The sequence below is a fragment of the Taudactylus pleione genome, unplaced genomic scaffold (genome assembly GCF_031769625.1).
Source record: "Taudactylus pleione unplaced genomic scaffold, aTauple2 ptg001987l, whole genome shotgun sequence".
In the NCBI taxonomy this organism is placed as follows: domain Eukaryota; kingdom Metazoa; phylum Chordata; class Amphibia; order Anura; family Myobatrachidae; genus Taudactylus; species Taudactylus pleione.
This window is the reverse complement of record NW_028286383.1, coordinates 595,572-1,172,287: the sequence shown is the minus strand read 5'-3', so window position 1 is coordinate 1,172,287 and position 576,716 is coordinate 595,572. Positions and strand designations below refer to the sequence as shown.

General features: G+C 45.9%; 2 protein-coding genes across 2 annotated transcripts in view; both read left to right on the top strand.

The window, feature by feature from the left end:
- LOC148435882 (cytochrome P450 4B1-like) overlaps positions 1-42,004 on the top strand; it is a 337,638-nt gene extending 295,634 nt beyond the window's left edge. The window contains exons 8-12 of the mRNA XM_088465384.1: positions 15,888-16,078; positions 30,127-30,260; positions 31,175-31,239; positions 32,748-32,830; positions 41,722-42,004. Of these exons, the coding sequence (XP_088321510.1) occupies positions 15,888-16,078; positions 30,127-30,260; positions 31,175-31,239; positions 32,748-32,830; positions 41,722-41,890 (642 nt within the window). The 3' untranslated portion in view covers positions 41,891-42,004. The remainder of the gene's footprint in view (positions 1-15,887; positions 16,079-30,126; positions 30,261-31,174; positions 31,240-32,747; positions 32,831-41,721) is intronic.
- A 53,442-nt stretch (positions 42,005-95,446) lies between these two features.
- LOC148435881 (cytochrome P450 4B1-like) lies at positions 95,447-447,281 on the top strand. The gene is made up of 12 exons (XM_088465383.1): positions 95,447-95,843; positions 157,999-158,143; positions 209,094-209,138; positions 248,298-248,425; positions 255,814-255,938; positions 274,073-274,224; positions 286,657-286,763; positions 338,257-338,447; positions 340,508-340,641; positions 365,446-365,510; positions 408,987-409,069; positions 446,218-447,281. The coding sequence occupies exons 1-12, from the start codon at positions 95,640-95,642 to the stop codon at positions 446,384-446,386; spliced, it is 1,548 nt and encodes a 515-aa protein (XP_088321509.1). The 5' UTR covers positions 95,447-95,639; the 3' UTR covers positions 446,387-447,281.
- Positions 447,282-576,716: the final 129,435 nt, after the last annotated feature.

Below are 576,716 nucleotides of genomic sequence, written 5' to 3'. Positions count from 1 at the left end.
CAGAGCCAGAACACCAAGTGCAGTGCCAGGAATCAGACATAATGAGGTCATGGAGCATAGCCAAGGTCAGAGCCAGAACACCAAGTGCAGTACCAGGAATCAGACATAATGAGGTCATGGAGCATAGCCAAGGTCAGAGCCGGAATACCAAGTGCAGTACCAGGAATCAGACAAAACAGGTCATGGAGGATAGCCAATGTCAGAGCCAGAACACCAAGTGCAGTACCAGGAGAGAAGACTGAGTCAGGTCACAAGCAAAGCTAAGGTCAGGTAGGAGCAATAATGGTCACTGGGAATGCTGGAGTATGGGTTGGAGCCTAAACTTTGACACAAGAGTGCCCCCTGGGATTTCCTTATATTGAGAGGCTTGATTTAGGTACCTACTGTGATTTCACTATGGGAGGGTTTGGCCCCTTAAATCTTACTCAGCTCGGTGCTCATGCCCCAAGGGGAGCCACCGCTGTCTGCACCTTACCACCGGATGCTGGGAGGAGGTGGTAGCAGGTGCCTGGGGCTCCCCACGCATTGCCCTGCTGCTAATCAGCCCTGCCGACCCAGTAAATCCGTGCTGGTGTCTGGCGCACTGTGGTCAGGTACATAGCGGAGCCTAAACTGTTGCTATGGGGCCCACAAATGTCTAGTCCCACTAAATATTATATATCTCTTAAATAAGACAAGGGAGCAATAGTGGTACCCCCTATCATTCAGGACAAATAGCTTATCTGATTATATTGTACATCATTCACCATCACAGTAAAAGGTCAATTTCACTTCTCCAAGGTACCAAAGTTAGCAGCTAAGAGGAAAGGCAGCCAACGGGTGTATTACCATTTTTATATATTTATTTATTATATTCATCAGGGCAGGATTAACCATTAAGCAAAATGAGCACATGCTTAGGGCATCAAGGGAATGGGACACCACAAAAATATGCTATTGCCAGATTTACCATGGACCATATGGTGCAAAACTGCAAATGGTGCAGCTGAACCAGGTTCTACAAAAAGGGGCTACACACACACACACACACACACACACACAAATAATTATAAATAGTAAAAATAGAGATTAATGAAAACAATAATTTTGGCAATACAACAAAATTACAATCTTGTAACTGTTAATCTGTCACATTTCTTGGTCCCGTTCAGTCGTCCCCTGAGAGAGTGCAGCGATATATATATATATATATATATATATATATACATCTGCTGGCAATCAGTTATCTAGTCAGAATGTATGTGAGCAATCAGCAGAGATAAGAGTAAATCCAGTTTCCCGGAGTCTGTCCCCGATGTACCTTGTCCCCGGTGTACCTTGTCCCCCGGTGTACCTTGTCCCCCGGTGTACCTTGTCCCCCGGTGTACCTTGTCCCCCGGTGTACCTTGTCCCCCGGTGTACCTGTTGGACCTCATTGTTGTAAGAAAATTTAAAATACACCAGAAAACTTTTCACATTTATTATATGAGAAGTAAAAGAAAGAGAAAGATACTCTCATTGTGGGGAAACTACTAAATTACTATATTATAAAACTTTTATTATGTATGCTATTAAAATAATGAAATAATGTGACAAACATCTATACCTGAACACTGAAAACACAAACACAACATGTAATCTGGGCCACAGTAGGTCCAGTTATGAGTGATAAGAGATAGGGAAAAAAGTTTTATATATATCCGATCTCTAAATCCCAATATGGGTCATACACAAAAATTATGACACTGTGGTCAAAAAGGTGAAAATATGTATATTATGAAGGGGATTTATATAAGGAAATATAAAGGATATCTGCCCTTCAATGTAATAGTCGGTGACTACCTAGCTAGCTCCCTGTAAATAGGGGTAGTTCCAAAATTGCTGTCTATACTGATAAATTTCATACATGGAGCATCATCATATGGGAACAAGTGTATAATACCACAATAAATGAAGTATAATGTGCAAGCAGAAAAATACATAGACCACATAAATTGTAGTTATTCTCCTGGGTACAGTGTATGTATATACATATAAACAACTACACACACACACACATGTGTATATATATAGTACTTTCTGATATATAATATCTGTGATCTTAGGACAATTTCATTCCAAGTGTGATAGAAAGCAGGATAGTGTATAGGAGGAAAGGCTCTCTGCTATTGTATGGGAAAACTGGCTGCTGCAGAGCGTCGAGTATAAGCATAGGACACTGTGTGAGCGGATTCCACCCTATACATGGGGATAGACATAATAGGACATAGGCATAGGACACTGTGTGAGCGGATTCCACCCTATACATGTGGACAGACATAATAGGACATAGGCATAGGACACTGTGTGAGCGGATTCCACCCTATACATGTGGACAGACATAATAGGACACAGGCATAGGACACTGTGTGAGCGGATTCCACCCTATACATGTGGACAGACATAATAGGACATAGGCATAGGACACTGTGTGAGCGGATTCCACCCTATACATGGGGATAGACATAATAGGACACAGGCATAGGACTGTGTGAGCGGATTCCACCCTATACATGGGGATAGACATAATAGGACACAGGCATAGGACACTGTGTGAGCGGATTCCACCATATACAAGGGGATAGACATAATAGGACATAGGCATAGGACACTGTGTGAGCGGATTCCACCCTATACATGTGGACAGACATAATAGGACATAGGCATAGGACACTGTGTGAGCGGATTCCACCCTATACATGTGGACAGACATAATAGGACACAGGCATAGGACACTGTGTGAGCGGATTCCACCCTATACATGTGGACAGACATAATAGGACATAGGCATAGGACACTGTGTGAGCGGATTCCACCCTATACATGGGGACAGACATAATAGGACACAGGCATAGGACACTGTGTGAGCGGATTCCACCCTATACATGGGGACAGACATAATAGGACACAGGCATAGGACACTGTGAGCGGATTCCACCATATACAAGGGGATAGACATAATAGGACATAGGCATAGGACACTGTGTGAGCGGATTCCACCCTATACATGGGGACAGACATAATAGGACACAGGCATAGGACACTGTGTGAGCGGATTCCACCCTATACATGGGGACAGACATAATAGGACACAGGCATAGGACACTGTGTGAGCGGATTCCACCCTATACATGGGGACAGACATAATAGGACACAGGCATAGGACACTGTGTGAGCGGATTCCACCCTATACATGGGGACAGACATAATAGGACACAGGCATAGGACACTGTGTGAGCGGATTCCACCCTATACGTGTGGACAGACATAATAGGACATAGGCATAGGACACTGTGTGAGCGGATTCCACCCTATACATGTGGACAGACATAATAGGACATAGGCATAGGACACTGTGAGCGGATTCCACCCTATACATGGGGATAGACATAATAGGGCATAGGACACTGTGTGAGCGGATTCCACCCTATACATGGGGATAGACATAATAGGACACAGGCATAGGACACTGTGTGAGCGGATTCCACCCTATACATGGGGATAGACATAATAGGACACAGGCATAGGACACTGTGTGAGCGGATTCCACCATATACAAGGGGATAGACATAATAGGACATAGGCATAGAACACTGTGTGAGCGGATTCCACCCTATACATGGGGACAGACATAATAGGACACAGGCATAGGACACTGTGTGAGCGGATTCCACCCTATACATGGGGATAGACATAATTGGACACAGGCATAGGACACTGTGAGCGGATTCCACCTTATACATGGGGATAGACATAATAGGACACAGGCATAGGACACTGTGTGAGCGGATTCCACCCTATACATGGGGATAGACATAATAGGACACAGGCATAGGACACTGTGTGAGTGGATTCCACCCTATACATGGGGATAGACATAATAGGACACAGGCATTTGCTGTTGGACAGGGTGTTTAGGAGGAGAATCTGATGACAATGCAGTGCAGACTCGCTCTCCTGCGCCCCGCACAATTAGAGTACCTATAGCAGATAACAGTGTGAGGAATAGGCAGGGCAGGAGACAGGGTGCACTCTGCACTCTGTTCCCAGAAGGAGATACCTGTTGTGGTTGCTGCTCGTGATAGTCTGCTGACAGGGAGTGCCCCTGGTGGTTGTAAGGAGTTCCCTGAAGTGCCAAACACGTGTTTCACTGGAAGGGGCTTTCTCAATGGGTGGCCTGCAGAGGATAAGGCTGGATCAGTTTTTGAGCCAGCAGCGGCCAATGAGAATGCGGCTGTGATGACTGACATATTAAGAAGCCATACAGGAAGGGTCCTACACCTATCCAATCAAAAGGATGTGGATTGATTGACATTTTGTGAGAGCCAATCAGTATAATATCAGGCTGAGTCATCAGAGTGGGTCTGTAGGTAATTAGCATATGTAAACAAAAAATGGACTATGGCTTATTTATCTAAGTAATAACTTAAAGTATAAGATTTAATAATGATTCCCTATAATAGGGAGCAACTTATATTGTGTAAAGGGATAGTTCTGTATTTGTATACATATCTGTCACGTGCACATGTCCGTATACTGTATGTGCATACTCATGTGCATGTGTATACAAATTGTTTTTGGGGAGGAGGAAGTCAGTAAAAACCATAGGATTTTGGTGCATGAATTTAGAAGTAATGATTAATAATAATAGCAGTTATGGATAATAAATTTTACATTGGAAAATTATATAAAATTATAATGAAATAAGATAATTATATGAAGAAACATCATCATCTCTCTATATATATTTTATATGTATGTATGTGTATACACACATACATATAAATACGCATGTACAATCACATGTTATATGTCTCTGCGCCAACATATATATACTGATGTACAATCACATGATATGTGTCTCTGCGTCCTCATATACATACGCATGTACAATCACGTTATGTGTCTCTGCGCCCACATATACATACGCATGTACAATCACATGTTATGTGTCTCTGCGTCCTCATATACACACGCATGTACAATCACATGTAATGTGTCTCTGCACCCACATATGCATACGCATGTACAATCACATGTTATATGTCTCTGCGCCAACATATATATACTGATGTACAATCACATGATATGTGTCTCTGCGTCCTCATATACATACGCATGTACAATCACGTTATGTGTCTCTGCGCCCACATATACATACGCATGTACAATCACGTTATGGGTCTCTGCGCCCACATATACATACGCATGTACAATCACATGTTATGTGTCTCTGCGTCCTCATATACACACGCATGTACAATCACATGTAATGTGTCTCTGCACCCACATATGCATACGCATGTACAATCACATGTTATATGTCTCTTCGCCCACATATGCATACGCATGTACAATCACATGTTATGTGTCTCTGCGCCCACATATACATATACGCATGTACAATCACATGTTATGTGTCTCTGCGTCCACATATACATACACATGTACAATCACATGTTATGTGTCTCTGCGTCCACATATACATACGCATGTACAATGACATGTTATATGTCTCTGCGCCCACATATACGTACGCATGTACAATCACATGTATATAAATATGCATGTACAATCACGTTATGTGTCTCTGCGTCCACATATACATATGCATGTACAATCACATGTTATGTGTCTCTGCACCCACATATACATACGCATGTACAATCACATGTTATGTGTCTCTGCACCCACATATGCATACGCTTGTACAATCACATGTTATGTGTCTCTGCGCCCACATATGCATACGCATGTACAATCACATGTTATTTGTCTCTGCGCCCACATATACATACGCATGTACAATCACATGTTATGTCTCTCTGCACCCACATATACATACGCACGTACAATCATGTTATGTGTCTCTGCGCCCACATATACATATGCATGTACAATCACATGTTATGTGTCTCTGCGTCCACATATGCATATGCATGTACAATCACATGTTATGTGTCTCTGTGTCCACATATACATACGCATGTACAATCACGTTATGTGTCTCTACGTTCACATATACATACGCATGTACAATCACATGTTATGTGTCTCTGCGCCCACATATGCATGTACAATCACGTTATGTGTCTCTGCGTCCACCTATACATACGCATGTACAATCAGATGTTATGTGTCTCTGCACCCACATATGCATATGCATGTACAATCACGTTATGTGTCTCTGCGCCCACATATACATACGCATGTACAATCACTTTATGGGTCTCTGCGCCCACATATAAATACGCATGTACAATCACATGTTATGTGTCTCTGCGTCCACATATACATATGCATGTACAATCACATGTTATATGTCTCTGCGCCAACATATATATACTGATGTACAATCACATGTTATGTGTCTCTGCGCCCACATATACATACGCATGTACAATCACGTTATGGGTCTCTGCGCCCACATATACATACGCATGTACAATCACATGTTATGTGTCTCTGCGTCCTCATATACATACGCATGTACAATCACATGTAATGTGTCTCTGCACCCACATATGCATACGCATGTACAATGACATGTTATATGTCTCTTCGCCCACATATGCATACGCATGTACAATCACATGTTATGTGTCTCTGCGCCGACATATACATACGCATGTACAATCACATGTTATGTGTCTCTGCGTCCACATATACATACGCATGTACAATCACATGTTATGTGTCTCTGCGTCCACATATACATACACATGTACAATCACATGTTATATGTCTCTGCGCCCACATATACGTACGCATGTACAATCACATGTATATAAATATGCATGTACAATCACGTTATGTGTCTCTGCGTCCACATATACATATGCATGTACAATCACATGTTATGTGTCTCTGCACCCACATATACATACGCATGTACAATCACATGTTATGTGTCTCTGCACCCACATATGCATACGCTTGTACAATCACATGTTATGTGTCTCTGCGCCCACATCTGCATACGCATGTACAATCACATGTTATTTGTCTCTGCGCCCACATATACATACGCATGTACAATCACATGTTATGTCTCTCTGCACCCACATATACATACGCACGTACAATCATGTTATGTGTCTCTGCGCCCACATATACATATGCATGTACAATCACATGTTATGTGTCTCTGCGTCCACATATGCATATGCATGTACAATCACATGTTATGTGTCTCTGTGTCCACATATACATACGCATGTACAATCACGTTATGTGTCTCTACGTTCACATATACATACGCATGTACAATCACATGTTATGTGTCTCTGCGCCCACATATGCATGTACATTCACGTTATGTGTCTCTGCGTCCACATATACATACGCATGTACAATCACATGTTATGTGTCTCTGCACCCACATATGCATATGCATGTACAATCACGTTATGTGTCTCTGCGCCCACATATACATACGCATGTACAATCACATGTTATTTGTCTCTACGCCCACATATACATACGCATGTACAATCACGTTATGTGTCTCTGCGCCCACATATACATACGCATGTACAATCACGTTATGTGTCTCTGCGCCCACATATGCATACGCATGTACAATCACGTTATATGTCTCTGCGCCCACATATGCATACGCATGTACAATCACGGTATGTGTCTCTGCGCCCACATATACATACGCATGTACAATCACATGTTATGTGTCTTTTCGCCCACATATACATACGCATGTACAATCACATGTTATGTGTCTCTGCGCCCACATATGCATACGCATGTACAGTCACATGTTATGTGTCTCTGCACCCACATATACATACACATGTACAATCACATGTTATGTGTCTCTGTGCCCACATATACATACGCATGTACAATCACAAGTAATGTGTCTCTGCACCTACGTATACATACACACATACACAATCAAATGTAATGTGTCTCTGCGCCCACATATACATACTCATGTACAATAACATGTTATGTGTCTCTGCGCCCACATATACATACGCATGTACAATCACATGTTATGTGTCTTTGCGCCCACATATACATACGCATGTACAATCACATGTAATGTGTCTCTGCGCCCACATATACATACGCATGTACAATCACATGTTATGTGTCTCTGCACCCACATATACATACGCATGTACAATCACATGTTATGTGTCTCTGCGCCCACATATACATACGCATGTACAGTCACATGTAATGTGTCTCTGCACCCACGTATACATACACAATCACATGTAATGTGTCTCTGCGCCCACATATACATACACATGTACAATCACATGTTATGTGTCTCTGCACCCACATATACATACGCATGTACAATCACGTTATGTGTCTCTGCGCCCACATATGCATACGCTTGTACAATCACATGTTATGTGTCTCTGCGCCCACATATGCATACGCATGTACAATCACATGTTATTTGTCTTTGCGCCCACATATACATACGCATGTACAATCACATGTTATGTCTCTCTGCACCCACATATACATACGCACGTACAATCATGTTATGTGTCTCTGCGCCCACATATACATATGCATGTACAATCACATGTTATGTGTCTCTGCGTCCACATATGCATATGCATGTACAATCACATGTTATGTGTCTATGCGCCCACATATGCATGTACAATCACGTTATGTGTCTCTGCGTCCACATATACATACGCATGTACAATCAGATGTTATGTGTCTCTGCACCCACATATGCATATGCATGTACAATCACGTTATGTGTCTCTGCGCCCACATATACATACGCATGTACAATCACGTTATGGGTCTCTGCGCCCACATATAAATACGCATGTACAATCACATGTTATGTGTCTCTGCGTCCACATATACATATGCATGTACAATCACATGTTATATGTCTCTGCGCCAACATATATATACTGATGTACAATCACATGTTATGTGTCTCTGCGCCCACATATACATACGCATGTACAATCACATGTTATGTGTCTCTGCGTCCTCATATACATACGCATGTACAATCACGTTATGGGTCTCTGCGCCCACATATACATACGCATGTACAATCAAATGTTATGTGTCTCTGCGTCCTCATATACATACGCATGTACAATCACATGTAATGTGTCTCTGCACCCACATATGCATACGCATGTACAATCACATGTTATATGTCTCTTCGCCCACATATACATACGCATGTACAATCACATGTTATGTGTCTCTGCGTCCACATATACATACGCATGTACAATCACATGTTATGTGTCTCTGCGTCCACATATACATACGCATGTACAATCACATGTTATATGTCTCTGCGCCCACATATACGTACGCATGTACAATCACATGTATATAAATATGCATGTACAATCACGTTATGTGTCTCTGCGTCCACATATACATATGCATGTACAATCACATGTTATGTGTCTCTGCACCCACATATACATACGCATGTACAATCACATGTTATGTGTCTCTGCACCCACATATGCATACGCTTGTACAATCACATGTTATGTGTCTCTGCGCCCACATATGCATACGCATGTACAATCACATGTTATGTCTCTCTGCACCCACATATACATACGCACGTACAATCATGTTATGTGTCTCTGCGCCCACATATACATATGCATGTACAATCACATGTTATGTGTCTCTGCGTCCACATATGCATATGCATGTACAATCACATGTTATGTGTCTCTGTGTCCACATATACATACGCATGTACAATCACATTATGTGTCTCTACGTTCACATATACATACGCATGTACAATCACATGTTATGTGTCTCTGCGCCCACATATGCATGTACAATCACGTTATGTGTCTCTATGCCCACATATGCATACGTGTATGAGTCACTCTTTAATAGTTGGCGAAGAACGACCAACTTGAGAGACACTCTAGTCCAAAGTCACTTTAGTAAAAACCCCAAAAAAGTTACCAAAATTAAAGGAACCTACCCATGTGGCAACTGTAAAGCCTGTGGACACATAATCAAGAAAGAAAATCTTTGACCGGTACCAAAAACCCATAGAGTTAAGTCAATTTATTAACTGCAATGCAATGGGGTAATTTACTGTCTCGAATGCCCCTGTAAACTTAGGTATGTAGGGATGACTTCACGGACATTAAAACAGAGAATCTTGGAGCATGTTGGGAGTGTTAGAAACGCACTGGCCAATACACAAAAAATGAAAAAACTGACTTCTGTAGCAAGACACTTCTTAAAGATGCATAAAGGACGCTCCCAAGATCTTAAGGCATTTGGACTTGAATCATACATGCCTACCCTCCCGGTTTTCGCGGGAGGCTCCTGATTTTTCGGGTAACCCCCCGCACCCACGGAAGGGTAGGCACTTCTCCCGCATTCTGCCCACTTCCTAGTGAAGTGGGCAGAATTAGGAGAATACCCGCGGCAATCGCGGGTCTCCGTGAAGGGGGCGGGGCTTAAGCTGTGATTCTGCATGAATCACAGCATTTGGCCCCACCCCCTATGTAAATTGTGACCAATCACGTCAATTTGACCACGAGGGGGCGGGGCTTAATTACGCGAATCGGCCCCCTGCTGCTTCTCTTACCCGGGCTTCTCCGGGGAAGAGAATGTTAAAGGTAGGCAACCCTGACTTGAATATATCAGACTTGGAATTAGAGGAGGAGATTTGAACAAAATCTTATTACAAAGGAAGAGTCAATGGATTGAATGAGGGGAACAATTACATCTATAAGATGCCTCTCATTTATGTATTTATTATCCTGATCACATCCTCTTCATACTACTAGTTTTACACATTCATTCTCTCTTGTTATATACATCTATTCTTTAGTTTTTATATGTACCTAGAACCACCTTGTCCTTTTCCCCTGTTCTAATCAAAGCAAAATTATATTTTATATATTTTATTTTACGTATCTAAACATATGGGTATACATATGTGTGAGTATATACACAACTGGATGCATGCATCTGCCATCACTATTTTATTTATGTAATATTTTATCCTTCCTCACATACATTACATACGCCTACGCACACATAGATTGACACATATATATATATATATATCCGAGTAGAACCGAGCCTGCACATCCCTAATATATATATACCCCCATCTTTATTATCCCACACAACTAATAGGAAGCACATTACAACACACTATTTAAGTCACTATCAGCCCCTTCTTTTTATTAATAGACTTTATTCTATCCTTTTTTTCTTAAAGACTGACTCATACACATATGCATATCTGGGCGCAGAGACACATAACGTGATTGTACATGCGTATGTATATGTGGGCGCAGAGACACATAACGTGATTGTACATGTGTATGTATATGTGGGTGCAGAGACACATAACATGTGATTGTACATGTGTATGTATATGTGGGCGCAGAGACACATAACATGTGATTGTACATCAGTATATATATGTGGGCGCAGAGACACATAACATGTGATTGTACATGCGTATGTATATGTGGGCGCAGAGACCCATAACGTGATTGTACATGCGTATATATATGAGGACGTAGAGACACATAATATGTGATTGTACATGCGTATGTATATGTGGGCGCAGAGACCCATAACGTGATTGTACATGCGTATGTATATGAGGACGCAGAGACACATAACATGTGATTGTACATGTGTATGTATATGAGGACGCAGAGACACATAAATGTGATTGTACATGCGTATGTATATGTGGGCGCAGAGACCCATAACGTGATTGTACATGCATATGTATATGAGGACGCAGAGACACATAACTGTGATTGTACATGCATATGCATATGTGGGCGCAGAGACCCATAACGTGATTGTACATGCGTATGTATATGAGGACGCAGAGACACATAACGTGATTGTACATGCGTATGTATATGTGGGCGCAGAGACACATAACATGTGATTGTACATCAGTATATATATGTGGGCGCAGAGACACATAACATGTGATTGTACATGCATATTTATATGTATGTGTGTATACACATACATACATATAAAATATATATAGAGAGATGATGATGTTTCTTCATATAATTATCTTATTTCATTATAATTTTATATAATTTTCCAATGTAAAATTTATTATCCATAACTGCTATTATTATTAATCATTACTTCTAAATTCATGCACCAAAATCCTATGGTTTTTACTGACTTCCTCCTCCCCAAAAACAATTTGTATACACATGCACATGAGTATGCACATACAGTATACGGACATGTGCACGTGACAGATATGTATACAAATACAGAACTATCCCTTTACACAATATAAGTTGCTCCCTATTATAGGGAATCATTATTAAATCTTATACTTTAAGTTATTACTTAGATAAATAAGCCCTAGTCCATTTTTTGTTTACATATGCTAATTACCTACAGACCCACTCTGATGACTCAGCCTGATATTATACTGATTGGCTCTCACAAAATGTCAATCAATCCACATCCTTTTGATTGGATAGGTGTAGGACCCTTCCTGTATGGCTTCTTAATATGTCAGTCATCACAGCCGCATTCTCATTGGCCGCTGCTGGCTCAAAACCGGATCCAGCCTTATCCTCTGCAGGCCACCCATTGAGAAAGCCCCCTCCAGTGAAACACGTGTTTGGGCACTTCAGAGAACCCCTTACAACCACCAGGGGCACTCCCTAACAGCAGACTACCACGAGCAGCAACCACAACAGGTATCTCCTTCTGGGTACAGAGTGCAGCGCGCACCCTGTGTCCTGCCTTGCACTCTTCATTACATCAGGGCACAGCAGGGCTAGCTCTCTGCATGGATGTCCCTCTCTCCTGTACTCTTCCTGATGACTAGGGAATCCCCAGAACCGCTCACCTATGGTTCACTGTGTATCACACACATACCATAGGAAGCAGCATTCTGAGGAATACTAACCCTTCTCACATTTTTTCTTTTTATTTCTTTTACACTACTGTGTCCTATTCTTCACACTGTTATCTGCTATAGGTACTCTCATTGTGCGGGGCGCAGGAGAGCGAGTCTGCACTGCATTGTCATCAGATTCGCCCCCTAAACACCCTGTCCAACAGCAGATGCCTGTGTCCTATTATTTCTATCCCCATGTATAGGGTGGAATCCGCTCACACAGTGTCCTATGCCTGTGTCCTATTATGTCTATCCCCATGTATAGGGTGGAATCCGCTCACACAGTGTCCTATGCCTATGTCCTATTATGTCTATTCCCATGTATAGGGTGGAATCCGCTCACAGTGTCCTATGCCTGTGTCCTATTATGTCTATCCCCATGTATAGGGTGGAATCCGCTCACACAGTCCTATGCCTGTGTCCTATTATGTCTATCCCCATGTATAGGGTGGAATCTGCTCACACAGTGTCCTATGCCTATGTACTATTATGTCTATCCCCATGTATAGGGTGGAATCCGCTCACACAGTGTCCTATGCCTATGTCCTATTATGTCTATCCCCATGTATAGGGTGGAAACCGCTCACACAGTGTCCTATGCCTATGTCCTATTATGTCTATCCCCATGTATAGGGTGGAATCCGCTCACACAGTGTCCTATGCCTATGTCCTATTATGTCTATCCCCATGTATAGGGTGGAATCCGCTCACACAGTGTCCTATGCCTATGTCCTATTATGTCTATCCCCATGTATAGGGTGGAATCCGCTCACACAGTGTCCTATGCCTATGTCCTATTATGTCTATCCCCATGTATAGGGTGGAATCCGCTCACACAGTATCCTATGCCTATGTCCTATTATGTCTATCCCCATGTATAGGGTGGAATCCGCTCACACAGTGTCCTATTATGTCTGTCCCCATGTATAGGGTGTAATCCGCTCACACAGTGTCCTATGCCTATGTCCTATTATGTCTATCCCCATGTATAGGGTGGAATCCGCTCACACAGTGGGCTCTATTTACTACAATCCGCATATTGAATGCGGATTGTAGTGTGATATTACCGAGTGAATTCGCATTGCGAATTCAGGCAATATCACAGGGATTTACTATAAATCCCTTGCAGGGACAGAGCTTGCGATAAAGCTCTGTCGCTGCGGATCCCATCCGCACTCTAGTCGCGGTATTTTCGGAAAAAATACAGCGACTAAGAGCCCGCGCATGCGCCGACCGACCACCGCTACTACCCCCCACCGACGCTGCCCCCGGCGCTAAGCCCCACCCCCGCGACCCCCCCCCCTCCCCCCCCCACGACCCCCCCCTCTCCCTTCATTACACTTACCTGCATCCTCCTGGCCTCCGGTGATCTTCTCCGGGCTCCCCGATCAGGTGATCTCCCATACTGCACTGGGGCCTGATCACCTGATGACCGGGCCCCAGTGTACTATGGGACACCAGCTGACCGGAGGGGAGACATCACCGGAGGCCCGATCACCGGTCCCTGGATTCAGGTAAGGAAAAAAAAATGTTTAATTTTTTTTTTTCTTTTTTTTACAACAATCAGCTTGCGGTCTGCTTAGACCACATAGCTGATTACTGGTACCGGCTCCTGCCTCTGCTCTCCCCGTTAGAGCAGAGTGGGAGCCCGGTAACCGGGGGAGACCCTGGATAACGCCACCTCCAGGTGGCGTTATTATCACAGGGCTTCCCCCGGTATTTTTTTACAATTTATTTTTAGTAACTGTGGTCGGATCACATTTCCCATTACAATTATGGGAAATGCGATCTGCTTTACTAAAAATAAGTGATACTGGGGGTTGGAGTAGAATTTTACTAATTCTACTCCAATTGCCCTATAGTAACTACAGGTGATACTAAAATAATGTGAAAAGGGTGTGAAAACACAAAACAGCCTTTTTCACTTTATTTTAGTAAAAATAATGTTAATAAATAGAGCCCAGTGTCCTATGCCTATGTAAGACGCTCTGCAGCAGCCAGTTTTCCCATACAATAGCAGAGAGCCTTTCCTCCTATACACTATCCTGCTTTCTATCACACTTGGAATGAAATTGTCCTAAGATCACAGATATTATATATCAGAAAGTACTATATATATACACATGTGTGTGTGTGTGTAGTTGTTTATATGTATATACATACACTGTACCCAGGAGAATAACTACAATTTATGTGGTCTATGTATTTTTCTGCTTGCACATTATACTTCATTTATTGTGGTATTATACACTTGTTCCCATATGATGATGCTCCATGTATGAAATTTATCAGTATAGACAGCAATTTTGGAACTACCCCTATTTACAGGGAGCTAGCTAGGTAGTCACCGACTATTACATTGAAGGGCAGATATCCTTTATATTTCCTTATATAAATCCCCTTCATAATATACATATTTTCACCTTTTTGACCACAGTGTCATAATTTTTGTGTATGACCCATATTGGGATTTAGAGATCGGATATATATAAAACTTTTTTCCCTATCTCTTATCACTCATAACTGGACCTACTGTGGCCCAGATTACATGTTGTGTTTGTGTTTTCAGTGTTCAGGTATAGATGTTTGTCACATTATTTCATTATTTTAATAGCATACATAATAAAAGTTTTATAATATAGTAATTTAGTAGTTTCCCCACAATGAGAGTATCTTTCTCTTTCTTTTACTTCTCATATAATACAACTCTCTAGGGTGCTCCTCCATAGAGAGACTTCTTGGGATTTTGACCCACATAGTATACTTATTTTGGAATACACATACTATACAAGAGATTCTGTCAGTAGTCCCACCAGTGCTTAGGATATCCTCACCCCCTTTTCCCTATACAAAGTTGGTACATTTATTTTATTGCAAACAAAAAAAAGACTGGAGAACAAATTGTCTTTTCTGCTCACTGGGACTGAATATGCACATACTATCATAGGACGAGCATGGACAAAGTCTGTCTGACCAGGACCTGCGTGCGGAGGTGGACACATTCATGTTTGAAGGACATGACACAACAGCCAGCGGCATCTCCTGGATACTGTACTGTATGGCAAAATATCCTGAGCACCAGGAGAAGTGCCGGGAGGAGATCCGAGAGGTCCTGGGACAGAGGCAGGCCATGGAGTGGTGAGTTTTATATGATTTAAAGGAATTTTATTAAAGTAGATCTTAAACCCCATCTGAATTAAAGACGTGTCTATGTATCCAGGGGATCCATCTGGTGGCGGCAGGGTCAGTGTGGAAGAAGCAAAGTTTGGCAGAGGCTGATCTGCTGGACACTTGGCTGAGTGAGACTCCAGAGGTGCTGGATGGGTGGCTCAGGAAAGCCTGGAGACAAGGCCCTGAATGTTAGGCCTCCTGATGTAGTCTCCCTATTCTTGCTGTGTCTCTGCCCGGGGTTAGCAGTAAAAAGTTAATTATGCATTCTGGAGTGAGTAGTATTATCTAATATTAGGGCTGAAGAGCTGACTCTATCCCTGTGGTTGGCACTGTGCCTGTAATCACAGGGGGTCATCACTCTGTAGGGTATGTGCTGGTGTGTCTCTGCCCACCATAGCAGGTCTAGTGTGTTGTTGGGTGCTTCAGATATTCTATGTTTCTTCCATTTGCCCTGCATTGTGTATGTGCTGCAGGTTCTCTTTTATTCATGTTATTACTCCCATACCACCCATTGCTGTCAATGGCCCTCCCTGGCCAGCCATGCCTCTTTTTCTGGAGCATGCACTAACGGCACATGCAGGGAAGCCCTACACGCACCTCAGCACCCTGCCCTGTCCCCATATACTGTGAACACTAATTTCTATCATGTTTTTCTAGAATTTATTTTTTGGAGGGGGGATGGCAGGGGGCGATGTTTTTCAATTTGCCCTGGGTGCCAAAAACCTTGATATGCCTCTGAGTGAAGAGAAGAAGAGGGCAGGGTCAAGAGCAGCAAATTTGCACTTGCTGAGTGTAGTCTTGGGACAGGGTGGAGGTGGAGTTGTAAGAAAAAGACCAAAGCAGATAATATGGTTGTAAGAGACAGGGAGATGGAAATTAGTGAAATCAGATAAATCACAATGGTGGGAGAAGATTAGGGCAAGTGAATGGCTACTAGAGTGGGTGGTAAATTGGGTGAGATGAAATGAGGCGGTGAGGTAGAGGAGCTTGGAAGCAGCAGCACCCATTGGATAGTCAAGGGATATTGAAGTTACCAAGGATAAGAGATGGAAAGTTAGAGGAGAAGTCAAGAAGCCAGGTTGCAATGTTATATAGGATGGAGGAGAGATTGGGGGAGGTGGTAGATGGCTGAAACCAGAAGGTGAATAGAGTAGACCTCAAATGAAAAAAGTGGTCAGTGGATAGGATACTTGAGGTTCAGCAGGGGGAGAGTAGGTTTCCAACATATCCATCTAGTTCATCACTAGACAAAATGGTGTGAGAGAGTCCCTGATCAATAGGTGGGGAGAGGACAGGAGGCAGGAGCAGAACTAGGAAGGGGAAGGAAGATGGACCTGGGGAGAGAGGGAGAGAATGTGGTAAAGTGTAAAGGAAAAGAGTGGAAATAGGAAAGGAGATTGCTAGAGGATAATTTTATTCCCTTTAATTCCTTATACTGTTCTTTGCTCTATAAATCCTAGTCCCCAGTATATAAGTCCTATCATCACATGAAATAATATAAAAAACAGTTATCTGTAAAATATTAGTTTATCAAAGTAAGATTACACAGTACATAAATAACCCTGTTACAATTAACTACAAAGCAATGTATATTCAATTGCACATAAAATACAGTTTAAATATATCTATCTATCTATCTATATATATACACACACATATAAATACAGTCAGGTGCATAAATATTGGGACATTGACAGAATTGTCATATTTTGGCCTCTAGTCACCACCACAATGGCTTTGAAATGAAACAAACAAGATGTGCTTTACCTGCAGACTTTCAGATTTAATTTGAGGGTAATTACATCCAAATCAGGTGAACGGTGTAGGAATTACAATAGTTTCTATATGTGCCTCCCACTTTTTAAGGGGCCAAAAGTAATGGGACAAACTAAACAATCCTAAATCTATCTTTCACTTTTTAATACTTTGTTGCAAATCCTTTGCAGGCAATTACAGACTGAAGTCTGGAACGCATAGACATCACCAGACGCTGGGTTTCATCCCTGGTGATGCTCTGCCAGGCCTCTACTGCAAATGTCTTCAGTTCCTGCTTGTTCTTGGGGCATTTTCCCTTCAGTTTTGTCTTCATCAAGTGAAATACATGCTCAATCGGATTCAGGTCAGGGGATTGACTTGGCCATTGCATAACATTCCACTTTTTAGCCTTAAACTCTTTGGTTGCTTTGCAGTATGCTTCCGGTCATTGTCCATCTGCACTGTGATGCGCCGTCCAATGAGTTCTGAAGCATTTCACTGAATATGAGCATATAATATTGCCCAAAACACTTCAGAATTCATTCTGCTGCTTTTGTCAGCAGTGACATCATCAATAAATACAAGGAAACCAGTTCCATTGGCAGCCATATATGCCCATGCCATGACACTACCACCACCATGCTTCACTGATGAGGTGGTATGTTTTGGATCATGAGCAATTCCTTTCCTTCTCTTCACTTCCCATCACTCTGGTACAAGTTGATCTTTGTCTCATCTGTCCATAGGATGTTGTTCCAGAACTGTAATGGCTTTTTTAAATGTTGTTTGGCAAACTCTAATCTGGTCTTACTGTTTTTGAGGCTCACCAATGGCTTACATCTTGTGGTGAACCCTCTATATTCACTCTTGTGAAGTCTTCTCTTGCTTGTTGACTTTGACACATATACACCTACCTCCTGGAGAGTGTTCTTGATTTGGCCAACTGTTGTGAAGGGGTTTTTCTTCACCAGGGAAATAATTCTTCTGTCATCCACCACAGTTGTTTTCCGTGGTCTTCCGGGTCTTTGAGGTGTTGCTGAGCTTTCTGGTGCGTTCTTTCTATTTAAGAATGTTCCAAACAGTTGATTTGGCCAAACTAATGTTTTTGCTATCTCTGATGGGTTTGTTTTGATTTTTCAGCCTAATGATGGCTTGCTTCACTGATAGTGACAGCTCTTTGGTTCTCATATTGAGAGTTGACAGCAAATGATTCCAAATGCAAATGTCACACCTAGAATCAACTCCAGACCTTTTACCTGCTTAATTGATAATGAAATAACGAGGGAATAGCCCACACCTGTCCATGAAATAGCTTCTGAGTTGATAGTCCCATTACTTTTGGCCCCTTAAAAAGTGGGAGGCACATATAGAAACTGTTGTAATTCCTACACCGTTCACCTGATTTGGATGTAATTACCCTCAAATAAAATCTGAAAGTCTGCAGGTAAATCACATCTTGCTTGTTTCTTTTCACAGCCATTGTGGTTGTGACTAGAGGCCAAAATATGACAATTCTGTACATGTCCCAATATTTATGCACCTGACTGTATATATATTAGGGATGTGCAGGCTCGTATAGGTTCGAGTTTGCACGCCGAGTTCGGATTTTTCCCTCCAAAAAAACGGAACTCAGAAAGAGGCTAAACGTCATCTTGCATGGACAAACGTCATAATTCCTGCACTTTTGTAACATACTGGTACTAATTGTCTCTCTGCCAGCTCTTGTGCTGCTGCAGTGTAACATACTGGTACTAATTGTCTCTCTGCCAGCTCTTGTGCTGCCGCAGTGTAACATACTGGTACTAATTATCTCTCTGCTCTTGTGCTGCCGCAGTGTAACATACTGGTACTAATTGTCTCTCTGCCAGCTCTTGTGCTGCCGCAGTGTAACATACTGGTACTAATTGTCTCTCTGCCAGCTCTTGTGCTGCCACAGTGTAACATACTGGTACTAATTGTCTCTCCGCTCTTGTGCTGCCGCAGTGTAACATACTGGTACTAATTGTCTCTCTGCCAGCTCTTGTGCTGCCGCAGTGTAACATACTGGTACTAATTGTCTCTCTGTCAGCTCTTGTGCTGCCGCAGTGTAACATACTGGTACTAATTGTCTCTCTGCCGGCTCTTGTGCTGCCGCAGTGTAACATACTGGTACTAATTATCTCTCTGCCAGCTCTTGTGCTGCCGCAGTGTAACATACTGGTACTAATTGTCTCTCTGCCGGCTCTTGTGCTGCCGCAGTGTAACATACTGGTACTAATTATCTCTCTGCCAGCTCTTGTGCTGCCGCATTGTAACATACTGGTACTAATTGTCTCTCTGCTCTTGTGCTGCCGCAGTGTAACATACTGGTACTAATTATCTCTCTGCCAGCTCTTGTGCTGCCGCAGTGTAACATACTGGTACTAATTGTATCTCTGCCAGCTCTTGTGCTGCCGCAGTGTAACATACTGGTACTAATTATCTCTCTGCCAGCTCTTGTGCTGCCACATTGTAACACACTGGTACTAATTGTCTCTCTGCCAGCTCTTGTGCTGCCGCAGTGTCACATACTGGTACTAATTGTCTCTCTGCCAGCTCTTGTGCTGCCGCAGTGTCACATACTGGTACTAATTATCTCTCTGCCAGCTCTTGTGCTGCCGCAGTGTAACATACTGGTACTAATTGTCTCTCTGCCAGCTCTTTTGCTGCCGCAGTGTAACATACTGGTGCTAATTATCTCTCTGCCAGCTCTTGTGCTGCCGCAGTGTAACATACTGGTGCTAATTATCTCTCTGCCAGCTCTTGTGCTGCCGCAGTGTAACATACTGGTGCTAATTATCTCTCTGCCAGCTCTTGTGCTGCCGCAGTGTAACATACTGGTGCTAATTATCTCTCTGCTCTTGTGCTGCCGCAGTGTAACATACTGGTACTAATTGTCTCTCTGCCAGCTCTTGTGCTGCCGCAGTGTAACATACTGGTACTAATTGTCTCCCTGCTCTTGTGCTGCCGCAGTGTAACATACTGGTACTAATTATCTCTCTGCTCTTGTGCTGCCGCATTGTAACATACTGGTACTAATTGTCTCTCTGCTCTTGTGCTGCCGCAGTATAACATACTGGTACTAATTATCTCTCTGCCAGCTCTTGTGCTGCCGCAGTGTAACACACTGGTACTAATTATCTCTCTGTCAGCTCTTGTGCTGCCGCAGTGTAACATACTGGTACTAATTGTCTCTCTGCTCTTGTGCTGCTGCAGTGTAACACACTGGTACTAATTATCTCTCTGCCAGCTCTTGTGCTGCCGCAGTGTAACATACTGGTACTAATTATCTCTCTGCCAGCTCTTGTGCTGCCGCAGTGTAACATACTGGTACGAATTGTCTCTCTGCCAGCTCTTGTGCTGCCGCAGTGTAACATACTGGTACTAATTATCTCTCTGCCAGCTCTAGTGCTGCCGCAGTGTAACACACTGGTACTAATTATCTCTCTGCCAGCTCTTGTGCTGCCGCAGTGTAACATACTGGTACTAATTATCTCTCTGCCAGCTCTTGTGCTGCCGCAGTGTAACACACTGGTACTAATTATCTCTCTGTCAGCTCTTGTGCTGCCGCAGTGTAACATACTGGTACTAATTGTCTCTCTGCTCTTGTGCTGCTGCAGTGTAACACACTGGTACTAATTATCTCTCTGCCAGCTCTTGTGCTGCCGCAGTGTAACACACTGGTACTAATTGTCTCTCTGCCAGCTCTTGTGCTGCCGCAGTGTAACATACTGGTACTAATTGTCTCTCTGCTCTTGAACTGCTGCATTTTAATATGTTGCAAGATATTGGTAGTAAATGGATACAATGATAACTCCTATAACAGTATATATAGAGGATAAACCATGTTACAAAATACTCCTGCAAGTATACTAGAATCTATGTAGATATGTTCATCTGATATTTTTTCAAATTTATAAGGAAGTTTTCTCTGCCATTATTTTTATAACAAGGGATGTTTTTTGTTTTTTGATTGATCAATAATAGTATATATATATATATATATATATATATATTTATATTGACACTTTGAGGTATTACCTCTTGGGCAGATGGTTAAACTCATAACGGATCATCCCCCATTAAAATAGTTGTCCGTTAAGCGAGGCCAAAATGCCAGGGTAACGAGATGGTTTTTACCTTTGCAGGAATTTACATTTACTGTGGAACATAGGCCTGGGTCCCAACTGGCTAATGCAGATGCATTGTCCTGCATCTTTTGTTTGGGGGCTGCAAGTGTACCGCCCCCTGGGTCAAAATAGAGGAGTGGGATATGTGACAAGGTCACTGGCATCATAGTGGAAGGCAGGTGTATTTGTCCTAGATTCCTGACCTATGTCCTTTGAAACCTTAGGAAGGTGTTTATGTTATGAGCTTTTAGGTTATTAGCTTCTCAGGAAGGTAATTAGGGTTTTCAGCTGTGTGGCTGTTTTTAATGCTATGAGGCTGATTATTACAGGGAGACACTGCCTGGGGAAAGGACAGACTTTCGTGTCTCTGTGGGAGAATCAAATGAAACTAAACCTGGAAAAAGCCTTCTTATACTTTGTTTATTAGTGAGCCAGGATCACTTATGTATAGTTTGTGCCAGGCGGCAAGGTGTTTATTTCTGTTTATTTTCGTTTGTTTGCCTAATAAAACTGGCGACAGAGACAGAGACAGAGACAGAGACAGAGACAGAGACAGAGACAGAGACAGAGACAGAGACAGAGACAGAGACAGAGACAGAGACAGAGACAGAGACAGAGACAGAGACAGAGACAGAGACAGAGACAGAGACAGAGACAGAGACAGAGACAGAGACAGAGACAGAGACAGAGACAGAGACAGAGACAGAGACAGAGACAGAGACAGAGACAGAGACAGAGACAGAGACAGAGACAGAGACAGAGACAGAGACAGAGACAGAGACAGAGACAGAGACAGAGACAGAGACAGAGACAGAGACAGAGACAGAGACAGAGACAGAGACAGAGACAGAGACAGAGACAGAGACAGAGACAGAGACAGAGACAGAGACAGAGACAGAGACAGAGACAGAGACAGAGACAGAGACAGAGACAGAGACAGAGACAGAGACAGAGACAGAGACAGAGACAGAGACAGAGACAGAGACAGAGACAGAGACAGAGACAGAGACAGAGACAGAGACAGAGACAGAGACAGAGACAGAGACAGAGACAGAGACAGAGACAGAGACAGAGACAGAGACAGAGACAGAGACAGAGACAGAGACAGAGACAGAGACAGAGACAGAGACAGAGACAGAGACAGAGACAGAGACAGAGACAGAGACAGAGACAGAGACAGAGACAGAGACAGAGACAGAGACAGAGACAGAGACAGAGACAGAGACAGAGACAGAGACAGAGACAGAGACAGAGACAGAGACAGAGACAGAGACAGAGACAGAGACAGAGACAGAGACAGAGACAGAGACAGAGACAGAGACAGAGACAGAGACAGAGACAGAGACAGAGACAGAGACAGAGACAGAGACAGAGACAGAGACAGAGACAGAGACAGAGACAGAGACAGAGACAGAGACAGAGACAGAGACAGAGACAGAGACAGAGACAGAGACAGAGACAGAGACAGAGACAGAGACAGAGACAGAGACAGAGACAGAGACAGAGACAGAGACAGAGACAGAGACAGAGACAGAGACAGAGACAGAGACAGAGACAGAGACAGAGACAGAGACAGAGACAGAGACAGAGACAGAGACAGAGACAGAGACAGAGACAGAGACAGAGACAGAGACAGAGACAGAGACAGAGACAGAGACAGAGACAGAGACAGAGACAGAGACAGAGACAGAGACAGAGACAGAGACAGAGACAGAGACAGAGACAGAGACAGAGACAGAGACAGAGACAGAGACAGAGACAGAGACAGAGACAGAGACAGAGACAGAGACAGAGACAGAGACAGAGACAGAGACAGAGACAGAGACAGAGACAGAGACAGAGACAGAGACAGAGACAGAGACAGAGACAGAGACAGAGACAGAGACAGAGACAGAGACAGAGACAGAGACAGAGACAGAGACAGAGACAGAGACAGAGACAGAGACAGAGACAGAGACAGAGACAGAGACAGAGACAGAGACAGAGACAGAGACAGAGACAGAGACAGAGACAGAGACAGAGACAGAGACAGAGACAGAGACAGAGACAGAGACAGAGACAGAGACAGAGACAGAGACAGAGACAGAGACAGAGACAGAGACAGAGACAGAGACAGAGACAGAGACAGAGACAGAGACAGAGACAGAGACAGAGACAGAGACAGAGACAGAGACAGAGACAGAGACAGAGACAGAGACAGAGACAGAGACAGAGACAGAGACAGAGACAGAGACAGAGACAGAGACAGAGACAGAGACAGAGACAGAGACAGAGACAGAGACAGAGACAGAGACAGAGACAGAGACAGAGACAGACCTATATTGACTTCTATGTTTGTTTGTAATTTATTGGTTGTATATAAATATTATTGGAGGTTGAAAAATAACCTCTTCCCCATTATATTCTAAAGCCTAAAAAATAGAAGTTAAGTTTTAATCTATTCATATTACTGTAAGATGCCTCCAACAAAGAGTCTTCTCTTCCCTCTCCTTATTGTTTCTGTACATCAAAGGGAGGAACAACTAGAATAAATGTGTAATTATCACACTGTGACTAGCGTATATTACTGTCTCAGTGGCCTTTCAGCTAATTTACTCTTATCCTTGTGACATAAACTTTAGGAGAACTTTGAGTCTTATGGATTATCCTGTAAATGATTATCACTGACTATTAGCTTAGTGTAAGCTCTGGGGCTCGGTGATGAGAACTGCTGTGTAATGTCTGTGGACGTTTGGGAAAAATTTATGTTTAATTGCTTTTTAGCTCCAAAATTTAAATGTATTATTGTTGCATATCGTGCAATAAGAAATCAATTGCTGGGGGTATGTATTAACAATGAAGTGTCTAGTGAAGACAACATAAGCATCAGCTAGCTTACACTATCACTTCAGCATTGGACCAAGCAGGGGAGCAGAGAGGGGGGAGCGGGTACTAATTGCCCGGGCTTGCTGAAGGGGCCAGCGGGGGCCTGGATCCAGCACCGCTCCCCCCTCTTACATCACAGCAGCCCAGTACATGCTGCTGTGTGCTGGGCTGCATTGGGAGACTGCTCACAGCTAAGAAGCAGCCACAACAGTCTCCTATGCCTGTGGGGGGAGCGATCAAGCTGGTAGCGACCCCAACTGGTTATGTGCTGGGCTTAGGGGGCTCAGAGCAAAATAAAAATGTTTTTCTTGAAGGGGGCATGGCCACGCCTTCCGCGATTGGGCCTGGGACCGGGCACCGCTAAGGCACATGCTAGGTCATCTGACTGCGTGGGTGCAGTTATTGGACCATGCAGATTCCAGCATTGGGTACAGAAAGAGATCCGCATCCCTCTCCTGACCATATCCTGGTAATGTATCCCACAGGTTACAAGGGCTAACACCATCTAAAGACGCCATGATCTGTTGGGGCAAAGATCCAAAAACTTGGTATAATTCATAACATAGCAGCCCCCATAGAAATCTAAGAGGATGTTTTTCCAAATGATAATATACTTATCTGCTGTCACCCATTCATACAGCTGTGGGATAATACTTAGGGGTATAGTTACTAAACTGCAGGTTTTAAATGTAGAGATGTTGCCCATAGCAACCAATCAGATTCTAGTTATTATCTTCTAGACAGTGCTAGATAAATGTTATTTAGAGTCTGATTGGTTGCTATGGGCAATATTTCCTCTTCTAAAAACCTGCACTTATGGAATTATGCCACGGTATGTATGGGAAACCTAAACAGCCATTTCCAGAGGATTTCCTGCCAAAAATCTATAAAAAAAAAAGAGAGAAAGTGAGCAGAATAAGGGCCTGATTCAGACCCACTCGCGAGCGGCTGTCCGCTCGCAAGTGGGTCGATGGTCTGGACTGAGCATGCGCACGACGGAGGGAGCTCCGTCGTGCGCATGCGCCAGACGCGACGAGCGAAGGAAAGTCCTTCGCTCGTTGTGTCTGATCAAACGGGGCGTGCTGTCGATGTTGTTTGACAGCACGCCCCCTTTGGTGGGCGTGCCGGGGGCGTTCCCACGGGAACGCCTCCCGTCAGAAGCCGGCCCACTGACATCACTAGTGATGTCAGTGGGAGTGATTTGGGCTCTGATAGAGCCAAAATCACTCCGGAGCTAGCGGTTGAAAACCTCAACCGCAGGCTCCGGCTCGCAATTTCGATGGTCACGACCATCGCGGCCATCACAATGCACGCTCGTATAGCCTGTGGGTGGTGACCCACAGCTATACGAGCGTCCATGGGGACGCTCCATTTTCATGGAGGCTGGCCTTGATTCATAGCCTGCGCTCTGCTCAGAGCGTACGGCTCTGAATCAGGGCCTAAGTGAACTCAATTTCAATCACTTAAGGGTGCGCTTAGTAAAATCATAAATCATACATTTATTAAAAAGAAAAAACGAAGCATAACATTATACAAAAATTATTTCCATCCACATATAGTGAAGCATAAATGTTTAAAAAAACTACCCAGTCCCTGGTAATAAAAATGATACTTCCACTGGTTAGATTGTGTCCACTTTTAAATTCAAACAGGACAAGAGCTGCAGGTAATCAGTGTCCTTGGCCGCATTAGGTCATACGTTAGACGATGAAATGTCTCTATCTTTTGTGAAGATTTATAGCAATCTTACATATGGCTTATAGCGGCAATATACTTTAAATGTGTTCTTATGAACAATTGTAGCAATGGTACGTAAAGCCTGTAGGAGCAATAGGGTTAGAGCTTGATACAATGTCTCTGTGATCCATAAGCAGCTATGGCAGAAAGCTTGTTTGTGAGTAGCTTATAACAGCAGGATCAAGGTGTGGCAGGATAGGCTAATAAATCATGCCAGTTCTTATATGGAGATCATAGTCCCGGTATAATTACCCAGCTCACAATTCTCACACGAAACCTGGGGGTAAGACTGGTCCGGTAACAGTCATCCACTGTGTAGCGTCTCCTAACCAGGCGAAAATCAGCAATAAGGCTCCTTGTCCAGCTGCAGATATGAATCACAGCAGCCACAAAGGATAGGGCCACACACCTTGTAGTGAGGGCCGCTGTGCTGTGATACTCAAAGCAGGAACACAATCCCTCCAGATGGAAACAGTGTTGTGGACAAGCAGTAGATGGGTAATAGTAAAAGGTCCCTGACTAGTTTTCAGTCATGTGATGGTTTTTTCAAAGGCTTAGTACTATTAGAGCTATATTGTGGGTGGCTGCTTTAGGTTTATCTGTATACATAGTGGACAACTTGACATTCTATTGCACCTAAATATTCTTTGTTTCAACTTTTGCAGCAAGGTATGGCCGTTTATCAGGGCTGAATTCACAACATTCATTTAATGATCTACAAACTAAACAATGTTCTATATTTGGTACATAAACATTTCATGAATTGGCCATTCCATTCATTTTAATAATGAAAGTAACAAATATTTATAATGCAATAATTGAATCTGAAAAAGTGGAATAAAAGATAATTATTACAATGTTATGACCACATTGAAGTGATTACATAGAGAACAGTTATTATTTTTTAAGAAACTACTCCCCATCCATTTTGCTAATTAGAGAATGGACTTTGAAGTTAATCTACATCCTTCATATGGAGATGTGCTGGGAGGAAATGAGTAACTGTCAGTACAGGTGCAGTGTAACAGTTGGAGGAAATGAGTGAGTGTCAGTGCAGGTGCAGAGTAACAGTTGGAGGAAATGAGTAACTGTCAGTACAGGTGCAGTGTAACAGTTGGAGGAAATGAGTAACTGTCAGTACAGGTGCAGTGTAACAGTTGGAGGAAATGAGTAACTGTCAGTACAGGTGCAGTGTAACAGTTGGAGGAAATGAGTAACTGTCAGTACAGGTGCAGTGTAACAGTTGGAGGAAATGAGTAACTGTCAGTGCAGGTGCAGAGTAACAGTTGGAGGAAATGAGTAACTGTCAGTGCAGGTGCAGAGTAACAGTTGGAGGAAATTAGTAACTGTCAGTGCAGGTGCAGAGTAACAGTTGGAGGAAATTAGTAACTGTCAGTACAGGTGCAGTGTAACAGTTGGAGGAAATGAGTAACTGTCAGTGCAGGTGCAGTGTAACAGTTGGAGGAAATGAGTGAGTGTCAGTGCAGGTGCAGAGTAACAGTTGGAGGAAATGAGTGACTGTCAGTGCAGGTGCAGTGTAACAGTTGATCCTCCGACTCACTGCTCTTCTGTTGGAGCTCTGCTTGCCCCCTACTGGTACATATCAGCCTTTGCCTTCAGATCAGTGCAGGTTTAGGCACAGGAAGAAATCCTGAGTGATGTTGCTTAAACAAAAATGTCAAAGTTCAAACCTACACAAAAACCTAATCCTGGTCAAACTACACCACCCTGCTAGATACAAAGCTCTGGCCGTGCACAAAGGACAAAGAACACATACACACTTTCTCGCTTATTATATAGGAATGGAGGAATGATTATGTAAACCAACAATTTATGCCATTGTTATAAACTCTGATGTGTCTCATATCAATATTTTCTTTCAAAAATTCTCTTTTGGCCTATTAAGCAAACTTTGATTTTGTTAGGAGAACATAATGATTAAAATTATAATATCCACCTTTGTGTTCCCACCATTTCTTTAAAACAAGAGTTTAAGAAGATTAATTTATACAACAAAATAATTAATTGAACTTTTGTAGACCAAGCTCATAGTCTGTGCGTCACCATATATGATTCTGATAACATAGTGCTGCCTTTATAAGAAAAATACACCTATTATGATAGGACTATAGTGTACTATAACACTTACACCCATCAGCCATAGCAGTAAACCCACCTGCCTAATATTGTGTAGGTCCCCCTCATGCTCTGACACATGGGGTCTTGTGGTATCTGGCACCAAGACGTTAGCAGCAGATCCTAGAACTCCTGTAAGTTGTGAGGTGACTTTTTTCCAGCACATCACACAAATGCTCGATCAGATTGAGATCTGGGGAATTTGGAGTCTATGTCAACACCTTGCTCATGACCTTGATGTGTTCCTCAAACCATTACTGAACAATTGCAATGTGACAGGACACATTATCTTACTGAAAGAGGCCTCTGACATCAGGAATACTGGTGCCATCTCTTCCCCAGGTAGATGAGGCACACACACCCGGTCATCCACATGATGTAAAAGAAAATGTTACTTATCAGACCAGGCTCCTTCTCTTATTGCTACATGGTCCAGTTCTGATGCTCACATGCCCATTTGGCCTGGCAGCTTACCATGTATTTATAAATACATGCAACAAATATCTCTACATTTCTATTACCATATAGTTTTCATGTATTGTTGCAGGTACAATTTAGTGTGCTGGAGGATTTTTAGGGGTACTCCCCGTTCCGTTTTGTCTGTTTAGTATGACCCCTCCTTTTCATGCACCTGAAGAGTTTTGCCAAATTTATTTGAGCAGCTGCCATTTCATGTTACCTCTCTATCAGAACCAGCATTAACTATTTCAGCAATTTGTGCTACAGTACAGCAGCTCTTCTCTCTGGTAGAAAAAGACGGGCAAGCCTTTGCTCCCCACAGACATCATGGAGTCTTTGGCACCCATTACCCTGTTGCTAGCTCATTGGTTGTCCTTTTTTGGATCACTTTTGGTAGGTACTGACCACTGCACACTGGGAACACCCCACAATACCTATCGTTTTAAGGATAAGGATTCTTCCTGCTTCCAGCAAATTCGGGACCTGAGTGTTCACTTGCTTCTTACTATATCTCAGCTCTTGTCGGGTAATAATCTGTGTTATTGTATAGTCCTCTTTTACCATATGAAAGATGAAAAGTAAGCTGGGTGTGATGGTGGTTGGGCCATGAATGCTCCATTCATCCCAGTCTACAGTGAGAGGGGTTTCCCATGGTAAGTGGGGGCAAGTGACAGAGTTTTCTTATTGGTCTTTGCAGTCCACAAGTACAAAGGTACCCATATATATAAGTACTTTATAGGCCTCAATAACAAGTAAGTATTTGTGTATCATAGAGGCTATAAGATTAGTTGTACTGAAGAATATAACACAGACGTATAACCTGGGTAGCTCTCTGTTCTGTGACAGCTGTTATACACATATTAGTGTCATACATCCATGCACATTAATCATCATACCTCCATTCTCTTCTTCTAGGGAGGACCTTGGGAGGATTCCCTACACCAGCATGTGTGTAAAGGAATGCCTGCGTATGTACCCCCCAGTGCCAGGTGTTGCCCGCACCCTTAAAAAATCTGTGACATTCTTTGATGGGCGTTCTGTTCCAGCGGGTAAGAATTTCCTCCGTTTATTGAGATTATTTGCTCTCAGACTATGCATCTGTACTGTACATAAAAGGTAGAAGACAGACTAATCGGTGATACTATATATAATATTATATACTGTGTGTATATATATATATTTCTTGTGTATCAGAGAGGTAAACCGGCACATCCAATAGAGTGCAGAGTATATTCAAATAATTATTCCCAGCACATATGGCAATCCAAAAGAATGTACATAGACCAGTATACCTATCATATCATGCTTGGAATAATGAGACCCTGGCGCAGTGTTAGTACAACATTCGGGGGTCAGCAGCGCCCGGTGTCAGTGCATCCTCCTTGCACCTTTCTGAAGGGTCTGTGTGCAGGGCTTTATGGAGAATCCCTGCTGTGGGAATGCGGTTTCCCATTGTAAGAGAACAGCCATGTTTGACTGGTCCGTTATGAGACTGTGCGCTAAGATTATGGGCAGCACAAAGCACAGTAGCAACTGTAATGTGACGCGTTACATGCAGCATTATCTCTGCGTTCATAGTGGAACCCTGTGTGGCCTAAATATGTGATGGGTGCACCAATTGGATAACAAGCACAACCGTCACTTTTTCTCACATTTCCCATAATCCCTATTGTCTGTCTCACCTGCCGTCCCGATGCCTAATGTTCCCAAGTTCTCCATTCTAGACACAACTAGAACAAAAAGTTAATTAACTCAATATTGTAGTTTCATATATCCCAATGCTGGTCATGACATGTAGATAAATGGGGGGGATGCCTTTTGTACTGTGCTGTTCCTTTACCACTGTGTGTAGGGCAGGTTACTGACACTTTCTGCTTCTCCTGATTACCTATGGTTTATAGACCTAAGCAGTCTCTTTCTCTGTGCTTCCTTCTAATGTAACGTGTGATCTCATGTCCACCAGGCACTCTGATTGGATTGAGTATTTACGCTATTCACATGAATCCATCAGTTTGGAATAATCCAGAGGTAGGAATCTATTGTGCTATATTATTATTACATGGTTTTCTATATGTGATTATTACCCATACACCATACAGAACATTGGATATAGAAGCATTGCCAGTCATAGTATCAGGTATATTTAGAGTTTGTTTTGTTTGTTTTTTTCAAATTTTGTTCAATTCATTATTCAAACTTTTAGCAGTAATATAGGATTATTATTTGCACCCTTAAACTATAATACGGTTAATGTAACAAGTTCATAAAAAAGAACTGTAAGAAATCAGTCATTAATGTAATTAACATATTGTTTACATATGTTGAAAAAGTGCTACGACTGCATGAAATATATATATATATATATATATATATATTCTAATATATATCCTCACTGTGGGAGATATAAGGTGTGACACTGCATCGCACTACGGCACATGTGTGTGTCATTACACAGGCAGACCACAATACTGCAACAGCCCAGCCTCAAGCTCTCAGACACAGAGCAGTTCCAGTTCCTGCCCTCAGCTCTCCATAACCAGCGGGCACAGAGCCTCAGGGGCCGCCCCAATCACTGCCCATCATAGAGGTTAGACTCCTCCCATCCTCTTCTCACCACTCCATAACCAGAGGGCACAGAGCCTCAGGGGCTGCCCTAATCACTGCCCATCATAGAGGTTAGACTCCTCCCATCCTCTTCTCACCTCTCCATAACCAGCGGGCACAGAGCCTCAGGGGTTGCCCCAATTAATCAATACCCATCATAGAGGTTAGACTCCTCCCATCCTCCTTTCAGCTCTCCATAAGCAGCAGGCACAATGCCTCAGAGGCCGCCCTAATCACTGTCCATCATAGAGGTTAGACTCCTCTCACCTCTCCATAAGCAGCAGGCACAATGCCTCAGAGGCCGCCCTAATCACTGCCCATCATAGAGGTTAGACTCCTCTCACCTCTCCATAAGCAGCAGGCAGCTTACTCAGATGGGTGATGACTGCTGCCATAGTGACCTGATTTGAAGTTGCACCTTCTAACACAGCACTTGGTCCTGCGATGCTGGCAGGAGGCATCTTTTGTCATCAGACACCTCCTGCTGCATTAGCCTATGTTACCCTCTGCAGCTGTGACACTAACAGCACCCATCTCTGCTTCGGGCCCTTAGAGGTCTATTTACTAAGCCTTGGATGGAGATAAAGTACCAGCCTATCAGCTCCTAATTGCCATGGTTAAAAAATGACAGTTGGGAGCTGGTTGGCTTGTACCTTATCTCCACTGACTATCTCCCTAAAAGGCTTAGTAAATAGACCCATCAGTCCCTGTAATGTAATTAGAGATGAGCGGGTTCGGATTTACTCGGATCTCAAATGGCATTTTATTGGCTATTGGCTATCACGTGTTTTGGATAGCCAATAAAATAAATCCTAACTAATCCGAACTTGCAGTAAAATGGGGATAAGAACCGAGTAAATCCGAACCTGCACATCTCTAAATTAAACCCACAGTATTTTCCTGGGGAATTGATGACATGTTTCATGTTTCAGGTGTTTGATCCCTTAAGATTTTCTCCAGAGAGATCAGCAAACAGACATTCTCATGCCTTCCTGCCCTTCGCTGCTGGACCCAGGTAAGAGCAAGTTCTATTAGCCCTGACCAAGGATATTGCTGTCATCTAAGGTTATTTTCTCCATCACATAAGACGTAGATATTAGGGACTCTGTAACATGAAATGAAAGCCCATTTTGTATGATGATGCTAGCAATGGGCTTGCTTCTCCTGATATTTGTAGGTACCCTGCTTATTTGGTGGGGGGTGGGACAAGCATTCTGATCTCTGGTGTCTCCATGACTGAACAGAGGTTGAGGTAATAATATGATGCCTCATCCTGACTGACTAAATACAATCAGTTTGAAGTTTTATAGATGGAACACATCATTTTGCTGGCTTCTTATTTTTTACAAATGATAGTCGGCCACATACAGTACGTCACAATAAGGGTTCTGAGAATAGTACTGCCAGGCATAATAACATAAGGGTGTAGTTCTATCAGCTCCTGAGCCCCTTGTCCATTGTGTGCCATGTCCTAGGTGTAACATAAATTAGGACAATATGCACTGTGGGCAGCATGTGGTGATGGAATCATCTGTTTATGTATGTGAGGGAATGGGCCTACTCTATCATCGGATGTACAGATGTGCCCAGCTAGTTTCTTGCTCATAGCGCACCATTCAGGCCTCCTGTGTCGCGCCGTGGAACATTACGTGATGGCTGTACTGTGGCATTCTACAATGAAAGATAAGCCATGGCATGTAATACACTGCTTAAACCTCTAGGTGGCGAGTGCTCCACTGATAAAATATGTACTGCGGTGGGATGTTGAGAGAAATGATTTCAGTTAAGTAGAGTTCTTTAAAATAACTGAACATCAGTTGCTCTGTCATTATGTAATGCTTAGTGTGCGTCTTCTGGTCAATGGCTGCTTTATTGGGACTCAGTACAGTATTACCGTGTTTCCCCGATAATAAGACCTACCCCGAAAATAAGACCTACCCTTAATTTTGAAACCCAGTCCAAATTAAGCCCTACCCCGAAAATAAGACCTACCTGAACTCATTTTCAGCTGGGAACGCTGCAGAGACCAGCATTCCCAGTCATGCAGTGCGCGGGTGACGTCATGATGTCACCCGCGCGCTGAGGATCATGTGCGGCCGCGCCTGCTGGATCATATTAGATCCAGTCAGCGCGCAGGTGAGAGCGACATCCCGGATGGCGGCGAGTCAGGTAAGTTCACTACAGTAAGGGACACTGCTACAGGGGGGGACCTGCATAAGCGGCACTTCCACAAGGGGACCTGCAAGGGGGGGCATGCATAAGCGGCACTTCCACAAGGGGGGGGCCTGCATAAGGGGCACTTCTGCAAGGGGGGGGCCTGCATAAGGGGCACTTCTGCAAGGGGGGGGCCTGCATATGGGACATTTCTGCAAGGGGGTGGCCTGCATATGGGACACTTCTGCAAGGGGGGGGCCTGCATAAGGGCACTGCTGTCAAAATTAATATAAGACCTACCCCGAAAATAAGCCCTATGGTGTTTTTGTTAACAAAAAAAAAAATAAGACAGTGTCTTATTATCGGGGAAACACGGTATGTATCTACTGTAGGGTCAGTTTTGGGGACAGGTACTTTGCAGCACAGTAATAGAGAGTCCACATACATCTATCCTCCGTGCACTACAAGTTGCTCCACACATGAGTGGAGTGCTGTGTGACTCGGTAGCACTGAGCATTTTTTATGCGTTTTTTTACCCTAAAATGCATCTTATTAGCACAAGCAGCTTCAGCTGATTAAAATGATATGCAGCATGCCTATGTTCTGTGAGCCAGTACGGGTGTATCTGCAAGCAAATCACTACGTTAAAGTGTTATAGTCACTATTAGTGTAACGTAACGTTTCACATGCAGATACACCCAAACTGGCTCACCAAATATAGGCATGCTGCATATCATTTTAATCAGCAGAAGCTGCTTCTGCTATCAATTCGATTCACTGTATGATTCAGATGCATTTGAAGGTAAAAAGTTGCATAAATACGCTCGCACTACCGAGTCACACCATGCCATAACAGAATTCACACACATCACCAAGTGATTTATGTTTAATCTAGTAATGAAGATTCATAAGGAATTTTAGTGCAAATTGTATTTTTTATTAAATTCAACAAAATAGAAATAATACATACATTCAAAGAGAATAAACAGTGGCCAAACTATCCTTACATAGAAAAAGGAGGAAAAATTCAGCTAGTTTGTCAGAACCACTGGAAAATTGTCTAACATCGTATTACCTATTATCAATAATCAATAAATCACAAAAAAGAAAAACAGACCTACAAAAACAATACTGTCCTTCATAATATGAAAATAAAGAACAAAAAGACATCAAGACGAAGGGAAGAATGGAGGGGAAGGAAAGGGGAGGGGGAGAGAAAGCGGGGAAGAAGTACTCACTTTCGATCCAAAGGTGCAAACTCATATTTACAAAAACCAATTAAACCTAAAATAGATATAGAGTGAAATTACAGAGCGGCCAAAATAGCAAGTAACAGAGACCTTAGTGTGACACACTGGGAAACATACCCATAGAATCTAAGAGGGTGAGCAGGAAAGAATAGCCTTAAAGGTATCAGAGTCCTTAAAATCCATCCAACGGAACCAGGTGTTTCCAAATGACTCATAAACCCCATCAGCAGAAGTCAGTATATCATCCATATCCATATAGAAATCTATCCTGTTGAACTAGTCCATCACCATTGGAGGGGAAGAGGAACGCCATCTTACTGGGATAACTGCTTTAGCTGCATTATTCAAATGGCACAACAGAGATTTCATAGATTTTGAGTGGGGTCTGGACGATAAATGGAACAACCAAAACAAAGGGTCTGTAGGGACTGATTCACCTAAAATTCTTTCAGATAGGGTAAGAACCTCCTTCCAAAAAGATTGGAGGGTAGGGCATTGCCACCAAATATGGAAAGGGTTGCCTGGGGCATTAGAACATCGCCAACAAATATTTGTCACACCTATCCCCAATGGGAAAGAAGCTTGTATTGGGTCTCTACAACATTAAAATTGGAAGAGCATGCATGGGCTAATTTAAATATTTTCCCCCATTTAACTTCACCTAGATCTTACCCAATCTCTCGGTCCCAGACTTTTGTGAAACTAGGTAGAGACAGGCTTGAATCTGTCGACAAAAAATTATAAATTAGACAAATAGTATGCGTCGGGGGGGGGGGGGGGATTGAGCCAGCACAAAGTTGTTCAAAGGGAGTAAGAGGTAGGCAAAAAACTGAAAAAGGAGCAAGGGAGCGTATAAAATGGCGCACCTGGAGATAACGCCAATGTTCCCGTGATGGGAGGTTCCATTTCTCCCCTACTTCATCAAAGGGGATAAGACTTACCTCCACTCATCAGCTGTCTGATTCTAAAGAGTCCCACCTCGAACCAGGACCAAAACTTTACCATCCATACCCAGGGGGAATTATTTGTTAAAGAGAAATTACATGAATGAAGTGATGAAAATGAGGGAGACAGTCTCAGAGTTTTCCAACAATTTAAAGTGGGTCCAATAGTAGGATGGGAAGAACAAGAGAGGGAGGGAAGCCATGGTGCTATTGATAAAGGAATCCCTAGTGCCTGGTTTTCAATTTGCACCCATTGTTTAGTAGAGTCTGGTCTGGACCATTCTAAAATTCTATGGAAGAGACAAGCCCGGTAGTAACCTCAAATATCAGGGAGACGTAGCCCCCCTCTATCTTTGTGGCAAAACAAAATATCTAATTTCAAACGTGGTCTACTACCTCCCCAAACAAATTCTCTAATTAACGTTTGGACCTCTAGAAACCAACTAGACTGTAACTTAATAGGTAGGATCTGCAATAGGTACAGAATCTTGGGAAGAGATTTAATTTTTAGAACCCCTAACCTCCCAAACCATGAGAAGGGCCTGGACTTCCACAGATGTAGATCAGAACAGATTTTATTTAAAAGGGGAGGAAAATTGGTCTCAAATAGTCGAGAAAGGTCCCTAGTAATGATGACACCCAGATATTTCAGTTGAGAAGTATGCCAGGTAAATGAAAACGCTGATTTGAGGCCTGCTATCATCTGAGACATTGCTGTGAGATTCAAGGCCAGCGATTTAGAGTAGTTGACCTTAAAATTAGAGAGGTCTCCAAAGATCTTAAATTCATCAACTAGGTTTGGTAACGAGATAACGGGATTTGTGATTGTGGCCAATAAATCATCAGCGAAAAGAGCCAGTTTAAATTCACCATTACTCAGCCGAAAACGTGATATATCTCGGTTCAACCTGATTGACCTTGCCAGAGCCTCCATACAGAGAATAAAAATTAGGGGGGATAGAGGACAACCCTGTCTAGTCCCATTATTAATAGAGAAAGAATCAGAAAGGGAACCATTGACTCTAACACGAGCAGAGGGAGAGCGGTAGAGTGCAAGGATGCGCTGAAAGCAGACAGGACCCAGTCCCAAATGACCCAACGCCCCTGACATAAAGCTCCAGTCTATTCTATCAAACGCCTTCTCAGCATCTGTAGACAATAGAATAGCTGGGGCATCCGTATTTGAGATTTGGTGGATGAGTGCTATGATTTTGGAGGTGTTGTCCCTGGCTTCACGTCCCGGAACAAAACCTCCTTGGTCATTATGGATAAGAGAAGGTAGGAGGTGTTTCAATCTATTGGCAAGGAGCTTGGCAAATAATTTAACATCGACGATAAAGCAGGGAGATTGGTCGGTAGCTGGGACATAGGGAGGGGTCCTTGTCGTCTGAGAGACATTTCAGTTTCCTCATCCCCGTTGGACGGGATAAGACGTCCAGGTGTAGTAGCCGCTGCAACCCCGATTGGAGAGTATACCCTCAGGCGGGAGGTCACGATCGCCACGGTGCACACTCGTGTGGTTGATCGGTGCACCAACACACAGCGTGGCTGCTAACTTTGGAGGCTTGGCTGAGAGGGACTTCAGCTCCCGCACCTCTAACAGACGGGACATCCAGGTGCAGTAGCCGCTGCGGCCCCCATTGGAGATCGTGCTTCAAGTGAGAGATTACTTTACTGAGTCCTTCACTACTACTGCCTCCTATACCTGTAAGACTATGCCTATAGATAAAAGAACCAACCACTATAAGTGAGTTGTATGGACGGCTTTATCATGTGCTGAATGGGAAATAGTCACTGTTTATTTCTATACAGTGCTAGACATACTGAAATATATTCTCACTGAGGCATATTATTGCTACAAAAGACTGTGGATTATTTATAAACACAGAGATATACACATATATATCTGGTGGACCTTTGAGATAGGAGCTGCTAAAGAAATACACATGATAACCAAAAGTGGCCTCACCGTATACGGAAATTTGCTACATGCTTTAAACCTCACTGTAACATTGGATACAAATTGGTGTAACAACGTTCTGAGCAGTTGGACTTGTGAGTTGATTTTTTGGCTGCTATAGTAATGAAGCTTCATTGAGGAAAATCACACTGATACTTTTCATACTACTACTGTTTTATTTTTGTTTTTTATCAGCCGGACGCGGCTGTTCTATATTAAATTGATTATTTTATGAGCCAATATGTGCTTGAATGAGCAATTTTTCTATTGCTCAAAGTAATATTGTGTTGCATTTTTATACAACCATTACGATATACATGATCTATTAAAATATTTGTTTTTTAAACCTATTGTTATTTTCTGTTAATTCAATACTAATTTTTGATGTTTAGTTGACTATTATTGGAACTGGGTAGTCCTTAAGCGCAGTAAAAATCTTCATCTTTCTGTTTGAAATTGGGTGGCGTCCATCAATTACTGCAGCTAAAGGGTAGTATCATAAACTTAAATTAGGAGTATTTTCATTATTTACTATTTAATACCCATTCATTTTTACATATATATTTTTTCATTGTTTATTATTTTGTACTTGTTTCCTATTTTGAAGCGCCAAGGCTATATAGTCTCTATTGCTGTATCTGTTGCAGTAATCCTTTTATTTGGTTCCCCCTTTGTTTTGTTAAGTAGGAGCCCAATTGAATGTATTTACCCCTAATAACGCACTTATGAGCTTCCCAAACAGTGAGGCTCGAGATGTCAGAAGTAATGTTACAGTCTAGGTAAACATCAATAGCCTCCTCCATCTGATGTGTTTTTAATGTTTTATATACAGCGGCCTGGAAGTCTGCACTGGGGGAGTGTGGGTAGAGTGTGGCTGCACTGGGGGAGTGTGGGTAGAGTGTGGCTGCACTGGGGGAGTGTGGGTAGAGTGTGGCTGCACTGGGGGAGTGTGGGTAGAGTGTGGCTGCACTGGGGGAGTGTGGGTAGAGTGTGGCCGCACTGGGGGAGTGCGGGTAGAGTGTGGCCGCACTGGGGGAGTGCGGGTAGAGTGTGCCCGCGTGCTGGGGGAGTGCGGGTAGAGTGTGCCCGCATGCTGGGGGAGTGCGGGTAGAGTGTGCCCGCATGCTGGGGGAGTGCGGGTAGAGTGTGCCCGCATGCTGGGGGAGTGCGGGTAGAGTGTGCCCGTGTGCTGGGGGAGTGCGGGTAGAGTGTGCCCGCGTGCTGGGGGAGTGCGGGTAGAGTGTGCCCGCGTGCTGGGGGAGTGCGGGTAGAGTGTGCCCGCACTGGGGGAGTGCGGGTAGAGTGTGGCCGCACTGGGGGAGTGCGGGTAGAGTGTGGCCGCACTGTGGGAGTGCGAGTAGAGTGTGGCTGCACGCTGGGAGCCACTGCGACCAGCGCTGAAACAGTTACGGTCCCAGTGAGGACACAGTGTAAAAGCACACTGCACATGGTTTATAATAAACTGTATTAAAGTCTATATTTTTATATTGCTGTAATGCACTGCAGCTGATCTGCAATGCATTAGTGCATGATGCAGAGTATATTTAATAGGCTATGCACTATATGGTTTAAGAGTATATTATTTTATTGGGGATTTCCCTCCTGACATAGGAAGTGATATGTTAATTATCCTGACCTATGATAGTGGTCAAACCCTTTGTGTAACAAAGCTTTCTTTGAAGTGCATTCTAGATTAGACCTGGCTGGAAGGTGTGAAGAGAGTCAATGGCAAATCTCCTTTTGATATGTACCTGAGACTGTCTCTTTTGTGTCTGCGCTTCCTGTGATATGTCCCTGAGACTGTCTCCTGTTTGTCTGCGCTTCCTGTGATATGTCCCTGAGACTGTCTCTTGTGTGTCTGCGCTTCCTGTGATATGTCCCTGAGACTGTCTCTTGTGTGTCTGCGCTTCCTGTGATATGTCCCTGAGACTGTCTCCTGTGTGTCTGCGCTTCCTGTGATAGGTCCCTGAGACTGTCTCCTGTGTGTCTGCGCTTCCTGTGATAGGTCCCTGAGACTGTCTCCTGTTTGTCTGAGCTTCCTGTGATAGGTCCCTGAGACTGTCTCCTGTGTGTCTGCACTTCCTGTGATAGGTCCCTGAGACTGTCTCCTGTGTGTCTGCACTTCCTGTGATAGGTCCCTGAGACTGTCTCCTGTGTGTCTGCACTTCCTGTGATAGGTCTCTGAGACTGTCTCCTGTGTGTCTGCGCTTCCTGTGATAGGTCCCTGAGACTGTCTCCTGTGTGTCTGCACTTCCTGTGATAGGTCCCTGAGACTGTCTCTTGTGTGTCTGCGCTTCCTGTGATAGGTCCCTGAGACTGTCTCCTGTGTGTCTGCACTTCTGGGAAAAAAAGTGTTTGTTTGTGTTTCCTGAATATTGCAGGAAGACTAAAGTGAATATTTAGTTGCTGGTTATTCTACATAGATATGTTGTCACTGTCTGATAAATGTATCAAGTAATTTACCAGTTCCTGTGAAATGTTATATATATACATACACACACATACATGTTAGGAGACAGTTATACTGTATACTCTATGCTAAATCAGTTTATGTTTAGGAAGTAACTGCTTTTAGGTGGTAGATTAGAAAGGAGGAAATTGGGTGACTCCTTTGAAATGTAAGATGTTGTTAAATTATATTATGTGAGGAATAGTGATTGGTTGAGTGGAACCCAGGGCGGATTTACCCCCCTGTGATATTGTGTGTAAGGATGATATAAAAAGAGGGACTGTGAGCCCTGTATGTTGTACATCCCTGTTTATCCTGTGTGGAGAACAATTGATGACTTGATCAGATTCCTGTACGCTGATTATTCCCCTTCATTCAGAAGGTTGAGTCTTCTTTAAGACTTTGAGCAATAAACACCTTTTTGCCTTTACTTCAATTACATCTGTGCTCTGCGACCAACAGAATTGCGCCAAATGCTATTCCGTTCTCCAGCTATTCTGGGTAAGAGCTCGGCATCTCCAAGTTCAAGCTAAGCTACCGTGCAGACCTGGTCCATTGCGAGGGATCGCAAGGAATTAGCTGATACCAAATGGGGTGTGGCCGCAGTTAATCGCAGCTAATCGCATAAGCGGTGCCGAGGTAGGAGCCTGATTGTACGCAAAAAGCTGTTCCAAATGACGATGGTAGAGTTTGGTGGCAGCCTCAGTAAATGCCCACGGCGCAGTGGGCGGAGTCAGTGACAGGCGGTCATTGACGGTGAATGGGAGTCCTAAAGCGCTAACCCATTACCAGGGCCAGCCTAGTCGAAAGGGGTCTGGTCAAAGTCAGTAAGACAGGCAATATTACCAGCATGGAGGTGCGAGCCTTAAATAGTCTCAGCTACCAATCAGAAAGAAGTTCCAGAGCAGTGCCCCCTGATTAACATGGCGAGGATGGAAAGCGCTAGATGCCCCATAACATCACCTGTGGACTGAGCTAGCGTTTATTTACAATAACATTGTGATGCCCACTGCTGGGGTTATCTCCTATGATGCACCATCGCCCTATACGTGCAGGTTGTGGCTGTACCCAGCCCCGCCATGGGTTGCTATGTAGACTATGTGTAACACTGGTAACATAATGGACCCTTGTTGATTGTTTTCTTATCAGGAACTGTATTGGGCAGAACTTCGCCATGAATGAGATGAAAGTGGCTGTAGCCCTGACTCTGCAGAGGTTCCAGCTTACCCCTGACCCAACAAATCCTCCCATCAAAATTCCCCAGCTGGTTCTCAAATCTAAGAACGGGATCCATGTGCACCTTACAAAATTGGGCTGATTGACCATAGGCCTGCTGGACGCGCCAATCTCCTCATGGTGCTGTCAGACACAACAAGTGGATCTTCCAAGGCTGCTGAGTTTGATTTAGATTTATCAACAATAAAATTCTGTATTCCCACTTTTTGTTTCTGGATATGGAAATGTTTATTATGAGAAAAAGAACATAACAATATACTCACTGATCTGTAATTATCCATAACTGCACAGAGTCACACTACATCCATACCTACAGTATATCTCTATATATCACTATCACACTACTGGTATACCTATATATCACTATCACACTACTGGTATACCTATATATCACTATCACACTACTGGTATACCTATATATCACTATCACACTACTGGTATACCTATATATCACTATCACACTACTGGTATACCTATATATCACTATCACACTACTGGTATACCTATATATCACTATCACACTACTTGTATACCTATATATCACTATCACACTACTTGTATACCTATATATCACTATCACACTACTGGTATACCTATATATCACTATCACACTACTGGTATACCTATATATCACTATCACACTACTTGTATACCTACAGTATATCTCTATATATCACTATCACACTACTGGTATACCTATATATCACTATCACACTACTGGTATACCTATATATCACTATCACACTACTGGTATACCTATATATCACTATCACACTACTGGTATACCTATATATCACTATCACACTACTGGTATACCTATATATCACTATCACACTACTGGTATACCTATATATCACTATCACACTACTGGTATACCTATATATCACTATCACACTACTGGTATACCTACAGTATATCTCTATATATCACTATCACACTACTGGTATACCTATATATCACTATCACACTACTGGTATACCTATATATCACTATCACACTACTGGTATACCTATATATCACTATCACACTACTGGTATACCTATATATCACTATCACACTACTGGTATACCTATATATCACTATCACACTACTGGTATACCTATATATCACTATCACACTACTGGTATACCTACAGTATATCTCTATATATCACTATCACACTACTGGTATACCTATATATCACTATCACACTACTGGTATACCTATATATCACTATCACACTACTGGTATACCTATATATCACTATCACACTACTGGTATACCTATATATCACTATCACACTACTGGTATACCTATATATCACTATCACACTACTGGTATACCTATATATCACTATCACACTACTGGTATACCTATATATCACTATCACACTACTGGTATACCTATATATCACTATCACACTACTGGTATACCTATATATCACTATCACACTACTTGTATACCTATATATCTCTATCACACTACATCCATACCTACAGTATATCTCTATATATCACTATCACACTACTGGTATACCTACAGTATATCTCTATATATCACTATCACACTACTTGTATACCTATATATCACTATCACACTACTTGTATACCTATATATCACTATCACACTACTTGTATACCTATATATCACTATCACACTACTTGTATACCTATATATCACTATCACACTACTTGTATACCTATATATCACTATCACACTACCGGTATACCTATATATCACTATCACACTACATCCATACCTACAATATATCTCTATCACACTACTTCCATACCTACAATATATCTCTATATATCACTATCACACTACTTGTATACCTATATATCACTATCACACTACTGGTATACCTATATATCACTATCACACTACTGGTATACCTATATATCACTATCACACTACTGGTATACCTATATATCACTATCACACTACTGGTATACCTACAGTATATCACTATCACACTACTGGTATACCTACAGTATATCTCTATATATCACTATCACACTACTTGTATACCTCATATCACACTACCTGTATACCTATATATCAGTGTCACACTACCTGTATATCAATATCACACTACCTGTATACCTATATATCTGTCACACTACCTGTATACCTATATATCACTGTCACACTACTTGTATACCTATATATTACTATCACACTACTTGTATACCTATATATCACTATCACACTACTTGTATACCTATATATCACTATCACACTACTTGTATACCTATATATCACTATCACACTACCTGTATACCTATATATCACTGTCACACTACTTGTATACCTATATATCACTATCACACTACCTGTATACCTATATATCAGTGTCACACTACCTGTATATCAATATCACACTACCTGTATACCTGTATATCAATATCACACTACCTGTATACCTATATATCACTATCACACTACCTGTATACCTATATATCACTGTCACACTACCTGTATACCTATATATCACTGTCACACTACTTGTATACCTATATATCACTGTCACACTACTTGTATACCTATATCTGTCACACTACTTGTATACCTATATCTGTCACACTACTTGTATACCTATATATCAGTGTCACACTACCTGTATATCAATATCACACTACCTGTATACCTATATATCAGTGTCACACTACCTGTATATCAATATCACACTACCTGTATACCTATCTGATACACACTACTTGTATACCTATATATCAGTGTCACACTACTTGTATACCTATATATCTGTCACACTACCTGTATATCAATATCACACTACCTGTATACCTATATATCACTATCACACTACCTGTATACCTATATATCAGTGTCACACTACCTGTATACCAGTGTCACACTACCTGTATACCTATATATCAGTGTCACACTACCTGTATACCTATATATCAGTGTCACACTACTTGTATACCTATATATCACTGTCACACTACTTGTATACCTATATATCACTGTCACACTACTTGTATACCTATATATCAATATCACACTACCTGTATACCTATATATCACTGTCACACTACCTATATATCACTGTCACACTACTTGTATACCTATATATCACTGTCACACTACTTGTATACCTATATATCACTGTCACACTACCTATATATCACTGTCACACTACTTGTATACCTATATATCACTGTCACACTACTTGTATACCTATATATCACTGTCACACTACTGGTATACCTATATATCACTGTCACACTACCTGTATACCTATATATCACTGTCACACTACTTGTATACCTATATCTGTCACACTACTTGTATATCAATATCACACTACCTGTATACCTATATATCACTGTCACACTACTTGTATACCTATATATCACTGTCACACTACTTGTATACCTATATATCACTGTCACACTACTGGTATACCTATATATCACTGTCACACTACTTGTATACCTATATATCACTGTCACACTACTGGTATACCTATATATCACTGTCACACTACTGGTATACCTATATATCACTGTCACACTACTGGTATACCTATATATCACTGTCACACTACTTGTATACCTATATATCACTGTCACACTACTTGTATACCTATATATCACTGTCACACTACTTGTATACCTATATATCAATATCACACTACCTGTATACCTATATATCACTGTCACACTACCTGTATACCTATATATCACTGTCACACTACTGGTATACCTATATATCACTGTCACACTACCTGTATACCTATATATCACTGTCACACTACTGGTATACCTATATATCACTGTCACACTACCTGTATATCAATATCACACTACCTGTATACCTATATATCAGTGTCACATTATAACCGAGGTTTGCATAGAACAGAGGGCATATAAACCTCTACACAGGAATAGATGGGGTAATAAAGTGCGATCCTTGACAAAGGGTCGGGAGCCTGAAACATGTTGGTTTAGCGCACACCGTACTGACAGTGACATCATAGTATTGCGCCATTAGACACAGATGAAGAAGACGGACACATTTACAGGGAACCAGCCGGACGAAGTGGGAGCAGCCAAGGTATGCACCATTAGGGAGAGACAGATAACCCGATCTGACCCTACCAATACACCGCCCTGCATGGCAATTATTGGAACCCCTTCTCTTATCTGTACAGACTTTTATCATTCAATAGAGCTAGAAACATTGTTTTATACTAACCCTCATTTTATTCCCACAGGTATTGCGTTTGAATATTTACAACTTATTATACAAGTGCTGTATATATTTCATTATACTACGAGTACAGCTACAGTATCACGATTATGGGTTTTTTCATCATTCAACACTATATCGGTTTCCTTTCATAAGTCCCCATAATTGTGGTGGTCACCTCGGCACCTATCCGCCGCTCACCTACACATATCCCTATTCCATTAGAATATGCACAATGGTCAGCGGACATTTCAGGTGCTTTACACAGAGTCACGTCATTGCAAGATTTATAACCATCACATAATAACTGAGATGAATCACATAGTCCAACAGCCTTAGAGATAGCAGACACCAGTGTGATAACAATAGTCCAACAGCCTTAGAGATAGCAGACACCAGTGTGATAACAATAGTCCAACAGCCTTAGAGATAGCAGACACCAGTGTGATAACAATAGTCCAACAGCCTTAGGGCTCTATTTATTAACATTATTTTTACTAAAATAAAGTGATAAATGCTGTTTTGTGCTGTCACACCCTTTTCACATTATTTTAGTTTCACCTGTAGTTATTACAGGGCAATTGGAGTAGAATTAGTAAAATTCTACTCCAACCCCCAGTATCACTTATTTTTAGTAAAGCAGATCGCATTTCCCATAATTGTAATGGGAAATGTGATCCGACCACAGTTACTAAAAATAAATTGTAAAATAATACCGTGGGAAGCCCTGTGATAATAACGTTACCTGGAGGTGGCGTTATCCAGGGTCTCCCCCGGTTACCGGGCTCCCACTCTGCTCTAACGGGGAGAGCAGAGCTGGTACCAGTAATCAGCTGTGTGGTCTAAGCAGACCGCAAGCTGATTGCTGTAAAAAAAAATTAAACATTTTTATTTTCCTTACCTGAATCCAGGGACCGGTGATCGGGCCTCCGGTGATGGCTCCTCTCCGGTCAGCTGGTCTCCCACAGTGCACTGGGGCCCGGTCATCAGGTGATCGGGCCCCAGTGCAGTATGGGAGATAACCTGATCGGGGAGCCAGGAGAAGGTCACCGGAGGCCAGGAGGATGCAGGTAAGTGTAATGAAGGGAGGGGGGGGTCGCGGGGGTCTGCGATCACGGGGGGTGGGGCTTAGCACCGGGGGGCGGGGCTTAGCGTCGGTGGGGGGGTAGTAGCGGTGGTCGGTCGGCGCATGCGCGGGCTCTTAGTCGCGGTATTTTTTCCGAAAATACCACGACTAGAGTGCGGATGGGATCCGCAGGGACAGAGCTTTATCGCAAGCTCTGTCCCTGCAAGGGATTTATGGTAAATCCCTGTGATATTGCCTGAATTCGCAATGCGAATTCACTCGGTAATATCACACTACAATCCACATTCAATATGCGGATTGTAGTAAATAGAGCCCTTAGAGATAGCAGACACCAGTGTGATAACAATTGTCCAAAGTCATCTTCTGCTCTGCTTCACATGCTACGTTCCCTATTACACCCTCAGTGACTATTGCTCCTGTGTGTGTGCGAATTACTGTCACAGGGAGGGTCAGGGGGGGGAGAGGGGCTGCAGCGTGTCGTAACTCTGACCCTGCGCTTTCTGCTAGCATGTAGTGACAGCACACACACGTATGGCGCCATCCTCAGCCTGCGCTTTCTGCGAGCGTGTAGTGACAGCACACACACGTATGGCGCCATCCTCAGCCTGCGCTTTCTGCGAGCGTGTAGTGACAGCACACACACGTATGGCGCCATCCTCAGCCTGCGCTTTCTGCGAGCGTGTAGTGACAGCACACACACACACGTATGGCGCCATCCTCAGCCTGCGCTTTCTGCGAGCGTGTAGTGACAGCACACACACACACGTATGGCGCCATCCTCAGCCTGCACTTTCTGCTAGCGTGTAGTGACAGCACACACACGTATGGCGCCATCCTCAGCCTGCACTTTCTGCGAGCGTGTAGTGACAGCACACACACACACACACGTATGGCGCCATCCTCAGCCTGCGCTTTCTGCGAGCGTGTAGTGACAGCACACACGTATGGCGCCATCCTCAGCCTGCGCTTTCTGCGAGCGTGTAGTGACAGCACACACGTATGGCGCCATCCTCAGCCTGCGCTTTCTGCGAGCGTGTAGTGACAGCACACACGTATGGCGCCATCCTCAGCCTGCGCTTTCTGCGAGCGTGTAGTGACAGCACACACGTATGGCGCCATCCTCAGCCTGCGCTTTCTGCGAGCGTGTAGTGACAGCACACACACACACGTATGGCGCCATCCTCAGCCTGCGCTTTCTGCGAGCGTGTAGTGACAGCACACACACGTATGGCGCCATCCTCAGCCTGCGCTTTCTGCGAGCGTGTAGTGACAGCACACACACGTATGGCGCCATCCTCAGCCTGCGCTTTCTGCGAGCGTGTAGTGACAGCACACACACGTATGGCGCCATCCTCAGCCTGCGCTTTCTGCGAGCGTGTAGTGACAGCACACACACGTATGGCGCCATCCTCAGCCTGCGCTTTCTGCGAGCGTGTAGTGACAGCACACACACGTATGGCGCCATCCTCAGCCTGCGCTTTCTGCGAGCGTGTAGTGACAGCACACACACGTATGGCGCCATCCTCAGCCTGCGCTTTCTGCGAGCGTGTAGTGACAGCACACACACGTATGGCGCCATCCTCAGCCTGCGCTTTCTGCGAGCGTGTAGTGACAGCACACACACGTATGGCGCCATCCTCAGCCTGCGCTTTCTGCGAGCGTGTAGTGACAGCACACACACGTATGGCGCCATCCTCAGCCTGCGCTTTCTTCGAGCGTGTAGTGACAGCACACACACGTATGGCGCCATCCTCAGCCTGCGCTTTCTGCGAGCGTGTAGTGACAGCACACACACGTATGGCGCCATCCTCAGCCTGCGCTTTCTGCGAGCGTGTAGTGACAGCACACACACGTATGGCGCCATCCTCAGCCTGCACTTTCTGCTAGCGTGTAGTGACAGCACACACACGTATGGCGCCATCCTCAGCCTGCGCTTTCTGTGAGCGTGTAGTGACAGCACACACACGTATGGCACCATCCTCAGCAGACATATCAGTAACACATACAGCCTTCTGTTGGCACTCCCACATATGGGCACATTTTCCCCAGCAGTGTTACATGCATTGGCAGAGTTACTGGTTACAGTGGCATAAGACGATATAGTATCAGCATTAACCACATTAATCTGACCTGGGGGCATTCTCCTCGGGTACCTGCAAATCAACACAAGCATTTATCATCATTACATGGCATCATCGCCCCCCTCTTCCACATAGACATTGGTGATTTATCAGGATCACTTGCCACTTGGAGAAGAAAGAGGTTAGTGGGAGGAACTGGCAACAAGGTATTGGATACATCAGCTTCAGTCAGATAGGGAGCTCTTAAACAACCTAGGTCAGTCCCAAATAACACATTTGTGGGAATATTCTCCGACACTCCCACCTCTCTCACAGACTAAGGCCCTCATTCAGAGCCGTACGCTATTTGCGTTCGTTCGTTCAAAAACAAGGGGTGGCTATTCAAATGATCCGTTCGCACATTGCAGTCTGTTCACACCTCTAAGTCTGAACGAGCGTGCAAAACATACGCTCGTTTATTTGATAAAAACGCCCCCTGTCCACTCGCATCATACGTCATGTCCGCTATTTATTAGATTAATCGAGTACATCGAACAGCGTATGAACTGCTCGCTATTCTTGTGGTTGGTTTTTTCAACCACTATTTTGCGAGCAGTTCTGGCTATAAAATAACCCAGTGACGTGGTCAATGACGCTGCTATATTAATTATGCACACCCATAAAACGCCCGTTTTGACCTTTAAGCACGCCTGCGTTCTGATCTCCACTCCCCGTTTTCAAGCACCTTCCCCTGTTACCACCCACATACGCCTCATTCTGTCACTCAAAATAGCAGGCACTCGCTATATAGCGTACAAACGATTTTTGGCCGAACTGACTGGTTCGCGCATGCGTACTAAAAACCGTACGCATGCGCAGATGTGCGAACATCGCTCGGAACGAGCGTACTACCGCTAACGAGCGGCTCTGAATGAGGGCCTAAGTCCTTATAATCGGCCTCCTCCAATCGCCATTTCTGAGCAGCCTGAGGTAGTAGGCTGCTTGCACCAACAGCCTGTCCCAGCAGGGCACACTGCACCTTGGGATGCGATATCTCAGTATCTTATTCCACAGTGGCTGGCACTGGTGGGATTACCTTTTCCTTGTGGGGCACCCCTGTAAGGTGGGCCATTGCTTTCACAGCTGGTGAAAGAAGTTGTTGCAGGCGACACCTTTTTGCATCCACCCGGCAACACTGATCTTGCCAGGATGGGGTATTGACCTGCCCCCATTCATCTGCTGCTTCGCAACCAAGTTCAAAACAATCCTTCAGGCGGTCCAGCCGTTCCACAGAACTCATCTTACAAGCCAGATTCAGAATCTATGCACAATATAGGCTGAAGACATTGCACTCTTCATCCTGTACCCACCTGAGCTGCCTGATCATCTCACTGCAGGTGTTGTTACTGCAGGAGAGACCTTGCAGCTGACATTCATTAGTTATTTACCATGATGAGTACGGAGGAACTAAGTCCTCGTTGACTTGGAAAGTACACCCTCCATTGATTCTCTGGTGCTGCAATGGATTGGCTCTCTGCAGGATGTGTGGCAGCTAGGGGGGCTGCAGTCTAACTGGAACTAACAGAGGGGTCAGATCTCTGCCGAGTGACTGTTGTAATGTCCAGGGCCATCTGATTGTCCAAACCTCAGCTAGCATTTGCTGGACTTCCTCTATCCAATTCCCACACAGGGATGGAGTGGAGTCCATTGGCATTTGTATCTATGGTCACAGGCTGGTGATTGAGTTTAGCGTACTCCAACTGGAACCTGTGATCAGCCTTTTCTTCCTCTCGGTCCATAGTCGCTTTACACTGCCATGGCAGCTTTATGCTCTTCAGCTTCCAAGTTCATAGCTGCTCTGCATTCAGCAGCCTGCCTTACCATGGTAGCCACTTCCAGGTTCATAGCTGCTCTGCATTCAGCAGCCTGCCTTGCCATGGTAGCCACTTCCAGGTTCATAGCTGCTCTGCATTCAGCAGCCTGCCTTGCCATGGTAGCCACTTCCAGGTTCATAGCTGCTCTGCATTCAGCAGCCTGGCTTGCCATGGTAGTCACTTCCAGGTTCATAGCTGCTCTGCATTCAGCAGCCTGGCTTGCCATGGTAGTCACTTCCAGGTTCATAGCTGCTCTGCATTCAGCAGCCTGGCTTGCCATGGTAGTCACTTCCAGGTTCATAGCTGCTCTGCGTTCAGCAGCCTCCATGGTATCAAACTGCTTTACCAGCTGCAGCACCATCTCCGAGTCCGGCTCTTTCACATACTTAAGGGCAGAGTATAGATATCAATCCAGCTTTGAGGCATATTCCATAGATCGTTTAATGTCAGATCCAGATGTGGACTCTTCTCACTCTATTACTTTCCACAGTAAGTAACAATCTAGTACAGGGTAGATCCCAGGCTACTGCAGTAGCCCCAGCCAATGCACTCTGTCCCTCAGCTTGGTGTTTTGCAGAACTCCTCTCCGCCATGGAACTCTTTCTCTCTGCCAGGCGCTCAGCTCTGGCCAGCTCCACGGATGAATGGATAAGAGGTAAATTTGAGGAAGCTTCATGGGCTTCACATTAATAACGAGCTCACATCAGAGTCCAACTTTCCACTATTACTTCCCACAGTAAGTAAAACTCCAGTACAGGATACATCCCAGACTACTGCAGTAGCCCCCACAAATGCACTCCTTTCCAGTATCGACTCGCTGACCACCTGATGCTCTGTATCATAGTCCACTAGATCCCGGATCAATATCTTCTTTGAATGATCCATCCAGACCAGACCTTTCTGCACACACCGCGCTACCAGCTCTTCCTTCTTGAGCTTTTTGTACTTTGCGACCATTATTCGCCAAAATGAAAATAACTGGGTAGGGGAAACAGAAATTGCTTTCACAGTGTGTCCTTTTACTAATATAAGCTTTGGGTTTGGCATCTGGTGAATTTGGGTTCCTCTCTGAGTACTCCCTCCTTCACTTGAGTTTTTAAAAAAAAAAAAAAAAAAAAAAACTTATTATCCCACCGCTGCGAACCAATTGTCACAGACCTGCCGGCCGATCCTCCAGATGCGCCTATCTGAGAATCGCCGACCGTGACTTTTACATGTGGTTAAATAAACCTGGTAACTAACACTAAAGTTCCCCTTTGGTGGTGGAAAACACAGGGTTAGCCTTTGCTCTTACCTGCCATACGATTATGCACATTTAGTAAAAATATGTAACATGAGCCATATGAGGCCTTGGGTCATAAAAACTCAGTTCCAGAACTCAAATTAATATTTTAATTCAATAATATCTTCAAAGCTTAGTTACAAAAAGTTACAAGAATATAATAATGTTAAAATAAAGGAATCACAGAGTTACTTGCAAGTTTAGAAATAAAATAAAATGGAATAAACAAACCACGTCACTTAAGTGGTTCTGGGATGAGGCAGTGCCAATGATGAACTCCGGAACATCTGTACCTTTCAATAGCCTCTCTCAGAATGAACAATGGCCCTCATTCATAGTCGCTCACAAAAAGCGAGTGCTTGCTCTGAATGAGGGCAGACACTTTTGTTTTTAAAGCCGGCCTCCTGGCCAATCACTAAGCTGTGGATGACCATCCATAGCATTAGCAATTGACCAGGTGATGGTCACGATGGTCAAGACCATCGGGGCTTGCAATGAGACCCTTGCGGTAGGGTCTTGTCTACCGCAAGCCCCAGGTAGCTTCCTGCTCTAACAGAGCAGGAAGCTCCCTACTGACATCACTGGTGATATCAGTAGGGCCACCTACAAATGGCAGGCGTTCCTTCAGGAATGCCTCCGTTTGTGCCCACCCCACCTAGAAAACGGGGTGAGCTGTCGATCAACATCGACACCTGAGTGAGAGAATTTCTCTCTCGCTCTGGGTCATGCACGTGCGCAGTGCCCCAACATTGACCCGCTTACGAGCTGGGCCTGAATGAGGGCCAATGTTTCCTAACACACACGTTTATTCCCTTTCACAGGCTGCTCTGGGTCACGCCACTCCCTTGGGATAGTTTAACCTTTCCATTGTTTAGTTGACTGTAACATAGGGTAGGGAGAGAGATGTGACACCTTGCTGGTCGGCCTGTAAGCCTTGCCCCCTGTGGTGTTATGATCATACCCCCAGAACACAGAGCTCCTAATGATGGATTATCAAGGGCCTGGCTAGATATTGCACAAACATTTTTCTTATATGCCACATACAGCTGAACACATTTATGGCTGATGCAGGAAGAAATAACTTCCTACAATCTCTCTGGCTCATCTTCAAAAGGAGGAGTTTTGTCACCTATACACATACAAAGAATGCTACACACCAATTTATAAGGGAAAGTTACTTGTTTATGCTGACACCGTATCATGTACAGTTATGCCCATGTGGATCCGAAATCCACTTTAGTGCTACAGCACCTGTCCAGTGTCCAACCACTCCAGTGTTTAAAAATAAAATAAAAAAAAATAAAAAATTCTAAAAAGTCATAAGTTAAAATTAGTTGTTTTTTGTGTGCTGTACCCCATTGTATCCATAGAAGTACTGTGACACTGCAGGCCGCACCCCATTGTGTATCCCTAACACAAAAGTACTATGATGCTATAGTCCTTATCTCAGTGTATCCATATAAGTACTGTGATGCTGCAGGCTGTACCCCTGTGTATCCATATAAGCACTGTGACACAGCATGCCATACCCCAGTGTATCCATATAAGCATTGTGACGCTGCAGGCCATACCCCAGTGTACCCATATAAGTGGTGTGACTCCATAGTGCCATTTGCAAACAGAGTTTTAAAAAAGTTAATGAAAGGAAAACCTATATACATTAAATTTTATATTATATATATATATATATATATATATATATATATATATATATATATATATATATAAAATTATTTAAGTCAGGGCATATAAAATCAAATAACCAATATTTTACAGTGGTAAAGAAAAAAACCATCAAAGGAAAAACAAAATTTCCAATATTCCATTCACCACACAAAGTGGCGAGGAAAGGCTAAGGCCTTGGCCTTTATTTATGACTGAGGCATGTTCTTTTGCCTCTTATGTAAGCCCTTCTCACTCTAGAAAAGGCGTCACTAAAATTAAATTCACTAAGGCACATGAACCAACTGTGTGCTCAGAAATGTCACAAATCCCTGAGAAGAGTCTAAGCGGCTGATGTACTAAGCTCTGGGAAGTGATAATTTGGAAAGTGATAAACTGACAACCAATCAGCTCCTAACTGTCACTTTTCAAACAGCCTGTAACATGGACGTGAGGGGCTGGCAGTTTATCACTCTCCATTTTATCACTTTCGAGAGCTTAGTACATCTCCTCCTAAGTATGTCTGTGGGTGCAATGTGTGAGCTTGACCTTTCCAATACTGTTCTTGAAGAGAAGCCTCCTTCCACCATTTGTGCGCCCTCTGCAAATGTGGGGAAGAGTAGCACAAGTCAAATTCTGACAGATATTGAGGATGCTGCTGTGGATGAGCACCAGGATGAGGACATTTGTGTAGCTAAAGCTGGAGCTGATGAGGATGTTGATGATGAGGATGTTGTTTTTGAAGATGTTGCTTATGTAAATCAGGCACCATGAGAAACATTTGTTGCCCATGATCAGAAAAAGCCCATTTGTCATGCCTGGGCATTAGACAAAAAATCCACCTCTTATGTGTGGAATTGTAGAGACCTTAACCATCTAGATACCTCCTCCCTGTTACATCATTTGCAGCGCATTCATCAAATGTTTTTGCCAAATTCAGAAACTTTGGTTAAAAAAGTAACAAGCAGTCCAGTATCAGCAAAGTCCCTTCTCTCTGCTAGATTCAAGCACCTGCCATCTCCACCACCAACACCTTCATCAACAATATCTTCAATCATGATCAGAAGTAGTCCTATATCCAATTTGATAAGGCTAACTAAGTCCTCCCCTATCCAGGATTCCTCAGAATACTTGAGAGCTATGCCTGCTGCTGCTGGGAATGGCTCTTCATCCCAGAAGATTACTAGTAGTTGTTTAAAAAAAAACAATTGACTGCCAAACAATCCTTTGCAAGGGGCAGCCAGAATGACAGCAGTCACCCAGTTGCTGCTATTAGATGTGTGTCCAGTGTCTGCCATTAATCCAATGGGTTTTATACAGTTAATTGAAGTCCTGTGTTCCCAGTACCAAATCCAAACTAGATTACACTTCACTAGAAAAGCAATTCCCAGGCTGTACAGGAACCTTCTAAATAAAACTTAATTAGTATCCTCAAAATTCAGTTGTACCCACTGTCCACTTAACCACAGATATGTGGACAAGGTTGAACTCTACCTTTTATATGCTTCAACAGATGCAGGAACAGCAAAAAGCCATCACAATGGCTGGTCAGCTTGTGCTACACCATTTACCTTATTTATCCTTTTAAAGGCATGTTCTAAGGTACAGTAGAGTCATTAAGCTAGTCACAAGAAAAGTTCTGTAAGGCAAACAGTCCATGTTCTCACCTGGGCCTGGAACGGGTTCACCCAAAGCATCACTGAGCAGAGTCACTACAGATGGCATGACCATTGTGCTGCTTTACTCACAGTCATTGGAGCAGCATTCCAAAATGGCAGGTCAGTAAAATCAAGGTTCATGTCTTGGTGTTTTTTTAGGAAAATCCATTAAGACTGGAGAGTCGACCACTGAATTGTTTGTTGATGTGTACGGCCGGCCTTGTTCATAGAGAACTTCCTTGAATAGCATGACCCAAAATAAGTGGGTATGGTAATCTAAGTGCTATTTGCCTGAAAAACACAATCTGATCTTTAAGGGTGATTGGCAAAAAGCTTCTCTTATATCCCTCAGTTGTTTCATGGATATAGAGGACTTTCACCTTTGACAGTCTATTGTTTGAATGACCAGAGTCATCTTTACACAGATTAGTAACCCTGAAGGATTCTGGGTACAGTTATTAGCCAATGGGCAATAACTGAACTTTTCTTCCACATTGGTTGGTCTTAACTTTCTACAAGGACCTTGTGTTGAGCACTTTCATTATCAATGAGAACTTTGAATTGACAAGAGTCATCCTTATGCAGAACATGGAAAAAGATTATGGGTACTGTATATGCAGATTAGGAACACAGGTGAATTATAAATACAAAGTCAAATCATTCAATGGTATAACCATTAATGGTTACTATGTGCACATGCACACATAAGATGAGCTAGAGATGGCTGTGGGTTAACCATGAATGCTCACAATCATTGGTACCATTGGTGGATTGACCTCGATGATATGAACCCATTGGCTGGAAACCATCAATGGATTCTTCCACCATTTGTTATCCCTTTTTTAATTCTAGCTGGGCAATAGACTAATTAGGGGGTGTGGCTTCACAGGTCATGTTGGGGGTGGAGTTAGGATCCAAGTCCCGGCACATGGGGAAAAAATATTGTATCTCTGCCATCGATGGCAAAACCATTGGCAATCAGTGGTTAACCATTGATAGCTGTTAACCATAGATGATCAATGGCCATCCTACATTGAGCTGTGGACACCACTCCAGGGTGTCCTCAGCTGCATGCAAGCATGTCAGTCATCGGATGCACATTGGAAAGCTGCATCATATGGCTGGCAACCATTGAAAACCCACAATTTGATGCAAAAAAGTATTTCCATTGGATTGGGAAGATAAACGATCAGCTTCCGATGTCCATCCCTATCTCAGCGTGGAACTGCAATTGTGGGGCTGTTTACAATTACTCCTAGACTTAAGGTATGCTACCATATATATGTTACCAGAAGATTGAGAAGCAACAGGAGACAATGTATATTGCTTTCCAATAATATAAAATAGTGCTGCTTAGATCAACTTAATGGTATTTCTCATGTGCTTGAAAAGGGAGAGGTTCACCTTCCAGCACACTGCAAGAGAGCAGCAATAAGATTTGAATAATACATGATAATAGAAATCCAGAGATCTTAAACATATATTTGCAAATATATGTTTAAGCACTGGGCTGTGTCAATGCTTCTCTGTACTGGAGAGTCGGCCATTGCATCCATTGCTGATAGCTTCTTTGTCCCTAACGCTAGATGATAATAATAGCACCCACTTTGGGTCATATAATTGCATACTGTTATGTCACATGAGAATAGCACATGCATGAATAAATCCAAGTTGACAGTCAACTCATCTGGGAGGTTACCTATAATCCTCCAAATAGCACTACAAGAACAAGCACACCCTGCCAACCGGTCCCATCCATGCCGCTCAGAACAGTAATATAAAATACTGTCTGCTCAGATCAACTTAATGGTATTTTATAGCTGCATGACAGGGAGAGGTTTACTTTAGACAAGAAAACAGAATGTCCCCCAGCACACTGCAAAAGACCAGCAATAAGATTTGAATAATACATGATAATAGAAAACCAGAAATCTTTGTTGCATATATTTGCAAAGCTGTTTAAGTACAGGGTCACCTCAAAGCAACTCTGTACCGGTGTTCCTAAAACGACATAATAATAGCACCCGTTTGGGGTCATACAATTGCATACTGTTATGCCACATGATAATAGCACATGCATTAACATATCTAAGTGTTAGGAACACGGGTATGGAGAATCCAGGTAACAGAGTTCTGAAAGTAGATCGGTAACTTATTGACTCTGCTAGATGCTCAGGTTAAAGCGTCAATACGATGTCTGAAGGGATTTGTGGGTCGTGTCTCTGTCACAAAAGGAAAGAATCGCCCTTGAGAGGAAGAACCTTCCAGAAGTGATACGAAACCTGTCAGTACTCTCTCTCTGGTTGTCACCTATTTCTATTAACACGAGGGGTAGAAATGAGGATTCAGACAGGCACACATTTGGTAAAGCAGTGCCTTTTAATGGCAGCAGACCCTGCACCTTAGCATACGTGGGCTTAGGCCTGAACACACACAGGTATATAACACAAACAAACAACTAAACATAAAAAGTCCCAGCACTCCTTGTGCGTAGCAGTCAGCAATGGCTTGCAGCACAATTGGCCATGCTCTGCCAGCATAGCCCTTGGTCCCTATCACTACAACACTAAGGCCTACTACCTGGCTGCTAGACAGCATCAGGGCAAAGGACAACGGGTGCATGAGAGTATTAAACCCTTCCTGTGCTGCCGACTTCCTGTTGGCTCTGGTAGACCTGAAAAACCCGGAATTCCAAACTTCTATTGTATGTGTAGAATGTGCCGGTCCTGTTTTTCTCTCCCTTGGAGGGAGCTGATCCCACCAGAATGTGGGCAATTCAGGTAAGAGACCACCTCTCTCACCACAACACCTATTGGGGTACGCCATACATACAGTATATTGACAAATTTGTTTGATTTAATTAAGTGATTGTCTAAGATATTATACACAACACACACACACACACACACACACACACAAAACACATTTATTAGTGACAAAAATATACCAACAAAAATTGTTGAAAATAAAAAGGTAAATTGTAACTATTAATCGGCAACCAAAAGCTTTGTAAGGGCCAAGTCTATTAGATCATTATCAGAGAGTCCTCCTTACTGAAGATCTTTGTTAACAATAAGATAAGGTGGATTGTCACAGTATTAGTAGCAGCTAAAGGTTAGATTGCAAACATATGGGAGTAACAATGTAATTCTGAAACAGGGAGGAATATAATGATATCACCATGCAGGCATGTAAGAGCAATATAATTACCAGGCAGGTGCACTATAGGTCATGTCAAAGCTCCATTTCCTGAGAATGATCACAAATGTATGTAACAGAAGTGCGCATAATAACCATTATATCACACATCTATGGGCCTCATTCAGTAGTGCTCCCATGTTAGAAGATTAGCACATGCGCAGGATCTGTACTACGCATGCATCGGACTTCTACTGTGAGATCACTTGCAGTTCCCCAAAGCCACAGCCATGTGGGGGCGGGGAGTGTTCTGGAACAGCCAGCGTTCCCAAAACAGGAGGTGTTCCCCCATTGTCTGGGAGTGCCGAGGGTTAGGGTCTGAATCTAACAATGCAGAGTTCCTGACCTTAGCTACGGGTATGAGAGAACTATCTGAGTAAACTGAGGGTAACCTGAAGGCAGAGGCATCCACAGTGGCGAGCTGGGCCGGGGGGCAGGGTGCCATGTGCCCCCCGGGCCGCAGCGTCATGCGGGCTGTGGGCAGTCTGTGTCATTGTCACACAGACTGCACCGCGTGTGTAGCGCTGACCGGACGGAGTTCGGTCAGCGCTACACAAGGGACAAACACACAGGCGCCGGCTCCGGCAGCTGTGTGTTTGTTTTGATCAGCAGCCAATGAGAGTCTGTCAGACTCTCATTAGCTGCTGCTGCTGCACCGACTGCGGGAGCCGCTCCATCTTCCGGCTCCCGCAGTGGGTAATGGGAGAGGCGTCATGACGTCACATGATGTCTCTCCAATAATGCAGAGCGGCCCGGCCCGCGAAGGACAGACGGAGGAGCGGATGGCGACGGCGGGAGCGGGGATTCAGGTAAGTGGGTTTTTTTTGTCTTTTTTTACTACGTGTGTCTACTGGGGGGGGGCACTACAAGGGGGAGACCACTACTGGGGGCACCACAAGGGGGGAACCACTACTGGAGGCACTGCAAGGGGGGGTACTACTACTAATGGGGGCAATACAACGGGGGGACTACTACTACTACTGGGGGCACTACAGGGGGGGGGGGGGGACTACTGGTGGCACTACAAGAGGGAGGGACTACTACTCGGGGCACTACAAGAGGGAGACCTCTACTGGGGGCACTACAAGGGGGGACCACTACTGGGGATTATAACTGGGGGCACTTCAAGGGGGGGGGACTACTACTACTAGGGACACTACAAGGAGAGGGGACAACTACTAGGGGCACTGCATAGGGGGGACCACTACTGGGGGCACTACTGGAGGCCTGCATAAGGGGGTCCTCTCCTGGGGCACAGGGGGGCACTGCATCTGGGCACCACGATGGGGCTGTTCCTAATCTTACTTTTACTTTACATTAATCCCGTATGGACCCGCCTCCTCCCTGGAACACTTGAGGGGGGGCGCCGTAGCGCACACGTTCTTCGGGCACCCTGGCTACATGCTACCCCTCTGCCAGGGCCACCTGCACGCATTTGCCCCCCAGGCTAAAAGTTGCCAGCCAGCCAGCCCCTGGGCATCCCTACCTGAGGGTAACCTGAAGGCAAAATAATCCCCACCTGAGGGTAACCTGAAGGCAGAGATGTCCCCACCTGAAGGTAACCTAAAGGCAGAGGCATCCCCACCTGAAGGTAACCTGAAGGCAGTTGCGTCACTTCCTGAGGGTCACTTAAATAGCTGATGGTCTTGCAAGTGATCCAAAGGCTGCATCCTCTCATGTAGCTGTGTAGCAGGAGACTGGAGGCATCTATTTACAGTATGTGTCTAAGGACGCAGCCACAATGCCATCAGCATACAGTTCTGAACCAGGCCTTATGTCTATACTATGATTGCCAAGTCTATTAGTTATACCAAGATGTCTGTGGGAGCTACACTTATTAGGAAGTACATACGATAACTGCACAATTAAATATACAAGCAAGTCAGAGCCGGCCCTAGGCATAGGTAACCCAGGCAAATTGGAATACCTAGGGCCGGTTGACATTTGGGGGACCTGGATGGTGGCTCTCTGACCATGGCAATTGGGCAGCATACAGTGTGTAGCAGCGGGATAGTCCTAGGCCCAGTTGTAGTTTGGGGCACTTAGAAGGGTGAACATCTGCTCTGGCTACCGCGATCGGAGCTCAGCCCGGGCAACTCAGCATGCAGCCAGCAGCAGGAGTGGGGAGGAGCAGGGGCGTATTCAGAGAGAGGAGGGGCCCCATGTCCACTCCCCATCTGGGGCCCCCTCTTCTCTCTCCAGCTGCCATCAACAAACTGACAACAGCAGTAGACTACGGGCACTAGTCTGTGCATGGAGTCTACTGCGCATGCGCAGGTCATTGAGAAAATAGCTGCAGCAGCCATTGTAGCACTACTCTGTGGGACTTCAGAGAGGTAAGTATAAAAAAAGAAGTATGGGTGCACTCTGCCCCCATTATAAATACACCCCTGCTGCTGTGCTGGGTGAGGGGTGATTTGCCAGGAGTGGGTTACTGGGTGAGGGTTGCTGTGCAAGTTAAGGCGTGCTGTGCTGGGTGAGGGGTGCTGTGCTGGGTGAGGGTTGCTGTGCTGGGAGTGGGATACTGGGTGAAGGTTGCTGTGCTGGGTGAGAGGTGCTGGTGGTAGGATACTGGGTGATGAGTGCTGTGCAGGGTAAGGGGTGCTGTGCAAGTTGAGAGGTGCTGTGTTGGGAGTGGGATACTCAGTGAGGGATGCTGTGCTGGGTGAGGAATGATGTGCTGGGAGTGGGTTAATGAGTGAAGGTTGCTATGCTGGGAGAGGGATACTGTGTGAAGGTTGCTATGTTAGGTAATGGGTGCTGTGCTGGGTAAGGGGTGCAGTGCTGGGAGAGGGATACTGCATGAAGGTTGCTGTGCCATGTAAGGAGTGCTGTGCTGGGTAAGGGGTGCAGTGCTGGGAGAGGGATACTGCGTGAAGGTTGCTGTGCCATGTAAGGAGTGCTGTGCTGGGTAAGGGGTGCAGTGCTTGGAGAGGGATACTGTGTGAAGGTTGCTGTGCCATGTAAGGAGTGCTGTGCTGGGTAAGGGGTGCAGTGCTGGGAGAGGGATACTGTGTGAAGGTTGCTATGTTAGGTAAGGAGTGCTGTGCTGGGTGAGGAATGATGTGCTGGGAGTGGGTTAATGGGTGAAGGTTGCTTTGCTGGGTGAGAGGTGCTGTGCTGGGTAAGGAGTGCTGTGCTGGGTGAGAGGTGCTGTGCTGGGTAAGGGGTGCTGTGCTGGGTAAGGGGTGCTGTGCTGGGTAAGGGGTGCTGTGCTGGGTAAGGGGTGCTGTGCTGGGTAAGGGGTGCTGTGCTGGGTAAGGGGTGCTGTGCTGGGTAAGGGGTGCTGTGCTGGGTAAGGGGTGCTGTGCTGGGTAAGGGGTGCTGTGCTGGGTAAGGGGTGCTGTGCTGGGTAAGGGGTGCTGTGCCGGGAGTAGGATACTTGGTGAGGGTTGCTGTGCTATGTAAGGGGTGCTGGGTGAGTGGTGCTGTGCTGGGAGTGGGATACTGTGTGATGAGTGCCGTGCTGGGTGAGAGGTGCCGTGCTGGGTGAGAGGTGCCGTGCTGGGTGAGGAATGCTGTGCTGGGTATGGGATACTGTATGATGGTTTGCTGTGCTGGGTGAGAGGTTCTATGCTGGGAGAGGAGTGCTATGCTGGGAGTGGGATACTTGGTGAGGGTTGCTGTGCTGGGAGTAGGATACTGGGTGAGGAGTGCTGTGCTAGGTAAGGGGTGCTGTGCTGGGTGAGGAGTGCTGTGCTGGGAGTAGGATACTAGGTGAGGAGTGCTGTGCTGGGAGTTGGATACTTGGTGAGGGTTGCTGTGCTAGGTAAGGGGTGCTGTGCTAGGTAAGGGGTGCTGTGCTAGGCGAGTGGTGCTGTGCTGGGAGTGGGATACTTGGTGAGGGTTGCTGTGCTAGGTAAGGGGTGCTGTGCTGGGTGAGGAATGATGTGCTGGGTGAGGAATGATGTGCTAGGTAAGGGGTGCTGTGCGAGGGATGATGTGCTGGGAGTAGGATACTGGGTGAGAAGTGCTGTGCTAGGTTAGGGGTGTTGTGCTAGGCGAGTGGTGCTGTGCTGGGAGTGGGATACTTGGTGAGGGTTGCTGTGCTAGGTAAGGGGTGCTGTGCAGGGTGAGTTGCTGGGTGTGGGGTGCTGTGCTGGGAGTGGCATACATGGTGAGGGTTCCTGTGATAGGTAAGGGGTGCTGTGCTGGGAGTAGGATACTGGGTGAGGAGTGCTGTGCTATGTAAGGAGTGCTGTGCTATGTAAGGGGTGCTGTGCTGGGTGAGGGATGAGGTGCTGGGAGTAGGATACTGGGTGAGGGTTGCTGTGCTATGTAAGGGGTGCTGGGTGAGTGGTGCTGTGCTGGGAGTGGGATACTGTGTGATGAGTGCTGTGCTGGGTGAGAGGTGCTGTGCTGGGAGTGTGATCCTGGGAGAGGGTTGTTGTGCTAGTTAAGGGGTGCTGTGCTGGGTGAAGGATGCTATTGTGGGTAAGGGTTGCTGTGCTGGGTGAGAGGTGCTTTGCTGGGAGTAGGATACTGGGTAAGGGGTGCTGTACTTGGTAAGGGGTGCTGTGCTGGGAGTAGGATACTGGGTAAGGGGTGCTGTGCTTGGTAAGGGGTGCTGTGCTTGGTAAGGGGACGTGCTGGGACTAGATTAATGGGTGAAGGATGCTGTGCTGGGAGAGGGATGCTGTGCTGGGAGAGGGATGCTGGCATGGGTTGCTGTACTCGGTGAGAGGTACTATGGTGGGTTAGAGGTGCTGTGCTGGGAAAGGGGTGAAGTGCTGGGAATAGGATACTGGGTTTGGGGTGATGTCCTGGATAGGAGGTGCAGTCCTGTGTAAGGAGTGCTGTGCTGGGTGAGGGGTGCTGGGCTGGGTTTGGGATACTGAGTGAGGGGTGCTGTGCTGGGAGTAGGATACTGGGTGATGTGCTGGGTGGGAGTAGGGTATGGGGTGATGTGCTGGGTGGGAGGTGCTGTGCTAGGAGTAAGATACTGGGTGAGGTATTATGCTGGGAGTGGAGTGCTGTTCTGGGTGAGAGGTGTGCTGGGTGAGAGGTGCTATGCTGGGTGAGAGGTCCTGTGCTGGGTGTGGGATACTGAGTGAGGGGTGCTGTGCTGGGAGTAGGATACTGGATATGGGGTGCTGTGCTGTGTGGGAGGTGCTGTGCTGGGTGAGGGGTCCTGTGCTGGGTAAGGGGTCCTGTGCTGTAAGTGGGATACTGGGTGAGGGGTGCTTTGCTGGGAGTAGGATACAGGATATGGGTTGCTGTGCTGGGTGGGAGGTGCTGCGCTGGGAGTGGAATACTGCATGAGGGTGGCTGTGCTGGGAGAGGAGTGCTGTGCTGGGTAAGGGGTCCTGTGCTGTAAGTGGTATACTGGGTGAGGGGTGCTGTGCTGGGAGAGGAGTGCTGTGCTGGGTAAGGGGTCCTGTGCTGTAAGTGGGATACTGCGTGAGGGGTGCTGTGCTGGGAGAGGAGTGCTGTGCTGAGGTGGATGCTGTGCTGGGTAAGTGGTGCTGTGCTGGGAGTAGGATACAGGATATGGGTTGCTGTGCTGGGTGGGAGGTGCTGTGCTGGGTGAGAGGTGCTATGCTAGATGCGGAGTGCTGTGCTGGGTAAGGGGTGCTGTGCTGTAAGTGGGATACTGGGTGAGGGGTGCTATGCTGGGAGAGGAGTGCTGTGCTGTAAGTGGGATACTAGGTGAGGGGTGCTATGCTGGGAGAGGAGTGCTGTGCTGGGTAAGGGGTGCTGCGCTGGGAGTGGAATACTGAATGAGGGTGGCTGTGCTGGGAGAGGAGTGCTGTGCTGGGTAAGGGGTCCTGTGCTGTAAGTGGGATACTGGGTGAGGGGTGCTGTGCTGGGAGAGGAGTGCTGTGCTGGGTAAGGGGTCCTGTGCTGTAAGTGGCATACTGGGTGAGGGGTGCTGTGCTGGGAGAGGAGTGCTGTGCTGGGTGCTGCGATGGGAGTGGAATACTGCATGAGGGTGGCTGTGCTGGGAGAGGAGTGCTGTGCTGGGTGCTGCGATGGGTGAGTGGTGCTGCGCTGGGAGTGGAATACTGCATGATGGTGGCTGTGCTGGGAGAGGAGTGCTGTGCTGGGAGAGGAGTGCTGTGCTGGGAGTGGAATACTGCATGAGGGCTGTGCTGGGAGAGGAGTGCTGTGCTGGGTAAGGGGTCCTGTGCTGTAAGTGGGATACTGCATGAGGGGTGCTGTGCTGGGAGAGGAGTGCTGTGCTGAGGTGGATGCTGTGCTGGGTAAGTGGTGCTGTGCTGGGAGTAGGATACAGGATATGGGTTGCTGTGCTGGGTGAGAGGTGCTATGCTAGATGCGGAGTGCTGTGCTGGGTAAGGGGTGCTGTGCTGTAAGTGGGATACTGGGTGAGGGGTGCTATGCTGGGAGAGGAGTGCTGTGCTGGGTAAGGGGTCCTGTGCTGTAAGTGGGATACTGGGTGAGGGGTGCTGTGCTGGGAGAGGAGTGCTGTGCTGGGTAAGGGGTCCTGTGCTGTAAGTGGGATACTGGGTGAGGGGTGCTGTGCTGGGTAAGGGGTCCTGTGCTGTAAGTGGAATACTGCATGAGGGTGGCTGCGCTGGGAGTGGAATACTGCATGAGGGTGGCTGTGCTGGGAGAGGAGTGCTGTGCTGGGAGAGGAGTGCGCTGCTGGGAGAGGAGTGCGCTGCTGGGAGAGGAGTGCGCTGCTGGGTGCTGCGATGGATGAGTGGTGCTGCGCTGGGAGTGGAATACTGCATGAGGGTGGCTGTGCTGGGAGAGGGGTGGCTGTGCTGGGAGAGGGGTGGCTGTGCTGGGAGAGGGGTGGCTGTGCTGGGAGAGGGGTGGCTGTGCTGGGAGAGGGGTGGCTGTGCTGGGAGAGGGGTGGCTGTGCTGGGAGAGGGGTGGCTGTGCTGGGAGAGGGGTGGCTGTGCTGGGTGCTGCGATGGATGAGTGGAATACTGCATGAGGGTGGCTGTGCTGGGAGAGGAGTGCTGTGCTGGGAGAGGAGTGCTGTGCTGGGTGCTGCGATGGATGAGTGGAATACTGCATGAGGGTGGCTGTGCTGGGAGAGGGGTGGCTGTGCTGGGAGAGGGGTGGTTGTGCTGGGAGAGGGGTGGCTGTGCTGGGAGAGGGGTGGCTGTGCTGGGAGAGGGGTGGCTGTGCTGGGAGAGGGGTGGCTGTGCTGGGAGAGGGGTGGCTGTGCTGGGAGAGGTGGATGCTGTGCTGGGCAAGTGGTGCTGTGCTGGGAGTAGGATAGAGGATATGGGTTGCTGTGCTGGGTAAGGGGTGCTGTGCTGGGAGTGGAATACTGCATGAGGGTGGCTGTGCTGGGAGAGGGGTGGCTGTGCTGGGAGAGGGGTCCTGTGCGGAGGTGGATGTTGTGCAGTAAAGGGAGAATGTGCCCTCTATAATTTCAGACACTGCACTAATGAGAGAAGATAGCAGGAGGGTCTATAATGGCAGATGCTGAAGAGGAGCCTGATAGAGAGAGAAACATCAAGAACCTGAAAAGGACGAGGTGCCCTGGAGAAGACAGAAAAAGCAGAGTTGAAGAAAAAATACAGAATTATGGTATAACATACTTTTGATGATTATTGTTCTTTGAGATCCATAGGGAGCACAGGGATTACCTTGGGGTATGTAGTTGGATCGCATCCAATGCACCAAACAGCAAAAATTTGGGGGCTTACAGCATGCACTGGTCCTCCTACATTTATACACCGCCCCCAGCCACAGGCTTTCAATTTGTAACCAAGCCTAATGGCAAGAGAGAGAGTGGAGAAAGAAGTACAACTTACACAAGAAACACTCAACATACAAATAGGGAATCTGTGAAAAAAGGCTAAAGAACAGATCCCAACTGAGGCCAGGCGCATCAGGGTGAGTGCTCTTTGCACCCTATGGACCTTGAAGAATTATCAAAAGGTACTGTATGCTATACCTTAATTCTGTATTTCTTACTCGGGTTCCATAGGGTCCACAGGAATTACCTTGGGGATATCCTAAAGCAGATCCCTTAAAGGTGGGGACACTCCTGCACAGAGAGGAGAATCCACCGCACAAAGGAAGCATCCTGGGAGGCAAATGTATCAAAAGCATAAAACTTGATAAATGTATTAACGGAAGACCAAGTGGCTGTTCTTACCGGCCTTGATGGTCCAACAGACCTAGTGGATTGTGCTGTCACCTTGTTAGGAATAGGGAGATCAATCTGTGTATAGACCTGTGAAATAGTTATACGAAGCCAGTGAGCCAAAGTTTGTTTGCTGTCCAACCTCTTTTGTGAAATCCATATAACACAAAGAGAGAGTCTGATTTCCTGATGGAGCTGGTCCAATCTAAATCTGAAGGGCTCGAACTACTTCCAGGGAAGCTTCACCTGTTGAGAGGTCTGAAGACTTAAATGCTGGGACTACAATTTCCTTATTTATATGAAAACAGGAAATGATCTTTGAGAGGACAGCTCTATTCTGATAAAAATATGGAGAGCGACATGACAATGCTGCCAAGTCAAACTCTGCGAGCTAAGCATATGTCAAGGAGAAAAAGTATTTTCGCTGTCAGCCATCTTAAGTCCACCTTATCCAACGGTTCAAAGGGATGCGACTGCAGTGCCCTGAGAACCAAAGACAAAATCCCATGGTTCCACCGGTGGGAGAAATAGAGGTTGCAGCCAAAGAACCCCCTGAAAGAATGTTCTAACATATGCCAGAGGGGCAATCTTGCGCTGGAACCAAACAGTCAAAGCAGAAACTTGGACTCTCAAGGTAGCCAGGTGAAGACCTAGGTCTAATCCAGCCTGAAGAAAAGCAAGTAGTCTTGATAATTTATAAAAAACTTAGGGTCATATTTTTTGTGGGAACACCAAAGAAAAATTAATGCCAAATTCTGTGATAGATGTGAGCAGAAGGCAGCTTCCTTGCTCTCAGCATCATCTGCAATAGCATCCTCGAAGGCAGCTGAGGGGTCCCTTGTTCTGGACCCTTACTTGGGGACCTTGTGGTTGTGACATGATGTCATGAGGTCTACGTCTGCTAATCCCCACCTGTCCACCAGGAGTTGGAAAACATCCGGATGAAGAGCCCATTCTCCGGCCTGTATGTCCTGGTGACTTAGGAACGCCGCTTCCCAGTTGAGAACCCCTGGGATGAATATTGCCAAGATTGCTGGAAGATGTCCTGCCCATAGCAGAATATTTGCCACTTCCTTCAAGGCTGCCAGACTTCATGTTCCTCCTTGATGATTGATGTAGGCCACTGCTGTCACATTGTCAGACTGAACCTGGACAGGCATGCCCTGAAGAAGGTCCTGCGCCAGTATAAATGCTGTGTGCACTGCTCGAAGCTCAAGTATACTTATTGGCAGGTGACTTTCCTGAAAGGTGTGAGGACCCATCACTGCTCCCCATCCTCGCAGACTTGTCTGTGGTGAGGAGTACCCATTCCAGGATCCATAACAGATGACCCTTGTCTAAATGAATTGTCTCCAGCCACCAAGCAAGGGACAGCCAAACCTCTGGTGAGATGCGACTCATCTGAGATTTTATCTGATGATATTGACCATCCCACTCTGTCAGAATAGATAGCTGTAGGGACCTGGAGTGGAACTGGGCATAAATCACCATGTTGAAAGTGGCTACCATGGATCCCAGCATCTGCATAGCCAAGTGAACTGACACTTTTTGCTTGCAGAGTAGATTGTGCACACAAGACTTTAGTGCTACAATCTTATCATCTGGTAGAAGAGTCCTCTGTCCCAGAGAGTCCAGCAGAGCCCCCAAGTGCACCACCTGCTGAGTTAGAGAAAGGGAAGACTTTTTCCAATTGATTACCCAGCCATGCTGCTTAAGGCAGGCAATGGTCAGCCATACTGTAGATGGCATTGTAACATCTCCTGAGATTATGCCAATATCAGGAGGTCATCTAGATATGGCAGTATTCTGACTCCTTGTCGCCTGAGGCAATCCATCATGACTGCCATTATCTTGGTAAATACCCAAGGGTCTGTGGCTAGACTGAAGGGTAGAGCCTGAAATTGGTAATGATGCCAATTTACTGCCAACCTCAGAAAGGCATGGTGGGATCTTGCAATCGGGACATGCAGATATGCATCTTGTATGTCCAGTGAGACCATGAAGTCCCCAGGCTCCTTCACCAGCATAATTGAACATAGGATTTCCATACGGAATTTGGGCACCTTACTGCATGAGTGGAGAGATTTCAGATTCAGGATAGGGCGGTGTGACCCATTGGGTTTTTCAATCAAAAATAAAATTTGAATAACACCACTTCCCTGTTGCATCACAGGAACGGGGACTTTGAGTCCTGACCTCAGGAGGACTCCAACAGACTCCTGATAGGCCAAAGCACTGACCAGGTCTGTAGGAAGGTTTGTACCCACAAACTTTTGAGGGGGGTGCCTCAGGAATGTGATGCATAACCCTGAGAACTGTAAAAGTCGGCCTCCAACTCTGACATCCTCCAGGGGAGGCCCGCCCCATCAGACAGCGGGCTTATCTTCTAGCTTTGAAGCCGGGCACTTGGCTGACCCAGATTTCTTGGGCTGCCGTTTCCTGTGGGGATGGCTCTGTCTACAGAGGACTGTTTCTTTGTACTACCTTGTGGACAAAAGGACCAAGATGACGCCTGCCTCTTAGAGGTAGATGTAGATTCAGCCGACGTCAGTGTTGCCAAAGAAGTCATTATGTCATCCAACTCTGGTCCAAACAGTACCTTCTGCGCAAAAGGCAAAGATTCTAGAGCCTTTTTAGACCCTGCATCCGCCTTCCATGACTTGAGCCAAAGGGCTTGTCGAACTCAGAAATATTAAATACAAAATTGTTTTATATCCCAAATCTTATGCATTAACTGGCATATTCTCATGGCATAATTCAAGGAGCCATGGCCTGTGTATATACTCTTTGATCTGTGCACATGCCTCCATCTCTTCAAAAGAACCTTCTTCCATTCTATTGACACCACTTATTAGATAACAAGTTCCAAGTCGTAGATAATGGGGCTTGTTGTCCCCCCCAGCAGACAGGGTGTCATAAAAGGTGGTATTTCTATTCAAATAAAATCCCCCTTTTCTTGGTTGTGTTTAATGTGTAAATAAGCCTGTCATGCCGGGAACCCACTAAAATATATGACTTCTTATCTGCTGTTATTATGGACCCTCTTCTGACCCATACTGGACAATGGATGAACTGGTTTATGACCGCCCCAGGTCTGCTGCACTGTGGTTTTGATCTTAATTACATACACCTGTGCATGTGAGTCCCCAGTCCATTGTTTTGTGACATAGACAGGAAAACCTGTTTCTGTACATAAACTACTAACCATGGTCAAACAGTAAGACAAATGCATCTACATAAATTCTATCTAAACATTGAATATATTAAATGTATTTGATGTATTCCTCACTTTAAGATATATAGGTGCAGTGTATCTGAACTAACGATTGGTGATGTTTTATTTCTGGCGATGTCTTTCATCCTCATATTCCTAGAGATATGTTTGGTTTTGCAAGTGATGACAAGCTGGCTGAGGTGGTAGTGCCCCCCCTTGTGGCCATGAGAGATTGTTTTAATTGGCCACACATTAATCTTATCCCAATGCATTTTGATGCATTTCTTCAAACTAAACTTTCCTTTATTTTACTCTATTGTAATTTCAGTATATATATATATATATATATATATATATATACACACACACAATATATATATATATATATATATATATATATATATATATATATATATGCAGGGGGTCTGGTACTCCATGCATAAATAGAATATAAGCCAAGGTGCCCTCACAAATAATCAAATATAGATAGCGGAAGGTGCGGCACTCTTCTACATTATAAAGAGACAAATACAGGCTGGATAAATAACGTTTCGGTTTATCACCGTCTTCAGATAACAAACATTACAAAAAGCATCTTACCTTTATAGGCATTACACCCAAGTGAAACCCACAAGCCATAAACGGGACACACCACCCGGTCAGCCGACGCAGGATGATGACGTCATCGCGCATGGAGCGCTCGACGTTAGTGACATCCATCACCATAACAACCAGTAGTTATAGTAACAAGATATAAACAAACAATATAATGACACTGGACCATGATACATATTGCGTATCCATAAGCGAGCAACAGCATATTCAATCTACACTCTATTATGGAGCAAAACATCTATAAACATTACCTAATGTACCTAAAACATCTACATTAAGCTTGTATATACTCGGACCATAATATATTATAATATGTTAAATATAAATTATATCCAACTGCTATATTTTGCTATGAAGCTAAATTACTAGATACATATCAAGATGCCCTATCAAAGAATAAGCAAATAAGGTAGTAAACACTTACAAAAAACATGATAAGGGAAGATTTTCATTTAAGCCTCTTGGACTAATAACGTCCAGTCTTTGAATCCATATTGATTCACACTGCAATAATGCCAAATGACGATCACCACCTCTACTAAGTGGAGGGATGTGATCAATCATACAGTACTTAAGATTGGAAAGACTGTGTCCTAAATTGGCAAAGTGCCGTGCAACCGGCTGCTCGCTTTTACCACTTGTAATGGCAGCACGAATAGCCGAACAATGTACACCCATCCGTTCTTTAAATTTCCTTTGCGTCTTGCCAATATATGAAAGTCCGCAAGGACATATAATTTGGTAGACGACAAAAGAGCTGTCACATGTCAGATGATGTCTGATATGAAATTCCTTACCAGAATAGGGATGAAAGAACGTGTTGCCAATAATCAAATAGCGACACGTAACACAAGAACACTTAAAACAACCCCATCTTTTGTTAGACAAAAAGTGTTTGGGAGCAGCATTCCCCATTCCTGTAACATCAGTTTTGACAAGAATAGTATACGAAGGCGGGATAAGCGTGAGTATAACTAAGAATACTATGTTTTTTGCTGTATGGCTGTTGATGACAGCCTTGTTGCTGGGCAGATTATAAGGCTGTCTGGTAAGCTGGTTGGGTGAGCCAATGATATTGCTTGAAGGAGTGGTCAGATGATCAGTATATATTGGGCTGTGTGAGCATGGACAGCCTCTTGGTTCCTGGATCTTTGAAACCCACCATCCCACCCGTTACTGTTTATGTTGTGTCACACTAACTTTTTCTTCCCAATTCAGGGGAGGCGCAGCATGGCGGGAGTACACTGCAGCTCAGTGGTTTTATGTGGCGTAAGATACGTTGTGGGGGCACTTGCCCTCGATGAACCTGGCGAATTTGTCCTGCTCCGCACGGGGGGACCCGGGCGCTTTTTGGTACGGAAGCGCCTCGGATTGGCCCAGGAGGGAAGTGGGACCCTCGCAGCGTTAGTGCGTCTAGAGGGGGGACGTGTCAGTCGTTCCCCGAGTATTTGAGCAAAGAAAAAGCTAGAACTGAGTCTGCAGCGTCTCTTTGCCACCCTGGTTAGGTTAATTCATTATAAATAAAAGCTGTGACCTTTTTTAGCCAAGCTCTTGTTGTCTGTGTCGTTATTTATTAGTTTAAGTTAAGTAAGCTATACAAGGTTAAGGGTTAGAAGCAATAAACCAATGTATTTATGTCTCTCAAAATTTTCCAACTTGTGTAACATGGCATAATAGATGTTGCATTAAGACCCAATGTCACATCTGTTTTAACAATTGGCCATAGTTTTTTGGTAATCTTATTAATTTGAGCAGATAAGGGATTATACCTATTCACCCATGGAAATTTATCACCAGATTGAATGGTTTTCTCTAGTGATCAATAATTGTTTCTGATCCAATGCTAACACACTTTCCTTCGTTTGCAACAACATTTGTAAGGAATAACCTCGAGTGACAAATTTTTCAATTAACTCATCAATCTGAACACATGCCATTTCGATATTATCATTAATGCGTCTAATATGAATCATCTGAGTATGGCAAACCAAGCTTTAAATTGTGTGGATGACAACTATTCATGTGTAATAGAGTATTACGATCAGTCTCTTTTATAAATACTGAAGTACTAATACCACATTCTTTACGAGTGATTAACACGTCAAGAAAATTAATGCTTTGTTGATCCATACTATATGTAATTTTCACAGGATTAGACGACACATTGTGTGGATCAATTAATGATTGAAGACACTCTTTAGACCCATTCCAGATTAGAAAAATGTCATCAATAAAGAGAGTATAAAACAGGATCATAGAACCAATCTCACCACGTTCAAAGAACAATTCTTGTTCAATGCCAAACATATACGCATTCGCATATGCCGGGGCCACAGAGGACCCCATAGCGCATCCTGACAGTTGCAGGTAATACCTTCCATCAAACAAAAAAACATTTTTCATCAAAATAAATTCTAAAAGCTGCAATAAAAACTCAATGAATGATTTTTCTAAAGAGATGTTGGAAAGTAATAACTGTTTCACTGCCGCCATACTCGCATCATGCGGAATAACCGTGTATAAACTGGTTATATCAGCACATACAAACCATATATCTGGAGGTAATGAATCAAGTCTAGTCAATTTGTTCAACAACATAGTAGTATCTAGCAGAAATTTTTTATGACACTGAACTAATGGTTGAAGAACTGTGTCCAATATTGCAGAAGGTTGTGACAAAGACCCACGGGCCGAAATGATCGGACGTCCAGGCGGTGGATCAATACCCTTATGGACTTTGGGTAGAGTGTACATTAAGGGGGTCACTGGAAAATCTGGTAGTAACACGTCTTTGAGGTTTTCATCAATAATTTGCATATCCATAGCCATTAGTAAGCATTCCGATTAGTTCTTGTTTAAAAGATGCAGTAGGGTCGCATTATAATTTCCGATATATCGTGACATCACCCAGTTGACGATAAATCTCATTCTTATACACTGACACATCCTGTACTACCACTCCACTTCCTTTATCCGCAGGGCGAATAATAATATTGTTATTAGATGACAAGGATCTTAATGCATTACGTTCAAGTGGGGTTAAATTTGGGTGTACAGGTGAAGCTTTAGTGGTTATTTCAGAGACCTCCTGATCCAACAATCTCATAAATGTCTTAATTGCTGCGTTAGATGAATTTGGTTCAAAATGTGATTTCTTCTGTAGTTTCTTTAAAGGCGCAGGGATTTCTGTAGCGCTAATAGCAGATGATGTTATTTTGTCATTATCTTGTTTATGAAAGAACTCTTAATTTAAGTTTTCTCTGAAGACAATACTTTTCTTTCTGCCACGAGAAATCATTCAATGATGTAGTAGGTATAAAAGATAGTTCTTTTTCCAAAAGGCTCTGTTCTGCCATAGTTAACTCATAAGAGGATACATTAATTATTATCTCATTCGTGCCAGCGGTGGCTTTCCGCCACGTCCCCTGCCTTTGGTTCTGCCCCCCTCTCCGAGTGCAGCCCCTGTAGCCGGGCCTTGCCTATCTTGTGGTAACCCCTAAAGGGGCACGAGCACCAGTAGATTGTTGTGTATCGGCGGGGGCAACTTCAGAATCACTCGCAGTACTAGTAGGGATCTGTGATGACTCCGTGTCAAAATATGTTCTTGGATATCGATTGCGTCTAAAGAAAGGCACTTTCTTATCATTGGATCTACTCCCCGATAACCATTGATACACCTATCAATTCACAGACTGGACGTTATTAGTCCAAGAGGCTTAAATGAAAATCTTCCCTTATCATGTTTTTTGTAAGTGTTTACTACCTTATTTGCTTATTCTTTGATAGGGCATCTTGATATGTATATAGTAATTTAGCTTCATAGCAAAATATAGCAGTTGGACCATAATATATTATAATATGTTACATATAAATTATATCCGAGTATATACAAGCTTAATGTAGATGTTTTAGGTACATTAGGTAATGTTTATAGATGTTTTGCTCCATAATAGAGTGTAGATTGAATATGCTGTTGCTCGCTTATGGATACGCAATATGTATCATGGTCCAGTGTCATTATATTGTTTGTTTATATCTTGTTACTATAACTACTGGTTGTTATGGTGATGGATGTCACTAACATCGAGCGCTCCATGCGCGATGACGTCATCATCCTGCATCGGCCGACCGGGTGCTGTGTCCCGTTTCTGGCTTGTGGGTTTCACTTGGGTGTAATGCCTATAAAGGTAAGATGCTTTTTGTAATGTTTGTTATCTGAAGACGGTGATAAACCGAAACATTATTTATCCAGCCTGTATTTGTCTCTTTATTATGTACAAGACCTTCCGCTATCTAATATATATAATTAGACATTTATATTACATGTCCAACGTATTATATATATATATATACCCCGGCCTTTGTTGCTCACACAATACATATGGTCCAGGAACAGGATCACATATTAACATAGTGTTTGGGGTCAAACTTTACAGAATTGTGTTACCAGTAATCTGATGGTTGAGAATAGATTGTCGCACATTGCAGCAAGCAGATATTAGCAATGTCAGATTTAGGTTTAATAATAGCATATAACTGCTGTTGATTTGAGTTAGTTTTTGGAGGGACCCCAGAGGAAAACTCCTGTAACTGCATCATGAGCCTAGATATCACCCACTGTTTGAACCAGCCAATGACCCCATGTGAATTTGAGATGTCCCGCCCCTGGACCAATGGAAAGAAGACACAGCTTATTATTAGGCACACCCATAATTTAACTATATAAGAATGGGCTTCCCTGAATTCTACCAGTCATCTGGTGCTGACTGCACTCTGGGTCCAGGGAGCGCATGTGAACGTATGTATACTGGTTTGTAACTCTGACCTTTGTTCTTGAACTGTATAACTTGTAATAATGCTAAATAAGATAAAATATAATATAATTTATATATATATATATATATATATATATATATATACATACACACACACACATACAGTATATATTTTCAATACAATATTTACTTTTGTGCGTTGGACCACAGAAACTGTGTGTGTGTGTGTGTTCACTTGCTTTCACATAAAGTTATTATACTGTTATTATATATTGCTCTGTAATTCATATTGTATTTATGATATAAAGATAGCGACTGCATACTATGCGACTGCATAGTGATGTTACAATAAGGGAAGGTATTGTGTATGTATAACACCTTGTGTGCACTGTGCATTCATATTTGTGTATCACCATATGCAAGGTGCGTCCACTGAGCGTCAACAGCCGTAGAATATTTAAACGGGATTTCACAGGCTCTTTGGGCTTCAATCGAGTTGGCCGAGAGCCTAGAAGCCAGGACACCTGCGTCAATAGCTGCCTCCCCCACACACACACCTGCCTCCCCCATACACACACACACACACCTGCCTCCCCCATACACACAGCTGCCTCCCCCATACACACAGCTGCCTCCCCCATACACACAGCTGCCTCCCCCATACACACAGCTGCCTCCCCCATACACACAGCTGCTTATCGCATTTGGCTAAGAGGAGACAGCTGCTCTCTGGTTAGATCAACCATAGTATCCTCCAGAGACTTTCTCCAATCCTCCATAGCCTTAGCCACCTAGACTACAGCCGTAACTGGTCTGGTAATAGCTCCAGATAATGAAAACATTGATTTCAAGTGATTGTCAAGTTTTCTATCTGTAATCTATTTTAAAGAGGATGATGCAGGAATGGGTAACATAGTGCTCCTGATCAATCTGGTCACATGAGCATCTATCGTTAGGGGAACTTCCCATTCCTTAGATACTCCTGGTGGAAATGGGTACCGAGAGGTTATATTCTTTGTAACATGAAAATGCTTACTAGGAGTACCCCATGCCTCAGACATGAGATTTGTCAGCTGCCCAGACTGAGGGAAATAATCCTTAGTCACCATCTGATGCCTAAAGATTGGCTCATTAGGTGTCAGAGGAACCTCCTCTTCCTCCATGTTGAGGACAGATCTAACCACTCTTACTAGAGAGGGAACATCCACAAGAAACTGATGATCTTCTTTCACTGAGACTAACCCAGAACTCAGAGTATCAGAGTCTGAAGAGGAGGTTGAGCCATCCTGAGGCAACATGACGTGAACCTCTTATGCCCCTGCTCTTCTACTACCACTGGTCTATCTACCTGCAGAGAGGCTGAAGACGGCAGTATACTCTGACTAGAGTGAGCAGCAGAATTAACCCAACAGGGATTCATGGGAGGCATACACATAGGGTGATGCACATGCTTGAGCACCCCATAGCATCAGGCACCGCCGCAGCCAAGGCCCGTACCTCCGTGGCTTTGTCCATTTAATAGGACAAAAGCTGAGGTGTAATGGCCATCCAAGATGACTCCAGTGCTGGTGCAGATGTACCGGATATAGTAGAAAGCTGCAGGGGCAGATTGGGTCAAAAAATCAGCCTGGGAAATTTCTGGAAGCAGCCCTAATGGGGGTGGAGTCTATTGAGGGGCGGGTTCTATCAAGGGGCAGAGCCTGGCGAGCCTGGGCAGGATGCTGTCCTCTCAGAATCAAGAGCTTTGCCAGAAAAGTAACGGCCATTGTTTGAGATATATATATATATATATATATATATATATATATATATATAGTAGTATGGTGCGGCACTTGGTGTGCAGTAGCGAGCATAGACAAACGGATATGATCAACGTTTCAGTGTTAGTAACAGTATCATCAGAATGCTGCCGATAGTGTTACTAACACTTAAATGTTGATCATATCTCTGTTTATTCCCATAAATGCATCGAGTGCCGCACCTTACACCGGCCAAGGCTACATTGACATTTGGAGTCCCAGACCTTGAACATTTTAACTAAATATATATATATATATATATATATATATATCTCTCTCACAGGGGCTCTGCACTCACCATAATAACTAACAATAATTATAATAACAAACAGTGGGGTTTTGGTTCATGAATTGATCAATGCATTTAAGCTTGCAGCCCCCGTCACGGGACCCCACTTTACTGCAAGTCCCTACTCTATAGCTCAGAATTATAACATGGACATAGCCATCACATTAGTGTTACACTCAGGGTATGCTATCAAGGTTTAAAGCTCACAGCAACTTTGCTTTTAAATGTGAGATAGTTACCAAGAACACCTGTTGCAAAGCACCTAGGAAAACAGCTGACACAAGTTACATAAGTAGTTAAAAGGGGTGCATGAGAAAATGTGATCACAAAAATTTAAAAATATATATATATATATATATATATATATATATATATATATACACACACACATACACACATATATATATATATATTTATATATAAATACATACATATACACACACACACACACACACAATAGTCTGGCACTCCTACTATAGACAAAGTCAGCTGCCTGGGTGCTCCCATTACAATGATACAAAGGTAGTAGGAAAAGTACTTGCTAATAAGTACAGAACCAGACCGGCCACTCCAGAGCTTTTGCAAAAAATCCTTAAACTTTCAAATCTGGGCTCAATAGCCTTCCTGGTATATTTCCAAATTATCATCCAATCTCCTGGTAGTAAACAGTGGATACCTGTATCAAGATAAAGGACTGGAATAGAAGAAAACACCTATGTATTTTAGTTAATTGTTTCTGTAAAATTGATACACTGTACACCATATCTGCAGTTGACCTTAATCATGATTTCCTTAACACACTGGAGAAAATAATTTTCTTAATTATCTTAATTACCTTGGCCATTGTTTTTGCATCTGCCCTCCAACACGCCTACCCTCCGGGCTAGTGACTCGTACAAGAGGACATCACATTCAGAACATTTGGGCAGTGGTATAAAATCAATTAGTATCCTCTGTAAGGAACACCGAGTCTGGGGATTACTTTTCACTGGGGTTGGGACAGTCTTACCCAGATTATTCAATGCACATATTAGATACCTTGTTTCAAAGGCCTGTGCAAAAACCCGGAGCTATCCAATTACGGTTGGTGATAGCCACCATTGTATCCTTCCCCATGTGCACCTCACCGTATATATTATCTGGGTCATAGCTGGGTGGAATGCTTTTGGTAGACCTAAAAATATGTTGACCTTTCCCCTCTCACCATTTTTCTTTAGCTCCTAGCTTTGCTTTTCTCAGCCTCTGGAGCTTGTACTTGGAGCTTTGTGAGGGTACTTAAGTCAAACTTGGTGGTGGAATCTACTACATAAGTGGGTTGCCCTTGGGAATAGTGACTTCTGGCAGCAGCATGTGCGGCCTGGTCTACCAGTCTATTGTCTTCAGCTTTGGATGTAGTCTCTTAAGTGTACCTTCATTTTTATCACTACAAGCCTTTGGGATAACTGGAATGCAGTAGACAGTGCTCTGACATAGCCAAAAATATCTTGTGTATGGAACTCCCTCTTCAAAAGAAACATTTGAAAAGTTAAAAAAGGACAATGATTCCTGCTTCATTAGTTCAATACAATCATGATCAGGAAAATAAAAAGTTTGTATATTTTCAGTGTCCTCCTTGACACTATCACTATTTACTTGTATATTATCACTATACTCATTATCACTATACTCTCCCATCTTTTGATACCTGTGAAAGCAGGATTCAACCATTATTAAAAGGGTTAAGGGATATTCCAACATTACATCAGCACTTTACAGGGTCTAGGTGACAAGAGTTTCCATGTGGTTGTTTAAGGACGCCCTGAGCATGTGAGTTAGATGTAAAAACAGTATAATTATCATACTATAATCAGGTAAAACCAATGCTGATGCACCAACAATATCTTGTTTTACAACATGATAAACTTCAATTTATTCATATGCTAATGTAAGTGGATTCTGTTGTACCAATCCCTTGTTTGCATTATACAAAAGTTACAATTTATTTACATAAAGTATCCATTCCTTACAATATGTAAGTAAGCCCCAAAAGGCTTTAAGCTGTTTGGACATCGGCTTTCTGAATCATCACACTAAGCTAAAACTTACAAAGAAAGACAGTGTGATATACAATGTCCTAAAAAATACATTTTTCTGTCTGTAAGGACCGCAATTTATTTTTAAACACTTCAGAATTTTGTTTTACTTGTGCAGAATACTTAGTAATACTATTATTTTATGCAAACAATTTTGCTCTGAATCAACACCATATTGTTCACATATCATATAATGATTAGAACATTAGAACTTGCAGCACACTTGTGGCAGTTTGCATTACGGCTTCTTTTGTTAGGGACTAAAAGGCAGTAAAAAACACTATGAGGTGGGTGGTATGCCATTCAACTAGGTGTGCAGATTAGGTACCGTTAGTGTATTAAACCTGTAAACTTCTACCTATTTGGTTACTTGATCTGATCTGAAAGGGTATTGTTTAACTGGCCACACATGTTAGCTTTAAGTTTAATTTAAATGGGCAGTAGCCTTACAATGAATTACTCTGTCCCCATAACATATCAGGGACTCTAGCAAACATCTCATTTCAGTATAGACTTTCAGTGTTAACATTAATGAGCTAAAGTCACTTCCCCATCTTTGTATGTTATTTTAGCATTTAATGCTGACCAAAAATCTGCCTCTAAAAGATTAGGTAGGCAGTCATCTGAGACTATTACACCATTATTTACAGTAATCTGCAAAGGATTTGTCTTTTGTAAATACTGTATTTGACCATCCAGGCCAGTGACTGGGACTATAGAGGAGGTCAAATGTTCTGGTGAGATTACTTTGAACTGAATTACATTTTTAGCAGCCCCAGATGGGTACTATATATTGTGGGACTCTACAACTGGTCATATTGAGAGGTAGATGATTCTGAGGACTATCTTCTTATGATTGTTTGGCTATGCATGTTCTATTCTAATACACATAGGTTTACTGAGATGAGGACAATCCTTATGTTATTAATGTTACCTTCTCAATAATTGTTAAATTTCAACACTTGTTGTAAACACTTCAATGCTACAATCCAACTTACTCATTATGGGTAACATATGTAAACAATAGCTTAATAAATCCTTGTACAGGATTATATAGTAAAGGTGGATAGCATTACTTACACTGTCCCCATAATACCATAACCATTCAACACTCATACATATTTATATAGTAACAAAACAAAAGCTCATATTAAAAAGTAAAAACAATCTTGATTTGCTCGCTGGCCTGTGGAATGTCACTCCTCTTTACAGAGAAAAATATCAGTAAGACAAAACTCAGCATACACGGAGATTTTTCACTAAGCCTTTTGTGAACAATTATGTCATATTTTCAAATCTTTGAATATCTCACAAACATCACATTTAAATGTCATTGAACATACACCTTAATTTATGCATCTTCTACGTTAACTACTTCTTAAGCTCACTAATTCTTATTTATGGATTTCAACATTTTGTTTACTTTATGGCAAATCATCAGACATTTTCATCACACAATCACTTCTTTGGTCAACCACATTTCTGTAGTGTGAATACATTGCTTAATCTCAGTCTGAAGTTCTATCTGTATAACTTCACACACTTCTCTGTGTATCTCAAACTTACTCATTTCTGCAGTAGCTGCTGTGTATATCAGCACCTGACATCTCAACTTCTTGTAAACACTCACTCCCCCTCCCTTCAGAATTCTTAAAGGGAGATTGTTAGATTTCAGAAACTCAATAGCCAAACTCAATAGCCAAACTCAATAGCCAAACTCAATAGCCAAACTCCAGCATCTGATGCAAAATCAATAAAAAAAAAACTCAACCATTACATTTTATGGGCGTCCCCAAACACATTTCTGAAATCTACCTTTTGCTATCTTTACATTTAAAATCATAAACAATTTAGCACTCTCCACAATTTAATCGAGGATATTCACATTTCTATGTATTTTTCTTATTCTAATTTCTGGTATCTTTCCTGGGTTCAGTATATGATACCTTCAGTTTACAACTTTTACAATTTATAGCACCACAATTAAAAATCACCACATATTTTACAGCCTATATTGGGACATAACTACTTCATTTTAGCAATATTCTTTACTACACAATTTAGACCTACTGTCCATACAGATGTTACTTCAAAATAATCCTTAAAGTACATACAATTAATTTCTTATTCCCTTTCTCTCTTTGTCTAACAAGATCTGTTTTAGCACTTTTAGTATTCAACGTTTGCCTTCAAGTTTGTTACTCTTTATGTAGGGGCCATATGACATATCTGATAAAGTGTGCCATCTCCATTCATTCTGTCACCCCAGGACCTAACACTGTACATATAATATCCATGGGGGTTTAACAGCTGGACAGATGTTTGCTGTCCGCATTACCCATATCTGTGGGTTCACCAAAACCCTATTGTGGGTTCACCAAAACCCTATTGTGGGTTCACCAAAACCCTATTGTGGGTTCACCAAAACCCTATTGTGGGTTCACCAAAACCCTATTGTGGGTAGCAGTTCCTATTTAGAGGAAGAAGACAGACACAAACGCTTTTGTATCCCTTCTGTTACTAAAGGGGGTCTCCTTAGTAGTCCTGGGCACACTATGACCATAACCTTTGGGATGTAAATTGATTGGCAAAATTGTTATAAACAAATCCCAATACTGTAGTCTGAAGATAATCTCCATCAATATGACGCCCTACCAACAAACAAAAGGCACCTCTGTCTATTCACTCTAGAAGTATAAAGATCACAAAATGTATCAAGGGACAATACTTATGTCAAACACAATAACATATTTGTTCATATTCAAATCTATAAGGATTATAATCTGTATATATTTTCAAAGATTCATTGGACGTCATTTCATAAAATAAAACCCAAAACAAAAAAAAACAAACAAGAGTCTGAGACACAGATTTCCATACCTGAATCCCTAGACAGACACGAGAGTTTCCCAAAAAAGCACAGTCTAGCTTGAGCAGAATTACTCATCTCAGATTTAAAGATAGAATCCATTGTAAGTGATCACAGTAACTCATTATATGTGTCATACATAGTATATTGTGTGTCATAATTCCAGCATATACAGGACCAGCGATCACAGTAACCCATTATATGTGCCATACATAGTGTATTGTGTGTCATAATTCCAGCATATACAGGACCAGTGATCACAGTAACCCATTATATGTGTCATACATAGTGTATTGTGTGTCATAATTCCAGCATATACAGGACCAGCGATCACAGTAACCCATTATATGTGCCATACATAGTGTATTGTGTGTCATAATTCCAGCATATACAGGACCAGTGATCACAGTAACCCATTATATGTGTCATACATAGTGTATTGTGTGTCATAATTCCAGCATATACAGGACCAGTGATCAGAGTAACCCATTATATGTGCCATACATAGTGTATTGTGTATCATAATTCCAGCATATACAGGACCAGTGATCACAGTAACCCATTATATGTGTCATACATAGTGTATTGTGTGTCATATACAGGATCAGTGATCACAGTAACCCATTATATGTGTCATACATAGTGTATTGTGTGTCATAATTCCAGCATATACAGGACCAGGGATCACAGTAACCCATTATATGTGTCATACATAGTGTATTGTGTGTCATAATTCCAGCATATACAGGACCAGTAATCACAGTAACCCATTATATGTGTCATACATAGTGTATTGTGTGTCATAATTCCAGCATATACAGGACCAGCGATCACAGTAACCCATTATATGTGCCATACATAGTGTATTGTGTGTCATAATTCCAGCATATACAGGACCAGTGATCACAGTAACCCATTATATGTGTCATACATAGTGTATTGTGTGTCATAATTCCAGCATATACAGGACCAGTGATCAGAGTAACCCATTATATGTGCCATACATAGTGTATTGTGTGTCATAATTCCAGCATATACAGGACCAGTGATCACAGTAACCCATTATATGTGTCATACATAGTGTATTGTGTATCATAATTCCAGCATATACAGGACCAGTGATCACAGTAACCCATTATATGTGTCATACATAGTGTATTGTGTGTCATATACAGGATCAGTGATCACAGTAACCTATTATATGTGACATACATAGTGTATTGTGTCATAATTCCAGCATATACAGGACCAGTAATCACAGTAACCCATTATATGTGTCATACATAGTGTATTGTGTGTCATATATCCAGCATATACAGGACCAGTGATCACAGTAACCCATTATATGTGTCATACATAGTGTATTGTGTGTCATAATTCCAGCATATACAGGACCAGTGATCACAGTAACCCATTATATGTGTCATACATAGTGTATTGTGTGTCATATACCCAGCATATACAGGATCAGTGATCACAGTAACCCATTATATGTGTCATACATAGTGTATTGTGTGTCATATACCCAGCATATACAGGACCAGTGATCACAGTAACCCATTATATGTGTCATACATAGTGTATTGTGTGTCGTAATTCCAGCATATACAGGACCAGCGATCACAGTAACCCATTATATGTGTCATACATAGTGTATTGTGTGTCATAATTCCAGCATATACAGGACCAGCGATCACAGTAACCCATTATATGTGTCATACATAGTATATTGTGTGTAATAATTCCAGCATATACAGGACCAGTGATCACAGTAACCCATTATATGTGTCACACATAGTGTATTGTGTGTCATAATTCCAGCATATACAGGATCAGTGATCACAGTAACCCATTATATGTGTCATACATAGTGTATTGTGTGTCATAATTCCAGCATATACAGGACCAGTGATCACAGTAACTCATTATATGTGTCATACATAGTGTATTGTGTGTCATAATTCCAGCATATACAGGACCAGTGATCACAGTAACCCATTATATGTGTCATACATAGTGTATTGTGTGTCATATATCCAGCATATACAGGACCAGTGATCACAGTAACCCATTATATGTGTCATACATAGTATATTGTGTGTAATAATTCCAGCATATACAGGACCAGGGATCCCAGTAACCCATTATGTGTGTCATACATAGTGTATTGTGTGTCATATACCCAGCATATACAGGATCAGTGATCACAGTAACTCATATGTGTCATACATAGTGTATTGTGTCATAATTGCAGCATATAGAGGACCAGTGATCACAGTAACCATTATATGTGTCATACATAGTGTATTGTGTATCATAATTCCAGCATATACAGGACCAGTGATCACAGTAACCCATTATATGTGTCATACATAGTGTATTGTGTGTCATATACAGGATCAGTGATCACAGTAACCTATTATATGTGACATACATAGTGTATTGTGTCATATATCCAGCATATACAGGATCAGTAATCACAGTAACCCATTATATGTGTCATACATAGTGTATTGTGTGTCATATATCCAGCATATACAGGACCAGTGATCACAGTAACCCATTATATGTGTCATACATAGTGTATTGTGTGTCATAATTCCAGCATATACAGGACCAGTGATCACAGTAACCAATTATATGTGTCATACATAGTGTATTGTGTGTCATATACCCAGCATATACAGGACCAGTGATCACAGTAACCCATTATATGTGTCATACATAGTGTATTGTGTGTCATATATCCAGCATATACAGGACCAGTGATCACAGTAACCCATTATATGTGTCATACATAGTGCATTGTGTGTCATAATTCCAGCATATACAGGACCAGTGATCACAGTAACCATTATATGTGTCATACATAGTGCATTGTGTGTCATAATTCCAGCATATACAGGACCAGTGATCACAGTAACCATTATATGTGTCATACATAGTGTATTGTGTGTCATATATCCAGCATATACAGGACCAGTGATCACAGTAACCCATTATATGTGTCATACATAGTGTATTGTGTGTCATAATTCCAGCATATACAGGACCAGTAATCACAGTAACCCATTATATGTGTCATACATAGTGTATTGTGTGTCATATATCCAGCATATACAGGACCAGTGATCACAGTAACCCATTATATGTGTCATACATAGTGTATTGTGTGTCATAATTCCAGCATATACAGGACCAGTGATCACAGTAACCCATTATATGTGTCATACATAGTGTATTGTGTGTCATATACCCAGCATATACAGGACCAGTGATCACAGTAACCCATTATATATGTGTCATACATAGTGTATTGTGTGTCATATACCCAGCATATACAGGACCAGTGATCACAGTAACCCATTATATGTGTCATACATAGTGTATTGTGTGTCATATATCCAGCATATACAGGACCAGTGATCACAGTAACCCATTATATGTGTCATACATAGTATATTGTGTGTAATAATTCCAGCATATACAGGACCAGTGATCACAGTAACCCATTATATGTGTCATACATAGTGTATTGTGTGTCATATACCCAGCATATACAGGATCAGTGATCACAGTAAGCCATTAGATGCGGCAGTAGGGCCATCCTGCCTGAGCTGCATGTTTTTATGTCAGATGTGGGCACCATTCCAGAGCATTGGAGCAAGTCTGGGAGAGCAGCAGAAGAACCCAGCACTGCCCTGGGTATATACAGTCAGGTGCATAAATATTGGGACATTGTTAGAACTGTCATATTTTGGCCTCTATTCACCACCACAATGGCTTGAAATGAAACAAACAAGATGTGCTTTACCTGCAGACTTTCAGATTTAATTTGAGGGTAATTACATCCAAATCAGGTGAACGGTGTAGGAATTACAACGCTTTCTATATGTGCCTCCCACTTTTTAAGGGGCCAAAAGTAATAGGACAAACTAAACAATCCTAAATCTATCTTTCACTTTTTAATACTTTGTTGCAAATCCTTTGCAGGCAATTACAGACTGAAGTCTGGAACGCATAGACATCACCAGACGCTGGGTTTCATCCCTGGTGATGATCTGCCAGGCCTCTACTGCAAATGTCTTCAGTTCCTGCTTGTTCTTGGGACATTTTCCCTTCAGTTTTGTCTTCATCAAGTGAAATGCATGCTCAATCTGATTCAGGTCAGGGGAGTGACTTGGCCATTGCATAACATTCCACTTTTTAGCTTTAAAAACTGTTTGGTTGCTTTTGCAGTATGCTTCGGGTCATTGTCCATCTGCACAGTGAAGCGCCGTCCAATGAGTTCTGAAGCATTTGACTGAATATGAGCATATAATATTGCCCGAAATATTTCAGAATTCATTCTGCTGCTTTTGTCAGCAGTCCATCATCAATAAATACAAGGGAACCAGTTCCATTGGCAGCCATACATGCCCACACCATGACACTACCACCACCATGCTTCACTGATGAGGTGGTATGTTTTGGATCATGAGCAGTTCCTTTCCGTCTCCTTACTCTTCTCTTCCCATCACTCTGGTACAAGTTGATCTTTGTCTCATCTGTCCATAGGATGTTGTTCCAGAACTGTTATGGCTTTTTTAGATGTTGTTTGGCAAACTCTAATCTGGTCTTCCTGTTTTTGTGGCTCACCAATGGTTTACATCTTGTGGTGAACCCTCTATATTCACTCTTGTGAAGTCTTCTCTTGATTGTTGACTGTGACACATATACACCTACCTCCTGGAGAGTGTTCTTGATTTGGCCAACTGTTGTGAAGGAGTTTTTCTTCACCAGGGAAATAATTCTTCTGTCATCCACCACAGTTGTTTTCCGTGGTCTTCCGGGTCTTTTGGTGTTGCTGAGCTCTCCGATGCATTCTTTCTTTTTAAGAATGTTCCAAACAGTTGATTTGGCCATACTTAATATTTTTGCTATCTCTGATGGGTTTGATTTTTCAGCCTAATGATGGCTTGCTTCACTGATAGTGACAGCTCTTTGGATCTCATATTGAGAGTCGACAGCAACTGATTCCAATTGCAAATGTCACACCTAGAATCAACTCCAGACCTTTTACCTGCTTAATTGATAATGAAATAACGAGGGAATAGCCCACACCTGTCCATGAAATAGCTTTTGAGTTGATAGTCCCATTACTTTTGGCTCCTTAAAAAGTGGGAGGCACATATAGAAACTGTTGTAATTCCTACACCGTTCACCTGATTTGGATGTAATTACCCTCAAATTAAATCTGAAAGTCTGCAGGTAAAGCACATCTTGTTTGTTTCATTTCAAAGCCATTGTGGTGGTGACTAGAGGCCAAAATATGACAATTCTGTCAATGTCCCAATATTTATGCACCTGACTGTATGTACATATTGGTCTCCTTATGCACGGGATAGTGTATTACTATACAGTATTAATAATTATCGCTATTGATGGTCTATAGCAGTGCACCCCTAACAATGCATGTTTTCCAAATCTCCCAGTTGATACACAGGTGTATTTATTGCTGTCTGACACATGTTATAAGATCCCCAGGTGGTCCTAATCATTTAAATTCTGATACCAAGAACATGCAGCACTAGTAAAATTTGATTATATTAATATTTCTATTGTGGTCATGGTGTGGGCTGGGGAGGGGGGTTTCAAGGCAACCAGGACCCCACCTGCATTTGCCTATGGTAGGGGTGAATGAAGGGTGGCAGACCCAAATGGGGAACAATGTGACCGGTCCAGCAGAAAATGGCCCGGCATCCCGCTGGCCCAATGTGCCCCTGGATAGCTGTTTGCAACAGTTATTACACAATCCATGTTGGTTAACATCCTGGTCAGACAGGCCTGCAGAACAGGACTTACAGGATTTAAGCACTGGAGCATCCTCAGCATTACCTTCAGACATGACAATGTATAAATGGTATAAGGTATACAGTATAAATGCAATTTGACTTTATGTCAATGAAACACCCCCACACCCTTCAAAGGGATGAGGAAAAACACAGTGATAGTTGTACTTGACAGTTTTAAAAAAACAGTATACACACAGCAGCTAATATACAGTCACACACAATGCATATATACAGAGTATACACACAGCAGCTAATATACAGTCACACACAATGAATAAATACGCACATTTGCTAAAGCAATATGGACTCTGAATCAACTGACCAGCCCCACCAGGGTAATGGTAGGCTATAGAGTGCGCTGTATGCCAAACCCAAGGGAGAGGTATACAGAGAGACAGACCAAACCTCTGAGACCGCCACTTCAGGAGTGCACGGACAAACACTAAACTGCGCGTGTCTTACACAAGGTGGTCATTATACTAGATGCTGGTGTCCATAACCAGAAGTTTGCGTCTGGGGTGAGGAATGGCAGTGAGAGTGCCCAGCTCCCCTAGGCTGTGATTTAGATGGCCAGGTACGCTGACCTCATGGCAGTAAGACATTAAATAGTGCACTCTAGTACATCTTACCACCCGTCCCCGGCAACAGACGATATGAGGACTCGTTACACGAGGTCTTCCCACACAGCCACCTCTGATGTCTCTCTCACCGGAGGCAGTAGACTGCTTCGCGCACAATTCCCTGAGAGGAATCACTTACCTGACATACCCGTGACCCAGCTGCACTTACCTGACGTCCCTGACCTCAGTGAAAGCTGCTAGCCAAGCCACACTAAGGCCTGTTGAGAACCTCAGGCCATGTAGCAGTACTGGTGTATCGGCGTCGGCAGAGGTAGGAGTCACGGTGTAAATATCTTTCATGGCGCCTGGTACTGCTAAACTCAGAACTTTGAAAAGACTTACGGTAAATCAGAAAATAAAAAATCCTAGCAGTCCTGCTGTATAACAGGTGTGTCATGCCACGCACAAAACAAAAACACTGAAAGCCTGTGGCTGGGGATGGGGTATATAGGGAGGAGCACCAGTGCATGCTGGGAGCCCTAAAGCTTTGCTGTTTGGTGCATTGGATGCGATCCAAATACATATCACAGGGTAATTCCTGTGGACCCTATGGAACCCGAAGAAGAAAGGTAAGTGTTTTATTATGTCTATGGGAGCTACACTAATTAGGAAGTACATATATACTAACTGCACAATTAAATATACAAACAAAAAGGTAGCAATGAGACAGTGACAGGTGACAGCAGAGTGCTGGGAGCAATGAGACAGTGACAGGTGACAGCAGAGTGCTGGGAGCAATCAGACAGTGACAGGTGACAGCAGAGTGCTGGGAGCAATCAGACAGTGACAGGTGACAGCAGAGTGCTCGGAGCAATGAGACAGTGACAGGTGACAGCAGAGTGCTGGGAGTAGTCAGACAGTGACAGGTGATTGCAGAACACTGGGAGCAATCAGACTGACAGGTGACAGCAGAGTGCTCGGAGCAATGAGACAGTGACAGGTGACAGCAGAGTGCTGGGAGTAGTCAGACAGTGACAGGTGATTGCAGAACACTGGGAGCAATCAGACTGACAGGTGACAGCAGAGTGCTCGGAGCAATGAGACAGTGACAGGTGACAGCAGAGTGCTGGGAGTAGTCAGACAGTGACAGGTGATTGCAGAACACTGGGAGCAATCAGACTGTGACAGGTGACAGCAGAGTGCTTGGAGCAATGAGACAGTGACAGGTGACAGCAGAGTGCTCGGAGCAATGAGACAGTGACAGGTGACAGCAGAGTGCTGGGAGTAGTCAGACAGTGACAGGTGATTGCAGAACACTGGGAGCAATCAGACTGACAGGTGACAGCAGAGTGCTCGGAGCAATGAGACAGTGACAGGTGACAGCAGAGTGCTCGGAGCAATGAGACAGTGACAGGTGACAGCAGAGTGCTGGGAGCAGTCAGACAGTGAGAGGTGACAGTGGAGCGATGGGAGCAATCAGACAGTGACAGGTGACAGCAGAGTGCTGGGAGCAGTCAGACAGTGAGAGGTGACAGTGGAGCGATGGGAGCAATCAGACAGTGACTGGTGACAGCAGAGTGCTGGGAGCAGTCAGACAGTGACAGGTGACAGCAGAGTGCTGGGAGCAGTCAGACAGTGAGAGGTGACAGTGGAGCGATGGGAGCAATCAGACAGTGACAGGTGACAGCAGAATGCTGGGAGCAGTCAGACAGTGAGAGGTGACAGTGGAGCGATGGGAGCAATCAGACAGTGACATGTGACAGCAGAGTGATGGGAGCAATGAGACAGTGACAGGTGACAGCAGAGTGCTCGGAGCAATGAGACAGTGACAGGTGACAGCAGAGTGCTGGGAGCAGTCAGACAGTGAGAGGTGACAGTGGAGCGATGGGAGCAATCAGACAGTGACAGGTGACAGCAGAGTGCTGGGAGCAGTCAGACAGTGAGAGGTGACAGTGGAGCGATGGGAGCAATCAGACAGTGACTGGTGACAGCAGAGTGCTGGGAGCAGTCAGACAGTGACAGGTGACAGCAGAGTGCTGGGAGCAGTCAGACAGTGAGAGGTGACAGTGGAGCGATGGGAGCAATCAGACAGTGACAGGTGACAGCAGAATGCTGGGAGCAGTCAGACAGTGAGAGGTGACAGTGGAGCGATGGGAGCAATCAGACAGTGACAGGTGACAGCAGAGTGCTGGGAGTAGTCAGACAGTGAGAGGTGACAGTGGAGCGATGGGAGCAATCAGACAGTGACAGGTGACAGCAGAGTGCTGGGAGCAGTCAGACAGTGAGAGGTGACAGCAGAGTGCTGGGAGTAGTCAGACAGTGACAGGTGATTGCAGAACACTGGGAGCAGTCAGACAGTGAGAGGTGACAGTGGAGCGATGGGAGCAATCAGACAGTGACATGTGACAGCAGAGTGCTGGGAGCAATCAGACAGTGACAGGTGACAGCAGAGTGCTGGGAGCAATCAGACAGTGACAGGTGACAGCAGAGTGCTCGGAGCAATCAGACAGTGACAGGTGACAGCAGAGTGCTCGGAGCAATGAGACAGTGACAGGTGACAGCAGAGTGCTGGGAGTAGTCAGACAGTGACAGGTGATTGCAGAACACTGGGAGCAATCAGACTGTGACAGGTGACAGCAGAGTGCTTGGAGCAATGAGACAGTGACAGGTGACAGCAGAGTGCTCGGAGCAATGAGACAGTGACAGGTGACAGCAGAGTGCTGGGAGTAGTCAGACAGTGACAGGTGATTGCAGAACACTGGGAGCAATCAGACAGTGAGAGGTGACAGTGGAGCGATGGGAGCAATCAGACAGTGAGAGGTGACAGTGGAGCGATGGGAGCAATCAGACAGTGACATGTGACAGCAGAGTGCTGGGAGCAATCAGACAGTGACAGGTGACAGCAGAGTGCTGGGAGCAGTCAGACAGTGAGAGGTGACAGTGGAGCGATGGGAGCAATCAGACAGTGACAGGAGACTAGAGAGTATATGCGTCTGAGATCACTAAAACATATATAACAAAGAAACAAATTTAGCTGTAAGCTAATTTATTCATACTAATAGCAACAATGAATCCAATCATTAAGCTGCATACACACCTAAAGCCTATCTGTCCTACCATCCAACTAGTTGATTGGTTGGAATTAGAGATGAGCAGGTTCGGATCTCAGAGATCCACACCCATCCGAATTTCAGGGATCCGGGGCGATCCGAGCGCACCTAAGGCAAAACCTCATGACCCCGCTGGCAGGTCGCGTGGTTTTGTTTTGCGCAGGCTTAATGCTGATTGGCCGAGAGAGCTGTCATGTCACGCTCTCAGCCAATCAGCGTTAAGACCATTGAAAATGCACAGAGAGATAGAAAAAGAAGATGGCGCCCGCCTTCTCACGCCACCCACCGCTGGCACCCCTGTTGCTGCCACCACCAGCACCCCCACTGGCGGCATCCCCCGCTGCTGACACCACATCTGCCGACACTCCTGCACTGCTGCCCCATGTACTGAGGACACAGTCAGTGACCCCCACACTGCCGACGCTCCCACACTGAGAACACCACCAGCACCCCTGCACTGCCAACACTGTCAGCATACATGCACTGAGGACACCGCTAGCAGCCCCGCTCTCTGCCGGCACCACCAGCACCCTGCATTGAGAACACCTCTGCACTGCCGACACAGCCAGCAAACCTGCCCTAAAGACACCAATGGCACCCCCGCACTGCCAACATCGGCACCCTTCACTGAGGACACTGCCAGCACCGCAGCACTGCCATTCCATGTACTGAGGACACTGTCAGCAACCCCGCTCTGCCGACACTGCTGTCATAGTAAGTGCACTATTGGTGTATACAACCCACACTGTATTACCCACTGTATCCATGTTGGAAGTTAGAAGCTGAACTACCACATGTTAGTGCGGCCCACTGTGTCACTTAGCTTAGTCAGCCAGCTAGCTCAATGCAACCTTTTGGCCTTAAGATGAAGCAAATAATATTGTGAGGTGGTCAAAATTGATTGGAAATTACTGGAAATAAATGTTATTGAGGTTAATTATACTGTAGGGACAAAAACAGGCCCATTTTATGTGAGACAGTGGCAGGTTATTATATAGAGTACTGGGAAAGGTCAAACTGACGTTACTGGGGATTGCTTAGAACAATCAGACAGACAGTGACAGGTGACAGCAGAGCGCTGGGAGCAGTGAGACAGTGACAGGTGACAGCAGAGCGCTTGGAGCAGTGACACAGTGACAGGTGACAGCAGAGCGCTGGGAGCAGTGAGACAGTGACAGGTGACAGCAGAGCGCTGGGAGCAGTGAGACAGTGACAGGTGACAGCAGAGCGCTGGGAGAGGTCAGACAGTGACAAGTGACTGCAGAGTGCTGGGAGAGGTCAGGCAGTGACGTTACTAGGGATTGCTTAGAGCAATCAGACAGTGACAGGTGACAGCAGAGCGCTGGGAGCAGTGAGACAGTAACAAGTGACTGCAGAGTGCTTGGAGAGGTCAGACAGTGACAAGTGACTGCAGAGTGCTGGGAGAGGTAAGGCAGTGACGTTACTGGGGATTGCTTAGAGCAATCAGACAGTGACAGGTGAGAGCAGAGCAGTGAGACAGGGACAGGTGACAGCAGAGCGCTGGGAGCAGTCAGACAGTGAGAGGTGACAGTGGAGCGATGGGAGCAATCAGACAGTGACATGTGACAGCAGAGTGCTGGGAGCAATCAGACAGTGACAGGTGACAGCAGAGTGCTGGGAGCAATCAGACAGTGACAGGTGACAGCAGAGTGCTGGGAGCAGTCAGACAGTGAGAGGTGACAGTGGAGCGATGGGAGCAATCAGACAGTGACATGTGACAGCAGAGTGCTGGGAGTAGTCAGACAGTGACAGGTGATTGCAGAACACTGGGAGCAATCAGACAGTGAGAGGTGACAGTGGAGCGATGGGAGCAATCAGACAGTGAGAGGTGACAGTGGAGCGATGGGAGCAATCAGACAGTGAGAGGTGACAGTGGAGCGATGGGAGCAATCAGACAGTGACAGGAGACTAGAGAGTATATGCGTCTGAGATCACTAAAACATATATAACAAAGAAACAAATTTAGCTGTAAGCTAATTTATTCATACTAATAGCAACAATGAATCCAATCATTAAGCTGCATACACACCTAAAGCCTATCTGTCCTACCATCCAACTAGTTGATTGGTTGGAATTAGAGATGAGCAGGTTCGGATCTCAGAGATCCACACCCATCCGAATTTCAGGGATCCGGGGCGATCCGAGCGCACCTAAGGCAAAACCTCATGACCCCGCTGGCAGGTCGCGTGGTTTTGTTTTGCGCAGGCTTAATGCTGATTGGCCGAGAGAGCTGTCATGTCACGCTCTCAGCCAATCAGCGTTAAGACCATTGAAAATGCACAGAGAGATAGAAAAAGAAGATGGCGCCCGCCTTCTCACGCCACCCACCGCTGGCACCCCTGTTGCTGCCACCACCAGCACCCCCACTGGCGGCATCCCCCGCTGCTGACACCACATCTGCCGACACTCCTGCACTGCTGCCCCATGTACTGAGGACACAGTCAGTGACCCCCACACTGCCGACGCTCCCACACTGAGAACACCACCAGCACCCCTGCACTGCCAACACTGTCAGCATACATGCACTGAGGACACCGCTAGCAGCCCCGCTCTCTGCCGGCACCACCAGCACCCTGCATTGAGAACACCTCTGCACTGCCGACACAGCCAGCAAACCTGCCCTAAAGACACCAATGGCACCCCCGCACTGCCAACATCGGCACCCTTCACTGAGGACACTGCCAGCACCGCAGCACTGCCATTCCATGTACTGAGGACACTGTCAGCAACCCCGCTCTGCCGACACTGCTGTCATAGTAAGTGCACTATTGGTGTATACAACCCACACTGTATTACCCACTGTATCCATGTTGGAAGTTAGAAGCTGAACTACCACATGTTAGTGCGGCCCACTGTGTCACTTAGCTTAGTCAGCCAGCTAGCTCAATGCAACCTTTTGGCCTTAAGATGAAGCAAATAATATTGTGAGGTGGTCAAAATTGATTGGAAATTACTGGAAATAAATGTTATTGAGGTTAATTATACTGTAGGGACAAAAACAGGCCCATTTTATGTGAGACAGTGGCAGGTTATTATATAGAGTACTGGGAAAGGTCAAACTGACGTTACTGGGGATTGCTTAGAACAATCAGACAGACAGTGACAGGTGACAGCAGAGCGCTGGGAGCAGTGAGACAGTGACAGGTGACAGCAGAGCGCTTGGAGCAGTGACACAGTGACAGGTGACAGCAGAGCGCTGGGAGAGGTCAGACAGTGACAAGTGACTGCAGAGTGCTGGGAGAGGTCAGGCAGTGACGTTACTAGGGATTGCTTAGAGCAATCAGACAGTGACAGGTGACAGCAGAGCGCTGGGAGCAGTGAGACAGTAACAAGTGACTGCAGAGTGCTTGGAGAGGTCAGACAGTGACAAGTGACTGCAGAGTGCTGGGAGAGGTAAGGCAGTGACGTTACTGGGGATTGCTTAGAGCAATCAGACAGTGACAGGTGAGAGCAGAGCAGTGAGACAGGGACAGGTGACAGCAGAGCGCTGGGAGCAGTGTGACAGGGACAGGTGACAGCAGAGCGCTGGGAGAGGTCAGACAGTGACAGGTGAGAGCAGAGCAGTGTGACAGTGACAGGTGATCATGTCGTCCAGCCTGTGGAAGATTCTGAACCAGTCCTGGCTGTCGGGGAATGTCTATCAGATCGTGCAGGTTGCTGTGTTCCTGTGTTCCGGGCTGCTGCTGGTGAAGGTGATATCATTTTACTACAGATGGAAGAGACTGGAGGCAGCACTGCAGGACTTTCCAGGGCCACCATGTCACTGGTTGTATGGTCATGTCCATCAGGTAAGGGCACTCCCAGAGAGCATGTCTAACACACCAAGGGGTGTATTTACTAATGTGCAGGTGTTTATAATTGGAGTTGTTGCCTATAGCAACCAACCAGATTCTACATAACATTTATTTAGAACCCTCTAGAAGATAATAGCTAGAATCTGATTGGTTGCTATGGTCAACAATTCCTTTTCTAAGAACCTGCACTTTAGTAACTACCCCCCAGGGGACACCTATAGGGGCATATTCAAAACCCTGCAGCTAATTCCTGCACCGGACCGATTCAATTACCGGGAATGCCTCACGCGTGAGTCCCCAAGACCCCACGTGCAAGTCCCCGCAGTAGGAATTTACCTTGCAGCTCATGGAGGTGCGATGTACAATCCACATTAAAACAACCAAATCGGCCTCGTGCGCGGGGAAAAAAACATTTGTTTATGCGGAATCAATGAGTTTCCGCGCGTGAGATTTTACGGCAAGGGAAAAATGCTATTTCATTGAATAGCTTTTTCCTGCGTCACGGGAATTTTGGTCTGCAATTAGTCACGGGGAGAACCCCGCCATTAAAATGACTATGCCCCATAGTGTATTTCTGCTGATCTGAAAAAGTTGTAAACACCCGATCGTGTTATCTACTTTGTTTTTTCATTAATTTTAGACTTTTTACCTTTGGGAAGTAGTATTCTACTCCCCCGAGAGATCCAAATAACTGAGCCAAAGGCCACTTACCGTACTGTGTAGTGTGTATAGTATTTATAGGATTTGTGTAGTATGTATAGTATTTATAGGATTTGTGTAGTGTGTATAGTATTTATAGGATTTGTGTAGTGTGTATAGTATTTATAGGATTTGTGTAGTATGTATAGTATTTATAGGATTTGTGTAGTGTGTATAGTATTTATAGGATTTGTGTAGTGTGTATAGTATTTATAGGATTTGTGTAGTATGTATAGTATTTATAGGATTTGTGTAGTGTGTATAGTATTTATAGGATTTGTGTAGTGTGTATAGTATTTATAGGATTTGTGTAGTGTGTATAGTATTTATAGGATTTGTGTAGTGTGTATTTGTAGCATTTATAGGATTTGTGTAGTGTGTATAGTATTTATAGGATTTGTGTAGTGTGTATTTGTAGTATTTATAGGATTTGTGTAGTGTGTATAGTATTTATAGGATTTGTGTAGTGTGTATAGTATTTATAGGATTTGTGTAGTGTGTATAGTATTTATAGGATTTGTGTAGTGTGTATAGTATTTATAGGATTTGTGTAGTGTGTATTTGTAGTATTTATAGGATTTGTGTAGTGTGTATTTGTAGCATTTAAAGGATTTGTGTAGTGTGTATAGTATTTATAGGATTTGTGTAGTATGTATAGTATTTATAGGATTTGTGTAGTGTGTATAGTATTTATAGGATTTGTGTAGTATGTATAGTATTTATAGGATTTGTGTAGTGTGTATAGTATTTATAGGATTTGTGTAGTATGTATAGTATTTATAGGATTTGTGTAGTATGTATAGTATTTATAGGATTTGTGTAGTGTGTATAGTATTTATAGGATTTGTGTAGTATGTATAGTATTTATAGGATTTGTGTAGTGTGTATTTGTAGCATTTATAGGATTTGTGTAGTATGTATAGTATTTATAGGATTTGTGTAGTGTGTATTTGTAGCATTTATAGGATTTGTGTAGTGTGTATTTGTAGTATTTATAGGATTTGTGTAGTGTGTATAGTATTTATAGGATTTGTGTAGTATGTATAGTATTTATAGGATTTGTGTAGTGTGTATAGTATTTATAGGATTTGTGTAGTGTGTATTTGTAGTATTTATAGGATTTGTGTAGTGTGTATAGTATTTATAGGATTTGTGTAGTATGTATAGTATTTATAGGATTTGTGTAGTGTGTATAGTATTTATAGGATTTGTGTAGTATGTATAGTATTTATAGGATTTGTGTAGTGTTTATAGTATTTATAGGATTTGTGTAGTATGTATAGTATTTATAGGATTTGTGTAGTGTGTATAGTATTTATAGGATTTGTGTAGTGTGTATAGTATTTATAGGATTTGTGTAGTGTTTATAGTATTTATAGGATTTGTGTAGTATGTATAGTATTTATAGGATTTGTGTAGTGTTTATAGTATTTATAGGATTTGTGTAGTGTGTATAGTATTTATAGGATTTGTGTAGTGTTTATAGTATTTATAGGATTTGTGTAGTGTGTATAGTATTTATAGGATTTGTGTAGTGTGTATTTGTAGCATTTATAGGATTTGTGTAGTGTGTATTTGTAGTATTTATAGGATTTGTGTAGTGTGATAAGGAGTGGAGGCTGCTGCTCTTTTTTTTAATTTCCTTTAAACACTTTCCTGACGTGGTCACATGGGATGCGAACGCAGCCAGCTGACAAGGTGCGACCGCTCCGCCCCACTGTGTTCTGCATGTGTAGAACAGATCTCATCTGACTCCCCGCACTCTCCTAGGGAATCGGCAATTTCTGACCGGTTTGATGGAAAAATCATCAGTTAAGTAGTTAAGAGGCAGCTAAATACTTGTTATAATATATGAAGATCCATAATGTAAACCTCAATAATGACAGAAGGTAAGTCCTGTCCACCTCCCCAGCCAGTGGTTGCTATAGGGCCTAATCCAGGAGTGTACAGTGTGTAAATAAATGCCTCCTGCCGGCTTCTATGATCCGCTGCTGCATCCGGAGAGGCAGCATGGGATCACTCTCCTGCCCACCGGACATCTGAGTAACCCTCAGTCATGTGAAATCACGCTGCAGAGGTCAGGTGCACTGAAAGACACAGACCCTGGCCACACCTTGAAAATGTGGCACACGCCCCCATTTTCAAGAATGCAGCCTGCTGCCACCCTGTTCTCACCCACAATTGCGATCGTCATCTCAGACACGGATCCTCACATGCACAGTACCAGAGGCGGATTTAGGCCTCATGGGGCCCTGAGCAAGACACTGATTTGGGGCCCCCCTTCCTCAAACAATTGTATAACACTATATTTTTATTCCTGATTTATTCCCCTTACATTATTTGTCAGTTTTCCTCCTTATATTCAACTTTTTAAAACATTAAACATTACAGACATCACAAACATTACAGACATCACAAACATTACAGACATCACAAACATTACAGACATCACAAACATTACAGACATCACAAACATTACAGACATCACAAACATTACTAACGGAATCGGTATGAAATGCCGCCGGCCACATGGCCAGCAAAGGCAGAGTTCCTGGCAGCGGAAGCCCGACAGCACTGGAAATCCCAATCATTGCTAAGGTAAGTATAAACTAACCTAACCCAGTAACCTTAACCCTCCTTAGGGGTGCCTTACCCTAACCTCCCCCAAGTGCCTAACCCTAATTCCCCCTTTCCACGCTGCCTAAACCTAAGTCCCCCGGGGGGGGTACCTAACCCTAAGTCCCCCTCGGGGGTGCCTAACACTAACCCTCCCTCCCCCTAGCCTAACCCCAAGTCCCCCCCAGGTGCCCTAAACCTAACCCTCCCCCCTGCGGCTGTTCGCTCGCAGTGCCCGGCATCCCTTCGATCGGGATGCCGGGCGCCTGTCGCCCGGCATCTGGAAAATGTCAGGCGTCTACATCTAGATGACCGGTATTTCACCCTCGCCGGGATATCACAGTCGGGAAGTCGGCTGTCAGTATAGTGTATGCCCAGCATTAGTGACAGACAGATATGTGACAGATAAGTGTATAGTGTATACCCAGCATTAGTGATAGACAGATATGTGACAGATAAGTGTATAGTGTATACCCAGCATTAGTGATAGACAGATATGTGACAGATAAGTGTATAGTGTATACCCAGCATTAGTGATAGACAGATATGTGACAGATAAGTGTATAGTGTATGCCCAGCATTAGTGTCAGACAGATATGTGACAGATAAGTGTATATTGTATACCCAGCATTAGTGATAGACAGAAAAGTGTATAGTGTATACCCAGCATTAATGATAGACAGATATGTGACAGATAAGTGTATAGTGTATACCCAGCATTAGTGATAGACAGATATGTGACAGATAAGTGTATAGTGTATGCCCAGCATTAGTGATAGACAGACAGATATGTGACAGATAAGTGTATAGTGTATACCCAGCATTAGTGATACAGATGTGTGACAGATAAGTGTATAGTGTATACCCAGCATTAGTGACAGATATGTGATAGATAAGTGTATAGTGTACGCCCAGCATTAGTGATAGACAGATATGTGACAGATAAGTGTATAGTGTATACCCAGCATTAGTGATAGACAGATAAGTGTATAGTATATACCCAGCATTAGTGATAGACAGATGTGTGACAGATAAGTGTATAGTGTATACCCAGCATTAGTGATAGACAGACAGATATGTGACAGATAAGTGTATAGTGTATACCCAGCATTAGTGACAGACAGATATGTGACAGATAAGTGTATAGTGTATGCCCAGCATTAGTGATAGACAGATAAGTGTATAGTATATACCCAGCATTAGTGATAGACAGATGTGTGACAGATAAGTGTATAGTGTACGCCCAGCATTAGTGATAGACAGACAGATATGTGACAGATAAGTGTATAGTGTATACCCAGCATTAGTGACAGACAGATATGTGACAGATAAGTGTATAGTGTATGCCCAGCATTAGTGATAGACAGATAAGTGTATAGTGTATGCCCAGCATTAGTGATACAGATATGTGACAGATAAGTGTATACCCAGCATTAGTGATACAGATGTGTGACAGATAAGTGTATAGTGTACGCCCAGCATTAGTGATAGACAGATATGTGACAGATAAGTGTATAGTGTATGCCCAGCATTAGTGATAGACAGATAAGTGTATACCCAGCATTAGTGATAGACAGATATGTGACAGATAAGTGTATAGTGTATACCCAGCATTAGTGACAGATATGTGATAGATAAGTGTATACCCAGCATTAGTGACAGACAGATATGTGACAGATAAGTGTATAGTGTATACCCAGCATTAGTGATAGACAGATATGTGACAGATAAGTGTATAGTGTATACCCAGCATTAGTGATAGACAGATATGTGACAGATAAGTGTATAGTGTATGCCCAGCATTAGTGATAGACAGATAAGTGTATACCCAGCATTAGTGACAGATAAGTGTATAGTGTATACACAGCATTAGTGATAGACAGATATGTGACAGATAAGTGTATAGTGTACGCCCAGCATTAGTGATAGACAGATATGTGACAGATAAGTGTATAGTGTATACCCAGCATTAGTGATAGACAGATATGTGACAGATAAGTGTATAGTGTATACCCAGCATTAGTGATAGACAGACAGATATGTGACAGATAAGTGTATAGTGTATGCCCAGCATTAGTGATAGACAGATAAGTGTATACCCAGCATTAGTGATAGACAGATGTGACAGATAAGTGTATAGTGTATACCCAGCATTAGTGATAGACAGATATGTGACAGATAAGTGTATAGTGTATACCCAGCATTAGTGACAGATATGTGACAGATAAGTGTATAGTGTATACCCAGCATTAGTGATAGACAGATATGTGACAGATAAGTGTATAGTGTATACCCAGCATTAGTGATAGACAGATATGTGACAGATAAGTGTATAGTGTATGCCCAGCATTAGTGATAGACAGATATGTGACAGATAAGTGTATAGTGTATACCCAGCATTAGTGATAGACAGACATGTGACAGATAAGTGTGTAGTGTATACCCAGCATTAGTGATAGACAGATATGTGACAGATAAGTGTATAGTGTATACCCAGCATTAGTGATAGACAGATATGTGACAGATGTGTATAGGGTATGCCCAGCATTAGTGATAGACAGATAAGTGAATAGTGTATACCCAGCATTAGTGACAGACAGATAAGTGTATAGTGTACGCCCAGCATTAGTGATAGACAGATATGTGACAGATAAGTGTATAGAGTATACCCAGCATTAGTGATAGACAGATATGTGACAGATAAGTGTATAGTGTATGCCCAGCATTAGTGACAGATATGTGACAGATAAGTGTATAGTGTATGCCCAGCATTAGTGATAGACAGATATATGACAGATAAGTGTATAGTGTATACCCAGCATTAGTGATAGACAGATAAGTGTATAGTGTATGCCCAGCATTAGTGATAGACAGATATGTGACAGATAAGTGTATACCCAGCATTAGTGATAGACAGATATGTGACAGATAAGTGTATAGTGTATGCCCAGCATTAGTGATAGATATGTTACAGATAAGTGTATAGTGTATACCCAGCATTTGTGATAGACAGATATGTGACAGATAAGTGTATAGTGTATGCCCAGCATTAGTGACAGATATGTGACAGATAAGTGTATAGTGTATACCCAGCATTAGTGACAGACAGATATGTGACAGATAAGTGTCTAGTGTATGCCCAGCATTAGTGATAGATATGTGACAGATAAGTGTATAGTGTATACCCAGCATTAGTGATAGACAGATGTGACAGATAAGTGTATAGTGTATACCCAGCATTAGTGATAGACAGATATGTGACAGATAAGTATATAGTGTATACCCAGCATTAGTAATAGACAGATATGTGACAGATAAGTGTATAGTGTATACCCAGCATTAGTAATAGACAGATGTGACAGATAAGTGTATAGTGTATACCCAGCATTAGTGATAGACAGATGTGTGACAGATAAGTGTATAGTGTATGTCCAGCATTAGTGATAGACAGATATGTGACAGATAAGTGTATAGTGTATGCCCAGCATTAGTGATAAACAGATATGTGACAGATAAGTATATAGTGTATGCCCAGCATTAGTGATAGACAGACAGATATGACAGATAAGTGTATAGTGTATGCCCAGCATTAGTGACAGACAGATATGTGACAGATAAGTGTATAGTGTATGCCCAGCATTAGTGATAGACAGATCAGTGTATACCCAGCATTAGTGATAGACATATAAGTGTATAGTGTATGCCCAGCATTAGTGATAGACAGATCAGTGTATAGTGTATGCCCAGCATTAGTGATAGACAGATAAGTGTATAGTGTATGCCCAGCATTAGTGATAGACAGATATGTGACAGATCAGTGTATAGTGTATACCCAGCATTAGTGACAGATAAGTGTATAGTGTATGCCCAGCATTAGTGATAGACAGATAAGTGTATACCCAGCATTAGTGACAGACATATAAGTGTATAGTGTATGCCCAGCATTAGTGACAGACAGATATGTGACAGATAAGTGTATAGTGTATGCCCAGCATTAGTGATAGACAGATCAGTGTATAGTGTATGCCCAGCATTAGTGATAGACAGATCAGTGTATAGTGTATGCCCAGCATTAGTGGTAAACAGATCAGTGTATAGTGTATGCCCAGCATTAGTGATAGACAGATCAGTGTATAGTGTATGCCCAGCATTAGTGATAGACAGATCAGTGTATAGTGTATGCCCAGCATTAGTGATAGACAGATCAGTGTATACCCAGCATTAGTGATAGACAGATCAGTGTATACCCAGCATTAGTGATAGACAGATCAGTGTATACCCAGCATTAGTGATAGACAGATATGTGACAGATCAGTGTATAGTGTATGCCCAGCATTAGTGATAGACAGATATGTGACAGATCAGTGTATAGTGTATGCCCAGCATTAGTGATAGACAGATCAGTGTATAGTGTATGCCCAGCATTAGTGATAGACAGATCAGTGTATAGTGTATGCCCAGCATTAGTGATAGACAGATCAGTGTATACCCAGCATTAGTGATAGACAGATAAGTGTATAGTGTATGCCCAGCATTAGTGATAGACAGATCAGTGTATAGTGTATGCCCAGCATTAGTGATAGATAAGTGTATAGTGTATGCCCAGCATTAGTGATAGACAGATCAGTGTATAGTGTATACCCAGCATTAGTGATAGACAGATATGTGACAGATAAGTGTATAGTGAATGCCCAGCTTAAGGGGTAAATGTACTAAAGTGAGAATTTTTAGAAGTGAGTTGTTAGAAGTGGGGATGTTGCCCATAGCAACCAATCAGATTCTACTTAACATAACTAGCACCATTTAGCAGATAATTGCTAGAATCTGATTGGTTGCTATGGACAACATCTCTTCTAGAACTCACTTCTAAAAAGTCTCACCTTAGTAAATTTACCCCTAAGCATAAACAATATCATACAGTAAAATCCCTGATCACTATACAGTTATATTATATTATATAATTATTGTTACAGTGTTATTTTGTGTGTTTTTGTACAGATGCATGCAAGAGGTTATTGAGGTCCAGTTGTTTAACAAGATCTGATTCCACAGCCAGCAAAGATAGTGCTAATAGATGATCTGACCCATGGTGGTTCTTTCATTTTTAATGAAATTAGACAGGGAAATGACCTATATGCACTGGCGTTAGCAATAGGCATACATAAAAAGTACGTAGCATGTTGTCTGTATTGGTTAATACATCCAGGAGATCATAGTCAATTATATACTGACTCATTGCCCCTGAGTTATCCTCCTAAGGCAACACTGAAGAAAATTGGATAAATTCTTCAGTAAAACGCTCATCAAGATGGTCTGGATTATTTTTGTCCATCTCATTTATGTGTATTCCAGCTGATGGTTTAAGAATTGCAAATGGAATAATGATATCACTATTTCCCTCAGAAAGCGCTGATAGTATAATGTTCTCATGGTGCTCTCCTGTATAGGAATGTATTGGCACAAATCCTAAAATTCATTCTACTCATCCATCTTGGTTCACATATCTCACAACTATTGCTACTTGTTCAACATGACTGAGATCTGGAGTGAAATCCACAATAACAGAATTATATTGGGCCAGTTTGAGCTCAAGGACTATTGTATCTAAAACTTTAGCTCCCATAAGGCCAATAAATTCTTCAACTGAGTTTGAGAACATGTAATTACTTACTCCACTCTCTGCTCCTCCATATTACTTGATATGAGTATCAAGAAAACAGATCAAATTAGGTGATAAGTTCCAGACATGCAAGGAAACATCCATTCTGTTTAAAACCAAATATCTCATCATGACCACGAAAGGTAAACCGTGCTCCCCTAGGAAATTTATAAGGGCAACAACTCTGTTTAAGACTTCTCTCCAGCATTGTGTTCATTATCTAATTGTAAAGCCAGGGCATGGTCTAACCAGCAACTATGTTTGGCTTGTTGTGTTAATGTCATTACACAGCTGCGATGATCACTTGATGTTTGATGTTCCTTCAACCTTGTTCCAGCATTTTCCAATCGTTAGATCCAGCTGCTTCAAGTGCACGTGGTTTAAAGCTGCCACACACTAGACCAACTTACATCCAACCAGCCAACTTGTTGATTGGTTGGAATGAAAATCTGGTAACATATGGGAGTAAATGATTATCAGCAATTTGCTCCTAAATGCCAGAAAACAGATGCAAATGGTCGTTCAGACAAGTTTGAGCAAATTTTTTGCTCAAACATTTAACAAACAACAGTTTTTGTCCATTTTCCGGCATTTGGGAGCAAATTGCAGATTGTAATTTGCTTTTATTCCTTTGAAAAAAAATAAAAAATAAAACAGAAATGTCCCTTGGTTGGCGCACTAACAAAAAATGTGATAAAATTTAACTTTTATTAAACAATATTAAAATTGTATATATAATAATCTCTCCAGTGAAATATCAAAAATGAAAAAACGTCTCAGTGTGTTAATTATTGAAATGAATAGTGTTATTGGTACACCTGCGCGTGTAATGGCGACACAAAAATGGATATTAATAAATAGAAAATCTCTCACAACATGTTAATGCTATTAATATGTTCAAGAAGTCTAATTTTAAATGGTCTTATGGTCTTGCCAATATATTTCTTGCCACATGGGCATATTAGTTGGTATACTAACCCGGAGGAATTACAGTTGATGTAATTATCAATTTTCCACTTATGTCCAAAATAATCTAAAAATTGTTTGGTAGGTGCCATATACTGGCAAGCTTTACACTGCTTACAACTAAAGGAACCTTGAGTTGGAAAACCAGATTTTTTTAGGGGAAGACAAGTGGCTATGTACTAAAAGGTCTTGTAAGTTGCTTGACCTTCTCCAACTCATCGGCACTCGACTGGGGAGTATTTTTGCAAATCATGATCAGTATGAAGGATAGGCCAGTGTTGTTGTTAGATGGTATTAATTTCTCGCCATTTTTTATTAAAAGTACCTATAAATCTCACTGGTTCCTCACTTTTAGTTTTAATTTTAGGAATCAGTAATGTATCTCTAGCCTGTGTGTGTACATCCTTCTTCACCTTTTTCAATAATCTATTACTGTACCCCCTTGTCATAAGCCTATCACATAATTCATGTTCCCTTACTATATAATCATGATCTTCAGAACAGTTTCTCTTAGTCACTTCTCACATGCATATCATGGCAATTCTGACATGCAGTGGACATTGCAGAATATTATCCCACTTATAGGGATATTATAGCATGCCACATATAATTGGTCCCAATTAAATGCATTTTTTGATTTGCTATTTTTGGATTTGCATATATTCTATGACTTATTTGTGAGAGATTTTCTATTTATTAATATCCATTTTTGTGTCGCCATTACACGCGCAGGTGTACCAATAACACTATTCATTTCAATAATTAACACACTGAGACGTTTTTTCATTTTTTATATTTCACTGTAGAGATTATTATATATACAATTTTAATATTGTTTAATAAAAGTTAAATTTTATCACATTTTTTGTTAGTGCGCCAACCAAGGGACATTTCTGTTTTATTTTTTATTTTTTTTCAAAGGAATAAAAGCAAATTACAATCTGCAATTTGCTCCCAAATGCCGGAAAATGGACAAAAACTGTTGTTTGTTAAATGTTTGAGCAAAAAATTTGCTCAAACTTGTCTGACCGACCATTTGCATCTGTTTTCTGGCATTTAGGAGCAAATTGCTGATAATCATTTACTCCCATATGTTACCAGATTCTCATTCCAACCAATCAACAAGTTGGCTGGTTGGATGTAAGTTGGTCTAGTGTGTGGCAGCTTTAAACCACGTGCACTTGAAGCAGCTGGATCTAACGATTGGAAAATGCTGGAACAAGGTTGAAGGAACATCAAACATCAAGTGATCATCGCAGCTGTGTAATGACATTAACACAACAAGCCAAACATAGTTGCTGGTTAGACCATGCCCTGGCTTTACAATTAGATAATGAACACACAGACGTTTTTTCATTTTTTATATTTCACTGGAGAGATTATTATATATACAATTTTAATATTGTTTAATAAAAGTTAAATTTGATCAAATTTTTTGTTAGTGCGCCAACCAAGGGACATTTCTGTTTTCTTTTTTATTTTTCTTCCATGTTGTATCTTGTCCTTGGCAGCACGCCCCAGACGTCGCATAAATATTGAATTTATTACTCTATATATTAGGGTTTCACACTTATTTTTAAACAAATATTTACTGGTGCAGAAGCTTTCCCCAGATTCCTTTCCTTCTATCCTAACGCTTTTATTCCTTTCCCGAGTTTCATTCCAACCAATCAACTAGTTGGCTGGTTGGACAGATAATCTTTAGATGTGTGGCCAGCTTAAGGCTGTACAGTTTACAAAAGATGCAGATTACAGCGCCTTTTGATTTAGAGTATATAAGACAAACACGGTGAACACTTTCACCATTCATTTTTTTTCTCCAAATTAGATCTGGAGTTAGAAGTCATTTGCCATCAGAATAGATTAATCTGGATGCTAAAAAATGTGACAGAGAATTTTTTAATTGATTGCGGGAAAAATATTCTCTCATGGATTCTGTAATTGTTATTACCCAGTGTCCAGTCGGTGGAGTCATGAGAATAATTTACAATGATATAATCCTCTATAGATTTTCTGGATGAAACTTGTGATCTAGACAAGGCAGTGTATAATTTCTGAATGAGTCTGAAGATCTGAAATTTCTTCAACAATAGCAGAAGATGTATGTTGTACATTTGTTTATTCTGTCTCATGGGATGTTCCAGACTGCAGGCTTATGATACTGGAAGTATCTTCTAAGGTGGCACAGCAAGTGTACGCCTGTAATGATGTCTACAGTGATACTGCTGTGAGAAGTTCCCTGTATTGATGTCTACAGTGATACTGCTATGAGAAGTTCCCTGTATAGATATCTACAGTGATACTGCTGTGACAAGGTCCCTGTAATGATGGCTACAGTGATATTGCTGTGACATGTTCCTGCTATATAAAAATTCATGGTGTAAGTTTCTGCTCTATATCACAGCAGCATATCCCAGCCTCACCGACAGCAGCACATCACCTCCTCACCGACACCATCACATCACCTCCTCACCGACACCATCACATCACCCCCTCACCAACACCATCACATCACCCCCTCACTGACACCATCACATCACCCCCTCACCGACACCATCACATCACTCCCTCACTGACACATCACCCCCTCACTGACACATCACCCCCTCACTGACACCATCACATCACCCCCTCACTGACACCATCACATCACCTCCTCACTGACACCATCACATCACCTCCTCACTGACACCATCACATCACCTCCTCACCGACACCATCCCCTCACCGACACCATCACATCACCCCCTCACCGACACCGTCACATCACCTCCTCACCAACACCGTCACATCACCTCCTCACCGACACCGTCACATCACCTCCTCACCGACACCGTCACATCACCTCCTCACCGACACCATCACATCACCCCCTCACCAACACCATCACATCACCCCCTCACTGACACCATCACATCACCCCCTCACCGACACCATCACATCACTCCCTCACTGACACATCACCCCCTCACTGACACATCACCCCCTCACTGACACCATCACATCACCCCCTCACTGACACCATCACATCACCTCCTCACTGACACCATCACATCACCTCCTCACCGACACCATCACATCACCTCCTCACCGACACCATCCCCTCACCGACACCATCACATCACCCCCTCACCGACACCGTCACATCACCTCCTCACCAACACCGTCACATCACCTCCTCACCGACACCGTCACATCACCTCCTCACCGACACCGTCACATCATCCCCTCACTGACACCATCACATCACCTCCTCACTGACACCATCACATCACTGACACCATCACTTCACCTCGTCACTGACACATCACCTCCTCACTGACACCATCACATCACTGACACCATCACAACATTCCCTCACTGACACCATCATATCACCTCCTCCCTGACACCATCACATCACCCCCTCACTGACACCATCACATCACTGACACCATCACATGACCCCCGGACACCGTCACATCATCCCCTCAATGACACCACCACATCACCCCCTCACTGACATCGTCACATCATCCCCTCAATGACACCACCACATCACTGACACCATCACATCACCAAATCACTGACACCGTCACATCAGCTCCTCACCGACACCGTCACATCACCTCCTCACCGACACCATCACATCACCTCCTCTCCGACACCATCACATCACTCCCTCATTGACGCCATCACATCACCTCCTCACTGACACCATCACATCACCTCCTCACTAATACCATCACATCACTGACACCATCACATCATGCCCTCACTGACACCATCACATCACCTCCTCACTGATACCATCACATCACTGACACCATCACATCACGCCCTCACTGACACCATCACATCACCTCCTCACTGACACCATCACATCGCCTCCTCACTGACACCGTCACATCGCCTCCTCACTGACACTGTCACATCGCCTCCTCACTGACACCGTCACACCATCCCACCACTGACACCGTCACACCATCCCCTCACTGACACCATCACATCACCCCCTCACTGTTACCACCGTCACATCAACTCCTCACTGACACATAACCCCCTCACTGACACCATCACATCACCTCCTCCCTGACACCATCACATCGCCTCCTCACTGACACCATCACATCACCCCCTCACTGACACCATCACATCACCTCCACACTGACACCGTCCCATCACTGACACCATCACATCACCTCCTCACAGACAGCATCACATCACCTCCGCACTGACAGCATCACATCACCTACTCACTGATACCATCACATCACCTCCTCACTGACACAATCACATCAACTCATCACTCACACCATCACATCACCTCTTCACTGACACCGTGACATCACCGCCTCACTGACACCATCACATCACCCCCTCACTGACACCATCACATTATCCCCTCACTGACACCGTCACATCACCTCACTGACACCGTCACATCACCCCCTCACTGACACCATCACATCACCCCCTCACTGACACCGTCACATCACTCCCTCACTGACACGGTCACATCACCTCACTGACACCATCACAACACCCCCTCACTGACACCATCACATCACCCCCTCACTGACCATCACATCACCTCCTCACTGACACAGTCACATCACCCCCTCACTGACACAGTCACATCACCTTCTCAACTGACACCATCACCTCACTGACACCATCACAACACCCCCTCACTGACACCATCACATCACCCCCTCACTGACACCATCACATCACCTCCTCACTGACACAGTCACATCACCCCCTCACTGACACAGTCACGTCACCTTCTCACTGACACCATCCCATCACTGACACCGTCACATCACCCCCTCACTGACACCATCACATCACTGACATCATCACATCACCCCCTAACTGACACCGTCACATCACCCCCTCACTGCCACAGTCACATCACCCCCTCACTGACACAGTCACATCACCCCCTCACTGACAGTCACATCACCTCCTCACTGACACCATCACATCATCCCCTCACTGACAGCATCATATTACCTCCTCACTGACACCATCACATCATCCCCTCACTGACACCATCACATCACCTCCTCACTGACACCGTCACATCACCCCCTCACTGACACCATCACATCACCTCCTCACTGACACAATCAAATCACCTCCTCACTGACACCATCACATCATCCCCTCACTGACACAGTCATATCACCCCCTCACTGACACCGTCACATCATCCCCTCAATGACACCATCACATCACTGACACCATCACATCACCTCCTCACTGATACCATCACATCACTGACACCATCATATCTCCTCCTCACTGACACCATCACATCACCCCCTCACTGACACCATCACATCATCCCCTCACTGACACAGTCATATCACCCCCTCACTGACACCGTCACATCATCCCCTCAATGACACCATCACATCACTGACACCATCACATCACCTCCTCACTGATACCATCACATCACTGACACCATCATATCACCTCCTCCCTGACACCATCACATCACCCCCTCACTGACACCATCACATAACCTCCTCACTGACACCATCACATCACCTCCTCACTGATACCATCACATCACTGACACCATCATATCACCCCTTCACTGACAGTCACATCACCCCCTCACTGACACCATCACATCACCCCCTCACTGACACCATCACATCACCCCCTCACTGACACCATCACATCACTGACACCTTCACATCACCCCCTCGCTGACACCGTCACATCACTCCCTCACTGACACCATCACATCACCTCCTCACTGACACCATCACATCACTGACACCATCATTTCACCTCGTCACTGACACCGTCACATCACCCCCTCACTGACACCATCACATCACCTCCTCACTGAAACCATCACATCACCCCCTCACTGACACCATCACATCACCTCCTCACTGACACCATCACATCACCTCCTCACTGACACCATCACATCACCCACTCACTGACACCATCACATCACCCCCTCACTGACACCATCACATCACCCACTTCAACGACACCATCACATCACATCCTCACTGACACCATCACATCACTGACACCATCATAACACCTACTCACTGACACCATCACATCACCTCCTCACTGACACCATCACATCACTGACACCATCACATCACCCCCTTACTGACACCATCACATCATCCCCTCACTGACACCATCACATCACCCCATCACTGACACCATCACATCATCCCATCACTGACACCGTGACATCACCCCCTCACTGACACCATCACATCACCCCCTCACTGACACCATCACATCGCCCCCTCACTGACACCATCACATCGCCCCCTCACTGACACCATCACATCGCCACATCACTGACACCATCACATCGCCTCCTCACTGACACCATCACATCATCCCCTCTCTGACACCGTCACATCACCCCCTCACTGACACCGTCACATCACCCCCTCACTGACACCGTCACATCACCCCCTCACTGACACCGTCACATCACCCCCTCACTGACACCGTCACATCACCTCCTCATTGACACCGTCACATCACCTCCTCATTGACACCGTCACATCACCTCCTCACTGACACCATCACATCACCTCCTCACTGGCACCACCACATAACCCACTCACCGACACCGTCACATCACTGACACCATCACATCACCCCCTCACTGACACCATCACATCACCCACTCACCGACACCATCACATCACCCTCTCACCGACACCATCACATCATCTCCTCAATGATACCATCACATCACTGACACATCACATCACCAACTCACTGACACCGTCACATCACCTCCTCACTGTTACCGTCACATCACTGACACCATCATATCACCTACTCACTGACAGTCACATCACCCCCTCACTGACACCATCACATCACCCCCTCTCTGACACCATCACATCACCCCCTCACTGACACCTCCTCACTGACACCATCACATTGCCTCCTCACTGACACCATCACATCATCCCCTCACTGACAGCATCACATCACCTCCTCACTGACAGCATCACATCACCTCCTCACTGACAGCATCACATCACCTCCTCACTGACAGCATCACACCACCTCCTCACTGTTACCGTCACATCACCTCCTCCCTGACACATCACCCCCTCACTGACACCATCACATCACCCCCTCACTGACACCATCACATCACTCCCTCACTGACACCATCACATCACCTCCTCACTGACACCATCACATCACTGACACCATCACTTCACCTCGTCACTGACACATCACCCCCTCACTGACACCATCACATCACCTCCTCACTGACACCATCACATCACCCGCTCACTGACACCATCACATCACCTCCTCACTGACAGTCACATCACCCCCTCACTGACACAGTCACACCACATCACCTCCTCACTGACACCATCACATCACCTCCTCACTGACACCATCACATCACCTCCTCACTGACACCATCACATCACTGACACCATCATATCACCTCCTCACTGACACCATCACATCACCTCCTCACTGACACCATCACATCACTGACACCATCACATCACCTCCTCACTGACACCATCACATCACTGACACCATCACATTACCCACTCACTGACACCATCATATCACCTCCTCACTGACACCATCACATCACCTCCTCACTGACACCATCACATCACCTCCTCACTGATACCATCACATCACCCCCTCACTGACACCATCACATCACCCCCTCACTGACACCATCACATCACCTCCTCACTGACACCATCACATCACTGACACCATCATATCACCTCCTCACTGACACCATCACATCACCCACTCACTGACACCATCATATCACATCCTCACAGACACCGTCACATCACCTCCTCACTGACACCATCACATCACCTCCTCACTGACACCGTCACATCACTGACACCATCACATCACCCCCTCACTGACACCATCAATCACCCACTCACTGACACCATCACATCACCTCCTCACTGACACCATCACATCACCTCCTCACTGACACCGTCACATCACCTCCTCACTGACACCGTCACATCACCTCCTCACTGACACCGTCACATCACCTCCTCACTGACAGTCACATCACCCCCTCACTGACACAGTCACACCACATCACCTCCTCACTGACACCATCACATCACCTCCTCACTGACACCATCACATCACCTCCTCACTGACACCATCACATCACTGACACCATCACATCACCAACTCACTGACACCGTCACATCACCTCCTCACTGTTACCGTCACATCACTGACACCATCATATCACCTACTCACTGACACAGTCACATCAGCCCCTCTCTGACACAGTCACATCACCCCCTCTCTGACACCATCACAACATCACCCACTCACTGACACCGACACATCACCCCCTCACTGACACCATCACATCACCTCCTCACTGACACCATCACATCACTGACACCATCACATCACCCCCTCACTGACACCATCACATCACCCACTCACTGACACCATCATATCACATCCTCACAGACACTGTCACATCACCTCCTCACTGACACCATCACATCACCTCCTCACTGACACCGTCACATCACTGACACCATCACATCACCCCCTCACTGACACCATCACATCACCCACTCACTGACACCATCACATCACCTCCTCACTGACACCATCACATCACCTCCTCACTGACACCGTCACATCACCTCCTCACTGACACCGTCACATCACCTCCTCACTGACACCGTCACATCACCTCCTCACTGACACCGTCACATCACCTCCTCACTGACACCGTCACATCACCTCCTCACTGACAGTCACATCACCCCCTCACTGACACAGTCACACCACATCACCTCCTCTCTGACACCATCACATCACCTCCTCACTGACACCATCACATCACCTCCTCACTGACACCATCACATCACTGACACCATCACATCACCAACTCACTGACACCGTCACATCACCTCCTCACTGTTACCATCACATCACTGACACCATCATATCACCTACTCACTGACACAGTCACATCACCCCCTCACTGACACAGTCACATCACCCCCTCTCTGACACCATCACATCACCCACTCACTGACACCGTCACATCACCCCCTCACTGACACCATCACATCACCTCCTCACTGACACCATCACATCACTGACACCATCACATCACCCCCTCACTGACACCATCACATCACCCACTCACTGACACCATCATATCACATCCTCACAGACACTGTCACATCACCTCCTCACTGACACCATCACATCACCTCCTCACTGACACCGTCACATCACTGACACCATCACATCACCCCCTCACTGACACCATCACATCACCCACTCACTGACACCATCACATCACCTCCTCACTGACACCATCACATCACCTCCTCACTGACACCGTCACGTCACCTCCTCACTGACACCGTCACATCACCTCCTCACTGACACCGTCACATCACCTCCTCACTGACACCGTCACATCACCTCCTCACTGACAGTCACATCACCCCCTCACTGACACAGTCACACCACATCACCTCCTCACTGACACCATCACATCACCTCCTCACTGACACCATCACATCACCTCCTCACTGATACCATCACATCACCTCCTCACTGACAGTCACATCACCCCCTCACTGACACCATCACATCACCTCCTCACTGACACCATCACATCACCTCCTCACTGACACCATCACATCACCACCTCACTGACACCATCACATCACTGACACCATCATATCACCTCCTCACTGATACCATCACATCACCTCCTCACTGACACCATCACATCACCTCCTCACTGACACCATCACATCACCTCCTCACTGACAGTCACATCACCTCCTCACTGACACCATCACATCATCCCCACACTGACACCATCATATTACCTCCTCACTGACACCATCACATCATCCCCTCACTGACACCATCACATCACCTCCTCACTGACACCGTCACATCACCCCCTCACTGACACCATCACATCACTTCCTCACTGACACAATTAAATCACCTCCTCACTGACACCATCACATCATCCCCTCACTGACACCGTCACATCATCCCCTCAATGACACCATCACATCACTGACACCATCACATCACCTCCTCACTGATACCATCACATCACTGACACCATCATATCACCTCCTCACTGACACCATCACATCACCCCCTCACTGACACCATCACATCATCCCTCACTGACACAGTCATATCACCCCCTCACTGACACCGTCACATCATCCCCTCAATGACACCATCACATCACTGACACCATCACATCACCTCCTCACTGATACCATCACATCACTGACACCATCATATCACCTCCTCCCTGACACCATCACATCACCCCCTCACTGACACCATCACATAACCTCCTCACTGACACCATCACATCACCTCCTCACTGATACAATCACATCACTGACACCATCATATCACCCCTTCACTGACAGTCACATCACCCCCTCACTGACACCATCACATCACCCCCTCACTGACACCATCACATCACCCCCTCACTGACACCATCACATCACTGACACCTTCACATCACCCCCTCGCTGACACCGTCACATCACTCCCTCACTGACACCATCACATCACCTCCTCACTGACACCATCACATCACTGACACCATCATTTCACCTCGTCACTGACACCGTCACATCACCCCCTCACTGACACCATCACATCACCTCCTCACTGAAACCATCACATCACCCCCTCACTGACACCATCACATCACCTCCTCACTGACACCATCACATCACCTCCTCACTGACACCATCACATCACCCACTCACTGACACCATCACATCACCCCCTCACTGACACCATCACATCACCCACTTCAACGACACCATCACATCACATCCTCACTGACACCATCACATCACTGACACCATCATATCACCTCCTCACTGACACCATCACATCACCTCCTCACTGACACCATCACATCACTGACACCATCACATCACCCCCTTACTGACACCATCACATCATCCCCTCACTGACACCATCACATCACCCCATCACTGACACCATCACATCATCCCATCACTGACACCGTGACATCACCCCCTCACTGACACCATCACATCACCCCCTCACTGACACCATCACATCGCCCCCTCACTGACACCATCACATCGCCCCCTCACTGACACCATCACATCGCCACATCACTGACACCATCACATCGCCTCCTCACTGACACCATCACATCATCCCCTCTCTGACACCGTCACATCACCCCCTCACTGACACCGTCACATCACCCCCTCACTGACACCGTCACATCACCCCCTCACTGACACCGTCACATCACCCCCTCACTGACACCGTCACATCACCTCCTCATTGACACCGTCACATCACCTCCTCATTGACACCGTCACATCACCTCCTCACTGACACCATCACATCACCTCCTCACTGGCACCACCACATAACCCACTCACCGACACCGTCACATCACTGACACCATCACATCACCCCCTCACTGACACCATCACATCACCCACTCACCGACACCATCACATCACCCTCTCACCGACACCATCACATCATCTCCTCAATGATACCATCACATCACTGACACATCACATCACCAACTCACTGACACGTCACATCACCTCCTCACTGTTACCGTCACATCACTGACACCATCATATCACCTACTCACTGACAGTCACATCACCCCCTCACTGACACCATCACATCACCCCCTCTCTGACACCATCACATCACCCCCTCACTGACACCTCCTCACTGACACCATCACATTGCCTCCTCACTGACACCATCACATCATCCCCTCACTGACAGCATCACATCACCTCCTCACTGACAGCATCACATCACCTCCTCACTGACAGCATCCCATCACCTCCTCACTAACAGCATCACACCACCTCCTCACTGTTACCGTCACATCACCTCCTCCCTGACACATCACCCCCTCACTGACACCATCACATCACCCCCTCACTGACACCATCACATCACTCCCTCACTGACACCATCACATCACCTCCTCACTGACACCATCACATCACTGACACCATCACTTCACCTCGTCACTGACACATCACCCCCTCACTGACACCATCACATCACCTCCTCACTGACACCATCACATCACCCGCTCACTGACACCATCACATCACCTCCTCACTGACAGTCACATCACCCCCTCACTGACACAGTCACACCACATCACCTCCTCACTGACACCATCACATCACCTCCTCACTGACACCATCACATCACCTCCTCACTGACACCATCACATCACTGACACCATCATATCACCTCCTCACTGACACCATCACATCACCTCCTCACTGACACCATCACATCACTGACACCATCACATCACCTCCTCACTGACACCATCACATCACTGACACCATCACATTACCCACTCACTGACACCATCATATCACCTCCTCACTGACACCATCACATCACCTCCTCACTGACACCATCACATCACCTCCTCACTGATACCATCACATCACCCTTCACTGACACCATCACATCACCCCCTCACTGACACCATCACATCACCTCCTCACTGACACCATCACATCACTGACACCATCATATCACCTCCTCACTGACACCATCACATCACCCACTCACTGACACCATCATATCACATCCTCACAGACACCGTCACATCACCTCCTCACTGACACCATCACATCACCTCCTCACTGACACCGTCACATCACTGACACCATCACATCACCCCCTCACTGACACCATCAATCACCCACTCACTGACACCATCACATCACCTCCTCAATGACACCATCACATCACCTCCTCACTGACACCGTCACATCACCTCCTCACTGACACCGTCACATCACCTCCTCACTGACACCGTCACATCACCTCCTCACTGACAGTCACATCACCCCCTCACTGACACAGTCACACCACATCACCTCCTCACTGACACCATCACATCACCTCCTCACTGACACCATCACATCACCTCCTCACTGACACCATCACATCACTGACACCATCACATCACCAACTCACTGACACCGTCACATCACCTCCTCACTGTTACCGTCACATCACTGACACCATCATATCACCTACTCACTGACACAGTCACATCACCCCCTCTCTGACACAGTCACATCACCCCCTCTCTGACACCATCACAACATCACCCACTCACTGACACCGACACATCACCCCCTCACTGACACCATCACATCACCTCCTCACTGACACCATCACATCACTGACACCATCACATCACCCCCTCACTGACACCATCACATCACCCACTCACTGACACCATCATATCACATCCTCACAGACACTGTCACATCACCTCCTCACTGACACCATCACATCACCTCCTCACTGACACCGTCACATCACTGACACCATCACATCACCCCCTCACTGACACCATCACATCACCCACTCACTGACACCATCACATCACCTCCTCACTGACACCATCACATCACCTCCTCACTGACACCGTCACATCACCTCCTCACTGACACCGTCACATCACCTCCTCACTGACACCGTCACATCACCTCCTCACTGACACCGTCACATCACCTCCTCACTGACAGTCACATCACCCCCTCACTGACACAGTCACACCACATCACCTCCTCTCTGACACCATCACATCACCTCCTCACTGACACCATCACATCACCTCCTCACTGACACCATCACATCACTGACACCATCACATCACCAACTCACTGACACCGTCACATCACCTCCTCACTGTTACCATCACATCACTGACACCATCATATCACCTACTCACTGACACAGTCACATCACCCCCTCACTGACACAGTCACATCACCCCCTCTCTGACACCATCACATCACCCACTCACTGACACCGTCACATCACCCCCTCACTGACACCATCACATCACCTCCTCACTGACACCATCACATCACTGACACCATCACATCACCCCCTCACTGACACCATCACATCACCCACTCACTGACACCATCATATCACATCCTCACAGACACTGTCACATCACCTCCTCACTGACACCATCACATCACCTCCTCACTGACACCGTCACATCACTGACACCATCACATCACCCCCTCACTGACACCATCACATCACCCACTCACTGACACCATCACATCACCTCCTCACTGACACCATCACATCACCTCCTCACTGACACCGTCACATCACCTCCTCACTGACACCGTCACATCACCTCCTCACTGACACCGTCACATCACCTCCTCACTGACACCGTCACATCACCTCCTCACTGACAGTCACATCACCCCCTCACTGACACAGTCACACCACATCACCTCCTCACTGACACCATCACATCACCTCCTCACTGACACCATCACATCACCTCCTCACTGATACCATCACATCACCTCCTCACTGACAGTCACATCACCCCCTCACTGACACCATCACATCACCTCCTCACTGACACCATCACATCACCTCCTCACTGACACCATCACATCACCACCTCACTGACACCATCACATCACTGACACCATCATATCACCTCCTCACTGATACCATCACATCACCTCCTCACTGACACCATCACATCACCTCCTCACTGACACCATCACATCACTGACACCATCACATCACCTCCTCACTGACAGTCACATCACCTCCTCACTGACACCATCACATCATCCCCACACTGACACCATCATATTACCTCCTCACTGACACCATCACATCATCCCCTCACTGACACCATCACATCACCTCCTCACTGACACCGTCACATCACCCCCTCACTGACACCATCACATCACTTCCTCACTGACACAATTAAATCACCTCCTCACTGACACCATCACATCATCCCCTCACTGACACCGTCACATCATCCCCTCAATGACACCATCACATCACTGACACCATCACATCACCTCCTCACTGATACCATCACATCACTGACACCATCATATCACCTCCTCACTGACACCATCACATCACCCCCTCACTGACACCATCACATCATCCCCTCACTGACACAGTCATATCACCCCCTCACTGACACCGTCACATCATCCCCTCAATGACACCATCACATCACTGACACCATCACATCACCTCCTCACTGATACCATCACATCACTGACACCATCATATCACCTCCTCCCTGACACCATCACATCACCCCCTCACTGACACCATCACATCACCTCCTCACTGACACCATCACATCACCTCCTCACTGATACCATCACATCACTGACACCATCATATCACCCCTTCACTGACAGTCACATCACCCCCTCACTGACACCATCACATCACCCCCTCACTGACACCATCACATCACCCCCTCACTGACACCATCACATCACTGACACCTTCACATCACCCCCTCGCTGACACCGTCACATCACACCCTCACTGACACCATCACATCACCTCCTCACTGACACCATCACATCACTGACACCATCACTTCACCTCGTCACTGACACCGTCACATCACCCCCTCACTGAAACCATCACATCAGCCCCTCACTGAAACCATCACATCACCCCCTCACTGACACCATCACATCACCTCCTCACTGACACCATCACATCACCTCCTCACTGACACCATCACATCACCCACTCACTGACACCATCACATCACCCCCTCACTGACACCATCACATCACCCACTTCAACGACACCATCACATCACATCCTCACTGACACCATCACATCACTGACACCATCATATCACCTCCTCACTGACACCATCACATCACCTCCTCACTGACACCATCACATCACTGACACCATCACATCACCCCCTTACTGACACCATCACATCATCCCCTCACTGACACCATCACCTCACCCCATCACTGACACCATCACATCATCCCATCACTGACACCGTGACATCACCCCCTCACTGACACCATCACATCACCCCCTCACTGACACCATCACATCACCCCCTCACTGACACCATCACATCGCCCCCTCACTGACACCATCACATCGCCCCCTCACTGACACCATCACATCACCTCCTCACTGACACCATCACATCACTGACACCATCACATCACCCCCTCACTGACACCATCACATCACCCACTCACTGACACCATCATATCACATCCTCACAGACACTGTCACATCACCTCCTCACTGACACCATCACATCACCTCCTCACTGACACCGTCACATCACTGACACCATCACATCACCCCCTCACTGACACCATCACATCACCCACTCACTGACACCATCACATCACCTCCTCACTGACACCATCACATCACCTCCTCACTGACACCGTCACATCACCTCCTCACTGACACCGTCACATCACCTCCTCACTGACACCGTCACATCACCTCCTCACTGACACCGTCACATCACCTCCTCACTGACAGTCACATCACCCCCTCACTGACACAGTCACACCACATCACCTCCTCTCTGACACCATCACATCACCTCCTCACTGACACCATCACATCACCTCCTCACTGACACCATCACATCACTGACACCATCACATCACCAACTCACTGACACCGTCACATCACCTCCTCACTGTTACCATCACATCACTGACACCATCATATCACCTACTCACTGACACAGTCACATCACCCCCTCACTGACACAGTCACATCACCCCCTCTCTGACACCATCACATCACCCACTCACTGACACCGTCACATCACCCCCTCACTGACACCATCACATCACCTCCTCACTGACACCATCACATCACTGACACCATCACATCACCCCCTCACTGACACCATCACATCACCCACTCACTGACACCATCATATCACATCCTCACAGACACTGTCACATCACCTCCTCACTGACACCATCACATCACCTCCTCACTGACACCGTCACATCACTGACACCATCACATCACCCCCTCACTGACACCATCACATCACCCACTCACTGACACCATCACATCACCTCCTCACTGACACCATCACATCACCTCCTCACTGACACCGTCACATCACCTCCTCACTGACACCGTCACATCACCTCCTCACTGACACCGTCACATCACCTCCTCACTGACAGTCACATCACCCCCTCACTGACACAGTCACACCACATCACCTCCTCACTGACACCATCACATCACCTCCTCACTGACACCATCACATCACCTCCTCACTGATACCATCACATCACCTCCTCACTGACAGTCACATCACCCCCTCACTGACACCATCACATCACCTCCTCACTGACACCATCACATCACCTCCTCACTGACACCATCACATCACCACCTCACTGACACCATCACATCACTGACACCATCATATCACCTCCTCACTGATACCATCACATCACCTCCTCACTGACACCATCACATCACCTCCTCACTGACACCATCACATCACTGACACCATCACATCACCTCCTCACTGACAGTCACATCACCTCCTCACTGACACCATCACATCATCCCCACACTGACACCATCATATTACCTCCTCACTGACACCATCACATCATCCCCTCACTGACACCATCACATCACCTCCTCACTGACACCGTCACATCACCCCCTCACTGACACCATCACATCACTTCCTCACTGACACAATTAAATCACCTCCTCACTGACACCATCACATCATCCCCTCACTGACACCGTCACATCATCCCCTCAATGACACCATCACATCACTGACACCATCACATCACCTCCTCACTGATACCATCACATCACTGACACCATCATATCACCTCCTCACTGACACCATCACATCACCCCCTCACTGACACCATCACATCATCCCCTCACTGACACAGTCATATCACCCCCTCACTGACACCGTCACATCATCCCCTCAATGACACCATCACATCACTGACACCATCACATCACCTCCTCACTGATACCATCACATCACTGACACCATCATATCACCTCCTCCCTGACACCATCACATCACCCCCTCACTGACACCATCACATCACCTCCTCACTGACACCATCACATCACCTCCTCACTGATACCATCACATCACTGACACCATCATATCACCCCTTCACTGACAGTCACATCACCCCCTCACTGACACCATCACATCACCCCCTCACTGACACCATCACATCACCCCCTCACTGACACCATCACATCACTGACACCTTCACATCACCCCCTCGCTGACACCGTCACATCACACCCTCACTGACACCATCACATCACCTCCTCACTGACACCATCACATCACTGACACCATCACTTCACCTCGTCACTGACACCGTCACATCACCCCCTCACTGAAACCATCACATCAGCCCCTCACTGAAACCATCACATCACCCCCTCACTGACACCATCACATCACCTCCTCACTGACACCATCACATCACCTCCTCACTGACACCATCACATCACCCACTCACTGACACCATCACATCACCCCCTCACTGACACCATCACATCACCCACTTCAACGACACCATCACATCACATCCTCACTGACACCATCACATCACTGACACCATCATATCACCTCCTCACTGACACCATCACATCACCTCCTCACTGACACCATCACATCACTGACACCATCACATCACCCCCTTACTGACACCATCACATCATCCCCTCACTGACACCATCACCTCACCCCATCACTGACACCATCACATCATCCCATCACTGACACCGTGACATCACCCCCTCACTGACACCATCACATCACCCCCTCACTGACACCATCACATCACCCCCTCACTGACACCATCACATCGCCCCCTCACTGACACCATCACATCGCCCCCTCACTGACACCATCACATCACCTCCTCACTGACACCATCACATCATCCCCTCACTGACACCGTCACATCACCCCCTCACTGACACCGTCACATCACCCCCTCACTGACACCGTCACATCACCCCCTCACTGACACCGTCACATCACCTCCTCACTGACACAGTCACATCACCCCCTCTCTGACACCATCACATCACCTACTCACTGACACCGTCACATCACCCCCTCACTGACACCATCACATCACCTCCTCACTGACACCATCACATCACTGACACCATCATATCACCTCCTCACTGACACCATCACATCACCCACTCACTGACACCATCATATCACATCCTCACAGACACCGTCACATCACCTCCTCACTGACACCATCACATCACCTCCTCACTGACACCGTCACATCACTGACACCATCACATCACCCCCTCACTGACACCATCACATCACCCACTCACTGACACCATCACATCACCTCCTCACTGACACCATCACATCACCTCCTCACTGACACCGTCACATCACCTCCTCACTGACACCGTCACATCACCTCCTCACTGACACCGTCACATCACCTCCTCACTGACACCGTCACATCACCTCCTCACTGACAGTCACATCACCCCCTCACTGACACAGTCACACCACATCACCTCCTCACTGACACCATCACATCACCTCCTCACTGACACCATCACATCACCTCCTCACTGACACCATCACATCACCTCCTCACTGACACCATCACATCACTGACACCATCATATCACCTCCTCACTGATACCATCACATCACCTCCTCACTGACACCATCACATCACCTCCTCACTGACACCATCACATCACCCCCTCACTGACACCATCACATCACTCCCTCACTGACACCATCACATCACCTCCTCACTGACACCATCACATCACTGACACCATCACTTCACCTCGTCACTGACACATCACCCCCTCACTGACACCATCACATCACCTCCTCACTGACACCATCACATCACCTCCTCACTGACAGTCACATCACCCCCTCACTGACACAGTCACACCACATCACCTCCTCACTGACACCATCACATCACCTCCTCACTGACACCATCACATCACCTCCTCACTGACACCATCACATCACTGACACCATCATATCACCTCCTCACTGACACCATCACATCACCTCCTCACTGACACCATCACATCACTGACACCATCACATCACCTCCTCACTGACACCATCACATCACTGACACCATCATATCACCTCCTCACTGACACCATCACATCACCTCCTCACTGACACCATCACATCACTGACACCATCACATCACCTCCTCACTGACACCATCACATCACTGACACCATCATATCACCTCCTCACTGACACCATCATATCACCTCCTCACTGACACCATCACATCACCCACTCACTGACACCATCATATCACATCCTCACAGACACCGTCACATCACCTCCTCACTGACACCATCACATCACCTCCTCACTGACACCGTCACATCACTGACACCATCACATCACCCCCTCACTGACACCATCACATCACCCACTCACTAACACCATCACATCACCTCCTCACTGACACCATCACATCACCTCCTCACTGACACAGTCACATCACCTCCTCACTGACACCGTCACATCACCTCCTCACTGACACCGTCACATCACCTCCTCACTGACACCGTCACATCACCTCCTCACTGACAGTCACATCACCCCCTCACTGACACAGTCACACCACATCACCTCCTCACTGACACCATCACATCACCTCCTCACTGACACCATCACATCACCAACTCACTGACACCGTCACATCACCTCCTCACTGTTACCGTCACATCACTGACACCATCATATCACCTACTCCCTGACACAGTCACATCACCCCCTCACTGACACAGTCACATCACCCACTCACTGACACCGTCACATCACCCACTCACTGACACCGTCACATCACCCACTCACTGACACCGTCACATCACCCCCTCACTGACACCATCACATCACCCACTCACTGACACCGTCACATCACCCCCTCACTGACACCATCACATCACCTCCTCACTGACACCATCACATCACTGACACCATCACATCACCCCCTCACTGACACCATCACATCACCCACTCACTGACACCATCATATCACATCCTCACAGACACCGTCACATCACCTCCTCACTGACACCATCACATCACCTCCTCACTGACACCGTCACATCACTGACACCATCACATCACCCCCTCACTGACACCATCACATCACCCACTCACTGACACCATCACATCACCTCCTCACTGACACCATCACATCACCTCCTCACTGACACCGTCACATCACCTCCTCACTGACACCGTCACATCACCTCCTCACTGACACCGTCACATCACCTCCTCACTGACACCGTCACATCACCTCCTCACTGACAGTCACATCACCCCCTCACTGACACAGTCACACCACATCACCTCCTCACTGACACCATCACATCACCTCCTCACTGACACCATCACATCACCTCCTCACTGACACCATCACATCACCTCCTCACTGACAGTCACATCACCCCCTCACTGACACCATCACATCACCTCCTCACTGACACCATCACATCACCTCCTCACTAACACCATCACATCACCACCTCACTGACACCATCACATCACTGACACCATCATATCACCTCCTCACTGATACCATCACATCACCTCCTCACTGACACCATCACATCACCTCCTCACTGACACCATCACATCACCCCCTCACTGACACCATCACATCACCTCCTCACTGACACCATCACATCACCTCCTCACTGACACCATCACATCACCTCCTCACTGACACCATCACATCACCTCCTCACTGACACCATCACATCACCCCCTCACTGACACCATCACATCACCTCCTCACTGACACCATCACATCACCTCCTCACTGACACCATCACATTGCCTCCTCACTGACACCATCACATCATCCCCTCACTGACACCATCACATCACCCCCTCACTGACACCATCACATCACGTCCTCACTGACACCATCATATCACCTCCTCACTGACACCTTCACATCACTGACACCATCACATCACCCCCTTACTGACACCATCACATCATCCCCTCACTGACACCATCACATCACCCCATCACTGACACCGTGACATCACCCACTCACCGACACCATCACATAACCCACTCACCGACACTGTCACATCACTGACACCATCACATCACCCCCTCACTGACACCGTCACATCACCCACTCACTGACACCGTCACATCACCCCCTCACTGACACCGTCACATCACCCCCTCACTGACACCGTCACATCACCCCCTCACTGACACCGTCATATCACCCCCTCACTGACACCGTCACATCACCCCCTCACTGACACCATCACATCACCCCATCACTGACACCGTGACATCACCCACTCACCGACACCATCACATAACCCACTCACCGACACTGTCACATCACTGACACCATCACATCACCCCCTCACTGACACCGTCACATCACCCACTCACTGACACCGTCACATCACCCCCTCACTGACACCGTCACATCACCTCCTCACTGACACCATCACATCACCCCCTCACTGACACCATCACATCACCCACTCACTGACACCATCACATCACCTCCTCACTGACACCATCACATCACCTCCTCACTGATACCATCACATCATTCCCTCACTGACACCATCACAACACCTCCTCACTGACGCCATCACATCACCTCCTCACTGACACCATCACATCACCCCCTCACTGACACTATCACATCACCCCCTCACTGACAGCAGCACATCACTGCCTCATTGTTACAGTTCTCATATGGAGTTGAGACTACAGGACTGCTGACCAAAGATAGAACTGGGATATTAAGTGTTAATCCTTCCACTACTATTGCAAACTGGAGTGTGGCTGCATAAGAATTGAACAATCACAGTAATAATAGACAGGGTGGCAGGTTATGAAGGGACAGATGAGAGGTCTCAGGATTGTGTAGGCAGATGACAGATCTCAGGATTGTGAAGGCAGATGGCAGATGAGAGGTCTCAGGATTGTGAAGGGACTATGGTGTGAGCTGGGTTGTCAGGTATGAAGAGAATGGGCAATCTAAACTAGCTGCACAGCAGGAATGACCAGTACTGAGGATATAGCAGGACACAGACTAAACAAGACAGGCAGGATAAACAAGAAATAGACAAATAGACAAACAAAACAATGATGAGATGGAGCAGTAGCCAAGGTGCAGCTTTGAGAGTTGGGAAGATCTTGTCATGGTGCAGGCTAGTGGCTGAGGTGCAGCTTTGAGAGCTGAGATGAACTTGGCACGGTGCGGCCACTGTGCCATGTAGGTATAGACAAAGTTCAATGTGGCCTATGGGATGGGATGTGGCTGAGACCGCCGGGATGCGGCTACTATGCCGTGATGGTATACACAAAGTTTGATGCGGCCTATGGGCCATGATGTGGCTTGGAGAGCCGGGCTGCGGCTACTGCACAATTATGGTGTAGTTGGAGTCGAATATGGTCTTGCAGGTGGGAAACATGACCCAGACAGGTTTACTCAGGCACTGCAGATAGATATACTGATTACTGAGAGACACAGCTTGACAGGATTTGTAGTATAGAAAGCCACTGGATCAATGCTGACAGATTCAGCATACTAGAACTGTGGAACATAAGACTGGCTAGAGTTCAGACTTCTGAGAAAGACCAACAACTAGTAAGTCAGACAGTATAACCTGCACTGAGTGCTGGGCTGGCTGTAACTTAAAAGATGTAAGGTCCAATCAGAGCCATTTCCTGCAGAGATTTTCCTAATGACAGGCTAGTGTTCACCCAAGCTCTCCAAACAGATAGATGATTACCTAGTGTGCACCTGAGAACTCCACGCAGACAGGCAGGAATGACAGGCTATGAGTTATACACAGACAAGACAGGATTTCCAGCTATCTGCAACAGCCAGCACAAGGACAAGACATGATACAGTGTCCTAGTAGCAACTATGACTGGGAACTGCCACCAAGATGATCTGCTAACTGCATATCCTAACAGCACCACCCCCTTGTGGGTGAACTCCGGACACTCCAATGTCAGTAAGGGGAGCATGAATCTTGGTGTAAACAGAGAATGATCAATGTATTTTATGATGTCTCTTTTTCTTCCCCACATATTTAGGCTTAACAATGGGGAGCATAAATATTTTACTATCGTCCACAGGAAGTTCCCCAAAGAATCTGCTATCTGCTACTGAGTCGTAGTCAGAACCAGTGTCATCATCCAAAGGCAGAATCATCCCCTTACTATTGGAAATTGAATGCTTCACATACTGTTAAGGCTGAGGTATAACTTAGTAGGGTATTCTCCTGCAACTGCCTTAAGGGCTGGTAATATCCTGGCAAGATGCAGCCGTGTAGCAGCTTAAATAGCTGATGTGACTGGAGTGGTTGAAGTCTGTGAGCCAGTAGGATGTGGTGCAGCCTTTGGGCCATGCAGCAGCCTTGAGGGCTGGAAGTGGCATGGCTGGTTGTGGCCTGTGGGCCTGAAGATGAGTTGTGGCCTTTGGGCCAGTAGCAGCCTTGAGGGCTGGAAATACCTTGGCTTGCTGTGGCCTGTGGGCCTGAAGATTTATTATTTTATTATTTATTACCAGTTATTTATATAGCGCACACATTTTACACAGTGCTTTATAGAGAATATCTTATCATTCACATCAATCCCTGCCCCAGAGGAGCTTACAACCTATATTCTATAACACACACACAATTTTGTGGGGAGCCAATTAACCTACCAGGAGTATTTGATATATTTGGAGTATTTTAAGAACAAAAATGACTTAAAGTTGCTTGCAGTTGGGAGATGGGGCCTGTATTAGAATGAAGGCCTGTGGTAAGAAAACGGAGTATGCCTTTTAAATTAACAATTTAAACTATAATCACAGCAGTTATAAAACAGAAATACAGGGATTGCTGCTTCCAGATAAAAACTTCAGTTTCAGTTTAAGCTACATCCACAGTGATTATAAGCTGTACATACAGTGCTGCATGTTAACATGCAAACCCTAGCTTAATATTTATAACTGCATTACGGAAAATATAAACAACCACAATTTTATAATACAAAAGACGTGATATATGTTAAAAATGCAAGCCCTTAGCTTAATTACGCAGGTACTGGCAATCATAAATAACAGCAATTGGATGATCTAAAAGACGTGATATATGTTCAAAGCGACCTCAACTTAATGTTATGAACCTCAGTACTAGCAGCTTAGTTAGGAAATGAAATATACCTATCTTAACACTTAACACTCTAAACTAGCATTTACCAACTCTCAGATTCCTGTTACAAATGTAACTGCCCAAAGATAATGAATTCCTTATCTCAGGGAAAGATGTAGGAAATGTAGCAAGGGGAGGGGGAAAAACAGTTAAAACAGCTAGCAACCCTTTTGTTATATATATATATATATATATATATATATATATATATATATATATATATATATTAGAGCACAAAAAGGGGGCGCCACAATTTGCATCAAATATAGACAAAAGTTTTATTACATAAAAAACAGACTCCAGGTCTATATATACATACACACACTGTATACATACACATACACAAATGCAGATGTGCAAGGGTATGGGCTCCTAGAGCAAATAGTAGGCCCAGAGGGGAATATTCAGACAATCAACCCAAACAAAGCCCCAGCGATTGGTACTTATCTGTCCCATTTGATCCTGTTTCTGGAAAAATTCCTCAATGTGCCCATACATGGTGCAATGCACCATGTAGGGTGACTGCTGATCCGTCGGCAGATGGATCGTACTGACACTGCTGGCAAGTGTGAGGTCCCCGCAGACCGCACGATAAGCTGGCCCCCCCTTCCTCCATCTGAATGGGATCATACATTACATCCCAGATCAGATGAACATGCAGGAACACCTGGGGATGTGATGTACGAAACTGTGGGAGCACGAAGGACGATATCATGCCCATACATGGCACGATCGCCTATATCGTGCTGATCTGTCGGTTCGACACATACTGTATCATGCTGTGTATGGGGGCCTTTAGAAAGAAGATGAGATGCAGCCTTTGGGCCAGTAGCAGCCATGAGATCTGGCAGTGCCTTGGCTAGCTGCTGTAACAGAGGACTGCAGGAAGTACGCTGGCCTGCATACTATGGATGCTGGATTGTGACCTGTGCCGCCAAGTTGACCCAAGCTGCTGGTGCTGGAGTGCGCCCTGTGCCGCTGTGTTGACACCAGCACGAGTACATTGGTTTGCATACCGAAGATGCTGGAGTGAGGCCTGTGCTGCCTTGTTGACACAAGCACAAGTACGCTGGCTTGCGTATGGAGGATGCTGGAGTGCGACCTGTGCCGCCGGGTTGGCACAAGCACAAGTATGCTGGTTCGCGTACTGAGGACACTGGATTGTGCACTCTGGACACTGACACAAATGGCAGGTAGTATAAATGCAGACAGTGCCACCTAGATGGCACAAACAGCAGGAACAATAAAGCTGACTGGATACAGGGAACTCAACTGTATACAGGAGACAATGCCAGTACCGGAAACACGTGAAATGCTATCACCGGCATCGGAGCAGCATTTTTAGCAGGATATGGACACAGGAGCCAATCCAGATCGATCCCAGAATGATGGACGGAGGTAGGAGCAGTCTCAGTGAATGCTGGCCCGACGTTCACTTTGCATAGCATTAGCAGTGCGGCAGCTTGTGACAGTACCCCCCCTTGATGAGGGGTTACGGAACCCCTAGACTCTGGCTGTCCGGAAAGTCCTGGAAGAATCTTTTCTTCAGGGTAGGAGCATGCAAAGAGCTTTCCGGGACCCAGGAACACTCCTCTGGTCCATACCCCTTCCAGTGGACAAGAAACTGTAGACATCCACGGGAAATTCTGGAGTCTAGGATCTTCTCCATGACAAACTCCTGACGCTCTTGGACAAGCACAGGTGGAGGCCTGATCGAACATCTAGGTATTATTAATCCTAAGAGTCCTCACTTGGGCAATAATATGAAATGGGCCAATGAATTTGGGCCCCAACTTCTGTGACCTCTGGAATAGATTAATGTTTTCACTTGACAGCCAGACCAAGTCTCCTATTTTGAATTGACAGGGCCTCCGATGTTTATCAGCCCACATTTTGGATCGACCTTATGCCTGATGGAGAGACTGATTGACCTTCCTCCAAACTGACCGTTGCCTAGAAATGGATGGAGAAGAAGGTGTTCTGGTTGTCAAGGACTCAAAAGAATTGCTTCTAGGATGCAACCCAGAGTTGCAGTAGAAGGGAGAGACAGAGGAAGTAGAATGGCAGGAGTTGTTATAAGCAAATTCTTCAAAGGGCAAAAGTGAAGCCCAGTTGTCTTATCACTTTGAGATGAAACAGTGATGGTACTGTTCCAGGGACAGAAACATCTCCAAAACCGGGCAACAAATTGTGTCCCCCTGTCTGAGACGATATCCACTGGAAGCCCATGGAGCTTGAAGACATGCTGTAAGAACAGTGCAGACAACTCCTTGGCAGATGATAACTTGACGAGAGGAATGTAATGCACCATTTTGAAAAAACGGTCTATGATGGTCCAGATGACTATGCAACGGGAAGACACAGGAAAGTCCACAACAAAGTCCATAGCAATAGGAGTCCATGGTTTAGAGGGCGTCGGAAGAGGACACAACAGACCTTGCGGAGTAGTCCTGAGGGTATTATTTCTAGAACATACATCACAGGCCAGGACAAATGCATTAGTGTCTCGAAATGTGGACTGCCACCACACAGATCTAGACAGAAGTTCAAAAGTTCTAGAAATGCCAGGATGACCACCTGCCTTAGAAGAATGAAAGTCCTTCAAAACAGCTTTACGAAGTCTCTCAGGGACAAAAATCACACCTAATGGCTTACCAAGAGGGGCGTCAGCTTGAGATGCCCTGAGAGAATCTGCCATGGTCCTGGTGACAGTACAATGGATCATGAAAGACGAAATGATGGTTTATTCCGAAGCCATTGGAGGTTGACTGACAGAGAAGCTTCGAGACAGGGCATCCGTTTTAATATTCTTGGACCCAGGTCAGAACGAAATCACATAATGAAAGCAGGTGAAGAATAGGGCCCATCATGCCTGCTTCACTTTGAACCTTTTTGCCATCTCGATGTAGGCCAGATTTCTGTGATCAGTGAGAACTGTCACTACATGGTTAGCCCCCTCTAACCAATGCCTCCAGTCCTCAAAGGCCCACTTAATAGTAAACAGCTCTCGGTTGCCAACATCATAGTTTTTCTCAGCTGAACCGAATTTCCTGGAGAAGAAAACACCCAGATTGTCAGGATCCGGCATGGGATCGACCTTTACTCACCACTGGACTGGTGTCTTTTGGCTCCGAGGCATTCAGATGTAAGTAGCAGTGGTGGTTTATGGCTGAGGATTGTCCCCGGGGTCCTGTGTTTTTTAGGCATGGGTGCAGACATGTTGGTTCATCTCACCTGACCAGTTTCCTCCAATGACAGTCTTGCTAGTCTCCCAGCTGATCTCATGTCCCAAAGAGCAGCTGCCTAAGGGTATTTAGGACCGTATCCTACAACAGGAAGTTGTATGAGCAACTGTGTCATTTTCCAGTGTCTGTTGATGCTACTTTGTTCCAGGTCTGTCCTTGTGTTACTCCTGTGATTACCAGTGCTGACTCTTATGCTCCAGTGAGTTCAGAATATCTCTCCAGTGCTTTCAGTAATTACCAAATCATTGTGCTACAGTGTGCTCAGAAAATCTCTCCTGTGCTTGCTGCAATTACCAAAGCATTGTGCTACAGTGTGTTAAGAATATCTCTCCAGTGTTGCAGCAATTACCAAAGCATTGTGCTACAGTGAGTTTAGAATATTTCTTCTGTGTTGCAGCAATTACCAGGCATTGTGCTCCAATGTGCTCAGAATATCTCTCCTGTGCTTTCAGCAATTACCAAATCATTGTGCTCCAGTGTGTTCAGAATATCTTTCCTGTGCTTTCAGCAATTACCAATTCATTGTGCTACAGTGTGTTTAGAATATCTCTCCTGTGTTGCAGCAATTACCAAATCATTGTGCTACAGTGTGCTCAGAATATCTCTCCTGTGTTGCAGCAATTACCAAATCATTGTGCTCCAGTGTGTTCAGAATATCTCTACTGTGTTGCAGCAATAACCAAATCATTGTGCTCCAGTGTGTTCAGAATATCTCTCCTGTGCTTGCAGCAATTACCAAATCATTGTGCTCCAGTGTGTTCAGAATATGTCTCCTGTGCTTGCAGCAATTACCAAATCATTGTGCTCCAGTGTGCTCAGAATATCTCTCCTGTGCTTTCAGCAATTACCAAATCATTGTGCTACAGTGTGTTTAGAATATCTCTCATGTGTTGCAGCAATTACCAAATCATTGTGCTACAGTGTGCTCAGAATATCTCTACTGTGTTGCAGCAATTACCAAATCATTGTGCTCCAGTGTGTTCAGAATATCTCTACTGTGTTGCAGCAATTACCAAATCATTGTGCTCCAGTGTGTTTAGAATATCTCTCCTGTGCTTTCAGCAATTACCAAATCATTGTGCTCCAGTGTGCTCAGAATATCTCTCCTGTGTTGCAGCAATTACCAAATCATTGTGCTACAGTGAGTCCAGAATATCTCTCCTGTGTTGCAGCAATTACCAAATCATTGTGCTACAGTGTGTTTAGAATATCTCTCCTGTGTTGCAGTAATTACCAAATCATTGTGCTCCAGTGTGTTTAGAATATCTCTCCTGTGTTGCAGTAACTACCAAATCATTGTGCTACAGTGTGTTTAGAATATCTCTCCTGTGTTGCAGTAATTACCAAAGCATTGTACTACAGTGGGGTAAATTTACTAATGCTCGATTTGCAGCACGATTTGAGGAGTGATTTAGTACTTCTCAAATTGACTCAAATCGAATGCAGTGAAAACTGTTTTTTTCACTGCATTTACTATGACTCGATTTGTTTTGTGATTTGCAAAACAAATTCCATTTGAGTCGGTTTTGAAGAGTGATTTGCACTTTGGTTTGGCATGTTCATGTACAAATCGAACGACGAATCACCCTTCAAAACGAACTGCAAATCCTCGACACACGAACTGCTTCATGCTTTCACTTTCAGCACGAGCAGTTCATTGTTACACAGATACATGCAGACATCAGTGAGATGCCTGCAAACAAGAAGTATGGTGGTTGCTCATATCAGCTTAATGACATAGCACAGGTGCTTGTAAAGGGTGGGGTTTACACTGAACCACAGAAAAAAAAGGATTCCCTCCAGTTCACTGCAGCAATATCAACAGAAAAATACTTAAATCCTACATGATAATAGAGATTCAGAGGTATTAGTTACATACATTTACAAATATATGAATAAGCGCCAGGCCATAGTCAAGGCTCCTCTATACTAGCATCCCTAACATTAAGGGGTTCATGTCCGAGAAGCAAGGTATGCAAAAAAATTCCAGCCAAGGACCATCCCAAGGGCATCACATGAAAAGGGGAAAAAAGGTGATAATGGAGTGTAAAGAATAGGGGCCCATTTATTAAGGATCGCATTTTGCAATGCGATCAGTGCATGCAGTACCGCCCATGATTACATTGAAAAATGCTATCATTGTGGCTGAATGTATGACCCGGCACATGCAGGGAGATGGGCTCTGAAAAGAGCCCGTCCCTGCGATGTGGCCGGAGCGCATTCTGGGCTGCTGCTCCCTCGGGCTGCACATGAGCGGTGCCCATTGCCGGCGGAGGGATCTGAGAAATCCCTCCGCCGGCTGAAATGCGGGTAAGTGCCCATAGGACACAGCGGCTAATGCTATCTTCAGATGGCGTTAGCTGCTGGGGTCAATATCTGGAATGCTTCGCATTCCCGATATTGATACATTTGGCAGCATCGCATCCCCCATAGAAACCTATAGAAACCTATGGGGGAGGTGGCTGCCGGCGGCAATGGAGGGATCGCAGCAGGAATCGGAGGTATTGGTACCTGCTGTGGTCCCTCCTTCATACATCCAGGGGGATACTAAGTATTTGAGGTAAACCCCAAAAAACAGGTGTTTTCAGCGAATTTACCTCAAATGCAGTTTGATAAATGGGCCCCTAGATGTGTAAAAATAAAATCAATAAGTGTTAATGAAATGTGAAAGAATTAAAATGACATAAATAATAAACAATTAGAAAAGTGATGAAAAAATTCTGTGTGAATTAAGTGGTGATGCCCTGAAAAAGGTCCAGCCAGAGCCACTCCGGGGGCCCCACTCCCAAATGCTCACCCCAAAATAATTATTGCTACATAATAGTAGCACCCACTCTGGGTCATATAATTACAAATTGGTGTAATGCATAATAACAGTACATATGTATGAGCTGAGAGCTAACTCACCTTGGAGGTACCCCAGAAACCTCCACATGGCACTATAAGGACCCAGCTCTCAAAGCTGCACCTTAGCCATTGTTCTGTCTCATCATTGTTCTTGTTTGTCTATTTGTCAGTCTCTTGTTTATCTTGCCTGTCTTGTCCATGTTATCTTGCCTGTCTTGTCCATGTTATCTTGCCTGTCTTGTCCATGTTATCTTGCCTGTCTTGTCCATGTTATCTTGCCTGTCTTGTCCATGTTATCTTGCCTGTCTTGTCCATGTTATCTTGCCTGTCTTGTCCATGTTATCTTGCCTGTCTTGTCCATGTTATCTTGCCTGTCTTGTCTAGTCTGTGTCCTGCTATATCCTCAGTAATGGTCATTCCTGCTGTGCAGCTAGTTTAGATTGTCCATTCTCTGCCTACCAGCTCACACCATAGTCCCTTCACAATCCTGAGACCTCTCATCTGCCGCTGCAAGTGTACCATGTCTATTATTACTGTGCTTTGTAGTGGAAGGACTGCCACTTCATATCCCAGTTCAATCCTTGGTCAGCAGTCCTGCGGTCTCATCTCTGTATGAGAACCGTAACATTATAACCGTCCAGAAAACCGCCGCTACTGGAGTGTTTTCAATATGGTCTCTGTCCTGTCAAATCTTGATCAAACAAAATTTGGAACCTAGTTCATGCAAACACTGCTGCTACAAGCCTTCCTAGGATTGTCCTCTTGTTTGGATGTGCTGTAGCAGCAAATAACTCAAGCCTCCCTGCCTTTATCGGACGCATCTAGCTATTGCAAGAATCCATCTAGAGAGGAAAAATTGGTCGGCACCCCAATTGTAAACTGTTCTACAACACCTCAGTCTTATGATTTGATGAATCCTGAGCTGATACAGGAATGTCATTCAAAGTCTGAACAGTTGCAAAATTTGTTGTATTGTACTAGTCAGTTAGTACAAAAAATGTTTGGGAATTTACCTGACTTTGAAGATATTCCATCCTTCCCAGCAGAAATAAAAGAGATGACCTACTTCACTTCCCTTACTTCTTCAATGCCACCCACTATGCAGAAGGAAGGTGGATATCAGAGCTACTGATGCCATACACTCTCTGAAGCCAAGCAGCAAAGGTGTAGGGACAATTGTCTATTTGTACTGTGGGAGTGCTGATCATTTTATTGCAGACTGTTCTTTATGTAAGCCTAGAAAAGATGACCAGCCTCGAAGTCTTAGGCTTCAAGTTGACAACTCGTCTTGTAAGCCTATTTCTGCCACAGACTCCGTAATCCCCGATAAAGGTGTCAAGGTTCCCTAAAAGAAGCCAGTTATTTATAATTGGTCACTAAAGGGACCAAATCTCAAATTTGGGAACCAATTAAACAAAGACTCTCATTGTACCAGCAAGGGTTCCGTTTGTTCCAATATTAAAGTCGATGTCTTGTCCTTGACAGACAGATACAGATGAAATGATGAATTTCCTGACAGATACAGATGAAATGATCAATACTTTCACCTTAGAAGAGGTGCCCAAAGTATCGACATCAATAGAAGTGTCTGATGTACGTACTCCAAAAGGAGTTTCCGATGTTTCAGTCATTCAGACCTCCAGTAGAGGAGTCTGATGTGCCGACCTCAAGTGACGAGTCCAATGTTCCAAATCCTGAAGGGGTTCCCGATGTTTCAATCATCCAGACCCCAGGAGGGGTATCCGATGTATCGACTTCAGTTAAGGTGCCGGATGTACTACCCTCAGAAGAAGTATCAGTAGTATCTCTCCCAGGAGTGGAGTTTGAGGTACCAACCTCGGAAGAGAGGTCTGAAGTACCGACACTAGAAGGAGAATCCAATGTATTGACCTCAGAAATGTGCAAGACATACCACCCTCAGAAGTAGTCTCCATAGTACCGCTCCAAGGAGTGGAGTTTAATGTACCATCCTCAGATGAGAGGTGCGAAGTACGGACACAAGGAGGGGAGTATGATTTACTTACCCCAAAGGAGAAGTCTGATGTTCCTTTCCCTAGAGGAGAGTCTGATGTATCAATTCCAGCTAGGGATCTTCAATCGGTCACACCAGACCAGGACCCTGATTGTTCCAATTCCCCATTGAAGATGAGGCAATTTCAGGACCTAATGCTTCAAGTCCCGGTGCTTCCTCCAGATCTTTCTCAGCATGAAAACATTTTGTTCTTGCTTTTAACATTTAAAGGATAACCTAAGAAATGGGCTGAGCCTTATATTAAATCTAATGACTCTATTCTCCATGATTCGATTAATTTGTATGTGCTGTCCTTAGCAGGTTTGAGGGTCCAGACATAGTGATTGCTGAGCCTTCTGGAAGTCCTATTTGTTCCACGAAAGGTCTATTCATGTTACATCTACTAAATTAACCAGCAAATTGCAACCTCCTCAAGAGTGTAGTGTTTCCTCCTCTCCACAGGAGTCTCTGCCTACATATCTCCACTCTGGATGCTTGTTACAGTGAATCCTTTGTGAATTTGGAGAAGAGAAAACTATCAGCTTCTTAGTCTATGTCACAAGCCGCCACAATGCTAATGCTGTGCAAAGCAAACGTTGGGCCAGCGTTCACTGAAACTCCGCCTACCTCCTGTCCATCATTCTGGGATCGATCCGGATTGGCTCCTGTGTCCATATCCTTCTGCTGTAAACGCTGCTCTGATCCTGGTGTCACGTGTTTCCGGTTCTGGCATTGTGTCCTGTATACAGTAGAGTTCCCAGTATCCAGTCAGCTTTATTGTTCCTGCCATTTGTGTCATCTTGGCGGCATGGTCTGCATTACTGCCCTCTACCGTTTGTTATCCAGGTGGCACAGACCGCACTCAGTGTCCAGAGTGCACAATCCAGCATCCTCATTACGTGAGCCAGCATACTCGTGCTTGTGCCAACCCGGCAGCACAGGCCGCACTCCAGCGTCCTCAGTATGCAAGCTAGTGTACTCGTGCTTGTGTCAATCTGGCGGCACACCAGCACCAGTTGTCAACTTGGTGGCACAGGCTGCACTCCAGCACCAGTGGCTTGTGTCAACTTGGTGGCACAGGTCACAATCCAGCATCCTTAGTATGCAGGCCAGCATACTTCCTGCAGTCTCCTGTTACAGCAGCTAGCCAAGGCACTGCCAGCCATCAAGGCTGCTACTGGCCCAAAGGCTACATCTCATCTTCAGGCCCTAGGCCACAGCCAGCCAATGCACTTCCATACCTCAAGGCTGCTACCAGCCCAAAGGCCCCATCTCATCCTACTGGCCCACAGGCCACAGCCAGCCAAGTCACTTCCAACCCTCAAGGCTGCTACATGGCCCAAAGGCTGCACCACATCCTACTGGCCCACAGGCTTCAACCACTCCAGTCATATCAGCTATTTAAGCTGCTACATGGCCACATCTTGCCAAGATATTACCGGCCCTCTAGGCGGTTGCAGGACAATACCCTACTAAGTTATACCTGAGCCCTTACATTATCACCTGCCACACATATATATTTTTCATGGTATTGTTGTGGTCCTCAATCATGGAGCCTGGTCAGAATCCAGCTCAGATTCTGACAGCAGAGATCCAGGTACTGATACAAAGGGTGCACGAACTTTCCCTCCATGTGGAGGAGACTCATGGTGCTACAGTCCCCACTGTAGTATAACCAAAATTAAATCTGCCTGATCGATTCTCTGGAAACTGTAAAGATTTTTTACATTTTTGAGAGCGTTGTAAGCTCTTCTTCAGACTTCAACCCAGATCTTCTGGTTCTGAGACTCAACAAGTAGGGATAATAATCTCATTATTACAGGGTAACCCCCAAACCTGGGCCTTTGGTGTTCCCTCACCCAGTCCGACCTTACAGATAGTTTAGACATTTTTTGCTGCATTAGAGTTGCTTTACGATGACACTGAAAAAAGCGGCTATGGTGGAGGCAAGTCTTAGGTCACTAAAGCAGGAGAACAGAGCTGCAGAAAACTACTGTACGGAGTTCCATAAATGGGCTGTAGATGCAGGCTGGAACGATCCAGCTTTGCGAAGCCAATTTCATTGGGGTTTATCAGACGAATTAAAGGATATCCTAGTCCAGTATTCTGCTCCAAGTTCCCTGGACGACCTCATGAACTTGGCTATTTGTGTAGACCAATGGCTCTGGGAACACTGAGTAGAGAAGATGTTGCCTTCTCAACCCCTTGATCTCCATTACTGATGGCTCCATCCGAGTCAGAAGAACCAATGCAGCTGGGAGCGTTTCGTCTCCGGCCGAAGAGAAACGAAGGAGATGCTTGTTGGGTTTATGCCTTTTACTGCATTGGTAGAAGTCATTTTGCCCAGCTTTGTCCTCTAAAGTCAGGAAAAGGCAAGGTCTCGGTAATCTAGGGGAGTTACATCTAGGCCTTGCATCCGTCTCCCCAGAAAATTCTGTCATTTATAACTGCAGTTGTCCATCTATCCAACAAGCAAGTCTCCGTTCCTGCATTTGTCGATAGTGGTACAGCGGATAGCTTCATGGACATGTCCTTTTTCCAAACATTGTGTCTGACCCCGATGCCATTATCCACTCCTGTGTCAGTGATATTGGACTGGATGGTACCAGTCTTTCTGATGCCCCAGTGTTCTTCCGGACTCTTGCAGCTGTCGATTGGTGTCCTACATCGAGAGGAATTGTCATTTCTTCTCCTGCAGTGTCCTTTGGCCCCAGTGGTTTTGGGATTACCCTGGCTGAAGAAACATAACCCTTTGATCTGGCAGACTGGTGAAATTCTAGAATGGGGTCTATCGTGCTTCTCTCAATGTCTGTCCCGGCCTATTCATCTGGCTGCTGCTGTCGCCTCTTCAGTTCCGGCTCCATATCGTGACCTAGCCAAGGTTTTCTCTAAGAAAAACCCTGATGTCCTACCTCCTCGCCATCGATTTGCTACTCGGTGCTAGGCTTGACAAGGGCAGATTATACACTTTGTCCATTCCGGTGGATAAAGCCATGCAGGACTACATTCAGGAGGCTCTGGATAAAGGTTTATTCATCCATCCAAATCCCCAGTGGGAGCAGGATTTTTCTTTGTCCAGGAGAAGGACGGATCTCTCCGACCCTGCATTGACTTCCATGGACTGAACAAAATCATAGTCAAGAATACATATCCCTTGCCGATCATGGCCATGCTCTTTGACCAACTTTGTGAAGCATCCATTGTCTCAAAGATTTATCTCAGAGGCGCATGTAACCTCATTTGCATCAGAGAAGGGGATGAGTAGAAGATGGCATTTAACACCCATTCAGGATGTGTCTTAGAGACAGCTTATACAGAGGTTCTGAGCAAAGAAAGAAAAACAAACACTCTTACAATACAAGGACAAGAACAAGACCAAAGAGGACCAGAAATCAGTTTACTTCATAACAGAATACAATACAGCTTCAACAAATCTAAAAAAAATCCTAAATAAAACATTGGAACATACTATTAAAGGATGAAACACTTAAAACCATTCATAAATCACATCAAACCAGAAAATTGCCAACAGACATAAATCACCACTTCACACAAAACCAAATGATTTTTACTCTGTGGGAAATGCAAAAATTCACCATGGGAAACGAAACAACCAAACCTATAACAACATTCTCCTCTAATGTAACACAAAAAACCTTCCAGATACAACAATGTATAACATGCGACACAAAAGGGGTGATCTATATATTAGAATGCCCCTGCAGAAAACAATATGTGGGCAAGACAATCAGACAATTAAACCAGAGGATCGGAGAACACAGAAGAAATATTTTAAATGGCTTTGAGATGCACAGCATCTGACAGCGAATCACAGCGTCTGACAGCGAATCACAGCGTCTGACAGCGAATCACAGCGAATCACAGCGTCTGACAGCGAATCACAGCGTCTCACAGCGAATCACAGCGTCTGACAGCGAATCACAGCGAATCACAGCGTCTGACAGCGAATCACAGCGTCTGACAGCGAATCACAGCGAATCACAGCGTCTGACAGCGAATCACAGCGTCTCACAGCGTCTCACAGCGAATCACAGCGTCTCACAGCGAATCACAGCGAATCACAGCGTCTCACAGCGAATCACAGCGTCTCACAGCAAATCACAGCGTCTCACAGCGAATCACAGCGTCTCACAGCGAATCACAGCGTCTCATAGTGTCTGACAGCGAATCACAGCACTTCAAACAACAACACAACCAAGATCCAAGTAAACTCATGTTCACAGCAATTGAATAAATAGAACATAATTGGAGAGGACGAGATCACAAAAAAAAAAATAAACAAAGCCGAAATCAAATAGATAATGACATTAGGCACACTTACACCTAGTGGCTTAACATAGACCTAGAGATACAAAACATACTTTAAACCTCCACTTCAAAGTACAAATAAAAATGAAGCATACTGTACTTTAACCCACACTTACAAATGAGAAGAATACAGTCTGCCAGCCTATGAAACTAATAACCTTGACACAGATAATACATTATGAAATCATTATCAGTAAGTACATAGATGGATAGATACAATTAGAATTAATACTACATTGCATAGTGCATGTATGCAACAGAAAGCAAACAGACAGTTTAGAAATAAACACTGATCTGGACCATAAAGAAGCAACAAACTGTCCATATAAAAAGATCACATACATCATAGGGTACAGTATAAATACCCCATTTATACGAAAGAGAACAGCAACTTAATTTACCCCTGTATCCCCCCATTCCTAATGTGTTATCCTCACCACCTATCCTCAACTATGTCAATCATCCCAAACCACACCCATCCCATAGGAAAATCCAATGCAATAATGGAAACAATTAACCAAGGGGGTACTTATAGGAGACCAGAACAGAAGCAGACCACACACCATGAAAAAGGCTATACAAAGCCGAAACACATTGGGACATGCTACATTCACAAACCAGCACCAGGAAACCAGCACTTTGCTCCCTAGAGCCATCTGCTGTGAACTCAGACACACAGAGGACGAAGGCGCATGGAGGCGATGAAGGACTAAAAGAGCCACAGCAAGCTGCGGGCGCAGCGTCAGCAGACAGTCACCACAGATTTGGGACACCATCCGTGATCTCAGCACATGGAGGCAGCGCAGGAAGAGACTGCCACGAACCACCAGCACAGCGTGAGTGGGAAGACGCCACCGCAGACCCCAGTACAGAGAGTAACATCCCGCCTAGCGAGGAAGGGTAAGTACCAACAGGTCTAGGCAGCCTGATACAACATCGAAAACACAATTCCGCTGACCGTCAAATCAATCAAATAGGGAGCTCCCTGTCTCGAAGGAATCGGTATGTAATACCGCCGGCCGCATGGCCGGCAGTTCGAATCCTGGCAGCGTCAGGCCGACAGAGGAAGAGATCCCGGCAGCGATAGCCCGACAGCTCTGGAAATCCCGATCATCCCCAGGTAAGTACTAACTAATCTAACCTACCCCCCTAACCCTAACCTTCCCTTAGGGGTGCCTAACCCTAACCTCACCCCTAAGTACCTAACCCTAATCCCCCCTCTAAATGCCTAAACCTAACCCCCCCTTCCCTGCTGCCTAAACCTAAGTCCCCCGGGGGGGTGCCTAACCCTAACCCCCCCTGGGGGTGCCTAACACTAACCCCCCCTTCCCCTAGCCTAACCCTAACCCTCCCGGGGGGTGTCTAACCCCAAGTCCCCCCGGTAGCCCTAAACCTAACCCTCCCCCCACGGCTGTCCGCTCGCGGCACCCCTTCGATCGGGATGCCGGGTGCTGGTCTCCTGGCGTAGGGGTAATGACAGGCGTCTAGATTTTCGATGCCTGTAATTTAACCCTAGCCGGGATTGAGGAGTTGGGAAGCCGGCGGTCGGTATTGCGGCTGCCGGCATCCTAAACGTATACCGTCTCAAACGTCTATCATATAACAACTACGATTCATCACCTAAGGAATAACAGGACAAGGGTAAACCATCCAACGGCCACTAAACAGAAGAGACTGGACCATTAAAACATCCCATAGACATTTTCCTTTAGTACCGGGACATTACCATCTCATCTGCATCCCCCCCCCCAATCCCTTTACCCTCACTATAACTCACAACTGTCCCTGTCTGTATCATGCTTCCAAACACACTCCTTTCCTCTGTTTCATATTAGGCACATCGTACTTGTCCTGTTTTTGTGGTGTCTAACTTAAACAACTTAAAGCCGGACGGTAATAGGGAGCACAAACTGTATCAGAACAAACCAACAATACTACAAGGTTCATTATTTTAAACCATATCTTAAAATTAAGATTTTAATAAAATAAAATACTTTATGAAGGAATATTGGGCCTGATTCAGAGCCGCTCGTAAGCGGCCGCTCGTTCGCTCCGAGCGATGTTTGCCCAACTGCGCATGCGTACGGATTGTAATACGCATGCGTGAACCAGTCAGTGCGGACGAAAATCGTGTGCTCGCAAAATAGCGAATGCCTGCTATTTTGAGTGACAGAATGAGGAGTTTGTGGGTGGTAACAGGGGAAGGTGCTTGAAAACGGGGAGTGGAGATCCGAACGCAGGCGTGCTTAAAGGTCAAAACGGGCGTTTTGAGGGTGTGCATAATTAATACAGCAGCGTCATTGACCACGTCACTGGGTTATTTTATAGCCAGAACTGCTCACAAAATTGTGGTAGCAAAAACCAACCACAAGAATAGCGAGCAGTTCATACCCTGGTCGATGTACTCGATTAATCTAATAAATAGCGGACATGACGTAGGATGCGAGCGGCCAGGGGGCGTATTTTTTCAAAAACCGACCGCAAGTTTTGTTCGCTCGTTCAGACATAGAGGCATGAACAGACCGCAAAGAGCGAACGGTTGATTTGAATAGCCACCCCTATTTTCTGGACGAGCGAGCACTAATTGCGTCCGGCTCTGAATCAGGCCCATTGACTGCATTACATTATTTAAAGGGAACAATATACATAGGTTGAGCTCTGTGGTATGACAACATTTTGAAACAGGACTTTGAGTGCCTAGTAATGGTGTTTGGCCTTTCCAACACCCCAGCCATGTTTCAAGAGTTTATTAATGAGGTGTTAATGGATTACTTGGGAGTCTTTGCAGTGGTTTTTTTAGATGACATCTTCATCTATTGTAAATCTGTGGAGGAACATCGGAGACATGTCAGGCAGATCTTGTGAAGATTACTGGATAACAACCTGTATGCCAAACTGGAGAAGTGCGAGTTTGATGTTAAGGAGGTATCATTCTTGGGCTACAGTATTTCTTTGCGAGGCTTCTCCATGGATCTAGGAAAGGTAAAGGCCATCCTGGACTGGGAACAACCCACTACGTTGAAGGCCATCCAGCAGTTTATGGGTTTTGTTAATTATTACCACAGGTTCATCAAGTCTTTTGCTGCCATAGTCTCCCCCCATCATGGAACAAACCAAAAAAGGAGCTGAGGTCATGAATTTGTCACCTGGGGCCAGTCAAGCCTTTGACACTTTGAAGGTGGCGTTTGTGTCTGCTACTGTCCTCTGGCATCTGAATCCAGGACTTCTATGTCACGACCAGCTGTAGGAAATTCCCTACTGAGGGGTGCAAGCTGTGGTTCAGGACTTGAGGAGGAAATCAGAGACGTGGGGCCTGTACATAAGATCTCCTCATCCATGAATACCAGTCGTTGACGAGACCTGACAAAGAGTGCAGAATCTAACCAGTTGGGAGGTGTTCACCAGTGACCCCTCCTAGTGGAATATGGGTTTAGCTGCACCCAGCTGGCAGGTCATGGTCCCTTGGTCAGGTAACTGGTACTCACAGATATAGAGAATCTTGCTAACGTGGCCCTAGAGGATACCCTCATATAGCTTTTGATATATACACCGGTGGACCTAGAAAGTAACAAGGCAGTGAGGACTGGTGCATGCGAGGTACAATGGGACTGAGGATTGAATGCTGTAGAGACACCGGTACAGGCTGAACGCTGTAGTCACTGCGGTACTATGGCTGGATGCTATGGTGACAGCGGTACTATTGGTGGATGCTGTGGTGACAGTGGTACTATGGCTGGATGCTATGGTGACAGTGGTACTATGGCTGGATGCTATGGTGACAGCGGCACTATTGGTGGATGCTGTGGTGACAGCGGTACTATGGCTGGATGCTGTGGTGACAGCAGTACTGTGGCTGGATGCTATGGTGACAGCGGTACTGTGGCTGGATGCTATGGTGACAGTGGTACTATGGCTGGATGCTATGGTGACAGCGGTACTATGGCTGGATGCTGAGGTGACAGCAGTACTATGGCTGGATGCTGTGGTGACAGCGGTACTATGGCTGGATGCTGTGGTGACAGCGGTACTATGGCTGGATGCTATGGTGACAGCGGTACTATGGCTGGATGCTGTGGTGAAAGTGGCACAATGATTTGGTAATTGCTGCAACACAGGAGAGATATTCTGAACTCACTGTAGCACAATGATTTGGTAATTGCTGCAAGCACAGGAGAGATATTCTGAACTCACTATAGCAAAATGATTTGGTAATTGCTGCAAGCACTGGATAGATATTCTGAACTCACTGTAGCACAATGATTTGGTAATTGCTCCAAGCACAGGAGAGATATTCTGAACACACTGTATCATAATGATTTGGTAATTGCTGCAAGCACAGGAGAGATATTCTGAAATCACTGTATCACAATGATTTGGTAATTGCTCCAAGCACAGGAGAGATATTCTGAACATGCTGTATCATAATGATTTGGTAATTGCTGCAAGCACAGGAGAGATATTCTGGACTCACTGTAGCACAATGATTTGGTAATTGCTCCAAGCACAGGAGAGATATTCTGAACACACTGTATCATAATGATTTGGTAATTGCTGCAAGCACAGGAGAGATATTCTGAAATCACTGTAGCACAATGATTTGGTAATTGCTCCAAGCACAGGAGAGATATTCTGAACACACTGTATCATAATAATTTGGTAATTGCTGCAAGCACAGGAGAGATATTCTGAAATCACTGTAGCACAATGATTTGGTAATTGCTGCAACACAGGAGAGATATTCTGAACTAACTGTATCACAATGATTTGGTAATTTCTGCAAGCACAGGTGAGATATTCTGGACTCACTGTAGCACAATGATTTGGTAATTGCTCCAAGCACAGGAGAGATATTCTGAACACACTGTATCATAATGATTTGGTAATTGCTGCAAGCACAGGAGAGATATTCTGAAATCACTGTAGCACAATGATTTGGTAATTGCTCCAAGCACAGGAGAGATATTCTGAACACACTGTATCATAATAATTTGGTAATTGCTGCAAGCACAGGAGAGATATTCTGAAATCACTGTAGCACAATGATTTGGTAATTGCTGCAACACAGGAGAGATATTCTGAACTAACTGTATCACAATGATTTGGTAATTTCTGCAAGCACAGGAGAGATATTCTGGACTCACTGTAGCACAATGATTTGGTAATTGCTCCAAGCACAGGAGAGATATTCTGAACACACTGTATCATAATGATTTGGTAATTGCTGCAAGCACAGGAGAGATATTCTGAAATCACTGTAGCACAATGATTTGGTAATTGCTCCAAGCACAGGAGAGATATTCTGAACACACTGTATCATAATGATTTGGTAATTGCTGCAAGCACAGGAGAGATATTCTGAAATCACTGTAGCACAATGATTTGGTAATTGCTGCAACACAGGAGAGATATTCTGAACTAACTGTATCACAATGATTTGGTAATTTCTGCAAGCACAGGAGAGATATTCTGGACTCACTGTAGCACAATGATTTGGTAATTGCTGCAAGCACTGGAGAGATATTCTGAACTCACTGTAGCACAATGATTTGGTAATTGCTGCAACACTGGAGAGATATTCTGAACTCACTGTATCACAATGATTTGGTAATTTCTGCAAGCACAGGAGAGATATTCTGGACTCACTGTAGCACAATGATTTGGTAATTGCTGCAAGCACTGGAGAGATATTCTGAACTCACTGTAGCACAATGATTTGGTAATTGCTGCAAGCACTGGAGAGATATTCTGAACTCACTGTATCATAATGATTTGGTAATTGCTGCAAGCACAGGAGAGATATTCTGAACACACTGTAGCACAATGATTTGGTAATTGCTGCAAGCACTGGAGAGATATTCTGAACTCACTGTATCATAATGATTTGGTAATTGCTCAAGCACAGGAGACATATTCTGAACTCACTGTATCATAATGATTTGGTAATTACTGCAACACAGGAGAGATATTCTGAACACACTGTAGCACAATGATTTGGTAATTGCTGCAAGCACTGGAGAGATATTCTGAACTCACTGTATCATAATGATTTGGTAATTGCTCAAGCACAGGAGACATATTCTGAACTCACTGTATCACAATGATTTGGTAATTACTGCAACACAGGAGAGATATTCTGAACACACTGTATCATAATGATTTGGTAATTGCTGCAAGCACTGGAGAGATATTCTGAACTCACTGTATCATAATGATTTGGTAATTGCTCAAGCACAGGAGACATATTCTGAACTCACTGTATCATAATGATTTGGTAATTACTGCAACACAGGAGAGATATTCTGAACACACACACACTGTATCATAATGATTTGGTAATTGCTGCAAGCACAGGAGACATATTCTGAACTCACTGTATCATAATGATTTGGTAATTACTGCAACACAGGAGAGATATTCTGAACACACTGTAGCACAATGATTTGGTAATTGCTGCAAGCACAGGAGAGATATTCTGAACACACTGTAGCACAATGATTTGGTAATTGCTGCAAGCACTGGAGAGATATTCTGAACTCAGTGTAGCACAATGATTTGGTAATTGCTGCAACACAGGAGAGATATTCTGAGCACACTGGAGGAAATTTACTAAAGGTCAATTTGACATTTTGAGTGATTTGAGGTGCGATTTTCATTTGATTTGGATTTGATTTTGCTTTTGGGCATTTACTAAAGGCCAAATTGAATGTAAAATCGGACTTTAAATCGAATTTTGAGTCAAATTGGCCTCAAATCGACCATCGGAAAAACATTGGTACTTTTACATAGCCCAACACACAAAACCCTTATTTACTATCATTAGATTTGAAATCGACCTCAAAATCGGACTTTACATCGAACTTCAAATCCCCAATACAATAGACCTGCTTCAGGCTTTCCATTTGAGCATGAGCAGGTCGGAGTGACACAGATACATGCAGACATCAGGGAGATATACCTGCATGTATCTCACTGTATAAAAGCAAATAAAGAGTTAAAGCTAGAAGCAAATTGACGCGAGGTCCCACCCACAAATTAGAACCAGCCCCGGACTGCTGAAACCCAGTTCTGGTTGACTAAGTACAGGGAAAAAATGACACAGGGTCTCCCTGTACTCAGTACAACCAGCACTGGGCTATGGGAAGCAGGGCTGGTTCTGGATTTACAGGGAAAAATTTGCGTAGGGTTCCCCTGTAAGATCCAAAACCAGCCCTAGACCCTTTCTAATAGGGGACTGATGCCACAGCCAGGGGAGCCCTATCACCGGCCCCCCAGCCACAGCATCAGCCCTGACCATTAGTCAGCCCAGGCCAGGGATCCCTGGGGAGTTGGAGACCCCTTCAAAAAAAGGGGTCTCCCTCTCCAGGGCACCCCTAGCCTGGGCTGATAGCTGGGGCTATCCCCACCACCCCTGGGTGGTGGGTTAATTGTGTAGGTGTTGAGTAAAAATAGATAAAACTAAACATTGTCTTTACAATAGAACTGCAGGTCCCAGCAAGCTTCCCTCGCATGCTGGTACTTGGAGAACCACAGTACCAGCATGCGGGGCATTAAGGGCCCACTGGGACTTGTAGTTCACCTACATCACACGAAAAGGGGAAAAAAAGGTGATAGTGGAGTGTAAAGAATACATCTACATGATGCCCTGGGGATGGTCCTTGGCTGGAATTTTTTTGGGTACCTTGCTTCTCAGACGTGAACCCCTTAATGTTAGGGATGCCAGTATAGAGGAGCCTTGACGATGGCTTGGTGCTTATTCATATATTTGCAAATGTATGTAACTAATACCTCCAAATCTCTATTATCATGTAGGATTTAAGTATTTTTTGTTGATATTGCTGCAGTGAGCTGGAGTTAATCTTTTTTTTCTTTGGTTCAGTGTAAACCCCGCCCTTTACAAGCACCTGTGCTATGTCATTAAGCTGATATGAGCAACCACCATACTTCTTGTTTACAGTCTTGAGAGGTATGAAGGGAGCCAGCATTGGGATCTTGGCTAAGATTTGGCCTAGTGGCTGAGGTACAGCTTTGAGAGCTGGGAAGATCTTGGCTAAGATGAGGCCTAGTGGCCAAGGTGCAGCTTTGAGAGCTGGGAAGATATTGTCTAAGATTCCCCACTTGTGGCCAAGGTGCAGCTTTGAGAGCTGGAAGATCTTGGCTAAGATGCAGCATAGTGGCCGAGATGCAGCTTTGATAGCTGGGAAGATCTTGGCTAAGATGCAGCATAGTGGCCAAGGTGCAGCTTTGAGAACTGGGAAGATCTTGCTTAAGATGAGGCCTAGTGGCCAAGGTGCAGCTTTAAGAGCCAGGAAGATCTTGGCTAAGATGCAACATAGTGGCCGAGATGCAGCTTTGAGAGCTGGGAAGATCTTGGCTAAGATTCAGCATAGTGGCCGAGGTGCAGTTTTGAGATCTGGAAGATCTTGGCTAAGATGTAGCATAGTGGCCGAGGTGCAGCTTTAAGAGCTGGGAAGATCTTGGCTAAGATAAGGCCTAGTGGCAAAGGTGCAGCTTTGAGAGCTGGGAAGATCTTGGCTAAGATGTAGAATAGTGGCCGAGGTGCAGCTTTAAGAGCTGAGACGAACTTGGCTAAGATGTAGCATAGTGGCCGAGGTGCAGCTTTAAGAGCTGGGAAGACCTTGGCTAAGATAAGGTCTAGAGGCAAAGGTGCAGTTTTGAGAGCTGGGAAGATCTTGGCTAAGATGCAGCATAGTGGCCAAGGTGCAACTTTAAGAGCTGGGAAGATCTTGGCTAAGATGTAGCATAGTGGCCGAGGTACAACTTTGAGAGCTGGGAAGATCTTGGCTTAGATGTAGCATAGTGGCCAAGGTGCAGCTTTGAGAGCTGAGACTAACTTGGCAAGGTGCGGCCACTGCCCCGTGATGTTGGTGATGCCCAACGATGAAATCCCGATGCCCGGCATACCGAATGAAGGTAAGGCAGGTGTCTTAGTTTGTAGTCGGGGGGGTGAAGGTTAGGTTTAGGAACCCCCAGGGTGACTTAGGGTTAGGCACCTTCCCGGGAGGGTTAGGTTTAGCCTAGGGAAAGGAGGGTTAGGACAGAGGATCTTTTAGCCTTAGAGGAAGTGGAGTTGGCTAACCTATAGACAGAACTTGTAGGTGGAATGTTCTCTAATTTTCAGGCCTATAGTGGAGCTGGTCAGCCTGAAAATCCCAGAGCACATTCTACTAGATTGTTGAGTGGATCCTGGGAGTCATGACATTGGGCCTCAACTGAGCAGCATTGTAGGGACCACACTTGCTCATCTGTTCACACATTCACTAGATCATTTGTGTTTAAATGGTGTGCACCCAGGCATACCAGTTTGGAAGGAAGGGCTTTGCATGGCATCCTATGAACGCATCTTCCCTTAGAGGCAGCTTTGGGAAATTCTTAATGTTTTCAGTTGTTATTTTCGGAGGACTATATTGTTTATTGGTTTCTTCCTTTTTATTTATTCCCCAGTGGCAAACGCGTAGGATTTCTAGAGGGGTGTTTGCAAATGCTTGATTTTAGAGTGAGTGTGCCCAATATATGGAGAGGGCTTAATTAACATTAACCAGATATAATATGTGTCATACAAAGTGCAGCATATGTCATAATACTGTCCTCCACTATGCACAGATTTGATTAGCACCTTCTGCTGTGGGTGGAGGGCTGTTTCTAAGGGGGTGGGGGTAATCAGGATGCATATGTTTGTAACCTTCTATTTTGTAGTTCAGTGTAGGCAGTTAGGCTGTCCAGTATCTGAAGTGTTCAGTTCTAAAGTGTATTGCGCATTTAAAATCAATAGTAGCATTAGACCAGCATTAAACCAAAGGTAAATAGATGGAAAAAACACTGCAAGCCAGCACTAACACAGATGGACTACACTCAAGCTACACAGTGAGTCAACACAATCATCAAAACTAACTCCTGCAGTCTGCATAACCTGCATACTCTACACTGATCTCCCTGGTTTGGACACTGCATAACCTGCACAATCTACACTGATCTCCCTGGTTTGGACACTGCATAACCCGCACACTCTACACTGATCTCCCTGGTTTGGACACTGCATAACCCGCACACTCTACACTGATCTCCCTGGTTTGGACACAGCATAACCTGCACACTCTACACTGATCTCCCTGGTTTGGACACTGCATAACCTGCACAATCTACACTGATCTCCCTGGTTTGGACACTACATAACCTGCACACTCTACACTGATCTCCCTGGTTTGGACACTGCATAACCCCCACACTCTACACTGATCTCTCTAGTTTGGACACTGCATAACCCCCACACTCTACACTGATCTCCCTGGTTTGGACACTGCATAACCCCCACACTCTACACTGATCCCCCTGGTTCGGACACTACATAACCTGCACAATCTACACGGATCTCACTGGTTTGGACACTGCATAACCTGCACAATCTACACGGATCTCCCTGGTTCGGACACTGCAAAACCTTTCTCCTCAGGTGCAGCTTCTTGCATTGAAATTTTAGTTTCTGAGAAACACCTGAATGCACATCCCAAACAATGTCATTTTGCTTTATATACACGATTACCCTGTCTAAATGTACTGCTCACCAGTGTGATATTTACTACTCTTCATTTGACTTGTTCCTCCAACACTATTTCCCTACTCTCTTCCACTACCTCTCTGCCTCATTGCCTGCCTCCCCTCTAATTAGCTGCATCCTCTGCTGTGCTCTCCTGCCCACCTCCTACTTTCTCTCTTGTAATCCTTTGCTCTCCCTCCACCCTGAGTCAGCCACCATGCCTTCTCTCCCCTGCCCCGTACCAACCATATCCATTGGCTTACACCTTCCCCTTAGATCTAGCCCACACGCCCTCACCCACAACCCAGACAATCTCATCCACATGTCCCCCGTCCCCTCCCTCCTATTATTCTGTGCTCTCTGGAACACCAGATACATCTGCAATAAATTGCCTGCTATCCACGACCTTTTTATTTCATACTCTCTAAATTTTCTTGCCATCACCAAAACCTGGCTTTCCTCCTATGACACTGCCTCCCCTGCTGTGCTCTCATATGGGGGCCTTGCCTTCACCCACTCTGTCAGACCTGACAACCGCCAAGGCGGCAGAGTGGACATCCTCTTATCCCCTAACTGCACTTTTTGCATTATCCCACCTAAGCCCTCCCTTTCTTTCTCCACCTTTGAGGTACGCTCTAGCCATCTCTTCTACCCCATTAATCTCCATGTAGCAGTCTTTGACCATCCCCCAGGCTCCCCCACCCAATTTCTTGACAACTTTGCTGCCTGGCTTCCCCATTTTCCTCTCTGCTGACCTTCCCTCTATAATCCTTGGTGACTTTAACATCCCTATTGACACAACAAATCCTGCATCCACCAATCTTCTTGCCCTCTCCTCCTCCTTTGGACTTTCACAATGGACCTCCACCACTACCCACTGTCTCGGCCACTCCCTTGACCTTGTATTCACCCATCTGTGTGCTCTCTCTGACTTCTCCAACTTTCCCTTCCCCCTCTCTGACCACAATCTGCTCTCTTTCAGTTTCTCAACTCCTCCCCTCACCCAAAGCCACAATCACCAGGCGCAATCTTGAGACTCTCGACCCTGCTGTCTTGTCTATATCACTTGATACTCTCCTCTATCAACCATGGCCTGCCCTAACTTGACGGCCTCCTTCTACAACATCACCCTCACTTCTGCACTTGACTCCATTGCCCCCACCTCCTCTATCCCCCTCCATCAGTCCAAACCCCAACCTTGGCACTCCAAACTGACCTGGTTTCTCCAAAAGACTTCCTTCACTTCAAGTTTGTCCTCTCTTCCTACAGCTCGGCAGTCTCCCTCACCAAGCAATCCTTCTTCCAGTCGCTCATCTCCTCAGTCCTCCAATCCCTGCTGCCTCTTTGGTACTTTCAACACTCTCCTTCACCCTCCCCTCCACCCCTCCCATCCTCTCTCACTGCATTTGACTTTGCCTCCTTCTTTTCTTCCAAAATTGGAGTAATTTGTCACAGTATTTCCTTCAATCTCTCTGCTGCAACCCCACCTCCCCCACTATCTGTACTTCCCAGCCACCCCATCTTGTGCTCCTTCAGCCCCACCATGGGCAATGAGGTCCACTTCCTCATCTTGTCCTCTCCCCCCTCCACCTGCCCCCTTGATCCCCTCCCTTCTCACCTTCTACGCTCCCTCTTCTCCACCGCCTTTCTCCCACCTTGCTCACCTTTTCAACTTCTCTCTCTCCATCGGCATCTATCCCTCATCATTGAAACATGCTCGTCACACCTATTCTTAAAAAACCCAACATTGACCCGTCCTCACCCGCCAATTACTGCCCCATTTCTCTTCTCCCTTTTGCCTCCAAACTACTTGAGCGGCTTGTCTACAGCCGCATCACCAGCTATCTCTCTCACAACTCCATCCTTGATCCTCTTCAAACTGGCTTTTGACTACTTCACTCCACTGAAACTGCCCTGGCCACAGTCACCAATGACCTGCTTGCAGCCAAATCCAGTGGCCACTTCTCTCTGCTCATCCTCCTGGACCTCTCTGCAACCTTCAACACCGTGGATCATACTCTTCTCCTCTGCACCCTTCAGACCTCTGGCATCTCTAACACTGTTCATGCCTGGTTCACCTCTTACCTCAGCACCTGCTCCTTCTCTGTGTCTGGCTCCACCCCCCCCCCCTTCCACCCTTCCTGTTGGTGTCCTGCATGGTTATGTCCTGGGCCCGCTGCTCTTCTACCTGTACACCTCCACACTAGGAGAACTCATCAGCTCCTTCGGCCTCCAATACCACCTCCTATGCCGATGACACGCAACTATATCTCTCCTCTCCTGAACTCTCTCCTTCTGTCCTCTCTCAGGTATCCAGCTGCCTCTCCGCCATCTTCTCCTGGATGTTCAAGCGCTCTCTGAAGCTCAACATGGACAAAACCAAACTCATAATTTTTCCCACTAAAAGAGTCTCCACTCCAACCAATCTCGCTATCACTGTTGACAACACCATCATTTCCCCTGTCCCGCAACTTTGCTGTTTGGGTGTCATCCTCTACTCCACCCCCCACATTCAATCTCTGGCTCAATCCTGTTGGTTCCAACTATGCAACATTGCTCGCATTAGGCCATTCCTCTCCCAGAATGCTACCAAACTGATTATTCATTCACTAATCATTTCTCGGCTTGACTACTGCAACCTTCTCCTTACTGGCCTCCCACATTGCCATCTTGCCCCCTCCAGTCTGTTCTCAATGCTGCAGCTAGACTTATCTTCCTCTCCTGCCATTCCACTTCTGTTGCTCCCCTCTGCCAAAACCTGCACTGGCTCCCATTCCCCTACAGAATCCTCTTCAAACTCCTCACCTTCACATACAAGGCCCTCTCGAATTCTACTGCTCCCTACATCTCCAACATCATCTCATTACATACTCCCTCCCACCCACTCCGGTCTGCCATTGACTGTTACCTCTCCTCCACCCTGGTTACTTCATCTCATGCTTGTATCCAAGATTTTGCCCGTGCAGCCCCCCTCCACTGGAATGAGCTCCCTCACTCAATCAGGCTTTCCCCGACCTTGCAGAGCTTCAAACGTGCACTGAAAACCAACCTGTTCATCAAAGCATACCCTTCCACCACATAACCATGTCACCAGGTCTCTGTCCCTCCTGCCTCAGCCATCTCTACCTTGCTTAGTTCCTGCACTCAGGTCCCCCTCTACACACTCATGCTTCATCTCATCTGTCCATCTCCCTTCTCCCCTAGATTGTAAGTTCCTAGGAGCAGGGTCCTCCTCCACACTGTCTCACAGCCTTCTTCTCTAGCACTTCTGTGACAGCCTTCACCTTCAGAGCTGTACTGTGTATGGAGAATTGTGTTGCTAATTGTTACTTGTGTTCTGTTTATATTTTGGTTACTGTATTGTAATGTAATGTTCTGTGTACCCTTTATTGTATGTACAACGCTGTAGACCACTTGTGGCGCCCTATAAATAAAATGTAATAATAATAACAACAACAACATATACAGGGCCAGAAAATGTAGTTGACCCATTAGATATAGCAGTAGGGCTGTCCTGCCTAAGATGAATGTTTTTATTTCAAATGTGGGCCCAATTCCAGAGCATTGGGACAAGTCCAGGAGTCTGGAGGATCGGCAAAAGAACCTAGCACTGCCCTGGACACATATGTACACATTGATTTCCTTGTGCACTGGATACTAATAATTATCCATATAGATGGTCTATAATAGTGCACCCCTAGCAGTGCATGTTTTCCTTATCTCCTAGTTGGTGCACATGTGTAATCATTACTGGTTGTGGTAATTATTTCATATGTGATACTGAGATCTTTAAAACATGCAGCTTTTGTAAAATGTGAATATATACTGTTATTGTGGTCATGGTGTGGGCTGGGGAGAGGAGTTTCCAGGCAACTGTAACTCCCCCAGCATTAACCTATGTTCCCTCTCTATACTGTCCTGTGGGTTCTGGTTAAACATAACTGCGGTTTATGAGGGTGAAGGACTCTTTCCACACTAATTTCAGCCCAATGGTTGTAAAAAGCAAATATTAACATAAGTACAAAAATGTTTTTTTGTAGTTTCGTCGTGATGGAAAAGATCTGGAAAGGTTAATGGTTTGGGTAAATAAATACCCCAAAGCTTTCCCATTATGGATTGGAAAATTTGTGGCTGCTTTGGTCATCACTCACCCAGAGTATGCTAAGGCCATATTTGGGAGATCAGGTAAGAACTAGGTTATTTATTTGGTTGTTCTTTTGCAGTGTTGAACCATAAAGCCCAGCTATATACCACAGTGATAATATGTGATAACCAGTCTGCCAGGACGTCAGGTAGTTTTATAGAGAGAGAAAAATTAACAGTTCCTGAATAACATAAAATGTTTATGAATAATAATAATAAAGATAATAATAATAATAATAATAATAATAATAAATAAACTAGTTTAACATAACTAAAGTCAAACACTTTCTTGATTAATAGGATTGCAGAGTTGAAGTGTTAATAAGTATATTGATAAAAATTCTGCATTTAATTTCATACAAACAGCAAGCATTAAAATGTTAAATGTACGATAGTTAACTACATGAGGAAACTATTAAAGATTGCTTTGGTCCTGTATATACAGCTGTACCAGGTGCTACACTTGGTACAGTCAGTAACATAATGTAGAGCTTAATTTTAATATAATTGCAAAAGTTAAATAATAATTATAAGTTGCCTGGGAAATAAAAATTGTTCTGAAAACTGAAGAAGAGAAAAATGTGAAAAAGAATTCACAAATCCCAGCACTGATTTTATATGATATCATTCAGAATAGTAGCAGCAAGTGACAATTAGGGGTTGTAAAAAAACCTTTCATTTAACTAATGACATATATAAAACATCTTCACTGTGCTCCATTGTTAATAATTAATCCAATCTCTACCTTGTGTCAAACAATGCAATGGTTTCATAACTTGAAATTTAAACATTGATTATATATAAAGCAACAAATATGTAACAGACAATAAACATCTATAACTATGTTGCCAACCAGTAGACTAATTTGTACCACTGAAATAAAAACCGTTCATCATTGTGATACAGAATTACAGCATCTAGTACCTATTATTTCATAGGGCTCTATTTATTAACATTATTTTTACTAAAATAAAGTTATAAATGCTGTTTTGTGCTGTCACACCCTTATCACATTATTTTAGTATCACCTATAGTTATTACAGGGCAATTGGAGTAGAATTAGTAAAATTCTACTCCAACCCCCAGTATCACTTATTTTTAGTAAAGCAGATCGCATTTCCCATAATTGTAATGGGAAATGTGATCCGACCACAGTTACTAAAAATAAACTGTAAAATAATACCGGGGGAAGCCCTGTGATAATAACGTTACCTGGAGGTGGCGTTATCCAGGGTCTCCCCCGGTTACCGGTCTCCCACTCTGCTCTAATGGGGAGAGCAGAGGCGGGAGCCGGTACCAGTAATCAGCTCTGTGGTCTAAGAAGACCGCAAGCTGATTGCTGTAAAAAAAAGTAAAAAAAAATTAAACATTTTTTTTTCCTTACCTGAATCCAGGGACCGGTGATCGGGCCTCCGGTGATGGCTGCTCTCCGGTCAGCTGGTCTCCCACAGTGCACTGGGGCCCGGTCATCGGGTGATCGGGTCCCAGTGCAGTATGGGAGATCACCTGATCGGGGAGCCCGGAGAAGATCACCGGAGGCCAGGAGGATGCAGGTAAGTGTAATGAAGGGAGGGGGGGTGGCGGGGGTCCGCGATCGTGGGGGGTGGGGCTTAGCACAGGGGGCAGGGTTTAGCATCGGTGGGGGGGTAGTAGCAGTGGTCGGTCGGCGCATGCGCGGACTCTAAGTCGCGGTATTTTTTCCGAAAATACCGCGACTAGAGTGCGGATGGGATCCGCAGGGACAGAGCTTTATCGCAAGCTCTGTCCCTGCAAGGGATTTATAGTAAATCCCTGTGATATTGCCTGAATTCGCAATGCGAATTCACTCGGTAATATCACACTACAATCCACATTCAATATGCGGATTGTAGTAAATAGAGCCCATAGTCTTATTGGGGTAGGACAATTCCTACGGTCCTGAATAATGTAATAATATAGGAATACCTGCTGGGTTCGGTGTTATGAGGTGATGATCCTGCAGATAAACCTTTGGCCCATAGTAAAGCCGGTTATTCACAGGTCCTTCACAGATAATAATGAGACACAGTGGCTGTAATCAAAATGGAGGGCACATGGTGTCTCCTCAGCTCCTGGTGTAATGTATGTCACTGTTATTACACTATAGGGCACCACAAGTGTTCCGCAGCACCATACATACAGCAATCAGATGGCACATGTTATCTCCTCAGCTCCTGGTGTAATGTATGTCACTGTTATTACACAATAGGGCACCACAAGTGTTCCGCAGCACCGTACATACAGCAATCAGAGGGCACATGGTATCTCCTCAGCTCCTGGTGTAATGTATGTCACTGTTATTACACTATAGGGCACCACAAGTGTTCCGCAGCACCATACATACAGCAATCAGATGGCACATGGTATCTCCTCAGCTCCTGGTGTAATGTATGTCACTGTTATTACACTATAGGGCACCACAAGTGTTCCGCAGCACCATACATACAGCAATCAGATGGCACATGGTATCTCCTCAGCTCCTGGTGTAATGTATGTCACTGTTATTACACTATAGGGCACCACAAGTGTTCCGCAGCACCGTACATACAGCAATCAGAGGGCACATGTTATCTCCTCAGCTCCTGGTGTAATGTATGTCACTGTTATTACACTATAGGGCACCACAAGTGTTCCGCAGCACCATACATACAGCAATCAGAGGGCACATGCTATCTCCTCAGCTCCTGGTGTAATGTATGTCACTGTTATTACACTATAGGGCACCACAAGTGTTCCGCAGCACCATACATACAGCAATCAGAGGGCACATGGTATCTCCTCAGCTCCTGGTGTAATGTATGTCACTGTTATTACACTATAGGGCACCACAAGTGTTCCGCAGCACCGTACATACAGCAATCAGATGGCACATGGTATCTCCTCAGCTCCTGGTGTAATGTATGTCACTGTTATTACACTATAGGGCACCACAAGTGTTCCGCAGCACCGTACATACAGCAATCAGAGGGCACATGGTATCTCCTCAGCTCCTGGTGTAATGTATGTCACTGTTATTACACTATAGGGCACCACAAGTGTTCCGCAGCACCGTACATACAGCAAACAATCAGAGGGCACATGGTATCTCCTCAGCTCCTGGTGTAATGTATGTCACTGTTATTACACTATAGGGCACCACAAGTGTTCCGCAGCACCATACATACAGCAATCAGATGGCACATGGTGTCTCCTCAGCTCCTGGTGTAATGTATGTCACTGTTATTACACTATAGGGCACCACAAGTGTTCCGCAGCACCGTACATACAGCAATCAGATAGCACATGGTGTCTCCTCAGCTCCTGGTGTAATGTATGTCACTGTTATTACACTATAGGGCACCACAAGTGTTCTGCAGCACCGTACATACAGCAATCAGAGGGCACATGGTATCTCCTCAGCTCCTGGTGTAATGTATGTCACTGTTATTACACTATAGGGCACCACAAGTGTTCCGCAGCACCGTACATACAGCAATCAGAGGGCACATGGTATCTCCTCAGCTCCTGGTGTAATGTATGTCACTGTTATTACACTATAGGGCACCACAAGTGTTCCGCAGCACCGTACATACAGCAATCAGAGGGCACATGGTATCTCCTCAGCTCCTGGTGTAATGTATGTCACTGTTATTACACTATAGGGCACCACAAGTGTTCCGCAGCACCGTACATACAGCAATCAGAGGGCACATGGTATCTCCTCAGCTCCTGGTGTAATGTATGTCACTGTTATTACACTATAGGGCACCACAAGTGTTCCGCAGCACCGTACATACAGCAAACAATCAGATGGCACATGGTATCTCCTCAGCTCCTGGTGTAATGTATGTCACTATTATTACACTATAGGTGACCACAAGTGTTCCGCAGCACCGTACATACAGCAATCAGATGGCACATGGTATCTCCTCAGCTCCTGGTGTAATGTATGTCACTGTTATTACACTAAAGGGCACCACAAGTGTTCCGCAGCACCGTACATACAGCAATCAGAGGGCACATGGTATCTCCTCAGCTCCTCTTGTAATTTATGTCACTGTTATTACACTATAGGGCACCACAAGTGTTCCGCAGCACCGTACATACAGCAATCAGAGGGCACATGCTATCTCCTCAGCTCCTGGTGTAATGTATGTCACTGTTATTACACTATAGGGCACCACAAGTGTTCCGCAGCACCATACATACAGCAATCAGATGGCACATGGTATCTCCTCAGCTCCTGGTGTAATGTATGTCACTGTTATTACACTATAGGGCACCACAAGTGTTCCGCAGCACCGTACATACAGCAATCAGAGGGCACATGGTATCTCCTCAGCTCCTGGTGTAATGTATGTCACTGTTATTACACTATAGGGCACCACAAGTGTTCCGCAGCACCGTACATACAGCAATCAGATGGCACATGGTGTCTCCTCAGCTCCTGGTGTAATGTATGTCACTGTTATTACACTATAGGGCACCACAAGTGTTCCGCAGCACCGTACATACAGCAATCAGATGGCACATGGTATCTCCTCAGCTCCTGGTGTAATGTATGTCACTGTTATTACACTATAGGGCACCACAAGTGTTCCGCAGCACCGTACATACAGCAATCAGATGGCACATGGTATCTCCTCAGCTCCTGGTGTAATGTATGTCACTGTTATTACACTATAAGGCACCACAAGTGTTCCGCAGCACCGTACATACAGCAATCAGATGGCACATGGTATCTCCTCAGCTCCTGGTGTAATGTATGTCACTGTTATTACACTATAGGGCACCACAAGTGTTCCGCAGCACCGTACATACAGCAATCAGAGGGCACATGGTATCTCCTCAGCTCCTGGTGTAATGTATGTCACTGTTATTACACTATAGGGCACCACAAGTGTTCCGCAGCACCGTACATACAGCAAACAATCAGATGGCACATGGTATCTCCTCAGCTCCTGGTGTAATGTATGTCACTATTATTACACTATAGGGCACCACAAGTGTTCCGCAGCACCGTACATATAGCAATCAGATGGCACATGGTATCTCCTCAGCTCCTGGTGTAATGTATGTCACTGTTATTACACTATAGAGCACCACAAGTGTTCCGCAGCACCGTACATACAGCAAACAATCAGAGGGCACATGTTATCTCCTCAGCTCCTGGTGTAATGTATGTCACTGTTATTACACTATAGGGCACCACAAGTGTTCCGCAGCACCGTACATACAGCAATCAGATGGCACATGGTATCTCTTCAGCTCCTGGTGTAATGTATGTCACTGTTATTACACTATAGGGCACCACAAGTGTTCCGCAGCACCGTACATACAGCAATCAGATGGCACATGGTGTCTCCTCAGCTCCTGGTGTAATGTATGTCACTGTTATTACACTATAGGGCACCACAAGTGTTCCGCAGCACCATACATACAGCAATCAGAGGGCACATGTTATCTGCTCAGCTCCTGGTGTAATGTATGTCACTGTTATTACACTATAGGGCACCACAAGTGTTCCGCAGCACCGTACATACAGCAATCAGATGGCACATGGTATCTCCTCAGCTCCTGGTGTAATGTATGTCACTGTTATTACACTATAGGGCACCACAAGTGTTCCGCAGCACCGTACATACAGCAATCAGAGGGCACATGGTATCTCCTCAGCTCCTGGTGTAATGTATGTCACTGTTATTACACTATAGGGCACCACAAGTGTTCCGCAGCACCGTACATACAGCAGTCAGATGGCACATGTTATCTCCTCAGCTCCTGGTGTAATGTATGTCACTGTTATTACACTATAGGGCACCACAAGTGTTCCGCAGCACCGTACATACAGCAAACAATCAGAGGGCACATGGTATCTCCTCAGCTCCTGGTGTAATGTATGTCACTGTTATTACACTATAGGGCACCACAAGTGTTCCGCAGCACCGTACATACAGCAATCAGAGGGCACATGGTATCTCCTCAGCTCCTGGTGTAATGTATGTCACTGTTATTACACTAAAGGGCACCACAAGTGTTCCGCAGCACCGTACATACAGCAATCAGATGGCACATGGTATCTCCTCAGCTCCTGGTGTAATGTATGTCACTGTTATTACACTATAGGGCACCACAAGTGTTCCGCAGCACCGTACATACAGCAATCAGAGGGCACATGTTATCTCCTCAGCTCCTGGTGTAATGTATGTCACTGTTATTACACTATAGGGCACCACAAGTGTTCCGCAGCACCATACATACAGCAAACAATCAGAGGGCACATGGTATCTCCTCAGCTCCTGGTGTAATGTATGTCACTGTTATTACACTATAGGGCACCACAAGTGTTCCGCAGCACCGTACATACAGCAATCAGATGGCACATGGTGTCTCCTCAGCTCCTGGTGTAATGTATGTCACTGTTATTACACTATAGGGCACCACAAGTGTTCCGCAGCACCGTACATACAACAATCAGATGGCACATGGTATCTCCTCAGCTCCTGGTGTAATGTATGTCACTGTTATTACACTATAGGGCACCACAAGTGTTCCGCAGCACCGTACATACAGCAATCAGAGGGCACATGTTATCTCCTCAGCTCCTGGTGTAATGTATGTCACTGTTATTACACTATAGGGCACCACAAGTGTTCCGCAGCACCATACATACAGCAATCAGAGGGCACATGCTATCTCCTCAGCTCCTGGTGTAATGTATGTCACTGTTATTACACTATAGGGCACCACAAGTGTTCCGCAGCACCGTACATACAGCAATCAGATGGCACATGGTATCTCCTCAGCTCCTGGTGTAATGTATGTCACTGTTATTACACAATAGGGCACCACAAGTGTTCCGCAGCACCATACATACAGCAATCAGAGGGCACATGGTATCTCCTCAGCTCCTGGTGTAATGTATGTCACTGTTATTACACTATAGGGCACCACAAGTGTTCCGCAGCACCGTACATACAGCAATCAGATGGCACATGGTATCTCCTCAGCTCCTGGTGTAATGTATGTCACTGTTATTACACTATAGGGCACCACAAGTGTTCCGCAGCACCGTACATACAGCAATCAGGGGGCACATGTTATCTGCTCAGCTCCTGGTGTAATGTATGTCACTGTTATTACACTATAGGGCACCACAAGTGTTCCGCAGCACCGTACATACAGCAATCAGAGGGCACATGTTATCTCCTCAGCTCCTGGTGTAATGTATGTCACTGTTATTACACTATAGGGCACCACAAGTGTTCCGCAGCACCGTACATACAGCAATCAGAGGGCACATGGTATCTCCTCAGCTCCTGGTGTAATGTATGTCACTGTTATTACACTATAGGGCACCACAAGTGTTCCGCAGCACCATACATACAGCAAACAATCAGATGGCACATGGTATCTCCTCAGCTCCTGGTGTAATGTATGTCACTGTTATTACACTATAGGGCACCACAAGTGTTCCGCAGCACCGTACATACAGCAATCAGAGGGCACATGGTATCTCCTCAGCTCCTGGTGTAATGTATGTCACTGTTATTACACTATAGGGCACCACAAGTGTTCCGCAGCACCGTACATACAGCAATCAGATGGCACATGGTATCTCCTCAGCTCCTGGTGTAATGTATGTCACTGTTATTACACTATAGGGCACCACAAGTGTTCCGCAGCACCATACATACAGCAAACAATCAGAGGGCACATGTTATCTCCTCAGCTCCTGGTGTAATGTATGTCACTGTTATTACACTATAGGGCACCACAAGTGTTCCGCAGCACCGTACATACAGCAATCAATCAGATGGCACATGGTATCTCCTCAGCTCCTGGTGTAATGTATGTCACTGTTATTACACTATAGGGCACCACAAGTGTTCCGCAGCACCGTACATACAGCAATCAGAGGGCACATGTTATCTCCTCAGCTCCTGGTGTAATGTATGTCACTGTTATTACACTATAGGGCACCACAAGTGTTCCGCAGCACCATACATACAGCAATCAGAGGGCACATGCTATCTCCTCAGCTCCTGGTGTAATGTATGTCACTGTTATTACACTATAGGGCACCACAAGTGTTCCGCAGCACCGTACATACAGCAATCAGATGGCACATGGTATCTCCTCAGCTCCTGGTGTAATGTATGTCACTGTTATTACACAATAGGGCACCACAAGTGTTCCGCAGCACCATACATACAGCAATCAGAGGGCACATGGTATCTCCTCAGCTCCTGGTGTAATGTATGTCACTGTTATTACACTATAGGGCACCACAAGTGTTCCGCAGCACCGTAAATACAGCAATCAGATGGCACATGGTATCTCCTCAGCTCCTGGTGTAATGTATGTCACTGTTATTACACTATAGGGCACCACAAGTGTTCCGCAGCACCGTACATACAGCAATCAGATGGCACATGGTATCTCCTCAGCTCCTGGTATAATGTATGTCACTGTTATTACACTATAGGGCACCACAAGTGTTCCGCAGCACCGTACATACAGCAAACAATCAGATGGCACATGTTATCTCCTCAGCTCCTGGTGTAATGTATGTCACTGTTATTACACTATAGGGCAACACAAGTGTTCCGCAGCACCGTACATACAGCAATCAGATGGCACATGGTATCTCCTCAGCTCCTGGTGTAATGTATGTCACTGTTATTACACTATAGGGCACCACAAGTGTTCCGCAGCACCGTACATACAGCAATCAGGGGGCACATGTTATCTGCTCAGCTCCTGGTGTAATGTATGTCACTGTTATTACACTATAGGGCACCACAAGTGTTCCGCAGCACCGTACATACAGCAATCAGAGGGCACATGTTATCTCCTCAGCTCCTGGTGTAATGTATGTCACTGTTATTACACTATAGGGCACCACAAGTGTTCCGCAGCACCGTACATACAGCAATCAGAGGGCACATGGTATCTCCTCAGCTCCTGGTGTAATGTATGTCACTGTTATTACACTATAGGGCACCACAAGTGTTCCGCAGCACCATACATACAGCAAACAATCAGATGGCACATGGTATCTCCTCAGCTCCTGGTGTAATGTATGTCACTGTTATTACACTATAGGGCACCACAAGTGTTCCGCAGCACCGTACATACAGCAATCAGAGGGCACATGGTATCTCCTCAGCTCCTGGTGTAATGTATGTCACTGTTATTACACTATAGGGCACCACAAGTGTTCCGCAGCACCGTACATACAGCAATCAGATGGCACATGGTATCTCCTCAGCTCCTGGTGTAATGTATGTCACTGTTATTACACTATAGGGCACCACAAGTGTTCCGCAGCACCATACATACAGCAAACAATCAGAGGGCACATGTTATCTCCTCAGCTCCTGGTGTAATGTATGTCACTGTTATTACACTATAGGGCACCACAAGTGTTCCGCAGCACCGTACATACAGCAATCAATCAGATGGCACATGGTATCTCCTCAGCTCCTGGTGTAATGTATGTCACTGTTATTACACTATAGGGCACCACAAGTGTTCCGCAGCACCGTACATACAGCAATCAGAGGGCACATGTTATCTCCTCAGCTCCTGGTGTAATGTATGTCACTGTTATTACACTATAGGGCACCACAAGTGTTCCGCAGCACCATACATACAGCAATCAGAGGGCACATGCTATCTCCTCAGCTCCTGGTGTAATGTATGTCACTGTTATTACACTATAGGGCACCACAAGTGTTCCGCAGCACCGTACATACAGCAATCAGATGGCACATGGTATCTCCTCAGCTCCTGGTGTAATGTATGTCACTGTTATTACACAATAGGGCACCACAAGTGTTCCGCAGCACCATACATACAGCAATCAGAGGGCACATGGTATCTCCTCAGCTCCTGGTGTAATGTATGTCACTGTTATTACACTATAGGGCACCACAAGTGTTCCGCAGCACCGTAAATACAGCAATCAGATGGCACATGGTATCTCCTCAGCTCCTGGTGTAATGTATGTCACTGTTATTACACTATAGGGCACCACAAGTGTTCCGCAGCACCGTACATACAGCAATCAGATGGCACATGGTATCTCCTCAGCTCCTGGTATAATGTATGTCACTGTTATTACACTATAGGGCACCACAAGTGTTCCGCAGCACCGTACATACAGCAAACAATCAGATGGCACATGTTATCTCCTCAGCTCCTGGTGTAATGTATGTCACTGTTATTACACTATAGGGCACCACAAGTGTTCCGCAGCACCGTACATACAGCAATCAGAGGGCACATGTTATCTGCTCAGCTCCTGGTGTAATGTATGTCACTGTTATTACACTATAGGGCACCACAAGTGTTCCGCAGCACCGTACATACAGCAATCAGAGGGCACATGGTATCTCCTCAGCTCCTGGTGTAATGTATGTCACTGTTATTACACTATAGGGCACCACAAGTGTTCCACAGCACCGTACATACAGCAATCAGAGGGCACATGGTATCTCCTCAGCTCCTGGTGTAATGTATGTCACTGTTATTACACTATAGGGCACCACAAGTGTTCCGCAGCACCATACATACAGCAATCAGAGGGCACATGGTATCTCCTCAGCTCCTGGTGTAATGTATGTCACTGTTATTACACTATAGGGCACCACAAGTGTTCCGCAGCACCGTACATACAGCAAACAATCAGAGGGCACATGGTATCTCCTCAGCTCCTGGTGTAATGTATGTCACTGTTATTACACTATAGGGCACCACAAGTGTTCCGCAGCACCGTACATACAGCAAACAATCAGATGGCACATGGTATCTCCTCAGCTCCTGGTGTAATGTATGTCACTGTTATTACACTATAGGGCACCACAAGTGTTCCGCAGCACCGTACATACAGCAAACAATCAGATGGCACATGGTATCTCCTCAGCTCCTGGTGTAATGTATGTCACTGTTATTACACTATAGGGCACCACAAGTGTTCCGCAGCACCGTACATACAGCAATCAGATGGCACATGGTATCTCCTCAGCTCCTGGTGTAATGTATGTCACTGTTATTACACTATAGGGCACCACAAGTGTTCCGCAGCACCGTACATACAGCAATCAGATGGCACATGGTATCTCCTCAGCTCCTGGTGTAATGTATGTCACTGTTATTACACTATAGGGCACCACAAGTGTTCCGCAGCACCGTACATACAGCAATCAGATGGCACATGGTATCTCCTCAGCTCCTGGTGTAATGTATGTCACTGTTATTACACTATAGGGCACCACAAGTGTTCTGCAGCACCATACATACAGCAATCAGATGGCACATGGTGTCTCCTCAGCTCCTGTTGTAATGTATGTCACTGTTATTACACTATAGGGCACCACAAGTGTTCCGCAGCACCGTACATACAGCAATCAGATGGCACATGGTATCTCCTCAGCTCCTGGTGTAATGTATGTCACTGTTATTACACTATAGGGCACCACAAGTGTTCCGCAGCACCGTACATACAGCAATCAGAGGGCACATGGTATCTCCTCAGCTCCTGGTGTAATGTATGTCACTGTTATTACACTATAGGGCACCACAAGTGTTCCGCAGCACCATACATACAGCAATCAGATGGCACATGGTGTCTCCTCAGCTCCTGGTGTAATGTATGTCACTGTTATTACACTATAGGGCACCACAAGTGTTCCGCAGCACCGTACATACAGCAATCAATCAGAGGGCACATGGTATCTCCTCAGCTCCTGGTGTAATGTATGTCACTGTTATTACACTATAGGGCACCACAAGTGTTCCGCAGCACCGTACATACAGCAAACAATCAGATGGCACATGGTATCTCCTCAGCTCCTGGTGACATCTTGGATTCAGGAGTGAGATGTAGTAACCAGGATGGAGGAAAGGCAATGAGGACGAGAGGGAGTATGTAGTTGGAGAAGGCCTTTTATGTAAGGGAAACCAATATAATCTATATGTATACATAAATTCTATAGAATTCAGGCGCTCAAAGCTTGGTAATGGTGACTATTACTGGAATTAGAAAAGCTGCTCCTAACAGTGAATAGCTCTGTACTTCCCACCTGGTATGAAAATATATAAAGTCTGAATATACCGTCAATTTATACAAGCCTCAGAACAACCAAAGGTCAGTGTTGATGGATAAATTAGTATCCACTTATCAGACAAAGAGTGCTAATTCTAAAAAGTATAACAATTTAGTGACACAATATAAATATAAAAAATAAATAAAAAAAAGATGTAAAAATAATTTATAAATCTTTATTTTTAAATGTAAGAGACACCCACCGCAGGGGTGAATCTTCTATTTTTTCACATAAGCCAACTTACATTTCTATACCAGATTGGCTTTTCATTTATATGTGTGTCTTTATATGTACATTATTTATCATTTATTTAATATCTTTCATTTATTTGTTTTATATTTATGTTGTATCAATAAATTGTTATACTTTTTAGAATTAGCACTCTTTGTCTGATAAATGGATACTAATTTAGCCATCAACACCGACCTTTGGTTGTTATGAGACTTGTATAAATTGACGGTATATTCAGACTATATATTTTATGTAAGGGGGAAGAGGTTTGAAAAGGGTTCTGTTGGGGAAGGGGAGCCAGTGCAGGGCTTGACAAAGGTGGAAGCAGATATGGAGCGGAGGTAGAGGAAGAGTAGCGGTAGTATTGAGAACACATTGGAGAGGAGCGAGATGGGAGCAGGGGGAGACCAGTAAGGAGAAGGTTGCAGTAGTCAAGATGAGAAATGAGCAGTAAGTGAACAATAGTTTTAGTGGTGTTCTGGGAGAAGAAGGGTCTGATGTGAGTGATATTACAGAGCTGGACCAGACAGGATTGGGCAAAAGATTGAATGTGGAGGTGAAGAAAAGGGAGGAATCAAGAATGACATCCAGGCAGCTGAGCTGTGAGCCAGCGGAGATAGTAATGTTGTTGACAGCAATAGAGAGATTGGGAGGCTCGGAAACTCACATATGACCTCACTGTGAGATATATTTATTTTGTTATCTGCAAGCCATCCACTTTATTTACAATTCACCTTTTGCTAAACCCAGTACTTCCTGACCTGCACACCGAATAGCAATTGACACACCATGTTTATCCAGAATATAAAATGACAGAACATCACACATCATACAATATAATTTGTGAGGGCCTATTCGCCACAAAGACACTCAAGTATTTTGGGGGCAAATGGGAGGAGAGAAATGGAGCAGTCATTAGAGAGTTTTTAGAGCTAGATATTTGATGAAAGATTGTTTGGAAAGTGAGAGAGCAGAACTGTAGGAAGAGGATGAACTTGAAGTGGAGGAAGTCTGAGAGGCATGCATGAAATAAGGAGAGAGTGAAGGAGAGGAGATGGTGGTCAGAGAGTGGGAAGGGAGAGTTGGAGAAGTCAGAGAAAGTACATAAATGAGAGAAGACAAGTTGAAGGGAGTGGTCCGAGACAGTGGTTGGTGGAGAAAGTCCATTGAGAAAGGCCAATGGACCAAAAGAGGAGGAAATTGTCAAGAAGTTTGGTGGACGCTGGGTCAGTGGGTATGTTAAAGTTACCTAGGATGATGGAGGGGAATTCATATGAGTGGTACGGGGGAACCCAGGCAGCAGAGTCATCAAGGAATATTGTTGTTTGCGCTACTAAGGTGTCTGTCACACCCATAGCTGCTGTTCACATGTGAGGTGTCCCAACCTCCAAGATAATTAGGAAAATGGTTCTATAATGATTGTATTTGGTAGTATAGACAAGTGTCTGTCACTTAACTATGACACAGTCCTGGTGTGATCCACCGATTACAGTCTCAAATGGGTGTAGGAAGGGTGTTCTAATCATGGTAGTTCCCAACATGTAGTTTCTATGTGCAAAATCTGTGGGCTGGATGTTCATCCTAATGGAACTTGCCCTTATAGTCTGTCCCAGGTATCATACCAGTATGGCAGAATATGTGTGGTCTCCAAATTCCATCAATCAGATGCTGCTGTGCATATATGAAATGCCTCTCCACCATAGATCGTGCAGCTGTGTTGCTTCTCAGAGCCCTTGTTGCGCAGGGTTTTTTCTAGCATCTGAGGTTCCCAGTGCAAATAGTGAAAATGTGCCCCTTCCCCCGCAAGAAGCAGTAATATCGGAAGAGCTGGTGTGGCCTCATTGTGAGGGGGTGTGGTCTCACAGTAAGGGGGGGCGTGGTCTCATAAGACCACAGAATATTAGCCGCTCTGACTGCTGATCCCAGGGGTGGCTAACCAGTCCGAGGTAAAGAACCCAAATATCTGCAGTTAAAGTAAAGAGCCGACAGCATGCATGCGCCAGAGGCATGTGCTCAATAAGGGGTGTGGCCTAGCTGTCACAAGGCCACACCGCATTACTGTGTGCACGCCTTTGGTATGACATTTGCAGGAGCATGATCTTGTGTCACTCCCATGTTTTTAGTCACGTTGGGTGTGAGCCCAGCACATTGAAAATACAAGCCAGATCCACATAAAATACACTGAAAAATACACTTCAGGATAAGACACACTGACACAAGCCAGATCCACATAAAATACACTGAAAAAGACACTTCAGGATAAGACACACTGACACAAGCCAGATCCACATAAAATACACTGAAAAAGACACTTCAGGATAAGACACACTGACACAAGCCAGATCCACATAAAATACACTGAAAAAGACACTTCAGGATAAGACACACTGACACAAGCCAGATCCACATGAAGCCCTAATTAACCCACCAGTTAATAAGGACATTAGAGTATTAGCTCCTTTAAATATAAATAAATTGTTACGGATGATATAGTACCCATTATCACCTCCTATTAGGGCAGTAATTGTACATAAAGAATATATAAATATTTATGTTTACATGATACAGTTGGTATATACCTTATTGATTAACAAATATATTATATAAAGTATTTTTGTAATTGTGTATTTGTATAATTAATGTGTAAACTGTGAGGAAGTTAGTGCAGGAGACCAAGCATGCAGGGTAGGGGCTAGTGTTTTTTAGTGTAGGAAAGGTCTCGAGGGGTTGAGGAAAATGCCAGAAGTGGCATGAGATGGCTCTGAAGGAGCTCGAGACGCAGATATAAAGGGAGAGCCGTTTCACTAACGGTGGTCTGCCGTTCCCCTCTCCAGTGCTTGTCCCTCTGACTTACCGGGGCTGCTTAAAGAGCTATAGTATTGGAAACAACTAAGAGTCTGAGAGGCAGAGACCAGTGTGGGGCAGCCCACGGTGATCGGTGTTTAGCGGCGATTGAGGAGAAAGGTGGTGGTGAGAGAGACCGCAGCAGAGGAAGCCGGGGACTGCTAGCTGTGGTTAGCTGAGTGAGTCCCCAGCAGCAGCAGCAGCAGAACGGATAGGCAGTAGCTGCCAGTATCCCTTCCTGATACCCCTGTGGGAGGCCAGCTTTCAGCCTGACAGTGCAGTGGCCGTGCAGCACAAGAGGAGGCAGAGCAGCAGTTGTTATATAACGTGGTGCAGTGAGTGAGTACAACCCCTATATCACAGCACACTCACCTAGAGGCTCCCCAGCCAGTCATTCAGGGACAGGATTGCCGGATCCATATTTAGTAGAGAGGAGGCTTATTAACTGTGCTCCTCCAGAGACCTCCTATATCGCAGCTAAAGTACTGAAAGTTTCCAACCATATGCTGTTATTGCTGCTATGCTTCAAATGTATAAGAGTTAGGCAGCAGCTAAGAAGTCTGGAACATTAACCTATAAGGTAGGGGGAGTTATCATTCCAAGCAAGAATAGTAATGCTGAAATAGTTAACCACAGAAGAAGTAGAGCAGGAGCAAAGATAAAGCTGCAGGTTATCTCCGTTTTGCCAGTAAAGATAACAAGCTGTTATGAGACCTAAGCTGACACAGTATAAGTACTGAGTTTCAATTTGCAAGAGATACATTTAATTCAAGGGTTAGGGAAACAATTGTAGCTAACTCTAGTTACTGTCACTGTACTGGACTAGTTAAAGCTATAATACAGGACACATAAACTTCTGCACTAACATCTGCAATCTACTGTAATATTATCGATGTATCAATTCTAAGCATCTTTCTTGGAGACTATACCAATTTTATTTAGGTAATTGGAACTGTGCCAGCATGGGTAACACTGCAGCCAAAGGCTTAGCAGTAATCTTTCCCTATCAGAACTACTGAAAGTAGCACAAACTTTACTGGACTCTAAGGACTCCTACAGTACTAGACTTTGAAATATATATATGTAGATATCTGTACTGACAGTTATAAGTGGTGAGAGTTACTGTTTAAAGATATAAAAATTGTATGAATTTGTGTAATAGATGGTATTTTTATTATCCAGTGTACCTATATAAGTGGAATATACCATATATGAATATGTTAATGTGTGCTAACATCATTTTATAAAACTGTAAATGAACATATGTATGTCTTCTGTGGATGTACTTACCTTAAGGTGTGTCGAAGTCCAGCTTGCCAGGAGTAAAGGATTAGGAGACAGGTGGTTTGGTTTGCAAAAGGCCATAATTGTGAAGTATTGTTTAATGTAAAGCACAATCACCACACACACTATCCAATAGAATATTCATATAGTTCATCATATCATTAGGCTTTCCCGGGTGAGCCAATAAAACATATACAATATAACCTGGGTGGAGGCACTGTTATATATAGTGTGTAACAGAGGGTTACATTTTGGAGGCACTGCTGAGATGCCATCTCCGCTCACTATATGTCCTAAATATTTGACAGCTGGCTGACAAAATTTACACGCTATATATAACAGTGCCTCCACCCAGGTTATATTGTATATGTTTTATTGGCTCACCCGGGAAAGCTGTACTTCGACACACCTTAAGGTAAGTAGAGAAAGATGCTTAGAATTGATACATCGATAATATTACAGTAGATTGCAGATGTTAGTGCAGAAGTTTATGTGTCCTGTATTATAGCTTAAACTAGTCCAGTACAGTGACAGTAACTAGAGTTAGCTACAATTGTTTCCCTAACCCTTGAATTAAATGTATCTCTTGCAAATTGAAACTCAGTACTTATACTGTGTCAGCTTAGGTCTCATAACAGCTTGTTATCTTTACTGGCAAAACGGAGATAACCTGCAGCTTTATCTTTGCTCCTGCTCTACTTCTTCTGTGGTTAACTATTTCAGCATTACTATTCTTGCTTGGAATGATAACTCCCCCTACCTTATAGGTTAATGTTCCAGACTTCTTAGCTGCTGCCTAACTCTTATACATTTGAAGCATAGCAGCAATAACAGCATATGGTTGGAAACTTTCAGTACTTTAGCTGCGATATAGGAGGTCTCAGGAGGAGCACAGTTAATAAGCCTCCTCTCTACTAAATATGGATCCGGCAATCCTGTCCCTGAATGACTGGCTGGGGAGCCTCTAGGTGAGTGTGCTGTGATATAGGGGTTGTACTCACTCACTGCACCACGTTATATAACAACTGCTGCTCTGCCTCCTCTTGTGCTGCACGGCCACTGCACTGTCAGGCTGAAAGCTGGCCTCCCACAGGGGTATCAGGAAGGGATACTGGCAGCTACTGCCTATCCGTTCTGCTGCTGCTGCTGCTGGGGACTCACTCAGCTAACCACAGCTAGCAGTCCCCGGCTTCCTCTGCTGCGGTCTCTCTCACCACCACCTTTCTCCTCAATCGCCGCTAAACACCGATCACCGTGGGCTGCCCCACACTGGTCTCTGCCTCTCAGACTCTTAGTTGTTTCCAATACTATAGCTCTTTAAGCAGCCCCGGTAAGTCAGAGGGACAAGCACTGGAGAGGGGAACGGCAGACCACCGTTAGTGAAACGGCTCTCCCTTTATATCTGCGTCTCGAGCTCCTTCAGAGCCATCTCATGCCACTTCTGGCATTTTCCTCAACCCCTCGAGACCTTTCCTACACTAAAAAACACTAGCCCCTACCCTGCATGCTTGGTCTCCTGCACTAACTTCCTCACAGTTTACACATTAATTATACAAATACACAATTACAAAAATACTTTATATAATATATTTGTTAATCAATAAGATATATACCAACTGTATCATGTAAACATAAATATTTATATATTCTTTATGTACAATTACTGCCCTAATAGGAGGTGATAATGGGTACTATATCATCCGTAACAATTTATTTATATTTAAAGGAGCTAATACTCTAATGTCCTTCTTAACTGTTGGGTTAATTAGGGCTTCATTCATAAAAATTGTTTTAAAAACCACATCCACATAAAATACATTTTGAAATCAAGAAGCACATAAATACATTGAAAAAACAAGATCTCAGGCTGCTTCCCCATTGGCTCTCAGTCAAAAGTGCCCATTATGCAGTGCCCCCTGTAGTTTTCCCCTTTATACATTTCCCCCTGTAGTTTTGCTTTGCCCTTATGCAGTGCCCCCAGGCTGGCCCCTTACGCTGTGGACCCAGGCTGGCCAATTATGCTGTGCCCCCAGGCTGGTACCAGCCCAGTACTTACTTGTACATGCTTGGTGCTCCACTCCCGCTGCCTCTCTCTGACTGGATCTAACTAGATCCAGCATCGACGTAGGGCAGGCTTCTCAAGTCATGACATCAGCCACACAGTGCATCATTGCGAACGCATGCCTCTGAAGCGCTTGGAGGCATCTTTAGCCACTGGTTGCTTTAGAGGCCTGCATTCCACAGCACGGGTCGGAGGCGGAGTGCACCGTGCGATTGCACGGGTCGCCCGCCCCTAGAAATGGCCCTGTTTTTAAGGCTATGGCTTCAAAATTAGACTAAACCGCAATCTGCAATTTAGGACTTACCCTAAATATGAAGGTTAGACCTGATGAGTGCCAATAACCTAAGTGTTACCCATAGACCTCGCTAACACTGCCACATTCTCGCTGTACAGTAGGGTATCACTATGTGACAACACGCTGTATGAATGTGGGGGTGATGAGCACCTGTGTTATAGTGATAGGAGAATAGTAGGAGATATATGATACATACACATCACTGTACAGTACGGTATCACTATGTGACAACACGCAGTATGAATGTGGGGTGATGGGCACCTGCGTTATGGTGATAGGAGAATAGTAGGAGATATATGATACATACACATCACTGTACAGTATGGTATCACTATGTGACAACACGCTGTATGAATGTGGGGTGATGGGCACCTGCGTTATGGTGATAGGAGAATAGTAGGAGATATATGATACATACACATCACTGTACAGTATGGTATCACTATGTGACAACACGCTGTATGAATGTGGGGTGATGGGCACCTGTGTTATGGTGATAGGAGAATAGTAGGAGATATATGATACATACACATCACTGTACAGTACGGTATCACTATGTGACAACACGCTGTATGAATGTGGGGGTGATGAGCACCTGTGTTATAGTGATAGAATAGTAGGAGATATATGATACATACACATCACTGTCCAGTACAGTATCACTATGTGACAACACGCTGTATGAATGTGGGGTGATGGGCACCTGTGTTATGGTGGCAGGAGAATAGTAGGAGATATATGATACATACACATCACTGTACAGTAGGGTATCACTATGTGACAACACGCTGTATGAATGTGGGGTGATGGGCACCTGTGTTATGGTGATAGGAGAATAGTAGGAGATATATGATACATACACATCACTGTACAGTAGGGTATCACTATGTGACAACACGCTGTATGAATGTGGGGTGATGGGCACCTGTGTTATAGTGATAGGAGAATAGTAGGAGATATATGATACATACACATCACTGTACAGTAGGGTATCACTATGTGACAACACGCTGTATGAATGTGGGGTGATGGGCACCTGTGTTATGGTGGCAGGAGAATAGTAGGAGATATATGATACATACACATCACTGTACAGTATGGTATCACTATGTGACAACACGCTGTATGAATGTGGGGTGATGGGCACCTGTGTTATGGTGATAGGAGAATAGTAGGAGATATATGATACATACACATCACTGTACAGTATGGTATCACTATGTGACAACACGCTGTATGAATGTGGGGTGATGGGCACCTGTGTTATGGTGATAGGAGAATAGTAGGAGATATATGATACATACACATCACTGTACAGTATGGTATCACTATGTGACAACACGCTGTATGAATGTGGGGTGATGGGCACCTGTGTTATGGTGATAGGAGAATAGTAGGAGATATATGATACATACACATCACTGTACAGTACGGTATCACTATGTGACAACACGCTGTATGAATGTGGGGTGATGGGCACCTGTGTTATGGTGATAGGAGAATAGTAGGAGATATATGATACATACACATCACTGTACAGTACGGTATCACTATGTGACAACACGCTGTATGAATGTGGGGTGATGGGCACCTGTGTTATGGTGATAGGAGAATAGTAGGAGATATATGATACATACACATCACTGTACAGTAGGGTATCACTATGTGACAACACGCTGTATGAATGTGGGGTGATGGGCACCTGTGTTATGGTGATAGGAGAATAGTAGGAGATATATGATACATACACATCACTGTACAGTATGGTATCACTATGTGACAACACGCTGTATGAATGTGGGGTGATGGGCACCTGTGTTATGGTGATAGGAGAATAGTAGGAGATATATGATACATACACATCACTGTACAGTATGGTATCACTATGTGACAACACGCTGTATGAATGTGGGGGTGATGGGTACCTGTGTTATGGTGATAGGAGAATAGTAGGAGATATATGATACATACACATCACTGTACAGTAGGGTATCACTATGTGACAACACGCTGTATGAATGTGGGGTGATGGGCACCTGTGTTATGGTGATAGGAGAATAGTAGGAGATATATGATACATACACATCACTGTACAGTACGGTATCACTATGTGACAACACGCTGTATGAATGTGGGGTGATGGGCACCTGTGTTATGGTGATAGGAGAATAGTAGGAGATATATGATACATACACATCACTGTACAGTACGGTATCACTATGTGACAACACGCTGTATGAATGTGGGGTGATGGGCACCTGTGTTATGGTGATAGGAGAATAGTAGGAGATATATGATACATACACATCACTGTACAGTATGGTATCACTATGTGACAACACGCTGTATGAATGTGGGGTGATGGGCACCTGTGTTATGGTGATAGGAGAATAGTAGGAGATATATGATACATACACATCACTGTACAGTATGGTATCACTATGTGACAACACGCTGTATGAATGTGGGGTGATGGGCACCTGTGTTATGGTGATAGGAGAATAGTAGAAGATATATGATACATACACATCACTGTACAGTACGGTATCACTATGTGACAATACGCTGTATGAATGTGGGGTGATGGGCACCTGTGTTATGGTGATAGGAGAATAGTAGGAGATATATGATACATACACATCACTGTACAGTACGGTATCACTATGTGACAACACGCTGTATGAATGTGGGGTGATGGGCACCTGTGTTATGGTGATAGGAGAATAGTAGGAGATATATGATACATACACATCACTGTACAGTATGGTATCACTATGTGACAACACGCTGTATGAATGTGGGGTGATGGGCACCTGTGTTATGGTGATAGGAGAATAGTAGGAGATATATGATACATACACATCACTGTACAGTACGGTATCACTATGTGACAACACGCTGTATGAATGTGGGGTGATGGGCACCTGTGTTATGGTGATAGGAGAATAGTAGGAGATATATGATACATATACATCACTGTACAGTATGGTATCACTATGTGACAACACGCTGTATGAATGTGGGGTGATGGGCACCTGTGTTATGGTGATAGGAGAATAGTAGGAGATATATGATACATACACATCACTGTACAGTATGGTATCACTATGTGACAACACGCTGTATGAATGTGGGGTGATGGGCACCTGTGTTATGGTGATAGGAGAATAGTAGGAGATATATGATACATACACATCACTGTACAGTATGGTATCACTATGTGACAACACGCTGTATGAATGTGGGGTGATGGGCACCTGTGTTATGGTGATAGGAGAATAGTAGGAGATATATGATACATACACATCACTGTACAGTACGGTATCACTATGTGACAACACGCTGTATGAATGTGGGGTGATGGGCACCTGTGTTATGGTGATAGGAGAATAGTAGGAGATATATGATACATACACATCACTGTACAGTATGGTATCACTATGTGACAACACGCTGTATGAATGTGGGGTGATGGGCACCTGTGTTATGGTGATAGGAGAAAAGTAGGAGATATATGATACATATACATCACTGTACAGTACGGTATCACTATGTGACAACACGCTGTATGAATGTGGGGTGATGGGCACCTGTGTTATGGTGATAGGAGAATAGTAGGAGATATATGATACATACACATCACTGTACAGTAGGGTATCACTATGTGACAACACGCTGTATGAATGTGGGGTGATGGGCACCTGTGTTATAGTGATAGGAGAATAGTAGGAGATATATGATACATACACATCACTGTACAGTACGGTATCACTATGTGACAACACGCTGTATGAATGTGGGGTGATGGGCACCTGTGTTATAGTGATAGGAGAATAGTAGGAGATATATGATACATACACATCACTGTACAGTACGGTATCACTATGTGACAACACGCTGTATGAATGTGGGGTGATGGGCACCTGTGTTATGGTGATAGGAGAATAGTAGGAGATATATGATACATACACATCACTGTACAGTACGGTATCACTATGTGACAACACGCTGTATGAATGTGGGGTGATGGGCACCTGTGTTATTGTGATAGGAGAATAGTAGGAGATATATGATACATACACATCACTGTACAGTATGGTATCACTATGTGACAACACGCTGTATGAATGTGGGGTGATGGGCACCTGTGTTATGGTGATAGGAGAATAGTAGGAGATATATGATACATACACATCACTGTACAGTATGGTATCACTATGTGACAACACGCTGTATGAATGTGGGGTGATGGGCACCTGTGTTATGGTGATAGGAGAATAGTAGGAGATATATGATACATACACATCACTGTACAGTATGGTATCACTATGTGACAACACGCTGTATGAATGTGGGGTGATGGGCACCTGTGTTATGGTGATAGGAGAATAGTAGGAGATATATGATACATACACATCACTGTACAGTATGGTATCACTATGTGACAACACGCTGTATGAATGTGGGGTGATGGGCACCTGTGTTATGGTGATAGGAGAATAGTAGGAGATATATGATACATACACATCACTGTACAGTATGGTATCACTATGTGACAACACGCTGTATGAATGTGGGGTGATGGGCACCTGTGTTATGGTGATAGGAGAATAGTAGGAGATATATGATACATACACATCACTGTACAGTAGGGTATCACTATGTGACAACACGCTGTATGAATGTGGGGTGATGGGCACCTGTGTTATAGTGATAGGAGAATAGTAGGAGATATATGATACATACACATCACTGTACAGTAGGGTATCACTATGTGACAACACGCTGTATGAATGTGGGGTGATGGGCACCTGTGTTATGGTGATAGGAGAATAGTAGGAGATATATGATACATACACATCACTGTACAGTACGGTATCACTATGTGACAACACGCTGTATGAATGTGGGGTGATGGGCACCTGTGTTATGGTGATAGGAGAATAGTAGGAGATATATGATACATACACATCACTGTACAGTATGGTATCACTATGTGACAACACGCTGTATGAATGTGGGGTGATGGGCACCTGTGTTATGGTGATAGGAGAATAGTAGGAGATATATGATACATACACATCACTGTACAGTAGGGTATCACTATGTGACAACACGCTGTATGAATGTGGGGTGATGGGCACCTGTGTTATGGTGATAGGAGAATAGTAGGAGATATATGATACATACACATCACTGTACAGTATGGTATCACTATGTGACAACACGCTGTATGAATGTGGGGTGATGGGCACCTGTGTTATGGTGATAGGAGAATAGTAGGAGATATATGATACATACACATCACTGTACAGTAGGGTATCACTATGTGACAACACGCTGTATGAATGTGGGGTGATGGGCACCTGTGTTATGGTGATAGGAGAATAGTAGGAGATAAATGATACATACACATCACTGTACAGTAGGGTATCACTATGTGACAACACGCTGTATGAATGTGGGGGTGATGGGCACCTGTGTTATGGTGATAGGAGCATAGTAGGAGATATATGATACATACACATCACTGTACAGTAGGGTATCACTATGTGACAACACGCTGTATGAATGTGGGGTGATGGGCACCTGTGTTATGGTGATAGGAGAATAGTAGGAGATATATGATACATATACATCACTGTACAGTAGGGTATCACTATGTGACAACACGCTGTATGAATGTGGGGTGATGGGCACCTGTGTTATGGTGATAGGAGAATAGTAGGAGATATATGATACATACACATCACTGTACAGTATGGTATCACTATGTGACAACACGCTGTATGAATGTGGGGTGATGGGCACCTGTGTTATGGTGATAGGAGAATAGTAGGAGATATATGATACATATACATCACTGTACAGTATGGTATCACTATGTGACAACACGCTGTATGAATGTGGGGTGATGGGCACCTGTGTTATGGTGATAGGAGAATAGTAGGAGATATATGATACATACACATCACTGTACAGTATGGTATCACTATGTGACAACACGCTGTATGAATGTGGGGTGATGGGCACCTGTGTTATGGTGATAGGAGAATAGTAGGAGATATATGATACATACACATCACTGTACAGTAGGGTATCACTATGTGACAACACGCTGTATGAATGTGGGGTGATGGGCACCTGTGTTATGGTGATAGGAGAATAGTAGGAGATATATGATACATACACATCACTGTACAGTAGGGTATCACTATGTGACAACACGCTGTATGAATGTGGGGTGATGGGCACCTGTGTTATGGTGATAGGAGAATAGTAGGAGATATATGATACATACACATCACTGTACAGTAGGGTATCACTATGTGACAACATGCTGTATGAATGTGGGGTGATGGGCACCTGTGTTATGGTGATAGGAGAATAGTAGGAGATATATGATACATACACATCACTGTACAGTACGGTATCACTATGTGACAACACGCTGTATGAATGTGGGGTGATGGGCACCTGTGTTACGGTGATAGGAGAATAGTAGGAGATATATGATACATACACATCACTGTACAGTACGGTATCACTATGTGACAACACGCTGTATGAATGTGGGGTGATGGGCACCTGTGTTAAGGTGATAGGAGAATAGTAGGAGATATATGATACATACACATCACTGTACAGTATGGTATCACTATGTGACAACACGCTGTATGAATGTGGGGTGATGGGCACCTGTGTTATGGTGATAGGAGAATAGTAGGAGATATATGATACATACACATCACTGTACAGTACGGTATCACTATGTGACAACACGCTGTATGAATGTGGGGTGATGGGCACCTGTGTTATGGTGATAGGAGAATAGTAGGAGATATATGATACATACACATCACTGTACAGTATGGTATCACTATGTGACAACACGCTGTATGAATGTGGGGGAGATGAGCACCTGTGTTATAGTGATAGAAGAATAGTAGGAGATATATGATACATACACATCACTGTACAGTACGGTATCACTATGTGACAACATGCTGTATGAATGTGGGGTGATGGGCACCTGTGTTATGGTGATAGGAGAATAGTAGGAGATATATGATACATACACATCACTGTACAGTAGGGTATCACTATGTGACAACACGCTGTATGAATGTGGGGTGATGGGCACCTGTGTTATAGTGATAGGAGAATAGTAGGAGATATATGATACATATACATCACTGTACAGTAGGGTATCACTATGTGATAACATGCTGTATGAATGTGGGGTGATGGGCACCTGTGTTATAGTGATAGGAGAATAGTAGGAGATATATGATACATATACATCACTGTACAGTAGGGTATCACTATGTGACAACACGCTGTATGAATGTGGGGTGATGGGCACCTGTGTTATGGTGATAGGAGAATAGTAGGAGATATATGATACATATACATCACTGTACAGTATGGTATCACTATGTGACAACACGCTGTATGAATGTGGGGGTGATGAGCACCTGTGTTATGGTGATAGGAGAATAGTAGGAGATATATGATACATACACATCACTGTACAGTAGGGTATCACTATGTGACAACACGCTGTATGAATGTGGGGGTGATGGGCACCTGTGTTATGGTGATAGGAGAATAGTAGGAGATATATGATACATATACATCACTGTACAGTAGGGTATCACTATGTGACAACACGCTGTATGAATGTGGGGTGATGGGCACCTGTGTTATGGTGATAGGAGAATAGTAGGAGATATATGATACATACACATCACTGTACAGTAGGGTATCACTATGTGACAACACGCTGTATGAATGTGGGGTGATGGGCACCTGTGTTATGGTGATAGGAGAATAGTAGGAGATATATGATACATACACATCACTGTACAGTAGGGTATCACTATGTGACAACACGCTGTATGAATGTGGGGTGATGGGCACCTGTGTTATGGTGATAGGAGAATAGTAGGAGATATATGATACATACACATCACTGTACAGTATGGTATCACTATGTGACAACACGCTGTATGAATGTGGGGTGATGGGCACCTGTGTTATGGTGATAGGAGAATAGTAGGAGATATATGATACATACACATCACTGTACAGTATGGTATCACTATGTGACAACATGCTGTATGAATGTGGGGTGATGGGCACCTGTGTTATGGTGATAGGAGAATAGTAGGAGATATATGATACATACACATCACTGTACAGTATGGTATCACTATGTGACAACACGCTGTATGAATGTGGGGTGATGGGCACCTGTGTTATGGTGATAGGAGAATAGTAGGAGATGTATGATACATACACATCACTGTACAGTACGGTATCACTATGTGACAACACGCTGTATGAATGTGGGGTGATGGGCACCTGTGTTATGGTGATAGGAGAATAGTAGGAGATATATGATACATACACATCACTGTACAGTACGGTATCACTATGTGACAACACGCTGTATGAATGTGGGGTGATGGGCACCTGCGTTATGGTGATAGGAGAATAGTACGAGATATATGATACATACACATCACTGTACAGTAGGGTATCACTATGTGACAACACGCTGTATGAATGTGGGGTGATGGGCACCTGTGTTATGGTGATAGGAGAATAGTAGGAGATATATGATACATACACATCACTGTACAGTACGGTATCACTATGTGACAACACGCTGTATGAATGTGGGGTGATGGGCACCTGTGTTATGGTGATAGGAGAATAGTAGGAGATATATGATACATACACATCACTGTACAGTAGGGTATCACTATGTGACAACATGCTGTATGAATGTGGGGTGATGGGCACCTGTGTTATGGTGGCAGGAGAATAGTAGGAGATATATGATACATACACATCACTGTACAGTAGGGTATCACTATGTGACAACACGCTGTATGAATGTGGGGTGATGGGCACCTGTGTTATGGTGACAGGAGAATAGTAGGAGATATATGATACATACACATCACTGTACAGTACGGTATCACTATGTGACAACACGCTGTATGAATGTGGGGTGATGGGCACCTGTGTTATGGTGATAGGAGAATAGTAGGAGATATATGATACATACACATCACTGTACAGTACGGTATCACTATGTGACAACACGCTGTATGAATGTGGGGTGATGGGCACCTGTGTTATGGTGATAGGAGAATAGTAGGAGATATATGATACATACACATCACTGTACAGTACGGTATCACTATGTGACAACACGCTGTATGAATGTGGGGGTGATGGGCACCTGTGTTATGGTGACAGGAGAATAGTAGGAGATATATGATACATACACATCACTGTACAGTATGGTATCACTATGTGACAACACGCTGTATGAATGTGGGGTGATGGGCACCTGTGTTATAGTGATAGAATAGTAGGAGATATATGATACATACACATCACTGTACAGTACGGTATCACTATGTGACAACACGCTGTATGAATGTGGGGTGATGGGCACCTGTGTTATGGTGATAGGAGAATAGTAGGAGATATATGATACATACACATCACTGTACAGTAGGGTATCACTATGTGACAACACGCTGTATGAATGTGGGGTGATGGGCACCTGTGTTATGGTGATAGGAGAATAGTAGGAGATATATGATACATACACATCACTGTACAGTAGGGTATCACTATGTGACAACACGCTGTATGAATGTGGGGTGATGGGCACCTGTGTTATGGTGATAGGAGAATAGTAGGAGATATATGATACATACACATCACTGTACAGTAGGGTATCACTATGTGACAACACGCTGTATGAATGTGGGGTGATGGGCACCTGCGTTATGGTGATAGGAGAATAGTAGGAGATATATGATACATACACATCACTGTACAGTATGGTATCACTATGTGACAACACGCTGTATGAATGTGGGGTGATGGGCACCTGTGTTATAGTGATAGGAGAATAGTAGGAGATATATGATACATACACATCACTGTACAGTACGGTATCACTATGTGACAACACGCTGTATGAATGTGGGGTGATGGGCACCTGTGTTATGGTGATAGGAGAATAGTAGGAGATATATGATACATACACATCACTGTACAGTACGGTATCACTATGTGACAACACGCTGTATGAATGTGGGGTGATGGGCACCTGTGTTATGGTGATAGGAGAATAGTAGGAGATATATGATACATACACATCACTGTACAGTAGGGTATCACTATGTGACAACACGCTGTATGAATGTGGGGTGATGGGCACCTGTGTTATGGTGATAGGAGAATAGTAGGAGATATATGATACATACACATCACTGTACAGTAGGGTATCGCTATGTGACAACACGCTGTATGAATGTGGGGTGATGGGCACCTGTGTTATGGTGATAGGAGAATAGTAGGAGATATATGATACATACACATCACTGTACAGTAGGGTATCGCTATGTGACAACATGCTGTATGAATGTGGGGTGATGGGCACCTGTGTTATGGTGATAGGAGAATAGTAGGAGATATATGATACATACACATCACTGTACAGTAGGGTATCACTATGTGACAACACGCTGTATGAATGTGGGGTGATGGGCACCTGTGTTATGGTGATAGGAGAATAGTAGGAGATATATGATACATACACATCACTGTACAGTATAATATCACTATGTGACAACACGCTGTATGAATGTGGGGTGATGGGCACCTGTGTTATGGTGATAGGAGAATAGTAGGAGATATATGATACATACACATCACTGTACAGTAGGGTATCACTATGTGACAACACGCTGTATGAATGTGGGGTGATGGGCACCTGTGTTATGGTGATAGGAGAATAGTAGGAGATATATGATACATACACATCACTGTACAGTATGGTATCACTATGTGACAACACGCTGTATGAATGTGGGGTGATGGGCACCTGTGTTATGGTGATAGGAGAATAGTAGGAGATATATGATACATACACATCACTGTACAGTAGGGTATCACTATGTGACAACACGCTGTATGAATGTGGGGTGATGGGCACCTGTGTTATAGTGATAGGAGAATAGTAGGAGATATATGATACATACACATCACTGTACAGTATGGTATCACTATGTGACAACACGCTGTATGAATGTGGGGTGATGGGCACCTGTGTTATAGTGATAGGAGAATAGTAGGAGATATATGATACATACACATCACTGTACAGTATGGTATCACTATGTGACAACACGCTGTATGAATGTGGGGTGATGGGCACCTGTGTTATGGTGATAGGAGAATAGTAGGAGATATATGATACATACACATCACTGTACAGTATGGTATCACTATGTGACAACACGCTGTATGAATGTGGGGTGATGGGCACTTGTGTTATGGTGATAGGAGAATAGTAGGAGATATATGATACATACACATCACTGTACAGTACGGTATCACTATGTGACAACACGCGGTATGAATGTGGGGTGATGGGCACCTGTGTTATGGTGGCAGGAGAATAGTAGGAGATATATGATACATACACATCACTGTACAGTATGGTATCACTATGTGACAACACGCTGTATGAATGTGGGGTGATGGGCACCTGTGTTATGGTGATAGGAGAATAGTAGGAGATATATGATACATACACATCACTGTACAGTATGGTATCACTATGTGACAACACGCTGTATGAATGTGGGGTGATGGGCACCTGTGTTATGGTGGCAGGAGAATAGTAGGAGATATATGATACATACACATCACTGTACAGTATGGTATCACTATGTGACAACACGCTGTATGAATGTGGGGTGATGGGCACCTGTGTTATGGTGATAGGAGAATAGTAGGAGATATATGATACATACACATCACTGTACAGTACGGTATCACTATGTGACAACACGCGGTATGAATGTGAGGTGATGGGCACCTGTGTTATAGTGATAGGAGAATAGTAGGAGATATATGATACATACACATCACTGTACAGTACGGTATCACTATGTGACAACACGCTGTATGAATGTGGGGTGATGGGCACCTGTGTTATGGTGATAGGAGAATAGTAGGAGATATATGATACATACACATCACTGTACAGTATGGTATCACTATGTGACAACACGCTGTATGAATGTGGGGTGATGGGCACCTGTGTTATGGTGATAGGAGAATAGTAGGAGATATATGATACATACATATCACTGTACAGTAGGGTATCACTATGTGACAACACGCTGTATGAATGTGGGGTGATGAGCACCTGTGTTATGGTGATAGGAGAATAGTAGGAGATATATGATACATACACATCACTGTACAGTAGGGTATCACTATGTGACAACACGCTGTATGAATGTGGGGTGATGGGCACCTGTGTTATGGTGATAGGAGAATAGTAGGAGATATATGATACATACACATCACTGTACAGTATGGTATCACTATGTGACAACACGCTGTATGAATGTGGGGTGATGGGCACCTGTGTTATGGTGATAGGAGAATAGTAGGAGATATATGATACATACACATCACTGTACAGTAGGGTATCACTATGTGACAACACGCTGTATGAATGTGGGGTGATGGGCACCTGTGTTATGGTGATAGGAGAATAGTAGGAGATATATGATACATATACATCACTGTACAGTACGGTATCACTATGTGACAACACGCTGTATGAATGTGGGGTGATGGGCACCTGTGTTATGGTGATAGGAGAATAGTAGGAGATATATGATACATACACATCACTGTACAGTACGGTATCACTATGTGACAACACGCTGTATGAATGTGGGGTGATGGGCACCTGTGTTATGGTGATAGGAGAATAGTAGGAGATATATGATACATACACATCACTGTACAGTACGGTATCACTATGTGACAACACGCTGTATGAATGTGGGGGTGATGGGCACCTGTGTTATGGTGATAGGAGAATAGTAGGAGATATATGATACATACACATCACTGTACAGTAGGGTATCACTATGTGACAACACGCTGTATGAATGTGGGGTGATGGGCACCTGTGTTATAGTGATAGGAGAATAGAAGGATATATATGATACATACACATCACTGTACAGTAGGGTATCACTATGTGACAACACGCTGTATGAATGTGGGGTGATGGGCACCTGTGTTATGGTGATAGGAGAATAGTAGGAGATATATGATACATACACATCACTGTACAGTACGGTATCACTATGTGACAACACGCTGTATGAATGTGGGGTGATGGGCACCTGTGTTATGGTGATAGGAGAATAGTAGGAGATATATGATACATACACATCACTGTACAGTATGGTATCACTATGTGACAACACGCTGTATGAATGTGGGGTGATGGGCACCTGTGTTATAGTGATAGGAGAATAGTAGGAGATATATGATACATACACATCACTGTACAGTATGGTATCACTATGTGACAACACGCTGTATGAATGTGGGGTGATGGGCACCTGTGTTATGGTGATAGGAGAATAGTAGGAGATATATGATACATACACATCACTGTACAGTATGGTATCACTATGTGACAACACGCTGTATGAATGTGGGGTGATGGGCACCTGTGTTATAGTGATAGGAGAATAGTAGGAGATATATGATACATACACATCACTGTACAGTAGGGTATCACTATGTGACAACACGCTGTATGAATGTGGGGGTGATGGGCACCTGTGTTATGGTGATAGGAGAATAGTAGGAGATATATGATACATACACATCACTGTACAGTACGGTATCACTATTTGACAACACGCTGTATGAATGTGGGGTGATGGGCACCTGTGTTATGGTGATAGGAGAAAAGTAGGAGATATATGATACATACACATCACTGTACAGTACGGTATCACTATGTGACAACACGCTGTATGAATGTGGGGTGATGGGCACCTGTGTTATGGTGATAGGAGAATAGTAGGAGATATATGATACATACACATCACTGTACAGTATGGTATCACTATGTGACAACACGCTGTATGAATGTGGGGTGATGGGCACCTGTGTTATGGTGATAGGAGAATAGTAGGAGATATATGATACATACACATCACTGTACAGTACAGTATCACTATGTGACAACACGCTGTATGAATGTGGGGTGATGGGCACCTGTGTTATGGTGATAGGAGAATAGTAGGAGATATATGATACATACACATCACTGTACAGTAGGGTATCACTATGTGACAACATGCTGTATGAATGTGGGGTGATGGGCACCTGTGTTATGGTGATAGGAGAATAGTAGGAGATATATGATACATACACATCACTGTACAGTAGGGTATCACTATGTGACAACATGCTGTATGAATGTGGGGTGATGGGCACCTGTGTTATGGTGATAGGAGAATAGTAGGAGATATATGATACATACACATCACTGTACAGTATGGTATCACTATGTGACAACACGCTGTATGAATGTGGGGTGATGGGCACCTGTGTTATGGTGATAGGAGAATAGTAGGAGATATATGATACATACACATCACTGTACAGTATGGTATCACTATGTGACAACACGCTGTATGAATGTGGGGTGATGGGCACCTGTGTTATGGTGATAGGAGAATAGTAGGAGATATATGATACATACACATCACTGTACAGTAGGGTATCACTATGTGACAACACGCTGTATGAATGTGGGGTGATGGGCACCTGTGTTATGGTGATAGGAGAATAGTAGGAGATATATGATACATACACATCACTGTACAGTAGGGTATCACTATGTGACAACACGCTGTATGAATGTGGGGTGATGGGCACCTGTGTTATGGTGATAGGAGAATAGTAGGAGATATATGATACATACACATCACTGTACAGTAGGGTATCACTATGTGACAACACGCTGTATGAATGTGGGGTGATGGGCACCTGCGTTATGGTGATAGGAGAATAGTAGGAGATATATGATACATACACATCACTGTACAGTATGGTATCACTATGTGACAACATGCTGTATGAATGTGGGGTGATGGGCACCTGTGTTATGGTGATAGGAGAATAGTAGGAGATATATGATACATACACATCACTGTACAGTATGGTATCACTATGTGACAACACGCTGTATGAATGTGGGGTGATGGGCACCTGTGTTATGGTGGCAGGAGAATAGTAGGAGATATATGATACATACACATCACTGTACAGTAGGGTATCACTATGTGACAACACGCTGTATGAATGTGGGGTGATGGGCACCTGTGTTATGGTGATAGGAGAATAGTAGGAGATATATGATACATACACATCACTGTACAGTACGGTATCACTATGTGACAACACGCTGTATGAATGTGGGGTGATGGGCACCTGTGTTATGGTGATAGGAGAATAGTAGGAGATATATGATACATACACATCACTGTACAGTATGGTATCACTATGTGACAACACGCTGTATGAATGTGGGGTGATGGGCACCTGTGTTATAGTGATAGGAGAATAGTAGGAGATATATGATACATACACATCACTGTACAGTACGGTATCACTATGTGACAACACGCTGTATGAATGTGGGGGTGATGGGCACCTGTGTTATGGTGATAGGAGAATAGTAGGAGATATATGATACATACACATCACTGTACAGTAGGGTATCACTATGTGACAACACGCTGTATGAATGTGGGGTGATGGGCACCTGTGTTATAGTGATAGGAGAATAGTAGGAGATATATGATACATACACATCACTGTACAGTAGGGTATCACTATGTGACAACACGCTGTATGAATGTGGGGTGATGGGCACCTGTGTTATGGTGATAGGAGAATAGTAGGAGATATATGATACATACACATCACTGTACAGTATGGTATCACTATGTGACAACACGCTGTATGAATGTGGGGTGATGGGCACCTGTGTTATGGTGATAGGAGAATAGTAGGAGATATATGATACATACACATCACTGTACAGTATGGTATCACTATGTGACAACACGCTGTATGAATGTGGGGTGATGGGCACCTGTGTTATGGTGGCAGGAGAATAGTAGGAGATATATGATACATACACATCACTGTACAGTATGGTATCACTATGTGACAACACGCTGTATGAATGTGGGGTGATGAGCACCTGTGTTATGGTGATAGGAGAATAGTAGGAGATATATGATACATACACATCACTGTACAGTAGGGTATCACTATGTGACAACACGCTGTATGAATGTGGGGTGATGAGCACCTGTGTTATGGTGATAGGAGAATAGTAGGAGATATATGATACATACACATCACTGTACAGTAGGGTATCACTATGTGACAACACGCTGTATGAATGTGGGGTGATGGGCACCTGTGTTATGGTGATAGGAGAATAGTAGGAGATATATGATACATACACATCACTGTACAGTATGGTATCACTATGTGACAACACGCTGTATGAATGTGGGGTGATGGGCACCTGCGTTATGGTGATAGGAGAATAGTAGGAGATATATGATACATACACATCACTGTACAGTAGGGTATTACTATGTGACAACACGCTGTATGAATGTGGGGTGATGGGCACCTGTGTTATGGTGATAGGAGAATAGTAGGAGATATATGATACATACACATCACTGTACAGTACGGTATCACTATGTGACAACACGCTGTATGAATGTGGGGTGATGGGCACCTGTGTTATGGTGATAGGAGAATAGTAGGAGATATATGATACATACACATCACTGTACAGTAGGGTATCACTATGTGACAACACGCTGTATGAATGTGGGGTGATGGGCACCTGTGTTATGGTGATAGGAGAATAGTAGGAGATATATGATACATACACATCACTGTACAGTAGGGTATCACTATGTGACAACACGCTGTATGAATGTGGGGTGATGGGCACCTGTGTTATGGTGATAGGAGAATAGTAGGAGATATATGATACATACACATCACTGTACAGTACGGTATCACTATGTGACAACACGCTGTATGAATGTGGGGTGATGGGCACCTGTGTTATGGTGATAGGAGAATAGTAGGAGATATATGATACATACACATCACTGTACAGTACGGTATCACTATGTGACAACACGCGGTATGAATGTGGGGTGATGGGCACCTGTGTTATGGTGATAGGAGAATAGTAGGAGATATATGATACATACACATCACTGTACAGTATGGTATCACTATGTGACAACACGCTGTATGAATGTGGGGGTGATGGGCACCTGTGTTATGATGATAGGAGAATAGTAGGAGATATATGATACATACACATCACTGTACAGTATGGTATCACTATGTGACAACACGCTGTATGAATGTGGGGTGATGGGCACCTGTGTTATGGTGATAGGAGAATAGTAGGAGATATATGATACATACACATCACTGTACAGTAGGGTATCACTATGTGACAACACGCTGTATGAATGTGGGGTGATGGGCACCTGTGTTATGGTGATAGGAGAATAGTAGGAGATATATGATACATACACATCACTGTACAGTATGGTATGACTATGTGACAACACGCTGTATGAATGTGGGGTGATGGGCACCTGCGTTATGGTGATAGGAGAATAGTACGAGATATATGATACATACACATCACTGTACAGTATGGTATCACTATGTGACAACACGCTGTATGAATGTGGGGTGATGGGCACCTGCGTTATGGTTATAGGAGAATAGTAGGAGATATATGATACATACACATCACTGTACAGTACGGTATCACTATGTGACAACACGCTGTATGAATGTGGGGTGATGGGCACCTGTGTTATGGTGATAGGAGAATAGTAGGAGATATATGATACATACACATCACTGTACAGTACGGTATCACTATGTGACAACACGCTGTATGAATGTGGGGTGATGGGCACCTGTGTTATAGTGATAGGAGAATAGTAGGAGATATATGATACATACACATCACTGTACAGTAGGGTATCACTATGTGACAACACGCTGTATAAATGTGGGGTGATGGGCACCTGTGTTATAGTGATAGGAGAATAGTAGGAGATATATGATACATACACATCACTGTACAGTATGGTATCACTATGTGACAACACGCTGTATGAATGTGGGGTGATGGGCACCTGTGTTATAGTGATAGGAGAATAGTAGGAGATATATGATACATACACATCACTGTACAGTATGGTATCACTATGTGACAACACGCTGTATGAATGTGGGGTGATGGGCACCTGTGTTATAGTGATAGGAGAATAGTAGGAGATATATGATACATACACATCACTGTACAGTATGGTATCACTATGTGACAACACGCTGTATAAATGTGGGGTGATGGGCACCTGTGTTATGGTGATAGGAGAATAGTAGGAGATATATGATACATACACATCACTGTACAGTACGGTATCACTATGTGACAACACGCTGTATGAATGTGGGGTGATGGGCACCTGTGTTATGGTGATAGGAGAATAGTAGGAGATATATGATACATACACATCACTGTACAGTAGGGTATCACTATGTGACAACACGCTGTATGAATGTGGGGTGATGGGCACCTGTGTTATGGTGATAGGAGAATAGTAGGAGATATATGATACATACACATCACTGTACAGTAGGGTATCACTATGTGACAACACGCTGTATGAATGTGGGGTGATGGGCACCTGTGTTATGGTGATAGGAGAATAGTAGGAGATATATGATACATACACATCACTGTACAGTACGGTATCACTATGTGACAACACGCTGTATGAATGTGGGGTGATGGGCACCTGTGTGATGGTGATAGGAGAATAGTAGGAGATATATGATACATACACATCACTGTACAGTACGGTATCACTATGTGACAACACGCTGTATGAATGTGGGGTGATGGGCACCTGTGTTATGGTGATAGGAGAATAGTAGGAGATATATGATACATATACATCACTGTACAGTAGGGTATCACTATGTGACAACACGCTGTATGAATGTGGGGTGATGGGCACCTGTGTTATGGTGATAGGAGAATAGTAGGAGATATATGATACATACACATCACTGTACAGTATGGTATCACTATGTGACAACACGCTGTATGAATGTGGGGGTGATGGGCACCTGTGTTATGGTGATAGGAGAATAGTAGGAGATATATGATACATACACATCACTGTACAGTACGGTATCACTATGTGACAACACGCTGTATGAATGTGGGGTGATGGGCACCTGTGTTATGGTGATAGGAGAATAGTAGGAGATATATGATACATATACATCACTGTACAGTACGGTATCACTATGTGACAACACGCTGTATGAATGTGGGGTGATGGGCACCTGTGTTATGGTGATAGGAGAATAGTAGGAGATATATGATACATATACATCACTGTACAGTACGGTATCACTATGTGACAACACGCTGTATGAATGTGGGGTGATGGGCACCTGTGTTATGGTGATAGGAGAATAGTAGGAGATATATGATACATATACATCACTGTACAGTACGGTATCACTATGTGACAACACGCTGTATGAATGTGGGGTGATGGGCACCTGTGTTATGGTGATAGGAGAATAGTAGGAGATATATGATACATACACATCACTGTACAGTATGGTATCACTATGTGACAACACGCTGTATGAATGTGGGGTGATGGGCACCTGTGTTATAGTGATAGAATAGTAGGAGATATATGATACATACACATCACTGTACAGTATGGTATCACTATGTGACAACACGCTGTATGAATGTGGGGTGATGGGCACCTGTGTTATGGTGATAGGAGAATAGTAGGAGATATATGATACATACACATCACTGTACAGTACGGTATCACTATGTGACAACACGCTGTATGAATGTGGGCTGATGGGCACCTGTGTTATGGTGATAGGAGAATAGTAGGAGATATATGATACATACACATCACTGTACAGTAGGGTATCACTATGTGACAACACGCTGTATGAATGTGGGGTGATGGGCACCTGTGTTATGGTGATAGGAGAATAGTAGGAGATATATGATACATATACATCACTGTACAGTAGGGTATCACTATTTGACAACACGCTGTATGAATGTGGGGTGATGGGCACCTGTGTTATGGTGATAGGAGAATAGTAGGAGATATATGATACATACACATCACTGTACAGTATGGTATCACTATGTGACAACACGCTGTATGAATGTGGGGTGATGGGCACCTGTGTTATGGTGATAGGAGAATAGTAGGAGATATATGATACATACACATCACTGTACAGTATGGTATCACTATGTGACAACACGCTGTATGAATGTGGGGTGATGGGCACCTGTGTTATGGTGATAGGAGATTAGTAGGAGATATATGATACATACACATCACTGTACAGTAGGGTATCACTATGTGACAACACGCTGTATGAATGTGGGGTGATGGGCACCTGTGTTATGGTGATAGGAGAATAGTAGGAGATATATGATACATATACATCACTGTACAGTAGGGTATCACTATGTGACAACACGCTGTATGAATGTGGGGTGATGGGCACCTGTGTTATGGTGATAGGAGAATAGTAGGAGATATATGATACATACACATCACTGTACAGTATGGTATCACTATGTGACAACACGCTGTATGAATGTGGGGTGATGGGCACCTGTGTTATGGTGATAGGAGAATAGTAGGAGATATATGATACATACACATCACTGTACAGTAGGGTATCACTATGTGACAACACGCTGTATGAATGTGGGGTGATGGGCACCTGTGTTATGGTGGCAGGAGAATAGTAGGAGATATATGATACATACACATCACTGTACAGTATGGTATCACTATGTGACAACACGCTGTATGAATGTGGGGTGATGGGCACCTGTGTTATGGTGATAGGAGAATAGTACGAGATATATGATACATACACATCACTGTACAGTATGGTATCACTATGTGACAACACGCTGTATGAATGTGGGGTGATGGGCACCTGCGTTATGGTGATAGGAGAATAGTAGGAGATATATGATACATACACATCACTGTACAGTATGGTATCACTATGTGACAACACGCTGTATGAATGTGGGGTGATGGGCACCTGCGTTATGGTGATAGGAGAATAGTAGGAGATATATGATACATACACATCACTGTACAGTATGGTATCACTATGTGACAACACGCTGTATGAATGTGGGGTGATGGGCACCTGTGTTATGGTGATAGGAGAATAGTAGGAGATATATGATACATACACATCACTGTACAGTATGGTATCACTATGTGACAACACGCTGTATGAATGTGGGGTGATGGGCACCTGTGTTATAGTGATAGGAGAATAGTAGGAGATATATGATACATACACATCACTGTACAGTATGGTATCACTATGTGACAACACGCTGTATGAATGTGGGGTGATGGGCACCTGTGTTATGGTGATAGGAGAATAGTAGGAGATATATGATACATACACATCACTGTACAGTATGGTATCACTATGTGACAACACGCTGTATGAATGTGGGGTGATGGGCACCTGTGTTATGGTGATAGGAGAATAGTAGGAGATATATGATACATACACATCACTGTACAGTACGGTATCACTATGTGACAACATGCTGTATGAATGTGGGGTGATGGGCACCTGTGTTATGGTGATAGGAGAATAGTAGGAGATATATGATACATACACATCACTGTACAGTAGGGTATCACTATGTGACAATACGCTGTATGAATGTGGGGTGATGGGCACCTGTGTTATAGTGATAGGAGAATAGTAGGAGATATATGATACATATACATCACTGTACAGTATGGTATCACTATGTGACAACACGCTGTATGAATGTGGGGTGATGGGCACCTGTGTTATGGTGATAGGAGAATAGTAGGAGATATATGATACATACACATCACTGTACAGTAGGGTATCACTATGTGACAACACGCTGTATGAATGTGGGGTGATGGGCACCTGTGTTATGGTGATAGGAGAATAGTAGGAGATATATGATACATACACATCACTGTACAGTATGGTATCACTATGTGACAACACGCTGTATAAATGTGGGGTGATGGGCACCTGTGTTATGGTGATAGGAGAATAGTAGGAGATATATGATACATATACATCACTGTACAGTACGGTATCACTATGTGACAACACGCTGTATGAATGTGGGGTGATGGGCACCTGTGTTATGGTGATAGGAGAATAGTAGGAGATATATGATACATATACATCACTGTACAGTACGGTATCACTATGTGACAACACGCTGTATGAATGTGGGGTGATGGGCACCTGTGTTATGGTGATAGGAGAATAGTAGGAGATATATGATACATACACATCACTGTACAGTAGGGTATCACTATGTGACAACACACTGTATGAATGTGGGGTGATGGGCACCTGTGTTATGGTGATAGGAGAATAGTAGGAGATATATGATACATACACATCACTGTACAGTACGGTATCACTATGTGACAATACGCTGTATGAATGTGGGGTGATGGGCACCTGTGTTATGGTGATAGGAGAATAGTAGGAGATATATGATACATACACATCACTGTACAGTACGGTATCACTATGTGACAACACGCTGTATGAATGTGGGGTGATGGGCACCTGTGTTATGGTGATAGAAGAATAGTAGGAGATATATGATACATACACATCACTGTACAGTAGGGTATCACTATGTGACAACATGCTGTATGAATGTGGGGTGATGGGCACCTGTGTTATGGTGATAGGAGAATAGTAGGAGATATATGATACATACACATCACTGTACAGTAGGGTATCACTATGTGACAACACGCTGTATGAATGTGGGGTGATGGGCACCTGTGTTATGGTGATAGGAGAATAGTAGGAGATATATGATACATACACATCACTGTACAGTAGGGTATCACTATGTGACAACACGCTGTATGAATGTGGGGTGATGGGCACCTGTGTTATGGTGATAGGAGAATAGTAGGAGATATATGATACATACACATCACTGTACAGTAGGGTATCACTATGTGACAACACGCTGTATGAATGTGGGGTGATGGGCACCTGTGTTATAGTGATAGGAGAATAGTAGGAGATATATGATACATACACATCACTGTACAGTATGGTATCACTATGTGACAACACGCTGTATGAATGTGGGGTGATGGGCACCTGTGTTATGGTGATAGGAGAATAGTAGGAGATATATGATACATACACATCACTGTACAGTACGGTATCACTATGTGACAACACGCTGTATGAATGTGGGGTGATGGGCACCTGTGTTATAGTGATAGGAGAATAGTAGGAGATATATGATACATACACATCACTGTAAAGTAGGGTATCACTATGTGACAACACGCTGTATGAATGTGGGGTGATGGGCACCTGTGTTATGGTGATAGGAGAATAGTAGGAGATATATGATACATACACATCACTGTACAGTACGGTATCACTATGTGACAACACGCTGTATGAATGTGGGGGTGATGGGCACCTGTGTTATGGTGATAGGAGAATAGTAGGAGATATATGATACATACACATCACTGTACAGTATGGTATCACTATGTGACAACACGCTGTATGAATGTGGGGGTGATGGGCACCTGTGTTATGGTGATAGGAGAATAGTAGGAGATATATGATACATACACATCACTGTACAGTATGGTATCACTATGTGACAACACGCTGTATGAATGTGGGGTGATGGGCACCTGTGTTATGGTGATAGGAGAATAGTAGGAGATATATGATACATACACATCACTGTACAGTACGGTATCACTATGTGACAACACGCTGTATGAATGTGGGGTGATGGGCACCTGTGTTATAGTGATAGAATAGTAGGAGATATATGATACATACACATCACTGTACAGTATGGTATCACTATGTGACAACACGCTGTATGAATGTGGGGTGATGGGCACCTGTGTTATGGTGATAGGAGAATAGTAGGAGATATATGATACATACACATCACTGTACAGTACGGTATCACTATGTGACAACACGCTGTATGAATGTGGGGTGATGGGCACCTGTGTTATAGTGATAGGAGAATAGTAGGAGATATATGATACATACACATCACTGTACAGTATGGTATCACTATGTGACAACACGCTGTATGAATGTGGGGTGATGGGCACCTGTGTTATAGTGATAGGAGAATAGTAGGAGATATATGATACATACACATCACTGTACAGTATGGTATCACTATGTGACAACACGCTGTATGAATGTGGGGGTGATGGGCACCTGCGTTATGGTGATAGGAGAATAGTAGGAGATATATGATACATACACATCACTGTACAGTACGTTATCACTATGTGACAACACGCTGTATGAATGTGGGGTGATGGGCACCTGTGTTATGGTGATAGGAGAATAGTAGGAGATATATGATACATACACATCACTGTACAGTATGGTATCACTATGTGACAACACGCTGTATGAATGTGGGGTGATGGGCACCTGTGTTATGGTGATAGGAGAATAGTAGGAGATATATGATACATACACATCACTGTACAGTACGGTATCACTATGTGACAACACGCTGTATGAATGTGGGGTGATGGGCACCTGTGTTATGGTGATAGGAGAATAGTAGGAGATATATGATACATACACATCACTGTACAGTACGGTATCACTATGTGACAACACGCTGTATGAATGTGGGGTGATGGGCACCTGTGTTATGGTGATAGGAGAATAGTAGGAGATATATGATACATACACATCACTGTACAGTACGGTATCACTATGTGACAACACGCTGTATGAATGTGGGGTGATGGGCACCTGTGTTATGGTGATAGGAGAATAGTAGGAGATATATGATACATACACATCACTGTACAGTAGGGTATCACTATGTGACAACATGCTGTATGAATGTGGGGTGATGAGCACCTGTGTTATAGTGATAGGAGAATAGTAGGAGATATATGATACATACACATCACTGTACAGTATGGTATCACTATGTGACAACACGCTGTATGAATGTGGGGGTGATGGGCACCTGTGTTATAGTGATAGGAGAATAGTAGGAGATATATGATACATACACATCACTGTACAGTAGGGTATCACTATGTGACAACACGCTGTATGAATGTGGGGGTGATGGGCACCTGTGTTATGGTGATAGGAGAATAGTAGGAGATATATGATACATACACATCACTGTACAGTATGGTATCACTATGTGACAACACGCTGTATGAATGTGGGGTGATGGGCACCTGCGTTATGGTGATAGGAGAATAGTAGGAGATATATGATTCATACACATCACTGTACAGTATGGTATCACTATGTGACAACACGCTGTATGAATGTGGGGTGATGGGCACCTGTGTTATGGTGATAGGAGAATAGTAGGAGATATATGATACATACACATCACTGTACAGTACGGTATCACTATGTGACAACACGCTGTATGAATGTGGGGTGATGGGCACCTGTGTTATGGTGATAGGAGAATAGTAGGAGATATATGATACATACACATCACTGTACAGTACGGTATCACTATGTGACAACACGCTGTATGAATGTGGGGTGATGAGCACCTGTATTATGGTGATAGGAGAATAGTAGGAGATATATGATACATACACATCACTGTACAGTAGGGTATCACTATGTGACAACACGCTGTATGAATGTGGGGTGATGGGCACCTGTGTTATGGTGATAGGAGAATAGTAGGAGATATATGATACATACACATCACTGTACAGTATGGTATCACTATGTGACAACACGCTGTATGAATGTGGGGTGATGGGCACCTGTGTTATGGTGATAGGAGAATAGTAGGAGATATATGATACATACACATCACTGTACAGTAGGGTATCACTATGTGACAACATGCTGTATGAATGTGGGGTGATGGGCACCTGTGTTATGGTGATAGGAGAATAGTAGGAGATATATGATACATACACATCACTGTACAGTAGGGTATCACTATGTGACAACACGCTGTATGAATGTGGGGTGATGGGCACCTGTGTTATGGTGATAGGAGAATAGTAGGAGATATATGATACATACACATCACTGTACAGTAGGGTATCACTATGTGACAACACGCTGTATGAATGTGGGGTGATGGGCACCTGTGTTATGGTGATAGGAGAATAGTAGGAGATATATGATACATACACATCACTGTACAGTAGGGTATCACTATGTGACAACACGCTGTATGAATGTGGGGTGATGGGCACCTGTGTTATGGTGACAGGAGAAAAGTAGGAGATATATGATACATACACATCACTGTACAGTACAGTATCACTATGTGACAACACGCTGTATGAATGTGGGGTGATGGGCACCTGTGTTATGGTGATAGGAGAATAGTAGGAGATATATGATACATACACATCACTGTACAGTAGGGTATCACTATGTGACAACACGCTGTATGAATGTGGGGTGATGGGCACCTGTGTTATGGTGATAGGAGAATAGTAGGAGATATATGATACATACACATCACTGTACAGTAGGGTATCACTATGTGACAACACGCTGTATGAATGTGGGGTGATGGGCACCTGTGTTATGGTGATAGGAGAATAGTAGGAGATATATGATACATACACATCACTGTACAGTACGGTATCACTATGTGACAACACGCTGTATGAATGTGGGGTGATGGGCACCTGTGTTATGGTGATAGGAGAATAGTAGGAGATATATGATACATACACATCACTGTACAGTAGGGTATCACTATGTGACAACACGCTGTATGAATGTGGGGTGATGGGCACCTGTGTTATGGTGATAGGAGAATAGTAGGAGATATATGATACATACACATCACTGTACAGTATGGTATGACTATGTGACAACACGCTGTATGAATGTGGGGTGATGGGCACCTGCGTTATGGTGATAGGAGAATAGTACGAGATATATGATACATACACATCACTGTACAGTATGGTATCACTATGTGACAACACGCTGTATGAATGTGGGGTGATGGGCACCTGTGTTATGGTGATAGGAGAATAGTAGGAGATATATGATACATACACATCACTGTACAGTACGGTATCACTATGTGACAACACGCTGTATGAATGTGGGGTGATGGGCACCTGTGTTATAGTGATAGGAGAATAGTAGGAGATATATGATACATACACATCACTGTACAGTATGGTATCACTATGTGACAACACGCTGTATGAATGTGGGGTGATGGGCACCTGTGTTATGGTGATAGGAGAATAGTAGGAGATATATGATACATACACATCACTGTACAGTACGGTATCACTATGTGACAACACGCTGTATGAATGTGGGGTGATGGGCACCTGCGTTATGGTGATAGGAGAATAGTAGGAGATATATGATACATACACATCACTGTACAGTACGGTATCACTATGTGACAACACGCTGTATGAATGTGGGGTGATGGGCACCTGTGTTATGGTGATAGTAGAATAGTAGGAGATATATGATACATATACATCACTGTACAGTATGGTATCACTATGTGACAACACGCTGTATGAATGTGGGGTGATGGGCACCTGTGTTATGGTGATAGGAGAATAGTAGGAGATATATGATACATACACATCACTGTACAGTACGGTATCACTATGTGACAACACGCTGTATGAATGTGGGGTGATGGGCACCTGTGTTATGGTGGCAGGAGAATAGTAGGAGATATATGATACATACACATCACTGTACAGTAGGGTATCACTATGTGACAACACGCTGTATGAATGTGGGGTGATGGGCACCTGTGTTATGGTGATAGGAGAATAGTAGGAGATATATGATACATACACATCACTGTACAGTAGGGTATCACTATGTGACAACACGCTGTATGAATGTGGGGTGATGGGCACCTGTGTTATGGTGATAGGAGAATAGTAGGAGATATATGATACATACACATCACTGTACAGTACGGTATCACTATGTGACAACACGCTGTATGAATGTGGGGTGATGGGCACCTGTGTTATGGTGGCAGGAGAATAGTAGGAGATATATGATACATACACATCACTGTACAGTAGGGTATCACTATGTGACAACACGCTGTATGAATGTGGGGTGATGGGCACCTGTGTTATGGTGATAGGAGAATAGTAGGAGATATATGATACATACACATCACTGTACAGTAGGGTATCACTATGTGACAACACGCTGTATGAATGTGGTTTGATGGGCACCTGTGTTATGGTGATAGGAGAATAGTAGGAGATATATGATACATACACATCACTGTACAGTAGGGTATCACTATGTGACAACACGCTGTATGAATGTGGGGTGATGGGCACCTGTGTTATGGTGATAGGAGAATAGTAGGAGATATATGATACATACACATCACTGTACAGTATGGTATCACTATGTGACAACACGCTGTATGAATGTGGGGTGATGGGCACCTGTGTTATGGTGGCAGGAGAATAGTAGGAGATATATGATACATACACATCACTGTACAGTATGGTATCACTATGTGACAACACGCTGTATGAATGTGGGGTGATGGGCACCTGTGTTATGGTGATAGGAGAATAGTAGGAGATATATGATACATACACATCACTGTACAGTAGGGTATCACTATGTGACAACACGCTGTATGAATGTGGGGTGATGGGCACCTGTGTTATGGTGATAGGAGAATAGTAGGAGATATATGATACATACACATCACTGTACAGTAGGGTATCACTATGTGACAACACGCTGTATGAATGTGGGGTGATGGGCACCTGTGTTATGGTGATAGGAGAATAGTAGGAGATATATGATACATACACATCACTGTACAGTATGGTATCACTATGTGACAACACGCTGTATGAATGTGGGGTGATGGGCACCTGTGTTATGGTGATAGGAGAATAGTAGGAGATATATGATACATACACATCACTGTACAGTATGGTATCACTATGTGACAACACGCTGTATGAATGTGGGGTGATGGGCACCTGTGTTATGGTGATAGGAGAATAGTAGGAGATATATGATACATACACATCACTGTACAGTACGGTATCACTATGTGACAACACGCTGTATGAATGTGGGGTGATGGGCACCTGTGTTATAGTGATAGGAGAATAGTAGGAGATATATGATACATACACATCACTGTACAGTACGGTATCACTATGTGACAACACGCTGTATGAATGTGGGGTGATGGGCACCTGTGTTATGGTGATAGGAGAATAGTAGGAGATATATGATACATACACATCACTGTACAGTATGGTATCACTATGTGACAACACGCTGTATGAATGTGGGGTGATGGGCACCTGTGTTATGGTGATAGGAGAATAGTAGGAGATATATGATACATACACATCACTGTACAGTATGGTATCACTATGTGACAACACGCTGTATGAATGTGGGGTGATGGGCACCTGTGTTATGGTGGCAGGAGAATAGTAGGAGATATATGATACATACACATCACTGTACAGTATGGTATCACTATGTGACAACACGCTGTATGAATGTGGGGTGATGGGCACCTGTGTTATGGTGATAGGAGAATAGTAGGAGATATATGATACATACACATCACTGTACAGTAGGGTATCACTATGTGACAACACGCTGTATGAATGTGGGGTGATGGGCACCTGTGTTATGGTGATAGGAGAATAGTAGGAGATATATGATACATACACATCACTGTACAGTAGGGTATCACTATGTGACAACACGCTGTATGAATGTGGGGTGATGGGCACCTGTGTTATGGTGATAGGAGAATAGTAGGAGATATATGATACATACACATCACTGTACAGTATGGTATCACTATGTGACAACACGCTGTATGAATGTGGGGTGATGGGCACCTGTGTTATGGTGATAGGAGAATAGTAGGAGATATATGATACATACACATCACTGTACAGTACAGTATCACTATATGACAACACGCTGTATGAATGTGGGGTGATGGGCACCTGTGTTATGGTGATAGGAGAATAGTAGGAGATATATGATACATACACATCACTGTACAGTATGGTATCACTATGTGACAACACGCTGTATGAATGTGGGGTGATGGGCACCTGTGTTATGGTGGCAGGAGAATAGTAGGAGATATATGATACATACACATCACTGTACAGTATGGTATCACTATGTGACAACACGCTGTATGAATGTGGGGTGATGGGCACCTGTGTTATGGTGATAGGAGAATAGTAGGAGATATATGATACATACACATCACTGTACAGTATGGTATCACTATGTGACAACACGCTGTATGAATGTGGGGTGATGGGCACCTGTGTTATGGTGGCAGGAGAATAGTAGGAGATATATGATACATACACATCACTGTACAGTATGGTATCACTATGTGACAACACGCTGTATGAATGTGGGGTGATGGGCACCTGTGTTATGGTGATAGGAGAATAGTAGGAGATATATGATACATACACATCACTGTACAGTAGGGTATCACTATGTGACAACACGCTGTATGAATGTGGGGTGATGGGCACCTGTGTTATGGTGATAGGAGAATAGTAGGAGATATATGATACATACACATCACTGTACAGTACAGTATCACTATATGACAACACGCTGTATGAATGTGGGGTGATGGGCACCTGTGTTATGGTGATAGGAGAATAGTAGGAGATATATGATACATACACATCACTGTACAGTATGGTATCACTATGTGACAACACGCTGTATGAATGTGGGGTGATGGGCACCTGTGTTATAGTGATAGGAGAATAGTAGGAGATATATGATACATACACATCACTGTACAGTAGGGTATCACTATGTGACAACACGCTGTATGAATGTGGGGTGATGGGCACCTGTGTTATGGTGATAGGAGAATAGTAGGAGATATATGATACATACACATCACTGTACAGTAGGGTATCACTATGTGACAACACGCTGTATGAATGTGGGGTGATGGGCACCTGTGTTATGGTGATAGGAGAATAGTAGGAGATATATGATACATACACATCACTGTACAGTAGGGTATCACTATGTGACAACACGCTGTATGAATGTGGGGTGATGGGCACCTGTGTTATAGTGATAGAATAGTAGGAGATATATGATACATACACATCACTGTACAGTATGGTATCACTATGTGACAACACGCTGTATGAATGTGGGGTGATGGGCACCTGTGTTATGGTGATAGGAGAATAGTAGGAGATATATGATACATACACATCACTGTACAGTATGGTATCACTATGTGACAACACGCTGTATGAATGTGGGGTGATGGGCACCTGTGTTATAGTGATAGAATAGTAGGAGATATATGATACATACACATCACTGTACAGTATGGTATCACTATGTGACAACACGCTGTATGAATGTGAGGTGATGGGCACCTGTGTTATGGTGATAGGAGAATAGTAGGAGATATATGATACATACACATCACTGTACAGTAGGGTATCACTATGTGACAACACGCTGTATGAATGTGGGGTGATGGGCACCTGTGTTATGGTGATAGGAGAATAGTAGGAGATATATGATACATACACATCACTGTACAGTATGGTATCACTATGTGACAACACGCTGTATGAATGTGGGGTGATGGGCACCTGTGTTATGGTGGCAGGAGAATAGTAGGAGATATATGATACATACACATCACTGTACAGTATGGTATCACTATGTGACAACACGCTGTATGAATGTGGGGTGATGGGCACCTGTGTTATGGTGGCAGGAGAACGCCTGTACACTTGGTGACTGACAGTTTAACTGGGCGGGCAAGTGTAAATATACACCCAATTGTGATGTCAGACACAACACATCGGGCCACCGATTGGTCAGTGTGTATGTACTTAATCATCAGAGAGGACAGCCGATCAGCCAGAATGCCGGTCTGTCATCCTATTGTGTATTTAGTTTAGTCAGAGACCCCTATGTACTAGTCTCCACTATTGCAGTTTAAATAACACAATTTAATCTACTTTACAGATCCAAAAACATCAACAGGATACAATTTTCTGGTCCCATGGATTGGTATGTATCTGTTATCTTCTGACTTTTATCAATTAGTGATTGCAGTAATGTAGCTCTATCGCTTGTATACTTTTATCATTTTACTGTCTGTTCTTTGGAATAAATTGACCTTTGCTGTCATTTAGGCTACATTCCTCTCAAATGCAACATTTCTATTTCTGTTTTATGGAGCTTTTTAATATTACAGATTAAAATGCAAAACTTTCCATATTGTATACTGTACCATTCAACACACAGCGGGGTATATACTGTACTATCCAACACACAGCAGAGTATATACTGTACTATCCAACACACAGCAGAGTATATACTATACCATTCAAAACACAGCAGGGTATATACTGTACTATCCAACACACAGCAGAGTATATACTGTACCATCTATTGCAATGCCGGTTGTATACTGTACTATCCAGAGCCGTAACTAGACTTTTTGGTGCCCTGTGCCAGAAAGAGCATTGGCGCACCCCTCATTTTTCAAAGGGACATAATGCACCCAAAAAAGGGCCATGGCTTCATGGGGAAGGGCCAGGGAAGAGATAGGAGAGCCCAGGAGATGCTGGGTAATGAAATAAGGGGAAGCTACAAGCAAGAACGTTAATAAACAGAAATGTGACAGGCCCAAACAGCGCCCCCTGCCCTGTGGTGCCCTGTGTGATGGCACCGGCCGCACTACCCTTGCTACGGCCCTGGTACTATCCAACACACAGCATGGTGTATAGTGTACCATCCAATACACAGCAGGGTATATACTGTACTATCCAACACACAGCAGTGTATATGAGAGGTGGTGCCGTGCAGGTGTACATCTGTTCCTTACCTTGCGTCGCACCCTCTCACCTTCAGGCCCTGTGTTGAGCAGACGGTCCTGGAACTACCAAAAAGAACACGGACACAATGACCTAGGGGGAAGGAGACGAGGTGAGTACCGTCCTTCCTCACGTCGACTGACGCGCCCTACCGAACCGGGGAATAAATTCAGGTTTTAAGTGAAGATCATCATTGGCACTTTTGGCCTCAGATCCCGAATTTTCACCTATCGGTACTCACGCACCAGGTGAAGATCCGTCCTTGCACCGGGTTGCAAGGTTCACCGTCCACCCAGAAGGAAGGAAAGATAGATAGTGACAAACAAACGGTGATGAATATCTGTGTGTACTGTCTCTCCCTGTGTCCACTCCTGCTCTTCGTCCGCTCACTCACCTACAGGTCCCTGTAAGGAGATGTACAACACAGCCGTGCAGGGCCTAAACCTATGTCAAGCAACTACACATACTAAAACGGAATCACCCTCAACCTACGGTGTGTGTAGTGCGACAGATATAACAATAACTAAACTTTTGCCCTGCACGGAACACCAAACGCAGACTATGAGTATACAAAAGCAAAACACGGTACCGTCTCTTTAAATGTCTGCTACCTACCTATCCAGAGCTGGCCAGCTCCTCTTCCCAGTGACTGGGGAAACTCTACCTTATTGGTGGGAGCCGTACAGCTCTCCACCACTGCTCACACCTCTGATCGTCTATGCGAGGCTACCTATTTGGCTCAGGGCCCTGGGCCTAACGCCCAGGGTCTTACCAGTGGCTCAGGGCTTATGCCTGCCTACTGCAGGGTACTCAAGGGACTTGGGCCTACTGCCCAGAGTCCAGTCTCTATTTTGCAGCTCAGGCCTAGGGGCCTGCCTAACGGTGGGCTCTGGTACTTGCCTGGGCCTAATGCCCAGACCACTTTATGGGGCTCAGGCCTATTTGCCTGCCTATCTGTGGGGTTCACTTAGCGGTCTGGGCCTAATGCCCAGACCACCTTATATTCTGGGTGGCTCAGGCAGTTACCCATCTACTTTATTATATAGTGACCTGGGCCTAGTACCCAGGCCACTCACACCTGATTAAGGGCTAATCCTTTTAATGGGGCCTAATGCCCGCTATAGTGCCCCAGGCCTTGTGCCCATCTATTTGCGCACGGGCCTTGTGCCCGACTATGCCCCACGGGCCTAGCGCCCGACAACCCTGGTGGTCTAGGGAGGGAGTAAAAGGGTAGGCCTCACGGAGGGCCTACCTGTTACGTTGGAAGAGGCTGCGGGGAGGGGGGAACTTTGTGACGCTCTTTTACTTCCCTCCCCCGCAGTCCTCTCCGGTCCTGGCAAGTGGCGCCGCCTCTTCTTTTCTTCTTCCAGCCGGCGCCGCCTATCTTCTCTCTTGACAGCGCCGTCTTCTGGCCTCTTCCGCGGCCGCCGCCCCTGTTGCCACGCCGATCTTCTGCTCTACGGGAGGTCTTCTCTCCTCGCTATCTGCCACCGAACTGACTCTTCCCGCTCAGCGCCGTCTAATAAAAGACGGCGCGAGTGGGCGGGGCTATGACGCGGCAAGCCGCGATTGGCTCGTCGCGTCCGCCTCCTATTGGCTGCTGGCCCGTGAGCCAGGTTTGGCTCACGGCCAGCGCCAAACACCCTCCGTGCCCGACCGGCGCTGGGAGCAGGTACTCTGTCCCAGCGCTGGCTACCCGCCGCTTCTTGGCTGCCGGACGCCAAACTCCGCTGAGCTTGCGCCTGGAGCCAAGCGTCTCCCGGCGCCACAGTACCGCCGGCACTGATGAAAGGGACCAGGCGGTCCCTTCACCAGGTGCCTTCGGCGTCTGCACCGACGCTATGGACATCACTGTCCCAGCACCGGCAACGGATGTGTCCCGCAGAGGACACATCCCCTCTGCCTGTCCCTGCAACTCTGCTGATGCTGGGATCAAACACTTGATCCCAGCACAGTCTTCCACATATATACTGTACCATCTATTACAAAGCCGGTTGTATACTGTACTATCCAACACACAGCAGGGTATATACTAGGGATGAGCGGGTTCGGATTTATGAAATCTGAACTCTCCCGATCTGAGCTGGGAACAGAGTCAGGCTCGGGTTTTCCTGCCTGACTCGGACCTGAAACCGAGGCAAAACATCATCATCCCGTTGTCAGATCTCGCGGGTTTTGGATTCTATAAAAAGTCCCCACATCAGCGCCATTTTTCACTCCGGCTATGGACAGTGAAGAGGGAGGGTGGGAGTTAGGGCTGGCTGGGCTGTGTTGTGCAGTGTCCCATAAAGGCTGTAGTCCTACAGGAGTGCTGTAGTGTTGTCCAAGGGGTGCTCTGTCCATCAGAGGTGCTCCCCCCAATTGCAAAAAAAATATTTTTCTTTCTGTTTGTGCGCTGTAGCCGCACATGCATCAACTAAGTAGCAGCGCCAAGCGTGCGCCTGTGTCATAAGTCAAGGGCCGGGCGGCTCATCTGTTGAAGGGTGCCCCCAAAGTGCGCTCCATCCCAAAAAAATAAAAAAATAATTTTCTGTGTTTGTGTGCGCCTTAGCCGCACGTATAGATCAATATCACATAAATGGAGGACAACAATTTGTCTGATAAAAATAAAATAGGGAAAGATCAAAAACCACTTCCTCCTAGTGCTGAAGCTGCTGCCACTAGTCATTACATAGATGATAAAATGCCATGAATGTCATCTGCCAAGGTCGATGCCCAATGTCAGTAGATGGCATATAAAATCTCAAATTACAAAGTTCAGGGAAATTACCTTAGAAAAAACATTTAAAACGTCTAAGGAAAAAACGTACAGTTGCCAATATGCCATTTACGACACGGTGTGGCAAGGAACGGCTAAGGTCTTTCCCTATGTTCATGACTAGTGGTTCAGCTTCACATGACGATGGAAGCCCTCCTCCCACTAAAAAAATCAAAAGAGTTAAGCTGGCAAAAGCACAGCGAAGAACTGTGCATTCTAAGAAGATATCACAAATCCCCAAGGAGAGTCCAAGTGTGGTGGTGGTTGCGATGCCTGACCTTCCAGCACTGGATGGGAAGAGGTGGCTCTTTCCACCATTTGCACGCCCCCTGCAAGTGCTGAAAGGAGCACCCACAGTCCACTTGCTGATATGCAAATTGAAGATGTAACTGTTGAAGTACAACAGGTTGAGGATACTGGTGTAGCTGGCGCTGAGGAGGAAGTTGGCGAGGAGGATTCTGATGGTGATGTGGTTTGTTTACATCAGGCTCCGGGGGAGACAGTTGTTGTCCGTGGGATGAAAAAGCCCATCACGGTCATGCCTGGGCAGAAGACCAAACATTCCACCTCTTTTGTCTGGAAATATTTCTATCCAAATCCGGACAACAACTGTCTTGCCATATGTAAAGGTGGAATAAGTAGGGGTAGTGACGTTAACCATCTAGGAACATCCTCCCTTATACGTCACCTGCAGTGCATTCATAAAAAGTTACTGTCAAGTTCAGAAACTTTGGCTAAGACCGTAAGCAGTCCAGGGACACCTAAATCCCTTTGTCCTGTTGTATCCAGGTGCCTGCAAACCACACAGTCAACTCCATCCTCATCAATTTCGTCCTCAGTCAGGATCGGAAGTAGTCCTGCAGGCCATGTCACTGGCATGACTGACTCCTCTCCTATCTGAGATTCCTCCGGAGGATCCTGCATTGCTATGCCTACTGCTGCTGTTGCTGCTGGGAGTCATTCATCATCCCAGAGAGGAAGTAGGAACACCACTACTTTTACTAAACAATTGACGCTCCAACAGTCCTTAGCGAGGAGGATGAAGTACGACAGCAGTCATCCTGTAGCAAAGCGTATAACTGAGGCCTTGACTGCTATGTTGGTGTTAGACGTGCGTCCGGTATCCGCCATTAGTGTAGAGGGATTTAGACAATTGATGGAGGTAGTGTGTCCCCGGTACAAAATCCCGTCTAGATTCCACTTCACTAGGCAGGCGATACAGAGAATACAGAGATGTCAGAAAAAGTGTCCCTAGTGTCCTAAAAAATCCGGTTGTACCCAATGTCCACTTAACCACAGACATATAGACAAGTGGAACAGAGCAAATTAAGGACTGGGTAGATGTATCGCCTTATGCAGCAACAACAGCAGTGTCACCATTAGCAGCAGCTCAGAAATGCCAGCTCATTCCAAGGCAGGCTATGCTGTGTATAACCGGTTTCAGTAAGAGGCACACCACCGACAACCTCTTAGAGAAACTGAGGGAAATTATCGCCCAATGGATTACCCCACTTAGACTCTCCTGGGGATTTGTGATATCGGACAACACCACCAATATTGTGCGGGCATTACATCTGGGCAAATTCCAGCACGTCCCATGTTTTGCTCACAAAATAAATTTGGTGGTGCAGAATTTTCTGAAATACAACAAGGACTTGCAGGAGACACTTTGGGTGGCCCGAAAATTTTCTGGCCACTTTCACCATTCAGAAACTGTGTGCCGAAGACTGGAGCTCGAGCAAACAGTCTTTAACCTGCCCTGCCATCACCTGAAGCAAGAGGTTGTGACACGGTGGAACTCAAACCTCTATATGCTTCAGAGGATGGAGAAGCAGCAAAAGGCCATTCAAGCCTATACATCAACCTATGACATAGGCAAAGGAGGAGGTTTGCACCTGACTCAAGCGCAGTGGAGAATGATTTCCGTGTTGTGCAAGGTTCTCCAGCCCTTCGAACTTGCCCCACGTGAAGTCAGTTCAGACACTGCCAGCTTGAGTCAGGTCATTCCCCTCATCAGGCTTTTGCAGAAGCAGCTGGAGAGAGTGAAGAAGGAGCTAAGACGGAGCGATTCCGCTCAACATGTGGGACTTGTATGAAGCCCTTCATTCTCTTTGCCAGGTTTCGAGGGTGGTCATTCTGTTGAAAACAGGCCACTAAATTTAGGCCACCGTGCTCGATCCTAGATTTAAAGCCTATGTGGTGTCTCTCTTTCCAGCTGACACAAGCCTGCAGAGGTGTAAAGACCTGCTGGTGAAAACTCTGTCAGATGAAGCGGAACGTGACATGTCAACAGCTCCTTCTTCATTTTCTCCCGCAACTGGGGCTGCCAGGAAAAAACTTAGGTATCCTAAGCAACCCGCTGGCCGTGATGCAGGGCAGGCAGGACCAAGTTTGGACATCTGGTCCGGACTGAAGGACCTGCCAACAATTTCTGACATGTCTACTGTCACTGTGTATGATACTGTCACCATAGACAGAATGGTGGAGGATTACATCGGTGACAGCATCCAAGTAGGCATGTCAGACAGTCCATACCTGTACTGGCAGGAAAAAGAGGCAATTTGGAGACCCCTGTACAAACTAGCTCTATTTTACCTAAGTTGCCCCCCCTCCAGTGTGTACTCCGAAAGAGTGTTTAGTGCAGCCGGGGACAAATTAATACTCTGAAGATGAGGATGTACACAACACTGAAGAGGGTGAGGAATCGGTGGATGAGGAGGATGAGGACGACATCTTGCTTCCGTAGAGCCAGGGACAGATTAATTGCCAGCTTGTATTGTGGGGGCCCAAACGAACCAATCATTTCAGCCACAGTTGTGTGGCAGACCCTGGCGCTGAAATGATTGGTTTGTTAAAGTGTGCATGTCCTGTTTATACAACATAAGGGTGGGTGGGAGGGCCCAAGGACAATTCCATCTTGCACCTCTTTTTTTTCTTTGCATTATGTACAGTTTGGGGCCTAGTTTTTCAAACTGCCATCCTGCCTGCCACTGCAGTGCCACTCCTAGATGGGCCACGTGTTTGTGCCGCCCACTCGTGTCGCTTAGCATAGTCATCCAGCTACCTCGGTGCAACCTTTTGGACATAAAAACACTATTGTGAGGTGTGAGGTGTTCAGAATAGACTGGAAATGAGTGGAAATTAATGTTATTGAGGTTAATAACAGCATAGGAGCAGAAAAACCCACAAATTCTTCGATTTTAGCTGTTTTTATGCTTTTTTCCAAAAAATACAGATCCAAAACACAAAACCCAGAACCCAAAACACGGAAGGGTGGTTTTGGCAAAACCAATCCAGATCCAAAACACGAAGAAAGATCCAGATCCAAAACCAAAACACGAAAAGTGGCCGATGCACACCCCTAGTATATATTGTCCCATCCAACACACAGAAGTGTATATACAGGGCATGATTCAGACCCGCTCGCAAGCGCTACTCCTCAGTGTATGTATCAGTGGAGACACAACTATTAGGAATTGTTTTCATAACTTGTGTGCGCTCTCTGCCTCTTCCATTTGGGTATATACTGTACCATCCAGCAAACAGCAGTGTATATACTGTACCATCCAGCAAACAGCAGTGTATATACTGTACCATCCAGCAAACAGCAGTGTATATACTGTACCATCCAGCACACAGCAGTGTATATACTGTACCCACCACACAGCAGTGTATATACTGTACCATCCAGCACACAGCAGTGTATATACTGTACCATCCAACACACAGCAGTGTATATACTGTACCATCCAGCAGTGTATATACTGTACCATCCAACACACAGCAGTGTATATACTGTACCATCCAACACACAGCAGTGTATATACTGTACCCACCACACAGCAGTGTATATACTGTACCATCCAGCAGTGTATATACTGTACCATCCACCACACAGCAGTGTATATACTGTACCATCCAGCAGTGTATATACTGTACCATCCACCACACAGCAGTGTATATACTGTACCATCCAGCAGTGTATATACTGTACCATCCAACACACAGCAGTGTATATACTGTACCCACCATCCAGCAGTGTATATACTGTACCATCCAACACACAGCAGTGTATATACTGTACCCACCACACAGCAGTGTATATACTGTACCATCCAACACACAGCAGTGTATATACTGTACCATCCAACACACAGCAGTGTATATACTGTACCCACCACACAGCAGTGTATATACTGTACCATCCAGCAGTGTATATACTGTACCATCCAACACACAGCAGTGTATATACTGTACCATCCAACACACAGCAGTGTATATACTGTACCATCCAGCAGTGTATATACTGTACCATCCAACACACAGCAGTGTATATACTGTACCCACCACACAGCAGTGTATATACTGTACCATCCAACACACAGCAGTGTATATACTGTACCATCCAGCAAACAGCAGTGTATATACTGTACCCACCACACAGCAGTGTATATACTGTACCATCCAACACACAGCAGTGTATATACTGTACCATCCAGCACACAGCAGTGTATATACTGTACCATCCAACACACAGCAGTGTATATACTGTACCATCCAACACACAGCAGTGTATATACTGTACCATCCAGCACACCGCAGTGTATATACTGTACCATCCAACACACAGCAGTGTATATACTGTACCATCCAACACACAGCAGTGTATATACTGTACCCACCACACAGCAGTGTATATACTGTACCATCCAGCAGTGTATATACTGTACCATCCAACACACAGCAGTGTATATACTGTACCATCCAACACACAGCAGTGTATATACTGTACCATCCAGCAGTGTATATACTGTACCATCCAACACACAGCAGTGTATATACTGTACCCACCACACAGCAGTGTATATACTGTACCATCCAACACACAGCAGTGTATATACTGTACCATCCAACACACAGCAGTGTATATACTGTACCATCCAACACACAGCAGTGTATATACTGTACCCACCACACAGCAGTGTATATACTGTACCATCCAGCAGTGTATATACTGTACCATCCAACACACAGCAGTGTATATACTGTACCATCCAACACACAGCAGTGTATATACTGTACCATCCAGCAGTGTATATACTGTACCATCCAACACACAGCAGTGTATATACTGTACCCACCACACAGCAGTGTATATACTGTACCATCCAACACACAGCAGTGTATATACTGTACCATCCAGCAAACAGCAGTGTATATACTGTACCCACCACACAGCAGTGTATATACTGTACCATCCAACACACAGCAGTGTATATACTGTACCATCCAGCACACAGCAGTGTATATACTGTACCATCCAACACACAGCAGTGTATATACTGTACCATCCAACACACAGCAGTGTATATACTGTACCATCCAGCACACCGCAGTGTATATACTGTACCATCCAACACACAGCAGTGTATATACTGTACCCACCACCACACAGCAGTGTTTATACTGTACCCACCACACAGCAGTTTCTATAGTGTACCATCCAACACACAGCAGTGTATATACTGTACCATCCAACACACAGCAGGCTGTATACTGTTCCATCCAACACACAGCAGGGTGTATACTGTACCCACCACACAGCAGTGTATATACTGTACCATTCTACACACAGCAGTGTATATACTGTACCCACCACACAGCAGTGTATATACTGTACCATCCAGCACACAGCAGTGTATATACCGTACCATCCAGCAAACAGCAGTGTATATACTGTACCATCCAGGACACAGCATGGTGTATACTGTACCATCCAACACACAGCAGTGTATATACTGTACCATCCAGCACACAGCATGGTGTATACTGTACCATCCAACACACAGCAGTGTATATACTGTACCATCCAGCAAACAGCAGTGTCTATACTGTACCATCCAGCAAACAGCAGTGTCTATACTGTACCATCCAACACACAGCAGTGTATATACTGTACCCACCACACAGCAGTGTATATACTGTACCCTCCAACACACAGCAGTGAATATACTGTACCATCCAGCAAACAGCAGTGTATATACTGTACCCACCACACAGCAGTGTATATACTGTACCATCCAACACACAGCAGTGTATATACTGTACCATCCAACACACAGCAGTATATATACTGTACCATCCAGCAAACAGCAGTGTATATACTGTACCCACCACACAGCAGTGTATATACTGTACCATCCTACACACAGCAGGCTGTATACTGTACCATCCAACACAATGCAGGCTGTATACTGTTCCATCCAACACACAGCAGGGTGTATACTGTACCATCCAACACACAGCAGGGTCTATACTGTACCATCCAACACACAGCAGGGTATATACTGTACCATCCAACACACAGCAGGGTATATACTGTACCATCCAACACACAGCAGGGTATATACTGTACCATCCAACACACAGCAGTGTCTATACTGTACCATCCTACACACAGCAGGGTCTATACTATACCATCCAACACACAGCAGGATATATACTGTACCATCCAACACACAGCAGTGTATATACTGTACCATCCAACACACAGCAGGCTGTATACTGTACCATCCAACACAATGCAGGCTGTATACTGTTCCATCCAACACACAGCAGGGTGTATACTGTACCCACCACACAGCAGTGTATATACTGTACCATTCTACACACAGCAGTGTATATACTGTACCCACCACACAGCAGTGTATATACTGTACCATCCAACACACTGCAGTGTATATACTGTACCATCCAGCACACAGCAGTGTATATACTGTACCATCCAGCAAACAGCAGTGTCTATACTGTACCATCCACCACACAGCAGTGTATATACTGTACCCTCCAACACACAGCAGTGAATATACTGTACCATCCAGCAAACAGCAGTGTATATACTGTACCCACCACACAGCAGTGTATATACTGTACCATCCAACACACAGCAGTGTATATACTGTACCATCCAGCAAACAGCAGTGTATATACTGTACCATCCAGCACACCGCAGTGTATATACTGTACCCACCACACAGCAGTGTATATACTGTACCCACCACACAGCAGTGTATATACTGTACCATCCAGCACACCGCAGTGTATATACTGTACCCACCACACAGCAGTGTATATACTGTACGCACCACACAGCAGTGTATATACTGTACCCACCACACAGCAGTGTATATACTGTACCATCCAACACACAGCAGGCTGTATACTGTACCATCCAACACAATGCAGGCTGTTTACTGTTCCATCCAACACACAGCAGGGTGTATACTGTACCATCCAACACACAGCAGGGTGTATACTGTACCATCCAACACACAGCAGGGTCTATACTATACCATCCAACACACAGCAGGGTATATACTGTACCATCCAACACACAGCAGGGTATATACTGTACCATCCAACACACAACAGGGTATATACTGTACCATCCAACACACAGCAGTGTATATACTGTACCATCCTACACACAGCAGGGTCTATACTATACCATCCAACACACAGCAGGGTATATACTGTACCATCCAACACACAGCAGTGTATATACTGTACCCACCACACAGCAGTGTATATACTGTACCATCCAGCACACAGCAGTGTATATACTGTACCATCCAACACACAGCAGTGTATATACTGTACCATCCAACACACAGCTGAAGTCCCTCTGACTATGGGCCGTATTCAATTTGAGGTGAAAATCCATTTTCGCCTGTTTTGATTTTACTCCGTATTCAATTTGAAAGACTTTCCGCCTAGGCAGAAAGGCATTGCAATGTAATAGGCAGAAAGGCAATGCTATGTAATAGGCAGAAAGGCATTGCAATGTAATAGGCAGAAAGGCAATGCTATGTAATAGGCAGAAAGGCATTGCAATGTAATAGGCAGAAAGGCAATGCTATGTAATAGGCAGAAAGGCATTGCAATGTAATAGGCAGAAAGGCAATGCTATGTAATAGGCAGAAAGGCATTGCAATGTAATAGGCAGAAAGGCAATGCTATGTAATAGGCAGAAAGGCAATGCTATGTAATAGGCAGAAAGGCAATGCTATGTAATAGGCAGAAAGGCATTGCAATGTAATAGGCAGAAAGGCAATGCAATGTAATAGGCAGAAAGGCAATGCAATGTAATAGGCAGAAAGGCAATGCTATGTAATAGGCAGAAAGGCATTGCAATGTAATAGGCAGAAAGGCAATGCTATGTAATAGGCAGAAAGGCATTGCAATGTAATAGGCAGAAAGGCAATGCTATGTAATAGGCAGAAAGGCAATGCTATGTAATAGGCAGAAAGGCAATGCAATGTAATAGGCAGAAAGGCAATGCTATGTAATAGGCAGAAAGGCAATGCAATGTAATAGGCAGAAAGGCAATGCAATGTAATAGGCAGAAAGGCAATGTAATAGGCAGAAAGGCAATGCAATGTAATAGGCAGAAAGGCAATGCAATGTAATAGGCAGAAAGGCAATGTAATAGGCAGAAAGGCAATGCAATGTAATAGGCAGAAAGGCATTGCAATGTAATAGGCAGAAAGGCAATGCTATGTAATAGGCAGAAAGGCAATGCAATGTAATAGGCAGAAAGGCAATGCAATGTAATAGGCAGAAAGGCAATGCTATGTAATAGGCAGAAAGGCAATGCTATGTAATAGGCAGAAAGGCAATGCAATGTAATAGGCAGAAAGGCAATGCTATGTAATAGGCAGAAAGGCAATGCAATGTAATAGGCAGAAAGGCAATGCAATGTAATAGGCAGAAAGGCAATGTAATAGGCAGAAAGGCAATGCAATGTAATAGGCAGAAAGGCAATGCAATGTAATAGGCAGAAAGGCATTGCAATGTAATAGGCAGAAAGGCAATGCTATGTAATAGGCAGAAAGGCAATGCAATGTAATAGGCAGAAAGGCAATGCAATGTAATAGGCAGAAAGGCAATGCTATGTAATAGGCAGAAAGGCAATGCTATGTAATAGGCAGAAAGGCAATGCAATGTAATAGGCAGAAAGGCAAAGTTATGTAATAGGCAGAAAGGCAATGCGATGTAATAGGCAGAAAGGCAATGCAATGTAATAGGCAGAAAGGCAATGTAATAGGCAGAAAGGCAATGCAATGTAATAGGCAGAAAGGCAATGCAATGTAATAGGCAGAAAGGCAATGTAATAGGCAGAAATGCAATGCAATAGGCAGAAAGGCAATGCTATGTAATAGGCAGAAAGGCAATGCTATGTAATAGGCAGAAAAGCAATGCAATGTAATAGGCAGAAAGGCAATGCTATGTAATAGGCAGAAAGGCAATGCAATGTAATAGGCAGAAAGGCAATGCTATGTAATAGGCAGAAAGGCAATGCTATGTAATAGGCAGAAAGGCAATGCAATGTAATAGGCAGAAAGGCAATGTAATAGGCAGAAAGGCAATGCAATGTAATAGGCAGAAAGGCAATGTAATAGGCAGAAAGGCAATGCAATAGGCAGAAAGGCAATGCAATGCAATAGGCAGAAAGGCAATGCAATGCAATAGACAGAAAGGCAATGCTATGTAATAGGCAGAAAGGCAATGCAATGTAATAGGCAGAAAGGCAATGCAATGTAATAGGCAGAAGGGCAATGCAATGTAATAGGCAGAAAGGCAATACAATGTAATAGGCAGAAAGGTAATGCAATGTAATAGGCAGAAAGGCAATGCTATGTAATAGGCAGAAAGGCAATGTAATTGGCAGAAAGGCAATGCAATGTAATAGGCAGAAAGGCAATGCAATGTAATAGGCAGAAAGGCAATGTAATTGGCAGAAAGGCAATGCAATGTAATAGGCAGAAAGGCAATGTAATTGGCAGAAAGGCAATGCAATGTAATAGGCAGAAAGGCAATGCAATGTAATAGGCAGAAAGGCAATGCAATGTAATAGGCAGAAAGGCAATGCAATGTAATAGGCAGAAAGGCAATGCAATGTAATAGGCAGAAAGGCAATGCTATGTAATAGGCAGAAAGGCAATGTAATAGGCAGAAAGGCAATGTAATAGGCAGAAAGGCAATGCAATGTAATAGGCAGAAAGGCAATGTAATAGGCAGAAAGGCAATACAATGTAATAGGCAGAAAGGCAATGCTATGTAATAGGCAGAAAAGTGTCGCCTATGAATGGGAGGTGGAAAAAAATTGGCAAATTGGGGTTTTGGGATGCAACATTGTGGGAACCCCCGTGCAGCCTTCTGACAGTCCCCCAAAGGTAAACTGTCAAAAAAAATTATTATTTTTTTAAAAAAACACAGAACACCCCAAAAAATGACTTTGAATTTGGGGGCGTAAAAAAAATGTTGGGGGACAAAGTTAAAAACTAGCGAACTTGACTCTGGGGGGGTCCCCAAATATGCCCCAGGTGTTTTTTGGATTGCAGGTGCTTGCAGCAGGTGGATTTTTAAAAAAAAAATTTAACTTTACTTTAGCAACTTTTAAATTTGCTGGAATTAGTTATTTTCTGGAAAATCCTGAATACTATTCTGCACCACATATAGAAAAACGCTATTTAGCAGCTATTGAGCCCATTTAAAAGCCCCAAATACCTTCAGCAAGCCAAATCGGGGGGTACCATAGCTAACCCCCATGTCAGAGCATCTTTTGGGGGTGTCAGGCTGATTTCCCCAAATCTGACAATACTTTCCGCCTGTTCAAGTTTCCCCAGGTCCCGTTTTCGCACACTTTCAAATTGAATACAGGGTGAAGCGGGCACGCACGCGATACTTTTCCGCCTACAAAACAGGCAAAGTAGGCGAAAAGTCCGAGCCGCGGAAACGTATCGCGGCTCGGCTCAAATTGAATACGGCTCCATGTTTCCAGTCTTTGTTCCCCATGATCTGTAAACAAATAAAATGTATTATTCTTTGAAGTACTTGGTGATCTGCAAAGGGAATTTGCTGTCAGGGGTTGTATTTCTGCATGTTAATATTTGGTCATTTTTACTCGCTCTTGAAAAATTATCAATGTTTTCAGTTCTGTAATTGCAAATAATATGTATGGCTAATGGAATTGGCCCAGATATTTAAATATTACTGTTAATTAATATGACAATGACAACCCTACCTGAATTAACTTTTACATGATTTTCTTCATTTTAGTTTAAACTTTAAATAAATGTTTTTATTATCTTATTGCTGTTCTCCCAGTGCAGAATCAGTCATTACACCACCAACTGCCAGGTCTCTTTGCAAGTCATTACACCACCAACTGCCAGGTCTCTTTGCAAGTCATTACACCACCAACTGCCAGGTCTCTTTGCAAGTCATTACACCACCAACTGCCAGGTCTCTTTGTAAGTCATTACACCACCAACTGCCAGGTCTCTTTGTAAGTCATTACACCACCAACTGCCAGGTCTCTTTGTAAGTCATTACGCCACCAACTGCCAGGTCTCTTTGTAAGTCATTACGCCACCAACTGCCAGGTCTCTTTGTAAGTCATTACACCACCAGCTGCCAGACCTCTTTGGAAGTCCTTACACCAGAAAAAACTGCTCCAGCACTGTATACACCCTATGGGTTGCTTTTTAATAAGCTCACAGCTGCAGAATCCCTCTGAGTTTGTGCTGCTAAGCAGAAATAAAAATTCCTAAACTAAACAATATATATGGATTCTGCGCTTCTACATAAATATGGATTGCAATATGGCAGAAAATCAAAAAGGTCAAAAACTCGGATCTTAAACAATGTACATTTAATGAGAAGTAGAATTAAACTAAAAAACTCCAATAAATGACACATATAACATGAGAATGAATATAGACATGTGATATCAGACATCATACATATAAATAAGGACTTGTAGTAGCCTTATCTCCAGCACCTGCTGCAAATGTTATAACTGCATAGCTTTGTGTGTATAATAATGACTGAGACTTAGTGAATTGTCTCTGTGTGAGAGTAGATCGTCAGCTTTTGGCACCTTGGTTTAGGAAAAAAACTGTGTCACCTGCAGCTGAGGATCCTGCTAAGGATATATCTATCTGTTTCCAGGGTAGTATCAGGAATGTCACAGTGTGTGGTGAGTCAGCCGCTGTTATTGTCTTACCTGGTCCTGTATGAGATCACAGGTCCCAGCGCTCCTGCTGCACGCTATGGCTGCTGTGTGCACACTGTCCTGCGGTCTAGTAATCTAGGTAGCCGCTCACTTGCGCTGGCTATAGGTGAGTAAATGAGATCAAAGGTCCCAGCGCTCCTGCTGCACGCTACGGCTGCTGTGTGCACAGTCCTGCGGTCTAGTAATCTAGGTAGCCGCTCACTTGCACTGGCTATAGGTGAGTAAATGAGATCAAAGGTCCCAGCGCTCCTGCTGCACACTACGGCTGCTGTGTGCACACTGTCCTGTGGTCTAGTAATCGAGGTAGCCGCTCACTTGCGCTGGCTATAGGTGATTAAATGAGATCACAGGTCCCAGCGCTCCTGCTGCACGCTACGGCTGCTGTGCGCACTGTCCTGCAGTCTAGTAATCGAGGTAGCCGCTCACTTGCGCTGGCTATAGGTGAGTAAATGAGATCACAGGTCCCAGCGCTCCTGCTGCACGCTACAGCTGCTGTGCGCACAGTCCTGCGGTCTAGTAATCTAGGTAGCCGCTCACTTGCGCTGGCTATAGGTGAGTAAATGAGATCACAGGTCCCAGCGCTCCTGCTGCACGCTACAGCTGCTGTGCGCACTGTCCTGCGGTCTAGTAATCGAGGTAGCCACTCACTTGCACTGGCTATAGGTGAGTAAATGAGATCACAGGTCCCAGCGCTCCTGCTGCACGCTACGGCTGCTGTGCGCACTGTCCTGCGGTCTAGTAATCGAGGTAGCTGCTCACTTGCGCTGGCTATAGGTGAGTAAATGAGATCACAGGTCCCAGCACTCCTGCTGCACGCTACAGCTGCTGTGTGCACAGTCCTGCGGTCTAGTAATCTAGGTAGCCGCTCACTTGCGCTGGCTATAGGTGAGTAAATGAGATCACAGGTCCCAGCGCTCCTGCTGCACGCTACAGCTGCTGTGCGCACTGTCCTGCGGTCTAGTAATCGAGGTAGCCGCTCACTTGCACTGGCTATAGGTGAGTAAATGAGATCACAGGTCCCAGCGCTCCTGCTGCACGCTATGGCTGCTGTGTGCGCACTGTCCTGCGGTCTAGTAATCTAGGTAGCCGCTCACTTGCGCTGGCTATAGGTGAGTAAATGAGATCACAGGTCCCAGCGCTCCTGCTGCACGCTACAGCTGCTGTGCGCACTGTCCTGCGGTCTAGTAATCGAGGTAGCCGCTCACTTGCGCTGGCTATAGGTGAGTAAATGAGATCACAGGTCCCAGCACTCCTGCTGAACGCTACAGCTGCTGTGCGCACTGTCCTGCGGTCTAGTAATCGAGGTAGCCGCTCACTTGCGCTGGCTATAGGTGAGTAAATGAGATCACAGGTCCCAGCGCTCCTGCTGCACGCTATGGCTGCTGTGTGCACAGTCCTGTGGTCTAGTAATCTAGGTAGCCGCTCACTTGCGCTGGCTATAGGTGAGTAAATGAGATCACAGGTCCCAGCGCTCCTGCTGCATGCTATGGCTGCTGTGCGCACTGTCCTGCGGTCTAGTAATCGAGGTAGCCGCTCACTTGCGCTGGCTATAGGTGAGTAAATGAGATCACAGGTCCCAGCACTCCTGCTGCACGCTACAGCTGCTGTGTGCACAGTCCTGCGGTCTAGTAATCAAGGTAGCCGCTCACTTGCGCTGGCTATAGGTGAGTAAATGAGATCACAGGTCCCAGCGCTCCTGCTGCACGCTATGGCTGCTGTGTGCACAGTCCTGCGGTCTAGTAATCAAGGTAGCCGCTCACTTGCGCTGGCTATAGGTGAGTAAATGAGATCACAGGTCCCAGCACTCCTGCTGCACGCTACGGCTGCTGTGCGCACAGTCCTGCGGTCTAGTAATCAAGGTAGCCGCTCACTTGCGCTGGCTATAGGTGAGTAAATGAGATCACAGGTCCCAGCGCTCCTGCTGCACGCTACAGCTGCTGTGTGCACAGTCCTGCGGTCTAGTAATCGAGGTAGCCGCTCACTTGCGCTGGCTATAGGTGAGTAAATGAAATCCGGATCAGGTAGCCAATATGAGCCAGTTAGACAGTAAGCGGTGCAGGAGTCCTTATAGCGGCTGGCACAATGGGAATCCAAAACAGCGTGACAAATGCTTATTCAGCAGGTCAGTCCTTCAGGATGTCAGCTTATATGGGGTATATTCTCTGACATGTTTTGCCACCATGGAGGCTTTTTCAAAGAGTAATGGTTTACCCCACCATTTGCCTTTATATAGCCAGTTTTGTATCCTTATAGGTTCTCATCATTACAAACTAGGGGTGAGCGGGTTTGGATTTCTGAAATCCGAACCCCCCCGAGCCACCCCGATCCGAGTCCGATCCGAGTCAGGCTCGACTTTTCCCGCCTGACTCGGATCTGAAATCGAGGCAAAACGTCATCATCCCGCCTTCCGAGTCTCGCTGGTTTTGGATCCTATATAAGGTACCCGCGTCGGTGCCATTTTCTCACTCGGCTGTGGACAGTGAAGAGGGAGGGTGGGAGTTAGGGCTGGCTGGGCTGTGTAGTGTAGTGTAGTGCAGAGTAGTGTTGTGCTGTGCTGTGCTGCGTTGTGCTGCTGTTGTCCACTACTTCAAAGTCCATAGGGGCTGGCTGTGTTGTGCTGTGCTGCTGTTGTTAATAGGGGCTGTGTCCACTACTTCAAAGTCCATAGGGGCTGGCTGGACTGTGTTGTGCAGTCAGTTCTCCATAGGGGCTGTGTACACTCCAAAGTCCTGTGCAGTGTCCCAGTCCTAAAGGGGTGCTGTAGTGTTGTCCAGGGGGTGCTCTGTCCATCAGGGGTGCTCCCCCCAAGTGCTAAAAAAATAATATTTTTTGTGTGTTTGTGAATTGTGTGCGCAGTAGCCGCACGTGCATCAACAAAGTAGTGCCAAGCGTGCGCCTGTGTCATAAGTAAAGGGCCGGCTGGCTTGACCGTTAAAGGGTGCTGTAACCCCCAAAGTACACTCCAGTCCAAACCAAAAAATAAATATTTTCTGTGTTTGTGAATTGTGTGCGCAGTAGACGCACGTGCATCAACAAAGTAGTGCCAAGCGTGCGCCTGTGTAATAAGTAAAGGGCCGGCTGGCTTGATCGTTAAAGGGTGCTGTAACCCCCAAAGTACTCTCCAGTCCAAACTAAAAAAAAAATTATTTTCTGTGTTTGTGAATTGTGTGCGCAGTAGCCGCACGTGCATCAGAAAGTAGTGCCAAGCGTGCGCCTGTGTCATAAGTAAAGGGCCGGCTGGCTTGACCGTTAAAGGGTGCTGTAACCCCCAAAGTACACTCCAGTCCAAACCAAAAAAATATATATTTTCTATGTTTGTGAATTGTGTGCGCAGTAGCCGCACGTACATCAACAAAGTAGTGCCAAGCGTGCGCCTGTGTCATAAGTAAAGGGCCGGCTGGCTTGACCGTTAAAGGGTGCTGTAACCCCCAAAGTACACTCCAGTCCAAACTAAAAAAAAAATTATTTTCTGTGTTTGTGAATTGTGTGCGCAGTAGCCGCACGTGCATCAGAAAGTAGTGCCAAGCATGCGCCTGTGTCATAAGTAAAGGGCCGGCTGGCTTGACCGTTAAAGGGTGCTGTAACCCCCAAAGTACACTCCAGTCCAAACCAAAAAAAAATATATTTTCTATGTTTGTGAATTGTGTGCGCAGTAGCCGCACGTACATCAACAAAGTAGTGCCAAGCGTGCGCCTGTGTCATAAGTAAAGGGCCGGCTGGCTTGACCGTTAAAGGGTGCTGTAACCCCCAAAGTACACTCCAGTCCAAACCAAAAAAATATATATTTTCTATGTTTGTGAATTGTGTGCGCAGTAGCCGCACGTACATCAACAAAGTAGTGCCAAGCGTGCGCCTGTGTCATAAGTAAAGGGCCGGCTGGCTTGACCGTTAAAGGGTGCTGTAACCCCCAAAGTACACTCCAGTCCAAACTAAAAAAAAAATTATTTTCTGTGTTTGTGAATTGTGTGCGCAGTAGCCGCACGTGCATCAGAAAGTAGTGCCAAGCATGCGCCTGTGTCATAAGTAAAGGGCCGGCTGGCTTGACCGTTAAAGGGTGCTGTAACCCCCAAAGTACACTCCAGTCCAAACCAAAAAAAAATATATTTTCTATGTTTGTGAATTGTGTGCGCATTAGCCGCACGTGCATCAACAAAGTAGTGCCAAGCGTGCGCCTAAAGGGCCGGCTGGCTTGTCCGTTAAAGGGTGCTGTAACCCCCAAAGTACACTCCAGTCCAAACCAAAAAAAATATATTTTCTGTGTTTGTGAATTGTGTGCGCAGTAGCCGCACGTGCATCAGCAAAGTAGTGCCAAGCGTGCGCCTGTGTCATAAGTAAAGGGCCGGCTGGCTTGACCGTTAAAGGGTGCTGTAACCCCCAAAGTACACTCCAGTCCAAACCAAAAAAAAAATTATTTTCTGTGTTTGTGAATTGTGTGCGCAGTAGCCGCACGTGCATCAACAAAGTAGTGCCAAGCGTGCGCCTGTGTCATAAGTAAAGGGCCGGCTGGCTTGACCGTTAAAGGGTGCTGTAACCCCCAAAGTACACTCCAAACCAAATAAAAAAATATTTTCTGTGTTTGTGAATTGTGTGCACTGTGGCTGCACATGCATCAACAAAGGAGCAGCGCCAAGCGTGCGCCTGTGTCCCATAAGTAAAGAGCCGGCTGGCTCATTTCTTAAAGGGTGGTGTAACCCACCAAGTGCACTACTCTCCAGCAAAAATAAAAAATATTTTCTGTGTTTGTGTGCGCCTTAGCCGCACGTATATATCAATATAACATAAATGGAGGACCAAACTTTCTCTGATAAAAATAAAATAGGGAATGATCAAGAACCACTTCCTCCTAGTGCTGTTGCTGCTGCTGGGAGTTGTTCATCATCCCAGAGAGGATGTAGGAACATCACTACTTTTACTAAACAATTGACCCTCCAACAGTCCCTAGCGATGAGGATGAAGTACGACAGCAGTCATCCTGAAGCAAAACGTATAACTGAGGCCTTTACTGCTATGTTGGTGTTAGACATGCGTCCGGTATCCGCCATTAGTGCAGTGGGATTTAGACAATTGATGGAGGTAGTGTGTCCCCGGTTCCAAATCCCGTCTAGATTCCACCTGCATCCTCAAAGCAGCAGCGACAAGCGTGCGTCTGTCTGTTAAAGGGTGGTGTAACCCTCAAAGTGCGCTCCACAAACAATAAAAATATTCTTCTTTTTTTTTCTGTCTTTGTGAAATGTGTGGGTTGTAGCCGCACCTGCATCCTTAAAACAGCAGCGACAAGCGTGCGTCTGTCTGTTAAAGGGTGGTGTAACCCTCAAAGTGTGCTACACAAACAATAAAAAAATTCTTTTTTTTCTCTTTGTGAAATGTGTGGGATGTAGCCGCACCTGCATCCTTAAAACAGCAGCGACAAGCGTGCGTCTGTCTGTTAAAGGGTGCGTAACCCTCAAAGTGTGCTACACAAACAATAAAAAAATTCTTTTTTTTCTCTTTGTGAAATGTGTGGGCTGTAGCCACACTTGCATCCTTAAAACAGCAGCGACAAGCGTGCGTCTGTCTGTTAAAGGGTGGTGTAACCCTCAAAGTGCTCCAAAAAATAAAAAACTATGTGTTTGTGACTTGTGTGCGATGTAGCCGCACGTGCATCAACACAGTAGCAGCGCCAAGCGTGCGCCTGTGTCATAAGTCAAGGACTGGTTTGGACATCTGGTCCGGACTGAAGGACGTGCCAACAGTTTCTGACAAGTCTACTGTCACTGCATATGATACTGTCCTCAAAGCAGCAGCGACAAGCGTGCGTCTGTCTGTTAAAGGGTGGTGACACCCTCAAAGTGTGCTACACAAACAATAAAAATATTCTTCTTTTTTCTGTCTTTGTGAATTGTGTGGGCTGTAGCCGCACTTGCATCCTCAAAGCAGCAGCGACAAGCGTGCGTCTGTCTGTTAAAGGGTGGTGACACCCTCAAAGTGTGCTACACAAACAATAAAAATATTGTTCTTTTTTTTTTGGTCTTTGTGAAATGTGTGGGCTGGAGCCGCACCTGCATCCTTAAAGCAGCAGCGACAAGCGTGCATCTGTCTGTTAAAGGGTGGTGACACCCTCTAAGTGTGCTACACAAACAATAAAAATATTGTTCTTTTTTTTTCAGTCTTTGTGAAATGTGTGGGCTGTAGCCGCACCTGCATCCTTAAAGCAGCAGCGACAAGCGTGCGTCTGTCTGTTAAAGGGTGGTGACACCCTCAAAGTGTGCTACACAAACAATAAAAATATTGTTCTTTTTTTTTCTGTCTTTGTGAATTGTGTGGGCTGTAGCCGCACCTGCATCCCCAAAGCAGCAGCGACAAGTGTGCGTCTGTCTGTTAAAGGATTACATCGGGACAGCATCCAAGTAGGCATGTCAGACAGTCCGTACCTGTACTGGCAGGAAAAAGAAGCAATTTGGAGGTCCCTGTACAAACTGGCTCTATTTTACCTGAGTTGCCCCCCCTCCAGTGTGTACTCCGAAAGAGTGTTTAGTGCAGCCGGGAACCTTGTCAGCGAAAGGCGTAGGAGGTTGCTTCCACAAAATGTGGAGAAGATAATGTTCATAAAATGAATTATCAACTCTTCCAGGGAGACCAGCCTCTAGAACGTACAGAGGGACCTGTGGTGGTGGATTCCAGTGGGGACGAGTTAATACTCTGTGAGGATGAGGATGTACACACTGAAGAGGGTGAGGAATCGGTGGATGAGGAGGATGAGGATGACATCTTGCCTCCGTAGAGCCAGTTTGTGCAGGGACACATTAATTGCCAGCTTGTTTTGTGGGGGCCCAAACGAACCAATCATTTCAGCCACAGTCGTGTGGCAGACCCTGGCGCTGAAATGATTGGTTTGTTAAAGTGTGCATGTCCTGTTTATACAACATAAGGGTGGGTGGGAGGGCCCAAGGACAATTCCATCTTGCACCTCTTTTTTTTCTTTGCATTATGTACAGTTTGGGGCCTAGTTGTTCAAACTGCCATCCTGTCTGCCACTGCAGTGTCACTCCTAGATGGGCCATGTGTTTGTGCCGCCCACTCGTGTCGCTTAGCATAGTCATCCAGCTACCTCGGTGCAACCTTTTGGACATAAAAACACTATTGTGAGGTGTGAGGTGTTCAGAATAGACTGGAAATGAGTGGAAATTAAGGTTATTGAGGTTAATAATAGCATAGGAGCAGAAAAAACCACAAATTCTGTGATTTTAGCTGTTTTTATGCTTTTTTTCAAAAAAATACAGATCCAAAACACATAACCCAGAACCCAAAACACGGAAGGGTGGTTTTGGCAAAACCAATCCAGATCCAAAACACGAAGAAAGATCCAGATCCAAAACCAAAACACAAAACACGAAAAGTGGCCGATGCACACCCCTATTACAAACACATGTGCTTCAGTCTCATCCATTGTACTGAGTGCATTAATGATTTACATTTCCCTGGTGCATTCACATTCATATGTACATATATAAATACACATTCCAAAGTAAAATGATATAAAGATCGAGTTTATGATTACAATAAATAATAGTTTAAAATACTTCAAAAAATCTTTTAAAAGTATAATAAATCAACTTAGAATACAACGTCCTAAAATCTACCTAATTGTCCCTGTATCTATCAGGATTAAAACTCCCAACCTCTCAGTCACAAGTCCGATCACGTAACCATTATGCTACAGCTCCCGCAACAAAACACAGCCAGAATAAATACACTTTATGTTGGAAACATTTCATAGAGTAACCAGTCATTCTATTGAAGATACATATCATATATACATATATGTTACAAGTCTCATATATAACTAAGGTAACTGGATAGTCTATACATGGATATATCCAAGATCCTTATTCCATTTTTATATAGTAACTAAATCCTTCGGCAAAGGACTAATATACTGTATGCACATATAACACTGTAAATAATAAGTATTGAATCGCACAGTAATGTGCAGTACTCAGAATAAAATTAAAATATAAAAAAGAAAATAAAAACATATTGTCTATATAGATACAAGACTGCAATGTGAAGGGAAATTGAACTCATGCTGTTAAAGGCATAAATCAGCGCACTAACATACTAAGCTATACCAATACCTACAAACAATGAATATGGTGGTCGCTCACATCAACTTAATGACATTGCACAGGTGCTCGTAAAGGGCGGGGATTACACTGAGCTACAGGGAAAAACAGGGATTTTCCCTCCAGCAAAAACAAAATCAACAAAAATACTTGAATACCAATACCTAGTTTGGGAAATCCCTCTATAACATCTCAAGCTAATAGAAGAGAGGACCCATCGGATTGAAATCTACTACTATATCACACCTTTCTAAGACAAATATCACACCCCTAAATATGCGATGCTAATATCTATAGAAATGTAACTCATATCTGGTGAACTAAATGGAATTGGGAACACAAGATAATTAAGCAAATGTCTCAAAATCGATGGTCTCATTCATCCCATTGGGAAACATAGAATGTAACCTGAAAATCCAAAATGCCTCTTAAGCACATAACCTTCGAAATCTATCGCCCCCTCTACAGGTTTTCCTAATGTGTTTAACCCCTATGATTCTAATTCTCTCAGGGTTGCTATCCCGCTGAGGGGAATAATGTTTAGAGACACTATGGAACTGATTCTTTTTTTAGTCCTTTGCCGAAGGATTTAGTTACTATATAAAAATGGAATAAGGATCTTGGATATATCCATGTATAGACTATCCAGTTACCTTAGTTATATATGAGACTTGTAACATATATGTATATATGATATGTATCTTCAATAGAATGACTGGTTACTCTATGAAATGTTTCCAACATAAAGTGTATTTATTCTGGCTGTGTTTTGTTGTGGGAGCTGTAGCATAATGGTTACGTGATCGGACTTGTGACTGAGAGGTTGGGAGATCTAATCCTGATAGATACAGGGACAATTAGGTAGATTTTAGGACGTGGTATTCTAACTTGATTTATTATACTTTTAAAAGATTTTTTGAAGTATTTTAAACTATTATTTATTGTAATCATAAACTCGATCTTTATATCATTTTACTTTGGAATGTGTATTTATATATGTACATATGAATGTGAATGCACCAGGGAAATGTAAATCATTAATGCACTCAGTACAATGGATGAGACTGAAGCACATGTGTTTGTAATGATGAGAACCTATAAGGATACAAAACTGGCTATATAAAGGCAAATGGTGGGGTAAACCATTACTCTTTGAAAAAGCCTCCATGGTGGCAAAACATGTCAGAGAATATACCCCATATATGCTGACATCCTGAAGGACTGACCTGCTGAATAAGCATTTGTCACGCTGTTTTGGATTCCCATTGTGCCAGCCGCTATAAGGTCTCCTGCACCGCTTACTGTCTAACTGGCTCATATTGGCTACCTGATCCGGATTTCATTTACTCACCTATAGCCAGCGCAAGTGAGTGGCTACCTCGATTACTAGACCGCAGGACTGTGCACACAGCAGCCATAGCATGCAGCAGGAGCGCTGGGACCTGTGATCTCATTTACTCACCTATAGCCAGCGCAAGTGAGCGGCTACCTCGATTACTAGAACGCAGGACTGTGCACACAGCAGCCATAGCATGCAGCAGGAGCGCTGGGACCTGTGATCTCATTTACTCACCTATAGCCAGCGCAAGTGAGCGGCTACCTCGATTACTAGACCGCAGGACTGTGCACACAGCAGCCGTAGCGTGCAGCAGGAGCGCTGGGACCTGTGATCTCATTTACTCACCTATAGCCAGCGCAAGTGAGCGGCTACCTCGATTACTAGACCGCAGGACAGTGCGCACACAGCAGCCGTAGCGTGCAGCAGGAGCGCTGGGAACTGTGATCTCATTTAATCACCTATAGCCAGCGCAAGTGAGCGTCTACCTAGATTACTAGACCGCAGGACTGTGCGCACAGCAGCTGTAGCGTGCAGCGGGAGCGCTGGGACCTGTGATCTCATTTACTCACCTATAGCCAGCGCAAGTGAGCGGCTACCTAGATTACTAGACCGCAGGACTGTGCACACAGCAGCTGTAGCGTGCAGCAGGAGCGCTGGGATATGTGATCTCATTTACTCACCTATAGCCAGCGCAAGTGAGCGGCTACCTAGATTACTAGACCGCAGGACTGTGCACACAGCAGCTGTAGCGTGCAGCAGGAGCGCTGGGACCTGTGATCTCATTTACTCACCTATAGCCAGCGCAAGTGAGCGGCTACCTCGATTACTAGACTGCAGGACTGTGCACACAGCAGCTGTAGCATGCAGCAGGAGCGCTGGGACCTGTGATCTCATTTACTCACCTATAGCCAGTGCAAGTGAGCGGCTACCTCGATTACTAGACCGCAGGACTGTGCACACAGCAGCCATAGCATGCAGCAGGAGTGCTGGGACCTGTGATCTCATTTACTCACCTATAGCCAGCGCAAGTGAGCGGCTACCTCGATTACTAGACCGCAGGACTGTGCACACAGCAGCCATAGCATGCAGCAGGAGCGCTGGGACCTGTGATCTCATTTACTCACCTATAGCCAGCGCAAGTGAGCGGCTACCTCGATTACTAGACCGCAGGACAGTGCGCACACAGCAGCCGTAGCGTGCAGCAGGAGCGCTGGGACCTGTGATCTCATTTAATCACCTATAGCCAGTGCAAGTGAGCGGCTACCTCGATTACTAGACCGCAGGACTGTGCACACAGCAGCTGTAGCGTGCAGCAGGAGCGCTGGGACCTGTGATCTCATTTACTCACCTATAGCCAGCGCAAGTGAGCGGCTACCTCGATTACTAGACCGCAGGACTGTGCGCACAGCAGCTGTAGCGTGCAGCGGGAGCGCTGGGACCTGTGATCTCATTTACTCACCTATAGCCAGTGCAAGTGAGCGGCTACCTCGATTACTAGACCGCAGGACTGTGCACACAGCAGCTGTAGCGTGCAGCAGGAGCGCTGGGACCTGTGATCTCATTTACTCACCTATAGCCAGCGCAAGTGAGCGGCTACCTCGATTACTAGACGGCAGGACTGTGCACACAGCAGCTGTAGTGTGCAGCAGGAGCGCTGGGACCTGTGATCTCATTTACTCACCTATAGCCAGCGCAAGTGAGCGGCTACCTCGATTACTAGACCGCAGGACTGTGCACACAGCAGCTGTAGTGTGCAGCAGGAGCGCTGGGACCTGTGATCTCATTTACTCACCTATAGCCAGCGCAAGTGAGCGGCTACCTAGATTACTAGACCGCAGGACAGTGCGCACACAGCAGCCGTAGCGTGCAGCAGGAGCGCTGGGACCTGTGATCTCATTTAATCACCTATAGCCAGCGCAAGTGAGCGGCTACCTAGATTACTAGACCGCAGGACTGTGCACACAGCAGCCGTAGCGTGCAGCAGGAGCGCTGGGACCTTTGATCTCATTTACTCACCTATAGCCAGTGCAAGTGAGCGGCTACCTCAATTACTAGACCGCAGGACTGTGCGCACAGCAGCTGTAGCGTGCAGCAGGAGCGCTGGGACCTGTGATCTCATTTACTCACCTATAGCCAGTGCAAGTGAGTGGCTACCTCGATTACTAGACCGCAGGACAGTGCGCACAGCAGCTGTAGCGTGCAGCAGGAGCGCTGGGACCTGTGATCTCATTTACTCACCTATAGCCAGCGCAAGTGAGCGGCTACCTAGATTACTAGACCGCAGGACTGTGCGCACAGCAGCTGTAGCGTGCAGCAGGAGCGCTGGGACCTGTGATCTCATTTACTCACCTATAGCCAGTGCAAGTGAGCGGCTACCTCAATTACTAGACCGCAGGACTGTGCGCACAGCAGCTGTAGCGTGCAGCAGGAGCGCTGGGACCTGTGATCTCATTTACTCACCTATAGCCAGCGCAAGTGAGCGGCTACCTAGATTACTAGACCGCAGGACAGTGCGCACACAGCAGCCGTATCGTGCAGCAGGAGCGCTGGGACCTGTGATCTCATTTAATCACCTATAGCCAGCGCAAGTGAGCGGCTACCTCGATTACTAGACCGCAGGACAGTGTGCACACAGCAGCCGTAGCGTGCAGCAGGAGCGCTGGGACCTGTGATCTCATTTACTCACCTATAGCCAGCGCAAGTGAGCGGCTACCTAGATTACTAGACCTCAGGACTGTGCACACAGCAGCTGTAGCGTGCAGCAGGAGCGCTGGGACCTTTGATCTCATTTACTCACCTATAGCCAGCGCAAGTGAGCGGCTACCTAGATTACTAGACCGCAGGACAGTGTGCACACAGCAGCCGTAGCGTGCAGCAGGAGCGCTGGGACCTGTGATCTCATTTACTCACCTATAGCCAGCGCAAGTGAGCGGCTACCTAGATTACTAGACCGCAGGACAGTGTGCACACAGCAGCCGTATCGTGCAGCAGGAGCGCTGGGACCTGTGATCTCATTTAATCACCTATAGCCAGCGCAAGTGAGCGGCTACCTCGATTACTAGACCGCAGGACAGTGTGCACACAGCAGCCGTAGCGTGCAGCAGGAGCGCTGGGACCTTTGATCTCATTTACTCACCTATAGCCAGCGCAAGTGAGCGGCTACCTAGATTACTAGACCGCAGGACTGTGCACACAGCAGCTGTAGCGTGCAGCAGGAGCGCTGGGACCTTTGATCTCATTTACTCACCTATAGCCAGCGCAAGTGAGCGGCTACCTAGATTACTAGACCGCAGGACAGTGTGCACACAGCAGCCGTAGCGTGCAGCAGGAGCGCTGGGACCTTTGATCTCATACAGGACCAGGTAAGACAATAACAGCGGCTGACTCACCACACACTGTGACATTCCTGATACTACCCTGGAAACAGATAGATATATCCTTAGCAGGATCCTCAGCTGCAGGTGACACAGTTTTTTTCCTAAACCAAGGTGCCAAAAGCTGACGATCTACTCTCACACAGAGACAATTCACTAAGTCTCAGTCATTATTATACACACAAAGCTATGCAGTTATAACATTTGCAGCAGGTGCTGGAGATAAGGCTACTACAAGTCCTTATTTATATGTATGATGTCTGATATCACATGTCTATATTCATTCTCATGTTATATGTGTCATTTATTGGAGTTTTTTAGTTTAATTCTACTTCTCATTAAATGTACATTGTTTAAGATCCGAGTTTTTGACCTTTTTGATTTTCTGCCATATTGCAATCCATATTTATGTAGAAGCGCAGAATCCATATATATTGTTTAATTCCTTACACCACCAGCTGCCAATTCTATCTGTAATTCCTTACACCACCAGCTGCCAATAGTTAGTAAGTCCTTACACCACCAGCTGCCAATACTTAGTAAGTCCTTACACCACCAGCTGCCAATACATAGTAATTCCTTACACCACCAGCTGCCAATACTTAGTAAGTCCTTACACCACCAGCTTCCAATACTTAGTAAGTCCTTACACCACCAGCTGCCAATACTTAGTAAGTCCTTACACCACCAGCTGCCAATACTTAGTAATTCCTTACACCACCAGCTGCCAATACTTAGTAATTCCTTACACCACCAGCTGCCAATACTTAGTAAGTCCTTACACCACCACTTGCCAATACTTAGTAATTCCTTACACCACCAGCTGCCAATACTTAGTAAGTCCTTACACCTCCAGCTGCCAATACTTAGTAAGTCCTTACACCACCAGCTGCCAAAACTTAGTAAGTCCTTACACCACCAGCTGCCAATACTTAGTAAGTCCTTACACCACCAGCTGCCAATACTTAGTAAGTCCTTACACCACCAGCTGCCAATACTTAGTAAGTCCTTACACCACCACCTGCCAATACTTAGTAATTCCTTACACCACCAGCTGCCAATACTTAGTAAGTCCTTAAACCACCAGCTGCCAATACTTAGTAATTCCTTACACCACCAGCTGCCAATACTTAGTAATTCCTTACACCACCAGCTGCCAATACTTAGTAAGTCCTTACACCACCAGCTGCCAATACTTAGTAATTCCTTACACCACCAGCTGCCAATACTTAGTAAGTCCTTACACCACCAGCTGCCAATACTTAGTAATTCCTTACACCACCACCTGCCAATACTTAGTAATTCCTTACACCACCAGCTGCCAATACTTAGTAAGTCCTTAAACCACCAGCTGCCAATACTTAGTAAGTCCTTACACCACCAGCTGCCAATACTTAGTAATTCCTTACACCACCAGCTGCCAATACTTAGTAATTCCTTACACCACCAGCTGCCAATACTTAGTAATACCCCTTTTCCTCCTAAATTCCGGGTCTGACTGGAGTTGGAACAAAGTTCCTATACGGATCAGACCCGGAATTTTGCCGGCGCTAACTCGGGACATTCCCGAGTCAGCGCCGCGCACACCGGAGTCGGGTCTGCATATACACGGCTTTTCTGGAGTGAAAGTGGACATTTGGAGATGACGTCATCTCCCAGCGCCACTGAAGCCGGACCAATCAGCCGGCTAGCAGCGCAATCCAGGTCATCGTGACCCGGAGTGCGCTGTTCTCACAGCAGGGTTTCACAGGCTATGCCTGTGTTAAACCCTGCTAGTTACCTGGGTTGGATTGCCGGGTCACTCGACCCGGCGATCCAACTCTCTCCCCTTTTACACCAGGGAGCTGCCCGGGTTAACCCTTAAAAAACCCGGGTTTTAGCTCCAGTGTAAAAGGGGTATTAGTTATTACTCCACTAGCTGCCAGGTCTCTTTGTAAACGCCCCCATACATCAGCAATTGATTGCAGCAATCATGCAATTTGCAATCCATTTTGTATAAAAATCTTTCCTTTTTCAATCGATTGCTGATGTATGGGGACCTTAAGTCAAACATATAAACAAGCAATAAGGAGCGCAATAGTAGAATATTACAAATTAATTTAATATGGTATAATTACCAGGATATAAAATTGAAACATAAAATGCTATTTGAAACCACAAAGGGTGGCCCAAAAAAGGTTATTACTTTAGATATATAGGAGGTAAAAATACAATGTAAAGGAAAACTTCCTAACATATAATGCAAATATAAAGTCCACCAAAGTCTCTAGAGATCCGGTGTATTTTAGAAATCCATCTCTAGGGGAGCGTAATTCACCGAGGTTCTGCCCCCTCCGCTCCTGTTACTCCGGGATTGCTACTGGTGAATAAGACCTACAGCGGTGGTGAGGTGCACTCACGGTAGTGAGGTTGAATATAACATCAACATTTGGGCTTAAAAACTGTATTCAATTATCCTTGTCCCTATACCTAATTGGATTTCTAAAATACATCGGATCTCTAGAGACTTTGGTGGACTTTATATTTGCATTATATGTTAGGAAGTTTTCCTTTACATTATACTTCTCCCTACTATATATCTTAAGTAATAACCCTTTCTGGGCCACCCTTTGTGGTTATAAATAGCATTTTATGTTTCAATTTTATGTCCTGGTAATTATACCATATTAAATGAATTTGTAATATTCTACTTTTGTGCTCCCTATTGCTTGTTTATCTACCTACCAGTGTTTCCAGAAACCTCATTGGGAGCTGCATGGTGGTTGGTATTCATCTATTTATCTGTTAATTATACCTTTATAATATTTTAATTGTGCCTGATATAGATACATCTTATATCTATAGGTTTTTTCTGTCAACTCTTTGTAACTCATTACACCACCAGCTGCCAAGTCCCTTTGTAACTCATTACACCACCACCTGCCAAGTCTCTTTGTAACTCATTACACCACCACCTGCCAAGTCTCTTTGTAACTCATTACACCACCACCTGCCAAGTCTCTTTGTAACACATTACACCACCAGCTGTCAAGTCTCTTTGAAACTCATTACACCACCACCTGCCAAGTCTCTTTGTAACACATTATACCACCAGCTGTCAAATCTCTTTGTAACTCATTACACCACCAGCTGCCAAATCTCTTTGTAACTCATTACACCACCAGCTGCCAAATCTCTTTGTAACTCATTACACCACCACCTGCCAAGTCCCTTTGTAACTCATTACACCACCAGCTGCCAAATCTCTTTGTAACACATTATACCACCAGCTGCCAAATCTCTTTGTATCTCATTACACCACCACCTGCCAAATCTCTTTGTAACACATTACACCACCACCTGCCAAATCTTTGTAACTCATTACACCACCACCTGCCAAGTCTCTTTGCAACTCATTACACCACCAGCTGTCAAGTCTCTTTGTAACTCATTACACCACCAACCCTACCCCTAACCCTCCTGCCCCACATCATAAACCTAACCCTCCCTTCCTGCAGCCTAAACCTAACCTTCCCGCCCCACATCATAAACCTAATCCTCCCCTCCTGCAGCCTAAACCTAACCCTCCCTTCCTGCAGCCTAAACCTAACCCCCCCACAGCCTAACACTAACACTGCCCTCCTGCAGCCTATACCTAACCCTCCTGCCCCACATCATAAAACTAACCCCCCGTAGCCTAACCCTAAACCCCCCTATAGCCTAACCTTCCCCTCCTGCAGCCTAAACCTAACCTCCCATAGTCTAACCCTAGCCCTCCCCCCCCCACAGCCTAACCCTAACCTTCCTCCTTTGCCTAACCCTAAACCTTCCCCCCACAGCCTAACCCTAACCCTCCCCCTATAGCCTAACCGTCCCCTCCTGCAGCCTAAACCTAAAACCCCGTAGCCTAACCCTATCCCTCCCCCCCACAGCCAAACCCTAACCCAAACATTTACCGTAGGAATGTCAGCGGTTGGGATGCTGGCGCCGGAATTCTGACTGGTGTCGGGATTCCAGCTCCTGCATTCTGAGAACCGGCATCCCGACCTTTTGGTATTATAATCACTACATCCCGATTGGAAGATATACTGCTCTCACTCCTGCTGACACATCTCCGGGTGGTCAAACAGAACATCTGGCCCAGTGAGCTTATGTAAGATGGGTGTGCATGGGGTGCAAGCTGGTTGCCATGTAAGTGTAGTCTTGTGCCTACTTTGTGCCCTACTGTCTCACCTTCAGGCCGTACATGTAGCAGGTCATGGTGTGCAGACTGTACACAGACACGAAGGAGGAGATCTAGTAGGAAGGACAATAGTTAGGTTCCTGCCTGCCTCAGAGTTGACCGCAATACCCTGCTGGTCCCGGTCTACTGCAAAATGGAGATTCTGGATTTAGGTGGAAATCATCACTGGCACTATTGGACTCAGATTCCAAGTCTCACTTATGGGTACTCACACACCAGATGAAAACTGTAAGTAAGGAGGACTGTATGTATGTATGTATGACTTATGTAAGTAAGGAGGACTGTATGTATGTATGTATGTATGTATGACTTATGTAAGTAAGGAGGACTGTATGTATGTATATATGTAGGACTGTATGTATGACTTATGTAAGTAAGGAGGACTGTATGTATATATGTAGGACTGTATGTATGCATGACTTATGTAAGTAAGGAGGACTGTATGTATGTATGTATGACTTATGTAAGTAAGGAGGACTGTATGTATGACTTATGTAAGTAAGGACTGTATGTATGTATGTATATATGTAGGACTGTATGTATGTATGTATGACATGTTAGTAAGGTGGACTGTATGTATGTATGACTTATGTTAGTAAGGAGGACTGTATGTATGACATGTTAGTAAGGAGGACTGTATGTATGACTTATGTTAGTAAGGAGGACTGTAGGTATGACTTATGTTAGTAAGGAGGACTGTATGTTTGTAGTGTTCCCTCTAGCTCCGGCGGGAGGCAGGGCACCGGAGCTAGAGAGGGCATGCCTGTGCGCGCGCGCGACCGTGAAGGGGGCGTGGTCATCGGAAAAGGGGGCGTGTCTATAAGACGCGTCCCCTTTTCGTCACTCTTGGGGGCGTGCCCGGCACTTACGTACACGCCGGGCAGCCCCCAAGCACTGCAGACAAGGAGAATAGATGCCGGGCGCATGTGCCCGGCGTCTATTCTCCGGCGGTGACCGGGTCACCGCATGTTTCACCACCCGCGGGACACTGCGTCCCGCGGGTGAGAACGGCTCCCGCAGGCTGTGGGGGCAGGGAGCTTTTTGCCCTCCTCCTGGAGGGCAGGGTGCTTTTTGCCCTCCAGAAGGAGGGCAGGGCGCCGCGCCCCGCTAAAACAGCCTAGTGGGAACGCTATGTATGTATGACTTATGTAAGTAAGGAGGACTGTATGTATTTATATATGTAGGACTGTATGTATGCATGACTTATGTAAGTAAGGAGGACTGTATGTATGTATGACTTATGTAAGTAAGGACTGTATGTATATATGTAGGACTGTATGTATGTATGTATGTATGTATGACATGTTAGTAAGGTGGACTGTATGTATTGTGACACAGTCAGATTAGGGATCCCTCTCCTGGGTAGAGGACTCCTTCCTCACACACACAGCAGCTGAGAAACAGTACGCCAGACAGGATTCAAGTACAAGCTGGTCGGCGCCAGTCTTTATTGTACAATGTCAGAAATAACATAAAGAAAACATAAACACAAATCCTAGCCCTGTCAGGGCACTAACTTCACAGGTAGTTCCCTCACTACCAGAACCTGGCAGGGCCTAATGCCTCACCAGCAAACAAAGCACAGCACAACACTCACTGTTAGGTTTTCCAGTGTCTCTAAGCAAACTCCCTGTCTGCTCTCCCAGGTGAGACAATCAGCCCTAAACACACTAGGCTTATCTTGGCCATTCTCAGGTGGAAGCCCTAATAAGCCTGTTACCAGGCTGCGAGAACCAAAACCTGGAGTGGCCGTGGGTGGAGCCCTCCCTCTCCTCTCACCCACAACCCCCAGGTCCCAAACCAGCTTTTCAAAAAAGCCGAGACTCAAGCCTGCTACACTGCAGACTTTCTCCTGGGGATTTAAACACATGAGACAGGAATCTGGGATAAATGTCCCTGTCACAGACCATTTTACCAGTGATCCTATCACAGTATGTATGTATGTATGATTTATGTTAGTGAGGACTGTATGTATGACTTATGTTAGTAAGGAGGACTGTATGTATGTAGAACTGTATGTATGACTTATGTAAGTTAGGAGGACTGTACGTATGACTTATGTACGTAAGGAGGACTGTATGTATGTAGGACTGTATGTATGACTTAAGTAAAGAGGCTGTATGTATGACTTATGTTAGTAAGGAGGACTGTATGTATGACTTATGTAAGTAAGGAGGACTGTATGTATATATGTAGGACTGTATGTATGACATGTTAGTAAGGAGGACTGTATGTATGACTTGTGTAAGTAAGGAGGACTGTATGTATGTATAAGTCATACATACATACATACATACATACAGTCCTCCTTACTAACATAAGTCATACATACATACAGTCCTCCTTACTAACATAAGTCATACATACATACAGTCCACCTTACTAACATGTCATACATACATACAGTCCTACATATATACATACATACAGTCCTCCTTACTTACATACGTAGGACTGTATGTATGACATGTTAGTAAGGTGGACTGTATGTATGTATGACTTATGTTAGTAAGGAGGACTGTATGTATGACTTATGTTAGTAAGGAGGACTGTATGCATGACTTATGTTAGTAAGGAGGACTGTATGTATGTATGACTTATGTTAGTAAGGAGGACTGTATGTATGACTTATGTAAGTAAGGATGACTTTATGTTTGTAGAACTGTATGTATGACTTATGTAAGTAAGGAGGACTGTATGTATGTATGTATGACTTATGTTAGTAAGGAGGACTGTATGTATGACTTATGTAAGTAAGGATGACTTTATGTATGTAGAACTGTATGTATGACTTATGTAAGTAAGGAGGACTGTATGTATGTATGTATGACTTATGTTAGTAAGGAGGACTGTATGTATGACTTATGTAAGTAAGGATGACTTTATGTATGTAGAACTGTATGTATGACTTATGTAAGTAAGGAGGACTGTATGTATGTATGTATGACTTATGTTAGTAAGGAGGACTGTATGTATGACTTATGTAAGTAAGGATGTCTTTATGTATGTAGAACTGTATGTATGACTTATGTAAGTAAGGAGGACTGTATGTATGTATGTATGTATGACTAATGTTAGTAAGGAGGACTGTATGTATGACTTATGTAAGTAAGGATGACTTTATGTATGTAGAACTGTATGTATGACTTATGTAAGTAAGGAGGACTGTATGTATGTATGACTTATGTTAGTAAGGAGGACTGTATGTATGACTTATGTAAGTAAGGATGACTTTATGTATGTAGAACTGTATGTATGACTTATGTAAGTAAGGAGGACTGTATGTATGACTTATGTACGTAAGGAGGACTGTATGTATGTAGGACTGTATGTATGACTTATGTAAGTAAGGAGGCTGTATGTATGACTTATGTTAGTAAGGAGGACTGTATGTATGTATGACTTATACATACATACATACATACATACATACAGTCCTCCTTACTTACATAAGTCATACATACATACAGTCCTCCTTACTTACATGACTTATGTAAGTAAGGAGGACTGTATGTATATATGTAGGACTGTATGTATGTATGTATGACTTATGTAAGTAAGGAGGACTGTATGTATGTAGGCATATATGTAGGACTGTATGTATGTATGACTTATGTAAGTAAGGAGGTCTGTATGTTTGTATGACTTATGTAAGTAAGGAGGACCGTATGTATGACTTGTGTAAGTAAGGAGGACTGTATGTATATATGTAGAACTGTATGTATGACATGTTAGTAAGGAGGACTGTATGTATATATGTAGGACTATGTATGTATGACTTATGTAAGTAAAGAGAGCTGTATGTATGTATGACTTTTGTAAGGAAGGAGGACTATATTTAAGTAAGGAGGACTATATGTAAGTGTCACCCCGGCTCTCCAGGAGGAGCCCCCACCGGTCCAGGACAGGGACTGTGTGTGAGAGAGAGAATGGGTGAATGTGTGTGTGTGTGACAATGTCTGACTGCTGTGTGTGTGCATATGAGACAATGGATGACTGCTGTGGGTACGCAAGACAACATGTGACTGGTGTGTGTGACAATGGGTGACTTCTATACACCTTCATAGTAGCCATATCTATCCTCAGTAAAAAAACTAACAAACAAAAGGCGGGTAGCTGCTTTGTGTAATAATTGCCGTGCGCATGCGCGCCACATCTATACACTGGAGAGGGGATCTGGGGGCATGCATCCAGTGTGACAAAACTGGGGTTTGGCTTATGTGTATGGCTTTTTCCATGAGACCACGGCCCCTTAATTTTTTCTGGCATGGGCAACAATATGCCTGGGGGCGCCAAAAAATATATTCGCTTACCCAAAAATTTGGGCTAGGGCCGGCCCTGGAAGTAACCCGTCATGTCTATCTGCTGCTGAGAAACAAAATCAGTTCATTATAAATAGAGATGTGTGCCAGACCATTTTTTACTGGTTTTGTTTTTATTCCATTAACCAGTTTTGGTTTTGCCAAACCGCCGTGACTGGTTTTGTTTTATGTTTTTTTTTTTTCCGAAAAGTGACAAAAAAAACTAAAATTACATCATTTGGGCCTTTTTTGTTCCTACAGTATTAACCTCGATAACATTTATTTCCAGTCATTTCCAGTCAATTTTGACCACCTAACTACTCACTATATTGTTTTCATCCAGTTCATGCCAAAAAGCTACACCGAGCTAGCGGCCTAACTGAACTAAGCGACAGCTGTGGGCAGCACTAACATGTGGCAGTTACACTTCCAACATAGCACATCTAGGAAACCGAGTGACACTGCAGAGGCAGACAGGATGACCGTTTAATAAACTATACGATCCCATAAAAAGAAACCAATGTTTTCTTTGATCAAGAGGCCTGATGGAGATGGAGTATGTATGTAGCTAAAGGCATGGAAAGGAAGGAAGGATTCATTAGTTTGTAAATTGAATAAAAAAATTTAATTCTAAAGAAAATTTATGAAAGATAAAAGGGATCCGACGGGAACCGAGCCCCAGCTGGGGTTTTCCCGTCAGGCTCAGATTCAAAATCGAGGCAAAAATACTACTATAAGTGATACTTATAATGGCAACTTATAACATGCTGCAGATCAAAAAGGTTTGAACCCAAAAGCAATAGGTCAATGGATACTTTGGCAAGTAATTAGTCCTCCTCTATGCCTGGATGAGTCGTAGGTGTCTGCCGGCAGACTTTGGGACGCAGTTCTGAGGTGAAAGACTCTGATTAGTGTCCCTCAATGAACTCTGTAATCAACGCGTTTTGCCTGTGTTCAATTCGCTGAAGTAAGCATTCATTTCAGCTCCTGTCCTTCATCATCCCAATCCGGATCTTCCTTTTATTGTTGAGGTGGATGCTTCCGAAGTTGGTGTGGGTGCCTTTTTATCTCAGGAAGATCTCAAAGATAATAAATTGCATCCATGTGCTTTCTTCTGACAGAAATATGCTTCAGTCGAGAAGAATTATGATGTCGGGAATTGGGAATTATTGGTGATCAAGTGGGCATTTGAAGACTGGAGTCACTGGCTGGAAGGGGCAAATCACGTGATTACAGTGCTAACAGATCATAAGAACTTGTCCTATATTGAGACCAGTAAAATATTAAATGCTAGGCAAGCATATAGGGCCTTGTTCTTCACTCATTTTAACTATATTATTTATTTTTGACCCGCTCCAAAAATCTCAAGACGGATGCTCTTTCCCAAAGTTTTCAACCCCTTCAGCCTCTCTCACAGTTTCAGAGAAAACTATCATTCCTGCTTCTCATATCCATTTGGCCTTGACTAAGAACAACAATGTCTGTAAGTCTGAAGCTCCTTCTGGGAAACTGCCGGGAGTACTCTGTTTCTGAGAGATTTCACAAGGCAGTTCTGTTGAACATCCATTCATTCAAAGCTATTGGTCATCCGGCATCTCCAAAACTGCTGAATTACTCTCTTGCTCAGTTTGGTGGCAATCTATTTTCCAAGATGCTGGAGGGATACAGGGAGGCAAATTGCTGGCAGGGGCATAATGTATAAGGGGCACTACTATTGTATGCAATATTGTGTTATATGGGGAACTACTACTATGTGGCATAATCTATAAAGTGCATTACTGTGTGGTATAATGTGTAAAGGGCAAGCATTGCTATGAAGTGTAATGGGCATTTCTGTGTAATGTAAGGGGCATTACCACTGGAGCTAGCCCTGGAACCTGTATAATTTAAGAGTGTCCCCATTTCTAGGTATTGTGTGACAGTATGTGGCCCTGAGGAAGTTCAAACTTAGGCAAAAAGCTAATCCTGGTCAAACTATACCACCCTGCCAAATTTGGTGGAGCTAGGTCCTAAACTCTGGCCGTGCATAAAGGATAAACAGACACACATGCTTTCTTGCTTATTATACAGATGTTGTGTCTCTCAGCTGCAGGAGTATTATCTATTGTATAATGTTCCATAACATAATATATATGTAAATGACAGGGGCTCTGCTCTGTTTCTATGTTTGTGCAGGAAAGGGGTTGCTGGTTCTCTCAGGGGATACTTGGTTCCAGCATCGCAGACTTCTCACTCCTGGTTTTCATTATGATGTCCTGAAACCATATATCAAACTGATCTCCGATTCTACTAACATCATGCTGGTACGTAGGAGATAAAAATTGGTGCATGCTGAAAATCTTATTCACAGGGCTGTTCCACTTCCAGCATCCCTGTTATAAAGTGGCTGCTGTGGGCTCTGGGGTAATGAGGCCCAGTGCTGTATTCCATCTGGTACCATAGAGCATGGTTCAGACATGTTTATGCAGTTGAGCAATTATTGGCACAGTGCATGTGCCCAGGTACATTGCCAGAACTGCTCCCAGGTACTGTACATTGCCAGAGCTGCTCCCAGGTACTGTACATTGCCAGAGCTGCTCCCAGGTACTGTACATTGCCAGAGCTGCTCCCAGGTACTGTACATTGCCAGAGCTGCTCCCAGGTACTGTACATTGCCAGAGCTGCTCCCAGGTACTGTACATTGCCAGAGCTGCTCCCAGGTACATTGTCAGAGCTGCTCCCAGGTACTGTACATTGCCAGAGCTGCTCCCAGGTACAGTACATTGCCAGAGCTGCTCCCAGGTACATTGTCAGAGCTGCTCCCAGGTACTGTACATTACCAGAGCTACTCCCAGGTACATTACCAGAGCTACTTGCAGGTACCCATGAATGCACCCAGATACTGTACATTGCCAGAGCTGCTCCCAGGTACAGTACATTGCCAGAGCTGCTCCCAGGTACAGTACATTGCCAGAGCTGCTCCCAGGTACTGTACATTGCCAGAGCTGCTCCCAGGTACTGTACATTGCCAGAGCTGCTACCAGGTACTGTACATTGCCAGAGCCACTCCCAGGTACATTACCAGAGCTACTTGCAGGTACCCATGAACGCACCCAGATACTGTACATTGCCAGAGCTGCTTCCAGGTACAGTACATTGCCAGAGCTGCTACCAGGTATTGCACATTACCAGAGCTGCTCCCAGGTACTGTACATTGCCAGAGCTGCTCCCAGGTACTGTATATTGCCAGAGCTGCTCCCAGGTACTGTACATTGCCAGAGCTGCTCCCAGGTACTGTACATTGCCAGAGCTGCTCCCAGGTACAGTACATTGCCAGAGCTGCTCCCAGGTACATTGCCATAGCTGCTCCCAGGTACAGTACATTGCCAGAGCTGCTCCCAGATACAGTACATTGCCAGAGCTGCTCCCAGGTACTGTACATTGCTGGAGCTGCTCCCAGGTACAGTACATTGCCAGAGCTGCTCCCAGGTACATTGTCAGAGCTGCTCCCAGGTACTGTACATTACCAGAGCTACTCCCAGGTACATTACCAGAGCTACTTGCAGGTACCCATGAATGCACCCAGATATTGTACATTGCCAGAGCTGCTCCCAGGTTCTGTACATTGCCAGAGCTGCTCCCAGGTACTGTACATTGCCAGAGCTGCTCCCAGGTACTGTACATTGCCAGAGCTACTCCCAGGTACATTACCAGAGCTACTTGCAGGTACCCATGAATGCACCCAGATACTGTACATTGCCAGAGCTGCTTCCAGGTACAGTACAGAGCTGCTCCCAGGTACAGTACATTGCCAGAGCTGTTCCCAGGTACTGTACATTGCCAGAGCTGCTACCAGGTATTGCACATTACCAGAGCTGCTACCAGGTATTGCACATTACCAGAGCTGCTCCCAGGTACTGTACATTGCCAGAGCTGCTCCCAGGTACTGTACATTGCCAGAGCTGCTCCCAGGTACTGTACATTGCCAGAGCTGCTCCCAGGTACTGCACATTGCCAGAGCTGCTCCCAGGTACTGCACATTACCAGAGCTGCTTCCAAGTACATTGCCAGAGCTGCTCCCAGGTACTGTACATTGCCAGAGCTGCTCCCAGGTACTGTACATTGCCAGAGCTGCTACCAGGTATTGCACATTACCAGAGCTGCTACCAGGTACTGTACATTGCCAGAGCTGCTCCCAGGTACTGTTCATTGCCAGACCTGCTCCCAGGTACTGTACATTGCCAGAGCTGCTCCCAGGTACTGTACATTGCCAGAGCTGCTCCCAGGTACTGTTCATTGCAAGAGCTGCTCGCAGGTACTGTACATTACCAGAGATGCTCCCCGATACATTGCCAGAGCTGCTCGCAGGTACCATTGAATGTGCCCAGTTACATTACCAGAGCTGCTCCCGGGTACCAATGCATGCGCCCAGGTACATTACCAGAGCTGCTCGCAGGTACCATTGAATGTGCCCAGGTACATTACCCGAGCTGCTCCCGGGTACTGTACATTGCCAGTGCTGCTCCCAGGTACATTACCAGAGCTTAAATATTGAAAAGGGCGACTATAGGGTGTGGTGCGCAACACCTACTGCCTAACACAAAAGGAGGGAAACTCACAAAATCCCAATGTGAACAGAATGATAAAAAATATTTTTGTGTGGCCGAATGGCGCTGGATATTCAAATATGAAAATGTAGGACAAATAATATGGTACTTAGTCCTTATTGCAGATGGAGAATCCTGACGCATGTTCCCTCATATGTAGAGTTCTCGAAGTCTCCCAATAGTGTTCATTTTGTACATGAAAAAGAAAAAATTCAGAAAAAATGCCTTTAAAGGGCTGGTGGGTTTTCTCTGCAGTGTCTATTTATAATAGTATAATTCTATTCGTTGGTCGGGTGTAGTGGAAGCGTACCCTGACTCACGTTCAAATAAGTGAATGTAATCCCAAAAAGGTTTCTTTATCCCTTCTATTTTAAATGATTTTCTGTATGTATGCCACTTTCACAAAGAGGGGTTGGGTCATGCATACCCTACTCACGTGGTAAGTATCTTGTGTTCTGCCTATAACGGTTTCTTTAGGTTTACAACAGGATTCTCTTGTAATATATCTCCATACAGTAGATCCTCAAAAGAAAGCGGAATGGTGCCATATATAGTACAATGTTTTTAATGATAAAATAGCAAAAAACACAAAACATAAAATCCAAAAAAAAAGGAAAGATATTGACCTATAAATTAAGCAGATATTGCCAGGTCTCCCGTTTAGTTGTCAAGTAAGTTCCTTATAACCAACGCGTTTCAACCTGTCACTGCAGGTCTTTTTCAAGGTATAAGGATTGGTACATACCAGGGTGCTTTAAATACCCTGTCTGACCAATTAATTGAACATAGGAACTTAACTGGTGTATATTGCAAAACGTATATATTAAAAACCTAAGTATAGTGTGTAGTAATTCATGTTCCTGGGCACAAGATTAACCCAACTGTTCTCACTTGTGTATTTATTTGCCCACCGGAGGTGGCGACTGGTGTGTTCCCAATAATAATCCCTATCCAGCTCTAACCTTCCGCTTGTGTATCATCCAAATCTCTTCCCCCCCCCCCCCCCCCCGGAGCACGTGGCGTCCATCTACACCAACCAACGGGCACAGTCACGAAACACCGCCCGCATAGTTCGTCAATACAGCCGGAAGTCACGTCACACCTTGGTGACACTCTTCCGGTAAAGGACGGAGATAGGGTGAAAATTCATGGGAAAAGAACAGTCTCCCAATTACGGAGCCTTCATATTGGTCCAGATTAACACAGATAATAACGTGCCATTTCATTAGTTGCATCTAAACAAATCCAAAGTGTAAAAAACTGGCAACACATATACCGGACATCCCGCAAAGGAAAATGACCAAAGTATTAAAGGTACTTCGGCTACATAATGTAATCCCCTAAAAAATGGGGCAATCGCGTTATAATTAAAAACAATATTGACCCTACCATAATGGATAAATAGCAGCATCACAGATCATTTAGGGCATGAGATGTAAAAATGGGCATCATAAAAATATAACATCATTAATAGTATATACTTTATACATAAAAGCATAGACCTAATACTAAAATCAATAACTTATAGAAAAGTTAAAAAGATGATCAATTATTAAAAGGAAATTTAGAAACGTCTAAAATGGTTTGTTTACTTACAAAAACCATTAAAATTCGAAGTCTTGATTGAGGCCGCCAGGGGTTAATGTTTTATATTGGTATATAATTTTCATTTCTTCCCTAGCGATCGCCATCATATTGTCGGTACATCGTATGGGCTTTTTTACTATTTTTAATACCAAAATTTTTTTTATCCCATCTGTCGCGCAATGGTGGAAATTTTTAAAATGGGCTGATAGTGAATGTGTTACTACACTTTTTCTAATATTCCTAAGATGCTCTCCAATCCTAGTTTTCAAGTTCCTTGTTGTTCTTCCGATATAGTATAGCCCACACTGACATTCAATGGCATAAATAACGTTTTTGGAGTTACATGTAATGAATTCATTTATGGTGAATTCTTGTCCATTGATATTAACGGTTACAATTTTTTTCTCTTTCCCGGGTTTTTTCACGTTCCTACACCCTAGACATAGGCCACATCGTTGAAACCCAACGGTTTTATTGGTATTTAGATTTTCTTCGGTTAGATGTGCACTTCTAACTAATTTAGTGGCAAGATTCGCTGCCTTCCTATATATATATATGAACTGTTTTCTGGGGAATTACTTTTCCCAGAACCGGGTCCCTTTTTAATATTGACCAGTGTTTTCCGAAATCCTCTCAATTTCCCGATGTTGGGAATTAAAGTCCGAGATGAAAGCCCACTTAGTATTATATTTTCTTTATATCCGCTAGCTATGAAGGCTTTTTTCATCTCTTCGGCTTGGTCTTTGAAGTCCTCTATTTTACAGCAGTTCCTTCTTATTCTTTTCAATTGACCTCCTGGAATGGATTCAAGCCATTGATTATGATGGTAACTGCCCATTTGTATATATGTTGAGGAATCCGTAGGTTTTTGGTAGGTTCTAGTTTGTATCTTCCCCTCTTCTATATAGATCATCACATCCAAAATGTTAATTTGTTCGGTCTGGATGTCGAACGGAAGGTTAGAGCTGGATAGGGATTATTATTGGGAACACACCAGTCATCACCTCCGGTGGGCAAATAAGTACACAAGTGAGAACAGTTGGGTTAATCTGGTGCCCAGGAACATGAATTACTACACACTATACTTAGGTTTTTAATATATACGTTTTGCAATATACACCAGTTAAGTTCCTATGTTCAATTAATTGGTCAGACAGGGTATTTAAAGCACCCTGGTATGTACCAATCCTTATACCTTGAAAAAGACCTGCAGTGACAGGTTGAAACGCGTTGGTTATAAGGAACTTACTGGACAACTAAACGGGAGACCTGGCAATATCTGCTTAATTTACAGGTCAATATCTTTCCTTTTTTTTTGGATTTTATGTTTTGTGTTTTATGTTATTTTATCATTAAAAACATTGTACTATATATGGCACCATTCCGCTTTCTTTTGAGGATCTACTGTATGGAGATATATTACAAGAGAATCCTGTTGTAAACCTAAAGAAACCGTTATAGGCAGAACACAAGATACTTACCACGTGAGTAGGGTATGCATGACCCAACCCCTCTTTGTGAAAGTGGCATACATACAGAAAATCATTTAAAATAGAAGGGATAAAGAAACCTTTTTGGGATTACATTCACTTATTTGAACGTGAGTCAGGGTACGCTTCCACTACACCCGACCAATGAATAGAATTATACTATTATAAATAGACACTGCAGAGAAAACCCACCAGCCCTTTAAAGACATTTTTTCTGTATTTAGTCTTTTTCATGTACTAAATGAACACTATTGGGAGACTTCGAGAACTCTACATATGAGGGAACATGCGTCAGGATTCTCCATCTGCAATAAGGACTAAGTACCATATTATTTGTCCTACATTTTCATATTTGAATATCCAGTGCCATTTGGCCACACAAAAATATTTTTTAACATTACCAGAGCTGCTTCCAGATACCAATGCATGTGCCCAAGTACATTACAACATTATAACAGGCGCCTGTCAGGCACACTGCACCCGAACCTGGGAGTCCCAGAGGTGCGCCCGATGTAGGGTTAAGGGTTGGCAATCCCTTAAAGCAGCAGCTTTACACCTTGCACCTAGGGTTATTTTCTATTGTTCTAATTCCCAGCATTCCTATATCCTACCACTGATATCTATCTACACTACTTATCCATCTAACATTATTTTCATATAACATTTATGTTAATAAATTGTAAACTTACCTTACTCGTTGACATGTCTCATCATCAGAAAAAGCTGATAACTGACAGTTCTATACCAAGCAATGATTGGTACAGCAAAACTGAGTGACATCACAAAGGCTGTTTATGATGCTTACTGTAGATTATCAACCTAAAGAGAATATTTATATCTCCTACATGCATTTAACCACTGATATCTAGCTGTACTCATCTATAGCAGAGGTTCCCAAACTCAGTCCCAACAGTTTAGGTTTTAGAGATATCCAGGGTTGTTACTGGTCACATGATCAGCATACAGAGGTGACCTATCATGATCAGCATACAGAGGTGACCTATCATGATCAGCATACAGAGGTGACCTATCATGATCAGCATACAGAGGTGACATATCACAACCTGTGTGCATTTAATCACTGAGATTTAGCTATATTCATCTACCATTATTTTCATATAATGTATAGACAGCTCTACACCAGAGACAATTGTACCAAAGCTGAGTGATATCACAAACACTGAGTATGATGTTAGCCTGTCACATAATTTGATTACTATGGTGATAAATCTTAATCTGGCTACACTTCACCCATTTAATCTATCTACTGTTTATCCAGCTACCATTATTTTCATATAACATTTAGGTAAAAATAAGCTTACCATACATTTATTCCATGCAGTGACTTTACACCAAAGGTGAGTGACATCACAAAGCCTCTTTATGATATAAGCCAGTCACATGATTAACCTATTAAGGAGATACTATAATTCCCAACATGTTTGCACTGGCCCACTGATATCTATCCACTCATCCATCTAACATTATTTTTATGTAACAGTGGTTTCCAAACTGGGTTCCAACGGCTGAAACTTACAGCAGTCTGGCCGGCCTGGAAATCTGCATCCACCAATGCAGACCATGGCCTTGTCCCTCCTTGAAAACGGGGGTGACATGCCCCTAATTCCAAGAACGGAGACCATCCACCTCCAAAGGCTGCAGCTTGGGAGGGTCTGAGGGGGAGATTGTAGGACCCGTTCTGCGCACACACAGACCACTCACCATCTGTAATGTTCGATAACCATTGGGCACATCAAGTCCAAAGCTCAGATAACAATTCTTCCTATAAACCAGAATGGAATCGGTATGATATATTGATGGATGGGATGCCGGCGGTGAAAAGACTGACGCCAGCATCCCGATAGTGAAGAATCCCGGGCATGTGGATCGGGATCTTGACATCTGGGATCCCGTCCACCGGCATCTTGAACGGATCCCAACCAGAATATATTGGCAAATAGTGCATACCATTGTGTTCTACCAGAGTGCCATCAGTTGTCCTCATGTGACACTTGTTTTACATAACAGGACAAATGGGATTCACTGGAGAATCGGAAAGAGTCTGTTGAACTTTTCCAATATGTCAGTCTGATGACACTAGACAGCATCATGAAGTGCGCCTTCAGTTACAACAGCAATTGCCAGACAGACAAGTAAGTCATTTTACCAGGGTGGTGCTTTTGAATTTTTGGTCTTGCTGATGCCTTCATTTTCCTCCTAACACAATGTCACTGGCCCTGTCACATGCAGACCTGTCCTCACTAATACATCCCTCATCTCCTGATATACTCTGTGCTGCTGGAGACCCTTCTCCTCCCACTATATAACTCTCAGTCTGTGACTTCCTGCTGCCTCCATTCCCCTCCTCACATCATGTCACTGCCCCTGTCACATGCAGCCCTGTCCTCACTAACACATCACTCATCTCCTGATATACTCTGTGCTGCTGGGGACCCTGTTCCTCCCACTATATAACTCTCAGTCTGTGACTTACTGCTGCCCCCATTCCCCTCCTCACATCATGTCACTGCCCCTGTCACATGCAGCCCTGTCCTCACTGACACATTACTCACCTCCTGATATACTCTGTGCTGCTGGGGCTCTGGTCCCCTCACTATATAACTCTCAGTCTGTGGCTTCCTGCTGCCCCCATTCCCCTCCTCACAGCCTGTCATTGCCCCTGTGAGAGAGAGGCGTGTCCTGGGAGGAGGCAGTTTCTGTGAGCTGCTGGTGTGTTGCTGACTTGGCAGTGGAGCAGGGGTTTCCCCTGTCACTTCCCCAGGAGGGATGGATCCTCCTGGGGGAAAGAATTCCCAACCCTGTGCTGATCAGGAGTCTGCAAAGCTGAGGAGGAGAAGTGCCTGGGTATTGTCGGCAGCTGGCCAGCCTGGTGCGAGAAGAGGCAGCGGTGCAGGTGCAGCTCCAATGAAGCAATTGGAGCTAGGGACGGCTCCCCCCAAACCTCCGGAGGGTACTCCCCGAGTGAAGTAACTCAGGGTGGAGTGGCAGCGGCCAATGTCAGCCCTACCGGGGGTGAAGCGGGATGGGGTTGTTCAAGTCAAGATGGAGGGAGAGGAAGCCGCCAGCAGTGACATGGAGTCAGCAGCAGAAAGTGTCCTCAGCGAGGAGGATGAAGAGTATGCTGGGCGAACAATTGAGGAGTTACTGAAAGAATCAAGAAAGCTCTCTCTTAGGTTAAATGCTAAGAAGAAAAAAGACAACCACTGTTATAAGTGTGAAAAGCCGGCATTAAATGATGAAGTTCAGTCAATATTGACAGCCCTTGAAAGGGTTAAAGCAAGAATTACTGCATTAAATAGGATTAAGAGAATGAAGTGGCTGAGCAAAGGCATGCTGAATTACTGCAAACAGCTGTGGTGAAGGAGTTCCCAATTACAGAGTAGCGGAGCACCTGCAGGCTGCTGTGCAGTGTGGTGCTGAAGGCAGTAATGAAGTGGTTTGTGCTGACATGGCAGATTCCAGCAAGTGCAGGGGCCAGAGAGGAAGGATTCCAGCATGGAAAGGAGATGATCGGTGGAGGGCTTTTTCAGTGAACCAGTGAACCCTCAGGTGAGTGACTTTATGTGTGGTGCTTGGGGCACAGAGGATGAGGGGTTCCCTTTGTCTGTTGTGCCTCTAGGTGCCCCATATGGATCAGTTCCACCTAGGGAAGAGAGTGGTGTGGCTGATGAGGCAGCTGAAGCTGTGGTTAGGGCAGAGATGGGCATCGTTTTGGAACAGTTTCGGTTAGAAGAGGCCAAGCAGAAGGCAAGCACAGAGGGACATTCACTGAATAAGCCAGCAGCGGACTGCATTGTGCCTGATGTTGTGGTGGCTTTGAGAAGGGTGCCCAGAGAAGTGCACGGTGGAGATAGGTGCGGTAAAAGTGTTGTGGTCAGTGTGGCAGTAAATTGTCAGATGGCACAGGGGTTGCCTGACCAGAATAGATCGGGGCTCCCGCAGGAGCAAAAACTATGATAGAGATTGTGTATGGTGACAGAGTATGGGATCTGTGTATGGTGACTCTGTATGGTGACTGTGTATGGGATCTGTGTATGGTGACTCTGTATGGTGACTGTGTATGGGATCTGTGTATGGTGACTCTGTATGGTGACTGTGTATGGGGTCTGTGTATGGTGACTGTGATAGAGATGGTGTATGGTGACTGTGTATGGTGACTGTGATAGATATGGTGTATGGTAACTGTGTATGGGGTCTGTGTATGGTGACTGTGATAGAGATGGTGTATGGTGACTGTGTATGGTGACTGTGATAGAAATGGTGTATGGTAACTGTGTATGGGGTCTGTGATAGATACTGTGTATGGTGACTGTGTATGGTGACTGTGTATGGTGACTGTGATAGATATGGTGTATGGTAACTGTGTATGGGGTCTGTGATAGATACGGTGTATGGTGACTGTGATAGATATGGTGTATAGTAACTGTGTATGGGGTCTGTGATAGACACTGTGTATGGTGACTGTGATAGAGATGGTGTATAGTAACTGTGTATGGGGTCTGTGATAGATACTGTGTATGGTGACTGTGTATGGTGACTGTGATAGATATGGTGTATGGTAACTGTGTATGGGGTCTGTGATAGATACTGTGTATGGTGACTGTGTATGGTGAATGTGATAGATATGGTGTATGGTAACTGTGTATGGGGTCTGTGATAGATACTGTGTATGGTGACTGTGTATGGTGACTGTGATAGATATGGTGTATGGTAACTGTGTATGGGGTCTGTGATAGATACTGTGTATGGTGACTGTGTATGGTGACTGTGATAGATATGGTGTATGGTAACTGTGTATGGGGTCTGTGATAGAGACTGTGTATGGTGACTGTGTATGGTGACTGTATGGTGACTGTGATAGATATGGTGTATGGTAACTGTGTATGGGGTCTGTGATAGATACTGTGTATGGTGACTGTGTATGGTGACTGTGTATGGTGACTGTGATAGGTATGGTGTATGGTAACTGTGTATGGGGTCTGTGATAGATACTGTGTATGGGGTCTGTGTATGCTGACTGTGATAGAGATGGTGTATGGTGACTGTGATAGATATGGTGTATGGTAACTGTATGGGGTCTGTGTATGGTGACTGTGATAGATATGGTGTATGGTAACTGTGTATGGGGTCTGTGATAGATACTGTGTATGGGGGTCTGTGTATGGTGACTGTGTATGGGGTCTGTGTATGCTGACTGTGATAGAGATGGTGTATGGTGACTGTGTATGGTGACTGTGATAGATATGGTGTATGGTAACTGTGTATGGTGACTGTGATAGATATGGTGTATGGTAACTGTGTATGGGGTCTGTGATAGATACTGTGTATGGTGACTGTGTATGGTGGCTGTGATAGATATGGTGTATGGTAACTGTGTATGGGGTCTGTGTATGGTGACTGTGATAGAGATGGTGTATGGTGACTGTGTATGGTGACTGTGATAGATATGGTGTATGGTAACTGTGTATGGGGTCTGTGATAGAGACTGTGTATGGTGACTGTGATAGATATGGTGTATGGTAACTGTGTATGGGGTCTGTGATAGAGACTGTGTATGGTGACTGTGTATGGTGACTGTGATAGATATGGTGTATGGTAACTGTGTATGGGGTCTGTGATAGAGACTGTGTATGGTGACTGTGTATGGTGACTGTGTATGGTGACTGTGATAGATATGGTGTATGGTAACTGTGTATGGGGTCTGTTTATGGTGACTGTGATCGATATGGTGTATGGTAACTGTGTATGGGGTCTGTGATAGATACTGTGTATGGTGACTGTGATAGATATGGTGTATGGTAACTGTGTATGGGGTCTGTGTATGATGACTGTGATAGAGATGGTGTATGCTAACTGTGTATGGGGTCTGTGATAGAGACTGTGTATGGTGACTGTGTATGGGGTCTGTGTATGGTGACTGTGATAGAGATGGTGTATGGTGACTGTGTATGGTGACTGTGATAGATATGGTGTATGGTAACTGTGTATGGTGACTGCTATAGATACTGTGTATGGGGTCTGTGTATGGTGACTATGTATGGGGTCTGTGTATGGGGTCTGTGTATGGTGACTGTGTATGGTGACTGTGTATGGTGACTGTGTATGGGGTCTGTATATGGTGACTGTTTATAGGGTCTGTGTGTGGGGTCTATTTATGGTGACTGTGATAGATACTGTGTATGGTGACTGTGTATGGGGTCTGTGTATGGGGTCTGTGTATGGTGACTATGTATGGTGTCTTTGTATGGGGTCTGTGTATGGTGACTGTGTATGGGGTCTGTATATGGTGACTGTTTATAGGGTCTGTGTATGGGGTCTATGTATGGTGACTGTGAAAGATACTGTGTATGGTGACTGTGTATGGGGTCTGTATATGGTGACTGTGATAGATACTGTGTATGGGGACTGTGTATGGGGACTGTGTATGGGGACTGTATGGGGACTGTGTATGGGGACTGTGTATGGTGTCTGTGTACGGTTACTGTGCACGGTGACTGTGCACGGTGACTGTGTACGGTGACTGTGTACGGTGACTGTGTATGGAGTCTGTGTATGGAGTCTGTGTATGGAGTCTGTGTATGGTGACTGTGTATGGTGACTGTGTATGGTGACTGTGTATGGTGACTGTGATAGATACTGTGTATGGGGTCTGTGTATGGGGTCTGTATATGGTGACTGTGTATGGTGACTGTGTATGGTGACTGTGTATGGTGACTGTGTATTTGGTCCGTGTATGGTGACTGTGTATGGTGACTGTGTATGGTGACTGTGATAGATACTGTGTATGGGGTCTGTGTATGGGGTCTGTGTACGGGGTCTGTGTACGGGGTCTGTGTACGGGGTCTGTGTACGGTGACTGTGTACGGTGACTGTGTACGGGGTCTGTGTACGGGGTCTGTGTACGGGGTCTGTGTACGGGGTCTGTGTACGGGGTCTGTGTACGGGGTCTGTGTACGGGGTCTGTGTACGGTGACTGTGTACGGGGTCTGTGTATGGTGACTGTGTATTGGGTCTGTGTATGGTGACTCTGTATGGTGACTGTGTATGGGGCTGTGTATGGTGACTGTGTATGGGGACTGTATGCTGGTGCTGGCCAGTGCTGATGTAGCAGCTACATTTATAAGTGAAGATGTGAGAAGAGGGGAATGTGTTACTGCTAAACAAACTGTACCTGGGACTATGGGCTCTATTTATTAACATTATTTTTACTAAAATAAAGTGATAAATGCTGTTTTGTGCTGTCACACCCTTTTCACGTTATTTTAGTATCACCTATAGTTATTACAGGGCAATTGGAGTAGAATTAGTAAAATTCTACTCCAACCCCCAGTATCACTTATTGTTAGTAAAGCAGATCGCATTTCCCATAATTGTAATGGGAAATGTGATTTGACCACAGTTACTAAAAATAAATTGTAAAATAATACCGGGGGAAGCCCTGTGATAATAACGTTACCTGGAGGTGGCGTTATCCAGGGTCTCCCCCGGTTACCGGCCTCCTGCCCTGCTCTAACTGGGAGAGCAGAGGCGGGAGCCGGTACCAGTAATCAGCTATGTGGTCTAAGAAGACCGCAAGCTGATTGCTGTAAAAAAAAAATTAAAAAAAAATTAAACATTTTTATTTTACTTACCTGCATCCAGGGACCGGTGATCGGGCCTCCGGTGATGTCTTCCCTCCGGTCAGCTGGTCTCCCACAGTGCACTGGGGCCCGGTCATCAGGTGATCGGGCCCCAGTGCAGTATGGGAGATCACCTGATCGGGGAGCCTGGAGAAGATCACCGGAGGCCAGGAGGATGCAGGTAAGTGTAATGAAGGGAGGGGGGGTCGCGGGGGTCCGCGATCGTGGGGGGTGGGGCTTAGCGCAGGGGGCGGGGTTTAGCATCGGTGGGGGGTAGTAGCAGTGGTCGGTCGGCGCATGCGCGGGCTCTTAGTCGCGGTATTTTTTCCGAAAATACCGCGACTAGAGTGCGGATGGGATTCGCAGGGACAGAGCTTTATCGCAAGCTCTGTCCCTGCAAGGGATTTATAGTAAATCCCTGTGATATTGCCTGAATTCGCAATGCGAATTCACTCGGTAATATCACACTACAATCCGCATTCAATATGCGGATTGTAGTAAATACAGCCCTTAGACACAATGTTTGCATAAGACAATGGGCTCTATTTACTACAATCCGCATATTGAATGCGGATTGTAGTGTGATATTACCGAGTGAATTCGCATTGCAGGGAGCGCTGCAGTGTAATATGTAATCTCTGTGGGGAAGATGGGCACCCTTATTGCAGATGCCCCTGGGCCAGCCACAATAGCAACCCAATGCAGGAAGAGAGGGGGAGGAGGCTGTAAGAAGAAGGACACAGGTACCAGTAGTGATTAATGCAGTATCAGAGCAGAGGGAAAGGGTGGAGGAAGTACCATTTCAGGAGGTTAGGAGAGGGGTGGAGGAGGAGCCATTTCAGGAGGTTAGGAGAGGGGTGGAGGAGGTACCATTTCAGGAGGTTAGGAGAGGGGTGGAGGAGGTACCATTTCAGGAGGTTAGGAGAGGGGTGGAGGAGGTACCATTTCAGGAGGTTAGGAGAGGGGTGGAGGAGGTACCATTTCAGGAGGTTAGGAGAGGGGTGGAGGAGGTACCATTTCAGGAGGTTAGGAGAGGGGTGGAGGAGGTACCATTTCAGGAGGTTAGGAGAGGGGTGGAGGAGGTACCATTTCAGGAGGTTAGGAGAGGGGTGGAGGAGGTACCATTTCAGGAGGTTAGGAGAGGGGTGGAGGAGGTACCATTTCAGGAGGTTAGGAGAGGGGTGGAGGAGGTACCATTTCAGGAGGTTAGGAGAGGGGTGGAGGAGGTACCATTTCAGGTGGTTAGGAGAGGGGTGGAGGAGGTACCATTTCAGGAGGTTAGGAGAGGGGTGGAGGAGGTACCATTTCAGGAGGTTAGGAGAGGGGTGGAGGAGGTACCATTTCAGGAGGTTAGGAGAGGGGTGGAGGAGGTACCATTTCAGGAGGTTAGGAGAGGGGTGGAGGAGGTACCATTTCAGGTGGTTAGGAGAGGGGTGGAGGAGGTACCATTTCAGGAGGTTAGGAGAGGGGTGGAGGAGGTACCATTTCAGGAGGTTAGGAGAGGGGTTGAGGAGGTACCATTTCAGGAGGTTAGGAGAGGGGTTGAGGAGGTACCATTTCAGGAGGTTAGGAGAGGGGTGGAGGAGGTACCATTTCAGGAGGTTAGGAGAGGGGAGGAGGAGGTACCATTTCAGGAGGTTAGGAGAGGGGTGGAGGAGGTACCATATCAGGAGGTTAGGAGAGGGGTGGAGGAGGTACCATTTCAGGAGGTTAGGAGAGGGGTGGAGGAGGTACCATTGTAGGAGATTAAGAGAGGGGTGGAGGAGGTACCATTGTAGGAGGTTAAGAGAGGGGTGGTGGAGGTACCATTTCAGGAGGTTAGGAGAGGGGTGGAGGAGGTACCATTTCAGGAGGTTAGGAGAGGGGTGGAGGAGGTACCATTTCAGGAGGTTAGGAGAGGGGTGGAGGAGGTACCATTTCAGGAGGTTAGGAGAGGGGTGGAGGAGGTACCATTTCAGGAGGTTAGGAGAGGGGTGGAGGAGGTACCATTTCAGGAGGTTAGGAGAGGGGTGGAGGAGGTACCATTTCAGGAGGTTAGGAGAGGGGTGGAGGAGGTACCATTTCAGGAGGTTAGGAGAGGGGTGGAGGAGGTACCATTTCAGGAGGTTAGGAGAGGGGTGGAGGAGGTACCATTTCAGGAGGTTAGGAGAGGGGTGGAGGAGGTACCATTTCAGGAGGTTAGGAGAGGGGTGGAGGAGGTACCATTTCAGGAGGTTAGGAGAGGGGTGGAGGAGGTACCATTTCAGGAGGATAGGAGAGGGGTGGAGGAGGAGCCATTTCAGGAGGTTAGGAGAGGGGTGGAGGAGGTACCATTTCAGGCGGTTAGGAGAGGGGTTGAGGAGGTACCATTTCAGAAGGTTAGGAGAGGGGTTGAGGAGGTACCATTTCAGGAGGTTAGGAGAGGGGTGGAGGCGGAACCATTTCAGGAGGTACCATTTCAGGAGGTTAGGAGAGGGGTGGAGGAGGTACCATTTCAGGAGGTTAGGAGAGGGGTGGAGGAGGTACCATTTCAGGAGGTTAGGAGAGGGGTGGAGGAGGTACCATTTCAGGAGGTTAGGAGAGGGGTGGAGGAGGTACCATTTCAGGAGGTTAGGAGAGGGGTGGAGGAGGTACCATTTCAGGAGGTTAGGAGAGGGGTGGAGGAGGTACCATTTCAGGAGGTTAGGAGAGGGGTGGAGGAGGTACCATTTCAGGAGGTTAGGAGAGGGGTGGAGGAGGTACCATTTCATGAGGTTAGGAGAGGGGTGGAGGAGGTACCATTGTAGGAGGTTAAGAGAGGGGTGGTGGAGGTACCATTTCAGGAGGTTAGGAGAGGGGTGGAGGAGGTACCATTTCAGGAGGTTAGGAGAGGGGTGGAGGAGGTACCATTTCAGGAGGTTAGGAGAGGGGTGGAGGAGGTACCATTTCAGGAGGTTAGGAGAGGGGTGGAGGAGGTACCATTTCAGGAGGTTAGGAGAGGGGTGGAGGAGGTACCATTTCAGGAGGTTAGGAGAGGGGTGGAGGAGGTACCATTTCAGGAGGTTAGGAGAGGGGTGGAGGAGGTACCATTTCAGGAGGTTAGGAGAGGGGTGGTGGAGGTACCATTTCAGGAGGTTAGGAGAGGGGTGGAGGAGGTACCATTTCAGGAGGTTAGGAGAGGGGTGGAGGAGGTACCATTTCAGGAGGATAGGAGAGGGGTGGAGGAGGAGCCATTTCAGGAGGTTAGGAGAGGGGTGGAGGAGGTACCATTTCAGGCGGTTAGGAGAGAGGTTGAGGAGGTACCATTTCAGGAGGTTAGGAGAGGGGTTGAGGAGGTACCATTTCAGGAGGTTAGGAGAGGGGTGGAGGCGGAACCATTTCAGGAGGTACCATTTCAGGAGGTTAGGAGAGGGGTGGAGGAGGTACCATTTCAGGAGGTTAGGAGAGGGGTGGAGGAGGTACCATTTCAGGAGGTTAGGAGAGGGGTGGAGGAGGTACCATTTCAGGAGGTTAGGAGAGGGGTGGAGGAGGTACCATTTCAGGAGGTTAGGAGAGGGGTGGTGGAGGTAACATTTCAGGAGGTTAGGAGAGGGGTGGAGGAGGTACCATTTCAGGAGGTTAGGAGAGGGGTGGAGGAGGTACCATTTCAGGAGGTTAGGAGAGGGGTGGAGGAGGTACCATTTCAGGAGGATAGGAGAGGGGTGCAGGAGGAGCCATTTCAGGAGGTTAGGAGAGGGGTGGAGGAGGTACCATTTCAGGCGGTTAGGAGAGGGGTTGAGGAGGTACCATTTCAGGAGGTTAGGAGAGGGGTTGAGGAGGTACCATTTCAGGAGGTTAGGAGAGGGGTTGAGGAGGTACCATTTCAGGAGGTTAGGAGAGGGGTGGAGGCGGAACCATTTCAGGAGGTACCATTTCAGGAGGTTAGGAGAGGGGTGGAGGAGGTACCATTTCAGGAGGTTAGGAGAGGGGTGGAGGAGGTACCATTTCAGGAGGTTAGGAGAGGGGTGGAGGAGGTACCATTTCAGGAGGTTAGGAGAGGGGTGGAGGAGGTACCATTTCAGGAGGTTAGGAGAGGGGTGGAGGAGGTACCATTTCAGGAGGTTAGGAGAGGGGTGGAGGAGGTACCATTTCAGGAGGTTAGGAGAGGGGTGGAAGAGGTACCATTTCAGGAGGTTAGGAGAGGGGTGGAGGAGGTACCATTTCAGGAGGTTAGGATAGGGGTGGAGGAGGTACCATTTCAGGAGGTTAGGAGAGGGGTGGAGGAGGTACCATTTCAGGAGGTTAGGAGAGGGGTGGTGGAGGTACCATTTCAGGAGGTTAGGAGAGGGGTGGAGGAGGTACCATTTCAGGAGGTTAGGAGAGGGGTGGAGGAGGTACCATTTCAGGAGGTTAGGAGAGGGGTGGAGGAGGTACCATTTCAGGAGGATAGGAGAGGGGTGCAGGAGGAGCCATTTCAGGAGGTTAGGAGAGGGGTGGAGGAGGTACCATTTCAGGCGGTTAGGAGAGGGGTTGAGGAGGTACCATTTCAGGAGGTTAGGAGAGGGGTGGTGGAGGTACCATTTCAGGAGGTTAGGAGAGGGGTGGAGGAGGTACCATTTCAGGAGGTTAGGAGAGGGGTGGAGGACGTACCATTTCAGGAGGTTAGGAGAGGGGTGGAGGAGGTACCATTTCAGGAGGATAGGAGAGGGGTGCAGGAGGAGCCATTTCAGGAGGTTAGGAGAGGGGTGGAGGAGGTACCATTTCAGGCGGTTAGGAGAGGGGTTGAGGAGGTACCATTTCAGGAGGTTAGGAGAGGGGTTGAGGAGGTACCATTTCAGGAGGTTAGGAGAGGGGTGGAGGCGGAACCATTTCAGGAGGTACCATTTCAGGAGGTTAGGAGAGGGGTGGAGGAGGTACCATTTCAGGAGGTTAGGAGAGGGGTGGAGGAGGTACCATTTCAGGAGGTTAGGAGAGGGGTGGAGGAGGTACCATTTCAGGAGGTTAGGAGAGGGGTGGAGGAGGTACCATTTCAGGAGGTTAGAAGAGGGGTGGAGGAGGTACCATTGTAGGAGGTTTAGAGAGGGGTGGAGGAGGTACCATTGTAGGAGGTTAAGAGAGGGGTGGTGGAGGTACCATTTCAGGAGGTTAGGAGAGGGGTGGAGGAGGTACCATTTCAGGAGGTTAGGAGAGGGGTGGAGGAGGTACCATTTCAGGAGGTTAGGAGAGGGGTGGAGGAGGTACCATTTCAGGAGGTTAGGAGAGGGGTGGAGGAGGTACCATTTCAGGAGGTTAGGAGAGGGGTGGAGGAGGTACCATTTCAGGAGGTTAGGAGAGGGGTGGAGGAGGTACCATTTCAGGAGGTTAGGAGAGGGGTGGAGGAGGTACCATTTCAGGAGGTTAGGAGAGGGGAAAAGAATAAAAGGAAAGGTGAAGGCAGAGGAATTGTATTGAGCAATACATTTGATGTGTTTTCTTCAGGTGATGAAGATGGAGAAGCTGTAAGGGAGAATGGGGAGCTATTCTTGGTTATGAAAGCAAGCAGGAAGGTGGCAGGCAAGAAGACAAGATAAGTGGAGAGTGGTGGTGTGGGAAAGAATGGGAAGAAAAAGAGGAAAGAAAATCAGGAGGAGGAGGAGGGTCAGGATGGCCTGGAATGGGACTCAGTTGGGGGAGGTGATGTGCTTATAGTGACTGATAATGTGGTAGAGGAAACTCAGGATCTGGTGGTGGAAGAAGAACAGGAGGAGTCTCAGGGTTCCATGGTTGGGCCCAGTGGGGCACAAGGTGGTAATGAACCTGGCTTGGGAGGTCAGGTAACAAAATAGGTCCCTAAGCCACCTGATTCTGGATCCTTTCATCAGGAAGAGTTCCTTGTAGGTGGTCAGGGGGAATGCAGGTAGTGGTAGGAATCCCTATGATAGGGAAGACTGGCCCAAGTGGGGTTAGTCTATAGATTATTGTATTGTTTTTCTGTGATGGATATAACCTTTGAAACATGGATCCCCATCCTGTACGATGTGGCACTATTAATGTGGCTTCCGTTGCTTCCGAACGTGCTCGTAGGTTGGCCTTTGATTTTTTTCAACACGGTTGAGGTTGATTTTTTGTTTTTGCAAGAGACTAGGTTTAGTAAATTGGATCTCCTCCACAAAGCAAAACGCGAGTGGAGGAAGTGTCCTTCTTACTGGTCTCTTGTGGCTGAGCCGTACGGTGGAGTGGCAGTACTTTTTACTGACATGGTAACTGTGCACAAGGTTATAGAATTGCAAGCAGGTAGATGTATGATTTTGGATATCAACATGAAGGGACAGGACCTAAGGTTGATCAGTGTTTATGGGCCACAGACGTCCTCGGATAGGAAATGTCTCTTTATGGAAATTAAACCTTTCCTTTTTATGTCTCAGCAGGTTATCTTTGGTGGTGATTTTAATACCGTTACTAGGCCAAAGGACAGGGGAGGTTCAAGGAGACCCCTGGGCCCTGATTCCCATTTTTTAGTTAGTATGGTTAGTCAGGCTGGTCTTGTGGATGTGCATATTCATCACTCACCTGACCTCACGGGTTTTACTTATTTTAGTGGTAGCCATAGGTCTAGAATAGATAGGTTTTTTGTTAAGGAGTCTTCTAAAACCTCATCTCTAGGGGTGAGGTTGGTGGAATTCTCCGATCACGGTTTTCTCTCAGTAGCTTTGAATGCCTCAGAAAGGGTGGAGCCTTTGAACTCGGAGCTTCTAGAGGAAGAGAGGGTTAGGTAGTCTTTCAGGGTCTTCTTTCAATCTCGGGAGACACTTTTGGGGGCTGGTTGGAGTAGATCTCAGTGGTGGGAGGTGATAAAAAATAGAATCCGTAAGATTTTTCGTGGGCTCATAGCCAAGAAAATCTTGATAAAACAGAATTCCTACCATAACCTGAGAAAGAAATTAGATTTCTTGATCTCTGATGAGGGAGATAGTGGGGAAATCTTCCAGGTGAGGGCCCAGATGAAGGAATTTCAGTATAACCGGCGGCATCCTTGGTTCTGGAAAGGGATTATGGAACGTACCACTCACCGGATCCTTACCAGAGCTGTAGGAGGTCAGTCGATACCAAACAGATCAGAGGATTGGTAAACGGACAGGGTGTTCTTCATATTGATAAGAAGGGCATTCTGGATGTCATTATGTCTTATTATTCTAATCTTTTATCTGAGCACTCACTTGTCAGAGAGAGGATGGAGGAATTTCTGAGGGGGACACCAGGTCTGAATCCTCAGGTTGTGTCTCTTGACTCTTTGGAGAGTGATATAACGGTGGAGGAAGTTAGTAAAGCGATAGTGGGGTTAAACCCCAAAAAGTCACTAGGACCAGATGGGTTAACATCTGAATATTTTAAGACCTTTTCAGACCTCCTAATTCCCCGACTAGTGGAAGTGTTTAATGAAAGCATGGACGAGAGAATTCTCCCTCCTTCCATGAGGTTATCTGCTCTTATTTTACTCTCCAAAGAAAAGGACCCATCTTGTATTGAGAACTGGGACCCCATAGCCCTTCTTAATATAGACAGGAAGATTTTGGCAAAAATACTGTTTAATAGGCTATCAGAATTTTCTGAGCTGTTGCTTTCACCTTCTTAACACTGCACGGTGAAGGGTCGTAACACCTTTAGTGCTGTCCTTGGTGTCCAGGGGGCCATTGAGCGGTGCAGACTGAGAAGTGGGGAAAGTACCTACTGGCATTGGATCAGTGTAAGGCCTTTGACTGGGTAAACCATGAGTACCTTTGGGCCTTACTGAAATGGTATGGTCTTCCAGAGTGGGTGGTGAATTGGTTGCAGGCTATTTATTGTCAGGCTGAAAGCTTCCCACTTGTGAATGGTTGGGTGGGTCCCACATTTGGCGTGGGATTTGGTGTCCATCAGGGTTGTCCCCTGAGCCCCCTCCTATGTTTTTGCAATCTATCTATTCATCAGTAGGGTAGAGAATGGAATTATGGGGGGGTGCAGCTGGGCCCGGAGTCACAACTGAAGGTGGTGGCCTATGCGGATGATGTCACAATGGTTCTGTCTTCACGGGCAGAGGCTCATTACAGGAAGGTAGAGAGCTGGAAAAGATGGAAGTTATCTTTGAGGGAAAAGGTTGACCTGTGCAAAACCTACCTGATTCCTATTTTTTTATATGTCAGTTATGTGTTTTTTTCCTTAATCTATGTGGTCAAGATTGAATTCCTTGTTCTTCCTGCTGTTGTGGGGAAATAGGATCAATATAGTCAAGAGGGGCATCACCTACATACCGAGGAAAGTCTGGGGTTTAGAAATTGGTAAACCCTGTTGCTTTTTTGTAACAGCTTTCTTAAAACTGAACTTTGGGAGTATGTTTTTTAGATGCTCCCCCTCGGTGGGTAGAGGGCTTTATTTTGTAGGTGTCTCCCTTCCTCAGTTTGAGGATAGAGGGAGGCCAAGTGAGAAGTTTTTGGATTCGGCATGGTTACCTCCCGATCTATGTTATCTAGAGCTTGAAGGTGATAAGGCAATATGGTGTGGAAGTGGGTGAAGTAAAAAAACTTTTCCAGAAGGGAGTTGGGGAAGAGAACTTTGCAGACCCACTTCCATGTCCCGCTGTCACTGAGGGACTGTCCGGATGATGTCACTTTGGCCAGGCTAACTCTGTTAAATTCCCAGAGGTTACCGCAGAAGTTTTAAGATATCACCTGGCTCTCTTTCATGTAAAGCTTTATGTTGGAGGGAGCCTCAGCTGGAGGAATGCCTGTGATCCTGCTTGCCCATGGGAGGAGTGTCCAGGGGCGGAGGAGATGATGGACCATATCCTGCTTGAATGTCCCTTTAATGTAAAAGTTTGAGGAGGTATCAAGGGCCATTGGTATCCCATGCCTTTCGGGTCTTAGTTACCCTGAGTGGGCTTATGGGGCAGTCAGAAGGTATGGTTGATTTAATTTGAACACAATTTATTTAGTTAGTTTAGCGGTTAGATTTCACACATGGAATGCACGGTGTCATGTTACCATAAGGAAAAAGGTCCTCCCCTGTGAAGAGGTGGTGGGTTTAATTCTACAAGAGGTGAAGAGGATGATGGATCTGGATAATAAAAGGCTGGATGCTGTCAGCTGGTCTCATTGGTGGGGTCAGTTAAAGCCCCCTTGAGTGGGCGGTAGACAGTCTTTACTATGCCCAGCTATGGGTTCTTTTTCTGCTTTCACTCCCCCATAGATTTTTGATGTTGTTATTTTTTTTTTTATGGAAAGGTTTGCATATATCTACCTGTGGGTGTTAGATAGTGCTGAAGGGTAATGGTAGGTTAAATTTAGATAAATTAGTGTGTGATGTAGATAGTTTAGGGGTGTCTTTAAATCCTTGCTTAGTTTTCCCTTGGAGGGAGTGGAATGTATATAGGTGGTAGGTTCAGTAGTTAGTATTAGTTTTGTTTGTGGGGATTTAATATGATGTAATATTATGGTTACCTATGTTTTTTTTTTGGTTATGTGTATATATATATATATTCTGTTTTATGAATTTATTTAGATTTTATGTTGCAAGTTTTAAATAAAATGAGGCATGTCCTAATATACTCTGTGCTGCTGGGACCCTGCTCCTTCTACTATATAGCTCTCAGTCTGTGGCTTCCTGCTGCCTCCATTCCCCTCCTCACATCATGTCACTGCCCCTGTCACATACAGCCCTGTCCTCACTAACACATCACTCATCTCCTGATATACTCTGTGCTGCTGGGACCCTGCTCCTCCCACTATATAGCTCTCAGTCTGTGGCTTCCTGCTGCCTCTATTCCACACCTCTCATTATGTCACTGCCCCTGTCACATGCAGCCCTGTCCTCACTAACACATCACTCATCTCCTGATATACTCTGTGCTGCTGGGGACCCTGCTCCTTCTACTATATATCTCTGTCTGTGACTTCCTGCTGCCTCCATTCCCCTCCTCACATCCTGTCACTGCCCCGTCACATGCAGCCCTGTCCTCACTAACACATCACTCATCTCCTGATATACTCTGTGCTGCTGGGAGCCCTGCTCCTCCCACTATATAACTCTCAGTCTGTGGCTTCCTGCTGCCTCCATTCCCCTCCTCACATCATGTCACTGCCCCTGTCACATGCAGCCCTGTCCTCACTAACACATCACTCATCTCCTGATATACTCTGTGCTGCTGGGGGACCCTGCTCCTCCCACTATATAACTCTCAGTCTGTGACTTCCTGCTGCCTCCATTCCCCTCCTCACATCATGTCACTGCCCCTGTCACATGCAGCCCTGTCCTCACTAACACATCACTCATCTCCTGATATACTCTGTGCTGCTGGGAGCCCTGCTCCTCCCACTATATAACTCTCAGTCTGTGACTTCCTGCTGCCTCCATTCCCCTCCTCACATCCTGTCACTGTCCCTGTCACATGCAGCCCTGTCCTCACTAACACATCACTCATCTCCTGATACACTCTGTGCTGCTGGGGACCCTGCTCCTCCCACTATATAACTGTCAGTCTGTGACTTCCTGCTGCCTCCATTCCCCTCCTCACATCCTGTCACTGCCCCTGTCACATGCAGCCCTGTCCTCACTAACACATCACTCATCTCCTGATACACTCTGTGCTGCTGGGGACCCTGCTCCTCCCACTATATAACTCTCAGTCTGTGACTTCCTGCTGCCTCCATTCCCCTCCTCACATCCTGTCACTGTCCCTGTCACATTCAGCCCTGTCCTCACTAACACATCACTCATCTCCTGATACACTCTGTGCTGCTGGGGACCCTGCTCCTCCTACTATATAGCTCTCAGTCTGTGACTTCCTGCTGCCTCCATTCCCCTCCTCACATCCTGTCACTGCCCCTGTCACATGCAGCCCTGTCCTCACTAACACATCACTCATCTCCTGATATACTCTGTGCTGCTGGGGACCCTGCTCCTCCCACTATATAACACTCAGTCTGTGACTTCCTGCTGCCTCCATTCCCCTCCTCACATCATGTCACTGCCCCTGTCACATGCAGCCCTGTCCTCACTAACACATCACTCATCTCCTGATATACTCTGTGCTGCTGGGGACCCTGCTCCTTCTACTATATATCTCTGTCTGTGACTTCCTGCTGCCTCCATTCCCCTCCTCACATCCTGTCACTGCCCCTGTCACATGCAGCCCTGTCCTTACTAACACATCACTCATCTCCTGATACACTCTGTGCTGCTGGGGACCCTGCTCCTCCCACTATATAACTCTCAGTCTGTGACTTCCTGCTGCCTCCATTCCCCTCCTCACATCCTGTCACTACCCCTGTCACATGCAGCCCTGTCCTCACTAACACATCACTCATCTCCTGATATACTCTGTGCTGCTGGGGACCCTGCTCCTCCCACTATATATCTCTGTCTGTGACTTCCTGCTGCCTCCATTCCCCTCCTCACATCCTGTCACTGCCCCTGTCACATGCAGCTCTGTCCTTACTAACACATCACTCATCTCCTGATATACTCTGTGCTGCTGGGGACCCTGCTCCTCCCACTATATAACTCTCAGTCTGTGACTTCCTGCTGCCTCCATTCCCCTCCTCACATCATGTCACTGCCCCTGTCACATGCAGCCCTGTCCTCACTAACACATCACTCATCTCCTGATATACTCTGTGCTGCTGGGGACCCTGCTCCTCCCACTATATAACTCTCAGTCTGTGACTTCCTGCTGCCTCCATTCCCCTCCTCACATCCTGTCACTGCCCCTGTCACATGCAGCCCTGTCCTCACTGACACATCACTCATCTCCTGATATACTCTGTGCTGCTGGGGACCCTGCTCCTCCCACAATATAACTCTCAGTCTGTGACTTCCTGCTGCCTCCATTCCCCTCCTCACATCCTGTCACTACCCCTGTCACATGCAGCCCTGTCCTTACTAACACATCACTCATCTCCTGATATACTCTGTGCTGCTGGGGACCCTGCTCCTCCCACTATATATCTCTGTCTGTGACTTCCTGCTGCCTCCATTCCCCTCCTCACATCCTGTCACTGCCCCTGTCACATGCAGCTCTGTCCTTACTAACACATCACTCATCTCCTGATATACTCTGTGCTGCTGGGGACCCTGCTCCTCCCACTATATAACTCTCAGTCTGTGACTTCCTGCTGCCTCCATTCCCCTCCTCACATCATGTCACTGCCCCTGTCACATGCAGCCCTGTCCTCACTAACACATCACTCATCTCCTGATATACTCTGTGCTGCTGGGGACCCTGCTCCTCCCACTATATAACTCTCAGTCTGTGACTTCCTGCTGCCTCCATTCCCCTCCTCACATCCTGTCACTGCCCCTGTCACATGCAGCCCTGTCCTCACTGACACATCACTCATCTCCTGATATACTCTGTGCTGCTGGGGACCCTGCTCCTCCCACAATATAACTCTCAGTCTGTGACTTCCTGCTGCCTCCATTCCCCTCCTCACATCCTGTCACTGTCCCTGTCACATGCAGCCCTGTCCTCACTAACACATCACTCATCTCCTGATACACTCTGTGCTGCTGGGGACCCTGCTCCTCCCACTATATAACTCTCAGTCTGTGACTTCCTGCTGCCTCCATTCCCCTCCTCACATCATGTCACTGCCCCTGTCACATGTAGCCCTGTCCTCACTAACACATCACTCATCTCCTGCTACACTATATGAAATGTCAGCTGTGTTGCATGTGTATAAGCTGTTTTCCATTTGCAGCGATGATTCCTATATCAGTGCTGTGTATGACCTTGCCCGTCTGACACAACAAAGGATCCGGACGTTCCCCTATCACAATTCACTGATTTATCACCTAAGCCCTCATGGATATCAGTTTCGCAGAGCATGTAGGACAGCGCACAATCACACCGGTAAGCCACATCTGTATTTCATCAAATGTTTTAAACTTGTTACCTGAAAAAATCTATTAGGCATTTACCAGAAACCATTTTACTGCTCGTCTATTCTTTACCCTGGGCCATATATTTATTTATTTTTATTATTACCAGTTATTTATATAGCGCACACACATATTCTGCAGCACTTTACAAAGAATATTTGGCCATTCACATCACTCCCTGCCACAATACAGCTTACACTCTATATTCCCCATCACATGGTCACACACATACACACTAGGGGTCACATCACTCCCTGCCCCAGTGCTTACACTCTATATTCCCCATCACATGGTCAAACACATACACACTAGGGGTCACATCACTCCCTGCCCCAGTGCTTACACTCTATATTCCCCATCACATGGTCACACACATACACACTAGGGGTCACATCACTCCCTGCCCCAGTGCTTACACTCTATATTCCCCATCACATGGTCACACACATACACACTAGGGGTCACATCACTCCCTGCCCCAGTGCTTACACTCTATATTCCCCATCACATGGTCACACACATACACACTAGGGGTCACATCACTCCCTGCCCCAGTGCTTACACTCTATATTCCCCATCACATGGTCACACACATACACACTAGGGGTCACATCACTCCCTGCCCCACTGCTTACACTCTATATTCCCCATCACATGGTCACACACATACACACTAGGGGTCACATCACTCCCTGCCCCACTGCTTACACTCTATATTCCCCATCACATGGTCACACACATACACACTAGGGGTCACATCACTCCCTGCCCCACTGCTTACACTCTATATTCCCCATCACATGGTCACACACATACACACTAGGGGTCACATCACTCCCTGCCCCACTGCTTACACTCTATATTCCCCATCACATGGTCACACACATACACACTAGGGGTCACATCACTCCCTGCCCCAGTGCTTACACTCTATATTCCCATCACATGGTCACACACATACACACTAGGGGTCACATCACTCCCTGCCCCAGTGCTTACACTCTATATTCCCCATCACATGGTCACACACATACACACTAGGGGTCACATCACTCCCTGCCCCAGTGCTTACACTCTATATTCCCCATCACATGGTCACACACATACACACTAGGGGTCACATCACTCCCTGCCCCAGTGCTTACACTCTATATTCCCCATCACATGGTCACACACATACACACTAGGGGTCACATCACTCCCTGCCCCACTGCTTACACTCTATATTCCCCATCACATGGTCACACACATACACACTAGGGGTCACATCACTCCCTGCCCCAGTGCTTACACTCTATATTCCCCATCACATGGTCACACACATACACACTAGGGGTCACATCACTCCCTGCCCCAGTGCTTACACTCTATATTCCCATCACATGGTCACACACATACACACTAGGGGTCACATCACTCCCTGCCCCAGTGCTTACACTCTATATTCCCCATCACATGGTCACACACATACACACTAGGGGTCACATCACTCCCTGCCCCAGTGCTTACACTCTATATTCCCCATCACATGGTCACACACATACACACTAGGGGTCACATCACTCCCTGCCCCAGTGCTTACACTCTATATTCCCCATCACATGGTCACACACATACACACTAGGGGTCACATCACTCCCTACCCCAGTGCTTACACTCTATATTCCCCATCACATGGTCACACACATACACACTAGGGGTCACATCACTCCCTGCCCCACTGCTTACACTCTATATTCCCCATCACATGGTCACACACATACACACTAGGGGTCACATCACTCCCTGCCCCACTGCTTACACTCTATATTCCCCATCACATGGTCACACACATACACACTAGGGGTCACATCACTCCCTGCCCCAGTGCTTACACTCTATATTCCCCATCACATGGTCACACACATACACACTAGGGGTCACATCACTCCCTGCCCCAGTGCTTACACTCTATATTCCCCATCACATGGTCACACACATACACACTAGGGGTCACATCACTCCCTGCCCCAGTGCTTACACTCTATATTCCCCATCACATGGTCACACACATACACACTAGGGGTCACATCACTCCCTGCCCCAGTGCTTACACTCTATATTCCCCATCACATGGTCACACACATACACACTAGGGATCACATCACTCCCTGCCCTAGTGCTGCTTACACTCTATATTCCCCATCACATGATCACACACATACACACTAGGGGTCACATCACTCCCTGCCCCAGTGCTTACACTCTATATTCCCCATCACATGATCACACACATACACACTAGGGGTCACATCACTCCCTGCCACAATACAGCTTACGCTCTATATTCCCCATCACATGGTCACACACATACACACTAGGGGTCACATCACTCCCTGCCCCAGTGCTGCTTACACTCTATATTCCCTATCACATGGTCACACACATACACACTAGGGGTCACATCACTCCCTGCCCCAGTGCTTACACTCTATATTCCCCATCACATGGTCACACACATACACACTAGGGGTCACATCACTCCCTGCCCCAGTGCTTACACTCTATATTCCCCATCACATGGTCACACACATACACACTAGGGGTCACATCACTCCCTGCCCCACTGCTTACACTCTATATTCCCTATCACATGGTCACACACATACACACTAGGGGTCACATCACTCCCTGCCCCAGTGCTTACACTCTATATTCCCCATCACATGGTCACACACATACACACTAGGGGTCACATCACTCCCTGCCCCAGTGCTTACACTTTATATTCCCCATCACAAGGTCACACACATACACACTAGGGATCACATCACTCCCTGCCCCAGTGCTAACACTCTATATTCCCCATCACATGGTCACACACATACACACTAGGGGTTACATCACTCCCTGCCCCAGTGCTTACACTCTATATTCCCCATCATATGGTCACACACATACACACTAGGGATCACATCACTCCCTGCCCCAGTGCTTACACTCTATATTCCCCATCACATGGTCACACACATACACACTAGGGGTCACATCACTCCCTGCCCCAGTGCTGCTTACACTCTATATTCCCTATCACATGGTCACACACATACACACTAGGGGTCACATCACTCCCTGCCCCAGTGCTTACACTCTATATTCCCCATCACATGGTCACACACATACACACTAGGGGTCACATCACTCCCTGCCCCAGTGCTGCTTACACTCTATATTCCCCATCACATGATCACACACATACACACTAGGGGTCACATCACTCCCTGCCCCAGTGCTTACACTCTATATTCCCCATCACATGATCACACACATACACACTAGGGGTCACATCACTCCCTGCCACAATACAGCTTACGCTCTATATTCCCCATCACATGGTCACACACATACACACTAGGGGTCACATCACTCCCTGCCCCAGTGCTGCTTACACTCTATATACCCTATCACATGGTCACACACATACACACTAGGGGTCACATCACTCCCTGCCCCAGTGCTTACACTCTATATTCCCCATCACATGGTCACACACATACACACTAGGGGTCACATCACTCCCTGCCCCAGTGCTTACAATCTATATTCCCCATCTCATGGTCACACACATACACACTAGGGATCACATCACTCCCTGCCCCAGTGCTTACACTCTATATTCCCCATCACATGGTCACACACATACACACTAGGGATCACATCACTCCCTGCCCCAGTGCTTACACTCTATATTCCCCATCACATGGTCACACACATACACACTAGGGGTCACATCACTCCCTGCCCCAGTGGAGCTTACAATCTATATTCCCCATCTCATGGTCACACACATACACACTAGGGGTCACATCACTCCCTGCCCCAGTGCTTACAATCTATATTCCCCATCACATGGTCACACACATACACACTAGGGATCACATCACTCCCTGCCCCAGTGCTTACACTCTATATTCCCCATCACATGGTCACACACATACACACTAGGGGTCACATCACTCCCTGCCCCAGTGCTTACACTCTATATTCCCCATCACATGGTCACACACATACACACTAGGGATCACATCACTCCCTGCCCCAGTGCTTACACTCTATATTCCCCATCACATGGTCACACACATACACACTAGGGATCACATCACTCCCTGCCCCAGTGCTTACACTCTATATTCCCCATCACATGGTCACACACATACACACTAGGGATCACATCACTCCCTGCCCCAGTGCTTACACTCTATATTCCCCATCACATGATCACACACATACACACTAGGGGTCACATCACTCCCTACCCCAGTGCTTACACTCTATATTCCCCATCACATGCTTACACACATACACACTAGGGGTCACATCACTCCCTGCCCCAGTGCTGCTTACACTCTATATTCCCCATCACATGGTCACACACATACACACTAGGGGTCACATCACTCCCTGCCCCAGTGCTCACACTCTATATTCCCCATCACATGGTCACACACATACACACTAGGAGTCACATTACTCCCTGCCCCAGTGCTTACACTCTATATTCCCCATCACATGGTCACACACATACACACTAGGGGTCACATCACTCCCTGCCCCAGTGCTGCTTACACTCTATATTCCCTATCACATGGTCACACACATACACACTAGGGGTCACATCACTCCCTGCCCCAGTGCTTACACTCTATTTTCCCTATCACATGGTCACACACATACACACTAGGGGTCACATCACTCCCTGCCCCAGTGCTGCTTACACTCTATATTCCCCATCACATGGTCACACACATACACACTAGGGATCACATCACTCCCTGCCCCAGTGCTTACACTCTATATTCCCCTTCACATGGTCACACACATACACACTAGGGGTCACATCACTCCCTGCCCCAGTGCTGCTTACACTCTATATTCCCCATCACATGGTCACACACATACACACTAGGGGTCACATCACTCCCTACCCCAGTGCTTACACTCTATATTCCCCATCACATGGTCACACACATACACACTAGGGGTCACATCACTCCCTGCCCCAGTGCTCACACTCTATATTCCCCATCTCATGGTCACACACATACACACTAGGGGTCACATCACTCCCTGCCCCACTGCTTACACTCTATATTCCCCATCACATGGTCACACACATACACACTAGGGGTCACATCACTCCCTGCCCCAGTGCTTACACTCTATATTCCCCATCACATGATCACACACATACACACTAGGGGTCACATCACTCCCTGCCCCAGTGGAGCTTACACTCTATATTCCCCATCACATGGTCGCACACATACACACTAGGGGCTCACATCACTCCCTGCCCCAGTGCTTACACTCTATATTCCCCATCACATGGTCACACACATACACACTAGGGGTCACATCACTCCCTGCCCCAGTGGAGCTTACACTCTATATTCCCCATCACATGGTCACACACATACACACTAGGGGTCACATCACTCCCTGCCCCAGTGCTTACACTCTATATTCCCCATCACATGGTCACACACATACACACTAGGGGTCACATCACTCCCTGCCCCAGTGCTTACACTCTATATTCCCTATCACACGGTCACACACATACACACTAGGGGTCACATCACTCCCTGCCCCAGTGCTTACACTCTATATTCCCCATCACATGGTCACACACATACACACTAGGGGTCACATCACTCCCTGCCCCAGTGGAGCTTACAATCTATATTCCCCATCACATGGTCACACACATACACACTAGGGGTCACATCACTCCCTGCCCCAGTGCTTACACTTTATATTCCCCATCATATGGTCACACACATACACACTAGGGGTCACATCACTCCCTGCCCCACTGCTTACACTCTATATTCCCCATCTCATGGTCACACACATACACACTAGGGATCACATCACTTCCTGCCCCAGTGCTTACACTCTATATTCCCCATCACATGGTCACACACATACTAGGGGTCACATCACTCCCTGCCCCAGTGCTTACACTCTATATTCCCCATCACATGGTCACACACATACACACTAGGGGTGAGCGGGTTCGGATTTCTGAACTTAACAGAGAGGACGTTGACTATATCACAGATGGAGGTTCTTAACAAGGGACTATCTTTTTCACCAACACAGACATGTGATAGGTTTGAATTAGAAAAAGATCTAAACCTTTTCGCTAGAAAGTTGCTCCTTAAATTCTTCCTTAACAAGGAACGAAGGGGAGATTTTTTGGAACCATGCCCAAAGGAGATAGACCTCTCTAAAGATGATGCTGAAGCCATCTCCATCTTGGAGGAATTAAGGGATCTATCTACACAAGAACCCCAAAACCTGTCTGAAAATATTCTCTCTGAACAACCAGTTGACAATCCTCAAGTTATACTGAAAAAGAAATCCATTTTCTGTCCGGATTTCTCAATATGCCCACAAATCAAGGTGTATATGGATTTGGTCAGTAAAGATCTGGACCATCTTGAAATTATCAAAGAGACCAAAGAATCTGAATCCAATATGACTAGAAAAGAGAGGGAAGCCCTAAGGGAAATCAAACGATGGGATGATACAATAATTAAACCATCAGATAAGGGTGGTATATAGTACTTTGGCCTCGTGACCAATATATAGAAGAACTTAACAAACAATTGGGGGACACCTCATGTTACAAAAAACTAATATTCAACCCGACCCAGAATTTTCTTGATTTGTATAACGATATGATAGGGAGAGCTAGGAGAAATGGGGTGATCTCTAAGAAGGATTATGAATATCTAGAGAAAGATAACCCAAAAATACCAACATTATATTTGCTTCCCAAGATTCACAAAAATGAGACTATCCCCTCTGGGAGGCCCATCATCTCAGGAATGGGAAGCCTCACAGAAAATGTGAGTAGATTCTTGGACGCACATTTAAGAGAACATGCTCTAGCTCTGCCATCGTACATCAGAGACACATCTGATGTACTGAGTAAAATACAAGATGTCATATTGAACGAGCATACGTGGCTCATCACTTGCGACGTAGAGAGTCTCTATACGAGCATTAGCCATGAACATGGTCTAAAAGCAGTTGATTATTTCCTGAGTATGGGTCAAGAAACCGATTTCAATAAGTTTCTGATATCCCTGTTAAGATTCGTCCTCACCAAGAACTATTTTGTATGTAACAACAACTTCTACCTCCAGGTACGAGGGACTGCGATGGGGACCATGTGTGCCCCCACCTATGCTAACCTCTACCTGGGCTGGTGGGAGAGAGAGAGAGTTTTTGGTGAGGAGAATGATCCATATACAAGCCATATCATACTCTGGCTGAGATACATCGATGATCTCTTTATATTATGGGAGGGAGATATACGATTATTCCATGAATTCCTAATCAAATTGAACAATAACAACTTGAACTTCAAACTAACGTATGAAGCGAGTAGAGAGAGCATCAACTTCCTTGATGTTACCTTGAAAATAGAAGATGGACATCTCTCTTCAGACTTGTATCGTAAAAAGACATCTACAAACAGTATACTACACAAGGAGAGTTCACACTTTCCCCCAGTACTGAAAGGTTTACCGAAAGGGGAGTTTCTTCGTATGAAGAGAAACTGTTCTGAAGAACAAACCTTTCTGAAAAGGTCAGAAGAACTAACAAAGAGATTAAGATGTCGGGGGTACAGTAACAGAATGATTAAACGGGGATTTAAAGAAACTCACAAATATACAAGAGATCAATTATTGACACCAAAAAGGGAGAAAGGCCAGGAAGAGACAGTCAGATTTATAGGGACTTTTTGCAGAGAGTGGAAATACATCCAGAATGTCTTACAAAAACATCTGAGTATATTAGATACAGATAATGATTTGGCTTCCATCCTTGGAGGAAAAATACCAGTGAGCTGGAGAAGGTCCAAGAATTTAAAATATATTTTAACAAGAAGCCATTTGGAACCACTGACTAAACAAATGTATTTAAAAAAAGGATCCCGACAATGTGGAACATGCAAAGCATGTCCAATTATGATCCCAATGGAATCATACTGGGATAGATTCAATAAAGAATGGCGTATTAATGAATACATCACTTGCAACACCACAGCAGTGATCTACAACTTGCAAAACCCATGTCATAAAAATTACATCAGGAAGACCAAAAGACCTTTCAAAAAGAGAATATTTGAACATCTAAACAGCATAAGGAATGCAGAGAGAGATCGTAGATTGTTTAAACCTCTGACTCCGATAGCGAGACACTTTCTGAAATGTCAAGGAGGAAATCCGAATGGACTACGAGTGTATGGGATGAAGAGAATTAATTCAAACATCAGAGGAGGGGATGTAGATAGGGAGTTACTAAGACAGGAAACTCGATTAATTTTTCTCATGAACACCTTGACACCAATGGGTCTAAATGAAGAAAATAGTTATGTACCTTTTTTGAGGGAGTAACATATGAGTGACATCCAAAACATCATAAATATAGGAGTAAACCTTAAGACCACTCTGGGGTTATAATGTGCGAAGATTGACCTGTGTCAATGTGCGAAGCTAATATGCGAAGATTGACCTGTGTCAATGTGCGAAGCTAATATGCAAAGATTGACCTGTGAAACTACAACTTATATCCATGTGAATTTTGAATAATATTACCTTCTTGGATTCAAGAACACATTTACCTTTCTTAATCACATATTTAATGGGGAACTTAGGTTTTATGATTTTCCCCTCTTTTTCACATTTGCTTTATCACATTGCACTTTCTTCTTTTTATGTTTATTGAGCACGTGTACACCTTTCTTTCCCTTTTTTTAATTGAGGGATGTATATATGTGAGTTGTGTAGACAACTCTTTATATCTATGTAGGTCTTAATTTAATATTTAATCACTGATAATATAAAATTAGTCAGTTCACTACTATCATGCACATTTATGCTGTTTGCACACAATGATATTTTTTTATTTATAGAATTTTATTTTATTTTTTGTTTTTGTTTTTACTAATGTATATGTTCACTCTAACATTATTTATTTAATTTATTTATAAATATTCACATTGATATGTTTATATATTATCAGATTATATTTATATTTAAGATAATTTATTGTATTGTATTTCATGTTATTCTACAATATTTCTTCTTCATATGTGCACCAAATCCCCTTTCTGAGATTAGGTTGAATCCATTTTTCTGGAATCGCTCCACCCGTCTAGATAGACCCTATATTGTAAGGTTAGGTCTAGACTGTACAGGGCTGATGGCCCTGTGACGTCACACCCACGTGACTCGGCCTGAAAGGGGGAGGGGCGGGGATGGTAACGGGGGACCAAAACTGTCCCCTCGCGGGCTCGCTGCGCTCGCCACGCTTCGGGCACGGTGGCTCGCTGCGCTCGCCACAAATATATATTCCCCCTCTATGTCCTAGTGGATGGTAACGCAGGAGCGGTCCAGCCTCCTGCAGCGGTCACGTGGTGTCTACGTCACAGAGGTCCTTTCTCCAACTTGGAAATAGCAGCAACCTATATTGTAATGAATGGTGGAATATTAACTTTTCCCCCTTCTGTCCCCCGTTTTACTATTCAACATCCACTGATAATATAATATATAAGCCATGTCATAGATATCCTTAATTATCATTATACCTTTGATATTTCTGTGATTTTGATTACAACAATGTCCATATTTACATGGATCAAGTAATCAGGATTCGACTACTTCAGTCTGAAATACGTAGGAAAAATCATTAGTATCTGCTGAGTTAGAAGGATTCTGTCAATCAAAAAGGAGGGGCGGAACTATGAGATTTTCAGCCATTCAATTGGAGGAATCTATTCTAGGGAGTCCCGGATTGGCCATGAGATAAATGTGAGGGTATTTAAGTTACTTCCGGTAAGCGGCTCGGCTTACCTTGACAAAGCTACCTAGCGAAACGCTGCGTCGGTTAGCGGCGCTCCGTACACCTTCATGTCCTAACATGTTACTTTGCGAGTCAGCTCAGTTAAAGAATGTGGAATGTTTACCCTATATATGTTAACTATAGCGTGACTAGCATGTAAGTGTTTGTCAGTATATAAAGATGTGTGCAACATAGCACTAATAATAAGAGGTTGCTGCTGTTCAACCTGTCTATCTGAAACTGTGATAAACAATTATAATAGGTACTAATATCACCCATTATTTGAACCACTGCTTATATAGTGATTCAGTGCAGTAGTGTGCCACGGAGGGACCCCTCCGGACAGGGACTCTAGCACATCGGGATCTATGAATAAAGTAGGGTATTGGTAACCAAGACATCCATCATTTGCATAAATGATTTCCCATGAATACCTGCATATGTGATGGGAGAATATACTCTATGATATGGGATATGTGACAGGAGGTTATAAAGCTTGGTGTGGGGAAGATTTTCAGTCCTATGCGGAGCTGCATGATATTACACACGGTGGAATGCCCATGATATAAACAGAGGACTTTATCACTGTGAGAGTGATAACCATAGAGAAGAACTACACAGCGGATCTGCTATGATAGCAATGGGTTTAACAACAGCATGAAAACAAGCAGATATCTATATACAGAGAACCTTACTGGTCACATGTTAGAGAACATGTTAGAGAACATCACACGTGTGTAATCTGCCACTAACCACTGTAACTGAAAGAGCGCAGACTATCACTATTTGTGTACATGCATAACGTGAGGAACAACTTATTGTGTGACAGCCACAGGAGGAGGATGTTTTTGACATCACTCTGAGATAAATTCTATACCATATAGGGGCCACACATTATATTTATATATCCTTTTCAGTGGCATCATCATCTTTATATATCTCTATATTCCAACCGGTTATTGATATTAATATCAGGACATTTCAGTGGAATAGGAGCGTACGCAATTTTTATAACACATTTTATTTACATTACATACACTATTCTCTTTTAATATTTTGCTTTTTAGACATTAATTAAATAAAAGTTAGATTTTATGTATCATTTCTATTTAGTGCACTGCAATGGACATTTCTTCTAGATTAAACCTTATTATTCTTATCACTGGGAATTTGTGGAGTTTGGTGATTTTTCTTCATTAATTAGGTTTTCATAGGCTCAGATATTAGGAAAATAAGCTGTAACTCAATAAAAATTTACTTTTATCTCTCTTTCTCCAAAGTGACCTCTATTATATGACACTGGGCCTGATTCAGAGCCGCTCGTTCGTTCCGAGCGATGTTTGCCCAACTGCACATGCGTACGGATTGTAATACGCATGTGCGAACCAGTCAGTGCGGCCGAAAATCGTGTGCTCGCTAAATAGCGAATGCCTGCTATTTTGAGTGACGGAATGAGGCGTATGTGGGTGGTAACAGGGGAAGGTTCTTGAAAATGGGGAGTGGAGATCCGAACGCAGGTGTGCTTAAAGGTCAAAACGGGCGTTTTATGGGTGTGCATAATTAATACAGCAGCGTCATTGACCACATCACTGGGTTATTTTATAGTCAGAACTGCTCGCAAAATAGTGGTAGGAAAAACCAGCCACAAGAATAGCGAGCAGTTCATACGCTGGTCAATGTACTCGATTAATCTAATAGCGGACATGACGTAGGATGCGAGCGGCCAGGGGGCGTAGTTATCCAAAAAACTAGCGCAAGTTTTGTTCGCTCGTTCAGACATGGAGGCGTCAACAGACCGCAAAGAGCGAACAGTTCATTTGAATAGCCACCCCCTTTTCCTGAACGACCGTCCGCAAATAGCGTCCGGCTCTGAATCAGGCCCTTTGTGCTGATGCTGTCAGTGTAGTCCATCTTGCCTAATACATGCCTAGATCTGTGCGCCCATGCATATGAGCCTCGCCGTCACCTGGATGGGCAGCTCCACGGCGCTCTCACAGTGGCTGATTACATGAAGGGCAAAGTGATAGAGACTAGGGACAATACACATAGGGCTTGATTCAGAGTTACACACTATGCCGATATTCATGCAAGTGGCACGCGTTCGCCTGGTGTCCATTTAGTGCTGGGAGGCTCTAGGCTATGTCCCTTTTTCTCTGTAAATGCCTTAAATGTGTGCACAAGTCCTGATTCCGCTGTTTGGACGTTTAAGAGGTTACTCGTATGATAATTGGTTTACAATACGTGCAGAAGTTGTACGTAAGTGTCTGCGATGTGTGTATGGCATAAAGCTGACATATACAGAATAAGTTACACCTATTATGGGATCAGCTGTATACCAGCCCCATATACTTACACCTCATTAGATGATTAGATTATATGAGATTTACATTTCTATGTATATAAATAAACAGATGAATGTTTGTAATATAGAATTATGCATAATCTATTAGTAGCTAAATGGTCACATTATACAAATAATTATCTCTGTATTTTCTTCTGTCAGATAAAGTTATTAAACAGAGAAAACAGCTCTTAGAAAAAACAGAAGAGAAGGATAAAATCAGACAGAAGAGACACCCCGATTTCCTGGATATACTTCTCTGTGCCAAGGTCTGTTACTGACCCCCGTTACTGACCCCCGTTACTGACCCCCGTTACTGACCCCTGTTTCTAACCTCTCTGGACTCTGTTATCAGGGCCGTAGCTAGGGTAGTGCGGCCGGTGCCATCACACAGGGCACCACTGGGCAGGGGGCGCTGTTTGGGCCTGTCACATTTCTGTTTATTAACGTTCTTGCTTGTAGCTTCCCCTTATTTCATCCCCAGCATCTCCTGGGCTCTCCTATCTCTTCCCTGGCCCTTCCCCATGAGGCCATGGCCCTTTTTTGGGTGCATTAAATCCCTTTGAAAAATGAGGGGGGCGCCAATGCTCTTTCTGGCACAGGGCACCAAAAAGTCTAGTTACGGCTCTGTCTGTTACTAACCTCTCTGGGCTCTGTTTCTGGCCTCTGTTACTGACATCTATTACTGACCTCTGTTACTAACCTCTCTGGCCTCTGTTTCTGGCCTCTGTTACTGACATCTATTACTGACCTCTGTTACTAACCTCTCTGGCCTCTGTTTCTGGCCTCTGTTACTGACATCTATTACTGACCTCTGTTACTAACCTCTCTGGCCTCTGTTACTGACATCAATTACCAAATTCTGTTACTGGCCTACAGTATGTTACTGACCACTGTTACTAACCTCTCTGGCCTCTGTTTCTGGCCTCTGTTACCAACTTCTGTTTCTGACCTCTTTTACTGACCTCTGTTTTTGACCTTTTTCTCTGATGTCTTTCGCTGACCTCTCTGGCCTCTGTTAGTGACCTATTTTACTAACCTCTCTGGCCTCTGTTACTGTCCTCTGTTTACCAACTTCTGTTACTGGCCTCTGTTACTGGCCTCCTGTTTCTGGCCTCTCTTACCTGTTACCAACTTCTGTTTCTGGCCCCTGTTTCTGGCATATTTTACTGACCACTGTTACCAACCTCTGTGTCTGGCCTCTCTTACTGACATTTAATATTAATTTCTGTGTCTAGCCTCTATTACTGAACTCTTTTACCAACCTCTGTTATTGGTCTCTGATTGTGGCCTCTCTTACTGACTTCTGTTACTGACCTCTGTTACCAACTTCTGTTTCTGGCCTCTGTTTCTGGCATATTTTACTGACCACTGTTACCAACTTCTGTGTCTGGTCTCTGTTTTTGGCCTCTGTTTCTGGCCTCTGTTACTGACCTATGTTTCTAAACTCTCTGCCCACTGTTACTAACCTCTATGTCTTGCCTCTGTTACTAACCCCTGTTACGAACCTCTGTTTCTGGCCTCTCTTACAACCTTTTAATATTAATTTCTGTGTCTAGCCTCTGTTACTGAACTCTTTTACCAACCTCTGTTACTAGTCTCTGTTTGTGACCTCTGCTTCTGGCCTTTGTTACTGACCACTGTTACCAACTTCTGTTTCTATTATATTGTACTAACTCTTGTTACCAACTACTATTACTGGCCTCTCTTACTGACCTCTGTTACCTACTGTTTTTTCTGGCCTCTGTTACCAACTTCCATTCCGGGCCTTTACTTCTGGCCTCTCTTACTGATCTCGTTTTGAATCTCTGGGAAGATTCACAGAGGGACCATTACCAGGAATTTGAAGCGCCATATAGTATAGTGAGTTGATAGATTATGTAGCTAGATGAGTCCAATTGATAAAAGATACTTGAAAAGTCAATTGATAAAAAGTCAGTTGATGAGGAATTGTGAGGACAAGATTGCTCCTAACTGAAATGTGGCCTTGAGGGCTGATATGAACTTGGCAAGTTGCAGCCTTGAGGACTGATAAATACTTGGCTAGTAGCAGCCTTGAGGGCTGGGATGTACTTGCCTGGTTGCAGTCTTGAAAACTGATAAGTACTTGGCTGGTTGCAGCCTTGAGAGCTGGTATGCACTTGGCTAGTTGCAGTATTGAGAGCTGGTATGCACTTGGCTAGTTGCAGTCTTGAGGGCTGGTATTCACTTGGCTGGTTGCAGCCTTAAGACTTAGCCTCTGTTTCTGACCTTTGTTACCAACTTCTCTTTCTGGCCTCTGTTACTGACCTCTGTTGCTGACCTCTGTTGCTGACCTCTGTTACTAACCTCTCTGACCTCTGTTACCAACTTCTGTTTCTGGCCTGTTACTGACCTCTGTTACTAACCTCTTTGGCCTCTGTTAATGGCCTCTATTACCAACTTTTGTTTCTGGCCTGTTACTGACCTCTCTGGCCTCCTGTTTCTGGCCTCTCTTACCTGTTACCAACTTCTGTTTCTGGCCTCTGTTTCTGGCATATTTTACTGACCACTGTTACCAACTTCTGTGTCTGGCCTCTCTTACTGATTTTTAATATTTATTTCTGTGTCTAGCCTCTATTACTGAACTCTTTTACCAACCTCTGTTACTGGTCTTTGTTTGTGGCCTCTCTTACTGACCTCTGTTACCAACTTCTGTTTCTGGCCTCTGTGATTGACCTCTGTTACTGACCTCTCTGGCCTTTGTTACTGACCTCTGTTACTAACCTCACTGGCCTCTGATACTAACCTCTGTTACTAACTTCTCTGGCCTCTGCTTCTGGCCTCTGTTTCTGGCCTATTACTGACCTATGTTTCTAAACTCTTTTACCTCTGTTACTGGCCTCTGTTTCTGACCTATGTTACTAACCTCTCTGGGCTCTGTTACTAACCTCTGTTAGTGACCTTTGTTACTAACCTCCTTGGCCACTATTACTAACCTCTGTTACTAACCTCTCTGGCCTCTGTTTCTGACCTCTGTTACCAACTTCTGTTTCTGGCCTCTATTACTGACCTCTGATACTTACTTCTGTTTCTAGCCTCTCATACTGACCTCTATTATCAACTTCTATTTCTGGTTTCCCTTACTGACCTCTGTTACAAACGTCTATTTCTATATATTGTACAAACTCTTGTTACCAACTACTATTACTGGCCTCTCTTACTGACCTCTGTTACCAACTGTTTTTTCTGGCCTCTGTTACCAACTTCTATTCCAGGCCTTTACTTCTGGCCTCTCTTACTGATCTCTTGTTTTGAATCTCTGGGAAAATTCACAGAGGAACCATTACCAGGAATATGAAGCACCATATAGTATAGTGAATTGATAGATTATGCAGCTAAGTAAGTCATATGATTAAGAGTTGATTGATGAGGAATTGTGAGGACAAGATTGCTCCTAACTGAAATGTGGCCTTGAAGGCTGATATGTACTTGGCAAGTTGCAACCTTGAGGACTAATAAATACTTGGTGAGTAGCAGCCTTGAAGGCTGGTATGTACTTGGCTGGTTGCAGTCTTGAAAACTGGTGAGTACTTGGCTGGTTGCAGCCTTGAGGGCTGGTATGCACTTGGCTGGTTTCAGTCTTGAGGGCTGGTATGCACTTGGCTGGTTTCAGTCTTGAGAGCTGGTATGCACTTGGCTAGTTGCAGCCCTAAGACCTGGCCTCTGTTGCGAACTTCTGTTATCAACTTCTGTTTCTGTCCTATTACTGACTTCTATTACTAACCTCTCTGGCCTCTGTTAATGGCCTCTATTACCAACTTTTGTTTCTGGCCTGTTACTGACCTCTCTGGCCTCCTGTTTCTGGCCTCTCTTACCTGTTACCAACTTCTGTTTCTGGCAGAGCGCTCGCTCTGAATCAGGGCCATCCCTCTGAATTTTAGAGCGGCCTCCTGGCCGCTCGCATAGCTGTGGGTGACCACCCACAGCTATAGCGAGCGGCCAAAAAGATGGTCGCGATGGTCAAGACCATCACGACCATCGGGCTTGCGACGAGACCCTTGTGGTAGGGTCTCGTTGCCGCAAGCCCTGGAGTGCTTATGGCTCAAACAGAGCCGAAAGCACTCCCACTGACATCACTTGTAATGTCAGTGGGGCCGGCCCCAGACGGTAGGCATTCCCATGGGAACACCTCCGTCTGGCCAGCCATGCCCCCGGCCCCCGCCCCCAGCACCAAAGGGGGCATGCTGTCACTCACCATCGACAGCATGCCCCCTTTGTAGCGAGACCCATAGCAACGGCTAGCCCGTCGCTATCCGGGCCTCGTGCATGCGCACGATGGAGCTGCCTCCGTCGTGCGCAATCACACTGGGCTAACATCGACCCGCTTGCGAGCGCACACTGCTCACGAGCGGGTCTGAATTAGGCCCTCTGTTACCAACTTCTGTTTCTGGCCTCTGTTTCTGGCATATTTTACTGACCACTGTTATCAACTTCTGTTTCTGGTCTCTGTTTTTGGCCTTTGTTTCTGATCTGTTAGTGACCTCTGTTACTAACTTCTCTGGCCTTTGTTACTGACCTCTATTACTTTTTTTGTTACTGACCTTTTTTTTTTTTTTACCAACTTCTGTTTCTGGCCTCCTGTTAATGACCTCTGTTACTGACCTCTATGGCCTTTGTTACTGACCTCTGTTACTAACCTCACTGGCCTTTTGTACTAAACTCTGTTACTGGCCTCTGTTTCTGATCTGTAATACTAACCTCTCAGGTCTCTGCTTCTGACCTCTGTTACCAACTTCTGTTTCTGGTTTCTCTTACTGACCTCTGTTACAAACTTCTGTTTCTATTTTATTATACTAACTCTTGTTACCAACTACTATTAGTGGCCTCTCTTACTGACCACTGTTACCAACTGTTTTTTCTGGCCTGTGTTATCAACTTTAATTTCGGGCCTCTATTTATGGCCTTTCTTACTGACCTCTAGTTTTGAATCTCTGGGAAGATTAACAGAGAAACCATTACTAGGAATATGAAGTCCCATATAGTATAGTGAGTTGATAGATCATGCAGCTAGGAGAGTCAATTGATTAAGAGCAGATTGATAGAAGATACCAGAGTCAATTGATAAGGAATTGTGAGCACAAGATGGCTACTAACTGAAATGTGGCCTTGAGGGCTGATATGTACTAAACAAGTTGCAGCCTTAAGGACTGATAAATACTGCTGGTTGCAGCCTTGAGACCTGGTATGCACTTGGCTAGTTGCAGTCTTGATGGCTGGTATGCACTTGGCTGGTTGCAGCCTTAAGAGCTGGTATGCACTGAGGTATATCAGAAACTGCTGTAAATGTTTATTGCTTGCTTGTATATACAGACCATAAATTGCAACTGAAACTGAGGAGTTGTAAATTGCAGATAGTGCACATAAACACTGAATTGCAGTATAGACTGCTAGATGTTATTTAGCTGATTGGCCTCACAGACACAGAGAAGCTGCTAAGACTGCTGGAATGAATAAAGAAAAAGGTCACTCAGTACTGAAGTGCTGCTGACACTGCTTACTTGCCAGTAAATCACAGACATGCTGGGAAGTGGCCTCCCCGTGAGAATCTGGAATCCAAAATCTTCTCCGCAATGTATTCTTTATGACCTTGTGTGAGAATAGGAGAAGGTCTAGCTGGATGTCTGGAACTGAACCTGGTAGAAGAAAAATATGGTTTCAGTAGAGAGCAATGGAATGTATTATTAATTTTCAGTGTGTTGACTAACTTCAGCTTAAAGGCAACTGGATTAATGTGAGATATGAATCTGAAGGGACCAATAAATCTAGGACCAAACTTTTGTGAACATTGATGAATGATGATGTTTTTGGAAGACAGCCAAACCAGATCTCCAACCTTGAACTTGCATGGCTTGCAAAATTGATCAGTCAATGCTTTGGAATGAAAAGATTCTTTGAGAAGACACTGCCTAACCTTCTTCCAAACCAAACAGAGCCTAGAGACTGGCATAGAAAAATAAGTTCTTCCAGGGAAGGTCTCAAAAGAATTAGCTCTAAGATGCAGTCCGGAATTACAAAAAAATTGAGAAATTGTAGATGGAAAATGTTAAGAATTATTGAAGGCAAATTTCACCAATGGTAAATGAGAAACCCAATCATTTTGATATTTGGAGATAAAACACCAGAAATGATTTTCCAAAGATTGATTGATCCATTCAGTCTGTCCATTGGACTGAGGATGGTATCCTAAAGGCAAACTAAGGCTGATGCTAAGAGAAGAACAGAAAATCTTCCATAAATGAGCCACAAATTGAGTTCCTTGATCTGAAACAATGTCCACAGGCAAACCATGAAGTCTGAAAATGTGTTGGATGAACAAAACGGATAACTCTTTGGCAGAAAGCAGTTTGAAGAGTGGAATAAAATGAGCCATTTTACTGAAATGGCCAACAACAGTCCAAATGACCGAACACCGAGAAGAAGGTAGATCCACAATGAAATCCATTGTAATATGAGTCCAGAGTTTAGGTGGCACTGAGAGGGGAAGAAGGAGGCCAGAAGGAGCGATACAAGGAGTTTTATTGTGGGCATAAATATCAAAGGCCAGGATGAATTCCCAAACATTATGGAACAAAGATGGCCATCATACTGAGTGGGAGAGTAATTCAACAGTCTTTAAGATTCCCGGGTGACCAATGGCTTTCACTGAATGAAAGTCTGTAAGAATTGCTTTCTGAAATCTGTTAGGGACAAAGAGTAGTTACGAAGGCTTTCCCAAAGGAGCTTCAGACTGACAGGAACGATGAGTATCAGCTAGATTCCTAGTCAAGGCCAAATTAATATGAGAAGCTGGAAGGATGGTCTCTTCAGAAGGAGAAGAAGATACAGTGGGTTGGAAGTTTTGTGAAAGAGTCTCTGCCTTGAGATTCTTGGAACCAGACCTAAAAGAAATAACATAATTGAAATGAGTAAAAAAGAGCAGCCAACATGCTTGTCTGGCATTCTACTGTATCTCTTAGCACTTTCAATATAGGATAAGTTCTTATGATTGGTCAAAACAGTAATATGATGTTTAGCTTCTTCCAACCAGTGCCTCCAATCTTCGAAAACCCACTTGATGGCTAACAGCTCTGGATTACTGACATCATAATTTCTTTCAGCAGCAGCAAATTGCATGAGAAAAATGCACATGGGTCGAACTTCTTGTCCCAGGGGGCCTTTTGTGATAAGATGATAACCAACTTCGGAGGCATCCACTTCCACAATAAAAGGAAGATCCAGATCAGGATGATGAAGAACAGGAGCAGTGATGAACACAGACTTCAGAGAACTAAAAGCCTGTACCGCCTTGACAGACCTTTTAGCTGTATCCGCTCCTTTTTTAGTCAACTCCACAATAGGTGTGACAATAGAAGAAAGTTACTTGATAAATCTACGATAATAGTTTGCAAAACCCAGGAAGCATTGGATAGCCTTGAGTGTGGATGGTTGAACCCAGTCAGAGGTGGCTTTGATTTTACTAGAGTCCATAGAGAATCCCTGGGAAGAGATGACATACCCCAAAAAAGAGACCTCATTCACCTCAAGCTCACATTTCTCCAGTTTTGCATATAGATTGTTCTCTTGGAGTTTTTGTAAGACTTGTCTCACGTGCTGGCGATGTTGCTCCAGGGATTTAGAATAAATGATAATGTCCTCTAAATACACCACGGCAAAGACTCCAAGGAATTCTCTCAATACATAATTACTGAAGTCCTGAAAGATGGCAGGAGCATTTGACAGACTAAAAGGCATAACAAGCTTGTTACAAGTCCAGTCCAGGACGTCTCCTGCCAGTATTCCTCCTGCTCCTGACCATGCTTCTAGGTTGCCGGTTGCTAGGAGACCCAGACGTCAGAGGATTTCACGTTTCCTCCTAGTGTTGCCTGGTTGGCAGCTGATCCTATTTGAACTTCCTGGACTGTCGCCATCCTGTCGGCTATAGAGTTTTCATGTGGAAATTTTGGTTATGCAACTTGCTGTCTGTGCATCCAGACTTCCACTTATAATCTGTACATGCTGCGTGTACTCTGCTCACCGGCTTCTAAGTGACCCAAGTACCCCGGGTTCAAGCATCGCTGTGTACAGGGCCCTCTAGGCCATACAGCTATGCTGCTTCTACACCACGTTTCAAGCAACGCTATCTACTAGGCCCTCTAGGCCATACAGCAATCCTACCACTACACCACGTTTCAAGCATCGCTGTCTACAGGGCCCTCCAGGCCATAAAGCTAACCTGCTTCTACACCATGTTTCAAGCATCGCTGTCTACTAGGCCCTCCAGGCCATAGAGCAATCCTGCCTCTACACCACATTTCAAACATTGCTGTCTACTGGGCCCTCCAGGCCATACAGCAATCCTGCTTCAACACCACATTTCAAGCATCGCTGTCTACTAGGCCCTCCAGGCCATACAGCAATCCTGCTTCAACACCACATTTTCAAGCATCGCTGTCAACTAGGCCTCCTGGCCATTCAACAACTTTAGTTTGGGCTGTAAGTCTACAGTATATTCTATTGACTGTCCTATTGTTTCAGCTCCTTACTGCACCATTGACATGCTGTGTTTGTACTGGCCCTTCAGGTCCACCATATCATTTATAAAGTAAACTGCCATGATTTTAATATTCTGCTTGTGACTGTTCTTCGATGTGCCTCGTATTTCCAATACCTCCATCTCAGTCCTAGCAATGACTAGAGGATTATAATAAAGGTATTCATAATGACAGAATGAGTATTGAAGGCCATCTTTCACCCTCTTTGATCTGGATCAGGTTATAGGCCCCTCGTAGGTCAATTTTGGAAAAATTGATGCCTTATGAAGCTGAACTTAATGGTAATGGATAAGTGTTCTTTATAGTGATGTTATTTAGACCCCGGAAATCAATACAGAGTCAAAGTGATCTGTCTTCTGCACAAAGAAAAAAACCTCTCCAACTGGATATTTGGATGGATGAATGAATACCTTCTGAAGAGCCTCTTGAATGTACCCCTGCATGCATTGACTCTCACGTAGAGACAAAGCATATAAGCTACCTTTCAGAAGTTGTGCTCCCGGCTATAGTTTGATGGCATAGTAATATGGAGGATGTGGAGGCAGGGTATCCACTTTTTATTTAGAAAATACATTAGCGAGGTCCCGATGAGGAGCAGGAATAATAGACAAGGACTCTGTCTTGACAACAGCAGCTACTTAAACTGGTAGAGCAAGACATCGAGAGGAATGGGTGGACCCCCACTGAAGCACTTCATCCGACTGCCAGTTAATAACAGGGTTGTGGTTCCTAAACCATGGTAATCCTAGGATTACAGGTGCCAAAGGACAATAAAACAACAGGAATGTTGTTTTCAGAATGTAAAGCTCCAATAGAGAGTTGGTTAGGCGGAAAGCGAGCGTTGACTACTCCTTGGGTAATGAGGTTACCATCCAGGCCGACAATAGAGACAGATTTAAATAAAGACTCAGGAACTAAACCTGAGTTAAAGAATAAAAATGTCCATGAAATTATCTGCAGAAACACTGTCCAGGAAGGCAGATATGCTTAATTCTTTATCAAAAACTTGACTGAAAGAATGAGAACTGAATTACTAGGAGAGACAGATGCAAAGCCTAGAAGTAACTCTCCCTGAACATCTAGACTTTGCCTTTTCCCAACTTGATTGGGGAAGTATAGGCAGTATGTCCTTTACCATTACAGTAAAGACACAACCCCAGCGATCGCCTTTTATGCTTTTCCTTGGATGACAGACGGAAGGACCATAGCTGCATGGGCTCTACTTGAACAGAAGGAGTCACCCAAACTGGAGATCATGGAGTGAGGGTAGGCAAATCTTTCTCTAGTCTACGCTCCCGGGGGTAAATTTACTAAAGTGAGAGTTTTTAGAAGTGAGTTTTACAAGTGCTGTTGCCCATAGCAACAAATCAGATTTTACTTATCATTTAACTAGCACCTTCTAGAAGATAGTAGCTAGAATCTGATTGGTTGTAATGGGCAACATCACTTCTAAAACTCACTTCTAAAAACTCACTTTAGTAAATTTACCCTCCCGGAGTCAACGGATGGCCAGATGCATAAAACCGTCCAGATTTCAGGAGCAGGGTATTGGACAATTATATCATTGATTTGGTCAGAGAGACCCAGACAAAATTGATTACAGAGCGCAGGATAGTTCCATCCGCAATATACTGAGCACTTGCGAAACTCTGAGCGCTAATCCTCTGCTGCTTTCTGTCATTGTCTTAAAGATGGAAGACTAGCTTTGGCCATGGCTGCTTTGTCTGGGGCATCATATAACAGATTATATTAAACAAAAAGAGGCTAGGGGTTGTTATAGATGGGCGCACATGCACAAAATCAATACACTAAAACTTGACTTTTATTAATTATTGTACTAAAAATTCCATTCACTTGGAATGGTACAATGAAAAATAGAGGTTAAAAGATGAATTAATTGAATTGATAAAAATACATATAGATTAGTATATAAAGATAGAAAAATGTGAACAAATAGTGTATAAAAAAGAAGGGTCCACTATTTCAATTTTCCAGTATTATGAAAGCAATGTACTATGTTAGACTGGAGCAAAATTATATGTTATATGTAACTTCAATATATCTAATAACATACATATAAATGGTGCTTGTTGGTCATAGAGCTAAATAAATTAAGAAATTCACTAATTGCATTTATATATTATCAGAAATTTGGAGTTGTGCACCTGAGATTTGTCTGTTTCTGTGCCTGCAATTAGTCTCATCAGGTAGCACCTCCCATTATATATATATATATATATATATATATATATATATATATATATATATATATATATATATATTCAGGGTGTGCAGTCCAGAAATCTTTCCCATATACTCCATTTAATGTGCTTTATTGCACACCTGAGGGAAAGGAGACGCCCTCAGTCTGGATTAGCAGCCCTCTTTTATTGGTGTAAAAGCATGGAGTATGGTATAGTATATGCACACTGGTAATAGGCACAATTCTAGGTAAGTCCTACAAGTTTGTATACTGTAGTGCAATTTTGGGTTGATTTTTGGGGCGTGGGTCCCCCTGGATTGCTTTGGTTGGTCTGCTCCAGGGCACTGCATCATAACACATTCTTTTCTGCACAATTTTAATACTTTGTTTGTTTCATTATATTTGTATTCTCACCTTTCTATGCAGCCATAGCTGCTCTTACTTTTTTACTGCACTTTTCTCACTATTGCAATGCCCTGGGGTGGCTCGGCTGTGTTGATTTGGGGGGCCTGTGCTCTGGATTTGAACCCTAGTATGTTAGGGACCTACCCTAAAGAGGTTACCTGGATATGGTGGGTAGGCCCATAACCTTGGCCAAGATTATGCTAAAAACTCTATTGATTGCAACATTTTATTGCGTTTATATATTATCAGTAATTTGGAGTTGTGCACCTGAGATTTGTCTGTTTCTGTGCCTACAATTAGTCTCATCAGATAGTACCTCCCAGTATATATATTCAGGGTGAGCAGTCCAGGAATCTTTTCTACATTCTTTAAAACACCTGCTGCATATTTGCCCCCCCCCCCCCGAATTAATTAGGCTATTTAAAAAGTTGTTCCACTATTTTTTTATTTTTTTTAACCCCAAAATTAAAATATTTTTGGGGTGTCCCTATTTTTTTTATACAGCTTTTTTTGACACAGCTCATTTTTAGGGGCTATTCCCAGGGGTGCAGGCTATTTTTTAAGCCTGCACCCCTAAACCCCAATTCTGCATTTTTTTTCGCCATGTAAAACATGGTGAAAACTTATCCCCGTTTTTTATTCAAAGACTTTTTGTACCGGCGAAAAGTCTTTGAAATTGAATATGGGGATAATTGAAACATGTGAAAATGACGTCATTGGCGATAATTATCGCTGATTCCGACTTTTCGCAGCCTAATTGAATAAGGCCCATAGTGTCCTATTAGATCTGGTTATTAGTGCTTATATTCTTTCCATGAACACTCCCAAAAGAAAGGAAGAATGTAACAATGACAGAATAAGCTGTATCCTGTGCCGCACTGCGGCTGACAGCAACGCTCAGATGTTCATCACACTTCTACAAATCACACATTTATTATCTTGTATGTATCAATTTACTCACCTGATAGAGTACACATTGGTTTGTGAGTATAGAATAGGGTTACATTAATACCGCTATATATTGTCACTTATATTCTGACTTCATCAATTCGTATGGTGCTCAGAAGTCACTTCAGGTTGTGCTACCAATAAATACTGTTGTAATCAGGTAGCATTATTACCACAGCTCAGATAGGGCTCTATTTATTAACATAATTTTTACTAAAATAAAGTGATAAATGCTGTTTTGTGCTGTCACACCCTTTTCACGTTATTTTAGTATCACCTATAGTTATTACAGGGCAATTGGAGTAGAATTAGTAAAATTCTACTCCAACCCCCAGTATCACTTATTGTTAGTAAAGCAGATCGCATTTCCCATAATTGTAATGGGAAATGTGATTTGACCACAGTTACTAAAAATAAATTGTAAAATAATACCGGGGGAAGCCCTGTGATAATAACGTTACCTGGAGGTGGCGTTATCCAGGGTCTCCCCCGGTTACCGGCCTCCTGCCCTGCTCTAACTGGGAGAGCAGAGGTGGGAGCCGGTACCAGTAATCAGCTATGTGGTCTAAGAAGACCGCAAGCTGATTGCTGTAAAAAAAAAAGTAAAAAAAAATTAAACATTTTTATTTTACTTACCTGCATCCAGGGACCGGTGATCGGGCCTCCGGTGATGGCTCCTCTCCGGTCAGCTGGTCTCCCACAGTGCACTGGGGCCCGGTCATCAGGTGATCGGGCCCCAGTGCAGTATGGGAGATCACCTGATCGGGGAGCCAGGAGAAGATCACCGGAGGCCAGGAGGAAGCAGGTAAGTGTAATGAAGGGAGGGAGGGGAGGTCGCGGGGGGGTGTCGCGGCGGGGGAGGGGGGGTCACGGGGGTCTGCGATCGCGGGGGCGGGGCTTAGCGCCGGGGGCGGGGCATAGCGTCAGTGGGGGGGTAGTAGCGGTGGTCGGTCGGCGCATGCGCGGGCTCTTAGTCGCGGTATTTTTTCCGAAAATACCGCGACTAGAGTGCGGAGGGGATTCGCAGGGACAGAGCTTTATCGCAAGCTCTGTCCCTGCAAGGGATTTATAGTAAATCCCTGTGATATTGCCTGAATTCGCAATGCGAATTCACTCGGTAATATCACACTACAATCCGCATTCAATATGCGGATTGTAGTAAATAGAGCCCTTTGTATATATGAGCACTCCTAAAAAGGAATGCAATAATCACAGAATAAATGATACCTGTGCCTGACTGCAGCTTCCAGCAAGGCATAAAATGGTAATAATCAGACGTCTATCAGTCATATATTCTGCTGTCTCATGTGTCACAATTTATTCGCTTAATATCATACACGTTGGTTTGTGAATGTAGAATAGTGTTACGCTCATACTGCTGTATAATATCAGTGTTATTCTGACTGTTCGATTCATATGAAGCTCACAGATCACTATAAGCTGTGCTGCCGATGAATAATGTTACTGCAATGTTACCATGATCACTACTCAAGTAGCATTATTACCACACCATATATTTATAGTGGTATCACTTCTGTACTAGTACAAGCATAATATATACAATTACATGGGACCACATGGTGGACCCTCTTGAAATGCCAACTTGCACGTTTCACTGTGTAAACCGCTTTATCAAGCCTGAACCAGATTGTGCCCCTCAGGTGCATATTTACCAGATATAGGCAACCAATCATAATGCTGTTCTAGGTCACCTGCATGTGGCAGCCAATAGGAGCCATAATTCCAGCGAGCTGCACCAGAGGTCACATGATGGGATCTCATCTCCTCCTAAAGAAGGAGAAGAACATACATATGCTATTATAACAATGTAATTAGTGTTAGGATGATAAACCAAAGCAAAATAATAAATGTAATATAAATTAATATAATAATTCTAAAGGAAAAAATTATATAATAAAATCATGAAAAAAATCCAACCCACAAATGAAAACAGTAATAAAACCCCAATTATATAAAATCTACAATATGTATATTGTATATATTAGGGGTGTGCAACGGCCACTTTTACTGTTTTGGTTTTTGATCTGGATCTTTCTTCATGTTTTGGATATGGACTGGTTTTGCCAAAAACACCCTTCCGTGATTTGGGCTCTGGGTTTTGTGTTTTGGATCTGTATTTTTTTAGAAAAAAGCTTAAAAACAGCTAAAATCACAGATTTATTTTTTTTTTCTTCCTATGCTATTATTAACCTCAATAACCTTAATTTCCACTCATTTCCAGTCTATTCTGAACACCTCACACCTCACAATAGTGTTTTTAGGCCAAAAGGTTGCACCGAGGTAGCTGGATGACTATGCTAAGCGACACGAGTGGGCGGCACACAGAGCACAGGGCAGCATACCCCTACACCACACAGGGCAGCCCCTGTAATAATTATATGTATGTATGAAGGGCAGCGTACCCCTACACCACACAGGGCAGCCCCTGTAATAATTATATCTATGTATGAAGGGCAGCGTACCCCTACACCACACAGGGCAGCCCCTGTAATAATTATTTGTATGTATGAAGGGCAGCGTACCCCTACACCACACAGGGCAGCCCCTGTAATAATTATATGTATGTATGAAGAGCAGCGTACCCCTACACCACACAGGACAGCCCCTGTAATAATTATTTGTATGTATAAAGGGCAGCGTACCCCTACACCACACAGGGCAGCCCCTGTAATAATTATTTGTATGTATGAAGGGCAGCGTACCCCTACACCACACAGGGCAGCCCCTGTAATAATTATTTGTATGTATGAAGGGCAGCGTACCCCTACACCACACAGGGCAGCCCCTGTAATAATTATTTGAATGTATAAAGGGCAGCGTACCCCTACACCATACAGGGCAGCACCTGTAATAATTATATGTATGTATGAAGGGCAGCGTACCCCTACACCACACAGGGCAGCCCCTGTAATAATTATATGTATGTATGAAGGGCAGCGTACCCCTACACCACACAGGGCAGCCCCTGTAATAATTATATGTATGTATGAAGGGCAGCGTACCCCTACACCACACAGGGCAGCCCATGTAATAATTATATGTATGTATGAAGGGCAGCGTACCCCTACACCACACAGGGCAGCCCCTGTAATAATTATATGTATGTATGAAGGGCAGCGTACCCCTACACCACACAGGACAGCCCCTGTAATAATTATTTGTAAGTATGAGGGGCAGCGTACCCCTACACCACACAGGGCAGCCCCTGTAATAATTATATGTATGTATGAAGGGCAGCATACCCCTACACCACACAGGGCAGCCCATGTAATAATTATATGTATGTATGAAGGGCAGCGTACCCCTACACCACACAGGGCAGCCCCTGTAATAATTATATGTATGTATGAAGGGCAGCGTACCCCTACACCACACAGGACAGCCCCTGTAATAATTATTTGTATGTAAGAAGGGCAGCGGACCCCTACACCACACAGGGCAGCCCCTGTAATAATTATATGTATGTATGAAGGGCAGCGTACCCCTACACCACACAGGGCAGCCCCTGCAATAATTATATCTATGTATGAAGGGCAGCGTACCCCTACACCACACAGGACAGCCACTGTAATAATTATATGTATGTATGAAGAGCAGCGTACCCCTACACCACACAGGGCAGCCCCTGTAATAATTATATGTATGTATGAAGGGCAGAGTACCCCTACACCACACAGGGCAGCCCCTGTAATAATTATATGTATGTATGAAGGGCAGCGTACCCCTACACCACACAGGTCAGCCCCTGTAATAATTATATGTATGTATGAAGGGCAGCGTACCCCTACACCACACAGGGCAGCCCCTGTAATAATTATATGTATGTATGAAGGGCAGCGTACCCCTACACCACAGAGGTCAGCCACTGTAATAATTATTTGTATGTATGAAGGGCAGCGTACCCCTACACCACACAGGGCAGCCCCTGTAATAATTATATGTATGTATGAAGGGCAGCGTACCCCTACACCACACAGGGCAGCCCCTGTAATAATTATATGTATGTATGAAGGGCAGCGTACCCCTACACCACACAGGGCAGCCCCTGTAATAATTATATGTATGTATGAAGGGCAGCGTACCCCTACACCACACAGGGCAGCCCCTGTAATAATTATTTGTATGTATGAAGGGCAGCGTACCTCTACACCACACAGGGCAGCTCCTGTAATAATTATATGTATGTAAGAAGGGCAGCGTACCCCTACACCACACAGGGCAGCTCCTGTAATAATTATATGTATGTATGAAGGGCAGTGTACCCCTACACCACACAGGGCAGCCCCTGTAATAATTATTTGTATGTATGAAGGGCAGCGTACCTCTACACCACACAGGGCAGCTCCTGTAATAATTATATGTATGTAAGAAGGGCAGCGTACTCCTACACCACACAGGACAGCCCCTGTAATAATTATATGTATGTATGAAGGGCAGCGTACCCCTACACCACACAGGGCAGCCCCTGTAATAATTATTTGTATGTATGAAGGGCAGCGTACCCCTACACCACACAGGGCAGCCCCTGTAATAATTATATGTATGTATGAAGGGCAGCTTACCCCTACACCACACAGGCCAGCCCCTGTAATAATTATTTGTATATATAAAGGGCAGCGTACCCCTACACCACACAGGGCAGCCCCTGTAATAATTATATGTATGTATGAAGGGCAGCGTACCCCTACACCACACAGGGCAGCCCCTGTAATAATTATATGTATGTAAGAAGGGCAGCGTACTCCTACACCACACAGGGCAGCCCCTGTAATAATTATTTGTATGTATGAAGGGCAGCGTAACCCTACACCACACAGGGCAGCCACTGTAATAATTATATGTATGTATGAAGGGCAGCGTACCCCTACACCACACAGGGCAGCCCCTGTAATAATTATATGTATGTATGAAGGGCAGCGTACACCTACACCACACAGGGCAGCCTATGTAATAATTATATGTATGTAAGAAGGGCAGCGTACTCCTACACCACACAGGACAGCCCCTGTAATAATTATATGTATGTATGAAGGGCAGCGTACCCCTACACCACACAGGGCAGCCCCTGTAATAATTATTTGTATGTATGAAGGGCAGCGTACCCCTACACCACACAGGGCAGCCCCTGTAATAATTATATGTATGTATGAAGGGCAGCTTACCCCTACACCACACAGGCCAGCCCCTGTAATAATTATATGTATGTATGAAGGGCAGCGTACCCCTACACCACACAGGGCAGCCCCTGTAATAATTATATGTAATTAGATGTAACTTGCAGGGAGTATACAGACACTGAGGTGTAGCAGGCACTGCACTAATGTTACTGGCAGGTATATCACACACATGCTGGGTAGTAGCAGCCACTGATTAGATGTAACTTGCAGGGAGTATACAGACACTGAGGTGTAGCAGGCTCTGCACTAATGTTACTGGCAGGTAATCACACACATGCTGGGAAGCAGCAGCCACTGATTAGATGTAACTTGCAGCGAGTATACAGACACTGAGGTGTAGCAGGCTCTGCACTAATGTTACTGGCAGGTATATCACACACATGCTGGGTACCAGCAGCCACTGATTAGATGTAACTTGCAGGGAGTATACAGACACTGAGGTGTAGCAGGCACTGCACTAATGTTACTGGCAGGTAATCACACACATGCTGGTAGTAGCAGCCACTGATTAGATGTAACTTGCAGGGAGTACACAGACACTGAGGTGTAGCAGGCTCTGCACTAATGTTACTGGCAGGTAATCACACACATGCTGGTAGTAGCAGCCACTGATTAGATGTAACTTGCAGGGAGTATACAGACACTGAGGTGTAGCAGGCACTGCTCTAATGTTACTGGCAGGTAATCACACACATGCTGGGTAGTAGCAGCCACTGATTAGATGTAACTTGCAGGGAGTATACAGACACTGAGGTGTAGCAGGCTCTGCACTAATGTTACTGGCAGGTAATCACACACATGCTGGGTAGTAGCAGCCACTGATTAGATGTAACTTGCAGGGAGTATACAGACACTGAGGTGTAGCAGGCACTGCTCTAATGTTACTGGCAGGTAATCACACACATGCTGGGTAGTAGCAGCCACTGATTAGATGTAACTTGCAGGGAGTATACAGACACTGAGGTGTAGCAGGCTCTGCACTAATGTTACTGGCAGGTATATCACACACATGCTGGGTAGTAGCAGCCACTGATTAGATGTAACTTGCAGGGAGTATACAGACACTGAGGTGTAGCAGGCACTGCACTAATGTTACTGGCAGGTAATCACACACATGCTGGGTAGTAGCAGCCACTGATTAGATGTAACTTGCAGGGAGTATACAGACACTGAGGTGTAGCAGGCTCTGCACTAATGTTACTGGCAGGTAATCACACACATGCTGGGTAGTAGCAGCCACTGATTAGATGTAACTTGCAGGGAGTACACAGACACTGAGGTGTAGCAGGCACTGCACTAATGTTACTGGCAGGTATATCACACACATGCTGGGTAGTAGCAGCCACTGATTAGATGTAACTTGCAGGGAGTATACAGACACTGAGGTGTAGCAGGCACTGCACTAATGTTACTGGCAGGTATATCACACACATGCTGGGTAGTAGCAGCCACTGATTAGATGTAACTTGCAGGGAGTATACAGACACTGAGGTGTAGCAGGCTCTGCACTAATGTTACTGGCAGGTAATCACACACATGCTGGGTAGTAGCAGCCACTGATTAGATGTAACTTGCAGGGAGTATACAGACACTGAGGTGTAGCAGGCACTGCACTAATGTTACTGGCAGGTAATCACACACATGCTGGGTAGTAGCAGCCACTGATTAGATGTAACTTGCAGGGAGTATACAGACACTGAGGTGTAGCAGGCTCTGCACTAATGTTACTGGCAGGTATATCACACACATGCTGGGTAGTAGCAGCCACTGATTAGATGTAACTTGCAGGGAGTATACAGACACTGAGGTGTAGCAGGCACTGCACTAATGTTACTGGCAGGTAATCACACACATGCTGGGTAGTAGCAGCCACTGATTAGATGTAACTTGCAGGGAGTATACAGACACTGAGGTGTAGCAGGCACTGCACTAATGTTACTGGCAGGTATATCACACACATGCTGGGTAGTAGCAGCCACTGATTAGATGTAACTTGCAGGGAGTATACAGACACTGAGGTGTAGCAGGCTCTGCACTAATGTTACTGGCAGGTAATCACACACATGCTGGGTAGTAGCAGCCACTGATTAGATGTAACTTGCAGGGAGTATACAGACACTGAGGTGTAGCAGGCACTGCTCTAATGTTACTGGCAGGTAATCACACACATGCTGGGTAGTAGCAGCCACTGATTAGATGTAACTTGCAGGGAGTATACAGACACTGAGGTGTAGCAGGCTCTGCACTAATGTTACTGGCAGGTAATCACACACATGCTGGGTAGTAGCAGCCACTGATTAGATGTAACTTGCAGGGAGTACACAGACACTGAGGTGTAGCAGGCACTGCACTAATGTTACTGGCAGGTATATCACACACATGCTGGGTAGTAGCAGCCACTGATTAGATGTAACTTGCAGGGAGTATACAGACACTGAGGTGTAGCAGGCTCTGCACTAATGTTACTGGCAGGTATATCACACACATGCTGGGTAGTAGCAGCCACTGATTAGATGTAACTTGCAGGGAGTATACAGACACTGAGGTGTAGCAGGCTCTGCACTAATGTTACTGGCAGGTATATCACACACATGCTGGGTAGTAGCAGCCACTGATTAGATGTAACTTGCAGGGAGTTTACAGACACTGAGGTGTAGCAGGCACTGCACTAATGTTACTGGCAGGTAATCACACGCATGCTGGGTAGTAGCAGCCACTGATTAGATGTAACTTGCAGGGAGTATACAGACACTGAGGTGTAGCAGGCTCTGCACTAATGTTACTGGCAGGTAATCACACACATGCTGGGTAGTAGCAGCCACTGATTAGATGTAACTTGCAGGGAGTATACAGACACTGAGGTGTAGCAGGCTCTGCACTAATGTTACTGGCAGGTAAATCACACACATGCTGGGTAGTAGCAGGCACTGATTAGATGTAACTTGCAGGGAGTATACAGACACTGAGGTGTAGCAGGCTCTGCACTAATGTTACTGGCAGGTAATCACACACATGCTGGGTAGTAGCAGCCACTGATTAGATGTAACTTGCAGGGAGTATACAGACACTGAGGTGTAGCAGGCACTGCACTAATGTTACTGGCAGGTATATCACACACATGCTGGGTAGTAGCAGCCACTGATTAGATGTAACTTGCAGGGAGTATACAGACACTGAGGTGTAGCAGGCACTGCACTAATGTTACTGGCAGGTAATCACACACATGCTGGGTAGTAGCAGCCACTGCTTAGATGTAACTTGCAGGGAGTATACAGACACTGAGGTGTAGCAGGCTCTGCACTAATGTTACTGGCAGGTATATCACACACATGCTGGGTAGTAGCAGCCACTGATTAGATGTAACTTGCAGGGAGTATACAGACACTGAGGTGTAGCAGGCACTGCACTAATGTTACTGGCAGGTAAATCACACACATGCTGGGTAGTAGCAGCCACTGATTAGATGTAACTTGCAGGGAGTATACAGACACTGAGGTGTAGCAGGCACTGCACTAATGTTACTGGCAGGTAATCACACACATGCTGGGTAGTAGCAGCCACTGATTAGATGTAACTTGCAGGGAGTACACAGACACTGAGGTGTAGCAGGCTCTGCACTAATGTTACTGGCAGGTATATCACACACATGCTGGGTAGTAGCAGCCACTGATTAGATGTAACTTGCAGGGAGTATACAGACACTGAGGTGTAGCAGGCTCTGCACTAATGTTACTGGCAGGTAATCACACACATGCTGGGTAGTAGCAGCCACTGATTAGATGTAACTTGCAGGGAGTATACAGACACTGAGGTGTAGCAGGCTCTGCACTAATGTTACTGGCAGGTAAATCACACACATGCTGGGTAGTAGCAGCCACTGATTAGATGTAACTTGCAGGGAGTATACAGACACTGAGGTGTAGCAGGCACTGCACTAATGTTACTGGCAGGTATATCACACACATGCTGGGAAGCAGCAGCCACTGCTTAGATGTTACTTGCAGGGAGTATACAGACACTGAGGTGTATCAGCCACTGATTAGATGTAACTTGCAGGGAGTATACAGACACTGAGGTGTAGCAGGCTCTGCACTAATGTTACTGGCAGGTAATCACACACATGCTGGGAAGCAGCAGCCACTGATTAGATGTTACTTGCAGGGAGTATACAGACACTGAGGTGTATCAGCCACTGCTTAGATGTAACTTGCAGGGAGTATACAGACACTGAGGTGTAGCAGGCACTGCACTAATGTTACTGGCAGGTAATCACACACATGCTGGGTAGTAGCAGCCACTGATTAGATGTAACTTGCAGGGAGTATACAGACACTGAGGTGTAGCAGGCAATGCACTAATGTTACTGGCAGGTAATCACACACATGCTGGGTAGTAGCAGCCACTGATTAGATGTAACTTGCAGGGAGTATACAGACACTGAGGTGTAGCAGGCACTGCTCTAATGTTACTGGCAGGTAATCACACACATGCTGGGTAGTAGCAGCCACTGATTAGATGTAACTTGCAGGGAGTACACAGACACTGAGGTGTAGCAGGCTCTGCACTAATGTTACTGGCAGGTATATCACACACATGCTGGGTAGTAGCAGCCACTGATTAGATGTAACTTGCAGGGAGTATACAGACACTGAGGTGTAGCAGGCTCTGCACTAATGTTACTGGCAGGTAAATCACACACATGCTGGGTAGTAGCAGCCACTGATTAGATGTAACTTGCAGGGAGTATACAGACACTGAGGTGTAGCAGGCTCTGCACTAATGTTACTGGCAGGTAATCACACACATGCTGGGTAGTAGCAGCCACTGATTAGATGTAACTTGCAGGGAGTATACAGACACTGAGGTGTAGCAGGCACTGCACTAATGTTACTGGCAGGTATATCACACACATGCTGGGTAGTAGCAGCCACTGATTAGATGTAACTTGCAGGGAGTATACAGACACTGAGGTGTAGCAGGCTCTGCACTAATGTTACTGGCAGGTAATCACACACATGCTGGGAAGCAGCAGCCACTGATTAGATGTAACTTGCAGCGAGTATACAGACACTGAGGTGTAGCAGGCTCTGCACTAATGTTACTGGCAGGTATATCACACACATGCTGGGTAGTAGCAGCCACTGATTAGATGTAACTTGCAGGGAGTATACAGACACTGAGGTGTAGCAGGCACTGCACTAATGTTACTGGCAGGTAATCACACACATGCTGGGTAGTAGCAGCCACTGATTAGATGTAACTTGCAGGGAGTATACAGACACTGAGGTGTAGCAGGCACTGCACTAATGTTACTGGCAGGTATATCACACACATGCTGGGTAGTAGCAGCCACTGATTAGATGTAACTTGCAGGGAGTACACAGACACTGAGGTGTAGCAGGCACTGCACTAATGTTACTGGCAGGTATATCACACACATGCTGGGTAGTAGCAGCCACTGATTAGATGTAACTTGCAGGGAGTATACAGACACTGAGGTGTAGCAGGCTCTGCACTAATGTTACTGGCAGGTATATCACACACATGCTGGGTAGTAGCAGCCACTGATTAGATGTAACTTGCAGGGAGTATACAGACACTGAGGTGTAGCAGGCTCTGCACTAATGTTACTGGCAGGTATATCACACACATGCTGGGTAGTAGCAGCCACTGATTAGATGTAACTTGCAGGGAGTATACAGACACTGAGGTGTAGCAGGCTCTGCACTAATGTTACTGGCAGGTAATCACACGCATGCTGGGTAGTAGCAGCCACTGATTAGATGTAACTTGCAGGGAGTATACAGACACTGAGGTGTAGCAGGCTCTGCACTAATGTTACTGGCAGGTAATCACACACATGCTGGGTAGTAGCAGCCACTGATTAGATGTAACTTGCAGGGAGTATACAGACACTGAGGTGTAGCAGGCTCTGCACTAATGTTACTGGCAGGTAAATCACACACATGCTGGGTAGTAGCAGCCACTGATTAGATGTAACTTGCAGGGAGTATACAGACACTGAGGTGTAGCAGGCACTGCTCTAATGTTACTGGCAGGTAATCACACACATGCTGGGTAGTAGCAGCCACTGATTAGATGTAACTTGCAGGGAGTATACAGACACTGAGGTGTAGCAGGCACTGCACTAATGTTACTGGCAGGTAATCACACGCATGCTGGGTAGTAGCAGCCACTGATTAGATGTAACTTGCAGGGAGTATACAGACACTGAGGTGTAGCAGGCTCTGCACTAATGTTACTGGCAGGTAATCACACACATGCTGGGTAGTAGCAGCCACTGATTAGATGTAACTTGCAGGGAGTATACAGACACTGAGGTGTAGCAGGCTCTGCACTAATGTTACTGGCAGGTAATCACACACATGCTGGGTAGTAGCAGCCACTGATTAGATGTAACTTGCAGGGAGTATACAGACACTGAGGTGTAGCAGGCTCTGCACTAATGTTACTGGCAGGTAATCACACACATGCTGGGTAGTAGCAGCCACTGATTAGATGTAACTTGCAGGGAGTATACAGACACTGAGGTGTAGCAGGCACTGCACTAATGTTACTGGCAGGTATATCACACACATGCTGGGTAGTAGCAGCCACTGATTAGATGTAACTTGCAGGGAGTATACAGACACTGAGGTGTAGCAGGCACTGCACTAATGTTACTGGCAGGTAATCACACACATGCTGGGTAGTAGCAGCCACTGCTTAGATGTAACTTGCAGGGAGTATACAGACACTGAGGTGTAGCAGGCTCTGCACTAATGTTACTGGCAGGTATATCACACACATGCTGGGTAGTAGCAGCCACTGATTAGATGTAACTTGCAGGGAGTATACAGACACTGAGGTGTAGCAGGCACTGCACTAATGTTACTGGCAGGTAAATCACACACATGCTGGGTAGTAGCAGCCACTGATTAGATGTAACTTGCAGGGAGTATACAGACACTGAGGTGTAGCAGGCTCTGCACTAATGTTACTGGCAGGTATATCACACACATGCTGGGTAGTAGCAGCCACTGATTAGATGTAACTTGCAGGGAGTATACAGACACTGAGGTGTAGCAGGCTCTGCACTAATGTTACTGGCAGGTAATCACACACATGCTGGGTAGTAGCAGCCACTGATTAGATGTAACTTGCAGGGAGTATACAGACACTGAGGTGTAGCAGGCTCTGCACTAATGTTACTGGCAGGTAAATCACACACATGCTGGGTAGTAGCAGCCACTGATTAGATGTAACTTGCAGGGAGTATACAGACACTGAGGTGTAGCAGGCACTGCACTAATGTTACTGGCAGGTATATCACACACATGCTGGGAAGCAGCAGCCACTGCTTAGATGTTACTTGCAGGGAGTATACAGACACTGAGGTGTATCAGCCACTGATTAGATGTAACTTGCAGGGAGTATACAGACACTGAGGTGTAGCAGGCTCTGCACTAATGTTACTGGCAGGTAATCACACACATGCTGGGTAGTAGCAGCCACTGATTAGATGTAACTTGCAGGGAGTATACAGACACTGAGGTGTATCAGCCACTGATTAGATGTTACTTGCAGGGAGTACACAGATGCTGAACGCAAGGAACTGTCACACACAAGAGGATGAACTTCTTACTAGAGCCGGAAGCCACATCAAACGCTCTAGCCGGCATCAGAGCAGGGAACCAGCAGGGGTAAAAAAGGAAGGTGATCCAATCAGCGCAGGGAGGCAGAGACAGAACAGTCAGGTAGGAAGATCTTGTGGAGAAGCAGCCCGGTGTTCTTCTCTCCTAGTAATGGGCCTGGGAAAGCTACCTGTAGCACCATTGTCAGACAAGGCACAGTGGTGGCTAATGATACCTCTGTTACCAACTTTTGTTTCTTGCCTCTGTTACTGACCATTGTAACCAACTTCTGTTTTTGCCATATTTTACTTACCTCTGTTACCAACCTCTGAGTCTGGTCTCTGTTACTAACCTCTGTCACCAACCTCTGTTTCTATTATATTTCACTAACCCTTGTTTCCAACTCCTGTTACTGGCCTCTGTTACCAACTCCTGTTACTGGCCTCTGTTACCAACTCCTGTTACTGGCCTCTGTTACCAACTCCTGTTACTGGCCTCTGTTACCAACTCCTGTTACTGGCCTCTGTTACCAACTCCTGTTACTGGCCTCTGTTACCAACTCCTGTTACTGGCCTCTGTTTCTGGCATCTCTTACTGACCTCTGTTACCAATTTCTGTTTCTATTCTCTGTTACTGGCATCTCTTACTGACCTGTTACCAACCTCTGATCTGTTAACAATCTTTGTATTGTAATCTCTATTACTGACTTTTACTTATGTACTAAGCATCGCATCCACAATGTCGTACATCCAGCCTCTTATCAGGCACTTTCTGTGGTTGATTACCATGGTATGTACCTAGAAATGCAATTTAAAAATGCAAAGGACAGCACTCCCGGTGAGAGCTGCCCTGATGAGAGCTGTCCTTTGTGATGCTCCCAGATAGAGGACTTTAGGGTTTAACACCCAGAAGTCCCTCTGGCGACCTCCTGTACATGCACAGGAGGACACGGGCCATGGGGAGAGATGGTAAGGATCCCTCAGGGGGAAAATCCAGAAAAAAAAACATAGGGTTCAATTGGGTAATGCCAACTGAAGATGGCATTACCCATTGGGACAAAATGCTTAGTGCATAGGGGGAATGTGGTAATACTCCCGAAAACTGAATTTTTTGTTTTACTGCATTTTTCTGTTCAGTACATTTCGTCTATTGCCCAGTTTTATTAACAAGTGATATTCTATTGTTACTAATCATAAATGATGCTCTGACCTATGAGCTCCTAACTGTCATGTGTATGAGAAATGAACATTAGGAGCTGACCTCTGGTAATGGCCTCTCTTACTGGACTCTGTTACTGACTAACTTGCTAACTACTATTACAGGTATCTATCACTGACCCCTCTTTGTCACCTCCATTACTCGGCTCTGTTTCTGGCCTTTGTTACTGACCTCTTTCAATTACTTCTTTTACTGACATCCCTGTCAGCATTGGTAGGGACGATTACCTAGGAGCCTAGTCCAGCACAGTCTTGAGGGCAGGAATGCAATAGTCCAAGAGTTGTATGGCAGCCTTGAGGGCTGGTAATCTTGGCTTGATGCGGCCTTTGGGCTGAGATGCAGCCTTTGGGCTGTGTAGCAGCCTTGAGGGCTGGAATGCTTGGCAAGATGATGCTGGGATGTGCTAAATGCCATAGAGATTACACTAGCTGTGCAATATTCTGGACGCTGAGGTGCGCCTAATGCCACCGGGATGACTCTGGCAACAGTATACAAGATAGCGCAGTCGGACGCTGAGGTGCGCCTAGTGCCGCCGGGATGACTATGGCGCAAGTACACTAGAAGGCGCACACTGGACACAGGAGTGCGGCCTGTGCCGCCAGGTTGACACAAGCAGCAGCATATGGAATAATGCACACAGGATGCAGGTGTGCGATCCGTGCCGCCTGGATGACACAAATGGCTAGTAGCTGGTATACAGACTGTGCCTTCTGGATGACCCAAGCGGCAAGTGACAGGAATACTCAGGAGACTGACCACAACCAGAAACATGTGAATGTTATCACCGGCATGGAGTAAAGGGCTGGCTGCAATTTAACAGATACAGGGCCCAATAAGAGCAAGTCTTGCAAGCCTCCCTAATGACAGATAAGTGTAATTAATTAGTGTGCAGCTGATACTGCACCCAGACAGGCAGTAATTAATGAACACAAGAGAACAGCACAATATGATCTGCTAACTGCAGTTCCTAACAGTACCCCCCCTTCTTGATGAAGGGTTAAGGAACTCCTAAATCCTGGCATGTAATGATCTTTCAGGAACCCAGGAACGATCCTATGGTCCATACACCTTCCAATGTACAAGAAACTGAAGACCACCTCTAAAAATTCTGGAGTCCAAGATCTTTTCAAGGACAAATTCCTGACGTCCCTGGACAAGCACTGGTCTAACTGAATGCTTTGAAAGAAAACCTGGTGGAGAGAAAAAAATGGTTTCAGGAGAGAACAATGAAAAGTATTATTGATTTTGAGAGTCCGGGGTAACTTCAAACGGAAAGCCACAGTATTTACTTGAGAAATAATCCTGAATGGACCGATGAACTTGGGTCCCAACTTTTGTGACCTCTGATGCAGGTTAATGTTTTTGGCGGACAGCCAGACCAAATCCCCCACTTTGAGACCACAAGGCTTACGATCTCTGTCCACCCTGACCTTGGAATGTCCAGAAGCTTGAAGAAGGGACTGATGCAGTTTCTTCCAAACTACACGTAACCTAGACACAGATGAAGGAGAAGGAGCAGTGGAAGCTGAAGTCTTAAAAGAATTACTTCTTGGATGAATCCCGAAGTTGCAGACTAATGGAGACACTGCAGAGATGGAGTAGGCAAATTCCGCGAATGGCAACAAAGACACCCAGTTGTTTTGACACTTGGAAATAAAACAACGAAGGTACTGCTCCAGAGTTTGATTGGCCCATTCTGTCTGTCCATTGGACTGTGGGTGATACCGTGAAGACAGACTGACATTAATGCCCAGATCAGCACAGAAGCACCTCCGCCAAGTCACGGTAAGGAACGGGAATCATGGAAGTCTCAGACGGAATTACAGCAAGATGAACTGGACGAGACAAACAATGAGCGAGACAAGAGGATCCCCATTGTAGAATCTCTCCAGTTTGCCAGTGGATAACGGGAATATGAAGGTACTGCTCCAGAGTTTGATTGGCCCGCTCTGTCTGTCCATTGGTCTGTGGGGATACTCTGAAGACAGACTGACATTAATGCCTAGATCAACACAGAAGCACCTCTGCCAGGTCACGGTAAGGAGCGGGGATCATGGAAGTCTCAGACGGAATTACAGCAGCAAGATGAACTGGATGAGACAAACAATGAGTGAGACAAGAGGTTCCCCACTGTAGAATATCTCCAGTTTGCCAGTGGATAATGGGACTATGCTTTTTTAGCCACGGGAGACAATGGGCATTGTAGAGGAGAAAAGACAGTTCTTCCCGATGAAGTGCTCCAATGGTCAACTGTATAAGAGGCGTCCGGTAGGAAATGGGAACTGAAGACAGATCCTTGCCACCTAGTCCAACTAGTCCAACTACTGCGACCGAGGTACCCAAAGATTCTGGAGAAAACCCCAAGGACTCAAAAAATAAGTCTATGAAAATCTCTACAGCTCCGCTATCAATGAAGGCTGATACACTGACCAGGCCAAAAGAAGACTTGAGTATAGTGGTGAATAGGACAGATTTTTTAGGAGAGATGGATGCAAGGCTTAGATGCAACTCTCCACTAGCATCTAGACCTTGGCTTTTCCTGACTTGATGGGATAAATTTGAACCAAATGACCCTTACCCCCACAATACATGCACAGTCCCAGGGTGCGCCTTATTAATCTCCCTTCAACAGGGAGACAGCCCCCAATTGCATGGGTTCCTCCTGTTCACCAGCAGGCATCTAAAGGGGAGAACAACGAGTTTGTGGAGGCGGATTCTTCTCCAACCTGCGTTCTCAGAGGCGTCAGTCGATGCGGACTCATAAGATCATCCAGGGTATCTGCGGAGGGATGTGGGACCAGGATTTCCTTTATCTGATCCGATAGGCCCCATCGGAACTGACTCCAAAAAGCCGTAACATTCCATCCTGAGTCTACGGCCCACTTTCGGAACTCCATACAATAATCCTCCGCTGCCCTGTTCTCCTGTTTAGGAGACCAAAGGCTAGCCCCTGCCATGGCCGCCTTGTCTGGGTCATAAAGCAACCCCAGAGCAGATAAAAAGGCATCCACAGTCTGTAGGGCAGTTGAAGAGGAAGGAAGACCGAAGGCCCAAGTTTTGGGGTCTCCCTGTAAAAGAGAGATCACTATCCCAACTCGCTGAACTTAAGAACCTGAAGACTGAGGTCTGAGTTTAAAGTAAAGCTTTCAGCTTTCTCGAAAGTTCAGAAAGTCCTTACGATTCCTTGTAAATCAGCTGGACAAGTTCAATTTGTGCTCACGAATAGAGGGAAGGGCAGGTGCAGCCTGAGTCTCTACAAATTTTAGGGAAAGTTCCTGCACTTTTTGAGTGAGCACCTGAATCTGGGCTGCCAGAATTTGTGCAGGATTCTGCCCAGGCTCCATGACAAATCAAAAGTAATTACTTATTTGGGCCGGTGATAATGTCAGGATTGGCAGGGATGATTACCTAGGAGCCTAGTCCAGCACAGTCTTGAGAGCCTCTCTTACTGGCCCCTGTTACTAGCCTCTCTTACTGGCCCCTGTTACTAGCCTCTCTTACTGGCCCCTGTTACTAGCCTCTTACTGGCCCCTGATACTAGTCTCTCTTACTGGCCCCTGTTACTAGCCTCTCTTACTGGCCCCTGCTACTAGCCTCTTACTGGCCCCTGTTACTAGTCTCTCTTACTGACCCCTGTTACTAGCCTCTCTTACTGGCCCCTGTTACTAGCCTCTCTTACTGGCCCCTGTTACTAGCCTCTTACTGGCCCCTGTTACTAGTCTCTCTTACTGACCCCTGTTACTGGCCTCTTACTGGCCCCTGTTACTAGTCTCTCTTACTGACCCCTGTTACTAGCCTCTCTTACTGACCCCTGTTACTAGTCTCTCTTACTGACCCCTGTTACTAGCCTCTCTTACTGACCCCTGTTACTAGTCTCTCTTACTGGCCCCTGTTACTAGCCTCTCTTGCTGGGCCCTATTACTAGCCTCTTACTGGCCCCTGTTACTAGCCTCTCTTACTGACCCCTGTTACTAGTCTCTCTTACTGGCCCCTGTTACTAGCCTCTCTTACTGGGCCCTATTACTAGCCTCTTACTGGCCCCTGTTACTAGCCTCTCGTACTGGCCCCTGTTACTAGCCTCTCTTACTGGCCCCTGTTACTAGCCTCTCTTACTCGCCCCTGTTACTAGCCTCTTACCGGCCCCTGTTACTAGCCTCTCTTACTGACCCTTGTTACTAGCCTCTTACTGGCCCCTGTTACTAGCCTCTCTTACTGACCCCTGTTACTAGCCTCTTAATGGCCCCTGTTACTAGTTTCTCTTACTGACCCCTGTTACTAGTCTCTCTTACTGGCCCCTGTTACTAGCCTCTCTTACTGGCCACTGTTACTAGTCTCTCTTACTGACCCCTGTTACTAGCCTCTCTTACTAGCCCCTGTTACTAGCCTCTCTTACTGGCCCCTGTTACTAGCCTCTCTTACTGGGCCCTATTACTAGCCTCTTACTGGCCCCTGTTACTAGTCTCTCTTACTGACCCCTGTTACTAGCCTCTCTTACTGACCCCTGTTACTAGTCTCTCTTACTGACCCCTGTTACTAGTCTCTCTTACTGGCGCCTGTTACTGGCCTCTCTTACTGGCCCCTATTACTAGCCTCTCTAACTGGCCCCTGTTACTAGTCTCTTACTAAACACTGTTACTAGTCTCTCTTACTGGCCCCTATTACTAGTCTCTCTTACTGACCCCTATTACTAGCCTCTCTTACTGGTGCCTGTTACTGGCCTCTCTTACTGGCCCCTATTGCTAGCCTCTCTAACTGGCCCCTGTTACTAGTCTCTTACTAAACACTGTTACTAGTCTCTCTTACTGGCCCCTATTACTAGTCTCTCTTACTGACCCCTGTTACTAGCCTCTCTTACTGACCCCTGTTACTAGCCTCTCTTACTGAACCCTGTTACTAGCCTCTCTTACTGACCCCTGTTACTAGTCTCTCTTACTGAACCCTGTTACTAGCCTCTCTAACTGGCCCCTGTTACTAGCCTCTTACTAAACACTGTTACTAGCCTCTCTTACTGGCCCCTATTACTAGTCTCTCTTACTGACCCCTATTACTAGCCTCTCTTACTGGACTCTCTTACTGTCCTCTCTTACTGGCTTCTGTTACTAGCCTCTCTTACTAGCCCCTGTTACTAGCCTCTTACTGGCCCCTGTTACTAGCCTCTCTTACTGGCCCCTGTTACTAGCCTCTCTTACTGGCCCCTGTTACTAGCCTCTTACTGGCCCCTGTTACTAGTCTCTCTTACTGGCCCCTGTTACTAGCCTCTCTTACTGGACCCTGCTACTAGCCTCTTACTGGCCCCTGTTACCAGTCTCTCTTACTGACCCCTGTTACTAGCCTCTCTTACTGGCCCCTGTTACTAGCCTCTCTTACTGGCCCCTGTTACTAGCCTCTTACTGGCCCCTGTTACTAGTCTCTCTTACTGACCCCTGTTACTGGCCTCTTACTGGCCCCTGTTACTAGTCTCTCTTACTGACCCCTGTTACTAGTCTCTCTTACTGACCCCTGTTACTAGCCTCTCTTACTGACCCCTGTTACTAGTCTCTCTTACTGACCCCTGTTACTAGCCTCTCTTACTGGCGCCTGTTACTGGCCTCTCTTACTGGCCCCTATTACTAGCCTCTCTAACTGGCCCCTGTTACTAGTCTCTTACTAAACACTGTTACTAGTCTCTCTTACTGGCCCCTATTACTAGTCTCTCTTACTGACCCCTGTTACTAGCCTCTCTTACTGGCCCCTGTTACTAGCCTCTCTTACTGGCCCCTGTTACTAGCCTCTTACTGGCCCCTGTTACTAGTCTCTCTTACTGACCCCTGTTACTGGCCTCTTACTGGCCCCTGTTACTAGTCTCTCTTACTGACCCCTGTTACTAGCCTCTCTTACTGGCCCCTGTTACTAGCCTCTCTTACTGGCCCCTGTTACTAGCCTCTCTTACTGGCCCCTGTTACTAGTCTCTCTTACTGACCCCTGTTACTGGCCTCTTACTGGCCCCTGTTACTAGTCTCTCTTACTGACCCCTGTTACTAGCCTCTCTTACTGACCCCTGTTACTAGTCTCTCTTGCTGACCCCTGTTACTAGCCTCTCTTACTGGAGCCTGTTACTGGCCTCTCTTACTGGCCCCTATTACTAGCCTCTCTAACTGGCCCCTGTTACTAGTCTCTTACTAAACACTGTTACTAGTCTCTCTTACTGGCCCCTATTACTAGTCTCTCTTACTGACCCCTATTACTAGCCTCTCTTACTGGCGCCTGTTACTGGCCTCTCTTACTGGCCCCTATAGCTAGCCTCTCTAACTGGCCCCTGTTACTAGTCTCTTACTAAACACTGTTACTAGTCTCTCTTACTGGCCCCTATTACTAGCCTCTCTTACTGACCCCTGTTACTAGCCTCTCTTACTGGCCCCTGTTACTAGCCTCTTACTGGCCCCTGTTACTAGTCTCTCTTACTGACCCCTGTTACTGGCCTCTTACTGGCCCCTATTACTAGTCTCTCTAACTGGCCCCTGTTACTAGTCTCTTACTAAACACTGTTACTAGTCTCTCTTACTGGCCCCTATTACTAGTCTCTCTTACTGACCCCTGTTACTAGCCTCTCTTACTGGCCCCTGTTACTAGCCTCTCTTACTGGCCCCTGTTACTAGCCTCTTACTGGCCCCTGTTACTAGTCTCTCTTACTGACCCCTGTTACTGGCCTCTTACTGGCCCCTGTTACTAGTCTCTCTTACTGACCCCTGTTACTAGCCTCTCTTACTGGCCCCTGTTACTAGCCTCTCTTACTGGCCCCTGTTACTAGCCTCTCTTACTGGCCCCTGTTACTAGTCTCTCTTACTGACCCCTGTTACTGGCCTCTTACTGGCCCCTGTTACTAGTCTCTCTTACTGACCCCTGTTACTAGCCTCTCTTACTGACCCCTGTTACTAGTCTCTCTTGCTGACCCCTGTTACTAGCCTCTCTTACTGGAGCCTGTTACTGGCCTCTCTTACTGGCCCCTATTACTAGCCTCTCTAACTGGCCCCTGTTACTAGTCTCTTACTAAACACTGTTACTAGTCTCTCTTACTGGCCCCTATTACTAGTCTCTCTTACTGACCCCTATTACTAGCCTCTCTTACTGGCGCCTGTTACTGGCCTCTCTTACTGGCCCCTATAGCTAGCCTCTCTAACTGGCCCCTGTTACTAGTCTCTTACTAAACACTGTTACTAGTCTCTCTTACTGGCCCCTATTACTAGCCTCTCTTACTGACCCCTGTTACTAGCCTCTCTTACTGGCCCCTGTTACTAGCCTCTTACTGGCCCCTGTTACTAGTCTCTCTTACTGACCCCTGTTACTGGCCTCTTACTGGCCCCTATTACTAGTCTCTCTTACTGACCCCTGTTACTAGCCTCTCTTACTGACCCCTGTTACTAGCCTCTCTTACTGGCCCCTGTTACTAGCCTCTTACTGGCCCCTGTTACTAGTCTCTCTTACTGACCCCTGTTACTGGCCTCTTACTGGCCCCTGTTACTAGCCTCTCTTACTGACCCGTTACTAGCCTCTCTTACTGACCCCTGTTACTAGCCTCTCTTACTGACCCCTGTTACTAGTCTCTCTTGCTGACCCCTGTTACTAGCCTCTCTTACTGGCGCCTGTTACTGGCCTCTCTTACTGGCCCCTGTTACTAGCCTCTCTAACTGGCCCCTGTTACTAGTCTCTTACTAAACACTGTTACTAGTCTCTCTTACTGGCCCCTATTACTAGTCTCTCTTACTGACCCCTATTACTAGCCTCTCTTACTGGCGCCTGTTACTGGCCTCTCTTACTGGCCCCTATAGCTAGCCTCTCTAACTGGCCCCTGTTACTAGTCTCTTACTAAACACTGTTACTAGTCTCTCTTACTGGCCCCTATTACTAGCCTCTCTTACTGACCCCTGTTACTAGCCTCTCTTACTGACCCCTGTTACTAGTCTCTCTTACTGGCCCCTGTTACTAGCCTCTCTTACTGGGCCCTATTACTAGCCTCTTACTGGCCCCTGTTACTAGCCTCTCTTAATGACCCCTGTTACTAGTCTCTCTTACTGGCCCCTGTTACTAGCCTCTCTTACTGGTCCCTATTACTAGCCTCTTACTGGCCCCTGTTACTAGCCTCTCGTACTGGCCCCTGTTACTAGCCTCTCTTACTGGCCCGTTACTAGCCTCTCTTACTCGCCCCTGTTACTAGCCTCTTACCGGCCCCTGTTACTAGCCTCTCTTACTGACCCTTATTACTAGCCTCTTACTGGCCCCTGTTACTAGCCTCTCTTACTGACCCCTGTTACTAGCCTCTTAACGGCCCCTGTTACTAGCCTCTTACTGGCCCCTGTTACTAGTTTCTCTTACTGGCCCCTGTTACTAGCCTCTCTTACTGGCCCCTGTTACTAGTCTCTCTTACTGACCCCTGTTACTAGCCTCTCTTACTAGCCCCTGTTACTAGCCTATCTTACTGGCCCCTGTTACTAGCCTCTCTTACTGGGCCCTATTACTAGCCTCTTACTGGCCCCTGTTACTAGTCTCTCTTACTGACCCCTGTTACTAGCCTCTCTTACTGACCCGTTACTAGTCTCTCTTACTGACCCCTGTTACTAGCCTCTCTTACTGGCGCCTGTTACTGGCCTCTCTTACTGGCCCCTATTACTAGCCTCTCTAACTGGCCCCTGTTACTAGTCTCTTACTAAACACTGTTACTAGTCTCTCTTACTGGCCCCTATTACTAGTCTCTCTAACTGACCCCTATTACTAGCCTCTCTTACTGGCGCCTGTTACTGGCCTCTCTTACTGGCCCCTATTGCTAGCCTCTCTAACTGGCCTCTGTTACTAGTCTCTTACTAAACACTGTTACTAGTCTCTCTTACTGGCCCCTATTACTAGTCTCTCTTACTGACCCCTGTTACTAGCCTCTCTTACTGAACCCTGTTACTAGCCTCTCTTACTGACCCCTGTTACTAGTCTCTCTTACTGAACCCTGTTACTAGCCTCTCTAACTGGCCCCTGTTACTAGCCTCTTACTAAACACTGTTACTAGCCTCTCTTACTGGCCCCTATTACTAGTCTCTCTTACTGACCCCTATTACTAGCCTCTCTTACTGGACTCTCTTACTGTCCTCTCTTACTGGCTTCTGTTACTAGCCTCTCTTACTAGCCCATGTTACTAGCCTCTCTTACTAGCCCCTGTTACTAGCCTCTCTTACTAGCCCCTGTTACTAGCCTCTCTTACTGGCGCCTGTTACTAGCCTCTCTTACTAGCCCCTGTTACTAGCCTCTCTTACTAGCCCCTGTTACTAGCCTCTCTTACTGACCCCTGTTACTAGCCTCTCTTACTGGCGCCTGTTACTGGCCTCTCTTACTGGCCCCTATTACTAGCCTCTCTAACTGACCCCTGTTACTAGTCTCTTACTAAACACTGTTACTAGTCTCTCTTACTGGCCCCTATTACTAGTCTCTCTTACTGACCCCTGTTACTAGCCTCTCTTACTGAACCCTGTTACTAGCCTCTCTTACTGACCCCTGTTACTAGCCTCTCTTACTGGCGCCTGTTACTGTCCTCTCTTACTGGCCCCTATTACTAGCCTCTCTAACTGGCCCCTGTTACTAGTCTCTTACTAAACACTGTTACTAGTCTCTCTTACTGGCCCCTATTACTAGTCTCTCTTACTGACCCCTGTTACTAGCCTCTCTTAATGAACCCTGTTACTAGCTTCTCTTACTGACCCCTGTTACTGGCCTCTCTTACTGACCCCAGTTACTAGTCTCTCTTAATGAACCCTGTTACTAGCTTCTCTTACTGACCCCTGTTACTGGCCTCTCTTACTGAACCCTGTTACTAGTCTCTCTTACTGAACCCTGTTACAAGCCTCTCTAACTGGCCCCTGTTACTAGCCTCTTACTAAACACTGTTACTAGCCTCTCTTACTGGCCCCTATTACTAGTCTCTCTTACTGACCACTATTACTAGCCTCTCTTACTGGACTCTCTTACTGTCCTCTCTTACTGGCTTCTGTTACTAGCCTCTCTTACTAGCCCCTGTTACTAGCCTATCTTACTAGCCCCTGTTACTAGCCTCTCTTACTAGCCCCTGTTACTAGCCTCTCTTACTGACCCCAGTTACTAGTCTCTCTTAATGAACCCTGTTACTAGCTTCTCTTACTGACCCCTGTTACTGGCCTCTCTTACTGAACCCTGTTACTAGCTTCTCTTACTGACCCCTGTTACTGGCCTCTCTTACTGACCCCAGTTACTAGTCTCTCTTAATGAACCCTGTTACTAGCTTCTCTTACTGGCCCCTGTTACTAGCCTCTCTAACTGGCCCCTGTTACTAGTCTCTTACTAAACACTGTTACTAGTCTCTCTTACTGGCCCCTATTACTAGTCTCTCTTACTGACCCCTATTACTAGCCTCTCTTACTGGCGCCTGTTACTGGCCTCTCTTACTGGCCCCTATAGCTAGCCTCTCTAACTGGCCCCTGTTACTAGTCTCTTACTAAACACTGTTACTAGTCTCTCTTACTGGCCCCTATTACTAGCCTCTCTTACTGACCCCTGTTACTAGCCTCTCTTACTGACCCCTGTTACTAGTCTCTCTTACTGGCCCCTGTTACTAGCCTCTCTTACTGGGCCCTATTACTAGCCTCTTACTGGCCCCTGTTACTAGCCTCTCTTAATGACCCCTGTTACTAGTCTCTCTTACTGGCCCCTGTTACTAGCCTCTCTTACTGGTCCCTATTACTAGCCTCTTACTGGCCCCTGTTACTAGCCTCTCGTACTGGCCCCTGTTACTAGCCTCTCTTACTGGCCCCTGTTACTAGCCTCTCTTACTCGCCCCTGTTACTAGCCTCTTACCGGCCCCTGTTACTAGCCTCTCTTACTGACCCTTATTACTAGCCTCTTACTGGCCCCTGTTACTAGCCTCTCTTACTGACCCCTGTTACTAGCCTCTTAACGGCCCCTGTTACTAGCCTCTTACTGGCCCCTGTTACTAGTTTCTCTTACTGGCCCCTGTTACTAGCCTCTCTTACTGGCCCCTGTTACTAGTCTCTCTTACTGACCCCTGTTACTAGCCTCTCTTACTAGCCCCTGTTACTAGCCTATCTTACTGGCCCCTGTTACTAGCCTCTCTTACTGGGCCCTATTACTAGCCTCTTACTGGCCCCTGTTACTAGTCTCTCTTACTGACCCCTGTTACTAGCCTCTCTTACTGGCCCCTGTTACTAGTCTCTCTTACTGACCCCTGTTACTAGCCTCTCTTACTGGCGCCTGTTACTGGCCTCTCTTACTGGCCCCTATTACTAGCCTCTCTAACTGGCCCCTGTTACTAGTCTCTTACTAAACACTGTTACTAGTCTCTCTTACTGGCCCCTATTACTAGTCTCTCTAACTGACCCCTATTACTAGCCTCTCTTACTGGCGCCTGTTACTGGCCTCTCTTACTGGCCCCTATTGCTAGCCTCTCTAACTGGCCTCTGTTACTAGTCTCTTACTAAACACTGTTACTAGTCTCTCTTACTGGCCCCTATTACTAGTCTCTCTTACTGACCCCTGTTACTAGCCTCTCTTACTGAACCCTGTTACTAGCCTCTCTTACTGACCCCTGTTACTAGTCTCTCTTACTGAACCCTGTTACTAGCCTCTCTAACTGGCCCCTGTTACTAGCCTCTTACTAAACACTGTTACTAGCCTCTCTTACTGGCCCCTATTACTAGTCTCTCTTACTGACCCCTATTACTAGCCTCTCTTACTGGACTCTCTTACTGTCCTCTCTTACTGGCTTCTGTTACTAGCCTCTCTTACTAGCCCATGTTACTAGCCTCTCTTACTAGCCCCTGTTACTAGCCTCTCTTACTAGCCCCTGTTACTAGCCTCTCTTACTGGCGCCTGTTACTAGCCTCTCTTACTAGCCCCTGTTACTAGCCTCTCTTACTAGCCCCTGTTACTAGCCTCTCTTACTGACCCCTGTTACTAGCCTCTCTTACTGGCGCCTGTTACTGGCCTCTCTTACTGGCCCCTATTACTAGCCTCTCTAACTGACCCCTGTTACTAGTCTCTTACTAAACACTGTTACTAGTCTCTCTTACTGGCCCCTATTACTAGTCTCTCTTACTGACCCCTGTTACTAGCCTCTCTTACTGAACCCTGTTACTAGCCTCTCTTACTGACCCCTGTTACTAGCCTCTCTTACTGGCGCCTGTTACTGTCCTCTCTTACTGGCCCCTATTACTAGCCTCTCTAACTGGCCCCTGTTACTAGTCTCTTACTAAACACTGTTACTAGTCTCTCTTACTGGCCCCTATTACTAGTCTCTCTTACTGACCCCTGTTACTAGCCTCTCTTAATGAACCCTGTTACTAGCTTCTCTTACTGACCCCTGTTACTGGCCTCTCTTACTGACCCCAGTTACTAGTCTCTCTTAATGAACCCTGTTACTAGCTTCTCTTACTGACCCCTGTTACTGGCCTCTCTTACTGAACCCTGTTACTAGTCTCTCTTACTGAACCCTGTTACAAGCCTCTCTAACTGGCCCCTGTTACTAGCCTCTTACTAAACACTGTTACTAGCCTCTCTTACTGGCCCCTATTACTAGTCTCTCTTACTGACCACTATTACTAGCCTCTCTTACTGGACTCTCTTACTGTCCTCTCTTACTGGCTTCTGTTACTAGCCTCTCTTACTAGCCCCTGTTACTAGCCTATCTTACTAGCCCCTGTTACTAGCCTCTCTTACTAGCCCCTGTTACTAGCCTCTCTTACTGACCCCAGTTACTAGTCTCTCTTAATGAACCCTGTTACTAGCTTCTCTTACTGACCCCTGTTACTGGCCTCTCTTACTGAACCCTGTTACTAGCTTCTCTTACTGACCCCTGTTACTGGCCTCTCTTACTGACCCCAGTTACTAGTCTCTCTTAATGAACCCTGTTACTAGCTTCTCTTACTGAACCCTGTTACTAGCCTCTCTTACTGACCCCTGTTACTAGTCTCTCTTACTGAACCCTGTTACAAGCCTCTCTAACTGGCCCCTGTTACTAGCCTCTTACTAAACACTGTTACTAGCCTCTCTTACTGGCCCCTATTACTAGTCTCTCTTACTGACCACTATTACTAGCCTCTCTTACTGTCCTCTCTTACTGGCTTCTGTTACTAGCCTCTCTTACTAGCCCCTGTTACTAGCCTCTCTTACTAGCCCCTGTTACTAGCCTCTCTTACTAGCCCCTGTTACTAGCCTCCCTTACTGACTGCTGTTACTAGCCTCTCTTACTGACTACTGTTACTGTCAGCTCTTACTGGCCCCTGTTACTGGCCTCTCTTTCTGACCACTGTTACTGGCCTCACTGACCCCTGTTACTAGCCTCTCTTACTGACCCCTGTTACTAGCCTCTCTTACTGACCCCTGTTACTGGCATCTCTAATACCCCTTTTCCACCAAAATTCCGGGTCTGACCCGGAGTTGGAACAGGGTTCCTATCCAGATCAGACCCGGAATTTAGCCGGCGCTGACAGGATATTCCCGAGTTGGCGCCGCTCACACTGCAGTATGGTCTGCATAGACCCGGCTTTTCCGGCGTCATCTCCAAGCGTCTCTGAGGCGATTGCGGCCGGCTTGCGGCGCACTGCAGGTCATCAAGAACCGGAGTGCGCCGTACACACAGCAGGGTTTCACTGGCTACGCCCGTGTTAAACCCTGATATTTACCTGGGTTGGATTGCCGGGTCACTCGACCCAGCGATCCAACCCTCACCCCTTTTACTCCAAGGAGCTGCCCGGGTAAACCCTGCAATAACCTGGGTTTTAGCTCCGGTGTAAAAGGGGAATTACTGGCACCTGTTACTAGCCTCTCTTACTGACCCATGCTATTGGCCTTTGTTACTGACCACTGTTACTAGCCTCTCTCCGCGATCTATCGGTAGGTCGCGATCGACTTTTTGGCCAGTCCTGGCATAGTGGATACACGGCATTACTGACCCGTGTTACTATCCTCACTTACTGACCACTGTTACTAGCCTCTCTTACTTACCACTGTTACTGGCCTCTTTTACTGACCCCTGTTACTAGCCTCACTGACTCCTGTTACTGGCCTCACTTACTGACCACTGTTACTGGCCTCTCTTACTGACCCCTGTTACTAGCCTATCTTACTGACCCCTGTTACTAGCCTCACTGACTCCTGTTACTAGCCTCTCTTACTTACCCCTGTTATTAGCCTTTCTTACTGACCACTGTTACTAGCCTCTCTTACTGACCCCTGTTACTAGTCTCTCTTAATGAACCCTGTTACTAGCTTCTCTTACTGACCCCTGTTACTGGCCTCTCTTACTGACCCCAGTTACTAGTCTCTCTAAATGAACCCTGTTACTAGCTTCTCTTACTGACCCCTGTTACTGGCCTCTCTTACTGACCCCTGTTACTGGCCTCTCTTACTGACCCCTGTATTGCTCTCTGATACTGACCCCTATTATTGCCCACTGATACTGAACCCTGTTATTGCCCTCTGATACTGACCACTGTTACTGGCCCCTGTGCCCCTGTTACTAGCCTCTGTTACTGGCCTCTCTAACTGGCCTCTCTTAAAGACTCCTGTTACTAGCCTCTTACTGGCCTCTTACTGGCCCCTGTTACCAGCCTCTCTTACTGACTCCTGTTACTGGGATCTCTTAATCGCCTCTCTGGCCCCTGTTACTACACTCTCTTACTGACCCCTGTTATTAGCCTCTCTTACTGAACCCTGTTACTAGCCTCTCTTACTGACCCCTGTTACTGGTCTCTCTTACTGACCCCAGTTGCTTGCATCTCTTACTGACTCCTGTTACTAGCCTTTTTTACTGACCCCTTTTACTGGCTTCTCTTACTGGGCTCTCTTACTGGCCCCTGTTACCAGCTTCTCTTACTGGCCCCTGTTACTGGCCTCTCTTACTGGCTCCTGTTATTAGTCTCTCTTACTGGCCCCTGTTACTAGCCTCTCTTACTGACTCCTGTTACTGGCCTCTCTTACTGACCTCTGTTACTGGCCTCTCTTACTGACCCCTGATACTGGCCTCTCTTACTGACTCCTGTTACTGGCCCCTGTTACTGGCCTCTCTTACTGGCCCCTGTTACTGGCATCTCTTACTGGCCCCTGTTACTGGCATCTCTTACTGGCCCCTGTTACTGGCATCTCTTACTGGCCCCTGTTACTAGCCTCTCTTACTGGCCCCTGTTACTGGCCTCTCTTACTGACCCCTGTTACTGGCCTCTCTTACTGACCCCTGTTACTAGCCTCTCTTACTGGCCCCTGTTACTGGCCTCTCTTACTGACCCCTGTTACTAGCCTCTCTTACTGGCCCCTGTTACTGGCCTCTCTTACTGACCCCTGTTACTGGCCTCTCTTACTGACCCCTGTTACTAGTCTCTCTTAATTAACTCTGTTACTGGTCTCTCTTAATTAACCCTGTTACTGGCCTCTCTTACTGACCCCATTAGTAGCCTCTCTTACTGGCCCCTGTTACTGTCATCTCCTACTGGCCCCTGTTACTGTCATCTCTTACTGACTCCTGTTACTGTCATCTCTTACTGACTCCTGTTACTGTCATCTCTTACTGACTCCTGTTACTGTCATCTCTTACTGACTTCTGTTACTGGCCTCTCTAACTGGCTCCTGTTACTAGCATCTCTTACTGACTCCTGTTACTGTCATCTCTTACTGACTCCTGTTACTAGCCTCTCTTACTGACTTCTGTTACTGGCCTCTCTTACTTACTCCTGTTACTAGCCTCTCTTACTGACTCCTGTTACTGTCATCTCTTACTGACTCCTGTTACTAGCCTCTCTTACTGACTCCTGTTACTAGCCTCTCTTACTGACTCCTGTTACTGTCATCTCTTACTGACTCCTGTTACTAGCCTCTCTTACTGACTCCAGTTACTAGCCTCTCTTACTGACCTCTGTTACTGTCATCTCTTACTTACTCCTGTTACTAGCCTCTCTTACTGACTTCTGTTACTGTCATCTCTTACTGACTCCTGTTACTGTCATCTCTTACTGACTCCTGTTACTAGCCTCTCTTACTGACTTCTGTTACTGGCCTCTCTTACTGACTTCTGTTACTAGCCTCTCTTACTGACACCTGTTACTGTCATCTCTTACTGACTCCTGCTACTAGCCTCTCTTACTGACTCCTGTTAGTAGCCTCTCTTACTGGCCCCTGTTACTCGCCTCTTACTAGCCACTGTTTCTAGTCTCTCTTACTGACCCCTGTTACTAGCCTCTCTGGCCCTTGTTACTAGCCTCTCTGGCCCCTGTTTCTAGCTTCTCTTATGGGCCCCTGTTACTGGCCTCTCTTACTGACCCCTGTTACAGGCCTCTCTTACTGACTCCTGTTACTAGCTTCTCTTACTGACCCCTGTTACTAGCTTCTCTTACTGACTCTGGTTACTAGCCTCTCTTACTGACTCCTGTTAATAGCCTCTCTTACTGACTTCTGTTACTGGCCTCTCTTACTGACTCCTGTTACTGGCATCTCTTACTGGCCCCTGTTACTAGCCTCTCTTACTGGCCCCTGTTACTAGCCTCTCTTACTGACTTCTGTTACTGGCCTCTCTTACTGACTCCTTTTACCTGCATCTCTTTCTGACCCCTGTTACTAGCCTCTCTTACTGACCCCTGTTACTAGCCTCTCTTACTGACTCCTGTTACTGGCCTCTCTCACTGACTTCTGTTACTGGCCTCTCTTACTGATCCCTGTTACTGGCCTCACTTACTGACTCCTGTTACTGGCCTCTCTTACTGGAATCTCTTACTGATCCCTGTTACTAGCCTCTCTTACTGACTCCTGTTACTAGCCTCTCTTACTGACTCCTGTTACTAGCCTCTCTTACTGACTCCTGTTACTAGCCTCTCTTACTGACTCCTGTTACTGTCCTCTCTTACTGGCCCCTGTTACTGGCTTCTCTAACTGGCCCCTGTTACTGGCATCTCTTACTGGCTCCTGTTACTAGCCTCTCTTACTGGCTCCTGTTACTAGCCTCTCTTACTGGCCCCTGTTACTAGCCTCTCTTACTGGCCCCTGTTACTAGCATCTCTTACTGGCCCCTGTTACTAGTCTCTCTTACTGGCCCCTGTTACTGGCCTCGCTTACTGACCCCTGTTACTGGCCTCGCTTACTGACCCCTGTTACTGGCCTCGCTTACTAACTCCTGTTACTAGCCTCTCTTACTGACTCCTGTTACTGGCCTCTCTTACTGGCCCCTGTTACTAGCCTCTCTTACTGACTCCTGTTACTGGCCTCTCTTACTGGCCCCTGTTACTGGCATCTCTAACTGGCCCCTGTTACTGGCATCTCTTACTGGCTCCTGTTACTGGCCTCTCTTACTGGAATCTCTTACTGGCCCCTGTTACTAGCCTTTCTTACTGACTCCTGTTACTAGCCTCTCTTACTGACTCCTGTTACTAGCCTCTCTTACTGACTCCTGTTACTGGCCTCTCTTACTGGCCCCTGTTACTGGCATCTCTAACTGGCCCCTGTTACTAGCCTCTCTTACTGGCCCCTGTTACTGGCATCTCTTACTGGCCCCTGTTACTAGCCTCTCTTACTGGCCCCTGTTACTAGCATCTCTTACTGGCCCCTGTTACTAGTCTCTCTTACTGGCCCCTGTTACTAGCCTCTCTTACTGGCCCCTGTTACTAGCCTCTCTTACTGACCCCTGTTCCTAGCCTCTCTTACTGACCACTGTTCATAGCCTCTCTTACTGACCCCTGTTCATAGCCTCTCTTACTGACCCCTGTTCATAGCCTCTCTTACTGACCTCTGTTCATAGCCTCTCTTACTGGCCCCTGTTACTAGCCTCTCTTACTAACCACTGTTACTAGCCTCTCTTACTGACCCCTGTTACTAGCCTCTCTTACTGACCTCTGTTACTAGCCTCTCTTACTGACCTCTGTTACTAGCCTCTCTAGCTGGCCCCTGTTACTAGCCTCTCTGACCCCTGTTACTACACTCTCTTACTGACCCCAGTTGCTGGCCTCTCTTACTGGCCCCTGTTACTAGCCTCTCTTACTGGCCCCTGTTACTAGCCTCTCTTACTGGCCCCTGTTACTAGCCTCTCTTACTGACTCCTGTTACTAGCCTCTCTTAAGCCACGTATCCACTAGCAGATATCGGCACGACATTATGATTAAGATGTCATAATCATACCTTCATTTCCCATCTCTGCAGTACCTAGACTGAATTATTAACCATGCAGTGCAGGCATCCTCCATCATCCCTGAACATAGTCAATCTGTCATTATCGGCAATGGCCAGCGCGAGCGCGCATCACTGGTCGTTTCTGACATAATAGTGCACGATTTGTCCATGATTAATGAGCGATTGCACGATTACGTTGTCATAATCATGCAATCACTCATTAATATCGCGTAGTGCAGGGGTGGCCAGACTTTTGGACTGTGTGATCTACTTTTAAAACTTAAAACCTTTTGTGATCTACTGAGGCAAAAATGGGGGCGTGGTATGCAAAAAAAGGGGACGCGACCTCACAGCGAGGGGCGTGGAGGTCTCCCCAATTCAAATTACTCCACACAACAGCACAATCTTATTCACATTACACCACATAGCAGTGTCCCTTACTCACGTTCCAACACACATTAGTGCCCCTTATACAATGCCCACAGTAGTGCCCCTTATACAATGACCATTGTAGTTGTGCCCCTTATTCAATGCCCCCAGTAGTAGTGCCCTTTATGCAATGCCCCCAGTAGATGTGCCCATTATGCAGTTCCCATGTAGTTGTGCCCATTACGCAATACAGGAGGTATTAGAGCCCCTCATGCAGTGCCCTCAGTAGTGCCCTTTATGCAGTGCCCCCCATTGAGCCCTTTATGCAGTGCCCTCAGTAGTGCCCCTTATGCTGTTTCCCACTAATACCCCTAGTTGTGCCCCTTATGCTGTGGCCCCAGTACTGGTGCCCTCTCCCCTGTGCATTACTTACCTGGCCAGCGCTCCCGCATAGTCATCCGCTGCCTGCAGCTGGCTGGATCTAATTAGATCCAGGCACGCAGGCTCTTCACATCTTGGTAGATGCGGGTGATGTCATGACGTCACCCACATTCCCGCGGAAGGGCATCACTGGGAACGCTGCGATCAGTGGCTTATTTAGTCTCTGATCACTTCAGAGACCAGCATTCCCAAGAACTGCAGCAGGTTGGTTGCAATCTACCGTCGGGAGCTCCGCGATCTATCGGTAGATAGCGATCAACCTTTTGGTCAGCCCTGGCATAGTGGATACATGGATTTACTGACCCGTGTTACTAGCCTCACTTACTGACCCCTGTTACAGGCCTCGCTTACTGACCCCTGTTACTGGCCTCGCTTACTGACCCCTGTTACTGGTCTCTCTTAATTAACCCTGTTACTGGCCTCTCTTACTGACCCCATTATAAGCCTCTCTTACTGGCCCCTGTTTCTGTCATCTCTTACTGACTCCTGTTACTGTCATCTCTTACTGACTCCTGTTACTGTCATCTCTTACTGACTCCTGTTACTAGCCTCTCAAACTGACCCCTGTTACTAGCCTCTCTTACTGACCCCTGTTACTAGCCTCTCTTACTGGCTCCTGTTACTAGCCTCTCTTACTGGCCCCTGTTACTAGCCTCTCTTACTGACTCCTGTTACTAGCCTCTCTAACTGACTCCTGTTACTAGCCTCTCTTACTGACTCCTGTTACTAGCCTCTCTAACTGGCTCCTGTTACAAGCCTCTCTAACTGGCTCCTGTTACTAGCCTCTCTTACTGACTCCTGTTACTAGTCTCTCTAACTGGCTCCTGTTACTGGCCTCTCTAACTGGCTCCTGTTACTAGCCTCTCTAACTGGCCCCTGTTACTAGCCTCTCTAACTGGCTCCTGTTACTAGCCTCTCTAACTGGCTCCTGTTACTAGACTCTCTTACTGGCTCCTGTTACTAGTCTCTCTTACTGGCTCCTGTTACTGTCATCTCTTACTGACTCCTGTTACTGTCATCTCTTACTGTCTCCTGTTACTGTCATCTCTTACTGTCTCCTGTTACTGTCATCTCTTACTGACTCCTGTTACTAGCCTCTCTTACTGACTCCTGCTTCTAGCCTCTCTTACTGACTCCTGTTACTGTCATCTCTTACTGACTCCTGTTACTAGCCTCTCTTACTGACCCCTGTTACTAGCCTCTCTTACTGACCCCTGTTACTATCCTCTCTTACTGACTCCTGTTACTAGCCTCTCTTACTGACTCCTGTTACTAGCCTCTCTTTCTGGCCCCTGTTACTAGTCTCTCTTACTGGCCCCTGTTACTGGCCTCTCTTACTGGCCCCTGTTACTGGCCTCACTGACCCCTGTTACTGGCCTCTCTTACTGACCCCTGTTACTGGCCTCACTGACCCCTGTTACTAGCCTCTCTTACTGACCCCTGTTACTATCCTCTCTTACTGACTCCTGTTACTAGCCTCTCTTACTGACTCCTGTTACTAGCCTCTCTTTCTGGCCCCTGTTACTAGTCTCTCTTACTGGCCCCTGTTACTGGCCTCTCTTACTGGCCCCTGTTACTGGCCTCACTGACCCCTGTTACTGTCCTCTCTTACTGACCCCTGTTACTGGCCTCACTGACCCCTGTTACTAGCCTCTCTTACTGACCCCTGTTACTATCCTCTCTTACTGACTCCTGTTACTAGCCTCCCTTAATGACTGCTGTTACTAGCCTCTCTTACTGACTACTGTTACTGTCATCTCTTACTGGCCCCTGTTACTGGCCTCTCTTTCTGACCACTGTTACTGGCCTCACTGACCCCTGTTACTAGCCTCTCTTACTGACCCCTGTTACTAGCCTCTCTTACTGACCTCTGTTACTGGCATCTCTAATACCCCTTTTCCACCAAAATTCCGGGTCTGACCCGGAGTTGGAACAGGGTTCCTATCCAGATCAGACCCGGAATTTAGCCAGCGCTGACGGGATATTCCCGAGTCGGCGCCACTCACACTGCAGTTGGGTCTGCATAGACCCTGCTTTTCCGGCGTCATCTCCAAGCACCACTGAGGCCGGACCGTTCGGCCGCCTTGTGGCGCACTGCAGGTCATCAAGACCCGGAGTGCGCCGTACACACAGCAGGGTTTCACTGGCTACGCCCGTGTTAAACCCTGATATTTACCTGGGTTGGATTGCCGGGTCACTCGACCCAGCGATCCAACCCTCACCCCTTTTACTCCAAGGAGCTGCCCGGGTAAACCCTGCAATAACCTGGGTTTTAGCTCCGGTGTAAAAGGGGTATTACTGGCTCCTGTTACTAGCCTCTCTTACTGACCCATGCAACTGGCCTTTGTTACTGACCACTGTTACTAGCCTCCCTCCGTGATCTATCGGTAGATCGCGATCGACCTTTTGGCCAGTCCTGGCATAGTGGATACACGGCATTACTGACCCGTGTTACTAGCCTCACTTACTGGCCACTGTTACTGGCCTCTTTTACTGACCCCTGTTACTAGCCTCGCTTAGTGACCCCTGTTACTAGCCTCTCTTACTGACCCCTGTTACTAGCCTCACTGACTCCTGTTACTTGCTTCTCTTACTGACTCCTGTTACTGGCCTCGCTTACTGACTCCTGTTACTGGCCTCGCTTACTGACCCCTGTTACTGGCCTCTCTTACTGACCCCTGTTACTGGCCTCTCTTACTGACCCCTGTTACTGGCCTCTCTTACTGACCCCTGTTACTGGTCTCTCTTAATTAACCCTGTTACTGGCCTCTCTTACTGACCCCTGTTACTGTCATCTCTTACTGGCCCCTGTTACTGGCCCCTGTTACTAGCCTCTCTTACTGGCCCCTGTTACTGTCATCTCTTACTGACCCCTGTTACTGGCCTCACTTACTGACCCCTGTTACTGGTCTCTCTTAATTAACCCTGTTACTGGCCTCTCTTACTGACCCCTGTTACTGTCATCTCTTACTGACTCCTGTTACTGGCCTCTCTTACTGACCCCTGTTACTGGTCTCTCTTAATTAACCCTGTTACTGGCCTCTCTTATTGACCCCTGTTACTGTCATCTCTTACTGACTCCTGTTACTGGCCCCTGTTACTAGCCTCTCTTACTGGCCCCTGTTACTGTCATCTCTTACTGACTCCTGTTACTGTCATCTCTTACTGACTCCTGTTACTAGCCTCTCAAACTGACCCCTGTTACTAGCCTCTCTTACTGACCCCTGTTACTAGCCTCTCTTACTGGCTCCTGTTACTAGCCTCTCTTACTGGCCCCTGTTACTAGCCTCTCTTACTGGCCCCTGTTACTGTCATCTCTTACTGACTCCTGCTACTAGCCTCTCTTTCTGACTCCTGTTACTAGCCTCTCAAACTGACCCCTGTTACTAGCCTCTCTTACTGACCCCTGTTACTAGCCTCTCTTACTGGCTCCTGTTACTAGCCTCTCTTACTGGCCCCTGTTACTAACCTCTCTTACTGACTCCTGTTACTAGCCTCTCTAACTGGCTCCTGTTACTAGCCTCTCTTACTGACTCCTGTTACTAGCCTCTCTAACTGGCTCCTGTTACTAGCCTCTCTTACTGACTCCTGTTACTAGTCTCTCTAACTGGCTCCTGTTACTGGCCTCTCTAACTGGCTCCTGTTACTAGCCTCTCTAACTGGCCCCTGTTACTAGCCTCTCTAACTGGCTCCTGTTACTAGCCTCTCTAACTGGCTCCTGTTACTAGCCTCTCTTACTGGCTCCTGTTACTGTCATCTCTTACTGACTCCTGTTACTGTCATCTCTTACTGTCTCCTGTTACTGTCATCTCTTACTGACTCCTGTTACTAGCCTCTCTTACTGACTCCTGCTTCTAGCCTCTCTTACTGACTCCTGTTACTGTCATCTCTTACTGACTCCTGTTACTAGCCTCTCTTACTGACCCCTGTTACTAGCCTCTCTTACTGACCCCTGTTACTATCCTCTCTTACTGACTCCTGTTACTATCCTCTCTTACTGACTCCTGTTACTAGCCTCTCTTTCTGGCCCCTGTTACTAGTCTCTCTTACTGGCCCCTGTTACTGGCCTCTCTTACTGGCCCCTGTTACTGGCCTCACTGACCCCTGTTACTGGCCTCTCTTACTGACCCCTGTTACTGGCCTCACTGACCCCTGTTACTAGCCTCTCTTACTGACCCCTGTTACTATCCTCTCTTACTGACTCCTGTTACTAGCCTCTCTTACTGACTCCTGTTACTAGCCTCTCTTTCTGGCCCCTGTTACTAGTCTCTCTTACTGGCCCCTGTTACTGGCCTCTCTTACTGGCCTCACTGACCCCTGTTACTGTCCTCTCTTACTGACCCCTGTTACTGGCCTCACTGACCCCTGTTACTAGCCTCTCTTACTGACCTCTGTTACTGGCATCTCTAATACCCCTTTTCCACCAAAATTCCGGGTCTGACCCGGAGTTGGAACAGGGTTCCTATCCAGATCAGACCCGGAATTTAGCCAGCGCTGACAGGATATTCCCGAGTTGGCGCCGCTCACACTGCAGTTGGGTCTGCATAGACCCTGCTTTTCCGGCATCATCTCCAAGCACCACTGAGGCCGGACCGTTCGGCTGGCTTGCGGCGCACTGCAGGTCATCAAGACCCGGAGTGCGCCGTACACACAGCAGGGTTTCACTGGCTACGCCCGTGTTAAACCCTGATATTTACCTGGGTTGGATTGCCGGGTCACTCGACCCAGCGATCCAACCCTCACCCCTTTTACTCCAAGGAGCTGCCCGGGTAAACCCTGCAATAACCTGGGTTTTAGCTCCGGTGTAAAAGGGGAATTACTGGCACCTGTTACTAGCCTCTCTTACTGACCCATGCTATTGGCCTTTGTTACTGACCACTGTTACTAGCCTCTCTCCGCGATCTATCGGTAGGTCGCGATCGACCTTTTGGCCAGTCCTGGCATAGTGGATACACGGCATTACTGACCCGTGTTACTAGCCTCACTTACTGGCCACTGTTACTGGCCTCTTTTACTGACCCCTGTTACTAGCCTCGCTTAGTGACCCCTGTTACTAGCCTCTCTTACTGACCCCTGTTACTAGCTTCTCTTACTGACCCCTGTTACTTGCTTCTCTTACTGACTCCTGTTACTGGCCTCTCTTACTGACCTCTGTTACTGGCCTCTCTTACTGACCTCTGTTACTGGCCTCTTATACTCTTATACTGACCCCCGTTATTGCCGTCTGATACTGACCCCTATTATTGCCCTCTTATACTGACCTCTGTTATTGCCCTCTTATACTGACCTCTGTTATTGCCCTCTGATACTGACCCCTGTTATTGCCCTCTGATACTGGCCCCTGTTACTGGCACTTGTTACTGACCCCTGTTACTGGCTCTGGTTACTGACCCCTGTTACTGGTTCTGGTTACTGACCCCTGTTACTGGCTCCGGTTACTGACCCCTGTTACTGGCTCCGGTTACTGACCCCTGTTACTGGCTCCGGTTACTGACCCCTGTTACTGGCTCCGGTTACTGACCCCTGTTACTGGCTCTGGTTACTGACCCCTGTTACTGGCTCTGGTTACTGACCCCTGTTACTGGCTCTGGTTACTGACCCCTGTTGCTAGCCTTTCTTACTGACCCCTGTTACTGGCTCTGGTTACTGACCCCTGTTACTGGCTCTGGTTACTGACCCCTGTTACTGGCTCTGGTTTCTGACCCCTGTTACTGGCTCTGGTTACTGACCCCTGTTACTGGCTCTGGTTTCTGACCCCTGTTACTGGCTCTGGTTACTGACCGCTGTTACTGGCTCTGGTTACTGACCGCTGTTACTGGCTCTGGTTACTGACCGCTGTTACTGGCTCTGGTTACTGACCCCTGTTACTGGCTCCGGTTACTGACCCCTGTTACTGGCTCCGGCTACTGACCCCTGTTACTAGCTTTTCTTACTGACCCCTGTTACTGGCTCTGGTTACTGACCCCTGTTACTGGCTCTGGTTACTGACCCCTGTTACTGGCTCTGGTTACTGACCCCTGTTACTGGCTCTGGTTACTGACCCCTGTTACTGGCTCTGGTTACTGACCCCTGTTACTGGCTCTGGTTACTGACCCCTGTTACTGGCTCTGGTTACTGACCCCTGTTACTGGCTCCGGTTACTGACCCCTGTTACTAGCTTTTCTTACTGACCCCTGTTACTGGCTCTGGTTACTGACCCCTGTTACTGGCTCTGGTTACTGACCCCTGTTAGTGGCTCTGGTTACTGACCCCTGTTAGTGGCTCTGGTTACTGACCCCTGTTACTGGCTCCGGTTACTGACCCCTGTTACTGGCTCCGGTTACTGACCCCTGTTACTGGCTCCGGTTACTGACCCCTGTTACTGGCTCTGGTTACTGACCCCTGTTAGTGGCTCTGGTTACTGACCCCTGTTAGTGGCTCTGGTTACTGACCCCTGTTAGTGGCTCTGGTTACTGACCCCTGTTAGTGGCTCCGGTTACTGACCCCTGTTACTGGCTCCGGTTACTGACCCCTGTTACTGGCTCTGGTTACTGACCCCTGTTACTAGCCTCTCTTACTGACTTGCTGCTCCTTCTGACTGGGGAATTGCAGACTGCAATAGGTCCTGCCCAGCAGTGTAACAATATAGCTATTTGCCGTAGGATGAGAATGGACAAAGTCTGTCTGACCGGGACCTGCGTGCGGAGGTGGACACATTCATGTTTGAAGGACATGACACAACAGCCAGCGGCATCTCCTGGATACTGTACTGTATGGCCAAATATCCTGAGCACCAGGAGAAGTGCCGGGAGGAGATCCGAGAGGTCCTGGGGCAGAGGCAGGCCATGGAGTGGTGAGAACACATTGTTACATACAATTCCCTCAGGGTACAGATGTAGTGATTAGCAGACTGTGTGTGCGCCATGGCCTGCGTGCGATTGCTTTCACCAGTGGTTGGATGAGGGTATTGCGGTCACAGAGATGTGGCTGACTCTGAATACCCCTGCATTTGTTATGTGCAGCTCTGCAACAGGTCCAAGGGGCTGATGCAGACTTAGGGGTATATTTACTAAAGTGAGAGTTTTTAGAAGTGGGGATGTTGCCATAGCAACCAATCAGATTCTACTTAACATTTAACTAGCACCTTCTAGAAGATAGTAGCTGAAATCTGATTGGTTGCTAAGGACAACATCTCCACTTCTAAAAACTCTCACTTTAGTAAACATACCCCTTAGTAGCCAAATGAGTGCAATGCGTATTTCTGCACATACTGTATGCAGTGCTATACACATCGCGAGATGCCGCCACTTTCACATTGATGACAAGTCATCATTATCAGTTTTATTGGCATCTGCCCTGTTACCTCCAGGTCATACTTGCCTACATTCCCGGAAGTCGCGGGAGGCTCATGATTTTTCGGGTAGCCCCCTGCAGCCCCGTATGTGTAGGCAGTACTCCCGCATCCTGCCCACTTCCTAGTGAAACGGGCAGGATGGGGTAGGGATGACCATTGACGCTACATACTCATCGATGGTTTATGGCCAATGTCAAATGTTTTTACCATCAATGGGGAGAACCAGAATGCTTCCCTCCATCGATGGTGCAGCATAACTGAATTATTTTTTTGTACATGGTGCCAGGACATAGAGCATAGCTCTGCCCCCTGACATATGAATCCCCACCCCCAGTTCTGATTGGCCCATGGCCAATCAGTCAAAGAACAGGGATGACCATCGGTTGGTGAAACCATCAATGGTCATCCATTGCATAGTTAGTTGCTATCGATGGCCACTTGCTATTTTACCATTGATGGTAACCATAGCAATGGCCATCCCTAGGATGGGGAAATTTAATAGGGAATTTGCGGGTTCACGAGGAGGGGGTGATTGTAAACAAAACAATTTGTCATTTAGCCCTGTCCCGTCATTGTGGACCAGCGAATCATGGACCTTCCCGATAAAGGGGTGGGACCTAGTTACTTCACCAGTCTGGCCCCACCCTCCAAACTGGCCTGCATCCCAGAAAGGACGAAAACAAAGGGCCTGATTCAGAGACACTCGTAAGCGGCAGCTCGTTCGCTCCGAGCGATGTTTGGCCAACTGCGCATGTGTACGGATTGTAATACGCATGCGCGAACCAGTCAGTGCGGTCGAAATTCATGTGCTCGCAAAATAGCAAATGCCTGATAAATTGAGTGACGGAATGAGGCATATGTGGGTGGTAACAGGGGAAGGTGCTTGAAAACGGGGAGAGGAGATCAGAAGGCAGGTGTGCTTAAAGGTCAAAACGGGCGTTTTATGGGTGTGCATAATTAATACAGCAGCGTCATTGACCACATCACTGGGTTATTTTATAGCCAGAACTGCTCGCAAGATTGTGGTAGCAAAAACCAACCACAAGAATAGCGAGCAGTTCATACGCTGGTCGATGTACTCGATTAATCTAATAAATAGCGGACATGACGTAGGATGCGAGCGGCCAGGGGGCGTAGTTTCCCAAAAAAACGACCGCAAGTTTTGTTCGCTCGTTCAGACCTAGAGGCATGAACAGACCGCAAAGAGTGAACAGTTCATTTGAATAGCCACCCCTACTTTCGGGACGAGCGAGCGCTAATTGCGTCCGGCTCTGAATCAGGCCCAAAGTTTGTAAGTTCTCCAGGTAGGCTCATACTGTATGCCCATAATTGATAATTGCTGGTTTGCATTAACCTTCTCACCCCCATTCTGCTGGCAAGGCCTGATGGGTCCAAATGGTATTCTCCTTCTAGGAAGTTACAGTGGGACAATACACAAAACACGGATGTGGCTCTCACTGTGCATCAGCCCCAGGATGTACAACTAATGCCCATCCACACACTCACAGATTATTACTTATTGCAATGATATTTGGGCTTACGAAGCATTTGTCTTACAGGGAAGACCTGAGCAAGCTGTCCTACACCACAATGTGCATTAAGGAGAGTCTGCGCCTCTATCCACCAGTGCCGTCAGTGTCCAGGGAGCTTTCCAAACCGGTCACATTCTTTGATGGGCGTTCCTTACCAGCAGGTAATGGTTCAGGTGTGATATTCTGAATGGGAATTGTGAAGACTGCAACCTGTGATCCTTTGAAGATGCTGAATACATTATTGTTTCCTGGGTGGGATCTTTATGAGTATGTTTATCTGATAGTCAGTCTTGTGGTTTGCAGGCAATAAATACACGTATGTGTTATGGTGTAGCATGGGGCAGCATGATGGCATAGTGGTTAGTATCGCTGCCTCATAGCAATGAGTTCAATTTCCAGTCAGTGCCAGATTAAGGTCTACATGGGCCTGGAGCTGAAAATGATGAAGGGCCTATTGTGTGCTGCTGCAGGGGAATGTGATAACCTCTGTGGCAGTGTGACTAGTGATGTGGGGGCGTGCCTAGTGGGTGTGGTCAGCACAGGGGGTGTGGCTATCCATGGGGGCATAACTTGCGCCTACTTTTAACAACTTTATAGAGCTATAACAAAAAAGGTTTGTTTTTTTTGGTGAAAGGGCAAACACAGCTGCCATCCCCGGCCTGCGGCACCTCTGAAGGCTATGATTGATCATCATCGCCCCTCATTGATGCAGCAGCTCCTTATATACACACACGGACATATATACATATATATATATCAGTATGTTTGTACCTTGACAAAGGGACAGGTGCGACCTGAAACGTTGGTGGTGTTACAAATGTGTATGTAATACAGATTTACTATTTACACAAATCTCGAGTGCCGCAGCTTGTTTGTGTCGGTCTACATGGATTCTCCCTGAAGGTACCGGAGTTAATGAATGCCAATCCGAGTGGGAGTGTATATAATATATATATAGTGTATGTAAAAATACATATATAAGAATCGGGATGCTACAGGAACCAAAGAGGATGTGTGAAACCCTTCATTTTTTGAGTAATAAATTAGTAAATGAGGATTGTGTCAGGGTGTCTTTAATAAAATATAATATTTGGTGTGAGAGTCCAGTTTTTTATTGGATTACAGGTGCCAGAGGACCCTTGATGTCCGAGAATACTGGCACTTGTGGTTCGACAAGTGCCATCTTGCCCAGGCAGGCTTGCTGGGACCTCTAGTCCACCTGTAATGAACAATATTTTCTATTTATTTACACTATTACCAATGCATGCACAGTCTTGGGGGTGCGCAGATTATAATATATATATATATATATATATATATATATATATACATACATACACCAATGGATATGTGTACGGGATGCCGGCGCTCAGGATCCCGCCAGTCAAAAACACCTGACGTCGGCATCCCGCCAGGGATAGGATAACAACACTTGTCGGTCAGTATCCTAACCCTCCCCACTGCCTAATACTAACCTCCCCCCCCAGTGCCTAAACCTAACCCGCCCCCTGCACCCCTAAACCTAACCCCCCATAGTGTCTAACCCTCCCCCTAATGCTTAGCCCTAACCCCAGTACTTATAGTTGGATTACCGGCGGTCGGTAATCCAACTGTTGTCATTTTTCCAGCGCTGGCATTGTAAGTGCCGGTATCCCGACTGTCGGTATGATGACCGCATCCAATACCAATGAAGGCGGCACTCTGACTGCGATTATGGATCACCCAGGACCCCCAAGATGCTTTTAACGTTTCAGAATTCTATACTTAGGTTGTTTCATCATGAAAGAACCTTAAGCCAGGTACACACTAGGTCGTCGATTGGCTGACAAGCAAACTATCTGACGACTGGAAAGTGTATACTGTGATAGGATCACTGGTAAAGTGGTCTGTGACAGGTACATTGGTCCCAGATTCCTGTCTTATGTGTTTTAAACCCCCAGGAGAAAGTCTGCAGTGTAGCAGGCTTGAGTTTCGGCTTTTTGAAAAGCCGGTGTGGGACCTGGGGGTTGTGGGTGAGAGGAGAGGGAGGGCTCCACCCACGGCCACTCCAGGTTTTGGATCTCTTGGCCTGGTAACAGGCTTATTAGGGTTTCCACCTGAGAGTGGCCAATATAAGCCTAGTGTGTTGAGGGCTGATTGTCTCATCTGGGAGAGCAGACAGGGAGTTTGCTCAGAGACACTGGAAAACCTATCTGTGAGTACTGTGCTGTGCTTTGTTTGCTGGTGAGGGCATTAGGCCCTGCCAGGTTCTGGTAGTGAGGGAACTACCTGTGAAGTTAGTGCCCTGACAGGGCTAGGATTTATGTTTATGTTTTCTTTATGTTATTTCTGACATTGTACAATAAAGACTGGCGCCGACCAGCTTGTACTTGCATCCAGACTGGTGTGCTGCTTCCCAGCTGCTGTGTGTGTGTGTAAGGAAGGAGACCTCTACCCAGGAGAGGGACCCCTAATCTGACTGTGTCACAATACATACTTGCCAATCATCTGCCCGATGACCCGGGCTTGACAGCTGCACACAGATGGGATATGTCTGTGAACCATATCGTTCACATACATATCCGCTGTACACACCCGGTGATACACTATAGATATATCGCCAATTCAGTGGAATGAGCGATATATCTATCGGTGTGTACCCAGCTTAAGTAAAGAGTTCTGAAATGTTGAAAGCAACTGGATGTCCAGTGTGGTCTATAATTACCGTCACGGTGCCGCCTTTATTGGCATATGTGTGTGGATGCCAACCTATTGCAGAAGTTGGCAATTAAGGAGGACACCAGTGCAAGTTTTATTTATGTGCATGTGCATGCCGGCTTCGATAACTGATTATACATATATATATATAATATGAGATATGGTAAGAACTTACCCTTGTTATCTCTATTTCTACGAAGTCCATAGGGTTCCACAGGATACCTTGGGGTATAGGTGTGACGTCAGTCGCAGGGCACCAAAGAGTTAAGCTTTCAGCCTCCCAGGATGCACTAGGTCCCCCTCCTATACCCCACCCCCAGGCCAAGGCACCTCAGTTAGTTACCAAGCCATAGGCCGGAGGAGGAGAAGGAAGAGAGAGAACAAAGATCTGGACACATACAAGAATCACATTCTCACCAGAGGGAGACGGAAAACCGGTGACCAGAGCAAAGCCCATCTGCAGCACAGGTGCGACAGGGCGGGAGTCCTGTGGAACCCTATGGACTTCGTAGAAATAGAGATAACAAGGGTAAGTTCTTACCATATCTCATATTTTCTACTTCAGGGTCCATAGGGTATCCACAGGATACCTTGGGGATGTCCCAAAGCAGTATCCTTTAAGGGTGGGGACGCTCCTGTGCAGAAAGGAGAATCCGCCGCCCGAAGGAAGCATCCTGAGAGGCGAAGGTGTCAAACCTGTAATACCTCACGAAGGTATGGACAGAAGACCACGTAGCAGCCTTGCAGATCTGAACTGCCGAGGCACCACGTCAAGCTGCCCACGAAGGACCCACAGACCTAGTGGAATGAGCCTTCAGAGAAGGAGGGACCGGTAGGCCTTCATGAAGATAAGCTTCAGAAATAGCCATACGGATCCAGGCTGCCAAAGTTTGCTTTGAAGCAGGCCAACCCTTTTTACAGAAGCCATAGAGGACAACAAAGCGTCCGACTTCCTAAACAAAGAAGTGCGGTCCACATAAGTCCTTAAGGCCCGCACAACATCCAAAGAGGCCTCACCCACGGAAAGACCCGGTGAGTTAAAGGCCGGAACAACTATTTCCTCGTTAACCTGAAACTGGGAAACAACTTTGGGGAGAAACTCGGGCCGAGTGCGGAGCACTGCCCTGTTCCCATGAAAAAAACAAGAAAGGGGGTCTACAAGAAAGAGCCCCTAACTCAGAAACACGTCTGGCTGAAGCAACGGCCAGAAGGAAAACAGTCTTAGCTGTTAGCCATTTAATATCCACTGAGCCCAGTGGTTCAAACGGCGGTCCTTGGAGAGTCCTCAGGACCACAGCCAAATCCCAAGGCGCCACAGGTGGAACAAAGGGCGGCTGAATACGGAGAACACCTTGCATAAAGGTGCGCACATCCGGGATTGTAGCAATCCTACGGTGAAACCAGACAGATAGGGCCGAAACCTGTACCTTCAAAGAAGCAAGGCGAAGCCCATGATCTAGTCCAGCTTGCAGGAAGGCGAGAATCCGAGACAGACGAAACTCCCGCGGTGCATAACCTCTCGGTCGACACCACTGGAAGAACGTATGCCACACGCGATGGTATATCCTCGCGGAAGACGGTTTCCGAGCTCGTAACATGGTACACACCACAGAGCTGGCAAACCCCCAGGACCTCAGCATGGACAGCCGAGTCAGGTCCGGGTGAAGACAAGGACCCTGAGACAGAAGGTCCGGTCGTAGCGGCAACCGCAGAGGACTGTCCACGGACAGACCCTGAAGGTCTGAGAACCAGTGCCGTCTGGGCCACGCGGGAGCTATCAACAGGAGCGTCCCTCCTTCCTGTTTGAATTTCCGGATTACCCGTGGAAGAAGGGAGACCGGAGGGAACAGGTATGCGAACCTGAACGTCCACCGGACGGACAGAGCATCCACCAGAGACGCCCCTTCGTCTCTTGTGCGAGACCCGTACACCGGCAACTTGTTGTTGTGCCGGGACGCCATGAGGTCGATTTCTGGAAGACCCCACCTGTCCACCAGTAGTTGAAAAATGTCCGGGTGCAGGGACCATTCCCCTGGATGAACGTCCTGGCGACTTAGAAAGTCCGCCTCCCAATTTAGCACTCCCGGGATGAAGACCGCTGATATGGCCGGAAGATTGCGCTCCGCCCAAACCAGGATCCGAGAGACCTCTACGAGAGCCGCCCGACTGCGAGTTCCTCCTTGCCTGTTTATGTAGGCCACGGTGGTAGCATTGTCCGACTGGACCTGCACCGGGTGACCCTGGAGAAACCGCTGTGCCTGCAGGAGAGCATTGAAGACCGCACGGAGTTCCAAGATATTTATTGGAAGCTCCGCTTCTGTCGGTGTCCACCTGCCCTGGAACAAGTGTGGACCCGAAACTGCTCCCCAGCCCCGAAGACTGGCGTCCGTTGTCAACAGGACCCAATTTGGAACCCAGAACGGACGTCCCTTGTTGAGGTGGGTCATCTTTAACCACCACGCAAGGGACAGGCGAACCTCCGGGGTGAGCACAATCGTCTGGAACTTCAGAGACTGAGGCAGCCCGTTCCACTTGGACAGGATCAGGTGCTGCAGAGGTCTAGAGTGAAACTGGGCGTATTCCACCATGTCGAACACCGACACCATGGAGCCCAGTAACCTCATCGCCGAGTGTAAGGACACCCGGCGGCTGTGCAGACAACTGCGCACCCTTGACTGTAAAGCAGAGATCTTGTCCTCCGTCACGAAGATTCTTTGCTGTCCCGAGTCCAATAAGGCTCCAAGATGCAGAATCCTCCGAGACGGAATTAGAGTGGACTTCTGCCAGTTAATTAGCCAGCCATGCCGTTGCAGCAGTGCAATGGTCAGGTCCAAGTGGTGTAACAGGAGCTCTGGAGATCCTGCCACCAATAACAGGTCGTCCAAGTACGGCAACATGCGGACTCCTTGCAGCCGCAGAGAAGCCACCATGACCGCCATAGCGTCCTGTATGTCCAATGACACCATGTAGTCCCCAGGTTCCAGCGCCAGAATGATGGACCGTAGGGTCTCCATCCGAAACTTCGGGACCCGCAAAGACTTGTTGAGTGCTTTGAGGTTGAGAATCGGACGATATGACCCATTGGGTTTCTGTACCAAAAATAGATTTGAATAGAAACCCTGGCCCCTCTGGGAGAATGGAACAGGCACTATAACTCCAGCCTGGAGCATAGTGTGCAATACCTTCCGCATCTCCGTAGCCTTGTTCCGGTCTGATGGTAGACCCGTGGTGAAGAATCGAGCCGGGGGTCTGTGCCGGAAGGAGAGGGCGTACCCGTGAGAGACCACCTCCAGAACCCAAGTGTCTGTCGTAGTGAACGACCAACACCGGGAGAACTGCAGCAGGCGGCCTCCCACCCTGGGATCCCCCAAGGGGAGACCCGGACCGTCAGGCCGCAGGCTTGTCATCTGGCTTGGGGGCCGGACGTCTGGTACTCCATGCCTGTTTCCGGGGCTTGCCCGATTTCTTAGGGCCAGCCTGTCGAGGAAACGACTGTGGTTTGGGCCTGCCCTGGGCCCTAGATGACCGAAAGGACGATGGTCCAGAACCAGAAGGAGCAGCGGCCGACGGGAGACAAGCAGATTTGGCTGCCGCCACAATCTTATCCAGATCCGGACCGAAGAGAACTTCTCCGGTAAACGGCAACGCTTCCAGACCTTTCTTGGATCTGCGTCCGCCTTCCAGGATCGCAGCCACAAGGTGCGACGAGCAGCTACCGCTGCTGAAGAAATTCTAGACACCAGAGTACTAATGTCTAGAGCCGCCTCGTTGATGTAGGTGGCCGAATCACGGAGATTGCCAATCAACTCCGCTTGTTCGGCCGGACAGTCGGATTCAAAAGAAGCCTCTAATGAATCCGCCCAGCGCTCCATCGCTCTGGCAACCCAGCAAATGGCCATAGCCGGCCGTGCTGCCCCCCCTGCAAGGGAATAAGCGGACTTCAGGCAGATTTCTACCTTGCGGTCCGTAGCATCCTTAAGGGAGGACATGGATGGCATCGGCAATGTGGCACTACGGACAAGACGGGTCACATGAGAATCCACCTGTGGAGGGGATTCACACTTAGCAAAATAATTATCCGCGAACGGATAAGCCACCGCCAGGCGTCTCTGCGGCTGGTATCTTTTGCCAGGTTGTTTCCACGCCTCCTCTAAATGGTCCACCAACTGACCCGAAAGAGGAAAGACTGTGGCATCGCCCTTCACATCTTTGAAAAAGGCATACTTAGATTTAGCCGCTGGGGGAACTTCGTCCTCAATCACCAAGGCTGTGCGGACCGCCCTAATAAGTCCAGGAAAATATACTTTGGACTTAGCATCAGCGTCCTTAGTATGGAAAGGTTCCTGATCTCCAGAATCTCCCCATCATCAGACGTCCCTTCGTCATCCTCATAAGGAGCGGACAGAGACGCCACCGGCCTTTTATGAGGCCGCATCACAGACTCCCCTTGCAATACATCCGACAAGTGCTGTAAAGAACTCGTCAGGGAGTTAACCCACGCTGGCTCCTGAGAACCCGGGAGCGGGGAAATAGGGAGACTGTGGGGTACCACCAATTGTCGTGGGAACCCCTGCATGGGTGACGACACCACAGACTGCTGGGACAAACCCATCGGAGTAAACGCGGGCTGCGGAGCTAACTGGCCCACTAAAGCTGTTAACGCCTGAGCGAAACAAGCCCAGGGCGGCTCCTGTACCGGTGCTGTAACCGTAATAGGCCGCGCCATGGACAACACTGCCGGCAAAGGCCCTCCGCGCTACCCTCCCCCTCCGCTAACGGTACTTTGCACGTGGTACACTGTAGCCGGAGGGGAAAATCACTTTCAGACATGATGGCACCACGTATGTGACCTCTCTCACCAATTAAGTATTAAATAGGCGAGAGACCACCCTGCAGCACCGCACCGCAAGGGCTTTAGCAGAAAGAACAGGGACAGTAATAAAGCTGACAGTTTAGTGAAGAATAGTTACAGGCAGCGCTAGCACAGTCACATACAATGCAGAGAAATAACAATTCCTGCACTAACAGCGCTGATCACTCAACTACACAGACACAGGGCCTGGTAGGACACAGCGCTGCATACACAGACCTGAGCCACAGCGGAGGAGAGGTATGCGGGGGGACCCAGACCACGATGCTTCCTTCCAGACTTCCAGCAGCGTTCACCATGCGTTGCAGAGAAGATGGCCGCCGAGGAGCAGAGAGAAGCTGGCCTGGGGGAGGAGCGCTGACACAGGACCAGTCAGCACAGTGCAGAGAGGGCTGTGTGCAGCGGGGGAGGCGCCGGCTGTGAGACAGGGAAGGCGCGCTCCCCTGGCATGCATTTAACCCCTGGGACGCCGCAGCGCTACCGCTCTGCTGCGGTCCGCTGTCCCAGGGGGTAGTGGAAGCGCAGGTTGGTCGCCTGGCTCCACGCTGCAGCCAGTCCCCAGGGAGCCCCCTGCCTGGGGACTTAGGACCATGTGATCAGCGGGGACCCACCGCGGGACCCCGCTGCTTACCTCTGTCCCCCTTGAATCCGGCCATGGTCCGGAGCATCTGGGGTCACCGCTAGCTGTGACCCCAGACGCCCACCAGCATCCCCGGATCAGTACCGGCGTTCTGGTACCGGCGGGGTGTAGGGAAGACAGCATGGACGTCAGGACTGACTGTCCATGCTGTTCATCCAGATGTGCAGCCACAGCTGCATGAAGAAAAAGCTTCAGGGGCTCTTCTAGCCCCCACTCCAACAGGTGCACCCGACTCCGGCCGGGCACCAAACTAAACTGAGGTGCCTTGGCCTGGGGGCGGGGTATAGGAGGGGGACCTAGTGCATCCTGGGAGGCTGAAAGCTTAACTCTTTGGTGCCCTGCGACTGACGTCACACCTATACCCCAAGGTATCCTGTGGATACCCTATGGACCCTGAAGTAGAAATATATATATACACACACACATATTGCATATGTACACACACATTATATATATATATATATATATATATATATATATGTACACATACATACAATATACACATTATGTGTGTATGTATATATATATAAATATTTATACACACATATGTACTTGCATACATACACACACACACACACTTATGTACATACATACACACACACATATGTACATACATACACGCATATGTACATACATACACACACATACATAGGTGGCAGACAGTACACTGACCTGTGGGAAGGAGTGCTGGTTTCTTCTCACGGCTGGTGAAAGCTCCCTCCTTCCTTTGCAAGGCAGCTCAGCCTCTGCACTCCACTCGATAGGCTGTCCTTAAACTGTAGTTTAATTTCTGTGCCCAGCTATTGATTATGTTGCCCAGGGAGGGGAGTAGTGGCCCTTTGGGTGAATGGGACTGTGCTTCAGATGATCCTGGGGTCCGGAGCATAAGGTGACCCAAGGAACACAACTGCAGATGGCATGGGGAACTTTTGTACGACCTGGGGGCGGAGCTTCGGCCGGCAAGGGGGCGGAGCTTCGGCCGGCAAGGAGGCGGGGCTTCAGGTACCATGGGGCGGAGCCTCCTACTGTATGGAGAGGATATTCGGACAGCTAGTGACGTGTGAGTTCGGACGGCCGGTGTGGGGAGCGGGGTGAATGGTCCAAACTTTGGATACTCCATCACTGCAATGCAGTGTCGGATTCAAAGCAGTGCAGACAGTGTTCACAGGGATTTTTTTTTTCCTGTCTGCACTGAATCCTGTGGGTCTATTTTAATAGTGGGCCTGGAGCTGTAGCTCCACCCGCCCCATTAGTAATCCGGCCCTGTTTCCAGTAATGGTCCATCTGTGTGGAGCTTGTATGTTCTCTCCGTGTTTGTATGGGTTTCCTCCATGTGCTCCGGTTTCCTCCCACTCTCCAAAAACAAACTGGTAAGTTGATTAGTTTCTGACAAAAGTAACCCTAGTGCAGAGGTCCTCAAGGTGTTAGAGATATCCATGGCTGAGCACAGGTGAGTTAATCAGTACCTCAGTCACTTTGATGTAACCAGCTGTGCTCACCCATGGATTTCTCTGAAACCTGAACTGTTGGGGAGCCTTGGGAACCTCTGCCCTAGTGTATGTGTGAGAGCATGTGGTAGGGAATAAAGAGTGTAAGCTGCATCGGGGCAGGGACTGATCTAAATGACTATAATGTATAGGAATATGTGTGCGCTATATAAATAACTGGTAATAATAATATGTGTGCGCTATATAAATAACTGGTAATAATAATATGTGTGCGCTATATAAATAACTGGTAATAATAATATGTGTGCGCTATATAAATAACTGGTAATAATAATATGTGTGCGCTATATAAATAACTGGTAATAATAATATGTGTGCGCTATATAAATAACTGGTAATAGTAATATGTGTGCGCTATATAAATAACTGGTAATAACAATATGTGTGCGCTATATAAATAACTGGTAATAATAATGTGTGCGCTATATAAATAACTGGTAATAATAATATGTGTGCGCTATATAAATAACTGGTAATAATAATATGTGTGCGCTATATAAATAACTGGTAATAATATGTGTGCGCTATATAAATAACTGGTAATAATAATATGTGTGCGCTATATAAATAACTGGTAATAATAATATGTGTGCGCTATATAAATAACTGGTAATAATAATATGTGTGCGCTATATAAATAACTGGTAATAATATGTGTGCGCTATATAAATAACTGGTAATAGTAATATGTGTGCGCTATATAAATAACTGGTAATAACAATATGTGTGCGCTATATAAATAACTGGTAATAATAATATGTGCGCGCTATATAAATAACTGGTAATAATATGTGTGCGCTATATAAATAACTGGTAATAATATGTGTGCGCTATATAAATAACTGGTAATAATAATATGTGTGCGCTATATAAATAACTGGTAATAATAATATGTGCGCGCTATATAAATAACTGGTAATAACAATATGTGTGCGCTATATAAATAACTGGTAATAACAATATGTGTGCGCTATATAAATAACTGGTAATAATAATATGTGTGCGCTATATAAATAACTGGTAATAACAATATGTGTGCGCTATATAAATAACTGGTAATAATAATATGTGCGCGCTATATAAATAACTGGTAATAATAATATGTGTGCGCTATATAAATAACTGGTAATAATAATATGTGTGCGCTATATAAATAACTGGTAATAATAATATGTGTGCGCTATATAAATAACTGGTAATAGTAATATGTGTGCGCTATATAAATAACTGGTAATAGTAATATGTGTGCGCTATATAAATAACTGGTAATAATAATATGTGTGCGCTATATAAATAACTGGTAATAATAATATGTGTGCGCTATATAAATAACTGGTAATAATAATATGTGTGCGCTATATAAATAACTGGTAATAGTAATATGTGTGCGCTATATAAATAACTGGTAATAATAATATGTGTGCGCTATATAAATAACTGGTAATAGTAATATGTGTGCGCTATATAAATAACTGGTAATAGTAATATGTGTGCGCTATATAAATAACTGGTAATAGTAATATGTGTGCGCTATATAAATAACTGGTAATAGTAATATGTGTGCGCTATATAAATAACTGGTAATAATAATATGTGTGCGCTATATAAATAACTGGTAATAATAATATGTGTGCGCTATATAAATAACTGGTAATAATAATATGTGTGCGCTATATAAATAACTGGTAATAATAATATGTGTGCGCTATATAAATAACTGGTAATAATAATATGTGTGCGCTATATAAATAACTGGTAATAGTAATATGTGTGCGCTATATAAATAACTGGTAATAGTAATATGTGTGCGCTATATAAATAACTGGTAATAGTAATATGTGTGCGCTATATAAATAACTGGTAATAATAATATGTGTGCGCTATATAAATAACTGGTAATAATAATATGTGTGCGCTATATAAATAACTGGTAATAATAATATGTGTGCGCTATATAAATAACTGGTAATAATAATATGTGTGCGCTATATAAATAACTGGTAATAATAATATGTGTGCGCTATATAAATAACTGGTAATAATAATATGTGTGCGCTATATAAATAACTGGTAATAATAATATGTGTGCGCTATATAAATAACTGGTAATAACAATATGTGTGCGCTATATAAATAACTGGTAATAATAATATGTGTGCGCTATATAAATAACTGGTAATAATAATATGTGTGCGCTATATAAATAACTGGTAATAATAATATGTGAAAATCTCTGAGAAAAAAAAATGCCAAAAGCGCTGGTGTAAAATCTCTTTATGGGACCATTTATGTAATACAAGGAAAACATACAATGGATAAAACACACAGCTCTTGTCTGAAGTAAACAGATTGGCACAGAATGGGGGGGGGGAGGCAGCTTCCATTGCAGACAGTCCATATTTAAGGGCAAATATAATAACCAAATGGATTTCCATCCGTGTTTAAGCTTAACTGGAAGCAGCAACATTCTCACATATTAGGGGAAAGTGACCCAGTTTTATAGTGTGTACTTTACATTAATAATGGCAATTTATAATGAAAAAACAGATTTGAAAAAAAAAAAAATTATTATTCCTTGAAAGTAATCAGGAATATAGGGGCTGATTCCGTGATGAACGTAATAGAGGGACCCCTGAGGAAGGCACAAGCCGATACATGTTGGGAACTACACACCGATCACTCCGATCCCATCAGAGACTCATCATCATAGCGGAGTCCCACTCCTTAGTCTCCTCGCGGCGACGAGTCGAGCCGCCGTGCAGTGTCTGCTGAGCCCAGGAGTTGCACAATCTCGCGAGAGTGCACACACCCGGAAGTCTCGCAGATCGCCGGTGGGGACACAGCTCACCAGCAGCGCGTCCTGACACGCGCTGCTCTACACAGCGGAGCCAAGGACTGGAGGACCACAGACGGGAGAAGAGGACTTCACTAACCCCGGAGGTGAAGAGACAAGCACGTCGAGGGTAAGTTTTGTGCACCTGGGGGATACGGGACGCCGCCCCGCCAGACACAAACTTGGATACCCCGCGTTTAGGACTTCGATTGACTCACAGCTACACCTTCCTGGTACACTACCCTAGGTAGTATCACTGACTGCCCTGTATCCCAGTTGATACATACCCCCACCATCCTACATATACCCTGCCCCGAATTCCAGTTCCTATACTGAGATTCATTGCCATCTTACATATACCCTGCCCCGAATCCAGTTCCCCCACTGAGATTCATCACTCTGCAATAAGTTATACATGTAAGGGGCATTGCGACCCCCTATCATATTAATTAATAAAATAATCCCTTTTTACATTTTCATCTACTGTGTCAGTTTTACGTATTACACCAAGTGTAGCGCCGACCTCTAAACCACAATTGTTTATCCTATAAAATTTGGGGTGGGTATCCCCAGAGAGGTCCGCAGCAAGCACTGCAACATATACAGCCACATAACTATCCTAGCGCAGGTCTCCACCATTTCCTTGGTAATAGAGGGACTGATTCAGTGATGTACAGGAATATATAGGCTGATTCAGTGTTGTACAGTAATATAGCAGCTAATTCAGTGATGTACGGTAATATAGGGGCTGATTCAGTGATATACGGTAATATAGGGGCTGATTCAGTGATGTACGGTAATTTAGGGGCTGATTCAGTGATGTACGGTAATATAGGGGCTGATTCAGTGATGTACGGTAATTTAGGGGCTGATTCAGTGATGTACGGTAATATAGGGGCTGATTCAGTGATGTACGGTAATATAGGGGCTGATTCAGTGATATACGGTAATATAGGGGCTGATTCAGTGATGTACGGTAATTTAGGGGCTGATTCAGTGATGTACAGTAATTTAGGGGCTGATTCAGTGATGTACGGTAATATAGGGGCTGATTCAGTGATGTACGGTAATATAGGGGCTGATTCAGTGATGTATGGGAATATAGGGGCTGATTCACTGATGTACGGTAATATAGGGACTGATTCAGTGATGTACGGTAATATAGGGTCTGATTCAGTGATGTACGGTAATATAGGGTCTGATTCAGTGATGTACGGTAATATAGGGGCTGATTCAGTGATGTACAGTAATATAGGGGCTGATTCAGTGATGTACGGTAATATAGGGGCTGATTCAGTGATGTACGGTAATATAGGGGCTGATTCAGTGATGTACGGTAATATAGGGGCTGATTCAGTGATGTACGGTAATATAGGGGCTGATTCAGTGATGTATGGTAATATAGGGGCTGATTCAGTGATGTACGGTTATATATGGACTGATTCAGTGATGTACGGTAATATAGGGGCTGATTCAGTGATGTACGGTAATATAGGGGCTGATTTAGTGATGTACGGTAATATAGGGGCTGATTCAGTGATGTACGGTAATATAGGGCTGATTCAGTGATGTAAGGTAATATAGGGGCTGATTCAGTGATGTACGGTAATATAGGGGCTGATTCAGTGATGTACGGTAATATAGGGGCTGATTCAGTGATGTACGGTAATATAGGGGCTGATTCAGTGATGTACAGGAATATAGGGCTGATTCAGTGATGTACAGTAATATAGGGGCTGATTCAGTGATGTACGGTAATATATGGACTGATTCAGTGATGTACGGTAATATAGGGTCTGATTCAGTGATGTACGGTAATATAGGGTCTGATTCAGTGATGTACGGTAATATAGGGCTGATTCAGTGATGTACGGTAATATAGGGGCTGAATCAGTGATGTACGGTAATATAGGGGCTGATTCAGTGATGTATGGTAATATAGGGTCTGATTCAGTGATGTACGGTAATATAGGGCTGATTCAGTGATGTACGGTAATATAGGGGCTGATTCAGTGATGTACAGTAATATAGGGGCTGATTCAGTGATGTACGGTAATATAGGGGCTGATTCAGTGATGTACGGGAATATAGGGGCTGATTCAGTGATGTACGGGAATATAGGGGCTGATTCAGTGATGTACGGGAATATAGGGGCTGATTCAGTGATGTACGGTAATATAGGGGCTGATTCAGTGATGTACGGTAATATAGGGGCTGATTCAGTGATGTACGGTGTGACGATTAATCGCAAGAATAATCACTAGAAATTATATTTTGTGAACTATGCAGGCGATGTACCTTAATTGAACTGTGGGCCTGATTCAGACCCGCTCGCGAGCGCTCGCAAGCGGGTCGATGGTGCCCTAGTGCGCATGCGCACGACGAAGGCTGCTCCGTCGTGCGCATGCGCAAGACCTGGCTAGCGACGGGTAAGCCGTCGCTCTGGGTCTCGCACCAAAGGGGACGTGCTGTCGATGGTGAGTGACAGCATGCCCCCTTTGGTGGGCGTGCCTGGGGCGTGGCTGCCAGATGGAGGTGTTCCCATGGGAACGCCTACCGTCTGGGTCCGGCCCCACTGACATCACTAGTGATGTCAGTGGGAGTGATTTTGGCTCTGATAGAGCCAAAATCACTCCAGGGCTTGCAGTCACCGAGACCCTACCGCAGGGTCTCGTCGCAAGCCCGATGGTCGCGATGGTCTTGACCATCGCAACCATCTTTTTGGCCGCTCGCATATGCTGTGGGTGGTCATCCACAGCTGTGCGAGCGGCCAGGAGGCTGCTCCAAGTTTAGGTAGGATGGCCCTGATTCAGAGCGAGCGCTCTGGTCAGAGCGTCCAACCAATCAGATTCCAGGTATTATCTTCTAGAACGTGCTAGATAAATGAGAAGTAGAATCTGATTGGTTGCTATGGGCAACATCACTTCTTAAATAGAACTCCCATCTTAGTAAATGTATCCCTTATAGTCTGTATACAAATGGATGTGAGGTCATGTGTGAACAACTAGCCCTCTCCCTTTTTATGACCCCTGAAGCCAGTGTCATGGATCGAAAGTCCTAAAAACTAGACCTATTTTTACTTTAGTGTTACTTCTAAAGACTCTTGTTATGCTATAGAGGCTGAGATAAGGATTCTGGTATTTACTATAGGATAGGTCTTGAAGGGGGAACTTGAAGAGTGAGTTATATCATCACTTATCTTTAAAGCAGGGACCCTGTTAGTTTGGCCAGGTAACCCTGTATTGGAAACCTATTAATCTCAAACCCTGCTGACTTGATTGGGAGAGTATGAACAAAGAATTAGGGATGTATAAAAAGGAATACCATCCAGCATTCAATGTCCACTCCTTGGGGTTCAGACAGTCAGGTCTGGGAGTGGATATTCCTGTGGGTGAGATCCCCCCCCCCATCACCAGTGCTAAGAACTTTATTGTGAGTTGTCTTAGGGACTCTGAGTTTTCACTCTTAGTTTTTTTGAAAATATTTGCATTATAATCTGTCATTTTATTAATATTTTTGTAACTAAGCCTTGAAAATATTTTTTGGATTACACACATTTAATCTAGCATATTCTCCGTGATTCTTCTTGAACTTGCGTGCCTGGATAGGCCCATGCTACATTTTTGGGTCATTTGTATGTGATTTATTATTATTAATCTTTTGGGAGATCGCAGACCTTCAGAGAACCGTCTGCATGGTGGCAGAAGAACCAGGTATTTTGATAAGTAACCGCAGTGCGCCAGTGTCACAACACGAGATGTGCGCTGACCCTTGTGTTTTGATTTTGGTTCTGGATCGGATTTTGGATTTTTTTCCTTGGTGTTTTTGTTGTCGTGTTTTGGTTTTGGATCTGGATTTTACATGTTCCTTCCTCCCTTACATCTTCCTTCCTCACTTACATCTTCTCAGCTACCTTACATCTTCTCAGCTACCTTACATCTTCCCTCCTCCCTTACATCTTCCCTCCTCCCTTACATCTTCTCAGCTACCTTACATCTTCTCAGCTACCTTACATCTTCTCAGCTACCTTACATCTTTCCAGCTCCTTTACATCTGCCCTTCTCCCTTACATCTCCCTCCTCACTTACATCTTCCCTTTCCCTTACATCTTCCCTCCTCCCTAACATATTTCCTCCTCCCTTTCATCTTCCCAGATCCCTTACATCTCTCCAGCTCAAGTACATATTCCCTCCTACCTTACGTCTTTGCTCATCCCTTACATATTCCCTTCTCCCTTATATCTTCCCTTCTCCACTACATTTTCCCTTCACCCTTACATCTTTTTGTCACACTTACATCTTCCCTCCTTCGTTAAATTTTCCCTCCTCCCTTACATCTTCCCTCCTCCCTTACATCTTCCCTACTCCCTTACATCTTTCCCTGCTCCCTTACATCTTCCCTCCTCCCTAACAACTTCCCTCCTCCCTTACACCATCCCTCCTCCCTTATACCATCCCTCCTCCCTTACAACTTCCCTCCTCCCTTACAACTTCCCTCTTCCCTTACAACTTCCCTCCTCCCTTACATCTTCTCTCCCCCCTTACATTTTCTCTCCTCCCTTACACCATCCCTCCTCCCTTACACCATCCCTCCTCCCTTACATCTTTCCTCTTCCCTTACATCTTCTTAGCTACCTTACATCTTCCCTACTTCATTACTTCTTCCCTCTTCCCTTTCATCTTGCCTCCTCCCAAACATCTTCCCTCCTCCCAAACATCTTCCCTTCCCTCCTCCCTTACATCTTGTCAGCTACCTTACATCTTCCCTCCTCCCTTACATTTTTCCTCCTCCCTTAAATTTTCCCTCCTCTATTACATCTTCTCAGCTCCCTTACATCTTCCCTCCTCCCTTACATCTTCCCTCCTCCCTTACATCTTCCCTCCTCCCTTACATCTTCTCAGCTACCTTACATCTTCTCAGCTACCTTACATCTTCTCAGCTACCTTACATCTTTCCAGCTCCTTTACATCTGCCCTTCTCCCTTACATCTCCCTCCTCACTTACATCTTCCCTCTTCCCTTACATCTTCCCTCCTCCCTAACATATTTCCTCCTCCCTTTCATCTTCCCAGATCCCTTACATCTCTCCAGCTCAAGTACATATTCCCTCCTACCTTACGTCTTTGCTCATCCCTTACATATTCCCTTCTCCCTTATATCTTCCCTTCTCCACTACATTTTCCCTTCACCCTTACATCTTTTTGGCACACTTACATCTTCCCTCCTTCGTTAAATTTTCCCTCCTCCCTTACATCTTCCCTCCTCCCTTACATCTTCCCTACTCCCTTACATCTTTCCCTGCTCCCTTACATCTTCCCTCCTCCCTAACAACTTCCCTCCTCCCTTACACCATCCCTCCTCCCTTATACCATCCCTCCTCCCTTATACCATCCCTCCTCCCTTACAACTTCCCTCCTCCCTTACAACTTCCCTCTTCCCTTACAACTTCCCTCCTCCCTTACATCTTCTCTCCCCCCTTACATCTTCTCTCCTCCCTTACACCATCCCTCCTCCCTTACACCATCCCTCCTCCCTTACATCTTTCCTCTTCCCTTACATCTTCTCAGCTCCCTTACATCTTCCCTCCTCCCTTACATCTTCCCTCCTCCCTTACATCTTCTCAGCTACCTTACATCTTCTCAGCTACCTTACATCTTCTCAGCTACCTTACATCTTCTCAGCTACCTTACATCTTTCCAGCTCCTTTACATCTGCCCTTCTCCCTTACATCTCCCTCCTCACTTACATCTTCCCTCTTCCCTTACATCTTCCCTTCTCCCATATATCTTCTGTCCTACCTTAAATCTCTCGTCCCTTACATCTTTACTCCTCCCTTTTATATTTCCTCCTCCCTTTCATCTTGTCAGCTCCTTTACATCTTCCCTCCTCCCTTCCATGTTCTCAGCTCTCTTACATCTTTCTATTTCTGTTACATCTTCTCAGCTCTCTTCCATTTTCCCTCCTCCCTTCCATCTTCCCTTCTCCCTTACATCTTCCCTTCTCCCTTACATCTTTCCAGCTCCCTTACATCTTTCCAGCTCCCTTACATCTTCCCTACTACCTTACTTATTCGTTACTACCTTACATCTTCTCAGCTCGCTTACTTTTTCCCTGCTCCCTTACATTTTCCCTGCTCCTTTACATCTTTCCTACTCCCTTACATCTTCTTACGTCCCTTACATTTTCTTACCTCCTCCCTTACATCTTCCCTCCTCACTAACCTCTTCCCTCCTCACTAACCTCTTCCCTCCTCACTAACACGTTCCCTCCTCTCTTACATTTTCCCTCCTCCCTTACATCTTTCCAGCTCAATTACATCTTCCCTCCTCCCTTACATCTTCCCTCCTCCTTTACATCTTCCCTCCTCCCTTACATCTTCCCTCCTCCTTTACATCTTCCCTCCTCCTTTACATCTTCCCTCCTCCTTTACATCTTCCCTCCTCCCTTTCATCTTCCCTCCTCCCTTTCATCTTCCCTGCTCCCTTCCATCCTCCCTGCTCCCTTCCATCTTCCCTGCTCCCTTCCATCTTCCCTGCTCCCTTCCATTTTCCCTGCTCCCTTCCATCTTCCCTGCTCCCTTCCATCGTCTCTGCTCCCTTCCATCGTCTCTGCTCCCTTCCATCGTCTCTGCTCCCTTCCATCTTCCCTGCTCCCTTCCATCGTCTCTGCTCCCTTCCATCGTCTCTGCTCCCTTCCATCTTCCCTGCTCCCTACCATCTTCCCTGCTCCCTTCCATCGCTCTGCTCCCTTCCATCGTCTCTGCTCCCTTCCATCGTCTCTGCTCCCTTCCTTCATCTCTGCTCCCTTCCATCCTCTCTGCTCCCTTACATCTTCCCTGCTCCCTTACATCTTACCTGCCATGTGAAGCCATGAACAGTTGTGATCTTATTTACATCTAAAAATCATGTAGGAAGTTATTTAAGACAGGTTTATTTTTCTTCCCAAGACATTGATTTTTGAGATACATCAGGAGATGGAGTACAAAACAAGTATTATGTAAACCCATCTACATTTGCTAACCAGTCTTATCCTATGGAATTATTAAATAACCGATCCCTCTGTAGCATTAAAATAATATTCAAAAAAGCAACTCTGGGCCTTTTAGGGATCTTCTACTTTTGGATAATCTTGGTGTTGAAGTCTAAGCATCTACTGAATTAGTACAAGACAAGATATCCCTGAAATACTGTCTGTTACATAGCCAATAAGTGGATTTTTCCTTCATATCTTCATTCACATATACATTGGAACAAGTCGTTGTTCGGAGACCCCAGTTTGCTCAGAGAATTTTGGTGTCTAGTAGCCATTCCTTAGCATGCTTGTAGAGGGCAATTTGGCTGTATGGTGTTATGCCCAGGTTCTGTAAAGCTATAGATGGTGGCATGCCAGACCTATTTCTTCAATGTAGACTCTAGATACAGTAATTGCTAATAAAATAAAAAATTCTGCCTCTGTTTCAGCAACCACGGAATTAACATTGTGCCATGTCCCCAAATATAAATCCACAGCAAGTGTAGTGGTTGGTATCCCTACTTTAATGAACATATAAAAGTGCAGCAGAGGAAGAAGTGCCTTAAGTCACCCAGCAAAGTGAAGCCTGTGGATTGAGGAGTGTTGTCTGCAGGCTGGGGAGCTGGATATATGGTATCAGCCCGAAAATATTTTTCACATTATGGAGTATTTGGATGAGGAGGACCAGCTTGGAACTAGAATATAGGGTGATATCAGACCACGTCTGCTTTCATAGGGGGATGGGTGATTGGGTATGCTTCTGATCTGGGGGGGTAAGAGGAATAAAGGGGAGCATAGATGTTGGTGTCACTCCCTGCTTATTCCTCAATTATGCTGCCTCTGGCCCCCACTGTGAGGAACCAAATTTTGCCACACTCTGCCCTTTTGGGGTGAAAGAAGGAGGCTGCGATAGTCCTTTAAAAAGTAGTGTAGAAACAATATACATACACAATCCCTGTGCCACTGGGGGTGGGTCTTGCTCATTGTTGGGGTTCCCTATGCATTTTGATTGTCCCATTACCTTGGTGGGTGAGTCGGTTCTTCTCCATGGATGTGCTAGGTAAAGGCTAACGGTTACCTGCCATTCTTGCAAGTTGGATAAGCTGGGCTAATTCAATGGCTCTGGTCCTTTCCCTCCTGACTCTGGACAGTCAGGTTCTGTGGCCACAGGGGCATCCCCATAAATGGCTGGGACTTCACTCACCCCTTGCAGATGTTCCACACTTGTAAGTGCCTCTGGCTGTATTTTATCCTTTGCTGCATGCTTGCTCTTAGATTGTTTTCTATTTTAATTCTGTAGCTGCATTGCTTCTTTCTGGCAACTAGATTTCCAAACAGCTGCTGCTGACCTCTTCCCCCCCCCCCGTGTTGTGCTGGGCTGTATATCCCCTGCTCTTCATCCTGCAGATCCCTTCTTCTACTGCTTCCTTGCAAGTGACCATGCCTCTACCCTGCCCCATGTTTTAACCCATCCTAGCCTGTCCTGACCCTGCCACCACTTACTGGCTAGATAACCCAGGAGATGGCCCAAGTGCTAAAAGAAAAATGGGTATACCTACCCTCCTCCCCCCCTCTTTCTTCCCACCACTGGCCTGCATGTCACCTAGCACTCTTCCTCCATATCTGCCTCCGGCACCAACTCTGAGGCAATTCCTCTCCCAATAGAACTGATTGCCCCAAAGACTCCTCCATACCATTTTCCCCTCTTCCCATATGCGGGAATAGATGGCAAGGAAATGGTAGATTACTGTGATGTCCCTGAGAGTATTCAGACTTTTATTTAATGCAAGAAAATGATGTTCCATAGGAAATTGTTATGGGAAAAGAGCGCAGATGCACTACGGTATTTGTATGACTTCAGCAAGAAGGACAGTTGCAGACTATGCATCAGAGACTGTGATTGTTAAAGCAAATTATGTGCAAATGACTGAGGAGAAGAAAGTAAATTGTGATGACTACCCATGGTTGAAACTGCCAGCTGGCCAGGATGTCACTCTCCAAGGGAGCCATTTGACATGGTTGGAATGCAGGTCAGGCAGCAGGGAAGGTTCTTCACAGATTACCCCAGTTTTGCCTTTTGCTCTAAGCTCTAGGTTCCATTAAGGAGCCTCCATGATGTTCTGGCCTAAAAGTGGAGCACATATGACATCATGACGTTCTGATGTCATGAAGCAGCGGAGTTAAGGTTTTAGTTGGTCAAGTTTTTCACTTTGCCAGGGGCGCCCGGATTCCTAGACATGGTGAAGGTGGTGTGAGTGGCATAGTAGACATTGTGGAAAGTTAGCCGAGTATGACAAAGGGGTTTGGTATTTTGGTTCACAATGTGGCTGTTTTCCCAGAGAAAAGTGCTTTACAGGACTGTAAATGACTCCTAGAATAAAGATAATTATTTGGATGTGGCTGAGATCGCTGGGTAATGATTATAGGAAAGGAGGATACCTCAATCATATAAGAGGGTGGTTCACAATCTTCCTAAAATGTTTGTAAAAAGTAGGCAAGTGTGGCATGCATGTACATTGGGCAAGCCACGTCTGTGAGCAGGACGGGATCATACCAGAACCACAGACCTGGCAATAGTCATTCCATGCATTGCAAGCTAAACTTATTTCTAATTGTGATACTGTATGTGGCCATAAGAAATTATATTTAATGGGGGAACTATCACAATATTGTTAAATCAGCGCCTAAGCATCAAAGGTATCCAGAAATTAAATGGTTACATCTATTAAAAAGTGATTTATTCCCTAAAAATATATGTAATACCATAGTTGTAATACCATTGAGGCTATTGACACTGTTGCTTTTTCCTCTCTGCTGGACTCTCTTCTCTCCCCTATCCCTTCTCTCTCCTGTCCTGAACAAGCTACTTCCCTGTACAATGCCTCCCTTACTTCTGCTCTTGACTCTGTTCCTCCAGCAACAACTACTCCCCCTCGCAGATCCACACCACAACCCTGGCATTCCAAATGCACCAGGTACCAGCAAAAGTGTTCAAGAATTGATGAGTGCCAGTGGAGGAAATAGCGCTCTATGGCTGACTTCCTCCATTTCATATTTATTCTCATATCCTACAGTGCTGCCCTGTCCCTCTCCAAACAATCATATTTCAAGAACCTCATCTCCTCCCAGTCTGCAAACCCCCGGCGTCTCTTTGCAACTTTCAACTCCCTTCTCTGCCCTTCCCCCTCCTCGCCTCCCCTCCTCACTCTCTGCCCTTAACTTTGCCACCTACTTTACATCTAAAATTGACTACATATGTGAGGACATCTTATCCCATCAGACCCTCAGCACTCCTGCCCCTCCTTTCCCTGACCACCCCTCCCCTTCTGTCTCACCAACTCTGACATCCTACTCCCCTGTTTCTGGAGAGGAAGTCATGGCCCTCATCCATTCCTCCCCTCCTTCCACCTCCCCCCTTGACCCTATCCCTTCCCATATCCTCTGTTACCTGTCTCCCTCTGCCTGTTCCCATCTTGCCCACCTCCTCAATCTCTCCCTATCATCTGGCACTGTCCCTTATTAATTCAAACATGCCCTTGTCTCCCCCATTCTTAAAAACCTACCCTGGATCGTAACATACTCTCCAACTACCGACCCATCTCTCACCTCCCTTTTGCTTCCAAACTCCTTGAACGTATTGTTTACAACCGCCTTACCACCTTCCTTTCCTCCCACTCCCTCGACTCATTTTAATCTGGCTTCTGTTCTCTCCACTCCACAAAAGTAAGCAATGAACTCCTTGCTGCCAAATCCAAGGGCCACTACTCTCTGCTCATTCTCCTTGACCTCTCTGCTGCATTTGACACTGTAGACCACCCTATCCTCCTGCAAAACCTTCACTCTCTTGGTTTCCATGGCATTGCCCTCTCCTGGCTGTCCTCCTACCTCTCTGATCGTTCCTTCTCTGTCTCCTCTCAGGACTCCTCTTCCCCCCCACTAACAGTAGGAGTTCCCCAAGGTTCTGTTCTTGGACCTCTCCTTTTCTCCCTATATACATCCTCTCTAGGTGAACTCATTAACTCTTTTGACCTCCAATATCATCTCTATGCTGATGATACTCAAATTTACCTTTCCACCCCTGACCTCTCCTCCTTGCTTCTTACCCGTATCTCCAACTGTCTCTCTGCGATCTCTTCATGGATGTCCCAGCGCTTTCTTAAACTTAACATGTCTAAGACTGAGCTGATCATCTTCCTACCCTCTTCCACTACCTTACTTCCCACAATTTCTTTATCTATTGATGGCACAACTATCTCCACTATCCCCAAAGTGCGCTGTATTGGAGTTATTCTAGACTCCTCCCTCTCCTTTAAACCATACATTCAGCACCTCTCGCAGTCCTGCCACTTCCTCCTAAAAAATATTTCCAGGATTAGACCCTTCCTCACCCAGGATGCCACTAAAACCATCATCCACTCACTGGTCATCTCCAGATTGGACTACTGTAACCTTCTCCTAGCTGGCCTCCCAGTCTACCACCTGTCTCCGCTACAATCGGTCCTCAATGCTGCTGCTTGGCTCATCTTCCTCTCCAGATGTTCTACATCTGCCTCCCCTCTACTTCAAGCCCTACACTGGCTCCCCTTCCCCTTCAGATGCTAATTCAAGGTTCTTACACTCTCCTACAAAGCCCTCACTAAATCCTCTCCCACATACATTTCTGACCTTCTCTCCCTTCACACTCCCGCCCGTCCACTTCGCTCAACAAATGCATGCCACCTCTCATGCCAACTGATTACTTCCTCCCACTTCCGCCTCCAAGATTTTGCCCATGCTGCTCCCCACCTTTGGAACTCTCTCCCTATCAGACTCTCCACCTCACTGCATATCTTCAAACGGGCTCTCAAGACCCACTACTTTATCAAGGCCTTCCAGCTCTCATCCTAACCCACATAATACTCTCTCCTCCCTGTCTTCCCCTTCTGTGTCACGCCTCTCTGTCTGCTCCTCCCCTTCCGTGTCACGCCTGTCTGTCTGCTCCTCCCCTTCTGTGTCACGCCTGTCTGTCTGCCCCTTCCCTTCTGTGTCACGCCTGTCTGTCTGCCCCTCCCCTTTAGAATGTAAGCTCTCACGAGCAGGGATCTTTTCCCTCATGCGCTTCTCCTTATACTTTCTTCTACTGTAACGCGTCTCTGCCAACTCCCTGCTGCTTATTGTGAGTGTTTTAATCACTATTGCAGCAATGTGTATATAATGTCCTTCACTGTACTGTTAGTTACTCGTTTTTTTTTTTGTTTTTTTGTTCACTTATTAGTTTTATCTACTATGTAAGGCGCTGTGGAAGACTTGTGGCACCATATATATAAAGGATAATAATAATAATAATAATAATAATAGTAAATTTTAATCTATTTTAATTCATTTGTTAAACCTTTAAATCTAACTGGAATATTCTGTTACATTTTAGGCATGATTGTCAGTTTAAACATATATTGCATTCACCGGAACCCTGCAATCTGGACAGATCCTGAGGTAAAGTTATCCCTGTTTGTTTGTGTATTGTGAGGGAATATGCCCAGCAGGCATGCCAAACGTGCGGCCCAAATACATATAAGCGCAGATCGGGCAGTGTTTACTGTATTCAAAACTGGTTACACTGGTCTGTGAAGCGATCAGAGACTAAAGAAACCTCTGATCACTTCAGAGGCCAGTGTTCCCAGTGTTGCAGTGCGTGGGTGACATCACCTGCGATGAGAGAAGCCTGCGCCTGCTGGTCTGGATCTAGTTAGATCCACTCAGCAACAGCGTCTGTGCGGGAGAACTGATGGTGTGGACTGGAGCGGTGCCTAGTGGCCAGCATGGAGAGGTAAGTACTGCACAGGGGAGTAAGGCCTGTTCTACACTGGGAGGGTACACACCATAAAGGGCACTACTAGGGGCATTCTAGGGGGCACAACATAAGGGGCACTACTAGAGACATTACTGGGGGCACTACTAGGGGCATTACTTGGGGCACTGCATAAGGGGCACAACTAGGGGTGCTACTGGGGGCACATTAGGGGCACTACTAGGGGTGTTACTGGGGGCACTGCATAAGGGACACAACTAGGGGCATTACCGAAAACATTGCATAAGCGGCACTACTGGGGGCAGTGCATAATGGGCACCACTAGGGTCATTACTGAAGACACTGCATAAGCGGCACTACTGGGGGCACTGCATAATGGGCACCACTAGGGTCATTACTGAAGACACTGCATAAGGGGCACTACAGGGGGCACTGCATAATTTGCACAACTACAATGGCATTGCGTATGGGGTTCTAGTTAGGAGGAAGAATTGCATAATGGGCACAGCTACAGTGGCATTGCATAAGGGGCTCTAATACAGGGGTCATTGCATAATGGACACAACTTCAGGGGGAATTGCATATGGGACACTACTACAGGGGGCACTGCATTGGTTATTATTAATAATAAACATTTTAAAATACATTTAAGACTTTTTTTTTTTTGCAGCCCACACACTCTTAGGGCTAAATTTACTAAGCTGAGAGTTTGGGAAAGTTAGTAATCTCTGCAGAGTTTGGGCATTTTTTCCCATTCTCAAATTTACTAATGTCAAACTCAGGAGAGAAATCTCCTTTGCTACGGAAAAATACTGGAGAGCTGGCAAACCCTCCTCAATTCACCATCGGCAAAACTCGAGAACCTTCTCACTGGTGAAGATAGGATTCTGGAATGTACCAAGCAGAGAGTTTGTAAACTTTTATGAGATGGGAAAACTCTCCTGTAAAAACTCGTGAAAAAAATACACCTGCCTGTGATCTGAGAGTTTGGAAGAAACATACACAGATTGCTGTGATCCATGTATGTTTCTCCCTGTAAATATAGAAAATTAATTTAAATATCCAAAAACAAATGACATAGGGTCCCCCCCTAAAGCTTTACCAGCCCCAGGCTTTCCAGCCTGTCTTGGTTTCTAAGATTATGGGGAACAAAATGTGTAGGGTTCCCCCATAATTTAGAAACCAACACCAGGCTGCAGGTCCAGTCCTGATTTTAAAAATAGAGGGGAAAATTTGCATAGGGTCCCCCCTATATTTAAAACCAGCACCAGACCCAAAATGGCTGGGCTGTTATGCCACAGCCCGGAGACCCTTTCACCAGGGCTCTGGGTCCAAAGCATTATCAGCCTAAGCCGGTCAGGCCAAGCCGGGGATCTCCAGGGGAGGTGGGGACCTCCCCAAAAAAGGGGTCCCCCCTCTCCCTTAACCCCAGGCTTGGTCTCAGCCCGCAGCTCTTCCCCGCACCCCTGGAGCATTGGGTACAGGGGTAATAAAGTAGTTTAAAATAAGTAAACTATTGTATTTTACAGTGGGACTACAGGTGCCAGCATGCTGCCCTTTGGCACTTTTGGAACTACAAGTGTCAGCAGATGGGTGGCACCTATACCCGCACTGTAAAACAAATAGTTAAAGAAAGACAGACAAAAAACCACACTGTTACAAGTATAACTTTGTTACATACACTTACCCATTCAACATACTTACCTATTCCAGATGTTTCTGTCCCCTTCTCCAGTAGAATCCAGATTGACTGGCCCTGCAAAAAAGATTTCATACTCCCCTATATCCCGGTGCTGGTCTCCGCAGTAATTTATGGACTTTGTAAAACAAAAAACCATCTTGCAGATCCATACACCGGGTATCAATATGTGTGTTTCCACACATACTGATATCTCCCGAATGCCAGCTAATAGGACTGCATGGGGTTTGCATGTCCAGCCAGCCAATCAGCGGCCACGCTGACTGTAGAGCTTTATTACCCCCATATCCAATGCTCCAGGGGTGCAGGAAAGAGCCCCGGGCTTCAGACCAAGCCTTGGGTTAAGGGAGAGGAAGGACCCCTTTTTTGGGGCATCCCCAACTTCCCTGAGATCCCCGGCTTGGCCTGACCGGCTTGGGCTGATAATGCTTTGGATCCAGAACCCCGGTGAAAGGGTCTCCGGGCTGTGGCATAACAGCCCGGCCGTTTTGGGTCTGGTGCTGGTTTTAAATATAGGGGGGCCTTATGCATTTTTTTCCCCACTATATTTAAAATCAGGACAGGACCTGCAGCCTGGTGTTGGTTTCTAAATTATGGGGGAACCGTACACCTTTTTTTTTCCCCGTAATCTTAGAAACCAAGACAGGCTGGAAAGCCTGGGGCTGGTTAAGCTTTAGGGGGGGGGGGCTATGTCATTTTTTTTTTTACCCTTTTATTTATAGGTACAACGCAAGCAGCTTACACATATCTCACTGATATATCTCACTGATATGTGCAGGCTGCTTGCTCGGGTCAGTTTTGCAGGGAGAAGATGCTGCAATCTCGGGTGAGTCATCTCCTGCAAAACCTGCTACTCGGGGGAGAAATCTCGTTCTGCGTCACCATCGGCCATCTCTCTCTCAGCTAAGCTCACTTCATGGTAAATTTGCGAGTCTCAGGAGCTTCAAATCACCCGGGCTTAGGTGAAGCTAATCCAGTTAAAAAAAAGCAAACTCTCCCAGACTCGATTCTTAGTAAATTTACCCCTGAGACTTTGAATTTTAGGCCCTGTTGGTATTTTAAGTTTGACATGCCTTGCTCTAACATATTCTGGCTAGTTTATTACATTGTGCTACATATATAGTGTGACCCCACTGACGGTGACACATTGTGCTACATATATAGTGTGACCCCACTGACGGTGACACATTGTGCTACATATATAGTGTGACCCCACTGACTGTGACACATTGTGCTACATATATAGTGTGACCCCACTGACTGTGACACATTGTGCTACATATATAGTGTGACCCCACTGACTGTGACACATTGTGCTACATATATAGTGTGACCCCACTGACTGTGACACATTGTGCTACATATATAGTGTGACCCCACTGACTGTGACACATTGTGCTACATATGTAGTGTGACCCCACTGACTGTGACACATTGTGCTACATATATAGTGTGACCTCACTGACTGTGATACATTGTGCTACATATATAGTGTGACCTCACTGACTGTGACACATTGTGCTACATATGTAGTGTGACCCCTCTGACTGTGACACATTGTGCTACATATATAGTGTGACCTCACTGACTGTGACACATTGTGCTACATATATAGTGTGACCTCACTGACTGTGACACATTGTGCTACATATATAGTGTGACCTCACTGACTGTGACACATTGTGCTACATATATAGTGTGACCCCACTGACTGTGACACATTGTGCTACATATATAGTGTGACCCCACTGACTGTGACACATTCTGCTACATATGTAGTGTGACCCCACTGACTGTGACACATTGTGCTACATATGTAGTGTGACCCCACTGACTGTGACACATTCTGCTACATATGTAGTGTGACCCCACTGACTGTGACACATTGTGCTACATATATAGTGTGACCCCACTGACTGTGACACATTCTGCTACATATATAGTGTGACCCCACTGACTGTGACACATTGTGCTACATATATAGTGTGACCCCACTGACTGTGACACATTGTGCTACATATGTAGTGTGACCTCACTGACTGTGACACATTGTGCTACATATATAGTGTGACCTCACTGACTGTGACACATTGTGCTACATATATAGTGTGACCTCACTGACGGTGACACATTGTGCTACATATATAGTGTGACCTCACTGACTGTGACACATTGTGCTACATATATAGTGTGACCCCACTGACGGTGACACATTCTGCTACATATATAGTGTGACCCCACTGACGGTGACACATTGTGCTACATATATAGTGTGACCCCACTGACTGTGACACATTGTGCTACATATATAGTGTGACCTCACTGACGGTGACACATTGTGCTACATATATAGTGTGACCCCACTGACGGTGACACATTGTGCTACATATATAGTGTGACCTCACTGACGGTGACACATTGTGCTACATATATAGTGTGACCTCACTGACGGTGACACATTGTGCTACATATATAGTGTGACCCCACTGACTGTGATACATTGTGCTACATATATAGTGTGACCCCACTGACTGTGACACATTGTGCTACATATATAGTGTGACCCCACTGACTGTGACACATTGTGCTACATATATAGTGTGATCCCACTGACTGTGACACATTGTGCTACATATATAGTGTGACCCCTCTGACTGTGACACATTGTGCTACATATATAGTGTGACCCCACTGACTGTGACACATTGTGCTACATATATAGTGTGACCTCACTGACTGTGACACATTGTGCTACATATATAGTGTGACCCCACTGACTGTGACACATTGTGCTACATATATAGTGTGACCCCACTGACTGTGACACATTGTGCTACATATATAGTGTGACCCCACTGACTGTGACACATTGTGCTACATATATAGTGTGACCCCACTGACTGTGACACATTGTGCTACATATATAGTGTGACCCCACTGACTGTGACACATTGTGCTACATATATAGTGTGACCTCACTGACTGTGATACATTGTGCTACATATATAGTGTGACCCCACTGACTGTGACACATTGTGCTACATATATAGTGTGACCTCACTGACTGTGACACATTGTGCTACATATATAGTGTGACCCCACTGACTGTGATACATTGTGCTACATATATAGTGTGACCTCACTGACGGTGATACATTGTGCTACATATATAGTGTGACCCCACTGACTGTGATACATTGTGCTACATATATAGTGTGACCCCACTGACGGTGACACATTGTGCTACATATATAGTGTGACCCCACTGACTGTGATACATTGTGCTACATATATAGTGTGATCCCACTGACTGTGACACATTGTGCTACATATATAGTGTGACCCCTCTGACTGTGACACATTGTGCTACATATATAGTGTGACCCCACTGACTGTGACACATTGTGCTACATATATAGTGTGACCTCACTGACTGTGATACATTGTGCTACATATATAGTGTGATCTCACTGACTGTGACACATTGTGCTACATATATAGTGTGACCCCACTGACTGTGACATATTGTGCTACATATATAGTGTGACCCCACTGACTGTGACACATTGTGCTACATATATAGTGTGACCCCACTGACTGTGACACATTGTGCTACATATATAGTGTGACCTCACTGACTGTGACACATTGTGCTACATATATAGTGTGACCCCACTGACTGTGACACATTGTGCTACATATATAGTGTGACCCCACTGACTGTGATACATTGTGCTACATATATAGTGTGACCTCACTGACTGTGATACATTGTGCTACATATATAGTGTGACCTCACTGACTGTGACACATTGTGCTACATATATAGTGTGACCTCACTGACTGTGACACATTGTGCTACATATATAGTGTGACCCCTCTGACTGTGACACATTGTGCTACATATATAGTGTGACCCCACTGACTGTGACACATTGTGCTACATATATAGTGTGACCCCACTGACTGTGATACATTGTGCTACATATATAGTGTGACCCCACTGACTGTGACACATTGTGCTACATATATAGTGTGACCTCACTGACTGTGACACATTGTGCTACATATATAGTGTGACCCCACTGACTGTGACACATTGTGCTACATATATAGTGTGACCCCTCTGACTGTGACACATTGTGCTACATATATAGTGTGACCCCACTGACTGTGACACATTGTGCTACATATATAGTGTGACCCCTCTGACTGTGACACATTGTGCTACATATATAGTGTGACCCCTCTGACTGTGACACATTGTGCTACATATATAGTGTGACCCCTCTGACTGTGACACATTGTGCTACATATATAGTGTGACCCCACTGACTGTGACACATTGTGCTACATATATAGTGTGACCCCACTGACTGTGACACATTGTGCTACATATATAGTGTGACCCCTCTGACTGTGACACATTGTGCTACATATATAGTGTGACCCCACTGACTGTGACACATTGTGCTACATATATAGTGTGACCCCACTGACTGTGACACATTGTGCTACATATATAGTGTGACCCCTCTGACTGTGACACATTGTGCTACATATATAGTGTGACCTCACTGACTGTGACACATTGTGCTACATATATAGTGTGACCTCACTGACTGTGACACATTGTGCTACATATGTAGTGTGACCCCACTGACTGTGACACATTGTGCTACATATATAGTGTGACCCCTCTGACTGTGACACATTGTGCTACATATATAGTGTGACCCCACTGACTGTGACACATTGTGCTACATATATAGTGTGACCTCACTGACTGTGACACATTGTGCTACATATATAGTGTGACCCCACTGACTGTGACACATTGTGCTACATATATAGTGTGACCCCACTGACTGTGACACATTGTGCTACATATATAGTGTGACCTCACTGACTGTGACACATTGTGCTACATATATAGTGTGACCCCACTGACTGTGACACATTGTGCTACATATATAGTGTGACCTCACTGACTGTGATACATTGTGCTACATATATAGTGTGACCCCACTGACTGTGACACATTGTGCTACATATATAGTGTGACCTCACTGACTGTGACACATTGTGCTACATATATAGTGTGACCCCACTGACTGTGACACATTGTGCTACATATATAGTGTGACCCCACTGACTGTGACACATTGTGCTACATATATAGTGTGACCTCACTGACTGTGACACATTGTGCTACATATATAGTGTGACCCCACTGACTGTGACACATTGTGCTACATATATAGTGTGACCCCACTGACTGTGACACATTGTGCTACATATATAGTGTGACCTCACTGACTGTGACACATTGTGCTACATATATAGTGTGACCCCACTGACTGTGACACATTGTGCTACATATATAGTGTGACCCCACTGACTGTGACACATTGTGCTACATATATAGTGTGACCCCTCTGACTGTGACACATTGTGCTACATATATAGTGTGACCCCACTGACTGTGACACATTGTGCTACATATATAGTGTGACCCCACTGACTGTGATACATTGTGCTACATATATAGTGTGACCCCACTGACTGTGACACATTGTGCTACATATATAGTGTGACCCCACTGACTGTGACACATTGTGCTACATATATAGTGTGACCCCTCTGACTGTGACACATTGTGCTACATATATAGTGTGACCCCACTGACTGTGATACATTGTGCTACATATATAGTGTGACCCCACTGACTGTGATACATTGTGCTACATATATAGTGTGACCCCACTGACAGCGGCACATTTTCAACATATATGTAATGTGACCCCACTTACGGTGACACATTTTACAACATATATGTAGCATGACCCCACTGATGGTACCCAGGTTCATGGTACGCAGGTTGCATGCAATAACGATGTGTATTTGATCAAATGCAACATTTCATGTGTGTGTATATGTCAATGCGCATCTTTGCAAATATATTTGAAAACCGACTTAGGGTATATGTGTATGTGTGTGTGTATATATATATATATATATATATATATGTATGTGTGAATTATATTCCATAGACAAAAAACCTTGCGTAATACAGATATGGAATGCCATCACACCCTGTGGTTAACTACATATTCAGCACTCCCACAGAGTGAGATTGCTGTCACTCACTAAATGGTGGAGCTATTAATTCACAGAATTGTGTGCTCATTGCAATACACACATGCGTCTATGCAACTGAGGTCTGAGCAGTTATGTGGCTCCCACATCCCACTCAGTGCCCACAATCCTCCCATTCATTCACCACAACAATCCCACTGGGTTCCAACATCCTTCTCACTCCATACATCCATCTCATTCAGAATACACATTCAGCTCCCTAATTTCTAAAACTATCATACTCTCTCTATGCATGTTCTCTATCTGCACCTCCAGGGATGTAGTTAAGTGACCAGCGGCTGCACGGCCACTGGTCACAATAAGGACGGCACAATGTCGGCTAGGGATTCATGACAGGTGTCGAGATACCAACGCTTGTCATAATCCCAATGCCGGAACCTCGACCCCTGCCATCCTGATTGTTGTTGATGGGGTAATTATAACACTTAGCATGGGGATGGGGGGTTAGGATTAGGGACCACCGAGGGACTCAGGGTTAGACATCCCCCCAAGGGAAGGTTAGGGTTAGGCAAGGGGAAGGGGGGTTAGGGTTAGGCACCCCCTGGGAGGGTTAGGTTTATGCACTAATAGAGGGAGGTTAGGGTTAGGCACAGGGGGAGGTTAGGGTTAGGCACCCCTAAGGGAGTTTAGGGGGGAGAGGCAAGGGATAGGTTTACTTACCTCTGCTGTTGGGATTTCTTCTGCCAGGTTCACATTGTCTGGATTTGAACTGCCGGCTTTACAATCCCATTCCTCGCCTCCAGTGTGCTCTATCTTCCCCAGTCCCTACAGCTGTGTGGTCTCCTAACTGCGCTAGTTCTTTATTCTCTCATCCGCACCTATCTGTCTTCCTGCATCCGTGGCACTCTGTTTCCTTCCATCTGCACCACTACCTTCCTATCAGCTATGCCACTCTGTCTTCCCCTCATCTGTGCCACTCTTTCTTTCTCTGTCTGCACCACCCTGTCCCCTCCAACTATGGCACTCTGTCTTCCCCCCACCGGCACCACTCTGTCCCCCCCATCCACACCAATCTGTCTTCCCCAATCCCTACTGATGTGTGTTCTCCCATTGTGCTAGTCTGTATTCCCTCATCTGTACCAATCTGTCTTTACCAATCTGCACTACTGTCTTCCCGCGTCCATGCCACTCTGTAACCCCATCTACGTTGCTTTGTTCTCTTTAACCATGCCACTCTGTCTCCCCCGCAACTGCACCACTGTTTTCCTCCCATCTGCATCACTTTGGCTTTCCTCCATCTGTGCTGCTTAATCTCCGTCCTCTCCATGCCTTTCTGTCTCCCCCATCCACACCGCTCTGTCTCTTCCCCATCCACACCACTCAGCTCTATTTTCTGCTCAGACCTCAGTTGCATAGACTGCATGTGTGTATTCCAATGAGCACACAATTCTGTGAATTAGCAGCTCCACCATCTTGTGAGTGACAGCAATCTCACTCTTTTAGAGTGCTGAATCTGCAGTTAACTACAGGGTGTGATGGCATACCATATCTGTATTACGCAAGGAACACGTCCATTCAAGCATCTATGATCAGAATTTTATTGTTTTTTTTAAGTTTGAGTGGCAGAAATTCAGTAGGTTTTGTGAATTTCAGATCATGTCTAAGAAGCCTTAATGGTACATGTGACACTGTAAGGTTTTTTGTCTATGGAATTTCATTGCTTTTTTATAATTAACCATCAAGGACAGGAGCAGCAAACCGGGCCACCTGCAGGAGAGAATGGCAAATAAAATTGTACACTATCCCTGGTGGTGGAGGGGACCGCACACAGGAGGAGTTTCAGGGGTGTAGAGGCATAGACGGCTGAGGGGGAAGGCTGCAGGCATATGGGGCAGTGCACAGTTCAGTAGTGTGGGACTGAAAGACTCACTGGCGATGATGGTCCCAGCCCTGAACTGCTTCTTAAGGCCCCTACACACAGAACAATGTGCTCATGATGCAATATAGTGAATGATTCCCTTGAACACTCCACGGCACTCAGGACACGATATGGTGCTTAAACAGCACATTTTGACTTAAGAGCTATCGTGCTATAAAGATAGCTGAATGCACAAACGGGTCAGTGAGATCTGTAATGCAGGCATCTGTGTAAAATAAATGATTCAGAGATGCACAAATGGATCAGAGAAATCTGTGTGGCTTGCATCTGAAAAAATAAATTAATTAGAAACAGATGCATGGACGGATCAGTGAGATGCATCCAAGTTAAAAAAATAAATAACAACAATATATATAAAAAAAAACGTTCCTCCCCCCAAAAAAAATAACCAGCCACAGGCTCTGGAGACCCAGTACTAGTTGTGCTACATACAGGGGACAAATGATGTAGGGGTCCCCCGTATGAAGCACAACCAGCACCGGGCTATTCAGAACCAGTCCTGGTTGACAAAATACAGGGGACAGACTAATGTAGTGATCCCATGTATTAAACGCAGCCAGCACCGGTCTCTGAGCCGGTCCTAGTTCTGGAAATATGGGGGAAAAATGCGTAGGGTTCCCCTGTACAATCCCAACCAGCACAAAACTTTTTCTAGCGGGGGAGTCATGCCACAACCAGGGGAGCCATTTCACTGAGTCCCACGGCCAAAGCATCACACCTGACTGTTAGTCAGCCAAGGCCGGGGATCCCTGGGGAATTGGGGACCCCCCATAAAGGGGTCCCCCTCTCGAGGGCACCCCAGGCCTGGACTGATAGCCCGGGGATATCTCCGGCATCCTTGGCCGGTGGGTGTAGTGTAGTGTATACGAAAGTTAAAATATTGTATATTGCAGTAGGACTACAGGTCTCAGCAAGCCTTCCTGCATGCTGGTACTTGGAGAACCACAAGTACCAGCAAGCAGGGGATTAAGGGCCCACTGGTACCTATAGTACCCCTGTAAAAGAAATCTTAAAATAACAAAGAAAACTGGTTGTTGTAATAGTTTATTTTCCTGCACCTCCATCTGGGGAACAGCAGCCTTTAAGATCTTTTACTTGCCGCCTCCCCCAGGACTTCCCCGGTGCCACCATCCAGGACTTCCCCGGTGCCACCATCCAGGACTTCCCCGGCATCTTTCTTCAGCAGCTCTTCTCTCTGCCTCCCCGCCATCGGACTGCCATGCCATTGCCTTGTGCTGGCTTATATAGGCCAGGGGGTGGGGTGATGACATAGTGAGTCATGATAGGCTCACGGCAGCCATCTTTAAATTTCAAAAATGGCACTAAGGTGCCTTTTTTGAAATTGGCAAGGAACTAACTTTAAGTTACTTTTGCAGTTCTCACCATTGAGAGGTGAGAACCGTTTATTGGCTGAGAGGCGGATGTATTGAAATCCCACTACGGAGCCATCATTCGGGCAGTACTGTCATTATAGGACAGTTCTAAGTTTGTCCATCCGGGTATTTGCATTTTTTATTTTTTTGCCAAGCCCCGGGATGCTACATGGCATGAAGAGGACGTGATCCACACATAGGATTAGGTGAGTATGGAATTTTTAATACAGGTACCCTATGGATTATCTACTGGGACAAGTAGAAGAGATTGGCTTGTGTGTGTGCATGTTTGTTTTAATAAAATTATACTTTCAACATTGTGTGTGTCATATTTATTTTAATAGTTATTTTGCTGTGGAACTACAGGTACCCGCGGGCACGTAATGCTCTGCATGCTGGTAATTGTGGTTCTCCAAGTCCCAGCCTGCGGAGGAGGCTTGCTGGATCCTGCAGTTCCACATAAAAAGACAATATTTTTACTATCAACAAATGTACCTTTCTACATAATTAACCCGACACCCACCACCCAGGGGTGCCGGGATAGCCCCAGGCCATCAGCCTAAGCTTGGGGTGCCCTGGAGAGGAGGACCCCCTTATTGGGGGGGTCCCCAGATCCCCAGGGATCCCCAGCCTGGGCTAGTGGTCAGGGGTGATGCTTAGGCTGGGGGACCTGGTGAAAGTGCTCCCCTGGCTGTGGCATTACCCCCTTGTTAGAAAAAGTCTGGTGCTGATTTATTCAGGTGGATCTTACACATTATTTTCCCCTGTATTTCCAGAACCAGGAACGGCTCAGAGCCCAATGCTGGTTGTGCTTAATATAGGGGATCCCTACGTCATTTGTCCCCTGTTCTTTGGCAACCAGGACTGGTTCTGTAAAGCCCGGTGCTGGTTGTGCTTCATACATAATTTTTCCCCTGGGTATGCAGTTGGGAAGCTGGCGGACCTTATACCGACAGCCGGCTTCCCGACTGTCATATCCTGGCAAGTGTCTAATGACAGGCATCGAAATCCCGACACCTGTCATTAGACACTTATCCTGGGAGCCCGATGCCCGGCATCCCGATAGAAGGTACGCCGGGCACCGAGCGCGGATAGCCGCGGGGGGGAGGGTTAGGTTTAGGGCTCCCGGGGGGCGGACTTAGGGTTAGGCACCCCCCCGGGAGGTTAGATTTAGGCGGCGGGGATGGAGGGGTTAAGTTTAGGCACTTATAGGAGTTATTAGGTTAGGCACTGGGGGGGAGGTTAGGGTTAAGCACCCCTAAGGGAGGGTTAGGTGGTAGAAATAGGTTAGTAGATAATTACCTTCGACGATCAGGATTTCCTCCTCTGCCCAGATGCCGCTGTCGGGATTCCAACCGCCGGGCATGGGTCCGGCAGTAAATCATACCGATTCCTTTCCCCTGTATTTAGCACAACCAGTACTGGGTCTCCAAAGCCTGGGGCTGGTTGTCCTTTTGGGAGGGGAGGCACGCATATATATATTTTTTAAACAGATTATCATTTTTTTAAACACAGAAGCACAGACGGATCTCACTGCTTCTGTGTTTTATGTCTACAAAGATGCAGACCTCACAGATCTTCCTGATCCGAGCCTGCATCTGTCTGCCGCTAATGCTTGCTACCTCCCCCGAGTCCTGCAGCCCACACCACTGCCGCCTGCTCCACTGCTAACATCCGCTACCTCCACTGGGTCCTGCAACCCGCACCATCACAGCTATCGCCCGCTACTTTCTGCAGGTCCCGGTTGCAGCTAACACACGCTTCTTTCCCTCGAGTCCCACTACCGCCCACAAAGGACAGCCATCTTGGTGCACCCAAGTGAAGCCACTTTGAGTACACCCCTCTGCTGGAGGCACCTACTGAGGCTGCACAACAAGTTGCAGCTTCCTACCAGTATAAAGGCGCAATTGTGAGGTAATAGTTTAAAAACTGTAACTTTCTCATTTATCTGAACCCAAAAAGGCCCTACCCTGGAACATGAGCTACGTAATGAAACAAACCCCAAGTCTAAATTTGCCCCCTACCCTGACTTATACCTTCTCAAATATCCCCCATAGACTACAGCACAAAAGTGGTCCTAGTGTCAGAAAAAAGTGACAGTTGGAACTTTAGATTACTCCAAAATCCTCATTTTTTATTTGTTTGCCCTGACATGCAGCATCGAGAGACAGTTCTACCTATCCATAGCAAATTTCAGCTCAGTACCTCCTATAGTTTTTGAGGTATAGCCCCTTAAACACCATCTCTATGGAGAATTCTGTTCATTTCTAGTCAGTCGTAATTTAAGGGCACGTCCGTGCCCTTATAATATATACACTGTACAGTAATTATTCTGTATATAGAAATTGCTAAAAGTAGATATTTCACTTCATATAAAAGATACAAGTGGCACTACAATCTACGAGGTGTGTATATTGATGGTTTAATGACCACATTGCGCCATCCCATAACATAACTTTAAATAATATTTCATTGTGTATGACTGAATATATTTAAGACCAGAGTGTGAAAGCGGATTGTTTGCTATCAAAGGGTGGACTGTCGAAGCCGGATGATTGGCTGAGACCAGATCTTAAGTTAATATCGGGCGACGCAATCTTGTGTTGTGTTGCCCCTGAGGACACCATCCTGTGTCATCAGCACGAAACCATTGAGTACGATGCTTTATTAGGTTATTAACATCGTGCGACTGCTTTGCTCCCATATATTGTTAAAAGTCCTACCATACCCCATAGATGCGCTGTTTATCAAAGCACTCTACACAACGCACAACGCATATTAGCAACTATACACAATATGCTCACACTTACATATACCAAAACTTATAAAAAGGTTCCTCCACATTAAAAGCTAAATATTAGAGGTTTTATTAGCAAATATTTATGTTGTGAAATGTAATGTATACGATATTTAGGGTACATAAGCTAGTAGACATATCATGTTTGGTACCATTCTAAATCACTGTTTATTTGCAGATTTCCGGTTTGACCCGCAAGGAAATAGCATCATGCGTTCGCAAGATATGATCTATATGAAAATAGTGCTTAGAATGTGAAGCTATATGAAGTGTTTTTTACTAGTTTAAACCAGTTCTTTGGTGGGAAAACCACACAAAGCAACATCTAAGGAACTGGGACATACCCCAAGTGATGCTATATGAACTGTCCAATGACCTGCATTGTACCAGAATGTCCAGGAGCGGGACCCAATGGAAACCTGTTAACTAGTTGCTTTGTTCTGGGAGGGTATATAGCTTGCATGCTGGTTCTAGTATACAGCCATTCTCTTTGGATGACCACAGGCTTCTGGACTGATGACTGTATGCTGGGACCAGTGCGCACGCGTATGTATTGGCTGTATCGTATATTCTGTATTTAATTGTCTTTGCGCTAATTGTGCTAGATGAAAGCGTGTAACGTTCTTTTATTGCAATAAGAACTTTTTGTGCATTGGAACCACAATTATTGTCTGGACAGCGATTATTTCTCTCTAGCAATTTAAGGGTATTCATAGATGGGGGCTCGCAGTTGATATCACACCACCGTGATTCGCACGATAGCAAACGGACCTCGATTCCGCAACAAAGGGTGGAAGGCGCCATAAGCATGCAAGAACGCACTGTGTTCAAAACCCTGCTGTGTTGTGGAATTGATGTCTTTTATTGTGTAATTTTAAGGGGCGCTGATTAGGAACTTGGGGACAGGAGAGAAAGGTTTGTTTCTTTTATTGTCTGTCCGTTCTTTGTGTGTTAGTTGCATTATTGTGTATGCGACTAGGCGCACAATAGCGTATACGTGTTTCCGGTATTGCTGCCATGTGTTCAAACAAATTTTTTAAGATTGCATTGTTGTATTGATAGCGTGATTACATTGTTTTGAGTCTCTTAATCATACTGCCGTATCTGAGAAAAAGTTTAATTTCTTTTCTGCACAGAAAAGGTGCATGATAGACGTATATTTGTGATGAGAATAGGGGTACTGTGTGTTCCCTATTACTAGGGGGACTGTGTGTTCCCTATTACTAGGGGTACTGTGTGTTCCCTATTACTAGGGGGACTGTGTGTTCCCTATTACTAGGGGTACTGTGTGTTCCCTATTACTAGGGGGACTGTGTGTTCCCTATTACTAGGGGTACTGAGTGTTCCCTATTACTAGGGGTACTGTGTGTTCCCTATTACTAGGGGTACTGTGTGTTCCCTATTACTAGGGGTACTGTGTGTACCCTATTACTAGGGGGACTGTGTGTTCCCTATTACTAGGGGGACTGTGTGTTCCCTATTACTAGGGGTACTGTGTGTTCCCTATTACTAGGGGTACTGTGTGTTCCCTATTACTAGGGGGACTGTGTGTTCCCTATTAATAGGGGTACTGAGTGTTCCCTATTACTAGGGGTACTGTGTGTTCCCTATTACTAGGGGTACTGTGTGTTCCCTATTACTAGGGGGACTGTGTGTTCCCTATTACTAGGGGGACTGAGTGTTCCCTATTACTAGGGGTACTGTGTGTTCCCTATTACTAGGGGTACTGTGCGTTCCCTATTACTAGGGGTACTGAGCGTTCCCTATTACTAGGGGTACTGTGTGTTCACTATTACTAGGGGTACTGAGTGTTCACTATTACTAGGGGTACTGAGTGTTCCCTATTACTAGGGGTACTGTGTGTTCCCTATTACTAGGGGTACTGTGTGTTTCCTATTACTAGGGGTATTGAGTGTTCCCTATTACTAGGGGTACTGTGTGTTCCCTATTACTAGGGGTACTGAGTGTTCCCTATTACTAGGGGTACTGAGTGTTCCCTATTACTAGGGGTACTGAGTGTTCCCTATTACTAGGGGTACTGAGTGTTCCCTATTACTAGGGGTACTGTGTGTTCCCTATTACTAGGGGTACTGAGTGTTCCCTATTACTAGGGGTACTGAGTGTTCCCTATTACTAGGGGTACTGAGTGTTCACTATTACTAGGGGTACTGTGTGTTCCCTATTACTAGGGGTACTGTGTGTTTCCTATTACTAGGGGTATTGAGTATTCCCTATTACTAGGGGTATTGAGTGTTCCCTATTACTAGGGGTACTGAGTGTTCCCTATTACTAGGGGTACTGTGTGTTCCCTATTATGAGGGGGACTGTGTGTTCCCTATTAATAGGGGTACTGAGTGTTCCCTATTACTAGGGGTACTGTGTGTTCCCTATTACTAGGGGTACTGTGTGTTCCCTATTACTAGGGGGACTGTGTGTTCCCTATTACTAGGGGGACTGTGTGTTCCCTATTACTAGGGGGACTGAGTGTTCCCTATTACTAGGGGTACTGTGTGTTCCCTATTACTAGGGGTACTGTGTGTTCCCTATTACTAGGGGTACTGTGTGTTCCCTATTACTAGGGGTACTGTGTGTTCCCTATTACTAGGGGTACTGTGTGTCCTATTACTAGGGGTACTGTGTGTTCCCTATTACTAGGGGTACTGAGTGTTCCCTATTACTAGGGGTACTGAGTGTTCCCTATTACTAGGGGTACTGAGTGTTCCCTATTACTAGGGGTACTGTGTGTTCCCTATTACTAGGGGTACTGTGTGTTCCCTATTACTAGGGGTACTGTGTGTTCCCTATTACTAGGGGTACTGTGTGTTCCCTATTACTAGGGGTACTGTGTGTCCTATTACTAGGGGTACTGTGTGTTCCCTATTACTAGGGGTACTGTGTGTTCCCTATTACTAGGGGTACTGAGTGTTCCCTATTACTAGGGGTACTGAGTGTTCCCTATTACTAGGGGTACTGTGTGTTCCCTATTACTAGGGGTACTGTGTGTTCCCTATTACTAGGGGTACTGTGTGTTCCCTATTACTAGGGGTACTGTGTGTTCCCTATTACTAGGGGTACTGTGTGTTCCCTATTACTAGGGGTACTGTGTGTTCCCTATTACTAGGGGTACTGTGTGTTCCCTAGAGCTAGGGGTACTGTGTGTTTCCTATTACTAGGGGGACTATGTGTTCCCTATTACTAGGGGTACAGTGTGTTCCCTATTACTAGGGGTACTGTGTGTTCCCTATTACTAGGGGTACTGTGTGTTCCCTTTTACTAGGGGTACTGTGTGTTCCCTATTACTAGGGGTACTGTGTGTTCCCTATTACTAGGGGTACTGAGTGTTCCCTATTACTAGGGGTACTGTGTGTTCCCTATTACTAGGGGTACTGTGTGTTCCCTATTACTAGGGGTACTGTGTGTTCCCTATTACTAGGGGTACTGTGTGTTTCCTATTACTAGGGGTACTGAGTGTTTCCTATTACTAGGGGTACTGAGTGTTCCCTATTACTAGGGGTACTGAGTGTTCCCTATTACTAGGGGTACTGAGTGTTCCCTATTACTAGGGGTACTGTGTGTTCCCTATTACTAGGGGTACTGTGTGTTTCCTATTACTAGGGGTACTGAGTGTTCCCTATTACTAGGGGTACTGTGTGTTCCCTATTACTAGGGGTACTGTGTGTTCCCTATTACCAGGGGTATTGTGTGTTCCCTATTACCAGGGGTACTGTGTGTTCCCTATTACCAGGGGTACTGTGTGTTCCCTATTACCAGGGGTACTGTGTGTTCCCTATTGCTTGGGGTACTGTGTGTTCCCTATTACTAAGGGTACTGTGTTCCCTATTACTAGGGGTACTGTGTGTTCCCTATTACTAGGGGTACTGTGCGTTCCCTATTCCTAAAGGTACTGTGTGTTCCCTAGAGCTAGGAGTACTGTGTGTTTCCTAGGGTACACATAGCAGGTGTATTGTAGAAAGGGGTACTGTGTGTTCCCTACTACTAGGGGTACTGTGTGTTTCCTATTACTAGGAGTACTGTGTGTTTCCTACTACTAGGGGTACTGTGTGTTCCCTAGAGCTAGGAGTACTGTGTGTTTCCTATGGTACACATAGCAGGTGTATTGTAGAAAGGGGTACTGTGTGTTCCCTATTACTATGGGGTACTGTGTGTTCCCTATTACTAGGAGTACTGTGTGTTTCCTAGGGTACACATAGCAGGTGTATTGTAGAAAGGAGTACTGTGTGTTCCCTATTACTAGGGGTACTGTGTGCTCCCTAGTACTAGGAGTACTGTGTGTTTCCTTGGGTACACATAGCCGGTGTATTGTAGAAAGGGGTACTGTGTGTTCCCTATTACTATGGGGTACTGTGTGTTCCCTATTACTAGGTGTAATGTGTGTTTCCTAGGGTACACATAGCAGGTGTATTGTAGAAAGGAGTACTGTGTGTTCCCTATTACTAGGGGTACTGTGTGTTCCCTATTACTAGGAGTACTGTGTGTTCCCTATTACTAGGAGTACTGTGTGTTTCCTAGGGTACACATAACATGTGTATTGCAGAAAGGAGTACTGTGTGTTTCCTACTGATAGGGGTACTGTGTGTTCCCTATTACTATGGGGTACTGTGTGTTCCCTAGAGCTAGGAGTACTTTGTGTTTGCTAGGGTACACATAGCAGGTGTATTGTAGAAAGGGGTTCTGTGTGTTTCCTACTACTAGGGGTACTGTGTGTTCCCTATTACTAGGGGTACTGTGTGTTCCCTATTACTAGGGGTACTGTGTGTTCCCTAGAGCTAGGAGTACTGTGTGTTTCCTAGGGTACACATAGCAGGTGTATTGTAGAAAGGGGTACTGTGTGTTCCCTACTACTAGGGGTACTGTGTGTTCCCTATTACTAGGAGTACTGTGTGTTCCCTATTACTAGGAGTACTGTGTGTTTCCTAGGGTACACATAGCAGGTGTATTGCAGAAAGGAGTACTGTGTGTTCCCTACTGATAGGGGTACTGTGTGTTCCCTACTGATAGGGGTACTGTGTGTTCCCTATTACTAGGGGTACTGTGTGTTCCCTATTACTAGGAGTACTGTGTGTTCCCTATTACTAGGAGTACTGTGTGTTTCCTAGGGTACACATAGCAGGTGTATTGCAGAAAGGAGTACTGTGTGTTCCCTACTGATAGGGGTACTGTGTGTTCCCTACTGATAGGGGTACTGTGTGTTCCCTAGAGGTAAAATCAGCTCTCAGTGTGATCGCAAAATCCATTGATCAGTTAGGTTCTTTGGGCTTTGCGATTGAACCACACGGTTGGGGCAGACCGTGATTGTGAACTGAGTTGTGGTGGAGGAAATCACTGCTAACAGTGAAAAGTACTCAAAAAGGAATTTGGTTTGGGGTACTGTGTGTTCCCTATCCGGAAGGCAGGATATTGTATAGGCGGCATTCTGCTGCTTGTTGTGTAGGTTGACTGTAATGATTAGTGAGTTGGTTGTACACAGCGGGCGAAGGTGAGTGGACGCAACCTGTGAATTCGTCCACCAGTCCACATACTAGCAAAAAGTGCTTAGCGTTTTCCCAGATGGGTGCCAGGCTGACGCTGGGTATGGTGGATGATGTGCTGCTTTTGGAAGGGCTGACAGGATCGGCAAGGCATATAATGCATACAAAGTATGGAGCGTATGCAACTGCGCACTGTGATGTATGGGTTAAGATGACGAGGAAGTGTGTGACACCTTTTCCGCAGATTGGCAGTGTTGATGTGGAAATATTGAACAATGTTAGAGATGGTATCTGTGTGGTGAAATCTCTGAAGAAAAGAGTAAAATATAACGATTGCTTGAAGCTGTGGCAGCATGAGGGGAACATGTGGCTTAGCGGTGTGCACGTGGTGCAAAATAGAGTCGCACTCACAACGCAAGGGAGCGCGCACGCAACGCACAATAGCATCATGTGCGCGTCACAAAGGAGCGGGTACACACGGCAAGGTAGCGTTGCTGAAAGTACAGTTAGTAGCACAGGCGCACCTTCAGCGCCCTACGCGGTGGAAGGTGAAGATATAGCCCATACCAAAAATGACAAAAATGTAACAAGTAACTTGTACCCGCTCCTGAGTAATTATAAGGAAAATGTTTATGAAGCAGATGATGAACCTGTTGTAATGTCAGCCATTTCTCATGCAGTGCAAATGTAAAATGTTCCTTCACAGCAGGTACAGGAAGTGCCCTCCCCAATGGTAGTAGCAGAAGTGCTACCACCCGCAGAGGCCGTAGCAGAAGCTGGTGTAAATAATATTATACGTTGCAGTAATAGACTGAACCCCCCCAAGTACCAAGGCCAGAGGTAACGGTGTGGTAGGCATGCATCCAGTCCTGACAATAACAGTTGTTATCTTTCCACACTCCCCAACCCACACAACAACAACCTTTCAAACCATACCCACCACGAAGGTGTTATAACTGCAACCAGAAGGGACACCTAATTAGGGACTGTAAAGCAAGGAAACAGGGACCACCTAACCAGGGAACTCCAAAACATCACCAGAATGCAGGAAACTTTCAGCAATCGCCTGCTCACATAGTGGCAGTAAATGCTTTATTCTAGCAGGACAGTCAGCTCTAGGGATCAGGTCACACATATAGTCTACAGCTAGTCAGGTTAACTGGGAGTACAAGGGAAGAACCTGTAATGACGGTTGATGTAGCTGGTACTAAACATACTTTTCTTGTAGACACAGGGGCGACCAGATCAGTGTTAAAATCTCCATCTAATTTACAGGTGACCTGCAAGACAGTACCAGCAATGGGTGTAATGGGTAAAGTGCAGCATTATCCTTTAACCGAATCTGCTGAGGTTACTATCGGGCTATTGCATACCAGGCATTCCTTTCTCCTGGCAGCGGCGGCTCCTACAAACCTACTAGGAAGGGATTTGTGTGTAAAATGGATGTGTCATTTACTGTACCCCTGATGGTATATTCTTAGATATCCCAGAGAGAATTGCGCACGAGGTAAGGGGTATATTGGACACTCCACAAAGGTTAATGCTTCACTTTACCATCCTACAGCAAAGCCTATCACAGGTAAAGGAGATGTTATCTCAAATACCGGGTTCCCTTTGGACCAAAGATGGACAGGACACTGGTTTAATGGCAAATGTAGCTCCTGTAATGATCAACTTAAAGGTGGGAAGACAGGCTCCAAAAATCGCTCAGTACCCTTTAAAACCAGAGGTGGAGTTAGGGGTGTATCCCATAATTGTGAGATTGCTCCAGCAGGGGATTTTAGTCCATATAGCTAGTGTAGCCACCAGTCCCATCTTTCCTGTGACGAGGAGTGATGGGAGGGGTTATAGGCTAGTACAGGACCTTAGAGGGGTTAATAAGGTAGTAGAGAGCCAATTCCCCGTAGTGCCAAATCCAGCTGTCATTCTCATGCAGATCCCACCAAATGCAACCCATTTTACTGTTATTGACCTATGTTCTGCCTTCTTCTCTATCCCGCTTCATCCTGACTATCAGTATTTATTCACCTTCACATACAAGGGGGTACAATACACATGGACAAGATTTCCCCAGGGCTTCATAAACAGCCCCAGTATCTTCTCCCAGGCCTTACAAGACTGTTTACAATCTTTTCAACCTGCCAAGGATCTATTCTAATACAATATGTAGACGACTTGTTGTTGTGCTCGGATTTGTTTATGTCATGTTTAAATGATACTAAGCTACTGTTGCTTCATTGCTCACAGACAGACACAACGTTGATAAGGGCAAATTACAGCCAGACCAGGGTTAAATACTTGGGACACTGCCTAACCCAGGGGCTATGACATCTGACTACTGACAGAATCCAGGCCATACAGACCATGACACTGCCGCAAAACCAACAGCAAATCCGTACCTTCTTGGGCATGTGTGGCTACTGCAGCTCATGGATCCCAGGTTTTTCTCTTTTGGCTTTACCATTGCAGGACTTAGTTTCCTCCTCAAAACCCGACCGTATCACACACACTGAGGAAACAGAGCAGGCTTTCCTTAACCTTAAGGACAGTCTGATAAGAGCACCTGCATTGGGAATGCCAGATTACAAAAAACCTTTTGATTTATATTGTATGGAGGCTAATGGTTTCGCAGCAGGTGTCCTCACACAAAAACATGGTGATGCTAGTAGACCCGTAGCATACTACAGTGCACAATTGGACACTGTGGCAAGATCACTCCCAACGTGTTTAAGAAGTGTAGCAGCAACGGCTCTTTTGGTCAGTAAGAGTGAGGATGTAGTATTATCCCATGGTATGATTGTTTATACACCCCATGCTATATCTGCTTTGCTAAACTCTGCCCAAACCAGACATGTTTCCTCAGCTAGGTTCACGAAATGGGAACTAGCTCTAATAGCACCTGCAAATCTCACCATTAAATGGTGCAGTACGTTAAACTCAGCAACGTATTTACCATATGTGCCTCAGGATGCACAAAGGGTGGAAAAAGGTGAGTCGCTGGTGGAAGGTGAGTTATGCAGGTATACTGATGCACATGATTGTATGGAATATTTGAATCAGACCTTTACTGCAAGACCTGACATACGGGATACACCTTTAGAAAATATATATGTGACATTTTACACAGATGGGAGTTGTCATAGACAAACTGACACTGGATAGTTATGTACAGGTTATGCTGTTGTAAATGATGAGGACGTTATAGAAGCCAAACCTCTTGGTCCACCTCACTCGTTCCAAGTGGCGGAGCTAGTGGCACTAAGAAGAGCGTGTGAGTTGGCAGAAGGCAAATCTGCTAACATATACACTGACTCTAGGTACACCTTTGGGGCTGTACACAATTTCGGAGCTCTATGGCATCTTAGAAATTTTATGACAGCAGCAGGCACACCAGTAGCACACTCAAAACATATAAAAGGACTATTGACAGCAATTCAAATGCCAAAGGCAGTGGCCATCATTAAGTGTAAAGCCCATACATGTGAGGACGATCCGGTGTCACTGGGCAATAATAGAGCAGACGAAGCTGCCAAATGGGCAGCAGGGTTAAGAATGAATACACAAATTGAGCAGATGATGATGTTTCAAACTATTGATATGCAGAAATTAATTGAGATGCAAAATTTGTGTACCATTCAGGAAAAAGCAGTCTGGAGATCCAAGGGATGTGGGCAAGAGTCCTCTGGACTCTGGAGAGATGGACAAGGTAAGCCGGTGGCTCCCAAGGCATACTACCCAAGCCTGGCTGAGGCAGCGCATGGTCTGACTCACCTAGGAAAACACCTGACCTGCTTGAGGAAAAACAATACCAAATGAGCCATCTCACATCCCTCTGACAGACGGACCTATTCAGGTAATACAAATTGATTTCATCCAATTACCACCCTGCAGGAATCTCAAGTATGTATTAGATTGTACCAATGTGTTTTCTAATTGGGTAGAGGCATATCCAGTTGCCACTAATACTGCTGCATTTACTGCTAAAAAGATCGTTCAGGAATTTGTATGTAGGTACGGTATCCCTAGAATCATAGAAAGTGATAGGGGTACTCATTTCACTGATGATGTCTTCCAGAACATGTGTAAGTTGATGGGTATTAATAGTAGACTTCACACCCCCTATCGACCGCAAGCCAGTGCCAAGGTGGAAAGGGTAAACGGTACTATTAATAATAAACTGAGTAAGATTATGGCATAAACTGGACTAGGATGGCCAGAAGCCTTACTGCTAGTCCTTCATAGCATCAGGACAACTCCTAGACCCCCTCTTAATTTGTCCCCCTTTGAGATACTGTTCGGGAGACAACCGCATCTGATTGTAAGTCCACAGGAAGACTTGAAGAGTAACAATGAGGTTACTGTAAAGTATCTTATAACTATGAGTAAACAGTTGAAACAGCAACAGCAGAAATTGAAATTGTTGTCACCTGATATGCCAGAAACAAACTGTCATGATGTTGAACCTGGAGAATTTGTTAAGATCAGAAATTTCTTATGTTCAGGGTGTCTGAGAAATCAGTGGGAAGGTCCGTATCAAGTGTTGCTGACAAGTACGACATCCTTGAAAGTGGCAGAGAGAGATACTTGGGTCCATTCCACTCACTGCAGGAAGGTCAACTATCCGTTGGCGATACAAGGCGGAGTCCAGGCAGATAACGCAGACCTGTCAATTGCGAGCTTGTTCCGGGAGAGTTAAAGACTGCAGTGAGATACCTGAGCTAGAGAAAGTTGCAGTCCACTATTCCAGCAATGGAATGGTGGGCTGGGTTTGCGTTCCTATTTTCTTCCAGAATTCTCATCATCCTTGTTTGGTTCAGGATGTCTTGTTTCTGTAACGGTGGATAGATGATGGAGGGAGCGGTCGATGGTGATACCGATGGAGTGGAGTCTGGAGAAGGAGCAATAAATTCACAAGGGCGGTATCTGACCAAACTCAGTACAGTAATTAAGAGATCTGTCATTCTAGAAACTCGGAGTCAATGTGAAGGTCTATTGTCTGAGGAGTACTGTATGTGTGCAAACTGTGGATCTCCAATTGATGAAAAGTGTATCCAGCGATGCCAGTCCAAGAGTAACCTGTATTTGGGTGAGCATCCTTTAGAGGATTACCATTCCTTAGTGGGTAAGGTCTTAAACCAGACTGAGTGTTGGGTTTGCACTTATGTGCCTCAGGGACAAAATAATGTAGGTTTAGTACCACTCCCGTTAAATGTCTCTGAGGTTCTTGGATAGGTGGATAGATCCCTGTTATGTTTAAACATCACCAATTCCAATAAACCAGGAAATTGGGAGGTGTCTGGGAACAATCAGACAATGACCTTCTCACACAGAGCTGATAATGAACCAGTAGATGGTGGACTTATATGTAACATTACCAATGGAAGATACTTCCGGTATAAGTATACACTTAGCTCTACCAAGGTAATGGTTGGCAGAGTACCTGAAGGGTACTGTGCAGTTATTGTGCAACCTACGTGTATCAGCCAAATGGGAAAATCTGGGGTAGGATTATTTGTTAGAGAATTGTGCCCAATGATAATGATGCATTCTATCCGTTATGTACTCCCAGACTATGTGTATTTTATTTGTGGAAGGAAAGCGTACAAGTGGCTCACTCCGAGTTTTGAAGGTTTATGTTATCTGGGAAGGGTACTCCCAGAGGTTATGACCCTTACACATGGTGAAATGCTTGGTATTCATAAAAACACACCATCACCATATCTTCACACACAGTATGAATACAGAGACAAAAGAAATATGATACCTGGTGATGTACATACAGCCAAACAGATGATTAGCGAAACAACTGGCTTCCAAATTTTGGTAGCATTAGATCCCACCAGGATCGCTCGGGGTACTTTAAATTTTAGATACTTCCAAGACCTTGCTAAATTAATAGATAATATCACCGAGATGTATGGTGACACGTTCAGGTACACTGGTAAGGAGCTACAGGCCTATAAGAAAGAACTTGTGCAACATAGACTAGTATTAAATTATTTAACAGCTGTTACTGGTGGATACTGTGACTCTGGCCACCCAAATTGGTGTCAAGTGTTGCACTTACATCAAAAATAATACTGGCGATCCCAAGGAGGTGATAGACCGGAAGATGGATGAGATTCTGCAGCTGAAATGGGAATTTTGAAAGAACCATAATGCCTCATTGACTCAGGTAGAGGAAAAGGTAGAAGAGTGGTTCTCATGGTTGAACCCTGTAAAATGGTTCTCCGGTCTAGGAGAGTGGGTCCAGGAAATGGTTGCTAGTGTAGGTAAGCTCCTGATCCTCATATTGTTTGTCATCTTAGTAATTGGCTTGTGTGTCAGATGTGTTCCTACTGTGTTGAAGTGTGGAAAATGTAATGCTAAGGTAAACCGAGAGAATGAAATTATGAGGGTGGTTAGTAGTAATAGTATGCATACTAAGGTAAATGAAGAACTGCATTACAATCCTGAACTAGAATGTACCATCAGATGATGTATAGATTTAGCCATGCATGAAATGTATTATTAAATGTTACAGTATTTTAAACATCCTAAATAATATAAGTCCCTATCCCCTTCAAGACTTCCTTTATAGGTTAGGTGCATCCCCACATCTTTCCAATGATCTTCCAAGATCCGTGGTGTGTGTATAAGGGTAGTTTTATGTTCTTCCCAGTGACACATTATTGATGGTTTAATGACCACATTGCGCCATCCCATAACATAACTTTAAATAATATTTCATTGTGTATGACTGAATACATTTAAGACCAGAGTGTGATAGCGGATTGTTTGCTATCAAAGGGTGGACTGTCGAAGTAAGATGATTGGCTGAGACCAGATCTTAAATTAATATAGGTCGACGCCATCTTGTGTTGCCCCTGACGACGCCATCCTGCGTCGTCAGCATGAAACCATTGGGTACGATGCTTTATTAGATTATTAGCATCGTGTGACTGCTTTGCTCCCGTATATTGTTAAAAGTCCTACCACACCCCATACGCACATTAAATAAAACATAAAATATACAAGACGCACAGTGCACAGTTGCGCTGTTTATCAAAGCACTCTACACATAACGCACCACGCATATTAGCGACTATACGCAATATTCTCACACATAAATATACCAAAACTTATAAAAAGGTTCCTCCACATTAAAAGCTAAATATTAGCGGTTTTATTAGCGAATACTTATGTGGTGAAATGTAATGTATATGATATTTAGGGTACATAAGCTAGTAAACATATCATGTATTTTACCATTCTAAATCACTGTTTATTTGCAGATTTCCGGTTCGACCCGCAAGGAAATAGCATCATGCGTTCGCAAGATATGAACTATATGAAAATAGTGGTTAGAATGTGAAGCTATATGAAGTGTTTTTTACTAGTTTAAACCAGTTCTTCAGTGGGAAAACCACACAAAGCAACATCTGAGGAGCTGGATCATACCCCCAGTGATGCTGTATGAACTGTCCAATGACCTGCATTGTACCAGAATGTCCAGGAGCCAGACCCAATGGAAACCTGTTAACTAGTTTATTTGTTCTGGGAGGGTATATAGCTTGCATGCTGGTTCTAGTATACAGCCATTCTCTTTGGATGACCACAGGCTTCTGGACTGATGACTGTATGCTGGGACCAGTGCGCACGCGTATGTATTGGGTTGTTTCATATATTCTGTATTTAATTGTCTTTGCACTAATTGTGCTAGCCTGTAACTTTCTTTAATTGCAATAAGAACTTTTTGTGCGTTGGAACCACAATTATTGTCTGGACAGCGATTATTTCTCTCTTGCAATTTAAGGGTATTCATAATATATATATATATAAAATCAAATGTTCTGATTGACTCACTGACTCATCAATGCCAGCCCTAACCCCTGGACCTAGAGACATGAAAATCTGGGAGTATAGTCCTTCCATCCTCGATTTTGCATTGTGAGTGATTTGAGATGCGATCTTCATTCGATTTGTATTCGATTTTGCTTTTGGGTATTTACTAAAGGCCAAATTGAATGTAAAATCAATATTCCTTGGGTCCTTGTATGGTTTATCACCCACAGTGCAACCTTCGTAGTGCGCCCACCATGGCTGCCTCACCTGGTACACTCGTGGATGGGATGAAAAATACATGAACCTGACTATGTCGGGACCCTACTCCGAGCATCAGGATTTTGCAACCACCCATTTTGTGTCACATCTTCTAGGCGTAACCTATTGCCCCCAGGGTAATCCTACGTAGTGCGCCCAAGATGGCTGCCTCATTTGGTACCTTTGTGGGTGGAATATATGACCCATGGAAGTTATTTCCCAAAATGTCTGCACCAACCCCGCAATATGCTTATTGTGCTCTCTAGGTTTCGGTTGATTTTAATTATCTCTGTTTGGTTTTCTATTCTTTTGCAACACAAAATCCTTGTACAATGTACCATGTTTTCTGATGTCTGTAAAGCGACTTTGAGTCCTATGGGAGAAAAGCACTATATAAATAAAATTATTATTATTATTATTATAAAATCGAATTTTTAGTCAAAGCGGCATCAAATAGACCATCTGAAAAACATTGGTACTTTTACATAGCCCAACACACAAAACCTTTATTTACTATCATTTGATTTGAAATTGACCTCAAAATCGGACTTCAAATCCCCAATACAATAGACCTGCTTCATGCTTTCCATTTGTACATGAGCAGGTCGGATTGACATAGATACATACAGACAGATACATGCGGACAGATACATGCGGACAGATACATGCGGACAGATACATGCGGACAGATACATGCGGACAGATACATGCGGACAGATACATGCGGACAGATACCTGCGGACAGATACCTGCGGACAGATACATGCAGACAGTGAGATACTTTAGTGAGGGTAACTTTAGTTACCCTGCGGCTCCCACCATTGACTTCAATGGAGGAACCGTTCATTGGCTGAGAGGCGGGGCCTGACCTCTCTCAGCCAATGAACGCACAGACACGGAGCTTCAAAGGAGGAAGCCGCGTCTGTGCGCTTCATTCGGGAAGGAATAATCATTCTGGTTAGAATGATTATTGCTTAGTGCAGTGGTCGGGTTTATCGTTTTGTTATTTTAACCCATGGATGCCTACTGGAGAAGGGGACCACTCAAGGTAATATAGGTGAGTATATATGTATGTATGTATTAAACTTATACTGTGTAAGGTGTGTGTGTTTCATTAAACATTTCTTTACAGGTGAACTACAGGTCCTAGTGGGCCCTTAATGCCCCACATGCTGGTACTTATGGTTCTCCAAGTACCAGCATGCGGGGAAGGCTTGCTGGGACCTGCAGTTCTACTGGAAAGGCAATGTTTTTATACTTCTATTTTTACACTACACTAACACAATCAAGCTGCCACCCACCACCCAGGGGCTCCTTCAGCCTAGGCTAGAGGTGCCCAGGAGAGGGAGACCCCTTTATTGGAGGGGTCTCCAACTTCCCAGGGATACCTGGCCTAGGCTGACTAGCGGTTAGGGCTGATGCTGCGGCTGGGGGACCCGGTGATAGGGCTCCCCTGGCTATGGCATCAGTCCCTTGTTAGAAAGGGTCCAGGGCTGGTTCTGTGAATTACAGGGAGACCCTACGCAAATTTTTCCCTGTAATTCCAGAACCAGCCCAGGTTCCCATAGCCCAGTGCTGGTTATACTAAGTAGAGGGAGACCCTACATATTTTTTTCCCTCTACTTAGTCAACCAAACCTGGGTTTGAACAGTCCGGGGCTGGTTCTGTTTTGGGGGGACCTCATGTTTTTTTTGTTTTTCATTTTAACTCTTTATTTACTTTTTACAGTCACATACATGCAGGCATCTCACTGATGTCTGCATGTATCTGTGTGAGAAGGACCTGCTCATGCTGAAAGTGAAAGCATGAAGCAGTTCTATGCTGTCGGGGATTTGCAGTTCGGTTTGAAGTGGGATTTGCTGTGCCATTTGTACCTGAACATGCCAAATCCAACAGCAAATCACTCTTCAAAACCGACTCAAATCAAATTTGTTTTGCAAATCGCAAAACAAATCGAATAATAGTAAATGCAGTGAAAAAACGGTTTTCACTAAATTCAATTTGAGTCGATTTGAGAAGAGCTAAATCACTCCTCAAATCGACCTGCAAATCGACTTTTGATAAATTTACCCCTATGACTCTTTTTTTTAATCTAAGATATTTGGTTATGTAGCTTAGATGTGTGTACTGTAATACCCATGACATTGAAATGGCCTCTGTTAGAAGATTTATTTGATTATGGAACTCCTAAATCTGATTGTTAATAAAACGTTATTTTTATTTGATGGCAAAATTTATTTGCAGTTAGTGGGCTGTGCGATGGGTTCCAATGTGACCCCATCATGTGCCAATATCTTTATGTTTGATGTGGAACTAAAAAAACTTTTTTGTGGATCATACTATTGCACAGAATAATGTTTCTTATATCTGCTTTATTGGTGATCTCTCGGTCTTCTTGAGTGGATTAAATTAAGTGTTAATCTCTAATTGACCACCATAATGCCAGCAATAGTCTGATTAAACTCACTTATTCAATTACTGGCACCCAGATAAATTTTTTGGACATGTCTATCTCCCTAAAAGAGGTGAATATTAAAGCGTGTTTATACACTAAAGCTACTCATATTGGTATATTTACTAAGATTTGAGTTTGGTCGAGTTAGCATTCTCTGGAGAGTGTGGCCATTTTTTACAACTTGGAAATTTACTATTATCAAACTCGAGAGAGAATTCACATTTTCTACAGGACAACTCTGGAGAGTTAGCAAAGACGCTTCAATTCACCATTGGCCGAACTCAAGAGCCTTTTCCCTAGTAAAGATAGGATTCAGGAATTTACCAAAAATTTCGTTTAATAACACTCATGAGAATGGACAAAACTTGTTCCAAAATTTGGGAAAACAATTCACGTGCCTGTGAGATGAGTTCTGCAGTAACGCACAAGGGTCAGTGTGATCAATGTATATTTCTGCCTGTAATTAGTCCAAAAATAGTTCATTATTTTTTCTTTAAATGATGTGGGGTCCCCCCCCTCCAAAGCATATGCAACCCGGGGCAGGGCCGGTGCTGCCATTAGACTTTAGGTGGCTGCCTAGGGGCGAAGGCCACTGGAGAGTGCCGCTGAGTCCGCAAACTAAGAATGTCTCTTTCAGGACTGGCCAGGACTACTGATGTCCAAGGCTATGCAGGTGTGTGTAGGTAATGGGGGGCTTGTGTGTGTAAATGGGTCAAGACAGGCTTAGTGGGGGTGGTGGTAGTTTTATTAAGTGCTGACAAGGTTAGTCTATGTGTGGATTTAATGAGTGCTGGCAGGGTGAGTTGTATATGTGTTTGCGTGGGGGGGTTAATGGGTGGTGACAAATATTGGGGCATGTATGTGTGGCATTAATATATATTGGGGTATGGATGAGTGGCATATTGTATTGGGGCACTGCTGTATGGCATACAAATAATTTGGGACTCGTGTGGGATATATATATATATATATATATAATTAGGGGCATTGTGTAGCATAATTCATGGCTATGTGGCATATAATACATTTGGTGTACAGCTGTGTGGCATATGTATTGGGGCACAGATGTGTGGCATATTATGTATTGGAGGCATTGATGTGTAGCATAATTATGAATTGGGGATAAAGCTGTGTGGCCTATAATGACTTTGTGGCACAGATGTACATATGACATATTATGAACTGGGGGCAGTGTTATGAGGCACAGTATGATTTTGGGGCTCTGCTGTGTGGCATATTAGTTTGGCATATATTATGAATTTGGGACACTGATGTGTGGCATATTATAAATTGGCGACACTAATATGTGGCATGGTATGAATTGGAAGTAGCAGGGGAGGTGTATGAAATGTTGCCTAGGATGCCCAGACACCTTGCACTGGCTCTGAGCCTGGGCTCAGAACCAGTCCTGGTTCTAAAAATATGGGGGACAAAATGTGTAGGGTTCCCCCGTATGTTATGAGCCAGCACTGGGCTCTGTGAGCCTGTCTGATTTTAAAAATACAGGAAAAAAATGGCGTGGGGGTCCCTGTAGTTTTAAAACCAACATCAGACTCAAACTAACTGGGGTATAATGCCACAGCCAGAGGACCCTTTCACCTGGTTACCCCAAACAAAGCATTAACACCACAAGCTAGCCAGCTCAGGTCAGAGATATCAGGGGAGGTGTTAACCTCCCCAATAAAGGGGTCTCCTGTATCCTAAGCACCTCAGGCCTAGGCTGAAGCTAGGGGTCTTCCCTTCACCCATGGCCCAGTGGGTGCATGGGTGATAGTGAGAATAATAAATGGATACTATTGTTTTTTACAGTGGGATTACAGGTGCCAGCATGCCTGCCGTTTGGCACTTGTGGAGCTACAAGTGCCAGCAGGCGGTCAGCATTCATATTCCCACTGTAAAAAAATAGTAATAACAGTACACACACACCATAGCAAAACTTTATTACACACTAAACACACTCACACATACTTACCTTCTCTCCTGTGATTGGTCTCAGGGTTTTCTTAAAATAAACAAATAAATAAGATACTCACCTGGTGCATGTCGGCCCTCTTCTACAGTATAGTCCAGGCCTTGGCAAAATAACAACATGAATAGCCCAGACCCCACGGTCATGATAGATAGATAGATAGATAGATAGATAGACAGATATGAGATAGATAGATATGAGATAGATAGATAGACAGATATGAGATAGATATGAGATAGATAGATAGATGTGAGATAGATAGATATGAGATAGATATGAGAGAGATAGATAGATAGATAGATAGACATGAGATAGATAGACATGAGATAGATAGATAGATATGAGATAGATAGATATGAGATAGATAGATATGAGATAGATAGATATGAGATAGATAGATAGATAGATATGAGATAGATAGATATTAGATAGATATATAGATATGAGTTAGATATTAGATAGATATGAGATAGATAGATAGATAGATATGAGAGATAGATAGATAGATATGAGAGATAGATAGATAGATAGATAGATATGAGATACATAGATAGATATGAGAGAGATAGATAGATAGATAGATAGATAGATATGAGATAGATAGATATGAGATAGATAGATATGGGATAGATAGATATAAGATAGATAGATATGAGATAGATAGATAGATAGACATGAGATAGATAGACATGAGATAGATAGATATGAGATAGATAGATAGATAGATAGATATGAGATAGATAGATAGATATGAGATAGATAGATAGATATGAGAGATAGATAGATAGATAGATATGAGAGATAGATAGATAGATATGAGATAGATAGATAGATATGAGATAGATAGATATGAGATAGATAGATAGATATGAGAGAGATAGATATATAGATATGAGATAGATATATAGATAGATAGATATGAGATAGATAGATAGATATAAGATAGATAGATAGATATGAGATAGATAGATATGAGATAGATAGATAGACATGAGATAGATAGATAGACATGAGATAGATAGATAGATGTGAGATAGATAGATATGAGATGGATAGATAGATAGACATGAGATAGATAGATAGACATGAGATAGATAGATATGAGATAGATAGACATGAGATAGATAGATATGATATAGATAGATATGAGATAGATAGATATGAGATAGATAGATAGACATGAGATAGATAGATAGATAGATAGATATGAGATAGATAGATATGAGATAGATAGATAGATAGATATGAGATAGATAGACATGAGATAGATAGATATGAGATAGATAGATATGAGATAGTTATGAGATAGATAGATAGAGATGATATAGATAGATATGAGATAGATAGATATGAGATAGATAGATATGAGAGATAGATATGAGATAGATAGATATGAGATAGATATGAGATAGATAGATATGAGATAGATATGAGATAGATAGATAGATATGAGATAGATAGACATGAGATAGATAGATATGAGATAGATAGATATGAGATAGATAGATAGATAGATATGAGATAGATAGACATGAGATAGAGAGATAGATAGATATGAGATAGATAGATATGATATAGATAGATATGAGATAGTTATGAGATAGATAGATATGCGATAGATAGATAGATAGAGATGATATAGATAGATATGAGATAGATAGATATGAGATAGATATGAGATAGATAGATATGAGAGATAGATATGAGATAGATAGATATGAGATAGATAGATAGATATGAGATAGATAGATATGAGATAGATATGAGATAGATATGAGATAGATAGATATGATATAGATATGAAATAGATAGATATGAGATAGATATGAGATAGATAGACATGAGATAGATAGATATGAGATAGATAGATATGAGATAGATAGACATGAGATAGATAGATATGACATAGATAGATATGAGATAGTTATGAGATAGATAGATAGATAGATAGATAGATAGATAGAGATGATATAGATAGATATGAGATAGATAGATATGAGATAGATAGATATGAGAGATAGATATGAGATAGATAGATATGAGATAGATAGATATGAGATAGATAGACATGAGATAGATATGAGATAGATAGATAGATAGATATGAGATAGATAGACATGAGATAGATAGATAGATAGATATGAGATAGATAGACATGAGATAGAGAGATAGATATGAGATAGATATGATATAGATAGATATGAGATAGTTATGAGATAGATAGATATACGATAGATATACGATAGATAGATAGATAGAGATGATATAGATAGATATGAGATAGATAGATATGAGAGATAGATATGAGATAGATAGATAGATATGAGATAGATAGATATGAGATAGATATGAGATAGATAGATATGATATAGATATGAAATAGATAGATATGAGATAGATAGACATGAGATAGATAGATATGAGATAGATAGATATGAGATAGATAGATATGAGATAGATAGATATGATATAGATAGATATGAGATAGATAGATATGAGATAGATAGACATGAGATAGATAGATAGATATGAGATAGATAGATATGAGATAGATAGATATGAGATAGATAGATATGATATAGATATGAGATAGATAGATAGACATGAGATAGATATGAGATAGATAGATATGAGATAGATAGATATGATATAGATAGATATGAGATAGATATGAGATAGATAGATATGAGATGGATATGAGATAGATAGATATGAGATAGATAGATATGAGATAGATAGATAGATAGACATGAGATAGATAGATATTAGATAGATAGATATGAGATAGATAGATAGATATGAGATAGATATGAGAGAGATAGATATGATATAGATAGATATGAGATAGATAGATATGAGATAGATAGATAGATATGAGATAGATATGAGATAGATAGATATGAGATAGATAGATAGATAGATATGATATAGATAGATATGAGATAGATAGATATGAGATAGATATGAGATAGATAGATATGAGATAGATAGATATGAGAGAGATAGATATGAGATAGATAGATATGAGATAGATAGATATGAGATAGATAGATATGAGACAGATAGATATGAGATAGATAGATAGATATGATATAGATAGATATGATATAGATAGATATGAGAGAGATGGATATGATATAGATAGATATGAGATAGATAGATAGATATGAGATAGATAAATATGAGAGCGATAGATAGATAGATATGAGATAGATATGAGATAGATAGATAGATAGATATGAGATAGATAGATAGATATGAGATAGATAGATAGATATGAGAGATAGATAGATAGATATGAGAGATAGATAGATAGATATGAGATAGATAGATAGATATGAGATAGATAGATATGAGATAGATAGATAGATATGAGAGAGATAGATATATAGATATGAGATAGATATATAGATAGATAGATATGAGATAGATAGATAGATATAAGATAGATAGATAGATATGAGATAGATAGATATGAGATAGATAGATATGAGATAGATAGATAGACATGAGATAGATAGATAGACATGAGATAGATAGATGTGAGATAGATAGATATGAGATGGATAGATAGATAGACATGAGTTAGATAGATAGACATGAGATAGATAGATAGATATGAGATAGATAGATATGAGATAGATAGATATGAGATAGATAGATATGAGATAGATAGATAGATATGAGATCGATAGATTGATAGATATGAGATAGAAAGATAGATAGATATGAGATAGATAGATAGATGAGATAGATAGATAGACAGATATGAGATAGATAGATAGATATGAGATAGATAGACATGAGATAGATAGATATGATATAGATAGATATGATATAGATAGATATGAGATAGATAGATATGAGATAGATAGATATGAGATAGATAGATAGACATGAGATAGATAGAGAGATAGATAGATATGAGATAGATAGATATGAGATAGATAGATAGATATGAGATAGATAGACATGAGATAGATAGATATGAGATAGTTATGAGATAGATAGATAGATAGAGATGATATAGATAGAGATGATATAGATAGATATGAGATAGATAGATATGAGATAGATAGATATGAGAGATAGATATGAGATAGATAGATATGAGATAGATATGAGATAGATAGACATGAGATAGATATGAGATAGATAGATATGAGATAGATATGAGATAGATAGATAGATAGATATGAGATAGATAGACATGAGATAGATAGATATGAGATAGATAGATAGATAGATATGAGATAGATAGACATGAGATAGAGAGATAGATAGATATGAGATAGATAGATATGAGATAGATAGATATGAGATAGATAGACATGAGATAGATAGATATGACATAGATAGATATGAGATAGTTATGAGATAGATAGATAGATAGATAGATAGAGATGATATAGATAGATATGAGATAGATAGATATGAGATAGATAGATATGAGAGATAGATATGAGATAGATAGATATGAGATAGATAGATATGAGATAGATAGACATGAGATAGATATGAGATAGATAGATAGATAGATATGAGATAGATAGACATGAGATAGATAGATAGATAGATATGAGATAGATAGACATGAGATAGAGAGATAGATATGAGATAGATATGATATAGATAGATATGAGATAGTTATGAGATAGATAGATATACAATAGATAGATAGATAGATAGAGATGATATAGATAGATATGAGATAGATAGATATGAGAGATAGATATGAGATAGATAGATATGAGATAGATAGATAGATATGAGATAGATAGATATGAGATAGATATGAGATAGATAGATATGATATAGATATGAAATAGATAGATATGAGATAGATAGACATGAGATAGATAGATATGAGATAGATAGATATGAGATAGATAGATATGAGATAGATAGATATGATATAGATAGATATGAGATAGATAGATATGAGATAGATAGACATGAGATAGATAGATAGATATGAGATAGATAGATATGAGATAGATAGATATGATATAGATATGAGATAGATAGATAGACATGAGATAGATATGAGATAGATAGATATGAGATAGATAGATATGATATAGATAGATATGAGATAGATATGAGATAGATAGATATGAGATAGATAGATATGAGATAGATAGATAGATAGACATGAGATAGATAGATATTAGATAGATAGATATGAGATAGATAGATAGATATGAGATAGATATGAGAGAGATAGATATGATATAGATAGATATGAGATAGATAGATATGAGATAGATAGATAGATATGAGATAGATATGAGATAGATAGATATGAGATAGATAGATAGATAGATATGATATAGATAGATATGAGATAGATAGATATGAGATAGATATGAGATAGATAGATATGAGATAGATAGATATGAGAGAGATAGATATGAGATAGATAGATATGAGATAGATAGATATGAGACAGATAGATATGAGATAGATAGATAGATATGATATAGATAGATATGATATAGATAGATATGAGAGAGATGGATATGATATAGATAGATATGAGATAGATAGATAGATATGAGATAGATAAATATGAGAGCGATAGATAGATAGATATGAGATAGATATGAGATAGATAGATAGATAGATAGATATGAGATAGATAGATAGATATGAGATAGATAGATAGATATGAGAGATAGATAGATAGATATGAGAGATAGATAGATAGATATGAGATAGATAGATAGATATGAGATAGATAGATATGAGATAGATAGATAGATATGAGAGAGATAGATATATAGATATGAGATAGATATATAGATAGATAGATATGAGATAGATAGATAGATATAAGATAGATAGATAGATATGAGATAGATAGATATGAGATAGATAGATATGAGATAGATAGATAGACATGAGATAGATAGATAGACATGAGATAGATAGATGTGAGATAGATAGATATGAGATGGATAGATAGATAGACATGAGTTAGATAGATAGACATGAGATAGATAGATAGATATGAGATAGATAGATAGATAGATATGAGATAGATAGATATGAGATAGATAGATATGAGATAGATAGATAGATATGAGATCGATAGATTGATAGATATGAGATAGAAAGATAGATAGATATGAGATAGATAGATAGATGAGATAGATAGATAGATAGATAGATATGAGATAGATAGATAGATATGAGATAGATAGACATGAGATAGATAGATATGATATAGATAGATATGATATAGATAGATATGATATAGATAGATATGAGATAGATAGATATGAGATAGATAGATATGAGATAGATAGATAGACATGAGATAGATAGAGAGATAGATAGATATGAGATAGATAGATATGAGATAGATAGATAGATATGAGATAGATAGACATGAGATAGATAGATATGAGATAGTTATGAGATAGATAGATAGATAGAGATGATATAGATAGATATGAGATAGATAGATATGAGATAGATAGATATGAGAGATAGATATGAGATAGATAGATATGAGATAGATATGAGATAGATAGACATGAGATAGATATGAGATAGATAGATATGAGATAGATATGAGATAGATAGATAGATAGATATGAGATAGATAGACATGAGATAGATAGATATGAGATAGATAGATAGATAGATATGAGATAGATAGACATGAGATAGAGAGATAGATAGATATGAGATAGATAGATATGATATAGATAGATATGAGATAGTTATGAGATAGATAGATATGCGATAGATAGATAGATAGATAGAGATGATATAGATAGATATGAGATAGATAGATATGAGATAGATATGAGATAGATAGATATGAGATAGATAGATATGAGATAGATAGATATGAGATAGATAGATAGATATGAGATAGATAGATATGAGATAGATATGAGATAGATATGAGATAGATAGATATGATATAGATATGAAATAGATAGATATGAGATAGATATGAGATAGATAGACATGAGATAGATAGATATGAGATAGATAGATATGAGATAGATAGACATGAGATAGATAGATATGACATAGATAGATATGAGATAGATAGATAGATATGAGATAGATAGACATGAGATAGATATGAGATAGATAGATAGATATGAGATAGATATGAGATAGATAGACATGAGATAGAGAGATAGATAGATATGAGATAGATAGATATGATATAGATAGATATGAGATAGTTATGAGATAGATAGATATACGATAGATAGATAGATAGATAGATAGATAGAGATGATATAGATAGATATGAGATAGATAGATATGAGATAGATAGATATGAGAGATAGATATGAGATAGATAGATATGAGATAGATAGATATGAGATAGATAGATAGATATGAGATAGATAGATATGAGATAGATATGAGATAGATAGATATGATATAGATATGAAATAGATAGATATGAGATAGATAGACATGAGATAGATAGATATGAGATAGATAGATATGAGATAGATAGATAGATATGAGATAGATAGATATGATATAGATAGATATGAGATAGATAGATAGATAGATAGATAGATAGATAGATAGATAGATATGAGATAGATAGACATGAGATAGATAGATAGATATGAGATAGATAGATATGAGATAGATATGAGATAGATAGATATGATATAGATATGAGATAGATAGATAGACATGAGATAGATATGAGATAGATAGATATGAGATAGATAGATATGAGATAGATATGAGATAGATAGATATGAGATGGATATGAGATAGATAGATATGAGATAGATAGATATGAGATAGATAGATAGATAGACATGAGATAGATAGATATTAGATAGATAGATATGAGATAGATAGATATGAGATAGATAGATAGATATGAGAGAGATAGATATGATATAGATAGATATGAGATAGATAGATAGATATGAGATAGATAGATAGATAGATATGATATAGATAGATATGAGATAGATAGATATGAGATAGATAGATATGAGATAGATAGATATGAGATAGATAGATATGAGAGAGATAGATATGAGATAGATAGATAGATATGAGATAGATAGATATGAGATAGATAGATATGAGATAGATAGATATGAGACAGATAGATATGAGATAGATAGATAGATATGATATAGATAGATATGATATAGATAGATATGAGAGAGATGGATATGATATAGATAGATATGAGATAGATAGATAGATATGAGATAGATAAATATGAGAGCGATAGATAGATAGATATGAGATAGATATGAGATAGATAGATATGAGATAGATAGATAGATATGATATAGATAGATATGAGATAGATAGCTATGAGATAGATAGATATGAGATAGATAGATATGAGATAGATAGATATGAGATAGATAGATATGATATAGATAAATATGAGAGAGAGAGATAGATAGATAGATATGAGATAGATAGATAGATAGATATGATATAGATAGATATGAGATAGATAGATATGAGATAGATATGAGATAGATAGATATGATATAGATAGATAGATATGAGATAGATATGAGATAGATAGATATGAGATAGATATGAGATAGATAGATAGATATATAGATAGATATGAGATAGATAGATATGAGATAGATATATATGAGATAGATAGATATGAGACAGATAGATATGAGATAGATATGAGATAGATAGATAGATATGAGATAGATATGAGATAGATAGATATGATATAGATAAATATGAGATAGATAGATAGATATGAGATAGATATGAGCTAGATAGATATGATATAGATAGATATGAGATAGATAGATATGATATAGATAGATATGAGATAGATAGATATGAGATAGATAGATATGAGATAGATAGATATGAGATAGATAGATATGATATAGATAGATATGAGATAGATAGATAAATATGAGAGAGATAGATATGAGATAGATAGATATGAGATAGATAGGTATGAGATAGATAAAATATAGATAGATATGAGATAGATAGATATGATATAGATAGATATGAGACAGATAGATATGAGATAGATATGATATAGATAGATATGATATAGATAGATATGAGATAGCTAGATATGAGATAGATAGATATGAGACAGATAGATATGAGATAGATATGAGATAGACAGATAGATATGAGATAGATAGATAGATATGAGATAGATAGATATGAGATAGATAGATAGATAGGTATGAGATAGATAGAGATGAGATAGATAGATATGAGATAGATAGATATGAGATAGATAGATATGAGATAGATAGATATGAGATAGATAAATATGAGAGAGATAGATAGATATGAGATAGATAGATAGATATGAGATAGATATTAGATAGATAGATAGATATGATATAGATAGATATGACATAGATAGATATGATATAGATAGATATGAGATAGATAGATATGAGATAGATAGATATGATATAGATAAATATGAGAGAGATAGATAGATAGATATGAGATAGATAGATAGATAGATATGATATAGATAGATATGAGATAGATAGATATGAGATAGATATGAGATAGATAGATATAATATAGATAGATAGATATGAGATAGATAGATATGAGATAGATAGATATGATATAGATAGATATGAGATAGATAGATATGATATAGATAAATATGAGAGAGATAGATAGATAGATATGAGATAGATATGAGATAGATAGATATGAGATAGATAAATATGAGAGAGATAGATAGATATGAGACAGATAGATATGAGATAGATATGAGATAGATAGATAGATAGATATGAGATAGATAGATAAGAGATAGATATGAGATAGATAGATATATAGATAGATATGAGATAGATAGATATGATATAGATAGATATGAGATAGATAGATATGAGACAGATAGATATGAGATAGATATGAGATAGATAGATAGATATGAGATAGATATGAGATAGATAGATATGATATAGATAGATATGATATAGATAGATATGAGATAGATAGATATGAGATAGATAGATATGAGATAGATATGAGATAGATAGATATGAGATAGATAGATAGATATGAGATAGATAGATAGATAGATAGATATGAGATAGATAGATAGATAGATATGAGATAGATAGATATGAGATAGATAGATAGATAGATAGATATGAGATAGATAGATATGAGATAGATAGATATGAGATAGATATGAGATAGATAGATAGATATGATATAGATAGATATGAGATAGATAGATATGAGAGAGATAGATATGAGAGAGATAGATATGAGATAGATAGATATGGGATAGATAGATATGGGATAGATAGATATGAGATAGATATGAGATAGATAGATAGATATGATATAGATAGATATGAGATAGATAGATATGAGGGAGATAGATAGATATGAGATAGATAGATATGAGATAGATAAATATGAGAGAGATAGATAGATATGAGATAGATATGAGATAGATAGATAGATAGATAGATAGATATGAGATAGATAGATAGATTTGAGCAAAAATTAGATATGTGCGCTCAGTCTTAATGAATCTCTGCAGTAAGTCATTTGCAGCCTAAATGGCAATAGGTCCGTACAGCTCCTTTCCTAGAACCTTTACCACAGGCTCATATTTTCAGCACATGTAAAATGAGAACATGGAGAACACATACATTAATTCATTGTAAAAAACACTTTATTTCAAAGCTCATGTACATTACAGTAAGGCAGTGGTTCCCAAACTGTGTGCCTCGGGACCCTTGCAGGGGTGCCTCAGGTTGGTGGTCTAGCACAATATGAAATTATTTATGGTCAATGTAATGTAAATATGGGGACAAACCTGTTCCCAGCACATAACTGACCCTAAAGATGACAGGGAGCACAATCTACTTTACTACATTTTTTATCTGAATTTCAACAAATATTTGGCTTAGGGGTTCCGTGACGCAATGCTGAGACTCTAGGGCGCCGGGATTCAAAATAGTTTGGGACCCACTGCAGTAAGGATCAGCGGGTATATTACAAACCCCTGACTTGGCATGTAACTCTGATACCCAGCGGGCAGATAACGCTCCAGACAATCACCCGACCCAGTCTGCAGTCACTGTGCTCAGCGTATGACATCACACCGTCTGGGGTCCCAAAGGACTTGTATAGCACAGATTTATATTGGGCCTCTCTACTTTTCTCTTTAGTGCCTCATATTCCTATTGCTACAAGAGAATTTCCCTCCAGTCTGTTTGTTGCTATAATTGAATATTTACCTCTTCCAGGTGTTTGATCCCCTGCGTTTCTCCCAAGAGAATTCATCTACACGTCATTCCCATGCCTTTCTTCCTTTTGCAGCAGGGCCCAGGTAAATGGAGTCTTTGCAAGATAAGTGTTACAGGTTGAGTCTCCCATATCCAAATATTCTGAAATACGGAATATTTTTACCATGGCTGAGATAGTAAAACCTTTGATTTTTGATGGTTCAATGCACATAAACTTTGTTTAAAGCATATAATTATTAAAAGTATTGTATAAAATTACCTTCAGGCTGTGTGCATAAGGTGTATATAAAACATAAATTAATTTCATGTATGTACACAAACTTTGTTTGAGCCTCAAAATTATTGAAAATATTGTATAAAATGACCTGCAGGCTGTGTGTATTAGGTGTATATGAAACATTAATGCATTCTGTGCTTAGATTTGGGCCCCATTCCCAAGATAATTCATTATGTTATGCAAATATTCCAAAATATGGAATGTTCCAATATCCAAATTAACCTTGGTCCCAAGCATTTTGGATATGGGAGACCAAACCTGTATAGATAAAACCCTATGTTTCCTCTTCTTCCTCCAGCTGAAAACAAGGGGTTGATTTGGGCAGGGCTAGGTAACTATGGTGGTAATCGATTTTACAGGGGATGCGTACAAGTCTCATTCAGGCCTCAAGTTCCTGATCATTTATTGATAGAGATGTGTGCTGACCCCTGTGTTTTGGTTCTAATTCTTCATCGTGTTTTGAATTTGCCCAAACCAGCTTTAGGTGTTTTGGATCTTTTTTACAAATTGATAAAAACTGCAAAATCATGTAATGTTGGCCTGGTTTTGTTCCTACAGTATTATTAACCTCAATAACATTAATTTCAAGTAGTTTCCAGACAATTTTGACCACCTCACTACTCACAATATTGTTCACCAACATTGTCCAAAGGCTGGCTGGCTAAACTAAGCAACAGAGAAGCGTCTGCTAGGATCTGTGGTTAGCAAATCATCTTGGTTGTAGTTCCCAATCTTAGTTGCTACTGGGACACTGCATAAATTCCTGTCTGTCTGTGTGCTGATCTCATGTGTTCAGTAATTACTGCCTGTCTGTGTGCTGATCTCATGTGTTCAGTAATTACTGCCTGTCTGTGTGCTGATCTCATGTGTTCAGTAATTACTGCCTGTCTGTGTGCTGATCTCATGTGTTCAGTAATTACTGCCTGTCTGTGTGCTGATCTCATGTGTTCAGTAATTACTGCCTGTCTGTGTGCTGATCTCATGTGTTCAGTAATTACTGCCTGTCTGTGTGCTGATCTCATGTGTTCAGTAATTACTGCCTGTCTGTGTGCTGATCTCATGTGTTCAGTAATTACTGCCTGTCTGTGTGCTGATCTCATGTGTTCAGTAATTACTGCCTGTCTGTGTGCTGATCTCATGTGTTCAGTAATTACTGCCTGTCTGTGTGCTGATCTCATGTGTTCAGTAATTACTGCCTGTCTGTGTGCTGATCTCATGTGTTCAGTAATTACTGCCTGTCTGTGTGCTGATCTCATGTGTTCAGTAATTACTGCCTGTCTGTGTGCTGATCTCATGTGTTCAGTAATTACTGCCTGTCTGTGTGCTGATCTCATGTGTTCAGTAATTACTGCCTGTCTGTGTGCTGATCTCATGTGTTCAGTAATTACTGCCTGTCTGTGTGCTGATCTCATGTGTTCAGTAATTACTGCCTGTCTGTGTGCTGATCTCATGTGTTCAGTAATTACTGCCTGTCTGTGTGCTGATCTCATGTGTTCAGTAATTACTGCCTGTCTGTGTGCTGATCTCATGTGTTCAGTAATTACTGCCTGTCTGTGTGCTGATCTCATGTGTTCAGTAATTACTGCCCGTCTGTGTGCTGATCTCATGTGTTCAGTAATTACTGCCCGTCTGTGTGCTGATCTCATGTGTTCAGTAATTACTGCCTGTCTGTGTGCTGATCTCATGTGTTCAGTAATTACTGCCTGTCTGTGTGCTGATCTCATGTGTTCAGTAATTACTGCCTGTCTGTGTGCTGATCTCATGTGTTCAGTAATTACTGCCTGTCTGTGTGCTGATCTCATGTGTTCAGTAATTACTGCCTGTCTGTGTGCTGATCTCATGTGTTCAGTAATTACTGCCTGTCTGTGTGCTGATCTCATGTGTTCAGTAATTACTGCCTGTCTGTGTGCTGATCTCATGTGTTCAGTAATTACTGCCTGTCTGTGTGCTGATCTCATGTGTTCAGTAATTACTGCCTGTCTTTGTGCTGATCTCATGTGTTCAGTAATTACTGCCTGTCTGTGTGCTGATCTCATGTGTTCAGTAATTACTGACTGTCTGTGTGCTGATCTCATGTGTTTGTTGAGTAATTACTGCCTGTCTGTGTGCTGATCTCATGTGTTCAGTAATTACTGCCTGTCTGTGTGCTGATCTCATGTGTTCAGTAATTACTGCCTGTCTGTGTGCTGATCTCATGTGTTCAGTAATTACTGCCTGTCTGTGTGCTGATCTCATGTGTTGAGTAATTACTGCCTGTCTGTGTGCTGATCTCATGTGTTGAGTAATTACTGACTGTCTGTGTGCTGATCTCATGTGTTCAGTAATTACTGCCTGTCTGTGTGCTGATCTCATATGTTCAGTAATTACTGCCTGTCTGTGTGCAGTATCAATTATCTTGTCTGTGTGCAAAGGCCAGGTGCACACTAGTCTGTCGTTAGAGAGGCTTGCAGGTCTTGCTCTGATTGGACCCTGTATCTGTTAAATTGTACACAGCCCTTCACTCCATGCTGGTGATAACGTTTTCATGTGTTTCTGCTTGTGGCCAGTCTCCTGTTTGTTGCAGTCGAGTTCCCGTTCTCCTGCTTTATTTCTTGTCTGCTGTTTGTACCATTCAGGTGGCATGGTGCACATAACATCTGCTGTTTGCTGCTTGTGTCATCTAGGCAGCATGGTGTGCATCCCTGTTCCCATCCGCTTGTTTCATCTCAGCGGCACAGAGTGCACTCGCAGTCCTAAGTGCGCAATCCTATGCACTAACGCCTGTGTCAACTCTGCAAAATAGGCCGGACCTCAGCGCCCTAAGTGCACAATCCTGTGCACCAACACCTGTGTCAACCTGGCAACATAGGCCGCAACTCTGTGTGCTAAGTGTGCAATTTAGCACACAAATGCCAGTGTATACCAGCCAAGGCTTACCAGCCCTAATGGCTGGTACACGGCCAAAGCCACATCCAATTCTGCGCAGAGGCTGCCTCTTGCTAAGGCTTACCAGCCTTCAAGGTTGCTACACAGCCAAAGTCGCATACAATACACAGCCCAGAGGCTGCCTCTATCCATGGCTTACCAGCCCTCAAGGATGCTACACGGCCACAGCCGCATCTTGCTGCTCAGCCCAAAGACTGCTCCTCACCCAGACTTACCAGTCCTCAAGGCTGCAACACCTCCCCAGCCCTCAAGGCAAAACGGCCGTAACTAGCCAAGTATTCCAGCCCTCAAGGCTGTAGCTGAACTTTCCTTGTGTGATCATCTCCAGTCTACAAGAGGTATCCCCAACCTATAATCATAGACATCGATTCCCTCCAGAAATCATTACATGAGCACAAACAAAAGGCAGGTTAAAAGACTATAGCACATCTATGAAACATTGCCCCACAGCAGTGGCAGACAGGATGGAAGTTTAATAAACTATACAACTCCATAGAAACAAAAAATGTTTTCATTAATCAAGAACTAGATCAGAGGCCCAAGGGCTGTACAGGGAAATGAAGGTGGAATATGTAGGTAGTGGAAGGCAGGTAAAGAAAGGAAGGATTGATTAGTAAATGTAATTTAATTGATTGCTGAAGAATTTTTATGATAAAATAGACAAAAAAATTAATAAAAAAATATATACAGAAGTATATGGCTTATGAGTCAGTGGGTTAGTAATAACATAGTCAAAAACATATATTACTAACCAACTGACTAGAGAGTCATTGCCCGAAGGGAAGACAACCCTGATACATTCTGATTAGAAACAGTTACTAAGTATCGAATAGAAGGCAATGTACTGACTCACACAACTATACATGTGTTACAAATAACTCATAACACTGGGATTATATTCTGCATTTGCCAGTAATAAGCCTCGATAAAGGCATTGATTTAAGCAGATAAATCTAGCCAGTGTATACAACTTTAAATAATTATTTATAACATAAATAATTGACCCAGGCATAATCAGGACAATTTTTATACACTTTTTTCTTACTATTTACACTCTATTTTTTATATACAAAAACATTTTTCTTTGTATCAATACATCAAGATTTATAAGTAAATAATAAAAGTTATTTTTTATTAATGAAGATGCAACAAAATGAAATATAAAACTTTGAAAACATAAAAATAGCAAAATACTTTTATATAAAATTACACACTAGTGGAGCCTTTTGTTTTTGAGATTCACACTGGAGTGCACCCGACAGCGTCATTACATTTTCTTTTTTCTAAAATATTAGCACACTACATTCCCGTCAGATATCCAGCATTAAATTGCACCTGAATTACCGCTGGAGGAACTTATATAGAATCCAAATCACGCGATATCCAACGCCGGGAAGATGACGTTTTGCCTCGTTTTGGGATCCGAGCCCGATGGAGATAACAGAGTCAGGACTCTGATCCCATTGGATACTTAATTTCGGGTGGCTTCGGTTTTGAGGAGACTGAACTATGTGCCCAAACTGATTCATCTTGATGGTACTTCTGAATACTTCTGGCCAAACGCGGCAAGATGCATGGGGTCATTTATTGAAAATGCAGCTATAGAGGTGGAGAGACAAGTCCCTCAGCTTTTACAGTGCATCCAGAAAGTATTCACAATGCTTCACTTTTTCCACATTTTGGTACGTTACAGCCTTATTCCAAAATGGAATAAATTAGTTTTTGTCTTCAAAATTCTAAACAGAATGGGCCCCATTCAGAGGCGGTCGTTCGATGCAGGTGGTCGGTCTGAATCTTGCATCCTGAACGGCCGCCTCCTTGTCGATCATTATGCTGTGGGTTACCACCCACAGCTCTAATGACTGACATGGGTGATGGTCACGATGGTCAAGATCATCGCGACCATCGGGGCTTACGACCAGACCCTAGGGTAGAGTCTGGGCACTCGTAAGCCCCAGGGAGCTTCCTGCTCTGTTCGAGCAGGAAGTTTCCCACTGACATCAGCAATGATGTCAGTGGGGCCGCCCCCAAACGATAAGCGTTCCGACTGGAACACCTCCATTTGGCCAGGCACGCCCCCGGCCCGTCCAGCAAAAGGGGCGAGCTGTCACTCAACATCGACAGCTCGCCCCATCTGCTACGAGACCCCTAACGATGGAGCGCCCATCGTTAGCCGGGTCTCACGCATGACGGAGCTGGCTTCATCATGCGCACGCGCTGTGGGGCAACATCGAGTTGGTTATGAGCGCTCAGCGCTCACGACCGACTCTGAATGAGCTGCAATACCCCATAATGACAATGTGTAATAAGTTTTTTTGAGATTTTTGCAAATTTAATTTAAAAAAAAACCCTAAGAAATCACATGTACATAAGTATCACAGCCTTTGCTCAATACTTTGTTGATGCACCTTTAGCAGCAATTACAGCCTCAAGTCTTTTTGAATATGATGCCACAAGCTTGGCACACCTATCTTTGGGCAGTTTCGCCCATTCCTCTTTGCAGCACCTCTCAAGCTCCATCAGGTTGGATGGGAAGCGTCAGTGCACAGCCATTTTCAGATCTCTCCAGAGATGTTCAATCTGATTCAAGTCTGGGCTCTGGCTGGGCCACTCACTTTTAGAGCATACATACGCCAGGCTTGCCTACCCTCCATATTTGGCCTGGAGCCTCCCGAATATTGGATGCAGCTCCCGGCCCAACGGAAAGGCAGGCAAGCCTCCCAGCATCCACCAACCCTCCCGACCTCCCCCCAGAATAAACAAGAAATCACCGCAGTGGGGGGGCCGTTGCTTCCATTCGTGCTGAATTGCGTCATCGTTGCCCCGCCCCCTGCTTCACAATGCCGACAATAGTGGCACTGTGAAGAGGGGGCAGGGCCACTATGACACGGTTGTGTGGCCCTGCCCTGGCTCCGCCCCCAATGTGTCATAACTGCCCGGACACACACCCCAGCTGTTAGTGAACATTCAGCTCTTTCCCGGAAGGAGGAAGCTGATTGTCGGCAAGTATGACATCTACGCCCGAGTTACTTACCACTCTCCATCAGCCCTAATGTGTTAGCAGCAGAGTATTTGCACTATATAAATATATTATGTATATGCTGACATACCGATGACTCATTGTATGCCTAAGCACGACTAAACAAGCCCTACATGGTTATGTGTTACCCAGATCACACAATTTGTGCTCCATCTGTAGACTGTGGCTGAATGGGGCTAGCAGTGAGAATACATACAATTTTCTGTATCTGATTGTCCCAGTAGCAGCCGCGTCATACAGATGTGGATTGTGCGCACAATCGGTCGATGTTTGCATTATGCGTAGGCGTATGCATCGCAATGTGCGCGCGCACGACGGTCCCACTGCAATCGGGATGCAATTTAAGATTAACAGACAGGATTCGAGCATTTGTGGATGGTGACGGGGAGAGGTCTTGTGAACGCAGGCGTGTCAGTGCGTTTAAATGGCATTGCACGGGCTTGCAGAAATTAGCCTCAGCCTTCCACGTGACCAGAAGAGTTAGCAATTTAAGTAAGGTCTGACCAGCCGCAATGGAGCGTGAGGGCAAGAAGTCCATTGATGTTACTGATGTTCCAGCTAGTTTGGGGCGGTCTTATGAATGTGTACATATACAAGAGGGCATCCTTATTTTTGCCAAGCGGCAGCATTTTTGCGTATAATCACCATCCCGGGGAGCTTGCGATTGCAATTTTGTGTACCAAGCTGGCTGAGACCCTCAGTGTGAGAAGAAATAGTTTAGTAACATGAAATCGTACAGTACACAGGGAGAAATGCAGCGTTTCCAGGGAGGCGTTTGTATGGGGAAAATTATTTAACAAGTTTCATGGAGGCACTTTTACAGCCACAATATCAGTTCTGTAATTGTCATCTCAGGTTAATGTAATTTGAAAAATACTCTGTGAATAAAACATTTTCTACTGAATGAAGGTGAAGTAGTGGTGCAGGCATGGCCAGGTCAGGGTAATCACCACCTGCTGCCCCCTCTCAGTGCCCCTGGGTGCAGGCATGGCCAGGGTAATCACCACCCTCTCTCCCCCTCTCAGTGCCCCTGGGTGCAGGCATGGTCAGGCCAGGGTAATCACCACCTGCTGCCCCCTCTCAGTGCCCCTGGGTGCAGGCATGGCCAGGCCAGGGTAATCACCACCTGCTCCCCCATCTCTCGGCACCCCTGGGTGTAGGCATGGCCAGGCCAGGGTAATCACCACCCGCTCCCCCCTCTCTGTGCCCCTGGGTGCAGGCATGGCCAGGGTAATCACCACCCACTCCCCCCTCTCAGTGCCCCTGGGTGCAGGCATCACCAGGCCAGGGTAATCACCACCCGCACCCCCTCTCAGTGCCCCTTGGTGCAGGCAAGGTCAGGCCAGGGTAATCACCACCTGCTGCCCCCTCTCAGTGCCCCTGAGTGCAGGCATGGCCAGGCCAGGGTAATCACCACCCGCTCCCCCCTCTCTCGGCACCCCTGGGTGCAGGCATGGCCAGGCCAGGGTAATCACCACCTGCTCCCCCCTCTCTCAGCACCCCTGGGTGCAGGCATGGCCAGGCCAGGGTAATCACCACCCACTCCCCCCTCTCTCGGCACCCCTGGGTGCAGGCATGGCTAGGCAAGGCTAATCACCACCCACTCCTCCCTCTCAGTACCCCTGGGTGCAGGCATCACCAGGCCAGGGTAATCACAACCCACTCCCCCCTCTCAGTGCCCCTGGGTGCAGGCATGGCCAGGGTAATCACCATCCACTCCCCCCTCTCAGTGCCCCTGGGTGCAGGCATGGCCAGGCCAGGGTAATCACCACCCGCTCCCCCCTCTCTCTGCGCCCCTGGGTGCAGGCATGGCCAGCCCACGGTAAACACCACCCGCTCCCCCCTGTCTCGGCACCCCTGGGTGCAGGCATGGCCATGCCAGGGTAGTCACCACCCGCTCCCCCCTCTCAGTGCACCCCTGGGTGCAGGCATGGCCAGGCCACGGTAATCACCACCCGCTGCCCCCTCTCAGTGCACCCCTGGGTGCAAGCATGGCATGCTATGTAACGTACAGTACATTACTTTATGCTGCCCTCTTTATGGTAATATACAGTACATGGCCCATGGTTTAGAAGAAGAGGGGTCCATTTCCTTTCCCTAGTTTTCCCTTCTAGCCTTGTACTTCTATTTATCCATCTTTTCTTTCATTTATTCTTCTTTAACCAGTGTCTTCCCCTGTTTCTTGGTAATCAATCTCCATCACATTTCTCGCTCACTGGGCCTGATTCAGAGCCACCTACAAAAAGCGTGCGCTCGCTCTGAATCAGGGCGCTTTTTTTTGTTGTTGCGGCCTCTGTGCCACTCGCATAGCTGTGGGTTACCACCAACTGCTTATGCGAGCGGCCATGAGGATGGTCGCAATGGTCAAGACCATCGGGCTTGCAACGAGACCCTTGTGGTAGGGTCTCGTTGCCGCAAGCCCCAGTGGACTTCCTGCTCTAATAGAGTGATGTCAGTAGGGCCGCCCACAAATGGCAGGTGTTTCTGTAGGAACGCCTCCATTGCCCAGCGACCCCCCTTCCCCACCTTCCAAACGGGGCAGCTGTCAATCAACATAGACAGCTGCCACTTTTGGATGTGAGTGCTTTTTGCCGTGCGCACTGGGCCAACATCGACCCGCTTGCGAGCGGGTCTGAATCAGGCCCTCTGTTCCCTCTCTGTCTCTTATGTACATTTGTTTCCTGTCCATTTTCTTTCATCCAGTTTCTCTATAGCCAGTGATCAGGCAGGTGTGTTCCTGGGCAGCGGCTGAGGAAAGGAGCGAGCTGTGAGCTGCAGTATTATAGATGGCTATGACGCTACAGTGCCAGAGTGAGCACAGGTATGGCCAGGCCAGGGTAATCACCACCCGCTCCCCCCTCTCTCTATAGCCAGTGATCAGACAGGTGTGTTCCTGGGCAGCGGCTGAGGAAAGGAGCGAGCTGTGAGCTGCAGTATTAGATGGCTATGACGCTACAGTGCCAGAGTGAGCACAGGTATGGCCAGGCCAGGGTAATCACCACCCGCTCCCCCCTCTCTCTATAGCCAGTGATCAGGCAGGTGTGTTCCTGGGCAGCGGCTGAGGAAAGGAGCGAGCTGTGAGCTGCAGTATTAGATGGCTATGACGCTACAGTGCCAGAGTGAGCACAGGTATGGCCAGGCCAGGGTAATCACCACCCGCTCCCCCCTCTCTCTATAGCCAGTGATCAGGCAGGTGTGTTCCTGGGCAGCGGCTGAGGAAAGGAGCGAGCTGTGAGCTGCAGTATTATAGATGGCTATGATGCTACAGTGCCAGAGTGAGCACAGGTATGGCCAGGCCAGGGTAATCACCACCCGCTCCCCCCTCTCACTATAGCCAGTGATCAGACAGGTGTGTTCCTGGGCAGCGGCTGAGGAAAGGAGCGAGCTGTGAGCTGCAGTATTATAGATGGCTATAACGCTACAGTGCCAGAGTGAGCACAGGTATGGCCAGGCCAGGGTAATCACCACCCGCTCCCCCCTCTCTCTATAGCCAGTGATCAGGCAGGTGTGTTCCTGGGCAGCGGCTGAGGAAAGGAGCGAGCTGTGAGCTGCAGTATTATAGATGGCTATGACACTACAGTGCCAGAGTGAGCACAGGTATGGCCAGGCCAGGGTAATCATCACCCGCTCCCCCCTCTCTCTATAGCCAGTGATCAGGCAGGTGTGTTCCTGGGCAGCGGCTGAGGAAAGGAGCGAGCTGTGAGCTGCAGTATTATAGATGGCTATGACGCTACAGTGCCAGAGTGAGCACAGGTATGGCCAGGCCAGGGTAATCACCACCCGCTCCCCCCTCTCTCTATAGCCAGTGATCAGGCAGGTGTGTTCCAGGGCAGTGGCTGAGGAAAGGAGCGAGCTGTGAGCTGCAGTATTATAGATGGCTATAACGCTACAGTGCCAGAGTGAGCACAGGTATGGCCAGGCCAGGGTAATCATCACCCGCTCCCCACTCTCTCTATAGCCAGTGATCAGGCAGGTGTGTTCCTGGGCAGCGGCTGAGGAAAGGAGCGAGCTGTGAGCTGCAGTATTATAGATGGCTATGACACTACAGTGCCAGAGTGAGCACAGGTATGGCCAGGCCAGGGTAATCATCACCCGCTCCCCCCTCTCTCTATAGCCAGTGATCAGGCAGGTGTGTTCCTGGGCAGCGGCTGAGGAAAGGAGCGAGCTGTGAGCTGCAGTATTATAGATGGCTATGACGCTACAGTGCCAGAGTGAGCACAGGTATGGCCAGGCCAGGGTAATCACCACCCGCTCCCCCCTCTCTCTATAGCCAGTGATCAGGCAGGTGTGTTCCTGGGCAGCGGCTGAGGAAAGGAGCGAGCTGTGAGCTGCAGTATTATAGATGGCTATAACGCTACAGTGCCAGAGTGAGCACAGGTATGGCCAGGCCAGGGTAATCATCACCCGCTCCCCCCGCTCTCTATAGCCAGTGATCAGGCAGGTGTGTTCCTGGGCAGCGGCTGAGGAAAGGAGCGAGCTGTGAGCTGCAGTATTATAGATGGCTATGATGCTACAGTGCCAGAGTGAGCACAGGTATGGCCAGGCCAGGGTAATCACCACCCGCTCCCCCCTCTCTCTATAGCCAGTGATCAGGCAGTTGTGTTCCTGGGCAGCGGCTGAGGAGAGGAGCGAGCTGTGAGCTGCAGTATTATAGATGGCTATGACTCTACAGTGCCAGAGTGAGCACAGGTATGGCCAGGCCAGGGTAATCATCACCCGCTCCCCCCTCTCTCTATAGCCAGTGATCAGGCAGGTGTGTTCCTGGGCAGCGGCTGAGGAGAGGAGCGAGCTGTGAGCTGCAGTATTATAGATGGCTATAACGCTACAGTGCCAGAGTGAGCACAGGTATGGCCAGGCCAGGGTAATCACCACCCTCTCCCCCCTCTCTCTATAGCCAGTGATCAGGCAGGTGTGTTCCTGGGCAGCGGCTGAGGAGAGGAGCGAGCTGTGAGCTGCAGTATTATAGATGGCTATAACGCTACAGTGCCAGAGTGAGCACAGGTATGGCAAGGCCAGGGTAATCAACACCTGCTCCCCCCTCTCTCTATAGCCTGTGATCAGGCAGGTGTGTTCCTGGGCAGCGGCTGAGGAAAGGAGCGAGCTGTGAGCTGCAGTATTATAGATGGCTATGACGCTACAGTGCCAGAGTGAGCACAGGTATGGCCAGGCCAGGGTAATCACCACCCGCTCCCCCCTCTCTCTATAGCCAGTGATCAGGCAGGTGTGTTCCTGGGCAGCGGCTGAGGAAAGGAGCGAGCTGTGAGCTGCAGTATTATAGATGGCTATGACACTACAGTGCCAGAGTGAGCACAGGTATGGCCAGGCCAGGGTAATCATCACCCGCTCCCCACTCTCTCTATAGCCAGTGATCAGGCAGGTGTGTTCCTGGGCAGCGGCTGAGGAAAGGAGCGAGCTGTGAGCTGCAGTATTATAGATGGCTATGACGCTACAGTGCCAGAGTGAGCACAGGTATGGCCAGGCCAGGGTAATCACCACCCGCTCCCCCCTCTCTCTATAGCCAGTGATCAGGCAGGTGTGTTCCAGGGCAGTGGCTGAGGAAAGGAGCGAGCTGTGAGCTGCAGTATTATAGATGGCTATAACGCTACAGTGCCAGAGTGAGCACAGGTATGGCCAGGCCAGGGTAATCACCACCCTCTCCCCCCTCTCTCTATAGCCAGTGATCAGGCAGGTGTGTTCCTGGGCAGCGGCTGAGGAGAGGAGCGAGCTGTGAGCTGCAGTATTATAGATGGCTATAACGCTACAGTGCCAGAGTGAGCACAGGTATGGCCAGGCCAGGGTAATCACCACCTGCTCCCCCCTCTCTCTATAGCCTGTGATCAGGCAGGTGTGTTCCTGGGCAGCGGCTGAGGAAAGGAGCGAGCTGTGAGCTGCAGTATTATTGATGGCTATGACGCTACAGTGCCAGAGTGAGCACAGGTATGGCCAGGCCAGGGTAATCACCACCCGCTCCCCCCTCTCTCTATAGCCAGTGATCAGGCAGGTGTGTTCCTGGGCAGCGGCTGAGGAAAGGAGCGAGCTGTGAGCTGCAGTATTAGATGGCTATGATGCTACAGTGCCAGAGTGAGCACAGGTATGGCCAGGCCAGGGTAATCACCACCCGCTCCCCCCTCTCTCTATAGCCAGTGATCAGGCAGGTGTGTTCCTGGGCAGCGGCTGAGGAGAGGAGTGAGCTGTGAGCTGCAGTATTATAGATGGCTATAACGCTACAGTGCCAGAGTGAGCACAGGTATGGCCAGGCCAGGGTAATCACCACCCTCTCCCCCCTCTCTCTATAGCCAGTGATCAGGCAGGTGTGTTCCTGGGCAGCGGCTGAGGAGAGGAGCGAGCTGTGAGCTGCAGTATTATAGATGGCTATAACGCTACAGTGCCAGAGTGAGCACAGGTATGGCCAGGCCAGGGTAATCACCACCTGCTCCCCCCTCTCTCTATAGCCTGTGATCAGGCAGGTGTGTTCCTGGGCAGCGGCTGAGGAAAGGAGCGAGCTGTGAGCTGCAGTATTATAGATGGCTATGACTCTACAGTGCCAGAGTGAGCACAGGTATGGCCAGGCCAGGGTAATCATCACCCGCTCCCCCCTCTCTCTATAGCCAGTGATCAGGCAGGTGTGTTCCTGGGCAGCGGCTGAGGAGAGGAGCGAGCTGTGAGCTGCAGTATTATAGATGGCTATGACGCTACAGTGCCAGAGTGAGCACAGGTATGGCCAGGCCAGGGTAATCATCACCCGCTCCCCCCTCTCTCTATAGCCAGTGATTAGGCAGGTGTGTTCCTGGGCAGCGGCTGAGGAGAGGAGCGAGCTGTGAGCTGCAGTATTATAGATGGCTATGACTCTACAGTGCCAGAGTGAGCACAGGTATGGCCAGGCCAGGGTAATCATCACCCGCTCCCCCCTCTCTCTATAGCCAGTGATCAGGCAGGTGTGTTCCTGGGCAGCGGCTGTGGAAAGGAGCGAGCTGTGAGCTGCAGTATTATAGATGGCTATATCGCTACAGTGCCAGAGTGAGCACAGGTATGGCCAGGCCAGGGTAATCATCACCCGCTCCCCCCTCTCTCTATAGCCAGTGATCAGGCAGGTGTGTTCCTGGGCAGCGGCTGTGGAAAGGAGCGAGCTGTGAGCTGCAGTATTAGATGGCTATGACGCTACAGTGCCAGAGTGAGCACAGGTATGGCCAGGCCAGGGTAATCATCACCCGCTCCCCCCTCTCTCTATAGCTCTATAGCCAGTGATTAGGCAGGTGTGTTCCTGGGCAGCGGCTGAGGAAAGGAGCGAGCTGTGAGCTGCAGTATTAGATGGCTATGACGCTACAGTGCCAGAGTGAGCACAGGTATGGCCAGGCCAGGGTAATCATCACCCGCTCCCCCCTCTCTCTATAGCCAGTGATCAGGCAGGTGTGTTCCTGGGCAGAGGCTGAGGAAAGGAGCGAGCTGTGAGCTGCAGTATTATAGATGGCTATGATCCTACAGTGCCAGAGTGAGCACAGGTATGGCCAGGCCAGGCCAGGGTAATCATCACCCGCTCCCCCCTCTCTCTATAGCCACTGATCAGGCAGGTGTGTTCCTGGGCAGCGGCTGAGGAAAGGAGCGAACTGTGAGCCTCAGTATTAGATGGCTATGATGCTACAGTGCCAGAGTGAGCACAGGTATGGCCAGGCCAGGGTAATCACCACCCGCTCCCCCCTCTCACTATAGCCAGTGATCAGACAGGTGTGTTCCTGGGCAGCGGCTGAGGAAAGGAGCGAGCTGTGAGCTGCAGTATTATAGATGGCTATAACGGTACAGTGCCAGAGTGAGCACAGGTATGGCCAGGCCAGGGTAATCACCACCCGCTCCCCCCTCTCACTATAGCCAGTGATCAGACAGGTGTGTTCCTGGGCAGCGGCTGAGGAAAGGAGCGAGCTGTGAGCTGCAGTATTATAGATGGCTATGATGCTACAGTGCCAGAGTGTGCACAGGTATGGCCAGGCCAGGGTAATCATCACCCGCTCCCCCCTCTCTCTATAGCCAGTGATCAGGCAGGTGTGTTCCTGGGCAGCGGCTGAGGAAAGGAGTGAGCTGCAGTATTATAGATGGCTATGACGCTACAGTGCCAGAGTGAGCACAGGTATGGCCAGGCCAGGGTAATCATCACCCGCTCCCCCCTCTCTCTATAGCCAGTGATCAGGCAGGTGTGTTCCTGGGCAGCGGCTGAGGAAAGGAGCGAGCTGTGAGCTGCAGTATTAGATGGCTATGACGCTACAGTGCCAGAGTGAGCACAGGTATGGCCAGGCCAGGGTAATCATCACCCGCTCCCCCCTCTCTCTATAGCCAGTGATCAGGCAGGTGTGTTCCTGGGCAGAGGCTGAGGAAAGGAGCGAGCTGTGAGCTGCAGTATTATAGATGGCTATGATCCTACAGTGCCAGAGTGAGCACAGGTATGGCCAGGCCAGGCCAGGGTAATCATCACCCGCTCCCCCCTCTCTCTATAGCCACTGATCAGGCAGGTGTGTTCCTGGGCAGCGGCTGAGGAAAGGAGCGAACTGTGAGCCTCAGTATTAGATGGCTATGATGCTACAGTGCCAGAGTGAGCACAGGTATGGCCAGGCCAGGGTAATCACCACCCGCTCCCCCCTCTCACTATAGCCAGTGATCAGACAGGTGTGTTCCTGGGCAGCGGCTGAGGAAAGGAGCGAGCTGTGAGCTGCAGTATTATAGATGGCTATAACGGTACAGTGCCAGAGTGAGCACAGGTATGGCCAGGCCAGGGTAATCACCACCCGCTCCCCCCTCTCACTATAGCCAGTGATCAGACAGGTGTGTTCCTGGGCAGCGGCTGAGGAAAGGAGCGAGCTGTGAGCTGCAGTATTATAGATGGCTATGATGCTACAGTGCCAGAGTGTGCACAGGTATGGCCAGGCCAGGGTAATCATCACCCGCTCCCCCCTCTCTCTATAGCCAGTGATCAGGCAGGTGTGTTCCTGGGCAGCGGCTGAGGAAAGGAGTGAGCTGCAGTATTATAGATGGCTATGACGCTACAGTGCCAGAGTGAGCACAGGTATGGCCAGGCCAGGGTAATCATCACCCGCTCCCCCCTCTCTCTATAGCCAGTGATCAGGCAGGTGTGTTCCTGGGCAGCGGCTGAGGAAAGGAGCGAGCTGTGAGCTGCAGTATTAGATGGCTATGACGCTACAGTGCCAGAGTGAGCACAGGTATGGCCAGGCCAGGGTAATCACCACCCGCTCCCCCCGCTCTCTATAGCCAGTGATCAGGCAGGTGTGTTCCAGGGCAGTGGCTGAGGAAAGGAGCGAGCTGTGAGCTGCAGTATTATAGATGGCTATGATGCTACAGTGCCAGAGTGAGCACAGGTATGGCCAGGCCAGGGTAATCACCACCCGCTCCCCCCTCTCTCTATAGCCAGTGATCAGGCAGGTGTGTTCCTGGGCAGCGGCTGAGGAGAGGAGCGAGCTGTGAGCTGCAGTATTATAGATGGCTATAACGCTACAGTGCCAGAGTGAGCACAGGTATGGCCAGGCCAGGGTAATCATCACCCGCTCCCCACTCTCTCTATAGCCAGTGATCAGGCAGGTGTGTTCCTGGGCAGCGGCTGAGGAAAGGAGCGAGCTGTGAGCTGCAGTATTATAGATGGCTATGACGCTACAGTGCCAGAGTGAGCACAGGTATGGCCAGGCCAGGGTAATCACCACCCGCTCCCCCCTCTCTCTATAGCCAGTGATCAGGCAGGTGTGTTCCAGGGCAGTGGCTGAGGAAAGGAGCGAGCTGTGAGCTGCAGTATTATAGATGGCTATAACGCTACAGTGCCAGAGTGAGCACAGGTATGGCCAGGCCAGGGTAATCACCACCCGCTCCCCCCTCTCTCTATAGCCAGTGATCAGGCAGGTGTGTTCCTGGGCAGCGGCTGAGGAAAGGAGCGAGCTGTGAGCTGCAGTATTATAGATGGCTATAACGCTACAGTGCCAGAGTGAGCACAGGTATGGCCAGGCCAGGGTAATCACCACCCTCTCCCCCCTCTCTCTATAGCCAGTGATCAGGCAGGTGTGTTCCTGGGCAGCGGCTGAGGAGAGGAGCGAGCTGTGAGCTGCAGTATTATAGATGGCTATAACGCTACAGTGCCAGAGTGAGCACAGGTATGGCCAGGCCAGGGTAATCACCACCTGCTCCCCCCTCTCTCTATAGCCTGTGATCAGGCAGGTGTGTTCCTGGGCAGCGGCTGAGGAAAGGAGCGAGCTGTGAGCTGCAGTATTATAGGTGGCTATGACGCTACAGTGCCAGAGTGAGCACAGGTATGGCCAGGCCAGGGTAATCATCACCCGCTCCCCCCTCTCTCTATAGCCAGTGATCAGGCAGGTGTGTTCCTGGGCAGCGGCTGAGGAGAGGAGCGAGCTGTGAGCTGCAGTATTATAGATGGCTATGACTCTACAGTGCCAGAGTGAGCACAGGTATGGCCAGGCCAGGGTAATCATCACCCGCTCCCCCCTCTCTCTATAGCCAGTGATCAGGCAGGTGTGTTCCTGGGCAGCGGCTGAGGAGAGGAGCGAGCTGTGAGCTGCAGTATTATAGATGGCTATGATGCTACAGTGCCAGAGTGAGCACAGGTATGGCCAGGCCAGGGTAATCATCACCCGCTCCCCCCTCTCTCTATAGCCAGTGATTAGGCAGGTGTGTTCCTGGGCAGCGGCTGAGGAGAGGAGCGAGCTGTGAGCTGCAGTATTATAGATGGCTATGACTCTACAGTGCCAGAGTGAGCACAGGTATGGCCAGGCCAGGGTAATCATCACCCGCTCCCCCCTCTCTCTATAGCCAGTGATCAGGCAGGTGTGTTCCTGGGCAGCGGCTGAGGAAAGGAGCGAGCTGTGAGCTGCAGTATTAGATGGCTATGACGCTACAGTGCCAGAGTGAGCACAGGTATGGCCAGGCCAGGGTAATCATCACCCGCTCCCCCCTCTCTCTGTAGCCAGTGATCAGACAGGTGTGTTCCTGGGCAGAGGCTGAGGAAAGGAGCGAGCTGTGAGCTGCAGTATTATAGATGGCTGTGATCCTACAGTGCCAGAGTGAGCACAGGTATGGCCAGGCCAGGCCAGGGTAATCATCACCCGCTCCCCCCTCTCTCTATAGCCACTGATCAGGCAGGTGTGTTCCTGGGCAGCGGCTGAGGAAAGGAGCGAGCTGTGAGCCTCAGTATTAGATGGCTATGATGCTACAGTGCCAGAGTGAGCACAGGTATGGCCAGGCCAGGGTAATCACCACCCGCTCCCCCCTCTCACTATAGCCAGTGATCAGACAGGTGTGTTCCTGGGCAGCGGCTGAGGAAAGGAGCGAGCTGTGAGCTGCAGTATTATAGATGGCTATGATGCTACAGTGCCAGAGTGTGCACAGGTATGGCCAGGCCAGGGTAATCATCACCCGCTCCCCCCTCTCTCTATAGCCAGTGATCAGGCAGGTGTGTTCCTGGGCAGCGGCTGAGGAAAGGAGCGAGCTGTGAGCTGCAGTATTATAGATGGCTATGACACTACAGTGCCAGAGTGAGCACAGGTATGGCCAGGCCAGGGTAATCATCACCCGCTCCCCCCTCTCTCTATAGCCAGTGATCAGGCAGGTGTGTTCCTGGGCAGCGGCTGAGGAAAGGAGCGAGCTGTGAGCTGCAGTATTATAGATGGCTATGACTCTACAGTGCCAGAGTGAGCACAGGTATGGCCAGGCCAGGGTAATCACCACCCGCTCCCCCCTCTCTCTATAGCCAGTGATCAGGCAGGTGTGTTCCTGGGCAGCGGCTGAGGAAAGGAGCGAGCTGTGAGCTGCAGTATTATAGATGGCTATGACACTACAGTGCCAGAGTGAGCACAGGTATGGCCAGGCCAGGGTAATCATCACCCGCTCCCCCCGCTCTCTATAGCCAGTGATCAGGCAGGTGTGTTCCTGGGCAGCGGCTGAGGAAAGGAGCGAGCTGTGAGCTGCAGTATTATAGATGGCTATGATGCTACAGTGCCAGAGTGAGCACAGGTATGGCCAGGCCAGGCCAGGGTAATCATCACCCGCTCCCCCCTCTCTCTATAGCCAGTGATCAGGCAGGTGTGTTCCTGGGCAGCGGCTGAGGAAAGGAGCGAGCTGTGAGCTGCAGTATTAGATGGCTATGATGCTACAGTGCCAGAGTGAGCACAGGTATGGCCAGGCCAGGGTAATCATCACCCGCTCCCCCCTCTCTCTATAGCCAGTGATCAGGCAGGTGTGTTACTGGGCAGCGGCTGAGGAGAGGAGCGAGCTGTGAGCTGCAGTATTATAGATGGCTATAACGCTACAGTGCCAGAGTGAGCACAGGTATGGCCAGGCCAGGGTAATCACCACCCTCTCCCCCCTCTCTCTATAGCCAGTGATCAGGCAGGTGTGTTCCTGGGCAGCGGCTGAGGAGAGGAGCGAGCTGTGAGCTGCAGTATTATAGATGGCTATAACGCTACAGTGCCAGAGTGAGCACAGGTATGGCCAGGCCAGGGTAATCACCACCTGCTCCCCCCTCTCTCTATAGCCTGTGATCAGGCAGGTGTGTTCCTGGGCAGCGGCTGAGGAAAGGAGCGAGCTGTGAGCTGCAGTATTATAGATGGCTATGATGCTACAGTGCCAGAGTGAGCACAGGTATGGCCAGGCCAGGGTAATCATCACCCGCTCCCCCCTCTCTCTATAGCCAGTGATCAGGCAGGTGTGTTCCTGGGCAGCGGCTGAGGAGAGGAGCGAGCTGTGAGCTGCAGTATTATAGATGGCTATGACGCTACAGTGCCAGAGTGAGCACAGGTATGGCCAGGCCAGGGTAATCATCACCCGCTCCCCCCTCTCTCTATAGCCAGTGATCAGGCAGGTGTGTTCCTGGGCAGTGGCTGAGGAGAGGAGCGAGCTGTGAGCTGCAGTATTATAGATGGCTATGACGCTACAGTGCCAGAGTGAGCACAGGTATGGCCAGGCCAGGGTAATCATCACCCGCTCCCCCCTCTCTCTATAGCCAGTGATCAGACAGGTGTGTTCCTGGGCAGCGGCTGAGGAAAGGAGCGAGCTGTGAGCTGCAGTATTATAGATGGCTATGACGCTACAGTGCCAGAGTGAGCACAGGTATGGCCAGGCCAGGGTAATCACCACCCGCTCCCCCCTCTCTCTGTAGCCAGTGATCAGGCAGGTGTGTTCCTGGGCAGCGGCTGAGGAAAGGAGCGAGCTGTGAGCTGCAGTATTATAGATGGCTATAACGCTACAGTGCCAGAGTGAGCACAGGTATGGCCAGGCCAGGGTAATCACCACCCGCTCCCCTCTCTCTCTATAGCTAGTGATCAGGCAGGTGTGTTCCTGGGCAGCGGCTGAGGAAAGGAGCGAGCTGTGAGCTGCAGTATTATAGATGGCTATGATGCTACAGTGCCAGAGTGAGCACAGGTATGGCCAGGCCAGGGTAATCATCACCCGCTCCCCCCTCTCTCTATAGCCAGTGATCAGGCAGGTGTGTTCCTGGGCAGCGGCTGAGGAGAGGAGCGAGCTGTGAGCTGCAGTATTATAGATGGCTATATCGCTACAGTGCCAGAGTGAGCACAGGTATGGCCAGGCCAGGGTAATCACCACCGGCTCCCCCCTCTCTCTATAGCCAGTGATCAGGCAGGTGTGTTCCTGGGCAGCGGCTGAGGAAAGGAGCGAGCCGTGAGCTGCAGTATTATAGATGGCTATAACGCTACAGTGCCAGAGTGAGCACAGGTATGGCCAGGCCAGGGTAATCATCACCCGCTCCCCCCTCTCTCTATAGCCAGTGATCAGGCAGGTGTGTTCCTGGGCAGCGGCTGAGGAAAGGAGCGAGCTGTGAGCTGCAGTATTATAGATGGCTATAACTCTACAGTGCCAGAGTGAGCACAGGTATGGCCAGGCCAGGGTAATCACCACCCGCTCCCCCCTCTCTCTATAGCCAGTGATCAGGCAGGTGTGTTCCTGGGCAGCGGCTGAGGAAAGGAGCGAGCTGTGAGCTGCAGTATTATAGATGGCTATGACACTACAGTGCCAGAGTGAGCACAGGTATGGCCAGGCCAGGGTAATCATCACCCGCTCCCCCCGCTCTCTATAGCCAGTGATCAGGCAGGTGTGTTCCTGGGCAGCGGCTGAGGAAAGGAGCGAGCTGTGAGCTGCAGTATTAGATGGCTATGACGCTACAGTGCCAGAGTGAGCACAGGTATGGCCAGGCCAGGGTAATCATCACCCGCTCCCCCCTCTCTCTATAGCCAGTGATCAGGCAGGTGTGTTCCTGGGCAGCGGCTGAGGAGAGGAGCGAGCTGTGAGCTGCAGTATTATAGATGGCTATGATGCTACAGTGCCAGAGTGAGCACAGGTATGGCCAGGCCAGGGTAATCACCACCCGCTCCCCCCTCTCTCTATAGCCAGTGATCAGGCAGGTGTGTTCCTGGGCAGCGGCTGAGGAAAGGAGCGAGCTGTGAGCTGCAGTATTATAGATGGCTATGATGCTACAGTGCCAGAGTGAGCACAGGTATGGCCAGGCCAGGCCAGGGTAATCATCACCCGCTCCCCCCTCTCTCTATAGCCAGTGATCAGGCAGGTGTGTTCCTGGGCAGCGGCTGAGGAAAGGAGCGAGCTGTGAGCTGCAGTATTTGATGGCTATGATGCTACAGTGCCAGAGTGAGCACAGGTATGGCCAGGCCAGGGTAATCATCACCCGCTCCCCCCTCTCTCTATAGCCAGTGATCAGGCAGGTGTGTTACTGGGCAGCGGCTGAGGAGAGGAGCGAGCTGTGAGCTGCAGTATTATAGATGGCTATAACGCTACAGTGCCAGAGTGAGCACAGGTATGGCCAGGCCAGGGTAATCACCACCCTCTCCCCCCTCTCTCTATAGCCAGTGATCAGGCAGGTGTGTTCCTGGGCAGCGGCTGAGGAGAGGAGCGAGCTGTGAGCTGCAGTATTATAGATGGCTATAACGCTACAGTGCCAGAGTGAGCACAGGTATGGCCAGGCCAGGGTAATCACCACCTGCTCCCCCCTCTCTCTATAGCCTGTGATCAGGCAGGTGTGTTCCTGGGCAGCGGCTGAGGAAAGGAGCGAGCTGTGAGCTGCAGTATTATAGATGGCTATGACGCTACAGTGCCAGAGTGAGCACAGGTATGGCCAGGCAAGGGTAATCACCACCCGCTCCCCCCTCTCTCTATAGCCAGTGATCAGGCAGGTGTGTTCCTGGGCAGCGGCTGAGGAGAGGAGCGAGCTGTGAGCTGCAGTATTATAGATGGCTATGACGCTACAGTGCCAGAGTGAGCACAGGTATGGCCAGGCAAGGGTAATCATCACCCGCTCCCCCCTCTCTCTATAGCCAGTGATCAGGCAGGTGTGTTCCTGGGCAGTGGCTGAGGAGAGGAGCGAGCTGTGAGCTGCAGTATTATAGATGGCTATGACGCTACAGTGCCAGAGTGAGCACAGGTATGGCCAGGCCAGGGTAATCACCACCCGCTCCCCCCTCTCTCTATAGCCAGTGATCAGACAGGTGTGTTCCTGGGCAGCGGCTGAGGAAAGGAGCGAGCTGTGAGCTGTAGTATTATAGATGGCTATGACGCTACAGTGCCAGAGTGAGCACAGGTATGGCCAGGCCAGGGTAATCACCACCCGCTCCCCCCTCTCTCTATAGCCAGTGATCAGGCAGGTGTGTTCCTGGGCAGCGGCTGAGGAGAAGAGCGAGCTGTGAGCTGCAGTATTATAGATGGCTATGACGCTACAGTGCCAGAGTGAGCACAGGTATGGCCAGGCCAGGGTAATCACCACCCGCTCCCCTCTCTCTCTATAGCTAGTGATCAGGCAGGTGTGTTCCTGGGCAGCGGCTGAGGAGAAGAGCGAGCTGTGAGCTGCAATATTATAGATGGCTATGACGCTACAGTGCCAGAGTGAGCACAGGTATGGCCAGGCCAGGGTAATCATCACCCGCTCCCCCCTCTCTCTGTAGCCAGTGATCAGGCAGGTGTGTTCCTGGGCAGCGGCTGAGGAAAGGAGCGAGCTGTGAGCTGCAGTATTATAGATGGCTATAACGCTACAGTGCCAGAGTGAGCACAGGTATGGCCAGGCCAGGGTAATCACCACCCGCTCCCCCCTCTCTCTATAGCTAGTGATCAGGCAGGTGTGTTCCTGGGCAGCGGCTGAGGAGAAGAGCGAGCTGTGAGCTGCAGTATTATAGATGGCTATGATGCTACAGTGCCAGAGTGAGCACAGGTATGGCCAGGCCAGGGTAATCATCACCCGCTCCCCCCTCTCTCTATAGCCAGTGATCAGGCAGGTGTGTTCCTGGGCAGCGGCTGAGGAGAGGAGCGAGCTGTGAGCTGCAGTATTATAGATGGCTATATCGCTACAGTGCCAGAGTGAGCACAGGTATGGCCAGGCCAGGGTAATCACCACCCGCTCCCCCCGCTCTCTATAGCCAGTGATCAGACAGGTGTGTTCCTGGGCAGCAGCTGAGGAAAGGAGCGAGCTGTGAGCTGCAGTATTAGATGGCTATGACGCTACAGTGCCAGAGTGAGCACAGGTATGGCCAGGCCAGGGTAATCATCACCCGCTCCCCCCGCTCTCTATAGCCAGTGATCTGGCAGGTGTGTTCCTGGGCAGCGGCTGAGGAAAGGAGCGAGCTGTGAGCTGCAGTATTATAGATGGCTATAATGCTACAGTGCCAGAGTGAGCACAGGTATGGCCAGGCCAGGGTAATCATCACCCGCTCCCCCCTCTCACTATAGCCAGTGATCAGACAGGTGTGTTCCTGGGCAGCAGCTGAGGAAAGGAGCGAGCTGTGAGCTGCAGTATTAGATGGCTATGACGCTACAGTGCCAGAGTGAGCACAGGTATGGCCAGGCCAGGGTAATCACCACCCGCTCCCCCCGCTCTCTATAGCCAGTGATCAGGCAGGTGTGTTCCTGGGCAGCGGCTGAGGAAAGGAGCGAGCTGTGAGCTGCAGTATTATAGATGGCTATGATGCTACAGTGCCAGAGTGAGCACAGGTATGGCCAGGCCAGGGTAATCATCACCCGCTCCCCCCGCTCTCTATAGCCAGTGATCAGGCAGGTGTGTTCCTGGGCAGCGGCTGAGGAAAGGAGCGAGCTGTGAGCTGCAGTATTATAGATGGCTATGATGCTACAGTGCCAGAGTGAGCACAGGTATGGCCAGGCCAGGGTAATCATCACCCGCTCCCCCCGCTCTCTATAGCCAGTGATCAGGCAGGTGTGTTCCTGGGCAGCGGCTGAGGAAAGGAGCGAGCTGTGAGCTGCAGTATTATAGATGGCTATGACGCTACAGTGCCAGAGTGAGCACAGGTATGGCCAGGCCAGGGTAATCACCACCCGCTCCCCCCGCTCTCTATAGCCAGTGATCAGGCAGGTGTGTTCCTGGGCAGCGGCTGAGGAAAGGAGCGAGCTGTGAGCTGCAGTATTATAGATGGCTATATCGCTACAGTGCCAGACTGAGCACAGGTATGGCCAGGCCAGGGTAATCACCACCCGCTCCCCCCGCTCTCTATAGCCAGTGATCAGGCAGGAGTGTTCCTGGGCAGCGGCTGAGGAAAGGAGCGAGCTGTGAGCTGCAGTATTAGATGGCTATGACGCTACAGTGCCAGAGTGAGCACAGGTATGGCCAGGCCAGGGTAATCACCTTCCGCTCCCCCCTCTCTCTATAGCCAGTGATCAGGTAGGTGTGTTCCTGGGCAGCGGCTGAGGAAAGGAGCGAGCTGTGAGCTGCAGTATTAGATGGCTATGATGCTACAGTGCCAGAGTGAGCACAGGTATGGCCAGGCCAGGGTAATCACCACCCGCTCCCCCCGCTCTCTATAGCCAGTGATCAGGCAGGTGTGTTCCTGGGCAGCGGCTGAGGAAAGGAGCGAGCTGTGAGCTGCAGTATTATAGATGGCTATGATGCTACAGTGCCAGAGTGAGCACAGGTATGGCCAGGCCAGGGTAATCACCACCCGCTCCCCCCTCTCTCTATAGCCAGTGATCAGGCAGGTGTGTTCCTGGGCAGCGGCTGAGGAAAGGAGCGAGCTGTGAGCTGCAGTATTATAGATGGCTATGACGCTACAGTGCCAGAGTGAGCACAGGTATGGCCAGGCCAGGGTAATCACCACCCGCTCCCCCCTCTCTCTATAGCCAGTGATCAGGCAGGTGTGTTCCTGGGCAGCGGCTGAGGAAAGGAGCGAGCTGTGAGCTGCAGTATTAGATGGCTATGATTCTACAGTGCCAGAGTGAGCACAGGTATGGCGAGGCCAGGGTAATCATCACCCGCTCCCCCCTCTCTCTATAGCCAGTGATCAGGCAGGTGTGTTCCTGGGCAGCGGCTGAGGAAAGGAGCGAGCTGTGAGCTGCAGTATTAGATGGCTATGACGCTACAGTGCCAGAGTGAGCACAGGTATGGCCAGGCCAGGGTAATCACCACCCGCTCCCCCCTCTCTCTATAGCCAGTGATCAGGCAGGTGTGTTCCTGGGCAGCGGCTGAGGAAAGGAGCGAGCTGTGAGCCTCAGTATTATAGATGGCTATGACTCTACAGTGCCAGAGTGAGCACAGGTATGGCCAGGCCAGGGTAATCACCACCCGCTCCCCCCTCTCTCTATAGCCAGTGATCAGGCAGGTGTGTTCCTGGGCAGCGGCTGAGGAAAGGAGCGAGCTGTGAGCTGCAGTATTATAGATGGCTATGACGCTACAGTGCCAGAGTGAGCACAGGTATGGCCAGGCCAGGGTAATCACCACCCGCTCCCCCCTCTCTCTATAGCCAGTGATCAGGCAGGTGTGTTCCTGGGCAGCGGCTGAGGAAAGGAGCGAGCTGTGAGCTGCAGTATTAGATGGCTATGATGCTACAGTGCTAGAGTGAGCACAGGTATGGCCAGGCCAGGGTAATCACCACCCGCTCCCCCCGCTCTCTATAGCCAGTGATCAGACAGGTGTGTTCCTGGGCAGCGGCTGAGGAAAGGAGCGAGCTGTGAGCTGCAGTATTATAGATGGCTATGACGCTACAGTGCCAGAGTGAGCACAGGTATGGCCAGGCCAGGGTAATCACCACCCGCTCCCCCCTCTCTCTATAGCCAGTGATCAGGCAGGTGTGTTCCTGGGCAGTGGCTGAGGAAAGGAGCGAGCTGTGAGCTGCAGTATTATAGATGGCTATGATGCTACGGTGCCAGAGTGAGCACAGGTATGGCAAGGCCAGGGTAATCATCACCCGCTCCCCTCTCTCTCTATAGCCAGTGATCAGGCAGGTGTGTTCCTGGGCAGCGGCTGAGGAAAGGAGCGAGCTGTGAGCTGCAGTATTAGATGGCTATGACTCTACAGTGCCAGAGTGAGCACAGGTATGGCCAGGCCAGGGTAATCATCACCCGCTCCCCCCTCTCTCTATAGCCAGTGATCAGGCAGGTGTGTTCCTGGGCAGCGGCTGAGGAAAGGAGCGAGCTGTGAGCTGCAGTATTAGATGGCTATGACTCTACAGTGCCAGAGTGAGCACAGGTATGGCCAGGCCAGGGTAATCACCACCCGCTCACCCCGCTCTCTATAGCCAGTGATCAGACAGGTGTGTTCCTGGGCAGCGGCTGAGGAAAGGAGCGAGCTGTGAGCTGCAGTATTATAGATGGCTATGACGCTACAGTGCCAGAGTGAGCACAGGTATGGCCAGGCCAGGGTAATCACCACCCGCTCCCCCCTCTCTCTATAGCCAGTGATCAGACAGGTGTGTTCCTGGGCAGCGGCTGAGGAAAGGAGCGAGCTGTGAGCTGCAGTATTAGATGGCTATGACGCTACAGTGCCAGAGTGAGCACAGGTATGGCCAGGCCAGGGTAATCATCACCCGCTCCCCCCTCTCTCTATAGCCAGTGATCAGGCAGGTGTGTTCCTGGGCAGTGGCTGAGGAAAGGAGCGAGCTGTGAGCTGCAGTATTATAGATGGCTATGATGCTACAGTGCCAGAGTGAGCACAGGTATGGCAAGGCCAGGGTAATCACCACCCGCTCCCCCCGCTCTCTATAGCCAGTGATCAGGCAGGTGTGTTCCTGGGCAGCGGCTGAGGAAAGGAGCGAGCTGTGAGCTGCAGTATTAGATGGCTATGACGCTACAGTGCCAGAGTGAGCACAGGTATGGCCAGGCCAGGGTAATCACCACCCGCTCCCCCCTCTCTCTATAGCCAGTGATCAGGCAGGTGTGTTCCTGGGCAGCGGCTGAGGAAAGGAGCGAGCTGTGAGCCTCAGTATTATAGATGGCTATGACGCTACAGTGCCAGAGTGAGCACAGGTATGGCAAGGCCAGGGTAATCACCACCCGCTCCCCCCTCTCTCTATAGCCAGTGATCAGGCAGGTGTGTTCCTGGGCAGCGGCTGAGGAAAGGAGCGAGCTGTGAGCTGCAGTATTAGATGGCTATGATGGTACAGTGCCAGAGTGAGCACAGGTATGGCCAGGCCAGGGTAATCATCACCCGCTCCCCCCTCTCTCTATAGCCAGTGATCAGACAGGTGTGTTCCTGGGCAGCGGCTGAGGAAAGGAGCGAGCTGTGAGCTGCAGTATTATAGATGGCTATGACGCTACAGTGCCAGAGTGAGCACAGGTATGGCCAGGCCAGGGTAATCACCACCCGCTCCCCCCTCTCTCTATAGCCAGTGATCAGACAGGTGTGTTCCTGGGCAGCGGCTGAGGAAAGGAGCGAGCTGTGAGCTGCAGTATTATAGATGGCTATAACGCTACAGTGCCAGAGTGAGCACAGGTATGGCCAGGCCAGGGTAATCACCTCCCGCTCCCCCCTCTCTCTATAGCCAGTGATCAGGCAGGTGTGTTCCTGGGCAGCGGCTGAGAAGAGGAGCGAGCTGTGAGCTGCAGTATTAGATGGCTATGATGCTACAGTGCCAGAGTGAGCACAGGTATGGCCAGGCCAGGGTAATCACCACCCGCTCCCCCCTCTCTCTGTAGCCAGTGATCAGACAGGTGTGTTCCTGGGCAGCGGCTGAGGAAAGGAGCGAGCTGTGAGCTGCAGTATTATAGATGGCTATGACACTACAGTGCCAGAGTGAGCACAGGTATGGCCAGGCCAGGGTAATCACCACCCGCTCCCCCCTCTCACTATAGCCAGTGATCAGGCAGGTGTGTTCCTGGGCAGCGGCTGAGGAGAGGAGCGAGCTGTGAGCTGCAGTATTAGATGGCTATGACGCTATAGTGCCAGAGTGAGCACAGGTATGGCCAGGCCAGGGTAATCATCACCCGCTCCCCCCTCTCTCTATAGCCAGTGATTAGGTAGGTGTGTTCCTGGGCAGCGGCTGAGGAAAGGAGCGAGCTGTGAGCTGCAGTATTATAGATGGCTATGATGCTACAGTGCCAGAGTGAGCACAGGTATGGCCAGGCCAGGGTCATCACCACCCGCTCCCCCCTCTCTCTATAGCCAGTGATCAGGCAGGTGTGTTCCTGGGCTGCGGCTGAGGAAAGGAGCGAGCTGTGAGCCTCAGTATTATAGATGGCTATGACTCTACAGTGCCAGAGTGAGCACAGGTATGGCCAGGCCAGGGTAATCATCACCCGCTCCCCCCTCTCTCTATAGCCAGTGATCAGGCAGGTGTGTTCCTGGGCAGCGGCTGAGGAAAGGAGCGAGCTGTGAGCTGCAGTATTATAGATGGCTATGATGCTACAGTGCCAGAGTGAGCACAGGTATGGCCAGGCCAGGGTAATCACCACCCGCTCCCCCCTCTCTCTGTAGCCAGTGATCAGACAGGTGTGTTCCTGGGCAGCGGCTGAGGAAAGGAGCGAGCTGTGAGCTGCAGTATTATAGATGGCTATGATACTACAGTGCCAGAGTGAGCACAGGTATGGCCAGGCCAGGGTAATCACCACCCGCTCCCCCCTCTCACTATAGCCAGTGATCAGGCAGGTGTGTTCCTGGGCAGCGGCTGAGGAGAGGAGCGAGCTGTGAGCTGCAGTATTAGATGGCTATGACGCTACAGTGCCAGAGTGAGCACAGGTATGGCCAGGCCAGGGTAATCATCACCCGCTCCCCCCTCTCTCTATAGCCAGTGATTAGGTAGGTGTGTTCCTGGGCAGCGGCTGAGGAAAGGAGCGAGCTGTGAGCTGCAGTATTATAGATGGCTATGATGCTACAGTGCCAGAGTGAGCACAGGTATGGCCAGGCCAGGGTCATCACCACCCGCTCCCCCCTCTCTCTATAGCCAGTGATCAGGCAGGTGTGTTCCTGGGCTGCGGCTGAGGAAAGGAGCGAGCTGTGAGCCTCAGTATTATAGATGGCTATGACTCTACAGTGCCAGAGTGAGCACAGGTATGGCCAGGCCAGGGTAATCATCACCCGCTCCCCCCTCACTCTATAGCCAGTGATCAGGCAGGTGTGTTCCTGGGCAGCGGCTGAGGAAAGGAGCGAGCTGTGAGCTGCAGTATTAGATGGCTATGATGCTACAGTGCCAGAGTGAGCACAGGTATGGCCAGGCCAGGGTAATCACCACCCGCTCCCCCCTCTCTCTGTAGCCAGTGATCAGACAGGTGTGTTCCTGGGCAGCGGCTGAGGAAAGGAGCGAGCTGTGAGCTGCAGTATTATAGATGGCTATGATCCTACAGTGCCAGAGTGAGCACAGGTATGGCCAGGCCAGGGTAATCATCACCCGCTCCCCCCTCTCTCTATAGCCAGTGATCAGGCAGGTGTGTTCCTGGGCAGCGGCTGAGGAGAGGAGCGAGCTGTGAGCTGCAGTATTAGATGGCTATGACGCTACAGTGCCAGAGTGAGCACAGGTATGGCCAGGCTAGGGTAATCATCACCCGCTCCCCCCTCTCTCTATAGCCAGTGATTAGGTAGGTGTGTTCCTGGGCAGCGGCTGAGGAAAGGAGCGAGCTGTGAGCTGCAGTATTATAGATGGCTATGATGCTACAGTGCCAGAGTGAGCACAGGTATGGCCAGGCCAGGGTCATCACCACCCGCTCCCCCCTCTCTCTATAGCCAGTGATCAGGCAGGTGTGTTCCTGGGCTGCGGCTGAGGAAAGGAGCGAGCTGTGAGCCTCAGTATTATAGATGGCTATGACTCTACAGTGCCAGAGTGAGCACAGGTATGGCCAGGCCAGGGTAATCACCACCCGCTCCCCCCTCTCTCTATAGCCAGTGATCAGGCAGGTGTGTTCCTGGGCAGCGGCTGAGGAAAGGAGCGAGCTGTGAGCTGCAGTATTATAGATGGCTATGATGCTACAGTGCCAGAGTGAGCACAGGTATGGCCAGGCCAGGGTAATCACCACCCGCTCCCCCCCTCTCTCTATAGCCAGTGATCAGGCAGGTGTGTTCCTGGGCAGCGGCTGAGGAAAGGAGCGAGCTGTGAGCTGCAGTATTATAGATGGCTATGATGCTACAGTGCCAGAGTGAGCACAGGTATGGCCAGGCCAGGGTAATCACCACCCGCTCCCCCCTCTCTCTATAGCCAGTGATCAGGCAGGTGTGTTCCTGGGCAGCGGCTGAGGAAAGGAGCGAGCTGTGAGCTGCAGTATTAGATGGCTATGACACTACAGTGCCAGAGTGAGCACAGGTATGGCCAGGCCAGGGTAATCACCACCCGCTCACCCCTCTCTCTATAGCCAGTGCTCAGGCAGGTGTGTTCCTGGGCAGCGGCTGAGGAAAGGAGCGAGCTGTGAGCTACAGTATTATAGATGGCTATGACGCTACAGTGCCAGAGTGAGCACAGGTATGGCCAGGCCAGGGTAATCATCACCCGCTCCCCCCTCTCACTATAGCCAGTGATCAGACAGGTGTGTTCCTGGGCAGCGGCTGAGGAAAGGAGCGAGCTGTGAGCTGCAGTATTATAGATGGCTATGATGCTACAGTGCCAGAGTGAGCACAGGTATGGCCAGGCCAGGGTAATCACCACCCGCTCCCCCCGCTCTCTATAGCCAGTGATCAGGCAGGTGTGTTCCTGGGCAGCGGCTGAGGAAAGGAGCGAGCTGTGAGCTGCAGTATTATAGATGGCTATGACACTACAGTGCCAGAGTGAGCACAGGTATGGCCAGGCCAGGGTAATCATCACCCGCTCCCCCCGCTCTCTATAGCCAGTGATCAGGCAGGTGTGTTCCTGGGCAGCGGCTGAGGAAAGGAGCGAGCTGTGAGCTGCAGTATTAGATGGCTATGACGCTACAGTGCCAGAGTGAGCACAGGTATGGCCAGGCCAGGGTAATCATCACCCGCTCCCCCCTCTCTCTATAGCCAGTGATCAGGCAGGTGTGTTCCTGGGCAGCGGCTGAGGAAAGGAGCGAGCTGTGAGCTGCAGTATTATAGATGGCTATAACGCTACAGTGCCAGAGTGAGCACAGGTATGGCCAGGCCAGGGTAATCATCACCCGCTCCCCCCTCTCTCTATAGCCAGTGATCAGGCAGGTGTGTTCCTGGGCAGCGGCTGAGGAAAGGAGCGAGCTGTGAGCTGCAGTATTAGATGGCTATGATGCTACAGTGCCAGAGTGAGCACAGGTATGGCCAGGCCAGGGTAATCACCACCCGCTCCCCCCTCTCTCTATAGCCAGTGATCAGGCAGGTGTGTTCCTGGGCAGCGGCTGAGGAAAGGAGCGAGCTGTGAGCTGCAGTATTATAGATGGCTATAACGCTACAGTGCCAGAGTGAGCACAGGTATGGCCAGGCCAGGGTAATCATCACCCGCTCCCCCCTCTCTCTATAGCCAGTGATCAGGCAGGTGTGTTCCTGGGCAGCGGCTGAGGAAAGGAGCGAGCTGTGAGCTGCAGTATTAGATGGCTATGATGCTACAGTGCCAGAGTGAGCACAGGTATGGCCAGGCCAGGGTAATCACCACCCGCTCCCCCCTCTCTCTATAGCCAGTGATCAGGCAGGTGTGTTCCTGGGCAGCGGCTGAGGAAAGGAGCGAGCTGTGAGCTGCAGTATTAGATGGCTATGACGCTACAGTGCCAGAGTGAGCACAGGTATGGCCAGGCCAGGGTAATCACCACCCGCTCCCCCCTCTCTCTATAGCCAGTGATCAGGCAGGTGTGTTCCTGGGCAGCGGCTGAGGAAAGGAGCGAGCTGTGAGCTGCAGTATTATAGATGGCTATGATGCTACAGTGCCAGAGTGAGCACAGGTATGGCCAGGCCAGGGTAAACATCACCCGCTCCCCACTCTCTCTGTAGCCAGTGATCAGGCAGGTGTGTTCCTGGGCAGCGGCAGAGGAAAGGAGCGAGCTGTGAGCTGCAGTATTATAGATGGCTATGACACTACAGTGCCAGAGTGAGCACAGGTATGGCCAGGCCAGGGTAATCACCACCCGCTCCCCCCTCTCTCTATAGCCAGTGATCAGGCAGGTGTGTTCCTGGGCAGCGGCTGAGGAAAGGAGCGAGCTGTGAGCTGCAGTATTAGATGGCTATGACGCTACAGTGCCAGAGTGAATACAGGTATGGCCAGGCCAGGGTAATCATCACCCGCTCCCCCCTCTCTCTATAGCCAGTGATCAGGCAGGTGTGTTCCTGGGCAGCGGCTGAGGAGAGGAGCGAGCTGTGAGCTGCAGTATTATAGATGGCTATGATGCTACAGTGCCAGAGTGAGCACAGGTATGGCCAGGCCAGGGTAATCACCACCCGCTCCCCCCGCTCTCTATAGCCAGTGATCAGGCAGGTGTGTTCCTGGGCAGCGGCTGAGGAAAGGAGAGAGCTGTGAGCTGCAGTATTATAGATGGCTATGACGCTACAGTGCCAGAGTGAGCACAGGTATGGCCAGGCCAGGGTAATCATCACCCGCTCCCCCCGCTCTCTATAGCCAGTGATCAGGCAGGTGTGTTCCTGGGCAGCGGCTGAGGAAAGGAGCGAGCTGTGAGCCTCAGTATTATAGATGGCTATGACGCTACAGTGCCAGAGTGAGCACAGGTATGGCCAGGCCAGGGTAATCATCACCCGCTCCCCCCGCTCTCTATAGCCAGTGATCAGGCAGGTGTGTTCCTGGGCAGCGGCTGAGGAAAGGAGCGAGCTGTGAGCTGCAGTATTAGATGGCTATGACGCTACAGTGCCAGAGTGAGCACAGGTATGGCCAGGCCAGGGTAATCATCACCCGCTCCCCCCCTCTCTCTATAGCCAGTGATCAGGCAGGTGTGTTCCTGGGCAGCGGCTGAGGAAAGGAGCGAGCTGTGAGCTGCAGTATTATAGATGGCTATAACGCTACAGTGCCAGAGTGAGCACAGGTATGGCCAGGCCAGGGTAATCAATACCCGCTCCCCCCTCTCTCTATAGCCAGTGATCAGGCAGGTGTGTTCCTGGGCAGCAGCTGAGGAAAGGAGCGAGCTGTGAGCTGCAGTATTATAGATGGCTATGACGCTACAGTGCCAGAGTGAGCACAGGTATGGCCAGGCCAGGGTAATCACCACCCGCTCCCCCCTCTCTCTATAGCCAGTGATCAGGCAGGTGTGTTCCTGGGCAGCGGCTGAGGAAAGGAGCGAGCTGTGAGCTGCAGTATTAGATGGCTATGATGCTACAGTGCCAGAGTGAGCACAGGTATGGCCAGGCCAGGGTAATCACCACCCGCTCCCCCCCTCTCTCTATAGCCAGTGATCAGGCAGGTGTGTTCCTGGGCAGCGGCTGAGGAAAGGAGCGAGCTGTGAGCTGCAGTATTATAGATGGCTATGACGCTACAGTGCCAGAGTGAGCACAGGTATGGCCAGGCCAGGGTAATCATCACCCGCTCCCCCCTCTCTCTATAGCCAGTGATCAGACAGGTGTGTTCCTGGGCAGCGGCTGAGGAAAGGAGCGAGCTGTGAGCTGCAGTATTATAGATGGCTATGACTCTACAGTGCGAGAGTGAGCACAGGTATGGCCAGGCCAGGGTAATCACCACCCGCTCCCCCCCTCTCTCTATAGCCAGTGATCAGGCAGGTGTGTTCCTGGGCAGCGGCTGAGGAAAGGAGCGAGCTGTGAGCTGCAGTATTATAGATGGCTATGACGCTACAGTGCCAGAGTGAGCACAGGTATGGCCAGGCCAGGGTAATCACCACCCGCTCCCCCCCTCTCTCTATAGCCAGTGATCAGACAGGTGTGTTCCTGGGCAGCGGCTGAGGAAAGGAGCGAGCTGTGAGCTGCAGTATTATAGATGGCTATGACGCTACAGTGCCAGAGTGAGCACAGGTATGACCAGGCCAGGGTAATCATCACCCGCTCCCCCCGCTCTCTGTAGCCAGTGATCAGACAGGTGTGTTCCTGGGCAGCGGCTGAGGAAAGGAGCGAGCTGTGATCCTCAGTATTAGATGGCTATGACGCTACAGTGCCAGAGTGAGCACAGGTATGGCCAGGCCAGGGAAATCATCACCCGCTCCCCCCTCTCTCTATAGCCAGTGATCAGACAGGTGTGTTCCTGGGCAGCGGCTGAGGAGAGGAGCGAGCTGTGAGCTGCACTATTATAGATGGCTATGACGCTACAGCGCCAGAGTGAGCACAGGTATGGCCAGGCCAGGGTAATCATCACCCTCTCCCCCCTCTCTCTATAGCCAGTGATCAGGCAGGTGTGTTCCTGGGCAGCGGCTGAGGAAAGGAGCGAGCTGTGAGCTGCAGTATTATAGATGGCTATGACGCTACAGTGCCAGAGTGAGCACAGGTATGGCCAGGCCAGGGTAATCACCACCCGCTCCCCCCTCTCTCTATTGCCAGTGATCAGGCAGGTGTGTTCCTGGGTAGCGGCTGAGGAAAGGAGCGAGCTGTGAGCTGCAGTATTAGATGGCTATGACGCTACAGTGCCAGAGTGAGCACAGGTATGGCCAGGCCAGGGTTATCACCACCCGCTCCCCCCCTCTCTCTATAGCCAGTGATCAGGCAGGTGTGTTCCTGGGCAGCGGCTGAGGAAAGGAGCGATCTGTGAGCTGCAGTATTAGATGGCTATGACGCTACAGTGCCAGAGTGAGCACAGGTATGGCCAGGCCAGGGTAATCACCACCCGCTCCCCCCTCTCACTATAGCCAGTGATCAGACAGGTGTGTTCCTGGGCAGCGGCTGAGGAAAGTAGCGATCTGTGAGCTGCAGTATTAGATGGCTATGACGCTACAGTGCCAGAGTGAGCACAGGTATGGCCAGGCCAGGGTAATCACCACCCGCTCCCCCCTCTCACTATTGCCAGTGATCAGACAGGTGTGTTCCTGGGCAGCGGCTGAGGAAAGGAGCGAGCTGTGAGCTGCAGTATTATAGATGGCTATGATGCTACAGTGACAGAGTGAGCACAGGTATGGCCAGGCCAGGGTAATCACCACCCCCGCTCCCCCCGCTCTCTATAGCCAGTGATCAGGCAGGTTGTGTTCCTGGGCAGCGGCTGAGGAAAGGAGCGAGCTGTGAGCTGCAGTATTAGATGGCTATGACGCTACAGTGCCAGAGTGAGCACAGGTATGGGCCAGGCCAGGGTAATCACCACCCGCCTCCCCCCCTCTCTCTATAGCCAGTGATCAGGCAGGTGTGTTCCTGGGCAGCGGCTGAGGAAAGGGAGCGAGCTGTGAGCTGCAGTATTATAGATGGCTATGACGCTACAGTGCCAGAGTGAGCACAGGTATGGCCAGGCCAGGGTAATCACCACGCCGCTCCCCCCGCCCTCTCTATAGCCAGTGATCAGGCAGGTGTGTTCCTGGGCAGCGGCTGAGGAAAGGAGCGAGCTGTGAGCTGCAGTATTATAGATGGCTATGACTCTACAGTGCCAGAGTGAGCACAGGTATGGCCAGGCCAGGGTAATCACCACCCTCTCCCCCCTCTCTCTAATAGCCAGTGATCAGACAGGTGTGTTCCTGGGCAGCGGCTGAGAGAGAGCGAGCGAGCTGTGAGCTGCAGTATTATAGATGGCTATGATGCTACAGTGCCAGAGTGAGCACAGGTATGGCCAGGCCAGGGTCATCACCACCCCGCTCCCCCCTCTCTCTATAGCCAGTGATCAGGCAGGTGTGTTCCTGGGCAGTGGCTGAGGAAAGGAGCGAGCTGTGAGGCTGCAGTATTAGATGGCTATGACGCTACAGTGCCAGAGTGAGCACAGTATGGCCAGGCCAGCGGTAATCACCACCCGCTCCCCCCACCCCGCTCTCTATAGCCAGTGATCAGGCAGGTGTGTTCCTGGGCAGCGGCTGAGGAAAGGAGCGGAGCTGTGAGCTGCAGTATTATAGATGGCTATGACGCTACAGTGCCAGAGTGAGCACAGGTATGGCCAGGCCAGGGTAATCACCACCCGCTCTCCCCCCGCTCTCCTATAGCCAGTGATCAGGCAGGTGTGTTCCTGGGCAGCGGCTGAGGAAAAGGAGCGAGCTGTGAGCTGCAGTATTCTACTAGATGGCTATGACTCTACAGTGCCAGAGTGAGCACAGGTATGGCCAGGCCAGGGTAATCACCACCCCTCTCCCCCCCCTCTCTCTATAGCCAGTGATCAGACAGGTGTGTTCCTGGGCAGCGGCTGAGGAAAGGAGCGAGCTGTGAGCTGCAGTATTAGATGGCTATGATGCTACAGTGCCAGAGTGAGCACAGGTATGGCCAGGCCAGGGTAATCATCACCCCGCTCCCCCCCTCTCTCTATAGCCAGTGATCAGGCAGGTGTGTTCCTGGGCAGCGGCTGAGGAGAGGAGCGAGCTGTGAGCTGCAGTATTATAGATGGCTATGATGCTACAGTGCCAGAGTGAGCACAGGTATGGCCAGGCCAGGGTCATCACCACCCGCTCCCCCCTCTCTCTATAGCCAGTGATCAGGCAGGTGTGTTCCTGGGCAGTGGCTGAGGAAAGGAGCGAGCTGTGAGCTGCAGTATTAGATGGCTATGATGCTACAGTGCCAGAGTGAGCACAGGTATGGCCAGGCCAGGGTAATCATCACCCGCTCCCCCCGCTCTCTATAGCCAGTGATCAGGCAGGTGTGTTCCTGGGCAGCGGCTGAGGAAAGGAGCGAGCTGTGAGCTGCAGTATTATAGATGGCTATGACTCTACAGTGCCAGAGTGAGCACAGGTATGGCCAGGCCAGGGTAATCATCATCCGCTCCCCCCTCTCACTATAGCCAGTGATCAGACAGGTGTGTTCCTGGGCAGCGGCTGAGGAAAGGAGCGAGCTGTGAGCTGCAGTATTATAGATGGCTATGACGCTACAGTGCCAGAGTGAGCACAGGTATGGCCAGGCCAGGGTAATCACCACCCACTCCCCCTCTCTCTATAGCCAGTGATCAGGCAGGTGTGTTCCTGGGCAGTGGCTGAGGAAAGGAGCGAGCTGTGAGCTGCAGTATTATAGATGGCTATGACTCTACAGTGCCAGAGTGAGCACAGGTATGGCCAGGCCAGGGTAATCATCACCCGCTCCCCCCTCTTTCTATAGCCAGTGATCAGGCAGGTGTGTTCCTGGGCAGCGGCTGAGGAAAGGAGCGAGCTGTGAGCTGCAGTATTATAGATGGCTATAACGCTACAGTGCCAGAGTGAGCACAGGTATGGCAAGGCCAGGGTAATCACCACCCGCTCCCCCCTCTCTCTATAGCCAGTGATCAGGCAGGTGTGTTCCTGGGCAGCGGCTGAGGAAAGGAGCGAGCTGTGAACTGCAGTATTATAGATGGCTATAACGCTACAGTGCCAGAGTGAGCACAGGTATGGCCAGGCCAGGGTAATCACCACCCGCTCCCCCCTCTCTCTATAGCCAGTGATCAGGCCTGTGTGTTCCTGGGCAGCGGCTGAGGAAAGGAGCGAGCTGTGAGCTGCAGTATTAGATGGCTATGATGCTACAGTGCCAGAGTGAGAGAATGGGACAGGATTCAGGGTGACCACCTTTTTCTTTTTTCAAATAATACAAAATTTGACTTCTTCGAGTGGTCACTGGACTATTAGAAATTATTCATTGAGTTTACTGGATTTGATAAATTGAGTATAGGGATGGGGAGAGGTTCTGGGCAACTGCAAATCCCCCTTAAGTCCCCAATATTCCACTGTTCAATAAAGGATACAGAATATGGGAGATAGAGAGAAACCAAATTTCACCGCTATATGTAAATTGTTCATATTAATTTTCTTCCTATCTTGTATCTCAGAAACTGCATTGGACAGAACTTTGCTATGAATGAGATGAAAGTGGCTCTGGCCCTGACACTCAATCGCTTTGAGCTTTCACCAAATCTCTCCAAACCACCACTGAAACTACCCCAGCTGGTCCTGCGCTCCAAAAATGGCATCCATGTATTCCTAAAGGCAGCAGGCTGATCTCGGACACCTGCTCTATTATGTATAAGAAGAATCTCATAAATTTATCTTCAATTTACTTATCTTCAAAAATGTGTTATAATGTCAAAATAAAATAAAATTAAAATAATGTTACAGACTGTTATAGAACATGCTAAATCTCTCTTTTCTACTGCTGTTGGTTTTATCATATATTAGCAAAGCAAATATACTACTGACCATTTCCTAGCTACTGTATAATTAATATACAACTTGCACAGTATAATCAGTTCACCATATGTGCATTATATATACTAGACCCACTCCCTATGGTTAATACAGAAATAACGTGTGAGAAGTATTGTTTATTTGTTTTGTTTTATTTATGTAACGAGGTTTTAGCACCTTTGATCAGTGTCACATTTTATCTGTACTGTTACTTTGTGGTGTTTTTTTATTAGAACCAGGTTGTAATTTTGTGTTTTTTGTGAGTTTGATATGTAATTCGCATTTTTTTTTTTACTCTCAAATGTAATAGGCAGGAGCGTATCTATAATGGGTGCAGGGTGTTTGGGGCACACGGGCCCCTGGGTCCAGGGGGGCTCCACACCGCACACCCTGCAACCATACTATTTTTAGCTTGCCGCAGCCATTTTTCCGGCATTCTGGGCATGTGCAGTAGACTCTGGGCACACTCTAGTGCCCAGAGTCTGCTAATGCTCCGGTGGCCGGCCAGCCGCATCAGTGGACTGCCGGCCACCAGGGAGAGATGAGGGGGCCCCGCATGGGGAGTGCACATAGGCCCCCCCTCTCTTCAGATGCCCCTGGTAATAGGGTGCAAGAAAAGGCAATTTTGCATGTTGTTTTTTATTTTTTTTTAATTTGTTTTTATTAGATTTGTTTGCAAAACAGAAGGATTGTATCAGGGATCCATATAGAATGAATACAGTAACAACATCAATGAAAAGTACAATAGTTGTTACAATAATGGTGTGATGAGAAGAACACAGAATAAATGCAATTATAGTCATTGAAATTATTGTCTTTTAAGAAGAAAAGAACAAACTAAGATTAGACTTCAGTTACTCAGTGAATGTGATCATGCTGAAAATGAAGCATTTGGTCATAAGACTTAAACATCAGAAATAATAAAAAAAGAAAATTATAAACCATGGAACATGAATTAGGGGGGGGGTGAGAAAGGTAAAGAATAGTGGGGCCTATTCATCATAACTAAAGTTTCCCAGGAGGTGATTAGGGTTAGAGCTGGCATGGAGTTCTACCTAATTACCGGAGGATCCATCATTCCTCCTCCCTATAACTATCTATACCGGTAGCTGTCATTTTAGCGATAACCGCCTGTTTGGAAATAGATAGTTATCTCTATCTACACTAACTTACCACAGCTGGAATCCGTGCTGCGCTTACGCTGTTACATCTGTAAAACCAGCGCATGCGCAGCACTGCCTACACCTGCGGTAAGTTTGTGTCCTCCCCTCCGCTCACCTCCCTCCCCCCCCTTCACCTCACCCCCCGTTCGGCACTTACCTGCCCGCGCAGCAGCCTCTGGCTCCGTCTGCTATGCGGTCATGTGGTCTCCCCAGCAGCACACAGTACTGTTTAGAAAAAAAAATAGCGCCGGAGGAAGACGTCGGGGGACCTGTCCAGCTGTAAGCAGGTTAAGTGTTACCTACTATTCACCACCTCACAGTGGCAAATAGTAACTACATCAACTTCCAAAAATACATAATTTTCGGAATTTGATGAATACCATAATTTCCATATCCCCATACTAATGTACTAATGTCCTCATATGGAAAATTAACGTAGGGGGACTTAGCAAGGATATATCAGTGTTATCTCCTGTGTCATCAGGAATACTAAAATGACGTTAATTAAGGAAAATGTCCTTAAAAAATTTATTTTAATGTTGATGAATAGCACCCTGAGACTGAGAGGGGAACGGGTGTTGGGGGGATGTGAGGGTTGTGGAGATGCAGCACGAATCCGACCATACCCAAGAGAATTACTTATTAGAAGAGTTAATGGACCTCATTCAGAGTCGGTCGAAGTGGCCGCACGGTCGTACGCCACCGATGTTCGCTATACTGCACATGCGTAAAGGTCGCAGTGCGCGTGCGCAAACTAGCTGTTACGATCAGAAATTTCTCTCTCCTTGAACACAGCCAGGTCGGTAGTTTGAGTGACAGGAGGAGGCGTTTGTGGGTGGTAACAGGGGAAAGTGCTTGAAAACGGGGGAGTGGAGATCCGAACGCAGCTGTGCCTAATTATGCGAACGGCATTTTATGGGCGTGCATACGGATTATGGGAGTGCATACGGATTATGGGAGTGCATAATTAACAAAGTAGCATCATGGCACATGTGACATTGGAGTTTTTTACACTGACATGATCGTAGAGCTAAAGAGAGGTTCTCGATTAATCCTTATATGCCCGGAGATGACGTGTAATGCGTACGAGAAGGGGGCGTATTTTTTTTGTCTTCCGGCCGCTTCCTCCCCTTGGTCGGCCAGCAGCCGATCCGAACTTAGGGACGCAACTTGCGAGGGAATCATTTGCATATCTGGCCCCTTTTCCCGTACGACCGTGCAGCCGCTTTGACCGACTCTGAATGAGGTCCTATGTGTAGTACGGTCAATCGCCTCGGTTAAGATATTTCTGTACAGGAACCAGTCAGTGCTTTCAAAGATTTTAAAGATTTGGTTTTGGACAATTTTGCATTTTTTAACCTTTTGCAAATTTGCGATTTGCAAACTCGTATCCAAATGTAATAAGAGTTATAAATTCGCAACCTAAACTTTACTAAAAATTGCAAAAACTTTAGACCATGTTCAGATAGGCGAGTTTAATGACACTTTCATACATTTAAAAAAATCTGAGGCTAATTAACCCATGTGATGTGAACTCCATAAATCATAAACACATCCCTATATAACCCACACCTACAGCCATTGTACTAGGGATGAACATGTTCAGATTTTCAAAATTTGAACCCCCCGAGCACCCCTGATCTGAGCCAGGAACCGAGTCAGGCTCGTGGTTTCCCATCAGACTCGGTTCCCGGAGCTGTTGGCTACCGTTGTCTGATAAATAATAAACTTAGTACTTATATACATTACATACTGGGCTGGTTACTGTGAAGAGGGAGGGATCTGGCCTGTAGGGGATGGCTATCTACTGTTGTCCATATACATAGGGGCTGGCTGTAGTGCTGTGTTGTCCAGAGGGTGCTCGTCCTTCAGGCACTCTCCTCACCTACCACCAGTGTTTTTCTGTGTGTGTGTTAGCCACACCTGTTATTGGCATAGGTAGGTGTGCAGGGGTGCTATGCTCTGCCTGTCAAGGGGCTACCGCCCAAAAATAAAAAGTATTTTTACAGGAGCTGCCCTGTGTGGTGTAGGGGTACGCTGCCCTTCATACATACAAATAATTATTACAGGGGCTGCCCTGTGTGGTGTAGGGGTACGCTGCCCTTCATACATACAAATAATTATTACAGGGGCTGCCCTGTGTGGTGTAGGGGTACGCTGCCCTTCATACATACAAATAATTATTACAGGGGCTGCCCTGTGTGGTGTAGGGGTACGCTGCCCTTCATACATACAAATAATTATTACAGGGGCTGCCCTGTGTGGTGTAGGGGTACGCTGCCCTTCATACATACAAATAATTATTACAGGGGCTGCCCTGTGTGGTGTAGGGGTATGCTGCCCTTCATACATAGATATAATTATTACAGAGGCTGCCCTGTGTGGTGTAGGGGTACGCTGCCCTTCATACATACAAATAAATATTACAGGGGCTGCTCTGTGTGGTGTAGGGGTACGCTGCCCTTCATACATACAAATAATTATTACAGGGGCTGCCCTGTGTGGTGTAGGGGTACGCTGCCCTTCATACATAGATATAATTATTGCAGGGGTTGCCCTGTGTGGTGTAGGGGTACGCTGCCCATCATACATACATATAATTATTACAGGGGCTGCCCTGTGTGGTGTAGGGGTACGCTGCCCTTCATACATACATATAATTATTACAGGGGCTGTCCTGTGTGGTGTAGGGGTACGCTGCCATTCATACATACAAATAATTATTACAGGGGCTGCCCTGTGTGGTGTAGGGGTACGCTGCCCTTCATACATAGATATAATTATTACAGAGGCTGCCCTGTGTGGTGTAGGGGTACGCTGCCCTTCATACATACAAATAATTATTACAGGTGCTGCTCTGTGTGGTGTAGGGGTACGCTGCCCTTCATACATACAAATAAATATTACAGGGGCAGCTCTGTGTGGTGTAGGGGTACGCTGCCCTTCATACATACAAATAATTATTACAGGGGCTGCCCTGTGTGGTGTAGGGGTACGCTGCCCTTCATACATAGATATAATTATTGCAGGGGTTGCCCTGTGTGGTGTAGGGGTACGCTGCCCTTCATACATACAAATAATTATTACAGAGGCTGCCCTGTGTGGTGTAGGGGTACGCTGCCCTTCATACATAGATATAATTATTACAGGGGCTGCCCTGTGTGGTGTAGGGGTACGCTGCCCTTCATACATACAAATAATTATTACAGAGGCTGCCCTGTGTGGTGTAGGGGTACGCTGCCCTTCATACATACAAATAATTATTACAGGAGCTGCCATGTGTGGTGTAGGGGTACGCTGCCCTTCATACATACAAATAATTATTACAGAGGCTGCCCTGTGTGGTGTAGGGGTACGCTGCCCTTCATACATACAAATAATTATTACAGGGGCTGCCCTGTGTGGTGTAGGGGTACGCTGCCCTTCATACATACAAATAATTATTACAGGGGCTGCCCTTTGTGGTGTTGGGGTACGTTACCCTTCATACATACATATCATTATTACAGGGGCTGCCCTGTGTGGTGTAGGGGTACGCTGCCCTTCATACATACATATAATTATTACAGGGGCTGCCCTGTGTGGTGTAGGGGTACGCTGCCCTTCATACGTACATATAATTATTACAGGGGCTGCCTGTGTGGTGTAGGGGTACGCTGCCCTTCATACATACATATAATTATTACAGTGGCTGCCCTGTGTGGTGTAGGGGTACGTTACCCTTCATACATACATATAATTATTACAGTGGCTGCCCTGTGTGGTGTAGGGGTACGTTACCCTTCATACATACATATAATTATTACAGGGGCTGCCCTTTGTGGTGTAGGGGTACGTTACCCTTCATACACACATATAATTATTACAGGGGCTGCCCTTTGTGGTGTAGGGGTACGTTACCCTTCATACATACAAATAATTATTACAGGGGCTGCCCTGTGTGGTGTAGGGGTACGCTGCCCTTCATACATACAAATAATTATTACAGGGGCTGCCCTGTGTGGTGTAGGGGTACGCTGCCCTTCATACATACAAATAATTATTACAGGGGCTGCCCTGTGTGGTGTAGGGGTACGCTGCCCTTCATACATACAAATAATTATTACAGGGGCTGCCCTGTGTGGTGTAGGGGTACGCTGCCCTTCATACATACAAATAATTATTACAGGGGCTGCCCTGTGTGGTGTAGGGGTACGCTGCCCTTCATACATAGATATAATTATTACAGAGGCTGCCCTGTGTGGTGTAGGGGTACGCTGCCCTTCATACATACAAATAAATATTACAGGGGCTGCTCTGTGTGGTGTAGGGGTACGCTGCCCTTCATACATACAAATAATTATTACAGGGGCTGCCCTGTGTGGTGTAGGGGTACGCTGCCCTTCATACATAGATATAATTATTGCAGGGGTTGCCCTGTGTGGTGTAGGGGTACGCTGCCCATCATACATACATATAATTATTACAGGGGCTGCCCTGTGTGGTGTAGGGGTACGCTGCCCTTCATACATACATATAATTATTACAGGGGCTGTCCTGTGTGGTGTAGGGGTACGCTGCCCTTCATACATACAAATAATTATTACAGGGGCTGCCCTGTGTGGTGTAGGGGTACGCTGCCCTTCATACATAGATATAATTATTACAGAGGCTGCCCTGTGTGGTGTAGGGGTACGCTGCCCTTCATACATACAAATAATTATTACAGGTGCTGCCCTGTGTGGTGTAGGGGTACGCTGCCCTTCATACATACAAATAAATATTACAGGGGCTGCTCTGTGTGGTGTAGGGGTACGCTGCCCTTCATACATACAAATAATTATTACAGGGGCTGCCCTGTGTGGTGTAGGGGTACGCTGCCCTTCATACATAGATATAATTATTGCAGGGGTTGCCCTGTGTGGTGTAGGGGTACGCTGCCCTTCATACATACAAAAAATTATTACAGAGGCTGCCCTGTGTGGTGTAGGGGTACGCTGCCCTTCATACATAGATATAATTATTACAGGGGCTGCCATGTGTGGTGTAGGGGTACGCTGCCCTTCATACATACAAATAATTATTACAGAGGCTGCCCTGTGTGGTGTAGGGGTACGCTGCCCTTCATACATACAAATAATTATTACAGGAGCTGCCCTGTGTGGTGTAGGGGTACGCTGCCCTTCATACATACAAATAATTATTACAGAGGCTGCCCTGTGTGGTGTAGGGGTACGCTGCCCTTCATACATACAAATAATTATTACAGGGGCTGCCCTGTGTGGTGTAGGGGTACGCTGCCCTTCATACATACAAATAATTATTACAGGGGCTGCCCTTTGTGGTGTAGGGGTACGTTACCCTTCATACATACATATCATTATTACAGGGGCTGCCCTGTGTGGTGTAGGGGTACGCTGCCCTTCATACATACATATAATTATTACAGGGGCTGCCCTGTGTGGTGTAAGGGTACGCTGCCCTTCATACGTACATATAATTATTACAGGGGCTGCCCTGTGTGGTGTAGGGGTACGCTGCCCTTCATACTTACATATAATTATTACAGTGGCTGCCCTGTGTGGTGTAGGGGTACGTTACCCTTCATACATACATATAATTATTACAGTGGCTGCCCTGTGTGGTGTAGGGGTATGTTGCCCTTCATACATACATATAATTATTACAGGGGCTGCCCTGTGTGGTGTAGGGGTACGCTGCTCTTCATACATACATATAATTATTACAGGGGCTGCTCTGTGTGGTGTAGGGGTACGCTGCCCTTCATACATACAAATAATTATTACAGGGGCTGCCCTGTGTGGTGTAGGGGTACGCTGCCCTTCATACATACATATAATTATTACAGTGGCTGTCCTGTGTGGTGTAGGGGTACATTGCCCTTCATACATACATATAATTATTACAGTGGCTGTCCTGTGTGGTGTAGGGGTACGCTGCCCTTCATACATACAAATAATTATTACAGGGGCTGCCCTGTGTGGTGTAGGGGTACGCTGCCCTTTATACATACAAATAATTATTACAGGGGCTGCCCTGTGTGGTGTAGGGGTACGCTGCCCTTCATACATACATATAATTATTACAGGGGCTGCCCTGTGTGGTGTAGGGGTACGATGCCCTTCATACATACATATAATTATTACAGGGGCTGCCCTTTGTGGTGTAGGGGTACGCTGCCCTTCATACATACATATAATTATTACAGGGGCTGCCCTGTGTGGTGTAGAGGTACGCTGCCCTTCATACATACAAATAATTATTACAGGTGCTGCCCTGTGTGGTGTAGGGGTACGCTGCCCTTCATACATACAAATAAATATTACAGGGGCTGCCCTGTGTGGTGTAGGGGTACGCTGCCCATCATACATACATATAATTATTACAGGGGCTGTCCTGTGTGGTGTAGGGGTACGCTGCCCTTCATACATGCAAATAATTATTACAGGTGATGCCCTGTGTGGTGTAGGGATACGCTGCCCTTCATACATACAAATAATTATTACAGGGGCTGCCCTGTGTGGAGTAGGGGTACGCTGCCCTTCATACATACAAATAATTATTACAGGGGCTGCCCTGTGTGGTGTAGGGGTACGCTGCCCTTCATACATACATATAATTATTACAGGGGCTGCCCCGTGTGGTGTAGGGGTACTCTGCCCTTCATACATACATATAATTATTACAGGTGCTGCCCTGTGTGGTGTAGGGGTACGCTGCTCTTCATACATACATATAATTATTACAGGGGCTGTCCTGTGTGGTGTAGGGGTACTCTGCCCTTCATACATACATATAATTATTACAGGGGCTGCCCTGTGTGGTGTAGGGGTACGCTGCCCTTCATACATACAAATAATTATTACAGGGGCTGCCCTGTGTGGTGTAGGGGTACGCTGCCCTTCATACATACATATAATTATTACAGGGGCTGCCCTGTGTGGTGTAGGGGTATGCTGCTCTTCATACATACATATAATTATTACAGGGGCTGCTCTGTGTGGTGTATGGGTACGCTGCCCTTCATACATACAAATAATTATTACAGGGGCTGCCCTGTGTGGTGTAGGGGTACGCTGCCCTTCATACATACATATAATTATTACAGGGGCTGCCCTGTGTGGTGTAGGGGTACGCTGCCCTTCATAAATACAAATAATTATTACAGGGGCTGCCCTGTGTGGTGTAGGGGTACGCTGCCCTTCATACATACATATAATTATTACATAGGCTGCCCTGTGTGGTGTAGGGGTACGCTGCCCTTCATACATACATATAATTATTACAGGAGCTGCCCTGTGTGGTGTAGGGGTACCCTGCCCCTCATACATACATATAATTATTACAGGGGCTGCCCTTCATACATACATATAATTATTACAGGAGCTGCCCTGTGTGGTGTAGGGGTACGCTGCCCTTCATACATACAAATAATTATTTCAGGGGCTGCCCTGTGTGGTGTAGGGGTACGCTGCCCCTCATACATACATATAATTTTTACAGGGGCTGCCCTGTGTGCTGTAGGGGTACGCTGCCCTTCATACATACAAATAATTATTTCAGGGGCTGCCCTGTGTGGTGTAGGGGTACGCTGCCCTTCATACATACATATAATTATTACAGGGGCTGCTCTGTGTGGTGTAGGGGTACGCTGCCCTTCATACATACAAATAATAATTACAGGGGCTGCCCTGTGTGGTGTAGGGGTACGCTGCCCATCATACATACATATAATTATTACAGGGGCTGCCCTGTGTGGTGTAGGGGTACGCTGCCCTTCATACATACATATAATTATTACATAGGCTGCCCTGTGTGGTGTAGGGGTACGCTGCCCTTCATACATACAAATAATTATTACAGGGGCTGCCCTGTGTGGTGTAGGGGTACGCTGCCCTTCATACATACATATAATTATTACAGTGGCTGTCCTGTGTGGTGTAGGGGTACGCTGCCCTTCATACATACATATAATTATTACAGTGGCTGTCCTGTGTGGTGTAGGGGTACATTGTCCTTCATACATACATATAATTATTACAGGGGCTGCCCTGTGTGGTGTAGGGGTACGCTGCTCTTCATACATACATATAATTATTACAGGGGCTGCCCTGTGTGGTGTAGGGGTACGCTGCTCTTCATACATACATATAATTATTACAGGTGATGCCCTGTGTGGTGTAGAGGTACGCTGCCCTTCATACATACATATAATTATTACAGGGGCTGCCCTGTGTGGTGTAGGGGTACGCTGCTCTTCATACATACATATAATTATTACAGGGGCTGCCCTGTGTGATGTAGGGGTATGCTGCCCTTCATACATACAAATAATTATTACAGGGGCTGCCCTGTGTGGTGTAGGGGTACTCTGCCCTTCATACATACATATAATTATTACAGGGGCTGCCCTGTGTGGTGTAGGGGTACGCTGCCCCTCATACATACAAATAATTATTACAGGGGCTGCCCTGTGTGGTGTAGGGGTACGTTGCCCTTCATACATACAAATAATTATTACAGGGGCTGCCCTGTGTGGTGTAGGGGTACGCTGCCCTTCATACATACATATAATTATTACAGGGTCTGCCCTGTGTGGTGTAGGGGTACGCTGCCCTTCATACATACAAATAATTATTACAGGGGCTGCCCTGTGTGGTGTAGGGGTACGCTGCCCTTCATACATACAAATAATTATTACAGGGGCTGCCCTGTGTGGTGTAGGGGTACGCTGCCCTTCATACATACATATAATTATTACAGGGGCTGCCCTGTGTGGTGTAGGGGTACGCTGCCCTTCATACATACATATAATTATTACAGGGGCTGCCCTGTGTGGTGTAGGGGTACGCTGCCCTTCATACATACAAATAATTATTACAGAGGCTGCCCTGTGTGGTGTAGGTGTACGCTGCCCTTCATACATACATATAATTATTACAGGGGCTGCCCTGTGTGGTGTAGGGTTACGCTGCCCTTCATATATACAAATAATTATTACAGGGGCTGCCCTGTGTGGTGTAGGGGTACGCTGCCCTTCATACATACAAATAATTATTACAGGTGATGCCCTGTGTGGTGTAGGGGTACGCTGCCCTTCATACATACAAATGATTATTACAGGGGCTGTCCTGTGTGGTGTAGGGGTATGCTGCCCTTCATACATACATATAATTATTACATAGGCTGCCCTGTGTGGTGTAGGGGTACGCTGCCCTTCATACATACAAATAATTATTACAGGGGCTGCCCTGTGTGGTGTAGGGGTATGCTGCTCTTCATACATACATATAATTATTACAGGGGCTGCCCTGTGTGGTGTAGGGGTACGCTGCCCTTCATACATACAAATAATTATTACAGGGGCTGCCCTGTGTGGTGTAGGGGTACGCTGCCCTTCATACATACAAATAATAATTACAGGGGCTGTCCTGTGTGGTGTAGGGGTACGCTGCCCTTCATACATACATATAATTATTACAGGGGCTGCCCTGTGTGGTGTAGGGGTACGCTGCCATTCATACATACAAATAATTATTACAGGGGCTGCCCTGTGTGGTGTAGGGGTACGCTGCCCTTCATACATACATATAATTATTACAGGGGCTGCCCTGTGTGGTGTAGGGGTACGCTGCCCTTCATACATACATATAATTATTACAGGGGCTGCCCTGTGTGGTGTAGGGGTACGCTGCCCTTCATACATACATATAATTATTACAGGGGCTGCCCTGTGTGGTGTAGGGGTACATTGCCCTTCATACATACATATAATTATTACAGTGGCTGTCCTGTGTGGTGTAGGGGTACGCTGCCCTTCATACATACAAATAATTATTACAGGGGCTGCCCTGTGTGGTGTAGGGGTACGCTGCCCTTCATACATACAAATAATTATTACAGGGGCTGCCCTGTGTGGTGTAGGGGTACGCTGCCCTTCATACATACATATAATTATTACAGGGGCTGCCCTGTGTGGTGTAGGGGTACGCTGCCCTTCATACATACATATAATTATTACAGGGGCTGCCCTGTGTGGTGTAGGGGTACGCTGCCCTTCATACATACAAATAATTATTACAGGTGCTGCCCTGTGTGGTGTAGGGGTACGCTGCCCTTCATACATACAAATAAATATTACAGGGGCTGCCCTGTGTGGTGTAGGGGTACGCTGCCCATCATACATACATATAATTATTACAGGGGCTGTCCTGTGTGGTGTAGGGGTACGCTGCCCTTCATACATGCAAATAATTATTACAGGTGATGCCCTGTGTGGTGTAGGGATACGCTGCCCTTCATACATACAAATAATTATTACAGGGGCTGCCCTGTGTGGTGTAGGGGTACGCTGCCCTTCATACATACAAATAATTATTACAGGGGCTGCCCTGTGTGGTGTAGGGATACGCTGCCCTTCATACATACATATAATTATTACAGGGGCTGCCCTGTGTGGTGTAGGGGTACTCTGCCCTTCATACATACATATAATTATTACAGGTGCTGCCCTGTGTGGTGTAGGGGTACGCTGCTCTTCATACATACATATAATTATTACAGGGGCTGTCCTGTGTGGTGTAGGGGTACTCTGCCCTTCATACATACATATAATTATTACAGGGGCTGCCCTGTGTGGTGTAGGGGTACGCTGCCCTTCATACATACAAATAATTATTACAGGGGCTGCCCTGTGTGGTGTAGGGGTACGCTGCCCTTCATACATACATATAATTATTACAGGGGCTGCCCTGTGTGGTGTAGGGGTATGCTGCTCTTCATACATACATATAATTATTACAGGGGCTGCTCTGTGTGGTGTATGGGTACGCTGCCCTTCATACATACAAATAATTATTACAGGGGCTGCCCTGTGTGGTGTAGGGGTACGCTGCCCTTCATACATACATATAATTATTACAGGGGCTGCCCTGTGTGGTGTAGGGGTACGCTGCCCTTCATAAATACAAATAATTATTACAGGGGCTGCCCTGTGTGGTGTAGGGGTACGCTGCCCTTCATACATACATATAATTATTACATAGGCTGCCCTGTGTGGTGTAGGGGTACGCTGCCCTTCATACATACATATAATTATTACAGGAGCTGCCCTGTGTGGTGTAGGGGTACCCTGCCCCTCATACATACATATAATTATTACAGGGGCTGCCCTTCATACATACATATAATTATTACAGGAGCTGCCCTGTGTGGTGTAGGGGTACGCTGCCCTTCATACATACAAATAATTATTTCAGGGGCTGCCCTGTGTGGTGTAGGGGTACGCTGCCCCTCATACATACATATAATTTTTACAGGGGCTGCCCTGTGTGCTGTAGGGGTACGCTGCCCTTCATACATACAAATAATTATTTCAGGGGCTGCCCTGTGTGGTGTAGGGGTACGCTGCCCTTCATACATACATATAATTATTACAGGGGCTGCTCTGTGTGGTGTAGGGGTACGCTGCCCTTCATACATACAAATAATAATTACAGGGGCTGCCCTGTGTGGTGTAGGGGTACGCTGCCCATCATACATACATATAATTATTACAGGGGCTGCCCTGTGTGGTGTAGGGGTACGCTGCCCTTCATACATACATATAATTATTACATAGGCTGCCCTGTGTGGTGTAGGGGTACGCTGCCCTTCATACATACAAATAATTATTACAGGGGCTGCCCTGTGTGGTGTAGGGGTACGCTGCCCTTCATACATACATATAATTATTACAGTGGCTGTCCTGTGTGGTGTAGGGGTACGCTGCCCTTCATACATACATATAATTATTACAGTGGCTGTCCTGTGTGGTGTAGGGGTACATTGTCCTTCATACATACATATAATTATTACAGGGGCTGCCCTGTGTGGTGTAGGGGTACGCTGCTCTTCATACATACATATAATTATTACAGGGGCTGCCCTGTGTGGTGTAGGGGTACGCTGCTCTTCATACATACATATAATTATTACAGGTGATGCCCTGTGTGGTGTAGAGGTACGCTGCCCTTCATACATACATATAATTATTACAGGGGCTGCCCTGTGTGGTGTAGGGGTACGCTGCTCTTCATACATACATATAATTATTACAGGGGCTGCCCTGTGTGATGTAGGGGTATGCTGCCCTTCATACATACAAATAATTATTACAGGGGCTGCCCTGTGTGGTGTAGGGGTACTCTGCCCTTCATACATACATATAATTATTACAGGGGCTGCCCTGTGTGGTGTAGGGGTACGCTGCCCCTCATACATACAAATAATTATTACAGGGGCTGCCCTGTGTGGTGTAGGGGTACGCTGCCCTTCATACATACAAATAATTATTACAGGGGCTGCCCTGTGTGGTGTAGGGGTACGCTGCCCTTCATACATACATATAATTATTACAGGGTCTGCCCTGTGTGGTGTAGGGGTACGCTGCCCTTCATACATACAAATAATTATTACAGGGGCTGCCCTGTGTGGTGTAGGGGTACGCTGCCCTTCATACATACAAATAATTATTACAGGGGCTGCCCTGTGTGGTGTAGGGGTACGCTGCCCTTCATACATACATATAATTATTACAGGGGCTGCCCTGTGTGGTGTAGGGGTACGCTGCCCTTCATACATACATATAATTATTACAGGGGCTGCCCTGTGTGGTGTAGGGGTACGCTGCCCTTCATACATACAAATAATTATTACAGAGGCTGCCCTGTGTGGTGTAGGTGTACGCTGCCCTTCATACATACATATAATTATTACAGGGGCTGCCCTGTGTGGTGTAGGGTTACGCTGCCCTTCATATATACAAATAATTATTACAGGGGCTGCCCTGTGTGGTGTAGGGGTACGCTGCCCTTCATACATACAAATAATTATTACAGGTGATGCCCTGTGTGGTGTAGGGGTACGCTGCCCTTCATACATACAAATGATTATTACAGGGGCTGTCCTGTGTGGTGTAGGGGTATGCTGCCCTTCATACATACATATAATTATTACATAGGCTGCCCTGTGTGGTGTAGGGGTACGCTGCCCTTCATACATACAAATAATTATTACAGGGGCTGCCCTGTGTGGTGTAGGGGTATGCTGCTCTTCATACATACATATAATTATTACAGGGGCTGCCCTGTGTGGTGTAGGGGTACGCTGCCCTTCATACATACAAATAATTATTACAGGGGCTGCCCTGTGTGGTGTAGGGGTACGCTGCCCTTCATACATACAAATAATAATTACAGGGGCTGTCCTGTGTGGTGTAGGGGTACGCTGCCCTTCATACATACATATAATTATTACAGGGGCTGCCCTGTGTGGTGTAGGGGTACGCTGCCATTCATACATACAAATAATTATTACAGGGGCTGCCCTGTGTGGTGTAGGGGTACGCTGCCCTTCATACATACATATAATTATTACAGGGGCTGCCCTGTGTGGTGTAGGGGTACGCTGCCCTTCATACATACATATAATTATTACAGGGGCTGCCCTGTGTGGTGTAGGGGTACGCTGCCCTTCATACATACATATAATTATTACAGGGGCTGCCCTGTGTGGTGTAGGGGTACATTGCCCTTCATACATACATATAATTATTACAGTGGCTGTCCTGTGTGGTGTAGGGGTACGCTGCCCTTCATACATACAAATAATTATTACAGGGGCTGCCCTGTGTGGTGTAGGGGTACGCTGCCCTTCATACATACAAATAATTATTACAGGGGCTGCCCTGTGTGGTGTAGGGGTACGCTGCCCTTCATACATACATATAATTATTACAGGGGCTGCCCTGTGTGGTGTAGGGGTACGCTGCCCTTCATACATACATATAATTATTACAGGGGCTGCCCTGTGTGGTGTAGGGGTACGCTGCCCTTCATACATACAAATAATTATTACAGGTGCTGCCCTGTGTGGTGTAGGGGTACGCTGCCCTTCATACATACAAATAAATATTACAGGGGCTGCCCTGTGTGGTGTAGGGGTACGCTGCCCATCATACATACATATAATTATTACAGGGGCTGTCCTGTGTGGTGTAGGGGTACGCTGCCCTTCATACATGCAAATAATTATTACAGGTGATGCCCTGTGTGGTGTAGGGATACGCTGCCCTTCATACATACAAATAATTATTACAGGGGCTGCCCTGTGTGGTGTAGGGGTACGCTGCCCTTCATACATACATATAATTATTACAGGGGCTGCCCTGTGTGGTGTAGGGGTACTCTGCCCTTCATACATACATATAATTATTACAGGTGCTGCCCTGTGTGGTGTAGGGGTACGCTGCTCTTCATACATACATATAATTATTACAGGGGCTGTCCTGTGTGGTGTAGGGGTACTCTGCCCTTCATACATACATATAATTATTACAGGGGCTGCCCTGTGTGGTGGAGGGGTACGCTGCCCTTCATACATACAAATAATTATTACAGGGGCTGCCCTGTGTGGTGTAGGGGTACGCTGCCCTTCATACATACATATAATTATTACAGGGGCTGCCCTGTGTGGTGTAGGGGTATGCTGCTCTTCATACATACATATAATTATTACAGGGGCTGCTCTGTGTGGTGTATGGGTACGCTGCCCTTCATACATACAAATAATTATTACAGGGGCTGCCCTGTGTGGTGTAGGGGTACGCTGCCCTTCATACATACATATAATTATTACAGGGGCTGCCCTGTGTGGTGTAGGGGTACGCTGCCCTTCATAAATACAAATAATTATTACAGGGGCTGCCCTGTGTGGTGTAGGGGTACGCTGCCCTTCATACATACATATAATTATTACATAGGCTGCCCTGTGTGGTGTAGGGGTACGCTGCCCTTCATACATACATATAATTATTACAGGAGCTGCCCTGTGTGGTGTAGGGGTACCCTGCCCCTCATACATACATATAATTATTACAGGGGCTGCCCTTCATACATACATATAATTATTACAGGAGCTGCCCTGTGTGGTGTAGGGGTACGCTGCCCTTCATACATACAAATAATTATTTCAGGGGCTGCCCTGTGTGGTGTAGGGGTACGCTGCCCCTCATACATACATATAATTTTTACAGGGGCTGCCCTGTGTGCTGTAGGGGTACGCTGCCCTTCATACATACAAATAATTATTTCAGGGGCTGCCCTGTGTGGTGTAGGGGTACGCTGCCCTTCATACATACATATAATTATTACAGGGGCTGCTCTGTGTGGTGTAGGGGTACGCTGCCCTTCATACATACAAATAATAATTACAGGGGCTGCCCTGTGTGGTGTAGGGGTACGCTGCCCATCATACATACATATAATTATTACAGGGGCTGCCCTGTGTGGTGTAGGGGTACGCTGCCCTTCATACATACATATAATTATTACATAGGCTGCCCTGTGTGGTGTAGGGGTACGCTGCCCTTCATACATACAAATAATTATTACAGGGGCTGCCCTGTGTGGTGTAGGGGTACGCTGCCCTTCATACATACATATAATTATTACAGTGGCTGTCCTGTGTGGTGTAGGGGTACGCTGCCCTTCATACATACATATAATTATTACAGTGGCTGTCCTGTGTGGTGTAGGGGTACATTGTCCTTCATACATACATATAATTATTACAGGGGCTGCCCTGTGTGGTGTAGGGGTACGCTGCTCTTCATACATACATATAAACCTCCCATCGTCTGAGGATTGACCAGTGCGTGAATCATTGACAATAAAACATACTCAATTGAAATAAAGACACAGAGACTTGTATTTGGCAGAATTGTTAGCTATTTTATTTAATTAACAGATAATGAATTAATTACTAAAATTAATTAAATTAATTGAAATATGGTGGCAAAGAAAGAACGGCTATCAACAGCCCAAACCTAACACTATAAACACTCTAACCACAACACAATACGCTCAAGCCTTCTACCTTGACTACCCACCCGGAAAGGTGATGATGCTGCCCCCGGCGGGGTGGTCCAGCAGACTTTAACAGTCAACGAAGGTGAGCGAAACAAAAAGTAAACCAATATTCACAGTGCTAATAGGTAACCTGCCGTTCTTTCCTGCCTAAAATAGCCAACGAAGAAATCACCAAACCCAAATCAAAGAGAGCACATAACATAAAATTTAGGGAGGGAGGGTGGGAAGACAGGAACAAAAGAGGCTGACTCCGCCTCCAACAAACTCTAATATCCCTGCTAAAACCTACAATCCTAAGAACCCATAGGCCCTAATTATCACATGATTCCCCACACTGGTCTGCCCCCAGCCTAGGAAGTTTAACCCTCTCCACTCCTATACAGTCATTTCGTTTATCTAAACCTCCCATCGTCTGAGGATTGACCAGTGCGTGAATCATTGACAATAAAACATACTCAATTGAAATAAAGACACAGAGACTTGTATTTGGCAGAATTGTTAGCTATTTTATTTAATTAACAGATAATGAATTAATTACTAAAATTAATTAAATTAATTGAAATATGGTGGCAAAGAAAGAACGGCTATCAACAGCCCAAACCTAACACTATAAACACTCTAACCACAACACAATACGCTCAAGCCTTCTACCTTGACTACCCACCCGGAAAGGTGATGATGCTGCCCCCGGCGGGGTGGTCCAGCAGACTTTAACAGTCAACGAAGGTGAGCGAAACAAAAAGTAAACCAATATTCACAGTGCTAATAGGTAACCTGCCGTTCTTTCCCGCCAAAAGCAAGGTTCTGCTAACAGAAACCTTGCACCGCCACCATAGAACTAATGCACAGAAACCACAACCTCAAACAGATCCTCAAGAAAAAGAACCAAACCTTCCTTAGCTAAGTGTACCCCGTGAGACCGTAAAAGGTAAGTATACCTAAATTTAATCCTAGTATGTCTGACCACCGCCCCGCCATTTCTCAACACATATTTTGAAACAGCCAAGTTCACTTTTTTTCCGAGCTTTATCAATGGCTCTGCCGATAACCACACCACGCCAACAATCTAGGGACCATGAAAGCCCAGACTATTTTGCAAGATGGCCAAGCCATCATAATCTGACCCAAATCATCCACCACCGCATCCACCACCGCATGCCTTAACTCCAGAGATGTCCCTTGCCCTGAACATTCCCGCCTAGATGTATCACCAAGACTCTTGGCAAGCCATACCGCTAAAGCTGCTGCAAGAGTGTAGGCTTAAGGCTCTCCCTCAACATACCTCTGATCCCTAGCCATCTAACTCCACTAGATCCCGGAAACAATGGCGCCTCCTGCGCGGTCATGAACTGAGTTGCCCAAAAACAAATGAATGGCCAACTATCCATACAGTACAATCATCACTAGCCATTCCTATAAATGAGGGAAAAACAATGAAAAGATTAAAGTTATTGTAAAAATCTTAGCATATTTAATAATGTATATCTAACGGGGAACATATTAGTGAGGATCTGCCAAAAAGAAAAATTTTGTTCTGAATCTTTAAAGATCAACAAGCTTCTGTGCCAATCTGAAGCGACATGAAGACACAAGAGGATAAGTTAAAACAATAAAATGGCAGGGGGGGGAGGGGTTAGGGATAACACAAATGAACTCGACCGGAGAGAAAACGTAAAACCTGCTGAGGGACATATAATTATCATAGTGAATCAAATAGCCGAATTAAGTCTGTCAGATCAGGTAAAAAAAATCGTCAAAACTCTCCAGACTCCCACTGAAATCAATGGTGAGTAGCTAATCCCCGAGTAGGAAAGACAAGGGAAGAACAGACAAGACCAGGACCAATGACATTTAGTAAACACATAACAAACCATAATTAACATGCATGCCCGACATTAAACCTCAACGATTTGGCCGAATGTAACACTTATCACTGGCTGATTTCCACCTGCCCAAAGCCTGAATCTGATCCCGCAGTGGCGGCGGAAGCGGCAGCACCGATTCGAAATGACTGCGTGCCGAATTCCCCTGGTGAGAGGCCCACGCTGCAAAGACATCGCCGCAGCATCCAGCTAAACTGAAATTCTGTCAGTGGAAGCCCATCGCAATGCATCAGCCATGAGCCCTCCGCTGAAGGTCTAACCGATGCATAATGAGTGGCCAAGCCGACCGGACAAATTTGACCATCCGCCGAGGGGACCAATGTTATCCAGCAACCCCTGCCTAGCTGATCAGTCTTAGAACGACGCAATCTGCACAGCAAGGACCTCTCACTCACCTTCATATCCGAACGAAGCATAGTTGAATCCCTCCATTTGGAGGGAGCAACTAATTCTGACACCCGGAAAGCACCATGAAAAGCCATGGAGAAAGCTAACTCAAACAAAAGCGTTTCGAAACCGGAACCGCCACGTCCGCAACTGCTCCTAGGATGGACGGTGACAAGGAAATGTCTATGGGCCGTCTTTTATCGGGGGTAACTGGCTCAGCGTGCGCCCATCCTTTCAAGGCCTTTGTGATGACAAAACTCCTTGTAAGGTCAGGGATTCCCTTCAATTTGGAGAAAACGAAATACCTGCCAAATATCGTGAGACTACTGCTCTTGACCTGCCAGATATGTACAGCTGCCAAATAAAAGAAAGCATCAACTGATGCTGACCCTTACCACCGAGGCCTTGTCCACGGAAAAAACTTCCCACTCTCACACGCGAAACCCACAAAAACTTTGCTCTCTGACCATTTATCGCATGCACCACGCCCAGATTGTCACATCTGAACAAAATGCTGCGATTGCAGATGCGCTCGCACCAGACCTCCAAGGCCACCATTATTGGGAACAACTCTAAGAGCAACATATCCCTTGTCAAACCTGTACGAACCCACTCCTCCGGCCAAGTTGCGATGCACCAGGATCCCTTCAGGTAGCAACCGAACCTCGAAGATCCTGCTGCATCAGTAAACAGCTACAAATCCACATTGTCCACAAGAGGGGATACCAGACCCTGACCCCATTAAAATCCGCCAGAAAGGAAACCCAAACTTTCAGGTCTCTTTTTATTTTTGATGATAAACCGATCAAATGGTGCGGTCTGGAAACCCCCGCTGTGGCCCTCTCTAGCTTTCGGCAAAATGCTATACCCATTGGTATAACTCTACAGGCAAAGTTCATTCAACCCAAAAGCGATTGGGACAAATTTTACGCGCAACCAAACTCTCTGAAATGGATTTTCGCAAATTGTCAACTTTATCATCGCGGAAGACGACAGGAGCCGGACAAGGTATCAATCCTGATACCTAAAAAACAACAAACACGAGAGGGGACCCTCTGTCTTCTCATCTGCCATTGGTACAAGAAAAAAGAAAAAAACAGCGCTCTCATGGAACCAAGTAGCTCGTTACAACGCTCTGAACCAGCGGGGCCCACGCAGAGGAAGTCATCGCTATCCCATGATCCCCACAAGAAAAATCCATGCACCAATGAAGGAAGGTGCTAAACTTTCAAAAAATGCGCAGGAAATCGAACACCCCATAGGCAAGCACTTACTATGAAGTATTCCCCCCCAATGCGAAAACCCTGAACCTAAACGATTCAGGTCGCAAAGGGAGCAAACGAAAAGGCTGATTCAACATCCATCTCAGCCATGAGGGCCCCACATCCATATGCCCTAACGATACTGAAAGCATCATCAAAAGACTGATACCTCACTGAACAGTGTTCAGGAGGTATAGCATCATTAACTGAGGACCCCGATGGATAACACAGATGCCGGATCAGCCGAAATTTTCCTGGAGTATTCTTGGGCAACACCCCCACCGGGGAAAGAATCAGGTTCCCCACTGGAGGATGTGCAAAGGGACCCGCCATCCGTCCTAACTGAACTTCTTTCTCGATCTTTGCCTGAAGGACTTCAGGAAAAACTCGAGCAGATTGTAAATTCCTAGGGGAACAGACTCAAACTTTGCCTATAACGGGTAAACTAAAACCCAACTCGAACCCGAAAAACGAAATTCAGCGTCCTGTCTATTAGGGTACCACCCTAGCCACCTGGACATAGCATCCAAACGGATAGGTGTTGGGGCCCTATTTAGCGCCTGCGCTACCTCCGGCTTTGGGAATAGCTCCTCCTCCCGACTTGGATCACTGTTGGGCCGACAACCGGAAGCAATTAGAGGCGGGGTGCAATCCATTACAATGCAAGCAAAGGTGTCGAAAACGACACCGTTGGCCCCGGGGACAGGTGGCATTATTAAAAGCAAAATATTTACCCTTAACAAGCGTCTGCCCGGAAAGCCGCCCGGGGCCCGTCTGCCGGCGCCCAGGGAAGGGATCAGAATTTGGGTGCCACGCACCAGACCCCCCCTTATTAGTATCCCCGCCTGCCCGAGACTCCTCCGCTCCACCTTTAGGTGGTTCTGTGACGTCAAGCCACACTTCCACATCCTTGCACCCGAAATCTAAGTTTTTTGATCCGTCCTGCTTGCGCTTAAACTCCCCATCAAAGGTCCTCCAGGCGTTGCCCCTGGATTTACGCTGCATCCCGTGAATCAGGTGGATATACCGTATTACGTTCAGGTGCTCCCCTGGGCGATCTTTCAGGTAGCATGCCGCGAATACGCAAAAACCCAGCCAGCCAGTTATCATAAGAGCGAAAATATTCCACCCCCACACCGCCTTTAAGCTTAGCTGCTTTAAAATCTTTTTGGCTTGCTCAGTTAAGATAAACATGTCCACGTAATCGCCCTTCCTAATTTTCTTCTTGCAATAAGCACGCAAACCCCGCAAAACCGCTGTATTGCCGCAATACACCACACCTGGCTGACACTGGCGCTACCTGGACTTACGCAAACTATTCCCCTTACGCCATCGTTTTGCCCTCTTATCGCGCCTTGCCGCCTCTCGTCGTGCATATCTAGCAGCCCTCATCCGCGCCTTCATCGCGCTGCTGGCTGAAGAAGCCAAGGAGGAAGAAGACGATGACAAGTCCGAAACAGAGGAGAAAGAGGAGGCAGAATCAGAAATATCATCATCAAAAACCTCTGAGGTCACACCTGACGACCCAGCCTTGTCACCCCCGGAAGCTGCCGATGATGACACCTCCTCGACGCTGTAATCCTGCTCCATAGTCCCGCCATCAACAGCATCTGAAAAAGACAGTAAAGCTGGCCCCAGGGCCGAAACCCCGGACTCAGCCAACACGGCAAGAGAAGAAACAGCAGTAGGCACCACAGACATCTCCGGACCAGCTGCCAACTAAGCCGCAGCAGCAGCCATAGCTCTACAAGCCTGCATGAACTGATTTACAGCAGGCCCTAGATTAGCAGGAATGGAACGCTGCCCTTGATCTACTCCCACACTAGCTGCATAGTTAGGACCCAATGCCGCCACCATGGGAGCAAATGCAGATGCCATAGATAACATCATGGCCGCAAACGCTGCAGGGTCAAAAGCCTGACTAGGAAGCCCACTACTGGACTGCATATCCACCGAGCCGGAAACTGCAACCGCAGGAATGCTTCTCCCGCCCCTACACGCTGAGCGCTGACCAGCAGCAGTGGATTCAGGCTGTACAACAGGACCAGACAGGCTGCTGCCATCAGAGCTGTGCACAGCCTGCCAATCATCCTCCATATTGTCTCCTAGCCCCTCCCCTCCTATGCCTGCTCCTACTGCCCTGTAATGGTCGCCAGCCTCCCTGCCTGACCTAGCCCTTACACTACTGACAGGGCCAGGTCTCTCACCTCCCTCACTACCTGAACTGCGGGGATGATCCCCGCTGCCCATCCGGGCACTAGCCCTACTCCCTACACCTCCTCTAAAGGAGCGTGCGCACCCCTGTAGGCTCTGCACCCGCGGGGGGCGAGCATCCGCTGACCTACCTCCCTGCGGCGGCTCTGCCCGCCCGCGGGCTCACTAACTGCTGCTCAGAGCCGCTGCGCCTAACCTCTGCGGGCGAGCAGTCACCGGCCTCATTGCGGCGGCTCTGCCCACTCGCAGGGTCTTATCAGGCTCTGAGCCACCGCACCTGACCCCCGCTCGCGGCTGCACAGTGCAGCCACGCCTAAGCTTTGCCGCCGCTGTGGCGCCGGGGACTCCCCACTGGCCACCTCAGTACCATCCTGCCGATCAAGAGCTCCCACTATGGCACCAGCATTAGCCTCCGGTACCCGGTAACGGGCAGGGGTCCGCGCTGCGTGCCTGGGGCGGGGCATGACACAAATGGGGGGGGTTGTAATTGTGGGGCAAAGAAATCAGGGTCACAAAAATAGGGAGCACAGGATATTCTTTTAACACAATAGAGATAGGAAGTGGAATTAAAGAAAGAAAGAAACACAGGCAAATGGGGGGAGGTTACAGAAGTAGGACTCTGATATAAACTGCCCAGCAACACAGAGCTCAGTAATAACACTTACTAACTCTGAAGACAGGAACAAAAGAGGCTGACTCCGCCTCCAACAAACTCTAATATCCCTGCTAAAACCTACAATCCTAAGAACCCATAGGCCCTAATTATCACATGATTCCCCACACTGGTCTGCCCCCAGCCTAGGAAGTTTAACCCTCTCCACTCCTATACAGTCATTTCGTTTATCTAATTATTACAGGGGCTGCCCTGTGTGGTGTAGGGGTACGCTGCTCTTCATACATACATATAATTATTACAGGTGATGCCCTGTGTGGTGTAGAGGTACGCTGCCCTTCATACATACATATAATTATTACAGGGGCTGCCCTGTGTGGTGTAGGGGTACGCTGCTCTTCATACATACATATAATTATTACAGGGGCTGCCCTGTGTGATGTAGGGGTATGCTGCCCTTCATACATACAAATAATTATTACAGGGGCTGCCCTGTGTGGTGTAGGGGTACGCTGCCCTTCATACATACATATAATTATTACAGGGGCTGCCCTGTGTGGTGTAGGGGTACGCTGCCCCTCATACATACAAATAATTATTACAGGGGCTGCCCTGTGTGGTGTAGGGGTACGCTGCCCTTCATACATACAAATAATTATTACAGGGGCTGCCCTGTGTGGTGTAGGGGTACGCTGCCCTTCATACATACATATAATTATTACAGGGTCTGCCCTGTGTGGTGTAGGGGTACGCTGCCCTTCATACATACAAATAATTATTACAGGGGCTGCCCTGTGTGGTGTAGGGGTACGCTGCCCTTCATACATACAAATAATTATTACAGGGGCTGCCCTGTGTGGTGTAGGGGTACGCTGCCCTTCATACATACATATAATTATTACAGGGGCTGCCCTGTGTGGTGTAGGGGTACGCTGCCCTTCATACATACATATAATTATTACAGGGGCTGCCCTGTGTGGTGTAGGGGTACGCTGCCCTTCATACATACAAATAATTATTACAGAGGCTGCCCTGTGTGGTGTAGGTGTACGCTGCCCTTCATACATACATATAATTATTACAGGGGCTGCCCTGTGTGGTGTAGGGTTACGCTGCCCTTCATATATACAAATAATTATTACAGGGGCTGCCCTGTGTGGTGTAGGGGTACGCTGCCCTTCATACATACAAATAATTATTACAGGTGATGCCCTGTGTGGTGTAGGGGTACGCTGCCCTTCATACATACAAATGATTATTACAGGGGCTGTCCTGTGTGGTGTAGGGGTATGCTGCCCTTCATACATACATATAATTATTACATAGGCTGCCCTGTGTGGTGTAGGGGTACGCTGCCCTTCATACATACAAATAATTATTACAGGGGCTGCCCTGTGTGGTGTAGGGGTATGCTGCTCTTCATACATACATATAATTATTACAGGGGCTGCCCTGTGTGGTGTAGGGGTACGCTGCCCTTCATACATACAAATAATTATTACAGGGGCTGCCCTGTGTGGTGTAGGGGTACGCTGCCCTTCATACATACAAATAATAATTACAGGGGCTGTCCTGTGTGGTGTAGGGGTACGCTGCCCTTCATACATACATATAATTATTACAGGGGCTGCCCTGTGTGGTGTAGGGGTACGCTGCCATTCATACATACAAATAATTATTACAGGGGCTGCCCTGTGTGGTGTAGGGGTATGCTGCCCTTCATACATACAAATAATTATTACAGGGGCTGCCCTGTGTGGTGTAGGGGTACGCTGCCCTTCATACATACATATAATTATTACAGGGGCTGCCCTGTGTGGTGTAGGGGTACGCTGCCCTTCATACATACATATAATTATTACAGGGGCTGCCCTGTGTGGTGTAGGGGTACGCTGCCCTTCATACATACATATAATTATTACAGGGGCTGCCCTGTGTGGTGTAGGGGTACATTGCCCTTCATACATACATATAATTATTACAGTGGCTGTCCTGTGTGGTGTAGGGGTACGCTGCCCTTCATACATACAAATAATTATTACAGGGGCTGCCCTGTGTGGTGTAGGGGTACGCTGCCCTTCATACATACAAATAATTATTACAGGGGCTGCCCTGTGTGGTGTAGGGGTACGCTGCCCTTCATACATACATATAATTATTACAGGGGCTGCCCTGTGTGGTGTAGGGGTACGCTGCCCTTCATACATACATATAATTATTACAGGGGCTGCCCTTTGTGGTGTAGGGGTACGCTGCCCTTCATTACATACATATAATTATTACAGGGGCTGCCCTGTGTGGTGTAGGGGTACGCTGCCCTTCATACATACAAATAATTATTACAGGTGCTGCCCTGTGTGGTGTAGGGGTACGCTGCCCTTCATACATACAAATAAATATTACAGGGGCTGCCCTGTGTGGTGTAGGGGTACGCTGCCCATCATACATACATATAATTATTACAGGGGCTGTCCTGTGTGGTGTAGGGGTACGCTGCCCTTCATACATGCAAATAATTATTACAGGTGATGCCCTGTGTGGTGTAGGGATACGCTGCCCTTCATACATACAAATAATTATTACAGGGGCTGCCCTGTGTGGTGTAGGGGTACGCTGCCCTTCATACATACAAATAATTATTACAGGGGCTGCCCTGTGTGGTGTAGGGGTACGCTGCCCTTCATACATACATATAATTATTACAGGGGCTGCCCTGTGTGGTGTAGGGGTACTCTGCCCTTCATACATACATATAATTATTACAGGTGCTGCCCTGTGTGGTGTAGGGGTACGCTGCTCTTCATACATACATATAATTATTACAGGGGCTGTCCTGTGTGGTGTAGGGGTACTCTGCCCTGCATACATACATATAATTATTACAGGGGCTGCCCTGTGTGGTGTAGGGGTACGCTGCCCTTCATACATACAAATAATTATTACAGGGGCTGCCCTGTGTGGTGTAGGGGTACGCTGCCCTTCATACATACATATAATTATTACAAGGGCTGCCCTGTGTGGTGTAGGGGTATGCTGCTCTTCATACATACATATAATTATTACAGGGGCTGCTCTGTGTGGTGTATGGGTACGCTGCCCTTCATACATACAAATAATTATTACAGGGGCTGCCCTGTGTGGTGTAGGGGTACGCTGCCCTTCATACATACATATAATTATTACAGGGGCTGCCCTGTGTGGTGTAGGGGTACGCTGCCCTTCATAAATACAAATAATTATTACAGGGGCTGCCCTGTGTGGTGTAGGGGTACGCTGCCCTTCATACATACATATAATTATTACATAGGCTGCCCTGTGTGGTGTAGGGGTACGCTGCCCTTCATACATACATATAATTATTACAGGAGCTGCCCTGTGTGGTGTAGGGGTACCCTGCCCCTCATACATACATATAATTATTACAGGGGCTGCCCTTCATACATACATATAATTATTACAGGAGCTGCCCTGTGTGGTGTAGGGGTACGCTGCCCTTCATACATACAAATAATTATTTCAGGGGCTGCCCTGTGTGGTGTAGGGGTACGCTGCCCCTCATACATACATATAATTTTTACAGGGGCTGCCCTGTGTGCTGTAGGGGTACGCTGCCCTTCATACATACAAATAATTATTTCAGGGGCTGCCCTGTGTGGTGTAGGGGTACGCTGCCCTTCATACATACATATAATTATTACAGGGGCTGCTCTGTGTGGTGTAGGGGTACGCTGCCCTTCATACATACAAATAATAATTACAGGGGCTGCCCTGTGTGGTGTAGGGGTACGCTGCCCATCATACATACATATAATTATTACAGGGGCTGCCCTGTGTGGTGTAGGGGTACGCTGCCCTTCATACATACATATAATTATTACATAGGCTGCCCTGTGTGGTGTAGGGGTACGCTGCCCTTCATACATACAAATAATTATTACAGGGGCTGCCCTGTGTGGTGTAGGGGTACGCTGCCCTTCATACATACATATAATTATTACAGTGGCTGTCCTGTGTGGTGTAGGGGTACGCTGCCCTTCATACATACATATAATTATTACAGTGGCTGTCCTGTGTGGTGTAGGGGTACATTGTCCTTCATACATACATATAATTATTACAGGGGCTGCCCTGTGTGGTGTAGGGGTACGCTGCTCTTCATACATACATATAATTATTACAGGGGCTGCCCTGTGTGGTGTAGGGGTACGCTGCTCTTCATACATACATATAATTATTACAGGTGATGCCCTGTGTGGTGTAGAGGTACGCTGCCCTTCATACATACATATAATTATTACAGGGGCTGCCCTGTGTGGTGTAGGGGTACGCTGCTCTTCATACATACATATAATTATTACAGGGGCTGCCCTGTGTGATGTAGGGGTATGCTGCCCTTCATACATACAAATAATTATTACAGGGGCTGCCCTGTGTGGTGTAGGGGTACGCTGCCCTTCATACATACATATAATTATTACAGGGGCTGCCCTGTGTGGTGTAGGGGTATGCTGCCCCTCATACATACAAATAATTATTACAGGGGCTGCCCTGTGTGGTGTAGGGGTACGCTGCCCTTCATACATACAAATAATTATTACAGGGGCTGCCCTGTGTGGTGTAGGGGTACGCTGCCCTTCATACATACATATAATTATTACAGGGTCTGCCCTGTGTGGTGTAGGGGTACGCTGCCCTTCATACATACAAATAATTATTACAGGGGCTGCCCTGTGTGGTGTAGGGGTACGCTGCCCTTCATACATACAAATAATTATTACAGGGGCTGCCCTGTGTGGTGTAGGGGTACGCTGCCCTTCATACATACATATAATTATTACAGGGGCTGCCCTGTGTGGTGTAGGGGTACGCTGCCCTTCATACATACATATAATTATTACAGGGGCTGCCCTGTGTGGTGTAGGGGTACGCTGCCCTTCATACATACAAATAATTATTACAGAGGCTGCCCTGTGTGGTGTAGGTGTACGCTGCCCTTCATACATACATATAATTATTACAGGGGCTGCCCTGTGTGGTGTAGGGTTACGCTGCCCTTCATATATACAAATAATTATTACAGGGGCTGCCCTGTGTGGTGTAGGGGTACGCTGCCCTTCATACATACAAATAATTATTACAGGTGATGCCCTGTGTGGTGTAGGGGTACGCTGCCCTTCATACATACAAATGATTATTACAGGGGCTGTCCTGTGTGGTGTAGGGGTATGCTGCCCTTCATACATACATATAATTATTACATAGGCTGCCCTGTGTGGTGTAGGGGTACGCTGCCCTTCATACATACAAATAATTATTACAGGGGCTGCCCTGTGTGGTGTAGGGGTATGCTGCTCTTCATACATACATATAATTATTACAGGGGCTGCCCTGTGTGGTGTAGGGGTACGCTGCCCTTCATACATACAAATAATTATTACAGGGGCTGCCCTGTGTGGTGTAGGGGTACGCTGCCCTTCATACATACAAATAATAATTACAGGGGCTGTCCTGTGTGGTGTAGGGGTACGCTGCCCTTCATACATACATATAATTATTACAGGGGCTGCCCTGTGTGGTGTAGGGGTACGCTGCCCTTCATACATACAAATAATTATTACAGGGGCTGCCCTGTGTGGTGTAGGGGTACGCTGCCCTTCATACATACATATAATTATTACAGGGGCTGCCCTGTGTGGTGTAGGGGTACGCTGCCCTTCATACATACATATAATTATTACAGGGGCTGCCCTGTGTGGTGTAGGGGTACGCTGCCCTTCATACATACATATAATTATTACAGGGGCTGCCCTGTGTGGTGTAGGGGTACGCTGCCCTTCATACATACAAATAATTATTACAGGTGCTGCCCTGTGTGGTGTAGGGGTACGCTGCCCTTCATACATACAAATAAATATTACAGGGGCTGCTCTGTGTGGTGTAGGGGTACGCTGCCCTTCATACATACAAATAATTATTACAGGGGCTGCCCTGTGTGGTGTAGGGGTACGCTGCCCTTCATACATACATATAATTATTACAGGGGCTGCCCTGTGTGGTGTAGGGGTACGCTGACCCTCATACATACATATAATTATTACAGGGGCTGCCCTGTGTGGTGTAGGGGTACGCTGCCCTTCATACATACATATAATTATTACAGGGGCTGCCCTGTGTGGTGTAGGGGTACGCTGCCCCTCATACATACATATAATTATTACAGGGGCTGCTCTGTGTGGTGTAGGGGTACGCTGCCCTTCATACATACAAATAATTATTACAGGTGCTGCCCTGTGTGGTGTAGGGGTACGCTGCTCTTCATACATACATATAATTATTACAGGGGCTGCCCTGTGTGGTGTAGGGGTACGCTGCCCATCATACATACAAATAATTATTACAGGGGCTGCCCTGTGTGGTGTAGGGGTACGCTGCCCTTCATACATACAAATAATTATTACAGGGGCTGCCCTGTGTGGTGTAGGGGTACGCTGCCCTTCATACATACATATAATTATTACAGGGGCTGCCCTGTGTGGTGTAGGGGTACTTTGCCCTTCATACATACATATAATTATTACAGGTGCTGCCCTGTGTGGTGTAGGGGTACGCTGCTCTTCATACATACATATAATTATTACAGGGGCTGTCCTGTGTGGTGTAGGGGTACTCTGCCCTTCATACATACATATAATTATTACAGGTGCTGCCCTGTGTGGTGTAGGGGTACGCTGCCCTTCATACATACATATAATTATTACAGTGGCTGCCCTGTGTGGTGTAGGGGTACGCTGCCCTTCATACATACAAATAATTATTACATAGGCTGCCCTGTGTGGTGTAGGGGTATGCTGCCCTTCATACATACAAATAATTATTACAGGTGCTGCCCTGTGTGGTGTAGGGGTACGCTGCTCTTCATACATACATATAATTATTACAGGGGCTGCCCTGTGTGGTGTAGGGGTACGCTGCCCATCATACATACAAATAATTATTACAGGGGCTGCCCTGTGTGGTGTAGGGGTACGCTGCCCTTCATACATACAAATAATTATTACAGGGGCTGCCCTGTGTGGTGCAGGGGTACGCTGACCTTCATACATACAAATAATTATTACAGGGGCTGTCCTGTGCGGTGTAGGGGTACGCTGCCCTTCATACATACAAATAATTATTACAGGGGCTGCCCTGTGTGGTGTAGGGGTACGCTGCCCTTCATACATACATATAATTATTACAGGGGCTGCCCTGTGTGGTGTAGGGGTACGGTGCCCTTCATACATACATATAATTATTACAGGGGCTGTCCTGTGCGGTGTAGGGGTACGCTGCCCTTCATACATACAAATAATTATTACAGGGGCTGCCCTGTGTGGTGTAGGGGTACGCTGCCCTTCATACAGACAAATAATTATTACAGGGGCTGTCCTGTGCGGTGTAGGGGTACGCTGCCCTTCATACATACAAATAATTATTACAGGGGCTGCCCTGTGTGGTGTAGGGTTACGCTGCCCTTCATACATACATATAATTATTACAGGGGCTGCCCTGTGTGGTGTAGGGGTACGCTGCTCTTCATACATACAAATAATTAGTACAGGGGCTGTCCTGTGCGGTGTAGGGGTACGCTGCCCTTCATACATACAAATAATTATTACAGGGGCTGCCCTGTGTGGTGTAGGGGTACGCTGCCCTTCATACATACATATAATTATTACAGGGGCTGCCCTGTGTGGTGTAGGGGTACGCTGCCCTTCATACATACATATAATTATTACAGGAGCTGTCCTGTGTGGTGTAGGGGTACGCTGCCCTTCATACATACATATAATTATTACAGTGGCTGCCCTGTGTGGTGTAGGGGTACGCTGCTCTTCATACATACAAATAATTATTACAGGGGCTGCCCTGTGTGGTGTAGGAGTACGCTGCCCTTCATACATACATATAATTATTACAGGGGCTGCCCTGTGTGGTGTAGGGGTACGCTGCTCTTCATACATACAAATAATTATTACAGGGGCTGCCCTGTGTGGTGTAGGAGTACGCTGCCCTTCATACATACATATAATTATTACAGGGGCTGCCCTGTGTGGTGTAGGGGTACGCTGCCCTTCATACATACAAATAATTATTACAGGGGCTGCCCTGTATGGTGTAGGGGTACGCTGCCCTTCATACATACAAATAATTATTACAGGGGCTGCCCTGTGTGGTGTAGGGGTACGCTGCCCTTCATACATACAAATAATTATTACAGTGGCTGCCCTGTGTGGTGTAGGGATACGCTGCCCTTCATACATACAAATAATTATTACAGGGGCTGCCCTGTGTGGTGTAGGGGTACGCTGCCCTTCATACATACATATAATTATTACAGGGGCTGCCCTGTGTGGTGTAGGGGTACGCTGCCCTTCATACATACAAATAATTATTACAGGGGCTGCCCTGTATGGTGTAGGGGTACGCTGCCCTTCATACATACAAATAATTATTACAGGGGCTGCCCTGTGTGGTGTAGGGGTACGCTGCCCTTCATACATACAAATAATTATTACAGTGGCTGCCCTGTGTGGTGTAGGGATACGCTGCCCTTCATACATACAAATAATTATTACAGGGGCTGCCCTGTGTGGTGTAGGGGTACGCTGCCCTTCATACATACAAATAATTATTACAGGGGCTGCCCTGTGTGGTGTAGGGGTACGCTGCCCTTCATACATACAAATAATTATTACAGAGGCTGCCCTGTATGGTGTAGGGGTACGCTGCCCTTCATACATACAAATAATTATTACAGGAGCTGCCCTGTGTGGTGTAGGGGTACGCTGCCCTTCATACATACATATAATTATTACAGGGGCTGCCCTGTGTGGTGTAGAGGTACGCTGCCCTATATACATACATATAATTATTACAGGGGCTGCCCTGTGTGGTGTAGGGGTACGCTGCCCTTCATACATACATATAATTATTACAGGGGCTGCCCTGTGTGGTGTAGGGGTACGCTGCCCTTCATACATACATATAATTATTACAGAGGCAGCCCTGTGTGGTGTAGGGGTACGCTGCCCTTCATACATACAAATAATTATTACAGGAGCTGCCCTGTGTGGTGTAGGGGTACGCTGCCCTTCATACAAACATATAATTATTACAGGGGCTGCCCTGTGTGGTGTAGGGGTATGCTGCCCTTCATACATACATATAATTATTACAGGGGCTGCCCTGTGTGGTGTAGGGGTACGCTGCCCTGCATACATACAAATAATTATTACAGGGGCTGCCCTGTGTGGTGTAGGGGTACGCTGCCCCTCATACATACATATAATTATTACCGAAGCTGCCCTGTGTGGTGTAGGGGTACGCTGCCCTTCATACATACATATAATTATTACAGGGGCTGCCCTGTGTGGTGTAGGGGTACGCTGCCCTTCATACATACATATAATTATTACAGGGGCTGCCCTGTGTGGTGTAGGGGTATGCTGCCCTTCATACATACATATAATTATTACAGGGGCTGCCCTGTGTGGTGTAGGGGTACGCTGCCCTTCATACATACATATAATTATTACAGGGGCTGCCCTGTGTGGTGTAGTGGTACGCTGCCCTGCATACATACAAATAATTATTACAGGGGCTGTCCTGTGTGGTGTAGGGGTACGCTGCCCTTCATACATACATATAATTATTACAGGGGCTGCCCTGTGTGGTGTAGGGGTACGCTGCCCTGCATACATACAAATAATTATTACAGGGGCTGCCCTGTGTGGTGTAGGGGTACGCTGCCCATCATACATACAAATAATAATTACAGGGGCTGCCCTGTGTGGTGTAGGGGTACGCTGCCCTTCATACACACATATAATTATTACAGGGGCTGCCCTGTGTGGTGTAGGGGTACGCTGCCCTTCATACATACAAATAATTATTACAGGGGCTGCCCTGTGTGGTGTAGGGGTACGCTGCCCTATATACATACATATAATTATTACAGGGGCTGCCCTGTGTGGTGTAGGGGTTCGCTGCCCTTCATACATACAAATAATTATTACAGAGGCTGCCCTGTGTGGTGTAGGGGTTCGCTGCTCTTCATACATACATATAATTATTACAGGGGCTGCCCTGTGTGGTGTAGGGGTACGCTGCCCTTCATACATACAAATAATTATTACAGGGGCTGCCCTGTGTGGTGTAGGGGTACGCTGCTCTTCATACAAACAAATAATTATTACAGGGGCTGCCCTGTGTGGTGTAGGGGTACGCTGCTCTTCATACATACATATAATTATTACAGGGGCTGCCCTGTGTGGTGTAGGGGTACGCTGCCCTTCATACATACATATAATTATTACAGGGGCTGCCCTGTGTGGTGTAGGGGTACGCTGCCCTTCATACATACATATAATTATTACAGGGGCTGCCCTGTGTGGTGTAGGGGTACGCTGCCCTTCATACATACATATAAATATTACAGGGGCTGTCCTCTGTGGTGTAGGGGTATGCTGCCCTTCATACATACATATAATTATTACAGGAGCTGCCCTGTGTGGTGTAGAGGTACGCTGCCCTTCATACATACATATAATTATTACAGGGGCTGCCCTGTGTGGTGTAGGGGTACGCTGCTCTTCATACATACATATAATTATTACAGGGGCTGCCCTGTGTGGTGTAGGGGTACGCTGCCCTTCATACATACATATAATTATTACAGGGGCTGCCCTGTGTGGTGTAGGGGTACGCTGCCCTTCATACATACTAATAATTATTACAGGGGCTGCCCTGTGTGGTGTAGGGGTACGCTGCCCTTCATACATACATATAATTATTACAGGGGCTGCCCTGTGTGGTGTAGGGGTACACTGCCCATCATACATACAAATAATTATTACAGGGGCTGCCCTGTGTGGTGTAGGGGTTCGCTGCCCTTCATACATACATATAATTATTACAGGGGCTGCCCTGTGTGGTGTAGGGGTACGCTGCCCTTCATACATACATATAATTATTACAGGGGCTGCCCTGTGTGGTGTAGGGCTACGCTGCCCTTCATACATACAAATAATTATTACAGGGGCTGCCCTGTGTGGTGTAGGGGTACGCTGCCCTTCATACATACATATAATTATTACAGGGTCTCCCCTGTGTGGTGTAGGGGTACGCTGCCCTTCATACATACAAATAATTATTACAGGGGCTGCCGTGTGTGGTGTAGGGGTACGCTGCCCTTCATACATACAAATAATTATTACAGGGGCTGCCCTGTGTGGTGTAGGGGTACGCTGCCCTTCATACATACAAATAATTATTACAGGGGCTGCCCTGTGTGGTGTAGGGGTACGCTGCCCTTCATATATACATATAATTATTACAGGGGCTTCCCTGTGTGGTGTAGGGGTACGCTGCCCTTCATACATACATATAATTATTACAGGGGCTGCCCTGTGTGGTGTAGGCGTACGCTGCCCTATATACATACAAATAATTATTACAGGGGCTGCCCTGTGTGGTGTAGGGGTACGCTGCTCTTCATACGTACAAATAATTATTACAGGGGCTACCCTGTGTGGTGTAGGGGTACGATGCCCCTCATACATACATATAATTATTACAGGGGCTGGCCTGTGTGGTGTAGGGGTACGCTGCCCTTCATACATACAAATAATTATTACAGCGGCTGCCCTGTGTGGTGTAGGGGTACGCTGCCCTTCATACATACATATAATTATTACAGCGGCTGCCCTGTGTGGTGTAGGGGTACGCTGCCCTTCATACATGCATATAATTATAACAACGGCTGCCCTGTGTGGTGTAGGGGTACGCTGCTCTTCATACATACATATAATTATTACAGGGGCTGCCCTGTGTGGTGTAGGGGTACGATGCCCTTCATACATACATATAATTATTACAGGGGCTGCCCTGTGTGGTGAAGGGGTACGCTGCTCTTCATACATACATATAATTATTAAAGGGGCTGCCCTGTGTGGTGTAGGGGTACGCTGTCCTTCATACATATAAATAATTATTACAGGGGCTGCCCTGTGTGGTGTAGGGGTACGCTGCCCTTCATACATACATATAATTATTACAGGTGATGCCCTGTGTGGTGTAGGGGTACGCTGCCCTTCATACATACATATAATTATTACAGGGGCTGCCCTGTGTGGTGTAGGGGTACGCTGCCCTTCATACATACAAATAATTATTACAGGGGCTGTCCTGTGTGGTGTAGGGGTACGCTGCCCTTCATACATACAAATTATTATTATTGGGGCTGCCCTGTGTGGTGTAGGGGTACGCTGCCCTTCATACATACATATTATTATTACAGGGGCTGCCCTGTGTGGTGTAGGGGTACGCTGCCCTTCATACATACATATAATTATTACAGGGGCTGCCCTGTGTGGTGTAGGGGTACGCTGCCCATCATACATACAAATAATTATTACAGGGGCTGCCCTGTGTGGTGTAGGGGTACGCTGCCCTTCATACATACATATAATTATTACAGGGGCTGTCCTGTGTGGTGTAGGGGTACGCTGCCCTTCATACATACAAATTATTATTATTGGGGCTGCCCTGTGTGGTGTAGGGGTACGCTGCCCTTCATACATACATATAATTATTACAGGTGATGCCCTGTGTTGTGTAGGGGTACGCTGCCCTTCATACATACATATAATTATTACAGGGCTGCCCTGTATGGTGTAGGGGTACGCTGCCCTTCATACATACATATAATTATTACAGGGGCTGCCCTGTGTGGTGTAGGGGTACGTTGCCCTTCATACATACAAATAATTATTACAGGGTCTGCCCTGTGTGGTGTAGGGGTACGCTGCCCTTCATACATACATATAATTATTACAGGGGCTGCCCTGTGTGGTGTAGGGGTACGCTGCCCTTCATACATACATATAATTATTACAGGGACTGACCTGTGTGGTGTAGGGGTACGCTGCCCTTCATACATACATATAATTATTATTATTGGGGCTGCCCTGTGTGGTGTAGGGGTACGCTGCCCTTCATACATACAAATAATTATTACAGGGGCTGTCCTGTGTGGTGTAGGGGTACGCTGCCCTTCATACATACAAATAATTATTACAGGGGCTGCCCTGTGTGGTGTAGGGGTACGCTGCCCTTCATACATACATATAATTATTACAGGGGCTGCCCTGTGTGGTGTAGGGGTACGCTGCCCTCCATACAAACAAATAATTATTACAGGGGCTGCCCTGTGTGGTGTAGGGGTACGCTGCCCTTCATACATACAAATAATTATTACAGGGGGTGCCCTGTGTGGTGTAGGGGTACGCTGCCCTTCATACATACATATAATTATAACAGGGGCTGCCCTGTGTGGTGTAGGGGTACGCTGCCCTTCACACATACAAATAATTATTACAGGGGCTGCCCTGTGTGGTGTAGGGGTACGCTGCCCTTCATATATACATATAATTATTACAGGGGCTGCCCTGTGTGGTGTAGGGGTACGCTGCCCATCATACATACAAATAATTATTACAGGGGCTGCCCTGTGTGGTGTAGGGGTACGCTGCCCTATATACATACAAATAATTATTACAGGGGCTGCCCTGTGTGGTGTAGGGGTACGCTGCCCTTCACACATACAAATTATTATTACAGAGGCTGCCCTGTGTGGTGTAGGGGTACGCTGCCCTTCATACATACATATAATTATTACAGGTGCTGCCCTGTGTGGTATAGGGGTACGCTGCCCATCATACATACATATAATTATTACAGGGGCTGCCCTGTGTGGTGTAGGGGTAAGCTGCCCTTCATACATACATATAATTATTACAGGGGCTGCCCTGTGTGGTGTAGGGGTACGCTGCCCCTCATACATACAAATAATTATTACAGGGGCTGCCCTGTGTGGTGTAGGGGTACGCTGCCCTTCATACATACAAATAATTATTACAGGGGCTGCCCTGTGTGGTGTAGGGGGTACGATGCCCTTCATACATACATATAATTATTACAGAGGCTGCCCTGTGTGGTGTAGGGGTGTGCTGCCCTTCATACATACATATAATTATTTCAGGGACTGTCCTGTGTGGTGTAGGGGTACGCTGCCCTTCATACATACATATAATTATTTCAGGGACTGTCCTGTGTGGTGTAGGGGTACGCTGCCCTTCATACATACAAATAATTATTTCAGGGACTGTCCTGTGTGGTGTAGGGGTACGCTGCCCTTCATACATACAAATAACTATTACAGAGGCTGACCTGTGTGGTGTAGGGGTATGCTGCCCTTCATACATACAAATAATTATTGCAGGGACTGTCCTGTGTGGTGTAGGGGTACGCTGCCCTTCATACATACAAATAATTATTACAGGGGCTGCCCTGTGTGGTGTAGGGGTACGCTGCCCTATATACATACAAATAATTATTACAGGGGCTACCCTGTGTGGTGTAGGGGTACGCTGCCCTATATACATACAAATAATTATTACAGGGGCTGCCCTGTGTGGTGTAGGGGTACGCTGCCCTTCATACATACAAATAATTATTACAGGGGCTGCCCTGTGTGGTGTAGGGGTACGCTGCCCTTCATACATACAAATAATTATTCCAGGGGCTGCCCTGTGTGGTGTAGGGGTACGCTGCCCTTCATACATACAAATAATTATTACAGGGGCTGCCCTGTGTGGTGTAGGGGTACGCTGCCCTTCATACATACATATAATTATTATAGGGGCTCCCCTGTGTGGTGTAGGGGTACGCTGCCCTTCATACATACATATAATTATTACAGGTGATGCCCTGTGTTGTGTAGGGGTACGCTGCCCTTCATACATACATATAATTATTACAGGGGCTGCCCTGTGTGGTATAGGGGTACGCTGCCCTTCATACATACATATAATTATTACAGGGCTGACCTGTGTGGTGTAGGGGTACGCTGCCCTTCATACATACATATAATTATTACAGGGGCTGCCCTGTGTGGTGTAGGGGTACGCTGCCCTTCATACATACAAATAATTATAACAGGGGCTGTCCTGTGTGGTGTAGGGGTACGCTGCCCTTCATACATACAAATTATTATTATTGGGGCTGCCCTGTGTGGTGTAGGGGTACACTGCCCTTCATACATATAATTATTACAAGGGCTGCCCTGTGTGGTGTAGGGGTACGCTGCCCTTCATACATACAAATAATTATTGCAGGGGCTGCCCTGTGTGGTGTAGGGGTATGCTGCCCTTCATACATACATATAATTATTACAGGGGCTGCCCTGTGTGGTGTAGGGGTACGCTGCCCTTCATACATACATATAATTATTACAGGGGGTGCCCTGTGTGGTGTAGGGGTACGCTGCCCTTCATACATACGTATAATTATTACAGGGGCTGCCCTGTGTGGTGTAGGGGTACGCTGCCCTTCATACATACAAAGAATTATTACAGGGGCTGCCCTATGTGGTGTAGGGGTATGCTGCCCTTCATACATACAAATTATTATTATAGGGGCTGCCCTGTGTGGTGTAGGGGTACGCTGCCCTTCATACATACATATAATTATTACAGGTGATGCCCTGTGTGGTGTAGGGGTACGCTGCCCATCATACATACAAATAATTATTACAGGGGCTGCCCTGTGTGGTGTAGGGGTACGCTGCCCTATATACATACAAATAATTATTACAGGGGCTGCCCTGTGTGGTGTAGGAGTACGCTGCCCTTCACACATACAAATTATTATTACAGAGGCTGCCCTGTGTGGTGTAGGGGTACGCTGCCCTTCATACATACATATAATTATTACAGGGGCTGTCCTGTGTGGTGTAGGGGTACGCTGCCCTTCATACATACATATAATTATTACAGGGGCTGCCCTGTGCGGTGTAGGGGTACGCTGTCCTTCATACATACAAATAATTATTACAGGGGCTGCCCTGTGTGGTGTAGGGGTAAGCTGCCCTTCATACATACATATAATTATTACAGGGGCTGCCCTGTGTGGTGTAGGGGTATGCTGCCCCTCATACATACAAATAATTATTTCAGGGACTGTCCTGTGTGGCGTAGGGGTACGCTGCCCTTCATACATACAAATAATTATTACAGGGGCTGCCCTGTGTGGTGTAGGGGGTACGATGCCCTTCATACATACATATAATTATTACAGAGGCTGCCCTGTGTGGTGTAGGGGTGTGCTGCCCTTCATACATACATATAATTATTTCAGGGACTGTCCTGTGTGGTGTAGGGGTACGCTGCCCTTCATACATACAAATAATTATTTCAGGGACTGTCCTGTGTGGTGTAGGGGTACGCTGCCCTTCATACATACAAATAACTATTACAGAGGCTGACCTGTGTGGTGTAGGGGTACGCTGCCCTTCATACATACAAATAATTATTACAGGGACTGTCCTGTGTGGTGTAGGGGTACGCTGCCCTATATACATACAAATAATTTTTACAGGGGCTGCCCTGTGTGGTGTAGGGGTAAGCTGCCCTTCATACATACAAATAATTATTACAGGGGCTGCCCTGTGTGGTATAGGGGTACGCTGCCCTTCATACATACAAATAATTATTACAGGGGCTGCCCTGTGTGGTGTAGGGGTACGCTGCCCTTCATACATACAAATAATTATTACAGGGGCTGCCCTGTGTGGTGTAGGGGTACGCTGCCCTTCATATATACATATAATTATTATAGGGGCTCCCCTGTGTGGTGTAGGGGTACGCTGCCCTTCATACATACAAATAATTATTACAGTGGCTGCCCTGTGTGGTGTAGGGGTACGCTGCCCTTCATATATACAAATAATTATTACAGGGGCTGCCCTGTGTGGTGTAGGGGTACGCTGCCCTTCATACATACATATAATTATTACAGGTGCTGCCCTGTGTGGTGTAGGGGTACGCTGCCCATCATACATACATATAATTATTACAGGGGCTGCCCTGTGTGGTGTAGGTGTACGCTGCCCTTCATACATACAAATAATTATTACAGGGGCTGCCCTGTGTGGTGTAGGGGTACGCTGCCCTTCATACATACATATAATTATTACAGGGGCTGTCCTGTGTGGTGTAGGTGTACGCTGCCCTTCATACATACAAATAATTATTACAGGGGCTGCCCTGTGTGGTGTAGGGGTACGCTGCCCTATATACATACAAATAATTATTACAGGGGCTGCCCTGTGTTGTGTAGGGGTACGCTGCCCTTCATACATACATATAATTATTACAGGGGCTGCCCTGTGTGGTGTAGGGGTACGCTGCCCTTCATACATACATATAATTATTACAGGGGCTGCCCTGTGTGGTATAGGGGTGCGCTGCCCTTCATACATACAAATAATTATTTCAGGGGCTGCCCTGTGTGGTGTAGGGGTACGCTGCCCTTCATACATACATATAATTATTACAGGGGCTGCCCTGTGTGGTGTAGGGGTACGCTGCCCTTCATACATACATATAATTATTACAGGGGCTGCCCTGTGTGGTGTAGGGGTACGCTGCCCTTCATACATACAAATAATTATTTCAGGGGCTGCCCTGTGTGGTGTAGGGGTACGCTGCCCTTCATACATACAAATAATTATTTCAGGGGCTGCCCTGTGTGGTGTAGGGGTACGCTGCCCCTCATACATACATATAATTATTACAGGGGCTGCCCTGTGTGGTGTAGGGGTACGCTGCCCTTCATACATACAAATAATTATTTCAGGGGCTGCCCTGTGTGGTGTAGGGGTACGCTGCCCTTCATACATACATATAATTATTACAGGGGCTGCCCTGTGTGGTGTAGGGTTAGCTGCCCTTCATACATAAATATAATTATTACAGGGGCTGCCCTGTGTGGTGTAGGGGTACACTACCCTTCACACATACATATAATTATTACAGGGTCTGCCCTGTATGGTGTAGGGGTACGCTGCCCTTCATACATACATATAATTATTACAGGGGCTGCCCTGTGTGGTGTAGGGGTACGATGCCCTTCATACATACATATAATTATTACAGTGGCTGCCCTGTGTGGTGTAGGGGTACGCTGCCCTTCATACATACAAATAATTATTATAGGGGCTGCCCTGTGTGATGCAGGGGTACGCTGCCCTTCATACATACATATAATTATTACAGTGGCTGTCCTGTGTGGTGTAGGGGTACGCTGCCCTTCATACATACAAATAATTATTACAGGGGCTGCCCTGTGTGGTGTAGGGGTACATTGCTCTTCATACATACAAATAATTATTAAAGGGGCTGCCCTGTGTGGTGTAGGTGTACGCTGCCCTTCATACATACATATAATTATTACAGTGGCTGTCCTGTGTGGTGTAGGGGTACGCTGCCCTTCATACATACATATAATTATTACAGGGGCTGCCCTCTGTGGTGTAGGGGTACGCTGCCCTTCATACATACAAATAATTATTACAGGGGCTGCCCTGTGTGGTGTAGGGGTACATTGCTCTTCATACATACAAATAATTATTACAGGGGCTGCCCTGTGTGGTGTAGGTGTACGCTGCCCTTCATACATACATATAATTATTACAGTGGCTGTCCTGTGTGGTGTAGGGGTACGCTGCCCTTCATACATACAAATAATTATTACAGGGGCTGCCCTGTGTGGTGTAGGGGTACATTGCTCTTCATACATACAAATAATTATTACAGGGGCTGCCCTGTGTGGTGTAGGGGTACGCTGCCCTTCATACATACATATAATTATTACAGGGGCTGCCCTGTGTGGTGTAGGGGTACGCTGCCCTTCATACATACATATAATTATTACAGGGGCTGACCTGTGTGGTGTAGGGGTACGCTGCCCTTCATACATACAAATAATTATTACAGTGGCTGCCCTGTGTGGTGTAGGGGTACGCTGCCCTTCATACATACATATAATTATTACAGGGGCTGCCCTGTGTGGTGTAGGGGTACGCTGCCCTTCATACATATAATTATTACAGGGGCTGCCCTGTGTGGTGTAGGGGTACGCTGCCCTTCATACATACATATAATTATTACAGGTGCTGCCCTGTGTGGTATAGGGGTACGCTGCCCATCATACATACATATAATTATTACAGGGGCTGCCCTGTGTGGTGTAGGGGTAAGCTGCCCTTCAAACATACATATAATTATTACAGGGGCTGCCCTGTGTGGTGTAGGGGTACGCTGCCCCTCATACATACAAATAATTATTACAGGGGCTGCCCTGTGTGGTGTAGGGGTACGCTGCCCTTCACACATACAAATTATTATTACAGAGGCTGCCCTGTGTGGTGTAGGGGTACGCTGCCCTTCATACATACATATAATTATTACAGGTGCTGCCCTGTGTGGTATAGGGGTACGCTGCCCATCATACATACATATAATTATTACAGGGGCTGCCCTGTGTGGTGTAGGGGTAAGCTGCCCTTCATACATACATATAATTATTACAGGGGCTGCCCTGTGTGGTGTAGGGGTACGCTGCCCCTCATACATATAATTATTACAGGGGCTGCCCTGTGTGGTGTAGGGTACGCTGCCCTTCATACATACATATAATTATTACAGGTGCTGCCCTGTGTGGTATAGGGGTACGCTGCCCATCATACATACATATAATTATTACAGGGGCTGCCCTGTGTGGTGTAGGGGTAAGCTGCCCTTCAAACATACATATAATTATTACAGGGGCTGCCCTGTGTGGTGTAGGGGTACGCTGCCCCTCATACATACAAATAATTATTACAGGGGCTGCCCTGTGTGGTGTAGGGGTACGCTGCCCTTCACACATACAAATTATTATTACAGAGGCTGCCCTGTGTGGTGTAGGGGTACGCTGCCCTTCATACATACATATAATTATTACAGGTGCTGCCCTGTGTGGTATAGGGGTACGCTGCCCATCATACATACATATAATTATTACAGGGGCTGCCCTGTGTGGTGTAGGGGTAAGCTGCCCTTCATACATACATATAATTATTACAGGGGCTGCCCTGTGTGGTGTAGGGGTACGCTGCCCCTCATACATACAAATAATTATTACAGGGGCTGCCCTGTGTGGTGTAGGGGTACGCTGCCCTTCATACATACAAATAATTATTACAGGGGCTGCCCTGTGTGGTGTAGGGGGTACGATGCCCTTCATACATACATATAATTATTACAGAGGCTGCCCTGTGTGGTGTAGGGGTGTGCTGCCCTTCATACATACATATAATTATTTCAGGGACTGTCCTGTGTGGTGTAGGGGTACGCTGCCCTTCATACATACATATAATTATTTCAGGGACTGTCCTGTGTGGTGTAGGTGTACGCTGCCCTTCATACATACATATAATTATTACAGGAGCTGCCCTGTTTGGTGTAGGGGTACGCTGCCCTTCATACATACAAATAACTATTACAGAGGCTGACCTGTGTGGTGTAGGGGTATGCTGCCCTTCATACATACAAATAATTATTGCAGGGACTGTCCTGTGTGGTGTAGGGGTACGCTGCCCTTCATACATACAAATAATTATTACAGGGGCTGCCCTGTGTGGTGTAGGGGTACGCTGCTCTATATACATACAAATAATTATTACAGGGGCTACCCTGTGTGGTGTAGGGGTACGCTGCCCTATATACATACAAATAATTATTACAGGGGCTGCCCTGTGTGGTGTAGGGGTACGCTGCCCTTCATACATACAAATAATTATTACAGGGGCTGCCCTGTGTGGTGTAGGGGTACGCTGCCCTTCATACATACAAATAATTATTACAGGGGCTGCCCTGTGTGGTGTAGGGGTACGCTGCCCTTCATACATACAAATAATTATTACAGGGGCTGCCCTGTGTGGTGTAGGGGTACGCTGCCCTTCATACATACATATAATTATTATAGGGGCTCCCCTGTGTGGTGTAGGGGTACGCTGCCCTTCATACATACATATAATTATTACAGGTGATGCCCTGTGTTGTGTAGGGGTACGCTGCCCTTCATACATACATATAATTATTACAGGGGCTGCCCTGTGTGGTATAGGGGTACGCTGCCCTTCATACATACATATAATTATTACAGGGCTGACCTGTGTGGTGTAGGGGTACGCTGCCCTTCATACATACAAATAATTATAACAGGGGCTGTCCTGTGTGGTGTAGGGGTACGCTGCCCTTCATACATACAAATTATTATTATTGGGGCTGCCCTGTGTGGTGTAGGGGTACGCTACCCTTCATACATACATATAATTATTACAGGGGCTGCCCTGTGTGGTGTAGGGGTACACTGCCCTTCATACATACAAATAATTATTGCAGGGGCTGCCCTGTGTGGTGTAGGGGTATGCTGCCCTTCATACATACATATAATTATTACAGGGGCTGCCCTGTGTGGTGTAGTTGTACGCTGCCCTTCATACATACATATAATTATTACAGGGGGTGCCCTGTGTGGTGTAGGGGTACGCTGCCCTTCATACATACATTTAATTATTACAGGGGCTGCCCTGTGTGGTGTAGGGGTACGCTGCCCTTCATACATACAAAGAATTATTACAGGGGCTGCCCTGTGTGGTGTAGGGGTATGCTGCCCTTCATACATACAAATTATTATTATAGGGGCTGCCCTGTGTGGTGTAGGGGTACGCTGCCCTTCATACATACATATAATTATTACAGTGGCTGCCCTGTGTGGTGTAGGGGTACGCTGCCCATCATACATAAATATAATTATTACAGGAGCTGCCCTGTGTGGTGTAGGGTACGCTGCCCTTCATACATACATATAATTATTACAGGTGATGCCCTGTGTGGTGTAGGGGTACGCTGCCCATCATACATACAAATAATTATTACAGGGGCTGCCCTGTGTGGTGTAGGGGTACGCTGCCCTATATACATACAAATAATTATTACAGGGGCTGCCCTGTGTGGTGTAGGGGTACGCTGCCCTTCACACATACAAATTATTATTACAGAGGCTGCCCTGTGTGGTGTAGGGGTACGCTGCCCTTCATACATACATATAATTATTACAGGGGCTGTCCTGTGTGGTGTAGGGGTACGCTGCCCTTCATACATACATATAATTATTACAGGGGCTGCCCTGTGCGGTGTAGGGGTACGCTGTCCTTCATACATACAAATAATTATTACAGGGGCTGCCCTGTGTGGTGTAGGGGTAAGCTGCCCTTCATACATACATATAATTATTACAGGGGCTGCCCTGTGTGGTGTAGGGGTATGCTGCCCCTCATACATACAAATAATTATTTCAGGGACTGTCCTGTGTGGTGTAGGGGTACGCTGCCCTTCATACATACAAATAATTATTACAGGGGCTGCCCTGTGTGGTGTAGGGGTACGCTGCCCTTCATACATACAAATAATTATTACAGGGGCTGCCCTGTGTGGTGTAGGGGGTACGATGCCCTTCATACATACATATAATTATTACAGAGGCTGCCCTGTGTGGTGTAGGGGTGTGCTGCCCTTCATACATACATATAATTATTTCAGGGACTGTCCTGTGTGGTGTAGGGGTACGCTGCCCTTCATACATACAAATAATTATTTCAGGGACTGTCCTGTGTGGTGTAGGGGTACGCTGCCCTTCATACATACAAATAACTATTACAGAGGCTGACCTGTGTGGTGTAGGGGTACGCTGCCCTTCATACATACAAATAATTATTACAGGGACTGTCCTGTGTGGTGTAGGGGTATGCTGCCCTATATACATACAAATAATGATTACAGGGGCTGCCCTGTGTGGTGTAGGGGTACGCTGCCCTTCATACATACAAATAATTATTACAGGGGCTGCCCTGTGTGGTATAGGGGTACGCTGCCCTTCATACATACAAATAATTATTACAGGGGCTGCCCTGTGTGGTGTAGGGGTACGCTGCCCTTCATACATACAAATAATTATTACAGGGGCTGCCCTGTGTGGTGTAGGGGTACGCTGCCCTTCATATATACATATAATTATTATAGGGGCTCCCCTGTGTGGTGTAGGGGTACGCTGCCCTTCATACATACAAATAATTATTACAGTGGCTGCCCTGTGTGGTGTAGGGGTACGCTGCCCTTCATATATACAAATAATTATTACAGGGGCTGCCCTGTGTGGTGTAGGGGTACGCTGCCCTTCATACATACATATAATTATTACAGGTGCTGCCCTGTGTGGTGTAGGGGTACGCTGCCCATCATACATACATATAATTATTACAGGGGCTGCCCTGTGTGATGTAGGTGTACGCTGCCCTTCATACATACAAATAATTATTACAGGGGCTGCCCTGTGTGGTGTAGGGGTACGCTGCCCTTCATACATACATATAATTATTACAGGGGCTGCCCTGTGTGGTGTAGGGGTACGCTGCCCTTCATACATATATATAATTATTACAGGGGCTGCCCTGTGTGGTATAGGGGTGCGCTGCCCTTCATACATACAAATAATTATTTCAGGGGCTGCCCTGTGTGGTGTAGGGGTACGCTGCCCTTCATACATACATATAATTATTACAGGGGCTGCCCTGTGTGGTGTAGGGGTACGCTGCCCTTCATACATACATATAATTATTACAGGGGCTGCCCTGTGTGGTGTAGGGGTACGCTGCCCTTCATACATACAAATAATTATTTCAGGGGCTGCCCTGTGTGGTGTAGGGGTACGCTGCCCTTCATACATACAAATAATTATTTCAGGGGCTGCCCTGTGTGGTGTAGGGGTACGCTGCCCCTCATACATACATATAATTATTACAGGGGCTGCCCTGTGTGGTGTAGGGGTACGCTGCCCTTCATACATACAAATAATTATTTCAGGGGCTGCCCTGTGTGGTGTAGGGGTACGCTGCCCTTCATACATACATATAATTATTACAGGGGCTGCCCTGTGTGGTGTAGGGGTACGCTGCCCTTCATACATATATATAATTATTACAGGGGCTGCCCTGTGTGGTGTAGGGGTACGCTGCCCTTCATACATACATATAATTATTACAGGGGCTGCCCTGTGTGGTGCAGGGGTACGATGCCCTTCATACATACATATAATTATTACAGTGGCTGCCCTGTGTGGTGTAGGGGTACGCTGCCCTTCATACATACAAATAATTATTACAGGGGCTGCCCTGTGTTATGCAGGGGTACGCTGCCCTTCATACATACATATAATTATTACAGTGGCTGTCCTGTGTGGTGTAGGGGTACGCTGCCCTTCATACATACAAATAATTATTACAGGGGCTGCCCTGTGTGGTGTAGGGGTACATTGCTCTTCATACATACAAGTAATTATTAAAGGGGCTGCCCTGTGTGGTGTAGGTGTACGCTGCCCTTCATACATACATATAATTATTACAGTGGCTGTCCTGTGTGGTGTAGAGGTACGCTGCCCTTCATACATACAAATAATTATTACAGGGGCTGCCCTGTGTGGTGTAGGGGTACATTGCTCTTCATACATACAAATAATTATTACAGGGGCTGCCCTGTGTGGTGTAGGTGTACGCTGCCCTTCATACATACATATAATTATTACAGTGGCTGTCCTGTGTGGTGTAGGGGTACGCTGCCCTTCATACATACAAATAATTATTACAGGGGCTGCCCTGTGTGGTGTAGGGGTACATTGCTCTTCATACATACAAATAATTATTACAGGGGCTGCCCTGTGTGGTGTAGGGGTACGCTGCCCTTCATACATACATATAATTATTACAGGGGCTGCCCTGTGTGGTGTAGGGGTACGCTACCCTTCATACATACATATAATTATTACAGGGGCTGACCTGTGTGGTGTAGGGGTACGCTGCCCTTCATACATACAAATAATTATTACAGTGGCTGCCCTGTGTGGTGTAGGGGTACGCTGCCCTTCATACATACATATAATTATTACAGGGGCTGCCCTGTGTGGTGTAGGGGTACGCTGCCCTTCACACATACAAATAATTATTACAGGGGCTGCCCTGTGTGGTGTAGGGGTACGCTGCCCTTCATACATACATATAATTATTACAGGGGCTGTCCTCTGTGGTGTAGGGGTACGCTGCCCTTCATACATATAATTATTACAGGGGCTGCCCTGTGTGGTGTAGGGGTACGCTGCCCATCATACATACATATAAATATTACAGGGGCTGCCCTGTGTGGTGTAGGGGTACGCTGCCCTTCATACATACATATAATTATTACAGGGGCTGCCCTGTGTGGTGTAGGGGTACGCTGCCCTTCATACATACAAATAATTATTACAGGGGCTGCCCTGTGTGGTGTAGGGGTACGCTGCCCTTCATAAATACAAATAATTATTACAGGGGCTGCCCTGTGTGGTGTAGGGCTACGCTGCCCTTCATACATACAAATAATTATTACAGGGGCTGCACTGTGTGGTGTAGGGGTACGCTGCCCTTCATACATACATATAATTATTACAGGGGCTGCACTGTGTGGTGTAGGGGTACGCTGCCCTTCATAAATACAAATAATTATTACAGGGGCTGCCCTGTGTGGTGTAGGGCTACGCTGCCCTTCATACATACAAATAATTATTTCAGGGACTGTCCAGTGTGGTGTAGGGGTACGATGCCCTTCATACATACAAATAATTATTACAGGGGCTGCCCTGTGTGGTGTAGGGGTACGCTGCCCTTCATACATACATATAATTATTACAGGTGATGCCCTGTGTGGTGTAGGGGTACGCTGCCCTTCATACATACAAATAATTATTACAGGGGCTGCACTGTGTTGTGTAGGGGTACGCTGCCCTTCATAAATACAAATAATTATTACAGGGGCTGCCCTGTGTGGTGTAGGGCTACGATGCCCTTCATACATACAAATAATTATTTCAGGGACTGTCCAGTGTGGTGTAGGGGTACGCTGCCCTATATACATACAAATAATTATTACAGGGGCTGCCCTGTGTGGTGTAGGGGTACGCTGCCCTTCATACATACATATAATTATTACAGGTGATGCCCTGTGTGGTGTAGGGGTACGCTGCCCATCATACATACAAATAATTATTACAGGGGCTGCCCTGTGTGGTGTAGGGGTACGCTGCCCTATATACATACAAATAATTATTACAGGGGCTGCCCTGTGTGGTGTAGGGGTACGCTGCCCTTCACACATACAAATTATTATTACAGAGGCTGCCCTGTGTGGTGTAGGGGTACGCTGCCCTTCATACATACATATAATTATTACAGGGGCTGTCCTGTGTGGTGTAGGGGTACGCTGCCCTTCATACATACATATAATTATTACAGGGGCTGCCCTGTGCGGTGTAGGGGTACGCTGTCCTTCATACATACAAATAATTATTACAGGGGCTGCCCTGTGTGGTGTAGGGGTAAGCTGCCCTTCATACATACATATAATTATTACAGGGGCTGCCCTGTGTGGTGTAGGGGTATGCTGCCCCTCATACATACAAATAATTATTTCAGGGACTGTCCTGTGTGGCGTAGGGGTACGCTGCCCTTCATACATACAAATAATTATTACAGGGGCTGCCCTGTGTGGTGTAGGGGGTACGATGCCCTTCATACATACATATAATTATTACAGAGGCTGCCCTGTGTGGTGTAGGGGTGTACTGCCCTTCATACATACATATAATTATTTCAGGGACTGTCCTGTGTGGTGTAGGGGTACGCTGCCCTTCATACATACAAATAATTATTTCAGGGACTGTCCTGTGTGGTGTAGGGGTACGCTGCCCTTCATACATACAAATAACTATTACAGAGGCTGACCTGTGTGGTGTAGGGGTACGCTGCCCTTCATACATACAAATAATTATTACAGGGACTGTCCTGTGTGGTGTAGGGGTACGCTGCCCTATATACATACAAATAATTATTACAGGGGCTGCCCTGTGTGGTGTAGGGGTAAGCTGCCCTTCATACATACAAATAATTATTACAGGGGCTGCCCTGTGTGGTATAGGGGTACGCTGCCCTTCATACATACAAATAATTATTACAGGGGCTGCCCTGTGTGGTGTAGGGGTACGCTGCCCTTCATACATACAAATAATTATTACAGGGGCTGCCCTGTGTGGTGTAGGGGTACGCTGCCCTTCATATATACATATAATTATTATAGGGGCTCCCCTGTGTGGTGTAGGGGTACGCTGCCCTTCATACATACAAATAATTATTACAGTGGCTGCCCTGTGTGGTGTAGGGGTACGCTGCCCTTCATATATACAAATAATTATTACAGGGGCTGCCCTGTGTGGTGTAGGGGTACGCTGCCCTTCATACATACATATAATTATTACAGGTGCTGCCCTGTGTGGTGTAGGGGTACGCTGCCCTATATACATACAAATAATTATTACAGGGGCTGCCCTGTGTGGTGTAAGGGTACGCTGCCCTTCATACATACATATAATTATTACAGGGGCTGCCCTGTGTGGTGTAGGGGTACGCTGCCCTTCATACATACATATAATTATTACAGGGGCTGTCCTGTGTGGTGTAGGTGTACGCTGCCCTTCATACATACAAATAATTATTACAGGGGCTGCCCTGTGTGGTGTAGGGGTACGCTGCCCTATATACATACAAATAATTATTACAGGGGCTGCCCTGTGTTGTGTAGGGGTACGCTGCCCTTCATACATACATATAATTATTACAGGGGCTGCCCTGTGTGGTGTAGGGGTACGCTGCCCTTCATACATACATATAATTATTACAGGGGCTGCCCTGTGTGGTATAGGGGTGCGCTGCCCTTCATACATACAAATAATTATTTCAGGCGCTGCCCTGTGTGGTGTAAGGGTACGCTGCCCTTCATACATACATATAATTATTACAGGGGCTGCCCTGTGTGGTGTAGGGGTACGCTGCCCTTCATACATACATATAATTATTACAGGGGCTGCCCTGTGTGGTGTAGGGGTACGCTGCCCTTCATACATACAAATAATTATTTCAGGGGCTGCCCTGTGTGGTGTAGGGGTACGCTGCCCTTCATACATACAAATAATTATTTCAGGGGCTGCCCTGTGTGGTGTAGGGGTACGCTGCCCCTCATACATACATATAATTATTACAGGGGCTGCCCTGTGTGGTGTAGGGGTACGCTGCCCTTCATACATGCAAATAATTATTTCAGGGGCTGCCCTGTGTGGTGTAGGGGTACGCTGCCCTTCATACATACATATAATTATTACAGGGGCTGCCCTGTGTGGTGTAGGGGTACGCTGCCCTTCATACATACATATAATTATTACAGGGGCTGCCCTGTGTGGTGTAGGGGTACACTACCCTTCATACATACATATAATTATTACAGGGTCTGCCCTGTATGGTGTAGGGGTACGCTGCCCTTCATACATACATATAATTATTACAGGGGCTGCCCTGTGTGGTGTAGGGGTACGATGCCCTTCATACATACATATAATTATTACAGTGGCTGCCCTGTGTGGTGTAGGGGTACGCTGCCCTTCATACATACAAATAATTATTACAGGGGCTGCCCTGTGTGATGCAGGGGTACGCTGCCCTTCATATATACATATAATTATTACAGTTGCTGTCCTGTGTGGTGTAGGGGTACGCTGTCCTTCATACATACAAATAATTATTACAGGGGCTGCCCTGTGTGGTGTAGGGGTACATTGCTCTTCATACATACAAATAATTATTAAAGGGGCTGCCCTGTGTGGTGTAGGTGTACGCTGCCCTTCATACATACATATAATTATTACAGTGGCTGTCCTGTGTGGTGTAGGGGTACGCTGCCCTTCATACATACATATAATTATTACAGGGGCTGCCCTCTGTGGTGTAGGGGTACGCTGCCCTTCATACATACAAATAATTATTACAGGGGCTGCCCTGTGTGGTGTAGGGGTACATTGCTCTTCATACATACAAATAATTATTACAGGGGCTGCCCTGTGTGGTGTAGGTGTACGCTGCCCTTCATACATACATATAATTATTACAGTGGCTGTCCTGTGTGGTGTAGGGGTACGCTGCCCTTCATACATACAAATAATTATTACAGGGGCTGCCCTGTGTGGTGTAGGGGTACATTGCTCTTCATACATACAAATAATTATTACAGGGGCTGCCCTGTGTGGTGTAGGGGTACGCTGCCCTTCATACATACATATAATTATTACAGGGGCTGCCCTGTGTGGTGTAGGGGTACGCTGCCCTTCATACATACATATAATTATTACAGGGGCTGACCTGTGTGGTGTAGGGGTACGCTGCCCTTCATACATACAAATAATTATTACAGTGGCTGCCCTGTGTGGTGTAGGGGTACGCTGCCCTTCATACATACATATAATTATTACAGGGGCTGCCCTGTGTGGTGTAGGGGTACGCTGCCCTTCACACATACAAATAATTATTACAGGGGCTGCCCTGTGTGGTGTAGGGGTACGCTGCCCTTCATACATACATATAATTATTACAGGGGCTGTCCTCTGTGGTGTAGGGGTACGCTGCCCTTCATACATATAATTATTACAGGGGCTGCCCTGTGTGGTGTAGGGGTACGCTGCCCTTCATACATACATATAATTATTACAGGTGCTGCCCTGTGTGGTATAGGGGTACGCTGCCCATCATACATACATATAATTATTACAGGGGCTGCCCTGTGTGGTGTAGGGGTAAGCTGCCCTTCAAACATACATATAATTATTACAGGGGCTGCCCTGTGTGGTGTAGGGGTACGCTGCCCCTCATACATACAAATAATTATTACAGGGGCTGCCCTGTGTGGTGTAGGGGTACGCTGCCCTTCACACATACAAATTATTATTACAGAGGCTGCCCTGTGTGGTGTAGGGGTACGCTGCCCTTCATACATACATATAATTATTACAGGTGCTGCCCTGTGTGGTATAGGGGTACGCTGCCCATCATACATACATATAATTATTACAGGGGCTGCCCTGTGTGGTGTAGGGGTAAGCTGCCCTTCATACATACATATAATTATTACAGGGGCTGCCCTGTGTGGTGTAGGGGTACGCTGCCCTTCATACATACATATAATTATTACAGGTGCTGCCCTGTGTGGTGTAGGGGTACGCTGCCCTTCACACATACAAATAATTATTACAGGGGCTGCCCTGTGTGGTGTAGGGGTACGCTGCCCTTCATACATACATATAATTATTACAGGGGCTGTCCTCTGTGGTGTAGGGGTACGCTGCCCTTCATACATATAATTATTACAGGGGCTGCCCTGTGTGGTGTAGGGGTACGCTGCCCATCATACATACATATAAATATTACAGGGGCTGCCCTGTGTGGTGTAGGGGTACGCTGCCCTTCATACATACATATAATTATTACAGGGGCTGCCCTGTGTGGTGTAGGGGTACGCTGCCCTTCATACATACAAATAATTATTACAGGGGCTGCCCTGTGTGGTGTAGGGGTACGCTGCCCTTCATAAATACAAATAATTATTACAGGGGCTGCCCTGTGTGGTGTAGGGCTACGCTGCCCTTCATACATACAAATAATTATTACAGGGGCTGCACTGTGTGGTGTAGGGGTACGCTGCCCTTCATACATACATATAATTATTACAGGGGCTGCACTGTGTGGTGTAGGGGTACGCTGCCCTTCATAAATACAAATAATTATTACAGGGGCTGCCCTGTGTGGTGTAGGGCTACGCTGCCCTTCATACATACAAATAATTATTTCAGGGACTGTCCAGTGTGGTGTAGGGGTACGATGCCCTTCATACATACAAATAATTATTACAGGGGCTGCCCTGTGTGGTGTAGGGGTACGCTGCCCTTCATACATACATATAATTATTACAGGTGATGCCCTGTGTGGTGTAGGGGTACGCTGCCCTTCATACATACAAATAATTATTACAGGGGCTGCACTGTGTGGTGTAGGGGTACGCTGCCCTTCATAAATACAAATAATTATTACAGGGGCTGCCCTGTGTGGTGTAGGGCTACGCTGCCCTTCATACATACAAATAATTATTTCAGGGACTGTCCAGTGTGGTGTAGGGGTACGCTGCCCTATATACATACAAATAATTATTACAGGGGCTGCCCTGTGTGGTGTAGGGGTACGCTGCCCTTCATACATACATATAATTATTACAGGTGATGCCCTGTGTGGTGTAGGGGTACGCTGCCCATCATACATACAAATAATTATTACAGGGGCTGCCCTGTGTGGTGTAGGGGTACGCTGCCCTATATACATACAAATAATTATTACAGGGGCTGCCCTGTGTGGTGTAGGGGTACGCTGCCCTTCACACATACAAATTATTATTACAGAGGCTGCCCTGTGTGGTGTAGGGGTACGCTGCCCTTCATACATACATATAATTATTACAGGGGCTGTCCTGTGTGGTGTAGGGGTACGCTGCCCTTCATACATACATATAATTATTACAGGGGCTGCCCTGTGCGGTGTAGGGGTACGCTGTCCTTCATACATACAAATAATTATTACAGGGGCTGCCCTGTGTGGTGTAGGGGTAAGCTGCCCTTCATACATACATATAATTATTACAGGGGCTGCCCTGTGTGGTGTAGGGGTATGCTGCCCCTCATACATACAAATAATTATTTCAGGGACTGTCCTGTGTGGCGTAGGGGTACGCTGCCCTTCATACATACAAATAATTATTACAGGGGCTGCCCTGTGTGGTGTAGGGGGTACGATGCCCTTCATACATACATATAATTATTACAGAGGCTGCCCTGTGTGGTGTAGGGGTGTACTGCCCTTCATACATACATATAATTATTTCAGGGACTGTCCTGTGTGGTGTAGGGGTACGCTGCCCTTCATACATACAAATAATTATTTCAGGGACTGTCCTGTGTGGTGTAGGGGTACGCTGCCCTTCATACATACAAATAACTATTACAGAGGCTGACCTGTGTGGTGTAGGGGTACGCTGCCCTTCATACATACAAATAATTATTACAGGGACTGTCCTGTGTGGTGTAGGGGTACGCTGCCCTATATACATACAAATAATTATTACAGGGGCTGCCCTGTGTGGTGTAGGGGTAAGCTGCCCTTCATACATACAAATAATTATTACAGGGGCTGCCCTGTGTGGTATAGGGGTACGCTGCCCTTCATACATACAAATAATTATTACAGGGGCTGCCCTGTGTGGTGTAGGGGTACGCTGCCCTTCATACATACAAATAATTATTACAGGGGCTGCCCTGTGTGGTGTAGGGGTACGCTGCCCTTCATATATACATATAATTATTATAGGGGCTCCCCTGTGTGGTGTAGGGGTACGCTGCCCTTCATACATACAAATAATTATTACAGTGGCTGCCCTGTGTGGTGTAGGGGTACGCTGCCCTTCATATATACAAATAATTATTACAGGGGCTGCCCTGTGTGGTGTAGTTGTACGCTGCCCTTCATACATACATATAATTATTACAGGTGCTGCCCTGTGTGGTGTAGGGGTACGCTGCCCATCATACATACATATAATTATTACAGGGGCTGCCCTGTGTGGTGTAGGTGTACGCTGCCCTTCATACATACAAATAATTATTACAGGGGCTGCCCTGTGTGGTGTAGGGGTACGCTGCCCTTCATACATACATATAATTATTACAGGGGCTGTCCTGTGTGGTGTAGGTGTACGCTGCCCTTCATACATACAAATAATTATTACAGGGGCTGCCCTGTGTGGTGTAGGGGTACGCTGCCCTATATACATACAAATAATTATTACAGGGGCTGCCCTGTGTTGTGTAGGGGTACGCTGCCCTTCATACATACATATAATTATTACAGGGGCTGCCCTGTGTGGTGTAGGGGTACGCTGCCCTTCATACATACATATAATTATTACAGGGGCTGCCCTGTGTGGTATAGGGGTGCGCTGCCCTTCATACATACAAATAATTATTTCAGGGGCTGCCCTGTGTGGTGTAGGGGTACGCTGCCCTTCATACATACATATAATTATTACAGGGGCTGCCCTGTGTGGTGTAGGGGTACGCTGCCCTTCATACATACATATAATTATTACAGGGGCTGCCCTGTGTGGTGTAGGGGTAGGCTGCCCTTCATACATACAAATAATTATTTCAGGGGCTGCCCTGTGTGGTGTAGGGGTACGCTGCCCTTCATACATACAAATAATTATTTCAGGGGCTGCCCTGTGTGGTGTAGGGGTACGCTGCCCCTCATACATACATATAATTATTACAGGGGCTGCCCTGTGTGGTGTAGGGGTACGCTGCCCTTCATACATGCAAATAATTATTTCAGGGGCTGCCCTGTGTGGTGTAGGGGTACGCTGCCCTTCATACATACATATAATTATTACAGGGGCTGCCCTGTGTGGTGTAGGGGTACGCTGCCCTTCATACATACATATAATTATTACAGGGGCTGCCCTGTGTGGTGTAGGGGTACACTACCCTTCATACATACATATAATTATTACAGGGTCTGCCCTGTATGGTGTAGGGGTACGCTGCCCTTCATACATACATATAATTATTACAGGGGCTGCCCTGTGTGGTGTAGGGGTACGATGCCCTTCATACATACATAGAATTATTACAGTGGCTGCCCTGTGTGGTGTAGGGGTACGCTGCCCTTCATACATACAAATAATTATTACAGTTGCTGTCCTGTGTGGTGTAGGGGTACGCTGCCCTTCATACATACAAATAATTATTACAGGGGCTGCCCTGTGTGGTGTAGGGGTACATTGCTCTTCATACATACAAATAATTATTAAAGGGGCTGCCCTGTGTGGTGTAGGTGTACGCTGCCCTTCATACATACATATAATTATTACAGTGGCTGTCCTGTGTGGTGTAGGGGTACGCTGCCCTTCATACATACATATAATTATTACAGGGGCTGCCCTCTGTGGTGTAGGGGTACGCTGCCCTTCATACATACAAATAATTATTACAGGGGCTGCCCTGTGTGGTGTAGGGGTACATTGCTCTTCATACATACAAATAATTATTACAGGGGCTGCCCTGTGTGGTGTAGGTGTACGCTGCCCTTCATACATACATATAATTATTACAGTGGCTGTCCTGTGTGGTGTAGGGGTACGCTGCCCTTCATACATACAAATAATTATTACAGGGGCTGCCCTGTGTGGTGTAGGGGTACATTGCTCTTCATACATACAAATAATTATTACAGGGGCTGCCCTGTGTGGTGTAGGGGTACGCTGCCCTTCATACATACATATAATTATTACAGGGGCTGCCCTGTGTGGTGTAGGGGTACGCTGCCCTTCATACATACATATAATTATTACAGGGGCTGACCTGTGTGGTGTAGGGGTACGCTGCCCTTCATACATACAAATAATTATTACAGTGGCTGCCCTGTGTGGTGTAGGGGTACGCTGCCCTTCATACATACATATAATTATTACAGGGGCTGCCCTGTGTGGTGTAGGGGTACGCTGCCCTTCACACATACAAATAATTATTACAGGGGCTGCCCTGTGTGGTGTAGGGGTACGCTGCCCTTCATACATACATATAATTATTACAGGGGCTGTCCTCTGTGGTGTAGGGGTACGCTGCCCTTCATACATATAATTATTACAGGGGCTGCCCTGTGTGGTGTAGGGGTACGCTGCCCTTCATACATACATATAATTATTACAGGTGCTGCCCTGTGTGGTATAGGGGTACGCTGCCCATCATACATACATATAATTATTACAGGGGCTGCCCTGTGTGGTGTAGGGGTAAGCTGCCCTTCAAACATACATATAATTATTACAGGGGCTGCCCTGTGTGGTGTAGGGGTACGCTGCCCCTCATACATACAAATAATTATTACAGGGGCTGCCCTGTGTGGTGTAGGGGTACGCTGCCCTTCACACATACAAATTATTATTACAGAGGCTGCCCTGTGTGGTGTAGGGGTACGCTGCCCTTCATACATACATATAATTATTACAGGTGCTGCCCTGTGTGGTATAGGGGTACGCTGCCCATCATACATACATATAATTATTACAGGGGCTGCCCTGTGTGGTGTAGGGGTAAGCTGCCCTTCATACATACATATAATTATTACAGGGGCTGCCCTGTGTGGTGTAGGGGTACGCTGCCCCTCATACATACAAATAATTATTACAGGGGCTGCCCTGTGTGGTGTAGGGGTACGCTGCCCTTCATACATACAAATAATTATTACAGGGGCTGCCCTGTGTGGTGTAGGGGGTACGATGCCCTTCATACATACATATAATTATTACAGAGGCTGCCCTGTGTGGTGTAGGGGTGTGCTGCCCTTCATACATACATATAATTATTTCAGGGACTGTCCTGTGTGGTGTAGGGGTACGCTGCCCTTCATACATACATATAATTATTTCAGGGACTGTCCTGTGTGGTGTAGGTGTACGCTGCCCTTCATACATACATATAATTATTACAGGAGCTGCCCTGTGTGGTGTAGGGGTACGCTGCCCTTCATACATACAAATAACTATTACAGAGGCTGACCTGTGTGGTGTAGGGGTACGCTGCCCTTCATACATACAAATAATTATTGCAGGGACTGTCCTGTGTGGTGTAGGGGTACGCTGCCCTTCATACATACAAATAATTATTACAGGGGCTGCCCTGTGTGGTGTAGGGGTACGCTGCCCTATATACATACAAATAATTATTACAGGGGCTACCCTGTGTGGTGTAGGGGTACGCTGCCCTATATACATACAAATAATTATTACAGGGGCTGCCCTGTGTGGTGTAGGGGTACGCTGCCCTTCATACATACAAATAATTATTACAGGGGCTGCCCTGTGTGGTGTAGGGGTACGCTGCCCTTCATACATACAAATAATTATTACAGGGGCTGCCCTGTGTGGTGTAGGGGTACGCTGCCCTTCATACATACAAATAATTATTACAGGGGCTGCCCTGTGTGGTGTAGGGGTACGCTGCCCTTCATACATACATATAATTATTATAGGGGCTCCCCTGTGTGGTGTAGGGGTACGCTGCCCTTCATACATACATATAATTATTACAGGTGATGCCCTGTGTTGTGTAGGGGTACGCTGCCCTTCATACATACATATAATTATTACAGGGGCTGCCCTGTGTGGTATAGGGGTACGCTGCCCTTCATACATACATATAATTATTACAGGGCTGACCTGTGTGGTGTAGGGGTACGCTGCCCTTCATACATACAAATAATTATAACAGGGGCTGTCCTGTGTGGTGTAGGGGTACGCTGCCCTTCATACATACAAATTATTATTATTGGGGCTGCCCTGTGTGGTGTAGGGGTACGCTACCCTTCATACATACATATAATTATTACAGGGGCTGCCCTGTGTGGTGTAGGGGTACGCTGCCCTTCATACATAAAAATAATTATTGCAGGGGCTGCCCTGTGTGGTGTAGGGGTATGCTGCCCTTCATACATACATATAATTATTACAGGGGCTGCCCTGTGTGGTGTAGGGGTACGCTGCCCTTCATACATACATATAATTATTACAGGGGGTGCCCTGTGTGGTGTAGGGGTACGCTGCCCTTCATACATACATATAATTATTACAGGGGCTTCCCTGTGTGGTGTAGGGGTACGCTGCCCTTCATACATACAAAGAATTATTACAGGGGCTGCCCTGTGTGGTGTAGGGGTATGCTGCCCTTCATACATACAAATTATTATTATAGGGGCTGCCCTGTGTGGTGTAGGGGTACGCTGCCCTTCATACATACATATAATTATTACAGTGGCTGCCCTGTGTGGTGTAGGGGTACGCTGCCCATCATACATACATATAATTATTACAGGAGCTGCCCTGTGTGGTGTAGGGTACGCTGCCCTTCATACATACATATAGTTATTACAGGTGATGCCCTGTGTGGTGTAGGGGTACGCTGCCCATCATACATACAAATAATTATTACAGGGGCTGCCCTGTGTGGTGTAGGGGTACGCTGCCCTATATACATACAAATAATTATTACAGGGGCTGCCCTGTGTGGTGTAGGGGTACGCTGCCCTTCACACATACAAATTATTATTACAGAGGCTGCCCTGTGTGGTGTAGGGGTACGCTGCCCTTCATACATACATATAATTATTACAGGGGCTGTCCTGTGTGGTGTAGGGGTACGCTGCCCTTCATACATACATATAATTATTACAGGGGCTGCCCTGTGCGGTGTAGGGGTACGCTGTCCTTCATACATACAAATAATTATTACAGGGGCTGCCCTGTGTGGTGTAGGGGTAAGCTGCCCTTCATACATACATATAATTATTACAGGGGCTGCCCTGTGTGGTGTAGGGGTATGCTGCCCCTCATACATACAAATAATTATTTCAGGGACTGTCCTGTGTGGCGTAGGGGTACGCTGCCCTTCATACATACAAATAATTATTACAGGGGCTGCCCTGTGTGGTGTAGGGGTACGCTGCCCTTCATACATACAAATAATTATTACAGGGGCTGCCCTGTGTGGTGTAGGGGGTACGATGCCCTTCATACATACATATAATTATTACAGAGGCTGCCCTGTGTGGTGTAGGGGTGTGCTGCCCTTCATACATACATATAATTATTTCAGGGACTGTCCTGTGTGGTGTAGGGGTACGCTGCCCTTCATACATACAAATAATTATTTCAGGGACTGTCCTGTGTGGTGTAGGGGTACGCTGCCCTTCATACATACAAATAACTATTACAGAGGCTGACCTGTGTGGTGTAGGGGTACGCTGCCCTTCATACATACAAATAATTATTACAGGGACTGTCCTGTGTGGTGTAGGGGTACGCTGCCCTATATACATACAAATAATGATTACAGGGGCTGCCCTGTGTGGTGTAGGGGTACGCTGCCCTTCATACATACAAATAATTATTACAGGGGCTGCCCTGTGTGGTATAGGGGTACGCTGCCCTTCATACATACAAATAATTATTACAGGGGCTGCCCTGTGTGGTGTAGGGGTACGCTGCCCTTCATACATACAAATAATTATTACAGGGGCTGCCCTGTGTGGTGTAGGGGTACGCTGCCCTTCATATATACATATAATTATTATAGGGGCTCCCCTGTGTGGTGTAGGGGTACGCTGCCCTTCATACATACAAATAATTATTACAGTGGCTGCCCTGTGTGGTGTAGGGGTACGCTGCCCTTCATATATACAAATAATTATTACAGGGGCTGCCCTGTGTGGTGTAGGGGTACGCTGCCCTTCATACATACATATAATTATTACAGGTGCTGCCCTGTGTGGTGTAGGGGTACGCTGCCCATCATACATACATATAATTATTACAGGGGCTGCCCTGTGTGGTGTAGGTGTACGCTGCCCTTCATACATACATATAATTATTACAGGGGCTGCCCTGTGTGGTGTAGGGGTACGCTGCCCTTCATACATACATATAATTATTACAGGGGCTGCCCTGTGTGGTGTAGGGGTACGCTGCCCTTCATACATACATATAATTATTACAGGGGCTGCCCTGTGTGGTATAGGGGTGCGCTGCCCTTCATACATACAAATAATTATTTCAGGGGCTGCCCTGTGTGGTGTAGGGGTACGCTGCCCTTCATACATACATATAATTATTACAGGGGCTGCCCTGTGTGGTGTAGGGGTACGCTGCCCTTCATACATACATATAATTATTACAGGGGCTGCCCTGTGTGGTGTAGGGGTACGCTGCCCTTCATACATACAAATAATTATTTCAGGGGCTGCCCTGTGTGGTGTAGGGGTACGCTGCCCTTCATACATACAAATAATTATTTCAGGGGCTGCCCTGTGTGGTGTAGGGGTACGCTGCCCCTCATACATACATATAATTATTACAGGGGCTGCCCTGTGTGGTGTAGGGGTACGCTGCCCTTCATACATACAAATAATTATTTCAGGGGCTGCCCTGTGTGGTGTAGGGGTACGCTGCCCTTCATACATACATATAATTATTACAGGGGCTGCCCTGTGTGGTGTAGGGGTACGCTGCCCTTCATACATATATATAATTATTACAGGGGCTGCCCTGTGTGGTGTAGGGGTACGCTGCCCTTCATACATACATATAATTATTACAGGGGCTGCCCTGTGTGGTGTAGGGGTACGATGCCCTTCATACATACAAATAATTATTACAGGGGCTGCCCTGTGTGATGCAGGGGTACGCTGCCCTTCATACAAACATATAATTATTACAGTGGCTGTCCTGTGTGGTGTAGGGGTACGCTGCCCTTCATACATACAAATAATTATTACAGGGGCTGCCCTGTGTGGTGTAGGGGTACATTGCTCTTCATACATACAAATAATTATTAAAGGGGCTGCCCTGTGTGGTGTAGGTGTACGCTGCCCTTCATACATACATATAATTATTACAGTGGCTGTCCTGTGTGGTGTAGGGGTACGCTGCCCTTCATACATACAAATAATTATTACAGGGGCTGCCCTGTGTGGTGTAGGGGTACATTGCTCTTCATACATACAAATAATTATTACAGGGGCTGCCCTGTGTGGTGTAGGTGTACGCTGCCCTTCATACATACATATAATTATTACAGTGGCTGTCCTGTGTGGTGTAGGGGTACGCTGCCCTTCATACATACAAATAATTATTACAGGGGCTGCCCTGTGTGGTGTAGGGGTACATTGCTCTTCATACATATAAATAATTATTACAGGGGCTGCCCTGTGTGGTGTAGGGGTACGCTGCCCTTCATACATACATATAATTATTACAGGGGTTGCCCTGTGTGGTGTAGGGGTACGCTGCCCTTCATACATACATATAATTATTACAGGGGCTGACCTGTGTGGTGTAGGGGTACGCTGCCCTTCATACATACAAATAATTATTACAGTGGCTGCCCTGTGTGGTGTAGGGGTACGCTGCCCTTCATACATACATATAATTATTACAGGGGCTGCCCTGTGTGGTGTAGGGGTACGCTGCCCTTCACACATACAAATAATTATTACAGGGGCTGCCCTGTGTGGTGTAGGGGTACGCTGCCCTTCATACATACATATAATTATTACAGGGGCTGTCCTCTGTGGTGTAGGGGTACGCTGCCCTTCATACATATAATTATTACAGGGGCTGCCCTGTGTGGTGTAGGGGTACGCTGCCCATCATACATACATATAAATATTACAGGGGCTGCCCTGTGTGGTGTAGGGGTACGCTGCCCTTCATACATACATATAATTATTACAGGGGCTGCCCTGTGTGGTGTAGGGGTACGCTGCCCTTCATACATACAAATAATTATTACAGGGGCTGCCCTGTGTGGTGTAGGGGTACGCTGCCCTTCATAAATACAAATAATTATTACAGGGGCTGCCCTGTGTGGTGTAGGGCTACGCTGCCCTTCATACATACAAATAATTATTACAGGGGCTGCACTGTGTGGTGTAGGGGTACGCTGCCCTTCATACATACATATAATTATTACAGGGGCTGCACTGTGTGGTGTAGGGGTACGCTGCCCTTCATAAATACAAATAATTATTACAGGGGCTGCCCTGTGTGGTGTAGGGCTACGCTGCCCTTCATACATACAAATAATTATTTCAGGGACTGTCCAGTGTGGTGTAGGGGTACGCTGCCCTTCATACATACATATAATTATTACAGGTGATGCCCTGTGTGGTGTAGGGGTACGCTGCCCTTCATACATACAAATAATTATTACAGGGGCTGCACTGTGTGGTGTAGGGGTACGCTGCCCTTCATAAATACAAATAATTATTACAGGGGCTGCCCTGTGTGGTGTAGGGCTACGCTGCCCTTCATACATACAAATAATTATTTCAGGGACTGTCCAGTGTGGTGTAGGGGTACGATGCCCTTCATACATACAAATAATTATTACAGGGGCTGCCCTGTGTGGTGTAGGGGTACGCTGCCCTTCATACATACATATAATTATTACAGGTGATGCCCTGTGTGGTGTAGGGGTACGCTGCCCTTGATACATACAAATAATTATTTCAGGGACTGTCCAGTGTGGTGTAGGGGTACGCTGCCCTTCATACATACAAATAATTATTACAGGGGCTGCCCTGTGTGGTGTAGGGGTACGCTGCCCTTCATACATACATATAATTATTACAGGGGCTGCCCTGTGTGGTGTAGGGGTACGCTGCCTTTCTTACATACAAATAATTATTACAGGGGCTGCCCTGTGTGGTGTAGGGGTACGCTGCCCTTCATACATACAAATAATTATTACAGGGGCTGCCCTGTGTGGTGTAGGGGTACGCTGCCCTTCATACATACAAATAATTATTACAGGGGCTGCCCTGTGTGGTGTAGGGGTACGCTGCCCTTCATACATACATATAATTATTACAGGGGCTGACCTGTGTGGTGTAGGGGTACGCTGCCCTTCATACATACATATAATTATTACAGGGGCTGCCCTGTGTGGTGTAGGGGTACGCTGCCCTTCATAAATACAAATAATTATTACAGGGGCTGCCCTGTGTGGTGTAGGGCTACGCTGTCCTTCATACATACAAATAATTATTTCAGGGACTGTCCTGTGTGGTGTAGGGGTACGCTGCCCTTCATACATACAAATAATTATTACAGGGGCTGCCCTGTGTGGTGTAGGGGTACGCTGCCCTTCATACATACATATAATTATTATTACAGGGGCTGACCTGTGTGGTGTAGGGGTACGCTGCCCTTCATACATACATATAATTATTACAGGGGCTGCCCTGTGTGGTGTAGGGGTACGCTGCCCTTCATAAATACAAATAATTATTACAGGGGCTGCCCTGTGTGGTGTAGGGCTACGCTGTCCTTCATACATACAAATAATTATTTCAGGGACTGTCCTGTGTGGTGTAGGGGTACGCTGCCCTTCATACATACAAATAATTATTACAGGGGCTGCCCTGTGTGGTGTAGGGGTACGCTGTCCGTCATACATACATATAATTATTACAGGGGCTGTCCTGTGTGGTGTAGGTGTACGCTGCCCTTCATACATACATATAATTATTACAGGGGCTGTCCTGTGTGGTGTAGGGGTACGCTGCCCTTCATACATACAAATAATTATTACAGGGGCTGCCCTGTGTGGTGTAGGGGTACGCTGCCCTTCATACATACATATAATTATTACAGGAGCTGCCCTGTGTGGTGTTGGGGTACGCTGCCCATCATACATACAAATAATAATTACAGGGGCTGCCCTGTGTGGTGTAGGGGAACGCTGCCCTTCATACATACAAATAATTATTACAGGGGCTGCCCTGTGTGGTGTAGGGGTACGCTGCCCTTCATAAATACAAATAATTATTACAGGGGCTGCCCTGTGTGGTGTAGGGGTACGCTGCCCTTCATACATACAAATAATAATTACAGGGGCTGCCCTGTGTGGTGTAGGGGAACGCTGCCCTTCATACATACATATAATTATTACAGGGGCTGCCCTGTGTGGTGTAGGGGTACGCTGCCCTTCATACATACAAATAATTATTACAGGGGCTGCCCTGTGTGGTGTAGGGGAACGTTGCCCTTCATACATACAAATAATTATTACAGGGGCTGCCCTGTGTGGTGTAGGGGTACGCTGCTCTTCATACATACCAATAATAATTACAGGGGCTGCCCTGTGTGGTTTAGGGGTACGCTGCCCTTCATACATACAAATAATTATTACAGGGGCTGCCCTGTATGGTGTAGGGGTACGCTGCTCTTCATACATACCAATAATAATTACAGGGGCTGCCCTGTGTGGTGTAGGGGTACGCTGCCCTTCATACATACAAATAATTATTACAGGGGCTGCCCTGTGTGGTGTAGGGGTACGCTGCTCTTCATACATACAAATAATAATTACAGGGGCTGCCCTGTGTGGTGTAGGGGTACACTGCCCTTCACACATACAAATAATTATTACAGGGGCTGCCCTGTGTGGTGTAGGGGTACGCTGCCCTTCATACATACATATAATTATTACAGGGGCTGTCCTCTGTGGTGTAGGGGTACGCTGCCCTTCATACATACAAATAATTATTACAGGGTCTGCCCTGTATGGTGTAGGGGTACATTGCCCATCATACATACATATAATTATTACAGGGGCTGCCCTGTGTGGTGTAGGGGTATGCTGCCCTTCATACATACATATAATTATTACAGGGGCTGCCCTGTGTGCTGTAGGGGTACGCTGCCCTTCATACATACAAATAATTATTACAGGGGCTGCCCTGTGTGGTGTAGGGGTACGCTGTCCTGCATACATACAAATAATTATTACAGGGGTTGCCCTGTGTGGTGTAGGGGTACGCTGCCCTTCATATAAACAAATAATTATTACAGGGGCTGCCCTGTGTGGTGTAGGGGTACGCTGCCCTTCATACATACATATAATTATTACAGGGGCTGCCCTGTGTGGTGTAGGGGTACGCTGCCCCTCATTCATATAAATAATTATTACAGTGGCTGCCCTGTATGGTGTAGGGGTACGCTGCCCTTCATACATACATATAATTATTACAGGGGCTGCCCTGTGTGGTGTAGGGGTACGCTGCTCTTCATACATACATATAATTATTACAGGGGCTGCCCTGTGTGGTGTAGGGGTACGCTGCCCTTAATACATACAAATAATTATTACAGGGGCTGCCCTGTGTGGTGTAGGGGTTCGCTGCTCTTCATACATACAAATAATTATTTCAGGGGCTGCCCTGTGTGGTGTAGGGGTACGCTGCCCTTCATACATACATATAATTATTACAGGAGCTGCCCTGTGTGGTGTAGGGGTACGCTGCCCTTCATACATACATATAATTATTACAGGGGCTGCCCTGTGTGGTGTAGGGGTACGCTGCCCTGCATACATACATATAATTATTACAGGGGCTGCCCTGTGTGGTGTAGGTGTACGCTGTCCGTCATACATACAAATAATTATTACAGCGGCTGCCCTGTGTTGTGTAGGGGTACGCTGCCCTTCATACATACATATAATTATTACAGTGGCTGCCCTGTGTGGTGTAGGGGAACGCTGCCCTTCATACATACATATAATTATTACAGGGGCTGCCCTGTGTGGTGTAGGGGTACGCTGCCCTTCATACATACAAATAATTATTACAGGGGCTGCCCTGTGTGGTGTAGGGGAACGTTGCCCTTCATACATACAAATAATTATTACAGGGGCTGCCCTGTGTGGTGTAGGGGTACGCTGCTCTTCATACATACCAATAATAATTACAGGGGCTGCCCTGTGTGGTTTAGGGGTACGCTGCCCTTCATACATACAAATAATTATTACAGGGGCTGCCCTGTATGGTGTAGGGGTACGCTGCTCTTCATACATACCAATAATAATTACAGGGGCTGCCCTGTGTGGTGTAGGGGTACGCTGCCCTTCATACATACAAATAATTATTACAGGGGCTGCCCTGTGTGGTGTAGGGGTACGCTGCTCTTCATACATACAAATAATAATTACAGGGGCTGCCCTGTGTGGTGTAGGGGTACGCTGCCCTTCACACATACAAATAATTATTACAGGGGCTGCCCTGTGTGGTGTAGCGGTACGCTGCCCTTCATACATACATATAATTATTACAGGGGCTGTCCTCTGTGGTGTAGGGGTACGCTGCCCTTCATACATACAAATAATTATTACAGGGTCTGCCCTGTATGGTGTAGGGGTACATTGCCCATCATACATACATATAATTATTACAGGGGCTGCCCTGTGTGGTGTAGGGGTATGCTGCCCTTCATACATACATATAATTATTACAGGGGCTGCCCTGTGTGCTGTAGGGGTACGCTGCCCTTCATACATACAAATAATTATTACAGGGGCTGCCCTGTGTGGTGTAGGGGTACGCTGTCCTGCATACATACAAATAATTATTACAGGGGTTGCCCTGTGTGGTGTAGGGGTACGCTGCCCTTCATATAAACAAATAATTATTACAGGGGCTGCCCTGTGTGGTGTAGGGGTACGCTGCCCTTCATACATACATATAATTATTACAGGGGCTGCCCTGTGTGGTGTAGGGGTACGCTGCCCCTCATTCATATAAATAATTATTACAGTGGCTGCCCTGTATGGTGTAGGGGTACGCTGCCCTTCATACATACATATAATTATTACAGGGGCTGCCCTGTGTGGTGTAGGGGTACGCTGCTCTTCATACATACATATAATTATTACAGGGGCTGCCCTGTGTGGTGTAGGGGTACGCTGCCCTTAATACATACAAATAATTATTACAGGGGCTGCCCTGTGTGGTGTAGGGGTTCGCTGCTCTTCATACATACAAATAATTATTTCAGGGGCTGCCCTGTGTGGTGTAGGGGTACGCTGCCCTTCATACATACATATAATTATTACAGGAGCTGCCCTGTGTGGTGTAGGGGTACGCTGCCCTTCATACATACATATAATTATTACAGGGGCTGCCCTGTGTGGTGTAGGGGTACGCTGCCCTGCATACATACATATAATTATTACAGGGGCTGCCCTGTGTGGTGTAGGTGTACGCTGTCCGTCATACATACAAATAATTATTACAGCGGCTGCCCTGTGTTGTGTAGGGGTACGCTGCCCTTCATACATACATATAATTATTACAGTGGCTGCCCTGTGTGGTGTAGGGGTACGCTGCTCTTCATACATACAAATAATTATTACAGAGGCTGCCCTGTGTGGTGTAGGGGTACGCTGCCCCTCATACATACAAATAATTATTACATGGGCTGCCATGTGTGGTGTAGGGGTACATTGCCCTTCATACATACATATAATTATTACAGGGGCTGCCCTGTGTGGTGTAGGGGTACGCTGCCCATCATACATACAAATAATTATTACAGGGGCTGCCCTGTGTGGTGTAGGGGTACGCTGCCCATCATACATACAAATAATTATTACATGGGCTGCCCTGTGTGGTGTAGGGGTACGCTGCCCATCATACATACAAATAATTATTACAGGGGCTGCCCTGTGTGGTGTAGGGGTACGCTGCCCATCATACATACAAATAACTATTACAGGGGCTGCCCTGTGTGGTGTAGGGGTACGCTGCCCTTCATACATACAAATAATTATTACAGGGGCTGCCCTGTGTGGTGTAGGGGTACGCTGCCCTTCATACATACAAATAATTATTACAGGGGCTGCCCTGTGTGGTGTAGGGGTACGCTGCTCTTCATACATACAAATAATTATTACAGTGGCTGCCCTGTGTGGTGTAGGGGTACGCTGCCCTTCATACATACATATAATTATTACAGAGGCTGCCCTGTGTGGTGTAGGGGTACGCTGCCCATCATACATACAAATAATTATTACAGGGGCTGCCCTGTGTGGTGTAGGGGTACGCTGCCCATCATACATACAAATAATTATTACAGGGGCTGCCCTGTGTGGTGTAGGGGTACACTGCCCATCATACATACAAATAACTATTACAGGGGCTGCCCTGTGTTTTGTAGGGGTACGCTGCCCTTCATACATACATATAATTATTACAGGGGCTGCCCTGTGTGGTGCAGGGGTACGCTGCCCATCATACATACATATAATTATTACAGGGGCTGCCCTGTGTGGTGTAGGGGTACGCTGCCCTTCATACATACATATAATTATTACAGGTGCTGCCCTGTGTGGTGTAGGGGTACGCTGCCCTTCATACATACAAATAATTATTACAGGGGCTGCCCTGTGTGGTGTAGGGGTACGCTGCCCTTCATACATACATATAATTATTACAGGGGCTGCCCTGTGTGGTGTAGGGGTATGCTGCCCTTCATACATACATATAATTATTACAGGGGCTGCCCTGTGTGGTTTAGGGGTACGCTGCCCTTCATACATACATATAATTATTACAGGTGCTGCCCTGTGTGGTGTAGGGGTACGCTGCCCTTTATACATACAAATAATTATTACAGGGGCTGCCCTGTGTGGTGTAGGGGTACGCTGCCCTTCATACATACAAATAATTATTTCAGGGACTGTCCAGTGTGGTGTAGGGGTACGATGCCCTTCATACATACAAATAATTATTACAGGGGCTGCCCTGTGTGGTGTAGGGGTACGCTGCCCTTCATACATACATATAATTATTACAGGTGATGCCCTGTGTGGTGTAGGGGTATGCTGCCCTTCATACATACAAATAATTATTACAGGGGCTGCACTGTGTGGTGTAGGGGTACGCTGCCCTTCATAAATACAAATAATTATTACAGGGGCTGCCCTGTGTGGTGTAGGGCTACGCTGCCCTTCATACATACAAATAATTATTTCAGGGACTGTCCAGTGTGGTGTAGGGGTACGATGCCCTTCATACATACAAATAATTATTACAGGGGCTGCCCTGTGTGGTGTAGGGGTACGCTGCCCTTCATACATACATATAATTATTACAGGTGATGCCCTGTGTGGTGTAGGGGTACGCTGCCCTTCATACATACAAATAATTATTTCAGGGACTGTCCAGTGTGGTGTAGGGGTACGCTGCCCTTCATACATACAAATAATTATTACAGGGGCTGCCCTGTGTGGTGTAGGGGTACGCTGCCCTTCATACATACATATAATTATTACAGGGGCTGCCCTGTGTGGTGTAGGGGTACGCTGCCTTTCTTACATACAAATAATTATTACAGGGGCTGCCCTGTGTGGTGTAGGGGTACGCTGCCCTTCATACATACAAATAATTATTACAGGGGCTGCCCTGTGTGGTGTAGGGGTACGCTGCCCTTCATACATACAAATAATTATTACAGGGGCTGCCCTGTGTGGTGTAGGGGTACGCTGCCCTTCATACATACATATAATTATTACAGGGGCTGACCTGTGTGGTGTAGGGGTACGCTGCCCTTCATACATACATATAATTATTACAGGGGCTGCCCTGTGTGGTGTAGGGGTACGCTGCCCTTCATAAATACAAATAATTATTACAGGGGCTGCCCTGTGTGGTGTAGGGCTACGCTGTCCTTCATACATACAAATAATTATTTCAGGGACTGTCCTGTGTGGTGTAGGGGTACGCTGCCCTTCATACATACAAATAATTATTACAGGGGCTGCCCTGTGTGGTGTAGGGGTACGCTGCCCTTCATACATACATATAATTATTACAGGGGCTGACCTGTGTGGTGTAGGGGTACGCTGCCCTTCATACATACATATAATTATTACAGGGGCTGCCCTGTGTGGTGTAGGGGTACGCTGCCCTTCATAAATACAAATAATTATTACAGGGGCTGCCCTGTGTGGTGTAGGGCTACGCTGTCCTTCATACATACAAATAATTATTTCAGGGACTGTCCTGTGTGGTGTAGGGGTACGCTGCCCTTCATACATACAAATAATTATTACAGGGGCTGCCCTGTGTGGTGTAGGGGTACGCTGTCCGTCATACATACATATAATTATTACAGGGGCTGTCCTGTGTGGTGTAGGTGTACGCTGCCCTTCATACATACATATAATTATTACAGGGGCTGTCCTGTGTGGTGTAGGGGTACGCTGCCCTTCATACATACAAATAATTATTACAGGGGCTGCCCTGTGTGGTGTAGGGGTACGCTGCCCTTCATACATACAAATAATTATTACAGGGGCTGCCCTGTGTGGTGTAGGGGTACGCTGCCCTTCATACATACAAATAATAATTACAGGGGCTGCCCTGTGTGGTGTAGGGGAACGCTGCCCTTCATACATACATATAATTATTACAGGGGCTGCCCTGTGTGGTGTAGGGGTACGCTGCCCTTCATACATACAAATAATTATTACAGGGGCTGCCCTGTGTGGTGTAGGGGAACGTTGCCCTTCATACATACAAATAATTATTACAGGGGCTGCCCTGTGTGGTGTAGGGGTACGCTGCTCTTCATACATACCAATAATAATTACAGGGGCTGCCCTGTGTGGTTTAGGGGTACGCTGCCCTTCATACATACAAATAATTATTACAGGGGCTGCCCTGTATGGTGTAGGGGTACGCTGCTCTTCATACATACCAATAATAATTACAGGGGCTGCCCTGTGTGGTGTAGGGGTACGCTGCCCTTCATACATACAAATAATTATTACAGGGGCTGCCCTGTGTGGTGTAGGGGTACGCTGCTCTTCATACATACAAATAATAATTACAGGGGCTGCCCTGTGTGGTGTAGGGGTACGCTGCCCTTCATACATACAAATAATAATTACAGGGGCTGCCCTGTGTGGTGTAGGGGAACGCTGCCCTTCATACATACATATAATTATTACAGGGGCTGCCCTGTGTGGTGTAGGGGTACGCTGCCCTTCATACATACAAATAATTATTACAGGGGCTGCCCTGTGTGGTGTAGGGGAACGTTGCCCTTCATACATACAAATAATTATTACAGGGGCTGCCCTGTGTGGTGTAGGGGTACGCTGCTCTTCATACATACCAATAATAATTACAGGGGCTGCCCTGTGTGGTTTAGGGGTACGCTGCCCTTCATACATACAAATAATTATTACAGGGGCTGCCCTGTATGGTGTAGGGGTACGCTGCTCTTCATACATACCAATAATAATTACAGGGGCTGCCCTGTGTGGTGTAGGGGTACGCTGCCCTTCATACATACAAATAATTATTACAGGGGCTGCCCTGTGTGGTGTAGGGGTACGCTGCTCTTCATACATACAAATAATAATTACAGGGGCTGCCCTGTGTGGTGTAGGGGTACGCTGCCCTTCACACATACAAATAATTATTACAGGGGCTGCCCTGTGTGGTGTAGGGGTACGCTGCCCTTCATACATACATATAATTATTACAGGGGCTGTCCTCTGTGGTGTAGGGGTACGCTGCCCTTCATACATACAAATAATTATTACAGGGTCTGCCCTGTATGGTGTAGGGGTCCATTGCCCATCATACATACATATAATTATTACAGGGGCTGCCCTGTGTGGTGTAGGGGTATGCTGCCCTTCATACATACATATAATTATTACAGGGGCTGCCCTGTGTGCTGTAGGGGTACGCTGCCCTTCATACATACAAATAATTATTACAGGGGCTGCCCTGTGTGGTGTAGGGGTACGCTGTCCTGCATACATACAAATAATTATTACAGGGGTTGCCCTGTGTGGTGTAGGGGTACGCTGCCCTTCATATAAACAAATAATTATTACAGGGGCTGCCCTGTGTGGTGTAGGGGTACGCTGCCCTTCATACATACATATAATTATTACAGGGGCTGCCCTGTGTGGTGTAGGGGTACGCTGCCCCTCATTCATATAAATAATTATTACAGTGGCTGCCCTGTATGGTGTAGGGGTACGCTGCCCTTCATACATACATATAATTATTACAGGGGCTGCCCTGTGTGGTGTAGGGGTACGCTGCTCTTCATACATACATATAATTATTACAGGGGCTGCCCTGTGTGGTGTAGGGGTACGCTGCCCTTAATACATACAAATAATTATTACAGGGGCTGCCCTGTGTGGTGTAGGGGTTCGCTGCTCTTCATACATACAAATAATTATTTCAGGGGCTGCCCTGTGTGGTGTAGGGGTACGCTGCCCATCATACATACAAATAATTATTACAGGGGCTGCCCTGTGTGGTGTAGGGGTACACTGCCCATCATACATACAAATAACTATTACAGGGGCTGCCCTGTGTGGTGTAGGGGTACGCTGCCCTTCATACATACATATAATTATTACAGGGGCTGCCCTGTGTGGTGCAGGGGTACGCTGCCCATCATACATACATATAATTATTACAGGGGCTGCCCTGTGTGGTGTAGGGGTACGCTGCCCTTCATACATACATATAATTATTACAGGTGCTGCCCTGTGTGGTGTAGGGGTACGCTGCCCTTCATAAATACAAATAATTATTACAGGGGCTGCCCTGTGTGGTGTAGGGGTACGCTGCCCTTCATACATACATATAATTATTACAGGGGCTGCCCTGTGTGGTGTAGGGGTACGCTGCCCTTCATACATACATATAATTATTACAGGGGCTGCCCTGTGTGGTTTAGGGGTACGCTGCCCTTCATACATACATATAATTATTACAGGTGCTGCCCTGTGTGGTGTAGGGGTACGCTGCCCTTTATACATACAAATAATTATTACAGGGGCTGCCCTGTGTGGTGTAGGGGTACGCTGCCCTTCATACATACAAATAATTATTTCAGGGACTGTCCAGTGTGGTGTAGGGGTACGATGCCCTTCATACATACAAATAATTATTACAGGGGCTGCCCTGTGTGGTGTAGGGGTACGCTGCCCTTCATACATACATATAATTATTACAGGTGATGCCCTGTGTGGTGTAGGGGTACGCTGCCCTTCATACATACAAATAATTATTACAGGGGCTGCACTGTGTGGTGTAGGGGTACGCTGCCCTTCATAAATACAAATAATTATTACAGGGGCTGCCCTGTGTGGTGTAGGGCTACGCTGCCCTTCATACATACAAATAATTATTTCAGGGACTGTCCAGTGTGGTGTAGGGGTACGATGCCCTTCATACATACAAATAATTATTACAGGGGCTGCCCTGTGTGGTGTAGGGGTACGCTGCCCTTCATACATACATATAATTATTACAGGTGATGCCCTGTGTGGTGTAGGGGTACGCTGCCCTTCATACATACAAATAATTATTTCAGGGACTGTCCAGTGTGGTGTAGGGGTACGCTGCCCTTCATACATACAAATAATTATTACAGGGGCTGCCCTGTGTGGTGTAGGGGTACGCTGCCCTTCATACATACATATAATTATTACAGGGGCTGCCCTGTGTGGTGTAGGGGTACGCTGCCTTTCTTACATACAAATAATTATTACAGGGGCTGCCCTGTGTGGTGTAGGGGTACGCTGCCCTTCATACATACAAATAATTATTACAGGGGCTGCCCTGTGTGGTGTAGGGGTACGCTGCCCTTCATACATACAAATAATTATTACAGGGGCTGCCCTGTGTGGTGTAGGGGTACGCTGCCCTTCATACATACATATAATTATTACAGGGGCTGACCTGTGTGGTGTAGGGGTACGCTGCCCTTCATACATACATATAATTATTACAGGGGCTGCCCTGTGTGGTGTAGGGGTACGCTGCCCTTCATAAATACAAATAATTATTACAGGGGCTGCCCTGTGTGGTGTAGGGCTACGCTGTCCTTCATACATACAAATAATTATTTCAGGGACTGTCCTGTGTGGTGTAGGGGTACGCTGCCCTTCATACATACAAATAATTATTACAGGGGCTGCCCTGTGTGGTGTAGGGGTACGCTGCCCTTCATACATACATATAATTATTACAGGGGCTGACCTGTGTGGTGTAGGGGTACGCTGCCCTTCATACATACATATAATTATTACAGGGGCTGTCCAGTGTGGTGTAGGGGTACGCTGCCCTTCATACATACAATTAATTATTACAGGGGCTGCCCTGTGTGGTGTAGGGGTACGCTGCCCTTCATACATACATATAATTATTACAGGGGCTGCCCTGTGTGGTGTAGGGGTACGCTGCCTTTCTTACATACAAATAATTATTACAGGGGCTGCCCTGTGTGGTGTAGGGGTACGCTGCCCTTCATACATACAAATAATTATTACAGGGGCTGCCCTGTGTGGTGTAGGGGTACGCTGCCCTTAATACATACAAATAATTATTACAGGGGCTGCCCTGTGTGGTGTAGGGGTACGCTGCCCTTCATACATACATATAATTATTACAGGGGCTGACCTGTGTGGTGTAGGGGTACGCTGCCCTTCATACATACATATAATTATTACAGGGGCTGCCCTGTGTGGTGTAGGGGTACGCTGCCCTTCATAAATACAAATAATTATTACAGGGGCTGCCCTGTGTGGTGTAGGGCTACGCTGTCCTTCATACATACAAATAATTATTTCAGGGACTGTCCTGTGTGGTGTAGGGGTACGCTGCCCTTCATACATACAAATAATTATTACAGGGGCTGCCCTGTGTGGTGTAGGGGTACGCTGCCCTTCATACATACATATAATTATTACAGGGGCTGACCTGTGTGGTGTAGGGGTACGCTGCCCTTCATACATACATATAATTATTACAGGGGCTGCCCTGTGTGGTGTAGGGGTACGCTGCCCTTCATAAATACAAATAATTATTACAGGGGCTGCCCTGTGTGGTGTAGGGCTACGCTGTCCTTCATACATACAAATAATTATTTCAGGGACTGTCCTGTGTGGTGTAGGGGTACGCTGCCCTTCATACATACAAATAATTATTACAGGGGCTGCCCTGTGTGGTGTAGGGGTACGCTGTCCATCATACATACATATAATTATTACAGGGGCTGTCCTGTGTGGTGTAGGTGTACGCTGCCCTTCATACATACATATAATTATTACAGGGGCTGTCCTGTGTGGTGTAGGGGTACGCTGCCCTTCATACATACAAATAATTATTACAGGGGCTGCCCTGTGTGGTGTAGGGGTACGCTGCCCTTCATACATACATATAATTATTACAGGAGCTGCCCTGTGTGGTGTAGGGGTACGCTGCCCATCATACATACAAATAATAATTACAGGGGCTGCCCTGTGTGGTGTAGGGGAACGCTGCCCTTCATACATACAAATAATTATTACAGGGGCTGCCCTGTGTGGTGTAGGGGTACGCTGCCCTTCATACATACAAATAATTATTACAGGGGCTGCCCTGTGTGGTGTAGGGGTACGCTGCCCTTCATACATACAAATAATAATTACAGGGGCTGCCCTGTGTGGTGTAGGGGAACACTGCCCTTCATACATACATATAATTATTACAGGGGCTGCCCTGTGTGGTGTAGGGGTACGCTGCCCTTCATACATACAAATAATTATTACAGGGGCTGCCCTGTGTGGTGTAGGGGAACGTTGCCCTTCATACATACAAATAATTATTACAGGGGCTGCCCTGTGTGGTGTAGGGGTACGCTGCTCTTCATACATACCAATAATAATTACAGGGGCTGCCCTGTGTGGTTTAGGGGTACGCTGCCCTTCATACATACAAATAATTATTACAGGGGCTGCCCTGTATGGTGTAGGGGTACGCTGCTCTTCATACATACCAATAATAATTACAGGGGCTGCCCTGTGTGGTGTAGGGGTACGCTGCCCTTCATACATACAAATAATTATTACAGGGGCTGCCCTGTGTGGTGTAGGGGTACGCTGCTCTTCATACATACAAATAATAATTACAGGGGCTGCCCTGTGTGGTGTAGGGGTACGCTGCCCTTCACACATACAAATAATTATTACAGGGGCTGCCCTGTGTGGTGTAGGGGTACGCTGCCCTTCATACATACATATAATTATTACAGGGGCTGTCCTCTGTGGTGTAGGGGTACGCTGCCCTTCATACATACAAATAATTATTACAGGGTCTGCCCTGTATGGTGTAGGGGTACATTGCCCATCATACATACATATAATTATTACAGGGGCTGCCCTGTGTGGGGTAGGGGTATGCTGCCCTTCATACATACATATAATTATTACAGGGGCTGCCCTGTGTGCTGTAGGGGTACGCTGCCCTTCATACATACAAATAATTATTACAGGGGCTGCCCTGTGTGATGTAGGGGTACGCTGTCCTGCATACATACAAATAATTATTACAGGGGTTGCCCTGTGTGGTGTAGGGGTACGCTGCCCTTCATATAAACAAATAATTATTACAGGGGCTGCCCTGTGTGGTGTAGGGGTACGCTGCCCTTCATACATACATATAATTATTACAGGGGCTGCCCTGTGTGGTGTAGGGGTACGCTGCCCCTCATTCATATAAATAATTATTACAGTGGCTGCCCTGTATGGTGTAGGGGTACGCTGCCCTTCATACATACATATAATTATTACAGGGGCTGCCCTGTGTGGTGTAGGGGTACGCTGCTCTTCATACATACATATAATTATTACAGGGGCTGCCCTGTGTGGTATAGGGGTACGCTGCCCTTAATACATACAAATAATTATTACAGGGGCTGCCCTGTGTGGTGTAGGGGTTCGCTGCTCTTCATACATACAAATAATTATTTCAGGGGCTGCCCTGTGTGGTGTAGGGGTACGCTGCCCTTCATACATACATATAATTATTACAGGAGCTGCCCTGTGTGGTGTAGGGGTACGCTGCCCTTCATACATACATATAATTATTACAGGGGCTGCCCTGTGTGGTGTAGGGGTACGCTGCCCTGCATACATACATATAATTATTACAGGGGCTGCCCTGTGTGGTGTAGGTGTACGCTGTCCGTCATACATACAAATAATTATTACAGGGGCTTCCCTGTGTGGTGTAGGGGTACGCTGCCCTTCATACATACAAATAATTATTACAGCGGCTGCCCTGTGTTGTGTAGGGGTACGCTGCCCTTCATACATACATATAATTATTACAGTGGCTGCCCTGTGTGGTGTAGGGGTACGCTGCTCTTCATACATACAAATAATTATTACAGAGGCTGCCCTGTGTGGTGTAGGGGTACGCTGCCCCTCATACATACAAATAATTATTACATGGGCTGCCCTGTGTGGTGTAGGGGTACATTGCCCTTCATACATACATATAATTATTACAGGGGCTGCCCTGTGTGGTGTAGGGGTACGCTGCCCATCATACATACAAATAATTATTACAGGGGCTGCCCTGTGTGGTGTAGGGGTACGCTGCCCATCATACATACAAATAATTATTACATGGGCTGCCCTGTGTGGTGTAGGGGTACGCTGCCCATCATACATACAAATAATTATTACAGGGGCTGCCCTGTGTGGTGTTGGGGTACGCTGCCCATCATACATACAAATAACTATTACAGGGGCTGCCCTGTGTGGTGTAGGGGTACGCTGCCCTTCATACATACAAATAATTATTACAGGGGCTGCCCTGTGTGGTGTAGGGGTACGCTGCCCTTCATACATACAAATAATTATTACAGGGGCTGCCCTGTGTGGTGTAGGGGTACGCTGCTCTTCATACATACAAATAATTATTACAGTGGCTGCCCTGTGTGGTGTAGGGGTACGCTGCCCTTCATACATACATATAATTATTACAGAGGCTGCCCTGTGTGGTGCAGGGGTACGCTGCCCATCATACATACAAATAATTATTACAGGGGCTGCCCTGTGTGGTGTAGGGGTACGCTGCCCATCATACATACAAATAATTATTACAGGGGCTGCCCTGTGTGGTGTAGGGGTACACTGCCCATCATACATACAAATAACTATTACAGGGGCTGCCCTGTGTGGTGTAGGGGTACGCTGCCCTTCATACATACATATAATTATTACAGGGGCTGCCCTGTGTGGTGCAGGGGTACGCTGCCCATCATACATACATATAATTATTACAGGGGCTGCCCTGTGTGGTGTAGGGGTACGCTGCCCTTCATACATACATATAATTATTACAGGTGCTGCCCTGTGTGGTGTAGGGGTACGCTGCCCTTCATACATACAAATAATTATTACAGGGGCTGCCCTGTGTGGTGTAGGGGTACGCTGCCCTTCATACATACATATAATTATTACAGGGGCTGCCCTGTGTGGTGTAGGGGTACGCTGCCCTTCATACATACATATAATTATTACAGGAGCTGCCCTGTGTGGTGTAGGGGTACGCTGCCCTTCATACATACATATAATTATTACAGGTGCTGCCCTGTGTGGTGTAGGGGTACGCTGCCCTTTATACATACAAATAATTATTACAGGGGCTGCCCTGTGTGGTGTAGGGGTACCCTGCCCTTCATACATACAAATAATTTTTACAGGGGCTGCCCTGTGTGGTGTAGGTGTACGCTGCCCTTCATACATACATATAATTATTACAGGGGCTGTCCTGTGTGGTGTAGGGGTACCTTGCCCTTCATACATACATATAATTATTACAAGGGCTGCCCTGTGTGGTGTAGGGGTACGCTGCCCTTCATACATACAAATGATTATTACAGGAGCTGCCCTGTGTGGTGTAGGGGTACGCTGCCCTTCATACATATAAATAATTATTACAGGGGCTGCCCTGTGTGGTGTAGGGGTACGCTGCCCTTCATACATACATATAATTATTACAGGGGCTGCCCTGTGTGGTGTAGGGGTACGCTACCCTTCATACATACAAATAATAATTACAGGGGCTGCCCTGTGTGGTGTAGGGGTACGCTGCCCTTCATACATACAAATAATTATTACAGGGGCTGCCCTGTGTGGTGTAGGGGTACGCTGCCCTTCATACATACAAATAATTATTACAGGGGCTGCCCTGTGTGGTGTAGGGGTACGCTGCTCTTCATACATACAAATAATTATTACAGTGGCTGCCCTGTGTGGTGTAGGGGTACGCTGCCCTTCATACATACATATAATTATTACAGAGGCTGCCCTGTGTGGTGTAGGGGTACGCTGCCCATCATACATACAAATAATTATTACAGGGGCTGCCCTGTGTGGTGTAGGGGTACGCTGCCCATCATACATACAAATAATTATTACAGGGGCTGCCCTGTGTGGTGTAGGGGTACACTGCCCATCATACATACAAATAACTATTACAGGGGCTGCCCTGTGTGGTGTAGGGGTACGCTGCCCTTCATACATACATATAATTATTACAGGGGCTGCCCTGTGTGGTGCAGGGGTACGCTGCCCATCATACATACATATAATTATTACAGGGGCTGCCCTGTGTGGTGTAGGGGTACGCTGCCCTTCATACATACATATAATTATTACAGGTGCTGCCCTGTGTGGTGTAGGGGTACGCTGCCCTTCATACATACAAATAATTATTACAGGGGCTGCCCTGTGTGGTGTAGGGGTACGCTGCCCTTCATACATACATATAATTATTACAGGGGCTGCCCTGTGTGGTGTAGGGGTACGCTGCCCTTCATACATACATATAATTATTACAGGGGCTGCCCTGTGTGGTTTAGGGGTACGCTGCCCTTCATACATACATATAATTATTACAGGTGCTGCCCTGTGTGGTGTAGGGGTACGCTGCCCTTTATACATACAAATAATTATTACAGGGGCTGCCCTGTGTGGTGTAGGGGTACGCTCCCCTTCATACATACAAATAATTTTTACAGGGGCTGCCCTGTGTGGTGTAGGTGTACGCTGCCCTTCATACATACATATAATTATTACAGGAGCTGCCCTGTGTGGTGTAGGGGTACGCTGCCCTTCATACATACAAATAAATATTACAGGGGCTGCCCTGTGTGGTGTAGGGGTTCGCTGCCCTTCATACATACAAATAATTATTACAGGGGCTGACCTGTGTGGTGTAGGGGTACGCTGCCCTTCATACATACATATAATTATTACAGGGGCTGTCCTGTGTGGTGTAGGGGTACCTTGCCCTTCATACATACATATAATTATTACAGGGGCTGCCCTGTGTGGTGTAGGGGTACGCTGCCCTTCATACATACAAATGATTATTACAGGAGCTGCCCTGTGTGGTGTAGGGGTACGCTGCCCTTCATACATACATATAATTATTACAGGGGCTGCCCTGTGTGGTGTAGGGGTACGCTGCCCTTCATACATACATGTAATTATTACAGGGGCTGTCCTGTGTGGTGTAGGGGTACCTTGCCCTTCATACATACATATAATTATTACAGGGGCTGCCCTGTGTGGTGTAGGGGTACGCTGCCCTTCATACATACAATTGATTATTACAGGAGCTGCCCTGTGTGGTGTAGGGGTACGCTGCCCTTCATACATATAAATAATTATTACAGGGGCTGCCCTGTGTGGTGTAGGGGTACGCTGCCCTTCATACATACATATAATTATTACAGGGGCTGCCCTGTGTGTTGTAGGGGTACGCTACCCTTCATACATACAAATAATAATTACAGGGGCTGCCCTGTGTGGTGTAGGGATACGCTGCCCATCATACATACATATAATTATTACAGGGGCTGCCCTGTGTGGTGTAGGGGTACGCTGCCCTATATACATACATATAATTATTACAGGGGCTGCCCTGTGTGGTGTAGGGGTATGCTGCCCTTCATACATACAAATAATTATTACAGGGGCTGCCCTGTATGGTGTAGGGGTACGCTGCCCTTCATACATACATATAATTATTACAGGGGCTGCCCTGTGTGGTGTAGGGGTACGCTGCTCTTCATACATACCAATAATAATTACAGGGGCTGCCCTGTGTGGTGTAGGGGTACGCTGCCCTTCATACATACAAATAATTATTACAGGGGCTGCCCTGTGTGGTGTAGGGGTACGCTGCTCTTCATACATACATATAATTATTACAGGGGCTGCCCTGTGTGGTGTAGGGGTACGCTGCCCTTAATACATACAAATAATTATTACAGGGGCTGCCCTGTGTGGTGTAGGGGTTCGCTGCTCTTCATACATACAAATAATTATTTCAGGGGCTGCCCTGTGTGGTGTAGGGGTACGCTGCCCTTCATACATACATATAATTATTACAGGAGCTGCCCTGTGTGGTGTAGGGGTACGCTGCCCTTCATACATACATATAATTATTACAGGGGCTGCCCTGTGTGGTGTAGGGGTACGCTGCCCTGCATACATACATATAATTATTACAGGGGCTGCCCTGTGTGGTGTAGGTGTACGCTGTCCGTCATACATACAAATAATTATTACAGAGGCTGCCCTGTGTTGTGTAGGGGTACGCTGCCCTTCATACATACATATAATTATTACAGTGGCTGCCCTGTGTGGTGTAGGGGTACGCTGCTCTTCATACATACAAATAATTATTACAGAGGCTGCCCTGTGTGGTGTAGGGGTACGCTGCCCCTCATACATACAAATAATTATTACATGGGCTGCCATGTGTGGTGTAGGGGTACATTGCCCTTCATACATACATATAATTATTACAGGGGCTGCCCTGTGTGGTGTAGGGGTACGCTGCCCATCATACATACAAATAATTATTACAGGGGCTGCCCTGTGTGGTGTAGGGGTACGCTGCCCATCATACATACAAATAATTATTACATGGGCTGCCCTGTGTGGTGTAGGGGTACGCTGCCCATCATACATACAAATAATTATTACAGGGGCTGCCCTGTGTGGTGTAGGGGTACGCTGCCCATCATACATACAAATAACTATTACAGGGGCTGCCCTGTGTGGTGTAGGGGTACGCTGCCCTTCATACATACAAATAATTATTACAGGGGCTGCCCTGTGTGGTGTAGGGGTACGCTGCCCTTCATACATACAAATAATTATTACAGGGGCTGCCCTGTGTGGTGTAGGGGTACGCTGCTCTTCATACATACAAATAATTATTACAGTGGCTGCCCTGTGTGGTGTAGGGGTACGCTGCCCTTCATACATACATATAATTATTACAGAGGCTGCCCTGTGTGGTGTAGGGGTACGCTGCCCATCATACATACAAATAATTATTACAGGGGCTGCCCTGTGTGGTGTAGGGGTACGCTGCCCATCATACATACAAATAATTATTACAGGGGCTGCCCTGTGTGGTGTAGGGGTACACTGCCCATCATACATACAAATAACTATTACAGGGGCTGCCCTGTGTTTTGTAGGGGTACGCTGCCCTTCATACATACATATAATTATTACAGGGGCTGCCCTGTGTGGTGCAGGGGTACGCTGCCCATCATACATACATATAATTATTACAGGGGCTGCCCTGTGTGGTGTAGGGGTACGCTGCCCTTCATACATACATATAATTATTACAGGTGCTGCCCTGTGTGGTGTAGGGGTACGCTGCCCTTCATACATACATATAATTATTACAGGGGCTGCCCTGTGTGGTGTAGGGGTACGCTGCCCTTCATACATACATATAATTATTACAGGGGCTGCCCTGTGTGGTGTAGGGGTACGCTGCCCTTCATACATACATATAATTATTACAGGGGCTACCCTGTGTGGTTTAGGGGTACGCTGCCCTTCATACATACATATAATTATTACAGGTGCTGCCCTGTGTGGTGTAGGGGTACGCTGCCCTTTATACATACAAATAATTATTACAGGGGCTGCCCTGTGTGGTGTAGGGGTACGCTGCCCTTCATACATACAAATAATTATTTCAGGGACTGTCCAGTGTGGTGTAGGGGTACGATGCCCTTCATACATACAAATAATTATTACAGGGGCTGCCCTGTGTGGTGTAGGGGTACGCTGCCCTTCATACATACATATAATTATTACAGGTGATGCCCTGTGTGGTGTAGGGGTACGCTGCCCTTCATACATACAAATAATTATTACAGGGGCTGCACTGTGTGGTGTAGGGGTACGCTGCCCTTCATACATACAAATAATTATTTCAGGGACTGTCCAGTGTGGTGTAGGGGTACGCTGCCCTTCATACATACAAATAATTATTACAGGGGCTGCCCTGTGTGGTGTAGGGGTACGCTGCCCTTCATACATACATATAATTATTACAGGGGCTGCCCTGTGTGGTGTAGGGGTACGCTGCCTTTCTTACATACAAATAATTATTACAGGGGCTGCCCTGTGTGGTGTAGGGGTACGCTGCCCTTCATACATACAAATAATTATTACAGGGGCTGCCCTGTGTGGTGTAGGGGTACGCTGCCCTTCATACATACAAATAATTATTACAGGGGCTGCCCTGTGTGGTGTAGGGGTACGCTGCCCTTCATACATACATATAATTATTACAGGTGCTGACCTGTGTGGTGTAGGGGTACGCTGCCCTTCATACATACATATAATTATTACAGGGGCTGCCCTGTGTGGTGTAGGGGTACGCTGCCCTTCATAAATACAAATAATTATTACAGGGGCTGCCCTGTGTGGTGTAGGGCTACGCTGTCCTTCATACATACAAATAATTATTTCAGGGACTGTCCTGTGTGGTGTAGGGTTACGCTGCCCTTCATACATACAAATAATTATTACAGGGGCTGCCCTGTGTGGTGTAGGGGTACGCTGCCCTTCATACATACATATAATTATTACAGGGGCTGACCTGTGTGGTGTAGGGGTACGCTGCCCTTCATACATACATATAATTATTACAGGGGCTGCCCTGTGTGGTGTAGGGGTACGCTGCCCTTCATAAATACAAATAATTATTACAGGGGCTGCCCTGTGTGGTGTAGGGCTACGCTGTCCTTCATACATACAAATAATTATTTCAGGGACTGTCCTGTGTGGTGTAGGGGTACGCTGCCCTTCATACATACAAATAATTATTACAGGGGCTGCCCTGTGTGGTGTAGGGGTACGCTGTCCGTCATACATACATATAATTATTACAGGGGCTGTCCTGTGTGGTGTAGGTGTACGCTGCCCTTCATACATACATATAATTATTACAGGGGCTGTCCTGTGTGGTGTAGGGGTACGCTGCCCTTCATACATACAAATAATTATTACAGGGGCTGCCCTGTGTGGTGTAGGGGTACGCTGCCCTTCATACATACATATAATTATTACAGGAGCTGCCCTGTGTGGTGTAGGGGTACGCTGCCCATCATACATACAAATAATAATTACAGGGGCTGCCCTGTGTGGTGTAGGGGAACGCTGCCCTTCATACATACAAATAATTATTACAGGGGCTGCCCTGTGTGGTGTAGGGGTACGCTGCCCTTCATACATACAAATAATTATTACAGGGGCTGCCCTGTGTGGTGTAGGGGTACGCTGCCCTTCATACATACAAATAATAATTACAGGGGCTGCCCTGTGTGGTGTAGGGGAACGCTGCCCTTCATACATACATATAATTATTACAGGGGCTGCCCTGTGTGGTGTAGGGGTACGCTGCCCTTCATACATACAAATAATTATTACAGGGGCTGCCCTGTGTGGTGTAGGGGAACGTTGCCCTTCATACATACAAATAATTATTACAGGGGCTGCCCTGTGTGGTGTAGGGGTACGCTGCTCTTCATACATACCAATAATAATTACAGGGGCTGCCCTGTGTGGTTTAGGGGTACGCTGCCCTTCATACATACAAATAATTATTACAGGGGCTGCCCTGTATGGTGTAGGGGTACGCTGCTCTTCATACATACCAATAATAATTACAGGGGCTGCCCTGTGTGGTGTAGGGGTACGCTGCCCTTCATACATACAAATAATTATTACAGGGGCTGCCCTGTGTGGTGTAGGGGTACGCTGCTCTTCATACATACAAATAATAATTACAGGGGCTGCCCTGTGTGGTGTAGGGGTACGCTGCCCTTCACACATACAAATAATTATTACAGGGGCTGCCCTGTGTGGTGTAGGGGTACGCTGCCCTTCATACATACATATAATTATTACAGGGGCTGTCCTCTGTGGTGTAGGGGTACGCTGCCCTTCATACATACAAATAATTATTACAGGGTCTGCCCTGTATGGTGTAGGGGTCCATTGCCCATCATACATACATATAATTATTACAGGGGCTGCCCTGTGTGGTGTAGGGGTATGCTGCCCTTCATACATACATATAATTATTACAGGGGCTGCCCTGTGTGCTGTAGGGGTACGCTGCCCTTCATACATACAAATAATTATTACAGGGGCTGCCCTGTGTGGTGTAGGGGTACGCTGTCCTGCATACATACAAATAATTATTACAGGGGTTGCCCTGTGTGGTGTAGGGGTACGCTGCCCTTCATATAAACAAATAATTATTACAGGGGCTGCCCTGTGTGGTGTAGGGGTACGCTGCCCTTCATACATACATATAATTATTACAGGGGCTGCCCTGTGTGGTGTAGGGGTACGCTGCCCCTCATTCATATAAATAATTATTACAGTGGCTGCCCTGTATGGTGTAGGGGTACGCTGCCCTTCATACATACATATAATTATTACAGGGGCTGCCCTGTGTGGTGTAGGGGTACGCTGCTCTTCATACATACATATAATTATTACAGGGGCTGCCCTGTGTGGTGTAGGGGTACGCTGCCCTTAATACATACAAATAATTATTACAGGGGCTGCCCTGTGTGGTGTAGGGGTTCGCTGCTCTTCATACATACAAATAATTATTTCAGGGGCTGCCCTGTGTGGTGTAGGGGTACGCTGCCCATCATACATACAAATAATTATTACAGGGGCTGCCCTGTGTGGTGTAGGGGTACACTGCCCATCATACATACAAATAACTATTACAGGGGCTGCCCTGTGTGGTGTAGGGGTACGCTGCCCTTCATACATACATATAATTATTACAGGGGCTGCCCTGTGTGGTGCAGGGGTACGCTGCCCATCATACATACATATAATTATTACAGGGGCTGCCCTGTGTGGTGTAGGGGTACGCTGCCCTTCATACATACATATAATTATTACAGGTGCTGCCCTGTGTGGTGTAGGGGTACGCTGCCCTTCATAAATACAAATAATTATTACAGGGGCTGCCCTGTGTGGTGTAGGGGTACGCTGCCCTTCATACATACATATAATTATTACAGGGGCTGCCCTGTGTGGTGTAGGGGTACGCTGCCCTTCATACATACATATAATTATTACAGGGGCTGCCCTGTGTGGTTTAGGGGTACGCTGCCCTTCATACATACATATAATTATTACAGGTGCTGCCCTGTGTGGTGTAGGGGTACGCTGCCCTTTATACATACAAATAATTATTACAGGGGCTGCCCTGTGTGGTGTAGGGGTACGCTGCCCTTCATACATACAAATAATTATTTCAGGGACTGTCCAGTGTGGTGTAGGGGTACGATGCCCTTCATACATACAAATAATTATTACAGGGGCTGCCCTGTGTGGTGTAGGGGTACGCTGCCCTTCATACATACATATAATTATTACAGGTGATGCCCTGTGTGGTGTAGGGGTACGCTGCCCTTCATACATACAAATAATTATTACAGGGGCTGCACTGTGTGGTGTAGGGGTACGCTGCCCTTCATAAATACAAATAATTATTACAGGGGCTGCCCTGTGTGGTGTAGGGCTACGCTGCCCTTCATACATACAAATAATTATTTCAGGGACTGTCCAGTGTGGTGTAGGGGTACGATGCCCTTCATACATACAAATAATTATTACAGGGGCTGCCCTGTGTGGTGTAGGGGTACGCTGCCCTTCATACATACATATAATTATTACAGGTGATGCCCTGTGTGGTGTAGGGGTACGCTGCCCTTCATACATACAAATAATTATTTCAGGGACTGTCCAGTGTGGTGTAGGGGTACGCTGCCCTTCATACATACAAATAATTATTACAGGGGCTGCCCTGTGTGGTGTAGGGGTACGCTGCCCTTCATACATACATATAATTATTACAGGGGCTGCCCTGTGTGGTGTAGGGGTACGCTGCCTTTCTTACATACAAATAATTATTACAGGGGCTGCCCTGTGTGGTGTAGGGGTACGCTGCCCTTCATACATACAAATAATTATTACAGGGGCTGCCCTGTGTGGTGTAGGGGTACGCTGCCCTTCATACATACAAATAATTATTACAGGGGCTGCCCTGTGTGGTGTAGGGGTACGCTGCCCTTCATACATACATATAATTATTACAGGGGCTGACCTGTGTGGTGTAGGGGTACGCTGCCCTTCATACATACATATAATTATTACAGGGGCTGCCCTGTGTGGTGTAGGGGTACGCTGCCCTTCATAAATACAAATAATTATTACAGGGGCTGCCCTGTGTGGTGTAGGGCTACGCTGTCCTTCATACATACAAATAATTATTTCAGGGACTGTCCTGTGTGCTGTAGGGGTACGCTGCCCTTCATACATACAAATAATTATTACAGGGGCTGCCCTGTGTGGTGTAGGGGTACGCTGCCCTTCATACATACATATAATTATTACAGGGGCTGACCTGTGTGGTGTAGGGGTACGCTGCCCTTCATACATACATATAATTATTACAGGGGCTGTCCAGTGTGGTGTAGGGGTACGCTGCCCTTCATACATACAATTAATTATTACAGGGGCTGCCCTGTGTGGTGTAGGGGTACGCTGCCCTTCATACATACATATAATTATTACAGGGGCTGCCCTGTGTGGTGTAGGGGTACGCTGCCTTTCTTACATACAAATAATTATTACAGGGGCTGCCCTGTGTGGTGTAGGGGTACGCTGCCCTTCATACATACAAATAATTATTACAGGGGCTGCCCTGTGTGGTGTAGGGGTACGCTGCCCTTCATACATACAAATAATTATTACAGGGGCTGCCCTGTGTGGTGTAGGGGTACGCTGCCCTTCATACATACATATAATTATTACAGGGGCTGACCTGTGTGGTGTAGGGGTACGCTGCCCTTCATACATACATATAATTATTACAGGGGCTGCCCTGTGTGGTGTAGGGGTACGCTGCCCTTCATAAATACAAATAATTATTACAGGGGCTGCCCTGTGTGGTGTAGGGCTACGCTGTCCTTCATACATACAAATAATTATTTCAGGGACTGTCCTGTGTGGTGTAGGGGTACGCTGCCCTTCATACATACAAATAATTATTACAGGGGCTGCCCTGTGTGGTGTAGGGGTACGCTGCCCTTCATACATACATATAATTATTACAGGGGCTGACCTGTGTGGTGTAGGGGTACGCTGCCCTTCATACATACATATAATTATTACAGGGGCTGCCCTGTGTGGTGTAGGGGTACGCTGCCCTTCATACATACAAATAATTATTACAGGGGCTGCCCTGTGTGGTGTAGGGCTACGCTGTCCTTCATACATACAAATAATTATTTCAGGGACTGTCCTGTGTGGTGTAGGGGTACGCTGCCCTTCATACATACAAATAATTATTACAGGGGCTGCCCTGTGTGGTGTAGGGGTACGCTGTCCGTCATACATACATATAATTATTACAGGGGCTGTCCTGTGTGGTGTAGGTGTACGCTGCCCTTCATACATACATATAATTATTACAGGGGCTGTCCTGTGTGGTGTAGGGGTACGCTGCCCTTCATACATACAAATAATTATTACAGGGGCTGCCCTGTGTGGTGTAGGGGTACGCTGCCCTTCATACATACATATAATTATTACAGGAGCTGCCCTGTGTGGTGTAGGGGTACGCTGCCCATCATACATACAAATAATAATTACAGGGGCTGCCCTGTGTGGTGTAGGGGAACGCTGCCCTTCATACATACAAATAATTATTACAGGGGCTGCCCTGTGTGGTGTAGGGGTACGCTGCCCTTCATACATACAAATAATTATTACAGGGGCTGCCCTGTGTGGTGTAGGGGTACGCTGCCCTTCATACATACAAATAATAATTACAGGGGCTGCCCTGTGTGGTGTAGGGGAACGCTGCCCTTCATACATACATATAATTATTACAGGGGCTGCCCTGTGTGGTGTAGGGGTACGCTGCCCTTCATACATACAAATAATTATTACAGGGGCTGCCCTGTGTGGTGTAGGGGAACGTTGCCCTTCATACATACAAATAATTATTACAGGGGCTGCCCTGTGTGGTGTAGGGGTACGCTGCTCTTCATACATACCAATAATAATTACAGGGGCTGCCCTGTGTGGTTTAGGGGTACGCTGCCCTTCATACATACAAATAATTATTACAGGGGCTGCCCTGTATGGTGTAGGGGTACGCTGCTCTTCATACATACCAATAATAATTACAGGGGCTGCCCTGTGTGGTGTAGGGGTACGCTGCCCTTCATACATACAAATAATTATTACTGGGGCTGCCCTGTGTGGTGTAGGGGTACGCTGCTCTTCATACATACAAATAATAATTACAGGGGCTGCCCTGTGTGGTGTAGGGGTACGCTGCCCTTCACACATACAAATAATTATTACAGGGGCTGCCCTGTGTGGTGTAGGGGTACGCTGCCCTTCATACATACATATAATTATTACAGGGGCTGTCCTCTGTGGTGTAGGGGTACGCTGCCCTTCATACATACAAATAATTATTACAGGGTCTGCCCTGTATGGTGTAGGGGTACATTGCCCATCATACATACATATAATTATTACAGGGGCTGCCCTGTGTGGTGTAGGGGTATGCTGCCCTTCATACATACATATAATTATTACAGGGGCTGCCCTGTGTGCTGTAGGGGTACGCTGCCCTTCATACATACAAATAATTATTACAGGGGCTGCCCTGTGTGATGTAGGGGTACGCTGTCCTGCATACATACAAATAATTATTACAGGGGTTGCCCTGTGTGGTGTAGGGGTACGCTGCCCTTCATATAAACAAATAATTATTACAGGGGCTGCCCTGTGTGGTGTAGGGGTACGCTGCCCTTCATACATACATATAATTATTACAGGGGCTGCCCTGTGTGGTGTAGGGGTACGCTGCCCCTCATTCATATAAATAATTATTACAGTGGCTGCCCTGTATGGTGTAGGGGTACGCTGCCCTTCATACATACATATAATTATTACAGGGGCTGCCCTGTGTGGTGTAGGGGTACGCTGCTCTTCATACATACATATAATTATTACAGGGGCTGCCCTGTGTGGTATAGGGGTACGCTGCCCTTAATACATACAAATAATTATTACAGGGGCTGCCCTGTGTGGTGTAGGGGTTCGCTGCTCTTCATACATACAAATAATTATTTCAGGGGCTGCCCTGTGTGGTGTAGGGGTACGCTGCCCTTCATACATACATATAATTATTACAGGAGCTGCCCTGTGTGGTGTAGGGGTACGCTGCCCTTCATACATACATATAATTATTACAGGGGCTGCCCTGTGTGGTGTAGGGGTACGCTGCCCTGCATACATACATATAATTATTACAGGGGCTGCCCTGTGTGGTGTAGGTGTACGCTGTCCGTCATACATACAAATAATTATTACAGGGGCTTCCCTGTGTGGTGTAGGGGTACGCTGCCCTTCATACATACAAATAATTATTACAGCGGCTGCCCTGTGTTGTGTAGGGGTACGCTGCCCTTCATACATACATATAATTATTACAGTGGCTGCCCTGTGTGGTGTAGGGGTACGCTGCTCTTCATACATACAAATAATTATTACAGAGGCTGCCCTGTGTGGTGTAGGGGTACGCTGCCCCTCATACATACAAATAATTATTACATGGGCTGCCCTGTGTGGTGTAGGGGTACATTGCCCTTCATACATACATATAATTATTACAGGGGCTGCCCTGTGTGGTGTAGGGGTACGCTGCCCATCATACATACAAATAATTATTACAGGGGCTGCCCTGTGTGGTGTAGGGGTACGCTGCCCATCATACATACAAATAATTATTACATGGGCTGCCCTGTGTGGTGTAGGGGTACGCTGCCCATCATACATACAAATAATTATTACAGGGGCTGCCCTGTGTGGTGTTGGGGTACGCTGCCCATCATACATACAAATAACTATTACAGGGGCTGCCCTGTGTGGTGTAGGGGTACGCTGCCCTTCATACATACAAATAATTATTACAGGGGCTGCCCTGTGTGGTGTAGGGGTACGCTGCCCTTCATACATACAAATAATTATTACAGGGGCTGCCCTGTGTGGTGTAGGGGTACGCTGCTCTTCATACATACAAATAATTATTACAGTGGCTGCCCTGTGTGGTGTAGGGGTACGCTGCCCTTCATACATACATATAATTATTACAGAGGCTGCCCTGTGTGGTGCAGGGGTACGCTGCCCATCATACATACAAATAATTATTACAGGGGCTGCCCTGTGTGGTGTAGGGGTACGCTGCCCATCATACATACAAATAATTATTACAGGGGCTGCCCTGTGTGGTGTAGGGGTACACTGCCCATCATACATACAAATAACTATTACAGGGGCTGCCCTGTGTGGTGTAGGGGTACGCTGCCCTTCATACATACATATAATTATTACAGGGGCTGCCCTGTGTGGTGCAGGGGTACGCTGCCCATCATACATACATATAATTATTACAGGGGCTGCCCTGTGTGGTGTAGGGGTACGCTGCCCTTCATACATACATATAATTATTACAGGTGCTGCCCTGTGTGGTGTAGGGGTACGCTGCCCTTCATACATACAAATAATTATTACAGGGGCTGCCCTGTGTGGTGTAGGGGTACGCTGCCCTTCATACATACATATAATTATTACAGGGGCTGCCCTGTGTGGTGTAGGGGTACGCTGCCCTTCATACATACATATAATTATTACAGGAGCTGCCCTGTGTGGTGTAGGGGTACGCTGCCCTTCATACATACATATAATTATTACAGGTGCTGCCCTGTGTGGTGTAGGGGTACGCTGCCCTTTATACATACAAATAATTATTACAGGGGCTGCCCTGTGTGGTGTAGGGGTACCCTGCCCTTCATACATACAAATAATTTTTACAGGGGCTGCCCTGTGTGGTGTAGGTGTACGCTGCCCTTCATACATACATATAATTATTACAGGGGCTGTCCTGTGTGGTGTAGGGGTACCTTGCCCTTCATACATACATATAATTATTACAAGGGCTGCCCTGTGTGGTGTAGGGGTACGCTGCCCTTCATACATACAAATGATTATTACAGGAGCTGCCCTGTGTGGTGTAGGGGTACGCTGCCCTTCATACATATAAATAATTATTACAGGGGCTGCCCTGTGTGGTGTAGGGGTACGCTGCCCTTCATACATACATATAATTATTACAGGGGCTGCCCTGTGTGGTGTAGGGGTACGCTACCCTTCATACATACAAATAATAATTACAGGGGCTGCCCTGTGTGGTGTAGGGGTACGCTGCCCTTCATACATACAAATAATTATTACAGGGGCTGCCCTGTGTGGTGTAGGGGTACGCTGCCCTTCATACATACAAATAATTATTACAGGGGCTGCCCTGTGTGGTGTAGGGGTACGCTGCTCTTCATACATACAAATAATTATTACAGTGGCTGCCCTGTGTGGTGTAGGGGTACGCTGCCCTTCATACATACATATAATTATTACAGAGGCTGCCCTGTGTGGTGTAGGGGTACGCTGCCCATCATACATACAAATAATTATTACAGGGGCTGCCCTGTGTGGTGTAGGGGTACGCTGCCCATCATACATACAAATAATTATTACAGGGGCTGCCCTGTGTGGTGTAGGGGTACACTGCCCATCATACATACAAATAACTATTACAGGGGCTGCCCTGTGTGGTGTAGGGGTACGCTGCCCTTCATACATACATATAATTATTACAGGGGCTGCCCTGTGTGGTGCAGGGGTACGCTGCCCATCATACATACATATAATTATTACAGGGGCTGCCCTGTGTGGTGTAGGGGTACGCTGCCCTTCATACATACATATAATTATTACAGGTGCTGCCCTGTGTGGTGTAGGGGTACGCTGCCCTTCATACATACAAATAATTATTACAGGGGCTGCCCTGTGCGGTGTAGGGGTACGCTGCCCTTCATACATACATATAATTATTACAGGGGCTGCCCTGTGTGGTGTAGGGGTACGCTGCCCTTCATACATACATATAATTATTACAGGGGCTGCCCTGTGTGGTTTAGGGGTACGCTGCCCTTCATACATACATATAATTATTACAGGTGCTGCCCTGTGTGGTGTAGGGGTACGCTGCCCTTTATACATACAAATAATTATTACAGGGGCTGCCCTGTGTGGTGTAGGGGTACGCTCCCCTTCATACATACAAATAATTTTTACAGGGGCTGCCCTGTGTGGTGTAGGTGTACGCTGCCCTTCATACATACATATAATTATTACAGGAGCTGCCCTGTGTGGTGTAGGGGTACGCTGCCCTTCATACATACAAATAATTATTACAGGGGCTGCCCTGTGTGGTGTAGGGGTTCGCTGCCCTTCATACATACAAATAATTATTACAGGGGCTGACCTGTGTGGTGTAGGGGTACGCTGCCCTTCATACATACATATAATTATTACAGGGGCTGTCCTGTGTGGTGTAGGGGTACCTTGCCCTTCATACATACATATAATTATTACAGGGGCTGCCCTGTGTGGTGTAGGGGTACGCTGCCCTTCATACATACAAATGATTATTACAGGAGCTGCCCTGTGTGGTGTAGGGGTACGCTGCCCTTCATACATACATATAATTATTACAGGGGCTGCCCTGTGTGGTGTAGGGGTACGCTGCCCTTCATACATACATGTAATTATTACAGGGGCTGTCCTGTGTGGTGTAGGGGTACCTTGCCCTTCATACATACATATAATTATTACAGGGGCTGCCCTGTGTGGTGTAGGGGTACGCTGCCCTTCATACATACAATTGATTATTACAGGAGCTGCCCTGTGTGGTGTAGGGGTACGCTGCCCTTCATACATATAAATAATTATTACAGGGGCTGCCCTGTGTGGTGTAGGGGTACGCTGCCCTTCATACATACATATAATTATTACAGGGGCTGCCCTGTGTGGTGTAGGGGTACGCTACCCTTCATACATACAAATAATAATTACAGGGGCTGCCCTGTGTGGTGTAGGGATACGCTGCCCATCATACATACATATAATTATTACAGGGGCTGCCCTGTGTGGTGTAGGGGTACGCTGCCCTATATACATACATATAATTATTACAGGGGCTGCCCTGTGTGGTGTAGGGGTATGCTGCCCTTCATACATACAAATAATTATTACAGGGGCTGCCCTGTATGGTGTAGGGGTACGCTGCCCTTCATACATACATATAATTATTACAGGGGCTGCCCTGTGTGGTGTAGGGGTACGCTGCTCTTCATACATACCAATAATAATTACAGGGGCTGCCCTGTGTGGTGTAGGGGTACGCTGCCCTTCATACATACAAATAATTATTACAGGGGCTGCCCTGTGTGGTGTAGGGGTACGCTGCTCTTCATACATACCAATAATAATTACAGGGGCTGCCCTGTGTGGTGTAGGGGTACACTGCCCTTCATACATACCAATAATAATTACAGGGGCTGCCCTGTGTGGTGTAGGGGTACGCTGCCCTTCATACATACAAATAATTATTATAGGGGCTGCCCTGTGTGGTGTAGGGGTACGCTGCTCTTCATACATACAAATAATAATTACAGGGGCTGCCCTGTGTGGTATAGGGGTACGCTGCCCTTCATACATACAAATAATTATTACAGGGGCTGCCCTGTGTGGTGTAGGGGTACGCTGCCCTTCATACATACATATAATTATTACAGGGTCTGTCCTGTGTGGTGTAGGGGTACGCTGCCCCTCATACATACATATAATTATTACAGGGGCTGCCCTGTGTGGTGTAGGGGTACGCTGCCCTTCATACATACATATAATTACAGGGGTTGCCCTGTGTGGTGTAGGGGTACGCTGCCCTTCATACATACAAATAATTATTACAGGGGCTGCCCTGTGTGGTGTAGGGGTACGCTGCCCTTCATACATACATATAATTATTACAGGGGCTGCCCTGTGTGGTGTAGGGGTACGCTGCTCTTCATACATACAAATAATAATTACAGGGGCTGCCCTGTGTGGTGTAGGGGTACGATGTTCGTCATACATACAAATAATTATTACAGGGGTTGGCCTGTGTGGTGTAGTGGTACGATGCCCCTCATACATACATATAACTATTACAGGGGCTGACCTGTGTGGTGTAGGGGTACGCTGCCCTTCATACATACAAATAATTATTACAGGGTCTGCCCTGTATGGTGTAGGGGTACATTGCCCTTCATACATACATATAATTATTACAGGGGCTGCCCTGTGTGGTGTAGGGGTATGCTGCCCTTCATACATACATATAATTATTACAGGGGCTGCCCTGTGTGCTGTAGGGGTACGCTGCCCTTCATACATACAAATAATTATTACAGGGTCTGCCCTGTGTGGTGTAGGGGTACGCTGTCCTGCATACATACAAATAATTATTACAGGGGTTGCCCTGTGTGGTGTAGGGGTACGCTGCCCTTCATATAAACAAATAATTATTACAGGGGCTGCCCTGTGTGGTGTAGGGGTACGCTGCCCTTCATACATACATATAATTATTACAGGGGCTGCCCTGTGTGGTGTAGGGGTACGCTGCCCCTCATTCATATAAATAATTATTACAGTGGCTGCCCTGTATGGTGTAGGGGTACGCTGCCCTTCATACATACATATAATTATTACAGGGGCTGCCCTGTGTGGTGTAGGGGTACGCTGCTCTTCATACATACATATAATTATTACAGGGGCTGCCCTGTGTGGTGTAGGGGTACGCTGCCCTTAATACATACAAATAATTATTACAGGGGCTGCCCTGTGTGGTGTAGGGGTTCGCTGCTCTTCATACATACAAATAATTATTTCAGGGGCTGCCTTGTGTGGTGTAGGGGTACGCTGCCCTTCATACATACATATAATTATTACAGGAGCTGCCCTGTGTGGTGTAGGGGTACGCTGCCCTTCATACATACATATAATTATTACAGGGGCTGCCCTGTGTGGTGTAGGGGTACGCTGCCCTGCATACATACATATAATTATTACAGGGGCTGCCCTGTGTGGTGTAGGTGTACGCTGTCCGTCATACATACAAATAATTATTACAGGGGCTTCCCTGTGTGGTGTAGGGGTACGCTGCCCTTCATACATACAAATAATTATTACAGCGGCTGTCCTGTGTTGTGTAGGGGTACGCTGCCCTTCATACATACATATAATTATTACAGTGGCTGCCCTGTGTGGTGTAGGGGTACGCTGCTCTTCATACATACAAATAATTATTACAGAGGCTGCCCTGTGTGGTGTAGGGGTACGCTGCCCCTCATACATACAAATAATTATTACATGGGCTGCCCTGTGTGGTGTAGGGGTACATTGCCCTTCATACATACATATAATTATTACAGGGGCTGCCCTGTGTGGTGTAGGGGTACGCTGCCCATCATACATACAAATAATTATTACAGGGGCTGCCCTGTGTGGTGTAGGGGTACGCTGCCCATCATACATACAAATAATTATTACATGGGCTGCCCTGTGTGGTGTAGGGGTACGCTGCCCATCATACATACAAATAATTATTACAGGGGCTGCCCTGTGTGGTGTAGGGGTACGCTGCTCATCATACATACAAATAACTATTACAGGGGCTGCCCTGTGTGGTGTAGGGGTACGCTGCCCTTCATACATACAAATAATTATTACAGGGGCTGCCCTGTGTGGTGTAGGGGTACGCTGCCCTTCATACATACAAATAATTATTACAGGGGCTGCCCTGTGTGGTGTAGGGGTACGCTGCTCTTCATACATACAAATAATTATTACAGTGGCTGCCCTGTGTGGTGTAGGGGTACGCTGCCCTTCATACATACATATAATTATTACAGAGGCTGCCCTGTGTGGTGTAGGGGTACACTGCCCATCATACATACAAATAATTATTACAGGGGCTGCCCTGTGTGGTGTAGGGGTACGCTGCCCATCATACATACAAATAATTATTACAGGGGCTGCCCTGTGTGGTGTAGGGGTACACTGCCCATCATACATACAAATAACTATTACAGGGGCTGCCCTGTGTGGTGTAGGGGTACGCTGCCCTTCATACATACATATAATTATTACAGGGGCTGCCCTGTGTGGTGCAGGGGTACGCTGCCCATCATACATACATTTAATTATTACAGGGGCTGCCCTGTGTGGTGTAGGGGTACGCTGCCCTTCATACATACATATAATTATTACAGGTGCTGCCCTGTGTGGTGTAGGGGTACGCTGCCCTTCATACATACAAATAATTATTACAGGGGCTGCCCTGTGTGGTGTAGGGGTACGCTGCCCTTCATACATACATATAATTATTACAGGGGCTGCCCTGTGTGGTGTAGGGGTACGCTGCCCTTCATACATACATATAATTATTACAGGGGCTGCCCTGTGTGGTTTAGGGGTACGCTGCCCTTCATACATACATATAATTATTACAGGTGTTGCCCTGTGTGGTGTAGGGGTACGCTGCCCTTTATACATACAAATAATTATTACAGGGGCTGCCCTGTGTGGTGTAGGGGTACGCTGCCCTTCATACATACAAATAATTATTACAGGGGCTGCCCTGTGTGGTGTAGGTGTACGCTGCCCTTCATACATACATATAATTATTACAGGAGCTGCCCTGTGTGGTGTAGGGGTACGCTGCCCTTCATACATACAAATAATTATTACAGGGGCTGCCCTGTGTGGTGTAGGGGTTCGCTGCCCTTCATACATACAAATAATTATTACAGGGGCTGACCTGTGTGGTGTAGGGGTACGCTGCCCTTCATACATACATATAATTATTACAGGGGCTGCCCTGTGTGGTGTAGGGGTACGCTGCCCTTCATACATACATATAATTATTACAGGGGCTGTCCTGTGTGGTGTAGGGGTACCTTGCCCTTTATACATACATATAATTATTACAGGGGCTGCCCTGTGTGGTGTAGGGGTACGCTGCCCTTCATACATACAAATGATTATTACAGGAGCTGCCCTGTGTGGTGTAGGGGTACGCTGCCCTTCATACATATAAATAATTATTACAGGGGCTGCCCTGTGTGGTGTAGGGGTACGCTGCCCTTCATACATACATATAATTATTACAGGGGCTGCCCTGTGTGGTGTAGGGGTACGCTACCCTTCATACATACAAATAATAATTACAGGGGCTGCCCTGTGTGGTGTAGGGATACGCTGCCCATCATACATACATATAATTATTACAGGGGCTGCCCTGTGTGGTGTAGGGGTACGCTGCCCTATATACATACATATAATTATTACAGGGGCTGCCCTGTGTGGTGTAGGGGTACGCTGCCCTTCATACATACAAATAATTATTACAGGGGCTGCCCTGTATGGTGTAGGGGTACGCTGCCCTTCATACATACATATAATTATTACAGGGGCTGCCCTGTGTGGTGTAGGGGTACGCTGCTCTTCATACATACCAATAATAATTACAGGGGCTGCCCTGTGTGGTGTAGGGGTACGCTGCCCTTCATACATACAAATAATTATTACAGGGGCTGCCCTGTGTGGTGTAGGGGTACGCTGCTCTTCATACATACCAATAATAATTACAGGGGCTGCCCTGTGTGGTGTAGGGGTACGCTGCCCTTCATACATACCAATAATAATTACAGGGGCTGCCCTGTGTGGTGTAGGGGTACGCTGCCCTTCATACATACAAATAATTATTATAGGGGCTGCCCTGTGTGGTGTAGGGGTACGCTGCTCTTCATACATACAAATAATAATTACAGGGGCTGCCCTGTGTGGTATAGGGGTACGCTGCCCTTCATACATACAAATAATTATTACAGGGGCTGCCCTGTGTGGTGTAGGGGTACGCTGCCCTTCATACATACATATAATTATTACAGGGGCTGTCCTGTGTGGTGTAGGGGTACGCTGCCCCTCATACATATATATAATTATTACAGGGGCTGCCCTGTGTGGTGTAGGGGTACGCTGCCCTTCATACATACATATAATTACAGGGGTTGCCCTGTGTGGTGTAGGGGTACGCTGCCCTTCATACATACAAATAATTATTACAGGGGCTGCCCTGTGTGGTGTAGGGGTACGCTGCCCTTCATACATACATATAATTATTACAGGGGCTGCCCTGTGTGGTGTAGGGGTACGATGCTCTTCATACATACAAATAATTATTACAGGGGCTGCCCTGTGTGGTGTAGGGGTACGCTGCCCTTCATACATACATATAATTATTACAGGGGCTGCCCTGTGTGGTGTAGGGGCACGCTGCCCTTCATACATACAAATAATTATTACAGGGGCTACCCTGTGTGGTGTAGGGGTACGCTGCCCTTCATACATTCAAATAATTAATACAGGGGCTGCCCTATGTGGTGTAGGGGTACGCTGCCCTTCATACATACAAATAATTATTACAGGGGCTGCCCTGTGTGGTGTAGGGGTACGCTGCCCTTCATACATACAAATAATTATTACAGAGGCTGCCCTGTGTGGTGTAGGGGTACGCTGCCCTTCATACATACATATAATTATTACAGGGGCTGCCCTGTGTGGTGTAGGGGTACGCTGCCCTTCATACATACAAATAATTATTATAGGGGCTCCCCTGTGTGGTGTAGGGGTACGTTCCCCTTCATACATATATATAATTATTACAGGGGCTGCCATGTGTGGTGTAGGGGTACGCTGCCCTTCATACATACAAATAATTATTATAGGGGCTCCCCTGTGTGGTGTAGGGGTACGTTCCCCTTCATACATATATATAATTATTACAGGGGCTGCCATGTGTGGTGTAGGGTTACGCTGCCCTTCATACATACAAATAATTATTATATGGGCTGCCCTGTGTGGTGTAGGGGTACGCTGCCCTTCATACATACAAATAATTATTACAGAGGCTGACCTGTGTGGTGTAGGGGTACGCTGCCCTTCATACATACATATAATTATTACAGGAGCTGCCCTGTGTAGTGTAGGGGTACGCTGCCCTTCATACATACAAATAATTATTACAGGGGCTGCCCTGTGTTGTGTAGGGGTACGCTGCCCTTCATACATACAAATAATTATTACAGGGGCTACCCTGTGTGGTGTAGGGGTACGCTGCCCTTCATACATACAAATAATTATTACAGGGGCTGCCCTATGTGGTGTAGGGGAACGCTGTCCTGCATACATACAAATAATTATTACAGGGGCTGCCCTGTGTGGTGTAGGGGTACGCTGCCCTTCATACATACATATAATTATTACAGGGGCTGCCCTGTGTGGTGTAGGGGTACGCTGCCCTTCATACATACAAATAATTATTACAGGGGCTGCCCTATGTGGTGTAGGGGTACACTGCCCTTCATACATACAAATAATTATTACAGGGGCTGCCCTGTGTGGTGTAGGGGTACGCTGCCCTTCATACATACAAATAATTATTACAGAGGCTGCCCTGTGTGGTGTAGGGGTACGCTGCCCTTCATACATACAAATAATTATTATAGGGGCTCCCCTGTGTGGTGTAGGGGTACGTTCCCCTTCATACATATATATAATTATTACAGGGGCTGCCATGTGTGGTGTAGGGGTACGCTGCCCGTCATACATACAAATAATTATTATAGGGGCTGCCCTGTGTGGTGTAGGGGTACGCTGCCCTTCATACATACAAATAATTATTACAGGGGCTGCCCTGTGTGGTGTAGGGGTACGCTGCGTTTCATACATACAAATAATTATTACAGAGGCTGCCCTGTGTGGTGTAGGGGTACGCTGCCCTTCATACATACAAATAATTATTACAGAGGCTGCCCTGTGTAGTGTAGGGGTACGCTGCCCTTCATACATACAAATAATTATTACAGGGGGTGCCCTGTGTGGTGTAGGGGTACGCTGCCCTTCATACATACATATAATTATTACAGGGGCTGCCCTGTGTGGTGTAGGGGTACGCTGCCCTTCATACATACATATCATTATTACAGGAGCTGCCCTGTGTGGTGTAGGGGTACGCTGCCCTTCATACATACAAATAATTATTACAGAGGCTGCCCTGTGTGGTGTAGGGGTACGCTGCCCTTCATACATACAAATAATTATTACAGGGGCTGCCCTGTGTGGTGTAGGGGTACGCTGCCCGTCATACATACAAATAATTATTACAGGGGGTGCCCTGTGTGGTGTAGGGGTACGCTGCCCTTCATACATACAAATAATTATTACAGGGGCTGCCCTGTGTGGTGTAGGGGTACGCTGCCCTTCATACATACAAATAATTATTACAGGGGCTGCCCTGTGTGGTGTAGGGGTACGCTGCCCTTCATACATACAAATAATTATTGCTGGGGGTGCCCTGTGTGGTGTAGGGGTACGCTGCCCTTCATACATACATATAATTATTACAGGGGCTGCCCTGTGTGGTGTAGGGGTTACGTTGCCCTTCATACTTACATATAATTATTACAGGGGCTGCCCTGTGTGCTGTAGGGGTACGTTGCCCTTCATACATACATATAATTATTAGAGGGGCTGCCCTGTGTGGCGTAGGGGTACGCTTCCCATCATACATACATATAATTATTACAGGGCTGACCTGTGTGGTGTAGGGGTACGCTTCCCATAATACATACATATAATTATTACAGGGGCTGCCCTGTGTGGTGTAGGTGTACGCTGCCCTTCATACATACATATAATTATTACAGGGGCTGCCCTGTGTGGTGTAGGTGTACGCTGCCCTTCATACATACAAATAATTATTACAGGGGCTGCCCTGTGTGGTGTAGGGGTACGCTGCCCTTCATACATACATATAATTATTACAGGGGCTGCCCTGTGTGGTGTAGGGGTACGCTGCCCTTCATACATACTAATAATTATTACAGGGGCTGCCCTGTGTGGTGTAGGGGTTACGTTGTCCTTCATACATACATATAATTATTACAGGGGCTGCCCTGTGTGGTGTAGGGGTACGCTGCCCTTCATACATACATATAATTATTACAGGGGCTGCCCTGTGTGGTGTAGGGGTACGCTGCCCTTCATACATACAAATAATTATTACAGGGGCTGCCCTGTGTGGTGTAGGGGTACGCTGCCCTTCATACATACAAATAATTATTACAGGGGCTGCCCTGTGTGGTGTAGGGGTACGCTGCCCTATATACATACAAATAATTATTACAGGAGCTGCCCTGTGTGGTGTAGGGGTACGCTGCCCTTCATACATACAAATAATTATTACAGGAGCTGCCCTGTGTGGTGTAGGGGTACGCTGCCCTTCATACATACAAATAATTATTACAGGGGCTGCCCTGTGTGGTGTAGGGGTACGCTGCCCCTCATACATACAAATAATTATTACAGGGGCTGCCCTGTGTGGTGTAGGGGTACGCTGCCCTTCATACATACAAATAATTATTACAGGGGCTGCCCTGTGTGGTGTAGGGGTACGCTGCCCTGCATACATACAAATAATTTTTACAGGGGCTGCCCTGTGTGGTGTAGGGGTACGCTGCCCTTCATACATACAAATAATTATTACAGTGGCTGCCCTGTGTGGTGTAGGGATACGCTGCCCTTCATACATACAAATAATTATTACAGGGGCTGACCTGTGTGGTGTAGGGGTACGCTGCCCATCATACATACAAATAATTATTACAGGGGCTGCCCTGTGTGGTGTAGGGGTACGCTGCTCTTCATACATACAAATAATTATTACAGGGGCTGCCCTGTGTGGTGTAGGGGTACGCTGCCCTTCATACATACAAATAATTATTACAGGGGCTGCCCTGTGTGGTGTAGGGGTACGCTGCCCTTCATACATACAAATAATTATTACAAGGGCTGCCCTGTGTGGTGTAGGGGTATGCTGCTCTTCATACATACAAATAATTATTACAGGGGCTGCCCTGTGTGGTGTAGGGGTACGCTGCCCTTCATACATATAAATAATTATTACAGGGGCTGCCCTGTGTGGTGTAGGGGTACGCTGCCCTTCATACATACAAATAATTATTACAGGGGCTGCCCTGTGTGGTATAGGGGTACGCTGCCCTTCATACATACATATAATTATTACAGAGGCTGCCCTGTGTGGTGTAGGGGTACGCTGCCCTTCATACATACAAATAATTATTACAGGGGCTGCCCTGTGTGGTGTAGGGGTACGCTGCTCTTCATACATACAAATAATTATTACAGGGGCTGCCCTGTGTGGTGTAGGGGTACGCTGCCCTTCATACATACAAATAATTATTACAGGGGCTGCCCTGTGTGGTGTAGGGGTACGCTGCCCTTCATACATACAAATAATTATTACAAGGGCTGCCCTGTGTGGTGTAGGGGTACGCTGCCCTTCATACATATAAATAATTATTACAGGGGCTGCCCTGTGTGGTGTAGGGGTACGCTGCCCTTCATACATACAAATAATTATTACAGGGGCTGCCCTGTGTGGTATAGGGGTACGCTGCCCTTCATACATACATATAATTATTACAGAGGCTGCCCTGTGTGGTGTAGGGGTACGCTGCCCTTCATACATACAAATAATTATTACAGGGGCTGCCCTGTGTGGTGTAGGGGTACGCTGCCCTTCATACATACATATAATTATTACAGGGGCTGCTCTGTGTGGTGTAGGGGTACGCTGCCCTTCATACATACAAATAATTATTACAGGGGCTGCCCTGTGTGGTGTAGGGGTACGCTGCCCTTCATACATACATATAATTATTACAGGGGCTGCCCTGTGTGGTGTAGGGGTACGCTGTCCTGAATACATACAAATAATTATTACAGGGGCTGCCCTGTGTGGTGTAGGGGTACGCTGCCCTTCATACATACATATAATTATTACAGGGGCTGCCCTGTGTGGTGTAGGGGTACGCTGCTCTTCATACATACATATAATTATTACAGGAGCTGCCCTGTGTGGTGTAGGGGTACGCTGCCCTTCATACATACAAATAATTATTACAGGGGCTGCCCTGTGTAGTGTAGAGGTACGCTGCCCTTCATACATACATATAATTATTACAGGGGCTGCCCTGTGTGGTGTAGGGGTACGCTGCTCTTCATACATACATATAATTATTACAGGAGCTGCCCTGTGTGGTGTAGGGGTACGCTGCCCTTCATACATACATATAATTATTACAGGGGCTGCCCTGTGTGGTGTAGGGGTACACTGCCCTTCATACATACAAATAATTATTACAGAGGCTGTCCTGTGTGGTGTAGGTGTACGCTGCCCTCCATACATACATATAATTATTACAGGAGCTGCCCTGTGTGGTGTAGGGGTACGCTGCCCTTCATTCATACATACATATAATTATTACAGGAGCTGCCCTGTGTGGTGTAGGGGTACTCTGCCCTTCATACATACAAATAATTATTACAGGGGCTGCCCTATGTGGTGTAGGGGTACTCTGCCCTTCATACATACAAATAATTATTACAGGGCTGACCTGTGTGGTGTAGGGGTACGCTGCCCTTCATACATACAAATAATTATTACAGGGCTGACCTGTGTGGTGTAGGGGTACGCTGCCCTTCATACATACATATAATTATTACAGGGGCTGACCTGTGTGGTGTAGGGGTACGCTGCCCTTCATACATACATATAATTATTACAGGGGCTGCCCTGTGTGGTGTAGGGGTACGCTGCTCTTCATACATACAAATAATTATTACAGGGGCTGCCCTGTGTGGTGTAGGGGTACGCTGCCCTTCATACATACAAATAATTATTACAGGGGCTGCCCTGTGTGGTGTAGGGGTACGCTGCTCTTCATACGTACAAATAATTATTACAGGGGCTGCCCTGTGTGGCGTAGGGGTACGCTGCCCATCATACATACATAAAATTATTACAGGAGCTGCCCTGTGTGGTGTAGGGGTACGCTGCCCTTCATACATACAAATAATTATTACAGGGGCTGCCCTGTGTGGTGTAGGGGTATGCAGCCCTTCATATATACAAATAATTATTACAGTGGCTGCCCTGTGTGGTGTAGGGGTACGCTGCCCTTCATACATACAAATAATTATTACAGGGGCTGCCCTGTGTGGTGTAGGGGTACGCTGCCCTTCATACATACAAATAATTATTACAGGGGCTGCCCTGTGTGGTGTAGGGGTACGCTGCCCTTCATACATACAAATAATTATTACAAGGGCTGCCCTGTGTGGTGTAGGGGTATGCTGCCCTTCATACATACAAATAATTATTACAGGGGCTGCCCTGTGTGGTGTAGGGGTACGCTGCCCTTCATACATATAAATAATTATTACAGGGGCTGCCCTGTGTGGTGTAGGGGTACGCTGCCCTTCATACATACAAATAATTATTACAGGGGCTGCCCTGTGTGGTATAGGGGTACGCTGCCCTTCATACATACATATAATTATTACAGAGGCTGCCCTGTGTGGTGTAGGGGTACGCTGCCCTTCATACATACAAATAATTATTACAGGGGCTGCCCTGTGTGGTGTAGGGGTACGCTGCTCTTCATACATACAAATAATTATTACAGGGCTGACCTGTGTGGTGTAGGGGTACGCTGCCCTTCATACATACAAATAATTATTACAGGGCTGACCTGTGTGGTGTAGGGGTACGCTGCCCTTCATACATACATATAATTATTACAGGGGCTGACCTGTGTGGTGTAGGGGTACGCTGCCCTTCATACATACATATAATTATTACAGGGGCTGCCCTGTGTGGTGTAGGGGTACGCTGCCCTTCATACATACAAATAATTATTACAGGGGCTGCCCTGTGTGGTGTAGGGGTACGCTGCCCTTCAAACATACAAATAATTATTACAGGGGCTGCCCTGTGTGGTGTAGGGGTACGCTGCCCTTCATACATACAAATAATTATTACAGGGGCTGCCCTGTGTGGTGTAGGGGTACGCTGCTCTTCATACGTACAAATAATTATTACAGGGGCTGCCCTGTGTGGTGTAGGGGTACGCTGCCCATCATACATACATAAAATTATTACAGGAGCTGCCCTGTGTGGTGTAGGGGTACGCTGCCCTTCATACATACAAATAATTATTACAGGGGCTGCCCTGTGTGGTGTAGGGGTACGCAGCCCTTCATATATACAAATAATTATTACAGTGGCTGCCCTGTGTGGTGTAGGGGTACGCTGCCCTTCATACATACAAATAAATTATTACAGGGGCTGCCCTGTGTGGTGTAGGGGTACGCTGCCCTTCATACATACAAATAATTATTACAGGGGCTGCCCTGTGTGGTGTAGGGGTACGCTGCCCTTCATACATACAAATAATTATTACAAGGGCTGCCCTGTGTGGTGTAGGGGTATGCTGCCCTTCATACATACAAATAATTATTACAGGGGCTGCCCTGTGTGGTGTAGGGGTACGCTGCCCTTCATACATATAAATAATTATTACAGGGGCTGCCCTGTGTGGTGTAGGGGTACGCTGCCCTTCATACATATAAATAATTATTACAGGGGCTGCCCTGTGTGGTGTAGGGGTACTCTGCCCTTCATACATACAAATAATTATTACAGGGGCTGCCCTGTGTGGTGTAGGGGTACTCTGCCCTTCATACATACAAATAATTATTACAGGGCTGACCTGTGTGGTGTAGGGGTACGCTGCCCTTCATACATACAAATAATTATTACTGGGCTGACCTGTGTGGTGTAGGGGTACGCTGCCCTTCATACATACATATAATTATTACAGGGGCTGACCTGTGTGGTGTAGGGGTACGCTGCCCTTCATACATACATATAATTATTACAGGGGCTGCCCTGTGTGGTGTAGGGGTACGCTGCCCTTCATACATACAAATAATTATTACAGGGGCTGCCCTGTGTGGTGTAGGGGTACGCTGCCCTTCATACATACAAATAATTATTACAGGGGCTGCCCTGTGTGGTGTAGGGGTACGCTGCCCTTCATACATACAAATAATTATTACAGGGGCTGCCCTGTGTGGTGTAGGGGTACGCTGCTCTTCATACGTACAAATAATTATTACAGGGGCTGCCCTGTGTGGTGTAGGGGTACGCTGCCCATCATACATACATAAAATTATTACAGGAGCTGCCCTGTGTGGTGTAGGGGTACACTGCCCTTCATACATACAAATAATTATTACAGGGGCTGCCCTGTGTGGTGTAGGGGTACGCAGCCCTTCATATATACAAATAATTATTACAGGGGCTGCCCTGTGTGGTGTAGGGGTACGCTGCCCTTCATACATACAAATAATTATTACAGGGGCTGCCCTGTGTGGTGTAGGGGTACGCTGCCCTTCATACATACAAATAATTATTACAGTGGCTGCCCTGTGTGGTGTAGGGGTACGCTGCCCTTCATACATACAAATAATTATTACAGGGGCTGCCCTGTGTGGTGTAGGGGTACGCTGCCCTTCATACATACAAATAATTATTACAGGGGCTGCCCTGTGTGGTGTAGGGGTACGCTGCCCTTCATACATACATATAATTATTACAGGGGCTGCCCTGTGTGGTGTAGGGGTTACGTTGCCCTTCATACATACAAATAATTATTACAGGGGCTGCCCTGTGTGGTGTAGGGGTACGCTGCCCTTCATACATACATATAATTATTACAGGGGCTGCCCTGTGTGGTGTAGGGGTACGCTGCCCTTCATACATACAAATAATTATTACAGGGGCTGCCCTGTGTGGTGTAGGGGTACGCTGCCCTTCATACATACATATAATTATTACAGGGGCTGCCCTGTGTGGTGTAGGGGTACGCTGCCCTTCATACATACATATAATTATTACAGGGGCTGCCCTGTGTGGTGTAGGGGTACGCTGCCCTTCATACATACAAATAATTATTATAGGGGCTGCCCTGTGTTGTGTAGGGGTACGCTGCCCTTCATACATACATATAATTATTACAGGGGCTGCCCTGTGTGGTGTAGGGGTACGCTGCCCTTCATACATACATATAATTATTACAGGGCCTGCCCTGTGTGGTGTAGGTGTACGCTGCCCTTCATACATACATATAATTATTACAGGGGCTGCCCTGTGTGGTGTAGGGGTACGCTGCCCTTTCATACATACATATAATTATTACAGGGGCTGCCCTGTGTGGTGTAGGTGTACGCTGCCCTTCATACATACATATAATTATTACAGGGGCTGCCCTGTGTGGTGTAGGGGTACGCTGCCCTTCATACATACAAATAATTATTACAGGGGCTTCCCTGTGTGGTGTAGGGGTACGCTGCCCTTTCATACATACATACATATAATTATTACAGGGGCTGCCCTGTGTGGTGTAGGGGTACGCTGCGTTTCATACATACAAATAATTATTACAGAGGCTGCCATGTGTGGTGTAGGGGTACGCTGCCCTGCATACATACAAATAATTATTACAGGGGCTGCCCTGTGTGGTGTAGGGGTACGCTGCCCTTCACACATACATATAATTATTACAGGGGCTGCCGTGTGTGGTGTAGGGGTACGCTGCCCTTCATACATACATATAATTATTACAGGGGCTGCCCTGTGTGGTGTAGGGGTACGCTGCTCTTCATACACACATATAATTATTACAGGGGCTGCCCTGTGTGGTGTAGAGGTACGCTGTCCTGCATACATACAAATAATTATTACAGGGGCTGCCCTGTGTGGTGTAGAGGTACGCTGTCCTGCATACATACAAATAATTATTACAGGCGCTGTCCTGTGTGGTGTAGGGGTACGCTGCCCTTCATACATACATATAATTATTACAGGGGCTGTCCTGTGTGGTGTAGGGGTATGCTGCCCTGCATACATACAAATAATTATTACAGGCGCTGTCCTGTGTGGTGTAGGGGTACGCTGCCCTTCATACATACATATAATTATTACAGGGGCTGCCCTGTGTGGTGTAGGGGTATGCTGCCCTTCATACATACAAATAATTATTACAGGGGCTGCCCTGTGTGGTGTAGGGGTACGCTGCCCTTCATACATATAAATAATTATTACAGGGGCTGCCCTGTGTGGTGTAGGGGTACGCTGCCCTTCATACATACAAATAATTATTACAGGGGCTGCCCTGTGTGGTATAGGGGTACGCTGCCCTTCATACATACATATAATTATTACAGAGGCTGCCCTGTGTGGTGTAGGGGTACGCTGCCCTTCATACATACAAATAATTATTACAGGGTCTGCCCTGTGTGGTGTAGGGGTACGCTGCTCTTCATACATACAAATAATTATTACAGGGGCTGCCCTGTGTGGTGTAGGGGTACGCTGCCCTTCATACATACAAATAATTATTACAGGGGCTGCCCTGTGTGGTGTAGGGGTACGCTGCCCTTCATACATACAAATAATTATTACAGGGGCTGCCCTGTGTGGTGTAGGGGTACGCTGCCCTTCATACATACATATAATTATTACAGCGGCTGCCCTGTGTGGTGTAGGGGTACGCTGCCCATCATACATACATATAATTATTACAGGGGCTGCCCTGTGTGGTGTAGGGGTACGCTGCCCATCATACATACAAATAATTATTACAGAGGCTGCCCTGTATGCTGTAGGGGTATGCTGCCCTTTCATACATACAAATAATTATTACAGGGGCTGCCCTGTGTGGTGTAGGGGTACGCTGCCCTTCATACATACATATAATTACAGGGGCTGCCCTGTGTGGTGTAGGGGTACACTGCCTTTCATACATACATATAATTATTACAGGGGCTGCCCTGTGTGGTTTAGGGGTATGCTGCCCTTCATACATACAAATAATTATTACAGGGGCTGCCCTGTGTGGTGTAGGGGTACGCTGCCCATCATACATACATATAATTATTACAGGGGCTGCCCTGTGTGGTGTAGGGGGTACGCTGCCCTTCATACATACAAATAATTATTACAGAGGCTGCCCTGTGTGGTGTAGGGGTACGCTGCCCTTCATACATACAAATAATTATTACAGGGGCTGCCCTGTGTGGTGTAGGGGTACGCTGCTCTTCATACATACATATAATTATTACAGGGGCTGACCTGTGTGGTGTAGGGGTATGCTGCCCTTCATACATACAAATAATTATTACAGGGGCTGCCCTGTGTGGTGTAGGGGTACGCTGCCCTTCATACATACATATAATTATTACAGCGGCTGCCCTGTGTGGTGTAGGGGTACGCTGCCCTTCATACATACAAATAATTATTACAGGGGCTGCCCTGTGTGGTGTAGGGGTACGCTGCCCTTCATACATACAAATAATTATTACAGGGGCTGCCCTGTGTGGTGTAGGGGTACGCTGCCCTTCATACATACAAATAATTATTACAGGGGCTGCCCTGTGTGGTGTAGGGGTACGCTGCCCTTCATACATACATATAATTATTACATAGGCTGCCCTGTGTGGTGTAGGGGTACGCTGCCCTTCATACATATAAATAATTATTACAGGGGCTGCCCTGTGTCGTGTAGGGGTACGCTGCCCTTCATACATACAAATAATTATTACAGGGGCTGCCCTGTGTGGTGTAGGGGTACGCTGCCCTTCATACATACATATAATTATTACATAGGCTGCCCTGTGTGGTGTAGGGGTACGCTGCCCTTCATACATACATATAATTATTACAGGGGCTGCCCTGTGTGGTGTAGGGGTACGCTGCCCTTCATACATACATATAATTATTACAGGGGCTGCCCTGTGTGGTGTAGGGGTACGCTGCCCTTCATACATACAAATAATTATTACAGGGGCTGCCCTGTGTGGTGTAGGGGTACGCTGCCCTTCATACATACATATAATTATTACAGGGGCTGCCCTGTGTGGTGTAGGTGTACGTTGCCCTTCATACATACATATAATTATTACAGGGGCTGCCCTGTGTGGTGTAGGGATACGCTGCCCTTCATACATACAAATAATTATTACAGTGGCTGCCCTGTGTGGTGTAGGGGTACGCTGCCCTTCATACATACATATAATTATTACAGGGGCTGCCCTGTGTGGTGTAGGGGTACGCTGCCCTTCATACATACATATAATTATTACAGGAGCTGCCCTGTGTGGTGTAGGTGTACGCTGTCCTTCATACATACATATAATTATTACAGAGGCTGCCCTGTGTGGTGTAGGGGTACGCTGCGTTTCATACATACAAATAATTATTACAGAGGCTGCCCTGTGTGGTGTAGGTGTACGCTGCCCTTCATACATACATATAATTATTACAGGGGCTGCCCTGTGTGGTGTAGGGGTACGCTGCCCTTTCATACATACATATAATTATTACAGGGGCTGCCCTGTGTGGTGTAGGGGTACGCTGCCCTTCATACATACATATAATTATTACAGGGGCTGCCCTGTGTGGTGTAGGGGTATGCTGTATTTCATACATACAAATAATTATTACAGAGGCTGCCATGTGTGGTGTAGGGGTACGCTGCCCATCATACATACAAATAATTATTACAGGAGCTGCCCTGTGTGGTGTAGGGGTACGCTGCCCTTCATACATACATATAATTATTACAGGGGCTGTCCTGTGTGGTGTAGGGGTACGCTGCCCTTCATACATACATATATTTAATACAGGGGCTGTCCTGTGTGGTGTAGGGGTACGCTGCCCTTCATACCTACATATAATTATTACAGGGGCTGTCCTGTGTGGTGTAGGGGTACGCTGCCCTTCATACATACATATAATTATTACAGGGGCTGCCTGTGTGGTGTAGGGGTACGCTGCCCTTCATACATACATATAATTATTACAGGGGCTCCCCTGTGTGGTGTAGGGGTACGCTGCCCTTCATACATACAAATAATTATTACAGGGGCTGTCCTGTGTGGTGTAGGGGTACGCTGCCCTATATACATACAAATAATTATTACAGTGGCTGCCCTGTGTGGTGTAGGGGTACGCTGCCCTTCATACATACATATAATTATTACAGGAGCTCCCCTGTGTGGTGTAGGGGTACGCTGCCCTTCATACATACAAATAATTATTACAGGGGCTGCCCTGTGTGGTGTAGGGGTACGCTGCCCTATATACATACAAATAATTATTACAGTGGCTGCCCTGTGTGGTGTAGGGGTACGCTGCCCTTCATACATACATATAATTATTACAGGAGCTCCCCTGTGTGGTGTAGGGGTACGCTGCCCTTCATACATACAAATAATTATTACAGGGGCTGCCCTGTGTGGTGTAGGGGTACGCTGCCCTTCATACATACATATAATTATTACAGGGGCTGCCCTGTGTGGTGTAGGGGTACGCTGCCCTTCATACATACATATAATTATTACAGGAGCTGCCCTGTGTGGTGTAGGGGTACGCTGCCCTTCATACATACTAATAATTATTACAGGGGCTGCCCTGTGTGGTGTAGGGGTACGCTGCCCTTCATACATACATATAATTATTACAGGAGCTGCCCTGTGTGGTGTAGGGGTACGCTGCCCTTCATACATACATATAATTATTACAGGGGCTGCCCTGTGTGGTGTAGGGGTACGCTGCCCTTCATACATACATATAATTATTACAGGGGCTGCCCTGTGTGGTGTAGGGGTACGCTGCCCTTCATACATACATATAATTATTACAGGGGCTGCCCTGTGTGGTGTAGGGGTACGCTGCCCTTCATACATACAAATAATTATTACAGGGGCTGCCCTGTGTGGTGTAGGGGTACGCTGCCCTTCATACATACATATAATTATTACAGGGGCTGCCCTGTGTGGTGTAGGGGTACGCTGCCCTTCATACATACATATAATTATTACAGGGGCTGCCCTGTGTAGTGTAGGGGTATGCTGCGTTTCATACATACAAATAATTATTACAGGGGCTGCCCTGTGTGGTGTAGGGGTACGCTGCCCTTCATACATACATATAATTATTGCAGAGTCTGCCCTGTGTGGTGTAGGGGTACGCTGCCCTTCATACATACATATAATTATTACAGGGGCTGCCCTGTGTGGTGTAGGGGTACACTGCCCTTCATACATACATATAATTATTACAGGGGCTGCCCTGTGTGGTGTAGGGGTACGCTGCCCTTCATACATACAAATAATTATTACAGGGGCTGCCCTGTGTGGTGTAGGGGTACGCTGCCCTTCATACATACAAATAATTATTACAGGGGCTGTCCTGTGTGGTGTAGGGGTACGCTGCCCTATATACATACAAATAATTATTACAGTGGCTGCCCTGTGTGGTGTAGGGGTACGCTGCCCTATATACATACAAATAATTATTACAGGGGCTGCCCTGTGTGGTGTAGGGGTACGCTGCCCTTCATACATACAAATAATTATTACAGGGGCTGCCCTGTGTGGTGTAGGGGTACGCTGCCCTTCATACATACATATAATTATTACAGGGGCTGCCCTGTGTGGTGTAGGGGTACGCTGCCCTTCATACATACAAATAATTATTACAGGGGCTGCCCTGTGTGGTGTAGGGGTACGCTGTCCTGCATACATACAAATAATTATTACAGGGGCTGCCCTGTGTGGTGTAGGGGTACGCTGCCCTTCATACATACATATAATAATTACAGGGGCTACCCTGTGTGGTGTAGGGGTACGCTGTCCTGCATACATACCAATAATTATTACAGGGGCTGCCCTGTGTGGTGTAGGGGTACGCTGCCCTTCATACATACATATAATTATTACAGGGGCTACCCTGTGTGGTGTAGGGGTATGCTGCACATCATACATACATATAATTATTACAGTGGCTGCCCTGTGTGGTGTAGGTGTACTCTGCCCTTCATACATACAAATAATTATTACAGGGCTGACCTGTGTGGTGTAGGGGTACGCTGCACATCATACATACATATAATTATTATAGGGGCTGCCCTGTGTGGTGTAGGGGTACGCTGCCCTTCATACATACATATAATTATTACAGGGGCTGCCCTGTGTGGTGTAGGGGTACGCTGCCCTTCATACATACAAATAATTATTACAGGGGCTGCCCTGTATGGTGTAGGGGTACTCTGCCCTTCATACATACAAATAATTATTACAGGGCTGACCTGTGTGGTGTAGGGGTACGCTGCCCTGCATACATACAAATAATTATTACAGGGGCTGCCCTGTGTGGTGTAGGGGTACGCTGCCCTTCATACATACAAATAATTATTACAGGGGCTGCCCTGTGTGGTGTAGGGGTACGCTGCCCTTCATACATACAAATAATTATTTCAGGGACTGTCCTGTGTGGTGTAGGGGTTCGCTGCTCTTCATACATACATATAATTATTATAGGGGCTGCCCTGTGTGGTGTAGGGATACGCTGCCCTTCATACATACATATAATTATTACAGAGGCTGCCCTGTGTGGTGTAGGGATTCGCTGCTCTTCATACATACATATAATTATTATAGGGGCTGCCCTGTGTGGTGTAGGGATACGCTGCCCTTCATACATACATATAATTATTACAGGGGCTGTCCTGTGTGGTGTAGGGGTACGCTGTCCTTCATACATACATATAATTATTACAGGGGCTGCCCTGTGTGGTGTAGGGGTACGCTGCCCTTCATACATACATATAATTATTACAGGGGCTGTCCTGTGTGGTGTAGGGTTTCGCTGCCCTTCATACATACAAATAATTATTACAGGAGCTGCCCTGTGTGGTGTAGGGGTACGCTGCCCTTCATACATACATATAATTATAACAGGGGCTGCCCTGTGTGGTGTAGGGGTACGCTGCCCTTCATACATACAAATAATTATTACAGGGGCTGTCCTGTGTGGTGTAGGGGTACGCTGCCATTCATACATACATATAATTATTACAGGGGCTGCCCTGTGTGGTGTAGGGGTACACTGCCCTTCATACATACAAATAATTATTACAGGGGCTGTCCTGTGTGGTGTAGGGGTACGCTGCCCTTCATACATACATATAATTATTACAGGGGCTGCCCTGTGTGGTGTAGGGGTACGCTGCCCTTCATACATACATATAATTATTACAGGGGCTGCTCTGTGTGGTGTAGGGGTACGCTGCCCTTCATACATACAAATAATTATTACAGGGGCTGTCCTGTGTGGTGTAGGGGTACGCTGCCCTTCATACATACATATAATTATTACAGGGGCTGTCCTGTGTGGTGTAGGGGTACGCTGCCCTTCATACATACATATAATTATTACAGGGGCTGCCCTGTGTGGTGTAGGGGTACGCTGCCCTTCATACATACATATAATTATTACAGGGGCTGCCCTGTGTGGTGTAGGGGTACGCTGCCCATCATACATACATATAATTATTACAGGGGCTGCCCTGTGTGGTGTAGGGGTACGCTGCCCATCATACATACATATAATTATTACAGGGGCTGCCCTGTGTGGTGTAGGGGTACGCTGCCCTTCATACAAACATATAATTATTATAGGGGCTCCCTGTGTGGTGTAGGGGTATGCTGCCCTTCATACAAACATATAATTATTATAGGGGCTCCCTGTGTGGTGTAGGGGTATGCTGCCCTTCATACATACAAATAATTATTACAGGGGCTGCCCTGTGTGGTGTAGGGGTACGCTACCCTTCATACATACAAATAATAATTACAGGGGCTGCCCTGTGTGGTGTAGGGGTACGCTGCCCATCATACATACAAATAATTATTACAGGGGCTGCCCTGTGTGGTGTAGGGGTATGCTGCCCTTCATACATACAAATAATTATTACAGGGGCTGCCCTGTGTGGTGTAGGGGTACGCTGCCCTTCATACATACAAATAATTATTACAGGGGCTGTCCTGTGTGGTGTAGGGGTACGCTGCCCTTCATACATACATATAATTATTACAGTGGCTGCCCTGTGTGGTGTAGGGGTTACGTTGCCCTTCATACATACAAATAATTATTACAGGGGCTGCCCTGTGTGGTGTAGGGGTACGCTGCCCTTCATACATACATATAATTATTACAGGGGCTGCCCTGTGTGGTGTAGGGGTACGCTGCCCTTCATACATACATATAATTATTACAGGGGCTGCCCTGTGTGGTGTAGGGGTACGCTGCCCTTCATACATACATATAATTATTACAGTGGCTGCCCTGTGTGGTGTAGGGGTTACGTTGCCCTTCATACATACAAATAATTATTACAGGGGCTGCCCTGTGTGGTGTAGGGGTACGCTGCCCTTCATACATACATATAATTATTACAGGGGCTGCCCTGTGTGGTGTAGGGGTACGCTGCCCTTCATACATACATATAATTATTACAGGCGCTGCCCTGTGTGGTGTAGGGGTACGCTGCCCTTCATACATACATATAATTATTACAGGGGCTGCCCTGTGTGGTGTAGGGGTACGCTGCCCTTCATACATACATATAATTATTACAGGGGCTGCCCTGTGTGGTGTAGGGGTACGCTGCCCATCATACATACATATAATTATTACAGGGGCTGCCCTGTGTGGTGTAGGGGTACGCTGCCCTTCATACAAACATATAATTATTATAGGGGCTCCCTGTGTGGTGTAGGGGTACGCTGCCCTTCATACATACAAATAATTATTACAGGGGCTGCCCTGTGTGGTGTAGGGGTACGCTACCCTTCATACATACAAATAATAATTACAGGGGCTGCCCTGTGTGGTGTAGGGGTACGCTGCCCATCATACATACAAATAATTATTACAGGGGCTACCCTGTGTGGTGTAGGGGTACGCTGCCCATCATACATACAAATAATTATTACAGGGGCTGCCCTGTGTGGTTTAGGGACACGATGCCCATCATACATACAAATAATTATTACAGGGGCTGCCCTGTGTGGTGTAGGGGTACGCTGCCCTTCATACATACAAATAATTATTACAGGGGCTGCCCTGTGTGGTGTAGGGGTACGCTACCCTTCATACATACATATAATTATTACAGGGGCTGTCCTGTGTGGTGTAGGGGTACTCTGCCCTTCATACATACATATAATTATTACAGGGGCTGCCCTGTCTGGTGTAGGGGTACGCTGCCCTTCATACATACAAATAATTATTACAGGGGCTGCCCTGTGTGGTGTAGGGGTACGCTGCCCTTCATACATACAAATAATTATTACAGGTGCTGCCCTGTGTGGTGTAGGGGTACGCTGCCCATCATACATACAAATAATTATTACAGGGGCTGCCCTGTGTGGTGTAGGGATACGCTGCCCTTCATACATACAAATAATTATTACAGGGGCTGCCCTGTGTGGTGTAGGGGTACGCTGCCCTTCATACATACAAATAATTATTACAGGGGCTACCCTGTGTGGTGTAGGGGTATGTTGCCCTTCATACATACAAATAAATATTACAGGGGCTGCCCTGTGTGGTGTAGGGGTACGCTGCCCTTCATACATACAAATAATTATTACAGGGGCTGCCCTGTGTGGTGTAGGGGTATGCTGCCCTTCATACATACAAATAATTATTACAGGGGCTGCCCTGTGTGGTGTAGGGGTACGCTGCCCTTCATACATACAAATAATTATTACAGGGGCTACCCTGTGTGGTGTAGGGATACGCTGCCCTTCATACATACAAATAATTATTACAGGGGCTGCCCTGTGTGGTGTAGGGGTACGCTGCCCTTCATACATACAAATAATTATTACAGGGGCTGCCCTGTGTGGTGTAGGGGTACGCTGCCCTTCATACATACATATAATTATTGCAGAGTCTGCCCTGTGTGGTGTAGGTGTACGCTGCCCTTCATACATACAAATAATTATTACAGGGGCTACCCTGTGTGGTGTAGGGGTACGCTGCCCTTCATACATACAAATAATTATTACAGTGGCTGCCCTGTGTGGTGTAGGGGTACGCTGCCCTTCATACATACATATAATTATTGCAGAGTCTGCCCTGTGTGGTGTAGGTGTACGCTGCCCTTCATACATACAAATAATTATTACAGTGGCTGCCCTGTGTGGTGTAGGGGTACGCTGCCCTTCATACATACAAATAATTATTGCAGGGGTTGCCCTGTGTGGTGTAGGGGTACGCTGCCCTTCATACATACAAATAATTATTACAGTGGCTGCCCTGTGTGGTGTAGGGGTACGCTGCTCTTCATACATAGATATAATTATTGCAGGGGTTGCCCTGTGTGGTGTAGGGGTACGCTGCCCTTCATACATACAAATAATTATTACAGTGGCTGCCCTGTGTGGTGTAGGGGTACGCTGCTCTTCATACGTACAAATAATTATTACAGGAGCTGCCCTGTGTGGTGTAGGGGTACGCTGCCCTTCATACATACAAATAATTATTACAGGGGCTGCCCTGTGTGGTGTAGGGGTACGCTGCCCTTCATACATACAAATTATTATTACATAGGCTGCCCTGTGTGGTGTAGGGGTACGCTGCCCTTCATACATACATATAATTATTACATAGGCTGCCCTGTGTGGTGTAGGGGTACGCTGCCCTTCATACATACATATAATTATTACAGGGGCTGCCCTGTGTGGTGTAGGGGTACGCTGCCCTTCATACATACAAATAATTATTACAGGGGCTGCCCTGTGTGGTGTAGGGGTACGCTGCCCTTCATACATACAAATTATTATTACATAGGCTGCCCTGTGTGGTGTAGGGGTACGCTGCCCTTCATACATACATATAATTATTACATAGGCTGCCCTGTGTGGTGTAGGGGTACGCTGCCCTTCATACATACATATAATTATTACAGGGGCTGCCCTGTGTGGTGTAGGGGTACGCTGCCCTTCATACATACAAATAATTATTACAGGGGCTGCCCTGTGTGGTGTAGGGGTACGCTGCCCTTCATACATACAAATTATTATTACATAGGCTGCCCTGTGTGGTGTAGGGGTACGCTGCCCTTCATACATACATATAATTATTACAGGGGCTGCCCTGTGTGGTGTAGGGGTACGCTGCACATCATACATACATATAATTATTACATAGGCTGCCCTGTGTGGTGTAGGGGTACGCTGCCCATCATACATACATATAATTATTACAGGGGCTGCCCTGTGTGGTGTAGGGGTACGCTGCCCTTCATACATACAAATTATTACAGGGGCTGCCCTGTGTGGTGTAGGGGTACGCTGCCCTTCATACATACAAATTATTATTACATAGGCTGCCCTGTGTGGTGTAGGGGTACGCTGCCCTTCATACATACAAATAATTATTACAGGGGCTGCCCTGTGTGGTGTAGGGGTACGCTGCCCTTCATACATACATATAATTATTACAGGGGCTGCCCTGTGTGGTGTAGGGGTACGCTGCTCTTCATACATAGAAATAATTATTACAGGGGCTGCCCTGTGTGGTGTAGGGGTACGCTGCTCTTCATACATACAAATAATTATTACAGGAGCTGCCCTGTGTGGTGTAGGGGTACTCTGCCCTTCATACATAGATATAATTATTACAGGAGCTGCCCTGTGTGGTGTAGGGGTACGCTGCCCTTCATACATACATACATATAATTATTGCAGAGTCTGCCCTGTGTGGTGTAGGTGTACGCTGCCCTTCATACATACAAATAATTATTACAGGAGCTGCCCTGTGTGGTGTAGGGGTACTCTGCCCTTCATACATACAAATAATTATTACATGGGCTGCCCTGTGTGGTGTAGGGGTACGCTGCCCTTCATACATACATATAATTATTGCAGAGTCTGCCCTGTGTGGTGTAGGTGTACGCTGCCCTTCATACATCCAAATAATTATTACAGGGGCTGCCCTGTGTGGTGTAGGGGTACGCTGCCCTTCATACATACATATAATTATTACAGTGGCTGCCCTGTGTGGTGTAGGGGTACGCTGCTCTTCATACATACAAATAATTATTACAGGGGCTGCCCTGTGTGATGTATGGGTACGCTGCCCTTCATACATACAAATAATTATTACAGTGGCTGCCCTGTGTGGTGTAGGGGTACGCTGCCCTTCATACATACAAATAATTATTACAGGGGCTGCCCTGTGTGGTGTATGGGTACGCTGCCCTTCATACATACAAATAATTATTACAGTGGCTGCCCTGTGTGGTGTAGGGGTACGCTGCCCTTCATACATAGATATAATTATTACAGGGGCTGCCCTGTGTGGTGTAGGGGTACGCTGCCCTTCATACATACAAATAATTATTACAGTGGCTGCCCTGTGTGGTGTAGGGGTACGCTGCCCTTCATACATACATATAATTATTATAGGGGCTGCCCTGTTTGGTGTAGGGGTACGCTGCCCTTCATACATACAAATAATTATTACAGGGGCTGCCCTGTGTGGTGTAGGGGTTCGCTGCTCTTCATACATACAAAAAATTATTACAGGGGCTGCCCTGTGTGGTGTAGGGGTACGCTGCCCTTCATACATACATATAATTATTGCAGAGTCTGCCCTGTGTGGTGTAGGTGTACGCTGCCCTTCATACATACATATAATTATTACAGGGGCTGCCCTGTGTGGTGTAGGTGTACGCTGCCCATCATACATACAAATAATTATTACAGGGGCTGCCCTGTGTGGTGTAGGGGTACGCTGCCCTTCATACATACAAATAATTATTTCAGTGGCTGCCCTGTGTGGTGTAGGGGTACGCTGCCCTTCATACATACATATAATTATTACAGGGGCTGCCCTGTGTGGTGTAGGGGTACGCTGCCCTTCATACATACATATAATTATTACAGAGGCTGCCCTGTGTGGTGTAGGGGTACGCTGCTCTTCATACATACATATAATTATTACAGGGGCTGCCCTGTGTGGTGTAGGGGTACGCTGCCCTTCATACATACATATAATTATTACAGGGGCTGCCCTGTATGGTGTAGGGGTACGCTGCTCTTCATACATACATATAATTATTACAGGGGCTGCCCTGTATGGTGTAGGGGTACGCTGCTCTTCATACATACATATAATTATTACAGGGGCTGCCCTGTATGGTGTAGGGGTACGCTGCTCTTCATACATACATATAATTATTACAGGGGCTGCCCTGTGTGGTGTAGGGGTACGCTGCTCTTCATACATACATATAATTATTACAGGGGCTGCCCTGTGTGGTGTAGGGGTACGCTGCCCTTCATACATACAAATAATTATTACAGGAGCTGCCCTGTGTGGTGTAGGGGTACGCTGCCCTTCATACATACATATAATTATTACAGGGGCTGCCCTGTATGGTGTAGGGGTACGCTGCCCTTCATACATACAAATAATTATTACAGTGGCTCCTCTGTGTGGTGTAGGGGTACGCTGCCCTTCATACATACATATAATTATTATAGGGGCTGCCCTGTGTGGTGTAGGGGTACGCTGCCCTTCATACATACAAATAATTATTACAGGGGCTGCCCTGTGTGGTGTAGGGGTACGCTGCCCTTCATACATACATATAATTATTACAGGGGCTGCCCTGTGTGGTGTAGGGGTTCGCTGCTCTTCATACATGCAAATAATTATTACAGGGGCTGCCCTGTGTGGTGTAGGGGTACGCTGCCCTTCATACATACAAATAATTATTACAGGGGCTGTCCTGTGTGGTGTAGGGGTACGCTGCCCTTCATACATACAAATAATTATTACAGGGGCTGCCCTGTGTGGTGTAGGGATACGCTGCCCTTCATACATACATATAATTATTACAGGGGCTGCCCTGTATGGTGTAGGGCTACGCTGCCCTTCATACATACATATAATTATTGCAGAGTCTGCCCTGTGTGGTGTAGGTGTACGCTGCCCTTCATACATACATATAATTATTACAGGGGCTGCCCTGTGTGGTGTAGGTGTACGCTGCCCATCATACATACAAATAATTATAACAGGGGCTGCCCTGTGTGGTGTAGGGGTACGCTGCCCTTCATACATACAAATAATTATTACAGTGGCTGCCCTGTGTGGTGTAGGGGTACGCTGCCCTTCATACATACATATAATTATTACAGGGGCTGCCCTGTGTGGTGTAGGGGTACGCTGCCCTTCATACATACATATAATTATTACAGAGGCTGCCCTGTGTGGTGTAGGGGTACGCTGCTCTTCATACATACATATAATTATTACAGGGGCTGCCCTGTGTGGTGTAGGGGTACGCTGCCCTTCATACATACATTTAATTATTACAGGGGCTGCCCTGTATGGTGTAGGGGTACGCTGCTCTTCATACATACATATAATTATTACAGGGGCTGCCCTGTATGGTGTAGGGGTACGCTGCTCTTCATACATACATATAATTATTACAGGGGCTGCCCTGTGTGGTGTAGGGGTACGCTGCTCTTCATACATACATATAATTATTACAGGGGCTGCCCTGTGTGGTGTAGGGGTACGCTGCCCTTCATACATACAAATAATTATTACAGGAGCTGCCCTGTGTGGTGTAGGGGTACGCTGCCCTTCATACATACATATAATTATTACAGGGGCTGCCCTGTATGGTGTAGGGGTACGCTGCCCTTCATACATACAAATAATTATTACAGGGGCTGCCCTGTGTGGTGTAGGGGTACGCTGCCCTTCATACATACATATAATTATTACAGGGGCTGCCCTGTGTGGTGTAGGGGTTCGCTGCTCTTCATACATGCAAATAATTATTACAGGTGCTGCCCTGTGTGGTGTAGGGGTACGCTGCCCTTCATACATACAAATAATTATTACAGGGGCTGTCCTGTGTGATGTAGGGGTACGCTGCCCTTCATACATACAAATAATTATTACAGGGGCTGCCCTGTGTGGTGTAGGGATACGCTGCCCTTCATACATACATATAATTATTACAGGGGCTGCCCTGTATGGTGTAGGGGTACGCTGCCCTTCATACATACATATAATTATTACAGTGGCTGCCCTGTGTGGTGTAGGTGTACGCTGCCCTTCATACATACATATAATTATTACAGGGGCTGCCCTGTGTGGTGTAGGGGTACGCTGCCCTTCATACATACATATAATTATTACAGTGGCTACCCTGTGTGGTGTAGGGGTACGCTGCCCTTCATACATACAAATAATTATTTCAGGGACTCTCCTGTGTGGTGTAGGTGTACGCTGCCCTTCATACATACATATAATTATTACAGGGGCTACCCTGTGTGGTGTAGGGGTACGCTGCCCTTCATACATACAAATAATTATTACAGGAGCTGCCCTGTGTGGTGTAGGGGTACGCTGCCCCTCATACATACAAATAATTAATACAGGGGCTGCCCTGTGTGGTGTAGGGGTACGCTGCCCTTCATACATACAAATATTTATTTCAGGGACTGTCCTGTGTGGTGTAGGGGTACGCTGCCCTTCATACATACAAATAATTATTACAGGGGCTGCCCTGTGTGGTGTAGGGGTACGCTGCCCCTCATACATACAAATAATTATTACAGGGGCTGCCCTGTGTGGTGTAGGGGTACGCTGCCCTTCATACATACAAATAATTATTACAGGGTCTGCCCTGTGTGGTGTAGGGGTACGCTGCTCTTCATACATACCAATAATAATTACAGGGGCTGCCCTGTGTGGTGTAGGGGTACGCTGCCCTTCATACATACAAATAATTATTACAGGGGCTGCCCTGTATGGTGTAGGGGTACGCTGCTCTTCATACATACCAATAATAATTACAGGGGCTGCCCTGTGTGGTGTAGGGGTACGCTGCCCTTCATACATACAAATAATTATTACAGGGGCTGCCCTGTGTGGTGTAGGGGTACGCTGCTCTTCATACATACAAATAATAATTACAGGGGCTGCCCTGTGTGGTGTAGGGGTACGATGTTCGTCATACATACAAATAATTATTACAGGGGTTGGCCTGTGTGGTGTAGTGGTACGATGCCCCTCATACATACATATAATTATTACAGGGGCTGACCTGTGTGGTGTAGGGGTACGCTGGCCTTCATACATACAAATAATTATTACAGGGGCTGCCCTGTGTGGTGTAGGCGTACGCTGCTCTTCATACATTCATATAATTATTACAGGGGCTGCCCTGTGTGGTGTAGGGGTACGCTGCCCTTCATACATACAAATAATTATTACAGGGGCTGCCCTGTGTGGTGTAGGGGTACGCTGCTCTTCATACATACATATAATTATTTCAGGGGCTGCCCTGTGTGGTGTAGGGATACGCTGCCCTACATACATACATATAATTATTACAGGGGCTGCCCGGTGTGGTGTAGGGGTACGCTGCCCTTCATACATACAAATAATTATTACAGGGGCTGCCCTGTGTGGTGTAGGGGTACGCTGCCCTTCATACATACAAATAATTATTACAGGGGCTGCCCTGTGTGGTGTAGGGGTACATTGCCCTTCATACATATAAATAATTATTACAGGGGCTGCCCTGTGTGGTGTAGGGGTACGCTGCCCTTCATACATACAAATAATTATTACAGGAGCTGCCCTGTGTGGTGTAGGGGTACACTGCCCCTCATACATACAAATAATTATTACAGGGGCTGCCCTGTGTGGTGTAGGGGTACGCTGCCCTTCATACATACAAATAATTATTACAGGAGCTGCCCTGTGTGGTGTAGGGGTACGCTGCCCCTCATACATACAAATAATTATTACAGGGGCTGTCCTGTGTGGTGTAGGGGTACGCTGCCCCTCATACATACATATAATTATTACAGGGGCTGCCCTGTGTGGTGTAGGGGTACGCTGCCCTTCATACATACATATAATTATTACAGGGGCTGTCCTGTGTGGTGTAGGGGTACGCTGCCCTTCATACATACATATAATTATTACAGGGGCTGCCCTGTGTGGTGTAGGGGTACGCTGCCCTTCATAGATACATATAATTATTACAGGGGCTGCCCTGTGTGGTGTAGGGGTACGCTGCCCTTCATACATACATATAATTATTACAGGGGCTGCCCTGTGTGGTGTAGGGGTACGCTGCCCTTCATATATACAAATAATTATTACAGGAGCTTCCCTGTGTGGTGTAGGGGTACGCTGCCCATCATACATACATATAATTATTACAGGGGCTGGCCTGTGTGGTGTAGGGGTACGCTGCCCTTCATACATACATATAATTATTACAGGGGCTGCCCTGTGTGGTGTAGGGGTACGCTGCCCTTCATACATACATATAATTATTACAGGGACTGCCCTGTGTGGTGTAGGGGTACGCTGCTCTTCATACATACATATAATTATTACAGGGGCTGCCCTGTGTGGTGTAGGGGTACATTGCCCTTCATACATATAAATAATTATTACAGGGGCTGCTCTGTGTGGTGTAGGGGTACGCTGCCCTTCATACATACAAATAATTATTACAGGGGCTGCCCTGTGTGATGTAGGGGTACGCTGCCCTAAATAAATTCAAATAATTATTTCAGGGGCTGTCCTGTGTGGTGTAGGGGTACGCTGCACTTCATACATACATATAATTATTACAGGGGCTGCCCTGTGTGGTGTAGGGGTACGCTGCCCTTCATACATACATATAATTATTACAGGGGCTGCCCTGTGTGGTGTAGGGGTACGCTGCCCTTCATACATACATATAATTATTACAGGGGCTGCCCTGTGTGGTGTAGGGGTACGCTGCTCTTCATACATACAAATAATTATTACAGGGGCTGCCCTGTGTGGTGTAGGGGTACGCTGCCCTTCATACATACATATAATTATTACAGGGGCTGCCCTGTGTGGTGTAGGGGTACGCTGCCCTTCATACATACAAATAATTATTACAGGGGCTGCCCTGTGTGGTGTAGGGGTACTCTGCCCTTCATACATACATATAATTATTACAGGGGCTGCCCTGTGTGGTGTAGGGGTACGCTGCCCCTCATACATACAAATAATTATTACAGGAGCTGCCCTGTGTGATGTAGGGGTACGCTGCCCTAAATAAATTCAAATAATTATTTCAGGGGCTGTCCTGTGTGGTGTAGGGGTACGCTGCCCTTCATACATACATATAATTATTACAGGGGCTGCCCTGTGTGGTGTAGGGGTACGCTGCTCTTCATACATACATATAATTATTACAGGGGCTGCCCTGTGTGGTGTAGGGGTACGCTGCCCTTCATACATACATATAATTATTACAGGGGCTGCCCTGTGTGGTGTAGGGGTACGCTGCTCTTCATACATACAAATAATTATTACAGGGGCTGCCCTGTGTGGTGTAGGGGTACTCTGCCCTTCATACATACATATAATTATTACAGGGGCTGCCCTGTGTGGTGTAGGGGTACGCTGCCCCTCATACATACATATAATTATTACATAGGCTGTCCTGTGTGGTGTAGGGGTACGCTGCCCTTCATACATACAAATAATTATTACAGGAGCTGCCCTGTGTGGTGTAGGGGTACGCTGCCCCTCATACATACAAATAATTAATACAGGGGCTGTCCTGTGTGGTGTAGGGGTACGCTGCCCTTCATACATACATATAATTATTACAGGGGCTGCCCTGTGTGGTGTAGGGGTACGCTGCCCTTCATACATACAAATAATTATTACAGGTGCTGCCCTGTGTGGTGTAGGGGTACGCTGCCCATCATACATACAAATAATTATTACAGGGGCTTCCCTGTGTGGTGTAGGGGTACGCTGCCCTATATACATACAAATAATTATTACAGTGGCTGCCCTGTGTGGTGTAGGGGTACGCTGCCCTATATACATACAAATAATTATTACAGGGGCTCCCCTGTGTGGTGTAGGGGTACGCTGCCCTTCATACATACATATAATTATTACAGGGGCTGCCCTGTGTGGTGTAGGGGTACGCTGCCCTTCATACATACAAATAATTATTACAGGGGCTGCCCTGTGTGGTGTAGGGGTACGTTGCCCTTCATACATACAAATAAATATTACAGGGGCTGCCCTGTGTGGTGTAGGGGTACGCTGCCCTTCATACATACAAAAAATTATTACAGGGGCTGCCCTGTGTGGTGTAGGGGTACGCTGCTCTTCATACATACATATAATTATTACAGGGGCTGCCCTGTATGGTGTAGGGGTACGCTGCCCTTCATATATACAAATAATTATTACAGGGGCTGCCCTGTGTGGTGCAGGGGTACGCTGCCCTTCATACATAAAAATATTTATTACAGTGGCTTCCCTGTGTGGTGTAGGGGTTCGCTGCTCTTCATACATACATATAATTATTACAGGGGCTGCCCTGTGTGGTGTAGGGGTACGCTGCCCTTCATACATACATATAATTATTGCAGGGGCTGCCCTGTGTGGTGTAGGGGTACGCTGCCCTTCTTACATACATATAATTATTACAGTGGCTGCCCTGTGTGGTGTAGGGGTACGCTGCCCTTCATACATAGATATAATTATTGCAGGGGCTGCCCTGTGTGGTGTAGGGGTACGCTGCCCTTCATACATACAAATAATTATTACAGGGGCTGCCCTGTGTGGTGTAGGGGTACGCTGCCCTTCATACATACAAATAATTATTACAGGGGCTGCCCTGTGTGGTGTAGGGGTACGCTGCCCTTCATACATACATAGAATTATTACAGGGGCTGCCCTGTGTGGTGTAGGGGTACGCTGCCCTTCATACATACAAATAATTATTACAGGGGCTGCCCTGTGTGGTGTAGGGGTACGCTGCCCTTCATACATACATATAATTATTACAGGGGCTGCCCTGTGTGGTGTAGGGGTACGCTGCCCTTCATACATACATATAATTATTACAGGGGCTGCCCTGTGTGGTGTAGGGGTACGCTGCCCTTCATACATACAAATAATTATTACATGGGCTGCCCTGTGTGGTGTAGGTGTACGCTGCCCTTCATACATACAAATAATTATTACAGGGGCTGCCCTGTGTGGTGTAGGGGTACGCTGCCCTTCATACATACAAATAATTATTACAGGGGCTACCCGGTGTGGTGTAGGGGTACGCTGCTCTTCATACATACAAATAATTATTACAGATTCTGCCTGTGTGGTGTAGGGGTACGCTGCCCTTCATACATACAAATAATTATTACAGGGGCTGCCCTGTGTGGTGTAGGGGTTACGTTGCCCTTCATACATACAAATAATTATTACAGGGGCTGCCCTGTGTGGTTTAGG

Coding starts and splice junctions, on each gene's coding strand:
- LOC148435881 (XM_088465383.1), top strand. CDS start 95,640: ATGTCGTCCAGCCTGTGGAAGATTCTGAACCAGTCCTGGCTGTCGGGG. Junction 255,939..274,072: donor AGCAATTGCCAGACAGACAA/GTAAGTCATTTT, acceptor TTCCATTTGCAG/CGATGATTCCTATATCAGTG. Junction 365,511..408,986: donor CAATCTGGACAGATCCTGAG/GTAAAGTTATCC, acceptor TACCTCTTCCAG/GTGTTTGATCCCCTGCGTTT.